This window comes from Capra hircus, chromosome 1 (genome assembly GCF_001704415.2).
Source record: "Capra hircus breed San Clemente chromosome 1, ASM170441v1, whole genome shotgun sequence".
NCBI lineage: Eukaryota > Metazoa > Chordata > Mammalia > Artiodactyla > Bovidae > Capra > Capra hircus.
This window is the reverse complement of record NC_030808.1, coordinates 20,336,882-20,913,597: the sequence shown is the minus strand read 5'-3', so window position 1 is coordinate 20,913,597 and position 576,716 is coordinate 20,336,882. Positions and strand designations below refer to the sequence as shown.

At 39.1% G+C, this 576,716-nt stretch overlaps 2 protein-coding genes across 2 annotated transcripts; both read right to left on the bottom strand.

Moving 5' to 3' along the window:
* NRIP1 (nuclear receptor interacting protein 1) lies at positions 109,609–162,092 on the bottom strand. Its single transcript, XM_018052861.1, has 2 exons — positions 161,724–162,092; positions 109,609–116,872 (listed from the first exon to the last, which is right to left on the bottom strand). Exon 2 carries the CDS (start codon positions 116,515–116,517, stop codon positions 113,047–113,049), a length of 3,471 nt encoding a protein of 1,156 aa, XP_017908350.1. The 5' UTR covers positions 116,518–116,872; positions 161,724–162,092; the 3' UTR covers positions 109,609–113,046.
* LOC108636217 (translation initiation factor IF-2-like) lies at positions 161,742–390,752 on the bottom strand. The gene is made up of 9 exons (XM_018049328.1): positions 390,613–390,752; positions 367,701–367,848; positions 367,153–367,290; positions 239,495–239,681; positions 208,420–208,582; positions 207,284–208,181; positions 188,800–188,879; positions 162,739–162,847; positions 161,742–161,846 (listed from the first exon to the last, which is right to left on the bottom strand). The coding sequence occupies exons 1-8, from the start codon at positions 390,750–390,752 to the stop codon at positions 162,760–162,762; spliced, it is 1,842 nt and encodes a 613-aa protein (XP_017904817.1). The 3' UTR covers positions 161,742–161,846; positions 162,739–162,759.

Genomic DNA, 576,716 nt, shown 5'->3' with positions numbered 1-576,716 from the left:
CTGTATGTGTATATGTTATGGATGCAAGAATGTCTGAAATTATATAAAAAGTTTTTTAGAAATTTTACAATCTTCTTAAATTTGACAATGTCCTTACTGTCTACAATATATCTTGATATAGTTTTATCAGTCATGATTCCAATTATCATTTTAAATAGATGCATGTATATGTATATGTGAATCACTTTCCTGTACACCTGAAACTTTCACAACATTGTTAATCAATTATATTCTAATATGGGTAGGCTTCCCTGGTGGCTCAGAGGGTAAAGAGTCTGCCTGCAATGCTGGAGACCTGTGTTTTGGTCGGGAAGATCCCATGGAGAAGGAAATGGCAACCCACTCCAGTACTCTTGCCTAGAAAATCCCATGGATGAAGGAGCCTGGTAAAAATACAGTCCATGGGATTGCAAAGAGTCACACCAACTTCACTTCATACTCCAATATGAATTTTAAAAGTTTTAAAAAGTTATATGTGAAAAATTATCTAAATTTCCTTTTCAATTATAATAAACTGTGATTAGATCTTTAACCACAGTCATTTTAAGCCTTTCGTGATTCACAGCTAGTTATTGTTTTACTCTGATTCTTTTCTGAAAGCTCTTATAACCAGCTCTTGGCTGAAGTGCTTTGTCTTCCTGAAAACGGACTGTCTCAGAGACTCAAGAAAAGGACTATGACAGGTACTCTGAGGTACAAGCATCTAATGGTATTGCTTAAATAACTTTAAGATCATACACTGGATTAAGTATGAATTTCCACAACTAATGGAAAAGCTAATGAGTTCATAAAACCACTAACCCAAGATCAAACAGAATAAGAATTAATTATGTGGAACTGAAAGAATTGATGAAGAAGGATTATGGTTTCTTTTATGACTTTTTCTCAGAATATTACTGGTTCTTTAATGTTCTGTTTTCTTGACATAAAGAACCTCTTTCTCTTTTCTCTTAAGCTATATTTAATAATTGAATAGATTATATCTTTGTAAGTAAAAATGAAGCAATTATCTTTTTCTTGTTGCCTGATCTCTTCGTAATGCAGAAACTTTGGCAATATAGTTGTATGCATAAATTCTATGAGAGTATTTTCTCTCTGTAACAGGAAATAATTGAAAGCATTAGTTATTTGCCAAGATTTTGAGAAGAATGTCATATTTGAGAATAATGTGCATAACATCAGTTATAACAAGACAGCCTTGGGAACGCATGGAAGAATTAAAGATTTTAAAATTTAAAAAAATAAATAAAATAAATAAATAAATAAAAGAAACTAGTTTGACTTTTAAGCCAATGTTTGCACTGCTGTCTTCAAACACACACACACACACACACACACACACACACACACACAAGAAACTGGTGTTGTATCTGATTCATAGGATTTCAAGCCTTACTAATGAATTAGGATGGTCACTTATTAACAGACTCTGAAAATGTAGACTACTTGGGGAACCTCATAAAGAGACAAATACACCCAAATCTGCTGATACTGCCAATGAAGTCTGATGGTGAGTTCTTGGCTTAACTTCCTAGAGTCAGGAGGTTTTTTGCAAGTTTCAGTAGAGCAAACTTTAAAAGGTCTCTGTAGTCAATTTCCATTCTTGCCACATTTATGCAAATGACCAAGCCAAATTTAATGAGTGAGTGAGTACTCAGTTAATGTCTGACTCTTTGCTTCCCCATGGACTATAGCCTATCAGGCTCCTCTATCCATGGAATTTTCCAGGCAAGAATACTGGAGTGGGATTGACATTCTCTACTCCAAGGAATCTTCCCAACCCAGAGATCAAACCCCTGTCTTTAACATCTGAATTAGCAAGCAGCTTCTTGCTGAATTAGCAAGTGCCATCTGGGAATGAGATTAGTCTTATTTTGTAAACAAAGTGATTTTACTTTGACCAGATTTTTTATCAAAATTGGGAGACTGTAGAGAAAAAATGTATATTTCGGTGAAAATCTAGAATGCATGCTTGTGGGTTATTAGATTCCAGTGTTCTATTTATACTCTTTCAGCTGTTTTTGCCTCTTTCTAAAGTGGATCCTTCAGTCTTGCATATTTTGTCAACAATTAATATTTCTAGTTTTACTCCTACCCTCCTGACTTGGCATCACTGAGGACTAAAACCTCCCTTTTCCCAAAGCAGTGAGAGCTGAAGCTGAATGACTTACTAGAAAAGATTCATCATCATAATAGTGAAGATCATTCATAAATTTTACTAGAACACCAGCATCTTCCATACTCTGCTCCAAGAGATAACCATGACCGCAACGCCGTCACTACATCCTCACTATACCGTCTAAAGACACTTTGAATAGAAAATAAAAATGAAAGAAATCCTTGGGTTTATAGTTTATTCTAACCATGGATATTTATATTCCGTTTGTTTCCATAGCAATATCCCTCATTAAGTGCTAATGTTTGCACCATTTAAAGGCCTAACTTCAGTGGGTTTCCCACCCCACTTGAACCACTGCCTTCCAAAATGAGATACAACTGTTTAACTGTATTGAGAGTCCTATGTCCAGGATTGAAAGACTGGTTTAGTAGAATATGGGGCAATCAGACAGCTCAGTTTATTTATGAAACTTATGGGAAGTTTCAAACAGAGAATTAAGGGATCCAGAATATACCTTCCCTTCTCTGTCTAAAAAGATTTCTCCCCAAAGAATTCATTTATCATAAATCCCTCCTCTACAAGGGTGAGGGAAGAGTTTTATGGCTAGGAAGAAAATAGGAAAAAGACCACTCACACCTGAATAAACAAACATCACAAACTTCCTTATCTCCCATTTGTTTTCCTAAAAACCCATTTATCTTTCCTAAAGAAACCCAGTTGTTCTTCCCATAGGAATCTTTTCCCCTTCTCTTCCTTTTCTCTTCACTTTCCGCTTTTAAGTTAGACATATAAGTCTCCAAGTCTAGCCATTTATTAAGTGGATTACATACAGTGATTAAACACTTAATTCTGCAAAACTAATAGGCTCAGAAGATTTAAAGATAGTAAATAAATGAGAATGCCTACTGAAAGGGGGAAAAGGGACAAAAGAACAGAGGAGAAATATAGAAAAGGCAAAAAGGTCAATAGAAGAAAAACACTCTTTCACTGAATTAAAACAAGCCTAAAAAGTAACCATTACACAAATAAATACAGCAGTGTAAGGCTCAGTAAGCTAAAATCAATTCTTTATCTTAAATAAATCATTGAAAAGTAAACACTGAAATAAGAATATGTTAGCCCAAACACTATTTAAGAAATAGGATTCTCATCTATTAATTAACTTGTATTCAATTGAATGAGAAAGTTCATAAATGTTTCTCAATGTCCTAACATGAACAAAATGAAATTTCAGGTGCAAACCAGAATTTTCTGATTTCAGGCTCAAACTAAATCTCACCTGAAGACGACCATGACCTCTTGAAAAGAATTAAGAAACTTGAATAAGAAACTTTGGTCATCATTTTCACAGTATATGTCTATATTTTGTCTATGTTTTCTTAGGCTCTTTGCCATTATGAATGGCTTTCTGGAACCAGCCCAATGAAGTGAACTTGTTAGGCATCCAGGCCCTAAAGAAAAGGCAATTACTGTGACCTAAAGGCCACAAAATATGGTCATGCCATGCAATCCTTCCCAACTACCGCATCTGTACATGCACATATCACTCTAGGTGTGTCATTTCTTAAAGTCAGAAGACTGGCCAACTTATCCAGAGACCAAGAAATATAGCTGGAAGGTGCAATTTGAAACATTTCTGAGATATTTTCCTCTAAAAGTTTATGCCCACATCTGCATTACAGCCTCACTGTTAAACCTGTCTTTGGGATCAAAGATCTATCTTCGGGTTAAATAATGGAATAAATGTGAAAACACCTATCCTAGTGCTAGTCACATAGCACATCCTCAATAAATGTTTACTGGGAAAATGATCTCCGGATAAATGCTCTAAACAGTTACAGAGAGGGTCATCATTTGTATGACCACATCATAACGAATGTTACCTGTACAATTCTCTTTCCTTTTCCTTAGGCTTATGGAGAAGTTCAAGTTCTGTCAGAATTCTTTCTAGTTATCCTGCTTCATTGCCTTATAACACTTGCTTCATCAATAATCCTGTATTTATTTTGGATTTTCAATCACTTGTTTTACAAAGGCTTTTTCTCTCAGGTCATGATTATGATCAAAATGCTTCCCTAGCAGCTCAGCAGTAAAAGAACCTGCTTGCCATGCAAGAGAGGTGGGTTCCATCCCTGGGTCAGAAAGATCCCCTGGAGAAGGGAATGGCAACCCACTCCAGTATTCTTGCCTGGAGAATCCGAAGGACAGAGGAGCCTCACAGGTTGTAGTCCATAGGGTTGCACAGAGTCAGACATAACTGAAGCAACTGAGCCAACACACACACATGCTCACACGTACTAAAAGGATCCATATTTGGCCCTGTCTGATCTTTTACTGACTACCCTATCTTCATCCCTCAGTCAAAGTATTCTTTAAAGAGCAGTCTGTATGAAGAATCCTCCTTCTCTGAATGTCTCTATCTAAGCATTTTAATCTGGCTTCTCTCTTAACTACCAAAACTATGGCAGAAAAGACCATCACAAACTTAGTCACTAATTTCAGGAGCTGCTCTTCAAAAAAGTCATATGATTTTCTTTATTTTATTTTGTTTAATGACACCCGCTTTCTTGAAACTCAGTTTCAATTACACAAAATCTTCCCCGTGTTCTTTGCTTTCTGACATTTTCCTTCCCAATCTGCTTTTCCGGCTTTGTTTTCTCCTTTCGCCCCTTAAATGTTGATGTTGCTCGTGATCCTTTGCTTTACTACCTTCTCTTCTTAATTTGAGTATTTTCCTTGGTGACCACAATCATCTTTACAGTTTAAATTTCACCTGTGTTGCCAAACGTTTCTCTCCAATGCTAGCCACTCTCCTGACTTCCTATGAAATACTTACAACTGCTTCTTGACAGGAACTGCATAGAAACTTCCAACTCAGCATGTTCAGTATGAACCATTTATCAAAAAATTATCATCTGCCAGGGATTTAAATTATGTCCATTACCAAATAACTCCAAAGATTTGTCTATTCTAAATCATAAATATGTCTTGAATATGTCTCTTCCCCCTTGATCTCCACCATTCCCCCTTAGTTCTTGTCTTGGGCAATTATGATACCTTAAAATTCATTTTTTGAAGCTATTCAATTCATTCTCCTTCCTGAGCATGCCTCTCCACTACCCATAGGAAAAAATACAAAGTACTTAGCTTAGCAAACTCATTCATACTTCTAGGCGCCTGCCATTGCCCAATCATTCATTCATTCATTCATTTTAGAAATATTTGTTCTAATTACTGAATATTTATTCTTTTAAATATAATGATGAATAAGCCATGGTCAATGAACTTGTAAAATTTACAACCTAGTAGAGAAGAAAGACAAACTAATTTAACAGTTTTTGGAAAGAGTGGTAGAAACTATGAGGTTGGGATATATATTGATACAGAAGGAGCATGGGAGAAAAAGTAGGTAGTTTTTCTGAGTGACGTATATTAGAAGATCCTTCGGCAAATGATGCTATGCATAAATACTGAAAAAGCAAAATGGTGGAGGAGGGAGAGTTTTGGAGCCTTGTGCTTTAGAGAAACCAAATTACTCAAAGTTTCCTGTATGTTCCCTGCTTTTTCATATATCCTCTTTCTTGGACACCTAATTCACTCTTCCTGAACTTTCTTAAACGTCACCTATCATGTTGACACTTTTATGACACCCCCCCCAAAACTAAATCTCTTTCTTCTCCCTGATCCAGAGCTTGCTCATACCTCTAAGTGCTTTGTGGTTATTTGTTTCTCCTTAGTTATTTTTACCTAGGAGTTATGTGGTTTTCATCTTTGAATCTTGATTGCTGGTAGATAACAATCACAGTTTCTATTATTATCTGTTGAATGCCCATAACTTATAAAGGTTTTGGTGAATATCATCTCTAAATTTCACAGAATCTTTAGTTGGTGTTGTTCTTGTTCAGTTGTTGTGTCCAAGACTGTGACCCCATGGACTGTAGCACACCAGGCTCCTCTGTCCTCCACTATCTCCTGGAATTTGCTCAGATCCATGTGCGTTGAGTCAGTGATGCTATCTTACCATCTCATCCTCTGCCACCCCCTTTCCCCTATTGCTTTCTGTCTTCCCAGCATCAGAGTCTTTCCAATCTGTCAGTTCTTGCATCTGATGGGCAAAGTATTGGAGCTTCAGCATCAGCATCAGTCCTTCCAATGAATATTCAGGGTTGATTTCCTTTAGGATTGGCTGGTTTGATCTCCTTGCAGTCCAGGGGATTCTTTATGAGTCTTCTTCAGAACTATAACTTCAAAGTGCCATCAATTCTTTGGCACTCAGCCTTCTTTATGGTCCAACTCTCACATCCATATATGACTACCAGAAGAATCATAGCTTTGACTATATGAACTTTGTCGGCAAAGTGCTGTCTCTGCTTTTTAATATGCTCTCTAGATTTGTCATAGTTTTTCTTCCAAGGAACAAGGGTCTTTTAAATTTCATGCCTGTAGTCACCGTCTACAGTGGTTTTGGAGTGATTTTGTCCTCAGATGTAGACATTATTATTATACTTATAAGTCACAAAACTAAAGATCAGAGAGGGCATGTTTACCCAACTGGATACAGTTGGTAAGTAGTTAATCTGAGATTAAAACTTAGATGTCAATCTGTCACCAAAGCCTATATCTTTATAAATGAACTACACTATGATTCTAGTGGGTCTTGAAGGTATGTTAAAATAACAAATGGATGAATCAATTAATAAATGAATGGTTGAATTTATGATCTACTAGAGTTGAAATAATGAAAAATTAGGGCAGGCCCCACAACTCATTAGCTTCCTCTCTTATATGAAACAATAATATCTGAACCCACAGAATTTCATTTGCAGTCTTGCTACTTGTACCCTAATCATCTGACTTGATCTGCTCATATCTTGAATATAACTGCCTCATAAAAAAATTGTTTTTTTCATGACGGCTTCCACGTCACAAGATTCCACCTGAAAGTAATTACATAATGTTAGCTAAGCATAAGATATTATTTATAGATTAAAAGGTCTTTGGGGCCACATAAGAAAACAACCCATTAAATAAAATGTGGTTGTTGATAAAATTAAATACACTTTAGAAATACATTCTCATTCATTTCAGAAAATTTACATAATATCTGTTATAATTCCTTCAGATGCAGTTATACAGTAAGTAGTGTGTAATATGAAAATACCCAAATAGGAATAAAGCTTGTTTTGGTATTATTTGGTGTTTTCTTTGTCTGGCAAGCCTAGAAACCAAAAACATGAGAATGATACATAATCATCAGTTTTGTGCATTTTGTGCATATCTTTCATAAGCGAGTTCTGTAATTTGTAACCTTATAGAGATAAAGGAATCTGAATCTACTAAACAACCAACTTAAGCATATTTATACCTCTGTAGCTAATGCTCAGTGAAGTTCTGTTGTTAGTTTCCAGTGGCTTCTATTAATATATTACTCAGTATATACTTTTCAGTTCAGTTCAGTTGCTAAGTCGTGTCCAACTCTTTGTGATCCCATGGACTGCAGTACAACAGGCCTCCCTGTCCATCACCAACACCCAGAGTTTACTCAAACCCATGTCCATTGCATTGGTGATGCCATCCAACCATCTCATCCTCTGTCGTCCCCTTCTACTCCTGCCTTCAATCTTTCCCAGCATCAGGGTCTTTCCCAATATCGATTCTTTGCATCAGGTGACCAAAGTATTGGAGTTCCAGCTTCAGCATCAGTCCTTCCAATGAATATTCAGGGCTGATCTCCTTTAGGGTGGACTGGTTGGATCTCCTTGCAGTCCAAGGGACTCTCAAGAGTCTTCTCCAACACCACAGTTCAAAAGCATCAGTTCTTTGGTACTCAGCTATACATTATGGTATGCTATGATAACACACAAACCCCTAAATCCAAGGATATAGTAGGTAACATGTCTACAATGATGTTTATATCCTAATTCCCAGAACCCATGAATGTTGCTTACGTGCAAAAAAGATTTTTCTGATTAAGTTAAAATTTTTGAAATGCAGAAATTATACAAGATTATCTGGATAGGCCTAATGCATTCACAAGATCTTTGCAATAAATGTTTTAAATAATTACAATGATATTAATATGGCCTATTCTGAATTCTGGTGACAGAAAAACATAGCTCTTTAAATTTTAAGGTAGATCTCTTCATCCCCAAACTATTTACTTTACACATTTTTCCTTTAAATCCTTTGAACCTTGTCACAGGCATAAAACAATAACCTAGGCTTGTAGAGAGGAAGACTAGAGAAATAAAGTTATTTCAGAACATGAATATATATTTATTGCTGCCGACTAATGACATTGGCAAAAAAGTAAACTAATGAACATCAGAGTGAATTAATTCCAGTGCTATATACTTTGAAAATCTGGTCCTTAAAGCAACTCAGCATTAAAAGAAAGAAAAATTCATTTAAAGATTATTAATCCGCTCCTAGGGCTTTCCCAATGGTTCAGTGGGTAAGGTATCCGCCTGCAATGCATTAGACACAGGAAAAGTGGGTTTGATCTCTGGGTTGGGAAGATCCCCTGGAGGAGGAAAATGGCAACCTACTTCAGCATTTTTGCCTGAAAAATCCCATGGACAGAGGAACCTAGTGGGCTACAGTCCAAAGGTCACAAAGATTCAGATATGACTGAGCAATTAAGCATGGATGCAATCATCAAAAAGACCAAAAAGAAAAAATAATTGACATAATTAATAACCTACTAGATAAAGATTAAAAAAGGACATACGCTTAACAAAAGGAAATCATGTTAAATATCAAGCTCTTAGTTTTCTGAATATACACTTCTCAATATGAATGCAATGCCATGGGAAAGGTGTAATTCAGTAAAAAGCCCTATATTTTAGATCCAAAAGCCTGACTTACAACTGAAAAGAACTTTTCTGACCCATATGGTGTTACACTTACATATATTCCACAGCAACATTTCTTCCAGTTCCAAAGTTAAAAATTTTTTCTTTTCAATATTTTTTGCAAGGTCAAGAATTAAAACAATGTTGTTATATACAAAAGACAATAATTTGAATTGCAACTTGAAATCAATTGGAAACTAGTCCAGTCTCTAGAGGACAGCTGCAAGGCACTTCACAGGCCTATTCCCTCAAGTACCAAAAGCAGCCACTATTCAGCACACTAAATGAATCTTTTCCATTGCACAAGAGAATGAACTTGTGTGAATGAAAATTTCTGCAAGACTACAGCTTAGCCAAAACAAACTCTTTTAAACTTAAAAATAATACTAATCAAAATAATTCCAAGCAGCATAATTTCTTGTTCTGTTATCTGGAATTATCTAGTAAGCTTTAAATAGTTTGTCAATAATTAGATGTTTGAGCTTTTACATAAATGATCACTAGAATTATCAACTTTAAAATCTGGGGCTTCATAAAACTTTAAAATCTAGTATCACAGAGTCAGACACAACTGAAGCGACTTAGCAGCAGCAGTAGCAGCAACTTCATAAAGTTGGGTGAAATGTAAATCCCCAGTCTCAGTTATCTCATCTCTGAAATGGGAAGTCTGGAACAAATGATCCTTTATCAATCTGCTATTGCTGCATTACAAACCATCCCAAACTTAGTGGCTGAAGACAACAGCCACTTATTCCCTTCTTTCAACCAAAATGGGTTGGCTGATCTCAGCTAGGCTCACTCGTGCTTCGGTTGTCAATGAACTGATCAGTTGTGGTTAGTTTATCTTGATAGTATCCCTGAGAAAACTCTCCTTCATTGGTCCTTCACTGAGCTTCTCATATACCTCTCCTGCAAGCTAGTCAGGGCACATTCTCATGGCAGAATCCAAAACAGAAGCAGAAATGCAGAAACATAACTAATGAGATCTTACTGTATAGCACAGGGAATTCTACTCTTTGGTGACCTGGATGGGAGGGAAATTTAAAGACAAGAAGGGAGAAGGCAATGGCACCCCACTTCAGTACTGTTCCCTGGAAAATCCTGGTGGGCTGCAGTCCATGGGGTCGCACAGAGGCAGACACGACTGAGCGACTTCACTTTCACTTTTCACTTTCATGCATTGGAGAAGGAAATGGCAACCCACTCCAGTGTTCTTGCCTGGAGAATCCCAGGGACGGAGGAGCCTGGTGGGCTGCCGTCTATGGGGTCGCACAGAGTCAGACACAACTGAAGCGACTTAGCAGCATATATGTTTCACTTTGCTATACAGCAGAAAAGAACATAACATTTAAAGCAACTATACACCAATAAAAATTTTTTTTAAAAAATAGTGTCCTACAACTGACTGATCCACCTTTCATTCATTTTTCTCTTAATATTTTTTATCAAAACAATATAATAATCAGGCAAGAAAAATTCAAAGGATAACCCATTCAGTGAATGCATGATTACATACATTAACTTTCATTTCTCATATTTATTCAGAGAAGAAAACAAAATTTTAAGAAGAGGAAACAGAGTATTTTTAAAACAAAAAATATTAAGAGTTTTATTTTTGCACATTTCTCTTAATGCTCATCAAGAGACTCAAAATAAAAAGCATCTTTTCCTTAGGGTAGTTGTATTGATAGATATTGAGGAGTAATTTCGACTAAGTAAGTGGCACTGCAAAGTCATTCTCAGAAACTGTTTTATAAACCACAACTAGATAAAAGAAGTCTTCCCTTACTGACCTCTTCTTTTAGGACCAGAGAGGAAATCTATTAAATTTCAGGCTCAAATTATGCCCATAGACAATCTTAAAATCCAAGGTTATAAGTCATAATCTTGGCCACTGGTTAAATCATCCAGTAATAAAAATGCATTTCTTCCCTGTTTTGAAGGATAACCCCAAGAACTAAGGTATGGTAGAGGACAAAGTTATGCCAGCACATATAAATCAGAGTTATGTTTTAGTCATAGTTCTGATATCTCTGCTCCCAAACCCTCTGTCTTCTTTTCCTCTCAGGTAGATCCCAAGATCTGCAACAAAAACACTTATAGGACAGAGGAACCTGGTGGGCTGCCATCTATGGGGTCACAAAGAGTCGGACATGACTGAAGTGACTCAGCAGCAGCAGCAGCGGCAGTACTTATACTTTACCCATACAAATGATGTAAGGCAATATTCAACTTTATACTTTTAATTTTCTAAGAATTCTTTAATTGTTAAAATCTGGGACCAATCTCACTGATGTATAAAAGTTTACTGAATCAACCACTATGCCAAAATGAAATATCTGCCTCCAGGGATCAGAGCAGAGGATGATCAATCCATAGTGGTGCTTAGAAGAAATGGAGTAGCCATCATAGTCAACAAAAGAGTCCAAAATGCAATACTTGGATGCAACCTCAAAAATACAGAATGATCTCTGTCCCTTTCCAAGGCAAACCATTCAATATCACAGTAATCCAAGTCTATGCCCCCGACCAGTAATGCTGAAGAGGCTGAAGTCAAGTGGTTGTATGAGTGAGTGAAAGTTGCTCAGTCGTGTCCAACTCTTTGTGACCCTATGGACTATACAGTCCATGGAATTCTCCAGGCCAGAATACTAGAGTGGGTAGCCTTTTCCTTTTCCAGGGGATCCTCACAACCCAGGGATTGAACCCAGTTCTCCCATATTGCAGGCAGATTCTTTACCAGCTGAGCCACAAGAGAAGCCCAAGCGGTTCTATGAAGACGTGCAAAACCTTCTAGAACTAATACTCAAAAAAGATGTCTTCTTCATTATAGGGGAATGGAATGGATAAGTAGGAAGTCAAGAGCTACCTGAAGTAATAGGAAAATTTGGCCTTGAAGTACAAAACAAAGCAGGTCAAAGGCTAACAGAGTTTTGCCAAGAGAACACACTGGTCATAGCAAACACCCTCTTCCAACAACACAAGAGAAGACTCTACATATGGACATCACCAGATGGTCAATACCAAAATCAGATTGATGATATTCTTTGCAGCCAAAAATGGAGAAGCTCTATACAGTCAGCAAAAACAAGACTGGGACCTGACTGTGGCTAGATCATGAACTCCTTATTGCCAAATTCAGACTTAAATTAAAGTAGGGAAAGCCACTAGACCATTCAGGCATAACCTAAATCAAATCCCTTAGGATTATACAATGGACTTGCGAAATAGTTTCAAGGGATTAGATCTGACAGAGTGCCTGAAGAACTGTGGACGGAGGTTCACGACACTGTACAGGAGGCAGTGATCAAGACCATCCCCAAGAAAAAGAAATGTAAAAAGGCAAACTGGTTGTCTGACTAGGCCTTACAAACAGATGAGTAACCAGGGAAGTGAAAGGCAAAGGAGAAAAGGCAATATATACCCATTTGAATGTAGAGTTCCAAAGAATAGCAAGGAGAGATAAGAAAGCCTTCCTCAGAGATCAGTGCAAAGAAATAGAGGAAAACAATAGACTGGGAAAGACTAGAGATCTGTTCAAGAAAATTAGAGATACCAAGGGAGCATTTCATGCAAAGATAGGCACAATAAGGGACAAAAATGGGATGGGCCTATCAGAAGCAGAAGATATTAAGAAGAGGTGGCAAGAATACACAGAACTATACAGAAAAGATCTTCATGACCCAGATAATCATGATAGTGTGATCGCTCACCTAGAGCCAGACATTCTGGAACGTGAAGTCAAGTGGGCTTTAGGAAGCATCACTACAAACAAAGCTAGTGGAGGTGATGGAATTCCAGTTGAGCTATTTCAAATCCTAAAAGATGATGCTATGAAAGTGCTGCACTCAATATGACAGCAAATCTGAAAAATTCAGCAGTGGCCACAGGATTGGAAAAAGTCAGTTTTCATTCCAATTCCAAAGAAAGGCAATGCCAAAGAAAGTTCAGACTACCTCACAATTGTACTCATCTCACACGCTAGCAAAGTAATGATCAAAATTCACCAAGCCAGGCTTCAACAGTGCAAGAGCATGAATGTCCAGATGTTCAAGCTGGATTTGGAAAAGGTAGAGGAACCAGAGACCAAATTGCCAACATCTGTTGGATCATCAAAAAAGCAAGAGAGTTCCAGAAAAAGCATCTACTTTTGCTTTATTGACTAAGCCAAAGCTTATGACTATGTGGATCACAACAAACTGTGGAAAATTCTTCAAGAGATGGGCATACTAGACCACCTTACTTGCCTCCTGAGAAATCTGTATGCAGGTCAAGAAGCAACAGTTAGAACTGGACATGGAACAACAGATTGGTTCCAAATTGGGAAAGGAGTATGTCAAGGCTGTATATTGTCACTCTACTTATTTAACTTATATGCAGAGTACATCATGCAAAATGCCACAAGCTGGAATCAAGACTGCTGGGTGAAATACCAATAACCTCAGATATGAAAATGACACCACCGTTATGGCAGAAGAAGAACTAAAGAGCCTCTTGATGAAAATGAAAGAGGAGAGTGAAAAAGCTGGCTTAAAAGTCAACATTCAGAAAACTAAGATCATGGTATCTGGTCCCATCACTTCATGGCAAATAGATGGGAAAATAATGGAAACAGTGACAGACTTTATTTTGGGGGGTCTTCAAAATCACTGCAGATGGTGATTGCAGCCATGAAATTAAAAGACACTTACTCCTTGGAAGAAAAGTTATGACCAACCTACGTAACATATTATAAATCAGAGACATTACTTGTCTGACAAAGGACTGTCTTGTCAAAGCTTTGGTTTTTCCAGTGGCCATGTATGGATGTGAGAGTTGGACTATAAAGAAAACTGAGTGCTGAAGAATTGATGCTTTTGAACTGTGGTGTTGGAGAAGACTCTTGAGAGTCCTTTGGACAGCAAGGAGATCCAACCGGTCAGTCCTAAAGGAAATCAGTCCTTAATATTCATTGGAATGACTGATGCTGAAGCTGAAACTCCAAAACTTTTGCCACCTGATACGAAGAACCGACTCATTTGAAAAGACTCTGATGCTGGAATGATTGAAGATAGGAAGAAAAGGGGAGCAGAGGATGAGCTGGTTGGATGATATCACTGACATGATGGACATGAGTTTGAGAAGCTCCAGGAGTTGGTGATGGACAGGGAAGCCTGGCGTGCTGCAGTCCATGGGGTGGCAAAGAGTCGGACACGACTGAGTGACTGAACTGAACTGACTGCAAGTTCAAAATTTCTTAATTCATACTTTATCTTAGACAAATCATTTAAATTTTATATCACACTACATATCATAGTATTGTTAGGTTAAAAAAAAAGTGTCTGAAATCTTTTAACAGTTAAATTACTTATCTTCTTTTTTCCAAATCCCCATGTAATTCAGTACAACAGAAAGAAGCTGTAGGCTCATCCTGAGGTTTCAGAAACCCAAGTCCTAGTCTGGGAAACATGACACTAATGTTCTATATTTCCTGTATTACCTTGACAACTGAAGTTTCATTTTCTTAGGGTTAAACAAAATCCTAACATAATTTTGTACAATGGGTATTGAACCTGAAATTACTGACTTGAAAGTCCTTATAGATATCTTGCTTGCCTCCTCTGTCAGGACCCAATGGTTATTTGAAAAATTGCAAGAGGTCAGTTTCAATTTATCTTGAGATTTCACTTGGATAACACAAAAACGCCACAGTTTTCCCTCCAGTTCTCTCTCTGGTATATTGTTATATACTATCAGTGAAGTTATTGAGCCTACATTTATGAAATGGGCCTCCCGAAGAAGGTAAAACACAAGTAAAACTTTATGCAAATCAAACAGGATGGGAAGATGGTTTGGAGCTATGTTCCTAAATGGATCAGAATCTGCTTATCAGTTCTGGAGGCCTTTCACACACTCTCAAATTCCTGAGAAAACATAATACTCTTTTAAAATGTCACATTACATGGCTATTCATTAGCTTTTATACTATTATTCAAGCCCATCATTTCAGAAAGTCCTTCTCAAATGGTTCAGGGTGAAACTAGTTTCTCTAACTATCATTTAAATCATCAAACCAGACTATACTCCTTTGCTCTTAATTTAATTTTAATTTATATCTCGTTGGAAGCCAAATCTTATCATTCAAATCTCCCAGCCTGTCAGGAAGTTTTCAAAAATAAAATTTTAATTGGGTATCGGGGTGGATGCAGAGCCAGCAGCGGTCAACCTAAACATCGTGAATCACATTTTACAGGTCTTGAGAAAGAATAGTGGCAAGAAGGGAAGTAAGAAAGGACAATAAAGAGAAGAAAAACATGTTTTGTTTAGACTTTATTCCCTGTGTATAAAACTCAAGACTCAAACATATTTTCAGTTTAGTGCTTAAAGGAGAAAACGAAAAGACGCCCCCTGCTGGCCACTTTAATTTCTCCCCTATTGGCTCAAAAAAATAAAAGAGACAGGGAGAAAGACCTCTTTCTTTACCTGTATTTAAGATATCATTTAATCTTCTATCACTATTTTTTATGTATCATTTCTCTCTTTAATTGAAATAAATGCATTCATACCAACACATATTCCTAAAGACAACTTGGTATTTTGTCTTTCCTTGATCATAAGAAAAATAATGTCTTACATGTTTTGTTTTAAAATTGCACTTAAAACTATATCACTAGCAGATTCCTTTTTGTTCTTCATAAGATATCAGGGCATAACATTTGGGCTAATTATCTCAAACTCACAGAGGTCTTTAAAAATAATATAGTAAATCAGAGTTTTATTGAAACTTACTTATTATAACTGTCTTTTGTCCTGTTCTAGAAAATTAAGGTACTATGCATAGCAAAAGTTTCCTGGTTGTATGTGCTTCATGCTGTAACCTGAATCTATGAGGAAGTCACCCCATAGACTATTCTTTAGAAAATAGAACTTCTTGGGGCAGAATGACCCAAGTTGCCCAGGAATGTAAATTAAAATGATTGAGTATTTCTCTCTTTCCATAAAACAAATATTCTACTACATTGTGTACTAGAATAACCTTTCTCACATACAACAGAGAAGTATTAACATCCATCATATATAATTAAATGCTCAAAGCCTATCCGTAAAGCAAAAGCTGCAGTAGAATGACATCACTTACATTTAGTTATCATCTCAAAAGACAGTGTGATTAATAGAAACAGGATGCTTGGGGCTGGTGCACTGGGATGACCCAGAGAGATGATATGGGGAGGGAGGTGAGAGGGGGTTTCAGGACTGGGAGCTCATGTACACCTGTGGTGGATTCATGTCAATGTATGGCAAAACCAACAGAGTATTGTAAAGTAAAATTTAAAAATTTAAAAATTTAAAAATAATAATAAAAAAATAAAATAGAAACAGAAGTATTCTCCTAGAGAGTTTGTGCCCTGTAACAGTGACATTTATATTAGAACAAACTACATATATAACTATTTGTCTTTATTTTGCTCCAGATCAACCTAGCTGAATGTTTGGGCACATGCGATAACTGTAGAGAGATGGACAGCTTCTTTGGTATTGACTTGGCTTTTGTAGAAGCTTTCTTTTCCTTGACTAACTCTTTTCTCATTTCTACTGTCTTAACTTTGGGGAAGTGCATACATAGCTGGGCCATTTGCCATTCTCTCTGATAGACCAGGGACAAGCAGACTACTCATAACCCAGTTCATGATTTAGTTTTAAGTACATTATGATTCTACATAATACCTTTGACCTCGCAGAGTTGGTGATGTGAGCATAAAGGTTGCCAGGACACAGTAAACTTTTCCTGAGACAGAGTCCAATCAACATCTTTATGACAGTCCTTCTGGACTGTTTGACCTAATACCTACAAGCTGGTCATGAGACAGTCAGGGGATTGGAAATGTATCACTTGACTGGGTTTTCAGATTGATAAAAAAAGAGTAAGCAACTGTGCTATCCAAAAGGTTCCAAAGTCTCAGGGTCATTTAGAGTCAAGTACAGCAGCTCCTCTTCCTAAGTCCGGGAGTTCTCCCACCAACCAGTGCCCAGGAGAGGGGAGTTTCCCTAATTTAAACAAGAAAGCCTACAGCCTGCTCAACTAAGAGCCAAACAAAAAGGCAAGGTTGCCCAAGAATCATGAGACAGTTGGAAAACCCCTGTGGCTGGCAACCGTTGTAGCAGAATCTGCACATTAAATCAGTGAGGGTTTATTTGGGCCTCCAGTTTTGATAGAAAATAACGATTTCTCTCCTACATTTGTTGTCTGTTGGTTTATGAAAGTCAAAGTTCTTTCTCTGGCCTGATTGCACCCCTGCTCTTTATTTATTTATTTATTTATTTTGGTCCTGAAAATAAAGCTCATTTATTTTTAGTTTATAGCAACCATTTCCTCATTTAGAGATTACACTATTAGCTAATATAACCTATGAAAAATTTTTTATGGGAGTAGAGTTGATTTACACTGTTGTGTCAGCATCTGCTGTACAACAAAGGGAATCAGTTATACGTATACGTATATACATTTTTTTTTAGATTCTTTTCCCATATAGGTCATTCGAGAGTATGGAATAGAGTTTCTGTGCTATACACAGTAAGTCTTTTTTTTAATATATAAAACATATAACTCCTGCTCTTTTAACGGCTGGACAAGTCATTGCAGCTTTCCATTACCAAGATGCTCCTGATGGGGGCAATATTGAACCTGGTCAGAGGATGGTTTTCCTCTTCCTGGCTGCGGCTTCCCTGTGCATGACACCATGGTCTTCGTAGACAGGACTTCACTGTCCTTAAAAGGAAAAAGGCCAGCACACTTGCAAGTTGGATTGAGTCAGTGAAGTGACCCCTGAGAAGCACTAGGTTCGTCTTTAACGGTTCCTGCTTACTTTGCTGAGGAGAGATTATGAGAAGGAAATAAGATCACATTTTGAAGTATTTTCATAATGCAAGTTATCACTGAAACCAAATACTCTTTTGAATCAAACAACCTTAAAACGATGTACAATTCTAATATCTATTTAATTAATCAAAATTTTTCTTAATAAATAATAAAATATATTCTATTTGTGTTTTAGAGGGGACATATATTGCACATACTCATAAATTCTTAAATACAGGGAACCTGCTTGGCAGAGAAAATTTTAAACTTTTCAGAAGTCTTCATTATACCGGAAGTTTTTGAAGGGAAATAGAATTTTAACAGCTTTTTACTTAATCATAGAAAAAATAAAATAAAATTATTTTCTAAACTCTGAAGGAAAAAGATATATTAGGTCATAAACTTCAAATGCTTGTCTCATTTCAGACCTCTTGTGACGTCTTATGACAACATTGCCTACCTTAGTAACTGTGGAGTATTAGGAATCTTGGGAAATAGTACAAAGCATGAAAAAATTTATATTTTCATGTATATGAATATATGTATGTATGTGAGACTACACAGAGAAAACCTAACAAACCTGTATCAGTATCCATGTTTTAATATTGATTGGAATAGCTTAGGAATTTATATTAATAAAAACATATCCTGATTTTCTAAAGTTTTAATAATTATATATATACACATATACATTACTAAGGAGAATGCCATATGACAATTGAATTATACAACTGCAAGCCAGGGAACACCGAAGTTGGCCAGCAAACCATAAGAGGCTGGAAAAGACAAGAGTTTCCATACAGGTTGCAAAGCTTCCTTTATGGTTGCTATAATCTGAATGTTTCTATCCCCTAAAATTCATGTGTTGAAATCTTCATTGCCAAAGATGATAGTATTAGTAAGTGTGACCTTTGGGGCTTAGTTTTAGGTGAGAAGCTATAACGCTGCACAGATGTGATATAAAATATATATATATTATATATTAAATACAGCTTCAATAAACTTTCAAAAATTATTTTAATATGACAAACTGATTGTTTTAAAATTATACAGGTAAGAATTGCCAAAATAGTTCTGAGTAAGAAGAATCCTGAGAACAGGATATTTTTCATAGTAACAGTTACATTAAAAAGATATAATAATGAAAACAGTATCCAGAATAGACAATTCAGTGGGACAGGAAAACATGCACAGCAAAGGGCTCAAATATTTATAAAATTTTAGTAAAGGATACATTGGAATTATAAATTATTGAGGAAACGTGTTGCTGTTCAATGAATTGTGCTAAGAAAATGGTTCAATGTTTTGGGATACAACACATAGTAATATAAATTCCAGCAGAACTAAGTAGATTGATGCAGAAAAATGGCTAAATGAGAAAACAGGAGAAAATACAGATAGCTATTGGCCTTCCCTGGTGGCTCAGATGGTAAAGACTCTGCCTGCAATGCAGAAGACCCCAGTTCTATCCCTGGGTTGGAAAGATCCCCTGGAGAAGGGAATGGCTACCCACTCCAGTATTCTTGCCTGGAGAACTCCATGGACAGAGAAGCTTGGTGGGCTACAGTCCATGGGTCACAAAGAGTCGGACACAACTTAGTGACCTACACTTTCACACTTTCATTTATATGTGATATTATCATGAGAAGCCTTATCTAAGTATTAATGCAAAGTAAGAAATTGCAAGGCAGTATTTCGCAGTGTGATTCATTAACTACTTCATTTAAAGTCAGCTGGGTTACTGCTGAAACGGTTGCCAGGGCCATACCAAAAGATTATTGAAAAATACTCCCTGATAGTAGAGCCCAGAAATCTGTGTTTTAGTGAAAACACTAAGAGATCGTGATGCACATTAAATTTGAGAATCATTTCCAGGCAGGATAAGATCGATAGATTTACTACAGTTGTGAAAATTTCTATAAAATAAATACACAAAATCAAGTGTCAAAAGAAAACCTGGCAGGGGACTTCCCTGGTGGTCCACTAGTTAAGGATTCACATTGTAATGCAAGCGACGCAGGTTCAATCCCTAGTCGAGGAACTAAGATTCCACCCACGTGCTGCAGGACAACTAAGTCTGCACGCAGCAACTACTGAACCCACGCACCACAGTTAGTGTCTGTGCATGGCAACAAAATATCTTACATGACTCAACAAATATCGGCATGCCACAACTAAGACCCGATACAGCCAAATATAAAGAAAACCTGGCAAAAATAAACTGCGGTGTTATATGACAAACAGCTGAATAATAATAAATCAACAGAAAAACAAGTGACTAAGAAAATTTAGACTCCATGAAAAGAAAAACAGGCGAAAATGGGAACAGACAATTCCAAATGGAGAAAAAGGCTAATACACACACACACACATAGAGTCAATTCGCAGTTGCAAAATGAAACCAGATTCAGACTCCTTTACAAATTGAGAAAGATGTTTTTAAGTATAATGACTAGTGCTGGCAAATGAAGTTGTTCCTCTCAAATATCATGTAAGAGTTTCATGTGATACAATATTGCTGGAGAACTATTCAGCAATATGAGTCAAGTATCAAAAATTATTGACATCTTCTGACCTAGTAATTTTCCTCTTTGGGAATTATGCTGAGAAAATAATCAGACTTGCACCAAATATTTATGCACAATGATGAGTAAATGAAAACAAGAATAAATCCATGGTCTCATGTAAAACAATGAAAAATGAAAACAACAGTAATTCCCCAAATTATTTTTCTGAAAAATTTTCACGATAAAACTTTAAGTACAAAAAACATGATGTAATATTTCTCATATATATGATTCCAAGCTTGAGAAAGATATATAAATATGTGTTATATATATTTAGAAATAAACATATATATTTTATATATATTTAGAAAAGGTACTGTCAAAATTCCCTGGTGGCATAGAGGGTAAAGAGTATCCCTGCAATGCGGGAGACCTGAGTTCGATCCCTGAGTTGGGAAGATCTCCTAGAGAAGAAAATGGCAACCCACTCCAGTATTCTTGCCTGGAAAATCCCGTGGACAGAGAAGGAGCCTGGTGGGCTACAATAGAGTCAGACAAAACTGAACGATTTCACGTTCACTTTCACTTCCTGTCACTCTCAAAAACGCTTCTCAGAGAGTTTTGATAATATACTATAGTTTCAATTTTCTTCATTTTTTCTCCATTTTTCAAGTTTCCCGCAAAACAAATATCTTATCTTATTGACTTAAAGCTAAAAGAGAAGTGGTTAGAATATCTTCTCAAACAACACTGGCATATCATAACATATTTTCGCTTTGCCATAAATGAACATATGCATGGAACTGGCCTTGTTTTTTTAACGACTAGTGCCTTTTGGAGGGTCAAAAATTCAGATAGTGCTGTGGACTGAACTGTATCATTCAAAAATTGACATGTTGTAATCATATTCCCCAAACTGGCTATGTTTGGAAATAGTCTTCAGGAGGACTTCAGTTCAGGTCAGTTCAGTTGCTCAGTCATGTACACCAGGCTTCCCTATCCATCACCAACTCCCAGAGTTTACTCAAACTCAGTCCATTGAGTTAGTGATGCCATCCTACCATCTCATCCTCTTCAGGAGGAAATTAAACTCAAATGTTAGGTGGGACCCTAATCTGATAGGACTAGTAGCTTTATAAGAAGAGAAAGAAGTCTCTCTCTCTCTCTTTTTCTCTTCAAGCTTACACACCAAAAGGCCAAGTGAGCACACAGTCAGGAGGCAGACCCCTACAACCTAAAGAAGAGACCTCAGAAAGAAACCTACCTTGACGGCACCTCGATCTTGAGCCTTCCAGCCTCCAGATTTGTGGGAAATAAATCTCTGTTGTGTAAACCACTCAATCTATGACATTTTATTATGGCAGCCTAAGCAGATTAATACAGGCAGTTTTATCAATCTTATCATCCTGTTTGGTTTTAAACAAGTTTGTCAGGTTCAAATCTACTTACCCAGAAGCATGACATAAAACTTCCATGGATAGTAATAAAAGTATGCTTAAAAAAAAAAGCGTGAAAGAATCATCTTGCAAAGAGAGGGATTAATTAGAAGCAAACAGCATTCCTTTGGGCATGTAACTGCATGCTTGCTAAGTCACATCTAACTCTTAGTGACCCTACGGAACATAGCCCATCAAGCTCCTCTGTCCAAGGGCTTCTCCAGGAAAGAATACTGGAGTGGGTTGCCGTGCCTTTCTCCAAGGGATTTTCTCAACCCAGAGGTCAAAGCCATGTCTCTTATATCTCCATCTCTTGCATTGGCAAGCAGGTTCTTTACCACTAGCGCCACCAGGGAATCCCCCTTTACCAACAGTGTATTGAATCTTTGAATATTGAATATTGGATTTAGACCTCGTTACAAATGAATTTAACAATTCTATATTTATGTTTCAGCTTGCATTGGAGCAGGAGAAGGAAGAAAAAAGATTTCAAACAGATAAGTTTTAGATCTAAACTCTTGTAAAATCACTATCACCATTGTCTTGGTGTTTAAATTTTCCATTTTTGATATATGTTTTTATTTTACAAAAAGGAAAAATTCTGTTATTTCTACTTTATTATATACTTCATGTGAGAATAAATAAAATTCTCATCAAGCTTCTATCTACTCCTTAGGAGAAACATGAATAACATTTTAAAAGCTGGATGACTACCCTTTCATCCTGCCTTTCTAAACAATCACCTTTTTCTCAGTGATTTACTGAAAATGAAGACTAGATCCATGGAGAAACATATGTACTCAGAGATACACAAATACATGTTCTTTATATTTAGTAATATAAATCCATATATTTGAGTATATATAATATGTTATATGTATATATAATTTTTATCTGCTTGGTTTAGGGGCCAAGATTCTATTCACTTTTCAGAAAACTCTAAGAAGTATTTAATTTTAGAAAGGCGTATAGAACAGCACAGCTCAGAATGGACTAGTCGCTTCCAAGTGCCAAATAGCCACTATGGATAGAGGATACCTTATTTGTATCTTTGCTGGTAGCTTAGTGGTAAAGAACCTGCCTGGCAATGCAGGGGACAGTGCAGGAGATGCCGTTCAATCCCTGGGTCAGGAAGACCCCCTGGAGGAGGGCATGGCAACCCACTCCAGTGGGATTCTTGCCTGGAGAATCCCGTGGACAGAGGAGCCTGGCAGGTTACAGTCCATGGGGTTGTAAAAAGAGTTGGAAATGACTGAGTAATTAAACAACACCACCAACATTAAGGGCATATGCATGTACTTGCAATTTTCTGTACATTTTCAATTTTTCAAAATAAAAAGTTGGAGCGGAAAGACATGTAGAAATATTCCGATCACATTCATTCGGTTTCAAATAGCCTACTCTTTTTAATCCCTGCAGTGTGTTAGCCACTCAGTCATGTCTGACTCTTTGCGACCCCATGGACTATAGCCCACTGGGCTCCTCTGTCCAGGCAGAGGACATGTTTAATGCACTAGCATTTTTGCTTTTTGAGCAGTGGTATCCCCTTGGTTCATATTATGGTCTTTCTATTCTTTGCATGGTTTCATGGCTTTTAAAAAATTATATCACACATAATAAGCAAACTAACCACTGGTGACGCTAAAATGGGAAAGGGGTTCTTGGCATGGCTCAAAAAGTCCTCTATATAATTTTAAAATCAAAGCTGCAATTTTGGTCCAGTGAGCACGATGGCATCTTGCTTGTTTGCTCTGCCGATAAGAACTCGTCATTCTTGTCATGAACCAGAATCACCGTTTCTGCACTTTGGTTCTGGGAGGCAGACGTCTTCTCTGACCTCGTCCATGTCCTCTGACAAGGAGACAAATTTCAGCTTGTCCAAGAAAAGATACCCTCTGCTGCTCATTGCTTGGGAGGGGAAAACACAGTCTCCTTCCTGCTGCTGCTGCTGCTGCCAAGTCGCTTCAGTCGTGTCTGACTCTGTGCGACCCCATAGACAGCAGCCCAACAGGCTCCTCTGTCCCTGGGATTCTCCAGGCAAGAACACTGGAGTGGGTTGCCATTTCCTTCTCCAGTGCATGAAAGTGAAAAGTGAAAATGAAGTCGCTTAGTCGTGTCCGACTCCCAGCGACCCCACGGACTGCAGCCCATCAGGCTCCTCCGTCCATGGGATTTTCCAGGCAAGAGTACTGGAGTGGGGTGCCACTGCCTTCTCCAGTCTCCTTCCTAGGAGACAATGAAATAAGAATTGAGTCCAAAAGAGTATACAAAGAGTCTTCATTTTCAACTAGTTAGCCTCTCATTTTTAGCCTGAATGCAACCTTGCCCTGAGAGATGGGGGGTGACAAGTGGCTGAATTTCCCCTTCTTGCTCAAGCAGTCATTTATTCTGACAACAGCATCTTTTCAGTAATAAGAAATCAGTTCTAATTTCCCCAGTTTACTTAACAAAAATATGGACTACTTGTTGATAGTACTGCTACATTTCTTGTGTGCATGTGTGATCTAAAATGCTAAGTTTGGGGGATGGGGAAAAACACAGAGAAACAGCTTTTACTGGGGGAGAAAATATTTGTAGCAGTAAAGCAGCTACCCTAATTTGAATGGAACAAAGCCATCTTGAACTTCTTGTTCTTTTCAAGTACCTTTCCAGCATACCTGAGTTCTCACAGTCCTGGAGAATCATTAGAAACAAGAAAACTTTGTGATTGTTTTAAAACCTCAAAACTCCTGCCAGGATTGGCTCTAAATATCAGAGAGGTCCTTGTGGAAGAAGATGTAAAGATATCTTGTAAAACCGGCTATGAGCTGCATAGCCAGAGCTTTAAGGTAAAAGTTAAGGACAAAAACTTATTTTAGCTTCTCAAATGAAGGAAGGAAGAAAGACACTTTGTTCTTGATTCAGAAAAAATGTTATGAAATTTTTGAGCAGATAACACTCTATTAGTGAATCTTTATAAATTGTATCACTATTGTCAATTAAGAATATATAAAATACTGGTGTTGCTTAGTCGTGTCCAACTCTGCAATGCCATGGACTGCAGCCCACCAGCCCACCAGTCCACCTAGCTCCTCTAGGTCAATGTGTAAGTGTATTTAGTTCCCAACTTGAAGTTTAAAGATAATCTCTGCATACTCTCTATTTATATCTTTTGAAATTGAATATAATATTTATTCAGGTTATTTTTTTATGATTCAATCTTCAGTGAGGAAAAATATAATTTTCTTCCTGGGGAATCAGAGATTTCACACTAGCTTTAATAAAATCAATTTCATCACTAGATATAGAATATTTCCCTAAGGGTCACAAAAAGCTGACGTTGATTCATCTTCGTCAAAACAGAGAAGTTGTTAAAGGAAAGAACTGATATGAGAGTTCTTCCCAATAACTGAATGAACACAGAGGAATGAATAAGATGAACTTTACATATAAACGCACGTAGAGTCCTTTTCTCCTCGTCTGTCTCTTGCACTGCTCTCTCAGAACCGTCGGCAATAGCAGACATACTGAGAAGTCAACTCAGCTGAGTGATACTGAAACTCGAAGGAAAAAGAAACCTGAGATGTGCAAATATAGTATTGTTCAATAGCTTTGCAGATGATTTTATTACCTTAAGACATCACGGTTTCTGTCTCCTCTTTCTGTGTCATTTCTCTGTCATTGTCTTTCTCACACAGACTCACCCAGAGGGGCGCACATATTGATACCTGGTGGGGAATTTCTCAGAGAAGGCAATGGCAACCCACTCCAGTACTCTTACCTGGAAAATCCCATGGACAGAGGAGCCTGGTAGGCTGCAGTCCATGGGATCGTTAGGAGTCGGACACGACTGAGCGACTTCACTTTCACTTTTCTCTTTCATGCATTGGAGAAGGAAATGGCAACCCGCTCCAGTGTTCTTGCCTGGAGAATCCCAAGGATGGGGGAACCTGGGGGTCTGCCGTCTATGGGGTCACACAGAGTCGGACACAACTGAAGTGACTTGGCAGCAGCAGCAGCAAGGGAATTTCTTAAAGTTATTTCTTCTCCAAACTGAGAAAAGTCAATGACCCAGATCCATTAAACGAATGATCACTTCTTAATATTTAAAGTGAACAATCTGGGAGAGCAATTTAAATGAATATGAGGATTCTACCAAAGTAATACATTTGACCCTCGAACAACACAGGTTTGAGCTGTGCAGGTCCACTTATGAGTGAATCTTAAAAAAAAAATAAATACATACATACTACAGTGCTAACGTAGCTCAGTTGGTGAACAATCTGCCTGCAATGCAGGAGACCCAGGTTTGATCCCTGTGTTGGGAAGATCCTTGGAGAAGGAAATGGCAACCCTTTCCAGTATTCTTGCCTAGAAAATCCTTAGTACACAGAAGCCTGGTGGGCTACAGTCCATGGGGTTCACAAGAAATAGGACATGACTTAGCAACTACACCACTGCCACAGTGCTGCATGATCCATGCTGGTTGAGTTTGTGGATGTAGAGCCCTGAATATGGAAGGCCAGCTATGAAGTTATATTCAGATTTTCAAGGGAGAGGGTTTAGACCCCCCCCCTAACTCTATACAGTTTAAGGGGACACATAAGAAGCTTTTTCATCACTTCCCCTTGCCAAAAACAGACATGGGAAGCGTGGCACACATGAGCAAACTTTTAATGCGATAGTTCTAGTTTCAACTTTGTCCCAGTAAATGCAGACACAACAACTTTAATCTAGCTCTTCATTCTGTATGCCAAATTCAAACATTCTACCAAAAATCTTCAGGCATTTTCTGGCTAAAAACATCTTTTTCTCCCTTAAGGCTAAATAAGCCCTATGGGTAAGTAGGAAAGTTATAAAACTGGTTCTACTAGCAAACTATAAAACTTTCATGCCCTATTTACCACATTAGGAAAGAGCAACCTTCTCCTTTTTAGCCTGAACACATGGCTTTTTCTGAAGCTCTGCCAGGTTCAGGTCAGATACGATTAGGGCAGTGATGACTGTGGGTTATGGCACATACTCCTGCCATGGTTTCACCTGTGAGAGCCCTTTAAAGTCTCTGTCTGGCCCTGTTCTCATGTGTGAGCAATCTCTGGACAATATTAAGTAGTTGTATCAACAATAAGTGTTGGTGATGCTTATCTCTATTTCTCTGGATTTTAGCACGCGAGACTTTTGAGATGACCTACTAAGATAAAATCTAAGTGACACGTGTTACAGAAAAAAGGCACAATTTGACTGGAAAAGACTTAAGAAGCAAACGTGGAGGTTACTTTCTGCAGCACTAGCAGGCCGGTGAGACTGCTCTCGTGGTGCTTATTTTAGAACCCTGGCTAAATTCTTGGTGTTTGACTCACTGGAACAAAGAGTGAATCAAACACAAGGAATTAAGAATTTATTAGCTGGTAACATCTCATAAGTTTAGAATACTTGATGAGGACTATATGTATTTTTTAAAAACGGGAGGGGGGATGTTTCTGTTCAATTGAATTTTTAAATTGAACTATAGCTGATTTATAATGCTTTATTAATTTCTCTCATACAGCAAAGTGACATTATGGTTTATCATGGGATATTGAATATAGTTGCCTATACAGAAGGACCTTGTTGTTTATCCATTCTATAAACTTACATCTGCTAATCCCAATCTCCAGCTCCATACTTCCCCCAGCTGCCTCCCTCTTTGGTTCAAATTTTAAACGTTTTTAGTCCACTCATTTCTGAGGAAGTGAAAACATCTCGGTAGTTCAACTCTTGCCGTACACTGCCTTCCTCACCTTTGACCTACCTATCTTTCATCCTTCTCTCTTGTGCTCCTAACCTTTTTCCTCCCCATCAAATATATGATGGAGAGAGGGTGAAAAGTCAGGACTTGATCATTTTCAGTCTCATCATCAGCTCTGCTCTAAATGCTCTTGAAGGTTTTCCCAGTCAGATCAAGTAGCTGTCCATATTATTTAAACTACTAAACAAATATCCCTGAAAATGTAGTGGTTGAAATAAAATACAAGTAAATTTATCTTTTAACTAACAATCTGAGAGGGAAATGAGATAGCGGGGAGACCCTGCTCCACTCAGTCATGCAGGAACCCCACCCAGAATGAGGCTAATCCTTCCATCTTCAACGTGTGGTTCTTAAGGTCCATCTTGTCATGACTATTTCAGCCCATGGGAAAGAAAAATAAAAGCTGTAGAAGTGAGCATGCAAGTTTTCAAGACAAGTCTTGAATGGTGTCTATCACTTTTGCTCACACTTCACCGGAGAGAGCTTAGTGTTAGGGTCACAACTAGCTGCAGAGGGAACAGGAAAATACAGTCATTGGCCGGAAAGCTTCATCCCAGTTATGACATTATCTTACTTCAGAAGCAGTAGGGCACAGATTTGGATGGCCAACTTGTAATCTCTACCACACCTTTCTAGGTGGCACTAGTGATAAAGAACCCACCTGCCAATGCAGGAGATGTAAGAGACACAGGTTCAGTCCCTGGGTGTGGAAGATCCCTGAAGAGGGAAAGGCACCACTTCAGTAGTCTTGCTTGGGAAACCCCACGGACAGAGGAGCCCGGTGGGCTTCGAACACAACAGAGAGTGTGAGCACAGCACAGGGTAAGATGCAGGTTCAACAATCAATTGTTTTGGGCCCTTTGCAGAGCAAACTATTCCTATATATTACTCATCTGTAATGAGAATGTATTTTCTTGATCTCATAAATTAGTGTATACTCTTATTTCCTAGGTGAGTGATGAGAGTAAAATAAGAAAATATATCTGAAAGCTGTTTGGAAAAGATAAAAATATTTATATTTTTAGTGTCTAATACTAACACTATATTTTAGTCTCTATTTAGTCTAACACTATGTTTTAGTGTTAGAAATTAAATTAAATTATTCTTTCATTGGAATATTACTCAGTTATAAAAAATTTTCAGCATATGGATGAACCTAGAATTATCATACTAAGTAAAGTCAGACAAAGACAAATACCACATGATATCATTTACATGTGGAATCTAAAATATGAGACAAATGAACTTATTCATGAAACAGAAACAGATGCACAAACACAGAGAACTCACTTGTGGTTTTCAAATGGCAGGGGTGGGAGGGAGGGATGGATTTGGAGTTTGGGATTAACAGATATGCACTACTGTATATAAAATAAATAAGCTACAAGGACCTACTATACATCATAGGGAACTGTTTTCAATATCTTGTAGTAACCTATAATGGAAAAGGATGTGAAAAATAGTATATATGCATATATATACACACAGCCACACACATACACATATATATGTACACATAAATGAATCAGTTTTCTGTATACCAAAACATTGTAAATCAACTATACTTCAATATAAAAATATCATTCCTTCATTGTTTAAATCTAAGAATGAGTTTGAACCTATGAAGCCAGTGCCCAACATTTCCACATTCAAATAAAATACAACTAAGAGGTAGACTGAAAAAAAACCAATTAATCTTCAAACAGAGTCCAAACAGAAAGTATGTAAGTAAGGGTCGAATATATATCACAGTTAAGCTAGGACACTTTAGTTGAAAATGGGTCTGAAATGTAAAGGCAAGTTTATCAATATAGATAGCAGATTTTATCTGAATCAGTATCACAGCTCAGTGAACATCAGAATCGACTTCACTTCTTGTAGCATCACTGAAGTTTGGAGGATCAATTAAGTTTGAAGGCAAAATATAAAATAAAAGCCTACAGAATGTTAAGAAAGACCCCCAGTGAATGGACATTGGATAGAGAGTGTCAGAAGAAGACTCAAGTTTTGTCCAGGGAGTACAGGCAAAGTAGAAGGATAAATAAGAGACAGAGCACACCCCTTCAGTGGGATCACATAAAAATGCAAATCATGGCAGGATATAATATATTAGTTAGACTCTGCATTTTAAGAAGTTTAAAATAAAGATAGAGAACTCCATGCCCAACCTCATATAATAACCCAGATCAATACTCTGATATGTCATGGAAAGAAAGACCAGCTAAGGTTAGGTAATGGAGGTGCCCTGACCCATTGACCTTAGACAGTCAACGTTTTGCCATTAAATGTCAGATCAATTCCCAATGATTTAAACATTACCCAAAAGCCTCTAATTTCCTGGAATCTTCAATAAAAAAAAAAAAAAGCAAACTTCAAACACTACCATTTTTAAGAGTCTAAGGAATTACTATTTACTATATTAGCTTAATCCATCTTGCTTGCTCAATTTTTAAAATTCCTGTCTCAATTGCTTTCTAACATTTATAAAGCAGTGCCTACATTTTTTAAAAATCTATATTATTATCTTTAATATATGTTTATATCTATCTTTTTATATTCAGCAAATAACTTTTCTTTCTGGGATCTTATAAACAACTTACCATAGATCTTCCATTTTCTCATACCACTCTTACCAGAATTATCCTTATATTGCAATTACATGTGAAAAGGTTTTTCTCCCTTTAGGTCAAGGATGGCCCATGTTCAATTGATCTTTTATCCCTATGATGCCTTGCATCTGTAGGTGGTGCTAGTGGTAAAGAACCCACTCGCCAATGCAGGAGGTGTAAAAGACATGGGTTCGATCTCTGGGTCAGGAAGATCCCTTGGAGGAGGGGATGGCAACCCACTCCAGTATTCTTGCCTGGGAAAACCCCATGGACGGAGCCTGGAGGGCTACAGTCCAGGGGTCACAAAGAGTCAGACACTTAGCATGCACGCAGTACATAAATTAGCACAACTTTAGCCCAACTCCATTTCCCTCAGCTCAAGGCAGTGAGAGGGAGATGAGACGAAGGTCCATCTATATGGCTACTATAAATTTGTAGGGGGATCTCCTAATTTTCCTCCTGGGGGTATAACGAACCAGTTTCTTTGATCCTTCTCAAGGAACATCAAATCTAGTTTTCAATACTCTATCAAAGGTAAAGGTCGGAAAACATCTAGGGCATGCCCTCTGCCTGCTGCTGCTGCTGCTGCTGCTAAGTCACCTCAGTCGTGTCTGACTCTGTGCGACCCCATAGATGGCAGCCCACCAGGCTCCTCCTTCCCTGGGATTCTCCAGGCAAGAACACTGGAGTGGGTTGCCGTTTCCTTCTCCAGTGCATGAACGTGAAAAGTGAAGGTGAAGTCGCTCAGTTGTGTGTGACTCTTCGCGACCCCATGGACTGCAGCCCACCAGGCTCCTCCATCCATGGGATTTCCAGGCAAGAGTACTGGAGTGGGGTGCCATTGCCTTCTCCGATGCCCTCTGCCTAGAAGTCGTTAATAAACAGGCATTTAGCAGTGATAATCCCAAGCTTACTCTTTTAGATCTCAGGGATCACCCAACGATCCCTGTGTCCAAAGACTGACAGATCTTTTTGATGGGCATGATCCATGTTATTTGGATGACCAATCCAATGAATCAATGAGCCGACTGCCATCTCTAAACACCAACAAATTTCCAGCTGGAATCTGGCAGTCTGAAGGTGTCACTTGCACTAGGTGTGACAAGTTGTAATCTAAAATAACACCTAATTAAGATCCTAGTCCACTTTTTTCAGAGCTGCTGGGGGAAAGAAGGGAGAAGATTACAGCTCTTTGCACTCCCAACATCCCCCACCCATTGTACTTGCTGTACAATTACTGCTGCCATGCTTGCCAAAGTGCCATTAAGGTTTCTGAAGCTCCTGGCAATTGGGTAGATATTCTACTTAATCACCAAAGATGACTTCTGCTTGCCAGCTTTGGGTGCCTACAACCAAAGGAAAAATATCAGACATAATAAATGTAGATTTTTTTTTTCCTAAATGTATAGAGAAAGAAGACAGAGAACAAGGACTTTTTTGGGAGACCTCTTGTGTGCTGTGTGAACTTTACCCTTGTTCATTTTTGCTCTTTTTTTTTTAAGAGTAAAAAGTTCAGTAAGAACTTAAAAAAAATTGTTATCATCAATTCAAAAAATCATACCAAAAGAGGTCATATTGCCAGAGACAATAGGCAGCTAAAGAGAATCCATCAGGCTTCCACTGCTTCTGGGAGCAAGGTCTTCGTTTGTCAGCTGAGTTAGGATTGTTGGGAGAGGCAGCAAAGGTATTTAGTGCCCATTGCCCTCCCACTGACCTTGAGTGTGTCTGCAGCAGCTCAGAAATGGGGTGTGGGGCTTCACCGCACGTCACAGCACTCAGACTCTCCTACCTGCAGGGGGATCTTTGGGCTTGTCTTGAGGTGAGTAGTCACTGCAGCTAATTTACATACTGATTCATTTGGCACTGGATCTCTGGGTTGTGCTCTTGTTTTTCTTCTGTTGCCTTAAGGTACAGATACTTTTAAAAAAGAAAAATAAGTAAATTTTAACAAACATTATCATCATCACCCTGAATTGAGCCATCAGTTATTTGCTTTAGCCCATCACTGAGAATAGTGGCATGAACTTTTTTTTTTTAATTTCACAAGTATAACATTTCTTCTTTGCATTGTGATGTTTTCCATTGTAGGCAGAAGTAGGTGGTAGACAAAACCCAGCCCTTATTTCTTTCCTTTCTAGATGTTGATCAAAGTGTCAGTGAGGCAATATGACTTGTTTCATGATGACAGTCCCTGCTCTGCTTGGTGACCTGTGACCTCCCTCCTCAGGGGATCTTGAGGTTAACATGAAGGCACACCAGACGTCTACACAGGAATGTGGCAAGTATTAAGTGAATGTATGGGCCTTACCGAGCAGGGAAAACAACTGGGTTATTTTGCCCATCAAAAGCCCCGATGCAGAGTTATTTGCAGCCCACTGGTCTGTGACGTCAACACCTGACCAGAGATATTCATATTAGTGCCATCTCTTGCTCAAATAGTAATCACCTGCCTTGTCCAGCCCTCGGAGGAGGGAGAAGAACAGAGGAAGTCGTGAAGCAGAAGTAGGTTAGCGCTAGCGGGAGAGCTGGGTGGGTAAACGCCTGTGACGTGATCGGAGTCAATTACAGCTGTTGACACTTTATCCAGGCAGTGACCCCAGGCCCTCTACAACCAGGCTGAACAGACAGGCCTCTAGCCAGCCAGCCATGGTGCTCTCATTCCCTTCTCCCCGCTAGAGCTATCTCAGCATGAGGGCCTCAGGAAGGCTCTTACAGTCACATCCCCCTTGCTTCTTGGAACCAGGAAATGAGAAAATCATTGCTCACCCCACTCCAAACTTGCCTCATCTCAAAGCTCTGTATCAGCTCTGAGCTTTGCAGTCACACCAGGAGGATCTCTTCTGTAGAAGCAACGAAAGACAGAATGTTGGAAGGGAGCTCTCCTTGACAGATGGGAATGAGAGCGGTGTGAGTAACTAACTGGAGGCAATAAAGGTGTTAGCAAATAGCAGGATGGAAGAGCGGCCCCCGGGATGACTGGCTCTGCTACACGCGGTGTGTTGTACGGGCACCAGCAAGAGCTGCCTGTCTCAGCTTTGGTGTGAAGAGCATGTGGCTCCCCCAGATTCGCAACATCCTTGTGGGCTTTCTCAGGAGCACAAGCATTGGCTGAGCCCCCATCCAACTGAGGGGGCTTCCATGTCTTAGTTGCCCTCCTTTCTGATGCCTATTCTTCAGGTCTTCCCTCCTTTCTTTGTCCTGGTTCCTTTGTTCTTTTCCCTGGTCCTTATGTCTCATCACATGATATTCCCACTTTTCCTATGGGATTTTTGTCTTTTCTTAAAGCAAGGAGAGCCTCATCTTCAGTGCCAAACCCAGCATCATGTAACCAATCACCCAAAAATCACAACCATGTAGGCCCTGCCCTCTGTGTTAAGAAAACCCAGCTGTTGCTCAAAATTGTGTATCTATACAGTGTTTACACATGAACGTAGCAGGAATTCTTAAGGCTAAGATGCCGTTGAACCAAAAAATGTCATAACACAAGGGAGTCTTGCGGAGTTATTACCTCCTCCCAACTACATTCCATCTGACAACCAAGCAAATCACGACTTGGGAAAGTTAAATAAGTTTTCAAGCTTACACAAAACAAGAGTGAAGAACCCTGGCCTCTGGACCCTCTAACTAGTGTGTGTACTTTTTTTTTTTTCCACTTTATGATTTTTATCTATCTTTTTTAACTTTTTTATTTTGTATTTCTGCTGCTGCTGCTGCTGCTGCTAAGTCACTTCAGTCGTGTCCAGCTCTATGCGACCCCATAGACAGCAGCCCACCAGGCTCCCCTGTCCCTGGGATTCTCACTGGGGTATAGCCAGTTAGCTACGTTTTGATAGTTTCAGGTGAACAGCAAAGGGACTCGCCATACACATACATGCATCCATCCTCCCAAACCCCCTCCAGGCTGCCACGTAACATTGAGCACAATTCCCTGCCCTATACAGTAGGTCCTTATTGGTTATGCATTTTAAATATATCAGTGTGTACATGATCATCCCAAACTCCCTAACTATCCTTTCCCCCCTATCCTTCCCTCCCCCTGAGCAGGCAACCATATCACTTTATGAATTTTAACATAAAAATAAAAGCCACAGATTCTCTAGACCCCTATGCTACCTAGGGAAATATTTCTTACCCCCAATCATGCTTGAATCCCTCTGCAGCAGAAGCAAACACAACTACTGAATGAGGGAAGCTCTTCTGTTCTCCTGTGAAGCGCCTGACCGTAAGGAATCGCTGGCCTCCCTGATCCTCTATTCTCTTTGCAGCTGAGGAGCCTGGATAGACCATCTAGGGTGGCTTCTAGTTCCAAAATTCAATGACCCTTTGAGTTTAACTTCTTTCACCAGGATACCTGTCATTTCTAGGTAAGTGGTGTTCTCAGTCTTTCTGCTAAAGGAGGTTAAGTAAATAAAAAGGAAAGATTGGGTTCTGCTTTTGGCCTAAATTATAACTTCATGACCAGGGATGAAAGAAGTTAATAGCAATAAGAAAGCTTCCAGGGTCTACCATTTACAATTTAAATCCTTTACTTGGGAGGTTAAAAGTTCAAAGTTGAGTCATAGCCTGAGGTGGCTCTGCTCTTTCTTTTTAATTATCTGAGGTCAGGAAGTTAATAATACCAGAAATCCCCAGTGGAGACCTCTTGTGCACTGTGTGAACTTTAAACTTGCTCATTTTTTTTAAGGGTAAAAAGTTCAGTAAAAACACAGTGGACTTTTCCTCTTAGCCTCCACCCATTCATCCCCCAAGGTCAAAAGTTGAACTCTAAAACAGAAACCCTTGTTCTCTGATCCACATTTAAACAGATCACTTATTAAAAGGTAAACATTCCAAATGCAAGCCAAGATCCAAAGTGAATCTGTTCAATAAAAATAAAAATATTGTAATAAAATGAGTCTTTGATCTTTATCACTTGTCTTGGAATTGAACATCAGAATTTGTTTTATTTTTTGAATCTCAGAGAAAGAGCAGTCACAAAAGCTCTTTCCTAACCTATCTCTGCCCTGAGATTGGCATATCTGGAAAAGATAAACCTAAGACATTTAAAAATAATTCTGTTTACAGTCTTATCTTAAGGCAATTTCTACAACTAATTCTATACCATTTTTTGTTTGCTTGTTTTGCTCAAACAGGAGTTCAAGTGTGGTTTAAATCAGAAAGATTTAAAGGACTGAGGAATTAAGAGGTGTTTGCTAAAAATGGTGGGGGGTGTGGAAAAAATAAAGAAATGGTTGAATCAACCCAATGAACCTCATGGGAACCATGGGTAGACTATATCTGAAATCTTCAGAATGTCAAAGCTCAAACATGAAGCCAAAAGGACAGCTGTACAAGCTTAAATATGTACAGCCAACCCTCCATATCCATGGGTTCCACATCTTTAGATTCAACCAACTGCAGATCAAAAATATTCAGAAAAAAAAAAAAATTCCAGAAAATCTTGCACATGTCAAAATCTTGCAATTCCAGAAAATCTTGCACATGACTAGATTTATTTAATAAGACTAGCTTTCGTAAAGTAACAGTGGCAAATTTAGGAAGTAAGTCAGACAGAGAAAGAGAAACATCATTTTATATAACATATGTGGGGAATCTAAAAAAAAAAGTGAATAAAAATGAACTTATTTACAAAGCGGAAACAGACTTACAGACTTAAAGAAGGAACTTATGGTTATGGGGTGGGGTGAAGCGGGGTGGAGAGATAGATGGGGAGTTTGGGATTGACATGTAAACACTACCATATTTGAGATGGACTGTTAAAGGTTGTTTTTATTGCTTCAAGTATTATTTTGACAACTATAAATGCCAAAGGTTTTGAGAGAAAAAAAAGTATGGAAAAGTCAGCTAAATATTAACCCAATCCAATCAGCTAGCTTAGAAAAGCTTCCTGACCCACCATTATATTAGGTTGTTATTGCATGCAACCCCTAAGTGTTTTTTCTAATAAAGCAAATGATATATGTGTCCGGTTTTTTTTTTTTTTCAGTGCACACCCTTTAGCAATGCTTTGATTTAAAAAAAAAAAAAAAAAAAAAGCCCAATCTGGGAAAGAACATCTGTTCCAAAATCTTTTAAGAAAGCACTTCTGTCACAATTTAACAAAATGAAGATAATACCACTTGCTTGTCTACCTTAATAATTTTTGTACCCGTCTAATGAGAGAACTACAGAAAATAGTGAGAACCTTGAAATGATATTCAACGAATACATTCATAGTAAATACTTTTCACTGATACCAGTTTCCACAAATGTCCATTAAGTTCTCTTGGACTTTCTGATTAATTTTAATGTGAATTAAAACTAGAAGGTACAGCTCCAAAGAAGTTGCGACCTAGACCATTTACACTGTATGTAACTTTCACAATATCCTCTGGGACTGCTGGATGCAGCTGGATGACCCAGACCCAGGAGTGACATGCCAGGAAGGAAGTGTGGAGAGCATGTGGGGCTACTTCCTCTTGTGAGGACTCCCCTCTCAACAGCTGTAAGGAAGGGTGGAAATTCCTTATGAGTCACAGGGTGACTTCAAAGTAAAGGATGAAATTTGAGAGACATGATCATATTGATTAGGATGTTGACCAAGAGGAAATCACTGCATTTAGAAAAGTGTCCAGGGAAAAATCAGGTATTAAATCAGAAGCTGAAAGGCATGTGGACATTGCTCACTTAGGCAGGTGTTACACTCGTGAGAATAACTTCTGGTTTCAATTTACCTTGTGAATATATTTCCGTGAACATTTATGTTTCTTCTTTTTTAGGTCATGACACTTTATTTGAACTAGTTGTTTTCAACCTTCTGTCTGACTGAATTCCATGTTTTGTTTTGTTTTTTTCTTTTCCTACAAACCGCTTCATTTTATGAGGCTATTATATGATAAGACCCTGTTGTGTTCTGGACATACTTATCCTAAATGTTCTCATAGGAGAGAAATAGGACTAGATCCATGTGAAATCAACCCTACACAACACTGTGAGGCATATACTACAGGCGGTATGAACGAGGTGCCATGAGAACCCTGGGTCTTTGCCACACTTTTTCATGCTTTCTTGCCTTGCACTTTCTGATCAGTCCTCCTGGAAGACCTCATTTGTCCTTGATTCCTGGGACTCTGTACTCTGCCTCAACACTGCTCTTCCTTCACACCTCACCTCCTTCTACCTCTCTGAATGCAAGTGTCCCTTCCATAGCAATATGTGGAGGCAGTGACATCAGAGTAACTATCTCACTATACTGTAATGTGCAATTAACTTTGCTGCCTCCAACAATAAATTACAGTCAAACTGATAGACAGAATTCCCATGTAATTCCTTGGGAAATTCTTCTTTAAAAATATAGAATGAAACCTGACAGGATTTAGTGTATACCTTAACGGATAGCAAAGGTGAGCTGAGACTCAACAGGGTCTATGACAGACTGAATTTACAGAGTCCTGCTGGCTTTGCAGGACACCATTAGCATAACAGTTTCAACTTTGGCTGTGCTTTGATATCACCTGAGAACTTTAAAATATTCTTGATGTCTGTGTCCCAGGCCTAGATATTTTGAATTAATTGAACTGAGGTAGGGCAGGGTCATTAGAGTATTAAAATGCTCCTGGGGAAATCTGTGATGATAAGAACAGAAGAATATGGGCCACTGTACAGGAAGATGCTGTTAAATGTATCCAGGAATTGTCAATGACATTGACATCCAGAAGTCACAAATGGACTGTTAATTTAAGGATAATTTATTTTCATAATTCTCTTGAAGAATAAGTCATTTACCCATCTGAACTGATTTAACAGTTCTCTGTTATCCTCAGGATAAAGTCTTGGCCAGTCAACATATTACATCAGACTCAACACAAAATGGTCCCATCTTTTTCTTCTTCCTTATTAATAATGTGTGTGCTCGACTCATGCAAAACTGCTTGCTATTCCCTGAGTGTGCCATGCAAACCCTTCCCATGTCTTCCTATGGGTCTGTTTTTAGGACTACCTCTGCTCTTATTCCTCCAGGTAATTCATATTTGTACTTTAAGATCCAGCTCAGGCTAGTCTTTCCCTGAATGCCTTTACTAGTCCCCTTGGTTTTATAAAGTGCTTCTGCTCTGTGATGCACACAACTTAATTCACTGCTCATTTGTAGCAGTTAGCACATTGTCTTAAACTAGCTCTTTGCCTGCCACTGACTTTGGATTCTTAGACTCCCAAGGGCAGAAAATGTCATTTTTCTGGATCCCCTTTCTCCAGTATCCAGCAGAGTGTTTCATACATAGTAAATCATATGTGAATGGTTGTTGAATGAATGAATAAAACGATAGACAGATGGACAATAAAAATATGGTCATTTAAATAACTCCATTATTTATTTAACATCTAGAAAGACTCTTATGATATTCATCACTGAGGAGAGAGAATAATAACTTCCTGTTAGGTTTATTTCATATTCATCTTCCAGTGGTTGGAGACCCAGGAGCCTGAGCCAATTATAGAAGTAAGAGATAAGGCCAGAGCAAGTGGCCCCAGGAAAAAGGATTACAGTCATGACTTCCTTGGTTATGTTAGGATTTTCTAGTTAAAGAAATGGAAACAAACATTGACTCACAGTGTTTCAAAATTGTGACCTTTCTAGATGGTTGCTTAGTCCTGAGCCACGTCACTTTCCGTTTGTTCTCTCCTGCCCTCATGTTGGCCTTGGGGTCCTCTTCATAGAATCATGTTCAGTATAAAAGCACTTGCTCCTCCCCTCCCATGTTGGGTTGAAACCAAATTATATGTTCATAGCTTCTTAAAGCTAAAACAAATTTTAAGGAGACTTCCCTGGCAGTCCAAGTGGCTAAGACTCCGTGTTCCCAATGCAGGGGGCCCAAATTCAATCTGTGGTTAGGTAACTAGATCCCACATTTGTATCTAAGAGTTTGTAAAGCTCAGCTAAAGGTCCCACATATGGCAAGAAGATGGAAGATCTTGTGTGCTGCAACTAAGACACAGTGCAGCTGAATAAATGATTAGAAAGTAAAATCAAATAAATACACTTAAGATTTTTTTAAAATATCCCTGACCCAAGAATCAAACCCAGGTCTCTTGCATTGCAGGCAGATTCTCTACCATCTTTACTAGGGAAGCCCTTATACACAGTTTAAAAAAATAAATAAGGACTATCTCATGCAGCCCCTCCATTTTGGACTCCTGGAAAGCTTGGGGGAGGTTCAGGGAATTCACCGTCTGTGACCATTACTAGCGTAGCTGAGTGGTTCTGCACTCCATCAGCATATGAGGGCCAATAAGGTCACATGAACTGTAACATTCAAATCACTTAGGAACTTGCTGCTGCTGCTGCTGCTAAGTCACTTCAGTTGTGTCCGACTCTATGCGACCCCATAGACGGCAGCCCACCAGGCTCCCCCGTCCCTGGGACTCTCCAGGCAAGAACACTGGAGTGGGTTGCCGTTCCCTCTTAAGGTCTTCTGTAACTATTTCCACAAAGCCCCAGGGGAGTCCCTGTATGTTCGGAAACAAGCCAGATGATGGTCATTTTCCCTGGCTGCTTCCCTAAGGCTGCTTGCTCTCTAGGTCCCTGCTCTGGGCCTCAGATCTCTCTGTGCATGGCCCTCCCTGTGTACTATCATCTTCTGTAGAAATGCTCCCAGGCTGCCACATAGGATTCTTGGTGGGGAAGCATGTGTGCGGGGGGAGCTGGGGGTGGTTTGAGGGAGTGAGAGGAAGGGTGGGTGTGAGGGAAAGAAAAATGTTGAAAAACATAAGAAAAAACTCTCCCCCAGCTTTGGAAGTGCCTGTGTTATCCGTGGGCCAGAGCGCTAGAATCCGGTATTCTAGAATTTGGCTCTAAAATCATATCTGGATTCCAAGGTTGTCCCTGCCACTTGCTATCTCTTTGATCTTCAGCAAGATATGAAACCTTTCTGAACCTAAATTTCTATTATTTCCTTCTTTAATATGGTGGGAATGAGAATTCCTTCTTCATAAGACTGTTGGAAGGATTAAATGCGCCCTGGCAGTGAGCACAGCAAGAAGATGGGAAGGACCTGAGGCCCTTGGTAACTTTGTGCTTATCCACCCAGTTACTCTGATATTTCTGGACTGTTTGAGCCATGGTATTTAGACATCTCTGCTTTTCCTTAGAGCCTGACATATCAAGTAGTAGAGTTTCTAAACATTGTAAGAACATCTACTCCCGTGATGTTTAGCCACCAAAGCAAACCTAAAATACAGTGTTTAATTACAATATTAATACTGGTTATATTTCCATAAAGGGGTTGTGGAAGCAACATCTTCCCATTCCTAATATAGAAGCTTTCAGAACTGGCTTTGCAAAAGACTTCAAGATCTCTGACCCAGCCAAGCATTAAACTCCTCTCATGGCAACCCACTCATCACTAACTGAAGAAAGAGACACCAATTAAAGCAGGGAAACTATGTGCTTTATCATAAATAACTTGTAAAAGCAATCTTTCAATTGCAAATAGATATGGGCTAATTCACACTTCAAGCAAATTAGGGGTCCTTTAGATCAAACAAACAAGCCTTATATTGAAATAATTGGAGAGACTGCCCCAAAAGTTATTAGCCTCATATTCCCAATCACAAGGAAAAGATTTCATTAGCTCAGCCTTGGAATAAGACTAGGCAGCCCAGCTTAGCTCAGACATCTAAACTAATTGTGGGATTAACCGAGACTGCACCCAGACAGACACCCTTGGTTTATATCCTTTTTATTGTATATTCTTGAATTAGATATACTTGATTATTGGAGACGGAAATGGCAACCTACTGCAGGATTCTTGCCTGGAGGAACCCATGTACAGAGGAACCTGGTGGACTACAGTCCATAGAGTTGCAAAAGAGTCAGACACAACTGAGTGACTAGGCAACAAATAACAAATATTTGGTTATATATATTTGACTAAATATAGGTACACATAAATAGTTTATGAATCAGAGTCCGTGGATTATCCTCATAACGACTGGCCCATCAGAGGACAAGCTGTAGAGCTTAAATGAATCCACTTGAGGCAAGTACAGATGTTCAAAGTCCTCATCCCTCACTCTCTCCTCATCAGGATGACATCAGCCTTCAAGACTACAGACACCAGCTGTATCTAATGAGGAGTGAATATCCAAATTGTATAACTCAATAGCAAAAACCAAACAATCAGATTTAAAACGTGGGTAGAGAACCTGGATAGACATTTCTTCAAAGAAGAGAGTTGGCGTGTGAAAAGACACTCAACATCACTAATCATCAGGGAAATACAAATACAAGTCAAAAACAAATACAAACTTGAAATACAAATCAAAGCCACGATGAGATCTTACCTTACCTCTGTCAGAATGGCTGTTATCAAAAAGACCACAAATAGCAAGTGTTGGGAGGATGTGGAGAAAAGGGTACCCTTGTACGCTGTTGGTGGAAGTGTAAATTTCTGCAGCCTCTATGGATAACAGTATGGAGATTCCCCAAAACATTTAAAATTAGAACTACCATTCAATCTTGCAATTTCACTACCGGATATTTTTCCAAAGAAAACAAAAACACTAATTGAAAAAGATAGATACACCCCTTTGTTCATTGCAACATTATTTATAATAACCAAGATATGGAAGCAACCTAAATGCTGTCCTTTCGTAGATAAGTGGATAAAGAGGTCTCTCTCTCTCTCTCTCTTTCACACACACACACACACACATACACACTCCACACTGGAATATTACTTAGACATAAAAGGAACAAAATTATGTCATTTTCAACATCCAGGGGGATATTGTGCTAAATGAAACAGGTCAGAGACAGAAAGATAAATAGTGAACTGTCATGCTTATATGTGGAATCTAAAAAGCAAAACAACCAGATAAACAAGATAAGACAGAAACAGACTTAGAGGCTCAGAAAGAAACTCAGTGATTGCCAGAGGGAAGAGGGGTGAGAGGTTGGATGAAACTGGTGGAGGAAATCAAAAGACACAAGCTTTCAATTAAAAATAAATAAGTTGCACGGGTATAACATGAGGCTTTCCTCATGGCTCAGCAGTAAAGAATCTACCTGCCAAGCAGGAGACACAGGTTTGAGGGTTCAATACCTGGGTTGGGAAGATCCCTTGGAGGAGGGCATGACAACCCACTCCAGTATTCTTGCTGGGGAAATCCCATGGACAGAAAAGCTTGAAGGTCTGCAGTCCATGGGGTTATAAAGAATCAGATATGGCTTAGCTACTAAACAAAAGCAACAACAAAGGATGTAACATACAGTATAAGGAACATAGTCAGCAATATTGTAATAATTGTGTATAATGGCAGATGGTTACTGTCACTGGATGGTTACTAGATGTGACATGGTGATCATTTTATAATGCATTTGAATGTTGGGTCACTATGCTATACACCTGAAACTGACATAATATTATACCTTAATTATATTTCAATTAAAATAAAATACTGAAGATACTAGGCTCCATGTGACTGGACATCCCATGCCAGGAGAGAGTGGTTAAAAATAGGCTCAGGTGACTATGACTTAGTGACTAAACAACAACAGCAACAGCAACAGAAATGATGCATGACTCATTTTGTGAGCTTCCAGGTCTCCAAGGGGCAAAATTCTTTACTGGAGGCCAAAATGTTGCATTTATTTATCTTATCAGAAAGAGCTACTAAGTAGAATGATTTTCCCAGAAGAATATATGGTCACCATGGAGTAGAGGAGAAATGTCCTCATCATCCAAATAATTATTTAAGCCTGTGTCTTTTTACTCAGGATATTAATGATGGATTATTAGAAAAACTTACTACCAATCAATATCATAAATAATGGCTTTTCCATACATTATTTTTGTCTTCTTGTTTAAGTTTAAATGTTTCTCCCCAATAATATTGTGAGATATATCTGATTTCCTATTCATAGTTATATTAAGTGTTTTTTCTTTCTCATCGTGACATTACACTATCCTTTATCTAGACTTCAGTTCTGCTACAGGTGGTATCTGATATTGTGACTAATCTGACATCCATTGAGTCAAGGATAATAACACAGTCCTAACAGTTTTTACACACTTATAATGTGTTGGGCACCTTCTAGGCATATTATGTTATTAACTCATAATGTCCAAGGAATATTAATTATCATAACCACTTTGAGGGTTAGATAATTTTACTATTCCCATTCTACAAATAAGAAAACTGAAGTTAATGCAGCCAACAACTTGCCACTGAGAAGAAACAAGGCCCAAATACAAACTAAATGATTTAGCCTTGCAAAACAAAAACTACCAGTGGTGCTATTTGCATTTTAATCAAGATAATTTGGAAAGAAGTAGTAAAAGTATGTGGGTGACTTCCCTGGTGTCCAGTGTTAGGAATTGACCTTGCAGTGCAGGGGACCAAAATTCAATCCCAAACTGGGGTTCCAGGATTCTACATGCCGCGCAGTGGCTGAGCCCGCCCACTGCAACTAGAGAGTCCATGCTATGCCATGAAGGATCCACCTGATGCAGCAGAGATCCTGGGTCCTGCAACTAAGACCCTGTGCGGCCAATTTAATTGATTAATTAATTATTTTTTCAAGGATGTGAGTGAAAAAGTTCCAGAATCATGGACTCAGATGGCCAAAGGGAGCTCAGTCTTCTTGCCCAAAACATCAATCCAAGAATTTAGCTGTCTGTTCATTAAAAACAGACAACCAGCAGAAAAGACCTGAATATATCAAAGAATACAGCTCCCCAAAATGACTGAACAGAACCACTTCCACAAGAAGAAGGTGAAGGCATTGGTGAACAAAAGGCAGACGTACGAATGAGAAATTCAGCTTGAACAGATATCAGACTCACTAGCATATAAACCACTAGATGTGATATTGTAGTCGGTCAGGAAGGAATGATAATGTTAGAGGAACACAAATGCAAAGAGGGTTTTTGTTTGCTTCTTTGGCAGCATGGAACTCTAGGAAATGATGGGGAAACTCAAATTTCTGAGAATGCTTTTTCACAAGAGAGACAGAGATTAGAGTTTCCAATGAAGAAGGCATGCTGCAATCGAAGAAAGCAGAGTGCAACAAAGCACTCGGGCCAGATGGCGTTTATCTGAGTGTTCTGAAGGAAATAAGGTGTGAAACAGCAGAGATGGATGAGGACACATACTATGTTTGTAAAAATAGCAACTGTTCTTGAAGTTTGTCCAGTTTCTAACACAGTGTCTATATTTTTAAAAAAAGGAACCAAAAGAGATTCCAGGAATTCAGTCAAGTGAACTTTGTCTTCATGTTAGGATACTGCTTGCGTTTAAAAAAAAAAAATCTGAGGGCAGTACCAAACAAATTCTGGGCACTAAAATCAGACCAGCTCTCATCAGCTCTACAAGAATGGGGATTTCCACTGATCCAGCCTTTAAATTGATGATGACTAGTTAGAGCAACATCATGTACTTGCCTTTTGAAAGGTTTGAGAATGAAGAAACAGAGGCTTGCTTACATCTAAAATTAGCTAAAAAATTAGAATCATTTATGGTGTGTGCTGGAGAAGGCAATGGCACCCCACTCCATTCCTCCTGCCTGGAAAATCCCATGGACAGAGGAGCCTGGTGGGCTGCAGTCCATGAGGTAGCTAAGAGTCGGACACGACTGAGCGACTTCACTTTCAGTTTTCACTTTCCACGTTCATGTATTGGAGAAGGAAATGGCAACCCACTCCAGTGTTCTTGCCTGGAGAATCCCAAGGATGGGGGAACCTGGTGGTCTGCCGTCTCTGGGGTCGCACAGAGTCTGACATGACTGAAGCGACTTAGCAGCAGCAGCAGCAGCAGCAGCATGGTGTATGCTTAGGTCAAAAAAAAAGAGAGATGAGTGTGTCTGGAATCCAATGTTAGGATGAAATGACAATTTCATGTTCTTTTTTTTTTTTTTTTCAAAATAATTAAGAGGTCTGTGTGAGGCACAAACATTTGACTCTCATATGATGGACACTGCAGGGCAAGCAGCACAAAAAGAAATAGCAATCACATGACTGAACAGTCAAAACCACTGCCATTTGCTGAGAACTCACTACCTAGCAGGGCTTCCCTGGTGTCTCGGGGGTAAAGAATCTGCCTGCCATTGCAGGAGACCTGGGTTTGATCCCTGGTCCAGGAAGATCCGCTGGAGAAGGAGATGGCAGCCCACTCCAGTACTCTTGCCTGGAAAATCCCATAGACAAAGGAGCCTGACAAGCTAAAGCCCATGGGGTTGCAAAGAGCTGGATGTGACTTAGCGACTGAAGAACATCACCAGCACCACATGGCAGGCACGTTGCTTGGTGGGTTTTTGTTTGGTTTGCTTTTTGTTTTGGGCGACACCCAGTGACATGTGGGATCTTGGTTCCCAGACCAAGGATGGAACCTGTGCCCCCTGCACTGGGAGTGTGGAGTCTTAACTACAAGGAAATCCCACTGCTTGGTGTTTTGAGATTCATTGTCTCAGTTAGCCTGTGAGTGACAGCATAACCTACTTCAGAAACATCTGCTAGTTCAGAAAGAAAAATGTCTTCAGGGGTCTGACAGGGTAGCAGCCACAGAGTTCAGACAAGTTACAAACAAATTCATCTAAAATGCCCTGACCAAGCATAGTCTCCATTTAGAACTGAGTGATGCTGAGAGGGTCATAAAGGAAGCTGAGGATAGAACCTGTCCTCTGCTCCTCAATCCCCAGACCAGGGGGAGTTCTTATCTTCTAAATCTCCAGTTAGTCAGGCTGACATGGATTTCAGATGCTACCCGAATCACCATCCCCGAGACTGGAAAGTCCTTACTGTTTTTGCATTTCCTGGTCCTTAAACCCACTTCCTTACCTAACATCTGTCCCTTGCTAATTATAACTGCTCTGTGTTTGTTTCCTGAGTCTTTGGCTCAGTCGCTTCCTGTGGCCTTCATCTCTGTGGCCCACCTGGGATTTCAGCCCCACGTGGGCCGAAAAACCTTGTTTCAGGCTTGTCTGAAACTTTCCCAGGCCTTGGCCCGCAAACTTCTTCCACCCAAGCCAGGGCTGACAGACAGCAGAATCCGGAGCCCATAAAGATTAGAAATGTTGTATTAGTCAGTGACCCTTCCCAATTAAAATACTTAGTTCAGGGTTCTTCACACAATGCTCAAAGTACTTTCTGTTCAATAAAGGCTTGTTGACTGAATTTACAGCCTGTGCTGAAACATGAACTGCAGACCGAAGTCCAAATTACAACACATGACCTCTATGGCAAGAAAGAGTGAAAAAATAAAGCAACCTTGGACACAGGCCAGATGACGGCCGGACCCATGAGAAACTCCAGAGAGAGAAAAACGCACTAAACAGAAATAGCAGTGCAGGCACCACATCCTTGCTCTCTGATCCTTTGTGAACCATGATCGCTCCCCTTCACAAAATTATCAGCCTCTGAAGAGCAGGGTACGATGAAGTGTCAAGAGCTGGGTGCCTACCTTTCCTGTCGTGCCAGTCGTCAGGGAACTTGGCAGGAATTGAACTTACATGTTAACCTTCCTCTGTGGTCAAGCACTGACAGTAGCCTTGAGTACCAAAAAGCCGCAACGAGCAGAGCATGAAGCTTTGTCACATTCACATCGTACTTGGACAGTGATTTGGGAAAGAATCCTCCTGCCTTTGGCGTCTTATATATTGTTGTTTTGTTGTTACTTAGTCACTAACTCATGTCCCACTCACTAACTCGAATCCACCTACCGGTGAAGGAGACTTGGCTTCAGTCCCTGAGGTGGGACGATCCCCTGGAGAAGGAAATAGCAACCCGCTCCAGTATTCTTGCCTCGGAAATCTCATGGACAGAGGAAGATGGTGGGCTACAGTCCATGGGGTTGCAAAGTGTCAGATACAATTTAGCAACTAACCAACAACAAAACCACAAAAGCCAGTTACTGGAATAAATCTCTCTAGAAGTAAAACAATATATGCATACAAAATCTTTCTATATATGTTTCTTTTTAAGACAAAGTCTTTGGTTTTATTATTATTTTTAAAAATATTGATTTATTTATTTTGGCTGCACTAAGTCTTAGCTGTGGCCCATGGGATCTTTAACCGAGGCATGTGTGATCTAGTGCCCTGGTTAGGGATTGAACCTGGGCCCTCTGCATTGGGAGATCAGAGTCTTAGCCACTGGACCACCAAGGAAGTCCCATATGTATTATATATATTTCTATATATATGTATATAAGCGTTTCCCAGGTGATACTAGTAGTGAAGAATCTACCTCCCAAGGCAGGAGACATAAAAGATGCTGGTTCAATACATGGGTTGGGAAGATCTCTCAGAGAAGGGCATGGCAACCCACTCCAGTATTCTTGCCTGGAGAACCCTATGGACAGAGGAGCCTGGTGGGCTACAGTCCATGGGGTCTCAAATAGACACGACTGAAGTGGCTTAGCACCACACACATACATATGTTAAGCCCGCTCACTTGTAACTGTTGGGGTTCCAGCCACAGAAATAAGTTACCCTCAGTAGTTCAGATGAGTAGACTTTAATGAAGGAAACTTGGAATAGAAGTATGAGCAGAAGAACGAAAACAAAAAAGAGAAGGTTACACAGCAGAGACTCGAGACGGACAGAAGCTGTCACCTGTAACCCCTCTTTGTCCCCTCCCCACTCAGGGCTGAAGGGGCAAGGGGAGGAACGAGCTTTGTCACAGGTCAGTGAAAGCCAGAGCTTTGAGTGGAGCCTCCTCCCTGTCCCCCTGCATCTGGGAAGGATGCCTCATGAAGGGAGCAGGGAAGAAAGCTCTGACCCCTCTCTCTCCTCTTGCTCCCCCATCTATCCAGTGAGTCAGTCTGCAGGTGGTAGAACCCAAACAGAAGCCAGCCAGGAAAGCAGCCTGGGAGCAGCTGTTAGCAGGAAGCAGACACTCAGGGCACAGACTGAGCAAAGAGGGAAGGATGTGTCCTGGGTGGGGAGGGGGCCAAGCAAAAAATATCCGTCATAGACTGGTTTCCCTCAGACCCAAACTACAAGTTCATACCACTTTCCACCATTCATAAAAGACTCGTTAACTTCTAACTGACCGATCTATCTTATTGAATTAATCCCAATTTTTTTCTTATTCAATTCTATCATTTTCTCTGGTCCCCAGTCTTGCTTCTTAATTATTCAGTTACATTTCCAATTTCCCAGAATTTAATTGCTATCACTACACTATTTGGGGCTTTCCAGGTTGTGCTAGTGGTAAAGAATCTGCCTGCCAATGCAGGAGACACGAGAGACACAGGTTTGATCCCTGGGTAGGGAAGACCTTCTGGTGTAGGAAACAACACTCCACTCCAGTATTCTTGCCCAGAAAATTCCACAGAAGGAAGAGCCTAGTGGGCCACAGTCCATGGGGCTGCAAAGAATGAGACACGACTGAGCACACACACGTGCCTTCTGAACCCCTTGATTTTAATATATTATTAAAGATCCACACATTCAGGAGACTTCCTTGGTGGTCCAGCAGTTAAGAAATCTGCCTTCCAATGAAAGAGAGGAGGGTTCTTTCTCCGGTTAGGGAACTAGGATTCCACATGCCCTGGGGCAACTAAGGCCACACCCTGCAACTACTGAGCCTGAGTGCCACAATGAAAGATTCCGCATGCCACAGTGAAGACCCTGCATGCAGCAATGAAGACCCAACACAGCCAAATAAATATACAAATAATACTAAAAAAATATATACACACATCCACTTACAGGGAAAGTATGTGCTGTGCTTAATTGTTCAGTCACATCCAACTCTTTGTGACTTCATGGGCTGTAGCCTACCAGGCTCCTCTGTCCATGGGGATTCTCCAGGCAAGAATACTGGAGTGCGTTGCCATGCCCTTCTCCAGGGCATCTTCCCAACTCAGGGATCGAACCCAAGTCTCCCGCATTGCGGGCAGATTCTTTACCGTCTGAGCCACCAGGGAAGCCCAAGAATACTAGAGTGGGTAGCTTATCCCTTCTCCAGGGGATCTTCCCAACCCAGGAATCGAACTGGGGTCTCCTGCATTGTGGGGAGGATTCTTTACCAGGTGAGCTACCAGGGAAGCCGTGGTATAGATGAAGGTATTTTATGAAAGAATTTGCATATGTCCAGTAGACTTGGGGCTGAATATTATACCCGTCAGGTTATAATCCACCACAATCTGGAGCATATAAAGTATGTATTCCAAAATATGTGTTTAATGGGATGATTTTCTTTTCTTTATGAGTGTTCATCTCCATCTGGCACAAAAAATTAGACTTCTAATATCTCAATTACTATGGCCAAAGAGAGAAAAGTCTCTATTATTATGTATAGGCAAGGAGTTAACTATAATCGATACATATGTGTGATCTGTCCAGCTTTCTCATTTGGGAACTGCCTGTCTTCCTCAGTGCATTTATAAGGTTATCATAGACTGTTCTAGAGCAACAGTGGATTGGCCCAGTAGTAAACACTAGACTCAAGATGACCTCGTCATAATTCCTACCCCAGGCTTCATCTTCTTGGTCAAACTTATAAAGCTGAGTGCCTGATACAGAAGAGAAATTGCAATACATCCTTGGGAAAAGTTCAACTAGAGCTGGCAGTCATTCTTTAGGGACATAAAACTATGATGTATGAAACTAAGAGGCTAACTATCAGTAACCACACGCTAGTCATATAGAAGAGAAAAGCGGAAACAGTAAGAGAGAGAGCCAGAAATAAAGCATAACCCAGAACATCACAGAGGCAAGGGCCACACAGTCCTAAGGCTGTCAGGTCTCTATTTCCAGTTCTGCCTCAAATGGAGCTGCATTTCTATTCCTGAGTCTTCTTAAGCCCCCGCTTTGTTTAAAGTAGTTTTCATTGGATTCTGTCACATGTAAGGCAAAGAGTGCTGATTAAAAATAAGTATTCCCACCATTTAAAGTCATCAAATGGAAGCCTGAACTTCAAAGAGATCAATGGACTTGTCAGGAACATGTAGAAAAACTTATGAAGGAAAAATTCAGACCACACTTCACACTTACCAGTTTCTTGCCAGTGAATCTGATGGACTAACTTTTTTATTTCTATGATGTTGTCTTCAGGGGCAGGAATATTTAAACCCGTCTTTCCCATTGGGCTTTACACTAAGAACAACAATGACCCTTAACTGATTCTAAAGCATGGAATCCTGGTTAGAACAGAGCACAGTTATACAGAATCTTCATTTTAAAAGCTAAGTGAGTTATATTTCTCTCACAACCCTTTGAAATGGAGTGAACACAGTTGTTTCTTAGTCGCAGAGTCATGGCTGACTCTTTGCAGCCCCACGCACTGTAGCCCACCAGGCTCCTCTGTCCATAGGATTTCTCAGGCAAGAATCCTGGAGTGAGTTGCCATTTCTTTCTCCAGGGGATCTTCCTGACCCAGGGATTGAACATGCATCTCCTGTTTAGCAAGCACAGTAAACACAGTACGAAATCCAAAAGAAAGTCAGTTACTGAAGCACAGTGTAATCAGCCCTGGGACTTCCCTGGTGGTTCAGTGGTTAAGAATCTGCCTTCCAAAGCAGGGAATGTGGGTTTGAGTGGGGAAGTAAGATCCCACATGCCATGGGCCAGGTAAGCCCATGCATTGTAGTTACAGAGCCTGCATGCTCTGGAGCCTGTATGCCACAGCTAAGACCTGAAGCATCCAAATAAATAATAAATAAATAAATGTTTTTTTCAAAAATATGATCAGCCTTCCATGCTCCCAATGCATGGGGCTCAGGTTTGATCCCGGTCAGGAAAATGGACCCTACTTGCTGAAACTAGGAGTTTGCATGTTGCAACTAAAGATTCAGAATGTTGCAACTTAAAAAAATATAAACAGATCTAGCATGCCTCCAGAAAAAAAGATAAATATACTCTCCGATCTCCTTCAGCACCTGAAAACCTCCTACTAAATCATTGGAGTGCCAAGAGTTGGTGGAAGCTTTGACTCGAGGAAGTGTCATTTGCTGGGTAATTTTTAAAAGGACATCTCTCTCTTAGAAGAAGAGCCTGAGGACAGAAACCATTGTTTTGGTCACTGAAATACCTCCGGGACTTCACCTTTTGTCTGAAAAGATGCTCGAAAGACAGTTGTTAAATAAACTAAATGAGTTACGGAAAAAAATAAAATAAAAAAATTTGATCAGCCTTATCACAAAATAATGAGTGTGTCCAACGCTCCGGGCCAACAAGGGGAGCAATCTTAGCTTCTATTTTCTCACCTGAGTTTTCTACAATTTCTAAAATGTCATTATCTGTTCTGTGTAGAGAAAACATAAATCTAGTGAATAAGAAAATACATGAGCTAAGAAAGGGTCTAACTTCTCTGTGCCATTTCTAGCGCCTGGGGAAAGTCCAGAGGACAAAGCGTGTTTGTCCGATGGCCACAGATGAGTCAAGTTCACAAGTACCTTACCTGCATGTGTGCTGAGTTGTATCCGCGCCTTTGCAGGCCCCTGGACTGCAGCCCACTAAGCTCCTCTGTCTGTGGGATTCCCTAGGCAAGAATATTGGAATGGGTTGCCATTTGCTCCTCCAGGGCACCTTCCTGACTCAGGGGTCAAACCCGAGACTCCGATACCTCCTGCGTTGGCAAGCAGGTTCTTTCCCACTGAGCCACCTGGGAAGCCCAAACACATTATAGGCAGTACAAAAGAACTAGGATTTCAAAGACAGGATACTTTCTAAGAAACCAGTGCTAGGAGCTTCTTCACGTATAGAGTACTGTAGCCTGTGTTTAGGAAGCTGAGTTATGGAGCCAGCTGCTATTTCAATCTCCAATCTGCCATTTAGGACTTTGTGATCTTGGGCAAGCCACTTATCTCTGTGCCTCAGTTTCTTGACCTATAAAATAGGAATAAAGATAGGGATCCTGCAAGTTGTAGTTGAGAAAAGTAAATGAGCAGGTGGATTTTATGCACTTAGAACAAAACCTGCATCAGTAGATGTTAGCTCTTATTATTAAGAGGTCATAAATCACTTAGGTTTGTAGCCTCAAATGAAACTCATGCACGTGCAGACACACACACACACATCTTTTGTTTTAATAAAAAAGTAAACGTAAATTAACAGAGTAAATTTTCATTAAAGAAGCTAATGGCATAGTATAGATAAGCTGGGAGAATGGGTTTACTTCACTCATCATTTCTGATACTGTTCCTTGTAAAATAGTAGGTCCTCATTAGATACATACATTTAAAAGGAACATTAAACATATATAATGTATAACCACGCAGTTTGCCTGGCATTATTTTTTTAAATTATTATTATTCAAAGTGATTTTTAGTCTCTGGGGATTGTGTGAATGATATTCTTCAGGAAATCAATAACCCTGTTTGTGCAGTCCCTTGGAACCGCTGGGCCACGGCAGCTACCAGTATTCGGATGTTTGGGAACTGTTCAGGGAAAAGACAGCAGCTTTGAAGTACCCTCGAGTATGAGAAGGGCATGTAGAAACAATTAATCATAAACAAGTCATTAAAATTAAAAGTGTATTCTTAAATAGTTTCTTGATTAAGAACAAATGCCTCATTAATCTGGAACATATTGACTTGAGAACGCAAGGTAAGTCAAAGAGAGTAATGACTGGCATGACATGGAACACAACATGCTGTGTGTTCCCATCTCGAAAGCTTTAGAAGAGCAGACTCCCCAGAAGGTCACTAGACACAGCAAATTGAACAGGAACCCAGCGTCACCCGAAGATGCAAAGGTAAGCTTTCAAAAATCTATGTAACACAAGACATTGTGTACCTGCATCACTGAAACTTTTCCATCTATAGATTCTGAGTGCATCACATTTATTTCAGAATGAAAAAACCCCGAGATCTAAAAAAATTAACATAAAACATATATGCATATAAAAAATAATGACATCTAATTTTTAAGAAACTTGGTGTCTGTTTACCCTACTCCATCTCCCAAGTTTTACTTAAATTTGTGAATAGAAATTTAAAGGCAACACAAATAGCTTTGAAGATAATTCTAACAACATACTTGGATGTGGCTTCTCTTTGAACCAGACTAAAGTTGCATTTCTTAAAGGAACATATAGTACTAAGAAAATAATAGATGACCATCAATATGATTACCTTAAAAGTTACATACATAATTTCAAATGACAGATCAGACATTTGAGGATGACTATGAAATTTTTTAAAGACTAAATCTTGTTTGGAAATAGCCATTAAAATATACCATACATTCTTCTGAAAAACTTCAGAATTTCTAATCCATAAAGAAAGGGACTTATTCTGTCTCAATCATTACTAAAACCCCAGAACCATGCTTAGGACATAATCAGTACTTCCTAGGTATTTGATGAATAAAGAACTTCAGCCATGGCTGAAACTATAACTTGGCTGTACATGTTATGAAGGACAGGGAAGCCTGGAGAGCTATAACCCATGGGGTTGCAAAGAGTCGGTAATGACTTAGCAACTGGACAAAAACAAAATGTATGTTATGATCCACAATCTTTACAGTCAGCCTCAGGACCTTACACTCTGCAGCTGGCTCCTTACATACGGCATTCCACACCTTTCCTATATCCAGCATGATTTCCATGGATATATCTCCTCACACTGAAGAGAAAGAAAACACCATGAAGGGTGGTAGTAGTTTTAGATGACTGTCCCGTGGAAAAGATTTTCCAAATGTCACTTTCTATAGTATGGTACAAAAAGTTATGATAATTTTTCCAAGGCCAGAATACATTCGTCTGAAAATTAAAATCTGACGTGATTTACAGGGTCAAATTCCAGGTAGAATGTCAAACTATCTTTAAATTGCATACTTCATTTTAGACTTCAAAACAAGGAAATGGAAATGACACCTTTCTTCTTTCTAGAAAGATGAAACAGTGACATGAAGAAAAAGAAGAGACATCACTCTGAGCAACTATAATCAGACTTTATTTTTAGAAATCTTTGAAACCTACCCTTCCCAAGATTTTAACCTTAAAAACAGGATGGGTAAAGAGGCAGCACAGGAACATTTCCTATTTGTTGAATGTATACCCATCTTGTGCTAGAATACAAATTATGATAGCCCATGTTCACGAGAAGCAAACAGTCTAGTTATGGGGCCATATCTAGTGAGCAGGAAACATAATCATATACTCCCTTATATTCTTTTAAGTATTAAATTGTGTAGAATAAATTTCAAATGGCTTGGAGGTGAGAGATAATTCCTGCACATAGCACAGTATCCAGAAAATATTGTTTTGTTTCATTACGTACTTGCTAAGTGGTATCCAACTCTTTGCGACCCCATGAACTGTAGCCCACCAGGCTCGTCTGTCCACGGGATTTCCCAGGCAAGGATACTGGAGTGGGTTGCCATTTTCTTCTCCAGGGAATCTTCCCATCCCAGGGATTGATCGATCCCACATCTCCTGCCTTGGCAGGCAGATTCTTTACCACTGAGCCACCTGGGAAGCCCCCAGCAAATATTAGACATGCAGTAAATACTTCATAGGTCACTGAAAACTTGAATGAATGAGTAAATGAATAATGCTTTTGGGAGCGAATCCTGCTTAGGATCCTGGAGAATGATGTCCAGGACTTGGCTGATGTTTCCACAAAAAACATTTCAATTTTCCCTACCTCTCCATCTTCATTCACATGGCAGAAATTGAATCAACCTTGGACAGAAAAGCTGGAAAGGCAGGAAAGCCGACTGATCTCTTCACGATATTGGTGGTCTTGGAGGCTCATACTGCAATGACTCACGCGGCCTGACCTATCAGATTCTTCCTGTTGGGAATTCACTCTGGAAGACTCTGAGGACTGTAGTCAATGCACTGTTTGCACTGCAGCCTGAAGCCATGCCAGATCAAGGCCAGGGCTGCCATCTGAGGCCCTGTGGGAAAACAAGCAGAATAAGTGAGTAGAGATGAGAGAGAAATAGAACAAAGCTGATTGAGAAGCAAAGTCCAGAAAAACATGGTCCTTGAAAAAGAGACAACTTGAGAGAAGAGGACTCTCTTTTGAGGGAAGGGCAGACTCAGTTCTGTAACTTCAGTTTTCTGATTTCCCTGGATTCCAGGAAGACCTCTTTTCTTCATTTGAATGAAATGACTTTGGGTCAGTTTTTATTCTTTATGACTAAAGGAGCCCAATTTAAACACAACTTTCAGCAATTTATTCTTTTTTCCCATTGGAATTTGCTAATACTGTCTTTACCTAGCTTTAGATAATATAAACATTGGCTTAGAATTTCTTTAAGTCTTCTTAACGACTTGGTTACCCTCAGAGAATTCACATACTTTTGTAGGATTTCACAGCAATTTCAAGAGAAAAGAAGAATTTATTATTCCTGTGAATTTCTTTTCTGTTCAAAATATTTAATTCAAAACATTTCAATTGTCATAAACCAAACGAAGCATAAAAAAAATCACTGTCTACAACTTTGAAGATAATGCTTTGGGCTAGCAACAGAAACATTTAATAAAACAAAATATTTCATCAGTCTTATAGAGCTTTTGTGTGAATTTAACAAATTTAGCATTTAAACAAAGCCCAAGTACCACTGGAAATGTTTTAAAAAGAATTTGTGATCCAGTTGCTCAGGTCCAAAAAGCAAGGACAAGGTGGAACAGAATTTTTTTCTCTATATATTTGATCAAAGTGGCCAGTTTTGGTTTTTTGTTTTTTTTTAATGCTCTTTGTTAAAACAACTTAGGGGTATCAGTGTTTGAAAGTTAACCTCTGGCATATATTTGGCTATTGGGTGTTGTTTGTTTGTTTGCTGTTTATTTTCTTCTTTAATTTGTACATCTTGTCATCTGAATGACCTAGGTGATCTGAAGCTGTTTGCTTGAACAGCTAAACCTTCATCCCCAAAGGACCTGAAGCTAGACCGGTCAGAATAAGGCCGATGTGGAAGGAGCCACCCTAACCCCGCTGCCAGTGGCTTATTGTACTTTGCTCCCAGAAGCTTCATGAAGAAAAGGTGCCAGGTTACAAGCTCAGTGAGGAGAGAGATCCTTGAGTCCTTGCAAAAGACCTCTGAGAGTGTGACCTACAACCAGTGATGCTTAAGAGAAGCACATGCGAAAAGCAAGTGAAATTGTCAACAGTCTTTTGGTGACCTCATCGCCTCCAGGAGAGAGAAGGCTAATATTCTTGTTCTTGGAATACTTATTCTATTAAGATTTCGCAAAACAGCTTGACAAGTAGGTTATTAGGTTTCCTGTTGGGACTCAAGCCATAGACTGCAAATAAACCCCCCATGGGAAGGACACCTTAAAGTGTTTATGCTCTAATCAAAAGGAATGCCTTGCTTAATACCTATATACACGTGCTGGGCTGCACTGAGTTGCTTCCGTCATGTCTGGCTCTTTGCGACCCCGTGGACTGTAGCCCACCAGGCTTCTCAGTCCATGGGATTCTCCAGGGAAGAATACTGAAGGGTGTTGCCTTGCCTTCCTGCAAGGGATCTTCCCCACCCAGGGATCAAACCCACGTCTCCTGCATCTCCTGCACTGCAGACAGATTATTTACCACTGAGTCACCAGGGAAGCCCAGGTATAGGCACAGACAGAGCCCAAATCACACCTAAAATTTTCCATCTAGCAATCAGATTTGGACTTGAAAGAAACAAATGCATAAAGGTTATAAAAGAAAAACTGAAAAAAAAATTGAACTATGAAATAAGTATTGTATCTAGAAATTCAAATCTAATTCCAAATTGAGACTAACGGATCTATCGTATGTTTCTGGTTTCAAACCATATGTCCCTGGAAGTGAAGAAAGGAGATTTTGTAAAGCATCTTCCCTTTTCTTAAATGTTTACATTTTCAGTTCAGTTCAGTTCAGTCGCTCAGTCGTATCCGACTCTTTGCAACCCCATGAATCGCAGCACGCCAGGCCTCCCTGTCCATCACCAACTCCCGGAGTTCACTCAGACTCACGTCCATCGAGTCAGTGATGCCATCCAGCCATCTCATCCTCTGTCGTCCCCTTCTCCTCCTGCCCCCAATCCCTCCCAGCATCAGAGTCTTTTCCAATGAGTCAACTCTTCACATGAGGTGGCCAAAGTACTGGAGCTTAAGCTTTAGCATCATTCCCTCCGAAGAAATCCCAGGGCTGATCTCCCTCAGAATGGACTGGTTGGATCTCCTTGCAGTCCAAGGGACTCTCAAGAGTCTTCTCCAACACCGCAGTTCAAAAAGCATCAGTTCTTCAGCCCTCAGCTTTCTTCACAGTCCAACTCTCACATCCATACATGACCACTGGAAAAACCATAGCCTTGACTAGACGGACTTTTGTTGGCAAAGTAATGTCTCTGCTTTTGAATATGCTGTCTAGATTGGTCATAACTTTTCTTCCAAGAAGTAAGCGTCTTTTAACAGATATCAAATCGTTCTTTCTTTCCCCCCATGTAATGAACACAGCATTCCTTCTCTCTTTATCAAACCTCAATATCCTCAGACCTCAGTCTGCAAGTGGAATAAAGTGTAACAATATCTGCATAGAAAGTATAGGTTTCTTTCTGCTGTGCTGTGCTTAGTCACTCAGTTGTGTCCAACTCTATGGACTGTAACCCACCAGGCTCCTCTGTCCATGGAATTCTCCAGGAAAGAATACTGGAGTGGGTTGCCATGCCCTCTCCTCCAGGGGATCTTTCCAATCCAGGGATCAAACCCAGGTCTCCTGCATTGCAGGCGCTTCTTTACTGTCTGAGCTACCAGGGAACCACAAGAAAACTGGGGTGGGTAGCCTATCCCTTCTCCATTCTCTCTGCTATTGGATTATAAAGAAGAAAGCATCTTAGGCCCAGAGTTTTCCTACCACCCAAGAAATTCTGTCATTTTCCAGGGTCTTGAGTATTGAAAAGTTAATTGTTTATGCAGGTTCAGATACTCCTGGCTTTTTGCCAGGTCCATGGGGCATCAGGGTGCCTGCCCATCTGAAGCCACTGACCCTTAAGGAGACTATTAGTTTATCCAGCACAGCTGCTGGTGTTCCCAGTAGTACACTGCACTGGGGTCGCATCCTGGTACTATCTTTCCTTCTGAGAAAATATGTCTAGTTTCTGAATTTACAGAGCTATCCATTGTCCATATTCTATCCAGGAAAGAGACACTACATTATCCTCCAGATTTTCTTCATTCTCATCTAGCAAAGTCCTTTTGGGTCTTCAGACACAAAACTTCCTCCTCTCTCCTCCTTCCTCCAAATGCAAATCAATGCAAATATATGCCCGGGAGAATTGCTGAATCCAAAAAGCTGTTCTCAGTTTAGCCTTAGAGAAGACCACAGTCTGCATTCACGTTTGCTCTTTTGGAATACCAGACTGAAACAGTTAACAAAGATGAGATGCAGCCTACATCTTTTGTATTTTCAGTAAGATGAGCACCATGGATCCTTCGAGCTTGCCAAAAATATTGAATGGAAATGTGCTGAACTAGGGGCAAAACTTTATGCTGGCTAGGTAAAATGACATGTGCTACTGTTCACAGAAAATAATGGCAAACAGATCTTATGCCTTGTCACATAGATAAAAAAAGAGAGAAAAAACTGTGGAATAAACACCAGTTGTGAACTCCACTGAGAGAATTAATAGGTGTTATACATTAAAGAGATGACCTAAAGTGGATTATAACTGCAACAAGATGTAATCTGTTTTAAGCAGTGTAATTTTATGTCATGTGGAATTGCACATGGGATATATAGTACAAGGAATTTGGAAGCGGAAAAAACGAGTTTTCAACAGAAGTATTGAGTTGGCCCACTGATTCTAGATTTGCTACCAAATAGTGAGAAGAATCAGGACAGATCCAGGACAAAGGGGCACCCAACTGAACACTTGCAGGGTGAAAGTATTAGGCACTTGGTCATGTCCGACCCTGCAACCCTATGGACTGTAGCCCACCAGGCTCCTCTGTCCACGGAATTCTCCCAGCAAGAATATTGCAGTGGGAATCAAATAATGGGCCAAAAAACACTAAACAGACATTTCTCCAAAAAAGACATACAGATGGCTAACAAACACATGAAAAGATGCTCAACATCTCTCATTATCAGAGAAATGCAAATCAAAACCACAACGAGGTACCTCTCATAAGGTACCACAATGAGAACCACATTCTCACACCAGTCAGAATGGCTGCTATCAAAAAGTCTACAAACAATAAATGCTGGAGAGGGTGTGGAGAAAAGGGAACCCTCTTACACTGTTGGTGGGAATGCAAACTGGTACAGCCACTATGAAGAACAGTGTGGAGATTCCTTTAAAAACTGGAAATAGAGCTGCCGTATGACACAGCAATCCCACTGCTGGGCAAACACCCCGAGGAAACCAGAATTGAAAGAGACACATGCACCCCCATGTTCATCACAGCACCGTTTACAATAGCCAGGACATAAAAGCAACCTAGATGTCCATCAGCAGACGAATGGAAAAGAAAGCTGTGGTACATGTACACAATGGACTATTACTCAACTAGTAAAAAGAAACACATTTGAATCAGTTCTAATGAGGTGGATGAAACTGGAGCCTATTATACAGAGCGAAGTAAGTCAGAAAGAAAAATACCAATACAGTATATCAATGCATATATATGGAATTTTGAAAGATGGTAACGATGACCCTATATGCAAGACACAGATAATAAAAACAGACTTTTGGACTCTGTGGGAGAAGGCGAGGGTAGGATGATTTGAGTATAGCATTGAAACATGTATATTACCATATACGAAATATATGTGAAATATTCAACCAGTCCAAGTTGAATGCATGAAACAGGGCACTTGAAGCCAGGGCACTGGGGCAAAGCTGAGGGATGGCATATGGAAGGAGGTGGGAGTGGGGTTCAGGATGGGGGACGCATGAACACCCATGGCCGATTTGTGTCAATGTATGGCAAAAACCATCACAATATTGTAAAGTAGCTAGCTTTCAATTAAAAAAAAAAAAAAAAAAGAATACTGGAGTGGGTAGCCATTGCCTTCTCCAGGGGATCTTCCTGACCCAGGAATCAAACCCAGGTCTCCCACATTTTAGGCAGATTCTTTACCATCTGTCACCAAGAATGCCAAGACTTGCAAAATAAGACCTAAAACAGAGGGGGGGAAAAGGAGTAGGTTTTTTAATAAAGGAAGGTTACAATAGCCTAAAAGGAAAAAATAAGAAAGAAGGAGCATATACTGGAAAATGATGACTCCCTAATTAAGAAAAACTAAATTTAGAACATAGTATGTATGCTTTATAAATCCTCAGTTATCCCAGCAAAGAGGAAAACAGTTTTTAAATAAACTTTGTAGAAAATATTTAGATTCTTATTTTCAAAATAGAGACAAATCTGTCTTCTAAATGTGAAACATCTGAGTCCATTCTGTTTTTCATCATGCTGGGGATGTGAGACTTACTTATGATTTTCAAAGTTCTCCTTTGTTATTCTCAAGTGAATAGAGATATGATTGACATCTTAGACACAAACTAGATCATCAGGCCCCATTGCTCTCATGGAGTGTGAATCGGTGCCACTCCCCTTTTTGGAGTCAGTACCTATGGATGTTTCACAATATTTTGTTGACCTAGTTACAAAAGAGAAAATGTCATTTCTAAATTCTGAGTGCATGTGTGCATTTACGTGTGTACGTGCAAGCTTGCTGGCGAGTGGGATAACAAGCAGCCTTTGGTCTATAAAACTCCCAAGAAAGAAATGCACTAGTAGGAAAATTATAAGGCATAAACTAGCATGACATAAAAGACCATCAGAATTTGCACATCTCAGTGTATGTGTTGCTTTTAAAGTATCCATTTGGGAGACTGGACACTTATTCTATTAAGACTGTCATTGCCCCAAACATTTTTTAGAGTTCCTTTTCGAATATGGCTTTCATTTTCTGTGCCACGTGCTTTTGAATGGTCCAATCATAATGTACTTTCATCTTCTGAGTATAAATTTGATTTAGAAATAACCAAACGTAAGTCAGAAGTAAATCAGGAAAGGCAATTAAATTGGCCAGTATCATAAAGAGCTAAGGTGAACTGGAAAAGTTCTGTGTGGATGTATGCTTTGGGATATATTTAACCTTTGTGAGCTATTAATTCCATTACAGCTCATACTTTCTTTCTTTCTTTCTTTTTTTTTTTTTTTTTGGCTTTAGATTACTTTGTTGTCCTCATTTTGAAAATTAGGAACATCCTGAATTTTGCTCCTGACAAACATGCATACATGTGTATATGTTTCTTTCATTACAGAATGAAAGCAAAGCATTTATAGACGTCAATCATTAACATTGAGCAAGAAAAAATATTACTCTAAATGTAGTTTAATCCACCATTAATAATTAAGCAGAATACTGCAACTAACTCAAACATGCACTTTTTAAAAGATACATCAAAATACGAGATTTCTTTCAGCTAATTCTTTCCATCTATGTAAAGATACACTCTGCAAGATGTTTTGACAGCAATTTTACTAATATTTATGGTATCATTATTTTATTAAGGGTTTTTCTTCTTTTAAAAATGTTATTTTTATAACCACTCCCATGCTATTCAGTTGTAACTACTAATATTTGTGCATTTTTATCCTGTGATCTGTATGGGAAATTTTTGATATGAAATGCATCAAAATAAATTTTAGAACTTGGATTTGATATAAAGTCATTTTATTTACCTATAAATTTTATTAACTCAGCCAAACCTCTTTATGCAAAATGTTTCCCCCCTCCTCTGTGCTCATTGGCAATGCCTGATGACTTGGTTGTTTTGTAGCTTCCCAAATCACTATTCAATGTGATATTAGATTGTAGAACTTGGGCCACAAATCTTGAAACCTAGAGAGGCCCTAGGAGGTACATTCCACTGTCATTCAATTCCACCATGCTCAAGCTTGAGTCTTATGTCTCTCTCAGCTATTTAACTTGCCTTCTAAAATATAGAATATTTATTTCAAAAGTCAAACCACACCAATGTCAAAGTGGTGGGAGTACTGCAATTAAAACATAGTGAAAATGTACAATGCAGTGAGGGACCAAAGGCTATCACAGAAACAGACATTGATGTCATAAAGTGGTAGACTTACGGGCAAAGTTTTCCTTCTTTCATAATTGTACTTAATTTGCTTATTTTGCCAAAAGACGTCATTTCTCTGAGAAACAGTCGGTAGGGCAAGATTGTTTTTCTTCAGCGTTATTGGTGCTTAGAGCCAGATAATTCATTGCTGGGGTGAATGGTACTGTGTTTAGCAATGCCCTGGTCTTTACATACTAGATGCCATTAACATCCTTACCCCCAACTGTGACAGTCAAAAATGACTCCAGAGATGGCTAAGTGCCCTCTGGGGGACAAAATCTTCCTTGCCCATCATTCCTCCTCCTGAGTTAAGAATCATTGCTTCTGAGTGACCGTTTGGATATTTAGAATAGGTTTCTGACAATAAGTTACAGAAGAGCGTTCACACCATGCCACTACTCATTCATGTTAGTTTAGTGTTTTACTCCAAGTAGTTTAAGTCCTGGGTAATATATCATAGAAAATATTTCTATCAAGAAATAGAAAACAACAGAATGGGAAAGACTAGAGATCTCTTCAAGAAAATTAGAGATACCAAGGGAACATTTTATACAAAGATGGGCACAATAAATGGTTGGGACAGAAAAGACAGGACAGAAATGGTATGGACCTAACAGAAGCAGAAGATATTAAGAAGAGGTGCAAGAAAACATGGAAGAACTGTACAAAAAAGATCTTCACGACCCAGATAATCATGATGGTATGATCACTCACCTAGAGCCAGACATCTTGGAAAGTGAAGTCAAGTGGGCCTTAGATCATCACTACGAGCAAAGCTAGTGGAGGTGATGGAATTCCAGTTGAGCTGTTTCAAATCCTGAAAGATGATGCTGTGAAAGTGCTGCACTCAATATGCCAGCAAATGTCGAAAACTCAGCAGTGGCCACAGGACTGGAAAAGGTCACTTTTCATTCCAATTCCAAAGAAAGGAAATGCCAAAGAATGCTCAAACTACCTCACAATTGCACTCATCTCACATGCTAGTAAAGTAATGCTCAAAATTCTCCAAGCCAGGCTTCAGCAATATGTGAACCGTGAACTCCCTGATGTTCAAGCTGGTTTTAGAAAAGGCAGAGGAACCAGAGATCAAATTGCCAACATCTGCTGGATCATGGAAAAAGCAAGAGAGTTCCAGAAAAACATCTATTTCTGCTTTCTTGACTATGCCAAAGCCTTTGACTGTGTGGATCACAATAAACTGTGGAAAATTCTGAAAGAGATGGGAATACCAGCCCACCTGACCTGCCTCTTGAGAAATCTGTATGCAGGTCAAGAAGCAACAGTTAGAACTGGACATGGAACAACAGACTGGTTCCAAATAGGAAAAGAAGTACGTCAAGCCTGTATATTGTCACCCTGCTTATTCAACTTATATGCAGAGTACATCATGAGAAACACTGGACTGGAAGAAACACAAGCTGGAATGAAGATTGCTGGGAGAAATATCAATAACCTCAGATATGCCGATGACACCACCCTTATGGCAGAAAGTGAAGAGGAACTAAAAAGCCTCTTGATGAAAGTGAAAGAGGAGAGTGAAAAAGTTGGCTTAAAGCTCAACATTCAGAAAATGAAGATTATGGCATCTGGTCCCATCACTTTATGGGAAATAGATGGGGAAACAGTAGAGACAGTGTCAGACTTTATTTTTTTGGGCTCCAAAATCACTGCAGATGGTGACTGCAGCCATGAAATTAAAAACGCTTACTTCTTGGAAGAAAAGTTATGACCAACCTGATAGTATATTCAAAAGCAGAGACATTACTTTGCCGACTAAGGTCCATCTAGTCAAGGCTATGGTTTTTCCAGTGGTCATGTATGGATGTGAGAGTTGGACTCTGAAGAAGGCTGAGCGCTGAAGAAATGATGCATTTGAACTGTGGTGTTGGAGAAGACTCTTGAGAGTCCCTTGGACTGCAAGGAGATCCAACCAGTACATTCTGAAGGAGATCAGCCCTGGGATTTCTTTGGAGGGAATGATGCTAAAGCTTAAGCTCCAGTACTTTGGACACCTCATGCAAAGAGTTGACTCATTGGAAAAGACTCTGATGCCAGAGAGATTGGGGGCAGGAGGAGAAGTGGACGACAGAGGATGAGATAGCTGGATGGCATCACTGACTCGATGTTCGTGAGTCTGAGTGAACTCTGGAAGATTGTGATGGACAGGGAGGCCTGGCATGCTGTGATTCATGGGGTCACAAAGAGTCGGACACGACTGAGTGACTGAACTGAACTGAATATATCATAATCCACTTGATACTAATGCTTGTCAACTACATTCTGACATTTTTATGTTCCTTTTAAACAGTGAACCTATGCTCCTATAGCTGCTTAACATGTTCAAAAGTATAGAAAAAAATTAATATGTCCAAATACAGGATTACTAACATTAGATAGAGGATAACATCTCAAGTATCTGTAGCATGTTATGGCCACAAGAGTTGAATAGGGTAAGTGGGTCAGAATTACCATTGGTGAAGTTATAGGCCATATAGCTTTGGATTATTATAGGCCAGGCCAAAGCAAGCAAAGCTCATTAGATTTGAGAGCACTTCTTAGAGGTGGCTGAAATATCACCAGTCAGTTGGCATTTGCAAGAAACATAGGTCTGATATAACCAAGAGAGCACTTACTAAGACTTCAAATACGGTGAGAACAAGCTTGATTCTGTATGTCACACTAGTGGAAGTTTTGAATCTATTTTTGCCCAGCCTTAGCATTTTAGTAGGCAAGCAACAACCAAAAAAATGCACTTCAAATTTCCCTCTGAGAATTATCAAGTTTTATGGAACATAAAACTAATTCAGGAGCAAAGCAAACTCTGAAGAACAAACAAAATCTGATGGAAAGTGAATAAAGGAGCCCAGAGTCAGTTTCTGATTCCCTTGGCAACAAGATAAGCAAGCAGAATGCCTCTATGAGTCAGGAAGCTCCCATACATACACACTTGATGCTCACAAACTTAAATTGAATAATAAAGATGATAATCAGACTGAGTGAAAAGTACAGATAAACTCACTCTTATCCTGCAAGTACGAAACCAGTTATTCTACTCGATGTTTTAATACGTACAACTTTCCACAGATCATCAAGACCACAGCGTATTATTCGAAAGTTCACAGAGCCTGGGGAGGGGGAAACTGGGTTAACATCAGCAGAGTCATCTAAATTTGTGACCCCTGACAAATTCCACATTCCTGAGCTGATGGCAAATGGAGAATACTGCTTTACCAAAGATTAGGATTACAGGAATAGAATATGTGAAAATGAATGCACCAGCCACACTTGAGATGTTGTGATCTCCACACCCCACATTGCTTGTTTCACTCTGTGCCATCTGAGGCTCCAACACTTCTCATTCACCAAATCCTAATACTTCTTTTCCAAACAATATTTATTTTCCTGTGGCATTTCTCTTCTTAACTGATGATTCTTGCGTGTGCATACTCAGTCACTAAGTCATATCTGACTCTTTTGTGACCCTAGGGACTATAGCCCACCAGTCTGCTCTGCCCGCAGGATTTTCCAGGAAAGAATACTGGAGTGGGTTGCCATTTCTTTCTCCATGGGACTCTCCCTGACCCAGGGATCGAAACATCTCCTGCATTGGCAGGCTGATTCCATACCGCTGCATCACTTGGGAAGCCCTATGAATTATTCTTGGATGCAGCCTATTTTGTAACCACCTAAGAACACACTTCCAGGTGGCTCAGATGGTAAAGAATCTGCTCACAGTGCAGGGGACCCGGGTTCGATTTCTGGGTTGGGAAGATCCCCTGGAGAAGGAAATGACAACCCACTCCCGTATTCTTGCCTGGAGAATTCCATGGGCAGCCAGGCTACAGTCCATGGAGTTGCAAAGAGTCAGACATGACTGAGTGACTAACACACACACACAAGAACATTGGACACGACTGAGTGAGTAACACACACACAAGAACACACTGATCCAAAATTGAACATATAGTTATCATTATACACATCAAAAAGGTGAAAATTAGATCGGGCTGAAGAAAAAAGTAGGAAAGAAAGAGAGAGTAACAGATTGGATAAAACAATAAAATAAATGAGGAAGAGATGTAATTTCTATGTATGAGGTAGGAGAGAGAAGCTATTTCCTAAGGTTTTGGGGGAGGTAGATTTTCCACACAAAAGATGGCAGTAGATTGAAAAATTCATATGGATTGCTTTTCACTCCACAGAGATTCTAAAACTGTAGACAGCAAATGCAGTGTTAAAGCTACATGTGGGTTCTTTTCCTCAGAAGTAAATTATATTGTAAATTTCATTATCTTAGTACTATGGTGTGTAGCTTTGAACTGTGGTGTTGGAGAAGACTCTTGAAAGTTCCTTGGACTGAAAGGAGTTCAAACCAATCAATCCTTAAGGAAATTAGTCCTGAATATTCATTGGAAGGACTGATACTGAAGCTGAAACTCCAATACTTTGGCCACCTGATGTGAAGAACTGACTCCTTGGAAAAGACCCTGATGCTGGGAAAGATTGAAAGCAGGAGGAGAAGGGGAAGATCGAGGACAAAGTGGTTGGATGGCATCACCAACTCGATGGACATGAGCTTGAGTAAGCTCTGGGATTTGGTGATGGACAGGGAAGCCTGCCGTGCTGCAATCCATGGGGTTGCAAAGAGTTGGACACGACTGAGGGACTGAACTGAACTAAACTGAACTGAGATTAGCTCCATAAATAAGAGCAATTTGAAAAAAAATAATAATGTAGCCAACAGAATTATGTTTTTTCAGGTTTATACTTAGAAGTAAATTCTAAAACTTGCCCAACGCCCCAGAACCATTCTGCAAATATACTTCTCCTTCTGTCCATCCTTAACAATATCACCCTTCACATGCATAACTTTTCACCCTCTTCCTCTAGGCACTTCAAATATCTCCAGGATAAGACATTATAAACAGATGCCTGGGCCAAAAGCGCGAGTTTTGCCAACACGTTCTTCTGAAGTTCCGCAAATGAAATTCAAGGAAGGCAAAAAGGCACTTTTCATATTTAGCAGCTATAGCCTGAAATCTCAGAGTCTACATAAATTATTTTGTGATTAAATCTTAATCTGGTCATTTTACAGAATCAAAGACCCAGCTCAGTAACCCATTCAAAAACTCACCTTAAAAATGTAATTTCCTTATTTGAGTGTCTTCTTTGAATACTAATTTATTTTTTTCTGAAAATTCTGCTCCATATGCTATTTCTCAGATATTAATCTACTTTATTGAGAATTTCTATCGTGTGTAATTGATATCTTTAAACAATCTGTGCAGAAGTTCTTAATTGGTTTTCACAACTATCCTTAAAAAGCATGGATATTCATTTTTAAGACACAGTTTGAAACTTTTGATGATAATTTGATAAGTAACGGCTATTGGACAACTGAAAAGAATAAATGGTCACATATATGTCTTTTTTGTGTTAGATTGAAAAATTGACATTTTATTCATGGTGCCTTCCTGTATTAAATTTCTCGGGGTCATTGGACCTCAAATGCTAAAAGGGCAGAGGAAAGAGATAGATGAGAACAGCTCTGAAATGACAGTGCAAACATATGGTGTCCATCTTGCAAGCATGAGGCTCACGGGTATTACTGCTGCTCTCCCTGTGTTCTGAAAAGCTGGAATAAGCCAGCAGGCAGCCTGGTGTCTAGTTAGAAGAGTGCCAGAAACAGGTGGTGCCGACCTAACCTTTTCTTTCCACCACAGATACTCTGAGCAAGTCCTGCACACGTCATAGTATTGCTTTAAACATATTTATTAAAGGGAAGCCACGTGTTTAGAAAGGCAGTTGATAAGAACTCATGATGCTTAAAATTGTTTTTTTCTTTTACTTTGTGAAAAATCATGTAAGTTACAAATTGAGAGAGTAGTATTGACATATATACACTACCTTGTGTAAAATGTATACCTAGTGGGAAGCTGCTCTATAACAGGAGGAGCCCAGCCTGGCCCTCTTGGGATGACCTAGAGGAGTGGAATGAGCGGAAGACTCAAGAGGGAGGGAATATATATATATATACGCTTATGGCAGAAGCCAACACAACACTGTAAGGCAAGTATCTTCCAGTTAAACATTTTAAAAAATAGTGAAGATAGATTCTAAAAATGTAAGTATTAGAAAGTCCATTTTAAGCTTTCACAAGTGTGTTTTGACAAGTGGTGTATAGTCCAGTGGAACACCACCCAAAGCCAGATAGAAAACATTTCAACCACTCCAAACATTTCCCTCCTGCTCTTTTCCAGTCAAACGCCACTGGACTGAATTCTATTGCCATTCACTATTTTGAAGCAACTTAGCATATGTATTTTATATTTGGCTTTTTTTGCTCAATATTATGTTTTTGTGATTCATTCATGTTGGATATATTGCTAACTCACTCCTTATTGCTGACTAATTATTTCATTGTATGAATAGAATGGAATTTGTTCATCCATTTTTCTGAGTAGAGAAGCATAGATCGCTTCCAGGTTTTCTCTGATCATTCTTTTACTAGCCTTTGTGTGGATATATGTTTTCATATCACTTGGATAAATATATAGGAGTAGAACTCCTGTTACATGGAATGTTTAACTTTCAAGAAACTGGGAAAAAATTCTCCAAAATAGTTGTGACATTTTACACCACCACCAACAATCTGTGAGTATTTCAGTTGCTCCTCAGTCTCACCACTATTTGGTAGTGTCAGTTTTTAGCCATTCCAGTGGGTGTAACATGCTATCTCGTTATACTGAAATCGTGTCTCCCTGAGGACTGGTGATACTGAGTATCATATGCTCATCTCCCCCATTCCTATGTGGGATGGCTCGTTTCTACATTTCCTTTTGCCAAGTGTCTGTTCAAGTTGTTTTTTTTTTTTTTCCTATTTTTTTAATTGGGCTATTTAACTTTTTATTGCTTACTTGTGAAAGTTCTTTATATGTTCTGGATATGAGTTACTCATGAATAAAAACGATAAGATTATTTTCCCAGTCCGTTTCTTCTCATGAAGAAAGTCACTTTCTTCTCATGAGCAGAAGTTTTTAATTTTGATAAAATTTCAACATTGTTTTTAGTGGTATTTTTAAAGTTTTATCTAATAAATCTTTACATAACCCAGGGTGACAAAGATATCCTTACTTATTTTCTTCTAGATTTTTATTACAATTTTTATATCTAAGATCATGTAGGAGAGGTAAAACTTTCTTCCTCTTAGAATCCCTGGCTAGTTTTGGAAATTAAGTTGACATAAGGCAAATTAACAGGAGAAAAACATACAGATTCATGTTTATATGTACTTGCTGCTGCTTCTGCTAAGTCACTTCAGCTCAGTTCAGTTCAGTTCAGTCGCTCAGTTGTGTCCGACTCTTTGCGAGCCCATGAATCGCAGCACGCCAGGCCTCCCTGTCCATCACCATCTCCCGGAGTTCACTCAGACTCACGTCCATCGAGTCCGTGATGCTATCCAGCCATCTCATCCTCTGTCATCCCCTTCTCCTGCCCTCAATCCCTCCCAGCATCAGTGTCTTTTCCAACGAGTCAACTCTTTGCATGACGTGGCCGAAGTATTGGAGTTTCAGCCTCAGCATCAGTCTTTCCAATGAACACCCAGGACTGGTCTCCTTTAGGATGGACTGGTTGGCTCTCCTTGCAGTCCAAGGGACTCTCAAGAGTCTTCTCCAACACCACAGTTCAAAAGCATCAATTCTTTGGTGCTCAACCTTCTTCACAGTCCAACTCTCACATCCATACATGACTACTGGAAAAACCATAGCCTTGACTAGACGGACCTTAGTCGCTAAAGTAATGTCTCTGCTTTTGAATATGCTATCTAGGCTGGTCATAACTTTTCTTCCAAGGAGTAAGCATCTTTTAATTTCATGGCTGCAGTCACCATCTGTAGTGATTTTGGAGTCCCACAAAATAAAGTCTGACACTGTTTCCACTGTTTCCCCATCTATTTCCCATGAAGTGATGGGACCAGATGCCATGATCTTCGTTTTTTGAATGTTGAGCTTTAAGCCAACTTTTTCACTCTCCTCTTTCACTTTCATCAAGAGGCTTTTTAGTTCCTCTTCACTTTCTGCCATAAGGGAGATGCCATCTGCATATCTGAGGTTATTGATATTTCTCCCAGCAATCTTGATTCCAGCTTGCGTTTCTTCCAGCCCAGCGTTTCTCCTGATGTACTCCGCATATAAGTTAAATAAGCAGGGTGACAATATACAGGCTTGACATACTCCTTTTCCTATTTGGAACCAGTCTGTTGTTCCATGTCCAGTTCTGACTGTTGCTTCTTGACCTGCATACAGATTTCTCAAGAGGCAGGTCAGGTGGGCTGGTATTCCCATCTCTTTCAGAATTTTCCACAGTTTATTGTGATCCACACAGTCAAAGGCTTTGGCATAGTCAAGAAAGCAGAAATAGATGTTTTTCTGGAACTCTCTTGCTTTTTCCATGATCCAGCAGATGTTGGCAATTTGATCTCTGGTTCCTCTGCCTTTTCTAAAACCAGCTTGAACATCACGGAGTTCACGGTTCACGTATTGCTGAAGTCTGGCTTGGAGAATTTTGAGCATTACTTTACTAGCATGTGAGATGAGTGCAATTGTGCGGTAGTTTGAGCATTCCTTGGCATTTCCTTTCTTTGGAATTGGAATGAAAAGTGACCTTTTCCAGTCCTGTGGCCACTGCTGAGTTTTCCAAACTTGCTGGCATATTGAGTACAGCACTTTCACAGCATCATCTTTGAGAATTTGAAACAGCCCAACTGGAATTCCATCACCTCCACTAGCTTTGTTCGTAGTGATGATCTAAGGCCCACTTGACTTCACTTTCCAAGATGTCTGGCTCTAGATTAGTGATCACATCATCATGATTATCTGGGTCGTGAAGATCTTTTTTGTACAGTTCTTCCGTGTATTCTTGCCACCTCTCCTTAATATCTTCTGCTTCTGTTAGGTCCATGCCATTTGTGTCCTTTATCGAGCCTATCTTTGCATGAAATATTCCCTTGGTATCTCTAATTTTTTTGAAGAGATCTCTACTCATGTCCAACTCTTTGTGACCCTTTGGACTGTAGCCCACCAGGCTCCTCTGTACCTGGGAGCCTCATATGAAAAATGAAGACTCAAAAAAGCGGCTAGACCTAAGTGTTTATGCACTAGGTTGAACAAAGAGAGACAATTGTAGAAAAGTAAATGTATAGAGAGATGGAAGGTAGATAAGAGCTATTTTAACGAGGTCTGTTTGCACAGATTTCTTTCAGCCTTGACTCCCCATCTCTGGTAATGAGAATATTTCTTTCCTCCTGGTATAGGAAGGATATCTTTCACATGGAAATTTTATCTCTTGCTTTCAGGAAGAAAAGAGAGGTCAGAGTGTTCTTCTCATACCAGCTGTTTTTTCAAGTGTTGTTAGCTCAAAATAATCCTTTTGCCAATATGGCATTTTTGGCAGGAGAAGGGAGATTCTGCCACTTTCATTCATGCTTCACCTCCAAATAATATTTTGTGTATTGAGTGAGGTAAGGTTGAAGATTTTTTGTTGTGTTTTTTTATTTGAGCAGCCAGTCGCTGCATCATGCTAGAAAGAATTTTATCTTCCTCATTAATTTGATTTGCCATTTTGGTCAGATATCAATATATTTGTATTTGTATATGTATGTATTATACGTTTATATATGTGTGTATATAACTTGTATATGTGTATATATCATATGATGTATGTATCATAACATTTATATATGTGCTTATTTCTTACTTTTAAAAAATCTGTACCATCAATTCCCTAGTGGGTCAGACGGTAAAATCACCTGTTCGCCATGCAGGAGACCCAGGTTTGATCTCTGGGTCGAGAAGATCCCCTGGAGAAGGAAATGGCAACCCACTCCAGTACTCTTGCCTGGAAAATTCTCTGGATGGAGGAACTTCGCAGGCTACAGTCCATGGGGTTGCAAAGAGTCGGATACAACTGAGTGACTTCACTTTCTTTCACCATCAATTTGTCTGTTATTATGCCAACATCTCACTGATCATTACTGTAACATTGTATCAAGCCCTAAAATCATGTAGTATAAATCCATCAACTTTGTTCTTCTTTATCAATACTACTTTGGGCTATTCTAGGTCCTTTGCATTTTTGGACTAACATGTAATTTCTTTTTAAAAAAAATCTGCTAATATTTTTATTGAAATTGTATCAAATCTATAAGTAATTTTGGGGAAGAGGACATCTTAACAATCTTGAGTTTTCCAGTTCATGAATATGGTATTTATTCAGGTACATTATAATTTCTTTCAGTAATATTTTATAATTTGCTGATCTTTCATTAGGTTTATTTCTAGATGCTTAAGGGTTTGGGGGATATTTAAATGGTATTTTTAACTTTATTTTTACATTTGTTAATAATCAGAAAATGTAGTTGCTTTTTGAATATTGGACCTATATCTGAGAATTTGCTAAATTCACCTGTTAGTTCTAGTAGTTGTTATTTTGTATATGTGGATTCCATGGAGTTTTATACACACATAATTATACCAGCTATGATTAATGACAGATTCATTCCTTCTTTTTGAATTGTTTTGAATTGTTATGCTTCATGTATTTTTCTGGCCTTATTGTAGTAAATAAAATTTCTGGTCAGCGTAACATGGTTACATCATACAAATATTTATTTACATGTTTTCTCTTTCTTCTATTCTTTCTTTTCAGTACAAACAACTTTTTAAGTATTTATTATGGCACAGATATACTTCAGATAAACTACACCTTTTTTTCACTCTGAAACTGCTTTATTTCATCTTTATTTTTTAAGTCTATCTTTACAGGCTATGAGAGCTTCCCCAGTGGCTCAGCAGTAAAGAATCTGCCTGTAATCCAGGAGATGCAAGAGACGTGAGTTTGATCCCAAAATTCAATCCCAATCCCTGGGATGGGAAGATCCCCTGGAGGAGGAAATGGCAACCAGTATTCTTGCCAGGAAAATCCCATGGACAGAGGAGCCTGGCTAGCTAGAGTCCATGGGGTCGCAAAGAGTCAGACATGGCTGAGCATGCATGCACCTGTGAGATATAACAGGATGTGAAATACAGGCTGATAATTTTTCTTTTAGCATCTTAAATAAAGAGGTTGTTCTATTTTCTGCTAGCCTTTATTGTTTGTAAAAGGGTCCTTATCATCATTTCCCTGTTTGTGGTTGTCTTCTTTATCAGTTTTTAATATAGTCTTTTACTTTTAACTTATGGTACTTGGTCTATGAGGTACTAAGAAGGAAATTTCTTTGTATGTACTCCATTTAAGGCTTGTTGTGCTTCTTCAATGTCTTCCATTAATTCTGGAAAATTTCTGTTCATCATCTTTTCAAATGTTTCTTCTGCCCCATTCTTTCTCTCCTTTCCTTGCACACCAATTACACATATTTTTATCATTTGGTTTTGTCCCATCAATCTCAAGATACTCTACTCCATTGTTTTCCCTGTTTGTTTTTTTTTTCTGTATGTTTCATTTTGGATAATTTCTACTGCACTGTTTTTAAGTTCACTAATTCTTTTTTGTGTTCAATCAAGTTGTCAATAAGCCCATTGAATGAATTAATGTCTTGGAACATATATTTCATGTCTTGCATTTCCATTTGATTTTATAAAAATGTCCAAGTCTCCAATAAAATTCCTCATCTATTCACACATGTAATTCATCCTTTCCACACATTGATCATAACCATTTTTAAAAGTCTTTTTGATAATTTCAATACCTGGAACTTAAATTAAATGTGCATTAATATTTTTAAACATCAACCTTGTAGAGAAGGGGGATAAAAAGAATCAAATGTAGACAAATATGGGAAACCTATTGAAAATGTGTTCATTTCCCCAGTATCCCTCGACTCCTCCATCCTGCAACACAAAATTATTTCAATTGATATTTGCTTCTATTGACTCTTTTCTCTGTTTAATATGGATTAGGTTTTCTTCTTTCATCACTTGGCTTCTAATTTTTTTGTATTTTGGGCACAATCTGTAAAAGAACAGTAATGAAAAAGAAAGGCAATGCTCAAACTACCATACAATTGTTGTCACCTCACACGCTAGTAAAGTAATGCTCAAAATTCTCCAAGCCAGGCTTCAACAGTACATGAACTGTGAACTTCCAGATGTTCAAGTTGGGTTTAGAAAAAGGAGAGGAACCAGAGATCAAATTGCCAACATCTGTTGGATCATTAAAAAAGCCAACGGGTTCCAGAAACATCTATTTTTGCTTTAGTGACTATGCCAAAGCCTTTGACTGTGTGGATCACAATAAACTGTGGACAATTCTGAAAGAGATGGGAATACCAGACCACCTGATCTCTCTCCTGAGAAATCTACATGCAAGTCAGGAAGCAACAGTTAGAACTGGACATGGAACAACAGACTGGTTCCAAATCGGGAAAGGAATATGTCAAGCCTGTATATTGTCACCCTACTTATTTAACTTATATGCAGAGTACATCATGAGAAATGCTGGGCTGGATGAAGCACAAGCTGGAATCAAGACTGTAAGGAGAAATATCAATAACCTCAGATATGCAGATGACACCACCCTTATGGCAGAAAGCAAAGAAGAACTAAAGAGCCTCCTGATGAAAGTGAAAGAGGAGAGTGAAAAACCTGGCCTTAAAACTCAACATTCAGAAAACGAAGATCATGGCATCTGGTCCCATCACTTCATGGGAAATAGATGGGGAAACAGTGGAAACAGTGGCTGACTTTATTTTTGAGGGCTCCCAAATCACTGCAGATGGTGATTGCAACCATGAAATTAAAAGACGCTTACTCTTTGGAAGAAAAGTTATGACCAACCTAGACAGTGTATTAAAAAGCAGAGACATTAATTTGCCAACACAGGTCTATCTAGTCAAAGCTATGGTTTTTCCAGTAGTCATTTATGGATGTGAGAGTTGGGCTATAAAGAAAGCTGAGAGCTGAAGAATTGATACTTTTGAACTGTGGTGTTGGAGAAGACTCTTGAGAGTCCCTTGGACAGAAAGAGAACCAACCAGTCCATCCTAAAGGAAATCAGTCCTGAACATTCATTGGAAGGACTGCTGCTGAAGCTGAAACTCCAATCCTTTGGCCACCGGATGCAAAAAGCTGACTCATTTGAAAAGACCCTGTTGCTGGGAAAGATTGAAGGCGGGAGGAGAAGAGGACGACAGAGAATGAGACGGTTGGATGGCGTCACTGACTCAATGGACATGGGCTTGAATAAGCTCCGGGAATTGGTGATGGACAGGGAGGCCTGGCATGCTGCAGTCTATGGGCTGCAAAGATTGGACGTGACTGAGTGACTGAACTGAACTGAATGACTAAAGTAACACATTATTTTCCCACAGAAAAATCATGTCTTTTCTTCATGAGCTGGGTCAATCTATCCACTATCAGGCTGTGTTTGGACATTTTTGCAGGTTTAGTTGCATTCAGTTCACAACTAACTTCACATTATTTGATAATGGGATCAGAAATTTCCATTCAACTGTACTTGGGAATCTTAGCACCAGTGATACTCTGGAGATTTCTTTGTAATTTTCATCCAGCCTCCAGTTTTCTGAACCAGGGGCCATCTCTTTTATGATTTATAGCCTTGTGACTAGATTTTTAGTCACTGGGGAGTTATCCTTGCATTTCTTCCAGAATTCCCGAATTTTAACCTTGTACCTATCAATGATTGATTGTCTGACTGGGGTGAACTTACTAAACTTTTTCATCTCATCGCTAAAACAGAATAAGGAGTACCCCACGCCTATGATTCTTAAGGAGAGACTTAACATTAGAGACCCAACATGCATTTAGGAAAAGCACACTGTGTTCTGGTTGAGCTGAATGTGAAAATCAAAGTTAGATTTGTTGTAGGAATCAAATGCTCTTTTTGGATTGATCTGTCTCCATCAATAATACTTTGAACCCAACAGTGTTGTATGAGTTGCTTAATTAATTTCCCTTTTATAGGGATATCCCCTTATAAATAAGAAAGCATTAAGTCAGTATGAGCTATTAAAAGAAATATTGGGAGCATCAACTCAAAAACTATGTGGACTCAAGAAATGATTTTATTATTTCTAATTTTCTAATGACCTCCAGAACCTTAGAAGATATGATACTTTCAGGGAAAAATGTGAAAGACACACAGCATGGATATTTACAATCTGCTGCCAAGGAAGGGCTAGATAGGAAGGGAAGGAAGGAGATAACTATGGAGTTAATATTCAGCATACTTTATCAACTAGCTGTAATGGCCTCTCATTTATGATTCTGGGATATTAGCCACATAGAGTCACACAGAGAGTTTCTGTGCTCTCTGTCTGTAACTGTGGTTTAAAAAAAGAAGTTTGCATTGTTGAAATTAGCCCATATCCAGTGCCAAAAGTACATGATCCAGTGGCTAACATGTAATGATGCTATTTCTGAAAACTGTGTTGTAATTAAATGTCAGAGTCTTGCATATATTTCAGACAACTCAGCATTGAAGTCAAGTCAGGTCACCGATAGAAAGTTATTGGTCAATGATCCCATTAAGCAAGTTAAGGGATGCTCTATATTCAAAATGACTTCATCTTCTCAAAGGATAAAACCACCACATAATCCCAAAGGATATCTCCTTGTCCTCATGAGAACTCCATTAAAAATTAATATCTCAACCAATTACAATAAACTGTAAAGAGATTTCACATTTATTGTGGGGAAATTCTATTATAATGAGAACATTGCTAGGAAAAATATCCCCAAATAGCAGGTTATAAGGTCAAAAAAAGAATTGAAAGAACCTTCTCTTCACCTTATTATTTTCACCTCATGATAAGACCTAAGAAAATATTTGCAGTGCAAGATAGCTTATGATATACAATTCACCATGCTCATATTTGTAAAGCCCTGTGCTGAAGGCCAAATAAACTCTGGAAATGTTTCCACTGAACTTGGGGGGAAATAAATTCACTTTTGTAAACTCTTCTTGTAAAGATGATTTCTGATATAGGACAGACTGAGCACATATTTATATTCTGCTTCTCATTCCAAACCATGCAAAATAATAACAACCCCAAAAAAGAAGTATTTCTTAAAGTATAGAAAGTACTTTTGAAAGTATAAAAAGTCAAATAACTGAACCACAAAGTTTTGGAATCTCTGAGGTATGGGATCATATACAATCAGATCCTTAGCAAAACAAAACTGGAGGAAACCATTGGTTAAAACATATGTAGGAGGTAAGAGGTTATAACCTATGCCATGGAGGTAACAGGTTTGAGGATCTCTAAGCCTTGTGTCAGTAATGCCAAGAATTTGGAGAAAACTCTGGAGCATTTAAAAAGAATTTTAATTGGAGATCTGAATTCGGTCTAGTCAAAGTGCAGCGGGCTATTTCTTCTTTTCTCAGTCTTTTATGCCATGTGGGCTTGAACAACTGGTTCAAGAAGAGTGTAGGGCTGGAGAGGTCTTGTAGTTGTCAGATGGCTACTGATTTCTGGGTATGATGTGTACTCTCATATTTGGAAGAAAAGCATTCATTCCAAAGACCTCCTCCATACATTAGAGTCAGATCATAAAAATACAAAAGGCACAGGGACAGTGACTCTCAAAATAAAGCTAAAGACAGCCAAGAAGCATTACTCATTTTAGGAAAGTCAATAACATAGAAGTCAAGCAATAACAAAAAGAATAACGCCCCCCTCCCCAAGAAAAGAGTTAATTAACAACAAAGTATAGAATAAGTATATAGTTAGATTTGAAAGAATATTGCATGTATATGAAAACATATTTCCTAGAGTTCTTAGAATAAAAATGGAACAGAAATGAAAAATTCAGTCAGTAGGCAATAATTGCAGTAAAATATACTATATAGTGAATTAATGGGTTGAAAAATAGAGCTGAGATATTCTCACATGAAGGCGAACATATGTACCAAAGGAAGAAAAATATGTGTAGAGTTAACTGATATAAAGAATATATTCAGAAATTCCAAAGTCCAGATTATAGAAATTATAGAATGCAAGGAAAGAAAATGCAGGGAAAATATATTATCAAATAAATACCAACCAAAATTTCTCAGGCCTGAAGAAAGCATGAATCTTCAATTAAAAGTGCTAAGCTAGACTTTAAATGAGCTCAAACCCTCTGAAAAATCAGCCTGCCATCAGCATAATTTCTCAGGAGCATTATTCAATACTAGAAGATAGATATTACTATTTTCCAAATTAAAGAAGGAGAATTATTTCATGGGCTTCCCAGGTGGTGCTAGGATAAAGAATCCTCCTGCCAATGCAAGAGACATAAGAGATGTGGGTTCGATCCCTGGATCAAGAAGATCCCCTGGAGGAGGGCATGACAACCCACTCCAGTATTCTTTCTTGGAGAATCTCATGGACAGGAGCCTGGTGGGCAATATAGTTGGACATGACTGTAGTGACTTAGCAGGCAACTATTTCAAATCTATAATTCACTCAATTAAGTGAATTAATATTTTTATTATTTTATTAAAATAAAAGATAATAAAAACAAATATTCAGAAAATCAAAGCCTGGCAGTGTTTACCAAGTTAAGCAATACCTGAAAGAATTAGTTGGGAATACACATCAACAAATAAGCAATGAATCCCCCAAAGAAGGGCATGATGTAGTTCCAAATATACAAAAAGTAGTAGCAGATTCATAGTCATGTCTAAATAATTGTTGATGGGCAGAAGAAAATCAAAAGCATAGTAAACTTCAGTTAAACTCAACATGCAAGGTGGTAACATTAACGCAAAAGAAGAAAAGTAAACTGAGATAAGATTTTGCCCTTTAGGTAGAGCAGATACAGATATTTTTAATCATAAAAAGCAATAGAAATATTGATCAGAAACATTGATGCTGGGAAACACTGAAGACAAATGGAGAAAAGGGCAGCAGAGGGTGTGATGGTTAGATAGCATCAGTGACTCAATGGACATGAATCTGAGCAAACTCTGGAAAACAGTGAAGGACAGGGAAGCCTGGCATGCTGTAGTCCACGGGGTCTCAAAGAGTCGGACATGACTCAGCAACTGAACAACAACAACAACAATCAATAGAAACATAAATTTTTTAAAGTGTGTTTAAATTTTAAAAGTACATTTTAGAAGAATAGTATATACAGCTTCTCAATCACAGTGTAAGAATAAATGGATCTTAGAAGAAATACCAGTTTGAAATCATCATGCTATCACTCTTCCTCCTGTACCTTTGAGGCTGATGCCAAATGCAGTCATTTTCTGCCAACGACGCACTATCTTTGCTGAAATGTTTTCTAGCTATTTGTCTATTAGTAAATTACTTTACAATATATGCTACATCATGTCACAGTGCCAAGAATTTTTTGACAATTTAGAACTTTCTGAAGCTAAAGGAGATTATTAGATGTATGCAGTACAGGATGCCGTGTGTAGTCAACTTTCTTCAGGCTGACTAGGTTTAATCAGGGGCTCCTCTGCAATGCACTTGAAAAAGCTCTGAAAAAGAACTCCCAGGCCAGCTATTACTGGAGTATTGGGTTCTAGCAGAGTCATCTGGATTTTGCAAATGTCTGATTCATGCATTCTGATATAAATTCCAATCTGAAAAAAAACATTCCTTGCTTTTTTTAGATGAGGAATATACCTGATATATAGAAATTTGCCTTTCTTTAAATCCATTTAGACATAATAAAAACAAATTCAGAAAAGGACAATCACAGGTAATTTTATTAGCATCCTATCATATTGATATAAGGTAACCATTTACAAAACTAACTTGTCTCTCTATAGTTGGTCCAATGAAGGCTCCCGTGGAGGGTGGGACAAGGGTGGACTTGGAAGAAAAACTAGATGCCTGGGGTAACCAGATGTATTATTCATTTAAACACATTGTAGATGGAGTCTTTTTAACTATGACACACAATGGTAATTTTTTTTTTTTGAGAGATAGTTGCTGTTTTACAGATGTGTGCTTTTATATTTAATCAGACAATGATGATATGCTAGTTAATTTAACTTAGTTAGCTGAATATGCGCAGATGTCATTCATATGGGCAAAGTGAAAAGCAAAACTATTTGTTCCAATTTCTCTATAGCCTGTATTATTTTTTATGACATTCATGTGGAGTAAAAAACAACTCCTCAGCGGATTTAATCTAACACATCTGTTAAATCAGTCGTGACTTGGTAATGCATTGATAAAATCTACCTAACATTCAGTTCTGGAGAAGGAACTGGCAACCCACTCCAGTGTTCTTGCCTGGAGAATCCCAGGGACGGGGGAGCCTGGTGGGCTGCTGTCTATGGGGTCGCACAGAGTCGGACACGACTGAAGTGACTTAGCAGCAGCAGCAGCAGCAACATTCAGTTCTAGCTATTCTTCTCATATAAAGGCTTGGAATTATTTAAATAAAATGGAGAACACAGAGTTGGTGAGAAGAAACAAATACTCAGCTTTTTCAAACAGCACATAGAAAGTGTCGGTAGCAGATTCTTTATATACTGAATACAAACCTTGGAAAAGAAGAGGGACATTAGAAATAGAATTATTGATATACACAGCAAGATCCTCCCCAACCATATGTGCAGAGATTTATTCTACCAACAATAGCAAATGATTTCATCAGAAAACAAGAATGTATAGTGTCACTGCTTAACTGAATGGGATGACATGGGTTCTGTGAGCGCTGTGGGGTCTGGACAATCCAGCGTTAATATCGTATACAACATGAAACTTTGAGACCTCTTGCTGTGCAGAGAAAGAAAACAGAAACTCTAGATCTAATAGAAGCACATAAAATGCTCGAAAGACCTTGGTACTTTGATTTTTAGGATATATGTGCTTGTTTGGGGTTTTGATTTTATGTACGTATATATATTTATATATACATATATAAAGCAGAAAAATTATGTAAGGTCAACTAACTTGTGAACTAGGTCAGTAGACATGTGCTTCTTAAGAGCTCTCTGGCGGAAAGGTGAAAAGTTTAAATTGAGAGAAAACAAAAAAGATTACTTTGGGAGTCACTACTTTGGAGGACTTTTCTATCTGAAACCCGGGTTCTGTCAGGCATGCACAGACACACTCACATTCACACACACACACAACACAATATTGCCTGGAAGCTAGCTATTTTAGCTCAAATCCAGACTACAAAAATGCCAGTGTTTATTTTTAAAATATCTGTTATTTAGATCTTACTATGTTACAGATACCATTCTAAGTGATTTATGTACATTAATCATCAAAACAGCTATGATCCCTATTTTTACACATTTTTATTCAAATGAAGGCACAGAGTGGTTAAGTCTTTCTTCAAGTTTCACACAACTAAGCAGTTGGAAAACCAAGCCTTGAATTCAGAGGGCAACTTGCAGCTTCCAAAATTTTTCCACTATATGCAGGAGGCAGAGGAGACACTAATTAGATCCCTGGGTCAGGAAGATCCCCAGGAGAAGGAAATGGCAACCTACTCTAGTATTCTTGCCTGGGAAATTCCATGGACAGAGGAGCCTGGCAGGCTATAGGCTATGGAATCACAAAGAGTTGAACAGGACTGAGCAACTAAGCATGACACGCACCATCTATCACTTGCTAAATTACTTCTCAGCAAGATTGGGAAAGGACAAAACATGCATCCCATCACTGTGTCCTCTGAGTAGTGGACAAGAATGTAGACTGGGCTTTTCCCGTAACGGGAATCATTTCCACGCCACAAGAGCAGCCTTAATGGAGACTTTTACCTTGCTTCTTAGAGAAGGTACAGAGGAGCGGCTCGGCAAGACCAGGACATGCCTGGACAGGATTCACATTCCCTATGCTAGATTGCATCACTAAAACAGGTTCTCAAGATAGAGTGGGTCTGTTCCAAGATACATTTATGTTTCATATATTCATTTGATTTAATCTTTAAAATTTTATCTGTCCTGCTGGAAATTTACCTAATTAACTTAAGAATTCCCCCATTCTGTTCCCTCATCTTCCGCTCTCAACCAACTGCAACTGTATGGTTAAGCGTGGAACACAGATGTTTGAAACACCTGGATGCTCCCCCTGACTCTGCTACTGCATAACCTAGGTCAAGTCATTTAATTGCCTTGGTTTCATCATCTGTAAATTAGAAGGATAGCTTCCAGATTTAAAACTCTGATATTCTAGCTCACTGCATCCTGTGTGGACATTTCCATAAATTCCATGAATATTTGAATTTTAAAAAAAAGAAAAAACTTCATGAGAAGACAGATTATGTTCACCTTAACCATTAATGTGGATGCAGAACTTAGTACTTAGTAGGTAGCCTTTAATTTTTGTTGAATATAATTTAAAATGTAAAAATATTCCACATATATAATAAGTAAAAACAAAGGTAAAAATTAAGTATTTCAGAAAGAAACCCTACATTTGGGCCAGTAAATGTGGAATGGCCAGAAGTATTTAATTTACACTTTGACACATTTTCTGAGAAAGCTCTGAAGAGATTCAGGACATGTTATTCCAGCATATGGTACCTTGGCATATTGAATATTTTAAGCTGAAGGAGGTTAAGAAAATGGCAGAAGCAGAGAAGTCAACTCTGGCCTGCTCCTCCCTTACTCTTCTTCCCTGAAACAGGTCGTAAAACTTCCAGGGGGAAGGTAACCTCCCTGAACCAAGAGGAAGGAAGACATTCAAATAACCAGAAACAGGGAACTGAGGGCAGAGAAATCAGCAAACCAATCTTGTTAAACTAACTCTTATCTTCCTAGTTACTTCTTTATCATTCACAACTCCTAGCCCAAACTCTGTCTTGTCAGTTCTTCACAAACTTATTATTTCTATGTCTAAATTGTATAAAAGTTCTTGCTCTAGTCACTTCTTTGGGCCTTCACTGTCTTGTAGACTCATAAAAATTCAATAAAATGTGTATGCTTTCTTCTCTTAATCTGTCCTTAATTTTTAGACAGTTTAGCTTTCAGACCTAGTCAGAGACCTAGAGAGGGTTAAGGAAAACTTCCTCCCCTACAGATTTAATGACACATGTTTTTTTCTCAGAGATTTAACTTTTAAAAACTTGAACATAACTTTGCTTTCCCTGTAGTGTTTATTTAATTTTTTATAGCCTGGGGGTTGCCAGTAAATATGTCTCATGCACAAAAGAAAAGTGCTATTACATTACTATCTTTACTCTTATAGCCCAAGTTCATAAAATATAATGGAAAACTAAAATGTTTAGACTTATGTATTGTTTTTTCAACAATTACCCTTGGCTCACAAGCACCTACGCTTTTTAGCACCTCACCTAGCTTGATTTGCTAAGGTTAAACTTGGGGACACACAATACACACATATACTTAACAGAATCATTATCTTGGGAACCCCAAATAACCAATGATAGAATGCTATGAAATCTTCTAAGTTGTTCTGCAGAGTCTCTAGGTCAGACCTAAACAATTATTACTGACTTTTTGGTTGATATATTGAACCTGAAATTATTAACTTGAATTCTCCCTCTTTTCTACATATTTTGTCCCCTAAAATGCTATTATCACTAAAACTTTCATTTAGGTTCAAGTCAAATTAGTTTTAGAAAAATAGCAAGAGGGAACCATGTGTTAATTACATATGGTTCTGAGGATTTATGAATTGCTCCTAAATAAATGAACTCTTATGCATGGAAAATTCTCCCACTTACTCTTGAGGTAACCTATAGGATTAAAAAGGAATAATAGAATAATTTAAAAAAAAATAAACATTTGTTTGAATTGCCTGCTTTGCTTCCATTCCATGTTAGATGAAATACTTTTCAGCAACAGAAAAGTATTTAAATTTAAACTTGCATGTAATTGACTTAGATTAGAAACTAGAATTTTATATTTAGCTACATTTATTTTGCTGTTAAAGAGTATATATTATCCTAAATTGATAGGGTTTGATCTCTTATGTCCATTAGCAAATCTAGTCTCTGGCTTTAAAATATATTCAGAAGAAGTAAGCTCCTAATTACACTTCTGTTGCTACCATCCTAATATAAGCAAGAATGCAAAAATCATTTTTCCACTGGATTACCGTGTGTGTGTGTGTGCTCAGTCATATCTGACTCTTTCTGACCCCATGAACTGTAGCCCACCAGGCTCCTCTGTCCATAGAAGTTTCCAGGCAAGAATATTGGAATGGGTTGCAGTTTCCTTCTCCAGGGGACCTTCCTGACCCAGGGATTGAACCCAAGTCTCTTGCATCTCCTTCATGGGCAGGTGCCATAAGGGCCTCCTAATCCTTCTCCCTGTTTCCATGCTTGCTTTCCTCTACATCTACTTTTAACAAAGCAGATCAGGGAATCTTGTTAAATGAAGATCAGGCCATATTATAATTCTTCACAAAATCTACAAATGCTTACTTCTTTCACCTAGAAAAAACAAAAACAATAAAATGAAGTCCTTACAGTGACCACAAAGTTCTGCATGATCTACCAGTCACATGCACACACTCACTTCACTCAAGCCACACATGGTCTCCCTGTGGTTCTTGGGGGTAGACTGGGCTTGCTCTTGCCTTAGAATAGTTACACTGGTCAGACCCAGTGTCTGAACTGCTCTTCCCCAAGTTAACCACAAGGCTAATCTCTCCATCCTTCAAGCCTCTGCTCAAATGTCACTTTCTCAAACTCCTGCTGTTCTGTTTGCAACCACATCTGACCCTAAATCTGTGCTTCTATTGCTGAACCAAACTTGAGTCCACTTGCCCAAGTGCAATAAAGCCATCTATTGATACTGAGTTTTGGTGAAGTAATGGACTTCCCTGGTGGCTTAGATCATAAAGCGTCTGCCTATAATACGGGCAACCTGGGTTCAATCTCTGGGTCAGAAAGATCCCCTGGAGAAGGAAATGGCAACCCACTCCAGTATTCTTGCCTGGAAAATCCCATGGATGGAGGAGCCTGGTAGTCTACAGTCCATGGGGTCGCAAAGAGTCAGACAGGACTGAGAAACTTCACTTTCACTTTGGTGAAGTAAAGTATAGTGTTTATTGTAAAACACTGCCATACAAGTGGTAGTGCTGAAAAAAGCCTCAAACTCCATGATGGGTTTCAAGAAAGCATTTTGAAAGGTCAGGGAAGGGGTGAGAGTCCCAGGTCATACACAATCTGATTGGTTGATGATGAGATAACAAGGTGCTGTCACAGGGGTTATCATTATGAATCCTTAGGCTCCAGTAGGCCTGAGGGCTATGGGCTCATGGCCACCAAGTAGTTATCATCTTCCATCTCTAAAACTATTCAGGAAATGTGCATCAGATACTATTATCCGGAAGATATATTTCAGAGAAGAGCTAAAGCTTAGTTTAGGAAAGGCAAAGGAAACAGAGATCAAATAGCCAACATCCCTTGGATCATAGAGAATGCAAGGGAACACCAGAAAAACATCTACTTCTGCTTCATTGACTATGCTAAAGTCTTTGTCTGTGTGGATCACAAGAAACTGTGAAAAATTCTTTAAGAGGTGGGAATACCAAACCACCTTACCTGTCTCCTGAGAAACCTGTATGCAGTTCAAGAAGCAAGAGTTAGAACCAGACACGGAAAAATGGACTAGTTCAAAGCTGGGAAAGGAGTACCTCAAGGCTTCTTATTGCCACCCTGCTTGTTTAATTTATATGTAGAGTATATCATATGAAATGCTGGGCTACATAAATCACCAGCTGGAATCAAGAGTGCTGGAAGAAATATCAGCCTCAGATACACATATGATACCACTCTAATGGCCGAAAATAAAGAGGATCTCAAGAGTCTCTTGATGAGAGTGAAAGAGGAGAGTGAAAAAGTTGGCTTAAAACTCAGTGTTCCAAAAAGTAAGATCATGGCATCTGGTCCCATCACTTCATGGCAAATAAATGGTGAAGAAGTGGAAGCAGTGACAGATTTTATTTTCTGGGCTCCAAAATCACTGCAAATGGTGACTGCAGCTGTGAAATTAAAAGACACTTGCTCCTCGGAAGAAAAATCATGACAAACCTAGACAGTGTATTAAAAAGCAGAAACATCACTTTGTTGACAAAGGTCTGTATAGTCGAAGCTATGATTTTTCAAGTAGTTCTGTATGGATGTGACAGTTTCACCATAAAAAAAGGCTGAGAGCTGAAGAACTGATGCTTTCGAACTGTGATGCTGGAGAAGACACTTGAGTCCCTTGAACAAAAAGGAGACCAAACCAGTCAATTCTAAGGGAAATCAACCCTGAATATTCATTAGAAGGACTGATGCTGAAGCTACAGCACTTTGATAGCTGATACGAAGAGCTGAATCATAGGAAAAGACTCTGATGCTGGGAAAGACTGAGGGCAAGAGAGAAGTGGGAGACAAAGGATCAAATGGAGGGGTGGCATCATCAACTCAGTGGACATGAGTTTGAGCAATCTCTGGGAGACACTGAAGAACAGGCAAGCCTGGGGTGCTGCAGTCCATGAGATCGCAGAGTCTGACAAGACTTAGTGACAGAACAACCACAATGGGGGCTGGGGGGGGAGGGGGTTCCTGCAAATGCTCCCTAGGGACTTCACACGTACTGCTCTTTCTTTCCTCCATAACACTTAGCATTTTCTAATACTGTATATAATTGCCTTAAATATTGTGGATATGACTGATTTTCTCTTTCTCCCTACTATAATGTAAACTTTGTAAAGATAGGAAATTTTTGTTTTGGTTTGCTAATGTATTTCATGTACTATGGGATATTATAGGTACATCATAAATATTTGTTGAATGAGTAAATGAATTTAAAATTTTACCCATTAATTAAAATTTTCTTGAAACACAAAACTCTAGAGGTAAGTTGATGCCATTAGTTTTGTCATTTGACAAGGTCAGGATCCTAATTCTCTGAAATTTCCTTGATCTTTTCCTTGTCTTGATAGCCTCGTAGCTTCACTATGGCCACTGCTATTCCAGGCATTTTATCTGTGGTCCAGGCATAAAGAAGGGCTTCACCAGCGGGCCCATGGTAAAAAATCCACCTACAGTGCAGGAGCCATAGGAGATGTGGGTTCTATCCCTGGTTTGGGAAGATCCCCTGGAGGAAGTCATGGCAACCCACTCCAGTATTCTTGCCTGGAGAATCCCATGGACAGAGGAGCCTGGCAGGCTATAGACTGTAGGGTTGCAAGGAGTTGAACACCACTGAAGCAACTTAGCATGCAGAAAGAAAGCCTAAGGAAAAAGGACAGCTCTCCCTAAGAAATTAAAAGATTTCTTTTCCATAATATCACTTATAGACTTCCACTGGCTTAAATCTAGCTGACCAGAATTGGGTCATGATGTCAAGTTCAGCCATCAGTTCAGTTCAGTCACTCAGTCATGTCCGACTCTTTGCAACCCCATGAACCGTAGCATGCCAGGCCTCCCTGTCCATCACCAGCTCCCAGAGTTTACCAAAATTCATGTCCATTGAGTTGGTGATGCCATCCAGCCATCTCATCCTCTGTCGTCCCCTTCTCTTCCTGCCTCCAATCTTTCCCAGCATTAGGGTCTTTTCAAATGAGTCAGCTCTTCACATCAGATAGCCAAAGTACTGGAGTTTCAGCTTCAACATCAGTCCTTCCAATGAATACCCAGGACTGATCTCCTTTAGGATGGACTGGTTGGGTCTCCTTGCAGTCCAAGGGAATCTCAAGAGTCTTCTCCAACACCACAGTTCAAAAGCATCAGTTCTTTGGCACTCAGCTTTCTTTATAGCCTAACTCAACCATCCACACATGACTGGAAAAACCATAGCCTTGACTAGACGGACCTTTGTTGACAAAGTAATGTCTCTGGTTTTTAATATGCAGTCTAGGTTGGCCATGACTTTCCTTCCAAGTAGTAAGCATCTTTTAATTTCATGGCTGCAATCACCATCTGCAGTGATTTGGGAGCCCCCAAAAATAAAGTCAGCGACTGTTTCCACTGTTTCCCCATCTATTTCCCATGAAGTGATGGGACCAGATGCCATGATCTTCATTTTCAGAATGTTGAGCTTTAAGCCAACTTTTTCACTCTCCTCTTTGACTTTCATCAAGAGGCTCTTTTGTTCCTCTTCACTTTCTGCCATAAGGGTAGCGTCATCTGCATATCTGAGGTTATTGATATTTCTCCTTACAGTCTTGATTCCAGCTTGTGCTTCTTCCAGCCCAGCATTTCTCATGATGTACTCTGCATAGAAGTTAAATAAGCAGGGTGACAATATACAGCCTTGACATACTCCTTTTCCTATTTGGAACCAGTCTATTGTTCCATATCCAGTTCCAACTGTTGCTTCCTGACCTGCATATAGGTTTCTCCAGAGGCAGGTCAGGTGGTCTGGTATTCCTATCTCCTTCAGAATTTTCCAGAGTTTATTGTGATCCACACAGTCAAAGGCTTTGGCATAGTCAATAAAGCAGAAATAGATGTTTTTCTGGAACTCTCTTACTTTTTCAACAATCCAGTGGATGTTGGCAATTTGATCTCTGGCTCCTCTGACTTTTCTAAAACCAGCTTGAACATCAGGAAGTTCATGGTTCACATATTGCTGAAGCCTGGCTTGGAGAATTTTGAGCATTACTTTCGTAGCGTTTGAGATGAGTGCAATTGTGCGGTAGTTTGAGCATTCTTTGGCATTGCCTTTCTTTGGGATTGGAATGAAAACTGACTTTTTCCAGTCCTGTGGCCACTGCTGAGTTCAGCCATAGGGAACTTGAAAAAGGGGTACAAGATTTCCACTGTAGATTTAGATTAATTATGAATCGCCAGCTTTAGATGCGAACATAGCCAGTGGATCCCTTAAGTTGTACCCAAGGGAAAAGGATGAGGAAGTGACGAAGATGCTGCCAGTCATGCTTTCATGAAATTTGCACTTGACCTTCTGAGCCTAGAGTAACACAGAAAAATAATAATATAAAAGAAGATAGGAAGTGTTTGTTTCACTGAAGCTCTGAGGAAAGAAACAAAATTACAAGAGTTGGTGAATTATTCTTGAGTTTGTTCTTGGGTAGAGAAGACAAATCAGGAAGAGGTAAAATTGAGAGTGGGGATAGCAAAAGAATATCAGCTCTATAATAAATGTAACCTATCAGTGACATTTATTTTTGGGGCTCCAAAATCACTGCAGATGATGATTGCAGTCATGAAATTAAAAGAGGCATACTCCTTGGAAGAAAAGTTATGACCAACCTAGACAGCATATTCAAAAGTGGAGACATTACTTTGCCAACAAAAGTCTATCTAGTCAAGGTTATGGTTTTTCCTGTGGTTATGCATGGATGTGAAAGTTGGACTGTGAAAAAGCTGAGTGCCAAAGAATTGATGCTTTTGAATTGTGGTGTTGGAGAAGACTCTTGAGAGTCCCTTGGACTGCAAGGAGATCCAGCCAGTCCATTCTGAAGGAGATCAGCCCTGGGATTTCTTTGGAAGGAATGATGCTGAAGCTGAAACTCCAGTACTTTGGCCACCTCATGCGAAGAGTTGCCTCATTGAAAAAGACTCTGATGCTGAAAGGGATTGGGGGCAGGAAGAGAAGGGGATGAGAGAGGATGAGATGGCTGGATGGCATCACCAACTCAATGGACATAAGTTTGGGTGCACTCTGGGAGTTGATGACGGATAGGGAAGCCTGGTGTGCTGCAATTCATGGGGTTGCAAAGAGTTGGACACGACTGAGCGACTGAACTGAACTGAACTGATCAGTGATATAGCAAAGTTAAATTATGGCAAGGTTATGTACTATCCCTTAAGGAAAGTGAAAGTGAAGACGTGTCAAACTCTTTGCAACCCCGTGGACTGTAGCCTCCCAGTCTCCTCTGTTCAGGGGATTCTCCAGGCAAGAATAAGGGAGTGGGTTGCCATTCCTTCTCCAAGCCCTTAAGAAAACATATATTTAATAGCAGAAGAGACACAGAGTAAATAAACCATATGTAACATATTATCAGATTTCTCCAGTGGCTCAGCAGTAAAGAATCCACCTGCAGTGCAGGAGACTTAGGAGACCAGGGTTGGATGCCTGGGTCAGAAAGATCCCCTGGAGAAGGGCATGGCAACACACTCCAATACTCTTGCTAGGAGAATCCCATGGACAGGGGAGCCCAGCAAGTTACAGTTCATGGGGTCGTAAACAGTCAGATACAACTGAATCAACTGAGCATGCATGCATGCAACCTAACATCTGAAAGGACTTGGAGCTTTTAAGGGCAGGATTGATCCCCAGTGATCTAATCTAATATTTTTATTATAATCATTAAGAACTGAGGCCCAGATATGTTAATTGATTTTTCTAAGATACATGGTTACTTTCATGGCCAAGAAAGGACAGGCACTGAAATCTTTATATTCCATTACTATGTTTCCCAAATTTCATTATAGCATGAATATCCTCCCTTAAAAAAAAAAATCACCAAACAGCAGTTTGTTATCAAATAGCAAGATCCTTATTTTTCTCATCCTGGCCTTCCTGAGTCCAGCTCTAACTGTGTTGCTAGTAATAGCAAAAATGCATTCAAGATTTGAATAGGCCATAGTAAGGCAGAAAGTGAAGAGGGAATAAAAAGCCTCTTGATGAAAGTGAAAGAGGAGAGTGAAAATGTTGGCTTAAAGCTCAACATTCAGAAAACTAAGATCATAGCATCTGGTCCAATCACTTCATGGCAAATAGATGGAGAAACAGTGGAAACAGTGTCAGACTTTATTTTTGTGGGAGGCTCCCAAATCACTGCAGATGGTGATTGCAGCCATGAAATTAAAAGATGCTTACTCCTTGGAAGGAAATTTATGACCAACCTAGATAGCATATTAAAAAGCAGGGATATTGCTTGGCCAACAAAATCCTTCTACAAGGCTATGGTTTTTCCTGTGGTCATGTATGGATGTGAGAGTTGGACTGTGAAGAAAGCTGAGCGCCAAAGAATTGATGCTTTTGAACTGTGGTGTAGGAGAAGACTCTTGCCAGTTCCTTGGACTGCAAGGAGATCCAACCAGTCCATCCTAAAGGAGACCAGTCCTGGGTGTTCATTGGAAAGACTGATGCTGAGGCTGAAACTCCCAATACTTGGGCCACGTCATGCAAAGAGTTGACTTATTGGAAAAGACACTGATGCTCGGAGGGATTGAGGGCAGGAGAAGGGGACGACAGAGGATGAGATGGCTGGATGGCATCACCGACTCAGTGCACATGAGTTAGGGTGAACTCTGGGAGTTGGTGATGGACAGGGAGGCCTGGCGTGCTGCGATTCATGGGGTTGCAAAGAGTCAGACGCGACTGAGCAACTGAACTGAACTGAAAGGAGAAAGCAAAGACATGTATCAACAAATTCTGGGGGAAAACTGGATAAGAAAATGTTAGTGTTTATAGAATTGAAAGCAGCTTTGACTATTGACAGGACAGCTGTTACATCCAGAGCTTTGTATCCCAGAAAAATACCCAGTTATCAAAAAGGCATTCATTGATTCACTAGCTGCACATTGCTAGAATTTTCTAAAAAAGGCATAAAGGTTTCCACACTTAAAAAGATATTGAACATTACTGTTCTTTTATGGAAATTGATTCTTTTACTATTTATTTAGCTGTTCATTCAGCTGAACTCACTGAGGAGAACTGTACCGCAAATATCGAAACAGGCTCTGGTTGGAGACAGTGAATCAGCATAAGTAGGCAGGGAGCTCCATTGGCACAAGGCTGAAAACAAATACTCTGGATAAAGAGCCCAATTTCACATCCAGGACACCAGCCTCAAGCAGTTTCATCTCAGCAAGTCTTTACAAGTTCATCATTTGTGCTCAAGACATATAAATGCCCATTTTAAACTTCAAAACAGCAACAAAATGTACTAAGAAACCAGTGTAGGGAGAGCGGAGGAAAACCTGAAGTCTGAAGGACTAGGAAATGAAGTCACCAGCCCGTTTTCCTCCTTGACCTCAGGCAAATGATTGACTTTGAAACCGACAATGGCAGGCTTAGAGCTATTCAGAGTGTCAAGTGCCACCTGGTTTCATGTCACTGAACATGTAACAAAGAACAGGAAAAGAGAGGCTGAAGTAATGGGGGAAAGTACATATCAAATTACGTCTTGAAATCTCCATCTTTCCCAAACAAATGTAAACACTTAGATGCATCTGAATCATTCATTTCGAAAGTTCAACAGAGCCTTTCCGGGGCAAGTAGGACAGATTAAAGCAACAATAACTCTTGCTTTGCTCAACTGATTTCCCAGATTGAGCTGACAAAACTGCTCTTGCAGAAATCTGGCCTTGCTTCCTTTCTCCTACAGAATTGAAATGTCCCTCTTGGTTATAACGCTGGAGAACCACAGCAGAATCGCCTGAGAAATCCTAACGAGGCTTGTGGGGAGGAATCCAGAGCTGAAAGGTCTGAGTTAGGACTGCCTATTGACTGGTTTTAGTTACAGTATCATGATAATTTCAGAATGAGTTAATCATCTGCCAAAGAGCATCATCACCAGTGTCTGTGTTTCATCATCACGTTGTTCAGTTCAGTCAGTTCAGTCGCTCAGTCGTGTCCGACTCTATGCAACCCCATGAATCGCAGCACGCCAGGCCTCACTGTCCATCACCAACTCCTGGAGTTCACTCAGACTCATGTCCATCGAGTCGATGATGCCATCCAGCCACCTCATCCTGTCGTCCCCTTCTCCTCCTGCCCCCAATCCCTCCCAGCATCAGTGTCTTTTCCAATGAGGCAACTCTTCGCATGAGGTGGCCAAAGTACTGGAGCTTCAGCTTTAGCATCATTCCTTCCAAAGAAATCACAGGACTGATCTCCTTTAGGATGGACTGGTTGGATCTCCTTGCAGTCCAAGGGACTCTCAAGAGTCTTCTCCAGCACCACAGTTCAAAAGCATCAATTTTTCAGTGCTCAGCCTTCTTCATAGTCCGACTCTTCACATCCATACATGACCACTGGAAAAACCATAGCCTTGAGTAGATGGACCTTAGTTGGCCAAGTAGTGTCTCTGCTTTAGAATATGCTATCTAGGTTGGTCATAAATTTTCTTCCAAGGAGTAAGCGTCTTTTAATTTCATGGCTGCAATCACCAACTGCAGTGATTTTGTGACCGGCCACTTAGTCGTCATCTTATCAGAGAACTAAAGGTCTCAGGTTTTGTTCAGTTGTGTTCACTTATTTGTTTATTCACTGGCTTGATTTCTTACTCTTTCTTCTCCCAATTAGCTACCCAACTAACTTTTTTTTGCATAAAATGAGCAGGCATGATGCAAACTGATGGGGATGTGAAAGGCAAGAAACGACCAGGTAATATATGCCCTTCCAGGTATGGAAATGGAGAAGTTGGGGCAGACTAGATTAACTGAAGCTTTGACTAGGAGAATTGAGGAGGCTTCTAATATTAGATCACTGGCTTTGAGAAGTGGTGGTGTGGTGGTGGAGGAGGAGGAGGGGCTTGGAGGGAGGTGGAGATAAGAATTAACCAGGAAGAAAGGGCATGCCAGCAGAAGAAATGGTAGGTATAAAGGCAAATAAGCATGGATGGTCTTGGTGTGTTCAGGGAAGAGTGGAAAAGATCAATATGTTTGGAAAGAGAGATGTATAAGGGAAAGGAGGATAGGGAAGAGATAAAACCACCAGGGAGTTTGAGGAAACGAGACTGTAAAGACAGGTCACTGTCCAAACTGCTTTTCTACCTACTGGTTTCTCAAACCAATGTGATATGGCCTCACCCTCACCACTCCTCTGAAAGTACAGTTGTCAAAGTTGCTAAGGACCTTCTTATGGCTGAATACATAGGTCACTCTTAGGCCTCACTTTACTCATTGTCTTCAGTAGTGTACCAAATGCTGGAAAATGAAAGCTGATTGAGTATAGGCAATAAGTAGGTGCATTTTCTGTAAACAATTTAGAAGCAATAATAAGAACTAACAAGTTTGTGTGCAAATTCACTTTAGTCATGTCCAACTCTTTGCAACCCTATGGACTGTAGCCCTCCAGGTTCCTCTGTCCATGGGGTTCTTCAGGCAAGAAAACTGGCCTGGGTAGCCATTACCTTCTTCAGGGTATCTTCCTGACCCAGGGGCTGAACCTGGATCTCCCTCATTACAGGCAGATTCTTTAGTGTCTGAGCCACCAGGGACGCCCCCCAAATGCCAAGTCTCGTCATTTTTTATTATTGCAATACACCAGCAATTGATCAATAAAACTCCCACTATTTTATAGCACAGGAAATTATATTCAGCATCTTATGATATCTAGTATCTTGTAATATTCCGATGGAAAATAATTTGAAAAAGAATAGATATGTATGTATATATGTTCATGCTAAATCACTTCAGACGTGTCCAACTCTTTGTGACCCCATGGACTCTAGCCCTATCATGCTCCTCTGTACAAGGGATTCTTCAGGCAAGAATACTGGAGTAGGTTTCTGTGCCCTCCTCCAGGGCATCTTCCTGACCCAGGGGCCAAACTCACGTTTCCTGAGACTCCTGCATTGCAGGCAAATTCTCTATGGCTGAACCACTAAGGAAACTCATATGTGTATACATGTATAGCTCTGTATACCTAAAACACAACATTGTGAATCAACTATACTTCAATTTACATTTAAATTTTTTTTAGTTTTTAAAAAAAGAATAAAGAAACACTCCTCCCCAAAGCTCTTTTATTAATGTAAGATCTATGTTCAAATTTTAATAACATACGTATTATCATATATGTCTGTTTTAGTATATTTGATGTATATTTGTAGGCACAATTAAAATAAACACATTTTTCTTATCTTTACCAAGTATCATATTCTATCTGAATGTGAATTTCAGCATCCACAATTAAACCATTCACCCCAGACACATGTGGACTCAAGAGTGAATCCATAACGATTCAGAATCATTCAGGCTTGCTCTGTTCATTGTGTCTCCAACCCTATAGTACACGTATTCCCATGTTTTGAATTTGTAGATTCAAAATAAACGATGACAGCACAGAGACTGCAAGGACAAAGAAATAGAAATTGAGTTAATTCTGTCATCTTTATGTTCTACATGTTAAGAGTTGTTATTTGTGTTTAAAATTGAAAATGGCAAAGCAGACTATATACTCTGACATATTATTTGCTTTCTTGGTAAGTACAAATTTTAAACCATACATGAAATAGTTGACTGAGTTTGCATAGTATCTTTAAGACAAGTTCATTTTTTTTTTAATGGTGCTTTTTTTAAAATTATAGAACAGATCAAGAAAATGAAGAGAATTATTGATTCTTACATGATGATGACTGAAAATAATTTCACCATATAGAAGAGAGACTCCACCCTGTGTATTAAATGCGCTCATTACTGATCAAGGCAATGTTCAACACTTATGACCACACTATATTTCTGTAAATAGTCTTTTCTTTTGGTTTCCATAATACATAATCTTCCAGTTTTTCTCCCACTGTCAAGTCTTCTTTGCAGGATTTTCTTCTCCTCTTTTCTTAAAATAACATAGTTCTCAGGGTTTTGCTCCAGGAGGTCATCTCTTCATAAACATACAAGGTTCCCTGGGCAATCTTTTTGACTTCAAAGGCTTTAGCTATCAACTGCATGCTAACCAGCCTCTGAATCTATAAAATCTCTCTCCTGAAATAGCTAGTTTATCCAGCTCTGGACTGAATATCTTCCTTTGAACATACCTTGAGTTGAAGTGAAAGTCGCTCAGTCCTGTCCAACTATTTGCCACCTCATGGACTGTAGCCCGCCGGGCTTCTCTGTCCCTAGAATTCTCCAGGCCAGAATACTGGAGTGGGTAGCCATTTCCTTCTCTAAGGGATCTTCCTAACTCTTCCCAACCCAGGGATTTAACCCAGATCTCTTACACTGCAGGCAGATTCTTTACCATCTGAGTTACCAGGCAACATGACTCAGACATCTCCAATTAATTTGTCTGAAACAATTTTATTAACTTCACCAACCATTTGGTAAAGTCTAGAAAACCTAAATTTACCTTTCTCCTTTTTCACCCATGCCTACTTAGTTAGCAAAGCCAACAAATCTATCTCATAAATATCTCTTGTATCATCCGCTTGTCTCTTCCCTCACCATCATTACCATTCCCTACGCTACCATCACCTCTTGCCACAATTGCTTCAAACAGCTGTCTCGTGCATCGTAGACAGAGACCTTTCCCTGCAGTGTAAATCAGACTACATCACTAAACAGCCAAACATCATTTAATACATTTTGTGTCTTACAAGATGCATATGAAGAGGCCTCTTTCAACCTTCAGAGCCTCCTGTCGCAGCCACTCTGATTCAATTTCAGTTATTTTAATGCTTTAAATTCTCTTCTACCTCCAAATTACTGCTTATGCTAGATCCAGCCTCTAAATTCCAAAGGAAATATAATTTCCTCTGTAAAACCTGGCTGCCCCTCAAGTTTGGGTTACATGCTTTCCTGCTGAACCCTATCACAGCACCAAGTCTGTCTCTCCTACCAGTCTTTAGTAACTAGACTTCAAATTCCTTAAGAGCAGGTATAAATCTGTTTTACTGAATTTCTAGCATCTTACACAATGCTGTCATAGTATGAGGACTAACAAGTATTTTGTTAAATGAATGAATGTGTGTATGAATCACTTTTCCCCTCATGAGAATTTCTCTCTACTTCATGGACCATGGCTGCTTTGCCTATGGCTTACAGTGTCCATTGCTTCATTTTGACTTATTTCATTCCTAGAAAACTTTTCCTATGCTTTATATTTATAAATACATTAATGATTTATTTCAGAATACTTCTGTAGTATAAAAAATGTGACATGCCAAATGAAATCTGGCAAGTTTTCTCCCTTACCCTCAGGAAGAAAATGTGAATGGTATATATATTTATATAATGGTATATATTTAAATAATATATAATTTATATATATACATATAATATATATTTAAATTTATATAATGGTATATATTTAAAGTCTACCACGTGGGAATGGAACGCAGAATCTTGTCAATGGTGAATGTTAGAATTGCCCTTTCAATTTTATTTATTTTCTTATATTTATAGCTCCACTATATATTACAATTATTTTTAAGTAGATAAATTATGATTTTTTAAGTTGAAGTTTCAATATCAAGCTCTCAAAAATTAACAGAATGAATAGACAGAAAAGTACAAGGATATAGTAGACTTGAAAAACACTCAGAACCAATTCAACATGATTAAGATTCATACAATTTTCACCCCACAGCAGGGTACAAATTATATTCAAGTTCCCATAGACTATAAACCAGGAGACACTGGAACATATCCAGGGACATAAAAGAAGGTGCAAAAATTTCATGATCTGAAGATATTGAAATCATTGTGTCGATTCTCTTATCACTGTGGAATTATGTTAGAAATCAGTGTCAAAAGATACTTATCCTTTCCATTTTAAATCTGTGTATGAACAGAGGTGGTCATTTTAAGTGTCTCTTGGTTCTGAGCTTCAGGGGAGAGTTTATAGAGGGGATCTTTCCAGATTCCAGATGAAGAGTTACACAAAAATTACCAAAGTCGAGGCATTTGAAGAAAAGGATGAAGCATTCATCACTGGAGATGCCCAACTAAAGTCCAATGCTTAGGAAGAGAAAAAAGAGGCCAAGTCATATTTTCTAGCCAGCCTGACCTTCTCTTCATGTTTGTGTCAACAGCAGTGGTGCCTTCTGGTCTGGTATTTACGTGGAGATGAGAGGCAACTGGATGGATTCTCAGCTCCGTGCTGCCCCAGGCAGGGCTGATAAGCAGCAGGTAAGAGGCACCTGGACGGGACTCCCCACGGGTCATCAGGGGTTCTAATCAGCTTCTCTCAGCCAGCAGATTTTTAACAGTGGGTATGTTCCAAATGTGTCAAGGCCTATTTTTCAAACATCACTGCAGATTCATTCGTTATGTCTTGCCTTTTTTTAGACCTTGACAATAAAGGGACATTTTTAACCAAGGAAGGGAAAGAGAAGCTAGTGTACACTGATGTTTTATGACATGCTAGGATCCACAGTGAGATTAACCTATTTCTTTGAGATCTTTGGGGCCCTATTATCTGTGACTCCTTGTTATTTTCCGTTCCAGCACTGCAATTATATCTCCAGAGGGAGAGGATTCAAACTGCTCTTTCATGTTTATGTGCTCTGAATTCTGACACATTTCAAAGTGTATACGTTAAGGCGGACTTTGAGGAAGTACAGGAATCTGTCCTCTGCTCCAGGTGTTTGTGCGTATGTGTGTGTCTAACGTAAGATATAAATAACTCAGGTGTGAGAATCTTTGCCTTCTTACTCTCCACAGGACAGGGAATGCTTCATACTTAAAATTTCCCACACAGGTAAAAAACCAAAGCAAAACCTCCAAAGATCTCTAATGAATTTTGCGTCTGTTTACTGTACCTATCCTAGGAAGATATTTGAGGAAGAGCATTTGGAGCATTAAAATGAACACCTTTGTATGATGTTTCATTTATTTCCTATGCAGCAGGCAAATGGTATATCTACTAGGTGACTTACTCTCTCACTGTGCTGGAGATCGGAAGTCCAAAGTCAGTTTCTCTGGGCCAGGACTGAGGTGTTAGCCGAGCTACCGTCCCTTCAGAGGCTACCGTCCGCTGCTCCTTCCAGCTCCTGGTGGCTCCAGGCAGCCCTTGGCATGTGGCTGTATCACCCGTTTTTGCCTTCATGGTCACATTGCCTCCCGTTCTTCTGTCTGTGTCAAATAACCCCTTGGCTTCTCACATGTACGAACTCTGGTGATTGCATTTCATATCCATCTGGCTAATCGCAATATCTTTCTATGTCAAAAGCCTCAACTGAATTATACCTTCAAATACTATTTTATCACACTAGGAAGTGTTCAGAGGTTCCGGGGATTAAGATATGGACATCCACATGGGGGCCACATTCAGCCTACCATAGGTAGTGAATGCATCACCTTACTAAAAACAAATTCCTCCTTGGGTACAAGCCATTCAGGGGAAATCAAAGATGAGAACAACCTGTCACAGCAAGAATCAGTCTCCAAAAAAATGAAGATACCTTATCCTCACTCTGATTCAGAAGTCAGTGAGAAGAGAATCCCTCGGCAGTCCAGTGGTTAGAACACTGTGCGTCCGTTGCAGGGGGCACAGGTTCAATCCCTGGTTGACCCCTCTTTCCATGGGATTCTCCAGGCAGGAATACTGGAGTGGGTTGCCATGCCCTTCTCCAAAGCAACAATATAGAAGGGTTTTAATAAATTATAGAATATTGACAGAATGGAATGTCATTTAGCCATATTAAGTTGATGTAAAAATTGTTAGACATGGGAAAATGTACCTGTGAAATTTAAGTGAAGTAGATCATGACAATATGTCTTTTGCATGTGAATCTGTAATTTGGGCAGGGCTCCCTGGAGACATCTTTTCTCTACTCCATTTGGCATCAGTTATAGCAGCTCAAAGGCTGCAGGCATCTGAAGGTTGACTTATGTGCTCAGCCACTCAGTGTGTCGGACTCTTTGCAACCTCATGGGCCCATGGACCATAGCCCACCAGATTCCTCTGCCCATAGTTTTCCAGGCAAGAATACTGGAGTGGGTTGCCATTTCCTACTCCAGGTCACTTACACATCCAGCAATTGATGCCGTTGGTCAGAACATCTCCGGGTTTCCAAGGGCCAAGGTCTTAAACATGAGAACCAGGCAGAAGCTGTCTCATCTTTTATGACCTAGCCCTAGAAGCCAGGCAACATCTTTTCACCAAATTCTATTGATCAAGGCAGTTGCAAGCCCCTGCCAATTAAACGTGGAGGAAAAATAAGACTCAGTGTGTTGATGCAGAGGCAAGGTTTCGGCACCAGAAGATATGTGGTAGCCCCTTTTTGAAAACACAATCTGCCACACAAGGACATAAGCTATATACAGAGCATAGTCCTGACAATGTTAAATACAAATACATGATTACTAGCAGATCAGAAGAAAGTAGTAATAGCTTTTCATATTAATAGAGATAACTGACAGTATTTATATCTTGGTGGTAGAATTATAGGTGATTTTTGTTTCCTCCCTCATGTAATTTTCTGAATTCCCCTAAATTTTATGAATGAATATAATTATTATGAATGAAACCATCAATATCCTTTTTAGAAATGAGAATAGGGGAATAACAGTTTACACAATATTTTCATACATAACACATCATGTGATCCAAGCAATAATCTAGTGGTCAAGAGGTAGTGAACAGATTTTCAGGCCCAAAATCTGAAGCCAAGACAAATTCAGGCTGATTTGTAGTGGATTTGAACTTCAGATTCCAGTCTTCTGATTCCAAAGTCTTCCTTTCCCTTGTACCCTAATTTGCATGACTTCTCCTTTAAAGTGGGCTGGAAACTGCAATTATACTTACAACCTCTAGGGCAAAATCTCTCCTTTCTTCTTGCCCCTCATTCCCACAGTGACAGAAAGATGATTCCTTCTCCCCCTCTTTACGCCATCTCTTTTGTTCTAGAGGTAAGTGTTGGGAAGATGTAGAAAATTAGAAACTCTTGAGAAGTTCCTGAAAATGTTCATGGAAAGAAAGAATGGGAAACGCACAAGTCTGGGATGGGGACTCGGGAAAATTCTCATGATGTGGGAGACATCAAGCTGGAGTACAGGGCTGACTTTGGATTCTGTTGCCTCTAGGCTCAGATGGCACAGGTAGGGGCTGGCTGTGTCTTGATCTTTACATGGTGATGCTGAGACAAGATAGATGAGAAATATGGAAGCAGGATGACTTTCCTAGGACATCAGTTTCTGTAAGAAAAAGGAGAAGTTTCTGAGGTTGGACAAATAAATGAGTACCTAGTTCTAAGGGGCTTCCCTGATAGCTCAGTTGGTAAAAAAATTTGCCTCCAGGACAACCCAGGTTCAATCCCTGGGCTGGAAAGATTCCCCCGGAGAATGAAATGGCAAAGCACTCCAGTATTCTTGCCTGGAGAATCCCATGGACAGAGGAGCCTAGCAGGCTACAGTCCATGGGATCACAAGACTCAGACATGACTTAGCGACTAAACCACCACCACCTTGTTCTAACAGTTGATCATAAATAACTAAAGGATTTTCATAAAATAAGTGCTGCTATAAGATGTTATGGGAAAATCTGACCAAACCTTTTTGCCAACCCAATATTATGATACTCTTCATGTGGGTACATGTTATTATACATTCATAGAAACCCAGAGAGTGTATAAAACAAAGAATGAACCCTGCTATAAACAAAAGAATAGTTAAAATAATGTATCAATATTGGTTCATCAATTGTAACAATGTACCACATGAATATAAGACAATAAGAAGGGACAGAGAGTGGGCAGCTGTGTGGAGGTATGTGGGGGAACTCTGTTCTTCCTGCTCAATTTTCGTATAAACCTGAAACTGCTCGAAAATTTAATTTTAAAAGAAGCATAAGAAAAAAAGAATAATTTTCCTGAATTAAATACCAAAGGGCCATTCAAAGTACTACAAGCTGAATATAAAAGTGATGGCAGGTTTTTGCATTGAGGTTGGTCTGTTGGGTTTGATTGTGGAGCATTGCATGCAAGAAGAGTTATGAATCAACCAGAATATTATCCTGGATGACTTCCCTGATGGCTCAGAGGTTAAAGTGTCTGCCTGGAATGCAGGAGACCAGGGTTCGATCCCTGGGTCGGGAAGATCCCCTGGAGAAGGAAATGGCAATTCACTCCAGTACTCTTGCCTGGAGAATCCCATGGAGAGAGGAGCCTGGTAGGCTACAGTCCATGGGGTTGCAAAGAGTCGGACACGACTGAGCGACTTCACTTCATCCTGGGTAGGATGTGAAAAGAAATTAAACAAAATTGTTGGAGAAAGAAAATAGATTTAGGTAAACTATGTTTAATAGGAAAGAAGAAAATAGTCTTTCAAAATAGCATGCGGTTTAGTCCTCAGGGCCAGAAATGTGTCATCCTACGGTTAGAAAAAAAATGCTGCAGCGCAAAGTTGCTAAGTAGGTTACCCCGAAGGCAGGTGGCTTTGAGTGCATTTATTTGTTGATAGAAAGATAAGGAGGAGGAATTTACTTTGGGAATGGCACCATGAGGAGCTTTGCAAACCCATTCTCCAGCAAAACAACATAACTGGTAAAATTAATTTTAAAAAACACTGTGAAAATTTTCCTAAAGGAACACAGCAAATGAAGAAACATTATGTAAGAAAATCTATTATATGTTGCTAACAACATCTGAGCCATGGCCTACTCCTTCCCTACTCCTGCAGGTTGTGAAAGTGCTGATTGCTCAGTCGTGTCAGACTCTTTGTGACCCCTCCTCCAGCTTATCTTGATGGAAGGTCCCTTCAAACTGGGTGTGGTCGAGAAGATGTGCCCCTCTCCTGCTTTGTTAAGGATGTCATTATCTCCTTGGAAGGGCCAGGTCACCAGCATTTCTCATTCTTGGCAAAGTTCTATATAACAGAGGCCACTGTTGACTGAGTGACTGAACTGAACTGAACTGAACTGTTGACTGCAAAAAAAAAAAAATACACAAACTAAACACTGAAAGTTCTGTTTTATTTAGCAGAAAAGAGGCCTTAAGCCCAGGAGGCAGGTAAGGGAGGAGCCAGGATTTATAGGAGTTTCTGCAAAACAAAACAAATAAAAACCCCAGGAAGTCAAACCCATCAAAAGATTATCTAGTTAAATAGAAACAGTCACCTCTGTTGAGTCTGTTGATAAATTTAGCACTTTTCTCTCTATGGGAAGAAGCAAGAGTCTGGGCTCCTTGAAATCATTCCATTGATATGCACCTTGACTATCTAGGGCCAGTATCCTGTTTTTCTTCATCCTGAATCCCCTCAGGGTGAACAGTTGGCTTGGTGGCTACAACATCCTTTGTTTACTGATACAGCAGATATTTTTTGTCCACAATGCCTTCAAGGTGAGCACCACTGAAAGTCAAGGAATTTCTTCCTCTACTGAGATTCTTCTCTAGGGGCAGACAATCAATTCTAAGTGTGGCAGGGAAGAATATGGAAATTTGATTGCCTTAGCCCCAGCTCACTCATAGGGTAGAGGTTCCCCACTGCAAGTAGTCAACTGAGAAGACCCAAAGCTATCATCCCCACCCAGCACTCAGATCATAAAAACAGGGATGTTACTCTTGAGAGAAGCAGGCCACTCTCTCTGCCTAAGCAATGTAACAGTGGCTCGGGGAAATTTTAACCAGAGGATGCACAGAGCATAAGAACAGAGAGTTCTGAAGCTCCCTCCTCACTTAGAACAGAGTGTGAGAAACTTAAAGCTTGAAATATTCTTGAAAGCAGCAAAGATCTTGGTGTTAGGCAGTTGAGAGAAGGTTGGTAGTTCCATGAGAACAATGAGCTAAATCACAGGTCAACTAGTTTACTAGAGAGAATCAGAAAAAGAGACAACTATGAAGAGTCCTCTGGGGAACAGAGCAAATCTCAATGACCTGCCTCAAAAAATACTATTGCTAAAGGGCCCAATGAAATTGGGTCAGACAATGGAGATATTTATGTGCAGGGCATTGTAAAAAAAAAAAAAAGAGTAATCACAAGATTCAGCTCAGTTGTGTCTGACTCTGCGACTCCATGAATTGCAGAGTCTAATAGCACCACCAGAAGAGGTAGAGAGCTTAACAGATAGATCAGGGAAAGAGTCTTCCAAAGTGGACCCTGCTAATAACAATGTCGTCCCAGGGTGACTGTTGGAAGATGTCAAAAGAGATCTAAATAGGTGGAAAGACACTTTATGCTCACAGATTGGAAGATTCAATTTTATTTAAATGGCAATACTCCTTATTTGATCTATACAAATTCAATACAATCCCTATCAAAATTCTGACTATCATTTTTGCAGAAATTGATAGCCTTATCCTAAAAGGCACATGTAAAGTTAAGAAATCAACAATATCTAAAACAATCTTGAAAAAGAAAAACAAATTTAGAAGATTTTACATTCTCTGATTTCGAAAATGCCTACAAAGCTATAGTGATCAAAATTGTGTGATACTGTTGATTCTTTACTGTCTGAGCCATCAGGGAAGTCCAGTTGGCATAGGATAATCATATAAATCAATGGAAGAGAACTGAAAGTCCAGAAATGAACCTCCACATTTACGTTCAGCTGGCTTCATACCCCCATATTGCATGTATGGCAATAGCCAAACCAAATATTCATTGGTTGTCTACCTTGTTTTTGATGAGTGAGTACAATAACAAAGTTCATAGCACAGTTACTCATAACAGCTAAAAATGAACACAACCCAACATCCACCAACAGATAAATTCTGGCATAGACATACAGTGGGAAATTATTCAGCAATAATAGAGAGGAAAGTACTGATACATGCTACAACATGGATAAACCTTGAAAACCTCAAGCTTAAGTGAATAAAGCCATTCATGAAAGATCATGTATTGTGTGATTCTATTTATATGAAATGTCCAGAACAGATAAATCTACAGCCAGAAACAATATTAGCTATCTAGTGACTCTATGAATATACTAAAAATATATGAATTGTACACTTTAAATGGGTAAATGGTACGGTATGTGAATTACATCTCCATGAATCTATTGCATGTTTAGAAAAGAAAAAGAACAAGAGCGAGAGAAAGAGAGGAAAGAGGAAAGGGAAGGAAGGGAGGAGGGAAATCAGGTAAGTCAGATGGTGTGTTTGTGCTCAGGCTTTTATTCCTGTTTTGGTAAGACTTCACTCGGTGATGATCAGAAACAATTCCTAAGTACCACGTTGTCCCAGTCATGTAGTTGCATCAATGTCACTATTATTTTAGAAAGTTGCACTTTGACTATTCAAAGCCAACTACTGGCTTTTGGGAAACTTTCTCACATTACTATTAGTTATAATTTGGAACAAAAGCAAGTCCTAGAATTCAACTGTAGCACGATCACCTCACCCTCACTGTTTTGCTCATTAAGGCCAGTTGGGTAAATAAGCATGTTTTGATGGTGTTAGGTTGGCTGTTTGGTTTGGTTTTAGGGGAAATGTTCATAAGCCTCTTATCACTCTATATTTCCTGGTCTGATATCCCAGTTCCATAAGTCTACCTTACCCAAGGATGAAGAGACAAATAAAAACAAAAAACACACCTGATTTTAAATATCCAGACTCACAAGAAACTCACCTTTGATGAGAGTAAAAGTATGATTATATTCTATTAACATAGTTCACATTAGAAGCTTTCTTGACTTGCTTAAGCTAGACAGGAGCTCATAGTAAGAGAACAGCTTATGGAGGGTCCCCTCTTTCTTAGCAAAACTAGGGACACTGTGCTTCAAACGTCTGCCCCCCTTCTAAATACATCTAGCTTTCCCCACAGTTTCTCTAATTACAAAAACATTCACTTAAAAATGTCCCCTTTGTTTTTTCCCCCATAGCCTTTTATCAAATAGAAATCATGAGTCATCAGTCCTACTTGGCTAGGGAAAGGGAACTATTTCATCTCCACTGAAAGCTAATCTCTTTATACTAAATATGCTCTATATTTGTTTTTCCCACTGCCATTTGGACATATAATGAGTAATTTCATCTAAGACTTTATTCTTTCATTTGGGGGTTGGAAACGCTAAGTGTGATTTTTCTGGACAAATAAAACACAAGTTAAAAAAAGTTTATTAGATTCATTTTGTTATCAGAATAAAGGGAAATTATCTCTCAGCCCCCTTCCACACATATGAAAGAGAGGACCTGTTGTCACAGCGACACAACATACCTTCATTAAGCACCTACTGAATCACTGAGCATTTGTATTACTTTTGCGATAATCTTAGAACCTGGTAATGGGTTTTCTAGGTACATTGCCACTGTTAGCCCTCTGATGAATGTGAACATGCGTGCCAGTGGACTAGTTCACATGTGGCTCCAGTCGCTTGCATTTCAACACCCATAGAGACCCAGATTTCCATGAGGATCTGAAATAGCCTAATGCTAAATCAGATCCCACCCTGATGAGGATCTTATCATCAAGGAGTTAGCTGTACCATACTCATCAAGAGAGCATGTTCTGCCTGGTTTTGATTCTTGAGGTTCAGGAGAGTTTGTGTGCGTTAGTTGCTCAGTCATGTCCAACTCTTTGAGATCTCATGCACTGTAGCCCACCAGGCTCCTCTGTCCATGGGATTCTCCAGGCAAGAATACTGGAGTGGGTTGCCACTTCCTTCTCCACTTAGGGAGAGTTTAGTCCTCTGCAACATAAAACATATTCATGATTTGCAGGAAAGGCCATGGATTCTTGCCTCAGGTCTATGTCAGTGTGATGTTTGGAAGGTTTGGCAGCTTCTGCTAAAGGTAAAAATTCTAAGAAGCTTACTGCTCTTTGTAAGAAGATATGTTACAACAGGTAATTAGACCTACATTGGCAAATGCCTAAGTTCCCTTCCCATTCTCAAAACCCAGCTCTTCTTGTCAGGAATTTCTCAGCTGATAATCCAGATTAGACAGAATGCTTGGCTTGGCTTATGGAGATCATGAGCCTTAGGGCTAGAGGTGGCCTGGAAGACTGGGCGTTGCTTCCAGGAAACACATGAAGCTCTTTGGCCAAAACTTAGGCCACCTGATGCAAAGAGCGAACTCATTGGAAAAGACCATGATATTGGGAAAGACTGAAGGCAAAAGAAGGGGTGACCGAGGATGAGGTGGATGGATGGCATCATTGACTTGACATGAATCTGAACAAACTCGGGAAGACAGTGGAGGACAGAGGAGCCTGGCATGCTGCAGTCTACGGGGTTGCAGAGTCAGACACGCCTTAGCGACTGAGCAACAAACCACCTTGTTGTAACTACTCTTTCCCAGTCCAGGGCAAGGGAGGCAGCTTCACATTTTTTGTGTGAGGAGAAATCACTTTTCATTGATTCATTGACTGAGCATACATTTACAAGTAACTGCTTTATATTAGGATTTGAACACACTTCACACTTCTTGCCTTTAGACAAGCGGTCTGAAGAACACATTGCCTGGTGGAATCATGGAGGGTTCTTTGAAAAGGTAGGTTTTAAAGACAAATACACATTTACAAGGCTAAGGATGGGGAGAAGAGGGCAAAGAGAGGAGGTATTTTAGGCAGAGAATGTCACATGGTTTAAGGTGCTGATGCCGAGTAGGCAGATGTGCTCAGGAAATTGAATTCTTATGAGAAGGTTTGAACACTATAATGATTGGTGGTGATGGGCAGAGAGGTGCTTAATTGTGGGAGAATGAGTTGAAACTGTGAACATGCAGGCAGGGTCAGAAGTCAGGGGCACCCAACAAGATGTAGCAAGGCTTCAGGGCACATCCAATTGGGTGCCATGAGTCTTGGAAGGATTTGCAGGTTGTGGGAAGATTGGCTCCAGTGAGCCAGAGACAACCCTTCTAGTCCTCGGAGAAAACTTTCTAATTACAAGAAAAGTCATTTCACTGTTCTGAGGCTTCCCCAGAAGGCACAGTGGTAAAGAATCTGCCAGCAATGCAGGAGACATAAGAGATGTAGGTTTGATCCCTGGTCTGGAAGATCCCCTGAAGTAGAAAATGGCAAGCCATTCCAGTATTCTTGCTTGGAAAATCCCATGGACAGAGGAGCCTGGTGGGCTGTAGCCCATGTGGGAATGTAGTCCATGGAGTCACAAAGAGTTGGGCATGACTTAGTGACCCAACATCTCAGTTTTATCCTAAATGACCGTTTCATATCAGTTAGCTAGGGAAAAGCACAATCTCAGACAACATACCGATGCTGAAGGTCTACTCTGGGGCCCCCCTGGTGTTCAAAAACTACAGGCCATGAAACCCCTGCAATATCAGGCCATTTCCTTTTCCAGATGTGACCTCAGAGGTGAATGCATATCAGCAAAAAGAGCAAAATGGATAGCCTAAAAGGATCATAAATTTTTCTTAAAGTTCAAAGCACTTACCTCATGAAGTTTAGTAAAAGCAAAGATTGGAAAACAGAAGGTTCTCTAGGTCTTTGTCAGTAAGAACTTAAAAAGCTGTTTAGAATGGCTGAGAAACCCTCTTCTGACTACTGTATACTATTTTAAAATTTGACTATTGTTCAAAAGGCTTACGTATTTACTTTTAGATGCTCAAATAAGGGCATCAGCACTTCTCCAGGACCAGTTGATGGGATTTGAATTTCATTCCCAATTATCCTGCTACCAACTAAAGAGTACATTAACTCTGGTTTTTCAGAGCAGGGGTCTTGAACTTACCTATGGAGATGGAATTTTTAGTATGTTGTAAACATTATTATGACAACCAATTTGAGAAATCTAGTAGTGAATTAATGCTAAATGAGGTCAACAGATTTCCTCCACCAACCATTAAAAGGTGCTAGTGTCAGATACTTCTTAAGCTTGATGGAATAAACGAAAAATGGCATGCTTAACATTTAAAACCTATTTTTTGTAACCAAATGGGTCATTTGGTGACAGCAGTGGTAGGGAAAAAAAAAAAGAACTTTTTCAAAATTATGTCTTTCTTTGTAAAGGAGAGTTCTACATTAAGAAGCTTGAAATAGAACTTGGCAGAGTGCGGGTGATCATAATCTGATTAGATTATTAAAGTCATTGGCACTAATTTATAGTCAAGAAGAATTACTAACGGGTGGTTTTTATTACATGATGTACTTATTATGCCTTTTCACTGTTTAAATCAATAAACAAAACATGGCTATGCATCTCTGGTTCTGATGATAGTGTCTGTATAGACAGCAGGGCATAACTTTTCAACATTTTAATTATGTAGACTAGTTTTATGTATTTCCATTACTTGGATATTATTTTAGACAATATTTATAAACTTGTTAGGGAGGAGCTGCAAAATTTTCAGATATTAATTTGAAATTTTAATATGCCTATTTTAGTGTCAGAAAATACAGATTCATCTTTGGGAAAATGCCTTTCTCTTAAATTATTATTAATGTATTTGTAAAAGTAACTTCCCTCCTCCAAGGTCATCCATTCACAAGTATAGAGGTTTTTTCCCCTTTTTCTAAATAAACTGATCTCTATTACTTACTATGCACATACATTGCTTATCACTCTCAACTCCTCACTACCTATATACATATATTAACAGCATATAGTTATTTGATATATACATGTGTACATACACATATTCATTTTTGCAAAATGTTCAAAGACTTTTATTAAAAAAAATTTAATGCCCATTGAAACTTGGATAAAAACCTAATAACATCTTATCTTACAACAAGTTTGTATCAAATCAATTTTATTTTTGAACACTGTACAAAGTTTTTCCCACTTTAAAAATCCATGATGACTATCTGGTTACACAAGAAAACAGAACCAAGGGTGGGTAGGCCAGGCTGTAAGCTGATGGTCTTTCTGAGCTACGCTTCCATTGCCCTGTCTCTAGATACATTAACTCTAAGGCCATCTTTTCTTTTTTTTTTCTTTATTTTTCCAAGAACGGAAAAGCATTCTCGAAGACTTGCTATTCTCATGACCAGAGACTTATTACATTTATGGAAAATCTGAAAGTCAGAGAGAGCCCAAAAAGTAACAATCATTTCAAACCAGAGACAATGAATTTTTTCCTTCATTTATTCAAAGTCACTGCAGGAAGTAAACACTAAAAGATTAAAAAACAAAACAAAAAAATTCACACTGCAGTATGTACAATTCCATGACATCATATGAAGAAATTAAATTTCTAATAAAAATGACAAATTATATTACTGAGCAGACTGCATCAAAATTGGTTGTGTAAACCCCAGAATTCATACCATGAATGGTAGTGTGCCTGTATTCCAGTACCCTGGAACACTCCTGGTATATGTTTCCAATGGGATTAAAAAATTCATGAAAGTAGTTGTGTGAACTCTTTATTTTGAAAAGTGGTTGACTTGATTTAAAAAGTTTTAAGACCCTTGGATTCAAAGCATTCTTCCACAAAGCTTAAACCACAGAAGTCGTGTCCAGAAATGGAATACTGTTATGTTGGGATGAACATCTGATCTGACTTGTTAAGACATTTTACCAAATGCACAGATGCACAGGGTCCCCCATGCACTTTTCATGCAGCAGGTAATCACAACTTAAATAAAAGGCTTATTCTATACATTTGTCCAGACTTGCAACTGTATACATACATGCACAATTTTTAAACTTGTCTGATTATATTTACACTTGTACATGGAATATACAGAAACCAAAGAGATTAAAAGGCTTTTCTGTTGTATTAGAACAATACAAAATATGTATTTTTTCATTAAGGAAATCACTATTTACATCACCTTTAAAAACCAATTTTAACATCTTCATGTAACAAGTCAATATATATATATACATATTATATATATATATATATATATATAAAATATATACTCTCACCGGTTTACTCTTCTGTAAGATGCAGCAGAGAGCAAACAGGTAATGCTACCTTACTGATGTCAATGAGAGCTGTAGTACCCTTTCACAAATGACTTTGTTAGGAAGAAATTGTCTAGATATCTAAAATAGTCCTTGAAAATGTGTATATGTGCATCCTTGTATCTACATATGCATAAACGAAGTGCATTTAGGGATGTATGCCCTTTCTCAGCACTTTTCTTTAAGATCATACTAAACTCAAATTGGGGACACTCTCTAGTATCAGAACAGCCTTCTTCCTGGTCAGGTTTATCTATATATGACATATCTTCATTTCTTTGACTGCTGACAATAACCACCACCAAAAGACAACCAACCAACCAACCAAGGGAATGAAAAAAAAAAAAAAATACAATGTTGGCCCTTGATCTTCTTTTTCCTGACCTAAATTTCACTCCCTTGTAAAAGCCCATTTTCCCCTAACCAAGGGGGAACATTGGTAATTTTTCTAGCATACTTCTAAGGCTCTAGAACTTTCATAATGGCAGAAAAAAAAATGACTTGTTTAAAAGCTTATATAGTGTAGACAGTAAGACTGTCACAGAATAAAGATGGGATGCAGATGAATATCTTCACTGGCCAGTGGAATTTTCAAGACATAGCATAATATTCACTCGTATTATTTTTTAATATATTCAGTAATTATTTACAAATCATTCTGAGAAAAAATAATCATTTAGGGTTTTAGATCATATTAGGAAATAACGCCCATTTTTGATATAAAAATCTTAGAAACAACTTTAAGTAGAACAATTTCAAATAGATTTTCTTCTAATTAATAGTTGATTATATAACAGTTTTTTGGTAGGTCAGTTGCTACCTCGGTTCACAATTAAAACCAAATCTATCTGGTGAATGAATTGCGGATGGTAAAAAATGAACTGAAAAACACAGATGTGTTTCAAGACAGAAACCCCATGTGGTTCAATAATAAATTAAGTTCTTCTACGAAAACATCAATGTGTCCTTTTAATCACTATTTTAAAATAACAGATCTGATGGAGTGACTGTGTACAACTCTGCCATGTGTATGTGCCCCTTACTTTTTTGTTTAAGCAGTCTGAGTTTAGTGCCTCCCTTGGGTGTGAAATATGTATTTTCATCTTTGTCAGCACTGTTCTCAGGACAATGGTTTTCACAGAAGTTAAGGATGTATTCAGGAGGAGTTGCCAAACCATCCTGGAATCACCTGAGTTTGGTAAGTGGCCCTGTTATTCCATCCCTAAGGCTAATTAAGTAGATGTTACTCTTTAGAACACACAAGTAATCACATATTTTTCCTGAGATGTTGAGCCAGATATGAAAGTTGTCCCCTCCACCCGATTTTTTTTTTTGTCATAAAAAGTATTCGGAACCCGATTTCCAAAGACATAACAGTAATAATATGAAGTACAATATTGCAAATTTTGAGTTGATGTGTGACTATATTGGGGAAAATATAGGCATCAAATAGTTTGTTTACAATCCTGTTTTCTGAGAAAAGTCATAAGCAATTGTTTCAATTTTCAAAACCCAAATTTCAGTGTGCAGAAGAAACACCTAGGGAGTGTACTAAGATGCAGAAGGAAGACTCCCAGGTCCACTCAGTAGAGAATTCTTGTTTGGTAGATCGGAGCTGCTGCCTGGGAATCTGCATTTTAAAGCAAGTGCTCTGGATGATGCTAATGCAGGTGGTCTGAGTCCAGCTTTAAGAAACCCTGGTCGTCAGACTCACAGGTACCACAGAAATGGTGAGAAGTGGCTTTTATAAGACATGGTGAAAACTGTCCAAAGAAAAGCCATTTTGCTAGTTAAAAACAACTTATTTCAGTTATTTAGGAAACCATCTGAAGATAAATGTTAACTCTCCTAATTCTGTAAAAGGAGGAATATTAATTTAGTAAAGTAGTTAAAATACAAAAATGGAAATCTGCCTTTTTTTAAGATCTATCAAACTTCCACCAATTGTAATCAATTTTTACCAAGTAGTACAAGGTTTAAAGAAATACAGAATATTGAAAAGGATCGGGGAAGCCCAGACACATTGAGGAATCACAAAACCCCTTTCAATAGTCAAAAATAATTTTTTTTTTAGCAAAAGTGAAAAATGTAAGCATATATTTTTCTAATTGTTTTGGAATTGAATGAGAAATGAAACAGCACTAGGTTTTTTAATTCAATAATTACCCTTTAAAGAGTTATTATTTAGTAATGTGGACTTTAAAAAACGTGTTATATAGGTTGCTTCTGAAAAGCAAAATCAAGTCCTCTAATAAAGGCAGCAATGCATTAATCTGCTGGATGGAGATTTATATTTTAATTTATGCCTAAAATCTGTGATTAAAAAAAGAATTATCATTCATGGGCTACTCACAGTTGTTGTCTGATGCATACAGAAGGTGTCAAACAACCAATTGCTAGTTCAGCAGCTTCCTCATGACATTTAACATGAAGCAAAAAGTAGTCTGCATATTTAAACATCACCATTAACCAATACTTTTCAAAACGAAAAAGTTTCAATTATACCATGCTTTTCTCAAATCATGCGCTTATTTATACAGATCTCAAGTTCATTAGTTTTAAAAAGATCCAAAGTTGGGTGGCAGGTCCATTTTATTCTGATTCCTTTTTTATTGTTAGCATGTTTCCCAGAAGTCCATAAACTTCTCCGTTTGCACTGTGTGGGCGAGAAGCATTATTGCCCATATGGCTATTATAAGTGCTCCTTAAATTAAAGAAAGAAGCTTTAGTTTCTGCAGCAGGAAGTAACTCTTCTTTGATTGTAACCTGTGAGATACTTTCAGCAGATGAAGGCTCCCTCCAAATGTCCCTGTCCTGTGTTTCTCGACTGGTAACAGAATTGCCTCCTTTCTGGAGCATGTAATAGAGTATTGGGTTAGTTTTGGTCAGTCTTGGAGAGTCTTTCTCATACTCATTCTTGTCCACATCTGTTATCACCCACTTAATGGGTCCTTTCTCACTGGGCATGGAACACCCGTTCACAAGCCCAGCTTCTGGTCTAGACCCTGTGCAGCCCAAGTGCTCAGGGAAAGGAGGACTCAGGGCGGCCCTTCCGACACCTGGGTATGGAAAGGTCCTGCTGTCCATGCAACCGCCGGGCTGAGTGGCACCGTACATCAGTCCGTTGAGAGAAGCAATGCTGAATTCAGGCTTGCTGTTGGTCACACTGCTTCTGTGTCCTTTCTTTTTACTGTCAGCCACAGAGTTACTCCTGTGCTGAGACAAATCTCTCACGCAGTTTTCTGAGAGAAGCAGCTGTTTCAGGACGTTGAAGCTTTTGCTCTCTCTGGTCCAATTCCTGGGTTCACTTTCGCTGGCTGAACCGTGACTGGCAGGATGTTTAAATTCAAGATCACTTCTGCTAAGTTTCAGCTCTTGCTGGTTAAGCAAGGACCCGTACAGCACCTCCGGAGCACTGTGACTGTTTGCAGCATCGACTGTGTTACTTTTTGTCTTTTTAAAGGGGTTTTCTAATGGCTCGCTGTAAAGCTTCCTTTTCTTAGGGACCATGCAAAGGTTCTTCGATTCTACAAGTGTCAGTTCACTGTTCCTGTGACTGCTGTCCAGCTCATCAGCCAGGTGACTGTCTTGATTTTGTCTCAGCAATCGGCTTAGCAGACCGTTCTTTGAGAAAGAAAAATCCTGAGGTGAGCCAGGCTCTGGATTCAAGTCCTCAGATGCTGGTAAGGCAGGTGCGCTTCTCTGCACGGGAGGGGCCGTCCCTAAGAAGGGGGCGCCCGGAGCCTCGTGGCTCAAGTGCATGCCCGCGCTATGCGGATGCAAGTCATCACAAGGCTCAGATTTTATTTTCACCATCAGTATTTGTTCACTTAAAGCTCTATCTGTATGTTCCTGAGTGCTCTCATCTCTTAAGGGCATCTTCTCTTTCTTTTCAGTCTTCCCTTTGTTGGGATTTCCCAGCAGTAACTGGAGGACGGTGCGCCTTTCAAGCAGATTTTCTATTTCAGACCCAGAGAGTCCTGGTTCAGGACCTATTGTGTGACTGCCGAATGCTTTCTTCTCTTCAACTGCACTTGTTTTATTGGCTAGCAGAGGGCTATTCAGTCTATCAATCATACCTGGAGGTTTATCTGTATTTACACTCAGCAGCTGTTTACTGGGTCTCTGCTCTTCCCCTGACACGGAAGACTGCATTCCACATTGCGCTAAATTTTGTAACAGTTTACTGGCACTGAACGTGGCCGAGTTTTGTGCACCTTCATTGTGGATGGCTTTCTCCCCCTGCGATTCTTTGCTTTTTGTAAGGTCCATCAGGTGGCTCGAGGCGGTATTCGCTGGCTTTTCGGGCTGGGGGCCACAGGCATACGGTGGGGAATTCCATTTGATGACCAGAGAGTGTTGGGAAAGGTTGATGGGAGAGTCGGCTTTGGTGGATGCAAGCAGTGGTGGAGTGCTCACGGGAGTAGTCCTGTTGGTGCTGGGGCTCTCTATTACAGACGTCCGGGTGTAATTCTGTGTGCTGAACTTTGTCTCATCGCTGTGTGCTTCCTGAGGGCTGCTGTTTCTTTCCATGTTTTCTTCATTCTTATGGCCAAGCAGCAACTGAAGAAGGGTTACCTTCTGGTGCGAATTTAGCTTAGAATTCTTTGAGGTATCTTGATCTTCTTTGACGTCAACTTCGGGGACTTTTGGATCCCAAGTGTTTAGCAAGGACTGAGTTAAGTTATCCAGAGAAACAGGCTGGTCGGGTTCGGGTTTTCCTATCCGGTGTTTGCAAGACAAGTCTATGGGCACACAGCTGGAGTAAGAACTTTCATCACCACTGCTCTCATCGGTGAAGCTAGGATTGGGATCTGAGTACTCATCAATGGTCGTAGGCGTGCTGCTCTCCTCAAAAATGCTTCCTCTCTCACTGTGACTGTGTCCGTTCATCGGCTTAGGTATGGTCTGGCTTTTAAGAAGATGTAAAAGCAAACTGTTATTAGCAGTCTGTTTTATATTGTTTCTTTCCAGGGAGTTCTTATAGCCTGCATTTTTGGGGGAAGAAGGGACAATACCCACTGGATTCTGAAATGCTGTACTTTTGCTAGCCATTAGTTTGTTTGATGATGCTCTTGCCTGACCATTAAGATGGCCTGATATGCCTTTTGAGAGCTGGAAACTACCCATGTCCTTCTGGCCATTTTCTTGTAATCTGGCCATGGCAGCAAGTCTTTCGCTTGCTGCCTGATTTGCATTTTGTGTTTTTAAAGCATGTTCCCGAGAATACTGCTGTAAATGGGCTTCGCTGGAGAGAAGTAGTGCTAGTTGGCTACAGGCAACACTGGGTTTGGGTGAAGTGGCAGGACTAGCCCTTTTTTCCACCATGCTTGCGACAGCCTGTAATCTTGCAGCACACGACAAGGGTTCGCTCATGACCTTTGTTCCGCCCTGCCCCACGTGATGAGGTGACTCTATGAACCTATCTCTGATAAGGGTTTTCGTGACATCAGGGACGTTGGTATCGGGCTTTTGATCTTTAGCTTTGCTTTTCTTCAACAGGGTTTTTAAGTGACTCGATGCAACTCCATAGCACCTTAAATCTTTCTCCACTTTTAAAGAATTATGACTCAGGGCGTATCCTTGCTCCTTGAGGCTCTGCCTAATTTGTTGTGACAGGGCAACAGTCTGCAGCCGAGAGCTGAACGACTGAAGCAGAGAGGCCAGTACCTTGCTGTCCTGTTTGCCTTTAGGCGCACTGTCAGCCATGCCAGCCAGCAGAGCCTCCTTCTTTACGTTTAGATTTACGATGGAATCAGACAGCCTCTTCCGCTTCGCTGCATTCCAGTCCTCAGAAGACTGCAAGAGTCTGGCTTTTTTGAGGTGCAGCATGCCAGATCCCTGATACGTGTGTGTGCTGAGAACTGGACCATTACGCTGACAGGTGGGAAACGCGCTACCAGAAATGTTAAAGTTCTGATCATCTTCATTACGCCCGGCAGACGCTTTGTCAACGGCAGTACCTGACCCCTCTGCTGCCTGATGCATTAGTAATCCTTCTAGGTAAGTTAGAACAATAGAATCCTGGTGCACATCAGAGCCAAGCTCTTCTCCATGAGTCATGTTCAATAGAAGTGTTCACGAGGGCTCGGTTTCTATTCACTTTGAGGAATGGTTTTTTGTGGGGAAGTGAGATGTAACTTCAATAAGCGAGTGTTGGTGTATCACCTTCCACAGTAATTAGACAGAGGTATGTGGTTCCATTCTGACCAGGATTATTGCTGGCTGGCAATGATGAGACAAAAGGTAGGCAGACTATGACGTAATCTGACCTCAGAGCTGGGAACTCTCAAACAAGAAACAGCAGCAGAATTCCTCTACACACAGAGCTGCGGTGGCAAGCAGACAAAATCCTCAGTGAATATACTGCTTTTCCTTCTTCATCTTCCGTTCCCCAGTAAACGCAAATATCAGTGTTCTAAAAAATAAATAGAAAATAGTTAAGAAGATGAATAGAATTATGCTATGATACCTGTAGGCAAAAAATACAGCACTTGTAAGTGTCTATGTGGGTGTATATATATATACATATATACAATATACATATGTATACATTGCAGAGCTTCCTTATTAGTTTATTGTCATTCTATTAAGTTGGAAATCTCTACTGGAAATCCTATGGATTAATCCATATTGTTAAAATGATCTAATCAGTTAGAGAAAATACTTTAATGTTCTGTAACTGTCTTACAAAGCCCATCGAGTTTTTGAATTTTCATAAACACCTTTCTGCAAAGCGATATGAATGGTGAGTCTCTTCTGCAGCACCACAGCTCTATGAGGGGCTGGAATGAGCTTCCTTACATTACTAGGAGCTTTGGAAGGAACAAGAGAAGTGCGAAAAAAGGAAAAGGGATCTTTGTGATGTGGACTCATCAAATGAGTTTGATGTGGGGTTGAGCATCAAAAGAATCGATGCTTTCGAACTGTGGTGTTGGAGAAGACTCTTGAGAGTCCCTTGGACTGCAAGGAGATCCAGCTAGTCCATCCTAAAGGAGATCAGTCCTGGGTGTTCATTGGAAGGACTTATGTTGAAGCTGAAACTCCAATACTTTGGCGACCTGATGCAAAGAACTGATTCATTGGAAAAGACCCTGATACTGGGAAAGATTGAGGGCAGGAGGAGAAGGGGACGACAGAGGATGAGATGGCTGGATGGTATCACCGGCTCAACGGACATGAGTTTGGGTAAACTCCCGGAGCTGGTGATGGACAGGGAGGCCTGGTGTGCTGCAGTCCAAGGGGTCACAAAGAGTCGGACATGACTGAGCGACTGAACTGAACTCAATTAGGGCACTCGCACCATTTTTAGCTTAGAAAATATGATTGTGTGCTCAATCCTGTCTTACTCTTTGCAACCCCATGGACTGTATAAGGCTCTTCTGTCATGGAATGTTCCGGGCCAGAATACAGGAGCGGGTTGTCATTTCCTACTCCAGGGGATCTTTCTGACCCAGGGATCAAATCCACATCTCCCGCATTGCTAAGGGGATTCTTTACCACTGAGCCACCTTGAAAACCTTGCAACACATAAAAGGGGCGTCCCTGGTGGCTCAGATGGTGCAGCGTCTGTCTACAATGCGGGAGACCCGGGTTCAGTCCCTGGGTTGGGAAGATCCCCTGGAGAAGGAAATGGCAACCCACTCCAGTACTCTTGCCCGAAAAATTCCACGGACTGAGGAGCCTGGTAGGCTACAGTCCATGGCGTCACAAAGAGTCGGACATGACTGAGTGACTTCACTTACACTATACACTAAGCTATCCCTTTACCCTGTAGAAAATTGGACAAGAAACACATTTAGGATAGAATGGAAGAGGAATAATTGCTTCCAGAAAACTCTAAGTTAAAGTGGTTACTTTTCATTAATTTCTTTGAAAAGAAAATTCTATAAACAGCACCGATTACATGAAGCAAGCAAGATAGAGAGCTTTTCATAGAAACCTGTATTTTCAACATTTTAAGGTTAAAATAATTCGATTTAAAGCTAGTATTAACCTGGCATTTCCTTTCCGTGGAAAGGCAAGCACATGATTTCTGAATCACCAACATGTGGCTGGCTTGCTTGATTTTATATACATATTACTTAACGCTGCCAGGTGTTGCACTCTACCTGAGTATAGTCAACTACAAATAACTCAGCGTCAACACACATTTAAAAATTAGGTTTCTTTGGAGATTTACAAGCAACATATTTAGCAACTAGAATATTTTATAAAATGCTGTGATTCATTGCCTTGTCAGTGAATCTAATGATTTTTAACTTCATTAGAGATTTTATTAAAGCTTGTATACATGTCATTTTTAAAATAGTCAACACTCTCTTCATAAACAAAATAAGGAAGAAACTTGATTTGTATGGCAAATACTTACGTGATTTCTGTGGAAAGGGAACAGAATTATCCAAAACATTTGGTTTATGGAAGGTAAGAAGGACCAAACAAAGGGGGAGTAAAAGTACTGAGGGGCAGAAGAAAATAGGAAAAAACAAAAACAAATGAAGGACTCACAAATTTTGCAACTCTCAAAAGCTCTAGAAGGAAAAATTTAGTTTAGAAACTAACATAATAATATATTAATACCTTCTTTAAGCATTAGGTTGGTAGGAATGACAGGCAAAATGAAGAAAGATTTAAGGAACACTGAAAATACATACATATTTATATATGTGAATGGGGGAAAATATAAAACCTACCCAGTGATAAATTAGAAGCTGAATGAAGAATGTCTGTTTTAACTTAGTTGCCATTTGCATAGGGTGATTACATTAAAGTTTTAGAAAAACATTTTCTGGTTTTAACAAAAAAATTAGTGTAACACTTACTATACCAAGAAATGACTTAATTTTGATTTAGAACTATCATTCTATATCAAAATCAGCTCTTTATAATTTTAACAAATTCATTTAACCTGCAGTATACCAAGAATAACAGTTATCACCATTTACTATCTGGGTCCAATGAATATTTAATTACTATTTAAGTCAGTTTGTGAATAATTTACAGAATAGTAAAGAGACAATGAAAAACAACTTCATTAGAATTTTTCATGAGAATTTACACAGCAAATCCAATTCTTAATATCTGTATTTTCCTGGTTTTGAAGGACAACATATCTGAAACGGGCAAGGCACTTTGGAACTGATAGCTTAACTACTGTCACGTATGAACTTGTAAGTACCTTGTAAATACCGATTCTAGATTTCAAAAACATGTCTATAAGGTTCTAGACTTCTTTTTGTATTTGTATCAATAATTCAAAATGTGTTAACTTTGGAAACTTTGACAACTCAAAAGTATACTGAGGACAGCAGGACAGAAGTCTTCCTTGTTACAAAACTGCAAAATATTTTTTATTTTTAGATTTATTAATACCAATTATATCATTTCCATGTCATTTATTTTCTTCCAATTCTTTTATTACACACTGGCCTTGTGTACTTGTCAACTTCTCCACTGTTTCAAAAAAATGTGGGTGTGTCAGCATCAGAAAAGCAAGCCAGGGCAGGTGAGGTTCCTGTCACAAAATACTGACTGATGAAGTCCTTGCTATTGAGCAACTAACTTAATACTGTAGGAGGAAAATACTGTATTTCCTTTTTGCTTTAGAACTATATTGCTATAGCAACTAGGTGCAGTGATGGATACGTTAACTAATCTTACTTTGGTAATCATGTGCATAGCAAATCACCACATTATACCGCTTATAAAGTGTGATATGTCAATTATATATTAAGCTGGGGGAGAAAGCGCTATACTGGTCACTCACTGACCCTTAAGTTTGAGAAAATTCATCTAGGATACTGTCATCTGAAGACAGTAGTTGGAGATTTTGCTCATCCATTCAGTGTCCCCATGATGAGTCGTGTCTAGAATGCTACTACCAGTCTGTGCATTCACTCACTAATTCATCTAATCGAAGCATCTTCGCATGCCAACTTTCTTCTCTTTAACATTAGGGACAGAAAATGGAAAATACTGAATTCTCTATTATATTTGCTAAAAATTCAAAACAAAAAGACAACAAAGATAGTCTCCAGACATTTTGTTTTTTACATTCTTGAAAGATAATACAGTATTAATGGGCTATGCTATTAAAAAGTTGAACATAATACAATAAAGATGACATTTCACTACTGCATTATCCTTTTAGGCACTTTCATTAAGCTCCTTTGGCTTATTATTTTAGTCTTTATATCCCACAGTTGGAAACAAATGATGAATTAATTTCCAAAATCATAAACGGTCAAAATGATGAAAGATATACAGGAAAAATACAATCAAGATTCCATAGTATATGTTCGATTTATAAAAAGTTCTGATGGACACATGTTAATAGCAAGATACAATGTTTTTTCCTATTAAAAAACACATTCATTGAAACTTTAAAAAGAATAAAAGTCATATAATACAATCCTTCCTACGAAACAACTTCAAACTAAAACTGGGTCCAAAGAACCCTGATAGGGGTTAAATCCCTGAACCAGGGGTTAATGCATTTTAAGATAATTTAATAAAATTCATGTATAACCATTTACAGTATTAAAATTATAAATGAAATCTTTCTCTTATTAATTTAAAATTGTTTACAAGGATAAAAAATCTTTCAAAAATTGAGATTTTACTGGTTCACTAGCATGCAGTAAAAACAATTATTATTGTGGCAGGACATGATTAAAAAAGAATAATAAAAATCAAACTAAACCATAAAAGAATTCCATGGAATCTTGGCCCTATGCATAGACAGACTTTGGTTTAGAGTTTTAATAGATAAAAGACAGTTGTAAATAATATGCATAGTAACAATTCCCAACTAGGTGTACTATTTATTCTCTGAAATAAAATATTTCCACTGAAGCACTGGTTTACATTTTCCATTTGAAAATTAAGCAAAGGGAAAATTCACTGAATTTTTAAACACTTTTATAAAAATGGTAAAACTCCAAGTAAAAAGACTTTATTTTTATAAATGAAGAATGGTCTTTCTCTAGTTGTTTGGAAGGGATTCAGTATCTCACTTGCAATCAAATTCTCCACTAAAAACACATTTCAATGATTAACACCTATGAAGTCACTTCATATCTATTTAAATAATATCTAATGAATACCTCATGACTTCCAACTGTTTTCATGAAATCTCCTCCAATTTCTTCTGCATTATCAAGTGACACCTGTTTGAGTATTGAATTTAAAAGTATTTCTGCAATGCCACTTTAATGAGCACTTGGACTCTGGGCTCTGGTTCCTGGAAATGCAGAAGGAACTGAAAGGCTACTCCTATTGGGTAATATTACCTAAATTTCACTGTAGATGATTTTGGCAATGCAATTTATGCAAAAGGAAAGACAAACAGTAAGATGTTTCAGTAAGAATTAGAAGAAAAATATGTAAGTACCAAGACAATTGCAAAGCCCTAATTATTGAAACTTTTTACTTAAGCAATAAAAAAATCCCAGTAAATGATTCAGAACTTTGAAAGTTTTAACAGTTGAACAGGGGAAACAAAAAAAAAAAGACAAGCTTATCAAGAAGTTGTAACTCCAAACATTTTATGCAAATAGATAAAATTAGCTTTCTAAACCAAGGGTCAATGCAAAGTTTGGTTCAGTTCAGTCGCTCAGTACCACTCTGCGACCCCATGAATCACAGCACGCCAGGCTCCCTGTCCATCACCAACTCCCAGAGTTCACTCAGACTCACGTCCATCGAGTCAGTTATGCCACCCAGCCATCTCATCCTCTGTCGTCCCGTTCTCCTTCTGCCCCTAATCCCTCCCAGCATCAGAGTCTTTTCCAATGACTCAACTCTTCGCATGAGGTGGCCAAAGTATCGGAGTTTCAGCTTTAGCATCAGTCCTTCAGTGAACACCCAGGACTGATCTTTAGGATAGATTGGTTGGATCTCCTTGCAGTCCAAGGGACTCTCAAGAGTCTTCTCCAACACCACAGTTCAAAAGCATCAATTCTTCAGTGCTCAGCTTTGTTCACAGTCCAACTCTCACATCCATACATGACCACTGGAAAAACCATAGCCTTGACTAGATGGACCTTTGTTGGCAAAGTAATATCTCTGCTTCGGAATATGCTATCTAGGTTGGTCATAACCTTCCTTCCCAGGAGTAAGCGTCTTTTAATTTCATGGCTGCATTCACCATCTGCAGTGATTTTGGAGCCCAGAAAATAAAGTCTGACACTGTTTCCACTGTTTCCCCATCTATTTGCCATGAAGTGATGGGACCGAATGCCATGATCTTCGTTTTCTGAATGTTGAGCTTTAAGCCAACTTTTTCACTCTCCTCTTTAGAATATATAAAATCCAACACTTAGTGTCACAGAACAAGAAAAAAAAAAGTACAATTTCAAATAATGGTCCTGGGATGTCACTGAAAGGTGAAAACTATAGTGTATCTTCCATCATAAATTAAGTTTTTGGAAAAAAATTTAAAAAATAAAAGAAATACTCAATTGTTGCCATTTTATATCTGAGAATCATAATGGGCACAGTAAAGGTGGAGCCTGGATCAGAATATACTTATAATTTCTTGAAAAATATATAAAAACTACTGTATATAATCTAAATTGCTAGATAATAATTTTTCTTGTAGTAGTATCTATTGAAAGATGGCTGTGTGATTGTTCAATTTGATGGGTGCCAAGAAAATCAACTTACCTAAACACATTTTGCTCAACTGAGGGCCTCAACATTTAAAATTAGACCACAAGAGCTTCTTGCCCTTTCCCAGGGGTTCTCGTTTCAGATGTAAATACTCTTCAGAGATCCGTAACAGAAGTGACGGACACTCATGAGTAAAACAGCTGCCCAGATTACTCTCCACTGCAACCTGAGGGACTTACATATTTTTGCCCAAGGCCAAATCTGCTCATACCTTCCAGGTCCATCAGCTTTAACTTGCTGTCAGCTGCTTCCACAGGAGTGAAGTAGTGTCACTCACATTCCCTATTAAGACTCACTAGGAGACACTAGTGCTTGACTGACTCAAGTGTTCAATAGAAGGACATATGAATCTGAGGACCTCTTCAACTTTAAAATTCTATTTCTATGACTCAAAGTAATTTATCAAATTACAGTTGATAAAAATGACAAGCATTTTAACTAGAAAGATGATATGCTGTCATAAAAGTTGTGGAAACAGCCCTGACCAATGTTTTATAGTCTTTTTAGTGAATTTCAGGGGAAGGAAATGATTTTGAAATAGCCATACACCCTACCCATTCAATCCTCCAGTTATTTATCTTCACTACTTTCTTTACTGGGGAAAAGAATTTCAAACAGATGTTTATTTAAAAGCTAAACATGAGCTTATATTCAAACTGGAGCTTGTGCTTATCTCCTAAAGACTATATACTGAATAAAATACAATAGTAAAGATTTAAGACCCTTGATGACATAGATAAGTGCATAAGAGAGGCAAAATAATTGTCCTGGCATCAGAAACAAGTATCTCCTGTAAATGATACAGCAAAATAAAGAAGCGTTTCTCTGTTCTGAATTATTCTTAGAAGGCTTATGCTACAAATTGGATTCAATAAATCCACTATTCAGTTTATTTGCCTTTCTAGTTTATAGAAAAATGAAATTTACAATCAAAATTAAGAGTATCCAGTTAGGGATTTTAAGTTAAAAAAGTTCATAGAATCAAAAGAGCTAGGGAAAGAGCTTAGACCATTTCTGTTCCAAAATGAAACCCCCTCATGGATGCTGTGCTGCATCATCTTGCAAACATGGAAACTAGAATATTTTTAAAGAAAATTAATTTTAACTCTAGGTTTTTAAAAATCCAGGAGGATAATTATGATAAAGAGTACCTGTGGTATTTATTTAGAATTAATATTAATAATGTCTGTCCACTGTCTTCAGTTAAACAATAGTTTCTCTGAAGAAACATAAAATAATTATTAAGAAATTATCTGGCGGCACATAAGTGTAGAAAAAAAAGGTTTAAATGTAAAACTAACAGGGTAACTGCTGCTGCTGCTAATCTTTTCCAATTGCTCTTCAAAGTAACGGGTGCTTTCTATCAGATTTGAAAAGCCTAATAATTTATAATCTCTATCCAAATATGAAATATAATGGAAAATGGTGCTTTCTTCTCCTGAAATTGTTTATAGTGTGTATATACATGCACACACACACACACACACACACACACACATATACATCCTTTGAGACTGGAGCATGACTCCTATTAAACTCAACTATACTCTCCCCATTCCTAAAATAGATTTGACATACAGACATAAGCACAAGGTCAAGGTCATAGATCAGTAAGAAAGATTACCAACAGAACTGATGTAACAGCTGGCATTTGATCAAAGCTCCTGGGGTTTTTCGTATACTGAGAAGACACTCTGTCTTTACTCACAGGGTACACTCTGTTTTAAAAATGTTCCCCATCTTTGAAGACAAGATCTTTATGCACTTTTTATTTATTACAAAGTATGTTCTGTTAAAAACTGTTGTATTGGATCGGGGAATAAAAAAAAAGAAACTAGTGTATGTATGTTTCAGAATCATTAGTTTTTAGGTGTATATATATTTATGCTTAAATATTTATGTATTCATGTTATAACTGATCCCTGCCACATGATAAATTTGAAATTACTTTAACTTACAGGTTCCTGAATCCACCGTGCTCCCCCAGGCCTCTAAGCTAAACTGGAAACTGTCTATTGTTCAACATCTTGGGTCACGTCTTCTCAAATACAGATTTAACTAACAACAATTGGTTCAGCCAGAAAAACTTTACAATGTATCCATAGTCTTCCATGATAACTTCCAAATTATCCATATAGGAAGAGACTCTGGTTAACAACAGCAGCAACAAAAGTGATTCTTAATGGAGTATATTAATTAATAGTGTGATTATCTAATAAAAACATGCCTTTTGTTTCAGCTATTCAAGCAAAAAACTTAATTTATCTTAAATTACATTTATGAGACCAAGAGTTATGTGATGAATGTTCTTACTGAACCATTCTGATCAAGAAATTATTTTTAAGAATGCATAAAATGCATTCTTAATGTTGGGGTAAATTTATAATAGAAGTGCTTTCCTTGTTAAATTAAGTATCATCTGCCGTAGCTTTATATAATTTGCCAATTATGATACATGAACATATAAATGTTCTCAGTTATCAGTTTTTCATTTTGCAAAATTGTTTTTGCAAAGAATTTAACAGATTTGAATGAAAATACCAGAATTGTACTGTCCTAGAAGATCTGCTAGTTTCCTGATAACAAAGAAAAAAGGACAAAAATATTTATCAAATTAAATACCACTGCAAATGAAACTTCCTTTACCAGGCTGAAGCAGACCATGAGTTTATCAAAATTACCAGTAATGGGCATCAATTTGTACAACAAACTTTGATAACAAAATCTGTGGACATATTTTCTATTTTAAAACAAAACAGAATTCCTTGTAAAATATACTAAAGTCTATTTAGAGGAGTCACTCATCAATTAATAAATATGTCCTGGGTGAAAGTGTTGCCCTGCTGGGTGAAGTCTGATTTTCCAGAAACAGTATAAACATAACGATATCCCACTTGCCCATAATGGCCCACAACACAAAGTTTTCTAGATTAAGGGTTTTAGTCTGTGGCAGAGAGCTATCACTACAGACACAATCCATGGACAGAGAGACACAGTGATGATATATGTGGGAAGGGAAAAAGTCAATGAACCTAACAGGTTCCTGCCCCAGGGGATTAATAAGCAATAAGAATATGCACAATGTACCTGGAGAATCTCCAAGTCTTTAAATATTAACGGGTAACATTAAAATATGGTTTTTCAACTAAGTAGATGAAACTACTGGCATGCCGTTAGTGTGCTATTTACTTTCAAAGGTTTCATTCTGAATGTGAAATTGTCACCCATGCCTTTCCACAATGTCTCTTTTGCTCATTGGTACACATAAGGACGCAACTTAGCAACTGAACAACACATAAGTAGATGTCTGAAGTCAGACACTTCTGAAGTCAAACTGCCAGTAACTGCCAGTCTGAGACCCAGTTTTGCTGGTGCCAAGGTCTCAGGCATGCTCAGTCCATGGCTGAGGCTATACCAACCCCAGCCAGGGCGCCTGACACTCAGCTAGAGACTGGGTTGTAGGTAGTCAGGAGGCTTTACAAGAGGCTCCTACAAGTTGGAAAAGAAACAGGGAGAATAGTCTAGGTCTGTGCCGTCCTGACTTCATTTATTGGACTAAAAATATTTCAGATGATTACCTTTTAAGGTAATTAAAGATCATTAGAAACAACTGCTACTATGAGCATTATTTAATAAAACTGAAACATTTTAACATTGAAAAATGAAGTAACCTTAGCTTTGTGAGGACTTCTATTATGTATCTCATCTTTCTTATTTTCTTTCTTTTCATTCTGGTGGAGACAGAACGGCGACACGTGGACTGGCACATACAGGTTCCATACTGACACCTCTCTGTTCAGTAGCTTGGTCAATGCCAGTATCAACTGCTTACATTCTTATATCAATATTCCCTCTATTGATATTTTATTTTATTGTTCTTAAATTTATCATGCTTTCAATTGTAGAACTTATGTAAAATGAATAATTTGTCTTGTAATTAAATTCTTGTTATTACACGTGTGTGTGTCCTCAGTCATGGTCAACTCTTTGTGATCCCACAGACTGTAGCCTGCTGGGCTCCTCTGTCCATAGAAATTTTCCAGGCAAGAATAATGGAGTGGGTTGCCATTTCCTACTCCAGGGGATATTCCAGACCCAGGGACCGAACCTGCATCTCTTGCATCTCCTGGACTGGCAGGCGGGTTCTTTACCACTGAGCCAAGATGGGAAGACCTGTCAGGAGACTATGACTGAGACCTAACAGTGGGAAAAATAAGAAAGAAAAGAACCTTTGGCTCAGTATCCTTTCCTCTTTTCACTTACACAATTCCTGCCATCATCAACATTTGATAAAATATATCATAATTAAAAAAGCATCACAGAATTATGTTCCAGTGGCTCACAATCAAGCTAAAGGAATCAGGTATCTTTTCTATTCTCTAAGTCTCAACTGAGGCCACACCCTCTTCCTCCTTGGGCAATCTTCCCTAAACTACACTGGCTGAAGCACATTTCTCATCTCTGGGACTTCACAGAACTCAGTAGATCTTTCAATCATCTCATTACAAAACTATTTTGTATTGTTTATGCCTAGCCTTCAGCTGGAATGTAAACCTCTTCTGGACAAGGATTTCACTTTTGTCATCTTACATCCCAGCACCTGGCACAGACAGCACTGCCAGCAGAACACGCAAGTCAAACTCCTCAAGCCTCAGACTATAAAATGAAGGGTGGGCTGTCATAATTGTAAGGTACTTTAAGATCGAAGACAGTATGATAATGCTATTATAATGTTTGGTTTCAAATTCAAGATATCACCACCTCCCCTGAATGTAACAAAATTTTACAAAATTAAAGAGTAATAAAGTATTTTATTCTACACAAGTTCTGTGGTTTTGGAAAACATGTACACATTCTGTTAGAAAAACTCAAGATCTAGATATTTAGAAGTGAATCTTTAACATCTGTTTATAAAAAAAAGATCATTCAGTTTCCTTTAATCAGTGTCTTCCTGGCTAAGGTTTGTAAGACCTACTATACTCACAGACTATAAACAAGAATGAGCAAACGTTTCAAAATTCTGGTATCATAAAGCTTTTCATCATTTTCCTCTCCCTAACTATTCATTGCATAGGAATCTGAATAAAACCTATTTATATTAAACATTTCATTGTTAAGTTTTCCTACACTGAAGACTGTATTTAAGAAAGAAGTATCATATTGAAAGATTCAATCCTTAAAAACTCAGAAAAACCAAACTCATCCCAAAAAGGACATAATGATATGGGGAAAGAAAGCCTTCATGAATTAACTTGGCATCATATATTAACCACAAGTGAGAAATTATTTCTCTTTGGTCATGCGACAAATAAACCACCGAAGTAGATAATAATTATATACCACAAAATTTGAACCCTTTAAATTGTGTGACAGTGAAAGATGATCAGTTATGTCCAATTCTTTGTGACCCCATGGACTATACAGTTCATGGAATTCTCCAGGCCAGAATACTGGATTGGGTAGCCTTTCCCTTCTCCAGGGGATCTTCCCAACCCAGGGATCAAACCCAGGTATCCCGCATTGCAGGTGGATTCTTTACCAGCTGAGTCACAAGGGAAGCCCCAGAATACTGGAGTGGGTAGCCAGTCCCTTCTCCAGCGGATCTTCCTGACCCAGGAATCCAACCGGGGTCTCCCGCGCTGCAGGCAAATTGTTTACCAACTCAACTATCAGGGTGTGATAAAGATTCAATCAAATTGGTCAAAGCTATCCTTAGGATGATCTTTTTCATCTGAACCTGTATTTGCTGAAGTGTTTCAAGTATGAGCTTGTACTGTGTCTGGCTAAATAAAAACAATATCCTGCCCGAAAGTGATTCAATTAGAATGTGTAAAAGTGATCAAATTCCTTTTAAAAGACTTTATACCTGAAAATGTGAAAACCAATTAAACAAAACAAACATTATCCAAGCAGGTCTGGAATACTGATGCAAGAAGAGTCAACGTGCCACTGTTTCTTCTTCTTCCATATCTGCATGCTGCTGTTAGCAGTAATATCAAATCAAGGGAATTCCCTCCTTTAACCTGTGCTGAAGGAATAAACTCCCCTCCCCCGCCCCACCCCCACCCCCACCCCCTGCCTTGTGCAGGGTATCAAATCTAAATGATGTCTTTCAGGTCTGAGGAGGCTAAGGAGTCATGTGGGTTCAGAAAATAGCTAACTTTGATGTGGATGGAGACAAGTCTGAAAACACAGTTTCCTGAAATGTACAGTAAGTCTTTAATGTGTATTAAAAACAAAATGTATCATACTATGCTCCAAAAGCTACTAAAGCATTTGTTTTAAAGTAATTACATTATGAAATCAAATTTCCTTGCCTATCATAAACTACTGTGGGGATTTTGGGGCAGATCCTTTATTCACTGGGACTACTGACTTCTTTTCAAAGCTAAACTGACAAATATTCTAGCCTCCATTACACTGGAAATACAAACTTATGGAACTTGTATAAAAATGGCACAGCAGCTCATGTTTATAGAGAAACCTATCTTCCTATGATGATTCTACCACTAGCTATCATTTTCCTAACAGCAAATGGATTCTACAAATGTAATGGGACCAATTAGGAAAGAGTTGAAAGGTCACCTGCCTAACCAATCATCCCAGGTAATGCTTAAACCCCTTTAATAACCTGTATGCTAATACTGGTTGTCTAGGTTACTTCTGAAAACCTCCAGTGACCATGGATTGTATTCTAAGGTGGTATTTTTTAGAATCAGATGACTCTGGGTTCAATTTCTGGCTCTTACACTTAGCCAACTGCATGGCTTTGGGCAAGTTAACTACTCTCAAAAGTTTTATTTGTAAATAAATGAAAACCAATACCAATTTCATAGCACCTCTGTGGGGACTAAACCTGACAATGCTCATGTGGTGCTCAGCACAGTGCCAGGGCTCAAGGCGGGTGCTCGGCAAGGATTACCCACTATTCAGAGAACTCATTGCATGTTCCCACAACTGCAACAGTATGATATTCGTCCTTGCACTGGACTATAATCTGTCTCCTTTACACTGATCATTAGTCCTTTGGGGGCCACAGAAACAAGGCTAATCCTTCAATTATCCTTCAGACATTGGAAACTATTCCACTGACTAAATCCATCACCTTGCTAAGGTCTAGATAAGACAGTTAAATTCCACTGTTGAAGGAGTCTGCTAAGTCGCTTCAGTCGTGTCTGACTCTGTGCGACCCCATAGACAGCAGCCCACCAGGCTCCGCTGTCCCTGGGATTCTCCAGGCAAGAACACTGGAATGGGTTGCCATTTCCTTCTCTAATGTATGAAAGTGAAGTCTCTCAGTCGTGTTTGACTCTTCGTGATCCCATGGACTGTAACCTACCAGGCTCCTCTGTCCATGGGTACTGGAGTGGGGTGCCATTTCCTTCTCCAGTACGTGAAAGTGAAAAGTGAAAGTGAAGTTGCTCAGTCGTGTCCAACTCTGTGCGACCCCATGGACTGTAGCCCACCAGGCTCCTCCGTCCATGGGATTTTCCAGGCAAGAGGACTGGAGTGGGGTGCCATTGCCTTCTCCAGGTGAAGGAGTCTAGCAAAGGACAAACAAAGGAATACACACACATGTACCTGGGCACCCGTCTGCAAGGATGACATTCTTTATAAACTCCTGATGGGCCAAAGTAGCATAGAAATACTCCTGGGGGCTCTCCACCACAGACTGCCGGGTCCTACTGAGTTTGTTGTTTAGTCGCTCAGTCATGCCTGACTCTTTGCAACCCCACGGACTGTAGCCCACAGGACTCCTCTGTCTATGGGACTTCCCAGGCAGGAGCATTGGAGCGGGTTGCCATTTCCTTCTCCAGGGGATCCTCCCAACCCAGAGATCAAACCCGCATCTTCTGTATTACATGTGGATTCTTTACCACTGAGCTACTAGGGAAGCCCCTTACTGAGTTCCAACCCGCTCTCCCCCAAGTGTTTTAGGCCTCATCTCCTTCTCCAATGAAATACAAAGTTATGCTTCCTTCGATTCTTCTCCTGAGGTTGGTTAATATTATATTGATATTACATTCATTCCCATTTTAACATACAAGCAATTGAGTGACTAGCCAGTAAATGGTTCATCCGAAACCAGCTGAGGTTCTTCTGAGTTCCAGCCTTCCCTGTGAGTTTACATTGCCATGGACTGTAACGATGAGTTTGAAAACATTTGGCAAGGCAAATGACTTTATAGGACCTGTAGAACTCTGGGTTACTTTTCCTACTCTAAAGTCTGTATCTGCTGTTGCTCTTGCTTTTATCAGAAAGATCACATAGCACAGTGGTGAAGAGAACAATCTCTGGATTCCTGACTCTGGCATTTCTCAGTGGGTAGCTCTGGTCCAGGGAGAAGGCACTGGCACCCCACTCCAGTACTCTTGCCTGGAAAATCCCATGGGCGGAGGAGCCTGGTGGACTACAGTCCATGCGGTTGCGAAGAGTCGGACACGACTCAGTGACTTCACTTTCACTTTGCACTTTCATGCATTGGAGAAGGAAATGGCAACCCACTCCAGTGTTCTTGCCCGGAGAATCCCAGGGACAGAGGAGCCTGGTGGGCTGCCATCTATGGGGTCACACAGAGTCGGACACGACTGAAGTGATTTAGCAGCAGCAGCGGCTCTGGTCCAGACCCTGATGCTGGGAAAGACTGAAGGCAAGAGAAGGGGATGACAGAGGATGAGATGGTTGGCAGCATTACTGACTCGATGGACATGAGTTTGAGCAAACTTAGAGAGTTGGTGATGGACAGGGAAGCCTGGTGTGCTGCAATCCATGGGGTCACGAACAGTCGGACACAACTGAACAACTGAACAGGAGTAAACTCTCGTCAAGTGACCAATGCATCCTGGGGCCTGGTTTCTTTAACTGTAAAATTGAAATAATACTATTTACCTCCTCAAGCTGTTCTATGACATAGAATGGAATACGCCTGGCATTTTCTAAGCATGAGAGTAACATTAAAATTCTACCGTCAGAGCTGAGGCTAGGGGACTCTATCACATTTTCTTCACTTTCCAGTCACCCCACATAAAGCGCCTTGAGAGCTGAGACAGCGTCTTTGGCATTTGTATCTCCGTGCCTGATATTGTCTGTTAAATGCTTCAACATATTCTATATATATCCTGAAAAACTAAAAAAACAGTTTAGATCTGCATTTTAATAAATCTAGCTAATAAACTCTTTAACTTTGTGATTTTGTAAGACATGTTTACTTAAGCCAAAGGGTCATTCATTTCATGTAAAAGATGCCTATCATTTTTTCCTTCCCTGGTCTTTTTCCATAAAGAACCTATTCCCTGATCCCTAACCCGTGGGAATGGACCACGTTGAGAATGTGACTGAACAGGACCAATTCCTTTCGTCTCTTGGGATATGTAATTCACAGAGACTGAAAACCTTCATTTTGGGGTTGCTTTAATGAGGCCACATTTCACAGCTCATACAGAGGAGTCAGTATGCTGAGAGAAAAGAATGAAGCTGGTGCAGAGACAGAAGCAGGATGAGGAAGGCAAAAAGGAAGAGAGAGAGAACAGGCAGCAAGGCTGATGAGTGGTTTTCCAGTTTCAAGCAAGTGCAATGCTCTCCTATCGCTGGCTTCCTGAAGAGCCTGCTACAGGCCTCCAATAACTCTCCCGCTACTTGAGCTTTGGTGAACAGGCTTCTTTCTGTTCCATGCAAAGGCAGCGTCCCTAAGCTACTGCAGTAACACCATGTGAGGCAAACCATGCCCTCAAATCCATGGCTTAAAGACCTCTGCAAGTATCAACTCTCTTCCCTCACCTTTCCTACAGAACCTCCACCTCATGTACTAGGTCTACGTCCAATGCCTGTCTCTGATTTTCAAATGGGGAGAGCGACACAAGGAGGTAAAGAAGATAGTCAAGGTCACACTGAGAGTTTGCAGGGGCAGAGCTCACAACAGAATTTCAGATTTCTTATTCCCTAGGGCCTGAACTAACTGATAAACCAGCTGCCTCCCTTGATGAAACTGAAGTATGCCAATTATCCAAACTGTGTAGGAAACACTGACCAAAACAGGGGTTAATTGGACATTGGTTGTTTTAATTCCACAAGCAGCTCTTTCCCTGGGTTACCCTGGGAGTGAATAACATATCTTTTGCGGGGATGGGAAGGAGGCCAGCACAGGCCATCTGGCTGAACATGTCCTTTCGTCAAGTTATCCGTGCAGCGGTGTGAAAACTTACTGATGTTGAAGAACTTTACAGTTTAATTTATCATTTTCCTACTCTACTGAATTTACAAGTAGATAAACCTTTATTCTCATATTAGCCAAGCAGTTTAACTGACTCTAAAGTTATTGAATCTATATGAATGTATATATTCTATATGGTGCACAGGGCAGAGGAGATTGAAATGTTCTGATGTTAAAGACAATTTTTCATATTCAAAAAGAGAACAATTCCTTTAGACCATTAGAAAGGAAATGAACACCCATTTTTTTCTCATGAAAAGTAAAACAAAATATTGAGCTTCCTTCAATCAAGGAAAAAAGGGATCATGAAAGACACAGATGACCCAATTTCCTTGTCCATCTTTCTGACTTCTCCCGTTTTGTAATTTTGCTAAGACAACACATCTGGCCTATTAGATTCAAGACTGCTTCCTAAGACCTCAGAGTCAGAACCCATCAACTGGGCTCAACTCGCGACTGTAGTGCTGCTAGCCAAGGGCATAATCAAGACCTGCTCCAGTTCTTAAATATGTATTTTTTTCCCTTTATCCCTTCTTTCTTCTTGCCTTTCTCTACCCTTCCCAACCTCTCAAATGGTTTACTTCCTTCTTTCCCTCTTTTAACTCCTAAGTCTTTAATTATACCTGATTTATTCATGCTGCTACGGACATTCAGAACTACAAAGGCTCCTGAGACTGACATCAAGACCATATTCATATTCTCTATGTTGGGAAATGTGGATGGGATGGGGTGTGTTATTAATACTGAATCATGCAAGTATCAATGCCCAACTCTGAGTCAGACTAGGACTGTCCAGACCCTGAATGATGAGCCTTGAGCAAGGTTCAAGGCCTTGAGAATGAATGGATGAAAGAAAGGCAAGCTTAAAGAGACTGCCTTTGCCTAATATACAAACTAGGTACTAAGGCTATTAGTTAGAAGGGGGTATGTGTCCATGCTAGGAAGCTAAGGTGGGAAATAGATAAGCAGTAATAAAATCTTAAGGGAGATGCTGGTATTCCAACTCTATGTATCAACAGACTGGAAAATAAATTCTTACAGTGGAACCCAGCACAAAGGCAGGTAGATGGGTTGTGAAGTTAGCAAGGAAATAAAGACCAGATGGTTCTTGCTCAGAGGGCTAAATAGTAAAATATCACATAAGGGGGATCTTGATTTGGCTACCTCTACCATCTCTAGCAAATTATGCCCCTAAATAGTCAAGACATCTAACTGCAAGCAGCATCACACTCTTTACAGTGCCTGTAATCGAAGTTCATTAGTGAAGCTGGGTGGGTGAGAAGCCGGGTTACTCTGGGTCAGGTACGGTCAGGTTATGTCTAAGGTTCCAGGCACTTCTTTAATGTCATTTACTGGGTTTCAACTGGTCTCCAATTCTTCTTAAATAAACTGCGGTGGCTCCTGGTCCTAGATGACAGCCTTGGCTCCAAAAGTTTCAACAACCGCCCAAAGGAAGGAGTCAGAAATGACAAATGATCCCATGGTAGAATAAACGAGAAAAAGAGGCAGAAGGTTCCACTGCTAGTTCTCCAACTACATCTCATTCAAATCCTTCCTGCATATGAGGTGAAATACTTCTTTTCAACAAGAGCTGGGTGGGACCACCCGAGAGAAGACACTGGACCAACTCCCCAAACTCTACGGCTATGAGAGATACAGAGGAAAGACAAAAGGTAACCATGTGTTATGATTTTTTTTTGTGCCTCACTTTACTCGTTGAGAAGCATTAGGCTCAACAAGATCCCCTTTAAGATTCTATTGCATTTCCCTGGAGCTAGTTATTTTAGCTCCTTATTTTGAAGCCCTTCTTGAGAATGTTCTTGGTACAGCTAAAGGCAATCACTCTGCCTTTCTGTTTCTTCTCTGTCACTTAGGGCTGACGCTCCTTTCAGGGCTAAGTATGTATTCCCATTCTAGATGGAATAAAATGCCTTCTTTCATCCTATCCTCCCCCTTTTACCCACAGAAGGAAGAATTTTATCAGTTCTGTGCATTTTGATACAGTAACAGAAATGGTTTATAAGTTTCTGTATTATATTTACATAAGAGAATATCATTTAAATTCCCAAATCAAAAAGTTAGTGTTTCTCCCCAAAACATCTAACTTGTAAACACAGGTTTGTCAAAAGATTACTACTGAAGTTGACTTACCAAGTAAGGCATCTTCCATCTACCCCCTTAAAAGTATACACACTGTAGGAATACTCAAAAGAGTGATGTACAGGGGAAAAAAAAATTCTTTCATCTGCTAAAAGCATTCTCAAATTTGGCAATTTTTTTGTTCTAAATATATTACTCAGTAGCATAAACACTGTGAAGTAGAAATGGTTGGAACCCATGTTCAGAATAAAAGGGCTAAGTGGAGTTCTGCATAATCAGCAAAATGGAAGAACAAAATTACACATTAAAAATTGCATAGTGGAACAAAACTAAGCAAGAATGTGCTTTGAATTGCTACTACATAATTAAGAAAATGGTCATCAGATAGTTGACATGACTCAAATCTTATTTGTAAAATTATGTCTGAGAAGGGATAAAAATGGTTACACCTTCTTAAAAATCTCTGTTCAATAATCAGTTTTTACTTCTTTAAAAAGAATGCCAGTAAAAAAAAAAAAGCACTTCTACGATTACAGAAGGTAAACTATATATTTTGCAGTGTTAAGGATTTAGACCTTTTTGTTATCAGTGGTGGGCCTGGTAACAAAAGACTGGAAGTAACCAACTAAAATCAAGAATGGTAACAACAGAATATCAGGATTGAGAAGCTCGACTTCATAAACTATTTTACAGTCTGGTGTTGGCTACTCATAGGACTAGACACCACTCCAATCTACCCGCTGTCAATCTCAACAACCTATGCTGGAGAAAATCTGAGAGTTTCATTTCCCACAGCTCATTTCTGAAAGGTGTTCTTTTACACCTTTCAACAACCTGTAAGATAAAAAATTCCCTCTAGTTTTTATTTCTAAAAGATACCACAAGCTTTACAAATAAAAACACTAGGGCTCATCCACCAGTTCTGTAACTCTAGGTAAAGCTTTTTATGCCTCTGTTTAATGTGGACAATACCAACTTATCTAGGAGGAGAGCTGTGAAGATTCAATAATACATATAAAACATTCAACACAGCAAGTCCTCCAGAAATGCTACTTTTCCCCTCTTGGTGCTCCTTATTCTATGGATACTAACTTACATAATTGCTGTAATATAATTTTATGCTAATTAGGCAAAATCTATCCTTTCCAAAATCAAGTAGTATGAAAGTGAAAGTGAAGTCGCTCAGTTGTATCTGACTTTGCAACTCCATAGACTGCAGCCCATCAGGCTTCTCCATCCATTGGATTCTCCAGGTAAGAATACTGGAGTGGGTTGCCATTTCCTTCCCCAGGGGATCTTCCCGACCCAGGGATTGAACCCAGGTCCTCCGCATTGCAGGCAGACGCTTTAACCTCTGAGCCACTAGGGAAGTAGTACCACATGGCAAATGCTTTGGATACTCAGGTATTTTAAATGATCTGTTTATAAGACAACACTGCAAACCCAGAATCTGGCATTTCTAATTCCTAACTAGCTGACTCTGCAATTTAAAGTGGACCCATATACAGGTATTTTACTATGACTTGATACTTTAAAAAAGGTGACGCTGCTTAGTAACCACATGCCTATTGATTCCACCATCCTACTATTTACAAGATCATCCATTAAAAGCAAACTGCCAGATTTTTACACTGCACAGAGAGCTTCCTTGAGTGCTACCTGATCTTTGTTTTATTTTCATTAACTAGAGGAACTAAAACTAACAGCTTGCCAAAAAAGTATCAGTCCTGTCAGTGATAAGAGACAAATCAATTTCAATTCTGCTAAAGAAATATCAGTTTTAAAAATTTTAAACATTTTCACTTGAATTTCAAAAGTCGTTTGATTTTTATAATGAAAAATACTGTTCACAATGTCATTGATCATAACAGGGATACTGTGAAGATACTTAACTTCAAAGATACCTAAAAATGGGTAACATACTAAAGCTAAGAGTTCAGGTTTTGAATCTTGGTTCACCAACTAACTTAACTTTTCTAAGACTTTGGAGATAATGCTACCTAATTAACAAGATCATAAAAAAAGATTTCATGAACTAAGACCTGCAAAGCACACAGCATTATACATGGTGTCCCCTAAGTACTCATAAGTGGAAGCAGATTCTATAGCAAATAAATTTTCCTCTAAAGCGAAACACTAAAAGCAATTCAGGAAAAAAAAAAAAAAAAAGACATCTGAACTATACTGTGTCTTGCATTTTTTCAGTACTATGAAAGATAATCCAAAACTTATACTATCAGAGCAGCATAAATAAGAGCAAAAAGCCAAAGATTAAGAATTATTCCAGTTTTATACAAATTAAAAGGGGGTACTGCAATTATAGCTTCTGAGTGAAATAAAATATGGCAAATCTAACTCACATTCTTACATAAATATACATACATACACAATCTATATATCAATAAAAGGAGCATTTCCATAAAAGGGTATCACAACATGTACCTGAAAGAATGAAGTTTCAGCCTAGGGCCTGTCACTACCCTATAACCTTGGCAACTTTTTAATTACTCTTAAGTGTCTCAAGTTTCTTCACTTCAAAAGAGAGAGAACAAACTGTATCACAGAGAATAGTTGGGAGGGTTAAAGGCTACATAGGCCTACAGAATCTGTGCTGTCAGTAGCTTCTATCAAATCATCACAGTATCAATAACCTCAGATATGCAGATGATACTGCCCTATTGGCAGAAAGCAAAGAGAAATTAAAGAGCCTCTTGATGAAGGTGAAAGAGGAGAGTGAGAAAGTTGGCTTAAAACTAAACATTCAAAAAACTAAGATCATGGCATCTGATCCCATCACTTCATGGCAAATAGATGGGGAAAAAGTGAAAACAGTGACAGATTTTATTTTCTTAAGCTCCAAAATCACTGTGGACAGTGACTACAGCTATGAAATTAAAAGATGCTTGCTCCTTGGAAGAAAAGCTATACAAACCTAGACAAAATATTAAAAAACAGATACATCACTTTGCCGACAAAGGTTCATATAGTCAAAGCCATGGTTTTTCCAGTAGTCATGTACAGATGTGAGAGTTGGACCATAAAGAAGGCTGAGTGCTGAAGAATCAATGCTTTAGAACTATGGTGCTGAAGAAGACTCTTGAGAGTCCCTTGGACAGCAAGGAGATCAAAGCAATCAATTCTAAAGAAGTCAACCCTGAATATTCATTGGAAGTACTGAAGCTGAAGCTGCAATACTTCGGCCACCTGATGCAAACAGCTGACTCACTGAAAAAGATCTTGATGCTGGAAAAGACTGAGGACAGGAGAAGGGGGTGACAGAGGGTGAGATGGCTGGATGGCATCATCAGCTCAATGGACATGAGTCTGAGCAAACTTGGGGAGATACTGAGGGACAGGGAAGACTGGTGTGCTGCAGTCCATAGGGTCACAAGGAGTGGGACACAACTGAGTGACTGAACAACAAACCATCACAAAATATCACAGGTTTGACAAAAATTTTAAAAATCTTTGAAACTATAAATGACTTTACAGTATCACTATTTTCATGAATTACAGTATTTCAGGAGGCTAGGAGAAATTTAATTTTGTAAGATTTTTAATACTCCATGAACATGGAGGAAAGAGAACTCCTACACATGTAAACCCTAAACTAATGCCTGCACCCACAGCTTAAGAAACTCCATCAAATATGATTGAAAAAAACTCACTGATGATTAGATACTCTATCTTATGTAACATCATCCGGCAACTGTTGTGATAAATGGTTCAGTGCTGTGTGTGTTGCACACTACTGTATCAGCTTCCTAACTGGCCCCTTCCAATACAATCTTTACATTGCAGCCAATGCTCTTTGTAAAAGGTAAATTCCTTTGACTAAAAATGCATTATGGTTTCCTTCTCACTTCAGATAGTTTGAATTCCTCTCTAAGGTCTACCAGGTCCTGCATAATCTGGCTTCAGAGATTTAGTTCCTTATTCATTATACTCTAGTCAGGTGCTGTCCAACAAAATGTAATGAGAATCACATGTGATACTTTAAATTATCTAGTACTTTACTACTTTACTTTAAATTTAAAAGAAAGTTAAAATTAATCTGAATATATTTTAACTCGATATATTTAAATTATTATGGAATCAATATGAAATCAATATAAAATCCTTAAGAGGTTTCTTTTTTTTTTTTTTTAATCATACTAAGACCACCTGACCTGCCTCTTGAGAAACCTGTATACAGGTCAGGAAGCAACAGTTAGAACTGGACATGGAACAACAGACTGGTTCCAAATAGGAAAAGGAGTATGTCAAGGCTGTATATTGTCACCCTGCTTATTTAACTTATACCCAGAATGCATCATGAGAAACGCTGGGCCGGATAAAGCACAAGCTGGAATCAAGATTGCTGGGAGAAATAGCAATAACCTCAGATATGCAGATGACACCACCATATAGCAGAAAGTGAAGAAGAACTAAAGAGCCTTTTGATGAAAGTGAAAGAGGAGAGTGAAAAAGTTGTCTTAAAGCTCAACATTCAGAAAACTAAGACCATGGCTTCTGGTTCCATCACTTCATGGCAAACAGATGGGGAAACAGTGGAAACAGTGGCTGACTTTTTTGGGCTCCCAAATCACTGCAGATGGTGATTGCAGCCATGAAATTAAAAGACTCTTACTCCTTGGAAGGAACCTAGACAGCACATTAAAAAGCAGAGACATTACTTTGTCAACAAAGGTCTGTCTAGTCAAGGCTATGGTTTTTCCAGTAGTCATGTATGGATGTGAGAGTTGGACTATAAAGAAAGCTGAGCGCCAAAGACTTGATGCTTTCGAACTGTGGTGTTGGAGAAGACTCTTGAAGAGTCCCTTGGACTGCAAGGAGATCCAACCAGTCCATCCTAAAGGAGATCAGTCCTGGGTATTCATCGGAAGGACTGATGTTGAAGCTAAAACTCCAATACTTTGGCCACCTGATGTGAAGAGCTGACTCACTGGAAAGATTGAGGGCAGGAGGAGAAGGGGACGACAGAGGATGACATGGTTGGATGGCATCACCGACTCAATGACATGGGTTTGGGTGGACTCCGAGAGTTGGTGATAGACAGGGAGGCCTGGCGTGCTGTGGTTCATGGGGTCACAAAGAGTTGGACACAACTGAGTGACTGAACTGAACTGAATTCTTAATTGGTGTGTATTTTACACTTACAGTGCATCTCATTTGGACAAGTCCCACGTGGCTCAAAGCTACTATACTGGAGAGCATCTGGAGAACATAACTCTAAATACAGAGATCTCCTTCAATACCAGAATAGACAGTTCTTTCTGGCCCCTAGCCCCTGCGTGTGTGTAGGTGCCTCTCCCAGGAAGACTCTTCCTACAGCTGCTCCTTTGCCTTCTTCCACCTGCCTATGTGTGTGTGCTAAGTCACTTCAGTCTTGTTCAATTCTGTGACCCTTATGGGCCACAGTCCTCCAGGCTCCTTCTTCCACGGGATTCTCCTGCCAAGAATTCTGGAGTGGGTTGCCATGCCCTCCTCCAAGGGATCTTTGTAACCCAGGGATCCAACTCGTGCCACTTAGTCACCTGTTTGGTAGGTGGGTTCCTTACAATTAGATACACCTGGGAAGCTTTGCCTCCTTCCACAACTCAGCTTAAATGTTACTTCCCAAGGCAAGGTTTTTCCAGTGGCCTTCTGTAAATGGGTCTCCCCATTTTCCTCTAGCAGAGAAATCAGGAGACCAATTATCGTAGGACTTCTCTCATTCTGTAACACTTTCTGCTTGCTTTTCCTTGCTGTTATTTTTAATACTTATTTATTGCTTGTCTTATACTGCTACAATGTACTTATTGTTTCGTGAGGACAAGAATTAGTTTTATTCTGTTTGCCACATGCATATTTGAGACACTGAATTTTTGCTGAATAAGTGGATGTCTATACATATTCTAGTTTCTTTCTAACTGCTTAATTCTATACATAATACTAAAAAGCAACTGGCAGCATAGGAAATATACATATATACATGTATATATACCAGAGAAGGCAATGGCACCCCACTCCAGTGTTCTTGCCTGGAGAATCCCAGGGACAGGGGAGCCTGGTAGGCTGCTATCTATGGGGTCGCACAGAGTTGAACACGACTGAAGCAACTTAGCAATAGCAGCAGCATATACATATACACACACACAATTACATGGGGTTTCCCTTAAATTTAACAGGTAAGCCAAGTAAAGATGATTACAAGGTATAACTTTACGAAATCCTTTAGGTTTTCAAGTAATATGCTTTTATAAAGATCAAAAGAAATAATCACTTCATTTAAAACTGTACTGTATAATGAAAAGGTAAAATTTATTTAAACAGGTCAAATCATCAGTTCAGTTCAGTCGCTCAGTCGTGTCCGACTCTTTGCAACCCCATGAATCGCAGCATGCCAGGCCTCCCTGTCCATCACCAGCTCCCGGAGTTCACTCAGACTCACGTCCATCGAGTCAGTGATGCCATCCAGCCATCTCATCCTCTGTTGTCCCCTTCTTCTCCTGCACCTAATCCCTCCCAGCATCAGTCTTTTCCAATGAGTCAACTCTTCGCATGAGGTGGCCAAATTACTGGAGTTTCAGCTTTAGCATCATTCCTTCCAAAGAAATCCCAGGGCTGATTTCAGAATGGACTGGTTGGATCTCCTTGCAGTCCAAGGCGAGTCTTCTCCAAAACCACAGTTCAAAAGCATCAATTTTTCGGTACTCAGTTTTTTTCACAGTCCAACTCTCACATCCATACATGACTACTGGAAAAACCACAGCCTTAACTAGATGGACCTTTGTTGGCAAAGTAATGTGTCTGCTTTTTACTATGCTATCTAGGTTGGTCATAACTTTTCTTCTAAGGAGTAAGCATCTTTTAGTTTCATGGCTGCAGTCACCATCTGCAGTGATTTTGAAGCCCACAAAAATAAAGTCTGACACTGTTTCCACTGTTTCCCCATCTATTTCCCATGAAGTGATGGGACCAGATGCCATGATCTCAGTTTTCTGAATGTTGAGCTTTAAGCTAACTTTTTCACTCTCCACTCTCACTTTCATCAAGAGGCTTTTTAGTTCCTCTTCACTTTCTGCCATAAGGGTGGTGTCATCTGCATATCTGAGGTTATTGATATTCTCCCGGCAATCTTGATTCCAGCTTGTGTTTCTTCCAGTCCAGCGTTTCTCATGATGTACTCTGCATAGAAATTAAATAAGCAGGGTGACACTATACAGCCTTGATGTACTCCTTTTCCTATTTGGAACTAGTCTGTTGTTCCATGTCCAGTTCTAACTGTTGCTTCCTGACCTGCATACAAGTTTCTCAAGAGGCAGGTCAGGTGGTCTGGTATTTCCATCTCTTTCAGAATTTTCCACAGTTTACTGTGATCCACACAGTCAAAGGCTTTGTCATAGTCAATAAAGCAGAAATAGATGTTTTCCTGGAACTCTCTTGCTTTTTCCATGACCCAGCGGATGTTGGCAATTTGATCTCTGGTTCCTCTGCCTTTTCTAAAACCAGCTTGAACATCTGAAAGTTCTTGGTTCATGTATTGCTAAAGCCTGGCTTGGAGAATTGTGAGCATTACTTTACTAGCATGTGAGATGAGTGCAATTGTGTGGTAGTTTGAGCATTCTTTGGCATTGCCTTTCTTTGGGATTGGAATGAAAACTGACCTTTCCCAGTCCTGTGGCCACTGCTGAGTTTTCCAAATTTGCTTGCACTTCAGCACTTCACAGCATCATCTTCCAGGATTTGAAAGAGGTCCACTGGAATTCCATCACCTCCACTAGCTTTGTTCATAGTGATGTTTTCTAAGGCCCACTTGACTTCACATTCCAGGATGTCTGGCTCTAGGTGAGTGATCACACCAACGTGATTATCTTGGTCGTGGAGATCTCTTTTGTACAGTTCTTCTGTGTATTCCTGCCATCTCTTCTTAATATCTTCTGCTTCTGTTCCATACCATTTCTGTCCTTTATTGAGCCCATCTTTGCATGAAATGTTCCCTTGGTATGTCTAATTTTCTTGAAGAGATCTCTAGTCTTTCCCATTCTGTTGTTTTCCTCTATTTCTTCGCATTGATTGCTGAGGAAGGCTTTCTTATCTCTTTTTGCTATTCTTTGGAACTCTGCATTCAGATGCTCATATCTTTCCTTTTCTCCTTTGCTTTTTGCTTCTCTTCTTTTCACAGCTATTTGTAAGGCCTCTTCAGACAGCCATTTTGCTTTTTTGCATTTCTTTTCCATGGGGATGGTCTTGATCCCTGTCTCCTGTACAATGTCACGAATCTCATTCCATAGTTCATCAGGCACTCTAGCACAGGCGGTTCTCACGGCGCACACTGTGCGGCCGAGAGGAGCTACCCCACCTCCGAGGTTAGGGGCAGAAGCAGGGAGGACCCCATGCCCGAGTGGCGGCGGCCAAGAGGAGTTACCCCACGTCTGAGGTCAGGGTCAGCGACGAAGAGGTCAAATCATAAGAAATCTCTTATATTCCTCTATTTTGTGCAGTCCAGAGAAAAGTGTTAACTGCTATTCATTTGGCATTTACATTTGTTAACAAAGATCACCCCAGTGTCCTAAGGATCTCCAAAAGTCTATCAATGTTAAGTAATTTCTATAATTAAAGGGAGAAAAGTCTAGAAACTATGACAGACATTTGAAGAAAATGAAACTTTTAAGCTAAGATTCAAGCCAATTAAACTTCAGCTTATCAGCTCTGGCCTCTCCCTTTCAAATTATTTCCTATCATTCTAAAGTGAGGTACATGATTCACTTATCATTAGTTTATACTGTTAGATGGAAAGGCGGTTATTGAAAATTACACACAGTTTTTGATACATATTTTAATAAAGTCCACACAAATAAAAATCACATAACTGATCAAGACAAAGATATGTAGTTTGTGAATGTGAATCATTAAAGTTACAGACTTTCTTTTTTGTTTGAAATATGTGATTAAATTAACAGGTTAAAAATAGGAATGAGTTTAGACCTGGCTTCACCACACTGAATACACAAGATGAAAAGAATGCACCTTTCATTCTGAGATACCCAAACAGCTCTACTACATCACATTATGGCTACCCAGCCCAATCCTTCTGTTAACAGTGGTATGAAGTACACATCTGCAGCCTGACTATCTGACACTCGGACACACACACCTAAAAACAAATACTTTCCAGATATGTATAATGGTTCAGACACTATACACTGCCTTCGCATTTAATCATCATGATCACCTAGCGAGTCTGATGTTATAGTAATCCCTACTTTGAAGATGGACAGAGTGAAGTTTAAGAGGTGAAACAGTTTGCCTGCAAACCTTGGTCTGCCCAGTTGCTGAAGCAAAAAGCTGGGTGTGAAGTTTTGTTTCATTTATTCATATTTTTTTAATCTACTAATGGGAGGGAAGGGTTTAGGAACAGTTTACTGCCATCTCCCCATCCCCATATCTTACATACTTTAGATATACTTAATATTGAGCATGACTCTAGTTCTTAAACCACATCTCCACTGCCCACTAGTCTCCCACTGCCCCTATACTTGGTCAACTTGATTTTCTGACATCTCTATTTATTTGTTCATTTCTCTATTGGAAATAAAACCAGCCCAGTAGGATGAAGGCAAGTTCAGTCTTGTCAGGAACTGATTTTTGGAGTGACCCTTTCAGTCTTTAACTTGGATACCCATCTGACATGTACCGTTGGGACTTATTTGCAAACCCAAACTCTTAGCCCCTGGATGACTCCATGATCAATCTTTCCATGAACAATCTGAATTAGAGTGTTTCTTTGAATTTTTCAATTCAGCATTTAATTTTGTTTGAAGGGGGCCATGCCTGGTCAGTATACCTCCTTGGAGGTCTTTACCTAGCAAAGTCCCAGTTGGCTGCCCACTTTCTCTGCTCAGCTTGATTATATGATTAAAGAAAATATTGCTATAAAATATTAAACAGTGACTGAAGCAGAGACATCACTTTGCCAACAAAGGTCTGTCTAGTCAAAGCTATGGTTTTTTTCAGTAGGCATGTACGGATGTGAGAGATGGACCATAAAGAAGGCTGAGTGCCAAAGTTTTCAAACTGTGATGCTGAAAACTCTTGAGAGTCCCTTGGACTGCAAGGAGATCAAGCCAGTCAATCCTAAAGGAAATCAACCCTGAATATTCACTGGAAGGACTGATGCTGAAGCTGAAACTCCAACACTGGCCACCAGATGCGAAGAACCGACTCACTGGAAAAGACCCTGATGCTGGTAAAGGTTGAAGGTAAGAGAAGAGGGGGATGACAGAGGATGAGATGATTGGATGGCATCACCAACTCGATGGACATGAGTTTTAGCAAGCTCTGGGAGTTGATGATGGACAGGGAAGCCTGGTATGCTGCAGTCCATGGGATCACAAAGAATCAGACATGACTGAGTGACTGAACTGAACTGAACTGAATCAGTAATTCTGTGTGTGTGTATCTCATTACCAAACAGATTGTAAATTAAAGCAAAATGAAACTATCATTATAAATATGTATAATGATATATAAAAATATATATAATGATTTAACATCCATTTGCTTAAATTTATAGCCCATTTAGTTATGAATTAAAATTACTGTGGCTACAGGTATAACTACTGTTGGCTAGTATCAACATAATTATTATTTTAGGAGAATAATATCAGGTAAAGAGTTAACATCATGTGAAAAAGTGATCACTTTTTATAAAGCTAGCAATTTGTATTTTTGCTTTGACTCAGCTACTAAATAGTTTTACAACAGTGACCATGTATCAACCTGTCTAAAGCTTAGTTTTCTCATCTGTTAAATGTACCTTTATATTAACTGATCTGTAAGGTTTTGCCACTCAAAAACTCTGGTCTAAGCCTAACGTTGAAAACTTAACAATAAAAAATACACTCATTAACTGGGTTGAGGGAAGTATCACCCACATATTTAAAGCTGTTCTCATGAATGACTTTCATCTCATGCCTTCAAGTCATAGTCATAATGCTAAGTCAAATGTTTGTTTTCTCCATAGATTTAAATCTCTCTGACCAAAGTTATAATGCAGTTTTCTTGGATGTTCAAAATAATCTGTTGATGTAAGCATAACAGACCTAGACTCACAGAATACACCTACGAAGACACAGACTTTAGTGCTTGAAAAATTTAACATCACAGCAGACCAGTATATGAGGGAAAAGGATATCCTGGAGGCAATGTGAGGTGAAGAAAAATCCTAAGTATGATTGTCTATCTGTGCTTGTCTGTGTTGAGAGGAAGGACAATTTAAAACACAGTTGGGCACCTGAACTACTCTGAGTAAAAAACAATTCTGCAAAAATAGTTTCTACTCTGGTTCTGAAACACCAAATTCTAGTTCCTTCAATACCTAGAATGCTTTCAGAACAGAAGCAGATGCTGAAAACTACCACCATGAGAACAGCTGAAAGTATAGAAAAAGTATAAAAACCAAGTGTGTAGGGTAGCTGGACAGGCCGGTCGAGTGTTCTTTATTCATTTGACTAACAAGTATTTATTGAGTAGATACTAGATGCCAAGTAGAGTGCTAAGCATCCTTGTCTATTTTAGTGAACAGAGAACACAGCTTTTGTCTGTAAAAAAACAATCTCCTACTCCATCAAAAGAACTACAACCACCACCACAAGAAAAGAGAATTTAAATATAAATTCCTTCTATTTGCTATTTCCTTCATTATCTTTCCATTCTGAGTTGGTTATACAATAAACGTACACATTCCATGCTCTTCTTTTGGAAGGGTGAAAGATAACAAATGTTTCAAAATTTTTAAGGTAATTACAAATTGAAAACTAAAAATTCTTTAAATTAAAAACTAAAATTTGAATGAGAAAGAGCTTAGAACATGTTTTATTCTGGAAAGTAAAATGTTTGCGTCTTAGTTCTATGGTTTATTTTTTCTCTACATTTTCTCAATTCACATTTTTTCAAAACCAAAAACCCTCCGATAAAACACAGAGTGCAAGAATGAATGCAGTACCAATAATTCTGATGGCTGATATTCCATTGAAAAAAATATTTAATAGTCAATTTTGCCACTGAATTAAAGTTCTTTGAAAATATCTTCTTTCCTTAATAGATAACATGACCTCAAACAATTAATGTTAATCAATGATTTATATCAGAATTTGGAATTGTATTTGTTGTTTAACAAACGCTTATAATCTTGCAAGTTGTCCAGACAATCACTTGGAAATTTAATTAATTTCAGGTTTTTCATCTTTACTATAAAAATAGCCACATTCATTCCTTATTTCTCAAAATTATTGGTAAAATTAAAGAACTTGTCGAATAAAAACAAAAAAACAAAAAAAGCAAATGCTTAAAAATGTTTCTCCATTCACACATTTTTCTCTAAAAGTATCTGGGAATAAGTTGAGACCAATGTCTGTGGTCTCTGATTTCATCAATCTTCAGTACCGGAATGTTTGTACAAAGTATGAATAGTAAATACAGAACAATTATTCATACATTTCAATAGGGGGAAAGTGTAATCAAAAAAATATTAAGCTATATACTGATTTTAAGAACATAAAAGTAAACAATAGAAAACAACTTTAATCCACCAGTGAACTGTTTTTGCTTCCTCTCTCTCCTAAATTAAGGGCTCTGATTATAATCAAAGATCACGACAGGGACAGAGGAGGCAAAGGGCACCTGCAGTTCACATGTGGCAAGAGGCTTGGACAAGAGGAATTTCACCTCTCCCCTCATGGTACAGATTTTCACATAACCTAAAGCGTGTGGCTCCGGCAGCAGCTCATGAATGCCTGGATCCCAATCACAGGGATTTCAATCATTTTGTGAAATATTAAAACATTTTTTCAATTCACATTTAGAAATAGAAATTTTATACTATAAGTCTCTATATGAAAAACATTCCACAGAATTAATTAAAAAAAAAAAAACAACTAGGAGAAACATTTCAGTTTCCTTTCCCACAGCAGAATCAAACAGTATGTTTATACAATGAAACTAGTAAGAGAGTAAAGTAAAAATTACATTTCTTAATTTTCTTAATATAGTTTAAGGTGGTAGAGTGGCTACTTTTTCTTTTAATGAAAATCTCTTTCCTATTCTCTTCATCATGTAATGTAGGACCTTTAACAATACAATGTACTGGAAAATAATTAAAAATCATTTCCTAAACTAATTAGTTTCGGAACCACCTCCCTGGTTTCTCCCATTCATCTTGTGCTTATAACCTTATAATATTAGCTCGAATTTCATCTCTGCCTGACACATTTCAAGCAGTGAAACAGATTAGTGCCTCAGAACACTTTATAGGGTTTCGTTATCAATCAGGTTATGTTCCCAGTGATGCTTTCAGCAGAATTATCTTATTCGAATGAACTCTCATGGACTGAAGTAAACAAAGCTACAGCCCACTCCTCTTCCATACTTCCCATTCATTTATTTCCTTTTTTTTTTAAACTTAGACTTACAGCACGTGCCACAGAAAGAGAGCGCGTTAAATATTCCTGGAGTGTCACAATATGTAATACAATAAAACAGATTACAACCCTACCTTTCTTTCACAGCAGTGGTGCCAAGCACAGGTACACCGGAGCAATCAATTTGTTCTGCAGACAGTAAGGCTTTCATAGAATACTAATGTAAAATCTCTTTTCTTTCTCCTTTGCCTTGACTCCCCAATGCCCAGGTCCCGACCAATACAAGGAGGAGGGCGGTATGTCTTCTGCTGAGATAACCACAACTACTAATCAAGTCTACGTGTACAAGGGCACAGGATTAAACCTCCACCAAGCTTGAGTCAGGGTTTGAGAGCAGCTAAACACACGCACAGCACAGTCAAAATTAAACACACACACACATACACCACGCACAAGCCACGAAAATACAGATGTGTCTACTTCAGTGAACTAATTCATCACACTTTTACCACTGATAGTTTTTCACCTCAGGGGTATGAAATTAGCTCCTGTTGAAGTGAGGGCTTAGATTCAACATTACCTAACAATAATTAGTTCGTTTTTTTTTTTCTCCCCAGAAAACGAGAATCATGATCAGTATTTTTTGCATTAAACTGTCCTTTGTTTTTAAAACAAGATTTGCACTATTCAATACAGTTTATATGGACTTAATCTCTCAAGTATTAACATAGGGTTAACAGACTCAGCAGGGATCCTTAAGATTTTACACTTTAAAAAGGGTATTATATAGTTCAAATCTACTTATCCAAGAAGAGCTTGTGTATTACCAACAATGAAAAAACATCTTAAAGATCTTCATTTAGCTTTTACATTAAATATAATCCCAAGATATTAAAAAATATTTTCAGGTCTCAACAATTACCTAAAAAAAAAAAAATCTTTAAAATTTTACACTTATGCTGTGGTGGTATTTTTGATCTCCTAAGTCTAGAGTTTTGAGGTTCCTTTCAATTGGATTGCATTTTCACTTGGCTTATTCTCCTTTTATTCAAAACATGAAAAGGTGTGCCAATCACTGAGTTAGGATGAGAACGGAAGTTGTTAAATGGTTACCAATATACAATACCTCATTTTAATTTGCTGCCTTAATTTTCAAATAAGTCTTGAAAAACACTGATAATCAAGGGACTACAAACTAAATAAGAATTAAGAACAAAACAGTCTAGATGACTGGAGAAACTTATGAGGAAGCTTTCTAAACCAGCTCTATGTTCATGTACACACTTGCCTTAGCACTGCTAAAATACACGTCTTATTTTGCACTCTTCCTTTTTCTTAAAAACAAAACAAAACAGCAGAACAATTAAGAAATACCAGGCTTTCAATGAAGTACTGCAATAATGTTTAACCGATACTGATGCCTTCGTCCTTGACACGCTGACCATGTCATCAGGCTACTGTCATGTGATATCATGTCATTTCCCCACCTGGCTGGTGACCTTGTCCTCTAAATGACCTAAAGCTTCCCTCAAGTAGCAGGAGGCCCCTCCCCGCTGTCTCAGCAAGGTCGAATGGGTCAGCGTGTCCTCATCTATAATCCACCACCATTTGTCAGCAGGGAGGCTGGAGGAGGCAGGCTTGCTACAAGGGGAGAATGCCCAATTAGGCAGCTGTCACACAAAGCATAGGCTGCGAAATTATCCCCTGTCAAAAGAAAGAGCAGCTGCGGGTGCCAATTACAGCAACCTTTCAACCCTTTAGGTACTGGAAACTACACAGAAGTAAATGAAGAACAATTAGTGATAACAAATCGATGAATTAGGACAGTAAATTAGAAATGACTAGCAGGTGAGTGTGGGTCATACATGACAGAAGGGCATACCAGACTCCAGGCAAGGGCAGGGATGCACAGAATCACACTGCCCTTTCCTTGCAGATAGATTTCCCCTCCAGGCTTTTCTTTTGGCAAACCTAAAATCCTCTCAAACAGCCATAACCTAAAAGAGTATATACCTTTTCACTTTCCTGGGAGGACCCAAAGATACTGCTTCTTGACAGGAGCAAAATGGTCCAGAATAAGAAGTCTAGATAGTTCTAAACTGTCCTTCTAATACCATTCATCACGGCATCCCCAGAAGCTTCATTATCTGTGGGCCCCAAAGTCCAACATATCAGTTCAAATAAGCACAGTATGTTATGTCCACCTTCCAGAAGTATGTGCCCTAGTTCTACTTTAGTTACACTTACAGGGAAGCATCTTCTTTGAGAAAGAAACAACCAAATTCCAAGAAAGCTTTATGTTAATATTGTAATGCTGAATGGAAGTTTCCCTACAGACATGATTTTGTGCATAAAGAAATAACTTTAAGTGCCTCTGTACCTGATCTACACAAAGAAGTATCAACTATAAAAATTTCTTGGATTATTTGGCTCTAATCCTACAGAGGTGATACGCATTAAGTCTCAAGCTTAGAAAGCCAGTTTATTTGGACTCTTTCCAACTGATGTCCTGTAGTTAGCACTCACAGGCAACAGAGGAGGAGCAAGTCCCACAGAAGAGAGGGAAGCCAGTATGGCTGTCAAGTGGTTACGCACACGGTTTCATTGTGCCTTGAAAAGTCCGTATGTTGACAAACAACTTTCTTAGAGGCTATTTGAAATGAAAATTGCTTTTCTCCTTCCTGAGGAAAAACACATGTGTCTTTTTATACCAATTCTCTGAAAGTTGAGAAACTGAATGATAGATGTTATATTTTCTAAAGACTCAAGAATGGCTACCCACTCCAGTATTCTTGCCAGGAGAATTCCATGGACAGAGGAGCCTGGCGGGCTACAATCCATGGGGTTGTGAACAGTCAGACACGACTGAGCGACTTTTACTTTCAAGGTAAACTGATTTACTAAAATTCCAAGTCACACATGTAAAAGTGAACAAGAGAAGGTGAGGTAATAAAGAAGTATTTTTTTCAACCCTCCCCAACCAATTAAAAATAAATCAGTTAACAGAAAAAGTTTCTAATTCCTGCTTCCTCAGTCAAGCCATCTGATAAAATTTCCAAGAGGTGAATGGCACGGGGAGAAAACTTCTCCTATAAAGTTTATCCAAGAATTTTATTTATAAATTATGTTTCTTCCTTTAAAAAAAACAGGCATTTATACATTTTCTTAAGTTTAGATTGCAACCTTCTAAAGGAATTCAAAGTAATGGCAAGGAGACAGAAATGAAGGAGTTAATGCCTTTAGAATTCAGCTTCCATCATACATGGGTGACTATCTCTTTAAATAATTTAAATCCTCTCCATCAACTACAAAGCTGTTTTGAAGCCATTTAGCTTTGTTCTTTACATGTGTTCTAATTAAGAAATGACCTTGTCATCACACACACCAGAAATCCAGGATTATTTCCTACAGCAAAAATTCACAGAGCCACCCCCCAAAAAAGAAAAACAGGGGAAAAAATAGACTTCTTCCACACTTCCTCACTAAAGGAAGTTGTTGGTTGGTTGAATGCTGAAGCAGTTTCACCGCATAATTTTTTGTTGTTGTTGAATGTCACAGGGCGGGTTAGTGTGACCTTGAGCCGCATCAGCAGCACAGCAAGGGTCGAGATGCCTGCAGGCGCCCTTGTACTGGATTTGCAAGACAAAAACCTTCAAACTGGCTGAAGGACATCTTAAATCTCTTCAAAGGTTTTCCGAACTAATCTGGGCTGCTCTTAGCAGGATCTGTGCCAGTGTGCAAAGCAAAATTAAAAACAAGGTCTTTGACAGGATGTTGTCTCCTCTTAACCCTTCCCAAGCAGAACAGAACAAATCACAAGCATTTGGGAGACAGTTTATCTAGAAGCCTTTCTTCATAACAAATTATGGAAGCAAGCAATCACAAAGGATGAGGCAGCTATTAGTCCTTAAAACGAAACCCTCCCACTGCGAGCAAAGATTTTGGGTGGGATTTCTTTTTTTCTAGGTCATATTGTAGTGTAGAGCATATTAAACTTAAATTCTATTTGTTTATCTTTTAGAGTTGCTACAAGTGATATGTTAAGACTAAGGAAATATTTTCATTGACATTAATCTCTCAATTTCAATTTATTTTTAAAGAATACACTTTTAGCTGGTTAAGTCATAAATTTCATGTTGCACACAGCTTCTAAAATTGAAATATATTTTAAAAATGCATGATATGTTTACTAAAGTTCTTATTCCTAACATGATGAATACACTGGTAAGAGGGGGAAAATATCAGAATAGTGAAAGTGAACATAAGTAAAACAAGATAAGACAGTCTCAGCCTTATTACAAGAAATCAGCAAGACATCTTTTTTTTATTGTAATGTTATAGTATTTCTACTGTGGGCCAAAAAAGAAGGTATTAATGCCAGCAGAGGGTGTGCATCTTCTCTGCAGTATCCTTAAAATTTAATTTAGTGGCTACAGCTCTCAGGAAATAATCTAAGCGAAAAAAGAGCTATAATATTTAAAATGCAATAACCTAAAATCAGTGTAACCTGTGACATGTTAGTTTCTCATCACATATAATATATGCCATAATTAGTTATAAAGAGTATTTAGTATAAGGTATAAAATGTATTAAGGTCCAACAGATTGCAAATTATACTTGTCTGAAAATACAGACTTGAGTTTAAGTTTATGCTGAGTGGAAACCAAACTAACTCACTTGAATTTGGATATGCCAGGGGTCCCCAACACCTAGGCCATGGATCAGTACCAGTCAGTGGCCTGTTAGGAACCAGGCCTAATTGCAGGAGGTCAGCAGCAGACAAGTGAGTGAAACTTCATCTGTATTTATGGCTGCTCCCCATCACTCTCCCATTACCCTAAGATGGGACCAGCTAGTTGCAGGAAAACCAGAGCAGGGCTTCTATTAATTCTGCATTATGTTGAGTTGTATGATTATTTCAATATGTATCACAATGTAATAAAAACAGAAATAAAGTCATAATAAATTTTATGTGTTTGAATTTTCTGAAGCCATTCCCCGCCCCTTCCCCCAGTCCGTGGAAAAACTGTCTTCCATGAAACTTGTCCTTGATGCCAGAAAGGTTGGGGACCAGTGAGATACGGTTTCCCAAATGGGGCAGGAAAAGGGTAAAGTATACCTAGTAAGTATATAACATGAGAGTGAACATGAGAAGTTTTCTTTAGTCACTGTGCAAAAGGAGACAGGGTGTAAGCGCTAAATGCTAATGCCGAGGTTTGTAAGAAGTCCAGCAGGAACAGAGTGGGCTGTAACTACATTTTCAGCTGTGCTATGCCCAAGGTTAGGCTAAGATCATGGCATCTGGTCCCATCACTTCATGGCAAATAGATGGGGAAACAGAATTGATGCTTTTGAACTGTGATGTTGGAGAAGACTCTTGAGAGTCCCTTGGACTGCAAGGAGATCCAACCAGTCCATTCTGAAGGAGATGAGTCCTGGGTGTTCACTGGAAGGATTGATGCTGAAGCTGGAACTCCAATACTTTGGCCACCTCATGCGAAGAGTTGACTCATTGGAAAAGACTCTGATGCTGGGAGGGATTGGGGGCAGAAGGAGAACAGGACGACAGAGGATGAGATGGCTGGATGGCATCACCGACTCGATGCACATGAGTTTGGGTGAACTCCGGGAGTTGATGATGGACAGGGAGGCCTGGCGTGCTGCGATTCATAGGGTTGCAAAGAGTCAGACACGACTGAGGAACTGAACTGACTGATGCCCAGGGTGGTGATCAGTGATGGTTAAAAAAATGAGGAGGGAGAAGAGAATGGCAGTCACTCTAGGTTCAAAAACAGCACTCAAATGCAGGGAACTACTTAGTGGGATACAGGAAGCAGTGGCCCAATGTGACTAGAGATTAGGCTGAAAACACAATTGGGACCAAGGACTCTGAATCAAGGTCATGTCAAGGAGTTGGCATTTATCTGGTGAGCAGTAGGAGGTTTACAGGCAATGGTGTGACTAAATGAATGTTAGATCACAAAAACAAAAACAGAGCTGTAGAGCTGCTGATGGCTCGGAGGGGAAAGAAACTGAAACAAATTAGTGCAGAGAAGAAAACAAGTCAAACAAGGTAGGAGCAGGAAAGCTGAAGAAAAAGACAACTCTGAAAAACAATGAAACCTGGTTTAAATATTTAGATAGCGATATATCTAACATAAATGTGTTACAAAATAGGGTATTTTCAGTAGCAAGTTCATTAAGTAAAAAAAAAAGAAAATAATTATAATGTTTCGAGCCTAGGTTTGTAGAATACACGGCAATATGATGTACGAATTTACAAGAAAACTAAAGGTATTTAACAAAGAGAATCAGATTCTGTTAGAGATTCGAAGTTTGTATATTTCAAATAGCAATCTTCGCCAAGTATCAGGTAAGGATTTTGCTTATAAGGCTGCAACATGTACTTTTTCAGAAGAGTGTGATTGCAGAGTTCCCTTGGCTATAAGAGAGAGACGTGCATGCTTAGTCACTCAGTCGTGTCCAACTCTTTGTGACCCTATGGACTGTAGCCTGCCAGCCTCCCCTGTCCATGGGATTTCCCAGGCAAGAATCCTGGAGCAGGTTGCCAATTCCTTCTCCAATAAGGGACAGAGGCCTGGCTTAAACCATAAAGTCATTGTTGGAGCTCAGAGTTTCATCAACACTAATGAAAATAAAATTAAGTTAGCAAACATTTACTGACTGGTTACTATGTTTAGGACACAGACTTAAAAAATAAAAAGTCCCCAACATTCTATCAGCTTTGTGCTTCTAGTTTGTCACTCATAAAGATAAAGCCCCAAATTACAGCTCACACGACGACACCAACACACAATACAAAGGCTGATGAGCGAACAGAATAGAGCCGTCAGTGAGTTAACAGGAGTGTGGACGAGTGGCCGTCTTGGTGCTCCCATGCAGCTGACAAGTATGTACAATGCACACCCAGGACACTCCCGGAAGACCCAGTCCCCTTTCAATTTGAAGAGAGTCGTCAAACACTCTAGGAGGCTGACTGTCCTGCTAAGACCTCAGAAAGAATTCAACAGAGTATCAGCCAAGGTAAGAGGGTAGAGAGTGACAAAGAACAGAAGTCACTAGGGCCAAGTCACTATCTGCCAGAGAGCAGACTGGACTCCCAGAAAAGGAGAGCCAGCATCAGGGATCATGTTGAGGCAAGTGGAGGGGAAGGTCAAACAGAGGAGAGAAGAAGGAAAGGTCTCGAAGGGAAGACTTCCCACTCCACTGAAAACGATACAAACTTTACTTTGTGAAATAGGAAAATGACCAAACCTCCAAGCCCTCTGGAGTAAGGAGAATCATCATAGAAGAAGTATTTGGAAGTTCATTAGTCATAAAAAGGGCTAGCACGTAAAAGCCAGGGTACTGACAGGGCATAACTAGGAATGACCTTACTGAGTATCCACAAATAAAATGACTTCTCCTTCAGTAAGCATCTCCTTCTTACAGCTGCCAAGCCAACACTGGTAATAAGCTCCAGCACATTCTATGTCTAGACATTAATAGAAGAGTGGGTAACATGATAGACCTTGCAGATACTTAAAAAAAAAAAAAAAAAAAAAAAAAACTATTAATCTATAAACCCCAAACCTAGGTTACAACATGATCAAAATAAAAAATACAGAATATTCTGCTGGCAATTAAAGTGAATTCTTGTAAAGCAGCAGTTCCCAAAGTGTGGTCCAGGGACTCCAACACAACCCATGATGCATTCAGGAGGCACATGAAGTCAATACTACTTTCATAACACCAAACTGTTACCTGCTTTCTTGTCTCTTTCTCTTCTAAGTGGACAATGGCGTCGTCTAGGGCTACAGGATATGCAGCACTCTGTGGACAAGTCCTGGAATGCATACTTGTGTAATCCTGTGTTTTAAAATTTTTCTCAGTTTAAAATTTCTAATATGGTAAATGTTGGTTGATATGACCCTCTAAACAAAAACTCTCTGGGGTCCCTCAATATTTTAAGAGTACAAAAGGGTCCTGAGGCAAGAAGTTTCAAAAACTGCTGCTGGTTTACTAAAGCAAAGAAGTACTTCTTGAGAAGCACAATCTTGGTTTTAATCTTCAAATGAAATCTCTCGTTTCTAATTTTCAAGAATTTACATTATAACCGTGACTGATAAACACTGTCCTCTGTGCAGAAATGCTTCCAAAACACTAGGGGGAAAATAAAAGGATGACCTTTTAAAAAGACTACAGGGGATATATTCTTAATTTACAAGAAGCAATGACTCCACATATATTTATAAAGAAGCTGCTATGTTGAGAGCTGAAGATAGAAGAGTACCTAGGTAATAGACCAGCCTTTAGTGGACCCACAATATTGCCAGAAAAAAATATAATCAGTGACATAATGAGATACTACTATAAGAGAAGGCATGAACAAAGTGTAAAAAGCATGGAAGGGCAAATTCTTGGGAAGAAGATGGGATGAAAAGGCAAGCAACGCTTTTTTTAGTGAAGACACTCCACAGAGGTGGTATGCAAATTGACTTAACACAAGCAAGGCTTTGCCAATTAGAAAAGAAGCTAAAAGCAACCTAAAAGTAGGAGGAGCATCAGTCTGAGCAGGGTAGCAGAGCAATACAGTGTGTTCCAGAAACTAGGTAATTCACTGAAAAAACAAAAATTACAAGTAATTCTGTGCTCAGTTGCTCAGTCACGTCCAACTCTTTGCTACCACATGGACAACTGCACTCCAGGCTTCTCTGTCCTTGGAATTTTTCAGGCAAGAATACTGGAGTAGGTTGCCATTTCCTCCTCCAGAGGATCTAAACTTTCATACAATTTGACAAAGTAATTTGCTATCTTTTGAATTTAATGATCAAAGATTTGGATGTATAATTTGTATGTATGTTTCTTAATTTTCAATCTACCTTAGATAGAAGCTTTTTAAAAGCACAGTAAAAGTAAGTTACTAACATAATCAAGTGAAAACAACCAAACAAAAACTAGTACTCCACCACAAAAATTTTGAAAAGCTTAGCACACAGGCTGCAAGGTGGTGGAGAGGAAGGGTAGCAATAGCAGGAAATAAAAACTTCAGGCTAGAAGCTTGCATGGCTTCCCAGATGGTGCTAGTGGTAAAGAAGCCACCTGCCAATGCAGGAAACATAAGAGACGTGGGTTCAATCCCTGGATCGGGAAGATCCCTTGGAGAAGGGCTTGGCAACTCATTCTAGTTTTCTGGCCTGGAGAATTCCATGGACAGAGGAGCCTGGTAGGCTACAGTCTATGGGGTCACACAGAGTCGGACAATGACTGAGTGACTTTGTATGCAGAAGCTTGCACAGATTATACTATCAACAATTTCTCTAAAGTAAATGCAAAAAAGAAAATAAATAGGGTTTGAAAATTACTAGCATAGCTCTAATCTAGAATGGAGAAATTCTAATTATCTAAATAAAGTACATAATAAGCTCCACTATTAGAATCACACCAATTTCAGATATGCAAACCACAGGCCACATGGTTGAATGGCAAAATGTACCAGAGAATCAAGGAAAATATCAGATTGAAAATAGTTAATTAAAAAAAACCACCCAGGATCTGTGTAAGAAGAGAAAGTGAACTGACACTTAAATCAACATATATTAAAATTATTTTAATTAATTCATTTGAAACCTTTCATGGTAGAGGGAAAAAAACCTTAGTTGAAACAGAGGCTCGGTATAGCGGGAATTTTCCTCCTAAAATACTGTTAGTGATAGCAACTGAAGTATTAAGCAAAAAAAAAAAAAAAACTTATGGAAAATCAATTCTTATAGACATCAAATTCAGAAAAATGTTAATTATATGAATGTTTCCCATTGTAATGGTAAATCAGGATTGACTGAAGAAAGTCTTGCTATTTTTTTTTTTATGGTCATTTTGCTCCTGGCATAACTGAATTATTTTGATCAAAGAAGTAACACAGCAGAGTGGAGTTTTGGAAAGAACTAGCACCTGTGAGAGACTGCAACAAAGACATCAGTATGGAGGCTTAGCAGCACAAGAGCTCCAGAAGAGAAAGAACTCTGAACCCAAATGCCGGTCATGGGAAAGGAAACTAACGATTGGGTAGAAGCTACCTTGGGAACCAACAATGCAGAACATCCAAATTTTCTTGCCCAGGGCATCCACGAAACCAGGGAAGCATAAATGAGATAGCCAAGTTAGTTTATGGCAAAGAAATTCAATAAACCCCAATGACTCACCCAGATTCTGGACTGATCTTGATTTCACCCACAGCAAGCACAAAGGGAAACCTTTGTGTAGAAGTTTAAATACTTTTTAAAAGCAGTATTTCTTTAAAAACTTACTTGAAGAAGCTATATAAAGTTATATAAAGCTTTATAAAGTTCAGGGAAGATTTCCCATGTTGACAATTAGCCTCACTTCCAATCTGGTAACCCAAACTGTTAGAATCAGCTAAATTACTGGCCCACATTTTTGTTTCTTCATATAGATACTATATATGACAAAAAAGTTTTTAACACTTTAGACATCTGTTGAAATAGTCATTAACAATTTAACCAAACTTGGAAAAAAATAATGTACAAAAAAGCACCATTCCCAATGAGAAATCATGAGATATAACAATAAAACTCCACTTAGAAAATGAGTATATTCAAGTGTTTTAAGCTAAACTGAGTTATGACTAATAATCCACTTCTAACCAAGATATTAAGTTTTTTTAATCAATATTTATCAAAGTTAGTTATATACGTTACACACTAAGATGAACAGAGCACAGAAAATACATGGGGCCCTTTAAAATACAATAAAGGGGGAAATCTTGGTCTAAGACATTAAGAAGCTTTATAAACACTCATGTTTCATATGGTTTACAATATTATTAATTAAATACTTTTCCTTTTTCCTAATCATCCTCTTTGACTTCTTATTCAGGACATTACTATACTTAAAAATATAACTAGTTTCAAAGTGGAGTTGTATTACAGACAAACCATGGTAAAACCTTATGAAACATTAATATATTAGTTCAGAGTTTTCAATCTATTCTGTCAAATACTAGATATATTCAAGATCTTCCTACTGGAGACTGATAGTCCATGGGCTAATGGAAGGCCTAGTGAATAGGTATTTTGTAATATAATTAAACTTCTCCCAAACTTATTTGGCCATGAGTTCCTCATTCAAAAGGAAAAACTGTTCAACAGGACATATTATAGAAACAATATACTTAACATATTCATTTTTAAAATCTTAAATATTTAAAAACATATATAAATGACAGAGATAATCACTAATAATTCAAATTTAATTGCTTTGAAAGTTGTTCACTGTGTATTCTAAATAATCTATCTGCTATCTGGAACAAAGACCTAAATTTGGCCATTTTTTCAAGGACAATTTATTGGCTATGTATGTTTACCATCTGGCTATAACAATTTACCAACTGTCAAAAGTGGTTGGAGCTTACCACAAAACAAGGGTGGTGACAAATTAAGAGCAACAAATAAGACATAATTATATCTTGATGGTCACAAGAATATGAATCATTAGAATTTTCATTTTTACAAAACTAAAAATCAAGAATTAGGATTTAATATCAACTATATTCCAACAAATATAAGAGCATATTTCAGACTATCAAACAGATATCAACACATAATTATACCTGAGTAAAATAACTTTGAATATTTATAAATAAAAGTTAGGTTGAGGAAAAAGATAAGTGAATATGTGAAAAAATGACTAGCAATCAATAACCACTAATAATTTTATCGTGTTTTTGTTTAATAAGTATAACATTTCAAAGATTTCCTTGCCTAAATTACTAGAAAGAATAAAGAGAAGTGGAATACTGAAAGAAAAACCTCATCACTAGATTTTCTGAACATAATTAAAACAGTGAAGAAAAAGGAGTTAGTATTATCACCGTGCCAACTATATGATACCTACAGGTAGAGAACAAATCTGGCTCAAAGTTGCCATCCCCCTACTGAAACATCATGGTACATAAAACACCATGAATTTAGGATAATCTATCTGCTATGTCTCTTCCAAAACAGAGCTTTCAGTTAGCTGAACTCTTCACAACTAATAATGACCCCAATAATCAGTCACCGTGCCTTTTCCCTGTTTACTTATTGTTCTTCTGTCCATGCGTAAGTAGCATAAGGTCCAAGAACTTAAGACGTGACAAACGCATCAGGTTGTAGCTATACTACAAAACAAGTAGGGAAGTCCTAGTAGAATTAGCCACTCACTTATCTCTTTCTGCAGCCCATCTACTCATGATAATTTAATCAGATTTTTAAATCACTTCTCAGAAATGCTGAAATACTACTATCCGCCTTGGAAGAGGTACCCATTTTATATAATTCAAAAAGTAATCACTGACTTATACTGCAATAAACCCACAAAAACCAAATATACTTCTATTTTTCCTCCAAATGACAATTAACTTTTATCTGAAATCAGATTGCTATTTATATTAATTGTCCATTCTCTCTGGTTTCTGGTTAAAAAAACAAATAATTTTTGTTTTTTTCTGGTAAAAAAACAAAAGCATCATTAACATAAATGCTGTTCTTCTTTTAAACATCTCAATCACTCCAGAAGTAATCCACACCTCTGAATTCTCAAGAATGTTGTCTGTGTCTTTCTTATGGCATTTAACCTCTTCCTATTGTTTGATGATACTTATTTACCTATATTTATTCTTTCCCTGTAAGTTCCTTAGTTATAAGATCATATCCTATTCAATTAAAAACACACATACACACACTGCATAATAAAGTTATTTGCACAGATAAAGCACAAAACACAAATCTGGTAATTATAAGCTCATTTATAACTAAGAAAGGACTGTCTGAAATATACTGAAGTCACAATGATTAAGCTTAAGAACTCAGGAAAAATATTCTCACCGTCCATCTCCAAGGCTAGAGTCTCTGCTTTCTGAGAAAGGAAATTGAGAAGGCTGCTGAAAAGTAAGTCTGATGTCATTTGGAGTCTTCAGATTCCCGCTCCTCCTTCAATCTAGTGAGTATCTTAGGAAGAGGAAAAAAAGAGTTTGGCATCTATTCCAAACCAGATTCTGGAGTATCTTTTGTGGAGTTCTGTAACTTCTCTTAGTATCTTTTCTTGCTCAAGTTCAACAGAGTCATTTCACAGAGAAATATGAGTTGTTTATGAAATACTAATTTACCACTAAAGGCAAGTAACAGATTTTTGCTTCTTAGACAATACATTTACTTGATACAAGTAGATGATTCAAGAAAACAAACTGTGAAAAAGGTTGATAGTTGCTAAGAAGCACTTAGTAAGCCGTTAATTTCATATTTCTATCAAATTAATCCAATAAAGTTACATCTAAAAATTCTAAATCCTCCCAAAGATATATTTCCAAAGTTTCTTAAAAAGAAAAAAAATTGCTAGTTTCATATTAAGCTTTGTCTGTTTCAATATATTACCTATGTAACCTTCCCAGAAAAAAATTTGGTAATGAATATCAAATATTTTACGTACATAGAAAGACTTCCACATCTATGTCCAAAGCAATTTTATTTTTAATAGCCAAAAACTGGAAACAACTCAAATTCCCATCAATAGGTGAATGAATAATGGTATATCCATACAATGGAACATTTACTACTCAGCACTCAACAACAAAAAATGATATACTGTTGATATAAACAGCATTAATTAATTTCAAAATAACTGTGCTGAATACAAGAACCCAGACAAAAAGGAATACATAGTGTGTGATTCTGAAAATGTAGTAAATGCAAATTAATCAACAGGGAGAGTAAACAGATCAGTGGTTGTCTGGGAATAGTTGTGAAAAGTTATAAGAAGATGGGATTACAAAAGAGCATGATCTTAATTGTGGTGCTAATTTAATGGGTATACACGTATGTCAAAATTTATCAAATTGCATACCTTAAATATGTGCATTTTATGTCAGTTACATTTCAATGAAGCTAAAAACTTGTATTTCTTAAAATGTTGTATGCCCCTTGATGTAGCAATTCTAAGTATAGAATTTTTCCTAATGAGGAAAAAAAAATAAAGAGGATATGTACACATATTTAGCCATAAGCATGTCATTACATACTACATAGCCACTAAACTATTATATAAGGGAATCAAGTTTCAGGGAATAATATACAATATTATATATTAGTGATAAAACAGGAAACATTATGTTCTGTGTAACTGAATTTTTGTTTTAAAATTATACAAAAATAAATATAGTAATTATTCTTCCAGGTATAGGTTACTTTTTTTTTTCTTTTTCCTTATCTGTATTTTTTAGTTTCTTCACAATAACCGTGTATTACTTTATAACAAATAAAACAAGTTAAAGGATGAAACATCAACAGTTTACCACTGTCTAATCCCTTGTATGTGTATAAAGCAAACACCCGTAGGAGGTAGTGTACAGTCCCGATTTCTGGGTTATCATGTCACCCTCACCAGTGACCTACCAAACAAGAGTGAGAAAAGGGCAGGTCTGACAGGATGAAAGGGTGTCATGCCAGTTACAGAGCACTTTCATAGACATGACCTCGTTGAATATTCGTAACTCAGTGAAACAAGCAGGGGAGGCCTTTATCCCATTTTACGGAGGAGAAACTGTATGCAGGGCAGGGCAGGTTAAGTGTCATGCCCCAAATGATAGATCCTAGACTCAAATTAGGCCTTGAGTATAGATTCTGATAGGACTTCTGAGAGAGTCAGGAATAATCACTTCTGATAATTTATAAGGCAGTGCTTTATACTTGAACTTAAAAATAACCATATTTAGAATCAATTTAGTATTCCTATCAGAATATGCCAGTTCAGTTCAGTTCAGTTCAGTCGCTCAGTCGTGTCCGACTCTCTGCGACCCCATGAATCGCAGCACGCCAGGCCTCCCTGTCCATCACCAACTCCCAGAGTTCCCTAAACTCCCAGTCCACCAACTAGGAAGCTACACCCAAGACAACTCTATCCTGCCCCTTGTCAATGTTATAACTGTTCAATTTTTAGTTCCATAAAAAACCTATTATCTTTCATTTCAAGTTGGAAAAGAAAGTAATTACAACTATATTTTTGAGTACAATAACTATAAGTTAATGACAAAAGGTCTAACTTAATTTACTTTAGAATACCACCTTTTGGGCCATACCTTTTTTAGCACATGGGCAGACAAGAAACAGTCTTGAAACAGCCATATTCACTGAAGAATATGACCAATTCTTGACAAGAGCAAAATTAAACATCTTCAGAGGCTTCGCTACCACTCTCACCAGCACTCCCAGGACTATGAGAGACTCAACGGAAGGAAAAGATAGCTCCCGTTTACTGGACAGTTCCCATGCATCAAGTACTGCACTAAGCTCTATACAACCCTACGAGATGGAGGGGCCTGGTAGAATACAGTCCACAGGACCGCAAAGAGCTGGACACGCCTGAGCGACTTTACTTTTCTACAAGATGATGACTATAATCCTCATTTTATAGATGAGGAAACTGAGTTTAAGTTACCCCAAATTACAGAACTAGTAAGAACTTAAGAGTGGAATTCAAACCCTGTTATATTTTACTTGCAAACAAGACAAGGCCTTGACAGTTCTCTGGAGCATAATTCCAGACTTTTTTCTAATACTACTCATTTCCCATAATCTCAATTCAGATAGTGCTAAATACTTGGTAATAGTACATAAAGTTCATGAGTCTACATTCTTTCATGTAGAGAGGAAACAATATGCAGTATCCACAGTTCATGTTTGATATTTTGCCACATACTAGAATTGTTTTATCTATTAAAGCATTATTATAACCTTTCTGAGCTAAACTTACGACCATATGAAGAATAAGTTAAAAGAATACTTAAATAAAAATTAGTAAAAGATAATATAAAATCAACAGCTATCATAGAATATGAATAAATGGAAAAATAAGCCTTAAATCCAAATCATTGAAACAATATGCCAGATGTGTTGTAAATCATGAAGAAAGGAAGCATGCCTATGAATAAAAAAACAAATAAATGATGAAAACATTCAAATGATTTCTTATAAAGTATTATGCAATTGTTAAAATATGTTTCCAAAGGATAAGAAGATATTAAGAAGAGGTGGCAAGAATACACAGAAGAACTATACAAAAAAGATCTTCATGACCACGATAACCACAATGGTATTATCACTCCCCAAGAGCCAGATATCCTGCAATGCAAAGTCAAGTGGGCCATAGGAAGCACCACTACGAACAAAGCTAGTGGAGGTGATGCAATTCCAGTTGAGCTATTTCAAATTCTAAAAGATGATGTTGTTAAAGCACTGTATTCAATATGTCAGCACATCTGAAAAACTCAGCAGTGGCCACAGGACACTTTTCATTCCAACACCAAAGAAAGGCAATGCCAAAGAATGTTCAAATTCTCACACAATTGCACTCATCTCACACACTAGCAAAGTAATGCTCAAAATTCTCCAAGCTAGGCTTCAACAGTACATGAACTGAGAAATTCCAGACATTCAAGCTAGATTTAGAAAAGGCAGAGGAACCAGAGATCAAATTTCCAACATCGGTTGGATCACAGAAAAAGCAAGAGGGTTCCAGAAAAATGTCTGCTTCTGCTTTATTGACTATGCCAAAGCATTTGACTGTGTGCATCACAACAAACTGTGGAAAAGTCTTAAAGAGATGGGAATACCAGACCACCTGACCTGCCTCCTGAGAAACCTGGATACAGGTCAAGAAGCAACAGTTAGAACCGGACACGAAACAACAGACTGGTTCAAAACTGGGAAAGGAGTGGGTCAAGGCTGTATATTGTCACCCTGCTTATTTAACTTACATGCAGAGTACATCATGAGAAATGCTGGGCTGGAGGAAGCACAAGCTGGAATCAAGATTGCAGGAGAAATATCAATAACCTCAGATATGCAGATGACACCACCTTTATGGCAGAAAGTGAAGAGGAACTAAACAGCCTCTTGATGAAAGTGAAAGGAGAATGAAAAAGCCAGCTTAAAATTCAACATACAAAAAACAAAGATCATGGCATCTGGTCCCATCACTTCATGGCAAATAGACACGGAAACAATGCAAACAGTCAAAGACTTTCTTTCCTTGGATTCTAAAATCACTGGGAACAGTGACTGCAACCATGAAATTAAAATATACTTGCTCCTTGGAAGAAAAGCTATGACCAACCTGGACAGCTTATTAAAAAGCAGAGACATTACTTTGCCAACAAAGGTCCATCTAGTCAAAGCTATGGTTTTTCCAGTAGTCATCTGTGGATGTGAGAGTTGGACCAGAAAGAAGGCTGAGCACCAGAGGACTGATGCTTTTGCACTGTGGTGTTAGAGAAGACTTTTCGGAGTGCCCTGGACTGCAAGGAGATGAAACAAATCAATTATAAAGGAAATCAGTCCTGAATATTCATTGGAAGGACTGATGCTGAAGCTCCAATCCTTTGGCCACCTGATGCGAAGTACTGACTAACTGAGAAAGACCCTGACGCTGGGAAAGACTGAAGGCAGGAGGAGAAGGGGATGACAGAGGATAAGATGGTTGGATGGCATCACCGACTCAATGGATATGAGTTTGAGCAAGCTCCGGGAGATGGTGAAGGACAGGGAAGCCTGATGCGCTGCGTTTCATAGGGTCTCAAAGGGTCAGACACAACTGAGCAACTGAACAATGACAAAAAGAATGTCACCGTAACGTGACCAGAATGTGACTGTCAAGAAAGCAAGGTACTAAACTATCTATTTGCTATCTGAACAAATTGTAGGGGCAAGGCACTGTGGGAGATATTGGGATTACAAAGTAAACAAATCAAGTGCTGAACAGCTTCCTGTTCACTTTATTCTTTGTGTGACTAGGCCCTCTACGTTGTTTAGAGCTTTTTGTCATCTCAGAGAAGATTTTCCTCTTCACTATATCTAAAGTAGCTTCCTCTCTCTCTCTTATTGTTTAAACCCTTTGTCTTTTGTTTCCTTTATCTTTTTTGTCTGTGTCTATTGAGATAATCATGCAGTTTTGTCCTACATTATTTTAATATGATACATTAGTTGATTGCCTCAATGTCAAATAATCCTTCCTTTCTGGGACAAAAGCCTAAAAGTGATACCATGTTTACTGGAGAAAGACTGAATACTTTCCCCTCTCTGACATCTGAGAAGGGGCAAGGATGATGGCTGTAGCCACTACTATTCAACACTGTACCAGTGACTCTATTCAGAGCAATTAGGCAAGAAACATAAAGACATGCAGACTGGAAAAGAAGATAAAACCTCTTTATTTGGAGGCAATATAATTCTGGATGCAGATTATCTTAACCAAGCAAAAAAAAAAGTGCTAATAAAATTAAGAAAGTTTTGAGAGATTGTAGAATATAAGCCATGTATTAAAATTAAATGCATTTTATATACTAGCAACAAACAAGTCAAAAATTAAATTAAAAAAATCTCCACTCACAATAGTAGCAAAAAAGAATAAAAGACTTAAGAATAAATCTAATTTTAAAAAATGCACGGATTTCCTTGGTGGTCCAGTGGTTGAGACTCTGAGCTTTCACTGCAGGGGGCTCAGGTTCAATCTCTGGTTGGGGAATGAAGACCCCAAATGCTGTGAGGTGTGATACAAAATTAATGTAAATTATTAAAAAAATGCAAAACCTGTATACTCAAAATACAAAATACTGTTAAGAGAAATTAAACATCTAAATAAACAAAGGCACATTTCTTGTTCATGAATTAGAAGACTCAGTATTGTTAAGATGGCAATTCTCCCCAAAGTGATCTATCAAAATCTCATACTGCTTTTTTTTTCTGTAGAAATCGATCCTAAAAAATATATATGATAGTCTAAAGAACCTCAAATAACCAGTGTTGAAAAAGGAGATGAATGCTGCCAGGACTTTACCTGGTTTCAAAACTTAAATAAAACTATAATAACCAACACAGTGCGATATAGGCACAGAGATGGACAACTGAATGATGAAACAGAATAGACAGCCAAGAATAAACAGTCACAATCGTGGTCATTAAATCTACAACAAATATGCCATGGCAATTCACTGAGAAAAAAAGTCTTTTTAATAAATGGTGCAGGAACAGCTGGATATTCACATGTAAAAATAAACTGATAAGTATAAACATTTACCTCACAACATACAAAATTAGTAACTCAAAATAGGTCATAGTCCAAATTTTAAGAAATAAAACTACAAAACTTCTAGAAAAGAGCATAAGGGGAAAAAAAATCTCATAACCTTAGGTCAGGGAAAGATTTACTAAATATGACAATAAAAGTTCAATCCATTAAAAAAAAAATCAGTTCAGTTCAGTCATTCAGTTGTGTTCGCCTCTTTGCCACCCCATGGACTGCAGCACGCCAGGCTTCCCTGTCCATCACCAGCTCCCGGAGCTTGCTCAAACTCATGTCCATCAAGTCAGTGATGCCATCCAACCATCTCCTCCTCTGTCGTCCCCTTCCCCTCCTGCCTTTGCCAGCATCAGCATCTGGACTACATCAAAATTTTCAAAAGATACAACTTAGGTAGAAGACAAGCCTCATGATGGGAGGAAATATTTGCAAACAGCATACATGATAAAGAAATGGTATCCAGCATATTAAAAGCCCTTAGGCCTCTGAAAGAAGACGATGAATCAGTTTTTAAAAATAGGCTAAAGACCTGAGAACTTTTCACCAAAGATACACGAAAGTTTGGTAAACACACAAAAGATGCACGTATCATGACTTATGAGAGAACTGCAAATTAAAATATATTTCACTATATACCCACTAGAACAGATATATATATGTAAAAATATATATATATATTTAAAAGACTGAATAATTCTAAGGATAGGGAGGATAGGAAGAAACTGAAACCTTTATACCTTGCTGATAAGACATAAAATAGCATAGCCTCTTTGGAAAACAGTTTGGCAGCTCCTTAAAAAGCAAAGAGTTACTACTAAATAACCCAGAAATTCCTACTCTGAGGCTATAAACAGAAGGGAAAAGAAAACTTATGTCCACACAAAAACCTATATATACATGCTTACAACAACACTATTCATAACAGCCAGAAATCAGAAACAACCTATGTGTCTATCAACCAATGAATAACAAAATGTAATATATTCAATACAATGAAATATTATTCAGCCATAAAAAGGAATGAACTACTGATATATTCTACAATACAGACAAATCTTGCAAATTATGTGCTTAGTGAAAGAAACCAGTCACAAAAAACCATGTATTATAAGATTCCATCTATGAGAAATGTCCAGAATAAGCAAATTCAGAGACAGCAAGTACATGAGTAATTGCCTAGGGCTGAGAATGGAACAGGCTAAGAATGGGGAGTGACGGTTAATGGGCATGGGATGCTTTTTAGAGTCATGAATATGTTCAAAAATTCAATGGTGTTTACTGAGCACCTATGTGGCTAGAAAGAATTCTTGAAATGGGTGAATTTTATGGTAAGAAAATTATTTCAATAAAGCTGATAAAAAAGAAAAAAGATGACTATCTACTTAGTACTTATTAAAACATCAAAACCAATTTCAGAGTAAAAACTTGGACTTCTAATCTTGCTTATCTGCTTTTGAGCATGTTTGACATTTAATCTGAACAGATTTTAGTATTTAACTCATTGTAACTAAATATAAATCACATAAAAAAATCAACTGTTTTTATACACCAGTAACAAACAGAAAATAACATTTAAAAAATATCCAACATGAAAATATACCTGAAGAATTAACTTGTAAACATTGCAAATTCTATATGGAGACAATATTGGAAGATAACCTGAATAAATGGGATGACGTACCATGTTCCTAATAGAAGAAAGACTCACTACTATAACATGCTAACTCTCCTCAAAGTGAACCAATACACTGAATGAAATGCAATAGAACTCCAAAGGTTTAATAAGTTGATTCTAAAATTTACAATGAACAGCAAAAGCCCATAGGAGACAAGCCATCTAACCAGATAAAGCGTACAGTACAGGAACTTGCTCTATCTGTACAGAGATTTATTATAAAGTTTTAGCCATTAAGTTAGTGTGCTCCTGGAAAAGAGACAAACTGACCACTGGGAGAAGAAACAGACCTTCACATATGTGGAAAATGAGATTTAATAAAAGTTGCATGGCAGATCGCTAAAGTAAGGAGGAATTTATTCAACAGTGCTGAAACAATTGGTTTATTCATTTGGGGGAGAAAAAGAAATTTGACCCTACTGCATAATACATAAAAAATAAATTCCAGAGGAAGTCAAGTTTTAAGTAGAGAAAATAAGTCTCTAATATTTTTAAAATAAAATATAAGAGATATCTTTACGAACTCCGGGTAGGGAAGGCTTTCTTAAGATATAGAAATAGTTACCTATAAAGCATATGATTACTAGATTCAACTCTATTATACTTAAAAATGTCCATTCAAAAAAAAAAAAAAAGTCCATTCATTGACAAATACAAAAAAAAAAAAGATAAAACTATGTTGCCAAAAATTTGGAGTATAGAATATGTGTGTATCTTGTAACAGTTTACCTAAAAGCGGGCAAAATAGAAAAGAGGCATTCCTAATAAGGGGTATCAGAGTCCAGGCAAGATGAGGCAGGGGTCCATGGTAAAAGGAGGAAACACTGTGGTGTGGAGACAGAGCCCGAGCTCTGGGACGGTGGTTAGGTGAGCAGAACTCGCCCTGGCAGTGCTCCAACAATGGGTGTCAATGCCCGAGCAAGGTGCCTATAAAAAGATGCACCATGCTGTGCAATGTAGGAATCCAAGTCGGGTGAGGAGGGCTTCCACATAAATGGTTTTGAAGTTCAAACCAGAATTGTGAGGTGGTGGAGGGTCAATGAAAATGGCAGATCAACCACATACAGGGAGACTGACCAAATAAGTAAGTACATTTAGGATAATAGGCAAGCTTTTCACTGTTAGAGGGGAGGTGCCAAAAAGGGAGAAAATGTGGTTAATCTCTGTAATGTGGGAGTGAAATTGAAGCTAGCAATATGGTCGATGAATGACATGTCAAAAAGACCCAGAAGCCATCTTGAAGGAGACCCCATCGGGTAACTCAGGGTAAGATAAGCATCAAAATAAGTTAACAACAGTGATGCATTATAGAGCACTAAATAAAATGCAGTCATGAACTCACAGTGACACAAATTAATTCATTAATTAAATAAAAGTCTGATCAGGACGGGGATATTTATACTTTCAAAGCACCTTCACACAAAATAATCATTAATTACAGAGGAAAAATAGGTAATTTCACTGTAGAGAAACCTGACAAAAACTGATTCTCTGAATCAAGTAATCCAAGTGAACTCCCATAGTAATAGGTCAAAATGAAATCTTGTGCCACCTTATAAGATGAACAAAGACACAGTATGACATCTATGATATTCCCGCCAAATATTCATAACCTGCATCCTACGAAATGACCAGCCTAAATAGTCCTCAAAGTGCCAAGATCCTGCAAGCATCAAGATCCTCAAAGTCAAAGACTGAAGAGCGGCTTTAGATTGAAAGAGACTACAGAGATGCGACAAGTAGAATGCAAGGTGTGACTCTAAACTGGATTCTTTTATTATAAACAGCAATTTACTATAAGGGGCATTACTGGGACTTGTGAAAACTGAATGAGATCTGAGGATCAGACAATACCAATGGATTATGAAGAAAGCCGAGAGCCGAAGAATTGCTGCTTTTGAACTGTGGTGTTGGAGAAGACTCTTGAGAGTCCCTTGGACTGCAAGGAGATCCAACCAGTCCATTCTAAATCAGATCAGTCCTGGGATTTCTTTGGAAGGAATGATGCTAAAGTTCAAACTCCAGTACCTGGGCCACCTCATGCGAAGAGTTGACTCACTGGAAAAAACTCTGATGCTGGGAGGGATTGAGGGCAGGAGGAGAAGGGGACGACCGAGGATGAGATGGCTGGATGGCATCACCAACTCGATGGACATGAGTTTGAGTGAACTCTGGGAGTTAGTGATGGACAGGGAGGCCTGGCGTGCTATGATTCATGTGGTCGCAAAGAGTCAGACATGACTGAGCGACCGAACTGAACTGAACTGAATGCACCAATATTAATTTCCTGATTTTCATGGTTTTATTGTGGTTTATATGAAAATGTTCTTGTTTACAAGAGATCTACACTCATTTATTTAGAGATGACAGTGCATCAGATCGAATCTTTAGGTGAAAAATTTATCTTTATTGCACTTGCAACTTTTCTATATGTTATTCTTTTAAAATATAAAAAATAAATGCCTTTACTGCATAGTTTTAAGTACATAGTAGACAAAACACATGAACAAGCATTTTGTGCAAGAAAAATACCAGTGTTGAGTACCATGTGAAAAGATGTTCAACCTCATTAGCAATCACAGAAAAGCAAATTAAGACCATAATAAGATGATACTACATTAAGAAAAGTTAAGAATTCTGAGAATTCTGAGTTTTGGCAAAGATTTGGCTCAACAGGAGGTTCTGATGTATGACTAGTGGAAGGGAAATTGGCCCAAAGGTTTTGGAAAACAATTTGGCATTACTTCATAGAGTTTAACATTCTCTATGCTTCTACCGTTACATATGTATCCTCAAGCTTGCACACATACACTAGTACACATATAAATGATGGCTGAATCATATATAAACACAAACATCTGTATCAATGCATAGATACATCAAAACATATATCAAAAATGAGTAAAACAAGCAAACTGAAACCCTCCAACAGTAACCCAGATGCCCATCAATAGGACAGCAAATAAATCCATGCAATGGAATATTAGTCAGTAGTGAAATAAATGAACTACAATTACATTCAACAATACAAATAAATGTCAAAGAAACATGGTGAATGGGGAAAAAGAGCCAAGTCCCAGAAGACTTATATAGAATGTTACCAATTTTACAAAACTTAACCAAAAAACCAAGCATATTATTTAAGGAACCACATGATAAAAACCAGTAGTATTAAAAAGAAAGTAAATGATGAACACAAAATTGAAGAGTGGCTGGGAGTCAGGAGGGCAGTTAGGGTAAAGACACAGGCAAGGAGAGGCACACGTTATTAGAAGCAACTGTGTTAGTGAAGTTGTGATTCCATGTTGGTTGCTGGGTTCTCAATTCATTACTTTGATTTTGTGTTTCATGATTTAAATTTATACTGGATTTACATCATTCACGTTTACATAACAAAAAGTAAGCTGCTATGTTTGGCAAATCAGAGTTTTACTTTGACAAGAATTTTGTTTAGGTAAGCATCTTAATAACTTGTTCAGTTCAGTTCCGTCGCTCAGTCGTGTCCGACTCATAGCGACCCCATGAATTGCAGCATGCCAGGCCTCCTTGTCCATCACCAGCTCCCAGAGTTCACTCAAACTCATGTCCATCGAGTCAGTGATGCCATCCAGCCATCTCATCCTCTGTTATTCCCTTCTCCTCCTGCCCCCAATCCCTCCCAGCATCAGAGTCTTTTCCAGTGAGTCAACTCTCCGCATGAGGTGGCCAAAGTACTGGAGTTTCAGCTTCAGCATTATTCCTTCCAAAGAACACCCAGGACTGATCTCCTTTAGAATGGACTGGTTGAATCTCCTTGCAGTCCAAGGGACTCTCAAGAGTCTTCTCCAACACCACAGTTCAAAAGCATCAATTCTTTGGCGCTCAGTTTTCTTCAGTCCAAATCTCACATGACTACTGGAAAAACCTTGACTAGACGGACCTTTGTTGGCAAGGTAATGTCTCTGTTTTTGAATACGCTATCTAGGTTGGTAATAAATTTCCTTCCAAGGAGTAAGCATCTTTTAATTTCATGGCTGCAGTCACCATCTGTAGTGATTTTGGAGCCCCCAAAAATAACGTCTGACACTGTTTCCACTGTTTCCCCATCTATTTCCCATGAACTGATGGGACCAGATGCCATGATCTTCGTTTTCTGAATGTTGAGCTTTAAGCCAACTTTTTCACTCTCCTCTTTCACTTTCATCAAGAGGCTTTTTAGTTCCTCTTCACTTTCTGCCATAAGGGTTGTATCATCTGCATATCTGAGGTTATTGATATTTCTCCTGGCAATCTTGATTCCAGCTTATAATAACTTGTACACATGAACAAATGCTAACTGCCAGACAACAGATTTTGCTAACTCTCCTTTTTAAAAAACAAAAACAAAAACCAAAACAAAACAAAAACAAAGGAGTATATAAAGAAATACAGTCCAAAGAACTTGAAAGTAAATTTGCAGATTAAAAACGTACAGCCTGGTCAATCAAAGAATGAGGCTAATTCATATCTACCATCAATTTCGTCTCAAATAAGACAAACAAATACTAGGTTAATTACTGCAAATTTGCAGAACTCTGGTCATTTTGCAAAACTTACTTAACATGGAAAGAGGTAAAGTGAAGCAATTCAGTACACTTCAAGTTCGGAACAGATTCCTCCTCTAAATACGCACATTTCCCCTCATTGGTCATATAGGCCAAAGATCATATATTCACCAAGCCTGTGCAAAAGCGTGAAAAGAAAAGCCTAATCCAAGTTAAAGAGCAGCATTTCTTTGCCCGCGAAATAACTTCTTGTGTTTACTCCATAGTACTTTTTTCACCTGACAAAACAATTAGAATTCAGTTTTCTCAACAACCTCATATGAATAGAGCACACTTTATCAGGCAATGTCTACTTCATGATCCACAATTTTAAGTTTTTAAATAAATTAGAAATGATAATGTTCTAAAGTAAGATTTTCCACCTAAATATTTCTTGAGTACCTATAATGCAAGTCAAAGGTACCTATAAAAAGGTACTTGACAAGATGCTTCTCAGCATTTTATGTGATGCATGCAGTTTGAAAATCGCACCTCTGCGTGGCATCCTTGTTAAATGCAAATAGGTGCAATAATCTGGTTAGAGGATATCTTGGGCTAATTCTTCTTCAAAAGAAAAGCCATTCATCCTGATAAACTCACCTTAAGATGCAATGTGTTGATCTCTCTTCTGACTTTCTCACTACTGAATGATATGCTTGTGTATTAACTACAGGCTGTATGATACTGAGGAAGCTGGGTCGGGGGAAGATAGCCTAGACAGTTAACAATGCATGTATTTAGAAGGATCATCAATTGCACCATTTTCAGAGGAAACAGATGTCCCCTAAATTTTTATCACTGGTTTTTGTGGTGTATTTTTTTTTTTTGATGTGTGCTTTTAAGATTTGGGGTTTCAAAATTGGGGTGCTGATTCGATAAATATATTTAACATGCAATTTTTGAAACTAAAATATAGTAGGCACTAGATAAATGCTCAGTGTATAAATGCTTCTTTGAATATTCTATTTTAAAATCAGTTCCAGTGTTTCCCTGTATTTGTTCAATGGAATATAAAATATCCCTCCACATAAAACTTTAGTTCCCCATTTTGTACTCTCTTCTTCCTTACTGTTTTTTTTAAAATATATACATTTTTAAAAGCCATTTCCTATTTTTAATGACCAAATTCATCCTTTAAAAAAATATGTATTGATCTATCTTCAAGAAATATTTATACAATTATTTATTTGACATGTCAAATTTAAATGTGTCAGTAACTGAATCCCTGTTCTTCCTAATCTCAGTTAATATTAACTCCATTCTTTGAATTGTTGAGGCCCTAAACCCTGGCTGCCATCCTTGCCTCTCCTCCTCTCATACCTCACATCCAATTCGTCAGCACATTCTGTGGGCTCTGCCTCAGAAATATCTAGAGTCCAACTACTTCATACTGCTCCCATTCACGTTACCCTCTATAGCCTCGATTATTACAATAGATTCCTAAGTTGTTTCCTTGCTTCTGTTTTTAATGCCTACTTTGGTCTACTTAACACAACTGCCACAGTGATTCTATAAAAATGTTACATTGGGTCACTCCTCTGGTCTAAACGGTCTCCTGGCTTCCCCCTCTGGCCTCACTTCCTGTGATCCTTAGTCACCCCATTCCAGCCACAGGGCATTTCACAAGAACACTCATCTCCCCAGAGAGCTGCATCATCAGCTCCCACATCAACACAGCCTTTACTCAAGGCATCTTCTTTCTGGGTGAGAGACCTTCCCTGGACAAAACCTGCAACTTCAAGCACACCCCATCCCAGACTGTCCATGCTCCCTTCTCTACTATAATTTCTATCTATCATTTGATCATAAGATATCATGAATTAAATTGCTTTATATTTTTCTCTATTTCATCATAAGCTCCAAGGGGGCAGCGATTTTTTCCCCCTTTTATTCAATTCTCTATACACAGGGCCAAGAAATGGAATACAGTTCAGTTCAGTTCAGTTCAGTCACTCGGTCCTGTCCGACTCTTTGTGACCCCATGAATTGTAGCACACCAGGCCTCCCTGTCCATCACCAACTCCCGGAGTTCACTCAAACTCATGTCCATCGAGTCAGTGATGCCTTCCAGCCACCTCATCCTCTGTTGTCCCCTTCTCCTCCTGCCCCCAATCCCTCCCAGCATCAGAGTCTTTTCCAATGAGTCAACTCTTCGCATGAGGTGGCCAAAGTACTGGAGTTTCAGCTTTAGCATTATTCCTTCCAAAGAACACCCAGGACTGATCTTCAGAATGGACTGGTTGGATCTCCTTGCAGTCCAAGGGACTCAACAGGCATTTAAAAATAAATATATTGAATGAATCAAGTCGTGAGTGCCCTATATTTTACAATCTCCTAAGAAAATTTGGAGCAATTACTAAAATTGTGACATTCCCTAGCTATGACAGACCTGAGGCAACTTTCTCAAAGACATACCTCCTCGTTTCTTAGTTGCTGGCAAATGCTCACCCTTTTATCCCTAGAAGGTGAATATTGATTAGGTCAAGCTGCTTAAGACAAGTAATGTTTTTCTGCCAAAAAGGGGTGTAGGCACAGGCATACTATACAGTTATGGCCAATGAAGTTTACTAGAAAAGGTTTTTCCACCACCTAAAAAATAAAAAACTAGCATGGAAAAATAGCTCTCTTGGAACCATGAAGAGTGACATTGTCAAAACACTCATGATGGTAGAGAAGAAATATGGAAAATACCTTGTAGGTCCTTGATAACATCATTATGACAATTAAACACCAGTACTCCAGACTTCCTGTTGGGTGAGATGATCTACTGATTATTTAAGCTATTTTAATAGAGTATTCTATTACTTATATCTCAATCAATACAGAAGCTTTTTCAAATATTCAGTTTCCTGAAATGTGTTAAGTCAAACTAAAGTGAAAATGGATGTCAGGTGTTTCCCCTCTTTTTCATGCTGTATGCCTAGAAATTATGTCATATGACAATAAATAAGATCTCTAATGAGAATCATATTTTCTTATGGGAATAATTGTATAAATAGTGTTTTTGTTCTTAACTAAGAATTGGAAATAAACGTATGACCATGTTGTCAACTGTATATTTAATTTAAATGCAGAGTACATCATGAGAAACGCCAGGCTGGATGAATCACAAGTGGGAATCAAGATTTCCAGGAGAAATATCAATAACCTCAGATATGCAGATGACACCTCCCTTATGGCACAAAGTGAAGAGGAACTAAAGAGCCTTTTGATGAAAATGAAAGGAGAATGAAAAAGCCAGCTTAAAACTCAACATTGAAAAAATAAAGATCATGGCATCTGGTTCCATCTCTTCATGGCAAACAGACACGGAAACAATGGAAACAGTGACAGACTTTCTTTCCTTGGATTCCAAAATCTCTGGGGACAGTGACTGCAACCATGGAATTAAAAGATACTTGCTCCTTGGAAGAAAAGCTATGACCAACCTAGACAGCTTGTTAAAAAGCAGACATTACTTTGCCAACAAAGGTCCATCTAGTCAAAGCTATGGTTTTTTCCAGCAGTCATGTATGGATATAAGAGTTGGACCATAAAGAAGGCTGAGCACCAGAGGACTGATGTTTTTGCACTGTGGTGTTAGAGAAGACTTTTCAGAGTCCCTTGGACTGCAAGAAGATCAAACAAATCAACTGTAAAGGAATTCAGTCCTGAATATTCATTGGAAGGACTGATGCTGAAGCTGAAGCTCCAATCCTCTGGCCACCTGATGCAAAGAGCTGACTCACTGGAAAAGACCCTGATGCTAGGAAAGACTGAGCGCAGGAGAAGAGGGTGACAGAAGATGAGGTGATTGGATGGCATCAGCGACTCAATGGACATGAGTTTGAACCAACTCTGGGAAACAGTGAAGGACAAGAGAAGCCTGGCATGCTGCAGTCCATAGGGTCACAAAGAATCAAACACACAACTGAATAACAACAACTTTTACAGATGGAGGAACTGGGACTCAGAGCAGTGGAGTGAGTTGCCCAAAGTCATACAACAGGTAAGGATACACCATGATTCAGATTCAGGTCAGTGTGCTGCTATAATGCGTTTCACAAACCACTACCCATTAAGTCTCCACAAGGTCAAAGCAATTTCCTTGGTCAATTTGTGTGATCATTTCTTGAAAAATTTTTAAATGACCAAATTTTCTGCACCCAGCTGCTACTGCAAAGTCGCTTCAGTCATGTCCGACTCTGTGTGACCCCATAGACGGCAGCCCACCAGGCTCCCCCATCCCTGGGCTTCTCTAGGCAAGAATACGGGAGTGGGTTGCCATTTCCTTCTCCAATGCATGAAAGTGAAAAGTCAAAGTGAAGTCGCTCAGTCGTGTCCGACTCTTCATGACCCCATGGACTGCAGAGTACCAGGCTCCTCCGTCCAGGGGATTTTCCAGGCAAGAGTACTGGAGCAGGGTGCCATTGCCTTCTCCAGAGCTATGCTGAATACACACACACATACACACTAGTTCTTACTGCCTCTTTAAACAAAAATATATTTCTAGAGTAGTCTAGCTTTCGGCAATTTCTATTAACAAATTCACCAAACACAGTTGACCCTACATGGGTCCACTTATATATGGATTTTTTTTTTCAGTAAATATATTGGAAAATGTTTGCAGATTTTATAATTTGAAACAGCTTCAGACAACAGGTAAGGGTACATAGACTAGAAATGTTAAAAAAATAAGAAAAAAGTATGTCATGATTGCATAAAATGATACCAGTCTATCCTAGTATCAGGATAGGCATAAGGTGAGGGATATTTAAAATAAAATTGACGATGTGTTAGTTTTCGCGCTTCTTACAACTTTGCTTTCAGAGAATTATATTACTATATAGTATGCCCACAAACATAAATCTAGTTGAGAATGCCATAAAGATTTTATAATGATTCATTCATTAGTGTATAGGTTGGGCTACTGCAAAATAACTGTATTGATTGCACGAAGATACCATAAAGCAATCATACTGATCTTTGTTATCAATACCTGAATTGTTATACCTGTAAATAAATATGAATTTTTCTCATTATCTTTTCATGCCCGATGTCTAGTGTTAATGCACATAACGTCTATAGCGTTTTACGTCATACAAGACAATACTGATGCAGACAGATAATTCAACTTAAGAAATGATGTAAACATACCATATGGATGAATATAGCACAGATTTATGCACTTCTCTTCCTCAAGATTTTTTTAATAACATGTTCTTCCCCTAGCTTATTTTATTGTAAGAATATAGTTTATAATGCTTATAATGTACAAAATATATGTTAATTAGCTATTTGTAAGGTTTCTGGTCAACTGTGGGCTATTAGTAGTTAAGTTTGGGGGGAATCAAAAGTCATATTCAAATTTTCAAGTGAATGAAGGTAGGCGGTTAGCACCACAACTCCTGTCTTTTCGAAGAGTGACTGTATATCGTTTTTGTTACTACCATAGCATAAGCATCCTGAATTTTCCTTACTGGAATAAAGCCTTTTAAAACTTTTTGCAGGAAAATCTGTATGACTTTTTAAGTATCAAAAAAGCTGATGAAATGTTGATACTTTAAAATAAAATCTTGACCCAGTAAGACCTGGCACTAGGCCTTTTATTTTCTTGCAGTCAGCAAAAGTACAAATCTATAAAAATTCAAATAGTAGTTAAAGGCATGCATTTTGAAGTACCTACATGTGTGGTGAGTCACTTCACAAACTCACACTTACTAAAAAAAATGTTTTTTAACCTGAATGTGTGAACAGAAATCACTTTTAAAACTATAAATGCTAGACAATGAAAGAAAAAGCAAGTCCATGTGGGGTTTTACTAATTGTTCTCTAGAGGGAAAAATTATTACTGACTGCTATGCACCTTGCTTTATAGGTTAGATGCATTTAGAAGCTGCTGTTTCTAACCCTATATTAATCCAGATCCTAGGAAAAATCAAATTAAGGCCAGTTTAACCACCCAGCAAAAATAAGCAACTGCGTATTGCAGAGGGCCAGATTAGAGGAAGTGGAGAGAACTGGGTCAGTAGGTGGCAGATGTTAACCAGTTCAAATTTGAAAAGCATTCAAAAGTATGACCAGAGTTTATGAACATTCTTAAAGTGGAGGAGAAACAACAACAACAACAAGAAAAATACATCATGTGTTGAAGAAAAAGTTCTAATTTAGAAGAGTGTTCTACTGAGTAAAGAGTGGTCATCTGTAAACTTATTTCTTTTGAAAAATATAGAATTAACAACACTGTCACATTCTCTTCCTAGAATGTTACACTTGTGACAGGAAATTTTATTGCCTCATTTATCAATACTTGTGGAATATTCCTGTGATGTAGATCGTATCCTCATTTTGAAGTGAAGTGGAAGTGGCTCAGTCGTGTCTGACTCTTTGCAACCCCATAGATTATACAGTCCATGGAATTCTCCAGGTCAGAATGCTGGAATGGGTAGCTGCTTCCTCCAGGTCAGAAAACGGAGACTCAGGTTAAGCAATCTGCTAACAATCTGCTTGGAGAGCTATGGCTCAAATATAAATCTTACGGTTCTAAGACCACCATTTTTCTCATCACGTACTGAACTGTAGCCTTGATGGTGGCTCTTCTTTAACTGTCTGCATTAGAGGTAACAGAGAAATATATCCCTTGGGTTAATTATTTTGTTTGTAAAACCAAGAAAGAAAACAAACTACTTCTGCCTTCTCCAATGAGAAAATGGGAATCCAATCCCTTATAAATGTTTTCTTTTAAAATACAAGCTTATAAGCTAGTGACTGGTGATTGTGTGATAAAGCTATCAGAAAAAAAAAAGTGTTTAAATGTTGAAAGTTGAATGTTTTAAATAGTTCACATATATTCATTTCAGATGTTTTCTGATGGAAAAAAGCATGATAATCTGCATCTTTCATTAACATAGCCAAGAAGAAGAGAAGCTATACTATTATAGAAGACTTAAGCAAAAATATAACAATAATATTCTGTGCTCATCAGACTAGCGTTAAAGTGTATGTGACTTTCTAACAAATACTGTAATGACATTTTCACCCTTAACAGAAACTCATCGGAGTACTTAAATAAAATAAAAATGTTATCCATTTCTTACTTCCTGAAATTACCATGAAAAGGGCAAGTTAGCAAGAACTCAGCATTAATACAATAACTCCAGGCACATATTTTGAATATACTTGTCAACATAACTTTAGTAATTTTCTCTCAGGTTATATCCATTTCTATTAGAATAGATACAGACTGTCTTTAAGAATTTTTGTAATATAAGTAGAAAATGCTTAATATTTTCTAAACTTTATACCCTAGGTAATAAAGTAAGGGCCCTCTATACTGACTGCCTAAATATACCTGGGCAGCCTATAAAGCTAACCTCCCAAGCCTATTTAGTTGCCAAAAGAATGTTATTCAGCTGCATATATTTTCTTATGAGTAAGAAGACTTGGGCTTCCTAGGTGGCTTAGTGGTAAAGTATCCATCTGCCAACACAGGTTCGATACTTGGGTCAGGAAGATCCCCTGGAAGACGAAAGGGCAGCCCACTCCAGTCTTCTTGCCTGTGAAATCCCATGGACAGAGGAGCCTGGTAGGCTACAGTCCACGGGGTGGCAAAAGAGCTGGACACAACTGAGCGGCTAAGCAGCAAGGAAGACTCAGAAACCACAGCCACTCCCTCTTCCTTACTGACGCAGTCTCTGTCACCACTTTGTGTCACCCATATCTAAGCATTTAGATACACAGGACTAGAATGGAGCCACATTTTCAGGGCCTATTCTGTGTGTGACGCCAGTGCCCGCGTGTGTGCTAAGCCGCCTCAGTCATGTCTCACTCTTGTGATCCTAGGGACTGCAGCCCACCAGGCTCCTCTGTCCACAGGATTCTCCAGGCAAAAATGCTGGAGTGGGTAGGCACTTCCTTTTCCAGGGGATCTTCCTGACTCAGGAATCGAGCCTGCATCTCTGACATCTCCTGTGTTGGCAGGTGGTTCTTTACCATGAGCACCACCTGGGAAACACTGTGAGGACAGTATTCGTGGCTTAGGATGCTGGTCACATGAAAATTCATTCCCCCCTGAATGTCAACCTATCTCTTTCTTTAACCTAACTTATAGCTATCATCCATGTATACATAACACTCAGATTTTGCTTTTTAGGGGTAAAAGATCTCTGAAAGATAGAAACTTGTGCTATTCCAAAATACTTCTCTTAGCACTAGAACTCATAATCAAAGAAAAAAACTTTTCCAAAATTCAGTCCTATTAAAGACCTGCACAAGCCAGGTAAGCTGTTTAGTTTTAAATACTTCTAGGAAAGAGAATTGACGCAGATGGGGTCACCTTTAAGAAATTTATGGAAATCTGTGAAAACATGCCCTTCAAAAAAATGTATTTAACCCTAATGTAATTCAATATGAGGAATTAAGGATCAATTTTGTAAAGTTAACAAGATTTTTAAATTCATTCATCTTTGAAACTAATCATTCTAAAAAGGTAATTCATTACTTTCACCAAAGGCATCTGTATTTTCATTCTTGTTTCAGGTGAACAGTAAAGAAACTTAGAATACACAATCAGCTAACATTAAATCAACCTTGCCATCATTCAGGTAAGGAATATTGAACAACATTCTATATGTTTCACATTAAGAGAAATTTACATGCTCAACAAAACGCAGTTTGGGTACTATCACAAACACTTGTGTCAAGCTCTGGAACCGACAGATTTCTGACACACATGCTATCATTTCATCCTCATACAAACCGCCTGCAAAAACTACTGCACAATAAGTTTAAATAACTTACCTAATACAATGCAGGATGAATTAAATCCATTGATTGTTTTTAAAGCTCCAGGGTATATACACCCTGAAGTTGTTTTTTCATCAGCACTTTAACTTACTACCTTGTATATGGGAGGCATCAAGCTAGGTGCTTTGTATATCACAATTTTATAAAATAAATGGTTCCTTCCCTTTAGAAGTTTACAATCTCACTGAAAAGATCAATAAAATAATACTGTGTGAATGGTACTCATCAACTACTGCAAGAGAGTGGAAGAGGGCACTTGTTCCTTTCTCTAAGGTGATCATATGAATCACAGGACGGATAGCGTTTTTGTAAAAAAAAAGAACTAGAGAGACAGAGAGATCACAACACATATAAGATGAAGACAGCCCCAACTGTGGCAGGGTAAGAAGTGTGCAGTCAACATGCTCAAAGATGAGGCAAATGGAATACGATGCAGGAGGCAGGCAGGACCTGGCCTTAAGCTTGTGGGCAAAGGTCTTTGTGTTCAGGGTAATGATTATCTCTTCAGAAAGTTTTATTGTGCTGTAGTGTGGAGAACATATTAGATAATAAACACTAAAAGGTAAAAGAGTGGTTAGAAAGCTACTATAGTAACTATATAACAATTATGAAATACTAAAGCTTGATTTAGAAGATGGCAGTGGAAAAAGAAAGAAATCAAATCTCATAATTCTGTTCTAATGAAAATGATTATAGAAATACTTGCATTTATGGTCACCAGTTATAATGTGTTGAATGTATAAAGGCATAATATAAAGCTCAAAACTTGCAAACAGACTTGCAGGAAAGACTGCTTAACTCATCCCATAAGTTACCCATGCTAAAATGGAATAAACACTTAGACCATCTCCTTCAAATGTATTCCAGAGTAACAAATACCATTCCTCAATACTATAAGTCTTTGATCACTTTATTACAGCTGACCTAAAACTGAAACTTTCAAAAACTACATTAAGAAAATATCTACATATGATGGAAAGACAACCTTCACTTCACTATATAGAAATTACTTCTTAAAAACCATCAAGGTCTGCCTGATTCACAGCAATTTTAAAATACAATTAATCTCTATAAAAAGGTATCTCTTATAGATGTACTTCTCAAGCTGATTACCATTATTTTATAAAACAAATGGAAAAATGCATGTTTGTATACCCAAAAGATGAAAGACCCGATCATAATACTATACTCTATTTTTAGAAAACTTCATATCTACATGGTACTCTTAATTGAGATATACATATCAGTTTGATAAATACACTACTTTCAACTAATTCAAATTATCAAAATGTATTATTACAAATATAATTGAAGATTTTGTTTTCTCTTCCTTCAAATACTCCCTGCCTCAGAAAGTCCATAAGGCAAAATTTGGGGAGTGAAAAATATACATTCAATAACTATTTAGTCAATAAACACTTATAAATACTTCTAGACATCCAGCATTTTCTTAAACCACTTTATTGAGAAAAGATTTAGCTAGAAAAAGCTGTACATATTTAATGATGAGTTTGGAAGTGAGTATACATTTGCGAAACATTGCCAATATCAGGAACCATACACACACACAAACACACACACACACCCCTTATATCAAGAACCCAAAATAACTGCTAACACATGCAATTATGGAAAGTATTGCTTAATAAGCTTTACTGCTGATGACAACCCTCTACAAATGACCACTGTCATAGATTAGTATTTCTTTATCCACATTCCAAATTCTGAAGACTAGAAAGTTTTTTAAAGCAAACCAAAGTGGTAGCAAAATCTGACCCAAGTTCAAGTAAGACAGCTTACAGATCTCGCTTCATCTCACTTGGCAAATATACTCATGAATAAACATTGACCCTCAAAATCTAGGTATTCTTTGAATATCCTAATTAATAAAAAGTCATAGGTACATTTATATGTATACAACCTTTTCTGAGTTGCTCTACTGGAGAAGGAAATGGCAACCCACTCCAATATTCTTGCCTGGAAAATCCCATGGATGAAGGAGCCTGGTAGGCTATAGTCCATGGGGATCGCAAAAAGTCGGACACGACTGAGCGACTTCACTCACTTCCCTATTCTACTTGGAAGATAGTGAAGTTACATCATACGTCAATTTATCACACTAAAATTAAAACAGCCATGCTTAAAAAAAATAAAATTCTACTAGCATATAACCTAGAGGAGAGACAATGTGGATCTGACATTTTGATTTTACAGTTTAAAGATATGCATTTTTCACACAAATGACCCCAAAATGCAGGCTAATTGCATTAATCTTGTGTCATTTTTTAAAATGTAATTTATTCCTATATGGAAGGAAAAACAGGCTGTTTGAGACCTACTGAAACATACCATATTAGCATCTGCATGAAATCTTTCCATTGAATTTTTAGTATATTTTAACTGATATGAATTTAACTAAAGCAGTATTTTTTTTAAAACATCCAAGATGTAACTTTATAAACTTATTATTCACCAGACACATGTGGCTACTGAGTACTTTAAAAGTGACTAGTCTGAACTGCAATGAGATACAAAGTGAAAATATACCCTTAATGTGAAAAATTTAGCATGAGAAAAACAATGTAAAATATCTCATAATTTTATACTAATTATGCAATGAAATAATATTTTGTAGATATCAGTATAAACTATTTTACAAACCTCATCAGCTTTTTACTTTTACTTAATATGCCTTACTAGGACTTCCCTGGTGGCTCAGACGGTAAAGCATCTGCCTACAATGCGGGAGACCTGGGTTCTGTCCCTGGGTTGGGAAGAAACCCTGGAGAAGGAAATGGCCACCCACTCCAGTACTCTCGCCTGGAAAATCCCATGGACGGAAGGAGCCTGGTAGGCTATAGTCCATGGCGTCGCAAAGAGTCGGACATGACTGAGCGACTTTACTTCACTCACTAGAAAATTTAAAATTTGAGCTAACATTACAGTTTAATAGAACAGCTCTGCTCTATAAAAAAGACTGAGAAAAAGATTAATATAAAATTTCTCAAGTACCTATGTTCTAGAGTGAATAATTTCACTTAATCACCAAGCAGATTAATACAAACCCAGATAAAGGTCACAAGAAACATCCATCATAAATGTGGAAGTACTGCTTTGTTACTCACACATATCCATGATTTTAGATAGCCAGAGGTTACCAAAAATTCAACAATAAAGAAAAAGGCTTCATTATATGATGTGAGCAATTTGTTTCAAAATCCATTTCAGTATTTCCTTAGTTATAAGTATATACAGGAGGATTCTGTGTCTTATTTGCTTTCAGTGGGGTTAGGACAGATGTGAGTTTCATGAACCAAACACATAATGGAATCAGAAAACTGGCTACTTAATTTTAACAGACAGGAAAATTTCATAATTCTTAGAAAAACAACTTTAGAGTTCACATAAAGCTAGAGAAAAGTAAGTCCATTTCATAATAAGAGCTATCATTAGTAAAAGATACAATGATTGACAGTTTCTAAATATCCTTAAAAGCACTCTAGGTATCTATTTACTATAAAGTTAGACATATATATTTTGTCACATAGGAGTTCCATCCCTATGCATACACTGATCAGAAATGAATGCTTATTTCTACCAAAAGATTTTAAAACATTCACAGTAACCTTATTTTAGCCCCAAACTGGTAAGATATTCAATGTCCATTTACAGTAGAAGAAATAAAGGATATATAATCATACAATGGAATATACACGATTGGGCAGTGGGGAGGGGGGTGATATGTACATGGATGACTCAAAGACATAATGTAATCAAACAAGTCAGACACAAAACAGTTCACACTATATGATTCCAACTGTATAAAGTTCAAAAATAAGCAAAACTAATCCAAGATGTAAGATGCTAAAGACCAGTTTCTGTTGGGTGGAGGCAGTACTGACCAGGACAGACCCCAGCGAACCTTCTGGGGTAGAGTATAGTTACGCAGGGAGGCAGTGGTGGTGTAGTCACTCATTCATGTCAAACTCTTGTGACCCCACGGACTGTTGCCTGCCAGGCTCCTCAGTCTATGCAATTTCCCAGGCAAGAATACTGGAGTGGGTTGCCAAAAATCTTTGAACTAGCAAATAGGAGTGCCAAGTTGACTATATGAAGTTATACTTCAGTAAAATGGTTTTTTTTTTTAATATAAGAAATTATTTTTTAAGAAGCTTGACCTAAGTTATTTTCAAAAGAATGACTTAAATGCAATTTCTATTCAAAATTTACATAAGAATTTCTCTATTCAACCCTGCAACTAAATTTCTTTGCAATTTCTTTTTAATAAAAGCTAATAACCAGTTCAATTCTATTCAACCTACTCTTAATTTTGCAATTACTTGATGAATTTTCATAAACAGATTAATTACAATGGCTTTAAAAAGTATAGGAAACCTCTCTATAACTAATACTTATGAACTATTTGAATGTTTATATTTTTAAGTATGTAATATGTTAACTTTTAATTTAAAAAGATAACTTTAAATTTCACAAAATTTAGGCTTTCAAATCATATCCTCTTTCACTGATAAAGTATATATAAAAATTAAATTTAGTATCTGGGAGTTCACTTAGAAGTTCTTTTACAGTTCTAATGTTTATTTAGATTTACTACTTGCTTTTACCCTCTCCATCTGACAGGAACAGGGAGAAAATGTTGTTTTGTTAACAGTGAATAACCTTAAACCTACAAAGTTTAATATACTGTGCTATAGAAATATAAAAGACTATATTGATCCAATTCTACAAACTCATAGTGCTTGACAAGTGATCACATAAGAAAATTCGTAAAACTGACTTCTGTGTTATTTCGTGTGAATATAAATCAAGACTATCCAGTTAACAGTCATATGGATTAAAAGAGGTTGACACTAGAAGTTGACCAATCTTCATTTGATAGTCACATGTAATCACTACAACCTTAACAAATATATTATCTTATTAAACGTATTAATGCATTCTTCCTTTATCAGCTTCTATTCTAGCAAGACAGCTGCCAAGTTTTTTAAAAGACCACCACAACGCTTACAGGAGATATGAAGGAGGACACCAAGAAGGAAATCTGGGATGTGACTGAAGGGGACCTATGTTCACCACTGACCTCAGCAAAACTGTCTGGTAAGTCCACGTGAGGTCTTGGGGTTGTAAAGGAAGAAACACAAAGCAGGTAAGTTTACCAACTGACAATCTTAAAATCCTTCCTTCCCAGGAATATATCACATGTCTTGAGACGCAGGGCCTATGGAGCAGATGAATTCCTATGTTGCACCAACCTAGACACATGTGATAATGCAGAGGGAATTCAGCAGATGGATGTTCAGAGGAGTCGGGTGACCTGGTTGTTTATTTCCATGGACCCTGATGAAAGACTGATGGAAATACAGATGATAGCTGGTCCCTATCCTAAAAGGTAGAATTTTATGTAGGCACAAAGAACTTTCAGACTGCCTGCATATTTAACATATATTTCACACCGTTTCAGATAAACAGTAATTTTTTACAACTCATTTTCAAATCAAAACATTCTTTAAAATAGTACTGTGCTCTAAAGGTAAAATGTAAGTATCTCAGATGTTTTAAAAAGGCAAAACTGGTTCCATCTAAACCAGATTTCTTGTGCTCACACAAAATTCAGAATTTACCAACACTGAAATGTATCCCTCTCCTCTGTTACAAATGTCAAGCAACTCAGTTATCAATCTCTGAAGCATAAGAAAAATAAACTAAATATGGCATAATATTCTTTCTTCCCTATAACTGAAAAGGCTTAACTACATTTTAAAAAGTGGAGCAATGAGGCAAAATACATACCTTCTGGATGTGTTTCTCCTCAATGTTAAAGTAATGGGTCCTGAGAACAGAGTTCTTAAATCGCTCACAATCCAAGCACTCTCTGAAAATTAATAAAAAGAAATGTTACTTCAAGTGCATCTTATCTCAAAGAATGTTAACAGTATCTTTTAAAATTAAATCTTAACTACTGACTGAAAAAAAAAATCTGAAAAAATGACCCCCCCCAAAAAAAGATGTATTACAAGTAAAGAAATATTCTTATAGACATTTTCCTTAGGCATAGTTGTTGATCACATCTGATAAACAAATATGCATTACAAAATTATTTACATCAAAACATACTACTTATCTGTCTATACACTGTGTAAAGACTCTTCCATCAATTCTCAACTATATGAGAAGTTAATGTCAATGACCAAGAGGAATTATGATAAAAGATTCTGGGAGAAAAGTATTAGAATTACTTGGTAGTCAACACAAGAGTTGAAATACCTCATTTTCCCCCCCTAGACCATTAGAAACAAAAAATACTAAACTTGGAATCAGAATCATCCTAGATACAGAATGACATCAACATGTGGAACAGTTTATACTTATAAGAACAAAAGAGCGGATGAAAAAGTTCTAGGCTAGCAAGGCCCAGAGCCCCCCTTTAACACTGCGGTGGCTGAGGAAACTGTATTTTGACCGATAGGCCAATGGACAGTGAGCCCAGCTGACGATAAGACAAGTATGGGGCGAACTCCAAGATTCCTGACAGCAGCACTCCACTCACACCAGCCACTGTATGTATGTCAGATTCACATTTTCTACAGCTCTCAGTTCCTACCCCTGGGCTTCCCTGTTGGCTCAGCGGAACAGAATCTGCCTGCCACGCAGAACATGAGGGTTTGAGTCCTGGGCAAGCTACAGTCCACGGGGTGGCAAAAGAGTTGGACACGACCGAGTGCCTGAACAACAATAACAATAATCCCACAGTCTATGACTGGTTCTCAAGGATTACAGCTTAGCTTACAAATAAATAAATAAACCTAAACCCTAAACTCCCCAAATGAAGCATTTTCATCATTATTTCATTAGTGCCCTTCAGTCTCCTTAAAACCATGCACAGATTATACAGTTTTTTGAGTGATGCCTCTGTGATATCCTAGGGAAGCAGCTCTCTAACCACCTTGCCTCTGGTCACTGTGCATCCTGCTTCCTGTTACTCCCCTGTGACTGTGAGTCCTTCATCCCTCTCTGTATCCCCCAGTACCTAGTATGGTGCAAGGCACAGAGCTGATGCTGAGTAAAGTCTGCTTTATGAGTCACCGAATCTGAGAGACTTTATCAACTAATACATCAGGCTGAAGTAAAAATAGGATCAGCAAACAAAAGCAGGTAGTTACATGAGCCAACCACAGTGGAGAATACTCACCTTTTTTAAAAATTTCACGCTTCATACGTACACATATTCAATTCCCATTCTCCAAGGCTCTCCTTCTCCCTTTCTCAGTCTGCCTTAGCAACACTCTCCTGGCATCTAAGTCAATACTCTCCCAATCCCTACAACACTCAGCCAGCTGGGTGGCAGGGCTCTTTTCTGCCCTAGTGAATTGGGACTCTGCACCAACTGGCATGGTAACTGAACATTAACACAAACTCTCTTAGCACACTCTCTTAGCACACTCCTAAGCTCAGCAGCTCCTAAGCTACCCTCCAGCAGCAGCAAGGAATGTCACCTAATGTGTAACTCAAAAATAGCTCGTATCATAACTAAAGGCAAAATGTTCCCCAAATTTTATTAGGAGAGAAGTACTTATCACCTTAAAATAGAGGAAAAAAAGAAAAAGAAAAAGAAACACAATAACAAAAAACCCTGAAGAGACTGCTTAATGACTAAAAACAAAAAAGAGCATTATCATTTCCTATTAGGACACTACTTTTTCAGCAGCTAAATAAAAACATTACCAAATCATTTTATGTAATAAAATTTAACCTTACTTTGACCTTCCTCATACAGCAAACAAACCTCTCTATCCAATAAAGTTCCATCTGAACTATGTAAGATGATAAGCAATACCTTAATTGCATTCATTTACATGACTTTGAAACTATTCTGGGCTGAAGTCACTGACTGCAAGGTCACAGAATACAAAAGAGCAAAATGTACGCAATTTACCAAGGAGGAATGATGCACTGAGACAGTGGGGAGGCCTGCTCCCTGCCTCCTTAGGAGAGACCCAAGGCTTGATGCAGTCAACAGGTGCAGCCATCTCTAACATCTCTATCTGAAATGTATCAGACATAATCGTACATACCGGTTTTATAAATACACATACAAAATATAATAAGAACATGTATTTGCTAAATCCATCTTATATTACGGCTCTTTTATTAAAGACTATCTCCCTGAATAGAGGCAAAGGACAATTCTATGCCTTATCAACACTAAAGGTCAAAACATGCAACAGGGCTATTACTATTTCCAATGGTTCAAAAAAATTTCTAACAACTGAAAGTCAGGTTATAAAGGTATAACAATTTTTAGGACAAGAACTGCAAACACAGAAAGCTAAGTATATTAAGCATTTCTGCTTTCATTTTTCACAACCTAAGCATATATTCAACTAATTTGCTTAGAGGAGCAGACTTTTTACATATCTCAAAGCCAATAATACCATATTAGTGAAAGTAAAGAAATAAAACTGGTTGATAGAAACTGGCTACCAGAAATTACAAGGGACAATGTGTATTCTTCAAAACCTTATAATTTAATATCATAACAGACAAAAGCAAGTTAATCCTACAAAATAAGTCTTTAGTAAAATTGTAACACAAACTAGATGTTACTGGCCCTTGAATTTACTGGAGAAAACAGAAGGAAACTAAAAGGTTAGGATCTAGAGACCTTTAAAATGTACTATCAATACAAATATAGAACCTCAAATATTTGTTTTAGGTTTAATATATCATCACCAGGAGATTCATTTAAGAAGCTTCTGTCCATTAAATTAGATAAATCTCCTACATTTAATGTATTAATACTATTACACCAAAACACTTTTATACTACTACTTTTGTAATTTAAAAACAATTTAGCCAAAAAAAAAAGCAATAATATAAAATGTATGCCCCTTCACCTTTTCTCCCTACCTAAAAAGGCAGGACTCCTTCCATGCAAATCTATATTAGATCCCAATCATTTCAACTGATGTTACTCCACAAAGAACATAAAGATGAAAACATTTTTAAGTACTATATTCCTAAACCAACTCCAACACCTTGCTGTCACTTTGTCTTTTTAAAATGATAAATAACATATCTCAATTTCTCTCTAAAAGTTAAACCAGTTCACTTTGGAATAGCTTAGTAGTAAAAATAAATGCATACGTGTATTTTAAAATGTACTAGTTACTATTATGATTCACATATAACTTTCAGTGACCATATCTTCTTTAGATATTTTAATTCTAAAACAATTCAGGATTTAACGTGGGCATGGCAACCCATTCCAGTATTCTTGCCTGGAGAATCCCATGGACAGAGGAGCCTGGTGGGCTATAGTCCATAGGGTCACACAGAGTAGGACACGACTGAAGCGACCTAACACACACACACGCACGCGTACACACACACACATACACAATCTGTATAACTATGTAACAAACAATTCATGGTTCACATATTTCAATAAGGATAAAAGCACTGGGGCCAACCCCAACTTCAAATATTACTTCCAGTGCTCTTGGTCACAATTTTAATTTCAAATCTCAGGCTTAGGAAAATTTCTGATAAACAGGATAACATTTTGTTATTTCTCAAACACTTCCCTCTACCCATCCAAAAGACTGAATGCTTCATGCTCTTAAAGCTTACTAATTATCATCATAATGTCTATCTAAAATTCTTTCATACATATAAAATTAGGTTTTCCTTTCCTTGGATATTAGACTATATTAAAACCAATTTTTATAACCACATTCTAGCCTTTGTGTGTCTTCATATAAGCTACAACTTAAAATAAACTTTTAAAGGCAGCACTCTTATAGTTCTCAAAACTGAAGGAAAAAGTTCAAGCCTAGGTTGGGACATACTTCATGTTACAGCATGTATCAGCCTCACAGTATATCCTACCCAAGTAGCAAGTACACAGGTGTGTGCTCTCCTTTTCATTTCTCTCTTCTTTTCCTTTACCTCCCTAGGTCAGTGAACAAAACACTACACTTTATATAAGTAAAGAACTACAACCATATATATATATGGTATGGAGGTAAATGATCCACATCTTGCCCAAAAAAGAGGTACCTAAATAAAAAACTTATCAATTCTGAGTATAAAATTATATCCTGCACTGATAGGTTGCTCAGATAACTCTCAAAAAAGGACACTATAACTCAACAACTGTAAGGAACAGACCAGAAACACTCCATAAGATGAAGAGTATGTAGAATAGTCACATCTCCATTTGAAACACTTGCTCCGGAACATGTTAATCGACAATTCTGTCTTGGACATAGTTTTCTTCCTCTCTCACCTGTTCATTCCCCCACCCATCTTGCATTCAACTCCATAAACAGCAGTTATTCCCCCATTATAAAACAGTTGACGGTTAAAACAATGAGCCAACGAAGAAAGTACAATATTCTATAACTGCCGTTTACTGCATTGGCCTTGGACTTCTAATCTTTACCAGACGGGCACACAAATCAGTCCATCAGCTCATAAAGGTGTGCTTTTTTAACCTCTAAAACAGATGGGATTGGCCAGAAGTGTCTGGCATGTCAAACTGCTAATCACTGCTGCCCTTTGCACAAAATAACCCACTTAAGTTGAGGCATGGTTGCACTGTAACCGACATTAGTCTGTGGGAAACCCATTTAACTGTCACACACTCCTGCCACTCCTGCTCTCCCTTAATTAAGCCTAATGCCTTATGCTTTGACCTTTTGTTCTAGCCTATTAACCCTATCTAGTACAAGTTCAATTATGTTAAACTAAAAACTTTGCTGTAAAATATTAAATGCCACGCTCAAAAACCATAAGGGACATCCTCACAGCCCTTAGCTCTACGCACCCTGCTACTCAATGCATGTGACAGTGAAACCGCATTTTTGAAGCGATATTGATTCCGACAGAGTCAAGAAGAACCGAATCATCATTTTGGTCCAACCCCCTTATCTTACAAACTGAGACCAGAAAGCAATAAAGGACTTGCCTATTTCACAGCTTCAGCTGAACCACACTGAAAGTTATCTAATCTTTAACACTGACCCTCTCTTCTCCATGTCTCCGATTTATAGTCAAGCCACTCTGGAGCATGTTAAGGATACTAATATTTGTAACGCATTACCACTTTTCACCACCCACTAAAATTCACTACACAAATAAGCTTAAAGCAAAATCAATGAGCATATCGACATCAGTTTTGAGGTAATCTTTCCTTTCCAAACCAAAACTTTCTATCCACTCACCACTTCTTTTCTTCTTTTTAAAAGGAACAATGGTCATCTGAGGGAACTGCTAAATTCTGCAACACTCCCAAGGCAATAGGTACGAGAACAAATTTTTTTTTTTTTTTTTGGTTTACTGATGCTTCATTTAAGTACTGAATCAAGCAAATGACTTAAGCTACAGAAAGCAACTACAACTGGCTATTTATCCCCATTGGAAAAAGCTGATTATCTTTAAAAATATCCTTTTTACACCTGTATGTAACTGGACTGTTAGTCACATTTACTAGAGTGCCCCAAAATAAAAATGGCATCATCAGAAACAATATACACAAGGATGTATAAAACGTAATATACGCAGGTAAATGAGCAGTCAAACGGAACACAAACACTGAGCCAACCAGCAGCAAGCTAATGATTCAGAGTCTCATTCACCTTTTTCACTGCAAAGGATATTAATGCCAATATTATACATATAGATGCATTCTTTTTTATATTCTTTTCCATCATGGTTTATCCCAGGACACTGAATAGGACCTTGTTATCCTTAATATTAATTTAAATGAGACATTATGCCTTAATTACAAGAGTCAGCTCATAACATAGAAATTAAGTTTGGGTCTCAGACACTGAGGAATTCAAGTGGGGAAGTTACACTAGTGCATAGTATTCATGCGCCCTACAACACACTGACACTGAGGAACAATGAAAAAGTTCAGCACTGATAAAAACACAACGTAGAACATACCACATTAATAGTAAAGGGGCTAATTTCTCTACTCTTTTGCTTTGGACAGTAGTCTATTAGCCTGTATATCTTCTTCACAATGACTTATAAGCTTATGAATAGAAAAATAGGCGAGTCCTGACAGATATCTTCTCTGCTTACAAAAGACACCTACTTCTAACTATGCGTAAAGTTTAGTAAACATTTTTTGTCTTCACAGGCAAGAAACTGGATTAAAGTCATTTTAAGAGCATTTGTTAAACCTCCGTGCTGGATATGTGTATACCAGATAACCTAAACATTTTCTTTAGTATTTGAAAATTGCTAGTCTAGAAATTGTGACCTCCATGCTAAAATAATTTTATTTTCTACCTTAGCATTGTTAATCTAGTTGAATATGATATTGTTCTAACAGAAGATTCACCTCTAGTGAAGAGCAAATCCTAATTTTTAAAGACAAAAGAGCTTCATAAACTACTTAAATTCTTTTTTTCTTAAATTCTATAATTTACTAGGTTTGAACAAGTCCTTCTTGATACCTCTTAACTTTCAAGATTACTGAATGCCAAAATTAATACTAGATATTAGATTGTAAGATGCCTATAGTATCCCAAGAAGTCAAATTCAATGCAATTAAATGTGTTGAGCTGGTAGATCTTGATGACTACTGCAAGTGAGGTCGAGAAAACTGCCCATGAGGCTCTAGAAATATTTTCTCTTTTGTCTTTAAAAAATGTAAATGTTGCCCCCCATTCTAATATATTATAAATTGTGTATTTTTGAAGAAACTTAGTATACAAAACAATTTCAAGTGCCAAGTAATTGTAATGTCACCAGCAGTTTCATGGTTTCCTTGATAATAAATATGTCTGGAAAGAAGACGATACATTTTAAAGAAGAAATATTATTCCTTTTAGAAGTTCTAATTTAAACAGACTAAAGAAGAAAAATGGTTCAACAGCAGTTATTATGCATAAGTTATTCATAATAATTAGCAGCTGTTGTGTATTAACGCATAAAGGCTCCATTCCTAAGCCCCCAAAAGCCAGATTTCACCAACAGTTGAGATTGGTACAGTAAAATGAATGTTTTTTAGCAACCTTCTATGTAACAGGCACCTACAGCATGGATAATGCATTGATGGATAAGCTCCTATTCATGAAACTGACAATCTACTGAGGAGGACAGACATTCAACAAAGGTGGGACTACTACAATCAGGGGTTCAAGGAACTGTGAGAGACAAATCTGATCAGTTTAGAGGTGTGGAGACCACGATGAGCACCTACACTCTTTTGTCTTCTGTCCCATGAGTAGCAATATTCCATTCCAATTTGCCTCACCAAGGTCAGAAATGCGGTCAGTGTGTGGCCCACATCACAGGCTACAGTTACGCTTCTTCTCTTCTGCCCTCTTTCTAGAGGGGTGGATCTTGGTGCAGCTGGTTCAGGGCACTGGTCACCCCTGGTCTACACGGTGTCATCTCTGATCTGGTACCTCTCCTCAGGAGAATACAGGAGTGGGGCCCATAATCTCTGCACTATGTTCCCAATAGAATCAACAGACCCAACCACCTTCATTAGTGGTTTTAGATTATTATTCTTCGGTAGTAAGCAGAGCTGGCCTGTGAGTGTTGTGATCACACTAGTTAACTACAGTTACCTGACTCTATTGATCTGCAAATAAAATTCCCCTTACTGTTATTCAGTTGCTCAGTTGTGTCGACTCTTTGGGACCCCATGGACTGTAGCACACCGGGCTTCCCTGTCCTTCCCTACCCCCTGGAGCTTGCTCAGACTCCTGTTCATTGAGTCACTGATGCCATCTCATCCTCTGACATCCCCTTCTCATGCCCTCAACCTTTCCCAGCATCAGGGTCTTTTCCACTGAGTTGGCTCTTCACATCTGGTGGCCAAAGTATAGGAGCTTCAGCTTTAGCATCAGTCCTTCCAATGAATATTCAGGATTGATTTCCTTTAGGATTGACTGGCTTGATCTCTTCGCAGTCCAAGGGACTCTCAAGAGTCTTCTCCAGCACCATAGTTTGAAGGCATGAGTTTTTCGGCACTCAGTCTTTTTTATTGTCCAGCTCTCACATCTGTGCATGACTACTGGAAAAACCATAGCTTTGACTGTACAGACCTTTGTAGGCAAAGTAATGTGTCTTTTAAATACACTGTCTAGGTTTGTCACTGCCCTACTGACCTTTAAATATAACTCAAAAATACATGTAACATGTAGAAACAAGGTTGCCTCATGAACAGATGTGCACCTGTACTGTAAAGCTTCTCTTTTTTAAATTCTCACCCTAGAAAATATATTCCAAGTTCTAGAATATCAAATGAATCATAAGACTGTCCTGAAGACCATATTTTAACAGCATGAGAAGAAAGCAGGCTACAAAAAACAAGGATGATGCAATTGACCCAGCTCACACTCCACTTCTTAAGATCCAGTCCTGACTATCACAGGTCCTCCCTTGGGGTCAGCTTAGACTTAGTATATTTCTGGATCCATCATCAAAGGTTATTAACTATTCCTTAACACCTGGTACAAAAGTCCATCTTTCTAGGTTATCTTAGCAAAAACAAACAAAAAAGTGAAATAAATCAAAACTTGATTTCTCATCCCTGGGATTATACAGCTGCCAGCTGGTGGCTTTAAATTCTTAGGTGCTCAGTATCCTCCCGTGTAAGATACAGACAAAAAAATGTCTTGGAAGTTTTAAATTAACAGCGAGAAAAATGTTGGAAAACGAATAAGCATTTACCCTACTGTATCACACAGATACTCCTAGCAATTTAAAAAAAAAAGAAAAAGATTAAGTGAAAATGAAGAAAACAAAAGAGAAAACGGGAAAAAAGGAAACAAAAACAGAGAAAGGAGGAAGATCAAGAGAAAAGCAAAAGGTGTGTAAGGCTAAGTAGAAGCACTGATCACTATGTGATTTACAGTCTATACCAACTACCTCGCCTATGTGCTCTTCTGTTAAGCAAGATGCCTCTAAACACCGACTTGTTTGAAAATGAGCAAGTAGGACAAGGTATTTCTAGAATAAGTACATTTATACTCAGAAATTTCACTTTCTATCAAATTCCTTTCCAACCTGATAGCTAAGGCTCCTATGAAAGTACTTCAGCTCCTGAAAGCCCAAGCAAAAGCAAAAAAATTAACAGAATATAACACTGATTCAGCTCAGTTGAGGATTACCACAACAGGTGAGAGTAACATTTTACTAACAGAGTGAACAGGGTATTGCTTTGAGTTTTGCCTCAGTAATACCAAACATTCAGATACTGGGGAAAAAACAGGCAGTGAATAAAACTGTTCATCCTCAAACTGTGACCTCATGTAGATTTAGTCTATTTCAATTATTTTTTTTTAATGTGTCTGAATTTATATACGTATATGAACTCAGGGAAGATTTTCTTACTCAGATTGTTCGCTTACACAGTTTCTCACTTATTTGGCCAGATACAATATACTCTCTTAATAAAAAATCACAGTCAAACATTCTTTTGCAGCTTTTATACTAACACTTACGTTTATCCAACATTTACTTGGCAATTCAAAATCTAAAACACACTGAAAAGTATGTATATGAACCTTATTACTCAATCTTATGTATTCAATATAGTTTCAATTTGACTGCCTTTTAGTGTATAAGGAACCACTCAGCTTTATTCTTTTGGGTTCAAAATTCCATAAATTTTAAATGAGGCAAGTAAAAAGAGGTGGAGAGGTTTATAACTCCATTTCTCATGGTTCCAACAATAAAAGAACATGCCTCATGTGTACTTAAAAATACATGATGTGCTGCAAACCTAACTCAAAAATTTCTTTCTTGACCATGGTCTACTCCCCAAATGAAGCCACATACTCCCTGTCTCTCGATTTCTGCATCCTCTTGATAAATTCACAAACTCATTGTCAGTTTCCTCTTTGTATTACAGAGACTAGTTCATCAGCATAGCACAGTACTTATAATTATTGGGGGTAAACACAGGACAATAAAAATAAAAATCATGTTAAGAGCCGTAATAGCCAAGAGATTTAACTTTTCAACCACGAAAAGCTAAGGCTCTGAATCTGATACAACGGCTCCTTGAAGTACACCAACATAATTGGCCTTGGGAATACCTAGATTAAGACCATGCCAAGCTCTTTTAATGAATTATATCAAGAAACATAGTAGCCTTCTCTGCCTCAAAGAACACTGGTCCATTTCACCGGAGCTCAGAGTCTGCATAACTGCTCTTGGGGACTCCATCCCCGCCTCCAAGTGCAGGAGCAGGACGTCAGCTGACAACTCACAGCCAGCAGTGGCAGGAACACCTGTTGGAAGCAGGGTGCCTTCCCAGTGGGGCTGCTCTTTGAGAAGCCAGGCTGCCTGAGTCCTGTGGCCATTGAGCTGGGAGCAGGGTTTTGTTGTTGTTATTTTTTTAATGATTTTCTAAAAATCAGGTAGAAACTGGTTTTCTCTTCGTAAGATGTCATATTCTCATAGAAAAGCAAATCATCATCAATAAAATTAGTTGTGTGACCTCAGGCAAGTCACTCAGGCTTCTCTCAGACTAGGTCTCTTATCTGTAAAATAGAGAAGCGTTAGGCACTCAGTTGTATCCTACACTTTGTGACCCCACGGATTGTAACCTGTCAGGCTCCTCTGTCCATGGAATTCTGCAAGCAAGAATACTGGAGTGGGTAGCAATTCCCCTCTCCAGGGGATCTTCCTGACCCAGGGATCAAACTTGGGTCCCCTGAATTGCATGCAGATTCTTTACCATCTAAGAGACCCCATGGATTATAGCCTGCCAGGCTCTTCTGTCCACAGAATTCTCCAGGCCAGAATACTGCAGTGGGTAGCCGTTCTCTTCTTCAGATTTTCCCAATCCAGGGATCGAACCCAAGTCTCCCTCATTGTATATTCTTTCCTGTCTGAGCCACCAGGGAAGCCCAAAATAGAGAAAATGATGCCTGTATGTCACAGGGGAACTCTACAACAGGCAGCCCTATGCCTAGCATAAAAGCAAGTGCCCCCAAGCCTCTTCTTTCCCTACCCCTCCTCCTCTCAATAAAAAAGGGAAAGGCAACAGACAAGTAACTAAATAACTTATTATATTTCAAGTTTGGACTCAATCATCTCTACCTTCAAAGCTACAACCTTGAAACCTTTACTGTTTCCCGTCAACAACAACATATATTGATATATAGTCAGGGTTTCAGAATTTCGAAATGAAATCTAACCTCCCTGTTCTATAGAATCTACAGATGTTGCCCAGAGAGATAAAGGACTTCTCTTTCATCAGTTATCATACATTGATTCAGTAGCAGAACTTAAGCTAGAAAAGTATGTGTGGAATAATAAAACAGAGATGCTTTTTCAAAATATGTTTTTCAAAAGTCAAACCTGAGCCTCTGTGACCCGCTGTACAAATACTCCCTTTGGCGAAAAACTGCAACTGTGATTAATTTCATTTGGAGGGTAATTCTTATATCCCATTTGGTAGTGTTTCCTGTGCTTTCAAGCACTTTTTCTTGCTGTTCTCCACCTTCTTCTGTTCTCCTTCCTTTCCTTAATTTCTTTTCCAGGGTAAAAATCTACTACTCTATTGGAGATTACTATAGATTTGGGAATTAAAAAAAAAATTCTTTAAAATGTGTCCTTTAAAAAAACAAAAGATATAATCTCTTAAACATTTCATATCTCTCAATATCTAGATAAATTCCTCAAGATAGCAATCTCTTTTGAAACTTCTAATTCTCAAACTTTGATTGTGTCCTGTTACATGTCAGGCTCTCTTATCCACATTGTCATTAAATCATCACAGTTATAATAATATTCTTATTCTAAGATGGTATACACACATAATTTCCTCTGTTACTATTGTAATGCTAAGTTACCTTACTTTTTTAACACAGTAACATAGTTAACATGTTCACATACTATGTACAGTACAAGAAAATTCAACAATTACCAGTACACAACCACTAGGAGAAGCTATCTTAGCCACTATGCGATTTAGCTTTCCTCTTCTGTAAAGAGAAAACTACGTACTTTCACCTAGTACCCTCACACAGCTGGTAAAGAAGCTAAAAGTAAAATAATCAAAGCCGACTGCAAAAAACACAGGTCCCAAACTTGTTAGGTTCCTGAGCTACCCTCAATCTATAAGCAAAGTACAGATTTGAAAACAAGAAGTAGCCCTGTCTATCATTTAACAGGTGACTGAAAAATGACTTTCTTAATTGCAGGTCCAAGGGTGAGAGCCTCTTTTTCACAAAAGGTCTGAATAAACACCAGCATCAGGTCAGTCAGAGTTGTCCTGGTCCCAGTGGTATCCTAAGCTCATGACTCAAATTCCCAGCAGGCTTCTAGTTGAGTATTTCTTAAAACTCTGGGCTTAGTCACACAGTGACCTGGAATTTAAGGCAAATAAGGGTCTCTTCCTTCCATCCTTAAAAATATTTTTGCTGAAGGACACCAAGCTAAAGAGGCACGATGGGTCTAGAGCTTTTTAGAGTTTTTACTCTTTGAGGTGTACCAAGTTAAAAAAAACTGGGGAGAGTGAACGATGCTAGCTTTGAATTTCAAACACAGCTCTTGACTGTCAGAGAAACAAGTTCATTTCCAAGTTTATTAACAAAATGCTTTTTTTTTTTAAACCCCAGTGCTATTTACCCAAAGACAAGGAAAGAAGAATGAAAGGAAGAAAAGGGAGGGAGGGAGGGAAGGATGAATGTTGGGAGGGAGAGCAGGAAAGAGGCTGGCTGACTGGCTGGCTGGGTAGATGGACGGCTGCATGGATGTCACAAGCATCTTCCTAGGAAAAGTTTCAACATATTTTGGAGTTCTTCTTGAATTTATTTTGATCAAAAAACATGTAAATAAAATTTCTTTAAGAAGTAATTATCCATACATTATCTTCAATAATAATTTATCTTAAAATCTGGTTTAGCTTTAAAAAAAAAATCTTAGTAATACTAGGTAAATACAGTGGGGTACTTTTTTCTATAACTTCAAAGAGTAATTTTTTCTACATTTCTCAGTTATCTATCTTCTGAATCCTTCAAATCCATTCCTCATTACTCTTAGAGCTCTAGGCTAAATGTTATCCCTAGCATGGTTCAAGATAGTAATTTTAATAAAATTTTAACAAAATTTAATGGTAAAATGTAGCATATTTACCTTTTCCTCATTCTTGTTCTCAATGTTTTATGAATATAAGAAAAATTATATGTTTCAGGCATAATAATATCCTAAAACATCAATTTTTTTTATAATTCTTTGTAATATTTGCAAGATTGTATAGGGATCAATTGGAATTTTAAGGTTTAAAGTACAGAGCATGCAATATAACAGTGATAACAATTAGTATATCATCCTGCTTCCCTGGGGACTCAGATGGTAAAGAATCCACCTGCAATGCAGGAAACTGGGTTTTAATCCCTGGGTAGGGAAGACACTCCCCTCTTCCCCCATCACCACCCCCAGAAGAAAGAAAAGACAACCCACTGCAGTATTCTTGCCTGGAGAATCCCATGGACAGAGGAGCCTGGTGGGCTACAGTCCATGGGGTTGCAAAGAATCGGACATGACTGAGCAACACACACACACACACACACTTATCTAAATTACCTATATTTATCATGAAAAATTAAAATTACTCTTCATATCTGTAGCAAAATAAAAGGGAAGGTCTCTTCTAAACAAACTCTACTTTTTAGAACTCTAAAAATTCAATTTGAACATTACATTTCAAGGAACAAAAAAACAACAGATGGACATCTATATTACAGTTCACAAAAAAACCCTGATAAGGTTTCAGAGGTCTCTTTGGTCCCAGTTTTCCCCCTACCCTTGAATCACCAGATAATGTGCTTAAAGAAAGCATTCTTTCTGGGGCTATTTACATGAAGTTATCCTTATCAGCAATCTCATGAAAGAGTTCTCCAATTATACCACCCAAACCTCAGCACTCTCTTTTCCATGTTTAATAAGACCCCTGGAAAACACCATATCTCAAAAGAATAAAGAAAAGATGGTCTATTTTTAATTCATTTCCTTCAAAATAAACTATTACTCTCTAAGTCCTATTTCTATGCTGGTATCCAATTTTGACCTTCCACTTTATAGATATATTTAAGAGACATTCAAAAACAGTGTGCACACACACCAGTGGGGAACTTGCCATTTCTCCCTCTCAAACTACCACTATTTATATAATATTGCTGCCCTCATAAAAGGGACTCCATTACCATCAGCAATTCATGTCCCTGCTTCAGTACCAGATGCAAAACAGGATACAGAAACAAGATCTCTCTCCTCCATTTACTTTTTTTTTTCATTCCAACCTCTGGATATAATCCTCAGTTCCACGCCACTGGCCTGCTTCGTCATCTGACACTCTCGATTTTTACCTTCTCAAGTCTTAGTGACCCTCCTGGAGTAATTTTGTGTCAATCCTGATTACTGCGTCAATCTAAATATTACAGAATGAGTTTGCTCATTTTCCCCTCTGTCAGTCCCCTCACAAAACTGCCACTTAAGGAAATGCATCTTGAACAATTCGCCAAATCAAACTCATGATCCTGAAAGTGCCTCCAAGCACCACCCCGCCCTATTCTGTTCAGAGCATCTAACTTTTCCAGAGTAATCAAAAGTTGCTTTTCATAAAAATATTTCTCTAGTTGGACGTCGGATACAAAGGGCTTTGTTAGAACAGCAAAATGCTTTTCTCCCCAGTCTGCACCCACGGAACACTAAACCACTATGAAACCAAACCAAAACAGAACCCACCGTCATTGTGCGTCAGCCACGTGAAGGGGCATCTGGAAAGAACCCAAGTGTCAAGAACCTTCATGCCAACAAAGCCAAGAAGCAAAGCTACAAATGAAGGCAAAATTAATGGGAGAAAACACCCACAGATGTAGAAGCTACTCATTTTAAAGATGGTGACGAGAGCAGGAAAGCAGTAAGGAGAGAAGGAGGAGAGGTGAAGACCAACTGGAATGCTTCCACCTACACTTTAAAACCTGACTGTATCTGGAAATCTGAAGTTTGAAAAGCAAAACTCAGCCTATCACAATTTAAAGAGAACAACTTTTTTCTTGATAAAAATGAGCTGCTTCGAACCTATGTGGGGCAGAGTTATTTTTTAAACCTGATTCACAAAGCTATCATTGCTCTTTCAGAACACTTTAAAATGACCTTTTAAGTTTCTTAACAATTGTCAAGTTTTAAAACCTAATCCCTTTAACATCATATATCCTAAGCCACTCTAATTTAAACCTACTTTGGTGCCGTCTTCCAGTTTCGGTTTGCAATGGAATCTGTACAATTAACAATAACCTTCCTCCTTCTCCTCTTTTCAGGGAGCCGAGAATGACATATCTCCTTATCTCCCTATTTGCGCCATTAGACTGACATATTTTGCCTCATCTGTCACCTTCCATAAAACTCTGCTTTCGGATATGAGTTAATTCATTTTTAGTTGTCCTCGATGTTCTAAAATAGTGATGTTTGACAGAATTAATACAGTGCTCTAGTTTTCTCTGTTCAACTGGTATTTAATTAAAGATCTTGGAGGCCATCTTTCTCTCGGGTTACACTGTTTAAAGAAGGAATGTTACTTCCTCCCTGGACAATGTACTAAACCACATGGCAACAGAGCAATCTTCTTAAGGTCTCCCATCCTCCCATTTAACAGATTGTTTCACTATGTAAAAACTACCAGCAGGACAGATTGCCACTTGATTTCATAGTGATGCTACTTTTCACATCTCTGAACTGCAACTTTACTATAGCCTACCTTCTCTCTTACCTTTAAAGTTCCCAGAATTTCTGGAGTTCTGATGCTCCCTTATATTTTTATTTGATCACTGCTTTTGTTTCACTTGGACCTCAAAGAAGTCCTAATGGTATTAACTTGTAAGAGGTCTTGAATCTCTGGTAATAATGCAGAGAGTCTTTAAGCAATTAGAACTACCTAAGGCACAGACACAAAATTTCTTAAAGTCTTTTGAATTAATATCTTTTGGTGAATAGCCCACTTAACCGGGTATGTCATCATTTTCTAAAGGTAAACGCAGCATGCGTAATTTAAACTGGCACCTGCTGTTTACCACGCAAATAATCATTCTCTTGGATGGCCTTTTGAAAGTTAGCGTTTCTTAATAATTCTTTGGCTGTATCAGAACCACAAGAGGCATGTCCATTGAAGCAAACTTCAGGAGCAATAAACTAACAAACAGACTCTAGGTGGTGGTATAGGTTATTTTTTATCATGATGTTTTGCTCTTAAAAAAACTGCAAGAGTCAGAGGAGCCTTCAGCCTCTTTTACTCATGTCTTTTTACTGCAAACTTATACAGTTTTAGGGTGGACAATTAGTAAAAGTTTGGAGACCCACACAGGAAGTGGTCCAAGCATTAAACCTGGTTTTCAACTACCTCAAAGGCACTGTAGAGAGCGCACTGGAGTAAAACCAACAATGAGTCCTCCTCCTTTTTGTTTGTTTTTTGTAAGTATTTTACTCCTGCTCCTAGGGCAGTTTCAAGGCGTCAGTGTGGAAAGAGGTCTTTCCCCACCAGAGTGTAGGAAACAGACTAAAGTAATAATCCTGCAGCCCGCAGGATAATGGCTGTTCCACTGCTGGAATCTTCTTTGTCTTTAGGAACTAATTTCAAGCAGAGAAAAGTTAGCACTGGTGATGAAGCCACTACTCTCTGAAACCAGTTAAACCCAAGCCACATTACCAAAACGCTGGGCAAAACCAGAGCAACTTACTTCAAAGCTGAAAACATTTCAACATACTCCAGGCAGCAACCCACACTTTGGTGCCAGGCAGAGGAAGCACCATTTGTTTAAAAAGTCCACTTATCTCACTGTCTCTTCAACAACAAAGGTGGCAAACTAGTGATTAACCATTGAAGAATCACATCGGGAAGATGCCACCCACTTGCTAAAGTCATGATTCTCTAATAAGCAGGTTCAATGCAATTCGTAACTTTAAAGAATGAATTACCAAGAGCCCTCTGCTTCACAAATCACTCCCTCACCAAACGTAAAAAACAACCATCATCTGTAACTCCACAACCATTTTTTACTTTCATCCTATGGACTCTGTTCCTCTAAGAACAGTACCCCCTCCCCACCCCCTCCCCCGCCCCGCACAATTTCACATTTAATCATTTATATTACCGGAGACAAACTCCAACTCAGTTCCACCAACTGAGTGAAAAGTCCCTGTGGCTAAGAACGTATTACTTCTTTTTCAACATAAAAACGCCTTATTAAAAATTTTTTTTAAACACAAAAGTACTTATGCTGTTTTCCGTCTACTATCTTCAAAACTCAATTCAATAACGAGATAGAAGGTAAAAACTCCTATAATACTTCAGAGATCAACATGTGTCACAGACTCGCAGACTGTTCGCCTCTAAGACATAGTTGATTCCTTTGTTCCTCCAGACGGAACAGCAACTCTTGATTAAAATTTGGAAAACTACTTTGGAAGGGTTGTGACGGTTTGCAGAATATTTCCCGGGAAACCCTTCATAAGACAATATCCACTAGTAGTAGAAGAGGACACACAGATGTAAGAGAGAAAAACGAAGCCTCCCAGGACCTGCACAGGGTTCACTCTAGAGGTGAACCCGGTTTTCTGGCTCCGGAGAAAAGTGATGGTTGAGGCCTCGGGTCCCAGGGGCCTCGCCCTCGGGAGGGGAAGGACACGTACCAACGGGCCTGGCTGGACCCGAGGGTCGGCTAGGGGCCGGGAGCGCGGTCCCCTTGCCTACCCACTTTCCCCAGTCCGGGATCCGGCCAGCTCAGAGCAGGGAGGCACCCGGGCGAGAGGCGGGGGGAGCTGCGCCCGGCGCCGCCCAGGACGCCCGGGGCAGCAGGACTGAGAACGGCGCGACGAGAAGCGCCCGGGGCTCCGGGCCGAGGGGGACAGCCGAGCGGGGGCGCGACCCCGGCCCGGGTCCGGGGCAACACGGCGGCCGCCCTCCCGTCCCCGGCCCAGGACGGCCAAGAACGCGCCGGTGAGCCCCCGGGCCAACTCCACAACTTGCCGGCCCCGCTGCCCGGGCCCCCCGAGTTCCCGGGCAGGTTCGGAGCCGGCAGGAGAGGCGGGATTTGCCCGGAAGCCGTCCCCCTCCGCCGAGCCCACCCCGCCGTCCGCGTCCGCTCCCGCCGCCCCGCAGCGCGGGACCCCCGGCCGCCCCGACGCCCCCCGAGGCCCTGCCCGCCAACGCCAACGCCGCCGCGGGCCGCGCTCCCGGCCATTTCCGGCGGCGGCGGCCGCTCGTCCGAGCCCCCCGGCCGCGGCCGCCACTCACCCGAGGCCGCCGCGGCTCCGAGCGCCGGGGCTCCGGCCAGCTCACTCCGCGAAGGCGCCCCGCCGCCCCGTCCTCCCTCGGCGCCCCGGCGAGCTCTTCCCTGCGATCGGCAGCGCTGCCGGGCGCAGCGGCCGCCGCGAGGCCACGGGCGGGCGCGCGGGCGAGCGCGGGGCCGGGTCGTCCCTCCGCCTCGGCCGCCGCCGCCGCGCCGCCTCCTCCGCCGCCGCCGCCGCCGCCTCCCGAGTTCGGGGCTCTGCTGCAATGTCTGCGAGGCTGACTTTGAGCGCCTCGCTCGCCGCCTGCCCGCCCGCCCGCAGCCGCGCTCCTCCCTCCGCCGCCGAGGCGGCCGCGGCCCAGTCCCTCCCCTCGCCGCTCCACGCCATTCAGCTCTTCAGCCAAGTTTCTTAACCCTTTTTTCCCCCCCTCTCTTCCATTGTCACCAGGGCGGCAGGCACGCGCTCGGGTCCCGGAGGCTCGCGGGAACTGCGGGGCCCCCTCGGTTGGCTGGTTTTCCTCCTCGCCCGCCCTCCGGCCGGCCGGGCGGGGGCTGCGGGGGCCCCGAGGCAGCGGGAGGAGCACGGCGGCCGGGAGAGGTGGGTGCTCCAGGCGCCCCGAGCCCTTCCCCGCGGCTCCCGGCTCTGTCCAGCAGCCCCCACCGCCGCCGGAGGCGCCGGGACAGCTCCTCCTGGGGCTCCCGGGGGGGTGGGGACCACTCTCGTGACCCAGGCCAAAAGCCCGCGAAGGGGGCTCAGCCTGGGGGTCCGGACGCCCCGGGTCCCTTCCTGGGTGCCGGCATCTTAGGCTTCCTTCTCCTCCCACTTCACCCCACGACCCGTGTCTCCTGGGCTCCCTCTCGCCCACCCCCCAACTTCCACCACCTTGTAATCTGTGTGTCTTGCTTTAGTCTGGCGGGGCGTGGGGGGCGCTAACTGCGGGTCCCTCTGATCCCGCGCCCTGCACGTAGAAGGCACCCAGGGATAATCGGCGGGTGAGTCCGAGAAGAAAACTGGGAAGGAGACCTGAGGAGCGCCGGGTTCAGCTCCTCGGACGGGAGCAGGGTTTATCTTCTGCTGCTTTGTCACTGCGAAGTCTCCAGCGGAGCCGTTCCGCGAATCGACATCGTCCTCGGACCGAACCTGACCCTCCAAGACAAGGCAGAAGGCACCCAGCTGCCACTTCTCGGGCAGCTCTCCGCCGGTTCAGGCTCCGAGTAAGAAATAACAATTACATCACGAGGCCGGGGCGGTAGCCCCGGAGAGCCTCCTGGTTTCCTGCAGCCTGATCTCCCTGAACCCGCCTCTAAATTGGGGGGGATACGGATTGGTGAAGAGAGAAAGTGGAGGGAGGAGAGAGTCATCCGAAACCATCATTTCCCCCTTCTCCCTGTATTTGCTGTTTTAAAATCTTATCCTCAAGGCTCTCCCCAAACATCAAGCTAGAACTATTAACACCCCCGCAACACCTCCCCAGATGTCAGGTTTCTTTTTGACTCTAGCATCTAGCATTTAGTAACTCGCCATGAAAAAGAAAAAAAAAAAAAATTGCCAGGGGAAATGAGGACCGTTGCAGAAATTGTTTTTGCTTGCTGCAAAAACGCTGAAGTACAGCTTAGCCTCACTGTAAACTCCGAAATGGCATGCCTGTGTTTAAACACTTATTACACAAAACAAGTGAGTGGATAAGACACTCCATTCCTATGTGTAGGTTTTCAGATCCTTAAGGATTCGACAGCATTTGAAAATAAAGTTGCTAGTGCACTTAAAAAAAAAAAAAAACTATCCAAGTCATAAAACAGTATTCTATGCCTGTTATGTAATGGTTGTGTTGTGCGTGTAAAATGTCATTTAACCTTTAAAAATATGAATGAGGATTTGGGAACACCTTCACAGTCTTAAAAGGGAAAGCGATATTTCAGAAGAATGCTTAATAATACAGCACCTAGCACAGTGCTGGGCACATGACAGAAAGATTTTTCTTCATGGTGATAGTGCATTTTAGAACAATTATTTTACATCACCCTAGTGATTTCAACTGTGCGATCTGTTGCCATCTTATATATTTAAACCTCATATGAGAGCTTATTATTTGTATCCACCACCATTTGAAATCTGTTCAAGGCAGCTTAGTAAAGTCCACTGTTCTGCATGACAACGTTTATCCAGGATTGATTCAGAGCCAACTGTTTCAATTAAGTGATAGGAAGCATTATTGGAGTGTGACCCTTTAAGGAATCAAACTAATTTTCTTTAAAACTGTTGTACAAAGATTTTCTGAAAACGTATTATAAATGTTTCTATTTTCTTAAGCCATTTTTTGGCTTTTTCTTGAAAATTCAGAGTTAATTTTGATAGTAGGTTATAATGAATTTAAGGACTACATCATTTCCTGTTCTCTATCAAGCTCCTTCCTAGGAGTCAGGGATGCTCCCAGGACGAATAGAAGCCATCAGTCCTCTCCCTGAAGGACTCCAGGATACTATGATCCAGTGATCATCTCTGTCTTTCATAGTTGCTCTCTCTCCCCCTTCCCTAACTAACAATCTTTTCTCTCTTTTGCCAGGGTTCCTGTCTCTAACATTATCCTCCTCTTCTGATTGGCAACTGCTAGTCTGGTGCAGACTGAGATTCCAGATAGCCTCATTTGTCACCATTCAGTCTAAAGTAAAACAAAATAGTTCCCATGTAAGGAACTGATGTGCTCACCAAGGAGAAAGGCAGGTGAACTTTAGTGCATCGACCTTGTGACAGATATGTGAACTAGTCAAGTGATGCTTTAAAAATCATTCTTTTTTCTTCTTAACTGGGTTTTAGATCATTGTGGTTGGTAGATAAATGACCTCCTAGTAAATAAGATTACACAGTTAATGCAACAAGCCAAATACAGGTCCTTCCCTTTTTAACACTCCTGTTAAAAAGTCTACTGCAAAATGTTAGATAACTTAACAGAGCTCCTCACTTAATTCTTCATCTATCTTCTCAAACCCACAGAAATCCAATCATTGAAAGCCTTAACTCTTTTTGATAGTACATTAATGTTAAGTAAATTGCACACCTTTGTGGAATTCATTTTTAATCATTCTAATTGTTTTAGGGCTATTTTGTTGTTGTACTTTGTTTTTTTAAAAAATCAATACCTAAATTTCCTGGCTAAGAGAGTCATTGTAAGGATACTGGGGCATATATGTAATAGAAGAATGCCTATTCTGGAATTTGTATTTTGAAGGCAACTCATTTTAACCAATTGTGATGTGAAAAAGATGCTCTTGAGCTTTTATACTTACACACACAACTATTTTTTAAATTCAGGGTTCCTGTGGGATCAGATACATATAGTTCAGGCTCAGAGCTTTTATCTGCCACAAAGAAGTTGTCTGGGAGAGGCATGCTTATGATGTGCTCCCTGAACCTGTCTGTGATAGCATTTTTCACTCCAGTTGGTGACTGTATCCCATTCTAGATGCAGTCACTACAGGCATAGGGTCCATGTCTTTTTGATTCATGTTTGGATATGTCCCCACCTATCCCTGTGTTCTTCAAATGGTAGGCATCCAGTAGATATTGGGCAAGATACTTTCACAGTATAGAAAAGTTTTGTATAGGCAAAGCTATGGTCGTTTGAGTAGTCGTGTACAGATGTGAGAGTTGGACCATAAAGAAGGCTGAGCGCTGAAGAACTGATGCTTTTGAACTGTGGTGCTGGAGAAGACTCTTGAGAGTCCCTTGGATTGCTAGGAGACCAAACTGGGCAATCCTAAAGGAAATCAACCCTATTCATTGGAAGAACTGATGTTGAAGCTGAAGCTCCAGAATTTTGGCCACCTAATGCAAAGAACCAACTCATTGGAAAAGACCCTGACACTGGGAAAGATTGAAGGCAAAAGGAGAAGGCAGTGGCAGAGGATGAGATGGTTGGATGGCATCACTGACTCAATGGACATGAATCTGAGCAGACTCTGGGAGATAGTGAAGGACAGAGGAGCTAAGCATGCTTCAGTCTATGGGGTCACAAAGAGTCAGAAACAACTTAGTGACTGAACGACAACAACTTTCACAATCCAGAGGACAATCTGTATTTCTAGTTTGGGTACAAGTGTGGAGGAAGTGAGTTCAGAGAAAATTTTACAGGGAAAAGAATGCTTTAACTGGCTATTAAAAGGTAAGAATTTGCCAGCTAGGCCAGTGGGAAAGGGTTCTTAAGAGAGGGAAAAGACTGCCTAACAGTAGTAAGGTGTGAAGAAAACAGAAATATGTGTTGAGAAGTACTGAACTTACCTTATACACTATGAACTAATGACTAATGAACTATGACAGAGAACAGAAATCTATACAGATGAAAGTCTAGTATAGTTATACAGTTAAAGTCCTTCAACATCTAGAAAAATGCTGTCCAATAAAAATATAAACTCAGCCACAAATGTGAGCTGTGGATGTACCTTTAAATTTTCTAGTAGCCACATTTTCAAAATACAAAGAAACAGGTAACATTAATTTTAATAATTTAACTACCAAAAATATTATTTCAGTGTGTATACAACATAAAAACTTTTCAATAAACATTTTATATTCTTTCATTCAAAGTGATGTCTCAAAATCCGCTGGGGTTTTTACACTCCTAGGATATCACCTTCAAGTACTTAGCTACTGTATGGGACAGTGTCTCTCTAGAGGACAGATAAAATCTTTGATGGTACAGTTAAAGGAAATTTTCTGAAAATGAAAATCTGAATCTTGTGTAATCTATGATTTTAGTTGTGTTGATTACTGGTGTTTAACTTTGCTATGTTATAAAGACTACTTTCTTGTATCTAGGCTTTTATGCCAATTAGAGAATCAGCGAAGTTTACTTTTTATGTACTGTTACTCCATTAACCATACTGTAGTTACAACTAATTTTATTTCTATTAACTCTGGTGATGGACTGTAAATGTAACCTGACTGTATAGCTTTAAAAAACACTATAAATTTGGAGTTGAGTAAACTGTTAAAAAGTCTTCCTTAGAGCGCAGAACTACTTTGTGAGTTACTGTCAAACGTCATCCTGGCTATAGAAGCGCAGGGTTTTGCTCTTCAGTTCTTCCATGCCCACGCACTTATGGAGAATATTAGATTGGTGCAAAAGTAATTCTGGTTTCACACTCTGAATTTTAAATCATTAAGGAAGTTGGAAGTGAAACTGTTAGTCGCTCAGTCATGTCTGACTCTGCGACCCCATGGACTTCAGCCCACTAGGCTCCTCTGTCCACAGTGTTTTCCAGGCAAGAATACTGGCATAGTCTGCCATGCCCTCCTCCAGGGGATCTTCCCCACCCAGGGATCAAATTTGGGTCTCCTGCGTTGCAGGTAGATTCTTTACCATCTGAGCTACCAGGGAAGCCCTTTAAATCATTATAACTAGGCTCAAATATCTTTATTAATCAAAATAGGAACTATTACAATCAACACATCTTTGCCAACAAGAAATAAGTTTGCTTATTCCTGCAGCGTAAAAATTTGTGCTTTGGGATTCAGGTACTCTTGGAAAACATTTTCTGCCTCATGCTAGTTGTGAAAGCATTTTCCCTGCAAAAAGTTATTGAGATGCTTGAAGAAGTGGTAGTTGACTGGCAAGAGGTCAGGTCAGTAGAGCAGATGAGGCAAAGCTTTGTAGCCTTTGTAGCCCAGTTCATTCAACTTTTTAAGTGTTGGTTGCACAGTGTGCAGTGGGGCATTCTTGTGGAGAAGAATTAGGCTTTTTCTGTTGACCAGTGCCTGCTGCCAATGTTGCAGTTTTCGGTGCAACTCATCTATTTGCTGAGCATGGATTCAGAAAGCTATAGTGGATCAGAGGGGCCGCAGACTAACAAACAGTGACCGTGACTCTTTTTGGTGAGAGTTTGGCTTTGGGAAGTTCTTTGGAGCTGCTTCTCAGTCCAACCACTGAGCTGGTTTTTGCTGGTTGTTGCATAAAATCCACTTTTCAGTGCACATCACAATCCGATTGAGAAATGGCTTGTTGTTGTGTAAAATAAAAGAAGATGACACTTTAAAATGATGATTATTTTGATTTGCGGTCAGCTCGTGAGGCACCCACTTAGCCAGCTTTTCGCCTTTCTGATTTGTTTCAAATGCCTAATGACCATAGAGTGGGCTACACTGAGTTCTTGGGCAACTTCCCATGTAGTTGTCAGAGGATCAGGTTCGATGACCCTCTCTATCAGTCATTGTCAGTTTCTGATGGTTGGCCACTACTCTTCTCATCTTCAAGTCTCTCATGGCCCATTTTGAATGTGAATAAAAAAATTGCTCAGGTTTGCATTTTGTCTAACATCATATCTATAGTCTAAAATAAATATAAACAGCAAGTAATGTCATTAGCAAAAAAAAATTCAAGTGAGAAATGCACATTAAAATGATGTGTAACAGAATCACATTTATTTAAGAATATATTCTAATATCAAACAGCAAAGTGCAACAATGCAAAACAATTACGTTTACACCAACCTTAATAGCTTTTCCCCCACAAATTTGTTAACAATTTAGGAAAACAGATAGAGTCATTCCTTGATATCTGTAGAGGACTGGTTACAGCACCCCCCACAAAACCTAAACCCTCAGATGCTCAAGTCTCCTGTAAAATGGCAGTAGAGTTTGCATCCTAGGAACATCCTTTCTTATATTTTAAATAGTCTCTAGGCTACTTATCGGAGAAGGCAATGGCACCCCACTCCAGTAGTCTTGCCTGGAAAATCCCATGGATGGAGGAGCCTGGTAGGCTGCAGTCCATGGGGTCGCAAAGAGTCAGACATGACTGAGCAACTTCCCTTTCACTTTTCACTTTCATGCATTGGAGAAGGAAATGGCAACCCACTCCAGTGTTCTTGCCTGGAGAATCCCAGGGACGGTGGTGCCTGGTGGGCAGCCATCTATGGGGTCACACAGAGTCGGACATGACTGAAGCGACTTAGCAGAGGCTACTTATACCCTGGAAGAGGACATGGCAATCCACTCCAGTATTCTTGCCTGGAGGATTCCATGGATTGAGAAGCCTGGCAGGCTATAGTCCATGATATCACAAAGAGTCAGACATGACTGAGCAACAAAACCCAGACTACTTATAACACCTAATACAATGTAAATACTATGTAATAGTTGTAAATACAATGTTAAATGCTGTTTAAATAGTTGCCAGCAAGCAGCCAGTTGAAATTTTCATTTTGAAACTGTTTCTTTTTGTTTTAGCATATTTTCCATCCTTGGTTGATTAAACCCATGGATATGGAATGTGCAGATATGGAGGGCTGACTGTATGTACTTTGCTTTAGTTTAAGGTTATCTGAGTAAAATCTCTAAAAATGAATTGAATTATGTTTTACCCAGTTGATCTATTATACAGATGTATATTTGTGAAATCCTGAAACATCTTATTCATTTATGACAGGGCTGTGTAATGAGATCTACATGACCCATTTCTACGTAAAACAATAGGATTCTGTGTAACATTTACATGGACATATTAAACTGACATATCATCAAAACTGACAGATTTTCCTTAGCTTCTTTGGGATTTCTTGGGTTTTTGGATCCCTTAACTATACTGCATGTTTTCTTTTGGAGGGACTGAGAAAGCATCGTCCATATTTGCCTTTCATAAAGTGTCTGCCTTCTCCTTCCTCACTTTCTTTCAGCTGCTTGTATGCAGTCATTTTCAATTGTTGTTGTTTTTTTAAGATCCAGTTTTCAGGATTCATTCTAGTGAATAAATTGAGTGCCCTGGTTTCGCCAGTCCTTGGCACTCATGCCCCACCAGAATAAAAGGGCTCCAGTCTCATTACGGAAAACTGCACAGGAACCTGCAGACTAAGTGTCTAAATGTCTTAATCTTAGCTCTTCAGACCTTTATGGTACTTAGAATGCTACAGTACTTGCTTACTGCTGCCCCTTCAAGCAGGTGGCTGCCTCAAACAAAGGCTAGTGTGGATTTTATTAATATTTACGTATGTGTGTGTGTGTTGTTGTTGTTTAGTCACTAAGTTGTGTCTGACTCTTTTGCAACCCCATGGACTATAGCCTACCAGGATCCTCTGTCCATGGGATTTCTCAGGCAAGAATACTAGAGTGGGTTGCCATTTTCTTCTCCAGGGGATCTCCCCCAGCTCAGGAATCGAACCATATCTTCTGGATAGACAGGTGGCTTCTTTACCTCTGAGCCACCAGGGAAGCCTAAATATAGATAGATAGATAGATAGATAGATAGATAGATAGATAGATATAGATATCTCCAGAAAATTGCATGTTGACAATTAACTTTGGCTGCCTTACAATTCTTAAGTGACACAGAATAGTAAGGGTGAAGGATGGTTTATTCAGGTCAGCCCAAGTGTCAGTAATTTAGAGTGCAAAATACTAAGTATGTGAGTGTGTGTGTGTGTGTGTGTTTGTGTGTGTGTAGGTGTGCGCACCCACACAAAATCTTCCATTCCACTGATGCCCATATGGAAGTCCAGAGGATTTCCTGGATAATTCTCTTCTGACCTAGGAAAAGAATTCTTGATAAGCAGTATAAACTCCTCATGTCCCAGTAAGTCTTATAGCAGATACATAGCTCAATAATTTACAGTAATAACTACGCCAACCAAGCTTTATTCTGTTAGGTAGCTCAATGATTTATCCTGTTAGTAGCTCAGTGTATTCTGTTTCCTAGAAGCCAGATATCCAAGAAATCTAATCCCAGATTCTGTCAGTTAGTAGCTGCATTTTAGCTACTAGTAAGAGAAATAAGAACTAACAGTGACTTAACCAGTGTGGAAGGTGATTTTTCTCCATTGTAAAAAGGCCCACAAATGGCATTTTGGGGGCCACTTTGATGATACCATCATTACTAAGCACCTGGATTGCTTCTATCCTGTCACTGTTAGCTCTTTACTTTCATTCTGAAAGTTGCCTCGTGATCTTAATTGATTGCTGGACTTCCACTCATCAAATTGCATTCCAGGCTGGGAGAATGTGGATGGCCTACCACCTTTCAAAGGCGTTTTCCTGAAAGGAGCATCCTAACAATGCTCCTGGTGACATCTAATTGGATGGATTCAGAAGGAGTGTGAGGTATATCATATTTTAGCTAAAAATAATACTCAAAATCAAGATTTTATTTCTAAGTAAGGAGATGAGACTTGATATTGAGCGAGTATATCAGTTACCTTGTGCTATATAACAAATCACCACCGCAACGAGAAGCTTAAGACGAGAAACGCTATCATCTCAAAGCTTCTGTTAAGTAAAGAATTCAGAAACAGCTTAGCTGGATTGTTTTGACATACGGTCTCTCATGTGGTTGCAGTCAGGATATTGGCAGGGTCTGCCTTCATCTGAAGGTTTGCCTGGAGGTGGAAGATCCAATTTCAAGAAGGCTCCCTCACAAGGCTGTTGGCATGAGGCCTCAGCACCTCACATGGCTATTGGCTGGAGGCCTCAGGCCCTTGCTACAGGAACCTGTCCACAAGCTGCTTGAGTATCCTGCTGACTCCCTGCTAGAGCGAGCTGTCCAGGAGAAAGCAGTGATGAAGTCCCAGTGTCCTTTATGACCTGGTTTCCTAATTGACACAGGATACTTCCACTTTATTCTATTAATTAGAAGTGAGTCACTAAGTTAATTCCACTCACTGGGGGAGAGTCATCCTAAAGGGAAGTGTAACAAATAATTTGTGGACATAGCTTAGAACCTGCAGATTAGGCTATTGGCGATTTTCTGTCATAGTCCACCCTTTGGTTTTCCAGACCCATATGCACCCCTTTGTTTCATAAATAGAACAGTCTCACTGCCTCTCCAAGGGATCAAGACCCAAGTGTCTCTCTGCTACTGCTGTTTCAGAAACAGATATGCAACCCTCTCAAAGAGGCCCAGATGGGACTCTTCTGGGTTGGTAACCAGTTAAGTAAAGACATATTTTCACCATAAAAAGGAATGAATTTGAGTCAGTTCTGGTGAGGTGGATGAACCTAGGGCTTGTACAGAGTGAAGTGAGTCAAAAAGAGAAAACAAGTATCGTATATTAACACTTTTATATGGAATCTAGAAAAATGGTACTGATATACCTATCTGAAGATGCAGAGGTAAAGAACAGACTTGTGGGATACAGCAGGTGAAGGAAAGGTGGGTGAGCTGAGAGTGCAGAGCTGAAACATATATCACCATGCATAAAGTAGCCTGTGGGAGATTGCTTAACCCAGTATTCTGTAACAACCTAGAGGGGTGGGAGGTGGGAAGGAGGTTCAAGGGGAAGGAGACATATGTATACTCATGGCTGATTCATGTTGTATGGTGGAAACCAACATAATATTATAAGGCAATTATCCTCCAATTAAAAAAATAAAAACAAATTTGAAAGAAAAAAATCGAAAAGATATATTTTCAGCTACCAGCACATGTAAGTTTTCAATGATGGAGAAGAAATGGGTCATTGCAGTAAGCCAACGTCCATTGGTGACATTAGGTACCATTTCACAATAATTATCAAAACCTACTGAACAGGAATAACCAGGACTCTCTGCCCCAGCACTGCAGGAAGTTTCTTTGTTGGCTAACCTGGAAACTCCTGGTTCTTTCTCTGGAATGCTCTCCTTCATTCCTTGTCCTCTATTGCTCCTGGATCTACCCTGGAAGGTTCATCCTTGTCAGTTTTCCTTGACAAATATATCAGAGGTGGGCATGGGGGTGGGGTGGGGTGGGGTGGGGTGGAGGGCCGGATGTACTTCTTGGAGACTTTATGAGATTTGAAATATTGGAGTTGTTTCAAAGTTTTAACAATCACAGAATGTCGCAGACCAAGTTTTGGGTTTCTTTGGGAAGATAATTTCTCCAAACACTTAGCAAACTTGACTTGTTTCAATTCTGTTCCATGTACAAACTACCATAGTCAAAAGACTTGCCCAGACATGGTTTTTGAGCCTGCAGATTCTCCTCTTTTATTTGCTGGGCTCTGTTCTCTGCCCTTCCCTCTGGCCCTTAAAGTAATGGTGGCTACCTTGAGAACATCTGAAATAATAGGCTTACATGGGGAAGCAATACAGTTCATCATCTCTTGCCAGCAATATCACTGCTGCTTTATGACAAAGCAAGAGCCTTACCTCCTGCTAACACTGTAGTTTCATGGCTACAGCTTCAAACTTCTTCAAGTTCAGATACAAAAAAGCAGATGAGTTGTTCAACACCGCAAGTTCTAAATCACTGGACTCTCCATCAATGCAGTTAGTGGGCATAGGCAGAGAATGCCTTCTTTAGCAAAACACCTATGGATAATATGAGTTCATTCTATTATCTCCTTGAACACTATAACCTCGGGCAACAGCTATCTTGCTTTTAAAAGTAAACAAGTGAGACACTAACCAAATATTTGGCTACCAGATAAAAACTAAATTCTGAGCCCTCACTATCCAAAGCTTCTACTAAATCAGTGTTACTTGTACCTTCCAGCATCTCATTTCTGGTACCAATTACTACATAGGTCATGCATAGTTCTTGGATTCAGAAAACAAGATTAAAATTTTCTAGTTTAAACAAAAATGAGTTTACTATAATGTAATAGATAATTTATAATGTTTTTGTTGGTACTCAGGAACCACCAGGTTTGGAAGATACATAGGAGAAATATACTGCTGAACATTGGGGTGGTCAAAAGGAAACACCGTCATTATGTCACTTACACAAGTGAAGATACGGATTAAATTCTAGGTCTTCCATTAAAGTTCTATAGATGAACCAAACTCCTCAACCCCCTTGCTTGCCAGAATAGGCCTGCAGGTTCTCTCTCATGATGTTCATATCCACCTTTCTTGTCTTAAACAGGTGCATCTGGTTGGTGGAAACTAAGTAGTATGTGAAACTATACCTTCACCTGAATCTGAGAAATATCTATAACATTCACCTTTCCAATCCCTAATAACCAGAAAAACATGCTAGAAAGAGATAGAGTGGTGTTTGGTTTGTTATTCTTCAGTATTTACTAAGGATCGAAGGGCTATTTCTGAGTTTTAACTATATTTAATTAATAAACTTAAATTTATTTTATTTATGAGTAGTCCTCATGGTCAACAAAAGAGTCTGAAATGTAGAATTTGGATGCAATCTCAAAAACGACAGAATTATCTCCGTTCATTTCCAAGGCAAACCTTTCAATATCACAATAATCCAAGTCTATGTCCCAACCACTAATGTCGAAGAAGTTGAAGTTGAAGGAAATGGCAATCCACTCCAGTACTATTGCCTGGAAAATCCCATGAACAGAGGAGCCTGGTAGGCTACAGTCCATGGGGTTACAAAGAGTCAGACACGACTGTGCGACTTCACTCACTCACTCATGAAGCCCTGCAAGATCTTCTAGAACTAACAACAGAAAAATATGTCCTTTTCATCATAGGGGACTAGACTACAAAAGTAGGAAGTTAAGAGATACCTGGAGTAACACGCAAGTTTGGCCTTGGAGTACAAAATGAAGCAGGGCAAAGGCTAATAGAGTTTTTCCAAGAGAATGCACTGAGAAAACACCCTCATCCAACAACGCAAGAGACAACTCTACACATGGATATCACCAGATGGTCAATCCCAAAATCAGATTGATTATATTCTTTGCAGCAGCAAAAGCAGCAGAAGGTCTATACAGACAGCAAAAACAAGACTGGGAGCTGAATGTGGCTCAGATCATGAACTCCTTATTGCAAAATTCAGACTTAAATTGAAGAAAGTAGGGAAAACCACTAGACCACTCAGGTATGACCCAAATCAAATCCCTTAAGTTTATACAGTGAAAGTGACAAATAGATTCAAGGGATTAGATCTGATAGACAGAGTGTCTGAAGAACTATGGATGAAGGTTCATAGCACTGTACAAGAGGCAGTGATCAAGACCATCCACAAGAAAAAGAAATGCTAAAAGGCAAAATGGTTGTCTGAGGAGGCATTACAAATAGCTGAGAAAAGAGGAGAAGTGAAAGGCAAAAGAGAAAATGAAAGATATACCTGTCTGAATGCAGAGTTTCGAAGAAGAGCAAGGAGAGATAAGAAAACCTTCCTCAGTGATTAATGCAAAGAAATAAAGGAAAACAATAGAAATGGAAAGACTAGAAATCCCTTCAAGAAAATTAGAGATACCAAGGGAACATTTCATGCAAAGATGGGCTCAATAAAGGACAGAAATGGTATGGACCTAACAGAAGCAGAAGATATTAAGAAGAGATGGCGAGAATATACAGAAGAATTATACAAAGAAGATCTTTATGACCAAGATAACCACGATGGTGTGATCACTCACCTAGAGCCAGACATCCTGGTATGAGAAGTCAGGAGGGCCTTAGGAAGCATCACTATGAACAAAGGTAGTGGAGGTGATGGAATTTCAGTTGAGCTATTTCAAATCCTGAAAGATGAGGCTGTGAAAGTGCTGCACTCAATATGCCAGCAAATCTGGAAAACTCAGCAATGGCCACAGGACTGGAAAAGGTCAGTTTTCATTCCAATCCCAAAGAAAGGCAATGTCAAAGAATGTTCAAACTACCAAACAGCTGCACTCTTCTCACACACTAGCAAAGTAATGCTCTAAATTCTCCAAGCCAGGCTTCAACAGTACATGAAATGTGAACTTCCACATGTTCAAGCTGGTTTTAGAAAAGGCAGAGGAACCAGAGACCAAATTGCCAACATCCATTGGATCATAGAAAAAGCATGAAAATTCCAGAAAAACATCTACTTCTGCTTCACTGACTATGCTAAAGCCTTTGACTGTGTGGATCATAACAAACTGTGGAAAAGTCTTAAAGAGATGGGAATATCAGACCACCTTACGTGCCTCCTGAGAAATATGTATGCAGGTCAAGAAGCAACAGTTAGAGCTGGACATGGAACAAAGGACTGGTTCGAAGTTGGGAAAGGAGTACATCAAGGATGCATATTGTCTCCCTGCCTATTTAACTTATATGCAGAGTACACCATGCAAAATGCCGGGCTGGATGAAGCACAAGCTGGAATCAAGGTTGCCGGGAGAAATATCAATAACCTCAGATATGCAGATGACATCAGCCTTATGGCAGAAAGCAAAGAAGAACTAAAGAGCCTCTTGATGAAAATGAAAGAGGAGAGCAAAAAGCTGGCTTAAAGCTCAACATTCAGAAAACTAGAATCATGGCATCTGGTCCTATCATTTCATGGCAAATAGATGGGGCAATAATGGAAACAGTAAGAGACTTCATTTTCTTGGACTTCAAAATCACTGCAGATGATGGCTGTAGCCATGAAATAAAGACTCTTGTTCCTTGGAAGAAAAGCTATGACCATCACAGATAGCTTTTCTATGTTCAACATCGACAATATAATAAAAAGCAGAGACATTACTTAGCTAACAAGGGTCTGTCTTGTCAAAGCTATGGTTTTTCCAGTAGTCATGTATGGATGTGAGAGGTGGATCATAAAAAAACCTGAGCATTGAAGAATTGATGTTTTCAAACTATGGTGTTGGGGAAGACTCTTGAGAGTCCCTTGCACTGCAAGGAGATCGAACCAGTCCATCCTAAAAGAAATGAGTCCTGAATATTCATTGGAATGACTGACGTTGAAGCTGAAACTCTAATACTTTGGCCACCTGATGCGAAGAACTGACTCATTGGAAAAGACCCTGATGCTGGGAAAGATTGAAGGCAGGAGGAGGAGGGGACGACAGAGGATGAGATGGTTGGATGGCATCACCGACTTGATGGACATGAGCTTGAGTGAACTCTGGGAGTCAGTGACAGACAGGGAGACCTGGTGTCCAGTCCACAGGACTGCACAGAGTCTGACTTGACTGAGTGACTGAACTGACTGAAATGACTGAAACTTAAACTTGAGAAAAATCTTAAACAGCAATAAAATTAAAAAACAACATGCATTAAGTTGAACTAGTATATTTTCTATTTGCTCTACGGTTCTTTTCTTTTTCTATTCTTGTTATTATTGTTGCTGTTATTGTTGGTCTACCTTTCTATTTTAAAGCCAGTAATAAGATTTCAAAAATGTTTGATACATAACCCCTATACAAATGAATCAGTAACTGTTGAGTTCCATTCCCACCCATTCTCTTTCATTCTAATCACGTGTACCTCTTGCTTCCAAGTGGGCATGAGCAACGTTGATATGAATGCCTGAAAAACAGGACTGTTTGGTCATAAGAAAAAAATATATATATCATCTCGAGCTGAAAGTGTGTCAGATCAAGAGAGAATGCTAAACCAAATATCCAGTAGAGAGCAAGACCCAAAGTTTCTGAAGTACGTGAAGTGTTTTAGGTTGTAGGATGAACAAGAATTCAGCCAGGGATCATTAAATGTGGCTAAGTTTTGCATTGATCATATTTCATTGTATTCTAGCTCTCGGAAAGTTGGACAAAATGTTAACCAGTATGCTATATGATTATCTTGTTGGGACAGAAAATGTACTCACTCTTGGAAAAAGTGTTTTTAGTTCTAAGGAAGAAAGTAAGTAAGTAAGTAATGTCGCTCAGTCGTGTCCGACTCTTTGCGACCCCATGGACTGTAGCCTATCAGGCTTCTCCCTCCATGGGATTCTCCAGGCAAGAATACTGGAGTGGGTTGCCATTGCCTTCTCCAGGGGATCTTCCCAAGCCAGGGATCAAATCCGAGTCTCCTGCATTCCAGGCAGATGCTTTAACCTCTGAGCCACCAGGAAGAAAAGGTCTCTGCAATTAACTTGAGAAAAAAGAAGCTTCTAAGGTGCAACATGTATGGAATTCAAGAAAATGTTGTCTCGCTTGTCTTCAGGAGACCATTGCCCTTGATTCTGGTGCTCCACCAATAATGTGCCTTTGTTCTCCCCTTCTTCAGACTATTTATTGGTTCAGTTCTCCAAAGAGAAAGATTGGTTACCTTATCAACCAGCCAGTGAACCACTCCTTTTAGGGACAGGTCTATCAATCCTGGTCTATCAGCCAGAGCCATTGAGTGGAGGTGAGGGAAAGTTCACTAAGTACAAAGGATTGGCATTCCCAAGACTGTGACTAGGACTGATAAGTCTAGAAGAGTAAGATGGGGTGTGGTAGATTAGTAAACTTATGTTTCTAGTACCGTCATTATCTTTCACACTGTGTAAATTAAGACTTGTAATATTGTAACAGCATCATTAATCTTATTTGCAAACTGCTTACAAATTAATGTGTGTGATTCTTATATACCAAGCACATTAAACATATTCATTCTTTCACCAGTAATTTATTGATTGCCTACTAAATACTCTATTTTACACTATACTAAGTTCTCTTAAACCAAATGAACAAACCATGGTAACTAGCTTCATGACATCCATAGGAGAGGCTGGCTAATATTTAATTTGATATGTTCTTTAATAAAGAAATGGTTAAGATGTGTGTTATGGAGGAAGGAGGCATTGGTTCATATTTTGGGTATTCAAGGAAAGATTTCTTCCTTTGGAAAGTGATTATTGAACTCAGTGTTGAGTGATGAATTTACCAACATGCTTTTTTCCCCACCTGTGGTCATCACTGACTGGCTTTCATAAAGCTATTTACTCTAACATCCTGTCATCAAATCCTATTATGCAGGTGTTGTTACCCTTCCAGGAAGTTTCATTGATGGTGTATGTGTCAATATTTAGGGCTAGAATGGTATCTTATCAATGATAAGAAGATCCAGATTCCTCCCATGGGGTAAAATTTATTTTTCTAGTGCCAGATGGCTTGCATGCACATCAGAACCTTTCAGGTCTCTTTGTAGTAGTTGTTTTCATGTCCGTAATCTCTTCCTTGGTATCAAGGCCAGGCTTATACAAAGCTGTAAAATGTGCCAGCCTTACCTTTGGTACCAATAAATGCTCTTTTTTCTAACTCACAACTTCATAGTAACATTGTATATTTATGTACCAATTTTCTTTCCAACACACTATCGATTGGCCCATGTACTACTAAGAAAGAAGATTGCAATAAAAAATGACATAATGCTTTCTTATAACATGGAATTTTAATCTTACATTTATTTATTGGAAGAACCCTTTTAACTTATATATACATAGATTTTTAAAATCTTTTACATTATAAAAATATATTATATTATCTTTTATATTTCCTTTTTATCTATGTATAGATAAAAGTGAAATATAAGTAAAATAGATTCTTTAAGATATTCCTAAAATGTTTTACATTCAACCTGACTCCCAGAAGTCACTTTTTGACTCAGTCATTGATGTCTATACTGTATGTTGTTTTTTGAAAGTACAGTTTAATTATTTTTGTCATCAAGAAGACTTGGAGATGCATCATTTTTCTTAAAAGAGTGGTCCACACTGTCTCTGAATTTTTTCCAAACTGCTGACCTCCAATGGGCATGTTTTGATATATACAGATACTGGCAAATGATACCCACAGACAGTGACTGTAAGATATATCTGATGTCAAAGATGTTATAATATCAAATGAAGACACAGTGGTATATAACATAGAATCAAAGACATATGATATCACTCGGTAACTTCCAGAGTGTTATTGCATACATCATATCTCTTAAATATCTTCATAATAATACAAGTCAAGTAAGCATTCTTCTCATTTTACAAGGGAAGTACTGAATGTCCTCCAAATTAAATATCTTGTCCCAATGACTGAAGACGAATAAAGAGTGGAGGCGGTACTATGTTTGGCAGAACTAGGACATTTTATTCATAATCCAAGTCTCTTTCCACCACTTCATGCTCCTCATCATCATGCTTCTTGGACACTCATAGATGTACCCTGTGTTTCTCAACCTTCCACCTATCACTTACCTTTAACCATAAAAAAGTTTAATCCAATGGTTTACAAACTATGTTATGCTCTAGAAAAATACTGATGTATCAAGATTCTCTGCTTTTCAAAATCAAATAACAGTCATCTTTTTCCAATTTACAATGGAAAAAAAATTGGTTGTCAGATCATTGTTTAAATAAAATATTTCTGATGGATTTCTTTAAATCTAGTTTCTGCTACCATTTAACCAGGCTAGAAACTTATTTCATAGGTTATTGAATTTGCAAAAAACATATGACCATTTTTAGTTTACTGTAGCAAAATTACCAGGTGTTATGAAAAAAACTTTGGTACAAGTGTTTCATTTCTTAAACAAATAAGAAAACCTTTGATTTCATTCATTCTCCTAGAAGCCTGCTCTCTTCCAGGAACATAGATGGCTCAGATACACTAATCCCTGTTAATAAGTTGGCTGATTATTATGTGAAACTCTTTAAAGGAGCTCTTAGAAAATTCACAAAGAATGAATTGAAGAGTGGAAATTTGAGACACTCCATAGGTCAACGAAGAACTTTTTTTTTTTCCTGCTAGTTCAGGCATTTTCAAATTTCTTCAATTACACAATGTGAACAAGACATTCTAATTTTAGGATAAACTTACCTGTGATCAACACTTTATTTCCAGGTCCCTTTTGAGGAGAGTAGCTCAACACTGCATCAAAGAACCAAATTTACAGGTTCTTTTTACCCAGGAAAAAGCTGATGCACTTAATTAATCTTTCCAGGAAGCCAGGCTGACTCTTTCTACTTCAACACATCATATGTTTAAAGCATGTATAATTTAATCCTGTTTGAATGATGTGTGAAAGAGAAGTGACATTAAATAGTAAGAAAGCTCTGAAGTGAACTGAGCTATATAATTTGGGCAGATGCATTCATAATATCACCTTTAAAGGAACTTGAAGTATATTTTGATGGTGGGAGAAAATATAGTATAGGCTTGAAAACTATCAAACAGCATCTGTTGCCTTCTCCATTTTGATTAAAACATGCTCAGAGGGAAAATAGTGGTTTGTTTGTTAAGTCAAACACTAATGAAACATTTGCTACAATAATCTCTTTAATTTGGACAACATTTGGCAATAAAGTGCACTCATTGGATCATTTGCCAGTATTTTGGTCCTTCAGAGTTAACTGAGCACAGCTAAGTTAATACGGTAATGGACTCTGTTAAAACCTGGGCATATGCATTTCTCATGCTCCACTGTGTTCTACTCTGGTGAAGAGAGATAAGAAATGTTATCGTGAAGGCATTAAAAGTTTCTCATGGACATAGCTAAACACCATGAGCCTGCACTGTCTCATTTAGTCATGTCTTGATTCTATAGGCAAGGAACCAGAGGTCGAATTGTCAACATCTGTTGGATCATTGAAAAAGCAAAAGAGTTCCAGAAAAACATATACTTCTGCTTTATTGACTATGCCAAAGCCTTTGACTATGTGGATCACAGCAAACTGTGGAAGTCTTAAAGAGATGGGAATACCAGACCACCTAACCTGCCTCCTGAGAAATCTGATTGTAGGTCAGGAAGCAGCAGTTCGAACTGGACATGGAACAAAGGACTGGTTCCAAATTGAGAAAGGAGTACATCAAGGCTGTATATTGTCATCCTGCTTATTATTTAACTTATATGCAGAGTATATCAAGAGAAATGCTGGGCTGGATGAAGCACAAGCCAGACTCAAGATTACCAGGAGAAATATCAATAACATCAGTATGCAGATGATACCACACTTATGGCAGAAAGTGAAGAACTAAAGAGCCTCTTGATGGAAGTGAAAAAGGAGAGTGAAAAAGCTAGCTTAAAACTCAACATTCAGAAAACTAACATCATGGCATCTGTTCCCATCACTTCATGGCAAATAGATGGGCAAACAATGGAAACAGTGATATGGCTTTATTTTTGGGGGCTCCAAAATCACTGCAGATGATGACTGTAGCCATGCAATTAAGACTCTTGCTCCTTGAAAAAAAAGTTATGACTAACCTAGACAGCATATTAAAAAGCAGACACATTACTTTGCCAACAAAGGTCCATCTAGTCAAAGCTATGGTTTTTCCAGTAGTCATGTATGGATGTGAAAATTGGACTATAAAGAAAGCTGAGCACTGAAGAACTGAACTGTGGTGTTGAACTTTTGAACTGTGGTGTTGGAGAAGACTCTCGGGAGTCCCTTGGACAGAATGAGGTCCAACTAGTGAATCCTAAAGGAAATCAGTCCTGAATATTCATTGGAAGGACTGATGCTGAAGCTGAAACTCCAGTACTTTGGCCACCTGAAGCCAAGAATTGACTCATTGGAAAAGACCCTGATGCTTGGAAAGATTGAAGGTAGGAGGAGAAGGGGATGACAGGATGACAGGATGACAGGGACATTACTGACTCAATGGACATGAGTTAAGGTAAGCTGCAGGAGTTGATGATGGACAGGGAAGCCTGGTGTGCTGCAGACCGTGGGGTTGCAAAGAATCAGACACAACTTAGCGACTGAACTGAACTGATTCCGTATATCTTATGGATCAAAGGCACCACAACTATAAAACTCAGGAGAGTAATAAGGATTAAAGATATTAATCAAGTCATCACAAAATGAGTTGTTAATTTATCTTCAAATACAATGTATATGGTTTTTGAGTTAGTCTATGGTTGCTGAGGGAGAAGGCAGTTGCACTCCACTCCAGTACTCTTGCTTGGAAAATCCCATGGGCGGAGGAGCCTGGTGGGCTGCCGTCTATGGAATCGCACAGAGTTGGACACGACTGAAGTGACTTAGCAGCAGCAGCAGCAGCAGCATGGTAGTTGAAGTGAAAAACATAAAAGTTCTCGCATGTGAAACAAACTCAACCCAGTAGTAAATGCCGATAGAAAATAAAAATAATTCATATTACCACTGAATATGGTTTGTAGGGGCTTCCCTGGTAGCTCAGATGGTAAAGAATCTGCCTACAATGCAGGATACTTGGGCTCAATTCTTGGATGGTAAGATCCCTGGAGAAGGGAATGGCAACCCACTGTAGTATTCTTGCCTGGAAAATCTCATGGACGGGGAGCCTGGCGGGCTACAGTCTATAGGGTCACAAATTCATGCTCAGAGCCTAACTCTTTACTAATAAAAGTGAATAACACTTTACTAATAGTTTGTAGAAACTAGACTGTTTTAGAATTGAATTGGTTCTCATATCTAAATCATTGCTTTAAAAAAATATATTTATTTTGGCTGCACTGGCTGTTTGTTGCTGCTCAAGGGCTTTTTCTCTAGTTTGGGTGAGTGGGCACTGTGCTGTGCGCTTAGCTCCTCAGTCCTGTCCGACCCTTTGTGATCATATGGACGGTAGCCCGCCAGGCTCCTTTGTCGTGGGGATTCTCCAGGCAAGAATACTGAAGTGGTTGCCACGCCCTCCTCTAGGGGGCTATTCTCTTGCTGTAGAGCATGGGCTCTAGGGCACGAGGGCTTCAAGTTGTGGAGCACCGGCTTATTTGCTCCGTGGCATGTGGAATCTTTCCAGACCAGGGATTGAACCCGTGTTTGATTGGCAGGTGGATTTTTAACCGCTGGACCACGAAGGAAGTCCCTAAATCGTTTTTGTAAATGCTATGTGTGTGTGTTTGTGTATATATACTCACACACAACACCCTCCAACACACAGGCACCCACAAACCAATTTTGGTGGACTTTGTGTTAACATCTACCACTTGAAATAAATTAGGCAAGTAACTAACAGACAAAAACAAAACAGAAAGCAATCCTTCAGCTTCTTTTGGCTCCTGCAAAACCAGAAGGATCATTTACACAGGATCATTTATCATTACTTGAAAAACTGACCTGCCTATGTCCTTCTAGAAGGTATAAGTGGATAGATTACCATGTTGAAAGCCTTCATTGGTTTGGGGTTATTGTACCATTAAAAGAAGAGTAAAGTAGTGACATTTTTAGTGGTTTATGCCATTACTGTAGCCTGAGATGGTCTTTTATTTTTTGTCTATCAGAAGATAAAATCAGCTCCAATACCATACTCTATGTAAAATTTCCCTTCTCTAAAGGTATTTCGTATACTTTGTTAGTATTTATTCATCCAGGCTCGGATATGGTTGAATTTCCAAATGTCCCAGGGGCTGTTCATGGACTGTCCCAGGACTTCCTCAGATCTGGGACCATTTGGAAGCACTGTCAGTGGGGTCAGGCGGTGGAGCTGTGTAATGAAGATGAACTGGCACATGGCAAGGGATGGCAGGAGCCGAGGCAGAGGAAAAGTTGCCAGTAGCCATGACAGTGCTGCGGCTGAAGAAGCAATGAAACTGTGATAGAAGTAGAGCTGGAGGGGGAGTCAATGAGATGAGCCTCAGGTCTGAGGAGCCTACTCTGGTGTTAGAATAAGATTTCCATACCTCCTCCCACATCATGGCTACCACCTTAGATTACATGTTAGATAACAGCATGTAATTGTGCAGAGAAGGCAATGGCACGAAGAGTCGGACACGACTGAAAGACCTCACTTTCACTTTTCACTTTTACGCATTGGAGAGGAAAATGACAACCCACTCCAGTGTTCTTGCCTGGAGAATCAGCCTGGTGGGCTGCCGTCTATGGGGTCGCACGGAGTCGGACACGACTGAAGCGACTTAGCAGCAGCATGTAATTGTATATTTTCAGAATGCTTTTTTTTTTTTTTTAAGCCATAGAGGTGTTACTAAACTTTATCACTTAATATTGTATTTCTGAATATTTTGAATGAATATTTGAATGTATTTCTGAATATTATGAATCTTTTGCTCATCTCTAATACCGGACATCACAAACATAGCTTCCCAAAGATCTTCTTAGTAGAGGGTCAGTGACTGGAGCAGATTGGTATCAGACAATTAACTTGTCAGAGATGATCCTTATACACAAGTCAGTTGTTAAGAATCCATTTCTTCTTGGCCAAGTCTTCCTAGGGTTTAGCGCAGTGCCTGATACCTACTTAGGCCTCAAGAAATGTTTGCTAAGTGAGTGACTAATAATAAATATTTATTTGGAGCTCACATATGTCAGACATGGTGTAAAATACAAATATTGTGTCCTTTAGCAGTAGTTCCTATTCTTATTTTATAGATGAGTATGCTAAAGCTGAAACTTCAATACTTTAGCCACCCCATGCGAAGAATTGAGTCATTGGAAAAGACTCTGATGCTGGGAGGGATTGGGGGCAGGAGGAGAAGGGGACGATAGAGGATGAGATGGCTGGATGGCATCACTGACTCGATGGACATGAATCTGAGTGAACTCCGGGAGTTGGTGATGGACAGGGAGGCCTGGCGTGCTGCGATTCATGGGGTCACAAAGGGTCGGACATGACTGAGCGACTGAACTGAATTGGAACTTGAGAGATTTTATAACTTGTTCAAAGTTACACAACTAGTAAGTGGTGAAATTGGGGTTTGAACTGAAGTTGGGGTTTGTGCTACACCCAATATAGCACACTACTTCTCTATGCCAAATATATGAATGAATGATGGAATATTCCACATAAGAGATCATCATAATTCTCTAGGTTAATGGTACTCCAAGAGTATAAAATTGCTTAAAGCAAGTGCAAAGGTTCTGGGCACTGCCCATCCTTACAAAAAGTTCACTTACGAAACTAATTTTTGCTTTTTTTTTTTTTTACATGAAATTAAATGGAATACTCTATCAAAATTTTCCAACTTTATTTTTAAACTTAACACATCTACATGATAAAAAGAAACTTAAGATGACAACTACTTCAGCAAAGAATGATAAGCGAAAGACCAGATGCTACATATTTTTCAACTGCAAAAATATCACGGGAAGCCAGCTGGATCTTCTAAAATTTCATGATGTCATCATATGGCTTTGAGATCTATTTAGTTGGTTCATAATCTTATTATCTTATCTCTGCTTCCAGTCATGCACTAGGCTTTAATTGCATAGGTTTGTTTATAACATTGTTAGAATTAGAGTTCTGGTCTCATATTTCATGCAAGAAGCATCTTCCAGGATGATGCACAAAAACTTGCCACCCTGCAGAGTACCTAGTGACCCACTGCACACTGATGTCACTGTCCCATTTTTCTGAAGAGGTCATCGCTTCCTGGCAGCAAGCTATCACACAAGTGAATCAGAGTTTTGATCTTGTTCAACTTTTCCCAAAAGTCCAAGTCTAGGATGGTGATTTCAAAGTGTGATGGAAGAAAAGTGCTTCGGTTCAGCAACCTTCAATGTCACAGTGAAATTTACCATGTTTTTCAGGCATCAGTTACACTGCTAGGTTCAGGGAGATTTCAATTATATTAGGAATGGAAATAACTCTGCATCCCCACACTTCTACTCTAAGTTTCGCTATCCCATTCCCTCCCTGCCCCCCAATTTTATTCACTTTTTAAAATCTCAAAACCACATTCTTTCACAGATCAATATTTTTTTACTACAAAGTTTTAGTTAAGGTAGTGTCAGGTATTTTCTGAGATTCTGCAATGAGGTCAACCACTTTTCAAAAATGTTTAATGTAAAAATACTAGCATTTAGTATAGCTCATTAGAAGAGCTTGTTCCTCATGGCCCCATCAGAGCTGGATTGTCTTCCTAGGGAATGAATAGGCAAGTGAGGTCTACTGGACACAATCCCTACCTGTATACAGGCTTCCCAGGTGATTCAGTGGGAAAGAGTTCTCCTGCCAATTCAGAAGACTCAGGTTTAATCCCTGGGAGAGGAGATCCCCTGGAGAAGGAAATGGCAACCCACTATAGTATTCTTGCCTGGAAAATTCTGTGGACAAAGGAGCTTGGTAGGCTATGGGGTTGGCAAAGAGTCAGACAGAACAGAGCAAATGAGCATGCATGCATATTACCTGTGTACACTAATTAGTCAGACAAAAATGAGGCCATCTTTCTCTTCCTCAGCAAATTATATGAATAAAACGTATCATTTGGAATGCTTTTCTGTACAAGGTAAACTCAGTTTAAAACTGCTGTAAAGGACAGGAAACTTGAATTAGCTCATTTTATTAGAAAGTCCAAGATTAAGTATGACTTCAGATGAGGCTGGTTCAGGCAAGATCCAATGTTCTGTGGGTCTTGATTTCTTTTAGGTCTCTTTTTAGGATGTAACCATCTACTCCGAGTGTGTTTACTTCCTTCTCATCCTCATTTTCATTTCATTCACAGATATAAGATGGTGAAAACATCTCCTGACTTTCAATTTCCCAAATTCCTTGTTATTCAGTCGCTCAGTTGTGTCTGACTCTTGGCAATGCCATGGACTGCAGCACGCCAGGCTTCCCTTCATCATCTCCTGGAGCTTTCTCAAACTCATGTCCATTGAGTCAGTGATGCCATCCAACCATCTCGTCCTCTGTTGTCTCCTCCTCCTGCCTTCAATCTTCCCCAGCATCGGGGTCTTTTCTAATGAATCAGCTCTTCACATCAGATGGCCATAGCATTGGAGTTTCAGCTGCAGCGTCAGTTCTTCCAGTGACTATTCAGGATTGATTCATTTAAGATTGACTGGTTTGATCTCTTTGCAGTTCAAAGTACTCTCAAGAGTCTTCTCCAACACCACAGTTCAAAAGGGTCAATTCTTCAGCACTCAACCTTCTTTATGGTCCAACTCTCTCATCCATACATGACTACTGGAAAAACCATGAGTTCAGTTCAGTTCAGTGGCTCATCATGTCCGAATCTTTGCAGTCTCATGGAAGGGCAGCATGCCAGGCCTCCCTGTCCATCATCAGCTCCCAGAGCTTGCTCAAACTCATGTCCATCAAGTCAGTGATGCCATCCAAACATGTCATCCCCTGTCATCCCCTTATCCTCCTGCCTTCAATCTTTCCCAGCATCAGGGTCTTTTCAAATGAGTCAGTTCTTCACTTCAGGTGGCCAAAGCTTGGGAGCTTCAGCTTCAGCATCAGTCCTTGCAGTGAATATTCAGAACTGATTTCCTTTAGGATTGACTGGTTTGATCTCAAAACCATAGCTTTGACTATAAGGACTTTTATTGGCAAAGTAATGTCTCTGCTTTTTAACACACTGTAAAGCAATATAAATTGTCTGAAATCAGTGTTATTGGCTTTGATTAACCTGACCTTGGCCATGGGATCACTGGGAACCAGCCCCTGTTGCCAGGAAAATGTGATGCTTTGAATGACCAGTACTGGATCACTTGTTGCCTCTGGAGTCAGGGTAGCATTTTCTCATAAGGGACAGTAATAACTGAGACTAGAGAGAGAACAGATCTGCACAAAGTGAAACTGAAAACAGTTGTCAAAATAAGATGAATGGATGTTGGGCATCTACCAAACAATAACATATCAACATTTCAGTAATCTATTCTACTTTTTCCTATCTTTGTGTGTTTTTCACTTCTTTTTTTTCCTCCCAGTTCTTTTAGCAAACATGTTAAATAGTCAGTTTCTGGTTTGGGGTAGATAATTTGCTTCTGAGCAATCATCTTGCATCTGACTGTTCCGTATTCATTGCTGAGTCATGCACACACCCGTTGACTTTGTTTTACATATTATTACATTTTGTTGTTGTTTTCTTTGGTTGCTACTCTGAAACATTGCATTTCAATATCTACTTCTATTATTATATTTGTTTCTTTCCTTCATACTGCTCAAATTTGGGTATAAATATTGGAATGTTGAATAAGCAGCCAGCAAGCATCTAAGTAGACTTATTATTCAGGTAATAGTTTCGGTGGCAAAATGGTGGCAAAATAAACAAAAACAAACAAACAAACAGTGCTTCATCATAAGTTGGGTTCATAAATGTGGAAGAATTAAGAGTAAAAATAATAAATTAAAATGATTGAAACATCTCCCTTTAATCGCTAGACTCAACCTCTTCCTCATAAAGCCTTTTTATATGTACAATTAACAATAACAAATCTGTTGGAGTTTTGTCTCCCCATTATGACAATGCCCACTGGAGCTGGTAATGAGCAGAAAAATGATTAAGAGGCAGGTGGCAGAGAAGCTAGGGATATGAATCAAAGAGCACAAGCTCAATAGTGAGTGCTAGATAATTGATACCTTGGTGGAGACAATACCCAAACAGGATACGAATATGCAAAGCAAAATACTGTTGTTACTAACGGTCTCAGGTTACCAGCTACCATACAGCAAGGATGACTTTTTATATTCAGTTCTTGCAATGATACAATACATGTTTTTGAGCCAGTAGATTCTAAAATGCATTTTCCCAGAGGTCTTTGAATATATCTTTTTCATTCAGTGAAACAGCCATGAGATAATAATAGAATGGATAACTAAAGTCTATCCTATCTTTACTTCAGCAAAACCATTATATACGCCTACTGACTTCTTAGCAGACTGTGATTTCTATAACTGATAATATCTGCATAAGGAATTTCAAAAGGTAAAGTAGAGCAAAAGTAAGCCTACATGTCCCTCAGCTATCCATGTCCTCTCCAGTAAAACCTACTATGACCATTTTTTTCAGTTACTATAGAAAATCTAAGCATATGAAAATACAGGTACCGCTACAAACATAAATGTGTTATATATACATTTATAAAAACATTATTATGCACCTTACTTTTTGATATATGTTAAAAATTTTGAATGGTTAAATCACTAATAAGACCAAGTTCTTGATATGAATTCTAATGTTTGGAAAATATTTTATTATAACTGCCACAGTAGTAGGCATGAAATAACTAAACCGAAATAGTTGATCAATAAACAAGCGAAAAGAAATGCAAAATAAGAATCAACTGAGAAAAACATTTTATCTATTGAATAAGCAAATAATAATAGCAAGGATAAAATAATGATGAAGCCTATAACATGATAATGCCTATAATGCCTCTAGGCAATTGATGAAGCCAGAAATCTGATTTTTTTCTGATTTCTTTCTCTGCTTCCTCCACATTTAATTTTTCACTAAGGCCAGCTCTGTCATCCTCTAAGATATGCATATTGAATTTCTTCAGAGGATATAGCTAAGTTGTAAATAGATTCCTGGCCCACAGAAACTATAAGGTAAATATTTGTTGTTTTAAAACACTACAGTTTGGGGATAACTTGATATGCATAGATACATAACCAATACACATTGAATAACACCTTGTTTTTACAGTCATGGTCCTTTTTAAGCATTGTAATTGTTATTATAATACTTATTTAATATTTATTCTCCCCTCTTTTTAACTTCATATAACCAGGAGAGCAAGGTCCTTGTATGCTGGGTCTGAAAAGTATCTGTAGAATTTATCATAGTTCATGAAATCTATTTGTTGAATACAAGAATAAACAAATACAATAATATTCTGTTGTGTGGCTGAGGGTGTGTAAACTGGCATATGCTTGTCTTTTGTAGGTAAGTTTATGACTTTATATCTTTACATCAAAGGTCTTAACTATGCAAACTCTTTGATCCAGTATTCTAATATTAGGAATTTATCTTGGGACATAAAAGTTTTGCTAGAATAATGTTTATTGTAGCTGGGTCTCTAAAAGCAAAATAGTGTAAATAACCTGTGTCTAACTATAGAGGATTAAACTATGGTGCATCCTTTGTATCCATAAAAAACCATGTTTGTGTTAGTTGATCAGTCGTGTCCAACTGTGTGTGACCCCATGGACTGTAGCCCACCAGGCTCCTCTGTCCATGGGATTCTCCAGGCAAGAATGCTGGAGTGGGTTGCCATTTCTTTCTCCAGGGGATCTTCCCAACCCAGGGACTCCTGCATTGCAGGCAGATTATTTACCATCTGACCGCTTGGAATAATGTTTACTGTAGCTGGGTTTCTAGTAACAAAACTGTGTAAATAACTCATGCTTAACAATAGAGGAGTAAATTGTGGTGCTTCCTTTGTATTCATTAAAAATCACAAATAGAAAAAGATTTATCAATGTGGAGCATATTTGCTGTATGTTGCTGAATGATGTAAGCAAGTTACACTTCAGAACTATAACAGTGCCTCATGTTTACTGAGCATTAAGTGTATGCCAGTCAGTATAATATACACATTTTATGCATGATCTCTTAATGGTATATGAGTGTGTGTGTGTGTGTGTATAATAGACCTGGAAAACATCTGTTAAGTATATACCACTAAAATTCTTTCAGTGATTATCTCTGAAAGAGAAGGTGAGATCCTTATTTTTGCTTTTTGTTTCTTTCTTTCATTTTTCTATAATGAGAAGGAAGTTAAGGACAAGAATTGCCAAAGGGAAAACTGCCAAATGATAAGGATCATAGATATCAAAGCTAGAAAATGGAGCCAGATAGACAAAGAGCAGAGCAATAGATCAGGGTGTAGGCTGCCGTCCAGGACATGCTTAGAATAAGGAGCTGTTGCTAATAGTACTGCTGGGACATGCTGCCACTTTCCTAGGATAACAGGGATCCTGTGAAGTCTAGGGAAGACCCTGGGTAGTACCTTGGCTAGGCACTGATCAGGCATTTGTGTTCTGTCCAGACCAAACTGCCTTGGTCCAGTGCAGCTTGTCCAGATGGGCAGGAGGTTCCCAGGTCTGAGGGGCTTTCAGTGAGGTGTCTGTTCTACTAAGCCCTGCTGGTCTGTGGGACCGGATATCTGTTTGGTGCCCACTACCCAAAAGGTAGACATTGTGCAGACTGACACATTAAGAGCATAACCTGTGTCACCTACCTACTCTGGTTGCCTTGGCTTTTCTGGGATGCAGTGCTTAGATCCCTTGTCACCAGTTGCCTGGAGACTTGGTTCAGATTTGACATCCATTAATGGAATTTTCTTGCAGTGTTGATTTCAGGCAGGGCCAGGTTTCTGGAGGCATGGACACTGACACTTCTCTTGCTAGATTACTCTTGCAGCATTGGCTGCAGTGGTGGTGGAGGGTTAGGGGGCGTTAGGATAAGGGTTAAAGCTTTCAACAGTTGGAATGCCGAAGGCTCAGCCATGGGCCAGGTCCCCCATTGCAGCTCCCAAGGAGGTCTTTATCAGAATGGTTGTGGTGAAAAGGTCATGCATAACCACTGTTTGTATCTGGAAAATCACAGGAAAAGTGGACATTCTTGATTCTCCTTCCTTTCCATGATTAGTGATATTTGTGTTGTTCTAAGAATTCTACTTGGAGAAGGAAATGGCAACCCACTCCAGTGTTCTTGCCTGGAGAATCCCAGGGACAGGGGAGCCTGTGGGCTGCCATCTCTGGGGTCGCACAGAGTCGGACACAACTGAGGCGACTTAGCAGTAGCAGTAGCAAGAATTCTACTTCCAAGCTTTTCAGTATGCTATTGGTATTAGCGTAGAGATGGTATTGTTCACATTATGTTTAGAACGTTCCACATCAGGAACTTGTAGAAAGGATCTCAATGATGTATATCAAGATGTCAACATTTACAATTTGGTTTGGTTTAGAATTCTTAGAATCAACTTTAAGTTGTGTTACTTAAAGGAAATCTCATTAAGACTATGGCAGATGTGTGTGTATGAGGGGAAACCCCAGACTTTTCTCTTCTTTCCCAAAAGGGATGCCATAGGGTTTAATGAGCTGTAAAATATACATCTCTATCTATGTGAATCTGAATATATGCTAAGTGACTGTACTTGCTGTTTCCCAGGTGGCTCAGGGGTAAAGAATCTGCCTGCCAATGCAGGAGATGTAGGAGACACGGGTTTGATCCCTGGGTTGGGAAGATCCCTCCCCTTGGAGAAGGAAATGGCAACCCTCCAGTATTCTTGCCTGGAGAATCCCATGGACAGAGGAGCCTGGTGTGCTACAGTCCAAAGTGTTGCAAAGATTCAGACATGACTGAGCACGCATGCACACAATGTGAGTGTACTTGCTGAGCAGAAATTTGCATGAGAGGCAGAAGCAGCTGCCTGGAATAGTCTCCTGTGGCTAGTTTGTGCTAGCAGATTTCCCAGCTTGGATTCCCCATGGTACTGTCTCGTCACATGGGAATAGATTTATCTCAGGAATTGCTGGCCCACTGGATCCGTGTGTAGATAAAATAGCCATCTGATACCTCTGAGTCTATCAAGGATCAAAAATGGATGTGGCTCCCGTCTAGGTTTAATTCCAAGAAATACAAAACATGTGCCTCCCATCTGTATGTGGAATGTGATGAGGGTATGAAACAAGGCCTGGCTTGCTTCCTTCTTCAGTGTGTTGGGTGACATAGGGATTGGCCCTTTGTGCTCAAATTTGCTGACTGTCACTATTCTACCATTGTCTGCCTAGACAGTGAGTGCAGGCTCCAGGCACTCTTTCACCTTTAGAGTCTGTCCTCTAGTGCCACAGTCGTTAGGGACCAGGCATAAAGATTGGCTCCAACTTCAAGCAGTTCCCTTGGAGAATGGGAGGGAAAGGAAAAAGGTAGGATCAGCAAGGTCCCCTGGGTCTTGAACAGACTGGGTCATGATGCTCAGACAGGACTGGCAGAGATATTTGACCAAATTTTGCATAAAAGTATTTGCATAGTAAATATTGTTTATGCCAATGAGGGGTTGCTTGTTGAACCCTTCAGTACAAGTCTTTCAAACCATTCAGATGAAAATATCATTTATTTAGTCCATACATGCCATTTACATTGGTCGGCAGATGCTCTGGATGATTTATTTTAATTTGAGTACCAACTGGAAGCAAAGAACTATATATAAAAAGCTAGTCTTTTCTGAGTAAATGTATTTTTTTTCATAAACACCACTGGTAGCTTAAAACTGTTTATTTGTGAAGACATTAAAAATTAAAGGTCTGTTCCACAGAAAATCAGTGTATCAGAATGAGACCTAAAACTAAATCCCAAATACCTAATATTGAGTCTTCTACCTGGCTAGATTATTGACCACCACACAGCATAAACTTGTCTTATTGATCTAAGTAAGATGGAAAGAGATGAGATTTCCTGGAAAAAGAATGGCTATTTCTTTAGTATCAATATTTTTATTTGACATCTGTCAAGTCAAACCCGCATCAGTTTTTAGTCATTCCAAGTTACTAAAAACTATTGTTTTATGTTATCATTTTGGAATGCAAAATCATCTATCTTTCTGGAAAAATTATAATAAAGCATGTTTACTCACACTTCCCCATGATCTAACTCTATTCATCTTGGGGGAAAAATTCTTATAAAAAAAATCTAGGTCATTATAAAGAAAAATGGTTCTTCAAAGCTCCATTGATTGCCAAAAAAACTATTACTGTGAAAAGAGAAATCTTCAACTACTCCTAAAATAATTGACTGGACATATGTTATGTGTGACCCAATGGCACTAAAAAGAATTTCATTTAATCAACAAAATAGATCTTTCACATAAAAACTGGTCTCTTACAATGACATACAGTAATCACCAATTTTATAGTGGACTCCAATATTTAAAAAGCCCTTCTGAAAGCAATTGGCTTTTAAGTGGTCTCTCTCTTTTTTTTTTTTACATCATCAGACTCACCTGCTGTCCAGACTAAATTGTCTTGGTGGTGGTCTGGATGGGCGGGAGGTCCCCAGGTCAGAGGAGCTTTCAGAGAGACATCTGTTCCACTGAGCCTTGCTGGTTTATGTGACATGGGGCTGCTTGGTGCCGACCGCCCAAGATTAAGACAGTGCACGACATGAACTAAAAGGATGACCACATGCAACTATTTGGAAGAGATTTTTTAAAAAGTAGATTGACATTTAGGAACCTTTGGCTAGAATCCAAGAAGGTCACTTTTTTTTTGGCCTTGGTGTTCTTATCTAAAAAATGAGAAGGGAATTGAATTGGATAATGTCTAACTCCCATTTCACTCCTAAGATGCTATGATTTGATTAATGCACATGAATGCCTGTTAATGTCAGTGGATGACAATGTGTTTGTGTGTGTCCATCTGTGGAGCCATTTTCATTTTCACCCAAGGTGAGGTTCCTTATATTATGACTTTCAACCTGTTTCATTTTATGATTACACTCATTATTCAAATAAGAACTACTCAGTCTGAGCTCGTCTAGTCTTTCACTTGAGGTTATCAGAGATTGAAATTTTGTGAGCAAAAATTCTGTCAACAGCAATGAAAGTCAAGGAATGTTAAGATAACCTCTCCTCTCCTGTTCACAGGACACTCTGAGAACACGGCATTCCTGATCAAGCTGAGATTTCTTGTGATTTGGGAAGTAAAGGAGGAAAAAAGGGGGGATGGTACGTGCTCTGAAGGGACTGGCAGTCTGCAACCATTCAGAAGTGAAAAAATGAAATTAAAACCACAAAAACTGTCAAAACGAGAATTATGAAAGCACACTGTCTGCCATCAAGCATTATAAACAGTTAGTTGAAAATAATCAGAATCATTTCTGTTTTAAAATCAAGAGTATCCATTATTGTTCCCAGGCATGTCTGAACAAGGTTTATAAAACATATGTTTACCTTGATTTTCTCAGTATCCTGACCCTGAAATTGCCTCTGTGTTTACATATAGCTATTAGATCAATTACTTTTCGCTGAATCTCTTTTTCTTCCCCCCATCTTAATGGTTCAATCAGGCTCAGTTGATCACATCGGTAACTTATTCAACCTAATTCAATAAAAAGACCATTGAAATCATGAAATCAGCTGTTTTACAAAGAGGTCTTCCTTCACAGGAACCCAGGACAAAGGTTCATTTTGTATCTGTCTATTTAAATTTATCAAAATTTCTCTGCTTTCATAATGGCAGACCATCGAACTCTCAGAAAAGCTAGTTTCTTCGCAGATTGCCAATGAAATACAAAATTGCCTTTACTTTTGAATGAAGTTCAACCTATTTTTAACTTCCCTTCTTTCTTACAAACACTATTTGTTATATCTGGGTATAGAAGAATATTTGAGTATATTAACCTCAGTGCTTTTCTGTATGTTTCAAGTGCTTCATAATTTTAAAACTCTTCAAAAAGATTTGATAAAGTTCTGTCGTAAAATCTATCCAGAGAAGACTAAAGTGCTTGCTTAGGGACAGGGATGGGTTAGGAGGTGAGGACTGAGAAGGTATGACGCGTGGATAGTGAGGGAGGTGGGGAAGTCTGATTGATGGTCACAGGAAACTGACTTTGAAGGGAGGGGGCGACTGTCCAGGAGGACTGAGTGGGTGGCCAGCCGGTAGATGCTAACAGGGCACTGTTTGAGTGTCCAGTCTCTGTCAGTGCAGCATTCCCTAGAAGGAGAACTTCCTGTTGCCTTCTTCTCAGGACTGGAGAGAGCTTTTGCTCTGACACCTTACTTGTCACAAGGCAGGTGTGAATCACACAGACTTTGCATGGTTCTGTATGACTATGCCAGATGGCCATCTCTCATACTGGGCCAGGGTGGCTGGAAATAGAAGGGCCCTGTCACTGAATGGTTGGAACATACATACATTGGCCCCACCCCCCGATCTCCCCCATTTCTCCCTAAATTCTCTTTGCACCCTAACTACTATTCTTAAACCTGTTACTACAAAGACACATGTCCTCCAAAGCTAGCAAAGATTCAAATACAAAAGCTATTTGCTGGCAAAAAGAAGTTGTTTATCTCATGCACAGTGTTGGCAATGGCGGTGAAGCTAGCATTTTTCTCACTGCTAGTTGGATGGCAAATTTGGGACAATTTGCCAAAAAGTGTCACGAACCTTAAAAGCACTATGCTTTTTGACCTAGTGATTTTTTATTCTAAAAAATATCAGAAATGTGAGCAAGTTGTTCACAGCAGTGCTATTATAATACAAATTGTTAGAAACTGCTTAAATGTCCAATAATGGTGAGATGTACAAATTAATGTCATTAGATTCATACAATGGAACATTCTACAGCCATTAAAAATAATAGAATAAAAGTTATCCCCTAAAAATGGTTTAAAATTATAGTAAGGAAGCCTATTTATTTGCAAGAGAAAAATATTCACAAAATATTTTTTTCAAGGAAAAGAATAGGATATATTATAGTACATAGATATTATTTCCAATTTTATAAAATATGTACACAAATGACAGAAATATTTCAAAATGCTATTACCTAATTTACCTATTTTAATTCTTTCATTTATTTCTATTTTGCAAATTGCATATAATAAGCACATTTCAATTTCTAGAATAAGAAATAGACTAGAAAAAAATTTTGTACACTAAAATTATAAACATATTCTGTATTCTTCAATTCACTCTTTAAACATTTTTTAAGCTTTTTATATTATGTTGTAGTATATCTGATTAACAATGTGGTGACAGTTTCAGGTGGACAGCAAAGTGATTCAGCCATAGATTACACACGTATCCAGTCTCCTGCAGACTCCCCTCCCATCCAAGCTGCCACATAACAGGACTGAGGTCCTTGTTACTTTTTTTTTTTAATGATAGACATTTCATGGAGACAATGAATTGGTCTAGGATTCAAGAGACTAGGACTTTCTTGTAACATCTGCCTCATGTGTCTCTCTGGTCCCCAGATTTTCCATCTGTAAAACTGGATGATAATACAAACCTCAGCTAGTAAGCTTGTATGCCGAGTCAAAGTTCAGCATTTGAGGTCTTAAAATCCATTTCTTTTTTTTTTGTTTTTAGTTTCTTTTTCCTTAGTCCCTCATAGAAGCCTATTAGTTCACTCTTCTGTGAACTCCGCTCACCTGCTCCCATCCCTGCAAGCCTTCCTCTCATTCTATGTAAACAGCGCTGCCTCCTCTTCCTGTGCTGCCATTGTTCCCATCACCCCACAGACTGTGAAAGTCTTGGATGCACACGTGCTAAGTCACTACAGTCATGTCCGACTCTTTGCAACCCAATGGACTGTAGCCTACTAGGTTCCTCTGTCCATGGAATTCTCCAGGCAAGAATGCTGGAGGGTTGACATGCCCTCCTCCAGGGGTTCTTACAGACCCAGGGATCGAATCGGCATCTCTTAAGTCTCCTGCATTGACAGGCAGGTTCTTTACCACTAATGCCACCTGGGAAGCCCCTGATGGTCTTGAGGTCAGTTCTAATGCTGTATTCACCTTTATCTCATTAGTGCCCAGCAAAAAGCCTGACACGCTATCAATAAATATGTGTCTCATGAATGAATAAAGGAGAATATGTGTTGTGAAAGCAATCTGCAAACAACAAAGCTATAAAGTAAGTCTGTCCTATGTTATACACACAAAGATCTTAACATTAAGCACCTATTAGCAAAATAATACAATATGTAGGAGGTGAATAAGAAATATGAGATTATAATGGCCATTTGTCAATTTGACTAAATATTCTGGGGGTTTTAAAACAAATGAAAAATTTTCCTAGCCTAAACCACAGGGAAAGGCAAAACAAAATTGATACGTTTGAGCTGCAGTTATAAACAAACCCACTAGAATCCACTAGAAATAGTATATCATGAGAAAAAAATGTATAAGGTACTTTGTGAGAAAAGCTCAGGTGATGCCACCCTCATACCATCATGGCTGCCAAATACGCTCACAAGTCAGCAGCGCAAATTAGAGCAAGACACAGAGTGGGATCATCAGTGCCAGTCGATTGTTATGGAAGCTAATCTAACACGGGGGTGCACTGGCGTATACCAATGAGCATAAAATGCTGTGATGGCCAGCAAACCATCTAGAAGCTCAGACCAAGCCAGGCCCACAGAAGGCTTTGTCCCATTTGGGGTTTTATATTTTTTAAGTGATTGGGAAAGCTGGAAATGAACCAGAGAAGAGCAACAAAAATAATTAGTGTTGGCAAATGGACCTACAGGGAACAAAAGGAAAAAGAACTTGGAATTATTTGAGCTGAAGAAGAAATTGCTGCAGGGTGACCTCATAATCATTTTCAATGGATGAAACGGTGTTATAAGGATAATAGGTGTTGGGAATGGAGGGTGCCAATGAATTAAGCTCTTCTTCACTTCCGGTTTTCAAATTTCCATAACCAAATTGAGAGCAGACACAGCAATAAGGTGAGAATTCAAGGAGAGAATGAGCTTTACTACCCTGAACTGTTATGCTGTTTCATATTAGAGGATGTAACTTGGGCCTGAGACCCAAGGACTGTGTTCTAACACTTTGTTGATCACTCGATTTCCATGACTGAACTCCAACAAATCTAAGCTCAAGACACAGTCAAGGATTGAGTTGGGACTACAAAGCAAGTCTACTTCACATAATGCTGTTGTTCAGTCACTAAGTTGTGTCTGACTCTTTGTAACCCCCTGGACTGCAGCACACCAGGCTTCCCTGTCCTTCATTATCTCTCGAAGTTTGCTCAGACTCAGGTCCATTGAACTGGTGATGCCATCCCACCATCTCATCCTCTGTTGCCCTCCTCTCCTCACATACAGTTCAAGGGAAAGAGAGAACCAAGAGACCAGGTGACACAAGAGTGGTGATTTTGCCCCAGTTGCACCAAGAAGAAAAGCTGTAAAGACTGAGATAAAAGTGTCTTCCCCTAGTGCTTTTTTCCGGGAGGCAAGCTCAAATGTTCTTCATTCTAAAAGCAATGAGGAGTTGAGTAACAATCTTTACTCCCCCTCAACAACAGAACCCAGCGATCCCCAATTTTAAATAGAAACCCACTTATCAAAAGGCAGTTTTCTCTTGAAATCGAGAAGAATGCTGAATATTTCTGAAAGAATGACAGAGCTCTCTGAAGGACAGTTTAAAAATTTCTCTGGAGATCTTCCAACTGTTGTAATCATTTGATCAATATTACCCAAAGTGTGTTTCTGGGTAACAGTGATTTCATGGAGTGTTAACATGGAGAGATTACATGGAAAAGTTTCTGTGATTTGAGAAACTCTTGTTTAAACCAAGTTAAATCATATTTTTACTGAAGGTCATAATAAAGCTTTTAACTTTTAATAGTATAATATTTATTGTGAATCTCTCATTTTCCAGAATCTTTCTTCATATCCTTTTTTTTTTTTTCTTTTGGCAGGGTGTATAGCTTGGCTTGTGTTTTATAATATGCTTTGGAAAATGTAGCCTTAGATGTCTTCATTAACTTAACATAGAGACAGACAAAAAAGTTGGACCTCTTCTACAAGCCTCTTCTAGCTATACTATTTCATGACTAAGTTTGGTGCCATGACTCATCTTATTACAAACTGTAATAGCAACCTTTCACCATGCTTAAACCTACAAGTGAGTGGTGCAACTTTTTAATGGAGATGAGGCTTAGACTCTACCTCTCCTTAGTAGACAATACAGTTTTGTATCAACATTATGTAAGGACAAAAGTATGGAGAAACACATCACCCTGTTTCATTTATGAATGCTTTCTTTTTCAAATCTGTATTTAACAGCAGTGAGATGTTGCTCAGATGCTAAGTCACGTCTGACTCTTGCCACCCCATAAACTATAGCCTGCTAGGCTCCTCTACACATGGCATTCTCCAGGCAAAAATACTGGAGTGGGTTGCCATTTCCTTCTCCAGGGGATCTTCCTGACCCAGGAATCAAACCCAGGTCTCCTGCATTGTAGGCAGATTCTTTACCAATTGAGCTACAAGGGAAGCCCCTCAGATGCTTGCAGTAGGGTGCTAATGTGCATAAGTATAATACTAAGCAGAGGGACTTCATTTCAGTGCCATTAACAATTGTATTATGCCTTGGCTTGGGAGGGGCCCAGCAAGAGTGAAGTTATAACCAGGACAATTCTTGGTTGCTTATACATAGCAAGTCATGGTGTGGCTTTCTCTATAGGAACATCATACCACTCTAGGGAAGGAAAAAAAAAAATTCCCCTCCCAAAGAAAGGATATGATTAACCCCAGAGGGCCTGTGTGATCTTTTGCTCTGTTTTATAGAAGAGACTCATGACAACTTTCGGCTTCTGAAAATGTTCCCTTGAAAGTTTTCTGTTCTTCTGGATAATGAAGTGGCATCTGAAACATCCTCCATTCAGTTCGGCACTTTTGGCAGGAAGTGGCTGACAGAAATTGCTTCCATAGGCAGGGAAACCCGCTGAGGCTGCACGACCATGGTGGAAGGAGGGCTCTCTCAGCTGCTTTCAGGGTTTTGCAGCTCGGTTGGTTAGTCCAGAGGATGGTAATTAAATGATCCCTTCAAGGGAAAGAATTGCTTCAAGAAAAGCACGATTTATGAGAAAATTAGGAGAGGGCCGCCACAATTTGGGGGCCACATGCTGCAAGTCGCCTGGAGTGCAGACTATTCCCTGACTCAGAGGCAGACCTGAGCACCTCCGAGAAAACCCAGAGTCTTATTTTATTTCTCGTGCAGAGCTCCAAGTTTCTGACAACTTGCCCCGCTGTCAGCATATGTGTGTACCACCTTTTATAAGAGTGCACTGAGAATGAGAGGGCAGATAATATTTCCAGCTCTGACGTACTTGTTCTGGCTATATTGTTTGGAATGTGCCATTTAGACGGAAGATTTATCAGCCACTTTGTCAGTTCTGTCAGTAAGGAACTGGATACAGGGCCCGTCTTGGATGAAGTGCTGAGAAAGAGGCATCTGATAGATAAATGAAAAGGCAAATAGATCCCAAGGATAGGTAAAAGCTGGCCACCCGTTGCTAGGCACCAAGATAGCCAGGTCTGCACTCTGAATTTTGCCCGAACAAACAGAGCTAAATATACACAGATTTCTGCTGTCTACCAACCCTCAAGCCTTCACCTACTTTGCTGAGAATCTTAATGCTTTCAAACAAAGCTTGAGTCCTGAAGCATAACCCATGTCTACGTAAATACTAGACCTTCTACACAACCAGAATTCATCTGGTTACCAATGACCTGGAATAAATGAAAGGAACTAGGTCATGCAATGTCCTCTTCACAGCATAGTTGCAAATAGCAGCAACAAGGACCACCAAGGCTGGGAAATGTTTCAAGGAACTATTTATAGCTTATTCTAGGACTTTAGGGAAAACAATTTTTTTTTTAATGTCGTACTGTAAATAAATAACTAGATAAATAAGGAATAAAATGTTTTTAAAAATCACAAATAATACTTTTCTTCCCACAAAGACGCAATCTATTCATAACAACTGATACCTAGCAATGTTCTCCAAAGCCATGGAACATGTAAATCATTTTCACCCAAACAAGCTATCCCAGTAGGAGGGTTTTCAAGACTCTCAGGAGAAAAGTAAACATGGTTATTAAAGAGACAGCAGTTGGCCAACTGTGCCATATGTAAGGAAAGATGAGAAAACAGGGTAACATCCGGAAGGACAAACACAAGGATCACAACATCCTTTGGGCTCTTCAGATGGCCATCACTGTGTTTTTTAATGGTTATATGAAATAAAGGCAGACTAGAGAAAAGCAGGAAAAGGAAATGAGTAGGCATTTTATACTGAAACGGCTGGCAAGTACAGGAAAAAAATATATTTTGTCAACGTACATAGTTACCAGGCACATGGAAAAGAAACTAACAATGAGCTACCACTGCTCATTCATCAGATTATAAAAATGATTGGTTTATGTTCAGTTGCCTGTTGAGTTGTAGGGCGAGGACATTCATATATGTTGCTGTAGACATATAAACTGTTTAGGCTTGGAATGCACTTTGGCACTATCTAGTCTCATCAAATATATGTCTGAGTATATTTACCCATTTACTCTTCTGGATCAACAATTCGACTTTGAGACACTATCTATAAAAATAAAAGCATCAAACATATGAAGATGTATATTGCACCGTTGCCTATGATAGCAATAAAACTGGAAACAATCTGAGTACTCATAAATAGGAGAATAATTAAATATATTTATATTGGGGTTTATTACATAACCACTAAAAAGAAATGTGTTATTTTTATCCCAGTTGCCTTTAAAAGATTTCAACAACATGTGGCTAGGTGGGAAAAACAACAAGCAGAAAAGTACAAGGAATATAAATTCATTCAGGGGTAAAATAGCAAACACATTATGTAATGTACTCACATACGATTGATTAGGAGAAAGATGCGGATGGAAGTAGGAAAGAAAAACAAAGAACAAGTCGTGGCGGTTTAGTTGCTCCATCGTGTCCAACTCTTGCGACCCCATCTGTGGCCCACCAGGCTCTTCTATCCATGGGATTCTCTAGGCAAGAATACTGGAGGGGGTTGCCATTTCCTTCTGCAGGGGATCTTCCCGACCCAGGAATGGAACTCAGGTCTCCTGCATTGCAGGTAGACTCCTGCATTGCAGGTGGATTCTTTCCTAATTAAGTGATAAAGGATACCACAAAGGTAAAGAATGTATTAAAAAGAAAGTTGCTCATGAAATTTTTAAAAAGTCATATTATATGACCATTTAAAAATAATACCATGTAGTAGGTATTTATGGGCTTCCCAGGTTAATGGCAAGCCACTCCAGTATTCTTGCCCAGAGAATCCCATGGGCAGAGGAGCCTGGCTAGCTACAGTCCATGGGGTCACAAGAGTCAGACACGACTTAGTGACTAAATCAGGTGGCACTAGTGGTAAGGAACCTGCCTACCATTGCAGGTAGACATAAGAGATGCGAGTTTGATCCCTGGGTAGGGAGGATACCCTGGAGGAGTGATGGCAGCCTACTCCAGTATTCTTGCTTGGAGAATCCCATGGACAGAGGAGCCTGGCAGGCTATAGTCCTTGGGGTAGCAGAGAGTCAGACATGACTGAAGCAACTTAACACTCATGCATGTAGTAGGTGTATATAAACAAAGATGTTAAAAGATGGTCATTTAAATGTTAACGAGCTTCTGAGAGATGGAACTCCAGGTAAATTTCAGTCTTTTCTTTACATATTTTTATACTTTCTTTTTATAATAAGAATGCATTATTTTTATCAGAACAATAAAAAAATTTGTTTTCAGTTAGATAATGACCTTAACATAAAACTCACTGTTGTTTCTATACAATGTTTCATATAGATTAACATAAATTCTGCAAGTGATCCATCTAAGCAATGGGAGAGAAATGTGGAGAAAGAAGCATTTGAGCCAAAATGTGCATTCTTTTTATTCCCTGCACTCTTGGATCTATTCAAATCTCGTCTCCTGCCGAGGGATTCAGTGCAGAACTAAAATATGATGACTTACTTGGCAACAGCAAAAAAGAAGAGCATTTACTCAAATGCAATAAAGATAAGCAATAAGTTTCAGCGATGCATATAGTATGTTCTCTGCTCGCCTGCTTGTTCTTTCTTCCCTCAGCAGAAGTTCAACTGAAAATAAGCTCAAACAGCAATTTGCCAAATTAGCTAGTCACCTCACTTGTGACCAAATCACATTGTACAGAGAGATGCTGAACCCCAAGCTTTTGCTTTCTGCAATATACATAATTTGAAGAGACTTCACTTAGCAAGTGAAAGGGTAGCCTAGCCAGTTTGAGTTATCTGGAGAAGAGATACAGGAATAATATTTGTGCATGATATTTATACATAATTCCCAAATTAGCTCTCCTAAATTATCCACCTCCTAAAAAATAGCAAAAAATAATATATTTTCTCTTTTTCTTATCCTTTCCCAACCTCAGAAGAAGGTAATTGCTTAGTGAAATTCTAAAAAGCCAGCTTATTTATTTATAAATAAACAAAAAGAAGAGACTAGAGCTTCAATAAAGCAGTGGCTGGAACATGGAGAATTTGATGTATGGATGTGGGTAAATCAATCTCTTTATCCACAGAGGCTAGCCTGATTGGCCCCTGGCTTTAGTACCATGAAGGACTCTGAACCAATCATTAAAGCACAGAAAGTACTATGTGTGATTTGGGCTAATATGAAGCAAGACCCAACCCTCTGGAGGAACAGATAAGTGTCCAGTGAACTAATTCATTAGGAAGATGGGCAGTCATGAAAAAAAAAAAAAAGTGCAAACCAAAGTATCAGCTGTTTACTGGATTGAGATGCAAGAATTTCCCAAGTGTGATGCTGGGACACAATATGCATTTTAACATATTTGACCAGTGGAAGTAATATATAAATGTGAAAAGATTGATTCTCTCCACAGAGATCTAGAGTGAAGATTTCACCTCTGAAACTTATTTCAAAAAATTATTTCTAGAAGTAGCCTCTTTTTGCTTATGTTGTTGGCACAAGCTATCCCCCCTCAGAAAGGTTGACACTGATTCTTTATAGCAAATCATTTTTGTAAGTTATTAGGGAAATCAAAATGTTAGTCTTCAGTACTTCAAATTATTGATTAAAATTCTCCCAGAAGATTTCTCCCCAAGCAAATACAGAAGTGCCTTTTTTGTTTGTTTGTTTTTTCAATGCACCCTAACAATTAGAACAGGTATCTTTTCTGGAAGTCAAGCCAGTTCTCCGGATACCTGTATCAGTATTCTATTGCTGTGGCACATATCACCACAATTTTAACAGCTTCTAACAGCACCCACTTATTATCCCACAGTTGTCAAGGTTCACAGACCAGGTAGGCTGGTTGGGCTCCCTGCTCAAGGTCTCCCAAGGCTGAAATTAAGGCATTGACCTGGCAGGGTTGTATTGTGGAACCTCTGGGAAATAATGTACTTCCCAGCTTATTCAAGTTGTGGGCAGAATCTAGTTCCTGTGGTTAGAGGACTGAGATCACCACTTCTTTGCTGGCTGTCAGCAGGGAGCTGCTTTCATTTTCTCGAGATCACCCTACATTCCTCCACAGGTGGCCTCTCCATTTCAGAGCCAGAAATGGGGCAAAGAGTCCTTCTCAAGCTTTGAATTTTTCCAATCTCCTCTTCTGCCACCATTTGGAGAAAGTTCTCTGCTTTTAGGCCCACCTGGATAATCTCCCTTTCCTGGGTCAGTTGTACCATAAAACATAACATAATCATTGACGTGATATCTAATCAAATCCATAGTTTCTGAGGATTATGGATTAAGGCAAGACATATTTGGAGACCATTGTAGAAATTCTGCCTACCACCTTGTTGCCTCTTCCTCCTGCCTGCCTGCCTTCCTGTCCCCCTCCGCCAGCCAAAATTTTATTCAGTGCTTGTTATGTGCTTGACAGGTGCTGTGCATATTTTAAATGCAAAAAAGGACTTAACTGTCATTTTCATAACATGTACTTTGCATTGTGTTTCTAGTGGAAATGGGTATTTCAACCCTGCCAAGGTCACACTTACGGGCTTCCCTGGTGGCTCAGATGGTAAAGAGTCTGTCCACAATGCAGAAGACCTGGCTTTGATCCCTGGGTGGGGAAGATCTCCTGGAGAAGGAAATGGCAACCCACTCCAATATTTTTGCCTGGAAAATCCCATGGGGGGAGAAGCCTAGTGGGCTACTGTCCGTGGTGTTGGACAGAGTCAGACACGGCTGAGCAACTAACACAAGGTCACAATTGGCGGAATATCTTTGGGTGTATATTATTAATGGCACCACTTCTGACCTCTGGATAGCCCATTCAGAGGAAAGGGGATTCTCTTGATGAGAGAGACAAGGTTTCCTGTCTTCTGGGCTGACACATGGGTAGTGAAATGTGGACTGGCTTTCACCACAACCCACACCCTTGGCAGGCTGCCCTATGCATGCACAGCATGGGTAACCGTAAGCTGAGGCCCAGTCTGAGCCTGGCACATTCTCCAAGCCCCATTTTGCAAAGTGCAGCATCCATCTGCAAATCTTCTGCATGCATTATGCAATCTCTTGCTGTGGGCCTAAGTTACTGGCCTGTGTAGGATCAAGTATCTGTCTAGCACTTTCCATTAGATCAAGTACTGAGGAGACTGGCCCAAGATACCAATGGAAATGTTCTACAAATTACACTATAGCTAATTAAATGAATTTTATGGGTATCAATTTAAAGAGATTTTATACTGTACCTTTGATTAGATTCACATTAATCTTTTCTATTTTATGATTTAACTATAGAAACGCAGAGAGGAGAAGAAACTCAGAAAAATACCTTTGGGGTATTGCTATATTGCCCAGTCTACAATTTAGAACCTAGTCCAAGGGTTAAAACCCAAAAGACAGGAATAAAGGATTTATTGTGTATACAAGTCAACAATTATAAACATTGTCATTCAAAAGTTGGGCTGTTTTCTCAAATTCAAGGTAGAATTTATGAATTCCATAAACCATTCATGTTTCACTTAGCACTCTTTTGAGTCTTTAGTACTAAGACATTTGTGCTAATGCAGCACATTAGTGTCAGGATTTCCAAAGTAAGGGGCTAAATTACTCATTGTCTTGAAAGGAATTTTTTTTTTTCACTTTTATGGCATAGTACTAATGACCAAAAAATAAGCCCCCCCCCAAATCCAAGCCCCCCCACCCAATCACCTTAAAAAGTTATTGCATCAGAAAACACATCTCCTCAACACTCACAGTTTGTAATTTTCATTTACAGTGTTTTGCTTCTAATCTCAAACCTTAATATAACAGTCAAACATTTGGAATATGAGTCCCCAGGGGCCTGGGTCAAAGTCCAGACCAACAGATTGATACTGTTGCTCACAGGGCAGCAATAAAGACTCAGTGACTTGTCATAACATCCAGTACTTAAACCTATTTAAAGGCCTGATGTATTTGTTTGAGTTAAATCTGTTTCCAAATTAAACTTTCAGCGACACAAAAAATTTCCATTTGACTATTAAATTCTATTTATTTTGGATTTCCTATTTAGAAGCAAGTGGTTCATTATTTCCCTTTTGATTAACTAGTAATAAAAAAAAATGCCATAGTGCTCACCATAAATGATACTGTCAGCCAAAGCTATTTCACTGGTTAATTATGAAGCAGATCCGACATTGAAACAATACCAGAGATCCATTCACTGAAACAAAAGCCATACAATTTAGCATTCTAGGGTGAAAAGCACAAAGTTGATTAATCAGCAACCTTATCTGCGAGGAGTTTATATCTTACACTTGACAAATAAACTGTCATCGTGGGTTTACTTTTTAAGGCCCTCTGCTGAAATCATATAAGCCACATATTGTGATTAGCCCATCGTCAGATTCATCTTCTGCACCTTCTTCATTTGCTGCAGTGGCTATTCAATAAATATTGATGCACAGAATAGTGATGCAGAAGTGCTGTCAGCTAAGCACCATCAAAGAAAGGCTCCAGGATCCAGGAGCCAGAGGGTAATAAAGTAGAATAACCCATTATATTGGCAACCCACTTGATTAAGAGGTCTAATTCTCTGATTGTTTTCCTTTAGACCAGGTGAAGTGAATCTAGTACAAATTTCCAGATGATGGACATATTGACCAAAGACCATTGGATTCATCTAGATTATGTATCTATCCCAATTTAATTCATCAGCTAAAAGCCACTTTGCTGACAAAGGTCTGTATAGTCAAAGCTATGGTTTTTCTAGTCATTGTATACGGATGTGAGAGCTGCTCCATAAAGAAGACAAAGTGCCAAAGAATTGATACTTTTGGATTGTGGTGCTGGAGAAGACTCTTGAGGGTCTCTTGGATAGCAAGGAGATCAAACTAGTGAATCCTAAAGGAAATCAACCCTGAATATTCTTTGGAAAGATTGTTGCTGAAACTGAAGCTCCAATACTTTGGCCACCTGATGCTAAGAGCCAACTCTTTGGAAAAGACCCTGATACTGGGCAAGATTGAGGATAAGAAAAGAAGTGGGCAGCAGAAAATGAGATGGTTGGATGGCATCACTGACTCAATAGACATGAGTTTGAGCAAACTCCAGGGGATAGTGAAGGACAGGGAAACCTGGCGTGCTGCAGACTATGGGGTCGCAAAGGGTTAGACATGAGTTAATGGCTAAACAACAAGAATCTATCCTGATTTAATTTATCAACTAAATGCCAAATATCCATTTGGAACTATGAGTCCTCTTAGGCTTGGTCTTTGGGTTTAAAATGCATTCTTTTATTATTCTGTGGCCTTTGAGAAGTAGAAGGTAGTGGAAAAAGTTGTTTTTCAGTTGCTAAGTCATGTCTGGCTCTTCGCGAACCCATGACTTGCAGCATCCCAGGCTCCCCTGTCCTTCATTATCTCCTGGAGTTTGGTCGGGTTCATGTCCATTGAGTCAGTGATGATATCTAACCATCTCATCCTATGCTGCTCTGTACTCCTTTTGCCTTCAATCTTTACTAGCATCAAGGTCTTTTCCAGTGAGTCAGCTCTTTGGATCAGGTGGCCAAAGTAAAATGGAAAGAGAGAATGATACAATTTTTCTTTTCTTAACATGGTTCCCCATTTTCTGTTTTTATCCTGGAAGGTGTTTTTGTAAACTTTCTCCAGTTTATACATTACATTTTCTAAAGCTAAAGAGAAAGGCTGCATTCTACTTCTTCACAGTTTTTGGTTTTTCATACTACTCTGGCAAAAAGAAATGGAAAATGTGGTTGTACAATCCAAGTGGAGAATTCCTCTAGTATCTGGGTAACTCAAGAGGAAGCACTGAATCCAGGCAGGAATTACACAATCTCTTATATTCTTTAATTCTGTGAACTTGGGTTCATATAGCATTATGCAAGGTTATCATTGCTCTTATGAATCTATATTTTTTCTATTGTTGTCTTTTGGAAAATCCACAGATTGACTTATTTTATGACATTAAAAAAATTAAACTCTGAAAAGAAAATTAGCAACTTCATATGAAATTCTCAGGGGAAAAATTGTATACAAAATTCAGTTGTAAAAGTGTCAGATAGCATGCACTAAAGCTAATTAATGTACCAACAGATAGATCAAGTTCCAAAAAGACTGGTAAGTGTTTTCTAAACAGTGAGAAAGTTATGTTGAGTAGAAAACTATTTGGGCTTAAGTAGCTATTTTTCTTTAATAGAGAAAGTGGAACACATACACACACAAAGAAACTGGCAGCAAGAGGGTTATGAACGCTGAAAAATTGTATTGAAAAGTTGACTTAGATAATATGTGGTGATTTAGATAACATAAAGGAATTTATTGCAAAAAAAGAAAGACAGCACTCATCTAGTTTTTGGAACCAAATCAATTCAATTTCAGAAGACTTCTCACTCTAAACTATTATTCTATTTTACCATGTAGCACAGTAGAGACTAGAGTAAAATAAAAGGGAAAAAAATGTATTGGAAGTGTGAAAAGTAAAAATATTTCTTGCTTAGTCATGTCTGACCCTTTGCAACCCCACTGACTGTATCACACCAGGCTCTTCTGTCCATGGAATTCTTCAGCAGAATACTGGAGTGGGTTGCCATTCCCTTCTCCAAGATGCAGGTTTGGATTTCATTTTACTTGTCTATGAGTTGAAACGCTGGGCTGGAAGAAGCACAAGCTGGAATCAAGATTGCCGGGAGAAATATCAATAACCTCAGATATGCAGATGACACCACCCTTATGGCAGAAAGTGAAGAGGAACTAAAAAGCCTCTTGATGAAAGTGAAAGTGGAGAGTGAAAAAGTTGGCTTAAAGCTCAACATTCAGAAAACGAAGATCATGGCATCTGGTCCCTTCACTTCATAGGAAATAAATGGGGAAACAGTGGAAACAGTGTCAGACTTTATTTCAGGGGGCTCCACAATCACTGCAGATGGTGACTGCAGCCATGAAATTAAAAGACGCTTACTCCTTGGAAGAAAAGTTATGACCAACCTAGATAGTATATTCAAAAGCAGAGACATTACTTTGCCGACTAAGGTCCGCCTAGTCAAGACTATGGTTTTTCCTGTGGTCATGTATGGATGTGAGAGTTGGACTGTGAAGAAGGCTGAGCACCGAAGAATTGATGCTTTTGAACTGTGGTGTTGGATAAGACTCTTGAGAGTCCCTTGGACTGCAAGGAGATCCAACCTGTCCATTGTGAAGGAGATCAGCCCTGGGATTTCTTTGAAGGGAATAATGCTGAAGCTGAAACTCCAGTACTTTGGCCACCTCATGCGAAGAGTTGAGTCATTGGAAAAGACTCTGATGCTGGGAGGGATTGGGGGCAGGAGGAGAAGGGGGCGACCGAGGATGAGATGGCTGGATGGCATCACTGACTCGATGGACGTGAGTCTGAGTGAACTCCGGGAGTTGGTGATGGACAGGGAGGCCTGGCGTGCTGCGATTCATGGGGTCGCAAAGAGTCAGACATGACTGAGCGACTGAACTGAACTGAACTGAACGAGTTGAAAAGTAACCAATTTTCTCAACGTTAGTCCAGGAATGTAAATGTACCTGGTAAGGAGGAAACTTAGCTAGAGCCATCGTATCAAGCTGTCTGCTTTGATAAGGAAAATAATCTGCAAACTGAAAAATACCGTGAGACATAACAAAACAAAAAAACCCAAACACCTCCTATGTCAACCATCAATCCTACAGGCTAGAAATTGTTGAGAAACATACAAACGGTGACAGAGTTCTTTTTGCATACTGCTCCGTCACTTTCTGTTTTTCCTCCCATTGTCATTGGGATTGTGAATGTACAGTAGTAACACTACCAGTGACTGACAAGTGGAACACAACCTAACTAGGGGTCATCCCAGATGACCCCTTCCCACTAAGGAATTTTTACATCAGGGCTTCCTAGGTGGCGCTAGTGGTAGCAAATCTGCCTGCGAATGCAGGAGACACAGGAGACGTGGGTTGGGAAGATCCCCTGAAGGAGGGCTTGTCAACCCACTCCAGTATTCCTGCCTAGAGAATCTCATGGAGAGAAAAGCCTGGCTGGCTACAGTCCATACGATTGCACAGAGTCAGACACAACTGAAGCGACTTGGCATGCATGCATATCAATGGAAAAGGAGACCAGACTTCCCCAAAGATGGTGGAGGAGCTCAGAGCTCAGGTTTGAGTCTGCCTGCTAAGCAGGGTAGCTGCGTGATTTGGGGAAGTTAATAAAACAGTGCCTTAGTTTGCTTATCTCTAAAATGAGAATAAAATAGTATACATCCCTAGGGCTAATGAGAGGATTAAATAAATTAAGACATGAGAAGCACTTAATAAAGCTTCTAAACCACAGGAAGTGCTACACCTGTTACCTTATATGTTGTTATAGTAAGAAAATTTGAGAAAGACACCAGGTTTCACTCTACAGTATGGATAATTAAATAACTTTTTATGCCAGCTCCCTATAATGCAGTGAGAAGAAAATTAATTATGGATGAATTTCAGGAAACTAAGAACTTCAAACCAATGCATATGTGGATTCTCCCTAATTTAGAAATTCCTCCTTCACATGGACTTGATATCAACTGTACGTTACTCATTTATTTGCTCAACAAATATTTATAGACCACCTAATGTATGGCATGATGCTGAAGCTGAAGCTCCAATACTTTGGCCCCCTGATGCGAAGAGCTGACTCACTGAAAAAGACCCTTATACTGGGACAGATTGAAGACAGGGGGAGAAGAGGGCAACAGAGGATGAGACAGTTGAATGGTGTCATTGACTCAATGGACCTGAGTTTGAGTAAACTCCAGGAGATAGTGAAGGACAGGGAAGCCTGGTGCACTGGAGTCCATGAGGTTGCAAAGAGTCCAACACAACTTAGCAACTGAACAACAATGATGTATCGTAAGCGTTAGTGTAGATGTTGGAATACCATAATGAACAAATATTACCTGAAAGAATGACTGAAAAGAGTAACATGGAAACTCACATAACCATATGAAAAATAGGTAGTCAATGGGAATTTGTTGTAGGACTCAGGGAACTCAAACAGGGGCTCTGTGACAACCCAGAGAGGTAGGATGGGGAGGGAGACAAGACAGAGTTCAAGAGGGAGAGGGCATATGTATACCTATTCATGTATTCATGTTGATGATATTTGGCAGAAAACAGCAAAATTCTGTAAAGTAATTTTTGCTCAATTAAAAGATAAATTTAAATTTAAAAAGTAAATAAATTTTGAATTTAAACTTTCATCTGATGTTAGGTGCATGGCATGTGGTTCAAGGGGTCAAATTGGTCTAGATGTCTATAATGGGGGTTTGAGGGAAATTTAAAGGTGCGAGTGTCTAAAAGTCAAAAACTAAATGTACCAAAAGGTGGGAAAGGATGCCACAAGGGAAATACGAGGAGGCCAAAGGTAAGCTTGGTCGCTTTGAAAATGTGCTGAAGTCTGTACTGCAGACGAGAATAGACTGTTCCTCTTCCATTCTCTCGTCCTTCTCTTTCCTTACTCATCCTGGGACCCATTTGTGACTATGACTTCCATGCTTCTGGACTAAATAGACATGCATAGAATGCCTGAGGGTCCTAACTATGACATAGAACATTATTTCTATTTTATATGCTAAGGACTTAAACAACCTATTTGGAAATAAAGTTTTGAGAGCACAATCCATTTGCCTGTTGGAGTCTGTATTTTTATTATTGTTCTGATAATTTCTGGTTCTGATAGTGAGTGCCATGAATATAGGACAAAAAAAATGTTGATATTTTCATTTTCTTTATGTGTCCTACTTCCAGTTTTTTTTTTCCTCTGTGGAGTTATTACATAGGTTAAAGGTATTAACTTTATTTTCAATAGTGAGTTCCAAAATAACTCAGGGAACAACAAAAGGGACAGATGGATAGTTTATACTTGAAAAAGAGATTAATTTACTCAAATAGTACATGGCTTCAAATTGAAGAGATTTGCACATAAACAAAACCAGAAAATAAAAAAGAGAAATCTAGTCTATTCCTGTCTCCAGAATTTCCTACCAGTATGGGTCAGTAAATGACAATACTTTCACATGTATTTCTTTTCCCATTAAAAAAAAAAATGGCGAGTGAGAAATGAAACAAAAAGACAATTTGTTACACTCTGAGAAAAAGTTTTGTGGAAAATTCGGATTATCGAAATTGTTTTGATTTTTTTCTTTTCCATATTAATCAATGGTTATTATTCCAAAACTAGATATTATCCGGTTCTGCCATATTTTGATGATTCAAGTAACCAACAATAAAAATATTGTGTAGTTTTCATTAACACATCAAATAAACATCAAAAAATACTCAATTTATGATGTTAAAAGTCATGTTGTCTGAGAAAGCAATAGCACATAATGGCCACTGTCATCTTGCTACTCCAAATCATCAGGGAAATAAAATCAAGTTTTCTTACATAGGAACTTATTTTAGATATATTTCTTTGCCCAGAATTTCCCTAGTGCTGTTTAGCATTTGATTTTTACCACCAGCGTTCTCCTCACTATGTATCTTTGAACTAATTTTGTGAAAGAGACTGAGATCTCATACATGTCTTTTTATGTACTTGCTTCCAAAACACACAACTTAGCATTGCAAAATTTTGGATGTCCAGATGTCTCCTACACTTTTCGTATGATTTGTAACTTGAGGGTTGGAAGACTTTCATAAATAAGCTGCCATGTTCTGAAGCCAATCCTTGTTCTTCTGGTGTCTGATGGGGGGCCTGGGGATAGTGAATGGGATTAGACAGATGCCTCTTCTTTCAAAAATCTCTTCTCTTGACTGTTTTCGAGATTTATGCTTGTTCATTACTCGAGTCAATGCAGTGAGCTTCTTTTCTCATGCAGATTGAAGTGAACATGAGGAAATGAGATTTGTGGGAGATGACTCAAAAAAAGGAAGGAGGGACAGTTGTGTGTGTGTGTGTGTGTGTGTGCGTGTGTGTGTGTGTGTGCATACCACACTGGAGGTAGCTAACAGCTAGAAGATATTATGAAGGAATGAGATAACTTGAGTTGAGAGAAGGTAGGTTTCTGAAAATAGGGAACAGGCTAAGAAAAAAAAAAAATGTATAGGCTGTCAATGGCCAGTTCTCTCCTTGATGTTTTATCTGGGCCCTGGGGACATCTTTGAAAGCCACTGAACATCAGGGATGTTAGAATTTGTTCCAACATGTTTTGTTGGGAAAATACCTCAGAGGACAGAGAATGGGGATGGAGACTGTATTTTACCAATGACAAATAAAATAGTCAAAATGTTCTTGATTGGATGAAAATAATTGAATAAGCACATTTGGTTGGTTCTAAATGAACTGAGGGCTTTGCAGGGTGTGCATTAATATTTATGCTCTTTATACCAGACATCTGTATAAAATGTGATGAGCTACTTATTAGCAATGGACTGACTTTCTCCATGATCTCATCTTCATATTCAGACTGAAATTCCCCAGCTGTGACTTACAGAAATCCTTGCTCATGTGCTATGTCATTCTGCTTCCTTATTTCAACAAATATTGACTAAGCACCTACAACATTTAAGGAATATATCAAGTGCTAAAGATACAGTAGTGAACTTGGTGCCTTTTGAAAATTTATAGTCTGGGGGAGGCAGGTATTAAACACTATGTTACATTAATGGAATTATTTAAGAGCTATTGTGCTAGACCCAAAGAAGAAACATGAAATGTCATGAGAACATATAACAGAGGGAAGCAAACTTAGTCTGGGGAATTTAGGAAGACTTGCCTAGTAGGAGTTAAAAGATTAGGGGTCCATGTGTCCCCCATCCCGAAGCCCCCTCCCACCTCCTTCCCATGGCTGATTCATGTCAATGTATGGCAGAAACCATTACAATATTGTAATTAGTCTCCAATTACAATAAATAAATTAATTTTAAAAAAGTTAGTGGTCCGATGATCAAATGTAGGGCATTTATGGTCCCAGCAAAGGGAAAACATAGGTGGGGACCCTGACGCATTTTTTTAAACTTTAAAATTATAGACCCACAAGAAGTTGCAAAAGAAATGTGTAGTGAACCCTTCACTAGTCTCTTCCAATGGTAGCCTCCTAACTGTAGTGTAATATTAAAACAAAAAAAAATTATATTGGTCTAATGGTATGATAGTAGTAACTAGTGTACAGTTCTGACTCAGTTGTCACCAGTTTTGATGCACACTCATGCATGTGTGTAGTTTATGCTGCTTGGCCTCCTGTAAACAGTTGTGTAACTCCTGCCTCAGTCAGGGTGCAGAAGCATTCCATCATCACAAAGGATCTTCCTCTTGTTTGCTCTTTAGCTCCTCACCAATGCCTGTCTCTGTTCCCTAGGAACCATTCATTTGTCTTCTGTCTCTACAATTTTCTCATTTAGAAATTATTACATAAATGGAATCATACAGTATACAACCTTCTGGAGATTGGCTTTTCTCACTAGTTGTGATGCCCTTGAGACCTGTCCAAGGTTGAATGTGTCAATAGCTCATTCCTTTATGTTGCAGAGTAGTATTCCATTGTATGGATGTATCAGAGTTTATTAACTCACTGGAGGACATCTGGGTTACTTTCAGTTTAAGGCTATTATAAATAAAGCCTCTATGAACATTTATGTGCCCTAATGCACTTTGAGGAGTGAAGAAAAGGCTATTGTTGTTCAGCACAAAATGAGGCTTGTTAGCAGCCCAATTATACAAAGCCACAAATCCTTTTCTGGACATGGACTATAGAAGTACAGAAATGAATGAATAAATAATAAGAGGAAACTGCATGTAAACACAGAGTGCTTTAAGGACTCTGACTTTTGCTGTTATATCAGATATCCAGATGGTTGCCTTTTCTTTTTCTTCTTTTTTTTAATCTGTTTGTACATAATGAGGTGGTCAGACTTGAATACTAGTTTACAGATGGATGGGGGGGGGTATTCTATACTTGAGATAACTAATTAAGACATAATCTCTAAAAACAGGCTTACAAAAACTTTTCTTCCCTCTGTTCACTGAGAAAAAAACTTATATTTAGCCATAGAATTTTATTGGAAGGACCAAATTGAAAACTGTCAGCTCAGATTCTGCAGCCTAAGGAAGATTCTGCCTAGTGGTGTGTTGATTAAGAATGCAGAAAAGCAAACTGGGAAAACATGAGTATATTGGGTTTTCTTTAAATTAGCAGGCATGGAAAAATGGGCTATGAGAATCCCAATCAAGCCAAGTGTCTGCAGAGAACAGGTGATCTCTGACCAGAGGAAGCATGGTTTGAAAATTGAAAACATTTACCTACTTCCTCAGCATTCACTTTCTTGATCATACTTAATTCAACAATTTTGAGGCAGGAGGTTTTTCAGTGAGATGAAAAGAGAAAACCACCAAGGAGATTTTAGAGTTAAACCAACCCTATTTTAAGTCAGTTTATCAAAACAGTTGTTCCTAAAGGGTTTTCTGCTTATTTGAACTTCTGAGATTTCCTGTGTCTAGAACACATCCTTACCTCCTTTTTGCCAACCTGGGTGCTATCAGTCCTTTTATGAAACTTTCCATCAGAGTGATAATTTCTTTCACTGACTTCCCATTATAGTCACAGGATCATGCAGGTTTAGACTTAACGGCTGTTATATTGTCACAATTCTTAGTCATGTATGCCCAACCAAATTTAATCTACTTAAATACAAAAGCAAACAAACAAAATATAAAATTTGAAAAATGAGGGAGGAGCATATAGGGGGAATATCCATAGTATCATTGCCCAGATTTTCCATTTCAAAAATCTTTCAAAGTACTAATAATGCGCAATATTGGAGGAATGAAGGAAAATATACACACTAATACACTCTTGGCAGGTATTTTCACTGGGACTAGTCTTTCAGGAAAAGCATGTAGACTCTTAAAATTTTGTATATTTAGGTCTAACGCACCCACTTCTATGAATGTTCACCAAGGTAATCATTAGAGATACATACACAAATTTTACCTGTAAGATTGCTTTTTGAAATGTTATTCATGACATAGAAAAATAAAAATAATTTGAAAGAGAATTGAATAAATTAATTTCTTTGCAGGAATTAAATTTCAAAGAGTATTTAATGACATGAGAAAATGCTCTTGTGATTAAAAAAAAAATAGAATTACAGAGGACACACAGCTGTATGTATCCTGTTCAAATCAGATCCAATCCAGGCTCCTTTCTATTTCTCTTTTCTTTCTTATTTCAGCAGTTTTGCAAAAATATCCTTTGCATCTGGGAAAATTGGGATTTGCTTTGGAAACTCACATTCTGGCTTCAAAATCTAACACACATCGATGGTTAATTTCAAATAATTGGAACAAAATACATTCAACACTAAACCCATAAATCTAAAACTACAGAGAACATAAGTTAATCTTTTGTCAGTTGTCCATTGTAAATGTTAGTTATTATTGTACTCATTAGAAGAGATTTCCACTAATAAAATGACAAATTAACCAGCTTTATTGTACCATGATCTATATTATATTGTATATAAAGCCATACTACACTTGCATATTACCTTGGAAATTATTTTGTTCCTGTAGCTGAATCTTGCTATAACTTGTTCTATCTGGAAGTAGTTGTGTGACAATAGAAAGTCTTTTTACTTTCTGGATCTCAGGCTCCTTCCCTGTGAAATGAGTCTAAGTGGTTTGTCACATTCCCAAGGTTATTTATGTACTTTTGTTTGGGTGTGTACCTGCACTGGTGTGTTTGTGTAAAATTAAAAGATGTAAATTTTGAATAATAGATGAGGAATTTGAAGCATATCAGCTCTAATAACTCCTTAAGACATGATTTTTTTGACTGTGTGATTTCATGGCATATTTTTTTTTCTCTTGTAATGTTGTTTACCTCTTTGGAACTGGTGATGTGTCTTCTACTGACTTCTCTTCAGGAGCCTTAAAGAACACAAATACTTGTGGATAAAACAAGTTCTTATTAGGTTAGCTGAGATTTAAAAGTTTGAGAATACTTCGTGTTGTGAAGGATAGGAGGAAACAGGCATTGTTGAAAACTGTTGGTAGGAATATAGACTGATTTTGGAAGGCAGTTAGGAATAATCTACTTGAATTTAAAATGAATATACCCTCTATTTAGCCATATTTACCCAAGAATATCCGAGAAGGTGATGGCATCCCACTCCAGTACTCTTGCCTGGAAAATCCCATGGACGGAGGAGCCTGGCAGGCTGCAGTCCATGGGGTTGCTAGCAGTCGGACACGACTGAGCGACTTCCCTTTCACTTTTCACTTTCATGCATTAGAGAAGGAGATGGCAACCCACTCCAGTGTTCTTGCCTGGAGAATCCCAGGGACAGGGGAGCCTGGTGGACTGCCGTCTATGGGGTCGCACAGAGTCGGACATGACTGAAGCGACTTAGCAGCAGCAGCTGAGAATATAATACAATTATTCTTGTAAATATAAAGAGATTTATGTAAAAGGATGTCCTTTGCAACATTCTTTCTAATAGGGAAAAATGCATACAACTCAAAATGAGTACTAGGTACAGAAAGAATGCTGCAGTCATACAATGGAAAACTATTTGGCTCTTCAAAACAGTGAGTTGTACGTATCAAAATGGAAAGATGTCTAAGATATGACAGTAAATGAAAACAGCACATTGAAGAACAATTCATATGGTGTAAATTTGTGCTAAAAGAAATATGTATTCACATAAATTTGAATAGCAGACTATTAAAATTTTGTAAAGGTGTCCTTAGGAGCAGTTGCCTCTAGGAAACGGAACTGAGAGGGGTATGTCTTGTTCTTCAGTTCAGTTCGGTCGCTCAGTTGTGTCGACTCTTTGCGACCCCATAAATCGCAGCACGCCAGGCCTCCCTGTCCATCACCAACTCCCGGAGTTCACTCAGACTCACGTCCATCAAGTCAGTGATGCCATCCAGCCATCTCATCCTCTGTCGTCCCCTTCTCCTCCTGCCCCCAGTCCCTCACAGCATCAGAGTCTTTTCCAATGACTCAACGCTTCGCATGAGGTGGCCAAAGTACTAGAGTTTCAGCTTCAGCATCATTCCTTCCAAAGAAATCTCAGGGCTGATCTCCTTCAGAATGGACTGGTTGGATCTCCTTGCAGTCCAAGGGACTCTCAAGAGTCTTCTCCAACACCACAGTTCAAACGCATCAATTCTTTGGCCCTTAGCCTCCTTCACAGACCAACTCTCGCATCCATACATAACCAATGGAAAAACTATAGCCTTGACTAGACGGACCTTAGTCGGCAAAGTAATGTCTCTGCTTCTGAATATGCTGTCTAGGTTGGTCATAACTTTCCTTCCAAGGAGCAAGCGTCTTTAACTTCATGGCTGCAGTCACCGTCTGCAGGGATTTTGCTGCTGCTGCTGCTGAGTCGCTTCAGTCGTGTCCGACTCTGTGCGACCCCATCGACGGCAGCCCACCAGGCTCCCGTCCCTGGGATTCTCCAGGCAAGAACACTGGAGTGGGTTGCCATCTCCTTCTTTAATGCATGAAAGTGAAAAGTGAAAGTGAAGTCGCTCAGTCGTGTCCGACTCTTAGTGACCCCATGGACTGCAGCCTACCAGGCTCCTCTGTCCATGGGATTTCCCAGGCAAGAGTACTGGAGTGGGGTGCCATTGTCTTTGGAGCCCCCCAAAATAACGTCTGACACTGTTTCCACTGTTCCCCATCTATTTCCCATGAAGTGATGGGACCAGATGCCATGATCATCGTTTTCTGAATGTTGAGTATTAAACCAACTTTTTCTCTCTCCTCTTTCACTTTCATCAAGAGGCTCTTCAGTCCCTCTTCACTTTCTGCCAAAAGGGTGGTGTCATCCGCATATCTGAGGTTATTGATATTTCTCCCAGCAATATTGATTCCAGCTTGTGTTTCTTCCAGCCCAGCATTTCTCATGATGTACTCTGTATATAAGTTAAATAGGCAGGGTGACAATATACAGCCTTGACGTACTCCTTTTTCTATTTGGAACCAGTCTGTTGTTCCATGTCCAGTTCTAACTGTTGCTTCCTGACCTGCATACAGATTTCTCAAGAGGCAGGTCATGTGGTCTGGTATTCCCAACTCTTTCAGAATGTTCCACAGTTTATTGTGATCCACGCAGTCAAAGGCTTTGGCATAGTCAATAAAGCATACATATTGTTTAAATCGTTTACCATGGGTATGCATTGTTCTTATAATAATGAGAGAGCAACTTTCACTTATAAGATTAGAACTAATAAATTAACAAAGTTGTAATGATCATTTTTGTGCTAAATACAGTTCTCTTTTTTGCACTGTTTAATTTGGGGAGACTCCCAGAAATGTAGTGCTCAATCACTTGATATAAAAAATTATACATCAGATTGTTTTTAAAAAATTGTACTATTTTAATATATTACTAACACTGTATAAGAGTAACAGAGTAATAGCTTTACTAGTATTATTTCTATAACAACTATTTTTATTAGTTTGCAATGCAAATGTAAAATTTAATTTCTGTTTTAATTCTATTAGCATTTGTGCTGCCTCATTTCCCATTTATTTTACTGTTGACAATTTATGCTAAGGAAAAATCCTAAATACAAACAATAACAGCAAAGAAATTTTATGACAAAGATTCTTATTCTAGATATATCAACAAAGGTAACAACTTAAAATCTATGAGAAACAGTTAATTATAGTATATCCACTCTACACCAAGGGATTATATGGTTATTATTTAGTTATTAATTGTATATGCCAACAATATAATAATGCAGAAGGAGTAAATGAAAAAAGTTAACATATAATTACTGAGTTATTGGAGTTATGTAAGAATTATGTAATCAATCATTCGTAGAAAAAAGAATGGAAGGAAAGCGAATTCATTAAAACAACATTTTTCTCTTTGTTCAAAATTTGCAGAGTTCGAATTGAATTAAACAAAGGCTATTTAAGTGTCTATTGGTACAAGGTTAAGGTCAGTGCTCAGTAAAGACTAGTGCCCCTTCTACCCTTACTATGAAATAGAGAATTATAAATCCCACACTTTGCCTCTTTTGTATGCTGGGAAAGCCAAAATTTTCTGTCATAAAAGTGAAGATATTACTCCTTTATCTCCTTTCTGATCTTTTTCTCAGTTATGCCGGATAGGACTGTGGATCCCCAGATGGAAATTCTGTACATGACTACAATAAAATATAAAATAAATAAAAATTTTTCTCCATAGAATGCAGAAAAATGTAAGGTAGTCTGTGTTGCTCCAGAAAAATGCAAAGGTGTAGAAAAGGACTGTTAATAGTCTTACCATATTAAAGCGAAAAAGCAGTGATATGGATGCCTAACATTTTGATGGATAATGAAAAGACAATTTCTCTTTCCTCTATGAAGAGCCATGATTTATGAGGTTAGAGTGAAAGCCACATACTGACTCATGAAATTGAGACTTGTACTAAAACTTAAGAACACACTAGCTTCAATTTTTCATTTATTTATTAAAATTGGCAAAATAAACTTTTTTTTTACTAGTTTGGGGATCATTTTGCTTCCAGAAATTGCAGTTGATTTTCCTAAAATATGTGTGACTGTTGAAAGGAAGCAAAAGATTGTATTTCAGGGAAGGACTGGGGATGAGGTGACTGAGGAGAGGGAAGTTAGAATAGGAATATCTTCCAAAATGTATATGACAATCACAGAAAAAGCTCTGTAATGAGCTAACTCAATCTCAGAGTTGAAGATAGTGTTCTACAATATGTTTAACTTAAGTATAGGAACAATCAAGAAGTATAGCTTATCTGAATACAAGCATTATTTCATTTGTTGAAAAGATGGTACAGAAAATCAAAAATTTTCTATTATAATTTGAGAAACGGTTGACTTCCAAAAAGATGTACCACAGCATCAATTACACACTCCATGTACTTTCTTTAATTCATTAGCAGTAAACTTTATCTCTTGGGAAACCTATATGCAGGTCAGAAAGCAACAGTGAGAACTGGACATGGAACAACAGACTGGTTCCAAATAGGAAAAGGAGTACGTCAAGGCTGTATATTGTCACCCTGCTTATTTAACTTCTATGCAGAGTACATCATGAGAAACGCTGGACTGGAAGAAACACAAGCCGGAATCAAGATTGCCGGGAGAAATATCAATAACCTCAGATATGCAGATGACACCACCCTTATGGCAGAAAGTGAAGAGGAACTCAAAAGCCTCTTGATGAAAGTAAAACAGGAGAGTGAAAAAGTTGGTTTAACACTCAACATTCAGAAAATGAAGACCATGGCATCTGGTCCCATCACTTTATGGGAAATGGATGGGGAAACAGTGGAAACAGTGTCAGACTTTCTTTTTGGGGGCTCCAAAATCACTGCAGATGGTGACTGCAGCCATGAAATTAAAAGAAGTTTACTCCTTGGAAGGAAAGTTATGATCAACCTAGATAGCATATTCAAAAGCAGAGACATTACTTTGCCAACAAAGGTCCGTCTAGTTAAGGCTATGGTTTTTCCAGTGGTCATGTATGGATGTGAGAGTTGGACTGTGAAGAAGGCTGAGCGCTGAAGAATTGATGCTTTTGAACTGTGGTGTTGGAGAAGACTCTTGAGAGTCCCTTGGACTGCAAGGAGATTCAACCAGTCCATTCTGAAGGAGATCAGCCCTGGGTGTTCTTTGGAAGGAATGATGCTAAAGCTGAAGCTCCAGTACTTTGGCCACCTCATGAGAAGAGTTGACTCATTGGAAAAGACTGATGCTGGGAAGGGATTGGGGGCAGGAGGAGAAGGGGACGATAGAGGATGAGATGGCTGGATGGCATCACTGACTTGATGGACGTGAGTCTGAGTGAACTCCGGGAGTTGGTGATGGACAGGGAGGCCTGGTGTGCTGCTATTCATAGGGTCGCAAAGAGTCAGACACGACTGAGTGACTGAGCTGAAACTTTATCTGCAGCATGATCACTTCTTCCTGCATTCCAAAGGCCCACACTGCTTTCTTTACTTTGTTTCCTATCATATTGTATACAACATGCAAATACACTAAAATTGAAATATAGGTTAGCAATTTGTAACATTGTAAAGCCATAAATTATAAAATATGACCACTAAATATTTTGGTTTAATGGGCCTGGTGTTCTACTACATATTTATTTCAACTCACTCTTAAAATGTCAAATGAAACTGCTTTCGTTCCAAATGTAGAACTATTAATTTTATGGCCTAATATCTGATTAAATGTAACTATGCTTCTAAGAGTGTATAGGTTCCAAGCATTAGACGGGCTGTCTAATTCCATCATTTTAAGTGAAATTGAACTCCATCTTGCCAAATATGATAATATCCTGAGGGAAAGAGACAGGGGACAAATGAAACAACAGAGATGTTTAAAGGTCCTGTGAATTGATGGTCTCTACTTGGGAGGCTAAACAGAACATTTTAATAGCTCTAGTACCCACATTCTGGGTAAGATAATATAAAAGGGAAGGGAAAGACTTTTTAGTGATTTCTCTTGCCTGAGAAACCTGTTATCAGTGTCAATAGACTTCAAGATAAAATACATAATCAACAAGAACTCTGTGCAATATGTTGTAATAAATGGGAAAATAATTTGAAAAATAATAGATACTTGTATATGTATGGGGGCTTCTCACTAGCTCAGGAGTGAAGAATCTGCCTGCAATGTAGGAGTCGAGACTCAGAGACCTGGGTTTGATTCCTGGATTGGGAAGATCCACTGGAGGAGGAAAGTGAAAGTGAAAGTCGCTCAGTTGTGTCTGACTTTTTGAATACTGGAGTGGGTAGCCTTTCCTTTCTCCAGGGGATCTTCCCAACCCAGGGATTAAATCCAGGTCTCTCGCATTGTGGGCAGATTCCACAGCTGCACCACAAGGGAAGCCTGGAGGAGGAAATGGCAGCCACTTCAGTCCAGTCCCTGGTGGCTCAGACGGTAAAGCGTCTGCCTACAATGAGGGAGACCTGGCTTCGATCCCTGGGCCAGGAAGATCCTCTGGAGAAGGAAATGACAACCCACTCTTGCCTGGAAAATCCCATGGATGGAAGACCCTGGTAGGCTACAGTCCGTGGGGTCGCAAAGAGTCGGACATGACTGAGCGACTTCACCTTACCAGTAATCTGGCATGGAGAATCCCATGGACAGAGTAGTTTAGTGGGCTATAGCTTAGTGGGCTACAGTCCATGGGGTCGCAAAGTGTCGGCCATGAAAATGAAAGTGAAAGTAACTTTCACTTTCATAACACACATGTGTATATCTGATCACTTTGCTGTACACCTGAAACTAACACAACATTGGTGAATCAACTGTTCTCCAATATAAAATGGAAATTTTAAAAATGCATAAGAAAAAAGTAAGCTTATAAAGTTAAAACAGAATGCCTGCATACCCAGGAATAAGAGTGGGTTCTGAGGCTGTATAACTTCCAGTAGGCAGTTCTAAGACTGTTTCCTGATGGCTAGCTTTTGAGGTAATGGCATTCTTAGTCTGAGAAAAAGGGCACAGACAGGCTTATATTCATGGCCCTCGAGAATCCTGCTGACTGGTTCATTACACAGAACTGGCAACTGACTCCTAAGATAAAAGTTCTTGATGGCTTTCCAAGCCAGAGAAAGGGCGCTGAGTGACACATATAAATATATAAGGGAGAAAGGAGGGCTAGCTTGAATGGCAGTGACCTTTTCATGAAAGGATTATGGAAGAGGTACTAGCTCTAAAACCTTAGACTGCATTCTGAAGAATTTGTCCACCGCTAAACAAATGGTGAGGATTCTCTTCCTAAAGGGGGAATTGGGGATAACTTTATACATATATGACAAAACTTTTGAAATAGCATAGTCTTAGAAGTGAATCACTGCATTAGACCACTGCATATATTCTTTATCCTAGGCCTAGTACTAGATTCCTGTGAGACTTTGGGAAAATTTCTTGATGATTTCTTTACCATCCATTATTTTTTTCTGAGTATTCTAAATCTATCGCCTAGTTGCTGATTTATATTATGCATGTAATACAATACATTGAGTTCCACAGAAGAAATATATAATGTAAGCAAATCATATTCAAATTTAGCTATTTTAAGATATAAATAGAAAACTTCTAAGTAGTGACTACCCTTTTCCAATGTAAGTTTTTTCAGAAAAAATCTCTCAAAATCTACATGATGATAATTTACTTCAATTGTCCTTTGTCCTATACTTTTTACATCAACTAAACAATAAGAAACATTTAAGTTAGAGATTTGAAGAGATAAAATGTATTATAATAGGCCCTAGGACCTCTTAGGTTTTAAAAATCATTGACATTATAAATCTTTGGAATGCATCTATAGGAGTGAAATTTCTGGGAAAAAAATTGAAGTATGGTGTTTAAAAATAAACTTCTGTGGAGATAATTAATAGTTATCTCTTGATAGATATCTATATATTGATAGATAATTGATAGATAAGATATACTATCATTCCATACTAATTCCATCAGTCAGTATGGAATGATCAGCTCAGTTCAGTCACTCAGTCGTGTCCAACTCTTTGCGACCCCATAAATCGAAGCATGCCAGGCCTCCCTGTCCATCACCATCTCCCAGAGTTCACTCAGACTCACGTCCCTCGAGTCCATGATATCATACAGCCATCTCATCCTTGGTCGTCCCCTTCTCCTCCTGCCCCCAATCCTTCCCAGCATCAGAGTCTTTTCCAGTGACTCAGCTCTTCGCATGAGGTGGCCAAAGTACTGGAGCTTCAGCTTTAGCATCATTCCTTCCAAAGAAATACCGGACTGATCTTCAGAATGGACTGGTTGGATCTCCTTGCAGTCCAAGGGACTCTCAAGAGTCTTCTCCAACACCACAGTTCAAAAGCATCAATTCTTCAGCGCTCAGCCTTCTTCACAGTCCAACTCTCACATCCATACATGAGCACAGGAAAAGCCATAGCCTTGACTAGACAGACCTTAGTCGGCAAAGTAATGTCTCTGCTTTTGAATATGCTATCTAGGTTGGTCATAACTTTTCTTCCAAGGAGTAAGTGTCTTTTAATTTCATGGCTGCAGTCACCATCTGTAGTGATTTTGGAGCCCAAAAAAAGAAAGTCTGACACTGTTTCCATTGTTTCCCCGTCTATTTCCCATGAAGTGATGGAACTGGATGCCATGATCTTTGTTTTCTGAATGTTGAGCTTTAAGCCAACTTTTTCACTCTCCTCTTTCATTTTCATCAAGTGGCTTTTTAGTTCCTCTTCACTTTCTGTCATAAGGGTGGTGTCATCTGCATATCTGAGGTTATTGATATTTCTCCTGGCAATCTTGATTCCAGCTTGTGTTTCTTCCATCCCAGCGTTTCTCATGATGTACTCTGCATAGAAGTTAAATAAGCAGGGTGACAATATACATCCTTGACGTACTCCTTTTCCTATTTGGAACCAGTCTGGTGTTCCATGTCCAGTTCTAACTGTTGCTTCCTGACCTGCATACAGATTTCTCAAGAGGCAGGTCAGGTGGTCTGGTATTCCCATCTCTTTCAGAATTTTCCAGTTTATTGTGATCCATGCAGTCAAAGGCTTTGGCATAGTCAAGAAAGCAGAAATAGATGTTTTTTCTGGAACTCTCTTGCTTTTTCCATGATCCAATGGATGTTGGCAATTTGATCTCTGGTTCCTCTGCCTTTTCTAAAACCAGCTTGAACATCAGGGAGTTCACGGTTCACGTATTGCTGAAGCCTGGCTTGGAGAATTTTGAGCATTACACTCCTAGCATGTGAGATGAGTGCAATTGTGCGGTAGTTTGAGCATTCCTTTGCATTGCCTTTCTTTGGAATTGGAATGAAAACTGACCTTTTCCAATCCTGTGGCCACTGCTGAGTTTTCCAAATTTGCTGGCATGTTGAGTGCAGCACTTTCACAGCATCATCTTTCAGGATTTGAAACAGCTCAACTGGAATTCCATCACCTCCACTAGCTTTGTTTGTAGTGATGTTTTCTAAGGCCTGCTTGACTTCACATTCCAAGATGTCTGGCTCTAGATTAGTGATCACATCATCATGATTATCTGGGTCGTGAAGATCTTTTTAGTACAGTTCTTCCGTGTATTCTTGCCACCTCTTCTTAATATCTTCTGCTTCTGTTAGATCCATACCATTTCTGTCCTTTATCGAGCCCATCTTTGCATGAAATGTTCCCTTGTATGGAATGATACTTTATCTTATTTTTATTTAATACAATTCAGTCCTCATTGTTGTCACCAATTTCTGCAAGCATTTTAGCACCTTTCACTGATGTTGTACAAGCATTAAATTTTTATATTTACCATGATTTTGTTATCTTACTGTTTACTATATATGATAGATACTGTCTTTAAAATTCTCCTAATTTCTAAAAAAGATAATTTAAAGTGATTTCTAGTGGTTTTTACAAATTCAAATGTTTTCAGTAAAAATTCTAATGAAACAAGTTAGTAAGGTCCTTATTCTTCTGTATTTTCAGGAAGAAACAATGATTATGTTGTATATTTCAACTCCTTATGATGACGATTCTAATATGCTTCTCTATTTTGCTCTATGGAAAAATGGCTACCTTAACAAATTGAATTTTAAATGATTCTAATGATATACCAACCTTAAGATGACTATAACAGAGCCAGAAAAAGTAGGTAAAACTTCATAAGTGCTTACTGATGTGATCTAATCAGCCATTTGCATTTGCAGAATTCAAATCAGAAGACATGGGAAAGTGTACATTCATGTGAGAAGACAGCATAGAAAGATGATATACTTAACAGGAAAAAGAGAAGACAGTTGTAGAGAATTAAATTGATGTTAATAGATAACAATGGAAAAGTTTTACTAATAACTTTCTCCTTAAAACAGAAAGAATATGAGAAATATGACGTGTATAAAATATGACAGCAACAATTTTCTTTTAATGATAATAAAAACCTAAAAAATTAAGATAACAACAGCTACCACCATATCAAAACTGTGACAGCTCATTTAATTTAAATGTGAGAAAATATTTTCATATCATATGAAATTAATGTATAAAATAATTGCTATACAGGATTTAGAGAAAGTTACAAACAATGAGAGTTTTTGTTTCTTCAATAACTGTTTGATGATAGAGAATAGACAGTAAAGTAGAAAAAAGGAAGGGAGGGAAGAGGAAGGAAAGAGGGAAAGAGCAACGTAACTTGAGGATACACAATGGGAATTAATGCGCTCTACTTGGGAGCCTAACTACAACGTATTAATACCTAGTCATAGGACCCACATTCTGGCTAAAATAATCTGGAAGTGAAATCAAACGTTATTGAATATAAAATCTCTTGAGTTCTAGACACAAGTTCCTAATGGATGCTTCTAATTTAACTCTATCACAGCCACTCTGAAGTCTGAAGTCTATATTCTAACTTTAATTCACTACCCCTCCCCTACCTCTGCCTCCATATTCCCTCCTGCTAGGTACCATTTCCCAGATCTAGCCAGTAGATAACACTGGTGTGCTTATTGACACCTACCTTTGTTTCAAATGCTACTTGTTATTGCTTCAATATTGATGTTTTATTCTACTGCCTCAACTTTCATAGTCCCTATTCAATTCTTTTTTATTGAAGTACAGTTGATTTACAATGTTGTGCCAATCTCTGACTCAGTTTTACACAGGGATAATCCCTGTCCATTCTTATACTACGAAATTATCTTTCTGTGAATTTGGTCATGCCACTCTCTTACTGAAAAACCTACTCTGAGCAAAGATTAGATTAGGTGGGTATCTGTCACCCCCACCCTTGCATTTGACTTCCAGATAAAATTAGCATAAACTCTTCCTCTTCCCCGATTTCATGACTTATTGGCCAAAGCCTTTTCCAAGACTTTTAAAAATGCCTGTAGGAATTAAATTCTCTAGTCACCTCAGCCTCTGGGCCTTGCCTTCTTAATATGTCTTATACAACTAACTCAACCCACTTGATTTTCACAAACACTAAAATCCCTACTTACATAAATATTACAAATTCAATGAACTTGGAGATTTGGGAGAAAGGCTGGAGAGTGAATTCCACATTACGAATAAAAATAACTTTATATGGAACAAAGAGATAATCATGCTTAAAATATCCCTCATTTACCCCTAAAATATCCCTCACTGTGAATATTTACTAAAGTGTTTATGAACCACCCCCCCCCACACACACTTTTCTTTATCTTGTTGAATTTTCCCTTCATTCCTCTGTTTCTGATCTCATTACTAGGAACTCCAATTTATTCTCCTTTCATTTTTTAGCAACTTTGGCTAACCTCTTCCCAGCTTTATGTAAGTTAAACCCATCAGACTTATTCAATAAAACACCAGACAGACTAAAAGGCTTGTTATTTGATTTGCTCCTCTCTTAGAAGGCAGTTATTGTCATAAAGAGAAAATAGGTGAATTAAAAAAAAATAAATGCCATAAAAATAGACAACACCAAGGAGTCCTATTTTCTATCTGATAAAATCCAGACTCCTTACTTTATTCCATGAGAACCTACTTTCTACCATATTTTCAGTCTTTCTTTCGGTGGTTTCCCAATGTTCTAATTCTCCAGGTTCAAGAAACTTCTCATCTTTCCTCAAATACAACAGACCCTTTGTGAAATCTATTTCTCTTTCCTGGACAGTTCATACCACCTTTCTTTTCTTAATGAACTCCGAGTCATGCTTCAAGATCCTTCTCAGGTGACCTCCTAGCCCCTGTGCAAAGTTAGTTTCAGAACATGCAGTTGACTTTGTTTTATTTAAAAAGTTTTTATTTTATTTTAGAATACAGTTGATTTACAACATTTTGTTAGTTTAAAGTGTACAGAAAAGTGATTCAGTTATACATATACATACATATATTCTTTTTCATATTCTTTCCCTATATAGGTTATTAGAGAATATATACAGATTACTGGACTTCCCTGGTGGCTCAAACAGTAAAGAATCTATTTGCAATGCAAGAGACCTGGATTCAATCCCTAGGTTGGGACGATCCCCTGGAAAAGGAAATGGCAACCCACTCCAGTGTCTTTGCCAGGAGAATTCCATGGACAAAGGAGCCTGGTGGGCTACAGTCCACAGGGGTCACAAAGAGTCAGAAATGTCTGAGCAACTAACACTTATACAGGTTATTATAGAATATTAAATAGAGTTCCCTGTGCTGTACAGTAGGTCCTTGTTGATGATCCATTTTACATATAGCAGTGGGTCTATGTTAATCCCAATCTCCCAATTTATCCCTTTTCCCCTGCACCTTCCCCCTTGGCAACATGTTTGTTTTCAAAGTCTGTGAGTCTGTTTCTGTTTTGTAAATAAGTTCATTTGTATCATTTTGCTAGATTCTACATTTGTGATATTATATGATATTTGTCTTTGTCTGACCTATTTCACTTAGTATGATAATCTCTAGGTCCATCCATGTTACTGAAAATGGCATTATTTCATTCTTTTTTCATGGCTTAGAAAAATTCCCTTGTATATATATACCACATTTTCTTTAAGCACGTGCATTTTAATTGTTGGAAAATATGTCTGCCTCCTTTGAAAGAATAGGTGCTGTTTCACTATTTATGGGCTGCATTCTGGAAAAGTAAAGCAGTCTTGATATTTTATTCTATTTATTTTGCTGGTTAGCCACTAAGTTGTGTCCAATTCTTTTGTGACCCTGTGGACTGTAGCCCACCAGCTCCTCTGTCCATGGGATTTTCCAAGAAAAAGTACTAGAGTAGTTGCCATTTCCTTCTCCAGGGGATCTTCCTGATCCTGGGATCAAATGCACATCTCCTGCATTGACAGGTGGGTTCCTTACCATTTAGCCTCTAAGGAAGCCCATTCTTTCATTATCTTTGAGAGAAAGTGGTCAACGTGACAATATTTCTTACATGTTTTATTCATATAATCTTATCCCTTTAAAGATGCATTATTATTATTTTAATTTTATTTTATATTGGAGTAAAGTTGAATGGCATCACCAACTCAATGGACGTAAGTTAGAACAAACCCCAGAAGACAGTGAAGGACAGCGAAACCTGGCCTGCTGTGGTCCATGGGGTCACAAAGAGTTGGACATGACTTAGCAACTGAACAACAATAGCAGATGATTTACAATGTTGTTAGTTTCAGGTGTATAGCAAAGTGGTTCAATTATACATATGCATATATTTATTCTTTTTCAGATTCTTCTCCCGTATGAGTAACTACAGAGTGTGGAGTAGAGTTCCCTGTGCTATACAGTACATCCTTGTTGATTAAAACGGTATTATTTTTTATACGGTGTAGCTCCAGGTTGAATTTTCAGAATCTCTTTTTAAATGGCTTATTTTTTTTTTTTTTTGTATTCCAATGATTCACTTTAGGTGGAAGAATTTATATCCTTGAAGATATCTTGGAGATCATCTCCACCAGGAGTTATCAACCTCTCTATGGCCCCTGGCCCACCTTAGGACTAGCACTTTGTTGCCACTCATTCCCGCTGGCTAAAGGGGCTTCTGGTAGGCCATGTAGACTAGACTTCTGGCTCTACTGCAGCTGGTGCCGGAACTGGAACTCGGTCATATTAGGACCCAAGTCATGCCAGATGGACCTGTCAGTTGCTGTTCTGGCTCAATCCTCCAATTTTACAGAAAGAAAACTGAGGCACAAAGAGGTTATCTAACTTGTCTTATCATCCGCTAGTTAGAGAGTATCAGGACTTGATCTGGAACTCAATCATTCCAGCTTTTTGGTGAGGTAATGAGAACTATCTGGAGTGAGAACTATGCCTAGTGCTTTGAGATAACCCCCACCTCAATGCTTATGTGACTGTAGTGTGCTCATATACACATTCTGGGCTTAAATCTCTTCATTTGTGTCTAATGTCACGTTGATACTGTCTTGACTGAATTGAGCCCATACAAAGAATTCATCACAACACATTTTTTTCACACCGGATGTGAAATTAAGGCTTTAACAGTTTTTTCCACATTGTAGTTCGAGGTTTATACAAATTCAACTCGAGGCAAGATACTACTAATCAGGAATTTCAAAGAATTTAGGAGAATGTTAGCTATCTTCAGTGTTTGTGTGACAATGACTTTGAACGGAGAGGATAGCTACCAGGTTAGTGCCCAGAAATAAACCTGGGAAATAGTTGGTTACAAAATCCAACTTGGAGATCATATTTCCTAAAGTAGATCAATTCATTCACAAAAAATATTATAATATTATGGCAACTCAGGAATGCTCGAGTGTCTCTGCACCACACCCTGTGAACAGTGGGGATTTTGCACAAAACAGAGGTTTATAATCAGTCTTTTTAGCAGATAAAGTGACCTGCCATTAGAATGATCTAACTGGAAGAGTTTTAAAATTATAATTATATATATATAGTTAATTATATAATTAATAAAAGCATGAATGAGCAATAAGCAAGGCAAAGTCTACCCATTTATTTTAACTAGTAATAGTGTGTAATAATAGTGTGTCTTAATCTTTTAATGAGACTTTGGAAAGGAAACACACACAGAGACACATACACACACTTAAAAAATGGCACACTTGCACAGAGGCAGAACAAGATTTTTAATTGATCCTCAAGAGCTGAATATTTAGGTCAGAATTGATGTTCAAGGAGAGATGGCAAAAAGAACTGCTTGCGTTGAACTTAACGGTGAGAAAAATGGGTGCACGCTTTTGCACCAGCATTGTCTTGTAAATGTGATTTAAAAAAAAAGAACGCTGTTAGAAATCGCTGGCTTGGTTGAGAAATGGATTTCTTAGTTGTCATAGGAATGAAACCAATATTTTTCCAGTGAACAGATCTACCCCTGAGCAGCCTTGATGAAGTGAGCAAGATCAAGGCCAGATTAGAGTCCCTTGAAGCATTGATGATAAGCACTCTATGGTTAAAGGACACAAATTACCCTTGGAATCATAATGCAGGTACCCTGGATGTAAGAATAATGTGATTCAAACTAATTTCAGACTGTGCCAAGCAGGAAGAGAAAGTCCTTTGGGCATTCAAGAAGAACATTTAGACAAAGCAAAACAAGAAGGGGAATTTGTGGTTAGCAGGAAGCTGTTGCTCATTTATATTTTATTGAAGATTTAAAATGTCGGGCAAAAGAGTGTAGCTATGACCAGTGGAGAAAGAAATTTGTAATGTACATGGTTTGTAACTAAAAGGATCACATAGAAGGGATGATAAGCAGCAGGAAACTTGGAAAGGTGTTCTTTTTAGTTTCCTGAAAGTATTTATTTTGGAAACTCACATGGGTTAGAAATATCAACAAGGCTTCTCTTATATCTCATTATGATGCCTTTTTTGAATTACCACTCTTCTATGTTAATCAAAGCACATCCCTTCCAATTATACAGATTGCTATGAAAAATCATGAGACATCACATTTTACTAAATGGGAAATACTATTGATCTAACAAGATCCACTGAATAATGGAAGGGGCCCATTTTCATTACATATTCCCTCTAGCAAGGTTGAATGAATATACTGGTGAAAGATGAAAGAATTAATTGATTTTTTCTATAGTTTCAGATACCTATAGAGTTTCAGATACATGCATAACAATTTGTTAATAGACATAAACAATATTTTACTTGTCTATATCCTCACATTACAGTGCTGGAAATTGTTTAGGATATGCTTAATAAACATCATTCTTCCATCTGAGAGTTTACAATCAGAAACTGATGATAATAAAACAGAAATAGATAAAAGGAGAGATAGCTTTGTAAAGCATACGTACAATGATATTCAAATATGAATGTCTTGACCCATTACAAATATGGAAGAGATATGCTCATCAAGAGGGGATAAAAAGACAACGTATGTCAATAGGAAGTAAGCTCTTGGTGCTAGCAGATTATATTAATAATTCTTTAGTGTCTGTGAGAAGTGATTTTGTTAATCTGTCTATCTATATATCTATCCATCCATCCAAATGGAAGACGATATAAAAATGGTCAAATGAATTAGATAGTGAGCAGACACAGATGTGGTTCAATTAAAGGATATGCAAGAAGAGAGAAAAATGACTAGGACAGCATTTAAAAAGTAGGAAGACTTTGCAACTGAGCAAAAGGATCTTACACATGATTTACAGGACAAACTAAAAAAAAAATGATACAGTCCCAGAAAAGTCTCACATATAAAAAATGACAGGTGAAAAAGATTACTTTGGCAGAAGAACTTAAGACTTACAGGAAAGAAATATTGTAACTTGGGATTCTGGGGAGATGAGTCCATGGTTTATTCCAATAGGAGACAAAGGATTACATATAAACCAGAAGATAAATTTAAGAGTTGATAGAGTCAAGTTTTTGTTTTTTTACTGAAGTAACAAATTGCTTTACTTGGACTGAATCACTTTTTGAGATAATATAATTTGGTCATTAGGATGACGAAAATAAACAGACAGTGGAACCACTAATTCATGTGCCTGGATTACATTCACGATCAAATTGAGAAACAGCACACATAATCCAGTCGTTCGTGTGGCCATCACTCAACAAATATTAATTGGCTGCTTTTTGTAATACATCAGAGCAAACAGTTACTATACAACATGCCAATTGAACACTGAGTACTTTTGTATTTATTCTGTAAAAAATCCTTCAGAAGAGTTGAAAGGAAATCAGATTCAGAAAATGTCATGACTGAAAAAGCAGATTTAATTAGGAACTGAAAATAGAAGTCGAAGTCAAAAAACAACCAAAAGTCAGTGAGGAGTTTTATTTGGGAGCTTTCTGATTTATCAGCGCTATTTATCAACATATCGATGTTGGATGTGGGAAAATATAAAGACGGATGACAAATTTCTGTTTAATATGAATTGGCCACAGAACTTATCTTACAGCCAGCTGCAATGTGCACGACAGAGGTGAATACAGAACTTGATTTATTAGCTATGTGCACTCATTTAGCAAACATATTTTGGAGCCCATGTTATTCTGCAAGCACCGTCTAGGCACTGGGGTTCCAGCATGAATAAAGAATGGACTCTGCCTTCTGTAAGGCCACTGAGATGAAATAGTTCTCTTGCCAAACAGTGGTGGGTTACCCCACAGAAAGCGAAAGCTAGGGGAAGGGAGATGGAGGGTCTCTAAAGCAGATGGGGGTGAGAGTCAGACTAAATGAGGAAAGAGGCTCAGAAGCCAAGGAGAGAGAGTTGTGTAATTGGTTATCAGCAGTGTCAGATTCTGTACGTAGGTCAAGGAGCATCAAGATGGAGACGTGCCATTTCATTTTGGCAGTGAGTGTGTTACTGGAGACCTTGGCAAGGCTAGCTTCTGGGAAGTGGCGTGGGTTAGGGCTGGACTGGATTGGGTTCAGCAGTATTTTCACGGAGGAGCTGAATGCATCTGGTGCACTCTAGGAGTTGGGAGTTGGGGGGAACAGTTGTTCGAGGGTGTGTGTATTTTTTGAGACCTGGGGATATCTGAGATGCAGGAACCCCCACCCACAGGCTTTTGAGTTCTATTCTGTGGGGGGAAAAAAGGGCGCTTTCACTAGCTATGAGGAAACGGTATTTACATCTTCAAGTAGCCTTTGTTGAGCTTGTTTGTTCTCTCTGGCAGTGAGTCACTCTGTGACTCTGACCCTGCCAGTGGTCAGTGATTCTATTTGGAAGTCAGCAGATTCTATTTGGAGAGCTTTGGTGATTGTGGGGGAAGTTGTTTAAAAAGGTGACAAAAACATTTACTCTCCCTGGTATGCTAAACACCTGCGTGTATTAGTTTTGACAACTGTATATCAGCCTGGGAGCATGTGAATGCTTTATTTGAGTCCAAGTAAAGGGAAGTCTCGTCTTCTGAAGGAGCAAAATGTGCATGACCCAGGAAGAAGTTATGATACTTTCTATTTTGGTTGCCTCTCCTTTGAAAAGAATGTTAAAGAGAAAAGCGGTTCTGCAAATGCCAGCTTCAATTGAAATCCTAAATGCTAGTTAGCAGTGCCCCACCTCTGCCAACAGGAATGTGTCCACTGCGAGCAGCCACCTGTTTCCCTTTATAAGAGCTCAAGACTGCTGCCTCGTCCAGCACACTGGACTGACACTAAATATCAGTGTGATGATGAATCAAAAGTCAACAGCAGCAGAGTTTTATTTACCAAGAAATGACCCTTAGTAAGGCCATCTCTTTTCCAGCAGACATTACAGTCATTAAAGTTGAAACACTTATCCAAAGTGTGTTTAAAGTCCCATTGAAGCATAAGGTGGAGGGGTAGCAGTCTTTGGTGTTTCCAACTTGATCTAACACATGTACATATATGCCAACATGCTGGCCGAGGATGTTTGAGTGGATAGTAAAGTGGCACAGGGTTTGTGATGGCTTAGCTAGGCACAGTGAAGGTCAAAGAACTAGAAATTTAAGAATCAGTTATGAAACAGGTTAAAATTGCAGTTAAGAGAGTGGGTTTGGAGTTGGTAGGACCTTGATTTTAATGACAGCTGTGGCACTTACAAGCTGTGTGGCATCAATCAAGTGACTTCAATTTTTAAACCTTTGTTTATTCATCTATAAAATGCAAATAGCACTAGTGACTACTGTATATTGTCCTTTTAGGGATGAAATGACAGTGCATATGCGGCTTAACACAGGGCCAGGCATATAGTAAATGCTTCATAAATAAGTCATTATTTCCCTCAAATCAAGTATCATCAATTCCTTATTGATCAGAAAAATACAAACCGTTAGTGTTCTTTAAAGGTAGGAAACCAAATATGAAAATGAATGTATGAAACAGCTTGTTGTGAAAATGCTGTGTTTTAAGAACTATTGTGGCATGCCTAAGGGAGAAATAGTGGGCATCATGAGTTCAATCTAATCTAAGCGGATTGAAGTAAGGGCATCTTAGTCACTAAACAGAATCCAGAATCAGAACCCAAAGTTATAAAAGTTACATTCACTCCTAAAATGTAATAAGATTCTGATTTTACTAAGTAAAAAAAAAATCACCTCTATTAAAACACAGAAATTAGCTTTATTATACACATAAAGAGTCTCAGCACTCTTGTTCAAATTAATAGTAAAAAATTATTCTGAGTAAGTTCTATGGGACATATTAGCAATATTCAGATGCCAATCAGTGCTTCTCTCTCTGGGTATAAAATGCCCTCCTCCATTTGCAGAATAACTTGATGGCTGAGCTCTTCTCAACTTTATCTTTTTTATGGTCCCTGGTTCACCATTTAGCATAGAGGCCCTAGAGCCCTTTCTGCCATCAGTCAGACCCAGACCTTCCAGCAGTTCTCAGACCCCAGGTTTAATAGAAATGCCTGGCTTGCCAAATTCTATTCATGTCATTCATTTTTCCATTCTTAAGGGAACTTTGTCAGTTTGCGATATGTCGTTCTATTTGCAAATAGAACTCAGAAAGGAAATCTGAACGTTATCAAGCATAGATGGTCAGTTGTTAAAGGACTCTGAAACTCAACGAATATTAGGCCTAAATGATCCCCTTTAGGAGAACCCAGAAGTTCATCTTGCTAGTCTTCAACTTGGTGGCTCAGGAGTAAAGAATCTGCCTGCCAATGCAGGAAATGCAGTTTCGATCCCTGGGTCTGGCAGATGCCCTGGAGGAGGAAATGGCAACCCACTTTGTGCTTGCCTGGGAAATCTCATGGACAGAGGGACTTGGTGGGCTACAGTTTATGGTGTTGCAAAGAGTCGGACAGACTAAACACGCTCACACAGAGCCCTCAATTTGGCCTGCGGAAGAAAAAGCAAACTCTTGCCCTTTATCAGATATAATCTCGATTTTTCTAGGTGAGGATGAAAACTGCAAAGGCAAGGCCATGTGGAGAATCAGCCACTTACTGGGACAGGTTAACCGAAATTCTACTTGACAAAGCCTTTTTTTGACTTTCTGTCCCAAAGTGACCTCTCTGCCTCTGGTTTGCTACTTAATTGATGTTTGGCTATTTCGAGTTCATATATCCTCAGGCTATGAGCCTGCATGAAGCACCCTCTTTAGATCTCCATTAGAGCAACGGATCATGGAGACTTGCTCTCCTTTTCTCCAAATCTCCTTATAGCCTAGGGGTCCTAGAGGCTGGGAGACAGGGAAGAAGAAAGGGGGAAGGGAGTTTGGATTCTGCATTTTCTTTGGTCAACCTTCTGGAAGTCATTCAGCCTCCCTAGCAGTGATTCTTTTGTATGATGGAGGTCATTATATATACCAGTTTGACAAATGCTTTGATATTCTCAAATCAAAGAGGCTCTAAAAGGGCAGAGGATAATTATTATTAGCAGCTCAATGGTTCTTACCTTTTTCCATATGCAGCTTCCTCCAGAGAAGTGTAAACCCATCAAAATAAAACCAGTTTGAGAGAAAAGGGACAATACAAAACTATTTAAGCAAGGAAAGTGACTTCAAAAAGATGAGCCGGATGAAATGTAAAAGTGAAATAAAAAAATGGAAACAATGGCATGTTTCTAAAGGAAGTGCTGCACTCTTGTCAAGAAGAAACAATATCACACCAGAGTCACGGTAGTCATATTGGCATCTTGTATTTGTATAAGGTCTTTCCCAGGAAACTTGCAGCTCTTTTGTGACATAAAATGATATTTATTAAATCTTCAAGATGCTAGGAGGCTGATTGCTAAGTGAGATCACTGAAGCTGGATTCACTTTATAGTCAAAAATTCAAGAAAAATGAGAATTAGAATTGAGTTTTCCCCACAGACAACACAGAAACCAGCCATTGGAGTATCTGCCATGTGGAGGTTTCCATAGACTATCTCTCTGTTGGAATTTAGTCAGCTGAAAGATATAGATGGAATTCTTGGCATTTGCTCTGACTTTTTTCTTACTATTTAGCAAATATCAAAAAACAATTATTCAGTATTTATGAAGGTCCTGCTAGGTAGCTGATCCTTGCTAAAAGGATAAAATATAAGGAATTAAAAAAAAGAAGTTTAATATCCAATGTCTAGCCACAAGAAGATCAGGGTGTAAATAAGGAGAAAAGACATACACATACCCAATTTGTGGACAACATATTGTTTTGTATCTCAGCATTAAGTATTATCTAACTCTGAAGATTTTTCCATGATTATGGTACTGGAAAGTCACTTAAAATTAAAAAAAAAAAATGAAAAACTTGTGTAGCACCCTAGAACTGTGTTTCTCGTAACATTTGTAATAAGCATACATTATGTCACATCTTCACTCAGGAATCAGAATTTAAGTTCATCAAGAGTTAAGAACCGTGTTGTATTTTACATTAAATTTCATTCCATGTTCACATGGTCCGAGGAACAACATAAGGGATCAACAATGTTTGTTGAATGACATACCGATATAATGATTTTTAAATATAGACAATTAACTAGAGCACAAGGACAACATGTGCAACAAAATTGCTGAGCATGTTTTCATTCATAATTAAAATCCATTAGGTTCCAAACAATTAGGAAATTATTATTATTCCTGATATTCTTTGAATGCCTTCATAGCAGTTACAAATTAAAGTAAAAACATTCTTTACCATTATTTCACTGTTCTTCATAACTATGGAAGTTATCTTTGTTTTACTTTCTTCAATAGACAGATGATATATAAAACAAGAAATTCACAGGTGGTGCATTGGAGAAGGAAATGGCCACCCACTCCAGTGTTCTTGCCTGGAGAATCCCGGGCACAGGGGAGCCTGGTGGGCTGCCGTCTATGGGGTCGCACAGAGTTGGACACGACTGAAGCGACTTAGCAGCAGCAGCAGCAGCAGAGGTTAAGAATCTGCCTGCCAATGCAGGAGACGCCAGAGATAGGGGTTTGATCCCTGAGTCGGGAAAATCCCCTGGAGGAGGAAATGGCAACCCACTCAAGTATTCTTGACTGGAGAATCCCATGGACAGAGTAGCCTGTTGGACTACAGTCCATAGTGTCTCAAAGAGTTGGACATCACTGAGCAAGCATGCACACCTATGAAATAAAATGAGAAACTCACATTATCATCCTATCTGCAATATTTCCTTGTCATCTTTGCAGCCACTAACCCTATTACATTAGCAGGGGTAAGAGAAAGAGGTCCGGCTAGAGAGAACAGAACCCAGGAAATCCAGAATGTATTTAGAAGGACAGCTAATATCCTCCTTAATGTTCTCCCCAGGTAGCGGCAGTTTGGGAACAGAAAAGCCTGCCTGCCCATGTGCCCCTGGAATAAAGTCAGTTAGTGGTCTGAGATAGGATTGCAGGGTAGTTTTTCCACCTGAGTGAAGGAAAGGAGGAAAAAGAATTGAGTGATAACTCATTTTCTTCTTTCTTTGGAAAAATGACACATACCTTGCATGAAATTGGATAACAATGTGTTTATGTAAAATGTTCCTAAATGAAATTAAATTTTCCTTTCACCCACTGGGTATAAAATAGTTCATACTTACATGTTAAATAATGACCCAGGCAGAGAACTGGGCATACACAATTAAGTATACAATTCCCTTCCCTCTGAGATGCTCTCAGTCTTAGAAATAATGACTTAACAGGGACACACAGGACTCACCCAGAGAACTAAAATAGTAATTAACTGATTTTTCAGTAGATCAGTATGTGATTTACATTATGCATAAGCTTAGGACCAATGTTGCCGTTTTACTTATCTCACAATCCTCTACCAGTCTTCAGTGAGAGGGAGAAAAGAATAGGGAAAGAAGAAAGGAGGCCCCCGCTTGCACCCTTGGGGTGAATTGAAAATCCCATTCTTGAGAGGTTCTAGATTCGTTTGGACTATCCAGCACCATGAATGTTGCAGGCAAACACTCTTTTGTTTTCCAAACTGCTCATCATCACTTCTCAAGGGAAGCCATGATGTCCAGGCCACTCAGGGTCAACCAAGGTCAGCTCCTGTTTCCACTATAGAGAGTGAGGCACTGGAGCTGGCTTTGCCCAAAAATAGCCTGTGTCCGTGTGGTAGAATGAGTTTGATATCACCAAGCTCCAAGCTCGGAGCCAGAGTCCTGCTTTCAGAGGGAAAGGACTCCATGCCCTTTAACACTGCTGTTATGTAAGCTTTTAATTAGTCAGGAGGGTACTGATGGCCAGGGCCTGAGACAGTATCATGATGACCGGGCGGATGCCTCAGGAGGATGCCAAAGGGACGAAGGCTCTACCTTTGAGAGCATATTTTCTTTCTACCAACCCTGAAGGGAGTCCAAGAAACAAGCTGTTGGATTTCTACTGGTATAGGTTCATTAACCCAAACCCTTCTAACTCACCATAATTTGTTACGGCATTACCACCTTCCTTATTTTCCAAAAAGCAGTTCATCTCAACAACTTAATCCAAGTAATGACAAATTTGATTGATAGGCCAAACCTCCATTAGACAGATGGACTTTATATTTTGAGCCTTCTCTGGCACTTGAATACATGCATCAAAATTGGGTAGATGAAATTTTAACTGTAGAAGAGAGAAAATTCAGTCGACTATGTATAGAATGCTTATTTTTCTCCTGAATCCGTTCTCAGTAAAAATCTTATTTTTAAAAGACTTTTGCTAAACTATTGGTGTGCCATGAAAAATGATTTATAAATGCTGCTTAATAAATCAATTTCCTGGCTCATAGCTAAATATTAGCATCCTTTTAGTTTTTACAGATAGACGAAATGAAAGTCATAGATTAAATTAATGGAAGGAAAGTGAACTACAAACCATGGTGACTTCTACTTTGGCAAAGTGAATTATTCATGAAAACTCTATTGAAAGTTTCCAGTGCCAAAGGTAGCCCTTAGGATGATTTTTCTCAACCTCTGGGCCCTGGAAGTAATTGCAAATGGGTAGCAATTACTTTTGGCATCTTCCCACTTCATATCCAGTGTCCTAATCCCACCTACTTTTCTGGAACCAAGTATTCAGTGACCTTACCAAAGCCTATGGATCTCCAAACTCTTTTCTGGGTTATCCGTTTCATCACTACCCTGCACTGAAGGGCCACAGAATCTGTAATTGTTATAGTCAAACATACACGAGCAAACACACACACACACACACACACACACACACACACACACACAGAATATCAGAGGAAATTTTTTTTTCTTTTAGGCTCTAGATGGTTCATACTAAGGAATGAATGACTAATATGCTTGTGAATTCTAAGAGAAGTTTGTTAATTAAAATGAAACTTTAGATGGATGCAATATGCTGGGGAGACAGTCTTTAACTTTCTTGTCTCCTTGTTTATGCCCTAATGTCCAAGTGCCCAATTCCCATCTTCCAAATGATACTGAGCAGAATTATTTGGCAATCTTTACTCTGCTTGTGAATTGAGAATCTGGACCTTGACATGGACACTTTGCAGATCTCAGTTATACTGGAAACAATCTCCTAGTATATAGTCTGAGGAATGGCTGAAAACTTAACTCCATGTTCCCTAACTCATGACAGATGATATGGTACAGGAGTAAAATAGCCATTAGGTTCAACTTCTGATGTGAGAATTCTGCCACTTAGGAGCTGGGTGACCCTAGTCCATTTACTTAACCTTTTCATCAAATGGGGATGCTAATAGCGATTACCTCATCGGATGATTTTAAGGATTCATTGATATAATAAATATATAGTGCAGTACCTGGCATAACTTAAGTACTCAATCAATGTTAGTTATTATTATTAGAGCAGCAGTCTTTATTACACACCATAATACCATCTAACAGAAAATCCGCAAGTGAGAAGCTTCAGGGTGTACCTGTGGTCACATTCCTTACTGAACATCCTGGTTTTAGTGCCTTTTTTCTGTCTTTAGATATTTATTTGTGGATGCTGCTCATCAGGCACTGTGCTAGAAGTTGGAAACTATAGTGAGCTATACAACTATGGCTCTTCTGCTGATGAAGCTTTCAGTGCAGAAAGAATAGCAGACAGAACTAATTGCAAAAGTAATTTCAATGATGATAGTCCTGAGAAACACACACACACACACACACACACACACACGTTACGAAAACAGGACAGGTTTGAAGGTAGAAGGCTAATTTCCAGGATCAGGAAATAATCCATTTAGAAGGATGAAGAGGAATTAGATAATCCAGAGTTGGGGACAGAGCAGTGGAAAACAAGTGGATGGAAAACGATGTGTTATGGACTGAATATTTGTGTTCCCTGCCCATGCTAATTCATGTTGAAATTCAAAGCCTCAGTGTGATGGTATTTGGAGATGGGGCCTTCAGGAGGTTATGAGGATTAGATGAGATCTTGAGACTAGAGCCTTGGTGATGGGATTAAGGTCCTTATAAAGAAGAGAAAGAGAACTCAGAACTCTCTCTCCTCCCTGTGAGGACTTAGCAAGAAGATGCCATCTGCAAGACAGGAAGTGAGCCCTCACCAGGAACTGAGTTGGCTGGTACCTTGATCTTAGACTTTCAGTCTCCAGAACTGTGAGAAATCAGTATCTGTTGTTTAAGGCTCCTAGTCTATGGCACTTTTGTTATGGCAGCCTGAAAAGACTAACACATGGTAAACGGTTGTATCTGAAGAGGTGGCAGGAAGCTGGTACGGCTGGAGAAGGGCGGAGTGGCAGTGGTGGTTGGGAGGCATGAAATGAGTGGTGCAGAACTGGGATGGAAGTCAGGTCACAGTCTGGATAGATCAAAATTTCTCAACTCAGGGCACATATCTGGCAATGCTGGATGATACTTTTGTTGTCATATCTGGGGGTAGGGAGTTCTACTGGCATCTGGTAGGTAGAGGCTGCTAGATATCCTACAAGGCAAAGGACATCATCCCTCCACAGGAATTTTCAGCTGAAAGTATCAATAGAGTCAGACTTGAGAAACCAAGATAATCAAGTCATCATGCAGGATTTTGAAAGGCAGGTTCAAAACACTGTGCTTTATCATAAGAATAAGGGGAATCCACTGGAGGAGTGCAAGAAAATCTGTGATGTGATTATATTTGCTATGTCAGAAACCATCTCTGACTGCTGTTGGGGAAAACTTTTGCTAAAAAGTTTTTTTTAAAAAAAAAAAAAAAACAAAGTCAGATGAGAGATGATGGTGGCTTGGATCTTGCTTGCAATAAAAGATATATCCCCAAATTTCCTAACCTTTGAACTGCGGAGTGAATTAACTAGATGTGTAGGAGAAGCAGAAAAAAAAAATAATTAGACTCCAGAGAAAGTGAGATGTGCTTTTTCTTCAGGATTTTCTGAGTCTGATAAAAGCACCTTCTCCTCTCCTGCCTAGGATTCATGAGTCATGGCTGACTCGGCCCTGGTTGGCAGTTGCCACACAGGCCTCGACACCTGCTCCATTTTCTCCACCTGTTTCCTACTTCCACTCTGCACTTTCTACTGAGAATCGTCTCTTGTGGGCTCCTCTGCCCAGTTAGACTCACTCTAGAAACAGATGTATGCTGATCACTGCTACATGGATACCGGGTCTTCCTTGGCCCAGGGTGGAATCTTCTGTCTATCAATTGCATCAAATGCTTTGAAAATAGAACATCTGTTTTCTACTTCAAAACTGCATTTCTAACAAATTCTACAAAACGGCTGTCTGTCATGTGTGATTCTGCCAGGAGCACAGTATCCATACAGTGAGGATTTTCTAATATTATCCAGATTTTATGTTGTTGGATGCTTTTAAATAAAAACAATTCAACATGGATCTTTGTAACTACATCTAATAGCTATTCTATATCCTTTCTGGAAAAAGGTCAAAGTGGTAAAAAAAAAATCTGATTGCAATTTAAATTTTAAATAAGAAAGATTTTCCACTACCTAAATTCATAAATCAGAAAAAATCCTAACTGGGTGGTAAAAAATAGGATTGTAATGTCTATGAATCATATACTTACTTGATGGGAACAATGGAGTAAATAGCCTGGTACATGGGACGGAGAAGGTGATGGCACCCCACTCCAGTACTCTTGCCTGGAAAATCCCATGGACGGAGGAGCCTGGTGGGCTGCAGTCCATGGGGTCGCAAAGAGTCGGACACGACTGAACAACTTCACTTTCACTTTTCACTTTCATGCATTGGAGAAGGAAATGGCAACCCACTCCAGTGTTCTTGCATGGAGAATCCCAGGGATGGGGGAGCCTGGTGAGCTGCCGTCTATGGGGTCGCACAGAGTCAGACATGACTGAAGTGAGTTAGCAGCAGCAGCAGCAGCATACATGGGGGCATCTGGAGTTGGATGTTGCAAGATGCAAATACGAACCAGATATAGACTACACCAGGGTCTCCTGCTTGGCTTCACTAGTGGCTCAGAATGTAAAGAATTTACCTGCAATGCAGAGACCAGGATTCAATCCCTGGGTCAGGAAGATCCCCCGGAGAAAGGAATGGCAACCCATTCCAATATTCTTGCCTGGAGAATTCCATGGACAGAGGAGCCTGGTGGGCTATGGTCTATGGGATTGCAAAGAGTTGGACACAACTGAGTGACGAACACCATATAGAGTCTCCTGCCCTTGGGGCTAGGAAGATTGGGAAAGTAAGTGTGTGAAGCAATCAGATGTAAGACAATAGTGAGTGCTTGTAGCTACTGGGAACTAGATATGTAGATTTGGATATGTCCACCTACAGGTGCTCCAATTTAAAAAATAAGAAGCAAGGTTCTGCCACATAAAACACATGTACAAGCATCGATTGGCCAATTACTGCCAGTCTGTTGATTCTGACTAAGAGGAAAATGAAATAAAAACCTCACGTTGTCCCCTGGAAACTTCAAATCCAATGAAAGGAAAATATTGTTAAAATATTGAAAGACCAAGAACATGCATGCACTACTGATCCATGGATGTTTTTACAAAAACTCTCTTCTCTTTTTTTTGATGTCACAATGTTTATGGGGACCACATAAATCAAATCGCTTCTTTCTCTCACCACCAATCTCCTTCCTCCACATTCACAACATCACCCCAACGTTAGGGGTGGGAGGTCAATCAGAGGAAGCAAGGAAATTCACAGTCATCGCCGATCCTCTGTCCTTACTGCATACTGCTGCATCTGTAAGCCCAGAAAGTAGGTCAGGAAAGTCTGAAGGGACATATTAACTGTAATGCCTGGTGCATAATAGAGCACGTTAAAGACAGACATTCAGCCTTAACTCTTAATCTCTTTTCCAGCTTTGGTAGATTTAAAAATCTGATATTCTGCACATAGTATTATGCTTCCCAGCTGTGCATTGCTTCATATCTTGGGAGGAGATGTTTTTGCACAGGTCTAAGGAAATGCAGCACAAGGGAAATGCCATTTTAACAAATTTCAAGAGAAGGGGGGAAAGTGCTCTTCTTTTTGCTGCAACAGTATTTTGCAGGAGCAGCAATGTTGTATAGTTATCAAGGAGACACATAAAAATGAAATTTTCAATTAAAGGAAATGCTAGTATTTTAAAATTTATATAGTGCCACTTATTCCTTGAGAACCCAGAGACTTTACACATATTAGGCACTATCCTTATCCTAAAGTTCATTTCTGAGGGTTGTCCAGATCATTCTCACAGTTTCTCACCTTGGCTCTGTGAAATAAAGAGAGAGAATGAAAGTGGAGGGAAAATGCTGGGGGGTTTGGTGGTTACAGACAGCTTTTGCAAAGGCTAAAAGATGATGAAAGTATATGTGCTGTGACTTCTTTGTGTATTTCCCGGAAACTTTCTGTAAGATTCAGACACATCAAACCCTGATTGGGTTCCATAAATCCTACATTCAACAAATATTGATGAAGGCCAGACATTGTTCTAAGGACTGTAAGTGAGGTGGTAGCTGAGACAGACAGGGTTTCTATTCTCATGGAGCTAAACTAATGGCGAGGAAGACAGTCAGTAGACTAACTGGGGAAAATCACACACGCACTATGCAGAGAATTAGCTAAAGGCTTGGGTGGCTCCTTAGATTATATGGTCAAAGAAGACAATGGGCAGGTTGAGACAAGAGTGGCAAAGAGGGGACAGCCATGTAAAGATTCTAGAGAAAGGGCATTCCAGGCACTGGGCATGGCTAGTACAAAGAGCCCAAGGTGGGTGTATTTGTTTTTGATTGTTGTTGTAACAAATGAACAAAAACATCGTGGTCTAAAAACCATGCAGATTTGTTTTCTTATAGTTCTAGAGGTCAGAGGTCCAATATGGGCCTCACTGCACTAAGATTCAGATGCTGATAGGTCAGCTTTCCTTTCAGAAGCTGTAGGGGAAAATTTGTTTCTTTGCCTTTTCTAGCCACCTCTGTCTTCAAAATCAGCAGCATGATAGCTTCAAATCTCTCTGAATTTTACACTCCTGATCCCCTCTGTCACTTACGATAACTTAGAGGATTATACATTTGGCCCACTCAGATAATTCAGGAAAATCACCCTATCTGTATCCTTAGTTTAATCATGTCAGCAAAGTCTCTTTTGCCTTGTAAGACAGCATATTCACAGGTTCTGAAGGGTGTGTATCTTTGAGGAGCCAAGGTGGAAATGAGCATTTCTGTGTTCTGGAGACAGAAAGAAGCAGTGTGGTAGGAATGTAGTGGTGAAATAGAAAATGATGGAGCAAGGTCCTGTCCTGACTTCCAGTAGCAGTAACAGATGACATCACATTCGCTATTTCATTGGCTGTCCCATCCATCTGATGCTTCCACGGGAGCATGAAGACACTCGGGCTTTTGGGTTTCTGACTTTCTTTGATTTTTAGTAAAACAGGATGAGAACCCCTTAGTCTAATTCTCTAGTTGTAAATACCACAAAATGTTAGCATTTGTCTTATAATTTCTTTTCCTGCTTTGCAAAATCAGAGAATTTCAGCTTTCAAGAAAATTTGAAAGAGTGCCTCATTGGGTTCTTAATGTTTATGAAAAAGGACATTGAGATCTATAGAAGCTAAATGTCTTTCCTGAAAAGATGGACCTGAGACCAGAAGCTGATGGTGCAATGAGCCTCTCCATTCCTCTCATGCATGATTAAACTTAGGTAAGTGTTACCTTTCGTAATGGTAACTGCTTCTGTGGGTGCAGGAGTTAGGCCTGTCTGGATGCTCCCTGAGCTAAGCAAGCGCTGCTTTGCGTGCATAAACAGTAGGTGATGAATAATACTTGTTGAGTGAAAGGCTGAATTAGTCCATTGTCTTTTTTTTTTCACCCAGAACAGGTACAGTGGCACAGACCTCTCCTGATTTAGAGGATTCCTCTAGACACGTAGCATTTTTATCATTTGCAAGATTCTTTAAATGAATAGCTTGCAAGTTGGTCAAGACAAACCAATCACATGAGAGTGTATTTGAGTCTTTCCCAATTACTTAATACTCTTGGGTGAAGGTACTAATCAAAACTTGCTATGTAAACATTAACTATTTGCAATCCATTAGGTCTTCATATTAATATATGTTGAGGATTCTATTGTCTCTACAATAGATTTTTTTAAAAACATGATTAAAAAAATATTTCAGAGGAGTTTGAGACTTTTCAGTTCCCCTTGTTAACCACCCTCCTCCAAATTTGACCTGTGGCAAAAAAATACATAGCTAGAACAGTTAGTGAAGGACTTGAGGAAACTCAAAACATGTGGAAGAGAGGAAATAGTCCTAATGATTAATAGGAATTTGGTTATATAGATTAGAAGGTTGATTGACACCAGAGGTAAGTTTTGCAGTTTAGTTTGTGACTCTGAGCTTTGTAGATAAGGTAAAACTGGTGGCAACTTCCAACTTGCTCCTAAAAATAAGCTATCGAAGTAACTTCTGAAAAATGCAGGAAATGGTGAGACAAATTGATTCACATAAAGAGGAACAAAAGAATTACTTAGAATCTGTATTGGGTAAGAAAGCTGGTTGGGGCAGATCCCAGAGGCAGAGCTGGGTGTGTCTCCTGGGTGTGGATCAAACCTGTAAAGTTCTGGGAAGAAGGTTTGCTAATCTTTGAGCAGTTGGCTGAAGACTAATCTACCTCCCGGACTTGACATGTTACTGCCCTCTAACTTTTTTCAAGGTCCCCATAGTGGAAATAAAAATATTTCTAGATTCTTTTTAAAAGTGTGTATGTAGTCATCACTTCAAACTGTTCACTTATCTTACCAAAGGTAATTTATAAGCTTTGCATGTGCTGTGTAAATCAGTACATTGAACCAAAAACAAACCACGGTTTTTTATACAGAGGGCTAGCTCTCAGAACACTCAGTTGAGTTCTTTCATTTCAGTGAGAAGTTAAGAGCAAAACACAAACAGCATTTTTTATGTTAATCATTGGACTTTTTGCTTTGTTAAAAGGAATGCTGTGTGTTTCTAGCATAGTTTAATTCTATGGGTTTACAAAGTTCTTAGACATGTGTCTATATATCAGGTATTTAAAAAGTAGTTTATCAGAGTCATTCTATTGAATGTTATATTTTCTCTGCTAACCATATTATATAATTTTAACTTATTTAAAGTTAAGAACTTTTAGCACACTGACTGTGACTTGATGTTGTAAAAAATATGGTCCCAGATCCCAAGAAGCTCAATAAGTACAAGCGCTCTGAACAGGTTAAAATTCAACATGTGTTTACTGCTTATTTTTTGAAAACTCTTGCTTAGTAGAGACCCATAAGATTTGACCTTTGCATTTAAGAAACTTAAGATCAGGTATGTGCCAACAAAATGGTATATTATCAAGTATGAAATATATGAAGAAAATAAATCAATGATTTGAACCGGGAATAAAAAAAATGATTTCAAAGAGAACTTGAGTGTTATACTTTTTTAAAAAAATTTTTTGATTGATTGATTTTTGGCTGTGCTGGCTCTTCCTGGTTGCATGGGCTTCTTCTATTTGTGGCTAGTGGGAGCTACTTTTTAGTTGTGGTGGGTGGGCTTCTCATTGCAATGGCTTCTCTTGTTGCAGGGCACAGGTTTAGTTGCTCCGTGTTATGTGAGATCTTCCTGGATCAGAGATTGAACCCGTGTCTCCTGCATTGGCAGGCAAATTCTTTACCACTGAGCCATTAGGGAAGCCTGAGTATTATCCTGTTGATTGATGAGTAAGACTTAGAAGATGACAAGGGTGGAGAAGACATTCAATACTAAACATAATGCTGCCATAATAACAGATCATTGAGCATCTCCAGCATGCCAGCTATAATGCTGAATCTTTATGTATATTTCTAAGCTTCAACATTACATTATATATGCAAAGAATGACTAGGATCCTTTTAAAGATGAAGCACCTAAGGCTCAAAAATGTCACAGGTAGCTAAGGACAGAACCTGGGCTCAAACACAGATCCAGATGGTTCCAAAAACTACATTTTCTACCATAAAAGGATAGAAGCACAGACATAAAAATATTGTAAAGAAGTGGCTTGAGCAGAGGATCTATTACACATAAAGGTGGACAGTAAGTTTGGCTGGAACATAGGGAGCTAACTTGTGGAAGGATTTAAATGTCAGTATAAAAAGATTAGTGTGTGCATGTGTGCATGTTAAGCTGCTTCAGTCATGCCTGACTCTGTGTGACCCTATGGATTATAATCAGCCAGGTTCCTCTGTCCATGGGATTCCTCAGGCAAGAACACTGGAGTGGGTTGCCATGCCCTCCTTCAGGAGATCTTCCTGACCCAGGGATCAAACCTGTGTCTCCTGCATATCCTGCATTGCAGGTGGATTCTTTAAGCCACCGGGGAAGCCCAAAAAAGATTAGATAGGTCCCAAAACAGAGTAGGAAATAACTTATGGTTCTTGGTTAAATTCTGATAAACACTAGGTGTTCGGTGCAGATTTCTGGCTCAACTTTCTGTCCCTTGGGTAGAAATAGATCCATAAATTCTTTTAGCCTAGCATTGTGCCTGCTATATAGGATGTACTTAATAAATGGCAAATTTCCTCTCCTCCTCCCTGGCAACCCTGGAGTTCTTCTCTTTCTTCTTTTCCTCTAGAAACTTCTGCAGAATAAGCAGGTCAATGGTCCAGCTTTTCTCTTCACTCTTTTCTTCCCACCAAACAACAACCCAAGCTTGTATTTTTACTGCCTTCTTTGCATCCTGACTGAGTTTAATAGATGGAGCCTGAACCATGGACGGAGCCTGTGGCCATGGACAGACAGATTCCAGGTAAAGCATCGTTTATCAGTCATAAGTAGGAAACATAAACCTACATTTGGAAAAATTAGAAACCATTTTGAGAGTTAAGTCACCAAATAAGTGACTTAAGGACTCAATATTAGGAAGGGATGTAGTGAAGAAAAGAGAACTATAATCTACCTTTATAGAGCTCAGAAATGGAAGAGGTAACTGGGGAAGGGATTGTTGTCATTGTGATTGCTTAGTCACTAAGTTGTGTCGACTCTCTCGTAACCCCGTGAACTGTAACCCACCAGGTTACTCTGTCTATGGGATTTTCCAGGTAAGAATACTGGAGTGGGTTGCCATTTCCTTCTCCAGGGGATCTTCCCGACCAGGGATCGAACCCATGTCTCCTGCATTGGCAGGCAGATTCTTTGCTACTGAACCACCAGGGAAGCCCAACTGGGGAAGGGATCTATAACGTAAAAGTGAGAATGGGAAAAGCTGCTTGAAATATAAAAGGGATGAAGTAGCTGGAGCTGAGAGAACATACTTGAAGTCTGGCCTTTTCATATCAAATAATTTTGGTGTGCTGTTTTAAAAATAGGTAAGAAATATAAGAGGTGATAACCAGTAACATGGCATTCATGCAAACTCTGGTATTGAGAACCAGGAAGCAGATGTACACTTTAGAAAGGTATGCTATTCTTTCCTCAACTTAGGACAACTCTTCTCAGATCACTGAAAGCAGTAAACCTAAATGTAAGGCAAATATAAATGCAAAATTAATACCAAAAAGAAATCATGTGTGGAAATTAGGGAGCCGGAGTTGCTTATGTCAAGTAATAACTAGTTGCTCTAACTCTGTGCTCTATCTAAATAGTTTATTAGTAGGTAAAATTTACCAGTAACCTTCATTCCTGTTTTTTTATTATGGTATCAATGTATTTCCCACAAAGAAGAAATCTGAACATCATGAGAAGAAAGGGGATTTGTCCAGAAATTTCAGGAGAGATTGGCATGATGGCTCACAGAAAGCAAAGCAGTGGCATCCTTTTCAGAGAATGTACTTTCCCTCTCTCCTTCCCTTTCCTGCTCAGTGTGGAAAAGCCTTTGTCCTTGCTAGTTTCCTTTTCTTCACTTCTTTCTTTCATCTTTTCAGGCTGGGAACCAATGACTATATTCTCCAAGCTTCATTTTCCAAATGAAAATACTGATCATTGAAAGTATAAGTGATGATGCTATCCTTTAGGCAGTTGGTAGAGATCCTGGTGTAGAAACTCATTCTGGTCAGCTGATCCTGTCCAGTGCTCCTTCTAACCTACATTGAGATTAGTGTCTGCTTTCTTCATCTCTTCTCTCCTGTTCCCACGTGTGCCTTTGTGCACGTGTGTGTGTACAGCATGTGTGTGCAGTGGGAGAAGAGACTGAAGGCTCTGGACAGGAGTTGTTCTATGGGAATTTCATGAAACACTAACTCATGTTAATTTGTAAATTCTCAGTCTTGGTCAGGAACTGGGATAACCATGTTCATTTCCCTGAATTCATCTTCACTCACAAAGAGAAAAGAAATTCAATAAACTTCATGTTTGTCATCTTTAAGCTTGGATTGTTATAATGAATATAAAATCAGATTAATTTTATTATGTATCTTACAGTTGTCAGATACATAAGCTATAATAACCTTTGCTTGTACTTTGTTAAACCTTCCTGCCTGGAGCAGGTGGTGAGATTCTGGGAATGAGAGACAGGTGGAGTTGCGAGGAGGGGCTATAAATCAAGGTTCAATTGCCGTGTTCTGTTTGGGGTAATTGGTGTTTGGTTTATGGTAATTGGGACTGAATTTGGAGGCCAGGTCTGCAGTTCTGGCTATCCTAAGTGTGCTGTCAAAGTACCCAACTGTATTGCTTTCAGGGCAAAGGTAATTAGGTGTTCTTGAGAAGTCATACTATTATTCAGATTGAATAAATCTCAAACAGGTGCAGCCTTAATCCTGGGCCTTGGGACGGGCCTTTGGGAAACCTGGGGGGACTGGATTGGTCTAAGAGAAAAGCAGTGAGCAGAGAATCCTGCAGGAGGGAGCAAACCCAAGAGCCCTTTCAAAGAGCAGAATTTTAGAACCCAAAACATTGCTGACCTGGGCACTGTGAATCTCCTGCCTCTCTGCTGTGAAATAGGGTGGTACCCGGAAAGCCAGGTCTAGAAAATGAGATACACAGGGTCTGTGGATCATCCAGGGGTGGCACGACATTTTTCAAAGGATTTAACTTTGTTTTAAAGTTCCCTTCTGTCCTTATCGGAGAAGGCAATGGCAACCCACTCCAGTACTCTTGCCTGGAAAATCCCATGGATGGAGGAGCCTGGTAGGCTGCAGTCCATGGGGTGATGAAATTGGACATGACTGAGCGACTTCACTTTCACTTTTCACTTTCATGCATTGGAGAAGGAAATGGTAACCCACTCCAGTGTTCTTGCATGGAGAATCCCAGGGACGGGGGAGCCTGGTGGGCTGCTGTCTATGGGGTCGCACAGGGTTGGACACGACTGAAGCGTCCTTATAGATAATCCAAGCCCAGATAACAGGGTAAATAATTGGATCACATCCCCTTACCCCAGCAGCCTTGTGAAAATACAGTAGGGGTGAGAGAGGTCAATATCCACCCAGAAGCCCAGACCTGCTGCTGTACATTTCCACATGTGCACCAGTGATGAGTTTGAAAACGGTGCCTCTGAGCAAGTTAAGGAAAAAGAAGAATGTGAACGGAAGAGCAGAAAAAAGAAGGGGAAAGAGAGTGAGATGAGGAGGAGGGAGCACCAAGGGGCAGAAGGGGATCTAGAAGGAAAAAGAGGAAAGGCAGGCAGGGATGTGTAAACTTGGACTCTGACTCTCAAAGTCATTTTGGTTAAGCGGCTCGAGCACAGATGGACTTGGTGGCTGAGAGCTGTTAACAGATAGGTGGGTGGGGCTGAACTACCCTGGAGGGCGTGTGTGTGGTTGGGGGAGCGAGAGACGGCCTGGAACGATGGTGAGTTTTTGATGTATGGTGTCCAGACAGGGTTGACTCCAGGGCTGACCCTTCAGTGACTGAGAGGTAGACACACAGGCATTTTTAAACATAAAAAGAAAAATGAGAAGAGAGTGAATTATTGTCCAAGCTAAGCCTAACTGCTCCCAAAATAGAGTGGCCAGGTGGTGAAAGGTTAATTTGGGGTTCCCCCAAGCCCTCAAGCAAAGCTTCTGAGGGGGCTTCTTGGTCTTTGTTAGTTAGTAAATGAACACCCTGTGGTTCCTGCCTCCCTGGTCCCAGAAACCAAAGCCTTCCCATTGATCATTAGTGAGCAAAACTTAGGAATTTAGTCTCTACTTTTTCTTTGGTGGAGAGCATGGAAGTCTGAGGGCTTTCATGGTGACTCAGCTGGTAAAGAATACGTCTACCGCTGCAAGAGACATGGGTTCAATCCCTGAGTCAGGAAGATCCCTTGGAGAAGGAAATGGCAACCTGTTCTAGTATTCTTGCCTGGAAAATTCCATGGACTGAAGAGTCTGGTGGGCTACGGTCCATTGGGTGGCAAAAAGTCCGACATGAACAAACACACACACATTCGGAAGTCTGAGTATTTTCATTAGGACTTGGATTTATTTTATGGATGGTAACTAGTACTTGACTTACTAACAACGCACATTCCCTTTTTTGAGTCTAGACCCTTTCTTTAAATTGCTAATGCTTCAAACTGACTGAATATCAGCTCCTGGTGTATGGAAGTGAAGTGCAAATGGTTTATTTGGGTAGGAGGATGCTTGAACGTGCTCCTAAATTGCTTGGCCCCTGGTGGCTCAGAGGTTAAAGCGTCTGCCTGCAATGCGGGAGACCTGGGTTCAATCTCTGGGTTGGGAAGATCCCCTGGAAAAGGAAATGGCAACCCACTCCAGTATTCTTGCCTGGAGAATCCAACGGACGGAGGAGCCTGGTGGGCTACAGTCCATGGGGTCGCAAAGAGTCGGACACGACTGAGCGACTTCACTTCACTTCACTTCACTTCCAGCTGCAACACAACATGTCTTGACTACACTGGCTGGGAAAATGATGTATGTGACAGTGGTCACCATTATTTAACTCTAGTGCCACTGAGAGTCTGAATGTACAGAAAGAAATAAGGAGAGGAGGAGGGAAAAATGGGGAAGGAAGAAGAAAGGGCAGAAAGAAAAGAGGTGAGACAGCCAGGATAGCTGAAGTGACACCTGTCATTGTCTGGTGTGACCTTTAATGGCACCAGGACCCCGGTGACCTTCTCTGAGTGTAAACTGGCCTCTGGGGCAGTCATTGCAAAGTGGCACCTCTAAAAAGGGCCGGTTGTGAGCAGACGAAAAAGCCTTCCCCTTCGAAGGACCAGCCCTGTCCCAGTCAGTTAGTGAGAACCAGCCCAGACGCCCGTCCCCACGGCAGGAAAAAGGAGAGAGGGATCGTATTTTAAAGCTCCATTAACAAAGAACTTTACTCAAGGAGGAGCTGTTAATAAGTAATGAAACAAAGTGCCTGTTATGGAGATTAAATGCCCCTGTGTCTAGGTACAAAGTTCAGGCAGCAAAGTGCAGCTGTCACCCCGTCTCTAACCCCACTGCAGCCTTAGAACCCCCGGTTCAAAGTATGTCTTGCTGCCTCCCTGTTACTAGGCTGCCCCGCGCAAGGTCCAGCCAGGGTGCAGAGTTCAGTGTCTGAGGCTCTCTGCTCAGTGCCTTCTTTGTTTAGCTGGGGCCAGCTTTAGATAAGCCTGGAGCTGCTTATTTAAGATGATTATTACATACAACTGACAGATTATTTTCTCAGATTCTTACACTCATGCTTTACAGGCAAGTTTAAATGGTTCCAAGCTAATTTCTCGAGGATTTGTGCATGTCCAAAAGCAACTGATATAAAGACATGGGAAAGACTAGGTCATAAATCTATTTCTAAAGGAATAACTGTGGTCCAGGCAGACACATCAAACTAAGATCCTTTGAAGTAGTTTGTAAGTACTTGGGAGGGCAATTTCAAGACAGGTCAAAGAATTCTAACGATCAAAGATCAAATAAATACTAGGTTTACCCTTGAGAATAGACTAAATCCTTTCCTTGGATGGCAGCAGACCAGTGGTATTCAATTCTGTATTGAGAAGCCCTCTTTGGTTGTTCTTTTTATTTAATCTGTGAAGGACTCAGAGGGAAACCAGTTTCGCTTTTTCAAGTGGTTCCCATTGTTTGACCTGATCTAGCAAGGGTCTTGGGAAGGCAGAAAATGTTAATTGGCATCCCCACTTTACAGATGAGGAAGCTGCCTCAGAGATGTGAGCTGCTCGGCCTGGGTCACAATGCTAACATACTGCAGGACCAAGACCTCAGTCCATCACTCAGCCTTTCCTCTCAGCACTTTTTCTTCTGGTCCAGGGCTACCTCTAGTCCTGACCAAGTTTTCTTTAGAGGGGCATGCTTCTTTATCATTCTTTACTTTATGGAAGTGAACAGAGTCCAGATAAAACCCAGGAGGGCAGGCAGTGTGGGAGATGTAATTCGAAAGAGCGTTTCAGGTCAGGGTTTAGAGACCTAGGATTTGAGTCCACATTGGCCTTGTGCCAAGCACCTGTGTTTCACATTTTCCTGCTTCCTGGCCCCAAGTGCCAGGGAGGCAGGATTTTAGACTAGTTACCCAGTGGGTCGGTTAGGGTGCTGCTCCTTACCAGTGATAGCATGGATTAATATTTTACCTTAGGAAGGAGCACAGCCCACAGTTATATACTAGCACCTCAAAGGCTTAGAATTTAGGAGATTAATTGCTTGCAATTCATAAAAACAAGCTAAGATTTCTTTTCCCATATTTATATCAGAATAGAGTTGAAAAGATCATGAGCAAGTTTCATTCCTTTAGTAGATATCTGTCAAAGCTTACGATGTTTCAGATATTTACTGAGAATTTTATGTGCAGATGTTTACATACATATATATTTTCACAGTTATTTACTGTGCCCCAGTGCACATGAAGGAAAAGGCATAAATATCAATTCAGATACATTCCATTTCTAGTCCTCAAACAGCATGTGGGAAAAAAAACAATGGCAATGTACCCAGGACAGTGAGGACAGAGAGATACAAACAAAATGCTAAGGAATCAGAGAGAGCAGTAAGAGTTAGAGTTGAGTTTTCATTTACTCATTACCTGCTCAGGACCAAGTATAAGAATGGATGTTTGACTTACGCGAAAGCTTCTTTTTAAAAAATTATTTTATTTATTTATCTTTGGCTGCCCTGGGTCTTCATTGCTATGGGAACTTTTCTCTATTTGCAGCGAATGGGGGCCACCCTCCAGCTGGCAGGGCACAGGCCACTCATTTCGGTGGCTTCTCCTGCTGTGGAGCGCAGGGCACTTGGGCCTCAGCAGTCGTGGCACGTGGGCTCAATAGTTGAGGTTCACGGGCTTTAAGCACAGGCTCAATAGTTGCGGCACAGCGGCTTAGTTACTCTGCTGCCTGTGGGATCCTCCTGGATCAGGGATCAAACCTGTATCTCTTGCATTGGCAGGCAGATTCCCCACTGCTGAACCACCAGGCAAGCCCCTCCATGAAAGCTTTTAATCCACACAATCACACCATGTGGTAGATATTATCTCCATTTTGCAGATAACTGTACTGAGGCTCAGTGAGGTGAAGATGCTTGTCCAAAGCCCTGCAGCTTATAAAGAACGAAACACAAGTTTGAACCTACTTCTCTGTCCAAAGTCCATCTAAGACGGGAAAAAAATAGAACGAGCTAAGAAGAGAAAATAAACGATCAGAAAGGAAGGAAGGAAACAAGGCTTTTGTTATATTCTGAGTGGCAAGATGAAAGGGAGTTTCTGGGTGACAGTGGGTGTTTAAAGACACCCAGGCATGGATGTCAGAGAAAGTGACAGCAGTAGGTGGTTGATGAAGAAGTAGAGGAAACACGTGGAAGCTCTAAGTATGAACTCCTAATCCCATCGCCTTTATCCCATGATGATGGAAAGGGTTGAGTAAGATGCAGTTTTAATACCACCTTTTACTGGAGCCTTTTCCCTGTACACATCTGCAAAAAAAGACTATGTACTTTTCCTGTTGCTTTAGGTATGCTCTTATTCCCTGCTATGATTGCAGCTATCGCCTATACTTTGAAGACACACCCTAACCTAGATCTCTAGCCCACATCTCTGTCTTCAGATACTGATTTGTATCGTCAGCTGCTCATTCATTGAGTCCAGCTGGAAAACTCAGAGTCACCTTCATCCCCTCCTACCAACCTACATCTTCCATTCTGCACCTTGCACCGTAAGATTTTTATTCTCTCATTTATCTGTTGGCAGACACTTAGGTTGTTTCCATAACTTGACTATCATGAGTAATGCTGTAGTAAACACCAGAATGCAGGTATCTCTTCAATATTCTGCTTTCATTTCTTTGGATATATACCCAGGAGGGGAATTGCTGGATCAAAGGCAGTTTTATATTTAGTTTTTTGAGGAACCTCCATACTGTTCTGCATAATGGCTGAACCAATTTATATTCTCTTCAGTAGTTTACGGGGTTCCCATTTCTCCACATCTTTGGCAACACATTTTCTCTTGTCTTCTCGATGATAGCCAGTCTTACAGGTGAGTAATGATATGTCATTGTGGTTTTGATTTGCATTTCTCTGATGATACCATTCAATATCAAGGTAATCCAAGTCTATGCCCCAACCAGTAACATTGAAGAAGCTGAAGTTGAATGGTTCTATGAAGACCTACAAGACCTTCTAGAACTAACACCCCCAAAAGATGTCCTTTTCATTATAGGGGACTGGAATGCAAAAGTAGGAAGTCAAGAAACACCTGGAGTAACAGGCAAGTTTGGCCTTGGGGTACAGAATGAAGCAGAGCAAAGGCTAATAGACTTCTGCCAAGAGAACACACTGGTTATAGCAAACCCCCTCTCCAAACAACACAAGAGAAGACTCTACACATGGACATCACCAGATGGTCAACACTGAAATCAGACTGATTATATTCTTTGCAGCCAAAGATGGAGAAGCTCTATACAGTCAGCAAAGACAAGACCAGGAGCTGACTGTGGCTCAGATCATGAAGTCCTTATTGCCCAATTCAGACTGAAATTGAAGAAAGTGGGGAAAACCACTAGACCATTCAGATATCACCTAAATCAAATCCCTTATGACTATTCAGCGGCAGTGAGAAATATATTTAAGGGACTAGATCTGATAGACAGAGTGCCTGAAGAACTATGGACAAAAGTTTGTGACATTGAACAGGAGACAGGAATCAAGCCCATCTCTCCCTCCCCCAAAATGCAAAAAAGCAAATTGGCTGTATGAAGAGGCCTTACAAATAGCTGTGAAAAAAAGGGAAGTGAAAAGCAAAGGAGAAAAGGAAAGATATATCCATTTGAATGCAGATTGCCAAAGAATAGCAGGGAAAGATAAGAAAGCCTTCCTCAGTGATCAATGCAAAGAAATAGAGGCAAACAATAGAATGGGAAAGATTAGAGATCTCTTCAAGAGAATTAGAGATACCAAGGGAATATTTCATGCAAATATGGGCTCAATAAAGGACAGAAATGGTACAGGGCTAATAGAAGCAGAAGATATAAAGAAGAGGTAGCAAGAATACACAGAAGAACTGTACAAAAAAGATCTTCATGACCCAGATAATCACAATGGTATGATCACTTACCTAGAGCCAGACATCCTGGAATGTGAAGTCAAGTGGGCCTTAGGAAACATCACTACAAACAAAGCTTGTGGAGGAGATGACATTCCAGTTGAGCTATTGCAAATCCTGAAAGATGATGCTGTGAAAGTGTTGCACTCAATCTGTCAGCAAATTTGGAAAACTCAGCAATGGCCACAGGACTGGAAAATGTCAGTTTTCATTCCAATCCCAAGAAAGGCAATGTCAAAGGATGCTCAAACTACTGCACAGTTGCACTCATCTCACATGCTAGGAAAGTAATGCTCAAAATTCTCCAAGCCAGGCTTCAACAATATGACTTCAGATGTTCAAGCTGGATTTAGAAAATGCAGAGGAACCAGAGATCAAATTGCCAACATCCGCTGGATCATCGAAAAAAGCAAGAGAGTTCCAGAAAAACATCTATTTCTGCTTGATTGACTATGCCAAAGCTTTTGACTGTGTGGATCAAAATAAACTGTGGAAAATTCTGAAGGAGATGGGAATACCAGACCACCTGATTTGCCTCTTGAGAAACCCATATGCAGGTCAAGAAGCAACAGTTAGAACCGGACATGGAACAACAGACTGGTTCTAAATAGGAAAAGGAGTATGTCAAGGCTGTATATTGTCATGCTGCTGATTTAACTTATATGCAGAGTACATCATGAGAAATGCTGGACTGGAAGAAACACAAGCTGGAATCAAGATTGCTGGGAGAAATATCAATAACCTCAGATATGCAGACGACACCACCCTTATGGCAGAAAGTGAAGAACTAAAGAGACTCTTGATGAAAGTGAAAGAGGAGAGTGACAAAGTTGGCTTAAAGCTCAACATTCAGAAAATGGAGATCATGGCATCCAGTCCCATCACTTCATGGCAAATAGATGGGGAAACAGTGGAGACAGCGGCTGACTTTATTTTTGGGGGCTCCAAAATCACTGCAGATGGTGACTGCAGCTATGAAATTAAAAGATGCTCACTCCTTGGAAGGAAAGTTATGACCAACCTAGACAGCTTATTAAAACTTAGAGACATTACTTTGCCAACAAAGGTCCGTCTAGTCAAGGCTATGGTTTTTCCAGTAGTCGTGTATGGATGTGAGACTTGGTCTATAAAGAAAGATGAGTGCTGAAGAATTGATGCTTTTGAATTGGGATGTTGGAGAAGACTCTTGAGAATCCCTTGGACTGCAAGGAGATCCAACCAGTCCATCCTAAAGGAGATCAGTCCTTGGTGTTCATTGGAGGGACTGATGCTGAAGCTGAAACTGCAATACTTTGGCCACCCGATGTGAAGAGCTGACTTATTGGGAAAGACACTGATGCTGGGAAAGATTGGAGAGAATGGATGACAGAGGATCAGATGGCTGGATGGCATTACCAACTCAATGCACATGAGTTTGTGTAGACTCCGGGAGTTGGTGATGGACAGGGAGGCCTGGCGTGTTGCGGTTCATGGGACTGCAAAGAGTCAAACATGACCGAGCGACTGAACTGAACTGAACTGAACTGATGATTAGTAGTAGTGTTGAGTGCTTTTTAAAGTATTGGTTGACCATTTGTATGTCCTCTTTTGAAAACTGTGTGGTCCTCTGCCTATTTTTTAATCTGATGGTTTGATTTTGTTATGGAGTTCTATGAGTTCTTTGTATATTTTGGATGTTTAACTCTAACCAGATATATGGTTTGCAAATATTTTCTCTCCTTCCATAGTTTGTCTTTTCATTTTGCTGATGGATTCCTTTGCTATGCAGAAAATTTTTAGTTTGATGTAGTCTTATTTTGTTTATTTTTCCTTCTGTTGCCTTAGCTTTTGATGTCAAATCTAAAAAATCATTGCCAAGACTGATGACAAAGAGCTTAGTCTTTGCATTTCTTCTATGAGTTTTATTGCTTAAGGGCCCTACATTCAAGTCTTTGATCCCTTTTAAATTGACTATTTTGTATGTTGCATGCTTCCCTGGTGGCTCAGACAGTAAAGTGTCTGCCTGTAACGTGGGAGACCTCGGTTTAATCCCTGGGTCGGTAAGATCCCCTGGAGAAGGAAATGGCAACCCACTTCAGTACTCTTGTCTGGAAAATTCCATGGATAAAGGAGCCTAGTAGGCTACAGCCCATGGGATTGCAAAGAGTCAGACATGACTGAACAACTTCACTGGCGGTATATTGTAAGATAGAGGTCTAGTTTCTTTCTTTTGCATGTGGCTGTCCTGTTCTCCCAGCACCATTTATTGGAGAAAATATCCTTTCCCCATTATATATTCTTGCCTCCTTTGATATAGACTAAGTGGCCATATAGGTGTGGATTTATTTCTGGGCTCTCTCTTCTGTTCCATTGAGCTAACTGTCCATTTTTATGCCAATATGACATTGTTTTGATTACTATAGTTTTGTAATATAGTTTGAAATGAGGACATGTGATGCCTCTGGCTTTGTTCTTTTTTAATATTGCTTTTTCTATTCAGGGGATTTTGTTGTTCTGTACAAATTTTAAGGTTTTTTTTTTTTCTGAAAAATTCCATTGAGATTTTAATAGGGATTGCATTGAATCCATAGATAGCTTTAGGTAGTATGGACATTTTAACAATATTAATTCTTTCAATCCATGAGTATAGAATATCCTTTCATTTATTTGTGTTTTCAATTCCTTTCATCAGTGGCTTCTAATTTTCAGTGTACAGATATTTTACCTACTTGATATTTCATTATTTTGAATGCAGTTGTAAACGGAATTGTTTTCTAAGTTTTTCCTTTTGATACTTTGTTTTTAGTATATAGAAACACATGCAATTTCTGTACATAGATTTTATAGCCTGCAATTTTACTGAATTAGTTTATTAGCTCAAACAGGTTTTTGGTGGAGTTTTCAGGGTTTTTCTACTACAAATAGAGACAATTTTACTTCTTTTTTCCTAATTTGGATATGTTTTATTTCTTTTTCTTTCCTGATTTCTCTGGCAAGGACTGTTAATACTATATTATTAATAAATGAAAGTATTGAGAGAATTCTTATCTTGTTCCTGGTCTTAGAGGAAAAGCTTTTAACTTTTCACCATAGAGTATGATGTTAGGTGTGGGCTTAGTTAATAACAATGTATCATTATTTATTTATTAATTGTAAAAATTTCACTGATGTAAAATGTTAGGAGAAACTGAGGATGCAGAAACTCTCTGTACTATATTCACAATTTTTCTGTAAATCTAAAGTTTATTCTAGCTAGATTAAAAATATTTTTTTAAAGTGAATCTGTGGCAAAACTATAATGTAAGCAATATATTTATTGACCTCTTTCCTGTTTTTAATTCTTCAGCTTCTCTAGCTTTGATGTGTTTATTAGTGACTCAACAGCAATGCATTAAGCACTATCTTCCATATACATGTATGTGTATGTACTCATACATATGTAAGAAAGGTAATAGATATGTGTTTGTCCATATATATGAAAGATAATATTTTATGTATTATCTTGGAGTTTTGCAACTCCTAAAGAACCAAAATCCTTTAAGGCATAAAGGAAAACATTTCTACTGGTGAGGATTTAAGTTATTGTCATGTATAAATCAGGAAGATACTTTGCGGTAGAAGCAGAAACTTCTGTAGCATATTCCAATCATAAAATCAGCTCTGACTATAATTAAGACATAAACCGAAGGACAAAGACCCATAAAAGTGGAAACAAAGTCACAAGAAAATACACACTTTTGTACAAGGTGCTAATATCACTTATGATCATTATTGACATTAAGCAGTGAAGAAGAAGTAAACTCAACACATTCAAAGATTTGTCCTACCCCACCTATGGAAATGGTCAGGTTCCAAAATAAGACACATTGCAGTTAACCTGCAAGGAAGGAAACATATTCCTGTGATCCTCAAAAATGCTGATTTGTACATCACTTTCACTTTACTAATTTCACTTTGTTAATTATTCCCCGTGGTCACCTCAAGGGGTGCATTGTTCTTTTCCCATTTTTTCAAGGTGAAGAAATTTTGGCTGAAAGTGTCTCACTGACTTTCCAGAGGTTATCTAGGGATTCATGAACAGAATAAGAATTAGGCTCCAAATAATATCAGTAAGCCATTGTTATCCTCTGCATCTCCCTGCTTCCCACAATCCAAAGAGGCTTTAAAGAAGGAGATAACATAATTAAATAATTTTAGGGAAAATGCAAATGAATAAAATCTGAGGAAAGATGAAGATAAATTAATCAGACAAAGTGAGATAGCTAAGGAATGCATAGCGTTCGGGAGACAGCAAATTAGACTGGCCATTTGTAAGTAATGAGATAAGACAATGAGAAAAGCCAGGGATATTCTGGTCTATACTCAGAGAGGGATAGGATAACCCAATGAGAAAGAGAAGGTGTTGACAGCACAATGTGCTGAGATCATGCTTCTTCTGGGGGACTCATATTGGGGTCTATGAGCACCAAACTTGCAGACTTTTTGGATGAACTACAAGGAGCAGCAAACATAGATAGTATGAGAAAAGTCGTTCTTATTGTCCATTATCCTCTTAAAAAATAATTTTATTTTTGGCTGTGCTGGTCTTCATTACTGCACAGGGTTTTCTCTGGTTGCAGATGTGGGGCCCTAAATGGGAAACCTTAAAAAGAAGGGCTAGCTTTGCGGTTTAGAGCTAAGATGGCGCCTGGCGGAAGAGATGAGGGCGTGGCTTAAGTTGTTTGTCAAAATTTTTGATTGGCTCTCTTGATTTCCGTGCACGTGGACAACGCGTGATCACCATAGACCCCTGTCATGATGTAAGCACGTGGTAATCTGACCTTTAACTTGATTGGTAGAACTATGGAAAGTCCCTCGCAAAACCCCCCTGCTTGCCTATATAAACCAGGAGCTTACGACAATAAAGCAGAACTGCTTAGACAGAACCCCTGTTGTGTCTGATTGTCTCTTGCTCACCGAGGGGCTGGGATGGCGGACAGCAGGCTCACTTTTCCTCGGGACCCCTCATCTCTGCTGAGGGAAGTTCCACTGCCTCTCTCTTTCTGCAGAGCGCCCCCCGCATGCAGACAGCAGAGGCTACTCTCTGCTCTCTGGTTGCAGTGCGTGGGCTACTTGCTAATTGCGGTGGCTTCTTTGGTTGCAGAGCAAGAGCTCAGGGTGCACAGGCTTCAGTAGGTGCAGCTCATGGGCTCTGGAGTTGCGATTCCCAGGCTGTGGAACACGGGCTCAGTAATTGTGGTGTGTGGGCTTAGTCGCACTGAGGCATGTGGGATCTTCCGGGATCAGGGATCAAACCCATGCCTCCTGCACTGGCAAGTGGATTTGGCAGATGGATTCTTTACCACTGAGTCACCAGAGAAGTCCTGTCCATTACGTTTGAAAGGCAAAATTAAGTCAGGCGAAACTGACTTAGCAAGCTGAATAACTTGCATTGATTTGATTTATTCAATTTTTGTTGCTTTTCATTTTTGATACAGTAGTCTTGGTTCTGGGGCTTCCCAGGTGGCCCTAGTGGTAAAGAACTCGCCTGCTGATGCAGGAGACATATACAGATGCAGGTTTGATCCTTGAGTCGGGAAGATCCCCTAGAGGAGGAAATGGCAACCCACTCCAATATTCTTGCCTGGAGAATCCTATGGACAGAGGAACCTGGCAGGTTAGAGTCCATAAGCTTGCGAAGAGTAGGACACAACTGAAGTGACTTGGCATGGACGCAGACTCTGTTTGGATGGGGCAACCCTATCTGTAAGTGAAACCAGTGCCTTAATACCTACACAGAATGGCTTGAGATTCTGAAGGTCTGCCTGCCCCCAAATCTCTCTTCCACAATGTTACCACAATGCTACACTTTCCCTTCCTTGGCCTGATATTCTCAGGGAGAGATGAGGAGAAATTCACTACAGGTGTGACTCCAAAAGAGCATAGGTAAAACGTTTGTGTGTTATTGGAACAGAAGGTCCTTTTGCTCTCTTCTCTGGAGCATCTTCACAGGTCAGTTCATGAACTGACCTCTTTGACATCAAGGAATTCATTGAGAAGTGCTTGCTCTAAGAGGGTAGCATTTGCATTATGCCTGATGATCAAAGATTGGTTAGTCCCTTCCAATCAATATCTTTTCCAGCTGATAAATGGGGTAATACCTATCCACCTCTTTAGGCAGGTAGAGCTGAGTAAACTAAGCAGAAAGGCTAATCGTGACCTGTTAGTGATAGGTGGGAGAAATCTCACTGGACTCCTCTAAAACCCAACTAGGTTAATACTATAGATAGAATGTGTTTCCCAAAATTCAAAAGTTGAAATCTTACTGGCTATGTGATTGTATTAGGAGGTGGGGATTTAGGAATATGATTAGGGCATGAAGGCAGAACCTTTGTTAGTGAAATTAGTGTCCATATAAAAGAGACCCAAAAAGTCCCCTTTGGAGAAGGCAATGGCACCCCACTCCAGTACTCTTGCCTGGAAAATCCCATGGATGGAGGAGCCTGGTAGGCTGTAGTCCATGGGGTCGCTGAGTCGGGCACAACTGAGCGACTTCACTGTCACTTTTCACTTTTCGTGCATTGGAGAAGGAAATGGCAACCCACTCCAGTGTTCTTGTCTGGAAAATCCCAGGGACAGGGGAGCCTGCTGGGCTGCCGTCTACGGGGTCGCACAGAGTTGGACACGACTGAAGCGACTTAGCAGCAGCAGCAGCAGCAGCAGCAAAGTGTCCCCTTACTCCTTTCTCCATGGGAAGATAGAGTGAGAAAGTGACTATGAACTAGGGAGCAGGATTTCTAGTGGGAACTCAGATTTCTCATCAGATATCAAATCTGTTGGCACCGTGATCTTAGATTTTCCCCCTCAAGGATGGTGAGCATTAATTTTCTGTAAGTTACCCAGTCTATGGTATTCTGTTCCAGTGGCCCAAATGGCCTAAGGCAGGGAGTCAGGTCTACATTTATAGACAATAGCTGCTAAGTGGAGGCAAAGGAAGTTTATTTTGGAGGAAGGAGAATTTAGAAGGAAAATACTTTACCTACTTCACTCTGCCTGAATTCTGATGGCTGAAGTAGGGGAATCACCTTTTGGCCTCTCCATCTTCTTACCTCTTGTCCTTCACTATAGACATGATCTCCCCTAGAGGTCAACATTCACTAAGAAGAATGGCTCAGTGCCTAACAACATGAAGAATTTGCTCATAGAATTAATATTCTAAATGAATGGGTCTGTGTTTTCTTCTGCCCATAACACTGTTGGAATAATGTTTACCATCTGGAAAAATAATTTAATCAGGCAAAGGAATGGTTTCAGAAAACAACTACAGAAATTGCCATGAGTTGGTCTTGTTCCAGTCTGACCAGAAAAGGATCAAGAATGAAGTAAGTGAGAAAGAAAAAACCAAATATCATATATAAACGAATTTATGAGGAATCTAAGAAAAATAGTAAGATGAACCTATATGCAGGGCCGAATTAGAGACATAGATGTGGAGAATGGATGTGTGGATGTAGGTGGGGGAGCTGGAGTGGGGTGAACTGAGAGATTGGGATAGACATATATATACTACCATGTGTGAGCAGATAGCTAGTGGGAACCTGCTGCATATCACAGGGAGCTCAGCTTGGTGCTCTGTGATGATCTAGATGGACAAGATGTGGGAGGGAGTGAGAGGGAGGTCCAAGAGGGAGGGGATATATGTAAGAATAATAAAAAGAAGGACATAGTAGAAAAGCTTTGAGGGGCAATGAAATGTTAGAGGCTTGGCAAGTGTGTTTTGATCCCAGAAAGGATATGGGGAAAGGAGTCTCAAAGAAAACTTGGAAGTTAGAGAGTCATCTCATTGGACTTCTGAGATGAAGGAGAGGGTGAAGAGCTAAAATCAAAGGCTAAGTAGCTGAGCTGCTTTGGGAAGAGAGAGGGAAACATCTACTTCTTTATTCTTTGCTCAGAGCCTGGAACAAGGCAGACACCCAGCCTTCAGAGAGCGTGAATGTAATTCTTTCATGTTTCCATTGCATTTTAAAATACTGTATTAGACTAACCATTTGAATGCTTCTTATTACTCTATCTCCTTCACTACATGGTGCTGATCTGGCATTGTGTAACCCAGGGTTTGACACCAAAGATGTCTGGAAGGGGTTCTTGGCTCACTTAGGATACGAAAGTATCAGGTCAATAAGAATTGAATCTATCACATGGAAAAATGTCTATAATCCTGCTGTTATTTGATTTCTATCACTTCCTAATTTTTACATTTCAATTGGCATTGACAGAATTTGCCACGACAATAAAAAAGTACATTTGCTTAATATTATATGCTTTGACTACAGTGGCTATAACAACACATTGCTTAACATTTAATTAAAAACTGAAGAAACTCTGTGAAGCCTCAGAACAAGAATTCATTAGCACTTTTTTAGGGCAATATTGGGCTTCCCAGGTGGCATTAGTGGTAAAGAATCCGCCTGCCAATGGAGAAGACATAAGAGACTGCAGATTTGATCCCTGGGTCGGGAAGATGCCCTGGAGAAGGGAACTGCTACCAACTCCAGTATCCTTGCCTGGAGAAAGCCATGGACAGAAGAGCCTGGTGGGCTACAGTCAATAGGGTTGCACTACTGAAGTGACTGAGCAGGCACACACGCACAGAGGGATACTACCAGACACAAATGTCAAGTCAAGGAACAAAGAGACTACCTCAACTTTACTGCAAAGAATTTGACTGGCTTTACCGCCTGAACTCACAACTAACCTCCAGTGTACCGTATGTAACACAACGCACGAGAGCTTCCTTAACAATAAAGATTAGCTAAAAGCCAGACAGGCAGGGAGGCCTCGTCTCTCAATGTGGCTTGGAAGATTTCCACAGGTAACTCCCATCAATACTAATGAGAACAATGTGAACGAATCCTTCAGCACAGAATAGAGCCCAGACTGGGTAACTAAGGACACATAGAACAAAGTGACCTGCTGAGTACACTCAGAACTCGGAATTTAGATGCAGTCAGAATAAGACTAGATATATTATTTAAACAGGTTGGAATCCATTAGCAATAGCTATCAGCAGCTTTATGTAACTAATTTATATGGTTCATTCATTAACTAGCAGCTAAAATACTGCAGAAGTGCCCTAGTGAATAGATTTCAAAAATAAATTTGGGAGCATTAACTGTTTGTCCATGGATAGAATTCAGTGAATTATAGGGCAAGATGACATTCGTGAACAAGTGAATTAAGCATTCAAAGAGTTGGGGGGGGGTCGGTATCTGGAACTAGACTCTCCAACACAGTAACCATAGGCCACATTTAGCAACGTAAACTTAAATTAATTAAGTGACATTTCAAATTCAGCTCTTCCGTAACACTAGTATATTTCAAGTGCTCATTAGCGAGATGTGACTAATAGCTACTATATTGGAGAATGCAGATAGAGACCATGTTCATACATACTGAAAGTTCCATTGTGCCATGCTGATCAAGACCTTCCAACCTCTGTGATAATTCCAGCCAACAGCATGTATAATTTTCATATACTGGCTTGTGATTTCAAGATTCAGAATGGCCCCAGAAGACATCAGAAAAACACCCAGGGCAAAGTTGTTGCCACCATGACTGAGCAGCTAATGAGCTAAAGCCTGTAAGTTCAGTTCAGTTGCTCAGTTGTGTCTGACTCTTTGCGACCCCATGGACTGCAGCACACCAGGCTTCCCTGTCTACCACCAACTCTTGGAACTTGCTCCAACTTATGTCCATTGAGTCTGTGATGCCATCCATCCATCTCGTCCTCTGTCATCCCCTTCTCCTCCTGCCTTCAATCTTTCACAGTATCAGTGTCTTTTCCAGTGAGTCAGTTCTTCCCATTACGTAGCCAAAGTATTGGAGTTTCAGCTTCAGCATCAATCCTTCCAATGGACATCCAGGACTGATCTGCTTTAGGATAGATGGCTTTGATCTCCTTGCAGTCCAAGGGACTCTCAGGAGTCTTCTCCAACACCACAGTTTAAAAGCATTGATTCTTTGGCACTCAGCTTTCCTTATAGTCCAACTCTCACATCCATAAATGACTATTGGAAAAATCATAGGTTTGACTAGATGGACCTTGGCTAGCAAAGTAATGTCTCTGCTTTTTAATATGCTATCTAGGTTGGTCATAGCTTTTCTTCCAAGGAGCAAGCATATTTTAATTTCATGGGTGAAGTTACCATCTGCAGTGATTTTGGAGCCCCCCAAAATAAAATCTGTCATGGTTTCCATTGTCTCCCCATCTATTTGCCATGAAGTGATGGGACAAGATGCCATGATCTTAGTTTTCTGAATGTTGAGTTTTAAGCCAACTTTTTCTCTCTCCTCTTTCACTTTCATCAAGAGGCTCTTTAGTTTCTCTTGGCTTTCTGCCATAAGGGTGGTGTCATATCTGAGGTTATTGATATTTCTCCCAGCAATCTTGATTCCAGCTTGTGCTCCATCCAGCCCAACGTTTTGCATGATGCATGGAAGTTAAATAAGCAGGGTGACAATATACAGCCTTGATGTATTCCTTTCGTGATTTGGAACCAGTCTATTGTTCCATGTCCAGTTCTAACTATTGCTTCTTGATCTGTATACAGATTTCTCAGGAGGTAGGTAAAGTGGTCTGGTATTCCCATCTCTTTAAGAATTTTCCACAGTTTGTTGTGATCAGCACAGTCAAAGGCTCTGGCATAGTCAATAAAGCAGAAGTAGATGTTTTTCTGGATCTCTCTTGCATTTTTGATGATCCAACAGATGTTGGCAATTTGATCTCTGGTTCCTCTGCCTTTTCTAAAACCAGCTTGAACATCTGGAAGTTCTTGGTTCACATGCTGTAACACGTCACTTGGAGAATTTTGAGCATTACTTTGCTAGCATGTGAGATGAGTGCAATTGTGCAGTAGTTTGAGCATTCTTGGGCATTGCCCTTCTTTGGTACTGGAATGAAAACTGACCTTTTCCAGTACTGTGGCCATTGCTGAGTTTACCAAATTTGCTGGCATATTGAGTGCAGCACTTTCACAGCATCATCCCTCAGGACTTGAAACAGCTCAACTGGAATTCCATCACCTCCACTAGCTTTGTTTGTAGTGATGCTTTCTAAGGCCCACTTGACTTCACATTCCAGGATGTCTGTCTCTAGGTGAGTGATCACACCATCATGATTATCTTGGTCATGAAGAACTTTTTTGTACAGTTCTGTGTATTCTTGCCACCTCTTCTTAATATCTTCTGCTTCTGTTAGGTCCATACTATTTCTGTCCTTTATTGAGCCCATCTTTGCATGAAATGTTCCCTTCGTATCTCTAATTCTCTTGACAAGATCTCTAGTCTTTCCCATTCTATTGTTTTCCTCTATTTTTTGCATTGTTCCCTGAGGAAGCCTTTCTTATCTCTTCCTGCTATTCTTTGGAAATCTGCATTCAAATGGGTATATCTTTCCTTTTCTCCTTTGCCTTTTGCTTCTCTTCTTTTCTCAGCTATTTGTAAGGCCTCCTCAGACAACCATTTTGCCTTTTTGCATTTCTTTTTCTTGGGGATAGTCTTGATCACTGTCTCGTGTACAATGTCATAAACCTCCATCCATAATTCTTCAGGCATTCTGAATGGTCCAGTGGTTTTACCTACTTTATTCAGTTTAAGTCTGAATTTGGCAATAAGGAGCTCATGATCTGAGCCACAGTCAGCTCCCAGTCTTGTTTTTGCTGACTGTATAGAGTTTCTCCCTCTTTGGCTGCAAAGAATATAATCAATCTGATTTTGGTGTTGACCATCTGGTGATGTCTATGTGTAGAGTTGTCTCTTGTGTTGTTGGAAGAGGGTATTTATTATGACCAGTGCATTCTCTTGGCAAAACTCTGCTAGCTTTTGCCCTGCTTCATTCTGTACTTCAAAGCCAAATTTGCCTATTACTCCAGGTCTCTTGACTTTCAACTTTTACATTCAGTCCCCTATAATGAAATGGGCACATTTTTTTTGGAGTCAGTTTAGAAGGTCTTGTAGGTCTTCATAGAACCATTCAACTTCAGTTTCTTCAGCATTACTGGTTGGAGCATAGACTTGGTTTACTCTGATATAGAATGGTTTGCCTTGGAAATGAACAGAGATCATTCTGTTATTTTTGAGGTTGCATCCAAGAAGTGTATTTCGCACTCTTTTGTTGACTGTGAGGCCTACTCCATCTCTTCTAAGGGATTTTTGCCCACAGTAGTAGGTATAATCATCATCTGAGTTAGACTTGCCCATTGCATTCCATTTTAGTTCACTGATTCCCAAAATGTCGACGTTCACTCTTGCCATCTCCTATTTGACCACTTTCAATTTACTTTGATTCATGAACCCAGCATTCCGGGTTCCTATGCAATATTGTTCTTTACAGCATCAGACTTTACTTCCATTACTGGTCACATCCCCACCTGGGTGTTGTTTTTGCTTTGGCTCCATCTCTTCATTCTTTCTAGATTTATTTCTCCACCCTTCTCCAGTAGCATATTGGGTACCTACTGACCTGGAGAGTCCATCCTTCAGTGTCCTACATTTTTGCCATTTCATACTGTTCATGGGGTTCTCGGGGCAAAACTACTGAAGTGGTTTGCCATTCCCTTCTCCAGTGGACCACATTTTGTCGGAACTTTCCACCATGACCTGTCCATCTTGGGTGGCCCTACATGGCATGGCTCATAGTTTCTTTCAGTTAGACAAGGCTGTGGTCCATGTGATCAGTTTGGTTAGTTTTCTGTGATTGTGGTTTTCATTCTGTCTGCCCTCTGATGGAGAAGGATAAGAAGCTTATGGAAGCTTCCTGATGGGAGAGACTGACTGAGGGCTGAAACAGGGTCTTGTTCTGATGGATGGGGCCATGCTCAGTAAATCTTTAATCCAATTTTCTGTTGATGGATGGGGGCTGTGTTCCCTCCCTGTTGCTTAATTTGAGACCAAACTATGGTGGAGGTAATGAAGACAATGGCAACCTCCTTCAAAATGTCCCAGGTATGCACTGCTGCACTCAGTGCCCCTGACCCTGCAGCAGGCCACTGCTGACCTGCAACTCCACCGGAGACTCCTGAACACTCACAGGCACAGCTAGGTCAATCAGTCTCTTGTGGGGCCACTGCTCCTTTCTCCTGGGTCCTGATGTGCACAAGGTTTTGTTTGTGCCCTCCAAGAGTCTGTTTTCCCAGTCCTGTGTAAGTTCTGGCAGCTCTGTGGTGGAGTTAATGATGACCTCCTCCAAGAGGGCTTATGCCACACCCAGGTCTGCTGCACCCAGAGCTCCTGCCCCTGCAGCAGGCCACTGCTGACCCATCCCTCCACAGGACACACTCAAACACTCAAAGGTATGTCTGGCTCAGTCTCTGTGGGGTCTCCTGGTGCATACAAAGTTTTGTTTCAGCCCTTCAGGCATCTCTGGTGGGTATGGGGTTTGATTGTAAACGTGATTTTGCCCCTCCTAACAACTTGCTGGGGCTTCCCCTTTGTCCTTGGACGTGGTGTGTCTTTTTTTGGTGAGACCCAACAGTCTCCTGTTGATGGTTGTTCAGCAGTGAGCTGTAATTTTGGAGTTCTCGCAGGAGAAGATGAGCGCTTGTACTTCTCCTCCATCATCTTGGTAACTTTAAAATCCCATCCAAAGCCCATCCCAACCAAAGTCCATAAGGATGGGTACAATTTTGGAACTTGAGTTTCTGTGCCTGAGAAAGTCTGAACTGATCCTACAATTATCTAGCCATCTTCTGGATGAGAACAGTTATCCAACTCATCTTCTTCTTCCCAGCTGTGGTCATGTGTTCACGTGGTCTACATCTAGTATTAGCCGCTGGCTACTCCTCTAACTGTGTAGCCAGTAAGTACAGTGGATGAAGGTGTAGGAGAAACAGTTCTTTGTGGTCCCAGTCCATGCATTACCCAAGTCCATCCCATCACTGTGGTCCCCTTGTTCATGTAAGAATGATAACTCAAAGTGAGGGTTCAGCGTCAAGAGGCAGACCATAAGGTATAATAAGAGATCCTAGAATTACTGGGACAATAACCTATGAGTGAGCATGCACAAACTTCACATGTTTGTTAAATAAGCTTAGTTGTCAAAACTATGTTCAATCCAAAATCTTTTTTTTTTTTTTTGCAGTCATTTGCACAGGATTTTTCAGATCATCTTTGACTATAGATAATTAATGTTAAGAAAAAAAAGAAATGGCCCACCACTCCCTGTCTTGAGCTCCCCCTCCTATAACAGACCCAGTCTTTGAGAGAGAGCTTGAGCCAGTGCCACAGGAGGGGGCTGCACCTTCTCTTTGTGAAAACATCTGCAAAAAAGAGTGGGTAAAGTGTGGCTATTTCTTTGTAACTAAAACCAATTATTTCTAAAAAAAAAGAATTAACTTTAAAATAATCACAATGATGATGATGGTGTGATGATGATAATGATGGTGATGATAATGACAAGTTGCTTATTCCTCAGTGTGAGTGCTCAATAAATAGGTGTGGCTGGTAACACAGAGAAATCAGAGGCACTTTTCTTATTCTGATGGGCCTGCTCTCCAGGAATAATTACTTTCTGGCAGCTTGCTCCTGAAAAGGTTAATGTTCTTAGGTGCTGTATTTCATCTCAATTTCTGTTTCTGAAGACTGGGCAAAAATGACATAGTATAGAGACCTCGGGACTACACTGACAATATTGCATGAAGAAAATTCTTATATTCTAGTCTCATTCACATTTTTGCAATAAAAACAAACAAACACACTGCATGTTTGTGATATGTACCTGGAACAGGCAGGGAAAAGCCATGTCTCTCTTCAGATGGGGGTGCTGCTTTCAAGTTAATCCTAAAATTTTCTGTCATTTGGCAAGGGAAGTTTTGAGTTTCAGTTCAGTGACTGCTGGTTAAACTGCAGAGCTGATGCACAAATGATCCATAGCACATTTTGGCATATTAAATCATCTTCACAGTTCTAATACGCCATGAAACCCAATTTACATATAACGGCGGAACAGAAGATGAAAAGCTGAGAAGAGACTCCTGTTTCAAAAGGCATCAGGCACACCACTTCATTTTCTTGAAGCACCGCTAACTTCTAAAAATCTGTTGTAGGAAAAAGGTTATTAAGCTCCCAGGCCCTTCTTTCTTCTCAATCCTTAATTCCCCTCCTCTTCTCCCATACCATATGGAAAGTCTCCTCTTTTTCCCTCCCATTCTTCTTTTGCCTTTTTATTTTCATAGCTCTTTTCCCTTGAGCTCAGAATCTTTGGCCCACAACAAACATAATTCTTTTCTTACTGTTTTGACTTGTAATACATTTGGAGCTGCTTTTCCTTTTTCTTTCTTCCTTTATTGGCCTATGGCAAATGGGATATAGTAATAGAACATAGGAGTACAATATGCAATAGACAGGGAGAAAGCTTCATCAGAATTTAGACCTACCCTCTTAAAAGTAGCACAGACTTAGAGAATGAACTTACGGTTGTTGGAGATAAAGATGAGAGGAAGGGATAGTTATGGAATCTGGGATGGACGGGCACACACTGCTATATTTAAAACGGATAACTAACAAGGACCTATGGTATAGCACAGGGAACTCTGCTCAAGGTTACGTGGCAGCCTGGATGGGAGGGGAGCTTGAGGGAGAATGGGTACATGCATGTGTATTGACGAGACCCTCTGCCATCCGCATGAAACTATCGCAACATTGTTAACAGGCCATACTCCAATACAAAATTAAAAACATCTTTTTAAGGTAGCACCTAGATTATAATACAAGGGCAAGATATAACCAGTAGGCATGATATACCACTATATCATTGTCTGATATCTACTGTCAATATAGAAATTAAATTCCATAGAATTCCAACCTACCATCCAACTATTAGCTGTGTGGTGCACAACCAGAAACATCACAGTTAGGAGACAGGGCAAAATTTGGCTTTTGCCATACCTCAAAATACACAGTTTCCTTGGATTAGGTCAGTAAATACTAACATCTTACTTAATCATATCTCTTGGAAAAATAACGAAAATGTGTTGTGTTATATTATTGTTAAAACCAATGTCCTCACCCTTCACTGTCAGTTGTCTGGCATCAGATAAAAAATACTGTGTGCAGAATTGAGACACAGATGTCGAGAACAAGTGTATGGACACCAAGGTCGGGGGCGGGGGGTAGGATGAATTGGGAGATTGGGATTGATATACATACACTGTTATGCATAAAATAGATAACTGTAGAGCACAGGGAACCCTACTCAGTGCTCTGTGGTGACCTAAATGGGAAGGAAATCTGAAAAGAGAAGGGATATATGTAAGAGTGTAGCTGATTCACTTTGCTGTACAGTAGAAACTTACACAACATTGTAAAGCAAGTATACTCCAATAAAAATTAATTAAAAAAAAAAGATTGCCCAAATTTTGCTTTTCTCCTGAGTCCCGACAGTAGGATTTCTCAAACTTGGCACTGTTCATGTTTGGGGGCCAGATAATTCTTTGTGGTAGAGAGTTGTCTTATGGATTGCAAGGTGTTTAGCAGCATCTCTGCCCTCTACCCACTAGATGCTAGTTGCATCATCCCCAGTTGTGATCACCAGTGCCAAGTACCTCTTGGGAGGCAAAATCATTCTCAGTTGAGAATCACAGTCCTCAGACCACAAGTTATGGATCGTCTACATCTTGTTTCCTTTTCCTCCTCTTCTCTCATGCTCAATCCTATCTCTACCACTAACAATGGACACCTACTTCCACCCAGCTACAGACCTTCTTCTCGCCTCCCCTCAACTCTGAAACTGATCTGTTCTAGTTACATGAAACTATCCATGTAAACCGTAACAGATTCCCTTGAACTTCAAAAATTACATACAATGAATGATTCAGTGGGAAAACATGAAGCCATGTAGAAAAAAAATAGCTAGAAAGAGTGTAAGGAATTCAAATCTATCTTTTTGGGTCTCTCTTCGGAGGAATCAAGTCTCCATTGACTGCTGAGGCTTCGAATTTACTGTCTGTAACAATTTGAATGTGGTATCATGGGGTTAGTTTGAAACATCCTTGAAAAATAAAAGACGAGTTTATATCCCACAAAACTTGAAACACCCTGGACTGTAGAGTCCATGGAATTTTCCAGGCCAGAATACTGGAGTGGGTAGCCTTTCCCTTCTCCAGGGAATCTTCCCAACCCAGGGATTGAACCCAGGTCTCCCACATTGCAGGTGAATTCTTTATCAACTGAGCCACCAGGGAACTCTGAAGAATAAAAGATGGAGTATATATCCCACAAAACTTTTCTTCTCATGGAAATTTAAACCTCTTATTGATTTCCTTTGAAAAATTACATGCCATGAATTTTCCATAGCTTTATAAATTTCTCTAAACCCTCCAAGTTTCACCCTTCTTGGCCTCCTTATTTTCAGCCAGTAACAACCTTTCTGATTTTAAACTGTGAACATTGACGAGAAGATCCAAGACACATGATGTGAGCTTTCTCTTTTAATCTTTCTTGAAAGTGAAAGTTGCTCAGTTGTGTCCAACTCTTAGTGACCCCATGGACTATATGTTCATGGAATTTTCCAGGCCAGAATACTGGAGTGGGTAGCCTTTTCCTTCTCCAGGGGATCTTCCCCCAACCCAGGGATTGAACCCAGGTCTCCCGCATTGCAGGCGGATTCTTTACCAGCTGAGTCATAACTTTCAATTTCACTTTCTCCCCAACACTCTCAGCTATACTGAATTATATCTCAATATATTCCCTCAGCTTCTTTTTATTATCGTCCTTGGTTTCGGTGGATGAGATAGTCCTCCTTTTCAAAACTAACCATTTCATCTGTGTCCATGACCTTGAGCCTCTGATTATCCACTTCCTTTGCATCTTCAGTGTCTCACTTTCTATGGCCACATTTCCCTCTGTCTGTAAATATCACTGCCTATGCCACCCTTTGCCTTGCATCATCTCAAGCTTTTCTCTTAAAATCTCTCAGTTTCTCTCCTGTCTTCCCTCTGTCTGCTCCCTTTCTCCCAATAGATTTCTCCAAATAATAACTTACACCCTTTATTTTAACTCTACCACTTACAACAACAACAGCGTCCACTCCTTGAAGGCTTGTTTCTAAATCCACCGAAACCACATTTGTTACCTATTAGTGGTGATGCAATCATTAAATCACAGGATTTTTGGATCTTGACCTTTGAGAATTTGACACTATGATTACTCCCTGGATTTTCAAGCTTGCTTAGCTCCCACGCAATTAGTTTCATGATTTGATATCAGTTACCATTTTTGCTTCTTTTCCTTGCTGTCACCTCCAAATACTTTAGGAAAATGAATTCAAGGCTTCAAACATTTGACTTCCTAACATACCCAGTCCTCAATAGCACTTCCATTCAGAGACTCCAATGTTGCTGTAAAAATAGATTCCCTTTGAATTTAGAGGTGGCATCCTTTCTCTTCTGGGGGACTCCTCTTTCTATGATTTTCTTTTCATTGTAGGACAACATCTTCAATCACTTCAATCTTTGGAACTTGGAGACTTGCTTGACTCAGGCAAGAGGACTGTCATTTCATGATTTTACCAGGCTCTTTCTTATAAAAACTGTTGCTAGTTTTGAAGAAAGCAGAAAATGGGGGGAGGGCATGATAGAAGGAAATTTTGCCAGCAAGAATCTATTCTATAAACACAAATGTGTGTTTGGGGGCAGGCGGAAGATGGGAGAGAAATTGGGAAATCATTCCAGATTGATGTCTAAAACTGAAAAGTAGAAAAATAATATAATATTCTATTCAGAACTGCATAGGCAAATACAGAAAGAATAAGCTAGAAGATTGAAATTAGCTCTGGGGAAAGGAAAATGAAAGGCTCGCATGAAGCTGTGGTTAATAGTTATAAGTATTTAAAGCTAAATAACCCTTTACCTTGGTATAGAAATAAAATCCAAATACATACATAAAAACAGTATCATCAATATACATAGAGAAGGACATAGGATATAACCTCACACAGAGTAGCTTCCTGCTATGTGAGAGGTAATGACACCATTTCTGGGTTGGGTGGAGGGAGGGAGGAGAAAAGAAATGAATTGACATGTCATTTGGTGCAGATTCTCTGGCTTATGCCAGAGGTTTGGAACCCACGGAAGAGATAGAAGTCATTAGACAGCTTAGGAATCTTAGCACTCAGGAAGATATGTCCCATTTCCCACTGATGACTGAGTGCCTCTCATCAACCTCACTGAGCATCCCCAGGAATATAGAAATGGTGTGTGAGGCAGACAGGGGGCCATGAAATAGTCTACACCCCCTTACATGTCATGGTTCTTGAAGCATAGAGATAGTACTGGCCTTAGACCCCTGCTCTGGGCCTCCCAATTTAAATGAGGACATGTTGGGCTTTCAAACCAGGTTCTATCCTACAAGACTAGGGGACCAAAGGGGACTTGCCCACCCAGAGCTCATCCCACGTCTACCACTCTACGTCATACTCTGGACCCTCAGGATCCTGGAAATTCTGTCAAGGCTCTCCTCAGCCTTCACCAGGTTTTGCATGCTTCTTCCTGGATCTAGTTTCCAGAGGGCAAGTTATATCACCAGTGTGTGTACCTGTAGGGCTGATTGGAGGTCAAGAAGTGATTATTTACTTGTGTGTGTAGGTGTTGGTATGGGGTATAGACAGGGTATTAAGTACATGGGTTGGGATGTCCACACAGGTGTGTTAAATGCCATGGGGAAAGAAGAATAGAAAGTGGGCTATAAAGTGGGTCTTACTGGCCTCATGAGAACACATTTCAGCCTAGAACTAAAAGTACTCTAACGTTTTAAAATTCAAATGACCTAAAGTCATTATCGGAGAAAGCTATGGCAACCCACTCCAGTACTCTTGCCTGAAAAATGCCGTGGACAGAGGAGCCTGGTAGGCTGTAGTCCAAGGGATCGTGAAGAGTCAGACACGACTGAGCGACTTCGCTTTCACTTTTCACTTTCGTGCATTGGAGAGGGAAATGGCATCCCACTTCATTGTTCTTACTTGGAGAATCCCAGGGATGGTGGAGCCTGGTGGGCTGCTGTCTACGGGGTTGTACAGAGTCGGACACGATTGAAGTGACTTAGCCGCAGCAGCAGCAGCAAAGTCATTATAAAAGTGTATTTGTCAAGGGAAAAGTATAGAATATATTTTATTTAACAATGTATTTGTTCAATAATATTTAGAATTATGGTGTGTGGGTCTTCATTAACATACTTGGCCTGAGCCCAGTTATTCCAGAAGTTAGTGAGGGGTGTGCTACAATTTTAGAAATTCAGTGGACTGCAACTGTTGAGATCATGAACACAATCCTTTTAACTTGTGACTGGAGGCAAGGCAGAGACTAGTTTGTAAGAGTGAAGGTCAAGAAGGGATGGTTGGACTTCCCCAGCAGTCCAGTGGTTAAGACTCCATGCTTCTAATGCAGGGTGTGGGGGTTTGAACCTCAGTTGGGGGATTAAGATCCCACATGCCTGCTGCAAGGTGTGGGAAAAGAAAAACCGGAATAATTAGTTATATCACACCCCTCCCTACATTTCCCACCCCCTCCTATAAATGACAGTATATTAGATGACCCCCTCTGGTACCCTGTAGGGTGAAGAAAGGACAAAGAAATCTTTTGAGAGGTTTGAACAGAAATCCTAAGGAGATTAAGCTATGAATTGAATAAGTTTAAATCCTGAATATAAATGATTTTTTACCTCAAGAGGAATATTTTAAACAGGATGTGACTGGATAAACCACCTTAAAGGTAACATGAAAAAAAAATTTTTTTCACTAGTAATTAAAGAGAGATTCAGAGGTAAGCTGGCGTCAGCTATGGATAAGCACATCTGATTCTGCACATCTGATTAATTAATGCAAATGAACTAGTAATGCTCTGAAATATGCCATCATGGAGAACTTTGTGGGGAAACTGGAGAAACTGAGTCCTTGGTATGGTATGAGAGCAATACCATGAGTATACACCTAGCTAGCAAATAGCTCATTACATTTGAATCATAAGTAAAAACTAGCATCACAGCATTCAGAAAGGCTACGTGATGCACACTGGGATCTTTTGAGATTCACAACATTTGGAATACGCTGCTTTAGAGAGTAAGGCTGAAAGTGAAGTTTGACTTCTGAGAGTATTTTGCTAGTGATTATTAACTACAAGGTCTTGGACAACTTTGCTAATCTCAGACTCACTGGGAGCCAAAGGATGTGATAAGAGGAAAGATCCAAAGTCTTTAGGCAGAGAGAACAATGTCTTCTAGACAAAGATCTGTCGCCTATATGAACAGGGTTGGATCAACATCAAGCAGTTCTGAGCACTCAACTGTATGATACTAAGGCAATAGAAACATCTGAAGTGGTTGCCAAAATTAGATCTATTTATCCAATAGATCTGACTTCTTGACTTGGTGATGTAGACCACAAACAAAGGGAAAATGACCTATAATTATGATTACTTGATTCTTTTATTCCCCTTGAGATAGCTGAGGTTGTCAAAAAATGGTTTGTGACTGACTCCTACAGTATTTCATGAAAAATCCTGAAAATTCATATAACTTTAGGATCTGTGTACAGTTACAAGCCCTTAGGACTGGGAATTAAAAAAGCAATAAAAGAAACACAGGTTCCAGATCTTATAGAGTTTACCTTCTAGTGGAAATGACATATAATAGATGTTTAATAAGTAAATATCTGTTTAGAGCATTGTATATTTATATATACATATAAAATACATATTTATATGTATATATAAATATGTGTATTTATATGTATATTTAAATACATATTTACATATGTATATTAAAACATATTAATATATGTATATGTAAATATACATCTATTTATATATGTTATGTAAATATATATTTTTATATATACATATATTAAACACATATGGGCTTCCCTAATGGCTCAGCAGATGAAAGATCCACCTGCCAATGAAGGAGAAACAGGAGACGCGACTTCAACCCATGGCTAGAGAATATCCCCTAGGGGAGGAAATAACAACCCACTTCCATATTCTTGCCTGAAAAATCCCATGGACAGAGGAGCCTCGTGGGCTACAGTCCAAAGGGTTGCAAAGAGTTGAACATGACTGAGGGACTGCACACACACAGCACATTAAACAAATATATTCAGGAAAATGGATAAGTTCAGAATTATGGTATCAGGAGCATGACAAAACTTTCATAACTGCTCAAATATTGTGTAGAAAGTACTTTTTTCTCTCTGTGTGCTTCTTGCATGGATATATTTTGGTAAGGGAAGGGATGATGCAAGTCTGCTCTTGCAGGAAGAGTTTAGTTAGTCAGTATATAAAAACCTGGGAGATCAATTCACAGCAACCACATGATATGAAAATCATTTTCTGAAAATGATGGGGACACTTCAATCATTTCATTTTCATTTTGGAGGAAAAGTATGGTGATGTGAAAGGCACAAACATCAGGCCTTGGGGGGATACTGAGAAGGCACAAACTAGGTTTTGTGGCACATGGCATTAGTAAGATTCCGGTGAATGACTGTCCAACAGTGTGAGGTCCCGATGAAGAAAGAGCTCACAAGCCCAAGGTGGCACCATTCACGTGATTTTGTGCTGTTCTCTAGCAGTACTCAGCAAACTGGTTCTTGGGACTCTAGAGATGGATAATTGATTTGAGCTAGGGTTGGAGTTCTACTGGGAAGAGGCACCATTTCAGAAGCTCTAGGGACTAACAAGTCTGACTTGCCAGGAAGATGCTGGCTAGTTGGCAGAGGATGGAATGGTCAAGGTGGTACAAGCCTGTATCAAGTCAAACTTGGCACAGTGGGAGTAGTGTATGAAGGGAGCTGAAACGGTAAGAGGTTTTTGGGCCCATGAATAGGATGCCACCATTTAAGATTTCAGAAATGAAATATTTCAAGATGATTTCAAGAATCATGACATGGCCATGTGTGAGAGGTGGTTCAAGCAGACAGAAAATGGAAGATTGGGAATTAAAAATGAAGGACAATGTGAAGAAAATATATTGGAAAGATCACCTAAATGGCTGTTTAACTTTCTCCGCATAATAGCAGAAGTTAAGAAGTTGACAAGTTAAAGGGAAACATGCAGCCCAGGTGCCCAAACTGGAGGGGAGTAAAAGGCACTAACAGAGTGAGTAGCTAGTTTGTATCGACCCCAAAGGGCAACTCTGACATGTAGAGGAATAACGGTTTAGTGTAAAAGCTTCAGTGAGGGAGGAGGAGGTAGAGCACATCTTCTCTTCACTGAAAAGGCCTGCTTGAGAAATACTGGGGGACTTCCCTAGTGGTCCAGTGGCTAAGTCTCTGCACTCTCAATGCAGGAGGCGTGGGTTCAATCTCTGGTCAGGGAACTAGATCCCACGTGCTGCAACTAACAATCATGCGTGCCACAGCAAAGATTGAAGATCGCAAGTGGCACAACTAAGACCTGGCACAGCCAAATACATAAATAAGAGTAAATCTTAAAAAAAGAAAGAAAGAAATGCTGGCCTTGGGGACTGTTGCATTTCAGTTGAGGCAAGACGGGGTCAGAAGCATTTTGCAAAGAGGCTTACAGTGTGCAGGTTCAGGTCACAGGCTGGGGAATGCAGAGGCCGTGATCAAGGAAGAGAGGGAGAAATGGATGGTCAGAAGCCAAGTTCGGGACTGAGAGTAGGGGAGAGGGGAGATGGTCAAAGGGACCTGAAAATCGGGCAGGCAGCGAAAATAAACAGGGGTATGAGGTCTGGGAGGATTAACAACCCTCCAGGCTCCAAGCAGAGCAGAGGTACCAAGTGGTTTCCTGGCAGTGTTGGCTCAGGCCCTGGGGGGTGATGCCAAGAGCTTCAGGATATTAGCAAATGGTCATCTGTTTTCAACACTCCAAGCAAAATCTTGGTGGGAAGCTCTTGTGTGCCTCTGAAGAGATCCTAGTTCGGGCATCTGCAAATAAGAAAGAGTGAGCATCCTTGGGGGTTCTGAACCTTCTTAGTAGCTTTTTTTTTTTTTTTCCCTTGAGTATAGTTGCTTTACAACATTGTGTTAGTTCCTGCTGTACACAAAGTGAATCAGTTATACATACATCCGCTTGTTTTTAGATTCTTTTCCCATATAGGTCATTACAGAGTTCCCTGTGCTATACAGTAGGTCCTTATTGGTTATCAATTGTATTTAGTCATTCAGCAACCCTTTTGAAGAAATCTTAGCCAGGGATAAAGGGATGCATTTTTGTTTCTCAGCCCACCTTTCTAAATTAGCATCATGAATGCTCAAGGTTGTAACCAAGGCCCTTCCAAAGAGTGCCTGAACCACACTGGTTAACTCTTCTTAATTTTGAAGCCTGAGCTAAAGTGTGGCTCCTTCGCTGAACTATGTATGGATTGAATCACTATAACTGAATGCAAAAGATACAGTCACAGGAAAAATAAGAGGCAGGATTTTAAGTAATACTAACAGTATTCCGACTTCCTCTCAGATCCATAATTCCATGATTTTCTCCCAAACTAGGTTTTCCTAAATTGACTTGTGGAGGTAAAATTGAAACTTTATGATGCAGGGTTTTAGTTGGCAGGTGAGAGAAAAATGAGAGAAAGGGGAGCAGGGGAAGGGAGATGGAGAGAGAAAGGAAGAAAGAGAGAGAGAGCCAGAGAGGCCCAGAGAGAGGTTTTTCAATCCTATCACCACCTTGGAAGCTATGAGAGTTCTGGGTGAAAAAGCAACTCCTTTGTTCTACAGGATAACTCAATTTGAAATAAATACACATGGACTTAAAATAATACATTAATTTAAATTCTCTAGGTGGAACCACTTTGATGAAAATTTCCCTAAAAAAAGCAACAAATGATTTGCCTCTGCATCTAATCAGCCAATCAGACACCCCCATGCTGATTACTTAATGAACTAGAATTTTAATGAAAAAATTTATGATTATCAACAATTCTTCTGACCCCTTCTCCCTCTAAAAAAACCCCAAACATGTTGTGCTGATAATTCTTACCAAATTAGTTAATCTTTCCTTCAACCATAGAACAGAATTTGTTAATCAAAACTGAATTCCTGGCCAAATATCTTAGAACAGCTAGCAAAGCATGCAGTCAAGCAGATAAGAACAAGTTGATGACTAACCAAGTGGTTCTCTTTTTACTATCAGTAAGAAAATGATGCACGTAGCTGTACGAAAAGAGAAGGTTAGGGCTTGTTGCAGAAGTGTCATGGCAAAGAAAGGAAGACATCCCCTGGAAAAGGCTTTCTCTATTTCTATGTACTCTTTTACCTTCCTTCGCAGCAGGCACATTGGTCCAGTTTTGGGTGGGAAAGTGAAACAAGATGGGTGGTTCTGGGCCAGATTTAGTGAGTTACTGGTTTTGCTCTTTTCCAAATAAATAGGAGTTCAGTCTGCCTTAACAGACTGTGGTGTTCTCAGCTGCTCTCAGAGCTCTTTGCTCTGACATCTGTCTCCTGAACTTGAATTCAAATGTGGAGTAAAAGTGAAAAGTGCAGATCTGAATAGAAGTTAAAATAATCCATGAGGCCTGAATCATACATGCAGGAGATTATTCATGAAAGGGGCCAGTTTGCTAAACAGATATATGCTTTATCTTCTAGTGAAAGCATGTCTTGCCTATATAATTGATGATTTACAAAATCACATAGAAAACTTCATGAAGACTGAATTCTGTCTGTGCCTTATTTTGAAAGTAATAAGCATGGTTCTTTTACAATCCAACTCTATTATCTAGACGCTTTCCTGGTGGCTCAGCAAAAAAGAATCTGACTGCAATGTAGGAGACATGGATTCAGTCCTTGAGTTGGGAAGATGCCCTGGAGGAGGAAATGGCAACCCATTCCAGTATTCTTGCTTGGAAAATCCCACGGACAGAAGTCTGACAAGCTCCCGTCCATGGGGTTGCAAAAGAGTCGGACATAACTTAGTGACTAAACAACAACAATATTATTTAGTATGATTTTATCCTATAATAATAGCAACTATTTCATGAGTTTGGTGTGAAGAGTCATTGAGCTGATAGATATTAGATATCTAATATTAGATAGATATGAGTCATTGAGCTGAAACATTTCATTCAGGTTTTTCGGTAACATTGTATAGGAAAACCAGAATGAACTTTTTGGCGAACCCAATACAAAGGATGTTAAATTCTACCTTCTTCTCAGAAGCACACAATAAACATTAGCTATTATTATTATCACTCTAGATGGTAAATAATCCCCTTCTTACAAAAGAAGAGCTTGAATTTCAGAGCATTTTACTGACTTGCACAAGATACAAATTAAATCACTGAATTGAGAGTGCTGCCAGGTCATACTGAAATTACCTGAACTATTGGCCTACTCTTAAATCTGTTTCCAAAATCATAAATACAAGCCGTAATTGAAACAGACTCACATGAAGGTGCTCAGAAGAGACACTGAGCAAAATGTTGTCAAATCACATTTTACAGTAAATGCAGCTGCAGCAGGAACAAAGTTTAAGACTTTTTGTTGTTCATCTTCATAATTCAGACCTTTTTCTGATGTGTATAGACTTTGCAAGAAGGACCTTCCAGGTGCTATCTTCATGAGCAGCTCAAGACCAACAAGCAGAGGAATTCACTGTAAGAAGACAGAGATTCAAGGTACACAAAATGGATTTTATAATTGGCTATCCTCAGACAAGAAAGCAAACTTGTAAGTAGTCTGGTGAATGGTGATCAGGTTGCCCTACAAATTGAACCTCTGTGACTTAGCAATTCCGTGTTCAAGGGAAAAGAAGAAAACAGCAATAAAATTCCAGGACCTGAAACATCTCTATGAGCTATTGAGAATACAGGCTGGTCATGGATACTCAGAAATAAAATATGGTGGTTATAGTGTGTAACCTAAGTGGAGTGGAGGATGTTTTCCTGTTAGAAGAGATAACTGAGACTAAGTTGGCCATCAGAAGAAAAGAGGGAAGGGAAGTGCAAACATATGAGAGGGGAATCAGGAGAGGTCCTCAGAGACCTGGGCAGGAAGCCATGTCTGTTTTCAGCATCAGGAGAGCAGAGTGGGATCCTGGGTTCCATCAAGTTCACATTCCAAGATGGAGGGAAGGATTCCAGGTGCTTCACGGCAGGCGGGAGAGTTTCATTTAGGAACACACATAAAATAGGAGCTTCCTTAACAAAGAAGAGGCATTTGAAAGGGACTGGAGTTTCTACAATTATGTAGGTAAGAGATGAACCAGATTCTGTTTAAACTTTATTGTTTTGATTCAAGTTTTTCCCGTAAATTGTGGATACATTGCAGATTGGAAAGGGAATAAAAGGATCACAGTTCTTACTCTCAAGGACTTAAAGCTTTGTGGAGAACTGTAACTTCTATGATGGCAGGTAGTCAATTTTCTTTTTGTACTCAAGGACCAAAAGGGAATACCTAGGGTTGAAGAGGCAATTATCAAATATTCAATAAAATAATTTTATCAATAAATGACCTTCAGTTCAGTTCAGTTCAGTCGCTCAGTCATGTCTGACTCTTTGCGACCCCATGAATCGCAGCACGCCAGGCCTCCATGTCTACCACCAACTCCCGGAGTTCACTCAAACTCACGTCCATCGAGTCAGTGATGCCATCCAGCCATCTCATCCTCTGTCATCCCCTTCTCCTCCTGCCCACAATCCCTCCCAGCATCAAGTCTTTTCCAATGACTTAACTCTTCACATGAGGTGGCCAAAGTATTGGAGTTTCAGCTTCAGCATCAGTCCTTCGAAAGAATACCCAGGACTGATCTCATTTAGAGTGGACTGGTTCGATCTCCTTGCAGTCGAAGGGACTCTCAAGAGTCTTCTCCAACACCACAGTTCAAAAGCATCAATTCTTCAGCAGTCAGCTTTCTTCACAGTCCAACTCTTACATCCATACATGACTACTGGAAAAACCATAGCCTTGACTAGATGGACCTTTGTTGGCAAAGTAATGCCTCTGCTTTTGAATATGCTATCTAGGTTGGTCATAACTTTCCTTCCAAGGAGTAAGCATCTTTTAATTTCATGGCTGCAGTCACCATCTGCAGTGATTTTGGAGCCCCCCAAAATAAAGTCTGACACTATTTCCACGGTTTCCCCATCTATTTCCCATGAAGTGATGGGACCAGATGCCATGATCTTCATTTTCTGAATGTTGAGCTTTAAGCTAACTTCTTCACTCTCCTCTTTCACTTTCATCAAGAGGCTTTTTAGTCCCTCTTCACTTTCTGCCATAAGGGTGGTATCAGCTGTATATCTGAGGTTCTTGATATTTCTACTGGCAATCTTAATTCCAGCTTGTGTTACTTCCAGCCCAGCATATCTCATGATGTACTCTGCATAGAAGTTAAATAAGCAAGGTGACAATATACAGCCTTGATGTACTCCTTTTCCTATTTGGAACCAGTCTGTTGTTCCATGTCCAGTTCTAACTGTTGTTTCCTGACCTACATACAGATTTCTCAAGAGGCAGGTCAGGTGGTCTGGTATTCCCATCTCTTTCAGAGTTTTCCACAGTTTATTGTGATCCACACAGTCAAAGGCTTTGGCATAGTCAAGAAAGCAGAAACAGACGTATTTCTGGAACTCTGTCGCTTTTTCCATGATCCAGTGGATGTTGGCAATTTGATCTCTGGTTCCTCTGCCTTTTCTAAAACCAGCTTGAACATCTGGAAGTTCACGGTTCACATATTGCTGAAGCCTGGCTTGGAGAATTTTGAGCATTACTTTACTAGCATGGGAGATGGGTACAATTGTGGGATAGTTTGAGCATTCTTTTGCATTGCCTTTCTTTGGGATTGGAATGAAAATGACCTTTTCCAGTCCTGTGGCCACTGCTGAGTTTTCCAAATTTGCTGGCATGTTGAGTGCAGCACTTTCACAGCATCATCTTCCAGGATTTGAAATAGCTCAACTGGAATTCCATCACCTCCACTAGCTTTGTTCATAGTGATGCTTTCTAAGGCCCACTTGACTTCACATTCCAGGATGTCTGGCTCTAGGTGAGTGATCACACCATTGTGATTATCTTGGTCGTGAAGATCTTTTTTGTACAGTTCTTCTGTGTATTCTTGCCACCTCTTCTTAATATCTTTTGCTTCTGTTAGATCCATACCATTTCTGTCCTTTATTGTGCCCATCTTTGCATGAAATGTTCCCTTGGTATCTCTAATTTTCTTGAAGAGATCTCTAGTCTTTCCCCTTCTATTGTTTTCCTCGATTTCTTTGCACTGATCGCTGAGGAATGCTTTCTTATCTCTCCTTGCTATTCTTTGGAACTCTGCATTCAGATGCTTATACCTTTCCTTTTCTCCTTTGTTTCTTTGCTTCTCTTTTCACAGCCATTTTTAAGGCCTCCCCAGACAGACATTTTGCTTTTTTGCATTTCTTTTCCATGGGGACGGTCTTGATCCCTGTCTCCTGTACAATGTCACGCACCTCATTTCATAGTTCATCAGGCACTCTGTCTATCAGATCTAGGCCCTTAAATCTATTTCTCACTTCCACTGTATAATCATAAGGGATTTGATTTAGGTCATACCTGAGTGGTCTCGTGGTTTTCCCTACTTTCTTCAATTTCAGTCTGAATTTGGCAATAAGGAGCTCATGATCTGAGCCACAGTCAGCTCCTGGTCTTGTTTTTGCTGACTGTATAGAGTTTCTCCATCTTTGACTGCAAAGAATATATAATCAATCTGATTTTGGTGTTGACCATCTGGTGATGTCCACGTGTAGAGTCTTCTCTTGTGTTACGACCTTAGTTTAAATGACCTTAGTTATAAATGATCTTAGTTATAAATGACCTTAGTTTGTTTTATAAGAATTTTAAAAAGTGATTTATATTATACTCCATATATATATATACACCAAAGAAAATTAAAAACATACATCCACATAAAATCTTGTATAGAAATACTCATAGTAGCATTATTCATAAAAATTCAAAAGTAGAAACAATCCAAATGTCCATCAGTTGTTGAATGGATAAATATAATGTAGCATATTTATATAATAGAATATGATTTAACCATAAAAAATAAAGAAATATTGATTCATGTTACAACATAAATGAAATTTGAAAACATTATGCTAAGTGAAAGAAGCTAGTCAAAAAAGATCATTCATTGCATGATTTGATCTATATTAATTGTCCAACATGTACAAATCTACAGAAACACAATGTGGATTAGTAATTGTCAGAGGCTGGTGGGTGGGGGTAGGGAATGGGGAGTGATTGCTAATTGGGTATGGGTTTTCTTTGGGAGTGACGGAAATATTTTAGAATTTATTGTGGTGATGGCTGCACAACACTGTGAATTTACTAAAAATCATTGAATTATATATTTTGAGTAAATGAATTGGATGGCATGTGGATTATCATTTCTATATGAAAAAGCAAGAGAAGGAGAGGGAAAAGGAGATGGATACAGAGAGAGAAACACCTGAAGGTTACTGTGAGAATGCAGAGAAGGGACCACCACAAACCAACGCAAACATAAATGATTCCTAACTTTTACCTTCATTCATCCTCCCATTTAGAGAATGTTTGAAATGATATTCTTATAGAGATTAGCAGCAGATGTGAAGTGAAAGAAAAATCTCATCCAAAAACACAACTTTTTCCTTCCTCTCATCTGGGGTCACATGGCTCTCTCTGCAGACTCAGTTCTGCCCCAGGATCTAAAATCAATCTTGATTTTGATCTGGGGACACTTACTGAACTCAAGTCCAATATTCTGAGGCCTTATCATCTCACTTTCTACTAGCCCAGTTCTGATCTAGCATTTACCTGTTAGCCTTATTCTTCAGTCTAAATTCCAAGCCGCCCTTGCAGTTCTGGGCCCATGCCATCTAATCTTACATCTAAATACTTAGACTAAGATGGAATCTGTTGAACTGAGGCCTTATCTGGCTTTTCAGGGATTTTCCAGAATCTGGTCCTTGATTGTGTTTAGGTCCTGGACAGACTTCCTGGATGCTCACTCCCATTTGTTACTTCCTCTTGCCATGCTCTGTAGTATTATTGAACTTTGGTGATGTTGTATAGTTGATCAGGTGCCCTCTGCCGTATATGGATTTCAGGGACTCCCGAACTCTGGCTGGACTTCCTTCCACCATTGTTGAATCTACCTTCTTCCTTTCAACCTCATCAACCGTAGCACATATTCCCGGTCACCTCAATGACACCAGTCTTGGGGAAATAACATTTAATAACATTTTTTATACCTAGATGTGTCATCAGAATAACTTCAGTTCTTAGGAAAACTTATGACTTTTCTTTCAATTTATCCTCTGTAGAGATTGAACAGACATGGATTTATTAATTTAATGTTGAAGGTTTACTATATGAGAGGCATTGTTGCAGGTGTTGGATATACAAAACTAAAAAGTAAAATTCTACTTGATGCTGATGATCATAACAGCAGACATATTTGAATATTCACTAAGTACAGTTACTAGACCAAGTGATAGAGCTTGATTGTCTCATTTATTTTCTATAGCAACTCTAATTTGTAGATTCTAATGCTGTATGCATTTTAAAGACAATAAAACTGAGACCCAGGGAGTAAGATGCCCATTCTTCAATTCTTAGATTGTCTAATTTATAATACTAAGCTCTTACCTGGCATGTCATACTGTCTCAAGAACCATGAGAATCCAAAATACTTTGCTATCACAAAGCAATCTGATTAAGATAACACTCATTCTCAAAATGTCTGCTGAAAGAACTACAAACAGACAGACTTCCTATTCCCATTTCTAAAATAATCCATCTAAGACTAGAGTTTCACAAGATAGGGACAGAGACCAGAGGTCAAGTTCAAGGATGTTATTAAGGGAGGGAGAAGCTGGTGGGTCCTAGATGTGCAAGGAGGCCCACTGGTGCACAACCCTGGAAGTTTAGGTTCAAAAATATGAGTGAAGACTCCAGAGACTAAATCATGGGTCAGTCTGAAGTACAGCATTTCTGCATCTAGACAGGCTGAGTGACAGACAAGCGGAAGCAAAGGAATAAGGAGCATGTGGGTGAGTCAGGAGATCTGCAACGTAAGGAGCCTTCAGAATTCCTTCCCAGACCTGATCTGAGGTAAATGAGGTAAGTCACAGGTGAAGACGAGCAGGCCACCTGTTGGAGAGTGGGGAAGTGAAGGGAGCGAATATTTCTAGCAACCTGTGTATCTGCTACAAGTGAATAACACAGCTCCACATGGAGACTAACCCATATCTGAAACTAGCAAATTGGATTCTGCTAAGTGATTCTTTTAGACATAACCAAAAAAGGAGGAAAAAGAAACATCAGAAGAACTAGAAAAATCTTTCAAATGAGCTAAAGCAACATTGGGAATATCATAGAACTTTCAACAGCAGAAATAGCAGTCTTGAAATTCACACAGAGCAGTGTTTCACCGCTTTGTATTTTCCAAAGGTGGCCACATCAGTCTTTTCTTTCCCACATATTCTTCTAAAGTCTTGCTACTCCCTCCTCTAGAGGTGGGGTCTAAGTCCCCTCCCTTGAATCTGAGTGAGCTTTCTGCTTCTCTGTAGCCAATAGATTATGGCAGAAGTAATGTGTGATTTGGGGTGATAGGTCACAAAAGGCCATGTGGGTTTTATTTTTTTAGATGAAATATTCACTTTTTACAGCCTTGAGATGCTATGTAAGAATACAATGATCCTGAGACTGCAGTGCTGGAGAGTTCCAGGTAGACATTCTCTGCTAACAGCCCACCTGAGCTCCAGACAGCAGTCTGCTCCCATTACCAGCCATATGAGTGCACCATCTTGGACAGGAAATCCCATTGAGGCTTCAAGTGACTAAGTCATCACCAACATCTGACTGCAATTTCATGAGAAGCCCCCAGCAAGAACTGCTCCACTAAAAGCTGACAAATTCCTGTCTCACAAAATTGTGAGCCAAATAAAGCAATCATCTGAAGCTGCTAAATTTGGGGATAACTGATTATGCAGCAGTAGTAACCTGAGAGCTATCACTAAGTTTCCAAGACACATGGTTCCTTTCCTCCTATTGTGGCCCTAAGGATAAGGGATTAGACCCAGAGGAAGAGATACCAGTGTGGGAAGAAAGAGCCTGAGTCCCACAGGTAAGCTTAGCATCACTAGTCATATAATCTATAAAAGTTCATTTGTTATATATTCTATGATTAAACTTTATGAGATCTCCAAAATGGTTGATTAATTTTCCCTCAGGTTCAGTTTTTAGAATCTAATATTCATTTCCTGATCTCAGGTCCAGAAGGTGGATAAACCTCCAAGATCATAGCATAGGTTTGTCCTAATGATGTTATCAGTGGCTCAGATGGGATATGTATCTGTGGATTTACTTTCAACTCCAAAGCCACATGTTAATGGAAACTCCAGGAATGGATGGTAAAAAGAAATCCTCTATTACTTCTGCTTTGATTCTAAGTCTACTCATCATTAAATGACATATTGAGAGTAATTGTTTTTAAACTATAAATGGTTATTCAGCAAGCTATAAATCAGGATTCTTAATTCTATTACTTCTTTTCTTTCACCTATTCCTATGATTAGAATTTTTGCAAATAAGGCACCTTCTCCTTGTCTCAGCTTCTCTTCCAACTAAAGACTCCCATAAAACATGCTATCTGCAGAATTATCAGGGGGAAAGAGATGGAGCTCATCCATGACCTCTTGGCCTGTATAGCACACCCTTAGCCAGCAACCCCATTCTCCTTTTGGCATTCAGAGGGCTCTGGTGTGTCCCTTGCCCTCAAAAATGCCATCAACATAATGAAAGTTGAAATGAAAATTAATCACTTGGTGAGCTTCCTCCTGCATCTGTTTTAAAAAACCTTCTCGGGGGGTGGGAGAAATCTGTAGAACCTTTGAAGTCTGTTCTGGGAATTCATGTTGGCTGTACTATACTGGGAAATCTGAGAAGATCCATGAAAACCAGTTATTAGAGAGAAATGAGATGATACTGTTTCTCAGCATTTGAGATCAAGAACCTCAAAGTGAAGCAAGCATTGTCCCTGATTTCCCATAGCTGTCATAACTTTCCATTTACAGCCTTTTATTTATATTTTCTTACTGAGTTCTTTCCCCTACTGGATTGTAAGCTCTCTATAAGTCTTTGTATTCTAGAAGTGGATCAGGATATAATAAGAACCTAATAGACTTTTGGTAAAAAAATTAACACCATTTTAGCTGTAAAAAGAAAAATAAAGGTCATGAATATAATGATGCTTGGGAAATATATGCCTGGGGGTTCCTACAGAGGCCTGGTTATCTTCATTCCAAGGCTTGACATCTCGGCCCTTCAGAATGCAATCAATCTGGACATGTCCTTAAATATCCTCACAAATAAGAGATGGAATAAAAATAATAATAAATAATAAAATAAATAAAAATAATAAATAATAAAATGGTACTCTGTATTTAATAGTATTTGGGGGTTTATCATATTGAATTTTATGGCAATCATTTTAGAAACTATTTGACAAAACCAATTATTATCATTTTAAAAATTAAGAAACTGAACGACTTCCCTGGAAGTCCAGTATTTAAGACTGTGCTACCACTGCAGAGGGTGGGGATTTGATCCCTGGTTGGGGAACTAAGATCCTCCATGTTGCGCTGTGTGGCCAAAGCATTAAAAAATAGCACTTAAAAAAAATTAACTGAAATTCATAGAGGTAAAACTGTTTGCCTAAAGACCCTTGGCCTAATTCAGTGCTCTTTCAGTACATCCCACTGTCAAATTCTTCAAAGAGTGGAAATCATTGTTTACACTAAAAAAAGTTTTTTTAAGTTTGGATCCTGATCAAAATCTGTTGTTGTGGGTTTTTGCAATCCACCTTAGCTGAGAGGTATTCATTTTTCATTTCAGGGACAGCACTTCAGTAGCTGAAAGCAGTCTGTGCATTCATTTGAAATGAAGGATGGGAAGTTCCCTGAAAAGGTTTGAAGTCTTAATTCAATTGATATTGGCACAATAAACTCTAGGACACATCCAAATCCATTACTAAGACTTCGCGTGCCAGCAGATTTGCAAAACTAGATGTGGAATTGCACCAAGTTCTCCGTGCTCTGTGCTTTAAGGTAAAGTGGTGCAGATCTCCTTTCTTCACGTGAGGTCTGAAGGGAGTTTGCTCAGTGACAGTCTCCCATGAGTGACACCATAACAAAAGGGAAAAGTGAAATATCTAAGCTCTGCTTACCCTTGTAGTGTGCATAGCTAGGCTTCCTGATTCTCCATGCTGGAATGCAATACACACATATATGGCAGTGGGCAGTGGGGACTGGAAGATTCCATCACTCCCTATTCCCATGGTCATTCCACATTCTCAGGGTCTTTGACCAGACGTTATGAACATCAGGGGGGAAAAGTGGAATTTTTGTTGCTGTGTTTTAAAGCCACTATTTTGGAATTGTGAGAACATTTTAAACTAAATATTTTGGTTATCTGTTTTGCTATACTTATGCAAATATAACCTAATTCTGCCTCCTTCATTACTTTTCCTCATAGCTTTCTACAAGACCTAAGATCCCAAGGGAGGGCTCAATACACTTTTTAAAGTCTGGTGTTTAGACTCTCCAGGAAAGAAAAGAAAAGAAATATAGATTTTTAAAAAAAATCAGAATGAGTATATCTTCAAATAACAGAAAATCTTGATTTTCTTAAACAATAAGATTCATTACTTTTTGTAGCAAAAAAGCCCCGAGGCACAGTATAGTCAGGGCCCAGCTTTGGATTCCTCTGTGCCTTGGATTCTCTGGTAACTGACTCCTGTCAGGGTTCAAAATGGTTGCACCAGGTCTGGATGGCGTATCCAGATGGAACAATGACCAGAAGGCAAAAAAATGGGGCCACTTTTTCATGGGCAACTTTTAGAAGGAAAATAATTTTCCTCACAGCTGTCTGGCTCGTTAGCCAGACACATGTCACATGGCCATGCTTCATTGGCTTCAACGGCTTCATTGGCAAAGTATTAAGACTAACATATTTATTTTAGACCAATTAACACTTACCCCTAAAGCCTGAAATTGGAGTGAGTTCCTTTAAGTATATGACTACAGGGAAAAGTAGGTAACCGAGAAAGGAAGAAGTTGATGTGGTTTGAACCGGGGAGATGAATTCATGTCGGACTGGCAACCAACTGTGATTGGAACAAGTTTCTTCAGCATATTTTATTATTATTTTTTCATTCTGACAAATTCCAGCTTTGTCACTTCCTTTGTCACTCCTACTATTGAGTGTTTTGTGTGAACTGTAGGATATTAAAAATTAATGTTTTAATATCAATTATGACAGTTATGGGAAAGTTATGACAGTTATGGGAAATCAGGGACAATGCCTGCCTTGATTTGAGGTTCTTGATCTCAATTACTGAGAAACAGTATCATCTCATTTCTCTCTAATAACTGGTTTTAATGGGTCTTCTCAGATTTCCCCGTATAGTACAGCCAACATGAACTCCCAGAACAGACTTCAAAGGTTCTACAGATTTCTCCCACACCCAGAGAACTTGAGGATATTAAAATTAAAAAGGTGATATCTTTGAATACATAACTCTTTCCATGCAATTAAGAAAAGGTAATTTAAAATAAAAAAAGAGGAAACTGCAAAAATGTCTTCCAAAATGAAGAAAAGCCTTAAGAACCTGCTGCTCCACTATTTAGTGAAGGTAAATCACAACACTTCCATACACGATAATAAAGGAACATGAAATTAAACTTTTACCCATTTTGATAAGCACATCATTTAGTATCAATGCAGATGAATAGAGGAGGGGAGCAGTTAACAATTAGATTCGACTGACCCCATACGAGGCCTTATGGTATTATAGGACTAGAGAGAACTAAGGTTTTTAATTGAAAATGAGATAAGTAATTATCTTCAATTCTTGTTCTAAGAAGGTAGTAATTAGAGTGGATCCCCACTCCTGGGTCAATACTCCCAGCCTACAACCTGATAGAATTCCCCAGCTTGACTTTAACAGAATAAATGGCACAATATATCCTGAAATCTGTGGGGAAGGCAAAAAGGATGATGGGGTGTCTTAAGCCTATAATTGTTCCCTCAGAGGATGGGAACTACAGGTAATTTTCATAAGAGATTCCCACTATTGGAACCTATAACCCCCTGGAGTATCTTTAAGAAAGAAGAAAAGGCCTCATTAGTGACTCAATCCTATAATCCTTTCAATTCTCATATATTGAAGTGTGAAGATGCAAAATGATGGAACCTAACTCCCAGCTCAGGTAATGGTGTAATCTGGAAAAGATATATGACTTTAAACAAATTCCCAATGATGCCAGAGTATGGGAACAACTGTTTAGACTACAAAGCAATATGAAAGAGCAAGATCACGAAATGGAACAGGGAATATGCTCCTCAGAGTCAGAAAGATAAGGATACACTATCTGGAAGATTAGTTAGGATTTTGTATTTTAATTGCTGGTAAGGAACAGTGCTTGAATGAAAGAGTTCAATCTTTCTGCTGGGCAGTATGTGTTTGCATTCATGAATCAAGATGGTTACACTAATTGTAGTTGCCAGCAGGAAGTGTTGAAAATAACTTGATCTTTCATCAGACCCATACCATGAGACATATTGATGAGACTGGCATCTCTCTCAGGTTGAAAGGAGAAAGATGACAAGCAGGAGGCAGATCAGATTTTAAGTGCCAGAGTGAATATATATGTATTGATAATTCTAATTGTCAAACTTTGAATCTTACAGGCCATTGGGGCAAGAAAGACCTTAAATATCTAGTTTGACTCTCAAATCCTTAAGCAGAGAACACAATGAGAGATTTCATGATGGCATAGCAACTAGTTTAGAGGTGACTCTGGTTCCCTATTTTGTAAGAATTCCTGTGAAGATCAGTGTGAGATACCAAGTGACAAAAGGAGGAAGAAATAAAATAAGAAATGACTTTTGGGCAGCACCATTGGATAGCAGTTAAATTTTCTTTGGTTTGGATTAGAAATGTTTAACATGGCATTAACAAGGAGGGCTGAGCATTTAAAACCTCATGCACAGATATTTTAAAGCTTCCACTGGATCAAAGAATGTATAGAGCGTTGTGTCTTTTTAAAAAGGTCTCTAGCCTCAGAACCCAGAAGCTTGCTGAGTCTTGGTAAAAGCACCAATTCTATTTCCATTTTTATTCCTCTTCCAATTTTATGTAAAAGGTACATTTTCATTAGAGGAATTAGGTAGCTAACTCTCTTGGAAAGATTCAGCTGTCACCGAGTAACACAATCTTTTCCTGCCCTCCTCACCCAGGCTGGCAGCTACTGGACTCCAGCAAAGAGTGGCTTTCTTTTGCTGGGACGCTTCATGCTGCAGTGACAGCTGACAGGAGCGTGGTAACAGCTAAGGTGTCAAGCCGTCCCTTCCCCAATTCCATTTGCTGTGGGAACGTGCTAACTTGAAAGTCCATAAGCCATTTAAGAACAAGAATTAGTAGACAGTACAGGTTTCTATTCTTTTCTATAGTCCTCTGAAGCAGGGAAATAATGTTTTTCATTTGAGACCATCGTATTTATGTGCTCTTTTGGTCACAGATGCAAAATACTTTGGAAAAACATCCTAGTGTGTGTACCATGTTGATGTTCAAGCAACAAAAGAACTAAGTCAACTTAAAATGTTTTTAACTCTCTATATTAAGGGGTAGTGGAGAACATCTTTTTTTCAATGAAGGATCAATCACAAAATACAAGTTTGATATCAGATGGGACAAAAAAATAGATTAAATTTCCAGTGTATGTAGGAGTATATTTTCCATGGACTTAAAAAAGAAAAAATTCATTCACAGACTAATATTCTTTTCAATCTTAGCTGTGTTAATGGGCATAGGAGGGGTTGGGTAAAATCCACAAATCAACAGTATCCAAAGCACCACTGAAATGAAGTAATCACTGTGGGAAATCAAAACTGTATAAGACACAGTTCCCACTTTGAAGGACCTTCCTCGCTTATTGGATAGATCAGTTCAGTTCAGTCACTCAGTTGTGTCCGACTCTGCGGCACCATGAACTGCAACACACCACGCCTCCCTGTCCATCACCAACTCCTAGAGTTTACTCTAACTCATGTCCATTGAGTCAGTGATGCCATCCAACCATCTCATCCTCTGTCATCCCCTTCTCCTCCTGCCTTCAATCTTTCCCAGCATCAGGGTCTTTTCCAATGAGTCAGCTCTTTGCATCAGGTGGCCAAAGTATTGGAGTTTCAGCTTCAACAGCAGTCCTTCCAATGACCATTCAAGACTGATTTCCTTTAGGATGGACTGGTTAGATAGATAATGATATGTAAGAGACATGTCATGAAATATTATCCCAAGTTTTACCTAAAATGATGCATTTTCCATTTCAGAGATACAGTGTGGTTGCTAGAGTAAACATTTACCTATGAGTCAAATGCCCTGGTCAATGCCCAAACACCAACTTAAAAGCTATTTAATGTCTCTATATTCACTTCCTATAAGCAGGTTGGACTAGATAACATATTTCACATTCAGACATTTTTCAGTTTATGATGTCATAAGAATATTTGCTGGGCTTCCCTGGTGGCTCAGGGGTAAAGAATCCACTGGCTGTGCAGGAGGCACAGTTCAATTCCTGGGTAGGGAAGATCCCCTGGAGTAGGAAATGGCAACCCAATCCCATATTCTTGCCTGGGAAATCCTATGGACAGAGGAGCCTGGTGGGCTACAGCCCATGGGGTTGCAAAAGTGTTGGACACAACTTATCGAGTAAACAACAACAGTAAATAGGTAAAATTAGTAAAGTATTTAAAAATTTACCCATGATTTAAGTGAATTTAGGTCAACAAAAGAAGTTCCATGTTCTAAAAATGGTTTTGCTAGGTTGCTTCCCACTAATGTAATTCGAGCTTTTACAAATGAGTGTATTTTCTTGTTGTTGTTTAAATAAGACAAACTGAACTTCTCTCTGGTGCCACTATTTACACATGAGGTGTTTACTTTTTAGTTTATCCTACTGATTTCTGTCAATCCCCCAAGTGGTTTTAACTGAAGGCAAGGTTATCTTGCCACCCTTGATTTGGGGCAATCAGCCATCACAAAGCAAGTCCTGGTAATAAACATTAGAAGGAGAGGCCTGCAAACAGCTCCAGAATGATAAATAAGGATATCGTTTTCCAAATAGGAAACAGGAGGAGGTTAATTTAAAATAAACCACCAAGAGGTTTCTTACAGAGTTATCATCATGGGCCTTTCAAAATAAGAGTAATCATTACGTGTGAGGGCAATTGTTCATCGGAACATCTTGTTTATTTGGCTGATTGTTCTCCCCAAGTATCATGCTTTTCAACAGATCAATCAGCAGCTTTAATCGGCTTTCCCAGACTATTTAACAGGATAATTTGGTCAAATGGCACATGTTATATAAATGGCCCTGCCCTAGCTTGCCTGATCACAGACACACTCAAGAGTTTCATGCAGACCTGTCAACACATTCTGGCTCTCTCTGCCTCTTTCTTGGAAAGTTGGGAAAGTTACTTCAAATTTCTGAGTTTTGTTTTCCTCATCTATGACATGCATGGCATAAGACCCACTTGCTGACTTAACGTGAGGACAAAGTGTGTTCTTATGTATAACAAACCTGATGTCGTGACTAGAATACATGGAGACCAAATAAATGATGGTTACAGTGATTCAGCTGTAATCCTATACAATGATCCTTCTCCTGTTGGAGAAGGAAATGGGAACCCACTCCAGTATTCTTGCCTGGAAAATCCCATAGATAGAGGAGCCTTGTGGGCTATAGTCCATGGGGGTTGCAAAGAGTCAGACACAACTGAAGAAATTTAGCCTGCATGCATGTGCTATTTGGATTTGGTTGGGTTATTTATGGATCTATTGCATAGGCTGAAGGAAAAGCATGAGGTGGTGGGAGCAGGGAACACTGATGGGTTGGTTTGAAGCAGGTTGTGATAGCAGAGAAGGAACAGGTATGAACAAGTTATGAGGAGCTGTAATCCTTTAGAGGCCAGCCCTCAAAACTCACTCTGGCCAGCATAGACGAGGTTTGGATTCTGGAATGTGGCTGTTCAGAAGACAGAAAAAGAGTAAGAGGAGGAGGCTTCTATGAGTTACTTTACAAAGAGTTGAGACAGGATGCCTATTTTTCTAGGTTTCCCTGAGATGGTGGGATTTTTCAGAATGTAGAATTTTCAGTCCCCAAACTGGTTCAGTTTTGGCATCTAGTTCAGGCTCATTGGTAGTAAAGAGCCAAGAAGATAGTGACTCTGGAACCTTATAATAAATTTTAAGATTCACAGCTGCTAGATTACATGTAACATATACCAAAGTGAAATTTATTTTCAGAATACCAAGATTAGGTACTATCTAAATTATTTAAAAATTGTTTACAGTGGGTAGCCATTCCCTTTTCCAGAGGATTTTTTGACCCAGGGATTGAACCCACGTCTCCTGCATGGCAGCAGAATCTTTACTGTCTGAGCCACCAGGGAAGCCCTTTAAAATATATTCTGTCTAGAGCATGTATTAGCTGTTTTTATTTATGGGTAAATCTAACTCATAAGAAGAGGGAAATATTGTTAATAATAATCAAACAAAAGATTGCTAAATAACAATAAATCTGGTTTATAGCTAGTACCTTAATATTGTTACTTAAAATGTTATCAAATACTCTCAATTTGTGTGTTAAAAGATCTCATGTTTCACAGATTTTTACCTTTCTTTCAAAATGACATGATCAATTGGACATTTCTGATTGTATTTTTAAGAAACAGAACATTAACTTTGATTCCAGAAGAGGAACTTTATTTCATATTTATTAACAATCAAAATACTCAATGTTAATTACAGATTTTACACTCTTCAAAAACCAAATCTTATTCCAAAATATATCATAAAAAGCAATAAGACAGTTAATAATGTATTTATAGCACAGTAAGTTTTTCTGTCAAATTTTAAATTTCACAGAATTTAATAAGTCTTCTCAGTTAATTGGCCCTGGGATCTTTGATACTCTAGCTTATCCTCCTTAATCATTATTAATCCCATCAGCTTTCAACAAATGGATTCTATATGTAAATAGTAGAGGAGAGAGAAGGCAAGAGTAAAAATACTATCTTTGAATTTTATTAATTATTAATAAACCCTTATAAAGGCAGAGATGAATTAGGATTTGATTAGCTATTGGACTTCCCTGGTTGCTCAGATGGTAAAGAATCTGCCTGCAATGAGACCTGAGTTCAATTTCTGGGTCAGTAAGATCTCCTGGAGGAACTGGCAACCCACTCCAGTATTCTTGCCTGGAAAATCCTATGCACAGAGGAGCCTGGCAGACCACAGGATCTCAAAAAGCTGGATACAACTGAGGGACTAGATGACATGATGTGATTCGCTATTAATCTGTACCTTTTTCTGTTAGAAAAAAAGTACATCAAATATATATGGTTTTCAAAATGAAGAAGAATACACAGATGCTAAAGAAATAAATCTTTAGATAGTAACTTTTTGAATTGGAAGAAAACTTGGCACTATCCTACAGCCCACCTATTGGAACTAATGTCAGTATTTGGTGATTCCTGAGCAATATCAGAAAGATGCAAGTTAAGTACAATAATAAATATTTAGCCCTCAGCACAGCAACTGTACAGAGTGAACTCGATAAATATTCAGTTCAGTTCAGTTCAGTTCAGTCACTCAGTCGTGTCCCACTCTTTGTGACCCCATGAATTGCAGCACCCCAGGCCTCCCTGTTTATCACCATCTCTCAGAGCTCACTCAGACTCGCGTCCATCGAGTCAGTGATGCCATCCAGCCATCTCATCCTCAGTTGTCCCCTTCTCCTCCTGCCCCCAATCCCTCCCAGTATCAGAGTCTTTTCCAATGAGTCAACTCTTCGCATGAGGTGGTCAAAGTACTGGAGTTTCAGCTTCAGCATCATTCCTTCCAAAGAAATCCCAGGGCTGATCTCCTTCAGAATGGACTGGTGGGATCTCCTTGCAGTCCAAGGGACTCTCAAGAGTCTTCTCCAACACCACAGTTCAAACGCATCAATTCTTCGGCGCTCAGCCTTCTTCACAGTCCAACTCTCACATCCATACATGACCACTGGAAAAATCATAGCCTTGACTAAATGGACCTTTGTTGGCAAAGTAATGTCTCTGCTTTTGAATATGCTATCTAGGTTGGTCATAACTTTTCTTCCAAAGAGTAAGCCTCTTTTAATTTCATGGCTGCAGTCATCATCTGCAGTGATTTTGGAGCCCCCAAAAATAAAGTCTGACACTTTTTCCACTGTTTCTCCATCTATTTCCCATGGAGTGATGGGACCGAATGCCATGATCTTCGTTTTCTGAATGTTAAGCTTTAAGCCAACCTTTTCACTCTCCTCTTTTACTTTCAAGAGGCTTTTTAGCTCCTCTTCACTTTCTGCCATAAGGGTGGTGTCATCTGCATATCTGAGGTTATCAATATTTCTCCCAGCAATCCTGATTCCAGCTTGTGTTTCTTCCAGTCCAGCGTTTCTCATGAGGTACTCTGCATAGTAGTTAAATAAGCAGGGCAACAATATACAGCCTCGACATACTCCTTTTCCTATTTGGAACCAGTCTGTTGTTCCAATCCAGTTCTAACTGTTGCCTCCTGACCTGCACACAGATTTCTCAAGAGGCAGATCAGGTGGTCTGGTGTTCCCATCTCTTTCAGAATTTTCCACAGTTGATTGTGATCCACATAGTCAAAGGCTTTGGCATAGTCAATAAAGCAGAAGTAAATGTTTTCTGGAACTCTCTTACTTTTTCCATGATCCAGCGGATGTTGGCAATTTGATATCTGGTTCCTCTGCCTTTTCTAAAACCAGCTTGAATATCAGGACATTCATGGTTCACATATTGCTGAAGCCTGGCTTGGAGAATTTTGAGCATTACTTTACTAGCATGTGAGATGAGTGCAATTGTGCGTTAGTTTGAGCATTCTTTGGCATTGCCTTTCTTTGGGATTGGAATGAAAATGACCTTTTCCAGTCCTGTGGCCACTGCTGAGTTTTCCACATTTGCTGGCATATTGAGTGCAGCACTTTCACAGCATCATCTTCCAGGATTTGAAATAGCTCTACTGGAATTCCATCACCACCACTAGCTTTGTTCGTAGTGATGCTTTCTAAGGCTCACTTGACTTCACATTCTAGAATGTCTGGCTCTAGGTGAGTGATCACACCATCGTGATTATCCAGGTTGTGAAGATCCTTTTTGTACAGTTCTTCTGTGTATTCTTGCCATCTCTTCTTAATATCTTCTGCTTCTGTATTAGTGGCAATGATTTAACAAGTCTTCTCGGTTAATCGGCCCTGGGATCTTTGATACTCTAGCTTATCCTCCTTAATCCTTATTAATCCCATCATCTTTCAACAAATGGATTTGATATGTAAATAGTAGAAGAGAGAGAAGGCAAGAGTAAAAATAATATCTGTAAATTTTATTAATTATTAATAAACCTTATAAAGGCAGAGGGGAATTGGAGTGACCTGAATGGTTAAAATCATGACTAAAAGGTTTTTTTTTTTTTTTTTAAAAAAACAAACCTCTTTCAATGCTATTTTGCACTCCTTTAGTACTTCTTAATCAAGAACTGACTACAGTGACATTTTTGATGGTAAAGAAATGTTGAGAAAAGTAAAAAGTATGTGTGGTTTTCTGCTTCACTTGTTGAGAGGATTGCGATAAAATAACCATTTAAATTCATGGGGTCGCAAAGAGTCGGACACAACTGAGCGACTGAACTGAGCTGAACTGAACCATTTAAAATCAAGAAATGGAGCAAGAGGCCCTACTCTAAAAAAGACAGTACTTTTAATGTTTCATGAATGTTATGAGTCACAGGAATAGCTACCCATGGGGTCCTTATCTTGAAGACTGAAAAACTGTGGGCAAAAGAAACTAGAAAAATAAAAGGGTAGGACTATTTCTCCTCTGATGGTCACCCTCTAGACTCCCTTAAACAACCTTTCTCATAGTGTTCTAAATCACTGCTTCTCAAATTTTAATGTACATATAAACCACCTGAGGATCATGTTAGAATACACGTGCTGATTCTGTAAGCCTGAATTGTAGCCCGAGATTTTCCATTTTTAACAAGATCCCAAGCAAAACTGCCAGTCCAGAGACTGCACCACGAGTAGCAAGCCTTCACATTACTTCCACTGAGTATCGTTTCTCACCCCTTTGGTGACTGTACATTCTGTACTTTTCAGGACAACTTCAATGTTATTGATATTTCATTATTTTCATCAGTCAATTAGTTAACTAAATTGATTTAATTGTTATACTTTTGGGAGATTGTTCATATAAAAGATTTCTCTTATCAGAAAATATATCAATCTGGATTACTTCAGTTTGGGGTTTAGAAGATAGAGTTATCACCAGTGACTTACCAAATAATATTCTCTTAAGGACTTCCCACTTACTGTAGTACCCCTTTCTGCGTCTGTATAACAACTTGGATAGAACAAAGAAACCATTATTTCCTACCAGTCAAAGCAAAATGAGTCATCCTTAAAGGAAGAAATGCTGAGATGTGCCAGACCCCTGGGCTAGGTATTACGGTTGGAACGAGAGAGAACTTGACTTAGGAAACGTTTTTGATGGTCATTTCTGGTTTCCTTCTCTATCAAAAAATAAATTGTAGATAATCTCTTCTCTGGGGTCCAGGCTCCAAGCTCTAAGTCTTAATCTAATGCATGGATGAAATTTTACTGTGCTCAGAGGAATTGAGTTGTTTCCTTGCTCTGTCATCTACTAGCTGTTTGACATTGGTCAAACTACTTTACTTAACCTTTCAGAACTTCTGTTTTCTTTTTCTTTTCTCTCTCTCTCTCTCTTTTCTTTTTTAATAGGGGAAAATGAGGTTAGGGAAGCACCAAGTTTAAAAAGAAAATATGTCCATAAGAGATTATTAGAAGCCAGGGTTACTTAGGGCATATCTGGATTCCTGATAATAGTATTTTAAAACTTGCTGTACTATGTCTCTATTTAAAGTTAACTCTTAAGTTGAATGCTACTTTTGGGATTCACCTTAGCACTCTTGACCTCAAAGTTCATCTCAATAAAGAGAAAGAACGTTTTTTAGTATGATGGCTCAAGTCTTTTTTTCTGAACTCCAAATCACTGAGATATAAATGTGAAATTAAAATAACATTCATTATTTCCTTGGAAGTGATGAACAGCAATACATGAGCATGTATGTTGCTCTGGTTTCTCCAAGACCTGAGTAACTGCTCAATAAACAAATGGATGAATAAAATCATGGATAAATTCTGCAAAGCCTGTGACAGAAGAAAAATTTTAGTACCTAAATTAAAGCATAAGCACCATAATTTTTCTCCAGCCTTTGAATTCCTTTCACTTCATAATATTTTTAAAAGTAGCAGTCTATCAACATTTTAGAAACCTTCAAATTCTAGGCAGGAGCACAACACATTGCTATGCAAAAGGTGAAAATAAAACATCTACAAACTACCTCTAGAAAGCATTTTTGTGAAAGTTTATTTAAAATAATGCATCCTGAAGAAAAGAAATATTGATATGAAACACTGTAGTAAACCACAAAAATACCTGAAACCCTCAACTCGATAATTATTTTCAAATAACACTCCCCAAATGGAAAACCACAGTCCTACACACATGCAATGTTTCCCCTCCCAACTTCCCAGCAAATTCATGGATTCAGACTGATGCTTTCAGAGCACAGTTATTAAAAAAAAAAGTGTATGTTGTCATTCTGTCACTAAGTTGTGTGTGACCCTTTGTGACCCCATGAACTACAGCATACCAAGCTTCCTTGTCCTTCACCAACTCCTGGAGCTTGCTCAAACTCATGTGCATTCAGTTGGTGATGCCATCCAACCATCTCATCCTCTGTCCATCCGCTTCTCCTCCTGTCTTCAATCTTTATCAGGGTCTCTTCTAATGAATCGACTCTTTGTATCAGGTGGCCAAAATATTGGAGCTTCAGCTTCAGTATCAGTCTTTCTAATGAATATTCAGGATTGATTTCCTTTAGGATTGATTTGATCTGGCAGTCCAAGGGGCTCTCAAGAGTCTTCTCCAACACTAGCTCAAAAGCATCATTTCTCAGTGTTCAGCCTTCTTTATGGTCCAACTCTCACATCCGTACATGACTACTGGAAAAGTGTATGAGGCCCTGTTATTTTGGATCTCCCACAGTACCATGTAACATGGATCTCTGTGTTTGATTATAGTTTAAAGATTCATTCCAGGGAGCTATTAAGAACTGTTTTAACTTTAAAATTTTCAAAATGCAAAAGAAAATCCAGGAAATAAAACTTGCATGATGACTCTGTTGGCTTTTTCCAACACTGATTTCTAGATGGGAATTGCTAAAATGTGTTGTCTTCAAAAGTCCTGATTAGAGGATCATCCTTAAAAGGTTCATTTTCTGGACACTAAGTAACATCTGGTGAAGGAATTAAACAAAACATATAAGCTTTGAAACTGGTGTCAAATGGGGAAAAGATTTCAATCAAGTAATTGTACTTTTAGTCTATATTTGAAAAGGAGTTTTCTAACCAAAACCACTTGGATTGTGCTCAATGGACTATATACAAATAATTTGTCACTCTGTTTTATATCAACTATACTCTTTTTATCCATAAGCTCAGTTCCTAGGTTATTATATTTTAAAAAAATATAATTTTTTATATTAAAAAAATGGAGATATTTGTCTTGGATAGGATTTCTTTTTGCAGGCTGTCCAAGAGAGAGAGAAAAACAAATGAATTCTACCAACACTAACCTCAGTCTTTTTAGTCATTTAGTTTCTTAAAAATCATTGTGTGCAGCAATCTTCTTCATACAATGTCACACAGTTAATCTTAGAAATAAAACATTACTAGGTAGAAGGAATACATAAAGAGAATTTAATTATTCTTTTACTGACCATGAATTAATAATAGAAGTATTATTTTTCTCATTGCATTTCTAATGAATGAAGGCTAGCAATCCTTTCTGAACACAAATTTCAGTAACAGAATCATGATGAGACTGAAGAATTTTAAATATTTCCTGCACTTAAGAACTGCCCTTTCAAAAAGACTGCCACTGTTGAAGAAATCCAAGATGATCATAATGTGCATATGTAGCCTTAAAAGAAAAAAAAAAATCTGGGTCGTAAAATAAATAATCTGAACTTCTTTGTTGTTTTACCATGCAGTTATGGGGCTTTCTTGGTGGCTTAGTGGTGAAGAATCTGCCTACCAAGTAGGAAATGTGAGTTCAGTTCCTGGGTCAAGGAGATCCTCTGGAGAAGGAAATGGCAACCCACTCCAGTATGCTTGCCTGGGAAATCCCACGGACAGAGGAAACTGGTGGGCTACAGTCCATTAATGACTAAACAACATTAACAACCATGCAGTTATAACTCTCCTCTTGCCACGGTAAGCATTCAGCTACTCAGAGTTCTATTAGAAAACACACTTTATTAACCAAAACTTAACGACTCCTCTCCTCTCACCATATTCACAATGTTATAATACAATATTTAATAACAACCTTAAGGTGAAAATAAAACCTTGGAAGAATTAATTTCTGAAACATCAAGGGATTTGTTACCTTATAGATTATCTGCCTCACTTTAGCCAACTCTCAGTTGGCTAAAACATTTGAGAAAACAGAATCCAAATCTTAATTATTCTAACAAAATTTACCCTGTATGTAGGTGATATTTAAAAACTGTAAGGAGAATTCACAGAATTAAAGAAAAGATACCTAAAATGAGGTGGGGAGATAACAAAATATATATTAGTATGGTCTGCTGAAGGGGGCAGCAGAGGATGAGATGATTAGATAGCATCACTGACTCAGTGGACATGAAATTTAGCAAGCTCCAGGAGATAGTGGAGGACACGGGAGACTGGTGTGCTGCAGTCTATGTAGTCGCAAAGAGCTGAACACGACTTAGCAACTGAACAACAACAAGCCTGGGCACAGTGTTTACTAATTTAAATAAAGTGTTTAACTTATGAGAACTTAATAAAAATTAAGATCAATTCAGTTCAGTTCAGTCGCTCAGTCGTGTCCGACACTTTGCGACCCCATGAATCGCAGCACACCAGGCCTCCCTGTCTATCACCATCTCCCGGAGTTCACTCAGACTCACATCCATCGAGTCAGTGATGCCATCCAGCCATCTCATCCTCGGTCATCCCTTTCTCCTCCTGCCCCCAATCCCTCCCAGCATCAGAGTCTTTTCCAATGACTCAGCTCTTCTCATTAGGTGGCCAAAGTACTGGAGTTTCAGCTTCAGCATCATTCCTTCCAAAGAAATCCCAGGGTTGATCTCCTTCAGAATGGACTGGTGGGATCTCCTTGCAGTCCAAGGGACTCTCAAGAGTCTTCTCCAACACCACAGTTCAAAAGCATCAATTCTTTGGCGCTCAGCCTTCTTCATAGTCCAACTCTCACATCCATATATGACCACAGGAAAAACCATAGCCTTGTCTAGACAGACCTTAGTTGGCAAAGTAATGTCTCTGCTTTTGAATATGCTATCTAGGTTGGTCATAACTTTTCTTCCAAGGAGTAAGCGTCTTTTAATTTCATGGCTGCAGAAACCATCTGCAGTGATTTTGGAGCCCCCCAAAATAAACTCTGATACTGTTTCCACTGTTTCCCTGTCTATTTCCCATGAAGTGATGAGACCGGATGCCATGATCTTCGTTTTCTGAATGTTGAGCTTTAAGCAAACTTTTTCACTCTCCTTTTTCACTTTGATCAAGAGGCTTTTTAGCTCCTCTTCACTTTCTGCCATAAGGGTGGTGTCATCTGCATATCTGAGGTTATTGATATTTCTCCTGGCAATCTTGATTCCAGCTTGTGTTTCTTCCAGTCCAGCGTTTCTCATGATGTACTCTGCATATAAGTTAAATAACAGGGTGACAATATACAGCCTTAACGTGCTCCTTTTTGATCTTCACGACCCAGATAATCGTGATGATGTGATCACTAATCTAGAGCCAGACATCTTGGAATCTGAAGTCAAGTGGGCCTTAGAGATCATCACTATGAACAAAGCTAGTGGAGGTGATGGAATTCCAGTTGAGCTGTTTCAAGTCCTGAGGGATGATGCTGTGAAAGCGCTGCACTCAATATGTCAGCATATTTGGAAAACTCAGCAGTGGCCACAGGACTGGAAAAGGTCAGTTTTCATTCCAATCCCAAAGAAAGGCAATGCCAAAGAATGCTCAAACTACTGCACAGTTGCACTCATCTCACATGCTAGTAAAGTAATGCTCAAAATTCTCCAAGCCAGGCTTCAACAATACGTGAACCGTGAATGTCCTGATGTTCAAGCTGGTTTTAGAAAAGGCAGAGGAACCAGAGATAAATTGCCAACATCCGCTGGATCATGGAAAATGCGAGAGTTTTCCAGAAAAACATCTATTTCTGCTTTATTGACTATGCCAAAGCCTTTGACTGTGTGGATCACAATAAACTGGAAAATTCTGAAAGAGATGGGAATACCAGACCACCTGACCTGCCTCTTGAGAATAGGAGACTTAAAAACTAAAGCCTAAAGATAGAAGGGACTAAGAGAATGAATCCGATCCCCTCATTTTACTGAGAAAGCCAAAGCCCAGAGGTTATGTGATTAGGTTTGGACCATTACTAAGTCTGATTTCCCACTCAATGTATTTTCCATAACAGGATATAAGAAGAATATACAAAATGTAGGCTAAAGTTTGGGGATGGGGGAAGCACATCTAAAGTATGGAGATTATTGGCTTTTAATAACCAGTTATGAGGTTTCCCAGGTGGCTCAGATGGTAAAGAATCTGTCTGCAATGCGAGAGACATGGGTTCAATCCCTGGGTCGGGAAGAACCCCAGGAGCAAGGAACGGCTATCCACTCTAGTATTCTTGCCTAGAGAATTCCATGGACAGAGGAGCCTGGTGGGCTACAGTCCATGTGGTCACAAAGAGTCAGACAGGACGAGTCAAGCATTATTCTAGACGTTTTTATGTGTCTATTGTGCTTAACCACATAGCAACACTATGAGGAAGTTACCATCCTTGGTTTAGAGATATAGGAACTGAAACTCAGAGAGGTCATCCTGACTCTAATGTCTATGCATTTCCACTATACTTGCCCCAGACACTTACTGATCCTATTTCTCTGGCCACTGATTGACTTCTCAATGGCCAATTAGCTCACATACCCATTTAACAAATATACACCAAGTCTCAGCTTTGTGCCAAATCCCAACCCCCTGGGAGTTGAGTGTGTATTGATGAACAGAAGAGGTTTGACCTCTGCCCTCAGGGAGCCAGTGGACACGGGGACCAGCTCTACTATTTCTTAACCCAGGAGTGTCTCTTTCACACTTTCAGGTCTGGCTATCTCCACTTCAAATAACTCTCTGGAAGCTCTGATAGTGATCAGATCCTCAGTAAAATTATTTGAAAACTTAACATTAGCCTTTCATATCCTACTTTTCCTCTGAAAGAATATTAATGCAAATAGTTTCGGTAAAAGTTGGCAAGAACACTTTATACAATGGTTTTCCACAGTATGGAACCATCAAATTTCAAAATTGCTTCAGGATTAAAACACGTTCTTGAAATTTTACATTTTCAAGGATTCTTTAATTCAAACACAGTGGAATCTAAGCATAGTGCAATACTTTTTAAAAGTTGAGTTTATTTTTAGACTCTATTCAATAGAGATCAATTAGGAAAAAAGTGATCATAAAGCATGGACCACAGTAATTGTGTGGTATCAAAGTGACAGTATAATGCCTGAAACATCAGTTCTGAAAATTTAAATCATTCTTATATGTAAAATATATTCTATGAATGACATTAAAGAATGAATAGCTTGGTATATGGTTTTTGTCCAGTCATTTTATGAATGTCCACTGTCAAATTCCCATACATAATTTGGTTTTGTATTTGAAAGCAATGCTTATCATTCTATCACCAATCAGGCCTCTGTACATGCAGCCCAAGAAGAATGATGTGTGTCAGAGAGGCCTGTCTACACTGCCTAGATGAGATTGATCCTTGATTTGCAGCCACAGCTGCTAATGGCTAGGAATACAACTATTTTCAACCACTCCACTTAGATTCACATTCTTCTCTGCCCTGGTGCTTTAAAAAGCACCAGGAGGTTTTCCTGTCTCCTGGCAGGCCATCATTCTACAGACTGACTTTAATTTGAGCTTGGCATGTCATTGCACGTGTGTGGGAGCATCATCTGAAATCTTCAGAAATATTTTCTTTCTTCAGAACAAGTAAAATTGGCCTCAAGAATAAACAAGTGACCTAAGAGAAGCATGACTGATGAGTCACTCTGAATGTTGCTGCACAATTCACAGGCTGTTATAGCTACAGGATCCCGTGCCCCAGACTCGACTGTTGGACTTTGAGAACCTCCCTCTGTTGTCCTGCTTTGCCTTCAGATGACCCTCACAGGAGAAGATGATAGATACGTTAGAGAGACTCCAGACTGCTCATGTCATGAGGCATTGCTCATAAGTCTACTCACCTTCACTCCTCTGAAATGGCCTATTCCCTATAATTACCTTATCATCTACATGCTTCAATCTTTTTTCATGATTTCTCCAGAACCCTAGCCTCAGATAGTAGTCAGATGTTAGCAGATTTGGTTATTAAAATGATATAAAATTTAGTTTGGATGATGGAATATATTTGTATGATTTAAGCAGTCTGTTCAATTTACATGCTTAGTCACATATAAAACTAAAGCACTTAGATCTGGGCATCTTCCCCAACTCACCCATTTCCTGGCTGACAAGAGGACCTGAGGCCAGCAGCATACTTCCCTGTTACAGGCATCCATTAAGATGAGTTTTAAAGCAAGTGAAACTGGTTGAGTTCCTAAGATGTCGAAGTAGAAAGACACCTCCTTTCATGGGCACACCAAATTTGCAACTATTTACAGAACAGCTATTGATGAAACAGAAATTACAAGAAAAGATCTTCTACAACTAAAGATATCGGGAAGAAATCACAGTGAGATAGGTAACTGGGGGTTGAGTTGTTGTACAGTCAAGATCCATACCTTCCAAGTGAAAGTGAAAGCGAAAGTGAAGTCCCTCAGTCAGGTCCGACTCTTTGAGACCCCATGGATGGTAGCCTACCAGTCTCCTCTGTCCATGTGATTTTCCAGGCAAGAATACTGGGTTGGGTTGCCATTTCCTTCTCCAGGAGATTTTCCCAACCCAGGGATTGAACTCGGCCCTCCAAGTGGGCAATCCACAAATGGGAGAATAATTATAGTTGCAGAAGTTCTCCCCAAGAAATGATTGGTCTGAGCCCTGTATTGGGCTTTCTAGCCTAGGAGTCCTGTGCCAGGAAGATGAACCCCCATTATGTTTGCTTTTGAAGACCAGTGGTGCTTACTTGTGGAAGACCCAGAGGGTGGGAGGAAATAGAGACTCTGCTCATAAAAGGCACCTACAAAATCTCACACACTCTGAGACCCCAGAATACAAGCAGAAATTTGAACAGAGCCTGAGTCAGACCTGCCTGACCTTAGAGAGTCTCCTAGAGAGGTAGGAAGCAACTGGAGCTCTCCCTGGGGACATAGACACTGGCGGCACCCATTTGGGGGAACTTGAAAAGGCAGAGGAACCAGAGATCAAATTGCCAACATCCGCTGAATCACTGAAAAAGCAAGAGAGTTCCAGAAAAACATCTATTTCTGCTTTATTGACTATGCCAAAGCCTTTGACTGTGTGGATCACAATAAACTGTGGAAAATTCTGAAAGTGATGGGAATACCAGACCACCTAACCTGCCTCTTGAGAAATCTGTATTCAGGTCAGGAAGCAACAGTTAGAACTGGACATGGAACAACAGACTGGTTCCAAGTAGGAAAAGGAGTACGTCAAGGCTGTATATTGTCACCCTCCTTATTTAACTTATATGCAGAGTACATCATGAGAAACGCTGGACTGGAAGAAACACAAGCTGGAATCAAGATTGCTGGGAGAAATATCAATAACCTCAGATATGCAGATGACACCACCCTTATGGCAGAAAGTGAAGAGGAACTAAAAAGCCTCTTGATGAAAGTGAAAGAGGAGAGTGAAAATGTTGGCTTAAAGCTCAACATTCAGAAAATGAAGATCATGGCATCTGGTCCCATCACTTCATGGCAAATAGATGGGGAAACAGTGGAAACAGTGGCTGACTTTGTTTTTTTGGGGCTCCAAAATCACTGCAGATGGTGACTGTAGCCATGAAATTAAAAGATACTTACTCCTTGGAAGAAAAGTTATGACCAACCTAGATAGCATATTCAAAAGCAGAGACATTACTTTGCCAACAAAGGTCAGTTTAGTCAAGGCTATGGTTTTTTCAGTGGTCATGTATGGATGTGAGAGTTGGACTGTGAAGAAAGCTGAACGTCAAAGAATTGATGCTTTTGAACTGTGGTGTTGGAGAAGACTCTTGAGAGTCCCTTGGACTGCAAGGAGATCCAACCAGTCCATTCTGAAGGAGATCAGCCCTGGGATTTCTTTGGAAGGAATGATGCTAAAGCTGAAACTCCAGTACTTTGGCCACCTCATGAGAAGATTTGATTCATTGGAAAAGATCCTGATGGTGGGAGGGATTGGAGGCAGGAGGAGAAGGAGACGACAGAGGATGAGATGGCTGGATGGCATCACTGACTCGATGGACGTGAGTTTGAGTGAACTCCGGGAGTTGGTGGTAGACATGGAGGCCTGGTGTCCTGCGATTCATGGGGTTGCAAAGAGTCAGACACGACTGAGCCACTGAACTGAACTGAACTGACTGTTCTACCATGTGGGCACTGGTGCTGGTAAACACCGGTTTACAATCCTCCCTCTAGCTTATAAGCCTCAGGACAAAGCCCCCTCCCTGCCTACCAGCCTGTAGGCACCAGGACTGAGATGCTTCAGGAACAAGCAACTGAGTTGGCAGGGACATAGCCCTACCAATGAGCCTACAGGCAGTCTTAAGATCTTGTGAATCTGCAGTCACCCCTGGACATGGCCCTCCCCACCAGAGTGCAGACCTGGCCCCACATATCTCTGGGCAGGTACCAGCCCCAGAATACCCTGGGTCCCAGACCTGTCTACCAAGCCTGATCTAGCCTCAGCACCAGCCTTACCTGTCACCAGCCTAAGGATAAGCACAGCCCCACAGCCTGCCATGGCGGCACCCTTCCCACCTACCAGCAGGCCAGCAGCCAGCTGGGCCACAGCCTTGGCCAACAAATTTCAGGACAGCCTGAACCCCACAGCCAACTATGTCAGGAACTGCCCCAGCCGGCCAGCAATCCAGCACCAGCTCTGGGCCACCTAGGAGACTCCCGGATCCAGTTCTGCCGGTCAATGTTCTAGCAATAGGCCCAGGACCTGGCTGCTCTCACTTGTAATCAGGTATCAGATCTGGGATCTTCTAGACTCCACCTCTACCTACCAATGAGCCAGGACAAGCTCCAGGGCCCCCTGGAGTTCTGCAGCCAGATGCCTCCTGACTCAACCCCATTAACAGTGGCCAGCAGCCTCCACACAAGGCAGGATCTGACAACAAAGCAGAGTGGAAGCCAGTCCGCCTTAGCAGACCACCCACTGTGGTTAGCCCACCACAACAGAGGGGCCCACATGACCCGCAGCAAGACAATCAGAATAGGAGACTTTAACAGCTCACTTACGTCAGCGGACAGGACATCCAGACAGAAAAATCAATAAGGAGGCACTGGCTTTAAATGACACATCTCATTTATGTGATAAATGCTCTTTATCACACATTAAAGATCTTTAATGATATTATAAAAAGCTCTCCAGAAAGTGGACATAAAGTTTGCATGAAAGTGAAAATGAAGTCACTCAGTCATGTCCCACTCTTTGCGACCCCACAGACGGTAGCCTACAAGGTTCCTCCACCCATGGAATTTTCCAGGCAAGAGTACTGGAGTGAGTTGCCATTTCCTTCTCCAGGGGATCTTCCCAATCAAGGGATCGAACCTGGGTCTCCTGCATTGCAAACAGGTGATTTTACCGTCTGAGCCACCAGGGAAGCCACCACTTCAACATAATAAAGGCCATATATGACAAACCCACAGCTAACATCACATTCAATGATGAAAAGTTGAAAGCATTTCCTCTAACATCATAAAGAAGACAAGGATGCCCATTCTTGCCACTTTTATTCAACATAGTGTTGGAAATTCTAGCACAGGAATCAGACAAAAAAAAAAAGAAGAAAAAGAAATCCAAATGAGAAAGGAAGAAGTAAACCTATCATTGACTGTAGAAAATATGATATCCTCAGTAGAAAATCCTAACGATGTCACAAAAAATCTACTAGAGCTGAACGGCAAGTTAGTTAAGGCTGAAGAATACTAAGTTAATATACAGAAATCTGTTGCATTTCTATACGTTAACAACAAACTATCAGAAAGAGAATTTAAAAACAATTCCATTTGCAATTTCATCAAAAAGAATAAACCCCAAAATAAACCTACCTAAGCAGGCAAAAGACCAGTACTCAGAAGACTATAGCACACTGATGAAAGAAACTGAAGATGACACAAATTGAAAGAATTATATTGTTAAAATGACTATACTACCCAAGGCAATCTCCAGATGCAAGTCCTATTAAAATATCCATTGGAATTTTCACAGAGCTAGGAAAAAAAATTTTTTTTAAATTTATACACAAATACGAAAGACCCTGAATAGCCAAAACAATCTTGAGAAAGCAGAACAGAGCTGGAAGAATCATGCTCCATGACTTCCGACTCTATTACAAAGCTACAGTAATAAAATCAGTATCATACTGGCACAAAAACAAGCACACAAATTAGTAGAACAAATAGGGAACCCAGAAATAAAGCCACACATTTATGGTCAATTAATCTATGACAAAAAAGGCAAGAATATACAATGTCTCTTTAATAAGTGATTCTGAGAAAACTGGAGAGCTATATGTTTTAAAAAAATGAAATTAGAGCATTTTCTTATACCACATACAAAAATAAACACAAAATGGCTTAAAGGCCTAAATGTAAGACTGGAAATCATAAGACTCCTAGAAGAAAATATAATCAGAATACCCTTTGATACAAATCAGCGACATTTTTTAAATCTTTCTCCTAAGGCAAAGAAAACAACAGCAAAAACAAACAAATGGGACCTAATTAAACTTAAAAGCTTTTACATAGCAAAGGAAACCATTGACAAAATGAAAAGATAACCTATAGGAATGGGAGAAAATATTTACAAATGATATGGCTTACAAGGGGTTAATATCCAAAATACATAAACAGCTCTTAAAATTTATCGAAAAGCAACCTGATTACAAAATGGGAAGAAGACCTGAATAGATGTTTTTCCAAAGAAGACATACAGGTGGCCAACTGGCACATGAAAAGATACTCAGCATCACTAATCATCAGGGAAATGCAAATCAAATCACAGTGGGTATCATCTCATACATGACAGAATGGCTATCATCAAAAATACCACAAATAACAAAGACTGGCAAGTATATGAAGAAAGGGGAACCTTTGTACACTGTTGGTGGGAGTATAAATTGGTTTAGCCACTGTGGAAAGCAGTATGAAAGGGCTTAAAAAACTAAAAATTGAACTGCCATATAATTTGACAATTTTACTCCTGGATATATGTCCAGAGGAAACAAAAAACACTAACTTGAAAAGATACATGCATCCCAACGTTCATAGCAGCATTTTTTATAGTAACCAAGATATGGAAGCAAACTAAGGGTCCATCAGCAGAAGAATAGATAAAGAATATGAATTAAATACTACTCACCCACAGAAAGGAAAATAAATTTTCCCATTTGTAGCAACATGGATGGACCTGGAGGGTATGATGCTTTGGGAAACATGTCAGATAGAGAAAGAGAAATACTATATGTTATCATTTATATGTGGAATCTAAAAAATAAACTATTTAATGTAACAACAACAAAGAAACAAACTCACAGGTACAGAGAATGAAGTAGTGGTTATCAGTGGGGAGAAAGAAGTAGGAAGGGGTGAAATAGAGAAAGGGGATAAAGAGGTACAAGCTATTCTGTATAAAATAAATTAGCTACAAGGATGTAAGATGAGATAAGGACTGAAGATGAGATTGTTGGATGACATCACCGACTCAGTGGACATGGGTTTGGGTAGACACCGGGAGTTGGTGATGGACAGGGAGACCTGGCACGCTGCGGTTCATGGGGTCACAAAGAGTCGGACACGACTGAGCGACTGAACTGAACAAGGATACGTTGTACATCATAGATAATATATCCAAAATTTTATAACTTTAAATGGAGTATAATCTACACACATTTTGAATCCTTGAGTTGTACATCTGAAATAATATTCTAAACCAAATATACTTCAATAAAAACAAAACAAAACTCACCTGAACTTCTTTAATGGCAGGGAGAAACCATATTAGAGAATAAAATCTGATGATGATATAAGTTTAACTAGTGAGGAAAAGATCTTTGTAAAGAGATTATACCAAATTCAGTTCCTAATGAACTGAATTGTCACTCTTAAGTGAGAATCAAGCTGAATTATGAAAGTAGTTGTGCCGCCTAATTTTTTGATCAGAGCAGATAAATAATATATAAAATGGTAGAGTGTATTGCATGCAGGTTGGTTAGAATGAACTGTGTAGCCCCTTTCCTCTTGTGATTTTGCACTGAAGTCTGAAAATAACTAGATATTGGCTTAGATGGAACTGTGAAAAGAGATGGAAACTCATTGCTATGAAAGGACTACAACTATAATTTCAAAGAAGTATTTTGGGTGTTTTTCAGTAATTCTTGGGAGAAAAACAAAACAGGGAATATAATCTTAAAACATAATGAGATGGGACACAGGCTTGCAGTTAAGATGTAGAAAAGTATACCTTACAAAAAAATAATTCTTTATAAATCCACAGACTGAGGGGAAAGCAGGTTTGAGAATATTTGAAGTAAAAAGAAGAAAACAAATGATGTAATTGTTGGAGCATATTATGGCTGCCTGGATGGATAAAGATACGAAGAAGTTATCTTGACAACCATCTCAGAGACTGACTAGAGGAGAGAGATTTGAACTCCCTATACAGATGCTGAAAATCTCACCATCTAAGAATAATGACAGGAAAGTTCTGTGACTTGCAAGCTTCGTCTGTCCACAAGGAGAATCCCACTACTTCATTTTTCCATTCATTCCCTCAGTGAATATCTACTGCTTGTCTGTTTTGCTCTAGGAACTGGGAATGTAAGAATAAATAAGGAAAATACTCTGAAATTTAAACTAACATGATGAACTATTGTGGCAAGGTCACAAACAGAGGCATGCGGCAAGTAAGGTCTGCAGGGTGGGAGTCCCTGAAGGAGACCACGTGAACAATATCACAGAGGAAGGTCAGTAGGTTGGGGCCTGAGACACAGCTCAGCCAGGGACAGAGGTCAGGAGAGTTAGTGATGGACAGGGAGGCCTGACATGCTGCAATTCATGGGGTCAGATATGCTTTCTGTCCAGTAGAAAGCATATCTTAGAACCAGAGAGAAATTTGGTGTGGCCAGAACCTCTTAAAGATGGAGTTTGGTAAGACAGGTGGCTGAAGAGGTGAGCATATGAATTTAGGAAATGAAAAGCTCATCCTGTGAGTTAAGAAAAATGTGACATAGTTGGGCTTTAATTTTAAAAGTTTTACAATGACTGTAATGTGAGTGTAAATGTGAGTCAGTTTTACACTGACTCAGATATGTTTGAGGAGGGCAGGATGGGGCTGGCGAGCCATATTGACTTCATTTTCTTTTGGAAAGTTTGAAAATTGCTAGATCAGGGAATTCTTAGTAGACATGTTTTTAGATTTCATCATGGCATTTGATGAGGCCTCTTGTCAACAAGTTCTAGAAACAGGTACTGGATGATGGCACAATTAAGTAGATTAATCTCCAGACTACAGCCTACCTTTCCAGTCTTGTCTTTTCTTGTTCCCCTACACCTCCCATACTCCAGCCATTAAATTCCTTGTTGGTGCCTGAACACACCCTGTATGCTCCAACCTCATTGCCTTTGTTCACTTGTTCTTGCCGCCTGGAGTGACATCCTTTCATCTCCTAAGCATTGAAACTTTGTCCATTGTTCAGCGGGCCACCTCCTCATACATATATTTGTACTTTCCTTATGATCCTTGTCTTACTCTATCTTGCATTGCAGCCATTCAGTAACTACCTAGCACTGTCTACCGTCTTTTAACATGTTTGAAGGCAGGAATATTTTCATATTACTTGGTATCATAAGGAAGCTTATACTAGCACCATGAATAACCTCTTTAGTGTTTTTCTGTCTTCCAGACACTATAGAGAGTTGCTTGTCGTCTTTATTTCCAAGTATCAGTAAAATGTACTAGTTGGAAGCAAAACTGTATCAGTCACCCAGACCCAAGTTAGGTCCTGGCTGGGACACTTATTGACTGTGTGACTTGAGGCAAGTAATTTAGCCTCTCTGAAGTTCAGTGTTCTCATCTGTAAACTTTTAAGGTTGTTTTGGTAATTGAAGTAGACTAGTGTTTAAAAGGCATGTAGGGGGGAACTCCCTGGTGGCCAGTACATACATGGGCTTCCCTGGTGGCTCAGAAGGTAAAATGTCTGCCTGCGATGCGGGAGACCTGGGTTCCATCCCTGGGTTGGGAAGATCCCCTGGAGAAGGAAATGGCAACCCACTCCAGTACTCTTGCCTGGAAAATTCTATGGACTGAGGAGCCTGGTAGGCTACAGTCCATGGGGTCACAGAGTCAGACACGACAGCAACTTCACTTTCACTTTCCCTGGTGGCCCAGTGATCAAGAATCTGCCTGCCAATGCAGGAGACACAGTGCAATCCCCGGCCTGGGAACTAAGATTCCACATGCTGTGGGGCTACTGAGTCCATACACCACAACTACTGAGCCAGTTCTCTAGAGCCCAAGCTCCGCACCAAGAGAAACCACTGCAACAAGAAGCTTGCTCGTCTCAACTAGAGAAAGTCTGTGTGCAGCAACGAAGACCCAGCACAGTTAAAAATAAATAAATACATAAAGCTTTTTAAAAAGCGATGGTATAAATTTAAAACAATTAAAAGTCAATAAAAGGCATTTAGGGGAATTCCCTGATAGTCCAGTGATTAGGACTCGGCACTTTCACTATGGTGGCCCGTGTTCAATCCTTGTTCAGGGAAATAAGTTCCCACAAGGGAGGGGCCCAAATAATAGTAATAATTATAGAATAAAATAAAATAAAAAGCATTTACAACAGTCAGTTCAGTTCAGTTCAGTCACTCAGTCGTGTCTGACTCTTTGCGACCCCATGAACTGCAGCATGTCAGGCCTCCCTGTCCATCACTAACTCCTGGAGCTCACTCAGACTCACATCCATTGAGTCAGTGATGCCATCCAGCCATCTCATCCTCAGTCGTCCCCTTCTCCTCCTGCCCCCAATCCCTCCCAGTATCAGAGTCTTTTCCAAAGGGTCAACTCTTCGCATGAGGTGGCCAAAGTACTGGAGTTTCAGCTTTAGCATCATTCCTTCCAAAGAACACCCAGGACTGATATCCTTTACAGTGGACTGGTTGGATCTCCTTGCAGTCCAAGGGACTCTCAAGAGTCTTCTCCAACATCACAGTTCAAAAGCATCAGTTCTTCAGTGCTCAGCTTTCTTCACAGTCCAACTCTCACATCCATACAACCATAGCCTTGACTAGAGGGACCTTTGTTGGCAAAGTAATGTCTCTGCTTTTGAATATGCTATCGACGTTGGTCATAACTTTCCTTCCAAGGAGTAAGCATCTTTCAATTTCATTGTTGCAATCACCATTTGCAGTGATTTTGGAGCCCCCCCAAAAATAAAGTCTGACACTGTTTCCACTGTTTCCCCATCTATTTGCCATGAAGAGATGGGGCGAGATGCCATGATCTTCGTTTTCTGAATGTTGAGCTTTAAGCCAACTTTTTCACTCTCCTCTTTCACTTTCATTAACACTTAACAAAAGCTCAGAAAACAAATTGCATTTGTGACTTCACTCACTGCTAAACCCATTTCACAGGTACTAGGGAGATGTAAAGATGCACATGGACTCCTTTCAGGGAGCTCACAATTTAGTGGAGACCAAAACTCGTCAATGTCATTTAGTTTTGATAAATATTCATCCTGAGTGTAGGAAAGCTTGAAAATGGCAAAGAAATGTTACAAACATTTCACCTTCAAATGGCTGTTACAGAAAATACTAAATGACGATGAAATCATTTTCCTAATATAGCACATTTAGTTTACCGCTATGTAATCCATTAATACTTACACAAAAATTGTGATTACCCATACAACATTTTTTTTAAAGATGGGAAAAAATCATCATGGGAATATATCAAGAAAGAAAGAGAAAAAAGATGTTGAGATTTTTTTTAAAAAAGCTTTTTGTTGTAGTAAACAACTGTGCTTTTTACCCATTAACTTCCCTCTCTTTAAATATGACTTTTAGTGCTGAGGGAAGCCACAGAGTCTTGGAGCTCGGGAAGAGCCCTACCTACCATTTATTGCAGAGAGGGAAGAAAAGGCTCAGGACCCTGAGGTTTCACCTGCGGCAGAATCCAAGGTTCTGCTTTACTTTCTTTGTCCTGCAGCTCCTCTCCATCCTTTACCACGCTGCTTTCTGCCCTGGGAAGCTGACCTTTACAAACTGTGTCCACAAGCTCTCTTGTCCTCAAGCTTTTGGTTGGTTTCTTTCTACCAAAAAAAATCACTATCAGGAGATGCTTAGAAGAAAAACTATGACCAACCTAGACAGCATATGAAAAAGCAGAGACATTCCTTTGCCAACAAAGGTCTGTCTAGTCAAAGCTATGGTTTTTTCCAGTAGCTGCATATGAATGTGAGAGTTAGATTATAAAGAAAGCTGAGCACCAAAGAACTGATATTTTTAAACTGTGGTAGTGGAGAAGATGACTCATTTGAAAAGACCCTGATTCTGGGGAAGATTGAAGGCAGGAGGAGAAGGGGACAACAGAGGATGAGATGGTTGGATGCCATCACCAACTCAATGGACATGAGTGTGGATAAACTCCAGGAGTTGGTGATGGACAGGGAGGCATGGTGTGCTGCAGTCCATGGGGTCACAAAGAGTCAGACATGATTGAGTGACTGAACTGAACTGAACTTGAGAGTTCCTTGGACTACAAGGAGATCCAACCAGTCAATCATAAAGAAAATCAGTCCTAAATATTCATTGGAAGGACTGATGCTGAAGCTGACGCACCAATACTTTGGCCACCTGATGCGAAGAACTGACTCATTGGAAAAGACACTGATGCTGGGAAAGGTTGAAGGCATGAGGAGGAGGGGATGACAGAGGCTGAGATGGTTGGATGACATCACTGACTTGATGGACGTGAGTTTGAGTAAGCTCCGGGAGTTGGTGATGGACAGGGAGGCCAGGCATGCTGCAGCCCATAGGGTTGCAGAGTTGGACACGGCTGAGCAACTGAACTGAACTGATCAGGAGATGGCAGTTTCAGGGAGAGTGAGGTACTTATGCACCCAGTACCTGCTCTGGTACACTGTAGGTTATGTCTGGGTGGCTCAGTGAAAGATCCCATTAGAGTCCAGTGCCCTTTTCTATATCTACCTTTATAGCTGCCTTACTTTCTTTGTTCACGGGGTGACGACGTGTCAGTCATGAGTGAGAGACTGAGGACTTAGGCACTTTCTTTAGCCCTTTAGCCAGAGAGGTGGCAAAAAGAGCCCCTTCATTATTTCACTGTCTCTTGCTGATTTAATTATATCCTGTTTACATTTTTGTAAGTGGCTGTATGGTAATTTTTTGCTTGTGTTTGTTATTTATTCATTTGGCTGCACCGGCTCTTAATTGAGGCCTACAGGATCTTCGTTGCCAGTGTGCAGGATCTTCATTGTGGCATGGGGAATCTTTAGTCGCAGCATGCAGGATCTAGTTCTATGACCAGGGATCAAACCCAGACTCCCTGCATTAGGAGCACAGAGTCTTCACCACTGGACCACCAGGGAAGCCCCTACTCCATCTTTCAAATCCTCAATTACTCTTCTTGAATGTGCCACCTGGGATATTGTTGGTATCCTGACTGACTTCCTTGATTTCTAGTTCAGTACTTTCCCCCAACACTGTGCTTCCACAGAGAGATGAAAGAAGGATTGCTTTCATGGGGATGGGTTTTACTCCTTTATTCAAAAATTGTCTCCTCTTGGAAATACTTTGATAGTTAAGAACTGACTGCAATTTCAGTCTCTTTTGTGATGACATTGCAATTTCTTTGTAGAGCAGTTTAGAAAAGATTGGAATTTTTCCTAGGTGAATTACTGATAGAACCACATCTCTTTCTTAGTTCTTGTCCTTCCTCTGATGAAAATAAAAAAGAGGTTATTCTATGAGATATTGGAACCACAAAATAATGAGACAAACTTACAAATAAAATCCATCTTAAGAATAAAACAGATCTCCATGAATGCAATATTTCAACTGTTGCATAGCTTAAAGAGAGGGCAGGCTGAAAGTGAAAAAGCTGATGGGGATGGATTTTCTTTACCTATTTAATAATAGTTTTTCTTTTGTAAAAGTAATGAAAGAATAGGTAGAGAGGAGGGGAGAATTGGTGGGAAGATAAGACACGCATGCCTGGTACTGGATAAAAGACGATTTGTACCTAGTACATTGTAGAAATTGTTCAAGAACAGTTCAGCCATGTAAAAATATGACCCTGTAATACTGCCAAGGTCAATCAAACTCATAGTTATTGACTCAGAAAGAACTGGCCTTACAGGATACCATTGCTCCAAGCCTGTTAAAATTTATACTTCCAATTATTAACATTTAGAAGATATATTTGAATCCTGAGAAATTAATTGTACAGAAATTATGATAAAAAGAACTCATCCTTTTATTTTCCTTAGCAGTTAAAACTTTAAAGAGATGCCATAAAAATCTAAAATAGCTACCTAGTCACTCTATCTCAGCACTATTATTTTCATTATTTGAATAGCAGTTATTGCTATTGGATATTTTTCTTATTTACATATTTATTTGTTTGGCTTTATTTCTCTAATACAATTTAAGCCCTATAAGAACAGATATACCAGCCTTTTTAATCAAGGCTTGTTGAACAAATTAAATAAATATTGACTCATAAATAATAATCTGTAGAGAGTTACCCATTAAACTCCAAATCTACATACCCAAAACCAACAATCACAGTGTCCATGATTGAGTAAGAGCAAAGAATATGTTGAAGAGTATGTTTATTGCTATCCCATTCATGCAAAAGAATAAAACATGTCTTTTTTTTCCCCAAAAGGAACCATTTGTATGTGTATTACTTGTTAAAGGTAATGAACGTACATAAAAATGTGCAAGTCTACAACATTTTTTTTTAATTACCAAACTGTAATCCATTTTTTCTTCCAGAGATTCAGATTTGGGAGGCTTAATATCTTTTAGACTTCTGTTTCTTTTGATTTTGTTACAAGGAATAAATAAGCATTACTTTAATAATTTATAAAAGAAAAAAAATCATGAGGTCAAAGTCTCTAATATAATGGCTTTGGAGACAGCTATTGGAACAAATTAGAATCTGAATCCGTAACAAATTATGATTGTAGTTTTCTCTCTCATTCCCTGTTTCTGTTACTAGAATAATGAAATCTTTCCCAGGTTTCAGTTCCTATCCCCAACTCACCTCAATAATATATTTTCCAACCACCTTTCTACCCCTGACCATCACCCCATTAAAATTTTTCTGCCCAATAATATTCTTAGGCCAAGCCAACTTTCAGGTTGTATTTGATAGCAAAAGGGGAAAATGGACAATCTTAACAGACAGGATTAAAAAAAATTGAAGATGTCAGGGAAACTCGAGAAGATGGCAGGGGAAAGGGTGGGGAAAAGAGAGAAGAGCTCTAAAGTGATTTCTTCTGCTTCTCCCCAAAGCAGAGCACTTAAATGTCTCTCTGTATACAGATCCAGGCAATATGTTTTAGAAGTAGAAATACTGGAGTATCAAGTATCCCCACGTCTGAGCTGGCATTTTGCCTCTTCATCCGTGAACCCTCTCACTGGGTACATCCTGAAGCCTTCCTGGAGATTGCAGGTCATAAATGTGTATGATTAATTGCTTCTGTTGAAACCAAAAATAATGTTTCCAGAATATCCAGATTACAGGGTGAAGCAAGAGCCCAGTCTCTGTTAGGGAACCTGACAGGGATGGCTGAAGAAAGATTGAACTCACTTGGGGCAACCTAATAAACATTTCTGGTAGATAGACTAACAATAGGGTAAGACTAGACAGTAGGAATTTGTTACAGATTGTGAAAGACACCTAATGAATTGAAAAGGACACAGACTAAGGGACAGAGACTTGGGTAAGAGAAGAGGTATGTGTGAAGCAATTGTCAAGAGCAATTGTCAAGAGAGGTTCACAACTTAGCTTCTAAATACAATGAACCCATGTTGATAGGAATGTATTATAGAGGCATTATGGTGTCTTCCCCATATATAGATCTTTAGAGGTATCTACTGCCTATGGGTAAGAGCAAATGACTTGTTATTTCCCTCTTCTGGTTTATAGACTATAATTGCCTCCCTTGGGATTATAACCATATGTACACAAAAGCTTATATATATATATATATATATATATTTATTTATATAAATATATTAAATATATGACAGCAGTTCTGCCCAGAATCAAGCAAAGAGAAGCCAGTGGCGGCTTCAGTTGCAGCCACACACTGTTAAAGATCTGCTTCTCACTGTTGAAGACCACCCCCCCACATTTCGAACAGAGTTTACTGGTCCAGAATCCCGTAGCCATCTTGCATCTTCAGTTGTGAGGTTTGCCAAAGGCAGTTCATGTTTGAAGCCCCAGCAATTGCTGTAATACAAATACAGACAGTTTCTAAGGGCAAGCTCATTCCCAGAGGCAGGGGTAGATCCCGTCCTGATGTTTACTAGTTCCTGGGCCTTGGTCTTCCATCCCTCCTCCTCCTCAGTGACCTACCCAAGGGAGGAGTAGCTGATCTAGACTTCTTTCCTCATAACATCCAAATTCGTCATACACCTCCCTTTCACAAGAGGCAGCTTTCACTGAAGTAGAAAGGTGATATAACCTTCCAAGGGAGGTTCTGAAGTAAATCCAAGGTGTCTCAGTGGTAAAGAATCTGCCTGCCAGCGCAGAAGACGCAGGAGACGTGCGTTTGATCCCTGTGTCGGGAAGATCTCCTGGAGGAGGAAATGGCTACTTACTCCAGTGTGCTTGCTTGGAAAAGCCCATGGACAGAGGAGCCTGGAGGGCTATAGTCCATGAGGTCACAAAGAGCTGGACACAACTGAGACACTAAGCCCCATATTTCTACCTACCTTTCTAAATCAGGCTACCGTCTGTGACTCTAAGGTAATGTCTGGTGATTTTTTTTTTTTTTAATCCTGGCCTAAACTATGTAGTCTCTGGCACTTCTCTCTCTAAAGAAAAAGACAAACACAAATTTAATTTCGGATTGTCACTACCATGTAGAGGACCCCTATGCATGTGTAACTTCTGCTTTCAGAATTAGAAATAGTGCGGCAAGGTACAAATCACTATCTTTAGATGTCTTGAAAACCTCAAGGCTTCATGATGCTCTTCAGAATAGAACTTTGTACTCATGAGGACTTTTTGGATGTAAATGACAGAAGCATAACAGCATCTGTCAAAAGCCAAAAAAGCACATTTATTAGCTCACCTCACAGAATGCCAAGTAGGCCCATGTGGTGTTGTCAGGGCTCTCTTACTGTGTATCTCAGATCTGCATGAGTCACTGTGCCTTTTAGTGCTGACCTAAGGTTCTCCATGTCAGGAAAGGTTGTCAAACCCATACCCCTACAGGGTATGAGCCAAAAGAAAGAGAGAATGCTCTTAAATATATTGTGTGTGTGTGTGCACATATGTGCAGTTTTACTCCCATTTATTGAATTGCTTGAGTTTTGCTTGACTGTCTGTATCACACATGGGTCCTGTAAATCTTTGTGAATAGGGGCTTGGGGTTCCATGACTAGCCAAGCCCGATGATAATTCCATTTAGGGCGAGGTCAGTCAAGATTGCCAGCGTGGAACAGCCACAGAAACATATGGAAATAGAAGAAATATTACCTCAATGACAAAAGAAGAGCCAAGTTTAAGTCAAACTGGGAAAAGGAGGTTGCATTGGATCCCCTTAAGCCTGTGACCGGCTGAGTCTGCAAGGCTCTCCTGAGCCGTAGTCCATCCAATCCTATATGTCGCTTCATCAGGCATTCGGGTAAGCACAAAAGAGTCAGTACAAACCTTTGACCTCATGTCCGCAGATCTGAGCTGGGTCTTTGGGGCTAAACTACAGACTTGTTTGATAAAATGTGCTGTCACTGATGCAAATTGGAATGTCAGTAACAGCCTTATTGACTTTGGTGCCAGAGCATAAGACCTGAAAAGTCATTTGTTCTGCAATCCTTTAGAAGGACAAGGGCCAGGTAATATGATCTTCTTCTGCTGTGGTATTACTGGAAAAAGGATCGGACTTTTGTTCTAGTTTCATTTTCTGTCAATATGTAGTTGTATCCGAGGGCAGTTTATTTCACCTCCTTGGAACTTGGTTTTCTAACGTATTAAAGGAAGTAGTTACGCTGGTTGATCTCCAGCATTTTTGATCTTCCTGCTCTGAATTTTTAAGGTTTAACTTTTTTCATTGGCTTTCTTCTGACTGGGCTGGAAAAGATGAGACCATGGTAAGAGATGGGCAAGTCATGGTACTGGACAATTGGAAAGGATATCTAAAAGATCATTAAAAGATATATGGTTATCTTTTACTTGTTTTAGTTTTCTAAAAAGATATCAACTCCAATGCCATTATTTGCTTTTTAATTACAAAAAAAAATCACATGCTTATTTTAAGGAACATTTTAAAAGGACAATTATAGAAGTCCAGTGAAGCAACTTTAAAAATAAGTTAGAAAAAAGACTTAAACCCTAACACGTAAACGCAATGATTAGACCTTGTTTTGACTGTGGCTTGGATAAAACAGCTATAAAATATATTTTTTTCACAATTGTAAGAGATTTGAATATGATAGCTATTAGAGGGTATTAAGAAATTATGATTATTATAATTTTCCTAAATGTGATAATAATATAGTTCTATTGCAAATTATGGGGGAAAATGAGAAGTTGTTCTTATTTTTTAGTGATGTGTAGTTAAATACTTAGGGTTATATGTTATGACAGCTGTGATTCACTTAGAAACACATATAATCAAATGAGATACAGTATTAGCAATGAGAAATATCGAAGTTTCTATGGTTATTTCTGTACTATTTTCTCAGTTTTTCTGTAATCTTAAAAACTAAAAACAAATAGCACCCCAAAACACAATCAACTGGAGATGATTATCTTTGAAAATTTCAAGCTATGCTCACCTTACATGTTTAGTTTAAATATAGTTCAAATTTTCAGTTTTCCCAGGTGAAATAGCACTTTAATGCCTTTAAGTCAGCTAAAATATGGCTCCTGGATTTTCAGCTTTAGCAAAGAGTTATAAGGTAGCAAAGTAGCAGTCTATTTCTTAGGAAATAATGGCCTTAGAATCTTTAATATTAAACACACCCTCCCTACACACATACACATAGATACCTGAATCCTTGTAGTTTTTGCTTATTGTGCAGATGAGGCTGAATGATGTAGTGGCTATGCATTCAGACCCTAAAGCCAAAGGCCTGGGTTGGGATCTTCCTTGCCCTGCCACTTATTACCTGTGTGACCTTGAAAAAGATACTTAACACCCTGTGCCTCAGTTTCCCCAGCTGTAAAATGGGAGTAAATGTTATCACCCATGTGATGGGATCCTTTTGAGCATTAGGAGAGCATTAGGAGTACATTGCACTTAACACAGCTCTTGGTGCTTAACAAATATTAATCACTGTTTGTTTATTTTGCTATAGGAAAGCCAGGAGTGGTCAAAGTCAATGCTCAAGGGGAAAAATACCTTTACATTTCAAGTGATGAAACTTGTTTGTCTTAGTGTGAATAGCATTGAGATAGAGAGATTTTTAAAAACAGAACAGGCAATGTGGCATTGTGGCATCTCTTCCATCTTAGTAATTTCCCATAACAAGTGGCTTAAACTTTTCTCAAAACCCTAGAAAACTAGTATCAGATACAAAATGTGTCTCAAGAATCTCCAGAAATGACTACATTTTCCCAACAAATTCAGGCTGGAAATATATTTGGTAGATGCTTCATGGTACTTGGCAGACATATTAAAATGATAGTGTGGATATTATTACAACATATCCTGCAATCATTTATAACCAAGTAAGACTCCTTCATTAACTTATGTATGTATCGTTGCTTATTGAAAACCAAGGACTTGATCTCTTTGTAATACATTAGTTTCCCATTATTTCTGACCTTGTAAAATTAAATATTGCCCAAGAATATGAAATAAATTTTTTTTTCAGCAGAGCTACATCATTATCCTTTTGCTGTTTGGATCTTATTATGAAAATTCAAGGCTATTCAGATTTATCTAATAAAACATTAGAGAAACTGCCAAAGACTTGGGTTTCATATCTGTGGTCAGGTTTTTGTTTAATAATGATGCCTGCATTTTAACCAAAGTCAATCTTTTTTCCTTAGCAAGATAAGTAATAGATGACTTCTCTATTGAATAATCTTCCATAGCCTTTGAGTCCTCTACCATGCGAACCTGATTCTTTGCACATCACAAAAAGCTGTTTAAAATAATGTATATGGAAGTTAACTAGATTTCTGGTGGAAATCATTTCACAATATATATAAATATCAAGACATTACGTTGTACACCTGAAACTAATATAATCTTATAGTTCAATTATACCTCAATAATGGAGAAGGAAATGGCAACCCTCTCCAATATTCTTGCCTGGAAAATTCCATGGACAGAGGAGCCTGGTGGACTACAGTCCATGGGGTCACAAAGAGTCAGCCACGACTAAGCAACTGAGCACAAACCTTAATAAAAGATAATTTGTATAGCTGAAACTGTTGTATGACTAGAATTTGCATAAAGAAATTCTTTAGTGTCTTGGAGCAACTGCAAGAAGCTAAGTCCTTCAAATTCTTATGTTAAGGAGAAACCAGGTAAAAGAGACTAAATGACTTAGACTTGAATCCTTTATCCATTTGATTTCAACTTAAATCAGGGAAATTCGTTCCTCTCAGAGAGCTGTTGATATCCCTTTGGAAGCAAGGTCATTTCAGTTCAAATCACATCACTTTCTTTGCAAGCAAGTCCAACTGCAGTGTAGCACAGAAAAGGAGCTGTCTAGACAGGAAGAAATGGACTCGGCTTCTTTTGGTCCCAGTTACTCAGTATCTGGTTAGAAGGGAAGCAATGGTTCTATAACTATATGGCACACAACTTTGCTAAGAGCAAAATAGAAGTTTGGATTTTTTTTTTTTTAGATAAAAGATATCAGATTAAGTGAACATGCACACTGGAGTTCTCTAGTAAGTAAAAGTCATGTTGATAATATGATGAAGTCTTATTTACCATTTCCACCTATTGCTATCTCTCTCTTCTAACAGCTTTTAAGTTTTTATTGTTCTGCCCTAGTTTTAGTACTGAGAAAAGTACCTAAATCTTAAAAGTATCTATTCAACACTATATAGAGAGGTATGTACATCCCAGGTATGGGCATCCCACGTGGCTCAGTGATAAAGAATCTTCCTGCCAATGCAGGAGACACAGGAGAAGTGAGTTCAATCCCCAGGATTGGGAAGATACTCTGGAAAAGGAAATAGCAGCCCACTCCAGTATTCTTGCTTAGAGAATCCCATGGACAGAGGAGGCTGGTGGGCTATAGTCCGTGGGGTTTCTAAGAGTCAGACAAAACTGAGTGACTGAGCACACACACAGAAATATGCTCACCAAATATTGGGTGGTCCCAGTTCTCTTTTTCAGCTCCTTATGACATCATTTTGAACCATCACTACATCTAATATCTACATACTTACCAAAAAAATCTGTTGTATCTATAAACTTACATGCTTACAAACAAACATTATCATTATTAGCAGGTGGTGAATTTGTCCCATTTCTTCAGTTTCTTTAGGCTCCTTTGCTCTCCCTCAATTCTGGCCCCACCTGGTTCCTAGAGGAATTTGCAGACCTAGTGAAAACACGCAGCGGTCCTGGTTGCAAGTCAGCTTTTATGGGTGGCTTTCTGTGAGGTCAAATTCGCCCAAGCATTTGTGTAGCAGGTCAAGAGCCCCACAAGGCGTGTGTCTGCTGCCTACACTCTCCAGTGGTGAAGCGGGCAAATTTGGACACAGCAGCTGGTCCTGAAGACAGCTGGAAATAACGGTCTGATAGGATCAGCTATCAGAGGCAAGGCGGCACCGCCGCGTGTAAACAGCATGCTATCTCTGAGACTCTGAGGCAGCGACACAGGTGGCCCCAGGCTCAACCTGCCCTCAAAATAGCAGTGAAGCCACTTCATATGCAGTCTTGCCCCCGTAGAATGAGAATCACCAGCTTTTAGTTCGGAAAAACCCCTTGGAGCTTGTGTCCCAATTCTCTTGTTTTACAGATAAAAAACAACAACTGGGACTTCCCTGGTGGTCCCGTGGCTAAGTCTGCACTCGTAACCCAGGGGACCTGGGTTTGACTCCTGGTCAGGGAACTAGATCCCACATGCCGTAACTAAAGATCCTGTGAGTTACGACTAAGAGCCAGTGCCGACAAACTAGTAAATAAATATTAAAAAAAAAATGACAACAACAAAAACAAAAACTCACAACCAGGAAGACAAGGAGATGTGTGACATCCATAATTGTCATATGCCTGCATGGATGTGTGATTAAGCTCTCTAGGGATCCACGTAGATTCGTGTATCATCTGATTGCTCTTAAGTTAGTATAGTTGTTTTCTTCCAAAGAGCTAACACTGCAGATTTAAAAAAAAAAAAAAATTCTCAGATTTAGTCCTGAATATCCAAGTAACTGTTTGGATCCACCCTCAAGCCAAATACCCTCAGAATGAGTGATGTTACCCATTATGTGGTTCCTTCCTGACAGCCTTTGTCTGGGACCAGACGCTGAAACTACTAAGACGAAAGGCATGGTGATCTAAGGGTGTTCACAATCTAGTGTCAGAAACAGACATATGAGCAAATAATTACGAGATGTTGCAAGTCACATAGGAGATTTACGTGAAGTATCAGCATGCGGCAAAGGAGCTGAGTAGTAGGTGGGTAGAAAATCTAGTCAAGGAGTCCAGAAAAACTTATATTTAAATTAAGTCTCTATAGTAACATTTGAATTCTGCAGAAGGGAGTGAAAAGAATGTAGTGAGTATTTTAGGCAACAAGGAAGAACATTTTATTTAATCAAGCCAGTGTCTACCAGTCACCATTTTCTCTCTCAGTCTTCTAGCTTATTGTCTAACACGGCTAAAATTTGTGTAAACGAAACGTTTTAAGAGTCTCCTTTACTCATGACCTCCTTCATTTTCCTTCATTCTTAGAGACTCTTATATCTTATTTCTTGGTTCGTGTTTGTGTTCTATTTGATTGAGGTTGTCAGAAATATGACCCTAGGATGGACAAGAAGCATTATGTGTTGGAGGTTACTAAACATCAGCTGGTGTTAATTCTCAAATGAGGGGGAGCATTGAGAGTTTGGGAAATCATGAAAGTCATCCAGAGCAGAATGACTTTCATTATGATCTCAGATTACAAGTAAACAAACAAGATATTCACAAAAAATAGTAAGGACTAAAGGACACATTTTCAAAGTTCAAGTTTTTTGGAGTCAAGGACATTTAAATTAAGACAATATGCTGTCATCATTGGGTTTCCTGGTGGCTCAGCGGTAAAGTATCTGCTTGTAGTGCAGGAGGTGCAGGAGGCACGGGTTCAATCCCTGGGTTGGGAAGTTTCCCTGCAGAAGGAAATGGCTACCCACTGCTGTATTCTTGCCTGGACAATCCCATCGACAGAGGAGCCAGGTGGGCTACAGTCCATGGGGTTGCAGAGTCAGACATGATTTAGTGGCTGAATGAATTCACATGCACCATATCATTATTTGTCTGCAAATTGATATCCATGCGGACAATTTCTGTGTGTCTGTATACAAACTCACAACACAAACACACACACACATATATATATTGCACAATCATATATTTTAAAATTAAAATATGTACTTATTATATAAGTATATAATTGATATTCTGCCAAATTGCCTTTAAGATTTGTAAGCCCACAGACCCCTCATCCCAAGAAGATACCATGTATGCACCTAGACCATGATGCAGAGATGTTCATGGCAGAAATAATTTTTAATATCCCACCTTCCAAATGGAAGAAGCCTAAATGTTTGATAATAGGATATACTTTAAATATCTTATGATATACCCAGTTAATGGAATGTAATATGGCCATTAAACACGATGTTCTTCTAGAAATCATAAGGATTAAGATAACAGACATAAAGTACTTAGTAGTGGCCAGAACCTAATAAATGCACATTCTGCGTTAAATTATCATCATCATTGTTATGATCATATCTTAAGATGTAGTGAAATGTTCCTATATGTAAAATGAAAAATAAATACAAAGCAGTATGTATTAGAATACCAATTAAATATATGTATACAGATGTATTGGAGAAGGCAATGGCAACCCATTCCAGTTCTTGCCTGGAAAATCCCATGGGAGGAGCCTGGTAGGCTGCAGTCTATGGTGTTGCTAAGAGTCGGACACGACTGAGCGGCTTCACTTTCACTTTTCACTTTCATGCATTGGAGAAGGAAATGGCAACCCACTCCAGTGTTCTTGCCTGGAGAATCACGGAGACGCGGGAGCCTGGTAGGCTGCCATCTATGGGGTCACACAGAGTCGGACTCGACTGAAGCGACTTGGCAGCGGCAGCAGCAGCAGCAGTGGCAGCAGCAGCAGCAGCAGCAGCAGCGTACACATGTACAGGGCTTCCTAGGTGGTGCTAGTGGTAAAAAATCCTCCTGCCAATACTGGAGACATAACAGATGTGGGTTCAATCCCTGTGTTGGGAAGATCCTCTGGAGAAGGGAATGGCAACCCACCGCAGTATTCTTGCCTGGAGAATCCCATGGACAGAGGACCCTGGCAGGCTACAGTCTGTGGGGTCACACAGAGTTGGACATGACTGAAACACTTAGCACGCGTGCATACATGCACATGTATGTTTATACACTCACATATACGTGCATGCATGCTGCTGTGCTCAGTCACTCACTCTGTCCAGCTCTTCACGACTGCATATTTGAAGCCAGGTCTCCTGCATCTTCTGCGTTAGCTGATGGACTCTTTGCCACTAGCCACCTGGGAAGCCCATACACTCATACATGTATGTGTGTGTATATATATATACATTATATATATAATATAAACATTTGCACATTTGGCAAAAAGATGGAGAGTGTATTAATTTACTACAGACCAGGTGGTTTAAACAAAAGACATTTATTGTCTGACAGTTCTGGAGGCTAGAGGTCTGACTTCAAAGTATCAGCATGATTGGTCCTGGCTGAGGGCTCTGAAGGAAGGGTCAGCCCCAGGCCTCTCCCCTTTGCTTGCAGATGGCTGTCTTCTCCCTGTGTCTCCTCATATAGTCTTCCCTCTGTGCATAATGGTGCCCATATTTTCCCTTTTTATAAGGACATCAGTCATGTTGGATTAGGGCCACACTAATGACCTCACTTTAAGCTGATTACCTCTGTAAAACTCTTTCCAAGTAAGGGCACAGTCTGAGCAAGTGGGATTAGGACTTCAATATTTGAATTTGAGAGGGAACACAAGTCAACCCAGAATGTCTGTGTATCAGTAATTCTAGAATTATGTATGACATTTTAGTTTGCTCTTTTTGCTTACTTGTTATTTCCTATGATGGACCATTGGCCTTAATTAAATTTTAAAATGCTATTTAAAAAATACCATGCCTCAGAAAGCCAGATACCCTATTTAAAATTTTAAATGAAAATACTTTTAATTCTCTGCACTTCCCTATTCATTTTTAATATCACCTCCATTTCTACTGCATAAGACTAAGCCTAGAGCTTCTAAAGAATGTTTAATGTTTCTTATGCAGATTGGAGATTGAAACTCTGGATATTCAAACTATCTATGGTATATATACCGTATGTGCTATGGTGCTAAGTCACTCCAGTCGTGTCTGACTCTTTGCGATTCTATGGACTGTGGTCTGCCAGGCTCCTTTGTCCATGGAATTTTCCAGGCAAGAATAGTGGAGTGAGTTGCCATGCCCTCCACCAGGGGATCTTCCTGACCCAGGGATCAAACTTGAATCTCTTGTGTCTCCTGCATTGGCAGGCGAATTTTTTACCACTAGTTACACCTGGGAGTTCAAGGTTATTATTTTCCTTTGGAATTTCTTTTTTTTTTTTTTCTGAGTATTTTCTTTTTTTTTTTTTTTTTTTAATTAATTTATTTTTTTTCACTGTAAATTCCTGAACTGTGTTGATTTAGGGTAAAATGGAATTATTATGTATCATCAAAGTAAAGCATCATTTTGGGGGGATGCTTACTTACTTGTGGAAAAGGAAATGGCAACCCACTCCAGTACTCTTGCCTGGAGAATCCCATGGAGAGAGGAGCCTGGTAGGCTACAGTCCATGGGGTCACAAAGAGTCGGACATGACTGAGTGACTTCACTTACTCACTTGAAAGCTTAAGAACTTATTAAATCTAAAGCCAGTATTGCACATTTTTCCTGAATGGTGTGCATCGCTATTAAGTAGTAATCTTGTGTTAAAAGGTTATAGCAGAGGTTAAAACATGCTTTATACAATAGATACACTTCTGAGTAATCAAGGCTTCCCTGGTTGGCTCAGTGGTAAAGAATCTGCCTGCAAGGCATGACCATGGGAGACTTGGGTTTGATCCCTGTGTTGGGAAGATCCTCTGGAAGAGGGCAAGGCAACCCACTCCAGTGTTCTTTCCTGGAGAATCCCATGGACAGAGGAGGCTGGAGGGCTACAGTCCACAGGGTCACAAAGAGCTGAACACGACTGAAGCTTCTTAGCATGCAGGATCTGAGTAATCATAACTGTTATAGAAACCAGATTATACTTAAATGCAATAGGATAACTCGTCTTTCTGTAAAATAAAGAACAAATTTGTAAAACAACAAAGTCATAATTAATTTGTGCATAAACCTGAGTGTGATGAATTGGACTTCTTTGAAATCAAGGGTAGTCTTGCTTATGAGCATAAAATCGCTGGACTTAGAATATGCTATGCAAAGATGTGTAGCTTTCAAACAATGGTGCTGGAGAAGACTTTTGAGAGTCCCTTGAACAGTAAGGAGATGAAACCAGTCAATCCTAAAGGAAATACTTTGGGCAGCTGATGGGAAGAGTTGACTCATTGGAAAAACTTCTGATCCTGGGAAAGACTGAGGACTGGAGGAGAAGAGGGAGACAGGATGAGGCGGTTGGATGGCATCACCTAGTCAGTGAACCTGAGTTTGAGCAAACTCCAGAGATAGTGAAGGATAGAGAATCATGGCGTGCTGCAGTTTATGGGGTCACAAAGAGCTGGTTGTGACAGACTGGGCAACAGCAACAAAACAAAGGTACCAAGTTTAAATGGGAAGAGTTCATACTTAAAAAATAGTTTTAAATCTATTGTTTGAAAGTGCTAGTCATTTGACTGTAAGCTTCACTGTTCATTTATGGGTGGGATGTTCTATGACATGAATTCATTGTCCACAGTTAATATAAATTATCTATATATTATGTTAGGTGGCTTATATGTCTAATGATTAACCAACCATAATTATTGATCTAGTTTTATAAAATAAATCAGATATCAAGAAAAAGTCAGGTTCTTTACTAATATTCCTGGTGATACTACTACTACTACCAAGTCCCTTCAGTCGTGTCTGACTCTGTGCGACCCCATAGACGGCAGCCCACCATGCTCCGCTGTCCCTGGGATTCTCCAGGCAAGAACACTGGAGTGGGTTGCCATTTCTTTCTCCAATGCATGAAAGTGAAAAGGGAAAGTGAAGTCGCTCAGTCGTGTCTGACTCTTAGCGACCCCTTGGACTGCAGCCCACCAGGCTTCTCCGTCCATGGGATTTCCCAGGCAAGAGTACTGGAGTGGGGTGCCATTGCCTTCTCCAGGTGATGCTATAGAATTGCAAAAATAAATTATTAAGAATGGTTGGTGGCTAATTCCTTGGAGGGTGAGAAAATTATTACTCATTATGTTAAGTAATGTCTTATATCAACATGTAAATAACTTTAGTGATTACTTGGAAAGAAAACTACTCCAAAGAGAAAGTTCATGTGTCTAATTTGTTTATTCATCTAATTTAGAGCTGAAAGACTTTTGGAATGATACTATATATGTAAATATGTCACAAAAACTTGTTAGTGCTCAGAGCAAGGGACTTAACTTATAAATACAGGTTTAAATAGTTGCATGCTTGGTTATCTCTGATAAGTTAAATCAGATAAGATATTTAATATATAATTCTCCATTTTATGTTAGAAGAGATCCTACACATCTTCCTGTTTCTGTCAGTTTGTAGCTTGGATGGGAAATTAAAAGTTAATTTTGTCTTTGTCCTTTTCTCTTTTTCTTATCAGCAGTGGCTGGGAGGCATGGTGAAGTATGCTGAAAGTGACCTTCAGTTTACTCATATCATCTTGACACAAGTGAGCCAGGCTCTGCCGTTGTAATTTTCATTATTAGCCACAAGAAAAGGAGCTTCTCTCAGTAGGAAATACAGCATCCAAAAATATATAGGTATTTTATACATCTCATGTGTGATGACTTAAAGAAAGCTGCCGGGTAAAGAATCAATAGAGAAGGTGATGTGTGAAGGAGAGAAAATTATAGCTGAAACTGCCACCCTGCAGAGGGTGAAGTGATTTACCCAAGGTTAGTAGCAGAACTTGTCTTTAGGGGCACAGCCCAAACTAGAACCCAGGGGTCCTGGCTTCCAGCACAGAATGCCTTCTCCAATTCCTTCCTGCTTGAGTTGGTGGAAAAGCAAATGAGTTTTTTGTTTTTTTGTTTTCCTTCCCCAAATCAGTTAATATCACTGGTTTAGGCATTGCACATCCACATGTCAAGGGGTCATGTTATTTCTTTACCTCTGCCCTATTCATATTTTTGTCTCTGTCAACTGAAATCAAAAAGCACAGCTTGTAAGTTCAGAAAGTGGCTCCATGTCAACTTTCCCCCTGTAAATTATTTTTATGAGCATACCAACCAAGGGCATCTCGAAAACACATGATCGCTTTTGGCATCTAACCAACCCTTCTCTTTTTCCCCCATTTTATGGGTAAAAAAAGACTTTTTCTGGTCATTCTTCTCAAACCGGGTCCTTGAAACTTCTGTAATGTATAATGTTAATACATCAAGTAGCAAAGAAAAAAAAAAGTAGCCCCGATGAAAGTAGTCATCTGGGAGTTCAGGCTCCTGAAATCTACTCCCATTTCTTAGATATATGGAGCATGTGACTAGGGGCTATTCCTGCATCACTTTTCAGTCAGTAAAAAGCTGATTTTAGAAGAATGTCTTGGTTAAGAGTTGCTCTATTAAAAATGCTAGAACTACAAGTCTCTTGCATTATGGCTGAATAAATAGGTAGGGCTGTTAATGACTTTGCCGAGTGTTTGATGAAAGGTGCTGTGTCAAGATCTTCACTTGGATTGACTGAGTAACCACTGTGTGTTCAGTCAACACAGCACAGGGCGTCTGAATTCAGCAAAGGACACAGTGCTGCAGGCCCTGCCCTTGGGAGCCTTCTCTATAAACATGCCAGAGCAGAGATAGTGACCTCATGCTTCCCAGGGAACATCTTCCCTGGATTGTCCTGAAGTCACCTTAGACTCAACACGTCTGAAATAGAACGCAACCCTTCTCACACATCCATTGGGTCACATTGTTCCTCCATTCGCTCAGACTAGAAATCACATTTTCATGCCCGTGGGTCTGCACTGCCTCCTAATATTGATACTTTCCATCTGTCTCCTGTGTAGGCTGGCATCGTGCTTCCTGCCACTTTTGTAATGACTACAGGGATGGTCTCTGCAAATGCAGATTCACCCTCACCAGCCCACCCTCTGTGCTGTTAAACCGACTATTATGTTAACCACCTTCCCCTAAAACCTTCAGTGGCTCCTTGATGTCTGCTGAATCAATTCTAAAGTTCTCAGCCTTAGAGGTAAAGCCCTTTCATGAAAGGGCTCCACTATGCCTTTTTAATTTTCTGTGGAAAATTCTGAAAGAGATGGGCATACCAGACCACCTGACCTGCCTCTTGAGAAACCTGTATGCAGGTCAGGAAGCAAGTTACAACTGGACATGGAACAACAGACTGGCTCCAAATAGGAAAAGGATACGTCAAGTCTGTATATTGTCACCCTGCTTATTTAACTGATATGCAGACTACATCATGAGAAATGTTGGGCTGGAGGAAGCACAAGCTGGAATCAAGATTTCTGGGAGAAATATCAATCACCTCAGATATGCAGATGACATCTCCCTTATGGCAGAAAGTGAAGAGGAACTAAAAAGCCTCTTGATGAAAGTGAAAGAGGAGAGTGAAAGTGTTGGCTTAAACCTCAACATTCAGAAAACAAGGATCATGGCATCCCGTCCCATCACTTCATGGGAAATAGATGGGGAAACAGTGGAAACAGTGTCAGACTTTATTTTGGGGGGCTCCAAAATCACTGCAGATGGTGATTGCAGCCATGAAATTAAAAGATGCTTACTCCTTGGAAAGAAAGTTATGATCAACCTAGACAGCATATTAAAAAGCAGAGACATTACTTTGCCAACAAAGGTCTGTCTAGTCAAGGCTATCATTTTTCCAGTGGTCATGTATGGATGTAAGAATTGGACTATAAAGAAAGCTGAGTGCTGAAGAATTGATGCTTTTGAACTATGGTGTTGGAGAAGACTCTTGAGAGTCCCTTGGACTGCAAGGAGATCCAACCAGTCCATCCTAAGGGAGATCAGTCCTGGGTGTTCATTGGAAGGACTGATGTTGAAACTGATACTCCAGTACTTTGGACACCTGATGCGAAGAGCTGACTTACTTGAAAAGACCCTGATGCTGGGAAAGATTGATGGCAGGAGAAGGGGACGACAGAGGATGAGATGGTTGGATGGCATCACCGATTTGATGGACATGGGTTTGGTGGACTCTGGGAGTTGGTGATGGACAGGGAGGCCTGGTGTGCTGCGCTTCATGGGGTCGCAAAGAGTCGGATATGACTGAGCGACTAAACTGAACTGAACTGAATGCTTTTTTAAGGCTCATCTGGGACTAGAGCATTAATGCAATACATCAATTTCCTCCAAAGATGCTCTATATTCTTCAGCCTTGAAGTCTCTTGTCATACTATCCCCGTAATAAAATCCTTTACCCATTTGAACCATTTTCTAAGGTCCTAGCAAACTTTTGCTTCCTTCTTAAGGATACAGAGTATGTGCCAACATTTGGGTTACCATAGACCACTCCAAGATGGAACTAGAGCAGGTTCCCCTCATTCACGTATACAATCAAATCATAAAACAGGGAAAGATGAGAGGATATGATTATGGGGATGGTTAGCTGGATATCAACAGGCAGGATTACCCTAAACATGCCATATTTTGAAGACAGACTCAAATTGTAAGCATGACCCATGCATCAGTTTTATTATAGAGAGAACCACAAAAATATATGTGTTTGCAGTTATATATATATATATATATATATATATATATATATATATATATAACTGCAACCAGGGATGAGTGTTAAAGGAGATTGGAGGGCAGATGTATACAGATGGTGAAGTGAAGATCTTCAGTGTCATCTTTATTTTACAGTTAAGGGAGGAGGGATGTTTAGCAATGGTTTCATTTCAGTACTCAAAACCAAAATCACTGTATAGGATGTTTATATTTAGACAGTAAATTAAGCTTTTCATTTTCTTTTACTTGATGTTGTTTCTTTCAAATATATTTATCCAAATGCGTTTTCAGGGAGGGGTGGGAAATGCCAGTTACACAAGAAAATCTATCCTCTGCCCGACTGAAGAAATTGTTCAAACAGAATGCATTCTTTCATAAGCACGGCTTCCTAACTCAACCAGGGTCAGTAAAGTCTTAGGTTATTAGTTATGTAATCCCTAGTTCCTCAAACTGCAGTTTTGATTTGAACACACGGTTTCAATTAGTTGCTTCAGATTTTTGCCCCTAGATAGATCTCATTTTTAGAGTCAAGGCAACTCAGATAATCATAACATTTTAGAATCATTCCTGACTTTGCAGATAACACACTTGACTTCTGAGAGGTAACTTCACCAGAATCATAGCTCCAAGCCCAAGCTCCATAAAATCCTGAGTTGTGTTTTCCAAAAAGATATGCTAAAGTCCTAACCCCTGGTATCTGAAAATATGACCTTATTTGGAAACAGTTTCTGGCAGACATGATTAAGATGTAAATTAAGGTGAGGTCATCTTGGAGTATGTGGGTGCTTAATCCAATATAACTTGAGTCCTTTTAAGAACAGAAAGGAGATGAGACGGACACACAGGGAGAATACCACGCGACCACAAAAGCACTCCAAAAAATCCCACCAGAAGCTAGAAAGAGGTAAGGAAGGATTCCACCCAGAGTTTCAGAGGAAACATGATCCTCTTGATTGCTTGATTTTGAACTTCTAGATTCTAGAATTGTGACAAAATATATATGTGTTGTTTTAAACCACCTGGTTTGTGGTACTTTGTTACAAGCAGACTTTGGAAAGGCATACACCTCTCTCTCTTTTCTGATGGCTCATTTTACTTTACACTATGTTCTCTTAGAACTCTCAGAACAAAATGAATTGGGTGGTGTCTGGGTGCCAGACACTGACTTGAACTTGGTGAAATCATCAAAGCCTTGACCCACATGCTCGTCCTGGTGTTCATCTCTTTTGACCTTTGGGGCCATTATTATTCATGATTCCATGCCCAGAACTGTGCAGACACTTCCATATATTGTTTTATTCAATTCTTACAAAAAAGATTCTAAAATTGCTACCATTATCTATGTCCGTTTTATAGATAATAGAAGTTGAGGTACAGAAAGGTTAAATAACTTACCCAGAATCACATGGCAAGAAAATGATGGAGTTGAGATTACAAGCTACATCCAAAAGACTCTAAACCCACAGATTCCACTTGATACTATAGTGTAGAAAATGACCTTAAACTGTTTACCTTAGAAATTCGCCTTGGAAACCGCCAAGATTTATTTGAAGTCCCTTCAGAATTTAGCTCCAATGTTTCTTCTAGCCTCATATCTTACCATTACACCATTACATTACTACACACACACACACTCACCATAGGAGGATTTTTACATTCCCTGGAACACACAGGCTCTTTCTTCCCTCTGTTCCCTGCATTCTCTTCTCTTGATCCCAGATGCCTATCCCCAATACGTTATACACATTGTGAACATGACCCAGAAGAAACATTAGCCTCTCTCTGAGTCCCCTAAACTCCATACATAGTTGTGACCTTCCTACAACACTTATGCAAGCATATATTCTAACACTGGGCTGGGACTAGGGTGAGGCTCATGAGTCACCCAGGCATGGTGCCGGAGGAGACAATTGAGGAGACACTCACTGTTAGGGTCTAAGAGCAGAATAATAGGTGGGATATTCATTTATATTCGTTCCTGCAATAGGGTATCTCCTGGAGGAAATTCTGCTGTACTGGGGGCAGAGGAAATACACAAGAGGAAGAGAGAGGAGATTATCCTCCCACACAAGGAAGAGAATGGAGCTGGGTGAGTCCTAAAAGACATGGGTGTCAGGCAGGCCTTACTCTTAGTTATTGTTCAGTCGCTCAGTCATGTCCGACTCTTTGCGACCCCATGGACTGCAGCACCCCAGGCTTCCCTCTCATTCTTTATCTCCCTGAGTTTGCTGAAACTCATGTCCATTGGATTGGTGATGCCATCCAACCATCTCATCCTCGGTTGTCCCCTTCTCCTCCTGCCATCAATCTTTCCCAGCATCAGAGTCTTTTCTAATGAGTTGGCTCTTCACATCAGGTGGCCAAAGTACTGGAGCTTCAGCTTCAGCATCAGTCCTTCCGAAGAATATTCAGGGTTGATTTCTTTTAGGATTGACTAGTTTGATCTCCTTGCTGTCCAAGGGACTCTTCGAGAGTCTTCTCTAGCACCACAGTTTGAAAGCATCAGTTCTTCAGTGCATAGCCTTTTTTATAATCCAACTCTCACATGACTAATGGAAAAATCATAGATTTGACACTATGGACTTTGGCAGCAAAATGATGTCTCTGCTTTTTAATATACTGTCTAGGTGTGTCATAGCTTTTCTTCCATGGAACAAGCGTCCACTCTTTCAAGCATCTACTCTTAGGGGAACCCTGCAAAATAGCAAGACCACAGCAGACAGGGAGAGCTATCCATTTATCTAGCAAATGGGTTTTAGGTAACAGGGTCCAGTGTCCTTGAGGATCCAGTGGCCTATGTGTGTCCTGGAAGTAGTGGGGCTTCCAAACCTCATGGAATAAGCTGCGAGTGAACCACGGGCATCCGGGAATAGTCTGTGTGGACCCAAGATTGTAGAGGGTCTCCTCATATGCTCTGGGCTTTGAAAAGCCAAAAGACCTTTGCACAACAGAGGCAAAGCAGGGAGGGACCCTCAGAAATGACTGAGACTGAACTTCCCACATGCCCTGCAAGGTTAGAGCTTAGAGTAGTATTTAATCTCCTTTCAAGAAGATAGAGACAAATAACATTTATTGCACACATATCTTAGTTCGTGAGGCATGATTCATACCCAAATTATTTGTTTTCCTGACTGTTTCTATTACTGGACCACGAGTCCAGGGCAAAACCTCATACTCTTTTGTCTTTGCGTTCTCAGCCTATTGCATGGTGCCTATTGCAAAGCAGGACCTAAACAAACACTTGCTAAATGGCTGAATGAATAAATGAATCACTCAGTCATGCAGTTAATCAGTCTCTAAGGGCTCTTCATGCCATTTGATTCTATGAAGGAAATGAAAAAAGTACCAGATCCTCCAATTCAATCTTTTATTTCAGAACGCATCTGAAGTCCAGTCCTCCCCACCATGGGGGAAAAAAAAAATTGCCAAAGGCAGGGGGAGGGAGAAGGAAAGGTTGGTTACTAACTTGTAAAGGCTTCCTCCTCCTTTAGGTTTTTGATTCAGGAGGATGAATGAGCGAATTTTCCTCCTCTTTTATTTGGTGTAGCACTAGCTTCCTGCAGGCGATGTGAGAAATCAAAGAGTTAGGCTGGGTACCCACATCAGAGAATTTGATTAAGGACTGCAGGAAGCCATCAGGGAATGTTGTTAGGGAAACAGTGCTGCCCCTCTGTTTTTCTTCATGCCTACTGAAAACTCAGAGCTTCACTAACCGGTTTTTCCAGGTGTGCTCATTCTGGAAGGCCATGACCTGGATAATTCGGCTGAGGGAACTTCTGCTCATGCCCATGTGGCTGCCTGTGTTGTGCTTACCTGGCTTCCAGGTGCCAAGGACAACAGGATTCAAAATCATATTCTATGGTAGTTAACATTCACGAGGTTTTTTGTGATTTCTTTCATGCGCATTTGTTGGGACTTCTTTCCAGGAAAAAAAACATATATATCTAAGAGCTATATATCTGGAAAATAGTCCTGGAGACAGTCAGGAAAACTGAACAGAAAAACAAACACACAAAACCTCTCATGGAGTAAGTAAGCCATCAGACTGCTCCTCTTTCTCTTCCAAATCGCTTAAGACAATGGTCCATTATTAAATATAATTAGCTAAACTGGAAATTTGATAAAAACCAGTCTGTATCACAGCAATCATTCGTTCCCCCAAATCCCTGATGAACAGCAGTGTTTCCTTCTTTCTATTTCTAGGGCTCCTAAGAGAACCCCTTTCTTCTCCTATCCAGCCTGGTTCAGCTCCTATTTAAATTCTTTTCTCTTAGACTAACAGGCTGGTTCTTTGTTCCCCATTCCAAAGGTTCTATATTGTATTAACCATCTGTAACAGAAGGGTGTTAACTCTCCCAAGAGGTGAGACACAGAGCCTCTGGGAACATTTATGACCTGAGGGCTATTTGGTTATCTCCCCTCTTCTTTCTTCTGCACCCCTTTTTGAGACAAGACTCATCCCATCCTTGCTCCTTTTTGGTTCCACTGGAGTTCAAAGGATTAGGCAATGGGGTAAGATTGCAATACTCTAGCCCCACCCAGGGGTCAGGACTTATGGCCAAGTTCCTCACAAGAGGTCACTGTGGCTGACTGCTCCTGGGCAGCTGAGGCTGAAGTTGCCTGATCTCAGACACACAAGGGCACAGCTGGCTCTGCTGGCTGTAAGGTTAGTTTGGCCTGGTGACCACGTGGATGTTCCAATGACCAGGCAGCTCTCCTCTTTCACTCCTGGGTTCAAGTCTGGAGACACAGATTTTGAAACCAAGAGAAACAGACTTGAGAAACCAAAACAGAATCAGAGAGGAAAATGCTATAAAATTTACTGACTAGAAAAAAAAAATTTTTGCCTCTGTAAGAATATGTTCTTGATTTCTGATAGAAATAGTGTATATCCATTACATCTGTGAGCCAAATATTGACCCGACCATGGCTTTTAATGATAGTGTAAGGACAAACTTGTAATCCTTACGTCAAGGAATAAAATTGAATGAAATTAGATAAAAATAAAACTAGTATCTCTAACCTTAAAATTTTCCTGGTGCTCAAAGTTCACTTTCAAAGTTCAGCAGTAGCTGGTCTACCTTCATGACCTCCACTAGAGGAACCTGCTTTCCCTCGAGTGTCAGCATTCATGTTGTGTTAAATTTGCTTCTCCTACTTTATTTCTAGGCTGTTCAGTTTTGTCAAAGTAATCATGTGTTTTCAAGCTGTACATTGACTATGAATCTATCTTATGTGATTCTTGATATACCTGTGTATTTAAGTAGACACTTTGAAAATGTAAGGTTTTATTTACAGTGTAAGCTTTTATTTACAATGTAAGTGTGGGCAAATTCACCCTTGCACTTGGGTTGAAAGGCGCCTAATCGATTTCATATCTAACTTGCATCACTTCCTGAATGTCTTAAGATTCTCTGATTCAAAACTTGTGGGGAGAGCCTGAAGTGGTTTGGTGCTCAAAGCACCTTTTATTTTTTATGTAAAATATGCTCTGGTGTTCATGCACTTTTTGAATGTTATCCACAGTAAGATAGGTCCCAATACCTTGACATAAGCATGCTCCCAGACAACCCAGAACCTGTCATTTTATTCCATTTCATTCTTCAGTTTCTCTCAGGATCCATTTCAAACAAAAGAGTAAAAGTGATTATATAAATAGGTTAGGTAAGGGGAAAGGAAGACAGAAATACTCATAAGTTGCAAACAGGAAGAAGAAATTAGGACAAACAGGGCTTCGGAAAGGCTGCAAACCCATCTGTAAACAGAGACTGCCCTGGAGAACCTTGATACTTGTCTTTGCTCTGATGGTGCAGTGTGGTCTAGTGGTCTGACCAACTGCGAATCTAAGACTTAGGCTCTCAGTTTTATTTCAGACTTGCTGTTCTGGGCTAAATAGCCTTGGACTGGCTGGCCTTGGTCAGGGCTTCTTGATCTGGCAGATATGTAGATTTCTCAGCTGCGAGGCTCAACGTTTATAAGTGGAAAGATTGCTGAGGGGTGAAGAACCTGGTTACAACTAAAGCAAGGCTATCATATGTGAATGATCAATGCAAGGAGTTTGAGTTTTCACTTGCACATTTGGAGGCAAACTCCAATCTTCTCTGCCCCATACATTGTGTTTATTTGTTTCCATGAAGTCCCTGATCATCTAGGCAGTTTGGAAAGAGGTGGGGAGTGTGTGTGGGGAGCAAAGAAAACCATCTATTGACAGTCTCAGATGGTTTTCTGTGCTTTGCACGTCCTCTCTCCCCAGCACTGACCTCTTTGTTTAAAGTTAGGAATGTATATTGCAGTGTAAGATTTTATAATTAGCATGACTGGTTATTTTTATTTTTTTCTCCAAATGATTGCATATTTGCATATTATAAAAAAGATATTCAAACATATCTAAAATTCTCTAAAGCCAACCAAGTTTAAAGAAAGCCCCGCTTCTATGAAAATTCCACACTCCTTAGAATGGTTTGGTTTACCCCAACTTGCTGATCAGTGAAACCCATAAATAGTTAAAAGCCTCCAGCCCGTGGTAAAGCGGAAGTAAAATAGACTTATGACCCCAAAACACATCAAAAAACTGCAAATTAATAAATTTTTTTTTGCTTGGCATTTCAACAAAATATTTTAGACTGAAAATTTTGTTATTTCTGAATTGGGCTTTCATCTCAATGTTGGAGTCAAACAAACTTGGAAATAATCATGCTTTGTTTGATTTCAAAGTGCAGGCTTTAATAAGAAAATTACTGCTTTTGTTTTTTAAATCATGCAATCACTCAAGAGGAATGGATTCAAAATTATTGCGATTAAGCCTATGAACAATTTACAAAATATAAAAGCTAATTCTTTAGAATAAATATCCCATTCTTAGTAAGTTTTTTTTTTTTTCTTTTAATGTTGAGCATTGTTTTCTTTTTGGAACTCATTTCTAGCTCTCAGAGCCTAAAAATAAGATCTGAACCAATCTTTCCCTCTTCTTTCTTCCTTCCTTTCCCCTTCTTTCCCACCATTCTGTTTTTTTCTCTCCCTTCCCCTGACCTTTTTCACCCCAGCATGTTTCAGTGCCTACTGTGTACCTGGCACATTGATGCTGAGTGCCTTGAATTTAAAGGTGAAAAAAATCTAGGTTCTTCAGAGAGCAGTTCAGGGGGACGGAGGGCAGCAAACCCCACTTCCCTGTGCCAGAAAGTGTTGAGCACTCAGGCCAGACACCAGGATGCAGGAGAGAGCTTCTCAGAGGAGGTGAGCTTTGAGCTAATACTAAAAGCCAAGTAGTGATTAGCCAGGGCCTCCCAGGTGGCACAGAGGTAAAGAATCTGCCTGCCAATTCAAGAGACACAAGAGACACGGGTTAGAAGATCCCCTGGTTGGGAAGATCCCGTGGACAAGGAAATGGCTCTGCTCCAGTATTCTTGCATGGAAAATTCCACTGACAGAAGAGCCTAGAGTGCTACAGTCCATGGAGTCGCAAAGAGTCGGACAGTACTGAGTGCTGAGCAGCAGAACAGTGATCAACCAGGGACTGGAAGAGCATGAACGCTGAGGACAGCATTCACGAAAGCACAGAGAGAGAATGCTGGTTGATGCCTCTCGTTTATCTGGGGTGGAAGGGAAGGGGTAGAAAAATGAAAGGAAGAGATGAAGCTGGAGTCTGAGGTAGGATCAGGGGCTTTTTACGTCTGGCTATGAAACCTGGATTTATTCCTGTGGGTACGTGGGAGCCACAGAAGGTGATTAGCTAGAAGAATGTCAGGACCAGATTTGCATTTTAGAAAGAAGGATGACCTGGTTTCCCTCTAGAGGTCTCAAGAAGTGGGGTGTTTAAATTAAGAGGTTCTGGGAGACACTGTGTCATATGAATGTGAATTTTATTTCAGAATCAACCTGGGCCCATGCATGCGTTCATGCAGCAAGACTTTAATTAAACATCTGTTTTCCACAAGGCCCCCAGCTCAGTGCTGTAGCGAAAACAAAGCGTTTTAGACATAGTCACTGCAGTGCTCCCAACATCCCTCTTGAATACCATATTTTGGTGAAGCAAGCTTGTTACTGCCTGAATCTCCCTAGTGAACCCCCATGCATCAACACCCATTTTGTGTAGAGTTTAATTCCACTATTCCAAAAATGTCTTTTTCTGTTGTTGTTTTAAAATGCAATAGCTCTGATAAGTATAATAGCATCTGTTCTTCCTCTTTCTTAAGTAATATTTTCAGCTTCAATGACATCTCGCCTCATACTCACCATTAACAAAAATGGTAACAAAACGAAGAACAAAACCTAAGGCTTGTAAATCTGCACAATTCCCCAATCTAGGTGGATGAATTTCCTTCATTTCCGAGAGTGTTCAAAGTGCTACAAGTTAATTTAAAAGAAAAAAAAAAAAAGCTGGTTGAGCATTCTCACTCTAATTCCACTTGTAGGAAATAAAGAAGGATAGAAATTAACACCTATCTCAGTGGAGTGTTCTGAGAAATCACTGTGTGAAAAGGCAAGAGCGTGATCTCAATCAGAACCCTCTGCAACAAGATTTTGAAACCAAATATAGCCCCTATCACAGTCTTGGCTTGTAAGTGGAATCAATCAATCTTACAATTAAATTTCTGGGGCTTCTAGATGAAAAAAAAAAATCCCAAATAATCTTCATTTATATCTTACATCAATTTCTTGAGGTTTTAGAAATTACAGAACTTGCCTATTATACCATCTTTTCTAAGGACACTTGTACAAAGTAATTTCATTTTCAAAAATTAGAAAAACTTTTTATAATGACATTGTTTAAGGTAAAAGTGAAAAATGACTTGGAAAGACAGTAACACTGGAAACAAGACCATGAGCTGAACAAATGGGGTATCACACAAGGAACAACAATAGAAAGCTAAATGCAGAACTTGTGGCTCATATATTAATAATGCAAGAAACATATACATTTATTCATAATTATTGACTAATGATAATTGGCTTTGGAATGATTGAACCAGAACAAATTTTTGTTTTGTTCATTTTAACACTATAACCTGATATTATAAAGATTTCTATACTAAAATTTAATATGGTCAAAACTTAGGCAATATGTCTGATTATATAGCCATACAGTGAACATATGGATGCAATGCATTACATGCATGTCAACTTGCATCTGACCCTTTTGTTACCACATGAGCTGTAACCCACCAGGCTCCTCTGTCCATGGAATTTTGCAGGCAAGAATACCAGAAAGTGAAAGTGAAAGTCTTACAGTCGTGTCTGACTCTTTACAACCCCATGGACTATAGTCCAAGGAATTGTCCAGGCCAGAATACTGGAGTAGGTAGCCTTTCCTTTCTCCAGGGGATCTTTCCAACCCAGGGATCAAACTCAGGTCTCCCTCATTGCAGGTAGATTCTTTACCAGCTGAGCCACAGGGAAGCCCAAGAACACTGGAGTGAGTTGTTATTTCCTTCTCCACACATTATGAATACTATGAACAAATTGAACACAAAAATTTTTGAAATGGATTTTGATTAAAAAATAATTATGCATAGACGGGCTTTCCAAGTTGTGCTAGAGGTAAAGAACCCACCTGAGAATGCAGGAGACATAAGAGACGTGGGTTTGATCCCTTTGTTGGGAAGATCCCCTAGAGAAGGAAATGGCAACCCACTCCAGTATTCTTGACTTGAGAATTCCATGGACAGAGGAGCCTGGTGGGCTATAGTCCATGAGGTCACAAAGAATTGGACAATGCCACTTGGTGTGTGTGTATATATATATATATACACATCCATCAATTTTGCATAATAAGTAGTTCAAATCATTTTGGATCACCAATTGCTAATAGAAGTTTATTTTATGAGGAAAATAGGATTCTGTTTATATCCTAGAAGAAATCTTCAAAAATAATAATGGAGACTGAATAACCTATAAAAAATATGAAGAGGAGGCTGACAGCTCTCAAGGAATCTTCAGACTGCTTGAAGTTTATTTACTTGGCCCACCCACAAAGACAGGGAATCTTCATTGCTTTCCAGATTCTTGTGCACAGGACGTTTGGTGCTACAGGACAAATGGAACCAAAACAGTGCTAAGAGTGGAAAATAAATATCAAGGAAACGGTAGAAAAATAAAACCACTGGTGCTATTCTTGGTATCCAGACACTTGACCTCCCAGTGGGCTTCCCAAGTGGCTAGTGGTAAAAGAATCTACCTGTCAATGCAGAAGACATGAGTTCAATTCCTGGGTCTGGAGATCCCCTAGAGAATCCCATGGATAGAGGAGCCTGTGGGGTTACACTCCATGGGGTCGCAAAGAAATGGACACAACTGAGCACAACACAGCAGCAGCAGACACTTGACCTCAAATCTTGCCTCCACTAATAACTAGCTTTGAGACCTTGAAAATGGCAGTCATTGTCTCTGGACCTCAGTTTACTTACATGTTAAATGTAGGTAATAATATTCGTCCTAATCGTTTTACCAATTGTGCATAACAAAGAGAAACCGTGGGATAAGAAACATACAAGAATGTATCAAATTATAAAGTGGGTGTGGAAATTTTGCCACGTGATGAGTAGTGTTCTCTCTGGACTTTTCTCCTCCAGTGATTTCTTACTAGGTACTAAGAATACACAGGTTTGTCCAAGAATAACTCAAACAGAACATTGTTGAAACAAATGTTTCAAAAACAATTCTTTAATCACTAGAGGACACATTTTTTTTTCCTTGATTGAGAAAGATCTACTGTATCTTTGATAGTAGGCTATTCAGATATTAGTCTATATAGATATTCAAGGGTAAGTATGGCCCCTTTCCATGTTCCAGAAGGCTCAAAACCTAGAATTTCAGTAAATCTATAAACTGGTAACTTCTGTCTTATAAAGTTCCAGTTTAGAGTTTATGATCTTTTCACCTACAATGTTGATCTCATATATTACAGGCTCCCTGAGCATACAAACTTTTTGTTAGATCAGCCCTTCCAATGTCTAACCTAGAGCCACCAGAGTTATATCGAAACTGAACACTGATAAAATGGTACTCAACTTGAAAACTGTATTCAGTTCAGGTCAGTGCAATTCAGCAAACAATGACAGGATTGATTCTGAGCCGGACACTGTTCTAGGTATAGGGCTGTTCAACAAGGATTTATTTAGATAATACCCTCAGCCCTCCTCTGAGATACTATTCAAGTCCATGCAATGGCATTTGGACTTTAAAAAGAAAATCTGCTGCCAATCTAATAAACTAACCATGTAAAACAATAATTTTGAAAAAGCGGAGAAATTCAGTATGGCCAGCTATTAGATGGTTCTCGGTAGTGGTTTAGTCGCTAAGTTGTATCCGACTCTTGCAACCTCATGGACTGTAGCCTGCCAGGATCCTCTGTCCATGGGATTATCCGCAAGCTTACTGAAGTGGGTTGCCATTTCCTTCTTCAGATGGTCCTTAACTAACATCAATTTTGTTTGTAATAAGACAATGCCCATTTTTTGAGAGATACATATAATAAAGTCAGAGGAGGTGACTGATATATTTTTGGGATATACTTTTTTAAAAAACTCGGAAAGAAGAAAAATGGAAAAGACAACAAGGTAGATGAAACAAATATACTCAAATTCTGAGAATTGTTAAATCTAGATTAATGGCATTTGAGGGATTATTTATAATTTTTTTTCCCTTTTGTGAATGTTTGGAATTTTTCACATTAGATATATTTTAAAAATTGGTTGCCCAGACTTCTAGCCCCTTTTGTTCCCCTCGTCTACCTTGCTTTCAGCACCAGGATTATACACTGAAACATGCATCTCAAGGGATATGTCGTGTCTCCAGTCCCACATCCAATTCAAGGGCATCCCTGAAGGCCTCAGGTCACCTCTGCTGAGAGGCTTCGTTTAGTGGCTCAGATAAAACCGACGGTTTCCTCCATCTCTGGGCACTCTCAGAACTTGACTCGTAGTTCTATTATGGTATTACACAATTTTATTACATATAACTATTCCTTGTCTTTTTCTTCAGCTGGAGTGGAAACTCCTTAAGATTAAGCACGTGTCTTCATTGTTTTTCTTTCTCCTTGCTTATCAGAGAGTCTGCCTCAGAGTCTGCTCTGCATAAATACCTGTGCAAAGGGAAAGTTTTCCCTCTTCCTAGGACCTAGAGCATAACACACAGTCAGTATCCTCAATAAGGATAAGCTCAAAAGACCATTTTGGGGGCTAATCTGTTCAAGTCATATTTTGACTGTAAAATATGGAGCTATGCAAAACTTGTGTAGTTTTATTTGTTTATCTTAGCCTCGGTACTGGAGCGATTTCGGAAGCCTACTCGTTCATTTCAGGTATGAGGCATTTGATTGACCCGAGTTAGCAGGGACACATTTTGGCGAACACTGAATAACTAGGTCTCATTCTGGTGCAATGCACACGATTACTATCCACAAAGTGCTTTTAATTTACTAGGAAGTCTTTTGACAAAGCTTTTCTCCCTTCCGGGGCTTCTCTGGTGGCTCAGAAGGTAAAGAATCTGCCTACAGTGCAAGAGACAGGGGTCCAATCCCTGGTTTGGAAAGTTCTCCCAGAAAAGGAAATGGCAACCCACTCCAGTATTCTTGCCTGGAGAAGTCCATGGACAGAGGAGCCTGGTGGGCTACAGTCCATGGGATTACTAAGAGTCAGGCACGACTGAGCAGCTAACACTTTCTCCCTTGGAGGAAGCATGGGTGGTGGTGCTGGTGATGCAGTTCAGAGAAGCACAAAAAAGACACTCCCCACAAAGCAGTCGAGTTCTTCTGTGTGGTTACAATGCAATACAACCCAATCTCATTAGATTAAGCAGATTTGCTTTTTATATTGACTTTTCACTGAGATTGATTCTACAAATTTTTGTAAAAAGGAGTGTTCCAGGGTCAAAACAAACACGTGACACTTTTCCAGAAGCAAACGCTCTGTATAAATTTAGACTTTGCTGAAATGACTAGCTATCATGCAATCCAATCTTAACGGGCTTTTAAAAATCAACAAGAAAAATATATTTTATGAGTTTGACTTACTTGTTAGAGCCCCATCTATGTGCATGATTTACTTGGGTACGGGGCATGTGTTTTGAAAAATCAGCCTCCCTTGGGAATTGTGCTTTTAAGATACTTGCCTAGAGATATTCAAGCTGTCAGTTACAAGATGCTTGAGCCAGAAACGGGCAAGCCTGGGTTAAGTGCAGTTGTTATGTAGCTTTTCTGTGTATGTTTGACAGTTGTGGTCAAATATATAGGTGTCATCTCCCTCAAGTAATCTTTACCATCTGTTGCCTCGGCTCATCTTAGGGTTCATAATTGTGTTGTTTCTCTTAGGACCAAGTTGAGAGTATAACGTTAAGCTTAATATAGACTTGTTAGCAGGCTTTTTTTTTTTTTTTTTTCCCTAGTCTAACCATGTGTGCTTGTCCAAAGAAGGCTACACAGTATTTTATAGTATTTGATCACAGATTGCGAATTCCAACTTTGGTTGTTTCCTTTGCCCACACTGAAGCTATATCTTCTTTGTTCCTTTGATCTGCTAAGTAATGATGATGGCTGAGCATCCGGTAAAGAATTCATCTTTTCTGGAGCAATTTCTTAAATAAGGATTTTAAAAATTATTATTATAAAAACCAAAGGAAATTATACCATATAGTTTTTTTCAAGGCAAAAGTCATTAGTCATGATCAAGAATTCCTTCATACTAAAGACTGAACACACATAATAAATATAACTGGTTGTAAATTTGCTTTAGGGTAAGAACAAAGATGAGCTGCTGTATAGAATAATGTGCCTTTGAGTTGGAGTCTTGAACCACCACCACAGGTTTAAGGCAATTAAATCTTTTTGTTACATCTAAGCCCCATTTTCATGGAAGTATAAACTGTATATTTGTTATGGGACTTATTTATGGATTTGTATAGCAGGGTAATCTTTATTATTCAAACCACTCTTTCTTACTTTTATGGGAGCATGTGTCTTTGTAATAGTGATTCTGTCCATTACAAAAACACATGATTAAATTATTCCCTCTGTGGGACAAGAATGCGTGGTACCTTGTGTTTGGACTTTTGTGGCTCTTGGAGATGGATTGTAGTTTTGTTATAATGTTGACCTATAAATAAATAAAATATATCAATAAATTTAAAAATATAACAAGTCATGGACTTCTCAGGTGGTGCTAGTGGTAAAGAACAAGCCCACTGATGCAGGAGATGAAAGAGAGGCAGGTTCGATTCCCGGGTCGGGAAGATCCCCTGGAGGAGGCCATGGCAACCCACTCCAGTATTCTTGCCTGGAGAATCCCATGGACAGAGGAGCCTGGTGGGCGACAGTCCATAGGGTCACAAAGAGTCAGACATGACTCAGGTGGCTTAGCATGCACACACTGTTGGCTGTGCTCTACTTGGTTATGTAAGCTGTGGAGTTAAACAGCGGAATTAGCATTCACACTCTCTGTTCATGAATAAGATTCTTTTAATGACAGTGTATTTAGACACAGATAGAGAGGAGTTTAATTATTGATCAAGTTTCTTTTCCTGAACAGAATACATAGAATATTCTTTCAAAATTCAACAAAAATCATAGGAAATACACTCTTAATATATGATGAAATTTGGTGTGTGGCATCCTTGGGATGCAGTGAAAATAGTGGCAAGTAAACAATAAAACAACAGCAAATCAATTTAGCAAAACCAGAAAGTTGAAAGCATTTGATGAGACACAACTTCCACGAAGAAACTGTGAGGTGCTGACAGAACTGTTATATAACCTTCAATGCTGGAAGGGTCGTTGTCATAGCTGTTCCTGGAAATCTTCTTGATGTTTTATTTTTCCTAATCACCTACAATATTGTGCAACCTGTCACCAGCATTGACTAATTTATATTGTGCTTCCTCTTAAGGCTGACTCAGGTTCAGTTCTTCTCAAAGGGGTGCCACAGAGCAGCATGTAGGAGGCATATGCAAAGAAGCTTCCAGATGCAGGACAGAACATGGCCTCAGGAAGGTCACCCGGGTCAAGCTGATTACCTCCTCCAGCACTGGCAAGCAGAGGGCTCAGCTGGGTTACCCAAGTTCACAGGAGCTATTGACATTCAGCTGCAGCTCTCACTCCTTACTGATCAGCAGGAGACAGTCTGGGCCTCAAGTTAACTCTTCCGTGCCCTGTTTCAAGATTGCAGTGAGGTCAAAAAAGAACCTGTGACTTCACCTCAGCTTATTCCTAGTTGTATTGAAGAAATAAACCTACTAAACCAATATCTAATATACCTCTTACAAGGGATGGTAACAATCCACTTAATCATTTTAAAGGTGCTGGATAAGACATGAGTAAATATGTTTGTCCCATATTTCTCCATTATGCAGCACATGTTTATTTCTGGGGAAGGTGGGAGTGGGTAAGATTTACCATTCTTATTTTTATTTTTCTATCAGAAATTCCCACTTTGTCTTTAATTAAGAAGATATGATTTTTAAAAAGAGAACAACAAAAGGTGCATAGTTCCTCTGAGTTGTTCATGTAAAATGAACCCCAGGGAAAACCTTCATACCTCAGGGAAAAACTTTATCTGAGACTCAGTTTCAAGGAAACTCTCAGTTAGGTTACAGACTCTGAGCTCTATGCTAAATCAGTTCCTTCAAGTTCTGATCTCCTGTTGATACATTATGGTCTTCTAGAAGTGACTTAACCATCTGCTTCTATAAACTCATTTGTAAATTGGGAATAACAGTTAATCCATGAAGCCTGTCTCTCTGATAGCAGTGGGAAGACTGATCTATTGTTTAATCCTAGGGCCTCTAAATTATCTTTATCATCAGTAGCTGTCTGTTCACCAGCATTCTACTGGTCCTGAAACTGAATCCTTGGTTCTCCTTTATTCCTAATTACAAATGGTTTAGGATCTTTATACAATGGAGGCCCATTTTTATTTAACTACTTATTTTTTCTAACAAAAACGTCTTAAGCTTCATTAAGGGTAAAGCATTTGTGAGGCCAAAGCCCTACCCTTAAGAAGCATGTTGTTTAGCCAGAAGACAGTGTTACAACACGATGTGGTCAATTCTGGAAAATCCAAACGAATGATTCAGACTCCAGGTGGATTGGGGGAGGCAGGAATTATCCCGTTTGGTTTCTGACGCTGTCAGATGACCTAGCTAACTGCCAAATCTCCATTTGACCTGAGGAAACAAACAAGACATAGTTTCTCTCAGTCATGATTTTAATCCCAAAGGCAGAGATCCCTAGATTTACCTCTTTCTGTAACATTTGACCTAGTTGACCATTCTCTCTATTATAGAGGTTCTGGGAGCTGTGGCAGTTTTAGTGTTTGAATTTAGTATGAATAAAGTAAATTAAATGATGCTGGTCCTGAATAAGTATTAGCTTTCTACCTGTCTGTCTCCAAACTCTTCCACTTGATTTCAGTCACCCCCACTATATCTTTAGCCATTTTCCAAATCTTTCGCACTAACGCCCAGCCCTCTTTTGAGCTCCAGCTCCATTTCCTCACTTACCCACTCTGCCTTTCCCCTCCTGTATCCCAACATCATTTTAAACTTACAAGTCTGTAGTAACATGTTTCCTCAAACAAGCTTCTTTCCTGACTTCTTTTTTTGGCAGCATATAAAGTCATCATTCACCCTGTTAACCAGCCTTTCAACTTCAGAGTTATCTTTGATTCCTCCTTTGGCTTTCCGACATAATTTCTCTCTCATCACCTAAATCTGATCTTCAGGCTTTTCTTAATTTATTTGTACAAAATCCCATGGACGAGGAGCCTGGTAGACTACAGTCCACGGGGTCGCAAAGAGTCGGACGCGACTGAACGACTTCACTGATCATCATATAATCTTCTTGAAACAAAATTTGTCAATCTCTCACTCATTTCTCACACCGTTGAGGACCACAGGGCAAACTCCATACTCCTGAATGTTACATCTAAACTTTTTAATGCCTTCTATCAGCCTTATCACTACTGATATGCACCACTGTCTTTATAAGCACCCTCCAGAGTTATTCCAGCCCTGAAATGCTCTGAATAGTACCACCTTCTCTTCCCATCTACACTTGCCTTCTCTGCAATCAATATCCTACACTTACTGGTTCAAGATCTCATTTAGGTGACCACGAAACCATAACTGATTCCTCTTGCAAACAATTTACCTTCTGATATGTAGTGCTTGAGTTCTGCTTTTCTAAAGGAACTTCACATTTACTATGTTAAAAAACAAAAATTCACCTGGGTAAATTTTAAAGATTTTTTTTTACTTTATCTGATGATTCACAGTTGGGCAACATTCCAGCTAGCAAATAGAAAGGAGCTCCGAGTAGATGTGTGAAATGGAAGACTTTGGGAGGCAGAAGGGGTGAAAGTTACTAGCAAAGAGTAGATTATTGTGGCAAGGTCACCTCCCTTTAGGGGACAGCAGGCATCTATCAGAAAGGATACCTCACTTGTGCTGACCAGGTCATTTCAGACTGACTGAGTTAAGATTCCACTCCTGGAAAGGCTAAAACTGTAATCAAGTTAGGTATTAAGTCCTGGCTTGGTGATGTGGACTTAGCAGAAATGACTCCATTTGGGACATGTTGTCTCATTTAAATAACTATCCAGACCACATTGGTGGTGGCTTAATTGCTCAGCCGTGTCCGACTGTTTGTGACCCCATGGACTGTAGCCCGCTAGGCTCCTCTGTCCATGGGATTTCTCAGGCAAGGATACTGGATTGGGTACCCATTTCCTTCTCCAGTGGATCTTCTTGACTCAGGGATTGAACCTGGGTCTCCTGTACTGCAGGCATATTCTTTACTGGCTAAGCTACCAGGAAAGCCCATAAGTACTTGTTAAGTCACCCTACTTTATGCTCTAAGAAGATAGAGAATGTTGTTTCTTCTTGATGTTTGAATCTTCATCAGCACCTAGCACAATGCTTTTTAAATAACCAATAGTTAATAATTCTATTGTAAAAACAACATGAATAAAATAGAACTAAAAACTATCTTTTCCTGAGTAGTTGGAAATTTAAAAAATTTTTGAACATGAAAACTGTAATAAAATCCATTCTAGTTCATCATTATCTGTTATCAGATTTCAAGAGGATGAAGAAAAACTAAATCTATTTTTTGACCTGTAGAGTTAAGGACAACAGATGGCTTATAAACTAAGATTAAAATTAAAACATGAAGAGTTAATAACATCAAGAGTGAACGTCCCATTGGATTGCAAGTAGAATGGGAAAAATCAAATAATGTAATCAGACCATTCTCATTTGACTCTCAATTAATAACTAGAAGTTACAAAGTTCTGCTCAGGAATATTAATAGCAATGTCCAAGCAGAAATTTCTATGATTTCATCTATGCAAAAAATCTAAGGGAAATAAATGAAATAGAAAGAGTAGTTTCTGGGAAAATATGGATAATTTATTATCATATTATGATGAAGCAAATAACAAATTAAATATTAGTACATTAAATCCTAAACTAATAGTATTTTATATCTTTATATATAAAAAGAGAGACTTGTTTGTGTGGCTTGTGGCAGAATGCACAAGAAAGGTATGAAGCTATTGAAGAGGATGCAAAACTACCTTTTTGAAAAAGAACAGTGACAAATTTGGTAATATGGTAAAATCACTGTTGTGACAGATACTTTTGAAAGACCTACTACATAGATGCACATTTTTCATATCTGAAAAGAGAAGAAGAAAATTGAATTTTGTCTAATCACTGCTTTTAACCTCTAGGGTTGAGCCTGTCACTCCTTGGTCATTAGAAATGCATTCTTTTTCTGCCAATGTTCTTGACTTAAAATTGTGGTATTCCTACTGGGTATTTTCCTTCCTCTGACAGTTAACTTTTTATTATTCCTTTTATTCAGAAATGAAGAGTTCCTATTTAAAACTGTTATAGATCAACGTATAGGTATGAGATGGTGGCACTTAGGACCCCACGATGCGACTTTCTTATGATAGCATTGGACCATTGTTGGTAGTGTCAGGTTTTTTTCTCTCCTATACTTTCACCTGCAGTTTGATCCATGATTTTTCTCAACAGGGTTGACCTCTCGATAGAGGAGGCTGATCTGTCTGCCCTCTGGTTTCCCAGAAGATCACAATCATGCTGCAATTGAAACTGTGCTTCAAGGTAACTTGAAGTCATCACTTTCTGGACTGCTTATAGTTCATCTCAGGGATGACGAATGCACCCTTTATGTTACATCTTGAAAATCTGGCATCATCCATGCTTTCTACATCTTCATTTCAGTGCAGACAAGTTACAATAAGCATGTCTTCAATGCCAGTATGTAGGAGACAGTATTATATCGCCTGTGAGCAATTTGTGTTTCAACAATCCCTCTTGGTGATTTTGAAACAGAGAGGCCCCAGTTTAAGTAATAAACAGTACCTGCTGGAACAGAAATCCCCCAGATCTCACAACAAAATCTCATTTCTTGCTTACATCACAGTCCAATATGGGTGAGACAGATGCCCTCTGTCTTGTAGCTAAGACATCTTGAACACTTGGCTTTCAAGTTGCTGAGGGAGGAAAAGAGATCTGAAAGGTTGCTTGGGAAGGGTTTATGGGTCAGGCTTTGGATTAGCTTATATAACATCTGCCTACATTTTGCCTGCAAGAGTCTAGTCAATTAATTGCAACATCCAGCCAAGAAGGCTAGGGAATGTAGAGGAGCACATGGTTGTTTGTGAGAGTTAGCAGTTGGCCACAAGCAGGAGCAGAGAAACAGTATATTACATCCATCAGCAGGTAAGTCATTCTAATTTTTTCTTTTATTTATAGGTGGCACTAATGGTAAAGAACCCCACTGGTGTCCAGGTTCGATGCATGAGACAGGGCGCTCAGGGCCAGTTAACTGGGATGACCCTGAGGGATGGGATGGAGAAGAGGTGGGAGGTGGATTCAGGATGGGGGATGCATGTATACCCATGGCTGATTCATGTCAATGTATGGCAAAAACCATTACAATATTGTAAAGTAATTAGCCTCCAATTAAAATAAATAAATTAATTAAAAAACAAACAAAAAAGAACTCCCCTGGCAATGCAGGTAGACATAAGAGACACGGGTTCAATCCCAGGGTTGGGAAGATTCCTTGGAGGAGGCCATGGCAACGCACTCCAGTATTCTTGCCTGGAGAATTGAAGGGACAGAGAAGACTAGCAGGCTACAGTCCATGGGGTTGCAAAGAGTCAGACCTGACTGAAACGACTGAGCGTGCACATAGCATCTGTGGACCCCTGGTGCCGAACTATTACCTGGAAAGTCATCTTCCATTGCATTTGACCCTTCTTCTAGACTAGGGTCTGTTTATTCCTTCCAGAGCTTCGTCTCTGAACCAGTTTGTGGCCGGGCACAGATAAGCTATAGACATAGACATACATAGACAAAAAAACACACACATAGACAATAGACACAAATAGACAAACAGACATAAAAATGGAAAGTCTGGTTCAAACTGTACTGAAGGGTAGAAGTGAAAGATTATTATCTTCCAAACTATACTCTTCCCACTTCCGTAGAAGAACCAAGCTTGAACCATGTGTGGTTCGTCTGGTGTTTAACTTCCTAACTCTCAATGAGGATCATGAACTTCAGTCTCACAAAGACCATGCAGGCAAAGTAAACAAATTAAGCAGGGCATAAGGAACACAGGTGGAGGGCTGAGGAATGTGCTCAATGGCATAGCACAAGCTCCATCTAAGGGAGGCCTGTTTGTCAGCTCTGGTTAATTGCTCCCATGCAGGAATGCAATTTTAAATGCTGCTAGATGTTTCTTCCACTTTTTTTTCTCAAGAAAAATGGGAAATATGAATGTTTTGGTTATGTTTCTTAATTTTTACAAACATTATATGGGAAATAAAAAATAAAAAAGGCTTCTTTTGCAGAGTTTGCTTGTGGGCTACCAGTTTGCAATTCCTGCATTAAATTGTACATTTATACCTCCATTTGACATTAACACCTTAAATTGTTTAACAAATGTAAAGCCTCAAATTTACAACTTAAAATATCTTTACTTTTTCACATGAAGGGTGATGAATTTGCCGCGCTTATACTCCCTGTTTCCAGTTGATTTCCACTCCCTTAATATTGTACTAATCACGTTATTACCAAACTGTATTTATCAAAGTTGACGTGCATAAAGTCCTTAAGTCCTGATATTAAGATTAAAAAATTAGCGCTTCTCCACCTCTTTGTGCCTCCTTTCCTCCATATTTTCTTAGCTCTGTTAGCTGTGCCATTATTTTTTACATGGCCAAATTCATATTATTTAAGTTATATGTCACCATTATAATTAATCAAATATATGACTTTTTGTCTATTTTATATTTTAAAATTCATAACCAATAAATGTTTTCAATATTATAATTACAGTAATTATTAATCACCACAGAACTAGGCAGAATGGTATAATCCTGTTTCACTAAGCCTTATCCATTTGACAAACAACACTCCAAGAGGGAAAGTCAAGGGGTTTTCTTTCCTTCCACACCATGAGGAGTTCAAAATCATCCCGTATTGCACTTTTCTTCGTATTTTTTGAGGCTTCCTCACATAGATCTTTTCTTTTCTTTGAGTTTTCAATCTTCTTTTAATTGTCCTTACTGAAAGAAGAAACTTGAGCTTTCATTTCAGCCTCAGGATAATCCTGCCTTTCAAGTTTACTACATGTTGAGGTTAATCCTTTTGTTCTTAAAAACGCTGTGGTTAGAACCCTTGATATTCATGTTCCAACTCTGACCATTTTTCTTCTCACACGCCACAGAGCCCACTCTGAGGGGATTTCTTTTCATGGTTCTTTTGTGTTGGGGCCACTATTTCTTAGATCCTATGACTTCTATTTCTTCCATTCCTTTTTTTGCTGGTTTGAAGAGAAACCACAACTACTTTTTTCAAAAGAAGCGGTAAGTAAAATAACTCATTTTGTGTTTGAAAATATATTGATTTTGCACCCTCACACTTTTGCTGCCCTCAGACTGAGAATTCTAAAGGAGATGTCTAGTTCTTTTGATGCCTAGATATAAATCTTTCATTTTGTACCCAGTTGGCACTTGGTCTTTTCTTTATCTTGCATGACTTTGCTCCTCCTCATATGCCTCTGCCTTCTCCATTTTCTCCTGCGTAATTTTTTTTTTTTCTTTTTTGGGACTTTGTCTTAGAGATTTTGAAACTCCTGATCAATTCTCCATGTCTCTTTATTTTTCTTTAACATATATGTTTAAGTCATGATGTATTAAATATATAATATAAATATCTGACATTAAAATTATATGATTATTTATGCATATTACATTTTAAATTTTATATTTACATAAATATATTTTCAGTTCAGTTCAGTTCAGTCACTCAGCCATGTCTGACTCTTTCTGACCCCATGGACTGCAGCACACCAGGCTTCCCTTCCATTACCAACTCTCAGAGCTTACTCAAACTCATGTTCATTGAGTCAGTGATGTCATCCAACCATCTCATCCTCTGTTGTCCCCATCTCTTCCTGCCTTCAATCATTCCCAGCATTAGGGTCTTTTCAAATGAGTCAGTTCTTCTCATCAGATGATGAAAGTATTGGAGCTTCAGCATCAGTCCTTCCAGTGAATATTCAGGGTTGATTTCCTCTAGGATGGACTGGTTAGATCTCCTTGCTGTCAAAGGGACTCTCAAGAGTCTTCAACAACAAAGCAGTTCAAAGCATCAATTCTTTGGTGTTCAGCTTTCTTTATAGTCCAACTCTCTCATCCATACATGACTACTGGAGAAACCAAAGCTTTGACTAGATGGACATTTGTTGGCAAAATATATTTTATACATATATAAATGTATATATATGAAGTTTTATATATTGAATCTATATATATTTAATTAAACAAGGCCATTAGACTGGGGTAGTTTCAACCCTTTGGTGGCCTGTGTAAGCAAAGCAAAACCTAAACCAAGATCAGCATGCTAGAATCTGAGAAAAAGAAGCTTAAGGACAACTAATGACAGACATCCAATGAGGTTTTTCCAAATAAAGCAATCCCATAAGATATAGCCAGTCAAACAACATCTTTGCTCTGTTTTCCTATCTTCTCTATACAAGCTTTACCCCAGTTGATGGAGCATTCTTAACTCCTTTCAGTTTGGTGCTGCCCAGTTTGAATTGATGTTTGCTCAAATAAAGCCTCAGGGGCTTCCCTGGTGGCTCAGAAGGTTAAGAATCTGCCTGCAATGTGGAGACCTGGGTTTGATCCCTGGGTTGGGAAGATCCCCTGGAGAAGGGACTAGCAACCCACTCTAGTATTCTAGTCTGGAGAATTCCATGGACAGAAAAACCTGGTAGGCAATAGTCCATGGGGTTGCAAAGAGTTAAACATGACTGAGTGATTAACACACACAGAGTATGTGTTGGAAAAGAATGGTTGGAAAAACAGGTTGCAGCTTAGTTTGGAAGAGTCATCTATGGAAATGGTATTTTATTCTCTAGGTATGCCAACCCTGAGTATTCATTAGAAGGAAGGACTGTTGTTGCAGCTGAAGCTACAATACTTTGGGGACCTGATTTAAAGAGCTGGCTTATTGGAAAAGACCTTGATGCTGAGAAAGATTGAAGGCAAAAGGAGAAGAGGGTGACAGAGGATGAGATGGTTAGAGAACATCCATGGACATGACTCAGTGGCAAATTCTGGGAGATAGTGAAGGACAGGGGAGCCTGGTGTGTTGCAGTCCACAGGGTCTCAAAGAGTTGGAAACAACTTAGCAACTGAACAACAGCAGCAGCAGCAGTAATTAAAAAGCGAACAGAGGTTTTAAAGCATGAGCATGGTAATTTGGGGCAGGGGACAGGGACTATTTTCCTTCTACTTGTCTTAGGTTCATTGGCTGATGCCTGGTAAGTCAGACAAACAAGAGATAATTAGTAAGAGAACAAAAACAGAAGTTTTTAACACATGCACAGTTCACACGCATAGAAGTAGTCAGTGATGACTAACTCAGTGGTTAGAACTTGGGTTGGTATGGCACCTTAACAAAAGAACAATAAATTTTTTTAGGGAAATGGTAAGACAGAGGAAAAGGACATTGAGCATCTAGGGGAGCAAATTATGAAGATAAATATGAAGATAAATATAAATATATGGGAAAGCTAATGGAAGATAGGCTTATTCAGTAAAATTTGTTACTTAGGATTAGAGTTGCCTCTGGTGATTAACTTCTATCCTTCCAAGATGGGGCGGGGCGGGGTGGGGGGGAAACAGTTTTATAAATTTATGTCCTGCTTAGACAAATAGGTAAAGAGCTTTTCTGTTTTTCTGATTTTTCTTAATTGTCTTGAGCGCAAAATAATCATTACGCCAAAATGACATATTTTGTAGTGACATATTCTGCTACAATTCAGCAATCAAATTTTAGGTTGACAGATGATAGATAGGTTGTTTTAGAATAATAAACTGAAGGATTTGTGGGGAAAGCACTAGAATGAGAAGAAGTCCAGTCTGGAATTAATATAATGATACATTTGAAACCATTTACCCCAGATTGGGACTTGAACCCATGTGCTGGGACTAGAACCCAGCCAAAACGCATGGTATTTGGTTTCAGGACCTAATGAAGCTCAGGTTCTCAATGTCTCATCACAGAAAGAATTCAGGGAGAGACAAGTGATAGGTAAGAAGTGGATTTATTCAGATTCAGAGAGAAGCACACCCCACAGGCAGAGTGTGGGCCATCTCAGAGGGCAAGTGCGGCTGTGAAACGTTGTGTGGTTAGTTTTTATGGACTGGGTACTTTCATGTGCTAATGAGTGGGAAGATTATTCCAGCAATTTTGGGGAAGGGGTGGAGATTTCCAGGAAGTAGGCAACCGCCCACTCGTTGGTCTTTGGACAGTGCCTTGGGACTGTTGTGGTGCCTCTAGTAGCTGAGCTTCCCTTGTTGATCAGCTGGTGAAGAATCCGAGACCTGGCTTCGATCCCTGGTTGGGAAGACCCCCTGGAGAAGGGAAAGGCTCCCCACTCCAGTGTTCTGGCCTGGAGAGTTCCATGGACTGTACAGTCCACGGGGTCACAGAGAGTCACTTTCAGCAGTGGTAGCAGTGTTAGTCATTCAGTCGTGTCCCCCTCTGTGCGACCCCAAGGACTGAAGCCCGCCAAGCTCCCCTGTCCACAGGATTCTCCAGGCAAGAATGACGAATACTGGAGCAGGTTGCCATTTCCTTCCTCAGGGGATCTTCCCGACCCAGGGATCAAACCGAGGTCTCCAGCATTGCAGGCAGATTCTTTACCACCTGAGCTCTAATCAAAGTCGACTTGTCTGCCGTCTTGGTCCCGTTTGATTGTAATCAGTTTATGTTGTATGCTTGGAGTACGGCATTCTTTCAAAAGTTGTGCCCTGCCCCTTTCCCTCCTGTTACACATATATACTCTGTTTCTGTTTCTTAGGGACCATTCATTCTTAAGAACCCAAAGGCTAATAATGATTGCTGCGGGAATATGAAACTGAGCAGGACCCTGAGGTGCCCTCCCCATTACAAATCCTTTCCTTATTCCTCATTTCCTATTTGTAAGAAATAGACCTCATTCAGCCTCATTGACCTTTTCTGCGTTCCAAAGGGCAGATTCAAACAGTTGCTAATCAGGGAAGGGAGTGAAGGCAGAAATAAGTGAGGAAGTGGTCAAGAAACAATAGTGAAGCTTTGAGGCAGGATCTTGGTTCCTTCTCAAGGAAAACACAGAGCAATATCATTCAGTTCTTTTGCCTAGAACTAAAGCCTTCACCCAAGTGGAGGATGGTAACTCCAGACTAAGCACAAGATTCCTGGAGCACCACCCTGTTACCTCACCACCAACCAATCAGAGGAAAATCACACACATTACAACCCTTACCCCAGATTTTTTCTATTAAAAACTTCTCCTAAAAAAACAAACATCAGAATGTTCCTTTTTTTTTTTTTTTTTCAGCATAAGCCACCCTCTCTCTTTGTGTGGCCCTGCAATAAACCTTTCTCTGCTTCAAATTTCAATGGTTAGGTTTGTTTGGGCTCACTGGTTGACACTAGTGGTAAAGAATCTGCCTGCCAATGCAGGAGACACAAAAGATGCGGGTTTAATCCCTGGGTCAGGAGGATCCCCTGGAGGAGGAAATGGCAACCCACTCCCGCATTCTTGCTTGGACAGTTCCATAGACAGCAGAGCCTGGTGGGCTACAGTCCATGGGTTGCAAAGAGTTGGATGTGTCTGAAGCAACTAAGCAACAACATCGTGCATCTGGCACAAGAGCTTGAATTCAGTAACAAAAATTTTACTTTTCCAAAGTGTTTAAGGATTTAAAGATTCTCCTGAAGACAAAGAAGCAGAAACATGTGGGATAAAATGTAAAATGGGTTCCCCTGGTGGCTCAGGTGGTAAAGAATCTACCTGCTATGTGGGAAACCTGGGTTCAATCTCTGGGTGGGGAAGATCCCCTGGAGAAGCTAATGGTCACCCATTCTAGTATTCTTGCCTGGAGAATTCCATGGACAGAGGAGCTTGGCAGGCTACAGTCCATGGGGTCACGAAGAGTAGGACACGACTGAGCTACTAATGTGCACACAAAATACAAAATAAGAGAACTAGTAAGTATTTTTAAATGTGTAGAAAAAATTACAAATGCAGATGGATAATGTGACTCAATGAATGCAGTTGTTGAAGGCTGATTGAATAGATTCATTGATTGTCTTAGTGGAACCCAAGGCTTAAGCTATCTGGTCAACATGAGCAGAAAGAATTTTGATAGTACACCACTACACATATGCCCGCAAATTTTCTTCCCTTCAGTTCAGTTTAGTTCAGTTCAGTCGCTCAGTCGTGTCCGAAACCTTTGCGACCCGTGAATTGCAGCACACCAGGCGTCCCTGTACATCACCAACTCCCAGAGTTCACTCAGACTCACGTCCATTGAGTCAGTGATGCCATCCAGCCATCTCATCCTCTGTCGTCCCCTTCTCCTCCTGCCTCCCAGCATCAGAGTCTTTTCCAATGAGTCAACTCTTCACATGAGGTGGCCAAAGTACTGGAGTTTCATCTTCAGCATCATTCCCTCCAAAGAAATCCCGGGGCTGATCTCTTTCAGAACGGACTGGTTGGATCTCCTTGCAGTCCAAGGGACTCTCAAGAGTCTTCTTCTACACCACAGTTCAAAAGCATCAATTCTTTGGCACTCAGCTTTTTTCACAGTCCAATTCTCACATCCATACATGACCACTGGAAAAACCATAGCCTTGACTAGATAGGCCTTTGTTGGCAAAGTAATGTCTCTGCTTTTGAATATGCTATCTAGGTTGGTCATAACTTTTCTTCCAAGGAGTAAGCATCTTTTAATTTTATGGCTACAGTCACCATCTGCAGTGATTTTGGAGCCCCCAAAAATAAAGTCTGACACTGTTTCCACTGTTTCCCCATCTATTTCCTATGAAGTGATGGGACCGGATGCCATGATCTTCGTTTTCTGAATGTTGAGCTTTAAGCCAACTACTTCTCCTCTTTCACTTTCATCAAGCGGCTTTTTTGTTCCTCTTCACTTTCTGCCCTAAGGATGGTGTCATCTGCATATCTGAGGTGATTGATATTTCTCCCAGCAATCTTGATTCCAGCTTGTGCTTCTTCCAGCCCAGCATATCTCATGATGTACTCTGCATATAAGTTAAATAAGCAGGGTGACAATATACAGCCTTGACGTACTCCTTTTCCTATTTGGAACCAGTCTGTTGTTCCATGTCCAGTTCTAACTGTTGCTTTCTGACCTGCATACAGGTTTCTCAAGAGGCAGGTCAGGTGGTCTGGTATTCCCATCTCTTTCAGAGTTTTCCACAGTTTATTGTGATCCACACAATCAAAGGCTTTGGCCTAGTCAATAAAGCAGAAATAGATGTTTTTCTGGAACTCTCTTGCTTTTTCCATGATCCAGCGGATGTTGGCAATTTGACCTCTGGTTCCTCTGCCTTTTCTGAAACCAGCTTGAACATCAGGAAGTTCACGGTTCACGTATTGCTGAAGCCTGGCTTGAAGAATTTTGAGCATTACTTTACTAGCATGTGAGATGAGTGCAGTTGTGTGGTAGTTTGAGCATTCTTGGCATTGCCTTTCTTTGCAACTGGAATGAAAACTGAATAAATTTCAGCAATACACTTAGGTAATTGTTACCTTAGGAAGTTATTATAAAGCCATAGACCATGTTGTCCAGTTTCAGAGTTATATATTTGAAACCAAAGATTTATTTCCAAATAACTAAATTCCCCTATCCCTATTTCTAGGATGCCACAAAAGAGAACAGAGGCCCAATGCATTGCCTCTTAAATCCTTTCTGTTTTTGCTTTTAATGTAGTAGTTACTCTCATGCTTCTTACTTCCAAAACTCCCTGAGACTCTTTCCTCTGAGCCAGTCTGAGCACTAGAATTTTGTGGTTGTTTGATTGGGATTTTGCTTCTTTTTTTTATTTCCATCACTTTTCTTTTGAGTTTGCATCACAGAAGATCAGAAGAATCAGCCTGGCAGATTCATTCTCAGTAGATGGCCAAGAATGAGAAGAAACAAAGAGAGCAATGGCAACTCCTCTTAGGCAAGCAGGAATAATGGCAAAAAGGGGGCTGAAACAGGAGAGAAGGTGGCAGGACACAACCTCTCAAAGAATGACATAGCCATAGGACATAACAAAGCTGGTTAGAACAAACTATGTTCAAGATGGTGGAATATTTGACTTGCAATAGACCTTGAGCCTCATCATACAGTCAGGCAATTTGTAATATATTAGCACCCTAAATGATACATTCACCAGTCCCATGACAGTTCTGAGGCTAACCATGAAAGGCCAAAATGTGGATGGTGCCCAAATTCCTGGAAATCTGCACCCCTTCTCCCCCAAATAAGTGGAATAGTGAAATTACCCTATAAAATTACCCAGTCTATACCATAAAACTATGCCATATTTTGCATATTTTAAAACTATGCCATCTTGCATTCTGAGACGGCTCACACTCTGTGGAGTGTGTTTCTCTCTAAATAAATCCACTTCTTACATGTCACTTTGTGTCTCATTCAATTCTTCCTGGGATGAGATATCAAGAATGTCAGATTCACAGGGAACAGAACCATTCACTGAGGAATTTATCTCCAGTAACAAATTGGACCAGGGTGAATCCAACCAGCCCATCTTAAAGGAGATCAGTCCTGGGTGTTCTTTGGAAGGACTGATGTTGAAGCTGAAACTCCAATACTTTGGCCAATATTGATACTTCGCATCAATACTGATGTGAAGAGCTGACTCATTTGAAAAGACCCTGATGCTGGGAAAGATTGAGGGCAGGAGGAGAAGGGGATGACAGAGGATGAGATGGTTGCATGGCATCACCGACTCAATGGACATGAGTTTGGGTAAGCTCTAGGAGTTGGTGATAGACAGGGAGACCTGGTGTGCTGCAGTTCATGGGGTGGCAAAGAGTTGGATATGAATGAGCGATTGAGCTGAACTGAACCAAACATAAGAAACAGGTTATACTAAAGAAGAGAGACAAGGCAAAATATGGGAAAAGTTGGAATATATGTCTGGTCTTTTGTCTGATAAACTATGCTCCTCTCTGGTTTTCACACGGTTAATGAGAGTGAAGATAGAGTCTGAGATATCTAGTACATATTCTTTCAGATATTTGGATAGGCTATGATTTATTCTTCTTAAGTTCTTAGATGGGGAAATGGGTATGGACAAGTTATAAATAATAATGAAATAATAGTTAATGTTTACTGAATGCTAGTACTTTTGGAAACATTTTCTTATTTAGTTCTCACAGATGCTTAAGAGGTTTATACTGTATACTTTACAGATGAAGTATGTATTTATAAAGTATATTTATACACTTTATAGATAAAGAACTTTAGAAAATTTAAATAACTTGCTCAAGTTGGTGGAGCCAAAATTTGAACACAGATAGTTTTATTCTAGAGTTCATAATTTAGCAATTGGATTGAGCATGTGCTATAACCTTGCCTTTCCACACGAAATCCCTAGAAGGGATGGAAGGGAGGGTAAGAGTCTTTATAAAACACATTAAATTGAAGTTATCTCACCTCATGACATTTCCTCTAAATGTTTCGCTTTTATAAAAATGATAAAAATTCTCCGGAACCATGAAAATTAGCTAATCTTAGAGAGAAAGACCTTTACTAATGGCTAGTTGAATTAACTAGCTATAATAGCATCTATGGGAGGAAGTTAACACTATTTTTGAAATAAGCAAGTATGTTTTAGTGCCAGTAGTGCCCTAATTTGGAAGCCAAACAAGATGTATACAACTTTGATCTTACGGAGAGAACAGTTAACTGGGATGGTATATAGAGAGTGGGCAGCCCAATCTGTTGTCTACAGCTCGTGAATTAATGTTGATTCTGTTCCTTGTTCTCCTTGAGGTCTAATTGGGGAAGTATAACCTACACATCTGAAACATATGTCAACTCATGAAATACAATTGGTATAGGCAATATGTGACTTTTCAGGTGGTGCTAGTGATAAAGAACCCAATGTAGAAGGGTTCAGTTCATGTCAGGAGGATCCCCTGGAGAAGGGCATGGCAACCCACTCCAGTATTCTTTCCTAGAGAATCCCATGGGCCGAGGAGTCTGGCGGGCTAAGGTCCATAGGGTCACAAAAAGTACATGATTGAAGCAACTTAGCATGCATATATAGGTGATATGTGCTATATTTTAAACAGAAGTGAAGAGATAGTGAAGACTTCCCAGGGGAAGTGGGTTTTGAATTGGGATTTTGTAGACTGGTAAGATTTACTTAAAGAGGTAGGTACTTATTTTAGGAAGATGAAATAATTTAAATGTATGCAAGATTAAATACAAGTTTAGGAGATTATTGGATGTATTTGTATGAGTTAAACATCCTTTTTTGAAACTGAAAAACAATGCCATAATTTCTAGAAAATGGTGAGATTTTAAGTCTTTTCACTAATTTAGGTTAAACAACATAACTATAAGGAATGCTCTGGTGGTACATTATCTCAAGTGAATCAAGCACATGGAGTGGAGACACCTGACCCCAAAAGAGCTCTTGAAACAAAATAAAGGTACACATCAAGTGCTTTGTTTTACTCCAAGAAAACCTCAGAATCTGGCTAAAGTGAAGTATTTCAAACATGTTACTTTTTAGGACTCTTTCAAATCATTTAAAGAAGGGACAGTCATAAAAGGAACACCATCTTCAGGATTATCCCACCAAATATTATTAATAATTTGTCCTTACAAATGTAAGCTTTTCCTCTTACTGTAATTATTAAATTAACCACCTTGTGCAACTTTCAGTACTCAATATATTTTCCTGGAAGTTACATAGAAATCAGAATGTACAATTTGGAAGTGATTAAAGAAGCATCACTTCATTATAAGACAATGATTTTGTATACAGCCACACATTTTTGTTATTTTACAGTCTTGGTGTTTCTTGTGTATTTTTAATGGAATAATTTTGCAAAAGGAAAGTCTAAATCTTGGGAATGACTCTTTGGTTCAGAAAGGAAAATTGGATCTTGCTAAAGCTGAGATGTATAGTCATTAGTCCTACTGCAGTATATCTTGAAAAGACAACAGAATTACTATCTCAAAATTTATATTGCTTTTCTGTATTATGTAAACTTGCAATATTCTGCATGGTGCCTGGTATATTCCAGAGAAGAGGGAAACTAGAGGATAGCATTTTAATAACATTGGGTCACATGAATTTACTTTTGATACAATGCACATGGGATGAGCTAAAAAATCTATTAGAACTAATCAAAAACACGTGTCAAAAAAATAGAACTATGGTCCATCGTCTTTAATATGTTCAAGTGCCACTTAATACCAAAAATATCTCACAATTAATTTGATTACTTACATATAGAATAGTGTACCTAATAGTTATCAAAGAGAATAACATGTTAAAATGCTCTATGAATTAAAAAGCATCATAAAATGTAAGGTTTTATAACAGTAGCTGTCTTTGACCAGTGTACTTTATAGGAAAATAAAGTACATATCTAATATCTTTACCTGTATACCTCCATTTGGCTATTTTGTTAGTGAACGATTCCAGATTATGGGCTCTGTCAAATCTGTTGGTACTAGGACTTTCAGGATGAAAATAAGAAATGAAGTAAAATAGACCTAATGTTAAAACACTTCATTTTTTCCTCTAAATAATTGTGAAAGGAAAATAGAAGTAGTTAAAATTTCAGATAAAAACTGTTTAAAAGGCATTTTATACATACTTAAAGATAGTGCTTTGAAGTAATTAACACCTCATTTTGGTTTCTGCAAATATACGGAGCACAATGCTAGGAAACTATTGGCACTATTTTCAGATCCAGATTCTAAAGAATATAATCACTTCCAAACACCAGTGCATTAAGTCTCAACTCTAGGCAACAAACAATGAAACTGACACGTTGTCCCTTAGATGGAGACAAGCTCACTTCTACTGCTCAGAAACATGTGTAATTTTTAGTTAGTTAGTATGTCTACTAAAACTGCCAACATCCATTGGATCATCAAAAAAGCAAGAGAGTTCCAGAAAAACGTCTACTTCTATTTCATTGACTAAGCCAAAGCCTTTGACTGTGTGGATCACAACACACTGCGGAAAATTCTTCAAGAGATGGGAATACCAGACCACCTGACCTGTCTCCTTAGAAATCCGTATGCCAGTCAAGAAGCAACAGTTACAACAGGACTTGGAACAATAGACCGATCCCAAATCGGGAAAGGAGTATGTCAAGGCTGTATATTGTCACCCTGCTTATTTAACTTAAGCGCAGAGTACATCATGAGAAATGCTGGACTGGATGAAACACAAGCTGGAATCAAGATTGCTGGGAGAAATATCAATAATGTCAGATATGCAGGTGACACCATCCTTATGGCAGAAAGTGAAGAAGAACTAAAGAGCCTTGTGATGAAAGTAAAGAAGAGAGTGAAAAAGTTGACTTAAAATTCAACATTCAGAAAACTAAGATCATGGCATCTGGTCCCATTATTTCATGGTAAATAGATGGGGAAACAGTGGAAACATTGACAGACTTTATTTTGGGGGACTCCAAAATCACTGCAGATGGAGACTGCAGCCATGAAATTAAAAGACATTTGCTCCTTGGAAGAAAAGTTATGACCAACCTAGACAACATATTAAAAAGCAGAGACATTACTTTGCCAACAAAGGTCTGTCTAGTCAAAACTATGTTTTTTCTAGTAGTCATGTGTGGGTGTGAAAGTTGGACTATAAAGAAAGCTGAGCACCAAAGAATTGATGTTATTGAAGTGTGGTGTTGAAGAAGACTCTTGAGAGTTCCTTGGACAGAAAGAGATCTAACCAGTCCATCCTAAAAGAAATCAGTCCTGAATATTCATCGGAAGGACTGACGCTGAAGCTGAAACTCCAATACTTTGGCCACCTGATGCAAAGAACTGACTCATTGGAAAACACCGTGATGTTGGGAAAGATTGAAAGTGGCAGGAGATGGAGACGACAGAAGTTGGATGGCATCACCAACTCAATGGACATGAATTTGAGTAACTCTGGGAGTTGGTGATGGAAAGGGAGGCCTGGCATGCTGCAGTCCATGGGGTCAGAAAGAGTCAGACTTGACTGAGTGACTGAACTGAACTGAACTGAATGTCTACTAACCCAATTTAAATTTACAAGTCTGTTTCAAAACACAGTTAAGATTTCCAGATTTCATAGCCCATATTTTTTAACGCTGGCAGATAAGCCTATTTATCTTTCTCTTGCTTTACCCTCTCCAACGGATTTCTTCTAATTTCACCCTCTGGTTGAAGTCTTGTTGGCAGGGCCTTGTGACCCTTGTGACCCAATCTGGGCATCCTGATCTTAGTAATCAAACCTCTTGGTGAAGGCACGTTTCACATTTGGATCCCACTCTTTCCTGATAGACACGAGGCACTTCACAAATGAATTCTGATGCCTTCTGATTTTGCAACCACTGGGTGAAGATTATTGGCTCCAGGTGGGTAGTATTTTTGCTCCATTAATAATACTCCAGCTGTGTCATTTTCTAATAGGAAGAACAGCTATATTGGTCTGAATGCAATTTCTGACTATTTGTAATTCTCCACTTACAGGAACTTCTTCTGTCCTTAAATTCAAGGACTTAGTTAAAGGGGTAAGCAAACCCAGCGGGAAGTCCTCTTTGATGTGCAGGAGCTCAGATATGCAAAAGTCTTGATCAGCAAATGTCTGAAAATTGCTGACTCTCCTCCCCTTTGGGATTGGCCATTAACTCACTTCTAGGCTTCTCAAGTGAAGCTGTTTTTCTGATTTCTTCAACTTCAGTCAATAAGTGGCTTTTCGTCAGCAAGTGTTAATAACACTCCAAAGAAATTGTCAGAGTGAACTCATTTGGCATCAGCTCATTATCATTTGTAAGGGACAGCCTTGTGGTATCCACATAGAGTTCCTGGATTACTGGGGTCTTTCTTATTTGTTCTCTCTGCCTTCAAATCTCTTCCTGTTTCAAAAAGATCTTAGGCAAAACTGTAAGAAAAATTTCCAATACTCACTTGATATCATGACTCTAGAGTTTTCACTGGCATCCATGTCCCATCTCCCGCCATTAAGTCTCAGCATCATTATTTTGTCATTTCCTGCAATATACTTCAATGCTATTTATCTGCTCCGTATCATTGTTTCTTCCTTCAGTACAGTAAGTTCCCTACATGCGAATAAGTTTCATTCAAAGAGTGTGTGCCTAAGTTCAGTTTATGTGTAAGTCCAACAAAGTTAGCCTAGGTACCAACTAACACAAGCAACTATATAATACTATACTGTAATAGGTTTATAATTCTTTTCACACAAATAATTCATAAAAAAGAAACACAAAAAATAAACATGTTTGATCTTACAGTACAGTACCTTGAAAAGTACAGTAGTACAGTGCACTGGGGCTGTACAGTACAGTGTACAGGGGCTGGCAGCGAGTGAACAAGCAAGAAGTGTTACTGACTGGACGAGGGAAGGCGATGGGAGATGGTAGAGCTGAAGGACTGTCAGCAATAGGACGTGGAGGGGAAGCTGCAGTTTCACTTGAGCCATATGGATGGCACAGGCTCTGGTTCCTGGCTGGATTCAATTCTACTGATGCTCTTGCTTCCAGACATTCTGGGCTTGAAATAAAGATGCAGCATTACTGTACACTGCACAGCACTGTACAGCAAAGCACACAAAAGCGTGACCACGTGGAGAGGATATGCACACACGACAATGTACACAAGACACATGCACTAACACGGTTTTGGACATGTGAACACACTTCACACCTTTGGAAGCTCACAACTAACTTGAAGGTTCTATGTAGGGGACTTACTATATTTTTGTTCTCCAGTCTATGCCTTCTATTTTCATTACACCTTTAAATTTTGAAAGTTCCTTCCTCCAGAACTTTCCTGGAGTTTACCGACATCTGACCTATTCCTCTTCTATTCGTTATATCCTCAGCTTGGACATATGAAATTGAACTCTATTATATTTAAGCTATTCTTAGTAATAATGACAATATTACTGTTTTTGTAGTCTAACTGCATCTCTCATATACCACTTTTTATCATAGCAGTATGCCTCTAAGGTAGGTATTATATATATATATATAAACCCTGAAGCTTACAGAAATTTAATAAGATCACCTGCGTAGTAAGTACCAGGGCTGGATGTGAGCTCAGATCTGTCTAATAGCAGAACAGAAGTGCTTAATTACTTTTTTATGCTTCTGGTCACTCAAGCACCTACTCCTTATTAAGTACCTAGTAGGAATCAGACTGTACAGGTAAGTGCTAGAGACAGTCAGACCATATTTCCTGCCTTCCTCTACGTATGCATTTGGAGCAAAGAGATAAATGATAAAATGTGCAGAACTACCTTAAGTAAATAAGGAAAACTCACCTGAAGAAGTGATAGAGTTAAATCTGAACTGGGGGAGAAGGAACTTGCCAGGCTGACCAGGTGGGGCTGGTCCTACAGGTGAAAGGAGATTTAGATATCAGTGTAGAGAAGCAAGAAGGATCTTGACACGCTTGAGAATGCCCTCACCCAGCTAAGGATTAGCTGGAGAGGAAGTTTCAGAGGTTGGGAGGCTCAGGTCCCAAAGGACTTGTACACAGAGGCAGAGAAGGTTGGACTTTGTCCTCTAACATTTGGCTTGCTTTGTCACCGATTTCCCTCCTGATTAAATCCCAGAGGTTTCAATGACAGGGTCATTATCATCTCCATTGTTTGTATTCCCACACAGATGCTCCTCCAGGCAGAAAGGGATCCATCTGTCTTTTGGAAGCCTTGGATTCCTTGCTGTTTTTTCTTTGTGTGGACCTGGCACCTTCCTAAACCAGTGAGCACCCTTATTCTGGGAAGTGAGGGTCCTGAAGATGCAGAGTCACCCCTGTTCCAAAAGAAGTTAAGTGGCAGCCATCAGAAGGTGTGATGCTTATGGAACCTGTACTAAAGCTGTGACAAGGAGTGAAGAGAGAGAAGCCCAACAGTGGCTTTAAGAAGGGAATTAGCCTAGAGAAGCTGAAAGAGAAACACAGAGTAAGAAATAGAAGTAGAGTAAAGGGGAGGGGAGGTATATAATTAACTCATCAGTTTTACCTTGATAAGGAACCCTGTTTTTACTACCATTAATATAAGATCTCCCCCTCCAAGCAACTATTAAAAAAAAAAAAAGACTTCAAGTAGAACGTGATTTCCGCTCAAAAGAGAAAAATCAGGAAAAAATTCAGGAGTCAGACCAGGAATTTTGTGAAGGGAAGCTTCATGTGGGTATGTTTTTACACCTATAATAGAAGTACTATCCTTTATTACCAATGAAAAAGATGGGTTGTCTTAAAGCTATTTATGGCCATACAGTTTGGGCCCCATGATGTTGTAATTGTAACTGTGAGCTCAGTGTGCTCCACATTCTGTAGGAGGTTACTAAAAAGACCTAGAAAAGACAGAATTGTAGTATCCTAGAGTGCATCTTGCTTAGGATGATCCATCTTGCTGGGGATGAATAGTTTTTTTGGTTTTCAACTTCCTGGAAGGCTCAGTGTAGAAAATGTAACAATTATCCTCTTTGACTTTAGAGTTTCAAAACAGTTCTATTTAGTAATCCAAACTCAGTAGATCGAAAAAGAGAGACTTGACATCTAAATCCAAGTTCATATGTCTAGTTAGTATTGGCTTCAAATAATTCAGAAAAATAAAATAGCTGTGTAGAATTTCATCAATGATGAAATCATATACAAAGGCTCAAAATTCAACAAATGAAAATATGGAAAGCAAATGTTTAAAAATGCAGTATAGTCTATTTGAATATAGGTACGCTTGAACTTGTGTGACTTTGGGAATGTGGTCACTCTTCTGGCCTCCATTTCTTCACCTATAAAAGAGTGAGAAACATGGTGTCTGTCTCGTGGAATTCATGTGAGAGTTATACACATTACAGGCATAAAGCATGTGAAACAGTGCTGGCACCTGGAAAGTTCTCATTAAATGTTAACAATTATTTTTATTCCTTTAAAGTCTATAAATCTCTTTCAAGAGCATAAAGATTCATGAGATGTCATTTGAGTGTGTAATAAAATGTTTTCAAGACTGTTACATTGGTACCAGGTGTTTGAATCTCTCTTTTATGTTTGTGTGTGTGCATGTTTGTGTAATACACACACATATGGGCTTCCCAGGTGGTGCTAGTGGTAAAGAATCTGCCTGCCAATGCTGGAGACACAAGAGACATGGGTTTGATCCCTGGGTTGGAAAGATCCTATACATATATATACATATACATACATACATATATATATATATATATGTTCTTCTGTCTCCTGATTTACTCCCAATGCAAATTGTAGCATGTATAAAAGGGGAAAAGGAGAGGAGGTTGACTACCACACTGTTAGAATTCAACACACACACACATTCTAAAACATTTCTCAGCACATGGCACTCTTCTCATAACCTGTACTTTCCTTTTACCTACAGACTCAGGAAAAACTGGGGGTAGGAAACCCTTCACTTCTGACTTACTGCATAAAGCTTGAGAATAAATGTCCTAGAATCTTAAGTAATGTTTAACTAATGCTAAGTAGCCAAACTTTCATAAGTTTTGTTTATAGTATTTATATATCTATAATATAACTTTCCAGAAAAACATCTATTTCTGCTTTATTGACTATGCCAAAGCCTTTGACTGTGTGGATCACAATAAACTGTGGAAAATTCTGAAAGAGATGGGAATACAGACCACCTGACTTGCCTCTTGAGAAACCTGTATGCAGGTCAGGAAGCAACAGTTAGAACTGGACATGGAACACCAGACTGGTTCCAAATAGGAAAAGGAATATGTCAAGGCTGTATATTGTCATCCTGCTTATTTAACTTATATGCAGAGTACATCATGAGAAACACTAGGCTGGATGAAGCACAAGCTGGAATCAAGATTGCTGCGAGAAATATCAATGACCTCAGATATGCAGATGACACTGCCCTTATGGCAGAAAGTGAAGAAGAACTAAAGAGCCTCTTGCTAAAAGTGAAAGAGGATAGTGAAAAAGTTGGCTTAAAGCTCAACATTCAGAAAATGAAGATTATGGCATCCCGTCCCATGACTCCATGGCAAATAGATGGGGAAACAGTGTCAGACTTTATTTTTGGGGGCTCCAAAATCACTGCAGATGGTTATTGCAGCAATGAAATTAAGACACTTACTCCTTGGAAAGAAAGTTATGACCAACCTAGATAGCATATTAAAAAGCAGAGACATTACTTTGCCAACAAAGTTCCGTCTAGTCAAGGCTATGGGTTTTCCAGTGGTCATGTATGGGTGTGAGAGTTGGACTATGAAGAAAGCTGAGCACTGAAGAATTGATGCTTTTGAACTGTGTTGTTGGAGAAGACTCTTGAAAGTCCCTTGGACTGCAAGGAGATCCAACCAGTCCATTCTAAAGGAGATCAGTCCTGGGTGTTCATTGGAAGGACTAATGTTGAAGCTGAAACTCCAATACTTTGGCCACCTGATGCAAAGAACTGACTCATTTGAAAAGACCGTGATGCTGGGAAAGATTGAGGGCAGGAGAAGAAGGGGACGACCGAGGATGAGATGGCTGGTGGCATCAATGAATCAATAGACATGAGTTTGGGTAGGCTCCGGGAGTTGGTGATAGACAGGGAGGTCTGGCGAGCTACAATTCTTGGGGTCGCAAAGAGTCGGACACGACTTAGCGACTGAACTGAACTCATAATATAATATGTAAAATATTATGTTACATCTGTGATAGAAGTATTATCTCTTCTTGTTAATGAAAAACATGTTTAGTATTTAAGCATGCATTGCAAAGTCCACTTCTTTATAGTAAAATAATATTTTCTTTTTATAAATTGGACTCTTCTGGTGGCAGACGGAATGCCAATGTTAAAGAAGCCATAAGCAGTGGTGTTATCCTTAAGACCTTTCTGCCAATCTCATCAGAACTATGCAATGTTGATCCAATGACATGGTCATTTTCCTCTTAAAGGCCCCTCAATATTTATCTTATTATCTGGAAGAGGGACATCCCTGTGCTGAGTTTAATTTCTGTGTTTCTGTATGATTTGTCTCTGGGTCCTCCTCTTGAAATGCTCCAATGATGAATATTTACCTCAAGATCCTATTCTACTATGGCCTCCAGCAGTAACCTCAGCGCTCTAAACAGGGCACTTTCCACGGATGCCATCAACTTCAGAAGGAGATGCCTTTTATATGTCTCATGAATATGGTCTCAGTACTTTGACCCTTGTCTTCTTTAGTGGAGTTCAATTGTCTCCCACATATATTTAAGCTAATGATAGAAGCATTAAGCAGAAGTTGGAAAGGGGGACAAATGGATTCATCATGAAAATGCATTGTGCCATAAAAAAACTCCATACACCAAGATGCTATTCACAGTGGGTAGTAAATTTTTGAATCTCATCACCTCAACGTATTATATGGGTGATTATATATAAATAGGTTCAACAGGGAAGCTGGCAGGTTATGAAACAAAATTGGGATGCCAGAGGCGGAAGTGGCCGGCTGATTCCTTACCTTCAGGAACATTGTGGAGGTTGGCAGGACATCATTTAGTGCCTCAGTCAGAGAGTAACTCAACTGGGTGTATTAGTTTCTGGTGGCTGTTGTAACAAATTACTGCAAACTTGGTGGCTTGAAACAACAGAAATTTATTCTTTAACACCCTGGAGTCCAGAAGTGTGAATTCAGTGTTTTCAGGGCACAGACCCTGCAAGAGCTCTGGGGAAAAATCCATTCTTCTTCCAGCTTCCAGTGCCTACCTTGGTACTCCCATCTCTGCTTCTGTCTTTATAACATCTCACCTCTGTATCAATCTTATAAAGGTATATGTGATTATACTTACAATTCAGGATAAGCATCTTGTCCATGATTCTTCATTGCCTCTTTTGCCATACAAAGCAATATTCATTCTTCTGCCGTATTAGGTAATATTCTCAGACCCCAGGGACTAGGATATGGCCATATCTGCTTAGGAGCTACTACTGGGAAGGGATCATCTAAAGGAACTAGAGTTTGTAGGGTTCCTTCTATTTTTTAGAATCAGAGAGCTACTCAAGCCTAATCATTGAATTCCTATCATGAGATACCAACTGTAACTTTCCTGATTTCTGCCTTCTCTACATCAGCATTGAGCACCAGTTTTGCTGGATGTTTAAATGAAAACGAGAGCAGCTGAATATATTTGAGAAACAGTACATGTAAAACAACTTCAAGAAGACTTTCCAGAAGCCTCCTATGCCTATCATCTTTGTGATGTTCTAAAAAGACAATACCTTAATCTCATTTTCCAGTCTCTTAACTACAAACCTTCCCTAGTGTTCCCTAGCATATACTTTGGGAAACTATGCTTTAACACTAACATCTTTAAGAATAACATTCAATCAAGCTGCATCGTTGTATTTCCCATGAGGAGCAAATGTAGGTCCATGGCCCTCCTTGTCTCATTTATAGGTTATAATCTTCTTATAATTATTTCAATTATTACAAGAGGAGCCGGTAACAAGTTCCCTCTGGATTTGAGCAGATTTTCTTTCTTTTGGGTTTGAATCAAAATCAATAATTTTCCCTAAAGACATCCAGCAACTATAGTCTAAACATACACAGAGTTCAAGGAAAGCTGTACATAAGCTTTTGCAAACCGTTGGCTCACTCTTGTTAGAGAGTGAATTCTGCCTGCAAGAGACTACTGTGGATTCATCCTGACTCCATCCTGACTCTTTTGTGTCAGGCTGCCAAGTTTATATCTTTCAGACACTGAGCAGATCTTAAAAAGAACATTACACCTATTTCCTTAACATCTTTTCATTTTCCTCTTGGAGTCAGGTAAGAGAGGAGGAACATTATTTTATCACAACAAGTTGATATATTTTTAAGCCTTTGAATGTTCTTTTATTTTAAAAAGTCTTTTTTAAGTAAACGCTTTTATATTTTCTTTAAGAAGAAAATGGGCATCATCACTGACTCAATGGACATTAACTTGAGCAAACTCCAGGAGATATTAGAGGACAAGGAAGCCTGGTGTACATGGTCACACACCATGACCCCATGGAATCAGACACGACTTAGCGACTGAACAACAACAATATTTCTCTTGTCACTCAACAAATATTTATTGAATCTTTTGATATGCCAGCCTCTGTGGTAGAGTTGGGATGGGGAAGAATGTGAGTCTAAATGAGACTGCTCTTGCCTTAAATGCATTCTCAGTTTCGTGGAGGACAGGCAGTGTGAGAAAAATCTATCTACTATGAAACATATTGGAATAGCAGGGTGAGAAACACGCGGTAGCAGTGAAGAGGAGTGAAAGATGCACTCTGCTTGGGAAGATTTTGAGAAAGTAACATTTACACTGGGTTTTGAAGAATGAATAGGAGTTTATTAACTGTTGGAAAGCACGTCCAGAATAGGGGAAAAAAAAAAAAAAAAACCAGCATATGTAGGGGAAAAATTAAAGCTGCATCTAGTGTATTTGAGGAGTGGTGAGAAGTACAAAATTACTAGGCAGAGATAAAAGGGATATAGCATTGGATAGAGAGATACGAAGAGTTAGGCTTGTGTCTAGTCTGGAATGATTTTGATTGCTCTGCCAAGAAGCTTAGACATTACTGTGCAGATAATTGGGAGCCTTTGAAGGGTTTTCTTCATGGGGTTAAGATGATGAAATTTGATTTTCAGAAAGATAATTCTGGAAGTCAGGAGACATGGAAAATTTCTTTGAGAGGGAAGTCTGCTAGATTTTTGGTCTACTAGTATATGTGTATGTATGTGTGTGTGTATGAGTGTGTTAATTGAGCAGTTGTGTTGGATGCTTTAAGACCCCTAGACTGTAGCCTGCCAGGCTCCTCTGTCCATGGGATTCTCCAGGTAAGAATACTGGAGTGGGTTGCCATTCCCTTCTCCAGGGGAACTTCCTGACGTAGCGATTGAACCCAGGCCTCCTCCATTGCAAGCAGACTCTTCACCATCTGAGCCACCAGGGAAGCCCCATGGATTTCCAGTAAGGAATCTTAATAAGAATCCATTTAAAAGGTGAAGAGGACCAGCACTAAGACTGTGGCATCTGAGATAGAATAACTTGATATGTTGACAATTTGACTGATAGTCCAGTGAAGGAGGGAGTAGCTGATGCTGACTCCAAAGCTTTTGTCTTATTCAGTCAGTTCGGTGGATAGTGAAGGTATCAGGCAAGATAGACAAGAACAGGAGTTGCTTTGGGGTGGATTCGTGAGTGGGAGTGGGTTGGGAAATCCTGGATTGTAAATAGCGAGGGAGATGATACAGTCTGTGGCAGAGACCAGGGGTTAGCTCACTCAGCCTCCGTTTCACCCAGTTTCCATGTGACCTGCTGTTTTATATCAGTCTGCTATTAATACAGTGCGATACTACTCCAGATCTACATGCCCCAGCCCTCACTGTGGCTCCCCATCACATATCCACTTCTGAGATTTAGAAGGTGGAGGTGGACATCCTGCAGCAATACCACACTCCTGTTACTTCAGCTGTTGCCACTGGTAAGTCTGACCTTGGGTGTTTGTTTCTTCTGTGGCAGCTGTAGTAGTTTCCAATGTCCAATCTTCAGCCTGACAGTGTTGAAAGGAAATGTGGAGAACACTCGTCTTGCTGGCAGAGGTTATGGAAGAGGGGGCATGATAGCTCTGGAGCTAGCAGCCTCCTGCTTCTCCAATCTCTTGATTAAGAGAGAGGCAGTGTCTCCCATGAACATAGTTCCAGAGTATTTTTCCTGAGAGCTCAGTGTAGGGCCTATGCCTCTAGTTTTCCCACAGTTCTCTTTTGTTTTTTGGCCACATCACAGTTTGTGGGGGTCTTAGTTCCCTGACCAGGGATCAAAACTGGGCCCTTGGCAGTGAAAGTGCAGAGTTCTAACCACTGGACCACCAGGACTTCCCTTCCCACAATTGTCAAAGCACCAGAATCTTATTTTCTTAGCCTAATTAGAATGCTTTTGGTTCCCTATATCTGAAAGCAAAAAGTGTTAGTCATTCATTTGGGTCTAACTCTTTGCGATCCCATGGACTGTCGCCCACCAGGCTCCTCTGTCTATGGTATTTTCCAGGCAAGAATATGGGAGTGGGTTGCCATTCCCTTCTTCAGGGGATCTTCCCAACCCAGGGACTGAACCCAGGTCTCTCTCCTGCATTGCAGGCAGATCCTTTACCATGTATATCTGAGCCCTCACCAGTACACCTTCAAATGTAAAAAAAAAAAAATCAGATAATTCTTTAAATATTGTTCTCTTTATAAAATCATTAAGTTTGTTTGACATATTTGGCTACTACTGACACCGCAGTAGTCTTCTCCATTGTGAGATTATGAATAGCATGACCTTCTCATGAATACCTGTGAGTGTCCAGTGCCTAGAACAATGCTTGGCACTTGATGGTGGCCAATGCATTTTTAGGTTTCATTGCATTTAATTGAATAGACTGAACAATCTGTGCTTCTCCTAATAGTGTCATATAATACATTTGGCAATCTCCCTAACTCTGATAGTTGTTTTATATGATAAATTGCCCATATTGTTAGTGTTTAAAAAGCTTTGATCTTAAATTTCTTCAGAATTCTCAAATGCATGCCATCTGGCTTCAGTGACTCATGGAAATTTAATGTCTTGAGTTGTATTCACCACCTGTTGTTTCTTTTTTTAGATTTATGCTAGTGAATCATATTTGCTTTCAATGAAAAGTAATTCTTTAGTGAAAATGCTACATTTATCCTGTCAGGGATGATCACTGATTGAGTAATACAGAAAACAATTTAGCCTTCCTTAATCCTTAATTACTCCTGTCCTCTCCAGGGCGGATATGATTGCATTTTGAGTCCTTCAGCAATCACCAGACAGGGATCGCTCTCAATGCTCAGACTATTCTTGTAGAGGAGTGGTTTTTCTCCTTAAGGTTTTATCTGAATTTGGTTACTTTCATCTTTTTGCATTTTAGCAGTATTCATATCTTATGTTCTATGTCCATATTACTGTCTCTTCCATACATTGTGTTTCTTCTTAGAGGCATTTATGATTTTAATATTTTCAGTGGTAGGGGGTCTTCAAAATGTTCCCTACACATTCTTGTATAATAAGTTAACTAGAAGGACAGATGAAGATGGACATAGAATCACCTTCTTGTACCTCTCAGGATACCTTCGTATATATCCAGGATACCTTTGATATCAATTTGAACTGGCTGAAAGATAAGTGGAGTCTATTAAGAAGTACTTAGATACCAAAGGCTTCAAGTACAGTTTAAATGGAATTCTCCCATTTCTTGGTGATTTTCGTGATTCCGCCTCATTTGTGTTGGCTTCATCTTTAGGCTGACTTTTCCATAGTTTTAATTCAACCATTAACCATAACAGGAGTTGTATGCTTCTTATCACATCCATTGTACAAAATTCCTAAGCTTTGCTTTCTCATTGAACCACCCTTTAATAAAGTGGAAAATGAGTTCATCTCTGGAATAACTGCATGAGCTGTACTTCATGAGTATTCCCCAATGAGGGAAATTTGAATGAATTTGGGGAAGGAAACTATGATATCTCTTCTTTCTATGACCCTGTTTGCCATGGCCTGAACTAGACTTCAGAAGGTCAATTGGGCAATTTCTCCATATCCTTGAGGTCAGAATAACTTAGTATATATTGTTGCATCATTTTTACTGTTAATTTTTCCTGTTTCCTCTGTAACAATGCAAAGTTTAAAGGCATATTTTATCTCTTTTATTCCTTTATTATTGATGCTCACCAGCTACCACAGGAGTCTCCTCACTGTGGAAAGCCAATACATATTCACTCTCTATCTAAATGTCATTCTGATTAAATGGCCTTAGAATTATGTAATTTTAGATTTATAAATTTTTTTTTAAAGTTTTTGTCCATGCCATACACAGGCATGTGGTGTCTCAGTTCCTTGTCTGGGGAGCAAACCCATGACCTTGACAGTGGAAACACAGAATCTTAACCACTGGACTGTCCTTGTATAATTTTTGACTTAGGCTTTGCCTCTTGGATCATACTGAGCCAGAACTAGGTCATCAGTCAGTTATTAAACACATGTTAGGTCCTACTATATGCCAGGCTTTTGGTGGGTGTTTGGATGGAAGAAATAGCAGGGGGTTTAATACAGGTAGTATCTCATTAAAATATTTGAAGACAAAGGGAAAGGGAAGATAACTATCTCCCAGGTCTGTGCTTCTCAGTCTATCAGTTTCAGAATTCCTCTTATTCTCAGGTGCTCTGCCCAGGTTCTCAGTGCAACTGTGTGTGTTGATCAGTGTCTCTGGCTTTCTACTGCTGCTGCTGCTAAGTCTCTTCAGTTGTGTCTGACTCTGTGCAACCCCATGGACTGTAGCCTACCAGGCTCCTCCATCGATGGGATTCTCCAGGCAAGAACACTGGAGTGGGTTGCCATTTCCTTCTCCAGTGCATGAAAGTGAAAAGTGAAAGTGAAGTTGCTCAGTCATGTCTGCCTCTTAACAACCCCATGGACTGCAGCCCACCAGGCTCCTCCGTCCACGGGATTCTCCAGGCAAGAGTACTAGAGTGGGTTGCCATTGCCTTCTCCATTTCTATTGCTACAGCCCCTTATCTGTGGGATGCCTCCTCTATCTGTTCATCAAACCATTATGAAACGCCTGTGAGGATCCCATGATGACTGAAGTTCATGACCTGCTTTTGGAACTCCACAGGCTAATGAAAGGTTTACATGCAAATATTGGGTTGGCCAAACATTGGGATTTTACATAATATAGAACTTTTTGGCCCAACCCAATAGTAATGTGGTGTGTACAGGATATAAATATGCATCAGAGTTAATCCAAGCTCCCAGAACAGGAAATTTAAGAAAAATTTCCCTGAGACAGTGATTCCTGTGAATTGAAAAAAAAAAAAAAAAAGTATAACAGGCATTGCATCAGAGGTGGCAACATGGACAGAGGCCGTGTGATAGAACCTAGATGTTAAGCTAGTATAGTAGTATAAATACGTTTCTTTTTAATTTTCCCCCATCTTTTCCCCTTGTGATGAGAACTTTCAGGATTTACTCTCTTAGCAACTTTCAGATAGACATCCAATATTAGAATCTGACTGCAATGTAGGAGACTTGGGCTAGATCCCTGGGTTGGGATGATCCCCTGGAGAAGGGAAAGACTACCCACTCCAGTATTTTGGCCTGGAGAAGTTCATGGGGTCGCAAAGAGTTGGACACGACTGAGCAAATTTCATTTTCTTTAGGAGTGACTGATTTGATCTCCTTGCTGCCCAAGGGACTCTCAACAGTCTTCTTCAGCACCACAGTTTGAAAGCATCAACTCTTTGGTGCTCAGACTTTTTTATTGTCCAGTTCTCACATCCGTACATGACTAGAAAAACCATAGCTTTGACTGTATGGACCTTTGTAGCAAAGTGATGTTTCTGCTTTTTAATATGCTGTCTAGGTTTGTCGTAGCTTTTATTCCAAGGAGCTGGATGTCTTTTCATTTCATGGCTGCAGTCACCATCCACAGTGATTTTGAAATCCCCAAAAATAAAGTCTCTCACTGTTTCTATTTTTTCCCTATCTATTTGCCATGAAGTGATGGAATCAATGCCATGATCTTAGCTTTTGAATGTTGAGTTTTAAGACAGCTTTTTCACTCTTCTCTTTCACCTTCATCAAGAGGCTCTTTGGTTCTTCTTTGCTTTCTGCCATAAGGGTGGTATCATCTCCATGTATGAGCTTATTGATGTTTCTCCTGGCAATCTTGATTCCAGCTTGTGCTTCATCCAGCCTGGCATTTTGCATTGCATATTCTGTGTATAAGTTAAATAATCAGGTGACAATAGACAGCCTTGACATACTGTTTTCCGAATTTGAACCAGTGCATTGTTCCATGTCCTATTCTGTTGCTTTCCAACCTGCCTACAGGTTTCTCAGGAGGTAGGTAAGGTGATCTGGTATTCCCATCTCTTTAAGAATTTCCACAGTTTGCTGTGATCTACACAGTCAAAGACTTTAGCACAGTCAGTGAAGAAGAAGTAGATGTTTTTCTGGTATTCTCTTGCTTTTTCTATGATCAAGTGGATTTTGCCAATTTGATCTCTGATTCTTCTGCCTCTTCTAAATCCATCTTTTACATCTGGAAGTTCTCAGTTCATGTACTGAGAAGCCTAGCTTGAAGGATTTTGAGCATTACTTTACTAGCATGTGAAATGAGAATGGTCACCATGCTGTATATTATTGCATCCCAATGACTTATTTATTTTATAACTGGAAGTCTGTGTCTTTAGAGCCCCTCACCCATTTCACCAATTCCCCAGGCCACTCTCTAGCAACCACCAACCAATCAATCTGTTCTCTGTATCTCTGATTCTTTTTTCTTAGATTCTACACATGAGATCACACATAATGTGTCTAACACATTTATGTATCTGGATCATTTAATATATCTGAGAAATTGATAAGAACAAGCTCACTTTTTATGCTCTGGTTCAAGTGGTCTGGCTAAAATGTTGGTGACCTTTAAATCACTAATCTACATCAAGGAGAACAATTTCATTATGAATATACAAGTAAACCATAGTCCCAAAAAAGCCTAGGTGTATCTTTCTGTTCAGTGGGAAGAATTTTGAGCCAGACTTACATGAGAGGAAGCCGATTAAAGCAACTCATTGCCTGCAATGACTGGAGAGGATCTCTCAGCAAAGCATCTTCGCAGTGGGGTCTCTATTCCTTTCTTTCTGGCCACAAATTCTCAACAGTTAACTCACTAAGTGGTGAGGTCGATAAAGTGGGGCATCCTTTTCTGTAGATGTCTTGGTGATAATGTAACCCGGCCTGAAGAGAGCATTAGCCTAGATTAGCTCATTATCTTTGAAATGAACTTCAGAATCATTTCCATTCAGTGGAGAAAGGAGGATGAGATCACAGGGTACAAGGTGAGGCAGGACTGGAGAGCAGCCACTAGACCCCCAGGGGGAAAGCCTCATTCAGATGGTGTCAGCTCTGCCATCTTTTCTGTGGTTGGTTTCATCCTGAGATCCTGACTTCTCTTCCCCAACTTTTAGCTCTTTCTTTGTGGTTGTGGGCAAAGTAATGTGGCCCCTCCCACAAGACATCCCCATTCTCATTCCTAGAACCCTGATTTTTTCACCTGACTTGGCAAAAGGGACTTGGTTAAGGTGATTTATGTTGGGAATTTTCAAATGGAGGGATTATCCTGGATTTTCTGGGTGAAACCAATGTAATCACACGTGTCTTTACAAGGGGAAGAGGGAGGTAGGTGAGTCGGAGAAGGAGAGCTGTTGACAGAAGCATAAGTGTGACACAATCATGATCCAAGGAATGTGGGCAGCCTTTAGGAACTGGGAAAGGCTCCCTCAGAATCTTCAGAAGGAATGCGGTTCTGTCAGCACCTGGATTTTAGCTCGATGAGACCGATTACACACTTCTTACTTCCAGAATTGTGAGAGACTAAATGTATGTTGTTATTAGATGCTAAGTCTGTGGTAATTTGTTACATCAGCTGTAGGAATTGAATACACCTCTCTTCACTTGATTTCCATGACCTGGGAGGTCACCCCTGCCCCATCCACCACCATCCTTCACCATGAAGTCTGTTCAGAGTCTTTGATTCAGTGGTTAATGCGGGGATATTGTCAGGATCAAACCTGTACCAGAGCTAGAAGTGGAATGCAAGCGACATCTCAAGACAAAGTAAGAACAACAGAGGGCTTGAGGTCAATCAAGTTTGAGACATACCACCAGCAAAGTGTGGGAAGGAAGGGGAGGAGTGTCACCCAAAATGAACACTAACCACTGCGTGCAGGAATGGAGAAGCTAGGATGGGGCAAGAGGCAAGGACAGCCAAGAACGTTTCAGCATGACTAAGAGAAATATGTTATGTGATTTTGTTGGGTTCCACAACCTCTGGAACACAGTGACCCAGTTATGAAGGCACTGTGATCTTTTCCCTTACTGTTAAAATATCTTTTGATGAATGTTTTCAACAAGGAGAAAATAAAAAGAATCAAGAAATGAGAGCTTAGAGAAACAATCATATCTATCTATATACACACAAATATATTTTAATAATTGATGGAGGCTCACACAATACCCCAAAGTGCCTATTAACATATGTCTTAAAAACTTTATTTCCCATTTGAAAGTGATACAGACCTAAATGCTACAAAAGATCAGCTAAAATGATATGAATTATTCCCATATATTCTGTAAAGAATTTTCTTTTGCTTTAAAAAAATCTATTTTGGTTTTAAAACATTTCTCAAAGATGTACAATAATATAGATTTTAAAAAAACTTTATCTTTATTAGCACCTCACTACCACTTTAAAATGTAGCTTGGGAAAGCATGATTATTACCATTTCATAGGAAATAGGCCCAGAGAAGATCCGTGACTTGCCAGAAGACTTAAACTTGTGAGGCGTTGAAACTTAAATTGTAACAGATATTATTACCTCATTAAATCCTCACAGCATGAGATGAAGCAAGTAAATGGTATATTATTTCATTTTAATATTGGGGAAATTAAAGCCAAATTGGTGAAGCAGTATTGCTAGCAAAATGCAGCAATGTGGAAGATTCTATACCTCATTGCCTTTTTCACTCCTAAGTACCTGAAATGTTAAAGTTTTACTTCCTTTCTAAGACACAGTTTGTAATATGCCTCTTTTTTTCTGAAACGAAATCCCAGTTAAAATGCTGACAGGGTACTCAGCCGGGGAGTTCAGTGGCCTCTGCTCAGCTGACAGGCCCACAGAATTACCAAGGAGACAGGCTCTGGGACCAGGCCTGGATGATCCTTCCCCTGATTAACTGCACTAACCGCCTTTACAAGCACTGACTCTGCAGACTGTGGGAGTTTCTGAAGCCCTTCAGAAAACAGTCAAGTGAGGAGATTGGAGAGAGGCCTGAGGTAAACAGTGAGCATGGCACTTATTTTCCATTGATTGACAGGCAGTTGTTCCTTGGGTTACCCAGGTTCTGTTAAAATAGAATATCAATTCAAGAATTGATATTCAGTTCTCCTCATGTCCTTAAGTTGGGCCCCCTTTGTATGCCTGAGAAAATGGAGGCGCCCTGTATGGCGCCACCTCAGCACCTAACAAAGTGCGTTCTCTGGAGCGCTTGTCCTGCTGGGAGGCCTGTGAAAGGGGCTCCTATGATAAAGTAAGTTAAAAATTTTACCACCATTTCCTCACTGATTTGATTCCAAAATGTACGAAAATATATTAAAAGCTTTGTTTGGCTAACAAGCAACTTTTCCTAAACTTATTGAATCATACAACACCTGCTCTCTGCCACCATATAAAAACAAATATAAACCTTTGTGAGAAACAATTTCTTGTTTTTCATTAGAGTTTTTTAATCCTAAAAAAAATTTTTTTAGTGGGATTTCAGAAGAAAGATGATAAGGCTAAAAGGAGAAGAGTTGAGATTCTTATGATTCTATTGCTCCCTAGGAGTAAAAAACCATAAAATGTCTTCAGGTCTTACATTGTCCATTTATAAAATAAATAACATTTTCCTCAACTCATGGTGTTGAGAAGTTTTAATCAGACTGTTACTAAAGTGATATAAGATTAAAGAATTGAAATACCTTAAAGCCATTTAGAAGAAAGTGAGACAGATTATTTTTCAGAAATGATGTTTTTAAACAGTATCTAATACTTTGCTCATTTACAAGACCAGATCAAACAAGGATTTACTCTATAGCACAGGGAAGTCTATTCACTGTTCTATAATAATCTATATGGGAAAAGAATCTGAAAAAACTGAATATGTGTATATATATAACTGAATCACTTTGCTGTAAACCTGAAATTAACACAACATTGTAAATCACCAATTTTGCAAACACCAAGACTGTAAATACACCAATATAAAATAAAAATTAAAAATAATATAAGACCAGATCATAGTATTCTTTATTTTTTTCAAATCTTTGGTGGAATTTATATTTTAATCCCATATATTAAGTTATGTATAGAATTTAGAAAGACAACTGGCATTTTTTTTTTAATAGCTAAAAAAAGACATCTGAAGGATGGATGATGTGAAAACCATGAGAATATAGACAATTTGTTTTCTCACAGCCTAAATACATTGAGTTACTTCTCAAAGGCCAGTCTCATGAGAGAGGTAAAAATGTATTTATTTAATTACTATATATAGGCTAGCATGAAAACTATATTTCTTGGAATACTGAGCTTCCTGCTAAAATTGTCTTCTTGTGTCTACTATTATTCAAATTAGATAGTTTAAAAAATAACAAATAGTTTAGAAGAATAAGTAATTCGGTAAGATTATACTATTAATTTACATCTTTTTATACTTTCCATCCATCTCATTTGCTGGGAGTTAAGGAGAGTGAAAAATTTGCCTTAAAACTCAACATTCAGAAAACTAAGATCATGGCATTTGTCCCATCACTTCATGGCAAATGCATGGGGAAACAAGGGAAACAGTGAGAAACTTCATTTTGGGGGGCTCGAAAATCACTGCAGATGGTGACTGCAGCCATGAAATGAAAAGACTCTTGCTCCTTGGAAGAAAAACTATGACCAGCATAGACAGCATACTAAAAAGCTGAGACATTACCTTGCCAACAAAGTCCATCTAGTCAAAGCTATGGTTTTTCCAATAGTCATGTATGGATGTGGGAGTTGGACTATAAAGAAAGCTGAGAGCCGAGGAATTGATGCTTTTGGACTGTGGTGTTGGAGAAGACTCTTGAGAGTCCCTTGGACTGCAAGGAGATCCAACCAGTCCATCCTAAAGGAGATCAGTCCTGAATATTCATTGGAAGAACTGATGCTGAAGTTGAAACTCCAGTACTTTGGCCACTTGACATGAACAGCTGACTCATTGGAAAAGATCTTGATGCTGGGGAAGATTGAAGGCAGGAGGAGAAGTGAAAACAGAGGATGAGATGGTTGGATGGCATCACCGATTCAATGGACATGAGTTCGAGCAAGCTCCAGGAGTTGGTGATGAACAGGGAAGCATGGCGTGCTGCAGTCCATGGGTCGCAAAGAGTCGGACACGACTGAGCAACTGAACTGAACTGAAGGCAGACACAGTGCATGAAGAAAAGCTTTTGTATATTTCCTTGTTTTTGAAAACTACTTTATTCACTAGTTATTTTAATACCCACCTTCAATCAATGCTTCACAGAAACGTGCAATAAACACATCCGTATTTGCCTTGTATTATGTTAGAGAATTAAAAATAAACTCCTTAAGATATAGATCCAGAAAGTTTGAGGATAGTATTTTTGTTCCAGCTTAATCACAAAAAAGCAATATGGAATATTTTAGTTCAATCTCTTCCACTTCTAGTGCTTCCCAGTTGTTAACTGAACAAAATGAGAATCTCATGCTTTTCCATATAAGATCCACCACAATCTGTTTTCTCCCGCATCCCATGGCTTAGTTCCCATGGGCCTGAAGGATCTAGTCTCTGTTCCAGCTAGCATCCTTAGGACATGCATTCTTCCTGTCTGCACTCTGTGTCCATGCCTCTCCTCTCCAATCTCACCTCCAGTCATCTGAAACCTATTACTATTATTAAAGGTTAAAACATTTGCCCCAGGTCACTAAGCTAGGCATGGAAAAAGCTGCGGTTCAAAACCAGGCACTGGTCTATAGAGCCCACGGCCAACCACCCCACTGAACTGCTTAAATGCTGAAAGAGCTTTTAGTATTTCTAAAATGCTGAAATGCTGATAGAGCTGGCCTTGCATTCTGGTTCTATGGTTCCCATCCGGATGACTTTGGGGTAAACATTGATCTCTCTAATTGTTATAAGAATTATAATAAATCTTTGATTAAATAAGATGATTAGCAATTGGTTAATTTAACCTTCAGTTAAATAAGATGATTAGCAATTGGTTCAGTCCTTGGTCTGGACTGAAGACCCAGCAAATGCCAGCAGTTATTTTTACATCCTTACCCTGTTATATATATCATACATAAATAAATAAATTTCCTTCCTTCCTCCCTCCCACCCTCCTTTCCCTTTCTTCCCCCCTCTTCTCTCTCTCTTTCTCCCCTTCCCAGTCAGATTCTATGAATCTTGAGGGGGAGAAAAAAGTTTTATTCATTTTGTTCTTAAACTTTGCAGGTGTTAAATATGTATTTTTGATTGATTGATTGATTGATTGGTATTTAATCATTCTTTATATTTTGTGATAGAAAATTTCCGGTTGCTTACTAAGAACACCACCATTAAAAACTTATGTAATGTAATAGCTATCTATCCTATTACAGAACAGACACTTCTCAATAATGTAGACATTTTAAGTAATCTTTTGGTATCTGTTAACATTCAGTAAATATTTTTAAATTTATCTTTCTTTGACAAATATTATACTCTAACACCATTTATATTTTTGACCGTCAATATTTTTTTATGCCAAAGGAAGTGTCTTGTTAATATTTTATCCTAGCATGGGCTGGTATGGTGATTAATTTAGTATTCACATGGATAGATACCACATGCATTTTTCTAGGTGTTTCACTATCATTTACTTTAGCTAATGGGCACTTAAAATCTTGCTGATTTTTCCCCAAAGACTCATAGTCATCTATAACATTCTTGAATAATTGGGCTTTAAGTGGAAGTTAAGAGGGCTGACTACTTCCAGAGATGCCAAAATTTTCTACTAGTTTAAATTTAAAATTTGAATAACCCTTAAGATATTAAGTTTTGAAATTTAAGAAACGGAAAATTAATACTGTGAAATAAAGTGAAATAAAATGACTTGGGTGTTGTTATTAGAAGCTATTTATAGAAGTCCTATGTTATAAAAATACTATTCAGTATTATTTTAATTCATACACTAAAGCAATAAAAACAACATCTGGAACCTAAAAGTTGCTGCCAGAATAAATAAAATGTATCATTAAGACTTTTCAAAAAGTTTTAAGATATACTCATTTCAACGTCAACTCTTCATATCTCCTCTAAAGCCATTTTTAGATCAGCATGTCCATCGTGATGCTGATTGTCTAAGTACTGACTGACAATTTTTGTGAGAAATAGTCTTTCATGTATTCAACTGTTTTTAAATCTAAGTCAGGATTTCCTGCAGTGGTGACTGGCTTTGAACACAGATTGAAGTGTTTCTCCACCATGTAGCCCTTCTCCACTCTTGTAGTGGTTCCAGCTAATGGATAGGGAATGAATGGTGGTGGGTGGGAAATAGAAGAAGGCAGAGACTATTTCTAGCTAATGTCTACCGATTCACAGGAAATATTTTTGTTTGTTTGTGTTTGGAGAAATGGCCTACCAAACTCCAAGAGCAAAATATCAGTAACCTCATATTTGTCATCTCTCACATCATCTTTTCTAATACCCACAACAACCCTTGTGAATTTATTATTAACCTCATTTTACAGATGAGGAAACTAAAAAGCTAATTCACAAAGATTACATGTGAGTCAACGAAAGAATCATGACTTTAATGGAAGTCTTTGGCTTCAGGAGTGATGCACTTTCTTCTCTGTATATCACCTGAAATTTTCCTTGAAAGTGGAAAATAAAACCTTTGGCAAGTTAAAGAATATGTCCTTAGTGGTATTAATATTGTAACTGTGCTACATTATCATAACAGACAAGCAGTTTACCTAAATGACGGAAGTTAGCATGGCTTCTAAACATAGCCATGCTTAGTATTTTTGGCACTTAGGAGGAGAGCAGAAAGAACCAAGCAGATTAAGAAGGCTCTAAGAGTCAGCAAATTAGGAAAAGTCAACAATGGTCACAGGACTGGAAAACGTCAGTTTTCATTCCAACCCCAAAGAAAGGCAATGCCAAAGAATGCTCAAACTACCACACAATTGCACTCATCTCACATGCTAGTAAAGTAATGCTCAAAATTCTCTAAGCCAGACTTCAGCAATACATGAACCGTGAGCTTCCAGATGTTCAAGCTGGTTTTAGAAAAGGCAGAGGAACCAGAGATCAAATTGCCAACATCCACTGGATCATCAGAAAAGCAAGAGAGTTCCAGGAAAACATCTATTTCTGCTTTATTGACTATGCCAAAGCCTTTGACTGTGTGTATCACAATAAACTGTGGAAAACTCTGAAAGAGATGGGAATCCCAGACCACCTGACCTGCCTCTTGAGAAATCTGTATGCAGGTCAGGAAGCAACAGTTAGAATTGGACATGGAACAACAGACTGGTTCCAAATAGGAAAAGGAGTACGTCAAGGCTGTATATTGTCACCCTGTTGTTTAACTTATATGCAGAGTACATCATGAGAAACTCTGGACTGGAAGAAGCACAAGCTGGAATCAAGATTGCCGGGAGAAATCTCAATAACCTCAGATATGCAGATGACACCACCCTTATGGCAGAAAGTGAAAAGGAACTAAAAAGCCTCTTGATGAAAGTGAAAGAGGAGAGTGAAAAAGTTGGCTTAAAGCTCAACATTCAGAAAATGAAGATATGGCCTCTGGTCCCATCACTTCATGGGAAATAGATGGGGAAACAGTAGAAACAGTGCCAGACTTTATTTTTTGGGGCTCCAAAATCATTGAAGATGGTGACTGCAGCCATGAAATTGAAAGACACTTACTTCCTTGGAAGAAAAGTTATGACCAAACTAGATAGCATATTCAAAAGCAGAGACATTACTTTGCCAACAAAGGTCCATCTAGTCAAGGCTATGGTTTTTTCAGTGGTTATGTATGGATGTGAGAGTTGGACTGTGAAGAAAGCTGAGCGCCAAAGATGCTTTTGAACTGTGGTGTTGGAGAAGACTCTTGAGAGTCCCTTGAACTGCAAGGAGATCCAACCAGTCCATTCTAAAGGAGATCAGTCCTGGGTGTTCTTTGGAAGGAATGATGCTAAAGCTGAAACTCCAGTACTTTGGCCCTCTCATGCGAAGAATTGACTCATTGGAAAAGACTTTGATGCTGGGAGGGATTGGGGGCAGGAGAAGAAGGGGACGACAGAGAATGAGATGGCTGGATGGCATCACCGACTCGATGGACGTGAGTCTGAGTGAACTCCGGGAGTTGGTGATGGACAGGGAGGCCTGTGTGCTGCAGTTCATGGGGTTGCAAAGAGTTGGACACCACTGAGCGACTGAAATGAACTGAAGATTTCTTTCTGTATCTGTCACTCACTGTCTGAATTTGGGAAACCAAAAGTGGTAAAATTTCATTTTTCAACCTTCCTATCAGAAGCTATTGATTGTAAAGCCTCTGCATCACAAAGTAAGATGGAGCATGGGTTCAATTCTTTTAAAGCATCTTAATTAAATGAGAGAGCACTGCTTGCACCCATTACTCAGATATTAGCCAAGAATCTTTCTTTCTAGTGTTCCAGCAATGTTTTTCTTTTAATCCTTAAAGAAAGTGAAAATGCCCAGACTTTGTGAGAACAAGTCAACCAGAGTTGTTACTAAGAAAGTAAAAAGCAGGTTTGCTTCTACAACCTAACATCTCAATTTATGTGCCCCTACCCACCTCCCTACACACACATAAGGGATCCCCTATCTTCATTTGCTAGATCCTTTACTGAGAACTAGAGTCCTTTTCCTGTTCTAAACACTGCTCTGAAGCATCCAAAAGTTCTTCCAACTCCCAAATTATTTTAGCCTCTAAGAAAACTCCCAACCCCTTAATATAGACCAAGATTCAGCATATGTTTTTGGTAAAGGGCCAGATAGTAAATGTTTTCATCTCTGGGGGCCAAATGGTGTCCCTCACAAATACTTAATGTGCAAGTTATAGCGTGAAAGCAATCACAGACAATAAGTAAACAAATAAGCATGGCTGCGTTTCTTTTTTCTTTGGCTGTGTTTCAATAAAACTTTATTTACAAAAATAGATGGCAGGCTGCATTTGGCTCCGGGGCCATAGTTCCATGATCCCTGATACGGACCATCTCCTTCATTTAATTGTGTTCTAGTCAAAGAAACAAGAGTTTCTTGTTTTACAAGAGTAAAACTGATCTTTATTTAGCCAGGATGAGAGCACCAACAGCATGCTAAGTCCTACACCCTGTGCTGTGGACTTAGTGGAGATTAACTCAGATTTGGATTCTGGGTTTATGTTGCTTCCTTTCCTTCTCCCAGGAGAAGAGCAGGATTATCTTGGCATAGGATGACAATATCCTAAATTAGAAATTCACTTCTTTTGCAATGGTATACATGCTCTGCCAACAAAGCCCTGGGTAAACTTGCAAACTAAACAAAGTTTGCCTACTTGCATTCCTTCTCAATCTTTCCTTTACCTTGTCTCTCACCCTCTGGGAGCCAGCTCCTTGCTCTGCTGCTTCAAGTCTTCCCGCTCCTCCTTCTACATTTCACACTCTTACTCCACAATCATATACCCTTCCCTACAGTCTTCTTCATCTATCGGCCCCAACACAATGTCCTTAGAGTCTCTAATTTCGCAAGCTAAACTTACTAACACCGTGGTATAAGTGATGCAGATATTTTTGTTTGAAAGACAGGCTTGTGATTCCTAATTCTACTGTAGCTGGTGATAAAGTAAATATGATCAAATACGCATCTGCATACTTTGCCTAAACTGTCAGAGTTTAAACCCATATTTTCTGGGCTCAATAGAAATTCAGCTGAATCCTGAAAAAGGAGAGCCTCCAGCAGTTTTTTCAGTTTTCTGAAAGAAGGGAGAAAAGAGAGCAGAGGTGCTTATTATGGGAGGTACAGGCAGTCAAAGGGCTACCTTGCTGTGCCAGCTATAACAGAAGGTATGTGACAGATTAATTTAGACCAGCACACACCTTACTGGGAAGTAGGCATTAATATAGGGAAGTGGAATTAAATATTAAGTCTGTCAAAATAAAAATGTGAATTGTCTCTGCTCCCTCCTCATTTCATATATCCTAAGTTTTCAAAGGTGGCTTTTGTCTGGTGATCTAGGTAGTCAGCTCTGACAACTCTGACTCATTTGTAAATTCAAAGGCCTTTTGGACCACAGTCTAGGTACTGGGGAACTGATGACTCAGTTTTTTTTAGCTGAGAAATAAAAATTTAAGTGAATATTTGTGAGTGAATAGAAAAATATTATAAGCAATTTTTGTTTGTAGAAAAGGGAGGTGAGATTCTGTACTAGTCTGAAAAGTCCATGGTAATAGTTTAAGAGGGCAGGAGATAATGATATATATAAAATACAGAAGAAAGTCTATAAAATTCAATCAACTTTTGTAGGCTTGTTTGGTACCAAAAAAACCCAGGAAAGCTTGGAGTAGCTTGGCATTTCAGCAAACATAATGGGCCTTGGCCTTCAGCCTACTCCAGTGCATTCATTTTCTCTAGGGAGTTGTTTTTCTTATCCAAGGAACTGGTCTAAAAACAGTTAGGGTTACTTAAGAAGTGATGATTTACTATTTAGTCCTGGAAGGGCTGTAATGTCTTGGAAGTCTAATCTCTACCTGACTTTACCTGAATGAATACATCTCTCTCGCTTGATAAACATATTCACTGGACAGCAATGAAATTACTTGGCTAATTATGATGTCAGTTGACACAGGTGGTATAAAGACATCTTAAAGTTGGATTCTTGATGAGTGTGGAAGAGGAGAGTGAAAAAGCTGGCTAGAAACTCAACATTCAGAAAACTAAGATCATGGCATTCTGTCCCATCACTTTATGGCAAATAGATGGGGGAAAAATGGAAATAGTTGCAGATTTTATTTTGGGGGGCTCCAAAATCACTGTGAACTGTGATTGCAGCCACAAAATCAAAAGACTTGCTCCTTGGAAGAACGGCTATGACAAACCTAGACAGCATACTAAAAAGCAGAGATATCACTTTGCTGACAAAGATCCGTATAGTCAGAGCTTTGATTTTTCTAGTATTTGGGAATGGTTGTGAGAGTTGGACCATAAAGAAGGCTGAGTGATGAATTGATGCTTTCCATCTGTGGTGTTGGAGAAGACTCTTTAGAGTCCCTTGGACAGCAAGCAGATCAAACCAGTCATTCCTAAAGGAAATCAACCCTGAATATTCATTGGAAAGACTGACGGTGAAGCTGAAGCTCCAATACTTTGGCCACCTGTTGCAAAGAGCTAACTCATTGGAAAAGGCCCTGATGCTGGAAAGACTGAGGGAAGAGGGGGAAGGGAGTGAAAGAGTGTGAAATGATTGGATTACATCACTGACTCAGTGGACATGAGTTTGAGCAAACTTCGGGAGACAGTAAAGGATAGTGAAGCCTGGGGTGCTGCAGTCCACGGTTTCTCAAAGATTTAGACACAAAGCGATTGAACAACAACAACAAAGTTGGATTCAGCCTAACTACAGCAAAGGGGAGACCATATTGAAAATAAAAGTAGAAATTCATCAGGATCTTCTCTCCAGAGGTGTAGGGCTCTCATCTCTGCTCCTTTATACAATATACCTCATCTTTTCTCTCTGTGTGAATAAGGGTTACTAGCCATTTTTATGCTATGGATGCCCTTGGAGCTTTAAAAAAAAACCTATGGAAAAAACCTCAGAAAATACTTTCAATGTATAAAATATATTATATGAGATTAAAAAGAAAATAAAATATATTAAAACATTCAAAATATTAACTAAAATTTTTATTTTTTAATTTAAATGTTTACAATATATCAATACATATGCTTCTGTGCAATATGTGTGTTAGTTGCTCAGTTCTGTCTGACTCTATGCTACACTATGAACTGTATAGCCTGCCAGGCTCCTCTGTCCATGGGATTCGCCAGGCAAGGATACTGGTGTGGATTGCCATGCCCTCCTCCAGGGGATCTTCCCAACCAAGGGACTGAACCTGTGTCTCCTACATTGTAGGCAGACTCTTTACCATCTCAGTCATACAATAAAGTCAATTAGATCTGACAGTGTGTCAATATCTATAATACTTCCAAAATATGCATAAATTTTTTGAGAGTTTTGATATAAAAATATTTTTAATTTTTACTGGAAATTAAATTACAGGTATTACTAGCATTACTGCAGTTTTGCCTAAATTTATAGTGTAGCTAGAGGCTGATGAAAATCAATGTACTTTTTCCCCCACTTCCAAGTGAATGAACTCTTTGAATTCTGCCCTTAGATCAGGGCTACCTGAGCTCAGGTTAAGATGTGCTTTTATATACTGTCTTATTTTTTATTCTGTACAAATTGGGAATTGGTAGTCTAAGAACTGCACATTCTCAGATCCAGAGCCCTCAATAATGGCCACATGTCAAAGGCCCAATGCCAGATCTCATGGAAAATTATGGTGATTGGACAGAACAATCCATTCCTATTTCCCAAAACAGTGGAAGATCCTATAAAGCAAACATATCCTTGGTCCACTCTTTTGAGGACAAGGACCAAGATAATTTTTAAAGATAGGATACGTATAAGGCAGACATAACCAAAAAGACCTTTACAAATACAGGTTTGAGACCTTTAAAAGCAATTTGAAAATTCCTTTTGGCACAGCTCACAGATATAATGAAGGGGTTCCTCTCAGAGTGAATAGTCATCACTGTTCATGGGGAAGAAAAGTTGCCTCTGCACAAATAAAAGTGTAGGTTTTGTAAAACTCTGATACAACACTGTTTTTCCAACTGTACAGTCCAATATGGTAGCTACTAGTCACAAAATTAAAAGACACTTACTCCTTGGAAGAAAAACTAGGAGAAACCTAGACAGTGTATCTATTGGGCAATTGAAATATGGCTAGTAAGACCCAGGAGTGAATTTAAATTTTATTTACTTTTAAGTAGTTAAAATTTAATTTTAAGTAATTAGAATTTAAATTTGTGTAGCCATTTGTGGTTAGTGGCTACTGGGGTGGATACCTAGGTACAACCTGTTAAATAGCGCATCTCCATCACTTTCCTATAACCATGACATTCCAGCCAAACCAGCAAAGAACCCCTGCTCTTTTACTTTTGTTTTCCCAGCCAGGTACACACTCAAGCTTTCTATTTCTCTAAGTCATTCCATACCTTATAAGCTTAACTTATATCGCACCTCCTCTGGAAGGCTTCTGTTATCAACTTAGCCCTCTGAATGAATCTACTGCTATATCACTAGTTGAGATTTTTTTTTTTTTTTTTTCCTGCACTGCACAGGATATGGATTAGTTTCTCAACCAGGGATCAAACCCTTGTCTTCTGCACCGGAAGTGTGGAGTCTTAACCACTGGACTGTCAGGGAAGTCCTGCTAGTCACTAACTGGTATAAATCATATGCAATTTTGTATTGATATTTATCTTTTAAAAAAAGTTTGATAATTTTTACCTTCAAGTAGAGTGCAGGCTTTTCTAGGAGGAAGGCTTTTCTCACATCTCTTTGAGTAGTACCTAATCTTTACATAGGGCTTCCCTGGTGGCTCAGCCATAAAGAATTAGCCTGGAATTCTGTAGCCACAGGAGACACAGATTCAATCCCTGGGTGGGGAAAATGCCCCGGAGGAGGACATGGCCACCCACTCTAGTTTTCTTGCCTGGAGAATCCCGTGGACAAAGGCGCCTGGCAGGCTACAGTCCATAGCGTCCCACAGAGTCGAACATGACTGAAGTGACTTAGCACGCATGCCGTCTTTACATATAAGTGTTCAATATAATTTTGTTGAAGACAAGGTTACCAGATGCTTTGGAGGAAGAGAGGATACAAATAAAAACAGAAATCCACTGGAGCAAGGATGCTTGAAAGTTGAGAATCATTGTAGAAACAGACTGCTGAAATATTTTAGAGTGAAGAGAGACCAAGAATTTATTTGGTGTTGTCTTTAGGCAAATAAATTATTCTTTATGGATGAGACAACCAAGTTCTAATGATATTGGCTAATTTAGCCAAGATTATGTGCCAATGAAGGATGGAAGGGAAACTGGAACACAGGTCTCTGACATTTAACATTTACAGGGCAGGGTCTTAGAAAGTTTGGGGACCTCTTAGGAAGAAAGAGAGAGGGGTCAATAGAAAGAAGAGGATAGTGAAAGGGAGATTTGTGAAAAGAAATGCAAGAGAGGGTTTATAATGAATATTCTTGTTATGTTAGGTTTTCTGGAAACCTAAAATGTAATTTCCACAAAATTAAAGAAAATTCAAAATATCCTTCTAATTTTAAATACTAGCAACTCCTAAGATACCTGACTAGATTGAACAAACACAGGAATCCAGGCACAAGGACTGAATACGTTTATGATCTCCTTTCATGCTTGATGGTCTCCAGATTGCATTCTTTCACCAGATGGAGCCCTGGGGTGCATGAGCATGCCAGGCTGCAGTGAACTCAGTGTGGTGAGGAAACCTTGCCACAGCAAAAATAATTGACAACATTTCCTGTAAAATGTTGACATGAACATTGGAGAAAGTGTTAGAAAAAGAATGATGATTAATATTAGGTATGTAGTGCATTAAGGAGAAATCACCCATCTTCCTATCTTCTAGGCAATAGCAATATCATAGAAAGAAGGTAAAATTTAACATTTCATAAGCATTAGTATAATCATCCCCATGTACCCACTGGACTCATTTCTACAGCCACATCAAAAGTTCTCCTATCAGAGATGACCACTTCTTTTCATAGAACAGAGAAGAAGAAGGAAACTAAGGGAAATGAGTAGATAGATCCATATTTAAAGAAAGGAGACTCAAGACTCAAAGAATTGTATTATGAATGTGCTTAATTTTCTAAGAATGTGTGTGTGTGTGTGTGTGTGTGTGTGCGCGTATGTGCTCAGTTGAGTATGTACTTAGTCCAACTCTTTTCCACCCTGTGGACTGCAAGGGATTGAACCCATGTCTCTACATCCCCTGCACTGCAGGTGGATACTTTACCACTGAGCCACTGGAGAAGCCCTTGCCAAGAATATCCATAGGCTAAACAAAACACTAATTAAAACATTTAGACTAAGGTATAATTACTATACAGAGTAATTCTCAACCTTTAAATTAGGAGAGCATGCTCAGTAATCCCTTCAAGTAGCCAATATTTGAATGCTCTTACTGTATCTTGCAACATTATACTAAGACTCTCAAACCATAAGGCTACTTCATATGATGCCTAAGCCGGTGGTGTTTTCATGTGCTGCAGCCTATTTTTGCTGTTTATCATAGACTGGAAAATTACCAAGTCATTCTATAAGTTTTTGGTAAAATGTCCATTCATCCTTGATGTCGATATATTCGAAAAGCCAGATTTCAAAACCAAAAAAATATCTTGGGGGGAATGCACTTAAATGGTTAAGAAATGCTTTCATCTATCAGGAGGAATCATTATTTAGGAGAATCAGCTTAAGGATAGAATTGATGGAAGATAATTTCCAGTGGAGAATCAATGGAGAGTGAGTATGTTAGTTAGAGAAAAAGTAAAAATAAAAAATTGACTGAGATGACCATGCCTGTGTACTGCCAATCTGATGCTGTGCTTTTGTAACAAGTGTTAAGATTGTTTTAATGAAATATTATTAACAATGTGCTTTGTGTGCTTATGATATTGAAAGGCACTTTGCTAAATTTAAGGATTATTTCATTTAATCCCTGCAGACCTTAATATGGATGATTTGCATTATTTTTTTTAATAGATAAGGAAACTGAGAAAAAATAATTAGGTAAGATGTCCATAACACATGAGAAGGGACAGAGGTAGGAGTCAAAACCTAACAGACATACTCTGAGTAACCATGTATGTAACTACCATGCTCTAATTTACACTTCAAATACATCAATGTGGTCCATGCTAAGTTGCTTCAGCCATGTCCAAATCTGTGCAACCCTGCCAGGGTCCTCTGTCCATGGGATTCTACAGACAAGATTACTGGTGTGGGTTGCTATGCTCTCCTTCAGGAGATCTTCCTGACCCAGGGATTGAACCTGCGTCTCTTGTCTCCTGCATTGGCAGGCGGGTTCTTTACCGCTAGTATCACCTGGGAAGCCCCAGACACATCAGTGCTGTGATCAGTTTTTATCAAACTTAAATAATATACAAAGTCTTATTAGAAGAACAATTGCGTGAGATTTCGCATTTTGAGAAACACTGACTTAAAAATGTAAAGTCACATTCTCTGAAAGAAGTCACTGTTACGGACTGAAAATTTGTGCCCTCTCCCAAATTTATGTATTACAGCTTCAACCCCCAGTATGACTGCATTAGGAGATGAAACCTCTAAGGAAGGAATCAAGGTTAAACGAGGTCTAGGGCTGGGGCCCTCATCCAATAGTGTTAGTTATAGGAAAAGACATGAATGAACTCTGTCTCATTGTGCACAAGAATGAAGGCCAAGTGAGGACACATTGAAAAGGTGGCCAGCTGCAAGTAAAGAGACCTGTCAGCAGAAATCCAATGGGACAGTACCTTGATCTTGGGCTTCTAGCTTCCAGAACTGTGAGAAAATAGATTTCTGTTGTTTAAGCCACCAAACTTATGGTATTTTGTTATGACAGCTGAGCTAACTAAAACAGAAGCTTTGAATTGTAAATTTTCATTTTAAACAAGGAGTTATTTGTTTTAAACCTGCAAGATGATTTCTAAAGATAGCTATTGAAATGTAAATCTAAAATTAAAAACTTTTTACAGAACTCTTACCCTGTTTCCCCTTAAAAATTATGTCCTTGATTTCCACTGTTTGTGAATCTTTCATAGGACAAAACCTGGGCTAACCATTGTTACAGATCTTGTCAGTAAATTATTATTTTGCCTGCATTCAGAAATTAATATAGCCTGATTATTTGTAAGTAGTGAATTAAAATAAATCTTAAAAAAAGAGAGAATACAGAGACGTCTACATTCTTTCCTCTGGTATTTGAGCTTCCCAGGTGGTGCACTGTTAAAGAATCTGCCTGCCAAGCAGGGAAACAAGGGTTCATCACTGGGTCGGAAGATCCCCTGGAGAAGGAAGTGGCAATCCGCTCTAGTTTTTTTGTCTAGGAAATCCCGTGGACAGAGGAGTCTGGCGGGCTACAATCCATGGGGTCTCAAAGAGTCTGACAGGACTTATAAACTGAGCACCAGCAAAGTAAAGAAACACACCACCCACAGCATTCTTGAATGTTTAAGGTAGGAATCCCCTCCCTTTAGAAAAATGGAACAAAGTTCTCAAGAAGAACAGTGTCACATTTAATTAAAATAAAGATAAACACAGAGAACAATTTTAAATGTATAAATTTTGCTTCCAGTTTACAGAGATAGGTGAATATATAGTTAATGCATCGTCCACTAGAATTTACAAATTCCTCTTTAAGTGGAGATGATGTTAGCATCATATATAAGTGGCCATTATCAACAGTAAAAGAGGTAATCCATGTGAAGCCTTGAAAACTATCAAGTTCAATTGCAATGTCAAGTCAATCATCATTATTGAGTTGTTTGCTCTAAGTGACCAATGCCACATTTTGAATTTAAATCATGTGGCACTTTATTGAAAGGAAGTAATCACCATGGAAGCTTAGAAAACAAATGCAACACTTCCTGAATGACCAAACCTAGCATTTTTACTTTATGGAACACATTATTAAGTATGGCTTAGTGACAAAACCATCCATAAAAAATGTGAATTTTGTTAAAGGTCTAATAGAATATTGCAAAACCAACCTGACAAAGGATGTGTTCTATGAGTAAAGTGGATTTTAGAAATTATAAAAATAGTTCAATGTGGCAGATTTCTACAGAAAGGAGGTATTTAATTTTAATTCAACTTGCAGATAGCTAACACCTGCTGTGTGGAAGGCACAGTGCTGGTTTCTGAGCCACAATGAGAACATGATTGTGTGTCTGCTGCTGGTTGTTTAACATCAGATTAAAAAAAAATTGAAATACAATTGTTGTACAATGCTGTGTTAGTTTCTACTGTACAATGAAGTGAATCAGCTGTATGTATACATATACCCTCTCCCTCTTGAACCTTCTTCCCAACTCCCATCCCATTCTTCTCAGTTCAGTTCAGTTTAGTCACTCAGGCATGTCCGACTCTTTGCGACCCCATGGACTGCAGCACACCAGGCCTCCCTGTCCATCACCAGCTCCCGGAGTTCACTCAAACTCATGTCCATTGAGTCGGTGATGCCATCCAGCCATCTCATCCTCTGTCGTCCCTTTCTTCTCCTGCCTTCAATCTTTCCCAGCATCAGGGTCTTTTCAAATTAGTCAGTTCTTCTCATCAGATGACCAAAGTATTGGAGTTTCAGCTTTAGCATCAGTCCTTCCAATGAATATTTAGGACTGATATCCTTTAGGATGGACTGGTTGGATCTCCTTGCTGTCCAGGAGACTCCCGAGAGTCTTCTCCAACACCACAGTTCAAAAGCATCAATTCTTCGGTGCTCAGCTGTCTTTGTAGTCCAACTCTCGCATACATCTATGACTACTGAAAAAACCATAGCCTTGACCAGATAGATGTTTGTTGGCAAAGCAATGTCTCTGCTTTTTAATATGCTGTCTAGGTTGGTTGTAACTTTCCTGCCAAGGAGCAAGCATCTTTTAATTTCATGGCTGCAGTCACCATCTGCAGTGATTTTGGAGCCTAAAAAAATAAAGTCTGACACTGTTTCCAATGTTTCCCCATCTATTTCCCATGAAGTGATGGGACCAGATGCCATCATCTTTGCTTTCTGAATGTTGAGCTTTAAGCCAACTTTTTCACTCTCCTCTTTCACTTTCATCAAGAGGCTCTTTAGTTCTTCTTCACTTTCTTCCATAAGGGTGGTGTCATCTGGATATCTGAGGTTATTGATATTTCTTCTGGCAATCTTGATTCCAGCCTGTGCTTCCTCCAGCCCAGGGTTTCTCATGATGTACTCTGCATATAAGTTAAATAAGCAGGGTAACAATATACAATTGACGTACTCCTTTCCCAATTTGGAACCAGTCTGTTGTTCCATGTCCAGTTCTAACTGTTGCTTCCTGATGTGCATACAGATTTCTCAAGAGGCAGGTCAAGTGGTCTGGTATTCCCATCTCTTTCAGAATTTTCCACAGTTTATTGCGATCCACACAGTCAAAGGCTTTGGCACAGTCAATAAAGCAGAAATAGACTCACCCCTCTAGGTCATTACAGAGCACCGAGCTGAATTCCCTGTGCTATACAGCAGCTTCCTACTAACTACCTCATTTACACATGGTAGTATATAAGTGTGCTGTCTGTGCTAAGTTGCTTCAGTCACGTCTGACTTTGTGTGGACCCTCTGGACTATAGCCTGCTAAACTCATCTGCCCTTGGGATTGTCGGGCAAGAATACTGGAGTGGGTTGCCATGCCCTCCTCCAGGAGAGCTTCTAGATCTTTGGAGATCTGGGGATTGAACCCGCATCTCTTATGTCTCCTGTATTGGTGGGCAGGTTCTTCTACCGCTAGCACCACCTGGGAAGCCCATCAGTGTATGTGCATTAATCCTAGTCTCCCAATTTGTCCCACCCTCCCCTTCCACTCACACTGTGTCCACATGCCTATTCTCTATGTCTGCATCTCTAGTCCTGCTTTGGAAATATGTTCATCTGTACCATTTTTTAGATTCCACATATGATTTGTTGGTCATAGAGAGGCAGGTGTTTGTAGAGGAATGTAGATCAAAGGTCTCAGGTAATTGGCCTGAGGCGTAGGATGAAGTAGATAAATTCAGAAGAATAAAATTGAGAGTTTACAAGACACAAAAATTAGTGGAATATTATCCTTATATACCCACTTCAGAATTAATATTGGATTGTCAGTCAGAGGCCCATCTTCAAATATATAGTTCATGCAGCAAGCAGTGATCTTTGCTTTCTGATTGTTGATACACAAAGCATCCAGTATCGATAATGATGTGCTAGTGACCTAAACAGAAGAGCCATTTCCAAACTTTTTCTTTTCTTCCTTAATGCTGAGCCTGAGAGGCATGTTAAATCTGGCACTTGTGCAACTACTCCAGTTTTTCTACAAAAGAGGAAGGAAATTCCTTTCAATAGGAAGCAAAAGAAGAACAAGTTTAAAAATGATATTTGCTTAGGTGTGTATGACTTCTGTGTTGTCATCTTTCTTTTAGAGCTGGAACACATTCTTTGTTTTTAAGATCTAATCATCAGTAGACTGATTTTTTTTTTAATTTTGTTTTTAATTTATTTGGCTCTGCTGGGTCTTAGTTGCAGCATGTGGGATCTAGTTCCCTTCCTAGGGATTGAACCTCTACCTCTTGCACTGGGGGTGTGGTGTTTTAACCGCTGGACCACCAGGGAAGTCCCAGCAAGCTGTTTTTGAGGTCTTAAAGTCTTCAAAGTCCTGAGGGCTGGTTTTTGTGCTTTTCTGACTTCCAATTTGGTGAGAGAGTGCCTGGATGGGCTGTTTCATCCATTATTGCCATGGTTTTCATCCTTGTGTTCAGTTTCTAATTAAAGTGTACTAAGCTATATCAATCAGATCTAAGTAGGAAAATAATTGTCCTAATTAGAAAACAAAAACAATAAAAATTCTTATGGCTGGTTGATTTTAAACTATTGAGTGCCCTAAATCCATGGTTGTACTGAAAACTATCAGTTTTGTTAAACTAAAGAGTTAATTATGTAGGGTTCTTATGCCAGGAAAGTGGAGAGGGGGAGAATTTTTTTTTCTTTCTTTATCTGTCAATTGAAAATATGCTGTGTTGTAGCTGAAACATGAATATTTTAAAGTAACAGCAAATGCCTATAATTCTTGGCCAGCGGTTCCAGGCATGTCCTTTACTGGCAATGAACCACATGCAGGGAGAGACTGTCTCATGGTGCCAAGGAGTTAATTATACTCTCTTAGACTCTCAGGACTAGAGTGTCTTTACTATAAACCCCCCATCCCCCTTTTGTGCATAAAGTGGAGCAAATCTCATTGCTCATCAAATTGTTTTAAGCAGGTGCCATTTTCACTTTTCTCTTTGTATTTATGAGTCAATATTTGTACAATCAGATTTAAAAAAATTGTAACTCTATAACTTGTTCCCTTCATGCTTTCATATTGTTTCCTGGGGTTCACAGTGTGAATGCAACCCTGAACCCAGGGGGCTCTGTTCCCAGCAATGGCATTGGGCACCAGGCTCTGCAGACTCTCTTTAGTTTATACAGTTTATACATTAAAGAAAATAAATGCAATTGAGAATGCCTAATGGAACTTTCTGGCACATGCTGCCGGAGGGTACTTAAATATAGTCTGATAAAAAATTAAAACCAATTTATCAAAATGGCAAAACATTCGGTAATTTGGAACACTCTTAATGTCCATTTAAAGTGCAATAGCCAGTAATTTATTCCATTTTGGAGATTTCAAGTTATCAGCATTTAGTGAAATTTATAGCTCATTCTTAATTTTGCTATTATTTATTTTAGCAAATAGGGGGAATCTTACTCTGCAAAAAAAAAGAAAAAGTGCTGATTCTCATCTTGTGAAGTACCTCAGTGTAGCAGATTCAGTGTAGAAGACAAATTGATGGCTTGCTACCACCAAAGTAGAGATTTCAACTTCTTTTATGTAAGCTTTTGGATATGTGGCTTCTTATACTTGAGTATGTTGGAGACCCAACCGGGGAGCTTATTAAAAATTCAAATTCCTGCCTTCTAGCCCCAAAGGACTCTGATCAGAAGGTCTGGAATGGTGCCAAGTAATCTGCTGATTTTTAACAATCACCCATAAATAATTTTGTTCCTAGGATACATTTTGATACACATTGAGACAGAAAAGTCTGTGCTTTTTGTACACAATGCCATTTTATATATGAACTATGACCAACCTAGATAGTATATTCAAAAGCAGAGACATTACTTTGCCGACTAAGGTCCGTCTAGTCAAGGCTATGGTGTTTCCTGTGGTCATGTATGGATGTGAGAGTTGGACTGTGAAGAAGGCTGAGCGCTGAAGAATTGATGCTTTTGAAATGTGGTGTTGGAGAAGACTCTTGAGAGTCCCTTGGACTGCAAGGAGATCCAACCAGTCCATTCTGAAGGAGATCAGCCCTGGGATTTCTTTGGAAGGAATGATGCTAAAGCTGAAGCTCCAGTACTTTGGACACCTCATGCGAAGAGTTGACTCATTGGAAAAGACTCTGATGCTGGGAGGGATTGGGGGCAGGAGGAGAAGGGGACGACCGAGGATGAGATGGCTGGATGGCATCACTGACTCGATGGACCTGAGTCTGAGTGAACTCCGGGAGATGGTGATGGACAGGGAGGCCTGGTGTGCTGCGATTCATGGGGTTGCAAAGAGTCGGACACGACTGAGCAACTGAACTGAACTGAACTAAACTGATTAGTAGGTACAGTAATCCTAAAATTAATTAAGGTGTTGATTAACTTCAGTTTGGGGGATTTACAAGATCTGTTAAAAATTCAGTTTGGAGAATTGTTCCATTTTGTATTAACCTTATAAGTTGCGTCATTAAGACCAAACCAAATTCAATCAAATCAGTAATTCATTTAGAAGGCTCTGGTATACACTCATGGGCTTCCCTGGTGGCTCAGAGGGTAAAGCGTCTGCCTGCAGTGCAGGAGAACTGGGTTCTATGTTAAATATGTAAGATGGATTTTCTTCTCTTAATATAATTCCTGGGGAGGTATAGATAATAAAACATATCATCAGAAAATTAACTATAGTAAACAGCTAATATTCATATATGTTGGTAAGAACAGTTGACTTATTGAAAGTGATAGTCTGTTGGATTCCAAAATCCTCCTAAAAAATACGGCTTTAGGGAGTATACCCAACGCTGAGGTCTCGTTCTGATTATGTATAGAGATAATTACTAAGGAGCAGAAACATGTCTCACTATGGATATTCCAGTTTTAAAACTGAACATAATTTTTCCATCAAGGAACTAGAGCTGGTATCATTAGAAAAGAATGGTTGGCATAGTAAAGGAGATAATCCATGTTCTTTTCACAGGTAAGAGTGAAGGTCCAGTGAGCTTCCTAAAGATATTTACTCAATCTTCAAATATCTCCCTAAACAGAAAAGTTGCTTATAAAGGAATACTGGAAATCAAGCAGTAGATATCATCTTAGATGTGAAATGATGGTCTAAGCAGAGATTGCAAGAAGACTTATTCTTGGTCCTATATATTTTAGAGGTCTTAGAGGAGAATCAACCAATTACAGGCAAAAAGGAAATATCATATGTGACCTTAAGGACAAGACCATGTACATGGGCCATTTACAGAATGAGCAAACACATTCTAGATTTCAGGGGAAAAAGGCAGAAGAGGAAATAAATCCATGAACCATCCAGGTTTAAATCCTCGGATCAAAGGTTTATCTCCAGCTGCTGGAGGATCTTGGCAGAGGAAGATGGTCTTTGGTGATGAGTGACAAGTTGGAGGAAAAGAGAAGGTGACAGGCAGTTTCTGAGGAATTTGCAGCCCAAGGCATTCCTGGTCCCTGAAGATGGAAGTAACGATGACAGGGACCTTTAGCAATTTCCTTTTTTTCTGATGTGCTTATCTGAATTTTAAGAACCCAGAACAGAAGAACAAGAAAATTCAGTTAAGACCTAGTTTTATATCCATTATCCAGGCAAGAGGCCACAGAATCAAGCCTATTGAGGCTGTTTATGTTTGCCAAATGAACTATTTCAGATATTAAAATGACATCAATACAGGTTTTTGGAGAAGCTCACTGACATTAACGGCGTTGCCAAAAATGTAACACAAACTTCTGAACATTTGTCATATTTAGGAAGTTCTATTTTTCAGTTCATTTCCACAGAGCTGGAGAAAGGAAACGTGAATTACTGTGGTAGTAAGGAAAGGAACCCAAAATTTAGCAAAAGCTTGTTGTGGTCTTCACATTGTGCTATGTACTTTATACATTGTCTCATTTGGTAAGTTCATAATAAATGTGAACTGTGTTAAAGATGAAAAAGGTAGTGATGTGAAACCTATAGATATTTTAGGGATTTAATAACGAACATGCCATCCCAAGTGACGTTTTTAAAAATTGGAGTGAAATTGTTTTACAATGTTGTGTTAGTTTCTGCTGTACAACAAAGTGAGTCAGCTGTATGTTTACATATATCCATTTCTTTTTAGACATCCCTCCCACCCTGCTCCATCCCACCCCTCTAGGTCATCACAGAGCAAGCACTAAGGGGAGCGCCCTGTGCCATACAGCAGCTTCCCACTGGCTATCTGTTTTACTCTGATAGTGTATTTATGTCAAACCTAGTCTCCCAGTTCCTCACACTCTCCCCTAACAGTTCAATTTTATTGTGTTGGAAAAAAAAAAAAGTCATCATCAAACCAACCAACCCTAAGAGCAGTCTGCAAATACATTCATGTGCAAACCTTTGTTCATATTCATCTGTCTATCTCTCTAGAGACTTACACAACTTTTATTTAAAATCCTTGGGAAAAAAATGACCTGCTGGAATTTTTCTACAGCAGTTATCATAGCAAGGAAATGAAGAGGGTGAAAGCAACTCATGCAATCATACAAGTGGGTTTTATCTGGAAAACTTTCAAGCCGGAGGTTGACAAGAGGTGGCATATACCTCCATCCTCTCATCATTCTGTAGGGAAGTGTGTCAGCTCCTGGACCCACAGAAGTTTGTATCCCACTACTCCTTTTTTTTTTTTAATCTTTTTTTTTAATTTTTATTTTTACTTTGTTTTACTTTATAATATTGTATTGGTTTTGCCATACATTGATATGAATCCACCATGGGTGTACATGCGTTCCCAAACCTTTTTTTTTTAATTTACTTTTTCTTATTGGAGTACAGTTGCTTTACAATGTTGCATTAGTTTCTGCTGTGTCATGAAGCGGTGACAGAGGATGAGATGGTTGGATGGCATCACCAACTCAATGGACATGAGTCTGAGCAAACTCTGAGAGATGGTGAAGAACAGGGAAGCCTGGTGTGCTGCAGTCCATGGGGCCACGAAGAGTCAGACACGACTGAGTGTCTGACACGACGAAACAACAAGCAAGAGTGTACATATGTATCTCCTCCCTCCTGGACCTCCCTCCACTCCTATTCCATCTATCTAGGTCATCACAGAGCACCAAGCTGAGCTCTTTGTGCTAGACAGCACGCGCCCACGAGCTATCTCTTTTACATATGGCAGTGCACATATGTCAATCTCAACCTCCCAATTCATCCCCAAACCCCTCCCTGTCCCCCAGAGGATTGTCCCACCAGTGGCTGTCCTGACCTAGGAGCCCCTGAAAGCTCATCTTCAAAGGTTAGTTTGAGTACCATATTCTGGAGTGTGATCCCATAGGGGTGGGAACAAGGGACAGGCTGAGAGACACACAGAAGGAGGAAGAAAAATGACCCAAGATGTGTGGTCCAACAGTGCCTGCCACGGCTGGTAACTTGCTTACTATGGAACAGCCTGAGAATTCAAATAACACATGTCTTAGGATCAATCTGCTTAAAGAAAACGTGGGCAGAATGATTTACCCATTGGCCTCTCTCTCTCTATGGCCAAGAAGTGCCCATTAATTTTCCTAACACTCTGCTTCTCATGTCAGAGAAACTCTTAAAGAAGTTTAAGGGACTCATATTCCAAGCCTGAGGGGAGGTACTGTGAGTTCCTTTTGTAGGAAACTGATCAAAACTCAGGGCTGGAACAAACAGTGATGTTTTGGTAAGTTTATGATACATGTAAATTTCCTTTAAGGCGGAGGACTAAATGTTTTAAACTCAAACGTCTAGTGGGTTGGGTATCACTGTTACGGGTCAGCTCAGGAGACGTAGGGAAACCATGGAAAGGCCTAACAATTCCTCCTGCGCAAGTATAGCCACTCACCCTGTGGAGATGTGAAACATAGCTTTTCCTGATGGGGTGAATGTGGGACCCCAATACAGTGTGCCCTTCATAGTCAGGTAATGAAGAAAGCATGTCCATGATGGCCTCTGGAATTCCTGGTTGACACTGTGTGGTCAGGTCTGGATAGTTAGTGTAGATAGACGGTTAGACTAAGCTCTGCTTAGTCACTCAGTCTGACTCTTTGAGAGCCCATGAACTGTATTCCACCAGGCTCCTCTGTCCATGGAATTCCCCAGGCAAGAATGCTGGAGTGGGTGCCATGCCCTCCTCCAGGGGATCTTCCCAGTCCGGGGATTGAACCCAGGTCTCTCACATTGCAAGCAGATTCTTTACCATCCAAGCCACCAGGAAGCACATTTAGCATGTAAATTCATTCTAACAGCAGTTGTTTAAAAAATGATGAGCATTTTTAAAATTTATTTTTAGTCACAGGTTAGGAGTAAAAACTTGATCTGGTTTACGTGCTAGTATTTACATTGAATCTCATTCTCGCATTTGATGCTCATGAATTGCAAAGGAAAGGTCAGTAAAGGAAAGCGTCTCCCCATCTTGCTTTGCAGGTGGGTGCCCATAGGGTCAAAGGGCTGTTAGAATCCTGTTCTCTCAGCTACTCTGCATGCTTGACATCACAAATGAGACAGTTATGTTGATGGTGAGTATTCTCTATTTAAGGAATTTTGCTTTGCTTTGTAAAAAGAATTATTTTCTTCTTGATTAATAAAAGTTGCAGTGATTTTCAGGTTTCCCCTGGATTTTGACTGTGTAATTGATTTACCGTTATCCCGGGCAACACTTGAATGGCTTGGTTTGCTTTTGTTTTTCTAAAAGACCCATACTTTCCTTTCTTGTTCTTGTCTTTCCTATCACTCTGCTTAAAGCACTTTTAAGTATATTCTTGTGCTGTAAAATTAGTCTAATTTATCTTTGCTCAACATATCTTTGTTTAAAATTGTTGATGATACTGACGAACTTATTTGCAGGGCAGGAATCCAGATGTGAAAGTAGTAAATGGACTTGTGTATATAGCGGGAGAAGGAGAGGGTGGGACAAATTGAGAGGGTAGCGTTGACATATATACACTGCTGCTGCTGCTGCTGCTAAGTCGCTTCAGTCGTGTCCGACTCTGTGCGACCCCAAAGACGGCAGCCCATCAGGCTCCGCCGTCCCTGGGATTCTCCAGGCAAGAACACTGGAGTGGGTATAAAATAGATAGCTAGTGGGAAGTTGCTGTATCACACAGGGAGCCCAGCCCAGTCCTCTGTGATGACCGAGATGGGGAGGATGGAGGTAAGGTGGGAGGGAGGTCCAAGAGGGAGGGAATATATGTATAATTATGGCTGATTCATGTTGTTGTATGACAGAAACCAACACAATACCGTAAAGCAATTATCCTCCAATTAAAAATTTTAAAAGTAAGATAAAATCCCTTGTCTACCTCTTTTCCAACTCTACGGATAAACAGGGTTAATTTATTTAACCTAGTCACTCCCAAACCCCTTTAACCTCTTCTATATTAACCTCTGTTAATCATAGTAGGTGATGGAATCCAAACATTTTATTTAATAAAGAGAAGATCACATCCATTGAATGTCACTTACGAGAGTTATAAAAACGAGGCATCCATCCTTCCATTTCTTCTCTCAACAAATGATGAGCAGATCACAATAGGCATAGAATTCTGTCCTCTGTGCTGTGGGACATTGTACAACGTAAAAGACAGTGGGCTTCCAACGTATGCAAACTAATTTTGCTAACCCCATTTTGTCAAGTAATTTTGGTGTGGGAAATAACCAGTGGGAAAGCAAGTGGGGAAAGAAAAATAAGTAGTAAGATTCCGAACAGATGTTCAGCACAGCAGGAGATAGTGTTTCAGACCTGAGATCCAACTTGTAAAAGAAAGTGTGTAGCGGCTTGCATTTTGAAAGGAACCCCAGACAGGAAAAGATTATACTTTGTGGCAAAGACACAACAGGGAGACCTAAATGAAATCATGACTACTTTCCTTGTGGAACCACAGAGAAGAATGTGGGGTTAGGAAGCCCATTAGCAGATAACATGCCTTGGGGGGGCGGTGAGGCGCGGGAGAGGGGGAAGGCAGTACTTTGTCACGTAGTATATAAGGCTCTGAATTGTCTTTTTATTTAGCATCTATTGGAAATGGCAACCCACTCCAGTGTCCTTGCCTGGAGAATCCCAGGGACGGGAGAGCCTGGTGGGCTGCTGTCTATGGGGTCGCAGAGAGTCGGAAACGACTGAAGCGACTTAGCAGCAGCAGCAGCAGTGTAGAAAATTATTTATGCTTCAGTCTCATTTTTTTTCTAATGTTTCAGAAAACTGGTTATTTATTGCTATGTCACTTCACTGGTGTCCGACTCTTTGCAACCCTGTGGGCTGTAGCCTGCCAGGCTCCTCTGTCCATGGGATTTTCTAGCCAAGAATACTGGAGTGTTTTGCCATGCCCTCCTCCAGGAGAATTCTCCCGACCCAGGGATCGAACCCACATCTTTTACGTCTCCTGCACTGGTAGACTGGTTCTTTGCTGGTTATTTGTTAGGTTAGAGTAATTGTGTAAAAACATAAAATCAACAACCAGCAGAAATCCTTTTAGAATTTTTTCGCTTTTAATTTTTAAACCTGAAATGACTGTTACAAAACCCACAAGAGTAAAATAAAATTTAACTTGCTAGTAAAATGGATTTTCAAATGCTTTCAAGTCTCCTGGGGATTCAAATCCAGCAATACTTGAAGTCATGCCATCCTGTATGCTGTCAGTCTGACTGCCATGGGTAAAGTTGAGAGGGTTCTGAACCAGTAAAGGGAAGCAGTAGAAAATACACTTAGCAGCTGTGCAATCAGAAAATATTAGACTGCCTTTCAAAATACAGTTCCTTGTAGCCACACAGAAATACAGTTTCCATTCACTGAATGAGTTGGGTTCCAAATGGGAATTTGCAAGAATCAAATCTCTCATGAGCTGGGTCAAAAATCAGGAGATTGCTGGCCCAGTAAAGAATGTGGCAAAAAATAAAATCTAGATGAAAGCATCTTGAGAGTTAGCAATTTAGACTTTCAGGGAAGTCCAGAGAACAGGGGAAGAAAATGCTTTCTATATCAGAGAGTGGGGATAAAAAAACAAAACAAAACAGGATATTCTCAGGACAAGGTCAGGGAATCCATCAGGAGTGTTTCTAGGCCAAGTGACATTACCGAGTGACCCACTGCTCTGAGCGTTTTTCTTGAACTCCTCCATTTCACTCTCTGTGTTGTATTTTATTTATAGTGGTTATCTCCCACTTTCTGAAGATGTTGGGGGTCTTTATTTGACTTGTTGATCATTTGTTTCTTCCTCTTTGAATGTGAGTTTTGTACTGCTCACTCTATGCCTCCAGCATTGAAGTACTTTACAATTGCTAAATGAATACGTAAAAAGGAAAAGGAAAATTTGACAGTTACAGTCTTGCCATACCATCACTGTTTTGTACTGTACACAAATGAATGGTAACGTAAGATGCTTTTGCTGATTCAGGCTCAGATGCTTTCAACAGATAGACAGCTTGGGAACAAAAGCATTGGCATTATAGCTTTTGTTGTTTGTGGGGGTGCACAGTGAATTTGAATTCATTTCACTGGTATAGGAAGGGTGCAGTATTAAATATAATTTTGGCATAGACATTAAAAAATCACAGCCTTAATATTAGTGCTTTTGGTTGTTCTCTCCTTTCTTCCAAAAGAAGAAGTCAAACAGGGTTAGAGTTAAGGTTAGAAAGCATCCCACAATGTTTGACAGAAGGGTGCTCAAACTCCATGTCCAGTTTTCAGAAACTGTAGCCTGGGTTGTCCTTGTCTTTCCTGTGTAGTTACCATGGAATTGATATGGTATATTCTTAAATATACAATATTTCTTGAATGATGGGACTGTTTCTGTACTACACATTTAAAAAATATGTTCAACCTTAAGGGATTATTTAGATCTTAAAAGTGCTTTGCACCCAAGCTCATTTGTTCCATCAGTCCCTGACTCCCCTTCAAGCAACTTCCTGTCTCTCCTTTGAATTAGAACTCATATTTTATATCTCATGTGGTACAGACAAGATATGAATTGCACAAGGGTAAGGACATTTTCTGCTTCATTCCCTGTCTAGCCTTCAGTGACATGGTAAATGCAATAACAACATCACCAATTTTTAGATAAGTAAAGGAGAAACTTAGTGGGCTGTTTTAAGCTGTACTTCGGAGGGGGGTATCATATTTTGGTGGAATTCAGAGTAATTCTTGATTGCATGTTTAAAAATCATTCTTTATTACTACTTTGTTTTAATGGGATCATAAGCTTTTTAAAGATTTAGTTTTAATTTCGATTCCATATTTTCAAAAGTAAATAATTGCTAAAAGACAGCAATGTTTCTCTCCCCAATCCATCCCACCACTAGCCCCTTCACCATAGTGATCCCCCTTTGGAAATAAGAAATACTATCTCTCTTAGCTCTTCTGGCACCTAGCTCTTTACTTATAAATACTACATATGCTGTGATTAGTCATTCAGTCATGTCCATCTCATTGTGACGCTATGGACTGGAGCCCACCAGGCTCCTCTGTCCATGGGGATTCTCCAGGCAAGAGTACTAGAGTGGATTGCCACGCCCTCCTCCAGGGGGTCTTCCCAACCCAGGGATCAAGCCCAGGTTTCCTGCATTGCAGGTGGATTCTTTACCATCTGAGCCACCAGGAAAACCCTAGAATGCTGGAGTAGGTAGCCTATCCCTTCTGGGGTTACTCCCCAACCCAGGAATTGAACCAGGGTCTTCTGCATTGCAGGCAGATTCTTTATCAGCTGAGTTACCAGGGAAGCCCCATAAATGCTACATAGAACATAGATTACCTTATTTTGATTATTAACTTTAAACATTATCCAACTCTATTGCAGTTTGGTGACAAATCCATAGTTAGTGTTATCATTATCATGACTAGTGTAAATACTATCCATTGTTGAACCAAGTGAAATGCTCTATTTATATGGTTTTTAATAGTATTTTCCCCTGGAGTTAATAAGTGCATTTTTTTTCTATTTCATTGATTACCTAAAAATTATGGCTGAGTCATTATACACCTTCTGATAGCCATGTAATATATTGCCTCATTCAAATTCCCATACAGTCAATTCTAGTTGTTGATGTATCAATTTCCTTTTCATCTTTATTTCCCCTGAAAGCATCCTTTGGGTGTCTTCTGTATTCTTTAGAAAACCCCTAAATAGATGTTTTCAGGATTGGCTCTTCTTTGTGTGAAGGCTTCTGCCCAACTGTAATCTGGATTATTGAGCACTCCTTTTGGGATTTTGAGCTCTCATTCCTCATCCTAAGACTTCGTCCTTCTTGGCTTATCCCTTGTAGATGAAATATGCCTTGTAACTTCTGAAAAAAACAAGACAAAAAATTATTATTTTGAGACACAGCATTTCTGAAAGAAGAGAAGCAACAGTCAAAGCAGAAAAAGAAAGGCATAACCATTCGATGCAGAGTTCCAAAGAATTGCAAGGAGAGATAAAAAAGCCTTCTTAAGTGATCAATGCAAAGAAACAGAAGGAAACAATAGAATAGGAAAGACTAGAGATCTTTTCAAGAAAATCAGAGGTACCAAGGGAACATTTCATGCAAAGATGGGCACAATAAAGGACAGAAATGGTATGGACCTAACAGCAGCAGAAGATATTAAGAAGAGGTGGCAAGAATACACAGAAAAGTTGTACAAAAAAAAGGTCTTAATGACTCGAATAACCATCCGGATAATGATAATGTGGTCACTCACCTAGAGCCAGACAGTCTGAAGCATGAAGTCAGGTGGGCCCTAGGAAGCATTACTACAAACAAAGCTAGTGGAAGTGATGGAATTCCAGTCGAGCTATTTCAAATCCTAAAAGATGATGCTGTGAAAGTGCTGCACTCAATATGTCAGCAAATTTGGAAAACTCAGCAGTGGCCACAGGACTGGAAAAGGTCAGTTTTCATTCCAATCCCAAAGAAGGGCAATGTCAAGGAATGTTCAAACAGCCATACAGTTGTGCTCATTTCAGATGTTAGTAACGTCATGCTCAGAATCCTTCAAGCTAGGCTTCAACTGTATGTGAACTAAGAGCTTCCAGATGTACAAGCTGGATTTAGAAAAGGCAGAGGAACCAGAGATCAAATTGCCAACATCCATTGGATCATAGAAAAGGCAAGGGAATTACAGAAAAAACATCTGCTTCTGCTTCATTGACTACACTAAAGCCTTTGACTGTGGATCAAATAAACTGTGAAAAATTTTTAAAGAGATGGGAATACCAAACTACCTTACCTGCCTCCTGAGAAACCTGTATGTAGGTTACGAAGCAACAGTTAGGACATGACATGAAACAATGAACTGGTTCAAATTGCGAAAAGCATATGTCAAGCCTGTCTATTGTCACCCTGCTTATTTAACTTATATACAGAATATATCATGCAAAATGCCAGGCTAGATGAAGCACAAACTGGAATCAATATTGCCAGGAGAAACATCAATAACCTCAGATATGGAGATGACACCACCATTATGGCAGAAAGTGAAGAGAACTAAATAGCCTCTTGATGAAAGAGAAAGAAAAGAGTGAAAAAGATGGCTTAAAACTCAACATTCAAAAGCTAAGATCATGGCATCTGATCCCCTCACTTCATGGCAACTAGATGGGGAAGAAATGAAAACAGTGACAGACTTTAGTGTTTGGACTTCAAAATCACTGCGGACAGTGGCTGCAGTCATGAAATTAAAAGAAGAAAAGCTCCTTGGAAGAAAAACTATGACAAACCTAGACAGCATATTAAAAAGCAGAGACATCACTTTGCTGACAAATATCTGTATAACCAAAGCTATAGTTTTTCCAGTAGTCATGTATAAATGTGAGAGTAGGACCATAAAGAAATCTGAGTGCTGAAGAATTGATGCTTTCAAATTGTGGTGCTGGAGAAGACTCTTGAGAGTTGCTTGGACAGCAAGGAGGTCAAACCAGTCCATCCTAAAGGAAATCAGTCCTGAATATTCATTGGAAGGACTGATGCTGAAGCTGAAGCTCCAATACTCTGGTCACCTGAAGCGAGGAGCTGACTCATTGGGAAAGACCCTGATGCTGGGAAAGACTGAGGGCAGGAGGAGAAGGGCATGACAGAGGATGAGCTGGTTGAATGGCATCACTGACTCAATGGACATGGCTTTGAGCAAGCTCTGGGAGATATTGAAGGACAGAGAAGCCTGGCGTGCTGCAGTCCGTGGGGTCACAAAGAGTCAGACATGACTGAGTGATTGAATAACAACTAGAAATTTAACAAATTTCTAAAAATGTCCTTATTTCACTTTTACATATGGTTGATTGTGTATTTGGATATAAATTGCTAGAATGGTTAGTATACACATCAAGAAGTTGAAATGCACTGTGCTACTGTCCTCAAGGCTTATACGTTGCTTTGAAAAAGCAAATGTGATTACTTTTCCTGATCTTTTGTATGTGCCCCCCTTTTTTCTCTGGAGGGTCTCCTTTTTATTCCTTTTATTATTATTATTTTTTTTTCATTTATAGCTTTAGGCACTTGGTGGCAGGTTTTTTCAATTTGGAGACTTACATCTTTCAAAGGTAGAGAATTTTCTGGTTTTCTCTGTGAAACTCCTATTAGTCAGATATTGGGCCTCTTCATTTAATTGTTTTTCTTTCATCTTTTCTCTCTTACTGGTTATCTTTTTGCAGTTTTGATCTTCCAGCTCTTTTGTAGAACTCTTATTCAAGTGATCTCTTTATGTTTTAATTTCTATTTCTTGTTCCATGAATGTTTCTTTTTAAGCAGTTAGTTTTGTTCCATGGGTTCAATACCTCTCTTACTCTCCAAGGATATTAATTAAAGCATTTTTTTTGCTCCCTAAATCTGTTTTGGTTATTTTCTCATCTTAATTTTAGAAGCTTTCAGTTCTTTGATTTTGTTTCTAAGAAAGATAAAGGCCCTAAAATTTGAATAGGAAGTTCTATGGGTGTGGGTTGCATTTATGCATGGCTGAACCTCCTGTGTTTGCCAGACTGACCAGCCAGTTTCTATGTTGTGAATCCCCTAAATGTTTGGATTCCTGCTGGGGCTTTCTGTGAGGCAGTACATTTTCTCTTATATTTTCCTATGGGGAATTAACATGCCTACCAGATATCCAGAATTTGGTGGGCAAGAATGGATCAGGGTCCACAGTTTAGTAAGCAAGTTTTAGTTTGATCCCATTTATCTTCCTTTGTATGGTAATTTGCAGTCTTCTGTGCTCATGCCGCAGGTGTGTTAGAAGTATAATAGTCATCAGGAGGTACTCACAGTGAGTGGGAACTGGGGATGTGGGGCTAATTGCTCCTCAGCTGGTTTTTTCACTTACCCTGATATCTTCAGAGTGTTCCCAGTAATTCCAGTTCCTGAGACTTTCTGGGGTTGTTAGGGGCCAAATGAGTAAGCAAATCTATCCTTAAGATTTTATTACTTCCATTCTTCTAAATTATTTTTCTGTTTACTGCAGTCTTCCAACACTGTGCCTTGGAATTACAGATTTATTCTAATGTTTTAAATAGCTCTTCAAATTTATTGCTTTTCATGTATTTGGTTTTTTTTTTCCCCCTGTATGTTAGGTTGTTGAGTTTTGAGAGAAGAAACAGAAATGTCTTGAGTCCACCGACTTAAAACCACAAATCTAGTGATCAGATTTTGAAGGATAGATTCTCATTATTGTAAACATTGCCAACATTTATTTTTAAACAGGATACAGTTTATTAATTAGCACTTGCAACATTATCATGAAGTAACATAGAATACCTACTGTGGCTGCTGAAAGCAATGTTGTCCTACTAGAGAATCACCTGGAGAAACCAAATAAAGATCTAGACCTTTCTAGTGGGTATTGAGTCAGTATAGAGAATGTTAAGTTGCTCTTTCTGGTAAATGTTATCACATTATCCTAGACTAATGTCATATTCCACATATGAGTACATGGCTGCCAAGATAAACAGAACATGGGGCAAGTAAGAAAACTTTCACTGCTGGATAGTTCTAGTAGTATACAGACAGGTTTCTCTTCTTCTTTCTCTATTCTTCCTGCAGATTACTGAAACATTACAACAAAACATTTTGCAATTATTTGAGTGAAAAAGGAACAAGCCTTTATTGGCTGCCCACTCTGTACAGTATATAATAGTGTGGCTTATACATTATTATCATTTCATCATTTTTTCCTAGATTTTGTTATACTTTAAATGTATGTATATTTAGTGAGATTTCAAAGCATTGATTTCTGAAGGAAATTTAAGAGATTCTCAGCATTTACTTGAATCATTTTTTGTGTGAAATTTCACATCTGCATAGCTACATTCATTTTTTAATGATTTCTTTTAATTGTTGATTTTTCTCTGGATTTTTTTGTAAATCTGTGCCTCAATCTTCAGTTTATCCATAATCATACAATAACTGCATATTCAACTGTGCAAAATTACCATTGCTTACTTTTCCTACAAAAACAAAGGACATGAAATCTTTATATTTGAGTAGGCCTTAAGAACACAGATCAGAGTCCAAAACTAAATACAAGCTCTCACTCAAGTTCAGTGAAAAGTCAAAAGAAAAAAAAAAAAAAGAAAAAATTTAAATTGTAATGTGAAAACACATACACATATACAATGACAACAGAAATATGTGTTTCTAATCACTGCACATTCTTCTACTCCCTGGACAGAACTGCAGCAACACTGAAGAGTTTTTCTGAGCCTGGATACTGCTCCTAGTTTTGCACCTGCTCCTGAGGTGAGCCAGGCTGGCAGGAAGAAGGGGTGGGACTGATTCCAAAGGGCTAGTCCTTAGCCAATCTCCAGAGTCACAGGCCTTTGGAGTGAGGTTGAACCACAGATGCATGTTAGATGTTCATCTCTGTGTTAAAAAAAGACTTTGTGAAAATAGCGTCTGGTCCTGAGCCCAGCAAGCATGGAGAGGAAGAATGATAAGTTATCCATTTCTAGAAACTTTATAAATATAGGAATTGCTTAACACAGACTGCTGACCTTGAATTCCCTTCTTATGAGTGTGTTTGTAATTCTGAAAACAGCCTCAGAAGGCTGGAGAACAATTCACAGAATGGCTATTAATAAACAGTGCTCTAAAAGTTACAGTAGTCCAGAGGGTAAAGACAGGTGCTTCACTTCAGTATAGAAATGAAATGCTGAAGAGATTGGGTGGCTTGTCTGAACACTGTGGGATGTGTGAATGTTTCCATGAGAATCCACACACTCATGTGTGTGCACGCACAACACGTGCACATGTACTCTGAAAGTGCAGTTGACCTTCAAACAAAAAAGTGTTAGGACACTGACCCTCCATGTAGTGGGAAGTCTGCCTACAACTTAATAGTCAGTGCTCTGTGTCCACAATTCTGCATTCGTCTTTTCAACCACCCAGGAACGTGAAGTCCTATAGTGGGTGATTATTGAAAAAAATCTGTGTATAAGTGGACCTGTGCAGTTCAAACCCCTATCATTCAAGGGTCAACTGTACTCAACGTATGTTTGCATTCTGTAGTAGATAATGCTTGTTTAAGACCGTGGTATAGCTCGAATTAATATAATGATTTTGTTTCTAAAATCATTCCAATGCTCCTATGTTTTTCAACAATGGTAATAGCTACTTAATAAAGTAACATTAGACCAATGTCTTTTCATTTAAGTATCATGCTAATGAGATTAAGACTGCTTGGTCTCATGAGGAAAAACATTCAGTTCTCTATTTAGACTGAGTTAACCTCAAAATGTAGGAAAAATAATATAAACTCAACCTATTTCCTAAAGAGTTGGCAATAACATCTTCATAAATGTACTGGTTTTTCAATATTTAAAAAGCAGTGACCTGGGTCTCACATTTCTCATAATTAAGTAGACATGGGAGACCAACTACTTGGGCATAATGCAAACATAATAGTAAGAGGAAATTTATGAGTTTTCTTTTTCATCTCAGTTTCAGTGTTGGATTTGCAATGCTGCCTTCCTTCCATTTTCTTTCTTCATTTATCTCCATTCCTTTCCTCCTCTTTCCTGGCTTACCACTTCCTCTGTCATTTTATGGAATAAGTGGTAGCATGAAGAGCATCTTCAAGAAAGTATATCCTATGGCCTTTCTTAAGGTAATTCAAACTTGTACTTGGCCAAAAAAGAACTGTATGCTAAATTTATGTATGTTCCCGGAGACAGAGAGAAACTATTTTTTCTCCGTCCCCTTCATGAGACATTTAAACAAGTGGGTAACAGGTGCTACATGCCTGGAACACACTGTACTCCGAATATTCTTGCAAGAAGCTGTTCACTCTGGGGAAAGAATTTTGTTTCGAAGTCTTAGCGAACACCACCTGTGCTTGGTCTGTCATTGATGAGATATACCCTTGGTGATGAAAAGGGATGTTATTGGAATATGGATAGAATTCTTTCTCCATATATCTGGGGAGGGAGCTGATAAATGACTTTATACCCACCAAGTTGCCTAATTGTATGTTCTTTGGGATAAGATTTTTCACCCATGTTTTGAATGGAAGGAATAATGCAAGATTGAGCAATGTACTATGTATTGTTCTCATTTGGGAAAAAAATGTGTTTGATTTTGCTCATATAAAATATAAAACTTGCTTGTGCCAAGACTCTGATTGTTGTTGTTTAATCACTAAGTCATGTCTGACTCTTTGAGAGCCCATGGACTGCAGTACACCAGGCTTCCCTATACACCACTATTTCCCGGAGTTTGCTCAAACTCACGTTCATTGAGTCAGTGATGCTATCCAACCATCCCATCCTCTTTCGCCCCCCTTCTCCTCCTGCCCTCAATCTTTGCCGGCATCAGAGTCTTTTCCAGTGAGTTGGCTGTTTGCACCAGGTGGCCAAAGATTGTGATACTTATGTAGAAAAAGAAAATAAAACTTGAGAAAGAAAGAAGGAAATATCAGTTAGTAGGATTAAGAGGTAAATTTCTATGTTTTTTGCATTAACCTCAGAATTAGCAGAGAGGTCTCATGGACTTGGCCTAATAAAGACAATTTACACAGCACTATGGATAAGAAAAGAGCCCCAGAGAAAATATTTGTAAGCCATAAATTACTAATACATATGTACTTATGATGAATAAATTATTTTGCAATATGATGAACATGAAGAGAAAAATAAAATCTAGATTTCTAAAAGAGGATTAACTCTATCAGCCCCTTAGAATACATATTTTTTTCTAGAGTCATTTTCAATGCCGAGAGTTTTAAGTATCCTAATGGCTCAGAGATTAAAATGTTTGCCTGCAAGGCGGGAGACCCGGTTTCAATCCCTGGGTCGGGAAAATCCCCTGGAGGAGGAAATGGCAACCCACTCCAGTATTCTTGCCTGGAAAATCCCATGGACGGAGGAGCCTGGTAGGTTACAGTCCACGGGGTCGCAAAGAGTCGGACACAAGTGAGCGACTTCACTCACTCACTTAATGGTTAGACATGATGTACTTGTTCACAGAGAGCATCCTCCCAACTCCCCCAGTCAGAGAACTGTGAGTCAAGCCAGTGTTTGATGAATTTCCCAAGCATGACAAAGTGCTCTTTTACTCCGTACCCTTATCCCACCCCCACCCCAAAGTTTGTGAATCACTGTCTAGCTTCAAAAGCATAATGCTGCTATATATCAATTTAGAGATTAAATTCATTTGTAAGAATAACTATCCTGAACTCCATATGTGGTTTAGGGTACTGGGTTAAATTCTCTACGTCTACATGCTAGCTTTTAGCAATTCTGGATGATGACAGCATAGACTGAGTTTTGAATTATCAGGGAAAACTAGGTGATTTGGGAAAATTTGTTCTAGTGGTATTAGGTCAACATATAACATTAGAGGTAGTTGAAATCTGAAGCAGAACACTCAGGGTGTGACCCCAATACCATTTTAATTTGTATTTTAAAATGTCTATTTCCAGTTGTCTGGAGGAAATTTCCACTTGAAAATTTCATCACATCTAACACATTCATCTCCCTCTCAACTTAGGCCTGTTTCTTTGCTTGTGTTTTCCATTTTGATGAGATATTGTTGTTCTAGTTTTCAGGACAAGAGCTGAGGACTGTGAGTCTCAGCTTTGCTGCTTCTCACCATCATTCTCTGTCTCAGTCAGTTCAGTCACTCACTCGTGTCGAATCTTGGCGACCCCATGGACTGCAGCATGCCAGGCTTCCTTGTCCATCACCAGCTCCTGGAGCTTGCTCAAACTCATGTCCATAGAGCTGCTGATGCAATCCAAACATCTCATCCTCTGTTGACCCCTTCTCCTCCTGCCTTCAATCTTTCCCAGCATCTGGGTCTTTTCCAGTGAGTCAGTTCTTCGCATCAAGTGGCCAAAATATTGGAGCTTCAGCTTCAGCATCAGTCCTTCCAATGAATATTCAGGACTGATTTCCTTTAGGATGGATTGATTTGATCTTGCAGTCCAGAGGACTCTCAAGAGTCTTCTCTAACGTGACAGTTCAAAAACATCAATTCTTCAGCACTCAGATTTCTTTAGGGTCCAACTCTCACATCCATACATGACTACTGGAAAAACTGTGGTTTTGACTAAACAGAACTTTGTTGGCAAAGTAATGTCTCTGCTTTTTAATATGCTGTCTCTTTGTCATAGCTTTTCTTCCAAGGAGCAAGCATCTTTTAATTTTGTGGCTGCAGTCACCATCTGCAGTGATTTTGGAGCTCAAGAAAACAAAGTCTGTCACTGTTTCCATTGTTTCCCCGTCTATGCTCCATGAAGTGATGGGACTGGAGTCCATGATCTTCACTTTTTGAATGTTGAGTTTTAACCCAGCGTTTTCACTCTCCTCCTTCACTTTCATCTAGAAGCAGTTTATTTCCTCTTCACTTTCTGCCATAAGGATAGTGTCATTTGCATACCTGAGGTTATTGATATTTCTCCCGACAATCTTGATTCCAACTTGTGCTTTATCCAGCCTGGCATTTCACATGATGTACTTTGTACCTATGGCTGATTCATGTTGAGTTTTGACAGAAAACAATAAAATTCTGTAAAGCAATTATTATTCAATAAAAAATTAATAATAAGAAAAATAGGTTAAATAAGCAGGTTGGCAATATACAGCCTCGACATACTCCTTTCTCAATTTGGAACCAGTCCATTGCTCCATGTCCTGTTCTAACTGTTGCTTCTTGACCTGCATACAGATTTCTCAGGAGGCAGATAACATGGTCTGGTATTCCCATCTCTTTAAGAATTTTCCACTGTTTGTTGTGATCCACAGTCAAAGGCTTTGGAATAGTCAATGAAGCAGAAGTAAATGTTTTCTGGAACTCTCTTGCTTTTTCTATAATCTAAGGAGTTGGCAATTTGGTCTCTGGTTCTTCTGCCTTTTCTAAATCCAGCTTGAACATCTGGAAGTTCACGGTTCATGTACTGTTGAAGCCTGGCTTAGAGAATTTTGGGCATTACTTTGTTAGCGTGTAAGATGAGTGCAATTGTTTGGTAGTTTGAACATTTTTTGGCATTCCCTTTCTTTGAGATTAGAATGAAAACTGACCTTTACCAGTCCTGTGGCCACTGCTGAGTTTTCCAAATTTGCTAGCAGATTGAGTGCAGCACTTTCACAGCATCACCTTTTAGGATTTGAAATAGCTCAACTGGAATTCCATCACCTCCACTAACTTTATTCTTAGTGATGACTAGCTTTGTTCGTCGTGATGCCTCCCAAGGCCCACTTGACTTTGCATTCGAGGATGTCTGGCTCCAGGTGAATGATTAAACCATTGCGGCTATCTGGGTCATGAAGATATTTTTTGTATAGTTCTGTGTATTCTTGCCACCTCTTCTTAATCTCTTCTGCTTCTGTTAGATCCATACCATTTCTGTCCTTTATTGTGCCCATCTTTGCATGAAATGTTCCCTTCGTATCTCTAATTTTCTTGAAGCGATCTCTAGTCTTTCCCATTCTATTGTTTTCCTCTATGTCTGTATTGATCACTTAGGAAGGTTTTCTTATCTCTCCTTGCTGTTCTTTGGAACTCTACATTCAGATGGATATATCTTCCTTTTTCTCCTTTGCCTTCTGTTTTTCTTCTTTTCTCAGTTATTTATAAGGCCTTCTCAGACAATCATTTTCCTTTTTGCATTCTTTTTTGGGGGATGGTTTTGATCACTGCCTCCTGTACAATGTTGTCAACCTCTATGCACAATTCTTCAGGCACTGTGTCTATCAGATCTAATCCCTTGAATCTATTTGTCACTGTAGGATTTGACTTAGCTCATACTTGAATGGTCTAGTGGTTTTCGCTACTTTCTTCAGTTTAAGTCTGAATTTTGCAATAAGAAGTTCATGATCTGAGCCACAGTAAGCTCCAGGTCTTGTTTTTGCTGACTGTATAGAGCTTCTCCTTCTTTGGCCACAAAGAATATAATCAATCTGATTTAGGTATCAACCATCTGGTGATGTCCATGTGTAAGAGTCATCTTTATGTTTTTGAAAGAGGGTGTTTGCTATGACCAGTGTGTTCTCTTGGAAAAACTCTGTTAGCATTTGCCCTGCTTCATTTTGTGCTCCAATGCCAAACTTGCCTGCCTATTTCTGTAGGCATCTCTTGACTTCTTACTTTTGCACTACAGTCCCCTATGATGAAAAGGCTATTAGTTTCTGGTGTTAGTTCTAGGAGGTCTTGTAGGTCTTCACAGAACAATTAAACTTCAGCTTCTTCAGCATTAGTGGTTGGAGCACAGACTTAGATTACTGTGGTATTGAATGATTTGCCTTGGAAATGAACAGAGATCATTCTGTCATTTTTGAGATTGCACCCAAGTACTGCATTTTGGATTCTTGTTGACTATGAGGGCTACTTCATATCTTCTAACGGACTCTTCCCCACAGTAGTAGATATGAGACTTTCTATCAACCTTTTCCAAAGATACCTTGGATTTAGCTACCTTCTCTATTTACATATAACATATTAGTTGTGCTGGGCTTTCAATATCCACTGCTCTTCACCTCCATTCCCCAGCTCACATTTTCTGCCTTCCTTGGGCATCTCTTTACTGTCCTTACATTTTGTGATGGGTTGCTTTCTGGAATTTTCTGTATACTCCTATTGCTTGAAATGTTCCAGATCTGACCATTTCCTTCTGAAATCAATTCCTTTCCAATGAAACCTAGACATCTTAATTTATTCACTTAAACACACTTTCACCAGCACCCTCAATTTCTTTTGTATTCTGTCTCTCTTTATACAGGAGAGGAAGGGGACAACAGAGGATGAGATGGTTGGATGGCATCACCAGCTCAAAGGACATGCATCTGAGTAAGGTCCGGGAGTTGGTAATGGACAGGGAAGCCTGGCATGCTCCAATCCATGGGGTCACAAAGAGTTGGACACGACTGAGTGACTGAACTGAACTGAGGCATTACCCACTCCTAGCCCCCACTGTGGTAATATACAACCAAAGATGAATATACCCATTCACTTTCTTTATAACTATCTTTTATTTTTACTGTTAACCCTTGGTCCTGAACATTAAGATTCTACAATGGGGCTGAACAGTATCACCATACCTTACTCTAACCAACTGGACCCTCAATACCCTGGGTAATTTTTGTCTAATGTGTGATTATGCATTAAAAAATATTTCTTGCTTTATATTCCTCTCCATAAGTGCTTGTTTCACTTCCATCTCTCTAAACCCTGGCAGATGACTGTGCTTGATTTTTCAAACGAAAGAATGGCTCTTATGAACTGCTCACCTGTCTCCATGACACCTGACCTCTAGCTGTAGATCCAGCCTTATTCATCTTCCCTCCTGTCTCAGAGGACAGGATCCCCTGGCCTTCTCTTTAAGACATTCTTCTCCATATCTAGGATTTGATCATCATTTGATCCTTCTTTTTGTAGGTATTCTACATTTATTTATTTTTCCTCTTCATTCCTCCTCCAGAATATATTGATATTTCCAAGTCTCCCTCACACTCAGAAATATTTTATCTTATTTCTGCATCCTCTTCAAACTCCTTTCTGTTTCGTTTTTCAACATATGATGAGTTTTCTGGGGAAAACGGTGGTGTGAAGGATAAGACCACACTTACTGAGTCTACTTTTCCAAATTTCATGCCGTCTTAGTTATTACAATCTGGCGTCCTCTCTTATTACCCCACTTCACTGAGATTATTTTCCTGTTAGCCACGAATGGCCTTCTCATTGCCAAATCCTATTTTGCTTTCACATTACTTGATTTTTCTATAAAATGTGATGCTCTATATTATGTTCCCTGTGGATTCTAGGGCATTAATGTCTGCTGGTTTCTATCCATGTCCTATCTTTTCTCCTTCCATTTGGCCCATGCATTGCATTTTAGGGTTTGTTTTCTCATGGCTACTCCCCTTATTATCCGTGTGTGTGTGTGTGTGTGTGTGTGTGTGTGTGTGTGTGTGTGTGTTTACAGAGGCCCTAGATGATCTTTACCCACAGTTTTATCTTACATCCCAAGCTGTATTTCCCTGTCACTTCTCAATTTCTATGTCTAGGATTCTCCCTATTTCTTATCCTTCAATCCATTATGACCTTTATCTTAAAAAAGCATATACCTCTTTATATCATCACTTCCTTTAAATATCCCTGGTATCTATACAATGAAGATCAAACTCTTTAGTGGGGTGTAAAGCCCATTACGATCTGAACTTTCATCTTCTATTCATGGCTTCATATTCTGCTACACTGGAATTTTTACCATAATCTTCCCTTTGCCATATTTGTGTATTATAAGCTTCTACCCTCCATCCTCACTCAAACTTTGAAAAAAAACCTCTGATCATGGGTGTGGTTGTATAATCCAGATCTTGAAAAATATTAATATCTGGCTATTTTGAGCTGGTCCTGCTACCTGGGACAAGGCCATACCTTGAGAGAACCAGCTATTTATTTCCCCCCTGAAAGGAAATAAAAGTGATCATTCTCAAACATTCCAGGGAAGTCTTCAATATGGAGTAAGCATAAGATACATCTTTGAACTGAGGAGTGAAGAACTATCTTACTTTCTCAGGCTTGAGGAATTCCAGGAATGGGATAGACCTGGCTTTCTAGGTTGGGTTTCCACAACACAAATGCTTATGTGATAGGATCTGCATGAAAGTGGTTTATTAACAGGAAACTGGAAAGGGCACAGAAAGGTGGGCTGTGTGAGGGGGAAAAGTCAACAAAGGCTATGGTTCCAGGTGAGATCCTAGCCTGGGCTGGCTCCTATGGGTAACTCTGGAATGTAGGCTGTGCTCCACACATTACCCTTCCTTGAGGCGAAGTGAAGTGAAGTCGCTCAGTCGTGTCCGACTCTTTGCGACCCCATAGACTGTAGCCTATCAGGCTCCTCCGTCCATGGGATTTTCCAGGCAAGAGTGCTGGAGTGGATTGCCATTTCCTTCTCCAGGGGATCTTCCCGACCCAGGAATCAAACCCGGGTCTCCCGCATTGCAGGCAGATGCTTTACTGTCTGAGCCACCAGGGTGAGGGACCTGGAATTCAGTCCACTTGCAATAGCAGTCAGTCATTGGCTGCCTGCTGGGTGAAGGTGGTAGAAATGAGGATTTGCAAATTCCTGATCCTTTCAGCTCTGCTTCAGTAGCCAAAGAACAATCCTCCGGAAAAGCTGCAGGTGTGAGCAGTTAAAAGTAGGCCACAGAGCTGGGAATGCGCATCCAGAAATGACAACACAGACATGAAGGAGTACCAATAATCTCTAAGCCATCTGGTTGTGGAGAAGCAGATTGGGATCTAATAATCCTGGAACTGGTCCCTTCCACTGCCAGCAACAGTAGGAGCAAGAACTTCAGCAGAACAGAGAAGTGACAGCTTTGGGAAAAACCATCCTGTGGGGAGTATGGCATCTTTTGGCCACAGGTGGCCTTGTCAGGTCCTATGAAAAGGCAAGGAGATGTACAAGGACTTGGATCCCTGGGTGCTGAACAGAGGAAGCACGAGAGGTCACTGGCATCCCAGGGTGCCCAACTGGCCAGAGAATGTCTGAGGGTCACTAGGAGCAGAGCAAAAGCAAAAAGACACAATGAGCAGGCCTGAGAGGAATACCCAGGCAGAGTAGTTTCAAAAAGCATGCAGAAGGGTATCACGGGAAACTTAGAAAATAACTGAGAGGTGAGAAAGACTCTTTGAAAGAGAAAAGTTAGTGGAATCTCTGGATCCAGTTATAACTTGGGTTACATTTCCTACCGTTTAGAGACTAGAATCACTGGGCTCTAAACCCTCGACATGTGCATGTAGTTGATCCATCAAAGAGCCAGGAGATGGAGTAACAGGAGCTCAACAGGAGCTCATCTTCTCCTCTGGCTTCAAGACCTAGGCATCACGTCCCAGCTTAGATGAACTCTTTCCTAACCTTCTCTATACACAGTTTCTCCCTCCTCTGTGCTTGAAGAGCACCCAGCTACTTTTAGTAGAGAATTTGCTGCACTGGATCATGGTAGTCCACTTTAGTGTCTATTTGACTCCAGAAACACTTTCAGGAGGAGTTCAGCAGGAACTTGCTCATCTCTGTTCTTTAGTATTGTGTTGTTTTTCAATTGCTAAGTCATGTCGTATGCTTTCAACCCATGTGAACTACAGCATGCCAGGGTTCCTTGTCCTTCACTATCTCCCAAAGTTTGCTCAAACTCATGTTCATTGAGTCAGTAATACCATCCAACCATCTCATCCTCTGTTGCCCCTTTCTCCTTTTGCCTTCAATCTTTCCCAGCATTAGGGCCTTTCCAGTGAGTCGACTCTTTGCATCAGGTGGCCAAAGCATTGGAGCTTGATTTCCTCTCGGATTGACTGGTTTGATTACCTTTCTGTCTGAAGGATTCTCAAAAGTCTTCTCCAGCACCACATTTTGAAAGTACAGTTTGCAGAAAATATTATGGTCTTAATAAATGTCAATTGAATGAATGAAGTACCTAGGACCATGATTTCTTCCATGGGTAAAAACATCTCTAAGAAACATCTCTATGAAACTTTTTCCCAGGAAAATACACAAACACAAAATTTTGTATACACTATAAGAATTTCTCAAAACAGCAAAAAAATGAAAATAAAAAACCAAACCAAAGCAAAAAAAAAAAGCTAACAAAAAAGCTAAATAAAAAAAAACTAAAACATTGCTACTAGATAAAACATGTCCTTCAAACTCAAGATTAGTAGTAAAGATCCTTCTAAATTTTTGAAAACCTGATGTGTTCCAACTCATGGTAAACTAATGAGAAACTTGAAATCAATCCAAGCATTAAGAATTTAGGAGCTCACTCCCAAATTACATGCACCAACTACTTTGGAGGAAGTTCATAGGAATTGCAATTAATGAGGCACTGATGGGAACCAAGTAAGAAAACAGAAGAGAAGGAAATGAAGAGACTTTTTAATGAACAAAGAAAACAGGCAGAGCAGGCAAGTCTGACCTTGAAATTGATTGATGGGGAAGGGCCTATTTTCTTCCAGGTTTTTGTCCCACTCTCAGCCACCTCATTTGATCATGAAATGAATTATAAATTATATCTACGTTTTCTTAGCCAGGTATAGGAAAAACTGTCTTTCCCAAGTGCCTTGGGAACCCCACATCCCCATTTCATTTCTCAAGTCTTAAAAATGTTTTTACTTTCTAGATTTTGGCTACACAGTCAATGACATTGACATCATTTAGTTAAGTAAAGATACCATTTTCCAGGGTTTGTGTTCAATGTATTATTATTGCAGATTTAGAGATTTTTGAGTCATTTGGTGCTCCATTGTGTTTCTATGTTTGTTGAAATTGTAATGAAATATTTTGCATATATGAAGTTCCAGGGAGAAGCTATTAACTAACTGATTGTTGACTGAGAACAGATTTTTATGAAAGAGGCATCAATATATGTGCTTTATTTGTAATTTTGAGATACATAAATCTTATTCTCTCTTTTACTTTTCTGAATAAATCACTCTACAATTTCATCCTGGAATTTAAGATTGACCATCAGCTAAACATGTGAGGACAAGTTTGGAAGCATCCAGACAGAATGAGATTTTTGTAGACAATTATTTAAAGATAAATTGAAAATATCTATCAAGTAATAATCACACTTCTGGCTACAAAAAACTCATTACTTCTGTTACACCACTGCCATAAAGTTTCTGAAATGTGTATCAAGAGCTGGAAAAAAAAAATTCAGGTGTGAAATCACATATGTTTGAAAGTTTCTCTAAACTTGTCTATAGAAATGAATAAAAACTGACTTTTTACTATTTTTAAAATTTTTATTTATTTTTAAATTGAAGGATAATTGCTTTCTGTCAAATCTCAACATGAATCAGCCATAGGTATAAATATATCTCCTCCCTTTTGAACTTCCCTCCCCTCTCCCTCCCCATCCCACCCCTCTAGGTTGATACAGAGCCCATATTTGGGTTTCCTGAGCCATACAGCAGATTCCCATTGGCTATCTATTTTACATATGGTAATGTAAGCTTCCACATTACTGTTTTCATACATCTCACCCTCTTCTCTCCTCATGTCCATGAGTCTATTCTCTATGTCTGTTTCTCCATTAAATAAATTCTTCATACCACTTTTCTAGATTCCATATCTATACATTAGAATATGATATTTATCTTTCTCTTTCTGACCTACTTTACTCTGTATAACAGGCTCTAGATTCATCCACCTCATTAGAACTGACTCAAATGTGTCCCTTTTTATGGCTGAGTAATATTCCATTGTGTATATGTACCACAACTTCTTTATCCATTCATCCGTTGATGGACATCTAGGTTGCTTCCATGTTCTAGCTATTGTAAATAGAGCTGCAGTGAACATTGGAATACATGTGTATTTTTCAATTTTGGTTTCCTCAGGGTGTATACCTAGGAGTGAGATTGCTGGGTCATATGGTGATTTTATTCCTAGTCTTTTAAGGAATCACCATACCACCTTCCATAGTGGCTGTATCAATTTTACATTCCCACCAACAGTGCAAGAGCATTCCCTTTTCTCCACACCCTCTCCAGCATTTGTTTGTAGACTTTTTGATAAGGCCATTCTAACCGGTGTGAGGTGATCTCTCATTGTGGTTTTGGTTTGCGTTTCTCTGATAATGAGTGATGTTGAGCATCTTTTCATGTGTTTGTTAGCCATCTGTATATCTTCTTTGGAGAAATGCCTGTTTAGGTCTTTTCCCCACTTTTTTGTTGGGTTGTTTGTTTTTCTGGTATTGAGTTGTATGAGCTGCTTGTGTATTTTGGAAATTAATCCTTTGTCAGTTGTTTCATTTGCTATTATTTTCTCCCATTCTGAGGGTTGTCTTTTCACCTTGCTTATAGTTTCTTTTGCTGTGCAAAAGCTTTTAAGTTTAATCAGGTCCCACTTGTTTACTTTTGTTTTTATTTCCATTACTCTAGGAAGTGGGTCATAAAGGATCTTGCTTTGATTTATGTCATCGAGTGTTCTGCCTATGTTTTCCTCTAAGAGTTTTATAGTTTTTGGTCTTACATTTAGGTCTTTAATCCATTTTAAGTTTATCTTTGTTTATGGTGTTCAGAAGTGTTCTAATTTCATTCTTTTACATATAGCTTCCCAGTTTTCCCAGCACCACTTATTGAAGAGGCCGCCTTTGTCCCATTGTATATTCTTGCCTCCTTTGTCAAAAATAAGGTACCCATATGTGCATGGGTTTATTTCTGGGCTTTCTATCTTGTTCCATTGGTCTATATTTCTGTTTTTGTGCCAGAACCATGCTGTCTTGATGACTGTAGCTTTGTAGTATAATCTGAAGTCAGGAAAGTTAATTCCTCCAGCTTCATTCTTCTTTCTCAAGACTCCTTTGGCTATTTGGGGTGTTTTGTGTTTCCATATGAATCGTGAAATTTTTTGTTCTTGTTCTGGGGAAAATGCCATTGGTAATTTGATAAGGATCACATTGAATCTGTAGAATGCATTTGGTAATGCAGTCATTTTCACAATATTGATTCTTCCTAGCAAGGAACATGGAATAGTTCTCCCTCTGTTTATGCCATCTTTGATTTCTTTCATCAGTATCATAATTTTCTGTGCACAGTCCTTTATCTCCTTAGGTAAGTTTATTCCTAGATACTTAATTCTTTTTGTTGCAATGGTGAGTGGGATTGATTTCTTAATTTTCCTTTCTGATTTTTCATTGTTAGTGTATAGAAATGCAAGTGATTTCTGTGGATTGATTTTGTATTCTGCAAATTTGCTAAATTCACTGATCAGCTCTAGTATTTTTCTGATACTATCTTTTGGCTTTTCTATGTACAGTATCACATCATCTACAAACAGTGAGAGCTTTGCTTCTTCTTTTCTGATCTAGATTCCTTTCATTTCTTTTTCTTCTATTTCAGTAGCTAGAACTTCCAAAACTATGTTGAATAATAGTGGAGAAAGTGGACCGCCTTGTCTTGTTCCTGATTTTAGGGGGAATGCTTCGTTTTTCACCACTGAGAATAATGTTTGCTGTAGGCTTGTCATACATGGCCTTTACTATGTTGAAGGTAGGTTCCTTCTATGTACATTTTTTAAAGAATTTTGACCATAAATGGGTGCTGAATTTTGTCAGAGGCTTTTTCTCCATTTTTGAGATTATCATATGGTTTTTATCTTTCAATTTGTTGATGTATCACATTGATTGATTTGCGTATATTGAAGAATCCTTGCATCCCTGGAATAAACCCAACTTGTCTTGGTGTATGAGCTTTTTGATGTGGTGCTGAGTTCTGTTTGCTAAAATTTTGCTGAGGATCTTACATCTACATTCATCCATTATATTGGCCTGTAGTTTCCTTTTTTTGTGTTGTCTTTGGTTTTAGTAACAGGGTGATGGGGCCTTATAGAATGAGTTTCAAAGTGTTCCTTCCTCTGCAATTTTTTGCAGGAGTTTTAGAAGGATAGGCATTAGCTCTTCTCTGAATGCTTGATAGAATTCTGCTGTGAAGCCACCTGGTCCTGGGTGTTTGTTTTTTTGGGAGATTTTTGATCACAGATTCAATTTCAGTGCTTGTAACTGGGTTGTTCATAATTTCTGTTTCTTCCTGGTTCAGTCTTGCAAGATTGAACTTTTCTAAGAATATGTCCATTTCTTCCAGGTTATCCATTTTATTGCCATATAGTTGTTCATCATAGTCTCTTATAATGCTTGTATTTCTGCATTGTCTGTTGTAACCTCTCCTTTTACATTTCTAATTTTGTTGATTTGATTCTTCTCTCTTTTTCTTGATGAGTCTGGCTATAGGTTTGTCAATTTTGTTTATCTTCTCAAAGAACCAGCTTTTAGTTTTTATTAATCTTTACTATTGTTTCTTTCATTTCTTTTTCATTTATTTTTGCTTGGATCTTTATAATTTCTTTCCTTCTACTAATTTTGGTGTTTTTTTTGGTTCTTCTTTTTCCAGTTGTTTCAGGTGTAAAGTTAGGTTGTCTATTCGTTGTTTTTCTTCTTCTTGAGGTAGGATTGTATTGCTATAAACGTCCCTCTTATAACTGCTTTTGCTGCATCCCATAAGTTTTGAGTGATCTTGTTTTCACTGTCATTTGTTTCTAGAAATTTTTTGATTTCCCTTTTGATTTCTTCAGTAACCTGTTGGTTATTTAGAAATGTATTGTTTAATCTCCATGTGTTCATGTTTTTTACATTTTTTTTCTTGTGTTTGATATCCAGTCTCATAGTGTTGTGGTCAGAGTAGATGCTTGATATGATTTCAGTTTTCTTAAATTTACTGAGGGTTGGTTTATGACCTAACATGTGGTCTATTCTAGAGAATGTCCCATGGGCACTTGAGAAGAAGTTCTATTCTTCTGCATTTGGATGGAATGCCCTGAAGATATCAACGAGATCCATGTCATCTAATGTATCATTTAAAACTTGTGTTTCCTTATTAACTTTCTGTTTTGATGATCTGTTCATTGGTGTGAGTGGGGTGTTAAAGTCTCCTACTATTATTGTGTTACTGTCAATTTCTCCTTTTATGTCTGTGTTTGTCTTAGGTACTGAAGTGCTCTTATGTTGGTTGCCTAGATATTTACAATTGTTATGTCTTCCTCTTGGATTGGTCCTTTGATCATTATGTAGTGTCCTTCCTTATATCTTGTAATATTTTCTATTTTAAGATCTATTTTGTCTGATATGAGGATTGCTACTCCAGCTTTCTTTTGCTTCCCATTTGCATGGAATATATTTTTCCATCCTCTCACTTTCAGTCTATATGTGTCTTTAGGTCTAAAGTGGGTTTCTTGTAGATAGCATATGTGTGGGTCTTCATTTTGTATCCATTCAGCCAGTCTGTGTCTTTTGGTCAGATTATTTATTCCATTTATATTTAAAGTAATTATTGATATATATGTTCCTATATGTTTCCTGATGCTGGGAAAGATTGAAGGTGGGAGGAGAAGGGAAAAACAGAGGATGAGATGGTTGGATGGCATCACTGACTCAATGCACATGAGTCTGAGTAAACTCTGGGAGTTGATGATGGACAGGGAGGCCTGGGTGCTGCAGTCCATGGGGTTGCAAAGAGTTCTATATGACTGAGCAATAGTACTGAACTGAACTGATGTTCCTATTGCCATTTTTCTTAATTGTTTGGGGTTGATCTTGTAGATCTTTTTCTTCTCTTGTATTTCTTGACTATATAAGTTCCTTTAACATTTGTTGTACAGCTGGCTTGGTGGTACTGAATTCTCTTAATTTTTGCTTGTCTGAAAGCTTTTTATTTCTCAGTCAATTTTGAAAGAGATCCTTGATGGGTACAGTAATCTTGGTTGTAGACTTTTCCCTTTCAGTACTTTAAATATATTCTGTCATTCCTTTCTGGCCTGCAGAATTTCTGCTGAAAGATCAGCTGTTAAACGTATGGGTTTTCCCTTGTATGTTAGTTTTGCTTTTCCCTTGTTGCTTTTAATATTCCTTCTTTGTGTTTACTCTTTGCTAGTTTGGTTAGTATGTGTCTTTGTGCATTTCTCTTTGGGTTTATCCTGTATGGGAGTCTTTGCGCCTCTTGGATTTGATTGACTATTTCCTTTTCCATGTTGGGGAGATTTTCAACTATAATCTCTTCAAAAATTTTCTCATATCCTTTCTTTTTCTCTTCTTATTCTGTGATCCCTATAATTTTGATATTTTTTCAGAGGTCTCTGAGACTATCCTGTTCTTTTCATTCTTTTTACTTTATTCTGCTCTTCAGAACTTATTTCCACCGTTTTATCTTCCAGCTCACTGATTTGTTCTTCTGCTTCAGATATTCTACTATTGATTCCTTCCAGAGTATTTTTAATTTCAGTACTTGTGTTGTTTGTCTCTGTGTGTTTATGCTTTAATTCTTTTAAGTCTTAGTTAATTGTTTCTTGCATTTTCTCCATTCTGTTTTCAAGGTTTTTGATCATCTTTACTAACATTATTGTGAATTGTTTTTCAGGTAGTTTGTCTATTTTCTCTTCATTTATTGGGACTTCTGTGTTTCTATCTTGTTCCTTCATTTGTGTAGTATTTCTATGCCTTTTCATTATTTTTTTTAACTTATTGTGTTTGAGGTCTCCTTTTCCAAGCGTTCAGGGTTGAATTCTTTCTTCCTTTTGGTTTCTGCCTACCTAAGGTTGGTCCAGTGGTTTGTGTGAGCTTCATATAGAGTGAGATTTGTGCTGAGTTTTGTTTGGTTGTTTGTTATTCCTTTGATGGGCAAGGCTGAATGAGGTGATAATCCTATCTGCTCATGACTGGACTTGTATTTGTTGGTTAGATGAGCATCCTGCACACAGTGCTATGGCTGGTTGGGTGATGCTGGGTCTTATATTCAAGTGGTTTCCTGTGTGTGAGTTTTAACTATTGATACTCCCTAAGTTAGTTCTCTGGTAATCTAGGGTCTTGGAGTCAGTGTTCCCACTCCAAAGGCTCAGGGCTTGGTCTCTGATCAGGAATGAAGATTCCACAAGTGGTTTGTTATGGCATTAAGTGATATTAAAACAAACCCAAAAATGAGAAAGAAAAGATGAACCCCAGATAACTGGCAGTTACAAAATCAGGCAAATAATAATTAGAATAATGGAATATACACATAAACCTATAGGCAAACCTATAAGCAAAATCAAAACAGTACAACAATAATAAAGTACAGTAACCTGACTTGCCTCTTGAGAAACCTGTATGCAGATCAGGAAGCAACAGTTAGAACTGGACATGGAACAACAGACTGGTTCCAAACAGGAAAAGCAGTATGTCAAGGCTGTACATTTGTCACCCTGCTTATTTAACTTATATGCAAAGTACATAATGAGAAACGCTGGGTTGGAAGAAGCACAAGCTGGAATCAAGATTACCAGGAGAAATATCAACAACCTCAGATATGCAGATGACATCACCCTTATGGCAGAAAGCGAAAAGGAACTAAAAAGCCCCTTGATGAAAGTGAAAGAGGAGAGTGGAAAATTTGGCTTAAAGCTCAACATTTAGAAAACGAAGATCATATCATCCCATCCCATCACTTCATGGGAAATAGATGGGAAAACAGTGGAAACAGTGTCAGACTTTATTTTGGGGGGCTCCAAAATCACTGCAGATGGTGACTGCAGCCATGAAATTAAAAGACGCTTACTCCTTGGAAGGAAAGTTATGACCAACCTAGATAGCATATTCAAAAGCAGAGACATTACTTTTCCAACAAAGGTCCATCTAGTCAAGGCTATGGTTTTTCCTGTGGTCATGTATGGATGTGAATGGTGGACTGTGAAGAAAGCTGAACGCTGAAGAACTGATGCTTTTGAACTGTGGTGTTGGAGAAGACTCTTGAGAGTCCCTTGGACTGCAAGGAGATCCAACCAGTCCATCCTAAAGGAGATCAATCCTGGCTTTTCATTGGAAGGACTAGTGCTAAAGCTGCAATTCATGGGGTCACAAAGAGTCAGACAAGACTGAGGGACTGAACTGAACTGAACTGAGATTGACCTGGTTAACAAAAGAAATAAAAAATTATATCTACCAATTAAGAACAAAACTAACTAAAGCATAAACTGGTAAACAAAACTAAAGCAAGGTGCCAAATAGGGAATAAAGCAATGAAAACAAAACTAACAACTAAATTGAGAGAAAAGGAAAGAAAGAAAAGAGAGAAAGGATAGATAAGCAAAATTAAATAGAGGTAGATGAAGATTTATATACATTTAAGATTAACTGCAAGGGAAAAAGAAGACTGGGAAAAGAAAACAAAGGAATAAATGTAGAGAAGATAATAATAGGTTTAAAAATTTACAATAAAAAAAGAGAAAAAAAAAAAAGGAAAACTGCACAGAACTGGAAAGATCAATGTAGAGGCAAACATTTATAAAAAAAAATAAAAATTGTGACTGAGAAAAAAAAACCCTCAAAACCTTAATTAGATTCCATAGTGCCAATAAAACTGACAACTACAATAGAGGGTGAAAAAAATGGGGAAAAAAAAGAAAAAGAAAGAAAAAAATAAAAAGAATCCAAAAGAATATACAGTACTGTTCAGTTCGTCGCTCAGTCGTGTCTGATTCCTTGCGACCCCATGAATTGCAGCACGCCAAGCCCTCCCTGTCCATCACCAACTCCCGGAGTTCACCCGAACTCAGGTCCATCGAGTTGGTGATGCCATCCAGCCATCTCATCCTCTGTCGTCACCTTCTCCTCTTGCCCGCAGTACCTCCCAGCATCAGAGTCTTTTCCAATGAGTCAACTCTTCGCATGGGGTGGCCAAAGTACTGGAGTTTCAGCTTTAGCATCATTCCTTCCAAAGAAAACCCAAGACTGATCTCCTTTAGGATGGACTGGTTGGATCTCCTTGCAGTCCAAGGGACTCTCAAGAGTCTTCTCCAATACCACAGTTCAAAATCATCAATTCTTCGGTGCTCAGTTTTCATCACAGTCCAACATTCACATCCATACATGACCACAGAAAAAACCATAGCCTTGACTAGATGGACCTTTGTTGGCAAAGTAAAGTCTCTGCTTTTGAATATGCTACCTAGGTTGGTCATAACTTTCCTTCCAAGGAGGAAGCATCTTTTAATTTCATGGCTGCAGTCACCATCTGCAGTGATTTTGGAGCCTAAAAAAATAAAGTCTGACACTGTTTCCACTGTTTCCCCATCTATTTCCCATGGAGTGATGGGACCAGATGCCATGATCTTTGTTTTCTGAATGTTGAGCTTTAAGCCACTTTTCCACTCTCCTCTTTCACCTTCATCAAGAGCCTTTTTAGGTCCTCTTCATTTTCTGCCATAGGGTGGTGTCATCTGCATATCTGAGGTTATTGATATTTCTCCCGGCAATCTTGATTCCAGCTTGTGCTTCTTCCAGCCCAGCGTTTCTCATGATGTACTCTGCATAGAAGTTAAATAAGCAGGGTGACAATATACAGCCTTGACGTACTCCTTTTCCTATTTGGAACCAGTCTGTTGTTCCATGTCCAGTTCTAACTGTTGCTTCCTGACCTGCGTATAGGTTTCTCAAGAGACAGGTCAGGTGGTCTGGTATTCCCATCTCTCTCAGAATTTTCCACAGTTTATTGTGATCCACACAGTCAAAGGCTTTGGCATAGTCAATAAAGCAGAAATAGATGTTTTTCTGGAACTCTCTTCCTTTTTTGATGATCCAGCAAATGTTGGCAATTTGATATCTGGTTCCTCTGCTTTTTCTAAAACCAGCTTGAACATCTGGAAGCTCATGGTTCACGTATTGCTGAAGCCTGATTTGGAGAATTTTGAGCATTACTTTACTAGTGTGTGAGATGAGTGCAATTGTGCAGTAGTTTGAGCACTCTTTGGCATTGCCTTTCTCTGGGATTGGAATGAAAACTGATCTTTCCAGTCCTGTGGCCACTGCTTAGTTTTCCAAATTTGCTGGCATATTGAGTGCAGCACTTTCACAGCATTATCTTCCAGGGTTTGAAATAGCTCAACTGGAATTCCATCACTTCCACTGGCTTTGTCTGTAGTGATGCTTTCCAAGGCCCACTTGACTTCACATTCCAGGATGTCTGGCTCTAGGCGAGTGATGACACCCTCGTGATTATCTGGGTCATGAAGATCTTTTTTGTACAGTTCTCTTGTGTATTCTTGCCACCTCTCCTTAATATCTTCTGCTTCTGTTAGGTCCATACAATTTCTGTCCTTTATTGAGCCCATCTTTGCATGAAATGTTCCCTTGGTATCTCTAGTTTTCTTGAAGAGATATCTAGTCCTTCCCATTCTGTTGTTTTCCTCTGTTTCTTTGCATTGATCGCTGTGGTTGACTTTCTTATCTCTTCTTGCTATTCTTTGGAACTCTGCATTTGGATGTTCCAACAACACAAGAGAAGACTCTACACATGGACATCACCAGATGGTCAATACTGAAATCAGATTGATTATATTTTTTGCAGCCAAAGACGGAGAAGCTCTATAGAGTCAGCAAAAACAAGACCAGGAGCTGACTGTGGCTCAGACCATGACCTCCTTATTGCCAAATTCAGACTTGAATTGAAGAAGGTAGGGAAAACCACTAGACCATTTAGGTATGACCTAAATCAAATCCCTTATGATTATACAGTAGAAGTGAGAAATAGATTTAAAGGACTAGATCTGATAGATACAGTGGCTGATGCACTATGGATGGAAGTTTGTGACATTGTACAGGAGACAGGGATCAAGACCATCCCCATGGAAAAGAGATGCAAAAAAAGCAAAATGGCTGTCTGGGGAGGTCTTACAAATAGCTGTGAAAAGAAGAGAAGCAAAAAGCAAAGGAGAAAAGGAAAGATATAAGCATCTGAATGCAGAGTTCCAAAGAATAGCAAGAAGAGATAAGAAAGCCTTCTTCAGCAATCAGTGTTGTTGGAAGAGTGTGCTTGCTATGACCAGTGCAAAACTCTGGCAAAACTCTATTAGCCTTTGCCCTGATTCATTCCATATTCCAGCTCAAATTTGCCTGTTACCCCAGGTGTTTCTTGACTTCCTACTTTTGCATTCCAGTCCCCTATAAGGAAGAGGACATCTTTTTGGGTGTTAGTTGTAAAAGGTCTTGTAGGTCTTCATAGAACCATTCAAGCATTACTGGTTGGGTCATAGACTTGGATTACTGTGATATTGAATGGTTTGCCTTGGAAATGAACAGAGATCATTCTGTCATTTTTGAGATTGCATCCAAGTACTGCATTTCAACTCTTTTGTTGACCATGATGGCTACTCCATTTCTCCTAAGGGATTCCTGCCCACAGTAGTAGATATAATGGTCATCTGAGTTAAATTCTCCCATTCCAGTCTGTTTTAGTTAGCTGATTCCTAGAATGTTGACGTTCACTCTTGCCATCTCCTGTTTGACCACTTCCAATTTTCCTTGATTCATGGACCTGACATTCCAGGTTCCTATGCAATATTGCTCTTTACAGCATTGGACCTTACTTCTACCACCAGTCACATCCACAACTGGGTATTGCTTTTGCTTTGGCTCCATCCCTTCATTCTTTCTGGAGTTATTTTTCCATGATCTCCAGTAGCATATTGGGCACCTACTCGCCTAAGGAGTTCTTCTTTCAGTATCCTATCATTTCGCCTTTTCATACTGTTCACGGGATTCCCAAAGCAAGAATACTGAAGTGGTTTGCCATTCCCTTCTCCAGTGGACCACATTCTGTCAGACCTCTCCACCATGACCCACCCATCTTGGGTGGCCCCACACGGCATGGCTTAGCTTCATTGAGTTGGACAAGGCTGTGGTCCATGTGATTAGATTGACTAGTTTTCTGTGATTATGGTCTGTGTGTCTGCCCTCTGATGCCTCTTGCAACACCTCCCATCTTACTTGGTTTTCTCTTACCTTGGACGTTGAGTATCTCTTCATGGCTGCTCCAGCAAAGCGCAGCCGCTGCTCCTTACCTTGGATGAGGGGTATCTCCTCACTGCTGCCCCTCCTGACCTTGAAAGTGGAGTAGCTCCTCTCGGCCCTCCCGTGCCCGCGCAGCCACTGCTCCTTGGATGTGGGGTTGCTCCTCTAGGCTGCCACCCCTGACCTCAGGCGTGGTGTAGCTCCTCCCGGCTGCCACGCCTGACCTTGGACACGGGGTAGCTCCTTAAAAGAATATACAGAACAAGTCAAAACATAAGAATAAGAAATGCTTGTCTTGAATCAATGCTATCTGAGTCCTTTTCCTCACTTGGAGTCACAGTCCACTTCACCTCCCTAGGATGCCCTCCAACACTGTGCTGTTCCCTGTACTGCTGTGTGGGCAGCTCAGATTCTAATCTGGTCCTCCTCCTGTTTGTTCTTGCCTGCAATGTCCACAACTCTCAGAACTAGTGCATTTTCTTTTGTGGAGCATCAATGTCCTTTTATATATTCCATAGATACAGAGTCTGCCTAGTTGATCATGTGGATTTAATCTGCAGCTTGTAAATCTGGTGGGAGGGTTTTGGATTTTCTTCCTTAGCCACACTGCCCCTGGGTTTCAACTATGGTTTTATTTCCACCTCTGCATGTGGGTTGTCCACTGGGGTTTGCTCCTGAGGCTGCCCTGGAGGACTTGGGTCTGTCCCGGTGTGGACCAGGTGTGGAGGCGGTGCAGCTGCTTTAGTTGCAGGGGTTCTGGCAGCACCAGGTACTCAGGGAAGTTGGCAGCTAGAGTAGCAGGAAATATAGAGGTCTAGATGGGTGTGGTGACCAGTATTGGCCAATATTCTCCAGTATTCTTGCCTGGAGAGCCCCCTCTCTGACAGAGAAGCCTGGCAGGCCACAGTCCACAGGGTTATAGAGTTGGACACAACTGAAGCCACCCTGTGTGCATAGACACAAGACTTTTTTGCCTGTGGCCCCTCTGCCCCAGTGAGGGTTGAGTGTGAAGGTGTGGCAGCTGCTTGGCTTGCGGGGACCCTGGTGGCACCAAGTGTGCAGGAACACTGACTGCCTCTGCTGCAGGAGTTATGGCTCTATCAGAGTCTTTTTTCAAGCCTCTTGTAGCTGGCAATCTGAAGGCCTCTTGACCAGTCTTTCTCCATAGCTCTGCCTGTTCAGGCACTTAGAGGGAGTCTTACCTGGGGTCCTTGTCTGTTGTTGGGTGTTTCAGGCACATAGAGGGGCCCTGCTGGCTGGGGTCCTACTCTGTAGATCGGTGTGTCAGGCACTTAAAGAGCATCCTGGGTGGAGTCCTACTCTGTAGTTCAGTGCATCAGGTGTTTAATGGGCCAGCTTCTCTATTGTTCAGCTGCAGATGTTGGCCTGTGGGGAGAGAGAGGCTATGATGATGGCCCCACCCCCTATGCATGACTCAGCAGTATCGCCTTGCTTCCATGGCCTTCTGGCTTTCCTCCACAGGCATTTGCCACCATGATCTCCTCCCTCACATCCCCTCCATCCATCTCTCCTCAGTCAATAGCAGCCCTCACCCTGGGATTGCTCCACAATCCCTAAACTCCAGCTCCCAGCTGCTGCGCCTTCTAGGGAACCTGCATCCCTGTCCAGGGTATGTATGGCTGCGGCAAGGAATGTATATAATTCTCATTCCATTTAGGCTGCCACAGATCAGCTGTTTCACTCTCAGCCTTTAATGTTTCTCCTCTCACTCAGACAATTACCCTGATGTGGGGATCAGACCCCTGCCTCAGTTCCCCACCCGCCAAGGGCAGGTCCAGTCCTCCTAACACTTCTGTGTTTCCCCTAGTTCCTTCATCCTCCTGAGTTTTGCGTGGTTCTGTATAATCTTTTCTGCTGGTCAGGTGTTCCTGTAAGCTCTAGCTCATGTTCTGCATGCACTTCTATGTCTGAAGGTGTATTCCTGATATATCTGTGGAGAGAAATGTACTCCACGTCCACCTACTCCTCTGCCATCTTGTTCTCCTGTTTTTTACTATTAATTGTTCAATTGCTGTTCATGGGTGTGCTCTTTTATATTTATTTGAAATATATTAAAATTTAAACTTCTGATTATTTATGATAAAATAGCATATTTCCTTTAAAGATTCAAATATTTCTGACATTGAGATGCATCTTACAATCTACATGGACATATAATCTAAAAGTTATCTTGATATTGATGCTTTGTTGTTCAATTGATTGTATCTTATAGTGGAGGTGATAAATAAGATAAATAAATTTCTGTTTGATTTTCCAAAAATATTTCTTACAGATGAGTAGTTATTTTTTTTTAATTTTTTGATATGTTCCCTTTTAAAAGGCTTTATTGACTTCATTACAATATTTTTTCTGTTTTCTGTTTGTGCTTTTGGCAGCAAGGCATGTGGGATCCTGGCTCCCTGAACAGGGATTGAACCCACACCTCTTGCATTGGAAAACAATGTCTTAACCACCGGATCACCAGGGAAGTCCATAGAAATGTCTACTTTGAGTTGATATTCTACAACTTTTAAGTTCTCTACATTTTCCTGTTTTTCGTCTTCTGTCGGCATAAATTTGTTCGGGGAATAATTAGTTAAACTTTTCTAAGAATGAGATAAGAATAAGATGTGCTTGGTTTTCTAATCTGTAAGAAATATCCATGAATTATCAGTGAATCAATGGCAGATGTTCCTTTGCTACTGGTTTACAAACAAGCTTTAGAAAAGCACCTTCATATCTGACAATGTTATCATATGAGTTGGACTGAAGCATTGAAACAAAATGTCTAAGCAATATCAAGACCGTTGAGTTCCCTTTTCACACCTGGTTGTACTTTTCCTCAAATATAGATCTATTTGTGTTAGAACTGGCCAAAGGGCTTGTCTCATTAAACTGTATTCATCTGAAAGTATTTTACCAGTGATGAAAAATAAAATGTCATGTCAAAGTTACTTAAAAGGTGATTGGGGGGGAATGAAAGTCATTTCATGAGACAATGTGAAAAATAAAAAAGCTCTTTTTGATCATAATTCATAATTGAAGGTTATTTCAATTTCCAAGGTAGTTATTTTGGCAATTAAATCTACTCAAAAGTTTTATCTCTAAAAAAATTAATTGTATGTTGAAAAGTGAATTGGAATAATGTACTCTATAAAGGTTAAAAGAGGTTATTCTAAGTGTTATTTCAGTAACATTAGATTTGTTATCATATGCAGAAAAGTTTAAAATATTAAAAAATATAAGGTGCATACAACAAACTGTGTATATTTAAATTATATAATTTGATAAGTTGTTCCACAACTCACTGATCCCCTATCCACTTTTCCAGTATTTTTTTTTCTTTGCTTCAGTTTGAAATGTTTCTACTTCTCTGTTTTCAAGTTCATTAGTTTTCTAGTCTGTAGCATCTAATCTGCAGTAAATGCTATGTAGTGTATTTTTCATCTCACACATTGTAGTTTTTTAGAAAACATCTCTAGATATTTAGTTTGGATCATTTTAATATTTTGTATGTCTCCACTTAACAATTTGAGCATGTGGAATATAATCACAATTTTTAATACCCTTGTATATTAATTCTAACATCTGTGTTGGTTCTGGTTCTGGGACAGTTTCAATTGATTGAATTTCATTATGGGTTGTATTTTCATACTTCTTTGTATTCTGGTCATCTTTGATTGGTTGCCATACACTGGGTTTTACTATATTTAATGTGGACTATATTTGTATTCCTAGTGTCAGACTTTATTTTTTGGGGCTCCAAAATCACTGCAGATGGTGATTGCAGCCATGAAATTAAATGACGCTTACTCCCTGGAAGAAAAGTTATGACCAACCTAGACAGCATATTCAAAAGCAGAGACATTACTTTGCCGACTAAAGTCCGTCTAGTCAAGGCTATGGCTTTTCCTGTGGTCATGTATGGATGTGAGAGTTGGATTGTGAAGAAGGCTGAGCCCTGAAGAATTGATGCTTTGAACTGTGGTATTGGAGAAGACTCTTGAGAGTCCCTTGGACTGCAAGGAGATCCAACAAATCCATTCTGAAGGAGATCAACCCTGGGATTTCTTTGTAAGGAATGATGCTAAAGCTGAAACTCCAGTACTTTGGCCACCTCATGCGAAGAGTTGACTCATTGGAAAAGACTCTGATGCTGGGAGGGACTGGGGGCAGGAAGAGAAGGGGATGACAGAGGATGAGATGGTTGGATGGCATCACAGACTCGATGGACGTGAGTCTGAGTGAACTCCGGGAGTTGGTGATGGACAGGGAAGCCTGGTGTGCTGAGATTCATGGGGTTGCAACGAGTCGGACGTGACTGAGCAATTGAACTGAACTGAACTGAACTGCTTTTCAATTTTGTTTTGCAATGTGATTGTTACTTGGAAATGGTTTTACTTTTTCACATCTTGCTTTTAAGAATTGGTTAGGTGGGACCAGAGTAACGTTTACTAAGACTTATTCTCCACTACTGAGAAAAGATCTTTCTGAGTTTTATACCCAGGGCACTTCAGATGATTCTTTTCCTAGCCTCATATAACTTCCTTATATGCTGTACTAACCAGCACTTTGTTGAATACTACTTGAGAGGAAGTCTCTATGGATTTCTGGACTTTTTTCCTTAGTGCATCTCTCTTTTCTCCAGTTCTCTGTCTAGTGAACTCCAGCTTCCTTGGTCTTTCCTGACTCTCAGCTTTATCTCATCATCTCAGGGAGATTACCAGTTTCCTTTTGGGCACCCTTCCCTGTTCCGTAGCCTGAGAACTCCCTCAAAGTAGTAAATTAGGGGACTGGAGGCAATCATGGGGCTCATCCCTCTGGGATCACTTTTTTGTTTGCCTGACGTTCAAGATCCTGAAAGCTGTTGTTTCAAATATTGACATTTGATGACTCCCTTTTTTTTTTTGTTTTCTTTAATTTTTGGTTGTTTTAGGTGAAAAGTGGATTCAGTATACACAAACACATATACATACACTTTATAGTATTTCATATATTCATAACATATAATGTTATGAATACACAGAAGAATACGCAGAATACACAGAACTGTATAGAAAAGATCTTCATGACCCAGATAATCATGATGTTATGACCACTCACCTACAGCCAGACATCCTGGAATGTGAAGTCAAGTGAGCCTTAGAAAGCATCACTATGAACAAAGCTAGTGGAAGTGATGGGATTCCAGTTCAGCTATTACAAATCCTGGAAGATGATGCTGTGAAGTGCTGCATTCAATATGCCAGCAAATTTGGAAAACTCAGCAGTGGCCACAGGACTGGAAAAGGTCAGTTTTCATTCCAGTCCCAAAGAAAGGCAATGCTAAAGAATGATCAAACTACCGCACAATTGCACTCATCTCACATGCTAGTAAAGTAATGCTCAAAATTCACCAAGCCAGGCTTCAGCAATACGTGAACCATGAGCTTCCAGATGTTCAAGCTGGTTTTAGACAAGGCAGAGGAACCAGAGATCAAATTGCCAACATCTGCTGATCATTGAAAAAGGAAGAGAGTTCCAGAAAAACATCTGTTTCTGCGTTATTGGCTTGGCCAAAGCCTTTGACTGTGTGGATCATAATAAACTGTGGAAAATTCTGAGAGAGATGGGAATACCAGACCACCTGACCTGCCTCTTGAGAAACCTGTATGCAGGTCAGGAAGCAACAATTAGAAATGGACATGGAACACCAGACTGGGTCCAAATAGGAAAGGAGTATGTCAAGGCTGTATATTGTCACCCTGTTATTTAACTTCTATGCAGAGTACATCATGAGAAACGGTGGGTTGGAAGAAGCAGAAGCTGGAATCAAGATTGCCAGGAGCAATATCAATAACCTCAGATACTCAGATGACACCACCCTTATGGCGGAAAGAGAAGAGGAACTAAAAAGCCTCTTGATGAAGGTGAAAGAGGAGAGTGAAAAAGTTGGCTTAAAGCTCAACATTCAGAAAACTAAGATCATGGCATCTGGTCCCATCACTTCATGGGAAATAGATGGGGAAACAGTGGAAACAGTGTCAGACTTTAATTTTTTGGGCTCCGAAATCACTGCAGATGGTGACTGCAGCCATGAAATTAAAAGACGCTTACTCCTTGGAAGGAAAGTTATGACTAACCTAGATAGCATATTCAAAAGCACAGACATTATTTTACCAACAAAGTTCCGTCTAGTCAAGGCTATGGTCTTTCCAGTAGTCGTGTATGGATGTGAGAGTTGAACTGTGAAGAAAGCTGAGCACCAAAGAATTGATGCTTTTGAACTGTGGTGTTGGAGAAGACTCTTGAGAGTCCCTTGGACTGCAAGGAGATCCAGCCAATCCATTCTGAAGGAGATTAGTCCTGGGATTTGTTTGGAAGGAATGATGCTAAAGCTGAAACTCCAGTACTTTGGCCACCTCATGCGAGAAGTTTACTCATTGGAAAAGACTGATGCTGGAGGGATTGGCGGCAGGAGAAGAAGGGGATGACAGAGGATGAGATGGCTTGATGGCATCACTGACTTGATGAACGTGAGTTTGAGTGAACTCTGGGAGTTGGTGATGGACAGGGAGGCCTGGTGTGCTGCAATTCGCAGAGTCGGAGATGACTGAGCAACAGCTGAACTGAACTGATAACATATAATAATGTATATGAATATGTTATGTTTTATCCAGGTAAATCTCAACAATCTGGAACTTTTTGGGAAAAGTGCTATTACAGGCTTTCCAATTTTATGAAAAATATTTATGAATTACCTGATCTTGATATTGTTTGAAAGTTTTGTTTGAATGCCTCACTATGACTCTATTTGGCAATATTGCCAGGTATGAAGGTGGTTTACTATATTATATATAAATAATCACCACTACCTCTTTGTGCCAAATCTCTATCCCAATATATGCTGTGAAAGGATAAAAATTGATATGCTACTTCTATCAGGAGAACCTTAGTGATTTTTACTTTTATTCAGTTTCTTTCTATATTCTCAGTCATCTTGTTGCTCAGTTCTCATGTCCAAATGTACTGAATACTTTTTACAATAATAGCAAAAGGATTTATTAAGCTTTGCCTATTTTAGGGCATGATTTTATGGGTCATCAATATACTTGCTCTAAGAACATGAGGACTACTGTAATGAAAAAAAAAAAAAAAAACCTGATGAAAATAAACCGGAAAACATTCTAATCATTTTTTAAAAAGGGCTCTTTATGTAAATTATTTCCTGTGCCACATACAAAAGGTATCTTTAGTAAGGTGATTGGTCTTGAGAATCACTGTTAAAGAATACAAAAAGTATTCTCTCAAGAATGGTTGAATGTGGCTTCTAGGTTTTGATAATAAAAGCAGGACTCTTCATGCATAATAAAATCAGACTTTTCTATTTTATCTGTTTTAAGGTATGCCTTCCTTTGCGATTCTGGACAGGTGTTTCCATAGTACAATTTAAACTACAAAAATGGCTCATAATTGCCAACACCTACTTTAACTTTCTGAATCTAATCATAAAACAACCTCGCCTTTCACAGGAGAGACAAAATCTAAGCTGGGTTTTAAATCCTGATTATATGACAAGGTTCCAATTGAAATTTTAGCTATCAACCAAGTGACCTTCAATGACCACAAGCTGAGAAGCTTGGTAACTAAATAGATCTCTAGGCAAAATCCCCACCCAATATTGGTTTCCAGACTCTTGTGTTATTCACCTTGTGCAAAAACAAAAAACAGCAGAATATGAAAAGCAAATGATTATAGCAAACCTCAACACTCAGTTCTTGAAAGGCCAAAACCAAGCTGTGAAATTATTCCCATAGCCCTACTTCCTGTGTGAGAGTTTAGGAAACTGATAAAATGTTTGTGTTGTCAGCCCACATACAACAGTAATTTGGCCAGTCTTTAAGAAAGTGCTATTTCAAAGAAATACAGATCACCTTAAAATAAAAGAACTCCTACATTCATAGCTACTTGCAGATTATAATAAAGTCATAATTAATTCTTTTCTGCAAATTTCAATTTGAGGCAAGCTACTCTTAATTATTCTGTGTAAAGTTTTCCTCCTTTTCATAACAAAATTCTCCTATAACAGAATTTTACTTCAACTTGCAAGACTTCTTTTTCAACTTCATTATAAAAAAATTCTGGCACAGTCATGTATAATGCAGCTGTACAAGAAATACCTCATTCCTGTCTTTAAGTGAGGTTGGTAAACACATTGGCTTTTATTTGCTATATCATAAATTTATTGAGGGTGATTCATTTTTTAAAACAAGTTTGTGTTCTCCATAGTGACCTCAAAGCCTACAATTTTAAACATTTTTTGGATGAATGCAGGACTTCACTAATATGATGAATGGAAGATTTGATTTTCTCTATGAGTATGGTGATTATTCCCCTGAGGGTTTTTTGCCTTTTTTTTTTTTTAACCAATCTATAACTCTATATGTCTATAACATTTTGCCAAAAGCATATGATTAAACAACAATTATACATTTATCAAGGTGTCTATCCTATATTGAATTCAATAATATTTTATAAAACAAAACATAAAATTCCTCAAAAAATCTGTGTCAGATAAATCAATAGATTTGTAAGCTTTTTTGGGGGGGATACACTGAACAAGTTTCTCACACAGATTTTAACAGACAAAAAAAGTTCTGTACGATAATTTTATAAGAATATATTGGAAGAAAGAAAGTTAGAAAAAAGGAAGAAGAAAACACGACAACCACAAAGCCTAACTCAGTGGGTACAATTGTACATAAAAACTCACTCCATGATTTTGGCAGCCAAAAAAATAAAAAAAAAAGAAAAGGAAATACAGTGGGTTACATAACTCACCAATAGAAAAGAAGAAAATTTACTACTTTTTCAAAGAAGGCACAGTTTTTCCTTGGTACTAAACTCAGAGCAAGTTCTCATGTGGGTCTTAGGTAGGGAACATTGAGTAATTTAATGGACAATGTCCTTATCCCAATTTCACCCGCAAATGCAGAAATGGGCCTCATGTGGCTTTTTCTTGCAAAGGTCTTCAATAAAAGTTGAAGACATAATAGAACATCAGGAAAGAGCACAGTTTTGAGAAGGATCCACGGAATGACATGTTGGCTTGTGTTCACTGTTGATCCAAAGGTAGAACTTAGATGCTGGGGCAGTAAAATGCTGAAACTGGTTCTTGATTGATACTACCTTTCGGTTAGGAGCTGGAGAGCAGAAAATCTTTAAAGAAACCCACACAGGAGGGCTTTGGTTGAGATTTTTATGTTTATGCTTAAGAATATACTAGTAAGGTTTAGAATTCATATGAACAGATGAGAAGCAGATCCATAATTTAAAAATTCAGGCCCCTAACTAGTGTTGTGGTCTGCATCCCTTTGCTCCACCAGACAGTGAAATGAGAGGCTGCTGTTCAACATGGCTGGGCTTAACTACCTTTTTCATCAAGCCACTTATAATGGCAGGATCAAGTTAACATGTTTCAACTAGGATTTGGGATTAATCACCAAAGATTTATACCCAAAATTCTTATTGTTGTTCAGTTGCTAAGTCGTGTTTAACTCTTTGCACCCTCATGAACTGCAGCACTCCAGGCTTCCCTGTCCTTCACTATCTCCCAGAGTTTGCTCAAACTCCCACTCCAGTACTCTTGCCTGGAAAATCCCATTGATGGAGGAGTCTGGTAGGCTGCAGTCCATGGGGTCGCAAAGAGTCGGACATGACTGAGTGAATTCCCTTTCACTTTTCACTTTCATGCATTGGAGAAGGAAATGGCAACCCACTCCAGTGTTCTTGCCTGGAGAATCCCAGGGACAGGGGAGCCTGGTGGGCTGCTGTCTATGGGGTCGCACAGAGTCGGACGTGACTGAAGTGACTTAGCAGCAGCATCAGCAGCATGTCCATTGAGTTGGTGATGCTACCTAACCATCTTGTCCCCTTCTCCTACTGCATTCAATCTTTCCCATCACCAGGATCTTTTTCAACATATCAGCTCTTCACATCAGATGGCCAATGTTTTGGAGTTCAGCTTCAACATCAGTTCTTCCAATAAGAATTCAGGGCTGAGTTTCTTTAGGATTGACTGGTTTGATCTCCTTGCTCTCCAAGTTCTCAAGAGTCTTCTCCAGCACCACAGTTTGAAAGCATCAATTCTTTGGTGCTCAGCCTTCTTTATGGTCCAACTCTCCCATATGCACATGATACTGGAAAAATAATACTTTTGACAATACAGACTTTGTCAGCAAAGCGATGTCTCTGTTTTTTAGTATGCTGTCTAGATTTGTCATAGCTTTTCTTCCAAGCAGCAAGCATCTTTTAATTTCATGACTTCAGTCACCCAAGAAAATAAAATCTGCCACTGTTTCCAGTTTTTCCGCATCTATTTGGCAAGAAATGATAGAACAAGATGCCATGACCTTAGTGTTTTGAATGTTGAGGTTTAAGCCATCTTTTTCACTCTCTTCTTTTACCTTCAAGATGCTCTTTAGTTCTTCTTTGTTTTCTGCCTTAGGATGGTGTCATCTGCATATATGATGTTGTTGATTTTTTTCCCTGCCATCTTGATTCCCACTTGTGGTTCATCAAACATGTACTCTGCATATAAGTTAACTAAATAGGGTGACAATATACAGCCTTGATGTACCCCTTTCCCAATTTTGAACCAGTCTTTTGTTTTATACCTGTTCTAACTGTTGCTTCTTGACCTGCATACAAGTTTCTCAGGAGGCAGTTAAGGTGGTCTGGTATTCCCATATCTTTAAGAATTTTTCAGTTTGTTTTAATCCACACATCAAAGGCTTCAGTGTAGTCAATTAAGCAGAAGTAGATGTATTTCTGGAATGCTCTTGTTTTCTCTGTGATCCAACAGTTGTTGGCAATTTGATCTCTGGTTCCTCCGCCTTTTTAAAATCCAGCTTGTACATCTGGAAGCTCTCAGTTTACGTACTGTTGAAGCCTAGCTTGAAGGATTTTGAGCATTACATTGCTAGCATGTGAAATGAGCATGAGTGTATGGTAATTTGAACATTCCTTGGCATTGCCCTTCTTCAGGATTGGAATGAAAACTGAACTTTCCCAGTCCTGTGGCTACTGCTGAGTTTTCCAAATTTGCTGGCATATTGATTGCAGCACTTTCACAGCATCATCTTTTAGGATTTGAAATAGCTCAGCTAGAATTCCATCACCACCACTAGGTTTTTTCACAGTAATGCTTCCTAAGGCCCACTTGACTTCACATGCCAGGGTGTCTGGCTAGGTGACTGATCACACCATCGTGTTTATCTGGGTCATTAAGGTCTTTTTTGTATAGTTCTTTTGTGTGTCCATCTCTTTAATATCTCACTTGAGATTTCAAAATGCACATACATTGTTATTACATAAAATATTTTTAAAATTTAAGTTACAAATAAAATCAGTAAAATACGACACCATAAAACCCTTAGAAGAGAACATAGGCAAAACACTCTCTGACATAAATTATACCAATGTTTTCTTAGGTCAGTCTCCCAAGGCAATAGAAACAATAGCAAAAATAAACAAATGGAATCTAATCAAACTTACAAGCTTCTATACAGCAAAGGAAACCATAAAGAAAATGAAAAGACAATCTACTGACAGAAAAAAATATTTGCAAAGGCTGAAACAGACAAGGGCTTAAAATAATGACAACATGAAATTGGATAAGGATGTATAACAATAGGACCATTACTCACTGCTGATGGAAATGTGAAATGTTACAGACATTTTGGAATATGGCTTGGAATTTACTTGAAAAAATAAAGATACTATTACCATGCAATCCAGCAACTGAGCTCCTTGGTGTTTACTTCAAAGGAGGTGAAAACTTATTTCCGCCGAAAAACTTGTATTGAGATGTTTACAGCAGATTTACTTACAATAGTCAAAACTTGGAAGCAACCAAGATGTCCTTCAGTAAGTGAATGGATAAATGAACTGTAGTGCATCCAAACGGAATATTATTCAGCACCAAAAATAAATCTGTTGTCAAGCCATAGAATGATATGGAGGAAACTTAAATGCATATTACTAAGTAAAAGAAGCCAATCTGAAAAGTATAATTACAGTATGATTGCAGCTATATGATATTCTATATAAGCCAAAATTATGGAAACAGTAAAGAGATCACTGGTTGCTAAGGGTCAGGGGAGGTAAGGATGAATAATCAGGACACAGATGATTTTTAGGACTGTGAAACTACTCTGTATGATACTGCAATGGAATATACAAGCCAGTATACATTTATCCAAACTCCTAGAATGTATAACAACAAGGGTGAAGCCTCATATAAGCCATGAGTAGACTTCGGGTGATAGTGATGTGTTTCACTGTGGATTCATTAGTTGTAACAAAATACTCCTCTGGTGGGGGATGTTAGTAACAGGGGAGGCTATGCATGTATGTGGGCTTCCCAGGTAACATTAGTGGTAAAAAACCTGCCGGCCAGTGCAGGAGATGTAAGAGACAGGGTCAGTCCCTGGATTGAGAAGATCTCCTGGAAGAGCGCATGGCAACCCACTTCTGTATTCTGGACTGCAGAATCCCATAGACAGAGGAGCCTGATGGGCTACAGTCCATAGGGTCACAAGAGTCAGAAAAGACTGAAGCAGCTTACCATGCATGCATGCGTGTATATGTGGAGGAAGCAGGTATATGTGAGCATTCTGTACCTTATCCTCAAATTTGCTGTAAGCTTAAAACTTCTCTAAAAAATGAAAGTCTATTTTAAAAATGCTTTAAATAAACTCTAAGAAGATAAGCCTTGCTTATTGGATAGCTTTGCATGCTGCTTGGTCCATTTCTCCAAAGGTCAGCCTAATCCAGTTTGAGAAACACAGTCAGAGACAGGCAGGGTGTTTGCGACCTGAAAAATTATCAGTGCGTGCTATCGTGTACCTTTACAGCCCTAAGTGAAGCCGGTTCATGTTCCTGTGGAACGCTGGATTCTGAGCAGCATGGTCTTCTAGCGGGTTTACTGGAAATACCAGTAGAAAATAACTTAAACATTTGACCTGCGGTGAAAACTCAAATGATTCCCACACTTGAAACGTCCATCAGAGGAAAACAGCTTCACTTATAGCTTTTTTTTTTTATTGTTCAGACACAATACTGAATCCCTCTTCCCTGCTAATAGGTCAATTACTCAGACTTTGTTTTTTTTGGAGTCAAAATAATATAAAACTTGTACTGCGAATTTCATTATTTAAAACTAGTAAAACAATAACACATACAGCTTGTGGTATCTGTAGGCTTTATACAGGTTAACTCATTTAATCCTGATAGTCACCTATGAGGTGAATACTATCATTATGTCCACTTTACAAAAGAAGGGTTTGGGACACAGAGAACATAGGTAACTTTGCCAGTGGTCACACAGCTGGTCAGTGGATGAGCAGGTATTTGAACCAGTCAGCTTGACTTCAGAGTTGTTCTTTTAACAACTGTGCTAAGCTGACTTGAGATTGTTCTATTTCAAATCTTTCTATAAATTTGAGTTACTTCAAGTCTATATGTGGCCTAGAATTATCCTTGGAAGTATATCTGGGCCAAAGTAGTCTCAGGTACGGACTATAGAGAAGTTGCTTCTTTCTGTTTCCATTCTGCTGTGTACTCAGTCACTCAATCATGTCTGACTCTGTGACCCCATGGACGGCTGCCCACAAGGCTCCTCTGTCCATGGGATTTCCCAGGCAAGAATACTGGGGTGAGTTGCCATTTCCTCCTCCAGGAGATTTTCCTGAGTCAGGGTCGAACCCACATCTCTTGCACTGCAGGTAAATTCTTTACCTCTGAGCCACTGGGGTTGACATTCTGCTGTACTCTCTCCAATTCAGTGACATTCTTGGAGTTTCTAGATTTCTTCTCCACATCAGATTTACCGCAGGCATATCCTATTATGCCCTTCAAACACATTCCATATTTCTATTATAGTTTTTCTGCTTGAACTCCCATTTTTAACTTGTTGAATTGCTCAGTCATTTTCAGTGCTTATTCTGGGAGGAAATCTTTGGTCAGCTCCTTTTTCACCTCAGAAAATACCTCAGTTTCTAGTCAGCCTTGTGTTTGTTGCCCTGATCTATTTTGACAGCAGTGGCTGAGTGAACTGGTATCTAGTGACCGGAAAACAGGACCATTCAAGGAGCAGCAATGCCAGTGAGGGTGTTCTCTTTCGAAGGGTGTGTGCATGTGAAAGGCTTTCTCAGACTTGGCCTATCTGTGCAAGTTGGAAGGAAATATTCTGTTGTTCTTCTGCACGTCCATGAAGAACTTAGCTCATACAATAAGCACTTGTCCTTTCTTTATGAAATGAGTAGATCTTGGCAGGCTAGTATTAATTTGTATGTATTATAAACGTTTGAAGCATCACTATGAAAAAAGCTAGCGGAGCTGATGGAATTCCAGTTGAGCTATTTCGAATCCTAAAAGATGATTCTATTAAAGTGCTGCACTCAATATGCCAGCAAATTTGAAAAACTCAGCAAGTGGCCACAGGACTGGAAGAGGTCAGTTTTCACACCAATCCCAGAGAAAGGCAATGCCAAAGAAGGTTCAAACTACCACACAATTGCATTCATCTCACATGCTAGCAAAGTATTCTCAAAATATAGCTCAGAATTCTCCAGGCGAGGCTTCAACAGTGTGTGAACCGAGAACTTTCAGGTGTTCAAGCTGGATTTAGAAAAGGCAGAGGAATCAGAGATCAAATTGCCAACATCCGTTAGGTCATAGAGAAAGCAAGAGAGTTCCAAAAAAACATCTCAGTTCAGTTCAGTTCGGTCTCTCAGTCGTGTCCGACTCTTTGCGACCCCATGAATTGCAGCACGCCAGGCCTCCCTGTCCATCACCAACTCCCGGAGTTCACTCAGACTCACGTCCATTGAGTCCGTGATGCCATCCAGCCATCTTATCCTCTGTCATCCCCTTCTCCTCCTGCCCCCAATCCCTCCCAGCATCAGAGTCTTTTCCAATGAGTCAACTCTTCACATGAGGTGGCCAAACTACTGGACCTTCAGCTTTAGCATCATTCCTTCCAAAGAAATCCCAGGGCTGATCTCCTTGAGAATGGATTGGCTGGATCTCCTTGCAGTCCAAGGGACTCTCAAGAGTCTTCTCCAACACCACAGTTCAAAAGCAGCAATTCTTCGTCACTCAGCCTTCTTCACATCATGAACAGTATTAAAAAAAAAAAAAATCTACTTCTGCCTTATTGATTACACCAAAGCCTTTGACTGTGTGGATCACAACAAACTGTGGTAAATTCTTCAAGAGATGGGAATACCAGAGCACTTTACCTGCCTCCCGACAAACCTGTATGCAGGTCAAGAAGCAACAGTTAGAACTGGACATGGAACAATGGACTGGTTCCAAATTGGGAAAGGAGTATGTCAAGGCTGTATATTATCACCCTATTTGTTTAAATTCTATGCGGAGTAGATCATGCGAAATGTCGGGCTGGATGAAACACAAGCTGGAATCAAGATTGCCTGGAGAAATATCAATAACCTCATATATGCAGATGACACCACCCTTATGGCAGAAAGTGAAGAGGAATTGAAGAGCCTCATGATGAAAGTGAAAGAGGGGAATGATTGCTGGTTTAAAACTCAACATTCAAACAACTAAGATCATGGTGAGGTGGCTTCTCTCAGCCGCCCCTGACCTTGGACGCAGGGTGGCTCCTCCTGGCCGCCACTGACCTCGGATGCAGGGTGGCTCCTCTTGGCCGTTCCTGTGCTGTGGCAGCCTGAGAAGCCACCTCGCGCCCGAGGCCAGGGGTGGTGACCCTGAGGAGCCACCCTGAGCCTGAGTCCAGGGCCGGCAGCCGGGAGGAGCAACCCCAGGAGTGGTGGCTGCACAGGCACAGGAGGGCCCAGAGGAGCTATCCCACGTTGAAGGTCAGGAATGGCGGCGGTAAGGAGATACCCTTCATCCAAGGTAAGGAACAGTGGCTGTGCCTTGCTGGAGCAGCCGTGAAGAGATACCACACGCCTAAGGTAAGAGAAACCCAAGTAAAATGGTAGGTGTTGCCAGAGGGCATCACAGGGCAGACACGCTGAAACCATACTTACAGAAAACTAGTCAATCTAATCACACTAGGACCACAGCCTTGTCTAACTCAATGATACCAAGCCATGCCTGTGGGGCAACCCCAGACAGGTGGGTCATGGTGGAGAGGTCTGACAGAATGTGGTCCACTGGAGAAGGGAATGACAAGCTACTTCAGTATTCTTGCCTTGAGAACCCCATGAACAGTAGGAAAAGGCAAAATCATAGGATACCAAAAGAGGAACTCCTCAGGTCATTATGTGCCCAATATGCTACTGGAGATCAGTGGAGAAATAAGTCCAGAAAGAATGAAAGGATGAAGCCAAAGCAAAAACAATACCCAGTTGCGGATGTGACTGGTGATAGAAGCAAGATACGATGCTGTAAAGAGCAATATTGCATAGGAACCTGGAATGTCAGGTCCATGAATCAAGGAAAATTGGAAGTGGTCAAACAAGAGATGGCAAGAGTGAATGTCGACATTCTAGGAATCAGCGAACTAAAATGGATTGGAATGGGTGAATTTAACTCAGAGGACCATTATATCTACTACTTCGGACAGGAATCCCTCAGAAGAAATGGAGTAGCCATCATGGTCAACAAAAGAGTCTGAAATGCAGTACTTGGATGCAATCTCAAAAATGACAGAATGATCTCTGTTTATCTCCAAGGCAAACCATTCAATATCACAGTTATCCAAGTCTATGCCCCAACCAGTAATGCTGAAGAAACTGAAGTTGAACGGTTTTATGAAGACCTACAAGACCTTTTACAACTAACACCCAAAAAAGATGTCCTTTTCATTATAGGGGACTGGAATGCAAAAGTAGGAAGTCAAGAAACACCTGGAGTAACAGGCAAATTTGGCCTTGGAATGTGGAATGAAGCAGGGCAAAGACTAATAGACTTTTGCCAAGAAAATGCACTGGTCATAGCAAACACCCTCTTCCAACAACACAAGAGAAGACTGTACACATGGACATCACCAGATGGTCAACACTGAAATCAGATTGATTATATTCTTTGCAGCCAAAGATGGAGAAGCTCCATACAGTCAGCAAAAACAAGACCAGGAGCTGACTGTGGCTCAGATCATGAACTCCTTATTGCCAAATTCAGACTTGAATTGAAGAAAGTAGGGAAAACCGCTAGACCATTCAGGTATGACCTAAATCAAATCCCTTATGATTATACATTGAAAGTGAGAAATAGATTTAAGGGCCTAGATCTGATAGATAGAGTGCCTGATGAATTATGGAATGAGGTTTGTGACATGGTACAGGAGACAGGGATCAAGACCATCCCCATGGAAAAGAAACACAAAAAAGGCAAAATGGCTGTCTGGGGAGGTCTTACAAATAGCTGTGAAAAGAAGAGAGGCAAAAAGCAAAGGAGAAAAGGAAAGATATAAGCATCTGAATGCAGAGTTCCAAAGAATAGCAAGAAGAGATAAGAAAGCCTTCTTCAGCAATCAATGCAAAGAAATCGAGGAAAACAACAGAATGGGAAAGACTAGAGATCTCTTCAAGAAAATTAGAGATACCAAGGGAACATTTCATGCAAAGATGGGCTCGATAAAGGACAGAAATGGTATAGACCTAACAGAAGCAGAAGATATTAAGAAAAGGTAGCAAGAATACACAGAAGACCTGTACAAAAAAGATCTTCATGACCCAGATAATCATGATGATGTGATCACTAATCTAGAGCCAGACATCTTGGAATGTGAAGTCAAGTGGGCGTTAGAAAGCATCACTATGAACAAAGCTAGTGGAGGTGATGGAATTCCAGTTGAGCTGTTTCAACTCCTGAAAGATGATGCTGTGAAAGTGCTGCATTCATTATGCCAGCAAGTTTGGAAAGCTCAGCAGTGGCCACAGGACTGGAAAAGGTCAGTTTCCATTCCAATTCCAAAGAAAGGCAATGAAAAAGAATGCTCAAACTACCACACAATTGCACTCATCTCACATGCTAGTAAAGCAATGCTCAAAATTCTCCAAGCTAGGCTTCAGCAATGTGTGAGCCGTGAACTCCCTGGTGTTCAAGCTGGTTTTAGACAAGGCAGAGGAACCAGAGATCAAATTGCCAATATCTACTGGATCATGGAGAAAGCAAGAGAGTTCCAGAAAAACATCTATTTCTGCTTTATTGACTATGCTAAAGCCTTTGACTGTGTGGATCACAATAAACTGTGGAAAATTCTGAAAGAGATGGGAATCCCAGACCATCTGACCTGCCTCTTGAGAAATCTGTATGCAGGTCAGGAAGCAACAGTTAGAACTGGACATGGAACAACAGACTGGTTCCAAGTAAGAAAAGGAGTACATCAAGGCTGTATATTGTCACCCTGTTATTTAACTTATATGCAGAGTATATCACGAGAAATGCTGGACTGGAAGAAACACAAGCTGGAATCAAGATTGCCGGGAGGAATATCAATAACCTCAGATATGCAGATGACACCACCCTTATGGCAGAAAGTGAAGAGGAGCTAAAAAGCCTCTTGATGAAAGTGAAAGAGGAGAGAGAAAAGGTTGGCTTAAAGCTCAACATTCAGAAAATGAAGATCATGGCATCCAGTCCCATCACTTCATGGGAAATAGATGGGTAAACAGTAGAAACAATGTCAGACTTTATTTTTTTGGGCTCCAAAATCACTGCAGATGGTGATTGCAGCCATGAAATTAAAGGATGCTTACTCCTTGGAAGGAAAGCTATGACCAACCTAGATAGCATATTCAAAAGCAGAGACATTACTTTGCCAACTAAGGTCCGTCTAGTCAAGGCTATGGTTTTTCCAGTGGTTATGTATGGATGTGAGATTTGGACTGTGAAGAAGGCTGAGCACCAAAATATTGATGCGTTTGAACTGTGGTGTTGGAGAAGAACTCTTGAGAGTCCCTTGAACTGCAAGGAGATCCAACCCGTCCATTCTGAAGGAGATCAGCCCTGGGATTTCTTTGGAAAGAATGATGCTAAAGCTGAAGGTCCAGTACTTTGGCCACCTCATGGGAAGAGTTGACTCATTGGAAAAGACTCTGATGCTGGGAGGGATTGGGGGCAGGAGGAGAAGGGGACGCCCGAGGATGAGATGGCTGAATGGCATCACGGACTCCATGGACGTGAGTCTGAGTGAACTCCGGGAGATGGTGATGGACAGGGAGGCGTGGCATGCTACGATTCATGGGGTCGCAAAGAGTCGGACATGACTGAGCCACTGAACTGAACTGAAGATCATGGCATCTGATTACATCACTTCATGCCATGAGATGGGGAAAAAATAGAAACAGTGACAGACTTTATTTTCGGGGGCTTCAAAATCACTGCAGATGGTGACTGCAGCCATGAAGTTAAAAGGTATTTGCTCCTTGGAAGAAAAGCTATGATGAACCTACACAGCATATTAAGGCACAGACATTACTTTGCCTACAAAGGTCCAAGTCAAAGCTATGGTCTTTCCAGTCATCATGTATGGATGTGAGAGTTGGACCATAAAGAAAGCTGAGGGCTGGAGAATTGATGAATTTGAATTTTGGTGTTGGAGAAGACTCTTGAAAATCCCTTGGACAGCAAAGAGATCAAACCAGTCCATCCGAAAGGAAATCAGTCCTGAATGTTCTTTAGAAGTACTGATGCTGAAGCTGAAACTCCAATACTTTGGTCACCTGATACAAAGAACTGACTCACCGTAAAAGACCCTGATGCTGGGAAAAACTGAAGGCAGGAAGAGAAGGGGATGACAGAGGGTAAGATGGTTGGATGGCATCACTGACTCGACAGACATGAGTTTGAGCAAGCTCTGGGTTTTGGTGATGAACAGGGAAGCCTGGCATGCTACAGTCCATGGGGTCACAAAGAGTCGGAGAGGCTGAGTGACTGAACTGAACTGATAAATTGATGACGTGTTTTTGATGGGCATCATGGCTTTTTTCAGGCCCCCTGAGTTCCTAATCAGCTTAAAAAGGACCTCTGAATTACAGCAAATGAACACTTGGATGTATTTTTAAACGTTGGAAATCTAGCGTTAGTCAATGGGAGATTTTACCCTGGCTTACTCTTTGTATTCTCAGTTAATCTGAAAAGAAAAAAAAGAAAAACAAAACGAAAGCAATACTTTTGTTGTTGTTGTATAAACTTTCCCCCTTACCATGTAACTACAATTTTGTTTCTCCCTTCTGGTCATATCGTGGGTTCAGGAGGATCCACCCCTATAGTATTATCTTAGACTGTCTTTGTTTATGTTTGATGCCATGCTATCATTGTCACCTTGTTCCTCTCCCCCTTCTCCAGCCTCATCACTGCTTTCAAATGCACAGTGTCTGCTACGGTTTGCTTTAACTGTTTTATATCCATTTAGATATATGCTCACTTTGTATAGAAACAATATTGAATTTGTGAACAGACAAATCATAAGCATGAGATGAGTGGTTTTGTCTAAACCTATTAGAAAAAAATGCTGTGCTTTGGAAGCAAAAACTTTTTCACAGCTGTTTTGTGCTTGTTTGTGTAATGGAATTTTAGTTTCAAGTAATGGAAAAAAATACAATTAAAGGTGCATGCTTAAATATAAAACTCTGTTTTCTTCAGGGAATGATATATAATTATACTTTTCTTTACCAAAACCTCACATTAAGAGGAATATCTTTTATATATAAAAAAAAGTCTAGTTGATAAAAGTCCTTGAAACTGTAGAGTTGAGAGGCAAATAAGAAGAGCAACATAGAAACTGGTGTCAAATTTCCAACAAGAGCAATGCTTATCTTCCTAATATATTTGGTATAAAATCCTGTATGGGAATACTACTATATTTCTTTAAAGAAAGAGACTTCCTTGCAAAGCTTCTTTAAAACTGTTCTTTGTCTTGACATTTCAGGCTATTTTTATTATCTTAAACCTTTTCAGTTCTGTTATTTTGAAACAGCAAACTGTAAAAACAATAACCAGAAAGAAATTGTGTGATAGTCACTTGATAAGTTGATCACCTTGTATTACTGCCTTGCTGGAACATTTAAAATCTGCTTTTATAATCTCAAGATTTCAAAGGTCATAATGTTTCACAATGAATCCTTGATATGCATCTACATATACACATGGCATTTGTATGACTATTTGTATAATTACATATTATTTATTATAACTAAAACATACATCATTCCTCTTTTTTATGGTGCCGAATATTTTTTATTTACCTGCATGTTTTTACTTTAGTACTTGCTAACTTGTATAACTAAGTCAATATTTGCCAAAATATTGCAACTTCACGGATATTACTGACATTATGTGGTCAAGGCAAAATTATATTTAAAATTAAAGCCATTTTGGAAGTTCTGGAATATATACTTTAACAGTGGATTAAAAATTAAAAGTCTAAACAAATACATCACTTTTGAAATGGGATGCTGTAAATGCAATCACACACATCACGGCAGTAGCTTATAATAGAGTGACCTCGTTTTAATTATCTTCAGAATATGAATTAAGCCATCATAGATGATCTTTTAAAGAGTGAGTCTGGGAGAGACAGAAAACATTTTATGGCCTTGGAGTAAAGGGATATGGTCATTTGGAAACGCATCATTAAAGACTTAATCCCAATCACAATATGGGAAGGCAATTCTACAGACGTTTTCCAGAAGACATACAGAAGATGTGAGGTCAGGAAGAAGGAAAGAGGTTTAAAGCAAAGCACATCTGGGATTGTTAAGAACAATCAAAAGCCATAACATAAAGAAGACAAAGGGGAAATGTGCTTCAGTTGGCCCCACAGCCATCTGGCTCAACGGACTTTAAATATTGAGCAAGCTTTGTTTCAAAGACTTCTTTTTTTCTCTCTCTGACCTCAGCTACCAGAAAACTACAGTCTATACAAAATCAGCCTTTTTGTGGAATCCCCGTTAATTCAGAGGTGGTATATATTAGAGAAACTTCCAATTTATGTTAGTCTTAACTTTCTACTTAGTGGATTCTTAATGCCCAGGACAATTTATGGTTCACTAAAATTACACATAGATTGCCATCCTATTAATCTATTTAATTAAGGAAATTCCATTTTTTTCCCAAAAACAAACAAACAAAAAAACAATCAGTAATCATTTGAACTCCTGAGTGAACGGTGAAAGCAAATACACTCCTGATGGTTGTTACTAATATTCAGGATGAAAACTAAAATGTATTCTTTTTTAAAAAAATTTTAATCTGTGAAGAAAAAGGTCCATTTTCCTTTGGAGGAAAAACCCCATTTCTTATTGTAGTAAAAATAAAGTGAACTAAACATATGTGAATACCTTCTAAAAATAATAGATTTTATTTTTATTACAGTTTTAGACTTACAGAATAATTAAACAGATAGTATAAGGAATTCTATATACCCCTCTCACCCCTCACAATTCCCCCGTTATTAACATCTTACATTAGTGTAGTATATCTGTTATAGTTAAGTGAATATTGATACATAATTCTGAACTATAGCCCATCCTTTTTATTAAGGTTCACTCTTCGTGTTGTAGAGTTTCATTGTTTTGTTTCGTTTTTAATTTGCTGTGCTGCACAGCTTGTGGGATCTCAGTTCCCTGATCAGGGATTGATCCCCAGCTACTAACAGTGAAAGCACCAAGCCCTAACCACCAGGCCACCAGAGAGCTCCCAAGTTCCATGCTTCTGACAAATGCAAAATGGCATCCATTCATTATAGCTTCACACAGAATAATCTCACCATCCAAAAGATTCCCTGTGCTCCACCTATTCATTCCTTCCCTTCCTTCAAACAGCTGGCAACCACTTACCTTCTTGCTGTCTCTATAGTTTTACCTTTTCTAGAATGTAGTTGGAACCATACACCATGTAAACTTTTCAGACTGACTTCTTTAACTGAGCAATGTGCATGTCTTCTCAATGTCTTTTCCTGGCTTAATAACTCATTTCCATTTATCACTGAAATGACTTTTCACATATGCAAAGTTTTCATAACCAAATATAGGACTGAAAAGTAAGAATACTTAAAAATGTATTTGGATATTAAAATAAAATTAGAAAGTAAAAATTGTTTATTTCAGATGCAGAAATAGTTTTCAACAATCACTAAATTTGTTTATTCTGCAAAATGTATTAGCCTCATTTACATTTTTCAGTACCGTGAAATTGTCTCTAAGTTACAGCAGTTCCTTTCTTGGACCATCTGTTCAATAGGCTCATATACCCATTAACCAGAAGAGTTGTCCAATAATCAATGTTCCATGTATCCCCAGTGCCATGAGAACTGGTCCTCCTCTCCCTGTCATTCCAAATCACTTCCTTCTCGTTCCTGCACAATCCTAACTTAGACATTAACATTTCTTTGTGGTTGTTTTTCAGAGTCCCATCTCATTGGTGCTTGATAATTAATTGTTTTTCAAGTTCTCCACAAACATAAATTTCTATTGGAATGAAAATCCATGAAACAAACAAAAAGAATTAAACTGTTTAAAATTTTCATTGGCTCTGATGCCTCTTATTTATATTTTTTCTACTATGGACTAAAGCATGATTACTCAAATGAGCATTTTGACCTGGAATAAAAACAAGTTTTAAAAATAATCTAGTTTTTCATGTGCTTACAATCTGAACCATATGACAGTAGTAGTTTTTGTTTTCTTTAATAAGAACCAGGCCATTGTGCAAGTGTTTCTCGAACATATGTTTGAAAAGGCCATTGGAATGATCTAGGCAAGGCTGCTTTATTCCATAAAAGACTGAGATAAATTCAGTATGCTAGAAAATATAATGGAAGAGTATAATTAAAGCTTCATCTTTCTGCTAAATAATTTGCCTAAACAGAGAGACTTGTAAAATGGCTTAGATCCAGTATTTTTTGTCTGCTTCCCTTTTCTAGGAACCGTATTGATCGCAGTTTTAGAAATATAAAGCTATTTAAACAAAATCAATTAAAATAATATTAAGAAGGTCAAGCATATATTTATAAAAATCAAATGATCTGTTAATTAAAAAGCGCAACCCATTAGTAACATTTGAAGCTTAGAGTTTCCATGGCAACTGTTTGAAAAATTTAACAGCACACATTTTATTTACTTTGCGAAAGAGCTGCATCCAGTAAAACAGGCTGATGACCTAATACGGGGTGGATTTATAGTCGTATGTTTGAGCTAGTAAATTAGGAAAGGTGTCACTAAGATTGGCAGGGGAAATACAGATCTGAAGTCACAACATATTCATGTAACAGTCATGGTTATTACACTGGGGAAATGTACATAATACTAAGTAATCTACTTACATATGCTTTTATAAGTTTGTAAATTTCCACACTGCTGAATATGCAAACATCTGTTATTTTGACAAATATAAAATCACCTCCACAGTATTACAGCTGTTCCAATTCTTTGGGCTGATTGTTGGGGATGCTGCATTCTCATCCTTATCTTTCACATTATTTTTAACAACATAGTCTCCCTGGCCACCACCAAGGCTTTTCCAAGTCTTTCTCACCCACTGCCCCCTCCCATCTCATTATTGATTCCTGTGTATGCTTTATAAGTAATGAAATGTTAATAATAATTTCATCTGCTTGTTCATCTTTTTTTTCTTTACTTCAATTATGCTGGATGTTAAATTATTGTACTCCTACTCTAGACAACTGCAAACTCTGCTTGTATTCAGATTTTATCTGACCATAATTCACAATGATCAAGTGCACAAATCATTCAACATATGTATGCCTATAGCGTATATTCTAAATATTGTTCGTTTCTTAGTAATAAAAGTGAATATCAACAAATCAATGATGCTTTTATTGTGGAAAAATCATCAATATAAAGATATATAATTTGCTTGATAGTCTGGGCTCTCAGGAGGCATATGAGTTATGGGGGAGATGTTATGAATATAAATGAAATCATAGCAAACACCATGAGGCTATGAATAATCAGTACTTAGAAAATGGTACAGACCAAAGAGACAGAGAAGGGCAAAAGAGAGAGAGACCATTTAGTATATGATGATCAGGGAAAGTCTTGACAAAGGGGATAGGATTTGGTCATAAAGGATGGGTAAGATTTAAATGGCAGGTAGGAAAGAGGAAAAGTGCTTCCCAGCAATCAGAACAGAGTGAACCAAGGTAGAGTAGAGTGTGAAATTCAATGTGTCCTGGAGACACTGAAGGGACAGAAGTAGAAAGTTCATGTAAAGCCCTAGCGAGAGGTATGGTTGCAAAGACAGACTAAGGTCATATTTTGGCATTTTCTCTATTTCAGGCTAAATAGTCTTGATTATGGGCACCAGACAATCATTTTGTGGATTCTCAGCAAGAGAATGGATGCTCTTTGGACAAACAGATTGCACAGTAGGAGACAGGTTCCTCTGCAGGGGAAGGCTGGAGGCCTGGGGACTAGTTAGTGGAACTATGAATGTCAGGAAGAGGAACTGTTGGGTAGGAAGTTAGATGGAGATGGTCTAGCAATGATTAGTGTTAGAAATTTTGAATTTGAGGTGAATATCAAGTAGTCAGTTGAAAGGAAATACATATTTGAAAATAATTTTAGGAGAAAGAATGTAGATTTGTGAGGCATTCCAGTTAGGACAGCTTGACTTAATTGTTCTGCTTCCTTAGAGGCTTAAAATTAAGCCTTTGAAGGGAATGACCAATTAAACAGATGGTGGCTTTGAGGGAGAAAAGATATGAAGAACACAATTGGAAAGAAGACTGGGGAATGGATGTGTGGAACTCTACATTCTCTTAGGGAGAAGAATCTTAAAAGGAAATAAAGTAATTGATAGAGAAATAGGTGGATCAGAAGAATGGAGCTAAGGGAAAGAGATTGATTAACCCAGCTAATACTAATATCTACTTCTGAGAGATTGAGTTAGAACACTTGTTTAGTCATGATTTTTCACTACATAGCTCACACATCACTAGGAAATGCTTCATGTAACTGAATCTACTGCTCTTCTGCCAACAAGTATCAACATACCCTGTGAACTGTTGCAGAGTGATTTACAATGTGAATAAGACCTAGAAAACTTGTTTTCCTTATGCTTGCGGAGACGCTCAGTCAAGACATACAAAAGCATAACCGCATGGCATGAAAAACTCTTGAGCCAAGTTTTCTTCTCTTTCTTACTTTGTTAATTCCAGAAATCAGCTATTAATCACAGAGAATACCATAAAACATAAGATCTTTTTAATCCCTAAATCCAAAATGATTAAAAATGTGCTGAGGCAACTTGCCGTCAGTGTATGCCCAGATGTAGATGTTGCTTCCAATAAAAAAGGTAAGAAATTTGTTCAGCTCTGCAGAAAAAGATTGCTCTTGGCACACCAGATTGATGCACCTGTGTACACTAGCCCCGGAGGGAAAAGGTAGGAAAAGAAAGTAGATTTGAATTTTGCTATCCTGGAAACCATGCCATATGATTCCTGGGATTGGCCCTATTCGTTGGGCCCAGAATAGTAACCACCGAAATAAACAGTCAAACTTTGGAGTGAAATGTACAATACTAACTCAAAGACTATTGCTTCTTGGAGTAATGTATTCATCCCTTGGGTTAAAGGTAAGGGGAAAAAATTGCTGACGTTAAATTACCATCACCTCACCCTGATGACTTAAAAGACTGGATGAAGGTTGTTATTGGGCATCTCTTCTGCTAACGTTGCTGAATCCAGAGGAGAACTTGGGAGAATTGTTACATAAGAAGTGCAGCCCAGCTGGGAGACTCCTGGATCAGTTTCATTCCTCCTTCTCCTCTGGCTTAGCTGTATAATTCTGAGTAAGTCACTATTTTGCCTTCAACTTTCTCAGGAAAAAAGAAAGACATGTCTAATCCACAATAAAACACAGGAAGAGTCTTTAAAGAAGTGGGAAGCCCTGTGGGAATGGGCAGTTATAAAAAGTGTTTCTGGATTTAGGGCATGAATGCTTATCTCCTTTAGGTTTACTTCAGATTGGTTATTCATAGCATAATTCCCTGGTAGCTCAGTTGGTAAAGAATCTGCCTGCAATGCAGGAGACCCAGGTTCCATCTCTGGGCCAGAAAGATTCCCTGGAGTATGATATGGCAACCTACTCCTGTATTCTTGCCTGGAAGATCCCATGGACGGAGGAGCATGGTGGGCTACAGTCCATGGGGTTGCAAGAACTGGACATGACTTAGCAACTAAACCTCATATGTGTACACACACACACACACACAAATATATATTTAAATCTGAAAAACATCTTCAACCAGATCTTCACCACTTCTGGAAAAAGAAAGTGATTCCAAACTTGGAATCATACTGCAACCTGATTGCTCACCTTATTCTTTCTCACCATATTCCCATAGCTTCCTACATGAGCTTTTCCTGATCTTCACTTTTTTTCTCTCTTCCCTTCCTCTTTCTCCCTCACATTCTCTGCCTCCTCTCCTCCTTTCTGCTGTAGAATAGTGGATAATTTCTATCTTCAAAGCAAACAAATTCTGTATCTGAATCACACACACACTCTTAGGGATAAATTCTGAAGAGCAGAAGTCACTGTGTAATTTTATGAAAGGCAGGTCCTGCAAAGACTGGCTTGGATGAAGTGAGTATCACACAGGAATTGCCTGAGATTTATTTTGGAGGCTGAAAACTTGTAGAAGGAAAACAAGGTTAGATTCAGAAAGTACTCTTTTTTCATCAGCTGGAAGTTGCTAATAATACTGCAAATAGAGAATGGGAATATTAGTTTTGAATATAATAAATAGTGCAAGATTCAATTCCTGGGTCAGGAAGCTCCACTGGAGAAGGGATAAGCTACCTACTCCAGTATTCCTGGGCCTCCTTGGTGGCTCAGCTGGTAAAGAATCCGCCTGTAACACGGGAGAGCTGGGTTCGATCCCGGGGTTGGGAAGATCCCCTTGAGAAGGGAAAGGCTACCCACTCCAGTCGGAGAAGGCGATGGCACCCCACTCCAGTACTCTTGCCTGGAAAATCCCATGGATGGAGGAGCCTGGTGGGCTGCAGTCCATGGGGTTGCTAAGAGTCCAACACGACTGAGAGACTTCACTTTCCCTTTTCACTTTCACGCATTGGAGAAGGAAATAGCAACCCACTCCAGTGTCCTTGCCTGGAGAATCCCAGGGACGGGGGAGCCTGGTGGGCTGCTGTCTATGGGTTTGCACAGAGTCGGACACGACTGAAGCGACTTAGCAGCATCAGCAGCAACCCACTCCAGTATTCTGGCCTGGAGAATTCCAAGTCCACAGGGTTGCAAAGAGTCAGATATGACTGAGCAACTTTCACTCACCACTCATCAATATTTCCGGAGAAAACTGGATTCTGTTTAAATCTGCTAGCTATAGAGTGTTCATCAGAACCAATAGAGATCTGAAAACTTTGAAAAAAGTGTGTTCATTCCTAAGTAGTAGGAGCTACATTCATGTCGAAGAATGTAAGGTAGAGAGAGTTACAGTTGTGTGATTTATTGAACACTAAACAAATTTGAGTATATGATGATCCCGTATTTTCCAAAGAGAAGACACCAAAAGGAGGTTTGTGTGTGTGTGTGTTTGCTTATTTTGTTTTGCTTTATCTGCCAACTTGAAATACATGTTTTTAAGGGTGTAGTTTAAAGAGCTATTTATAAAATTTAACTATGCTATTTGGCTACACACAATTTTAAAATCATACATAAAGTTAAATGATACAGTAATGAACAAACCGCTATTTTTCATACTCTCATTCTGTGAAACATCTATATTAAAACTCCTCACTTGCATGAATACTTATAATGCCTGAATACAGTGAAAATGTTTTCGCTTAGATGTCAGCATCTATTATAACTAGAACCGCTTTTTTGAGTTTTCCAAAGTACTTCCTTTCCATCTAAGTTGTTGGAGATACAGCTCTTCCACGATTTGTGGGTAAGGTGATCTCTGGAAATTTTACACCAAGCAACAGATGTTTATGTGGTTCATTTTAACAACTTAGCCAATGCTACTTTACTTTTAAAAGTGATCCATAAAAAGCATGTTTACATCAAAACTTGTGATTATCAGACTGAGGGGTCATTATTAAGCATGCATAAATTTATTTGCTGCCTTTTAGAAATTTAATACCATCATTAATTGAGTGACTTGGGGTTTGTATCTTTCCCAAACAGCATTTTTCCAGAAATATGAGAAATTCTGTAAGATGACTTTCTTGTTTCTGAAGGATTATTTGAAAGAAAAAAAGAACTCATTTAATATTTTAGCATATATGGTACTTGTGTTTTATAATGATTGGGTCAATTGAGAGTAATGTAACAAGGGCAATATTTCTGAAATACCTTCTGAAGGATATATCCTCTTTTTTTGTAGTCAATTTCATTCTCTGTGAGCCTTCAGTTAACATTGCTATAGAGAAGGGGATATGAACACTCCGGACTGAACAAGAAAGAGCATAAAGATGCTCCTACCAGCTAGTAGAGGAAATGGCAAGTGGAAAGGTCTTCTGATTCTAGGAAAGGTAAAGAAGAAGGTGAGGTAATGATAGGAGTAAGACATGGATGCTATCTTGCTCCCACCATTTGGTTTAAGTCCAAAGACAGAACAGCATAGAAATACTCAGATTTGAGACAGGCCCAGACATATCCCAGGGGAGATACCAAATCTCTTAGACAAGTTGTCTCTCTGGAACCATGTCCAATGTGACACCAGGAATTAGAATAGAAAAAGTCAAGGGACGTGATCTGGAGGAAAGCTTCACAGAGCTCTTGGACTTCAGGTGAGAGTGAGAGAGAAACTGAGAGTTCTCCATGAAAAGAAAGAAGAGCTTAAGGGAATCTGAGAACCCGCAGTCAGGATGCAGAGACTGGCACACAGGGACTTCATAACTGAAAGCTCTGATTACACAGACTTTAACAGTGGGTAATCAACAGCATGGGGATTCCCAGGTGGCTGAGTAGTAAAGAATCCATGTGCCAAACAGGAGATGCATATTCAATCCCTGGAGAAAGAAATGGTGAGTCACTCTAGTATTCTTGCCTGGGACAAAGGAGCTACAGTCCATGGGGTCGCAAAAGAGTTGGACATAGCAACTAAGCAACAACAACAATGAAAACCACGCTCAAAAATCTAGTCAGCACCACCTATTACCTATTCTAATCATTGCCAGGTGCTCCGGAGAAAGGTCAGACAATACATTGGAACAGATTAAAGCAAGAACACTTGAAAATGAGCACGTGTACCTTCAGCCCCACTCCCTCCACTGCAAATCTTGGGAATTCTATTTCACTTAGATGGGAGCTTGGCAAAGAAGAAGGATTCATCTGTGATAATTAATATCCTTAATAGGATTTAAATCTTGGATGAGTTGAATATTTATTTACCCAACAAAAATCAGTTAACCTAAAGAGACTTCCAAACAGAAACAAAAACAAAGTTACTTGTCATTGACAAGTTTCAATATTTCCCCCACTAGCTGTGGGAATGGAATCTTCTCATCAAAATATGATTTATTTTAGAAATAAAATACATTATTTTGCATTCCTGAATAAAGAGTTCAAATGCTTCAATCTAGTTTATATATTAAGGTATCAGTCAGGATAGGTTAAGTTATTTTGAAGTACCAGACAACCCCAAATCACAGTATTTTAAAACAACAAAGGAAATTTCTCACTCATGCTACAGGTATGAGAGTTGGCTGCTGCTGCTGCTGCTGCTGCTAAGTCGCTTCAGTCGTGTCTGACTCTGTGCAACCCCATAGACGGCAGCCCACCAGGCTCCCCCGTCCCTGGATTCTCCAGGCAAGAACACTGGAGTGGGTTGCCATTTCCTTCTCCAATGCATGAAAGTGAAAAGTGAAAGTGAAGTCGTTCAGTCGTGTCCGACTCCTCGCGACTCCATGAACTGCAGCCTTCCAGGCTCCTCCATCCATGGGCTTTTCCAGGCAAGAGTACTGGAGTGGGTTGCCATTGCCTTCTCCTGAGAGTTGGCAGACACTATTTATTGCAGTTACTCAGAAAGAAATGGAGACTGATGGAGAGTGTACCAGCTCGACTAAACGGTGGCAAGAAGAAAGAGTGCATAGCAGTCGTGTCTTAAAGATGTTAAGACGTTTGAAGTGATAGGGATTCCTTCTGCTGAAATTTTATTGGCCAAAGAAAGTCACATGATCATGTCTAACATCAAGGGTGCACAGAAGTGCAATTTTACCATATGCTGTTTAGGAGAAACAGAAATATCTGGGAGTGCTAATAGCTACCGTAATTTGTAAGCCCTTTGTAACTTTCTGGATTGTGGTTTCAACAAGGACAATCATCTGACCAGGATCAGATGTGAGAAATAGAAAAAATACCAGTGACTAAAATTTTGGCATAGTAAATACATTGTTTGCAATGCAGCTGCCATTTTCTCACATTTCTTAATATAGTAGCATCCATATTGTTCAGGATTCAGTCAAACCAAGACAGTTTACTCTAAATCAGTGGGTGGGAAACTTTCTGTGTAAGGGGCCAGTTAATAAAGATTTTAAACTTTGTGAGCCATATGGTCTGTGTCACAACTATTTAATTCTGCGACTGTAGTATGAAAGTAGCTCCCCCCGCTCCCCCGCAAAAAAGGAAGTAGCTCTCCCTAATATCCGAATGTGTGGGAGTTGTATGTTCTGATAGAGCTTTATTTAAGGACTCTGAAATTTGAATCTTGTATAATTTACACATGTCACAGAATATTATTTTTCTTTTTTTTCCCCAATCAGTTAAAAATATGGAAACCATTTTTAGCTTGCAAACTACAAAACCAGACAGAGGGCTGGACTTGGGGTAATAATGAATCTTCTATAGACAGTTAAGAACGTACAGAATCGTTGAAAGGAACAGTGGAGCAGTTCTAACCTTAACAACCAGGAACAACTAGTAGCTCCAGAAATGACCTTGCCTTTGCCTTTAGCAGGTAAACCTCTATCAGGGATGCAGGAAGCTGAAAAATTATAAATCTGCTGCTAATAGTGCTGACTTCCAGGCTGCAGTCCGGGCTCCTCTGCCATGATCCAGAAATATGCCGCTACTGCACTAGAAGTGCTGAGTCAGGAATCCACCCACCACACTGGAAAGGCTCTGCTATAGTTGCTACCTTGGCCTTGATCTTCGCCAGCAAAATATATGCCTCAAACTTGGCTTTTTCCTACATTTGATTCAGTTCCTAAACATTCCCACAGCATATGATGGGAACTAAATCATATCCTAGCCCCCCAAAAGTCTGAGAAATAGCTTGTAATTTTCCAGCTACTGGATGTTAGCAGTGGTTGGAATGGATGTGGACACAGCAATGTAAGGTACCAGACAAAGCCTGAAATAAAGGGGACAGACTTGGTTAAGATGACTTCTTTGGCATTTCCAGAACTTTCTGTGAGCTTAAGAGAAAATAAAGTCCTCTGTATAACGCCCACAAAACAGCAGGAAAGTAAAAATAATTGTATCCATGCTTCCTTCCTACCAGTGTTACCTTCCCCAAACAATCCTTTATTCCATTTCACAGACCTGGGAACTTCCCACAGTTATACAAAGACTTGTGTGTATTCATGTTCAGGGTAGTGCTGTTGGAAACAGCAGCAAAAAAAGTACTGTCAAGAAAGAGAAGGGAAGAAAATTAATATAGACATGCTAGAAAGCAACTGAAAGAAAAGAAATGGTTGTAGATGCCAACATGGAAAGGGTTCTGAAACGTGTTGTAGACGAAGTGAATGAAGGAATCGTTTATGAAGCATGATCCTACTTTTTGAAAGATAGGAATGTTTAAAATGCATTATAATCTTTACTGCTTTGTTCTGATTTCCAATGTAATCCAAAGATGTGAATATATTTCAGGGAGATACAAAAAATAGAAAGTGAGAGTTCTCTATAATTCTAATCTGCTGACATAGCTGAGATCAATTTTTTGGTATGTATATTACTTTCTTCTGTACACATACAAAATTTGGATTACATTGTAAAGTAAATTTCATTTTAAGATGCACATTTTTTATCTTTAGAGCTAAGATTTGTTGTTTAGGGCTCTACTGTGGGGTCTTGGGGGTACTCTGAATTTCATTTTTCTACCAAAAAAGACATGGGGCGCACTGATTTCTTCATAGATATAATTTCTATGTGGTAATAAAATGACTAATTTATTTTATAAATTTAGGTCCAATGGTTTAATCCTAACACAATTTTAAATCATAAGCCATTTTCAGAGACTTTTCCACAAGTACTGCACAATGTTATTATTTTCAGTACAAATATGCCATTTAATCAATCTGAGACAGGCAAGGTACTTGCAAACATTAAACAGAGATTGATAATGTATCTCTGAGAAGCACTGCATCACATTAGGCCCTCCTTTAACACTTGTATAAATCTCACATTATAAGACTTCTAGACAAAATACTTCATTTTCCTATTGTTGTACAAAAAGAAAATTTACTTAAAATAAGTATAAAAGTTATTTTAATCATTAGTTGATATTTAATGACAGCATCTCTATTAATATGTAATGAGAGAATATCTCAGGGTTTCTCCCCATGCATATAGGTCCGTCATTGTTGCTCATGAAATAAGTTATAAAATTTATAATTTCATCAGATCAACACATTTTTATTTTCTATCAATATTTGAGTGAAATATACATAGATGAGTAAGTTACATCTGGAACTAACTGGGAAGACATAATGTTCAATAGCAATTAAGTCTAGAACTAATAAGACCCTTAAAATAATTACTTGTAATTGAACTGTGTTTAGTTGTGTCTGAGTCTTTGCAACCCCATGGACTATAGCCCATCAGACTCCTCTGTCCATGAGGATTTTCCAGGCAAGAATACTGGAGTGGATTGCTATGCCCTCCTCTAGTGAATCTTCTCAACCCAGGGATCAAACCCAGGTCTTCTGCACTGCAGGCAGATTCTTTACTGGCTTAGCCACAGGGAAGCCTTATAGTTAAACCTCACTGGTGTTGGTGGTTTAGCCCCAAAGTCATGTCTGACTCTCATGACCCCATGGGCTGTAGCCTGCCAGGCTCCTATGTCCATGGTATTCTCCAGGCAAGAATATTGGAGTGGGTTACCATTTGCTTCTCCAGGGCATCTTCCCCACCCAGGGATTGAACCCCGGTCTCCTGCATTGCAGGTAGATTCTTTACCAACTGAGCTATGAGGGAAGCCTATAAACCTCACTAATTCTGAGCAAATACAAGAAAAAGGAAACAAAATGGAAAAAGGTTGAACTGTAAAATTCATTTAAGCAGGGGTTTTCAAGTCATTTGGTTTTAGAACTTCTTTATATTCTTAAAAATTATTGAGACTACCAGAGTAGGCCTGTTAGGAAAAATACTGGATGCCTGGTTAGATTTGAATTTCAGATAATAATGCATAATTAATAGTATAAATATGTTCCAAATATTACATGGGACATGTATATATTAACCATTTTTCAACACTAATCTGAAATTCAAATTTACTATGTGTTCAGCAGTTTTATTCACTAAATCTGGCAACCCTACCCCATTTTGTTTATGTGGGTATTTATAATACCAGAAATTAAAATTGAGAAATTTAAAAATATGTCTATATCATTCATTCATTTTAAGATATATACCTGTTACATAACAAATTTCACAAAAATAATGACATTTTCTTTAAAAGACAATGAGAGGAATTATTTTACATTTTGGGGGGACCCATTTCTTTAATATCCAGCTTATTAGATTCTCATACCTGCTCCTGCACTGGATCTGTCGCAGTGTTTTTCTGGTTAAAGTATGTGAAGAAAACATGGCCTTCATCGGCTATGTAGTTTAGAAAAAGAAAGACTAGTTTAATGCCTTTTCAGGTAATTGTGGGTATCTTCTTTGATCTACACCTAAAATCCACAACTGCTATTTTTCTGAAGGTTGGTTACAATTAGGAATCTGAGCCCATGGCAGTGAATTTTCCTTAGTGTCACACTGGTCTGTCTATCCCTTGAACCAGTCGTCTATCCCTGCTTGATTTATGACGTCATGGGCACTGGCAATTTGAGAACTAATTGGTTTACTGTCTTTCAAATGATCTCTATACAATATTTTAAAAATTATGTTTGTTACTAGCATTAACAATATCCTCAGAGGAATCGTTGAATAAGTGTTGAAAAGGTGTCAAGCTTAGGGTGGTAGATCTACATTTTTCAAAACACTAATTTTTGATGGGAAATTCAAAGTTTATCAATGGCAACAGATTCTAACAGGGTTTTGTTTTTTTTTTTTCCTTGAAGTAACAGCTTTATTTTATTTTCAAGAAAACCCGTCTTCCAAATGGTCAAGTACTGAATAAACATAGCCAATCATTTTCTGAAGTAGAGACCGTGTTCCATTAAAAAAGCAGCTAATGTGCATGCTGTGTCACTTCAGTTTTGTCTGACTCTGTGGCACTCTACGGACTGTAGCCTGCCAGGCTCCTCTGTCCATGGGATTCTCCAGGCAAGAATACTGCAGTGGGTTGCCAGGAAGGATCTCCAAGGGATCTTCCTGACCCAGGGATCGAACCTGCATCTCCTATGTCCCCTGCATTGGCAGGCTGGCTTCTTTATCTAAATTAGCGCCACCTGGGAAGCCCCCCAAAGCAGCTAGTTTTGCTTACAATGTTTCCGTGGTGGCTCATCTGGTAAAGGATCCATCTGCAATGCAGGAGACCTGGGTTCAGTCCCTGGGCTGGGAAGATCCCCTGAAGAAGGGAATGGTTACCCACTCCAGTATTCTGACCTGGAGAATTCCATGGGCTGTATAGAGTCACAAAGAGTTGGACACAACTGAGCAACTTTAACACTTCACACACTTCTGCTTACAATGCAAACATCATTCTCCTTAAGGATGCCACTATACTTTGGCAGAAATGCTTTCATGTATACTTCCAATTTGCATCACACACAATGTTAAAAATATGTGTATTCAAAGATAATGATTTAAGTAGTGGTTAGAAAGGTTGTCTTCCCTGGTGGCTCAGACAGTAAAGAATCTGCTTGCAATGCAGGAGATGTGGGTTCAGTCCCTAGGTCAGGAAGATCCTCTCGAGAAGGGAATGGTTACCCGCTCCTGTATTCTTGCCTGGAGAATTCCATAGACAGAGAAGCCTGGAGAGCTATAGTCCATGGCATTGCAAAGAGTTGGACACAACTGAGAGAATAATACTTCACTCTTTCACTTTTTTCCCCATGAGTGTGCAGCAGTATAGACTATAGTGATTACCAGTATAGTTTGGTGCCCTTGCCTTGGTTCATGCTAAGGTGCCAGAACATCACTTCCTCACCATCACTTCAAAAGTCAGCCTGGTGAAAAAGAAAATTGCTTTGTAATATTATTTATTACAAAAATAATTTTAACTTTGTAAACCCCATGAAAAATCTGGGAACTTCCTGTCGTGGGTGTGCCAGGCTTTAAGAGTTGCTGTTTTAGACACTTTTTTTTTCATTTTTTTCAAGAGTACTTTAAAGAGCCAATAGTTATAATAAAAATATTAATATTTACACAAACAATAATGCATGCACTAACCCAAGGTATTTTCTTAAACATTTTCCATACAGATACCCTTATCTTTTATAGCTCCAATTGACCATCTCTCTCTCTTTTTTTTTTTTTGGTTGTGCCACCAGCCTCTCATTTGCTTCTCTACTCTTGCACACCAGTAATTCTGTCCACTGATATCTGTGTCCAAAATGAAACTATGAGTGCAGGGAAAAATCACAACTATATGGTTAGATTTTGGTTTGTTTGGAGTTATACACAGTTTAATATTAGCCATGTCCCATTGGCATAGCAACATTGCTTCTGCCAACTTTCTAGCATCCTGTCATCATTTTCCTTGCTTAAAAGCTTGTGATACCGCCTTATTGTCCTGATAAGATGCAAATTCCCTAGCCAAGTGAGTCACTTCCTCACTCCTTGATCTCAATCTAGCCTCTCTTTTTTAACCTTTCTTGTCACCCCTACGCCCACAGACACACACACATGCACACAGACACACTCACTTAAGCCCTACAACAGATGGTGAGGAATCTGCCTGCAAAGCAGGAGACCTGTGTTCAATCCCTGGGTTGGGAAGATCCCCTGAAAAAGGGAATGGCAGCCCACTCCAGTATTCTGGCATGGAGAATTGCATGGACAGAGGAGTCTGGCAGGCTACCGTCCATGGCGTCTCAGAGTTAGGCACGACTGAATGACTAACACACACACCATGTTTCTTCCAAACCCTCTTCTCCTTGGAAATTTCTACCCCTAAAGCTTTTATTCTCGATTCATCTTCTCAAGAAGGCCATCCAGGAAGTCCTTATCAAATGCCACCCCCTTCAGCATTTCATTTCCTTCTCTGCTTCATTTTTCATTCTCACTTCTTACCTGCAACATATATTATTTATCTTGACTAATTTCTTTCTCATCCACTAGAATACACACACAAAGTATGATGGCAGAGATTTTTGCCTGTGTTGCCTGCAGCTATATCTTCTGTACCCAGTACTTTCCAAGTATTTCTAGGTGCTCATAAATATTTGTTAGATGAATGAATGATGCCAAATAGCACTGCCTCTAGGCTACCTTCACCTCGGTACAGCTAATTTAATCACACATCTTCCTCATTATTTTCATGCAACATATAATACTACACAATTCATCACTTTGTTTTATTTAGCCTTATTTATTTAAAAAAATGAGATGTAATATTTCTATCAGAGTATGAGTGGAGTGGAGATTAAGTGCTCAGTCATATCTGACTCTTAGCGACCTCATGAACTGTAGCCTGCCAGGATTCTTTGTTCATGGAATTCTCCTTGCATCAACATATATCATTTATCTTGTTCATCCTCAGTTATTGACACAGGCTGACACTGTGTTTTGGAAACATTTGCTGAATCGAAAACTGAGTGAAGTTGCATGTGACATTAAAACTAAAAATGTAGAATAATTTGGAGTTTGCATAAAATGGAATGCCTATTATCAGCAGCTATTTTAAATAAGGTCTTCCCTTGTGGCTCAGCTGGTAAAGAATCCGCCTGCAATGCAGGAGACCTGGGTTCGATCCCTGGGTTGGGGAGATCCTCTGGGGAAGGGAAAGGCTACCCACTCCAGTATTCTGGCCTGGAGAATTCCATGTACTGTATAGTCCTTGGGGTCGCAAAGAGTTGGACATGACTCATTACTAACAAAGGTCCATCTGGTCAAAGCTATGATTTTTCCAATAGCCATATATGGATGTAAGAGTTGGTCTATAAAGAAAGCTGAGCGCTGAATAATTGATGCTTTTAAACTGTAGTGTTGGATAAGACTCTTGAGAGTCCCTTGGACTGCAAGGAGATCCAACCAGTCCATCCTAAAAGAAATCAGTCCTGAATATGCATTGGATGGACTTATGCTGAAGCTGAAACTCCAATACTTTGGCCACCTGATGTGAAGAACCAACTCATTTGAAAAGACTCTGATGCTGGAAAAGATTGAAGGCAGGAGGAAAAAGGGACTACAGAGGATGAGACGGTTGGATGGCAACACTGACATGATGGACATGAGCTTCAGTAAACTCTGGGAGCTGGTGATGGGCAGGGAGGCCTGGCGTGCTGCAGTACATGGGGTTGCAAAGAGTCGGACACAACTGAGTGACTGAACTGAACTGATTTTAAATAAAATAATACTATTCAATGGCTTTTACAATATGGTTTAGAACTACTATTTCCACCAAAACAAATAGAATATGTAAATAGCCTTTTCCATGTTCAAACACCCCATTGATATAAACTGAACTATCACAACCAAAAATTTTCTGGTTTAGCCACCTTCCTTCTGGTATTCCCCCTGCTCTCTTACTCCTTCCATGAAAGATATTTTGATCTTGAGCAGTTTGTAGTGCTACAAGTGGTTTAATCTCTAAATTACTTATGGGCTAGCTCTTTCTCTTTTAAGGAAAATTCAGAAAGCAACCACCTTGAGAAGGAGATATTTGTCAGAATCTTCCCTTAACCAATGGAATCATATTACACAAAGGCTCTTCCTGAGTATTTTATCAATTTATTAGTCATAATAAAATGCCCATATCCTCTAATGTTACCCACATTATTATTAAAAAATAGAATTGAGAATTTCACCCGACAGATCAAAAAGAGATCCTTCTGGTTCAGATATTTGGTTATTTACGGCAAATCTTCCATAATGCAGGGAATCTATTACGGGGTGAGGGTAGGAGTGGGAAGAAATGGTGCAGAAGGAGCAGCTGGACAGGCTGTTTGAGCACCCAGTAGCTTCCTGGGTCTGAGAGAGGTCTGGGGAGGTGAAAGGGCAGTGGGAAGAGTTCAGAGACCAGCAGCCTGAGGCCAAAGGTCAGACCCCTGACCTTTCATTTTAACATGTATCTGTGGGAAAGGGTCTGCAATGAAGATTGAACTAAAGGATTTGTTCTCCACCTTGATCCTCATTCTAGAAATGGGAGAAATGATAGTGAATAAGAGGAAAGTGAAACAGTAAGTCTTGATTGTATAAACTTAATAGTTATTTATGTAAACCCTGTGTAGTTTGTCAGCCTTTCATATGGCAATAACAGTGGGCCTGTTATTAAATGTGTATTAGCCCTTAGATTAGAGTTGCTGATGCTTTCAGAGTCTTCTGTTGAGCAATGTTATAATCTACCTACAACCTTAAAAATCGGTGAGTTGTCACAAAAGGATTCCTGCTTAATTCCCTATACTGGATACAAGTTTGATGTTTATGAGACATGTTACCAGTAAAAGAGGACATGTATGTTCAAATAGAACTTCTTTATGTTGTTCGCATTTTATAATGTCTGGTAAATATCCTCGGCTGACCTTTCTGATCTTGCTGATTACAGCTTTACGTTCAGAGATTTAAGTCCTTGGAAATACACACATAGGTCTAAGTGACTTCTAAGGCATCTTCTGCAGAGACAAAATATGCCTATAATATGACCTTCGTTATTAACTGCATAATCTGAAATTGAAGATGGGAGACTTCAACTTCCAAATATTTCCCATGCATGCTATAATTTTTACTATCAGAAATGTGTGAAATAAAATATAAATTCTATAGTCACTACTCATCTTGGCACGGTATGTGATAACTCCACTTAAATTCCTTATCAAGGGAATGAACGTAGCCTTTTTATAACTCGAGGGTGTTTAAAAAAAAGGTGTTCACATTTTCAGGGACCAGCTTCCAACTTTGAACATATTTGGTGGCATAATAATGACTGAGTTCATTGGTCCATCAAGCAGAATCCTTCTGTCTGAAGCAGCTTTTCATTTGCATATTGACAAAAAGGATGTCCTTCTCTTCTGACCTTTTAACCCCAACCAAGCTAATTCTGCCATTATTCCAAAAAGTGGAGTGGGGGTGGTCCTATTGCTTGAACTGTTTTCCAAATTTAACATTAGAGTCTTTGCCATTTTAACAAAATTAAGATTTTTAATACAATGAATAACAACGTAGGATTCCACAAAACATTTAACATGATATATCTTTCTGTATAAAAGCTATTAAAATCAATTGTCATCAAGTAAAAGAAGTACATGAAAATCACTGCCCAGCAAATCAATATACAGTGAAATGAAAGGGTTATATATAGAGCTTTGCTTTTTACTACATCAAACATGCTTGATTTTTTTTTTTTTTTCCAATAGCCCTGCAAGACTACTGAAACCAGACATAAACTGGATGGAAATCTTATTTGTAGCTTGAGAATAAGAGGTAAAAATCTCTCCAATCCATTTCTGACTATCTAACCTTTGGAGCTGATAATCTGAAATAGGATGAAATGTCCCAGAAGAGATATATCTTGAGGTCACCTCGCTTGGAGACCAAAAGTCATTTTCAACAAAGTAATGAAATATCTAACAAAACCAGATCACATCTTTGGCATATAAGCAATCAGAATAACCTAGGTAAGAGTGAGAGAGCTTGGAATCCCTTTATCTGTAGTAAGAGAAACATAGCCACTGAATCTTACTCCTTTTCATCAATGTGGAGTCTGGCAAACGCTCATTAAGACTCAGTTTGCTAAATAACAAATGTATGCATCGAGATTACATCATTTTATAAACTGGAAAAAGGAATTGCTTTATTATCTCTCATTGAAAGGTAAATTTTTACAAAAATACTCTAAACTTCCCTCATTATTTTGATTAATCTGACTTTCTGATTGACTCTACAAAGATCATTTCTTTTATAATTACAGAAGAAACTAGAGTCTGTTAATGGATACATTAATCAGTATTTATCAAATAATATGGAAATAGATCAAGCCAGTCAATCCTGAAGAAAATCAGTCCTGAATATTCATTGGAAGGACTGATGCTAAAACTGAAGCTCCAAAACTTTGGCCACCTGATGTGAAGAACTGACTCATTGGGAAAGACCCTGATGCTGGGGAAGATTGAAGGCAGGAGGAGAAAGGACGACAGAGGATGAGATGGTTGGATGGCATCACTGACTTGATGGACATGAGTTTGAGAAAGTTTCAAAAGTTGGTGTTGGACAGGGAAGCTTGGCATGCTTCAGTTCACAAGGTCTCAAAGAGTCGGACACAACTGAGTGACTGAACTGAGCTAAATGAATTTTGATTTAGTTAATTCAATACCTTTATAGTAGGAATAAATATAAATTTGGTCTTTTTTAAAAGTCCTATATTGTTTCTGGGTTTGAATATTTGACAAATGCAAATATGCTGTTTACATATGTGGACTTAAAATTTAGAGACTTGATTTGAAATCTGATAGAAATTTTCAAAGAAAAGCTCTAAATAAAAGATGATTTAAAATATTTATTATGTGTATTAGTCACATAAACAAATTCAATATGTAACTCATAATTTTTTTCTTTTTAAATCGTGTTATACAGACTGCCTTTGAGATAGTAGTAATTATGAAGCATCATTTATAAAACAAAAAAAACCCTTTAAATTCTACTTTAACATTCCTATATCTTACATTTGAGTCAAAACCTCACTCAATATTGAATTTCTAGAAAATCTTTAGTAGCAAATTTTGATTAAGCCCCCTGCCCCAAATTTTCATAATACTATTTTATATTTATTAATATACTTTTATTTGTAATTTCTTCTTTCCCTCCCTGAGATAGTTTACATCTTCCCTTTTTCTTTTTCTATATTTCATTGAAATACCTACTTGAGTAAGTCTTTTGGAGCACTTTAGTTATTACTAGATATTTTTTGAGACCATATTAACAAATTAAAGCTAGTAAAGGGAAATTTACTAAATTCCTACCTGAGGATCTTGAACCATGAAATTTCATCTGAAAGACAATAAAATCACTTTTGCATTATAACATTCTCAAGTTATTTGACTGCTTATTATCACTTTAAAAGTGATGATTAACTAGTCCATTTTTATTCTGGAACTACTGGAAAGTAGATGAATGATGTGACCTTTAAAGTGTTCTTCACTTTTTTCTTGGGAATTAACACTTTATACAATCATCAAAAGAGAATATTTTTATATAGGTAATTATTCTCATATACCATTGCACCTACTCCCTGGGAATTGAAATGCAATCATTTTTTCATATAGATATTATATTTGTTTAAGATATTAGAATTTGAGAAAAGCACAATTCAGTGAAATATTATAATTATACTCAAAATACATTCATTATTCTTCTGATAATGGAAGAGTTGGAAGGCTTGTTCTTCTAGCTAAAATTGTGAGAATTCTAATTATACACCTTGTTCACTATGTGCCTCTGTTATTAAACTATGATTACTGAAGCACTTGTGTTAGCAGCAGGGCCCTTTATAATATGAATAGCAATAGGTATTACATGTGTCCTGTCTTTGATTTTGATCGTAATCCCTCTGAGGATGGAGTTGTGTTAGGAACAAGTGGATTCAGGAGTCAGCATCCTAATGAAGTAAAAACTAAATCAGTTTCATGTAAGATGGAGGTGTTCCAAGAACTTTACGATCAGTTATGTGGAAGTTTGAGTTCTTGGCCCTGATACCCAGGACTCTCTGTAGAACAGAGCAGCAGACAGATTCTCTCTCTGTAGAATTCATTGTCAGGAACTGGAATGTTATTAGTTGGATAGTAACACCAAGTTCTGATCTTGCACAAAACTGAAGCAATTTCCTCAGCATGATGCGGTGTCTCTATGAGTCTCTCTTTAAGATTCATTCTGCAGCATCCAGATGAGACTGGATGAAGTACTTAATGTAAAGTGAAAAAACAAAAAGTTTTGAAAAAATTTAAACATATACAAAAAGTATAAAATTGCATTGGGCTGCTTTATAGTCCCACAATTATTCTAATGTCTATATGTTTTTGTATATGCAGGTATTTGTAAATTAGAAAGACATTTTATGCACATAGTTTTATGTAGCATGTTGTATCATTTATGTGCATGCATGTGCTTTAATTTACATAAGTGATATATCTTATTCTAGTTCTTACTTTTTTCTAAAACATTTTTAAGAAACAGCATGTATTCATCTTGCTGTATATACATTCGGTTCACTACTTCTGAAGGTTGTAGGTTATTCCATTATAGTCACAAAAATTGAAATATCTTTCACATAGTGGTGATTATACAAACAAATCCACAAACAATTCTTCTTTTCTCTCGTGGACTTGCAGGAGAACTTTTAGCATATGCTTCCAGAAGTTTACCCTAAATGCAGGGGCTTTCCTGGTGCCTCAGAGGTTAAAGCATCTGCCTGGAATGCGGGAGATCCGGGTTTGATCCCTGGGTCGGGAATATCCCCTGGAGAAGGAAATGGTGACCCACTTCAGTACTCTTGCCTGGAGAATTCGATGGAGGGAAGAGCCTGGTAGGCTACAGTCCATGGGGTCACAAAGAGTCGGACACGACTGAGCGACCTTACTTCACTTTCACTTCCAGAAGTTTGCTAGGCCACGGTGAGCACATGTCCATTTTTGTGAGTATCCTTATCATTTCCCTTAGTGAGTACAGTTCTCCAGGATATTTATGCCTATTTACTTAACTAGCAGCAGTACATAAGGGTTCTAGTTTCCCCGCATCCTGATCAGCATTTGGTTTTATCTATGTCCTTACTGCCAAACTGATAATCAAGTACTTTTTCCTTTTTTATTTAGTTTGTGTTTCTGCGAATACTAAAATGATCAATAATTTCTTCAAATACTTGCTTAATACTTAAATACCACTTAAGTTTTTTTCCTACATAGTCTATATACTTTATCCATATTCTCTAGCATTTCTGGGTTTTTGTTGTCAATTTCTCAATTTTTTTCATAATTTTAGACTAGGCTGTTGTAGAGCTGCTAAGTCATATCCAACTCTTTTGCAACCCTATGGACTGTAACCTGCCTGGCTCCTCTGTCCATAAGATTTCCCAGGCAAGAATACTTGAGTGGGTTGCCATTTCCTTCTCCAGGGGATCTTTCTGACCCAAGGATCTGGTAATAATCCTTTAATAATTTAGGGTTCTAAACATTTTTTTCTCCCAGTCTACCATTGATAATAACTTTTTTCATCTGTTTCATTGCACAGGGTCCATCAGTTTAGGGTCTTATGGTTTTTGTGGTTTGTGTTTTCTGGCTCTAGTTTAGGAAAACTTCCTTCATCTAAAGATCACAATCATAATTTCTTAATAATTTATTATTCCCATTCTGGCTGACCAGGATGTATAATTTTTTATCTCTATGAAGTTTGTTTTGCTCTATAAAGTGAACCAGTTTTGCCAAAGCCATCTCTAAATAAGCCACCCTTCCCCACCTTTACTGGGCTCGTTTGCGCTCTATTCAGTTCTAGTAGTTATTTGTCTGTTCTGAGCCAGCACCTAGTAGTCTTATGTCTTTAAAATATACCTTATTGTCTGGTGGGAAAATAAATCTCAGTTTACTATTTTTCCACCCCCAATGTTAAATTAGGTTCTAATTTCATTTAGAATTAGATATGAGTGTAGAATGAGTCTGTTGAATTTCTTCCAAAGTTTTGGTAGAGTTTTGATGAGAATCGCACTGGATTTGTAGATTAATTTGGGGAGAACTCACACCTTTAAAGTATTAAGTCATCCCATCCATATGTATGGGCATTCTCTCCATTTATTTATCTTCTTTATGTCCTTTTATAGTTTAACTCATTTCCTCTTTAAAGGTGTCTGTATTCTTTTCAGTTTAATTCTTAGATGGAGCTCGGTAATGTGGTGAACTGTATTTTTTCTTTTTTTATTTTCTCAGCTGGTTATTTCTAGTTTAGAAAAATGTTACTGAATTTTGAAAGCTGTTCCTTCGTCTGACATCTTACTTAATCTGTCACTTGGTTTTACAGTTTATTGATTCTTTGGGGGTTTTCTGTATAGTTGATGATACATCATCTGTTAAGTAATATTTTTCCCTACCCATACTTATATTTCTATTTTTTGTGTGTGACTTAATGTAATGGTTAAAATATCTGTTGTTGTGTGTAACAGTACAGATATGAGCCAATTCCTTCTCTTATTTATGTCTTTCAGATACTGTATTGAAGATTTTTACCTTATGTTGTGTTTGCTCTTAGACTTGGTATGATGGTTTCATCAAGTTAAAGATATTCTTTTCTATACTGATTTTCTGAGAATTCAGTATTAGTCATAAAGTGAAATTTATCAAATAATCTTTCTACATCTATTGGGACAGTCATGTGAATATATCTTCTTTAATATATTAATATGCTGAGTTACTCTGACATATTTTTCTGATGTGAAAATATCCCTGTCTTCCTAGGATAAACCTTATTTATCATGATATATTTATATTGTTATTATTATTTAACTCTGGATTATATTTAGCTATTACTTTAATTAGGATTTTGCATCTTGGTTGCAAGAGTTATGGGCTCATATCTTTCTTTTTTATGTATAGTCATTATCTGCTTTTGAAATCAAGGTTACATTAGTCTTTTAAAATGATTTGGTCAATGTTTCCCTCTTTATTTTGTGAAAGAATTTATAATAAAATATGGACTATATGTGTCTTGAAATTTTGATCAGAGTAGATTGCTCTAGGCCAGGGGCTCTTTATTTTAGTGAGGGGAAAGGTAAATTGATTACTATGAAATCTAATTGTTATTAAGCTATTCAAGATTATATTATTTTTTGTTAGTTTTTATATCTTATAATATGCAAAATTTATCTACCATACAGTTTAGAAATGTGTTGCTTTATAGTTCCGTATAGCATTTTATTCTATTTTAAATAGCCACTTTTTCTGTAGCTATTTCTCCTTTATCATTCTTATTTTGAGTTATAGCCTTTCCATGTCTTCTCTGTTGTCTTAAGAGGAAATTCACACAAAGAAGCCAACTTCTAGTTTTATTTTCCTTTCTCTCTCTCTCGTTTGGTTTGTTTTGATTTGATAGTTTTCTGTCTTTTTCTTTCTGTTTCATCGGTATAGAATTTTTCTTTTTTATTGCTTTTTCTGTAATTGTTTAGCTAATCATTTACCTAATCTGTTTTTAATCATTATTGTTTTATGATGATTTACTTAGTATTACACTTTCCTTTAACGACTACTTCAATTTTGCTCTGTACCCTTTTTTTTTTTTTTTTTAACATTTTCTTTTATGTATTTGAGAAATATCTGATTCCCAACCTGGGGAACCAATACTTCTGTGCTTAGATTAGACAAGAATTCACTCAAGCCGGCTGACCTGGTCACTGTGGAGCCATGTGGTTCTTCTCAGAAAGTCCTGTACACTGGCACTAGTGATCTAGAATGCCGACAGATGACCAGGAGTACTGGCTGTTCAAAAAACTCTGCAGTCAACTGAAGGCTTTGGAGGTGGCTGACGGATCCCCAAAGAACAAACGTCTCCTCCAAGACCTTAGGCCTGACCAAGCACTTGGGAGTTTGTTTTAGCTTAGGGTATTTTTAATATATGGTCACTACTTGTTCATTATAGAAATCCTGAAAAACACATATGAAATAATAATACAAAGGTGTATGGCTATATATCTCACCCATAAGTCCTTGCTCGGTTAACTACTATCAACAATTGATGTATAGCCTTCCAGACTTTTGAGGGTTTATTTACATGTTTGTTTTTTTGTTCATTTTTACATACGATAATAAAACAGATTCTCATGTACTTCCCACTGAGGTACCTTTGAAGTGTCCCTAATGTATCATTCATCCTTTTTTCCCCCGTAGAAGTAATAATATTGAATTTTGTATTGGTTAATTTCTTGACTAGTTTTACTTTTGAGTTTTGCCACACACACACACACACACACACACACACATATATTTAGCCTTAATATAAATGAATCACCTTCTGTTCTCCTGTGAGAATCTGCCTTTTGATTTGACAGTTTGACCCAATGAAAATTTTTTCTTTAGTTCTGACAATTCTATTCTATGAATCCATCTGTCTGTCTATCTCTGCCTTCTGATCCATCACTGTCCTATCTACCTGCCTATCTATCGGTCAATTATACCTCTCCATCCTCACCGCTGTCAGCCTGGTCCAAGCCACCAGCCCCTCTCACCTGCCTCTTGGAAATACCTTTCTAATTGCCCTTGCTACTTCCACAGTTCCTCCTCCACAGCCTATCTTAACTCAGAGCCGAACATGATTCTAAGTGGCGTCAGATAACATTCATTTTCTCCTTAAAACCTGTCTATGGATTTTCATCTATTTGAGAGTAAAAGAAAGAAGTCTTTACAATAATTTCTCAGATAGGATGTAACTGGACCTCTCATAGCTCCTCTGACAGTATTGCCTTGTACTCTCCCTTGCCCACCAGCCATGCCTATCTCTCTTCTTTACTGAGTAGGCAAGGCTTGTTCCCCTCAGCATCTCTGAACTTCTGTCTGCTTCCCGGGGTGCCCTTTCATTGCTGTCTTAAGGGTTTATTTCCTCATCTCCTCACTTGACCTTTGACTCACACTTCAATTACTCATTGTAAACCAAACCCAGTCCCTGACATTATTTTTCCATAGCACTTGTCACTCTTAATATGCTGTACTCTTATTATTTCATTTATTGTTACATCTTTACCAAAAGACAGTTAATAAATATAATAAAGACTTGTATAAATAATGAGCAAATTTTAATTAATATTTGTTAGGTATATTTCTGCCATCTTATTTCATGTTTGCTTTTTACCATACTTTATATTTTTATCTTTTCATACCTTTAACAAATAGATTTTTTCTGTTGGATTCAAATTTATGCATTACATTTGGATTCTTATTATTTTTCTCCTATAATTTTTGTCTATAAATTTCTTAAGCTTATCAATTTCTGTTATTTCTTCAACATAAGAGAAAAGCCTCAGCATGACTTATACCTCTCTGGTATCTTCCTTCTCTTCATTGGTCTTAATTTATCATGTTTGAATTATCTAGACACGACATTGTTCCTTGCTTATTTGTAGGTAAATTGCTCTTTTTATATCTGAAAATATTCTTAGAATTTTCCCTTTGCCGTTATTGAGTACTCTGATGTGTCTATTTGTAAGGGTTTGTATTTTTAAAAAATCATATTTTTCTTACTCCATTTCAATTTGATGTGTTTTCTCATCTTTAATTCTTACTATTTCTGGTCATCAAAGATTAATTTTTTCCTCATTTGCATTTTTACTTCTGGAATATTGACATTTTTCCTTCTCTTTTTCTGTTCACTTGCCTAACTATAGTTTTTCAGCTGCTCTTCCTGGCTCCTTCTGAGACAGATTGTTGACCTCATCTTTCATTTCTCTAGTTTGTTCTTCCCTGAATCCTCCCTGTTATTTATGACAATCTTTGGATTTTCATTCCCACGGCTTTTCGCACCCATTATTTCTGCTTTGTTCTTGTTTATAACTTAAATGTTATTAATATAATACTTCCCTACCCATATCTCTTTTAAAGATGTTTATCTTTTTAATTTTTTGTGGGGTTTTTTGATTTATTAACTCTCCTTTCTCTATATTATTCAATTTTCACTTTTGTTTTTTATTTATTCTATTTATTGCTTTATAATAAAACTGTGTTTCTAAATGACTTGTGAGGTCTTTTTCTCCTGGGCTTATGTGTAGTGGGAACAGCAATGTGCTTCCATCTAGAGAATGAGAAATTAAAATCCAAGTGGGAGCCTTTATCTCCTTCTGGTGGTTTTAGATATCAATGGGCAGAGATCCATTGAATTCACAATCTGGATTTGATAACTCATATTTGAGCTTCCCAGGTGGCTCCAGTGGGTAAAGAATCTGCCAGAAATGCAGGAGATTCAGGATACTCGAATTTGATTCCTGAGTCAGGAAGATCCCCTTGAGGAGGGCATGTCAACCCATCCCAGTATTCTTGCCTGGAGAATCCCATGGACAAAGGAGCCTGGTGAGCTACAGTCCATGGGGTTTCAAAGAGTCAGATATGACTGATGTGACTGAGTGCAGCAGCATTTGTTATCCCAACCACGTGACTTTGTCCTCAAGGAATTTTCCTGGGTCCCTCCAAGAGCAAGCTGAGAGGGAAGTATACTTGCTATGGTTATCCCGCAATTATCTATGGGTTCTAGAACTCTGATGCCATTCTATGCCCAAGCTAGAGCTGAGGTAACACCACTGAGTTGGGTGCTATACTGCCACGGAAAATGTGAGAAAACAAAAAGAGTACAACTGAAGTGCTCTCCCTTATCTCATCATCTGTCTTGGTAGTTGGCCCTTCTACATTCTGGTTCATACTTGCCCCAGGACCAAACACCTCTCCTTTCAGCTTTTGTATTAACTTCTCTAATTCTTCAACTTTCTCTCTTCTTTGTGGCATTTCCAGTATTGGTTTTGGTTAAAGAACCAAATTCTCCTTTCATCTTGGGAGAATCTGGAAGTTTCATAAATGTTTATAAATTATCTAACAAATGAAAAGACATATTTTATAGGAACTGCTAGTTTCTTGTCATCATAATTAGGAAACCAAAAGATTGCACTAATATCTATCACATCAAACTATAATGATACATGAAATGTAAAAAAACAATTAGAAAGGAACTTATTTACAAAATGGAAATAAACTTATAGACATAGAAAACAAAGTTATGGTTACCAAAGGGGAAAGGGTGAGGAGGAATAAACTAGGTGTTTGGGATAAAAAAAAATACACATTTCTATATATAAAATAGGCAACCAATAAGGTCCTACTGTGCAGCACAGGGAACTATTTTCAATATCTTATAATAACCTATAATGCAAAAGAATCTGAAAAGAATCACTTTGGTGTACATAGTGTATCAACTATACACAACATTGTATACCAACTGTATCTTCAATAAAAAAAGAGCTTAAAAATTTAAAAAAAAAACTATAATGATCAGAGCACCTATTTTAATCTTGCATTTCCAAGGATATCTTTCAACTCAGTAAAAGTTTCTCTCTTTCTGAACCTCAGTAAGTCTTCCTTGGAATTTTTGGTATCAGAGCTATTAGGTGCATTAAAAAAGAGATATGCTTTCTAGGTATGACAGCCAGTGGCCTTTGTATGGGCCTTAGTCTCCATGGTTTGAAACATGTATGCTCCAGGAGATCAAACAGTGTTGATATATATTCTCATTAAGTGTATCAGTTCAGTTCAGTTCAGTTCATTTGCTCAGTCATGTCCGACTCTTTGCAACCCCATGAACTGCAGCACGCCAGGCCATCCTGTTCATCACCAACTCCTGGAGTTTACCCAAACTCATGACCATCGACTCAGTGATGCCATCCAACCAACTCATCTTCTGTTGTCCCCTTCTCCTACTGCCCTCAATCTTTCCCATCATCAAGGTCTTTTCAAATGAGTCAGCTCTTCGCATCAGGTGGCCAAAGTACTGGAGTTTCAGCTTCAACATCAGCCCTTCCAATGAACACCCAGGACTGATCTCCTTTAGGATGGACTGGTTAGATCCCCTTGCACTCTATGGGACTCTCAAGAGTCTTCTCCAACACCACAGTTCAAAAGCATCAATTCTTCGGTGCTCAGCTTTCTTCACAGTCTAACTCTCACATCCATACATGACCACAGGAAAAACCATAGCCTTGACTAGACAGACCTTAGTCGGAGGGAAATGCAAATCAAAACTACAGTGAGGTATCACTTTATACTCACCAAGATGCCAATGAAAATTTTTTTTTTAAAGGAAAAGAACAGGTGTTGGTGAGAATGTAGAGAAAGTGGAATGCTAATGCACTACTGGTAGGAGTGTAAAATGATGTTTCTGTGGAGCACAATTTTGTAGTTTCTCAAAAAGTTTAACATGGAATTCCCATATACCCCAGCAATTCCACTCACCCAAGAAAACTGAAAACATGTTCACCCAAATACTTGCACACAAATGTTCATAGCAATATTGTTTATAATAGCCAAAGTGGAAATAGCTCAAATAACTATCAACTGATGAATGAATAAACAAATGTAGTATGTCCATAAATTATTCAGCCACAAAAAACGAAGTGAAATGCTGTTGTATGTTCCAAATGGATGAGTCTTGAAAACACGCTAAGTGAACAAAGCAAGACACAAAAGGTCACATATTGAATGATATTATATATGAGAACAGACAAAGCCACACAGAAAATAGATTAGTGATTGCCTTGGAATTGTGTTTGTGTATGTGTGTGTCTGTGTGTATGTTGGGGTGATGATTGGCCTGGATGACTAATAAATAAAAAGTTTTGCTTGGGGGGTGGGGGGGAGAAGAGAAATTGAGGAGGTAAATTAAGAGGTGCAAGCCTCCAGCTGCAAAATAAAAGCGTCACAGGTATGAAATGTACTGTGTGGGGAGATATAGTCAATAACTATGTACTTTTTTAGTATAGTGACAGGTGACAACTAACATTATCATGGTAACCATTTTGTAATGCACAGAAATATTGAATCAATATGTTGTGTAAGGGGAACTAACACAGTGTTGCAGGTCAATTATACTTAAAAAATAGACAAGCAAAGAAACAAACAAATTTGTAGAAAAAAGATCAGACTGTGGTTACCAGAGGTAGGGGCAGTAGAGGGGGAAATGGATGTAGGCAGTCAAAAAGTACAAAATTCCAGTTATAAGATAAATATATTCTAGCAATGTAGTATACATGATTAATAATTAACACTGTTGTATGTTAGGCATGAATGTTGCTAAGAAAATAAATCCTAAGAATTCTCAGCATGAGGAAAAACATTTTTTTCTATTTCTTTAATTTTGTACTTATATGAGATGAGGAATGTTTACTAAACTTACTGTGGTAATCATTTCATGATGTACGTAAGTCAAATCATTATGCTATACACCTTAAACTTATACACTGTTGTATGTCAATTATATCAAAAAAACTGGAAGAAAAAATTGAATAAAATGTTACCTGAATTGTAAATATTAAAAAATAAATATATGATTAATTTTGAATTGTACATTATTTTCAATAGCCTTTCATATTACTATGTCTATTAACATTTTAAACTAAGAATTCGAGTGCCTTTTAAGAATGGCCCCTTCTTCGTAATACACTGCTTAAGACTGACTCCCCAAGGTCTCATCCTTCATTTGGAAAGAACAGCTTTCTAATTCTACCTGAGCAATGTGCATTTAGACTCTGAATTCTTTTAGCATGCCCCACATATTTGTAGGCTACTTATTAAAAATTCAATGATTTATTTTCTGAATGATTAATTAGTGTTAGTCATTCAGTCGTGTTCCGTTAAGCATCAGAAATGTAGTAGAAGAATTACAAGTAATAGAAGAATTACGCTTGCCTGAATAGCCTTTGCTGTTGTTAGTCTCTAAATTGGAGAAGGCAATGGCGGCCCACTCCAGTACTCTTGCCTGGAAAATCCCATGGACGGAGGAGCCTGGTGAGCGGTCCATGGGGTCACTAAGAGTCAGACACAACTGAGCGACTTCACTTTTACTTTTCACTTTCATGCATTGGAGAAGGAAATGGCAAGCCATTTAGTGTTCTTGCCTGGAGAATCCCAGGGACGGGGGAGCCTGGTGCGCTGCCTTCTATGGGGTCTCACAGAGCCAAACATGGCTGAAGCAACTTAGCAGCAGCAGCAGCAGCAGCAGTCTCTAAATTGTGTTTGACTTTTGTGACCCCATGAACTTTAGCCCTCCAAGATCCTCTGTCCATGGGATTCTCCAGGCAAGAATACCGGAGTGGGTTGCCATTCCCTTCTCCAGGGGATCATCCCAACCCAGGGATCAAACTCAGGTCTCCTGCATGGACGTCAGATTCTTTACCATATGAGCCAACCAGGAAAGCTTGGTATGTCATTATATAGTAATTTGCAATAGAATTTTTCTTATTGGTATTCATTGCCAAAGATATTAGATAAGAATCTCATAGTGATAGAATGAGAGAAGTCATTTCATTTTTTCCCATTTGGTTAAGAAACAGATTCATATGCTGAACTATGACAAATGTTATTAAAAGGATTTCATCGAAGGAAAGAAAAGAGCTTTAAATTATTAAGATGAAAAGGAGAAATAATCCATTAGCAACAATAACAATTTTGTTCATTTTAACTGTGAATGGAGTTTCCTACTTAGAGACACCAATAGTTTAGTGAGTTGGGCATAAGATAATAAAGTTTAAGTCAAAATGAGACCCAAAGGTACCTTATCCTTAAAATATTTGTCCAAGAACAAACTCTTGATTCTCCCATTTTCCCACACACCCAAAATAACCCAACCCTAACCCACATCAAACCAGTAATTATTCAGGATTTCCCATCTAAGGAAGTAGCATGCCATAATTACGTCTCATGCCTTGCTCTATTAACAGGCATATTCAGTCTAACACTGCAGCGTGCATTCATTGCAATTTGATTTTTAAACATGATATGAACATCCTTGCAGTGAGGAGAATCCCTCGTTGGTTCGGTCACTGTGGGAGATGGAGTCCATCAACTAAGGATAGATGCTAAAGGGAGGTGAATTAGACCTCTGCTACTCCCAGAGGCAGCAGGGCACTGAAGCATACATTATGCTCAAGGAAGTGAATGCTCTAACTGGGCCTTAATATGTAAAGATGCAGAGGTAGTTTGAGATTGTCCACAGTAGCCATGGTTGCACTGAGATTTCAGAGAGGTGACTTTGGCCGTGTTCTTGGCTATCTTTGCTTCTCTTGTTCTCATTCGTTTCTCAAATTCAATTTTCCAATTTCCCTTCAATTCTGCTAGCTTCTTGATATGCTTCCAGTGAATTTCTCTTTCTTTAGAGTTGTTTTTGTTGTTTTCAACCAAGAATCTTGATCAGCACAATTGCTAAATATTTTCTCTTTTACTTTCTTATTGACATTATTTGCACTCAACTCACACACGAGTGAAGTAACGCTCAAAATTCTCCAAGTCAGGCTTCAGCAATACATGAACCATGAACTTCCAGATGTTCAAGCTGGTTTTAGACAAGGCAGAGGAACCAGAGATCAAATTGCCAACATCTGCTGGATCATTGAAAAAGCAAGAGAGTTCCAGAAAAACATCTATTTCTGCTTTATTGACTATGCCAAAGCCTTTGACTGTGTGGATCACAATAAACTGTGGAAAATTGTGAGAGAGATGGGAATACCAGATCACCTGACCTGCCTCTTAAGAATCCTATATGCAGGTCAGGAAGCAACAGTTAGAACTGGACATGGAACAACAGACTGGTTCCAAATAGGAAAAGGAGTACGTCAAGGCTGTATATTGTCACCCTGCTTATTTAACTTATATGCAGAGTACATCATGAGAAACGCTGGACTGGAAGAAGCACAAGTGGAATCAAGATTGCCGGGAGAAATATCAATAGTCTCAGATATGCAGATGACACCACCCTTATGGCAGAAAGTGAAGAGGAACTAAAAAGCCTCTTGATGAAAGTGAAAGAGAAGAGTGAAAAAGTTGGCTTAAAGCTCAACATTCAGAAAATGAAGATCATGGCATCTGGTCCCATCACTTCTGGGAAATAGATGGGGAAACAGTGGGAACAGTGTCAGACTTTATTTTGAGGGGCTCCAAAATCACTGCAGATGGTGATTGCAGCCATGAAATTAAAAGACACTTACTCCTTGGAAGGAAAGTTATGACCAACCTTGATAGCATATTCAAAAGCAGAGACTTTACTTTGCCAACAAAGGTCTGTCTAGTCAATGCTATGGTTTTTCCTGTGGTCATGTATGGATGTGAGAGTTGGACTGTGAAGAAAGCTGAGCGCTGAAGAATTGATGCTTTTGAACTGTGGTGTTGGACAAGACTCTTGAGAGTCCCTTGGACTTCAAGGAGATCCAACCAGTCCATTCTAAAGGAGATCAGCCCTGGGTGTTCTTTGGAAGGAATGATGCTAAAGCTGAAACTCCAGTACTTTGGCCACCTCATGGGAAGAGTTGACTCATTGGAAAAGGATCTGATGCTGGGAGGGACTGGGGGCAGGAGAAGAAGGGGACGACAGAGGATGAGATGGCTGGATGGCATCACCAACTCTATGGATGTGAGTTTGAGTGAACTCCAGGAGTTGGTGATGGACAGGGAGGCCTGGCGTGCTGCAATTCATGGGGTCACAAAGAGTCAGACACGACTGAGCAACTGAACTGAACTGAACTGATTGACATTAAAACCATCCACTTGTCTTTATCTCCATCACCTCTACTAGCCAAGTCTGAGCTACAGCAATTTTTTTCTCACAACTGCTCTTTAGAACTCTTCTACCCATAGCCATTCTGATTCTTTTGGAATCCATCCTACATCCTACAGCTGGAGGGAGCTCTTGGAAAGATACACTGATCATTTCTCCCTGCTTAAATTCTTCCACGGCTTCTCCGTGTTCTTGAGATAAAGACCAACACTCAGCACTGGTTTGATCTGTACCTACTTTTCCTGAATTGACTGAACTTGGCTCTTTGTTCTTCAGTCTCACTGATTTTCAAATTTTCAGGCAATTCATGTTGTTCTCCAGCCACAGGGACAAGTACTTGGAATTTATTTTCATTCATTAATAAATATTATTTGAGAGTGTCCCTTTCACCACAGGGACAAGTACTTGGAATTTATTTTCATTCATTAATAAATATTATTTGAGAGTGCCCCTTTCACCTCAGTAATTTCTATTCAACTTCTAAACAAACCTCAAACATCCTTTTATTCCTCAGTGCCATATTTCTTTGTCATAAACCCCCATTAGAGTCAGCGGGGCAACATTTGTAATTGTACACCTTTCAGTATGATGATATTGTCTGTCCCCATCACTGGCCTGTAAAGCTTTAGGTGATCTGGAATCTCTTCTGTCTATACTGGTATCCTCAGTACCAGCACAGTGCCTGGAAACTAATAAATATTCTACTAGTATATCTTAAATAAAATATTTATCAAATAATTCACAGGCTATGACTTAGATTTAGAGTGCTATTATTATAATATTTGCCTAAAGTTAAATATATACAGTGTAATTTCTTCTCTGTGGCTCCACCTTGTTAAACTTCGTGTTTTATCTCTAAATTTCTAGAGGGAAATGTTTCCCTGTCATTCGTGTTTTCACTCCATGCTTCCTTTATTTCTCGAGCTGTACATCTTTGAGAAGGCAATGCTTGAGATCCAGTATCTTGAGTTTATTGAAAATTTTCAATTTAAAGCCAGTTATCTTAAATCCTTCCATAGACTTCTAAACTGACCTTCCACTAAGAAAAAGAAAGTGCTTATCTGAAGGAAGAAAGAAATGGCAGCTTTCCTATTGAAGATTCTTCATCCAAGCTTGACATATAGAAATAGTCTCTCTCCCTGAATTTTACTTAGTCATAAGTTTTTAGCTCAGATTTCAATTATAAGAGCTGACAAATATTTAATATTGAAAAAAAATGAATGGGTGCTTCCAAATAACACACTGTTCTTTGAGAAAGATCACTTAAAATATCAAATTTATCTCACCCCCATTATCAATTGTTCTGAAAGTCTCCGTTGGGTCATTTATCTTTGTGATCATTGTTTTAATCCATATATTGGCATTTAGCCAGGTAGGACAGATGGACAAAATCTAAAAAAATATATACAGATGTATAAAAATGCACCCATGATACCCCTACTAAAATATTAATGATAAAGAAACCAAATGGAATGTGTTCATTTTTATAATAACTTTAAAGAATTCATGTTTAATTAAAAGTGATCTATAAATCATGCTGTTTGCTAGCACTATTGACTGTGTCGTTCCCATTCTGCCAAACTTAATATAAAATTAATTGTTAATTTCAGGCCAGTAGTCTGCTCTTCACCAAGACATATGCTGATTGTTTAGACATGAGTCAGTGAAATATAAAACTTCATAATTGAGGGCTCTCTTTGTGATGTCTTAAAGTAATTCTGAAGATTTGACACTACTCTCAATATATAAGTTTGCCCCTTTTATACACTGAAATGACTGTTGTGAAATATAACTTTAGACATGCTATGCATCAAGTCTATTTCACATTCAATTGAATGGATATTATTTCTGTAAAGTGCACTTAACTTTAAGAGTAGTGTGACCTTGTAGGGTAGTAAAGAATGGCTTATCTTTTGCACAATCACACACACAACTGTGGACCAATCTAAACTTTTCTCACTTTATAATACTTGAAGACCTCTGGGTTAGTCTGACCTTACATAAACAAATGTAACATTTCAGCAGCCTTTCACATGCTTGTTCAGAACAACTCTTCAAGCCAAAATAGCCACCAACTCCAAAATAAGGGATGATTAACTTAGGGAGTACTTGGCTCTATCTTTAAGAAGGTTAGCATGACCTCAAATGACAAAATTATATTACTTACGTATATTGTATGCATTTCATGGGCTGTTAGGATAATAGCTATTCATTTTTGGAGGAGGCTGGACTGAAAAATTTGACCAGTAAATGTTTCCATGACATTGCCCTTCCTGAACCAATCTCCAAACTTACTGAATGACTTTTATTTCTATTATGACTATTATTATTACTATTATGCCTAGCATTAAGGCATACCAACTATTTCATTAAATAGAAATCAAATTCCTTTTCTCCAGGTGATTGAAAAGCATATTTCCCAATATTTTCACCCAGTGAATGACAGTAGAGAGACCTTATCTTTTCATACCTCTACAGCATCACCACAGAGCCTCTCAGTCCACTCAACTTGCTTACTGCAGGTCCTTCTCATGCTGAGCACATTCTACCATTCCCATTGCCTGGGATGCCATCTTCCACCTGACATTTCCCTCTTCCCAATATCTAGATATTCAACACTTTTCAAGATTTTCTTTGTACCTTATTGATGGGAAAATCCTGTTTGGAAGATACCACCACAGCTGCATGTAACAGAACATCTTATGCTTCTTAGAAATTCAGCCCTGAATCTTCCCATTTATTTTTCACTCAAGAAATCAAGCTGGAATTTGAGTGAGAATGTAGTTATTGCACACCATAAGTTCAATGCATAATTTTCAATATAATCATTGGCAAGGTTTCATAATTTTTTTTTTTGCAGGAAATTACTTATGGCCCCATTAGGATATAATGACATTGGATTGAGAAATATTCACCTAGTCAAACTGATCAAGACCCAACTCAAGTTCACTGCAATTCAGAGTATATTAATATACCTGTTAACTCGTTCACTCAGCCGCTATTTACGGCAATAAATGGGACCAGACACTGCACAAGGTGTTGGGCTATAACGACAGATGAAAAAACTCCCTGTTCTGAAAATGAACATGCTGCATTCCCAGCTCTTCCTCTGCAACAGATACATTTGAGATTTTCAAGCTGAGTTTATAAAAACCCTCAGGATCCTTCTGAACACAGCTCTTCAAGACACTACTACTAATCATCTAAAGGTAACATAGAGATAGATACTTCTACTGTAGCTGTGTCCACGGAAATTTACATAAAAATCAGTAAAATGGAAGTTGTAGAGTCAGGTAAAAATTATGAGAACAAAACTTTAATGTCTGTTCTTTAATTTAAAATATATATTTAAAATTATACATATACATATATATGTATAATTTCTACACAGCACCGTTGGATCTTATGCAAGAGTCAAAGGAATAATCTGAATTGAAACAATGAAGAACTTATAGTTTCCACACCTTACTTCAGTTTTGTCTTTTCCAAGTCATTATTTGACCTACCACACTCTAACTTCCAACATTTACTGGATCATCGAAAAAGCAAGAGAGTTACAAAGATAAATGTACTTTTGCTTTATTGACTACACCAAAGCCTTTGATTGTGTGGATCACAACACACTGTGAAAAATTCTTAAAGAGATGGGAATACCAGATCACCTGGCCTGCCTCCTGAGAAATCTGTATGCAGGTCAAGAAACAACAGGTAGAACTGCATGTGGAACAACAGACTGGTTCCAAATCAGGAAAGGAGACCATCAGGCTGTATATTGTCACCCTGCTTATTTAACTTATATGCAGAGTACATCATGAGAAACGCTGGGCTGGAAGAAGCACGAGCTAGAATCAAGATTGCCAGAGAAATATCAATAACCTCAGATATGCAGATGACACCATCCTTATGGCAGAAAGTGAAGAGGAACTAAAAAGCCTCTTGATTAAAGTGAAAGAGGAGAGTGAAAAAGTTGGCTTAAAGCTCAACATTCAGAAAACTAAGATCATGGGATCAGGTCCCATCCCTTTATGGCAAATAGATGGAAAAACAATGGAAACAATGAGAGACTTTATTTTGGGGGACTCCAAAATCACTGCAGATGGTGATTGCAGCCAGGAAACTAAAAGATACTTGCTGCTTGGAAGAAAATTTATGACCAACCTAGATAGCATATTAAAAAGCAGAGACATTACTTTACCAGCAAAGGTCCATCTAGTCAAGGCTACGGTTTTTCCAGTAGTCATGTATGGATGTGAGAGTTGGACATTAAAGAAACCTGAGCACCAAAGAATTGATGCTTTTGAACAGTGGTGTTGGAGAAGACTCTTGAGAGTCCCTTGGAGTGCAAGGTGATCCAACCAGTCCATCCTAAAGGAAATCAGTCCTGAATATTCATTGGAAAGACTCATGCTGAAGCATCAGTCAACACATTTGAAAAGACCCTGATGCTGGGAAAGACTGAAGGTGGGAGCAGAAGGGGACAACCAAGGATTAGATGGTTGGATGGCATCACCAACGCAATGGACATGAGTTTGAGTAGTCTCTGGGAGTTGGTGATGGACAGGGAAGGCTGGCATGCTGCGGTCCATAGGGTCACAAAGAGTCAGACATGACTGAGCAACTGAACTGAACTGAACTCTGACTTCTGAACTATACCCCAGTCTCAGTCTATCTAGCACCAGCAATCATCTCCTAGTTTCCAAGTACTAAGAACTCCTTCAATTCTGCATTGCCTTTGACCTTTCCATAGAATTTAACCCTGTTGATTATGCCTCCTTTGAAAATGGCACCTCCATTTTTAAACACTACACTGTTGGTTTTCCTCTCACCCCTTTGATAATTCCCACTCAGACATACATATGTTTTGATTCTTTTCTTTCCTCCGCGTCTGATATTTGGTTGTCCCTCATGGCCCTCCAGTCACCTCATTCCCTCTTGAAGTATTCTATTTCTCCAGTCTCAGGGTAGCAGTTATAATAGATACCACTCACTTCATAGCCTAAATGAATGGTATTCCTAGAACTGTACAGGGCCACAATCTGTGCGACTCAACACATAACCTCGAATCTATGTTTAATCCAAGGACTCATATCTCCTTCCTTGATTTTGCACACTTTGTTGATTTCATCAGTTATATGAATTAGCCTTATGGATAGTTACACCTATACAACCACTGCCAAATCTATACCTGCAGGACTGAATACCCTAAACATCCAGATCTGTGTTTCTAACTTTCTAATGGACAGCTCCACCAAGAACTTGTAGAAGTTCTACATTGTGTAAAAAGCTACACTCATCATCCAACTCTGCAAACCTGTTTCCCCTACTCTATTCAATATTTTAGTTATGACCCAGCAATCCCACCGCTGGGTATACACACCAAGGAAACCAGAATTGAAAGAGAAACATGTACCCCAATGTTCATCGCAGCACTGTTTATAATAGCTAGGACATGGAAGCAACCTAGATGTCCATCAGCAGATGAATGGATAAGAAAGCTGTGGTACATATACACAATGGAGTATTACTCAACCATTAAAAAGAATACATTTGAATCAGTTCTAATGAGGTGGATGAACTGGAGCCGATTATACAGAGTGAAGTAAGCCAGAAAGAAAAACATAAATACAGTATACTAACACATATATATGGAATTTAGAAAGATGGTAACAATAACCCTGTATGCAAGACAGCAAAAGAGACACAGATGTATAGAACAGTCTTTTGGACTCTGTGGGAGAGGGAGAGGGTGGGATGATTTGGGAGAATGGCATTGAAACATGCATAATATCATGTAAGAAATGAATTGCCAGTCTAGGTTCGATGCAGGATACAGAATGCTTGGGGCTGGTGCACTGGGATTACGCAGAGAGATGGTACGGGGAGGGAGGTGGGAGGGGGATTCAGGACTGGGAACACGTGTACACCCATGGCGGATTCATGTTATGTATGGCAAAACCAATACAGTATTGTAAAGCAAAAAAAAAGAAAAAGAAAAAGAAATAACAGCAAAAGAAAAAAAAAAAAGAACTTAAGGATGGGCTTGGATGTTTTTAAAGTTTGTTCATTTACTCCTGGGAATGCTTTTGTAACTTTTGGATAAATTTAGCTGTTAAACTCTCTCTTAATTTATGTTTCAGTTAACATATCTGTTTACAAGACTGCTCAAACTGTAATTATAGTTACGCAATTGTTGTTATATGGCAGCCTGAACGGGAGGGGAGTTTGGAGGAGAATGGATGCATGTATATGTATGGCTGAATCCCTTTTGCTATTCACCTGAAACTATCGCAACATTGTTCATTAATTGGTTATATCCCAATACAAAATAAAGGGCTTCTCTTGTGGCAAAAAAAAAAAAAAAAAAAGTAGAATGCTTTTATACAGTCAGTTCCCCAAGGTAGAAATTTAAGAGCCAAACTTACTTCTCTCCTCTCTCCATCCAAATCCAATCAGTTACTTTGTCTTATCAAATCTAACTCTGAAATGTTTTTCAAATCTGTCACTTCTTATCCATTTGTACATAATTTCATTTATATAACACATGTGGTCATTTCCTTTTTTCCTATGACTTGACCTAGCTTTAAGTTGCCTTGATGTTACAAGTTTTTTGCCTATTCATGTTTTTTTGTCCATTCTCACTATTTTCTGAAAATCTTTACTCCTTTTCCCTGATGTTTTCTTTAACCAAGTGATGCCATTTTCCAAACTCTTGTTGAAAAAATCATTTCCACTCAAAAATTACTTCCTTTAAAATGTTTGCTAATCTTTTGCTGGTTTGCTTCTCCTCCATGAAATATTACCTTTTTCTGTGTTCAGGTTCTCATAGATTTTATTCATGTTACTAGTAAAACATCTTTGATAATAATCACTACTTAAAAAACACTTGTTTCCTTTATTAAACTGTTAATTCTTTCAGGGCAGGAATCAGGAGTCTGAAATATATTAACAATTAAGTGATTCACACATAGAAGATAGTCAATAAATTTGAGGTTTTATATTGCACTCCTAGCATCTGAATTGAAGATCTAAAAATCTAAACAGATTTAAATCTAACAGATCTAAACAGATTTTTAAATACAGCATTAGGTGATTCTCATCCACAAAAGCATATTTTAATGCAAAGTGTTCAGTGATGCTACTTATGAAAATAAAGGGAAATTGGCAAAAACATAAAATGTGTGTACAGTTCCTGAAACTCATAGCTGCCATTAAGTTTCACAATGATTTGAGGTGGTATTACTCACTTTGTCTGTTTGTGACTCAATGATTATAAGGAAAGGTTTATTGATTTTTGCAGCTCTACTGGCTTTCATTTTCTACGACCTGCTTTGGCTCCATAGTCTTGAAAATGAACTGCTCATTAAACATATTTACGCCTTAAATATACTTCATAATAAGTAACATTTATGAACCCACACTTATTTTATTTATGAACCCATCTTTTTATTTTGTTACTGAAAATAAATCAGGAGAAATGCATCGACTACCAATTCCAGGTGACTATAGAGCAGAATGCTTTCCTCTTGCTAAATCTAGACTCACTCTTACTCCCCTCATTCATATTCTCCTCTTTCCAATTCTCTTGCTGACTTCCTCAACTCTGCTTGCCTATCTTCGGCTTGGTTTGCTTCTCATTTTCTCTTCAAACTCTATATTTACGTCTTTCAGAGTTGACTTCTTTCTTTTGGTTTATGCAAGCAGAGTTCAAAGAACAGTGGAAAAAAGGCTGAATACTAGATATCATGAAATTAGGATCCAGAAGTCACTTGGGAAGAAGGAACACTGGACCCTTGATATATTGTGTTTCCATAGATTTCAGAATCCAGCTACAAAGATGGATCCCTTGCAGTACTCTCATTGACTAAACCCTCTGCTCATGTTATTCAAAATACATTCATTTATTTTTTTATTCATTCATTTATCATATGATAAGTGTGTACCTAATATACTCCAAGTTCTGCTCTAGGCTAGAAGGACACTTCAGAGTTCACATAGTTCCTTTTCAAATAGAGCATCCTTTGCATTCTTAGATGCAAAGAGGATGTAGGCAATAAGCAAATAGATACATGACACACCAGTGGGTTAAATATGTTATGCAGGGAAAGACTAACAAGGCAATGGGATAGAGAGGGGAGCTTGTATTATTTTACTTAGAATAGTCAAGGACTGCCTTTTTCTTGGGATGGCATTTGAACGGAGGCAGATGTGACGAAAGGAAATGAGCCATGGGGTTATCAGGGAGATAAATGCACCTAGCATGGGGAAGAGGGCGTGCAAGGGTCTGAGACCCTGAAGCAGGATAGTGTTTGGAATTTATATCGGTCAGGGTCTCTGTAGAGTGATTTGAGTAGAGCCTCATCACAAGTCTCTGTGTAAAGAGCAAAGACAGTACAAGGAAGTTGTTGGGAAAAATACAGTGTATATGACTAGTAAGAGTGGGTCGCTATTATTCATATTAGACTTGACGGGATGGGGCGCTAGATTGGTGGCAGGAATCCCCAGACAGAGAGGAATGTGCAGAGAGGGCTGCTTTATAGGATTGGACTCCTTTTAATAAGGAGAACCTGCAGGGAGAAAACTAGTGGATATAAACTCTGTCCTATCTTCCTCTGATCTCTTAGCAGTGATCCCTCTTGGTTGGAACCTGAGGGCTAAGGCACCCATTGATGGAGTCCCTAACTTTCTTCCTTCCAAGGCAGAGAAGAAAAGAGAGAAACATGAAGGGTGGACCTTGAGGGACAAATCGAAGGAAGTCAACATAGCAAAGGACTCAAGGAGCGCAGAGTGTCTGGAATCTAGTGAATAAAAGAGAGAAGGGAGATGAGAGTAGGAAGAAGAGGGACAGCTCAGGTAGGGATTTTTATCCTGGACTTGGAATATACAGTTTATTCTAAGTGATGTGTGAAGCCATGGGGTGTTTCTGAGCATGGATAGGAGCATGAGGACCATTTGGGAATATTACAGTAATCCAGAAGAGAAATGATGCTGGCTTGGACTAAGGAAATTGTGGGCATGATGGGGTGAAAAAGAGCCAGATTCCAGATGTATTTGGAAATTAGAGCTATCATAATTTATTTACATTGACTATGAGAGAAAGAGAGGAAGATGAAGGAAGATTTCAGGTTTGAGGCAACAGAAAGAATAGGATTACCATTTACTGAAATGAGAAAGCCTTCAGAAAAAGTAGGTTTCATCAGAAACAAACTCACAGACTCAGAGAACGAACTTGCGGTTGCTGGGGGGAAGAAGGGATAGTCAGGGAGTTTGGGATTGACATGTATCCTCTGCTATATTTAAAATGGTAAACCAACAAGGTCCTGCTTTATAACAAGAGCACTCTGCTTAATGCTATCTGTCAGCCTGGATGTGTGGGGGGTTTGAGGGAGACACGTAGCTGTCCACCTGAACCTATCACAACATTGTTAATCAGCTATAATCCAATATAAAATGAAAGTTTAAAAAAGTAAGTTTCGTAAGCCCATTAGGCATCTACCTAGAAATGTAATGTGGGAAGCCTGAAGAGGTTGGGCCTGGGGATATAGGTTTGACAGCTGTTAAACATAGAAGTTATATAAAGCTATGGTACCAGACGTGATCCACCAAGAATTGAGTGTAACTGTATAACAGCAACCTCTGCGTCACTGGCAAAATTTAGTAGACTTTCAATGTAGGGAGCATCCAGCAAAGAAGACTAAGGACTAAAATATGTAATAGTGGGATTCCATTGAATGGCAACTAGATGACAAAGTCTGAAAACAAAATAGCTGTAGTGAGAAAATAACCAGAATATGAGAACCATTGATATATTTCGTGATATTGAGAGAATGTAAAAAAAGAGACAGAAATATAGCTAACTACATTTTGATGATGATTAAAACATAATTTGATCTTACTATTTTTGAAATTCATAGGGTCATAAACTTAGTTGTTAGGTTACCAAAGCTTTCCCTAACAAACGAACATTTTTAAATAGCTTAATTAAGAAGATACCTTGAACAAAGCCTGACCCAGAAACTAAATGTATTTAAATTTATCTATTGTTCAATTTTTCCGTATTACTATTAATACCTTTGACAGTAGGAAACTATTTTGAAGACCATAGAAAGTTCTAAAATAATTCGTGTATATCCTAAAGATAGGGTCAATGTTCCTGGTATTTTCTTGTAACAAAGAGCATTTACATGATTCCATATTTTTCTAGTGGTCTTTTTTTTTTTTAAGTGCATATATCAGCCATATTGGAAGATGATAAACAGAGCCCACTTCTGAGTTTCCTATCCCTTTAATATTTTGCTGGTGGAGGAGGGGCAATAACCAAGGGTATCAGGTGTACATTGCTCATTAAACTAATTAACAGTCCTTTGGGAGCCTTAATAGCCTCCTTCCTTTGTCCAGTTACTGGCAGGAAACTGCGTGGCCAGGTGGTTTTCTGATGCTATAGCATTGCCAAGGGCTGCTACAGACAGGGAAAGGGCTTTAACTTCTCTCTTCTATATCCTCACCTGCTCAGCCCAGGTTTTTCTCTCTCATTTCTACCCTCTTCACACAACTATGTTTGATCATGGGGAATCTGGTAAAAGGCAGCACGTCTTTACTTCCTCTTGAGTTCAAATTCAAGGCTCACATTCAGTAAGCTAATAGTACAACTCGCTGTCTTACTTCTGTGGTTCATTTTTATGAAAATATAATTTCCCTGCTTAAGAGATGCTTGAGGAATTGCCTTAATCAACCCAGAGTCCCTCTCTTTTTGTTGTGTTGCTATGAATGTGATCCTTGGTGGAAGTGGCTTGGATTTCATTACACAGAGCACTGTCGGGCTGTTTATTTTCTGTGTCTACAGAACATAGAAACATTTCAAAGAAAGGAGTGCTCGGAGGGGAGGGATTTGATGGTAAGGAAATAGGAATATTTGCTTGTTTGGACTATGGGGCGAATTCAAAGATGGAGACTTTTGTTTTCTGAAACCACGGTGAGCAGTTCCGGTTTCATGTTAAACATCAGGGTTTCATGCAGGATGTAAACATTTCCTGCTGGCCAAGTCTGTTTCTATAATGGTAACCCCATAGGTTCTGTGCTACTTACAATGTAATTGTGCCAAGAGTTTCTGTGTTCAACAGGGGAGGTTAAAAGTCAGTCTGGTTTCGCAGCTGTTTTTGGTAAGAATTGGCTTTCCAGCAGCTCTAAAAACGTGCAGTTACACTCCTCAGACAAACATTAATCAGTGGCCATCATCTCACAGAGATACTGCGGAGTTGCCTGGAATGAAACTAAAAAGCTCCCTCTCTGTGGATATATGTAACAGTAGTGGGTAGGGAACTAATTTTAAGTAAGGTCATTATAGAATTTCATTCATAATTCGTCCACGTACATGTTAAGGTGAAAATGAGCAGAACCTGAATCTTTAAATGGTGGATCTAATTTCCCCTTTGCCAGTAAATTTAGAAATGGTTTATCTTCCCTTTTGACTAATCTCAATTTGGCACCAATTCCCATCACTTTAGCTTTAATTTTCTTTTTTCTCCAGTTTCCCTTTGAAGTAGTTATTGATTTATAAACAAATACTTAAATGCAAGGAAGAGAGAAAGAACTTGATTTAAAGCAAGCCTGGGGTAAAAAGAATTATTTTGAGATAGGGAAAAGCCCTCTCTCATGGATCTGTTTGATCGGTTTGAGTTTTCAAACTTCTTTGTTGTTGTTGTTGTTGTCTGTTTGTTTATTTGTTTTTTAATGGGCTTGAATGCTCAATCCGGCTCCTCTGGCCACAGGATTCTCCAGGCAACAATACTGGAGGGGGTTGCCATTTCCTTCTCCAGGGATGTTCCAGACCCAGAGACTGAACCCATGTCTCCTGCATTGCAGGCAGATTTTTACCACTGAGACACCTGGGAAGCCCCTTCCTTTAATGGGGAGTTCCTCTATTTCCTTACAATTTTTGTAACTTGTGCCCTAGCAGATAGTGTGAGCTGCCTTTGATAAGCCCATTTTAGAGCTTGTTCTGTGATCTAGATCATAAAGTTGACAATGAGAATTATGTCCTTTCACTTGATAAAGGCAGCCAGAATTGGCAGAACAAACATAGGAGATTTTGAAAGTACTTGAAAGAGAAGCTGTCCCGTGGGGTTTTCTGACTAATAAGGTGTATTGTGCATATCTCTTCTCAGGAGGCAAAGGAAAGCTTTAAAAGGAGGGTAGGGTACAGACATCACAAGTATTTTAGAGATACCAAAACATGCTAGGGAAAGCCAAAGCTATAATTTTATTAAACCATAATGGAAAGCATAATAAAAATGGTGAAAGCTGCATTTTTCAGGCTGAATTATCCAAGTCCCTTGGTTTTCCTGTAAGACTACAAATGAGAAGATGTGTGCAGGGGGCGTTTCTAAGGAAGTGAGTCAGATAAAGTAGCTTCCATGTGCTCTCCTATACACCCCTCACCCAAAAATGAATGAAGGAAAAAAGATGTAGTTGTGCCCAGCCAGCTGAAAGTTTTTAAAATTTTAACAAGAAATGATAAGATTATAAAGAGTTCATGACATTTTTCAGATTGTCAGTAGTTCAACAAATAATGTGAAGTTCTTGGTGAACACTGATGAAGATGAATCTTCCTTGGGTCTAAAATACATAATATTGTTTTTGTAAACAGCATTTCACATTCATGGCAAAAATTAAGACCTTTGTGTATATATAAAGTTTATCTTCTGATGATATAAGTGCCTTGTCACAGGTGGCTACTGAGCGTTTCAAGTGGCGCTAATCTGAACTGAGATATACTGTAAATGTGAAATGCATGCAGAATTTCAAATCACAAAAAATGTAAAAATATCACAATACTACTTTTATTTTGATTACATGTTGAAATAATAATCATTTGGATATATTGGGTAAATTCAAATACTATTAAAATGAATTTGCTTCACTTTTTAACCTGGCTATTAGAAAATTTCAAATTATAATTTAATTTAAAATAACATAGCTCACTTTATCTTTTATTGAACAACACTGATCTAGGGGCCAACTGTGGATATTTATATCTCTACAACTTCAGGCACTGGAGCAGCTTTCAAAAATAAGGGGAAAAAAGAGATTTCAGCTGTAGGAGTGAAATAGGGATGCATAGACTTTCATTTGAATATATACAGAAGAGAGTTAAGACAGAAGAAATGGGGCATTAGAGCTAAGGAATCTAAAAGACTGGAGGAACTGAAGACAAGGGTCAGATGATGGAATACGAATATAAAACAAGAGTGACGCAGTACACACACAAACTCACACACAGAGAGCTGCTGTCCTCATGCTTTCACATCCTGGCTTTTGAGTCTCTTTTACTTGGGTTCCAAGTAAATTCAGCAAGGTCAATGCCTTCGTACCTTGGCTCGTGAAATTTCTTCCTGCAACTTTGGGTGGACTCACTTTAACAGTACAAGTTGTAATTATGAAATATATGTCCAGTTTGGTGGGTCTACCAACATAGTCATTGTCTATATTTTCATTATTCTTTTCTGTTGGCATCTTACATGTGTTACCTTACATGTGTCAGCCAAAACATTGAGGTCTGAAACATCAAAGTAATTTGACCAATTTATAGGCTCATATCTTATCTTGGTCTGAACCTTCAAAGTTATATGGAAGAAATATAATAAAAATTGATTCTACAAAGATACCCAAAGCCCTCACCCATCCTTACATGGTCAGGATAATAAAAAGATAGATACTGTCCAAAAATAAATTTCCACAGCTCCCTTGGCCTTGGGTGAATGAAAAACTATAGTTTTTAGTTTTACGGATCTCCTAGCCTTCACTAGCACCAATGTAGAGAAAATTAAACAATTAATCTTTGTTTTAATTGTGTGGGAATGTCAGTCAGTAAAGTAAACACAACTCATTCCACTCATGCTCAATGAAAGTTATCTACTGTGAAGGATTAGCTGCCACATTCAACAATAACGAAGCTCTTGTTTTCCAATAAAGAGGTTAATTGGCTTCAGAGAAAATACATGTACAGAACACATAGGCCTAATATTGGTTTTGCAAAGGCCCTGTGCGAGGGAAGTTAATGCTTCCTGTTTATTAGCTGTTTTACAGCAATCTGCCCTTGACCAATAATTATGCTTACATAGCTGATGCTAATATTGTCAGCCCAACAGCTACTTACTGTGTCCTCTACACCTGTGTGCAATTGAGTTTGTCATCATTCCACTTAGTCCTCAGGGCTTGCTCTTCGGTGTTATTTCCTGCATCCAAACAGACTATAGTATCTAGGTGGTTGAAATTCTTTCTGCTGTCCAAAAACGGGCTGCCGTTCCAAGACCTTTAAAAAAAAAATTCTAAATGTAACCATCTGTTCACCAGATTTAACTATGTGGTTAACAATTAGAAAAACAAAAGTAAGGGACATTTTTTAGACCCAAAAAATTTTCCCAGAAATTCACTCAAGTGTCTCACATGTATTCATTTGAGAAGGTGCTTCTGGAGGTTTAATAGCATACTGCTGGTAGGGGGTCTTGTTAAATTACAGGGTCTGACTTGGTCAGTGTGAGGAAGGGCCTGGTAACCTGCATTTCCAATAAGCCCCCAAGTGATGCTTGTTCATGGAGCAAAGTTTGAGTAACAAGACACTGGGCTCCTTTACACCTCAGTCATGCTAATTATTCATTCATATTTACTGAAATAGAAACAAATTACTACTTACAGATGGCAACCTGGCCTTCTCTTTTTCTTGAAAAGGCTCATAAAGTTTGGACACAGAATGGCTTTCAACATAGAAATCTCCTGATCAGTTTTGTGAAGGAATTTTTACGATGAGATGACAATGTGCTGAGACCAGTTTTGGCACTGAAGATCCACAAAGTCACACAGAGTAATGTTAAAAACAATACAGCAGGCTCAAAATGGAGTTGCTTGTGCTAAAGCTTTATGTCATCAAATCAAAACTTACCTTAACTATGGCTACAGCTCTCCCAGGCATGGAATCGTAAATCTGCCTGATAAATTCCTGCCATCCTCTAAAGAAAAATAGTATTTCACTAATCAACAACTCCTCAGAACTCCTTTTTATCTGCTAGGTTGATGTGTGTGGTGCATGCTGAGTCACTTCAGTCCTGTCCAACTGTTTGCGACTCCATGGATCTTAGGCCACCAGGCTTCTCAGTCCATGGAATTCTCCAGGCAACAATACTGGAGTTAAGTTGCCATTTTCTCCTGCAGAGGATCTTTCCAACCCAGGGACTGAACCCATGTCTTTTACATCTCCTGCATTAGCAGGCAGGTTCTTTAACACTAGCGCCACCTGGGAAGCCTTCTAGGTTGTACTGCTGCTGCTGCTAAGTTGCTTCAGTCATGTCTGACTCTGTGTGACCCCATAGATGGCAGCCCACCAGGGATCCCCCGTACCTGGGATTCTCCAGGCAAGAACACTGGAGTGGGTTGCCATTTCCTTCTCCAATGCATGAAAATGAAAAGCGAAAGTGAAGTTGCTCAGTCGTGTCTGACTCTTTGCAACTTCATGGACTGCAGCCCACCAGGCCCCTCCATCCATGGGATTCTCCAGGCAAGAGTACTGGAGTGGGGTGCCATTGCCTTCTCTGGCTAGGTTGTACATAGCTCTTCAAATTGACTTTTGCTTAAATAAAACCTCAAATTTTTAAATATGCTTCAGTTTATCTTTGAACAGTACTATGCACAGAAATAGACATTTGAGGAAAATGATTAAATAAATATGGCAATGAAAATCCCCAACTGGGACAGTTAGATTCATTACCTCCTTAATTTCCTACCTTTCACCTTCTTCTCAATTCCCTCACTCTCCTAGAGAAGTTATTTCAGTTTACTCAGTGCTATTCCTTCTGACAGTACACTAATTGAGTTTCAAATAGCTCTTTAAAGACCACCCCATGTCATAAATAGGGCACAGAAAGTTCATTGATGGTGAAAAACAAGAATCAGGAACGGCAATCATCCAGAGACTTTGAACATTTTTAAGTACAAGTAAGTACTCCCCCTTATTAAATGTTTTTGATGGCTATAGGAAATATTCATATTACTTTCTGAAAAAAAAAAAAAAAATGATGACCAGGATAAAGAGGCTATGTAAAACTAGACTGAAGGACAATCACCAAGCCGATTCTACTTCACCATGCAAGTTTTCAGGGACAGCTCTAAACTAGCAACTTTTCAATTAAACCCAATCTGTCACGGTGGGGAAAACAGTGTGGCCGAGAGGCTCTGCGAAGAGATTTGGCTGCGAGTGGCCACGTTAGCACTCTTAACTGAAAATGAGCTATATTTGTTTAAACCATGGCTTAAATAGCACTGCATATTTTTATTCCTCAGTAAGCGTTTATACCATTAATTTCTACAGCATACAATTAGGCACTGCAAGCTCTGTGTTGGAATCTCCATCTTTCAGTTTTTCTTGTCTAAGTTTGGACGGGTAAGAGAAAAGCAGAGTGATAAAATCATCCTTTTTTCCCCTCTCTCTCTCCCACGTTGGGAGACATTTTTGTCCTTGAAAATGTTAAGTGTTCAAATCATTTCTGAGCCCAGTTCATGGTCATCTCGTGAAGGAGACAGTTTGAGACAGCAGGAGCCTCTTAAACTATCTCACCACAAAATATAAAAAGATGGGAAAGAATGCATCCGTCCCCGCTTCAAAATCCAGTGACATGGCACCACTCTTGTCTAAATTACCTTCTTTTCAAGGTTGTTCTGAAGAGCTGGGGACTTGTAGGCATCAAGAGACTTTGCATTATTAACCAGGTTTATATTCTAGAAAGATATCCTGGTCAGAAATTAATGGCATTGATATCCCCAGGAACAAAACATGAGCTGTGCTTGGAAAGAGACATTCTTATTTATTCTGGCCTAACAAATAGGACCTTTCTCTGATCATCACCCTTCAGTAATTTGGAATCGTTAGCTCAGTAGCACACATACCAGAACCCAGTCAGGGGTATGACAGTCATCTCACGTTCTTCTTCGCTTCCCCCTCTTCTCTTTTCCCTCTTTTCCTTCTCTATCATTATGATTTAATTGAGAAAGCTTGAAGTTTTCTGGTAAATAAAGTTACATGCAAACCTAAGATTCCAAGTAGGATCTGAGTTCCTCTCACTGTCCCCCTTTACTCAGTGTAATGCGATCAATCTCAGGAGGGATTGAGGGCCTACATACCAATATTTTATTAAGAGTAGCTGCCCCACATTTCCTTCAACTATTGGATGTCCCCTGATTTAATTCAGAAGTGAATCAGAGGCTGGCTTTCCTTCCATTTATGGATTTTCAGTTTCTGGAAATTTTTTAAGTCAACAAGCTTTTCTTATTTTCCATGTGCTGGTTATAGAGTATGTATCTAATGACGGTTTGAAAATCCTTTATGAGGCTCTCAGTGTGCACTTGCAATCACTTGTGCTTGGACAATGATCAGAATTTTTATAAATAAAACTGAAACCAGCTAGCCCACATGGCAAAACATTGCTCTTTGGGACACAGTGTAGGTTAATAAGTTAAGCGCATGAGTAACACAGAGGAAAAGGAAAGAGTTGTGTTGGTGATGCTGATTTCCCTTAGAGAACAAACTGGTCACCTTACCACGGCTGACTTGAGCTCTACTATAAACATGCAAAACAAGGAAATTGCATGCTTTGGGGGCATACTTCATAAGACAGCATAAGGTCCATTTCAGGAAACTAACAGAACAGTGGGTGATACTAAATGCTACTGAGGAACTTGCAATATTTTGCACATATGGACTGACTATGCAGTAGCATATATAAATATTTCATTTGCTAATTGTAGTTAGTTATCAGATTGCACATGAACAGACAGAATGACATATGAGAAGTTCCAAGAACACTGTGTAACAGTACATACAGCTGAGATATAGTTTTCTCACACTTGGCGGGCATTCGAGCTCAGCGAACACAACTTTTTCTTTATTCTTTAATTAAGATTAAAATATTTTAAAATCACCAAATTGAGAACATCGTTATAGTGTCGTGTTCAAGGAGCAATGCCAAATGGAAAGTCAGAAACTAGAGCTGAAGAGTCATCCATCTTACAATTGCTTGACGTTTTTGGGAATCCATTGAGAGTTCATTTGACTTCCCCCCAGATTAGGTAACCAATACCTCTCTTTTTCATTTTGGAACTTAATTGATGAGCTACCTAGAGAGGAAGGGAAAAAAAGAGAAGGAAGAAAAATAATTGAAAACATTACAGAATCTCTGAAAAGTGAACTATCAAGTCAGCTGTATAAAATTTTCAAAGCAGAAATGAGAGCATTCAGTAATATTTAAAATCGGAAGGGAAGGGATCACAAAAATAATTGAATACATTTCCGATTTATAGGGATTTATACATAAATCTGAAATAAATAAAGTGTCTTTCCAAGATCATGTCTAGTTTCTCAGGGCCAGTACTGGAATTCCTGCTTCCTAGATCCACTCTCTCCAGTTTGTCATGCTGTCTTTATCATTAATAAACCTTTTTAGTTTGTCTCTAAAATATGAGGTAAGTGGATTAGTCAGATGAATATGGGTTTTTTAATCTGATATTTGAGTTCAAATCCTGGCTCAGTCTCATTTTTCCCCTTCATAAAATAGGTATAATTTCCAGACATGGCTTAAGAACTAGCAATAAAATGTGGACAGTCCCACAAACATCGAGATGTGCGGAAAATAGTAGTTCTTATTGCTATTTCTGTATCCTGAAGGCCTGGGTACTTAGTATACGCTCAACAAACATTTGTGAATAAATGAACAAAGAAAGGAACAAAGAAATAACTGACAGAAGACATAAGAATGAATAAGTGAGTGAATGACAGTCAGTTGTCACCAAAAGATAAATGAAGAAATCTGTATTTTCTTTGGTTTTTTTCAATCTATTAAGAATGCTCTATTTCCTCTTTGACCTCTCATTCACCAAGTTTGTTCTTTTGGCTTCCACAGTAGTTGAAAACATGACCCAGAAAACTGAAAATCAAAATGCACAAAATCACTCAAAAATGTATATCAGCTCAGTGCAGACTAAATTGGAACATCTAATTGAACACCTATTCAAACAGAGCTTTGTAAACGTTACCTGAGATCACCAGCCAATCTCGAGCAGAAAACCTCTCCTAGGGACAGCCCAGTTTAATTAAATTTACCAAGTCATGGAGGACAACATGGCCTTGTGCCTAGGTATTCCTTCTTCTTCTTCTTCTTTTTTTTTTTTTTTAATTAATGTACGCAAAATTACCCTCACACCACTTCAACAACCTGCTTAATCAGACTGCCTGTAAAAGTTAGGAGTCTCCAATATTAACTTTGCTAAAGTGTCCTTAAGACCAGAGGAGCAAAGAAAACAAGGAGAGGTCAGCAGGTCCCTGTGAAAATGCTACAAGAAACATTATCCCTTCTGTTCCAAAGAAGCTGAACTTTTACTATGGAGAGGTCAGGATGAGGCAGCTGAGCTTTCAGCCCGTATAATTCTCTAGAAAATAAAGCATGTGGAGGGCCTTGCATATGAGGGAATTTTTACTTTAAAAAACTCTGGTCTGGAGATGCAAAACATGTTCGATATCCTTTCTAATATTCTTCCAACTCTAATTTTTTTTTTTTAGCAAAGATATTATAGGCAAGATGAAATCCAATAGACAAATATGTATAGAAATATGTATAAAAGGTAACAAAATATTAATGCTTTTCTGTTATAGAAGAAATACTTGCACATTTAAAAAAAAATTGAGGAGAATTCCCTGGTGGTCCAGTGGTCAAGAATTCATGCTTCCAGTGTAAGGGGCTACAGTTCCATCCCTGGTCAGGGAACTAGAACCCAGATTCCTCAACTAAGAGTTTGTGTGCCACAGCTAAGACTTGGCACAGCCAAATAAATAAATAATAATTTTTTTCTCTCTTAACTGGGAATGAGTAGGACAAATACAAAGCAAGGGGTGGGTGTGGGGATGCCATATTTCAGTCCATCAGCACAAAGCCAGTCTTGGTGGCATTTTTGTTGGCTTTTTTAAAAAATCAGTTTTATCAAGGTATAATTTGCATATAACAAAATGTACACTTTTCAAGTGTACAATTCAGTAGGTTTTGGAACACATATACATCAAAGCAACCATCACCAAGGTAAATGACTCTTCTTGGAACTCAAGTCTATACCTCCATCTTTGGCTCAAGCCAATCTGCTGTCTATCATTGTAAATCGGTTTCCATTTTGTAGAATTTCATTAAATAGACTCATACTATACACACTCCTTTATGTGTGCTTCTTTTATTCAGCATGTTTTTATATTCATTTACATTGTGGCATAGAATTAATATTCTAAATGGATGAGTCTGTGTTTTCTTTGGCCTATAGCACTGTTGGAATAATGTTTACCATCTGAAATAATTTAATCAGGCAAAGGAATGATTTCAGAAGACAACCACAGAAATTGCCATGAGTTGATCTTGTTCTAGTCTGACCAGAGAAGGATTAAGAATGAAGTAAGTCAGAAAGAGAAAACAAATATCACATATTAATGAATTTGTGTCCCTTGGTAGCTCAGCTAGTAAAGAATCTGCCTGCAATGCAGGAGACCCTGGTTCAATTCCTGGATTGGAAAGATACTCTGGAGAAGGGATAGGTTACTCACTCCAGTATTCTTGGGCTTCCTGGTGGCTTTCTTTGGTAAAAAAAATCCCCCTGCAGTGCAGGAGACCTGGGTTCGATCCCTGGGTTGGCAAGATCTCCTGGAGGAGGGCTTGGCAACCCACTACATGGCTACAGTACATGGGGTTGCAAAGAGTCAGACCTGACTGAGCAGCTAAGCACATAGCACATATTGTGGTGTGTCCCAGAGATTTGTTCCTTTTTGGTTTTGAGAAGTATTCCTTTGTGTAGAGATACTACAATGTGCTTATCTACTTATCTCTTGATAGACTTTTGATTTTTAGTTTGTTATTATTATGAACACATCACTTCCTAGGTGACACAGTAGTAAAGAATTGCCTACCAATGCAGGAGATATGGGTTCCATCCCTGAGTTGAGAAGATCCCCTAGAGTAGGCGATGGTAACCCACTCCAGTATTCTTATCTGGAAGATTCCATGAACAGAGGAGCCTGGTGGGCTATAATCCATGACTTGGCAAAGAGTAGGACACAACTGAGCAACTAAGCATGTACACAATTATGAATACAATTATTATGAACACTTTGAACACATCACAAATCTTTGTGTAGATAAATGTTTTCATTTCTCTAGGATAAATATGTTGCAGTGAAATTATAGAGTTGTATAATAATGGATGTTTAACCTTATTAAAAGAAAAAAACTGCCAATTATTTTCCAAAGTGACTGTAAAGTTTTATGTTTCCTATAACAACAATAAAGGTTTGAGTTGTCCCATATTCTTGGCAACATTTGTCACTGTCCATTATTTCAATTTTAACTGTTAGATGTGCAGTGGTATTTTATTGTTGCTGTTAATTTGCATCTCCCTTATAGCTATTGATAATGAAACTATTTTTATGCACTTATTGATCATTTATGTATTTTCTTTGGGGAATTTTCAGTTCAGATTTTCTGTTTATTTTAAAAATTATATTACTGAGTTTTCAACACATTCTGGATATAAATTGTTTGTCAGAAATATATATTGTTAATATCTTCTTCAAATCAGTGGCTTACCTTTTAATTTATAAATGGTGTCTTTCAAAGACCAAAAGTTTTTAATTTTGATTATGCGTTACGGCTGTATATTGTCACCCTGCTTGTTTCACTTATATGCAGAGTACATCATGAGAAACGCTCGGCTCGAAGAAGCACAAGCTGGAATCAAGATTGCTGGGAGAAAAATCAATAACCTCAGATATGCAGATGACACCACCCTTATGGCAGAAAGTGAAGAGGAACTAAAAAGCCTCTTAATGAAAGTGAAAGAGGATAGTGAAAAAGTTGGCTTAAAGCTCAACATTCAGAAAACGAAGATCATGGCATCTGGTCCCATCACTTCATGGGAAATAGATGGGGAAACAGTGGAAACAGTGTCAGACTTTATCTGGGGGGGCTCCAGAATCACTGCAGATGGTGACTGCAGCCATGAAATTAAAAGACGCTTACTCTTTGGAAAGAGAGTTATGACCAACCTAGACAGCATATTCAAAAGCAGAGACATTACTTTGCCAACAAAGGTCCATCTAGTCAAGGCTATGATTTTTCCTGTGGTCGTGTATGGTTGTGAGAGTTGGACTGTGAAGAAAGCTGAGCACCAAAGAATTGATGCTTTTGAACTGTGGTGTTGGAGAAGACTATTAAGAGTCCCTTGGACTGCAAGGAGATCCAATCAGTCCAATCTAAAGGAGATAAGCCCTGGGTGTTCTCTGGAAGGAATGATGCTAAAGCTGAAACTCAAATACTTTGGCCACCTCATGTGAAGAGTTGACTCATTGGAAAAGACTTTGATGCTGGGAGGGATTGGGGGCAGGAGGAAAAGGGGACGACAGAGGATGAGATGGCTGGATGGCGTCACCTACTCGATGGACATGAGTTTGAGAGAACTCCGGGAGTTGGTGATGGACAGGGAGGCCTGGTGTGCTGCAATTCATGGGGTCGCAAAGAGTCAGACATGACTGAGCAACTGAACTGAACTGAATTGAATTTATTATTTTTTCTTTTAAGACTCATGCTCTTTGTGTCCTAAGAATTTTTTGCTTGTGTAGTGATATAAAGATTTTATTTATCCTGTGTTTATTCTAGAAGTTTTGGCAAAAACTCTAAAGCAACACTTTAGAGTGTAAAACACTCTTAAAAATTGATGTTTTCATTTCATTTATATTCAATGTATTTTTGGTAATATACTTTTGATTTCTTCTTTGACTAGTGGTTTATGTAACAATGAGTTTTTAGGCCTCCAAATATTTGGGAATTTTCCAGACATCTTCTTTCTCTAAAGTTTTAGCTTAATTCTATTGTAGTTGAAAAATATACCCTATAAGGTATCAGCCATTTGAAATAGTAACATTTTATGACCCTATATAAAATCTGTTCTGGTGAATGTTAGTCTAGAAGGAATAGACTATCAGAAACAGAGAAATCTAGATATTTCTTTAACTTTCTAGTATGTATACTTGTTTTGATCTAAGTATTATCATTTAACAGAGTATAACATTCAAATTCATTCAGGAACACCTACATTAATTCTAGGGGTGAGAAATTGACCTGTAAATTACATAACATAAATGTTTGGAAATTTATCACAGTTCCAAGAAATCAACAAAATTAGCTTTGCCATATCTAATTTTATATTCAAATTTATTGACTATTTTTCTGAAGGGTATTTAATTTTGTCCTCACATCTTTTAATAATAATATTACTTTGTCAAGTTGCCTCTCTTCCATAAAACTCCTTCAAGAAATGTTTTGAGCCTTTGGCAGTAAATTTAGACATTTAAACCCATGAGGAAGCTAATCTAATCCAAAAAAGTTGGGAGTTGGCCAAATAAATGTCTCTTTCAAATAATCTGCACTAAAATTCTTTTCACATAAAAAAAAATTTGAGAAAAGCTTGATCCTATAACTGAAATTCTCTGTTTCACCAAAAGAACATAAAAGCAACAATAATCTGAAGTTGAGAGAATTGTTCTATTAGTTTCCCAAAAACCTCAATGATAAAATGGGAAGACAATAGGAAGTAATAAGTAGTAAACAGAAGGATGATTTTCCTCAAGCAGATTGTTGTCCTCAGTGAATGCTAGAGGACTAGAGAACAACCAAAGAAAGTGCTAACCAAAAATTAGAGGTGAACACCATGATGGGAGGTTGGATGAGGCAACAGAGCAGAAATAAAAGTTTGAGAGGGTACCACTTTGAGAGACCAGCTTTCATTTGGGTCTGGGCAGCCACCATACATGATTTGTTATTCCAATGAATTAATAAATGATTCCTTTTAAAATTATTGGTAGGTTTTTCTTCCCCTTTGCATATTCCTTTGGAATGCACTATTGATGCCATGCAATTATATCTGTTAGGAGTCAGCTATATTAAAAGTCTTGTAAGGCAAGAGAGAAACAAGAAAAGATTTTGCTATACTTTTAAATTCAAATTAGCTTTCTCAAACCACAGCTGGAATAGATTATTTTTGACCTTTCTTTAAATCATAATTTATATCTTTGCAAATTACCACCATCAAAGTTGTCAGGACAGCAAGAAAAATGTTTCTGTTTCACAAAGTGGAGGGCACGATGCCATAAGGATGGTTTGCAATGAATCTGGCTCTCCCTACTTACAGTTTTTAAAAATCTTCAGGCTGATCTCAATTATGTTCAGCTGGTAAATTTGCCTTAGTTTTATCTTCTTTTACTCTTTTTTTTTTTTTGCCTAAATACCTATAAATTCTAACTTCTTATCTATGGCCAATCTGATTATTACATGAAGTAATCCCTATAAGCTAATAGTCACCATAGATTTTAATGCTGTCACTTTTTCAGACACTGTTTTCTTTTAACTCTCATAACATCAGCAACCTCCTGTAATGGATGAGAAAACTCTTGGAGATATTACATTGTGTACACAGCCTCACAAATAGTAAAGGAAAAAATTATGTCTTGGACCCAGAGCTATTTGATTCCAGTCTGTTAAAAAGAACATGTGACTAACTCAGTCTTTCGTTATTCATTTTCTTTATTCACTCATTCACATTGAGCACATTAAATGCCAGCATTACTCAAGATATTCACAGTATTCAAGGGCGTATAAAGATGAATTAGAAAGCAGGCCCTTTCATCAAGGAGTTCACAATCTTTAATTAATTAACTTTTTTAGAAAAATGTTAAGTCAGCCCTGTTCATGTGATGAAATCACCTCCTCCTAGTGTTTATTATCCCTGAGTATATTTGGCTAAAATTTGTGCTCTTTTACCTTACCTTTGCAACTGAGAAGAGAATGCTGCTGCTAAGTCGCTTTAGCTGTGTCCGACTCTGTGCGACCCCATAGACGGCAGCCCACCAGGCTCCGCCATCCCTGGGATTCTCCAGGCAAGAACACTGGAATGGGTTGCCATTTCCTTCTCCAATGCATGAAAGTGAACAGTGAAAGTGAAGTCACTCAGTCGTGTCCAACTCCCAGCGACCCCATGGACTGTAGCCTACCACGCTCCTCCGCCCATGGGATTTTCCAGGCAAGAGTACTGGAGTGGGTTGCTATTGCCTTATCCGGAGAAGAGAATAGTTACTTTTTTGAAGGAGATCAGCCCTGGGATTTTTTTTTGGAAGGAATGATACTAAAGCTGAAATTCCAGTACTTTGACCACCTCATGCGAAGAGTTGACTCATTGGAAAAGACTCTGATGCTGGGAGGGATTGGGGGCAGGAGGAGAAGGGGACGACAGAGGCTGAGATGGCTGGATGGCATCACGGACTCAATGGACGTGGGTCTGAGTGAACTCCAGGAGTTGGTGATGGACAGGGAGGCCTAGTGTGCTGCAATTCATGGGGTGGCAAAGAGTCAGACACGACTGAGCGACTGAAGTGAACTGAACTGAAAACTAATGCTGTAGATGGATGGGGGGCTTTCCTGATGGTTCAGTGGGTAAAGAATCCATCTGCAAAGCAGGAGACATAGGAGATGCAAGTTTGATCCCTGGATGGATCGATAATTACTATAGGATTGATTTCATATATATGTTATCTTATCATGCCAAGTAAGGGTGATAATTAGGTGGATTAGACTGATAGTCAGAGTCATTTCTCTAAAAAGTAGAAAAGAGAAGTATGGGAAGTCACGTAGGTAATGTTTTTTAATCCATCAATCAAATGGCCTGGAGTTGAAGTCCTGAGTTTCTGTGTGGAAGAGTAGAAGGGTGCAGCACAGGGATCCAGGTGAGTGGACAGAAAGGAAAACAAACATAAAATGAAAGAACACTGAGTGTCCTTTGTATGAAAGAATTACATACGAAATGTGTATGTCAGTAAGATGTGACCCATCAATCTTTCTTCTTGGATCTTCCCTGAAGTCCACTGATTAGGACTTTGCCTTTCAGTCCAGGGGAGTTGGTTTCCATCCCTGGTTGGGGAGGTAAGATCCCACATGCCTTGCAGTCAGAAAACCAAAACATTAAAAAAAAAGAAAATACTGTAATAAATTCAATAAAGACTTAAAAGCAAACAAAAATGTCTTCCAGGTGGATTGAGGCTCCCAAGCAAGTCAAAGCTTATCAAAGTCTTTTGTAACTGCCAAATTACTCATCACAACAAACTGTGTTCTGGGTCCTAAGAATTGGGAAAGAGAACTGAGGAAAGAGTTCAGAAGAAGAGTTTCTTTTCTGTCTCTTCTGAATACAGACTTTGCATTTTACTCTTCATTTTCTAAATTGTCTATTCTTTATCCCTTTAAGTTTTTAAAATGGATTTCTCTCATCATATCTCAAAAGAACCCAATGGAAGATGTCCATGATTAATTAAGCATACCTGTGAAATAGAATTTTTAGGGATAGAAAGCTCTCTTACTTAATAACCTGACCTCAATTTACAGAAACATATAATACATTTGTAGGTAGAAGGTTAACTTAGCAGAGTCTTCCCTGGTGGTTCAGACAGTAGAGAATCAGTCTGCAATACAGGAGACCAGGGTTCAATCCCTGGGTCAGGAAGATCCCCAGGAGAAGGAAAGGGAAACCCATTCCTGCATTCTTGCCTGAAAAATACTATGGACAGAGGAGACTGGCAGGTTGCAGTCCATGGGGTTACAAAGAGTTGGACATGACTGAGCAATGGATGCTTTCTCTTTAGCTTAGCAAAATGCCTGCCTTCAAATTTCAAGTCTCCTAGTATATACGCACTCATTTAAAATATATGAATTCTACTCTCATGGTTGAAATTTTTCCTCCCAGTTGATTCACTGTCAATATTTTTGTCCCCTGAATTAAGTCTCTTGTAGAATGAAAATTTACAGCAGGTTGCTTTTTCGTATTTTAACAAAAGATCCTTTTTTCATTTGTTTGTTTTTGTTTAAGCTTTTCATGGAGTAAGCAGTCCTCACCTAGTTATCATGATCTGCTTTTGGGGGTAAGAGCTCCACTTGTCCAGTGTTCTTCAGTGATGCTACTATTTCCTCTCTGAGACCTGTTTTTCTGGATAACCATGGAGCATGCTTGAGAACATTTGCAGTGGAATAAGCCAATGACTGGTATGGCTGAGGCCTGCCATGTAGAGATCATTATACTCATGGATGATTCAGCTGCCTTTACACATTTTCTGGAGGAAATAGGTTGGGGAAAATATGGAGGAAGAAAGCTTGACTTATTTTTTAGATTTACTCTTTCTTAAATTGGCTTTGTGTGTTTTGAAGATGACAGACAGGAAAAGACTGCTTCAGGAAGAACTGGCTTTTTCTGTGACTAAAAAGAAGCAGAATCGAAAGAGCAGAGCTACTGATCAGGCTGGGTTTAGCACATCTTTCATTATCAGCTTTTCTTCTGAGTTATTTTAATGTGTTATTAATCCTGTTCCTCAAAATATCTTCCTCCTTTTACAACCACAGAATAAAATAAAATGTGACAATGTGTTTTCTTTTGTGCTTAAGTAGATGGCGTTCTCACAGATGACACTATGGGTCAACATGACCTCAACTTTAGTTTTATTATATGATATCTACAATGGTGTCTTATCAGTGCCTCCTACTCTTTTGTGTTTATACAACTTTTAAAGAATGAATGTGGATCAGTGGGCCTTAATCCTTAGTAGCAGAAAATCAGATTATGAATTCTTAGACATTTTTTATTAGATTCTTAACTGAAATTACAAAATAATTAATCACTTTTGAGGGGGAAGAAGATAGAGAGTGAAGGAATTAATTGGTAAACAATAGGGTTTAAATGGATTCACTGATCGTCTCAACTTCAGATACTAAGGCTATTAATTGCAATTCACTAAGGACCTGAATATATAACAACCTTACTATGGAAACATGTTAGATTGTATTAAGGTGAGGTTAAAGTATTGGAATATGTTTACAAATAAACTGTATAATCTTCTTGGAAATATTTTAAACATGAATGCTTTTTACTCCAGTGGTTCTTAAAGTGTGGTCTACAGGTCAGCAACCACCTAACCTGTGAATCTA

What these genes read in the sequence shown, in the direction of transcription:
- NRIP1 (XM_018052861.1), bottom strand. Translation starts at nt 116,517, where the DNA reads ATGACTCATGGAGAAGAGCTTGGCTCTGATGTGCACCAGGATTCTATT.
- LOC108636217 (XM_018049328.1), bottom strand. Translation starts at nt 390,752, where the DNA reads ATGATTTTGAATCCTGTTGTCCTTGGCACCTGGAAGCCAGGTAAGCAC. An exon ending in CAATTTAGTCTGGACAGCAG is followed by an intron (nt 208,583 to 239,494) that starts GTGAGTCTGATG and finishes CCCCCAATTTAG; the next exon opens with AGGCGGGTTCAGGGAGATCA. An exon ending in GCCTTGTCTTGGAGGGTCAG is followed by an intron (nt 208,182 to 208,419) that starts GTTCGGTCCGAG and finishes GCCAGACTAAAG; the next exon opens with CAAGACACACAGATTACAAG.